Source organism: Lissotriton helveticus, chromosome 2_2 (assembly GCF_964261635.1).
Source record: "Lissotriton helveticus chromosome 2_2, aLisHel1.1, whole genome shotgun sequence".
NCBI lineage: Eukaryota > Metazoa > Chordata > Amphibia > Caudata > Salamandridae > Lissotriton > Lissotriton helveticus.
Genome location: NC_136060.1, coordinates 455670529 through 456247244, shown reverse-complemented (window position 1 = coordinate 456247244; position 576716 = coordinate 455670529). Strand labels below are relative to the sequence as shown.

Genomic DNA, 576716 nt, shown 5'->3' with positions numbered 1-576716 from the left:
CACCTGGAGGCATGGTAAGTAACGTTACTGCAGCCTCCCCTGCGCGCTGTTACTGAACTCTCTCATTCAATGAAATTACACGCGCCTGCTACCATCAACCAGGGCTCTAGCCGGGCTCAGGCGGCGGATCAGTACACTAATTACACGCGCCTGATAACATCAACCAGGGCTGCAGCTGGGAATAAAGCGGGGGAACACGCGCCTGCTAACATCAAACAGGCCTGCCTCTGGGCCTCAAGCGGGGGAACACGCAAATGAGCGTGTCTGCGGGGACAATTACTGCAGCCTCTCCTACTTGCTGTCACTCAACTCTCTCATTAAACAGATTTACCCGCGGCTGATAACTCTCTCATTCAACGACATTACACGCGCTTGTTAACATCAACCAGGGTTTTAGCCGTGCTCAGGCGGCGGATCACTACACCAATTAGACGCGCCTGCTAACATCAACCAGGACTGCAGCTGGGCCTTCTCTGTCCCTATTCTAATGAAACAAAATTTTTTGTCTACCGCGAGATTTTAAAATAAATTGCCCTTGCCAAGTACACACATTACACACATTGTTATTGTTATTGTTAATTTAGATTTGTATCGCGCCAATCACCTACAGGTCTCTAGGCGCTCGGAAATCGATGGATTCATACAATAACTATGTGTCCCACAAGAAGATAATACAGCAGCCGGTCTACATTGTGCCCAGAGCCCTCCCAAACAGTAATGTCTTTAGACACTTTCTGAATCGCAGTAGATTCACCTCTCTGTGTAGTTCCTCAGGCAGCTTGTTCCACAGTTGAGGAACCAACACAGAGAAAGTTCTGCCTCCCTTGGTTACGAGCCTAAACCGAGGGCAGGTCAACAGCTGAGATTCAGAGGATCTAAGATTTCTTTTTGGACAATAAACATCCAGCCGATCTCTAATATATACCGGGGCATGGCCATAAATAGCCTTATGGGCCGTGCACATGCTCTTAAACTCTACTCTCTCCTTTATAGGGAGCCAATGTAGGTTCCGTAACAGAGGAGATGCTCTAGTCCTTCTGGGGAGTCTAAAAATCAGTCGCGCTGCGTCATTCATGACCACCTGCAGTCTGTTCATGAACGTTTTTGGGAGGCCTAGATAGAGGACATTTCCATAGTCTATTCTTGACATAATTGTTGCTGCCACAACTGTTCGCAACATAGACTGGGAAAGGATGGGTGCTAGCTTACGTAGCTGTCTGATAATATTCGTGCAACTCCCGACGACGGCAGAAATTTGACTGCCCATTGACAGGTCGCAGTCCAACTTGATCCCCAAACTCTTTACATTTGCCTTTGGAATCGGAGTTGGGCCTAGCTCCTGAGGCCAGTAGAGATCATTCCAAGGTGAGGTGGCTGATGAAATTACCAAAACCTCAGTCGTGTCTGGATTGATCTTTAACAGATTCCTCGTCATCCAGCCGACCGTGAACCTCAAGATCTTCTGCGCTTGCTGCTGCGCAGCCTCGGTATTATCGATGCTCAGTAAAAGCTGAGTATCGTCAGCGTAGTTAAAGACTCTACAGCCCATGCTAGCCAAAGATGCGATCAGGGGTTGAAGATACAGATTGAACAATAGTGGGGACAATGCGGAGCCTTGGGGCACCCCACATTTTAGAGTCCCCACGTCTGATATCAAATCCCCCAACTGTATCCTCTGAGTTCCTCCCAGAAGAAAGGACCTCAGCCAGTTAAAGGCCTCACCTTTGACCCCGATGTTATCTAGTCTTCCCAGGAGCAGGTCATGGCTGACAGTATCGAACGCCGCCGACAGATCTAAAAGAATCATGGCGCTCGGTTTCTTAATGTCAGCCATGCCTCTTAACTCGTCCAATACCGATAGCATCACCATCTCGGTGCTATGGTGTGCTCGAAACCCTGCCTGTCGCTCATGGAGTAGAGAATAGGACTCCACATGAAGGGATAAGAACTTCAAAACATGCTGTTCTAAAATTTTCGCGAGGAAGGGCAACTGAGAGATCGGTCTATAATTTTTCAAGAGCGCGGGGTCCGCGGCAGGCTTCTTCAACAAAGGCCTGACTCGCGCTTCTTTGAATTCGGCAGGTAAATAGCCCGTTCCTAGAGATCTATTGAGGAGAGAGATGAAACGCTCCTCCAGAATAGGGCGGGCCATGCGGAATACACCAGGGGGGCATGGGTCTGCTGGGGAACCAGACTTAGTTCTACCCATCAGATGCTCCAAACTCAGTGCGTTGATCTCAGGGAACTTCATGATAGTACAATCTGTGGGGTTATAGGAATCAGGGTATAAAGTGGATCCATCTAACGTATTGTTTTTTATTTCCATGATGATATTTTCCACCTTTTCCAGGAAATACCCTTGAAAGGTGTTACAGTCTATGGTGATACCTGAGCATTCAGGTTTTTTGCTCAGCTCGGATAGGATTTTAAAAGTCTCCTTCTCGACATTCCCAGCCTTATTTAGTCGGTCCTCATAATATGCTGCCTTTGCCTGCAGTATAAGCTTTTTATAGATATGAAGGGAGGCTTTATACTGATCCCTGGCTGTATCGCTTTTTGTTTTCCTCCAGGATCTCTCCATGGTCCGGAGTTTCCGTTTATGCTCTCTCAAGAGCGAGGTGAACCAAGGAGCACCTTTCCCTAAACCCTTAGTGGGTTTAATCTTTTCAGGCGCTATTTGGTCAATAGCTTGACGCAGGCTCCACATTAAGTCGGTGTGTTCACGGTCCAGATTGCATCCAGCAGCAAAAGGTCGAGTCACTTCAGAAAGAGTCTCAGTCAGAGATTTTAAATCAACCTTGTCCCAATTACGGGTTTTCCTGACTTCCCTAGATAGATCCTTTAAAGGTCCATTTATATGAACCGCACAATTCACTAAATAGTGATCAGTCCATATGCATGGTAGAACCCCACTTAAGGTAACGTTTGGATCTGAAGTCCATGCCAGGTCAAGAGTATGGCCCTTAATATGCGTGGATACTTCCACAAGCTGTCTAAAATTCAATGAAGACATGATAGAATTCAGTTGACGTGAGGCCGGGTCCTTGTGAGGGTTCTCCCAATGTAAATTAAAATCTCCAACTACCACGATTCTTTTGTATCTCGTGCAGAGGTCAGATATGATAGGAGCAAAGAGATCATTGAATAGCGGTGTGGAGTTCGGGTACCGATAAACCGACAGAACAACCAAACAAGAGTCGTTGAAGGTGATTTTTACCCCCAATAAATCAGAAAGGTCTGCTGTTTGTGACAATAGGTTTACTACCGACAGATTCTTTTTATACAGGATCGCAACCCCCCCACCCCGTGCGCCTCCAGCACGGTTTTGCCATATCGCGTCATAATTAACTGGGAGAGCTGCAATTATATCTGGCATGGAATTATCATTCATCCAGGTCTCTGATAGAGTCAAAATGTCAATATCATTGTCCTGGAGCAAGGTAAAAATCTCCACCTGATGTTTAAGGAGTGACCTTGTATTTAGGCTGGCCAGTTTTAACAAAGAGGACTTAGTAGCGGATTTATCGATGCCAGAACGTAAGATAGCATAATTATGCAGCTTTGCTAATACTACGGGATCTAATGGCTGCTCACCTTTGTCAAGCTGAAGCAGCTCTTCCGACGAGTAGGAGAACCGTTGTGCAGATATCCTTGCCCCGAGGCCCGTCTGTGCGCGGACGGGCGCAGACGGGCTGGACTCTGGCCTGACTCCGGCGATGCTCCGGCGAGCCCGCAGCGCGTGCCCGCTACGCGTCAGCATGGCCCGTTTTAAATACCGGTCTAGCGTCCTTGCGACAACTAGACCGTGCGCAGCTTCTCGGTGCTACACCCCCAACCCAAGATGTCCGCCACAGTGCTGCCTCGAAAGGGAGAAGGACCCGCACCAAACGCGGTGAACCACAATTATGTTGCAGGTAAGTGGGCGTTATGTTAAAAGCAAGAAAAACAGCCACAAATCAAATAACTAAAATACAAAATCGAAATATTTTAAAAATGCTCTTATAATGGCTCCTGTGAGCGCGCTACGCTCTGCGTTGCTTCTTGTAGGTCAGAAGTAGTTTCCAGTAACAGGCCGCCTAGTTTGCCCCGTTTAAATACCGGTCTAGCGTCCTTGCGACGACTAGACCGTGCGCAGCTTCTCGGTGCTACACCCCCAACCCAAGATGTCCGCCACAGTGCTGCCTCGAAAGGGAGAAGGACCCGCACCAAACGCGGTGAACCACAATTATGTTGCAGGTAAGTGGGCGTTATGTTAAAAGCAAGAAAAACAGCCGCAAATCAAATAACTAAAATACAAAATCGAAATATTTTAAAAATGCTCCTATAATGGCTCCAGTGAGCGCGCTACGCTCTGCGTTGCTTCTTGTAGGTCAGAAGTAGTTTCCAGTCACATTCTATTTCATACCCGGACAACGCTGGGACGGGCTGCTAGTGCATAATATAAAAAGGAAGGGCGAAGGAAGGCAAATAACGGATGTGAAATGAACGAGATAAGAAGTGAGGCTATATTGGGTTGACAATTGAAAATTAAAAGGTTTCAACCCTGTTGGACCTGCGATGGGCAAGCCCAGCACAAAGGGGGTAGCTTGGCTCAAGTGACAAGGCAAGTGAAGGCTGTAGTGTTAAGCCGGCTCTGACCCAATAATAACTCCTTGTACATCCACACCAAAAAGAAGGACACCACACCTTCTGGCCAGGCTCCAACTCCACTGGATGAGCGTTGTGGTCATACCACGCTTTCATAACTGCCTGACTGGCTTCCAAGTTGTTAGAAGCTTGCTTCCACAACTTAGCCATTTGGCTTCGGAAGGCCAGCATGTAGCTCACCACATCCTGGGGAACTTTCCGGGGAGACTTTTCCCAGGAGTCCCTCACCAGGCTGAGAGGTCCACGTACAGGGTGCCCGTACAAAAGCTCGAAGGGGCTGAAGCCCACTCCCTTTTGCGGCACTTCCCTGTAGGAAAAGAGCAAACAGGGTAGGAGGACGTCCCATTTCCTCCGCAAGCTTTCGGGTAGACTTCTGATCATACCCTTCAAGGTTTGGTTGAACCTTTCCACAAGACCATTGGTCTGTGGGTGATAAGGAGTGGTGAACCTGTAAGTCACTCCACACTCCTTCCACATGGCCCGCATATATGCTGACAGGAAGTTGGTCCCCCTGTCGGACACAACTTCCTTGGGGAATCCCACTCGGGTAAAGATCCCCATCAGGGCCTTGGCCACTACTGGTGCAGTAATGGTTCTCAGAGGAATTGCCTCTGGATACCTTGTGGCGTGATCCACCAGGACCAGGATAAACCTGTGACCGGATGATGTAGGTGGATCTAGGGGCCCAGCAATGTCGATGCCCACCCTTTCAAAGGGGGTGCCAACGACGGGAAGTGGTTCCAGGGGAGCCTTCAGCTTCGTCCCTGTTTTCCCACTGGCTTGGCATGACACGCACGACCGACAGTATGTGTCGGACGCCACCCTCATTCGAGGCCAATAAAAGTGGGGGACAAGCCGGGCAAAGGTCTTGTCCTGACCCAAGTGTCCTGCCAAGGGAATCTCATGAGCCAACTCTAATAGGAAGGCTCGGTAACACTGTGGGACTACCAGGGCCCGTGACAATCCGTGCACTGGCGCCCTGGGTTCACTGTAGAGGAGACCATCCTCCCAGTAAACACGATAGTTCCCAGACTCGTTACCTGCTGCCTGGGCTTCAGCCTGTTGCCTCAGACCCTTGAGGGTGGGACATTCCCTTTGTCCTTTGCTCAGGTTCTCCCTGGATGGTCCTCCTTCCACTCGCCACTCAGCGGGGATAGGCAAGTCCTCCAACGGAACCATGTCCTCCTCCGCGGACTCCGGGTCTACCTCCACAGGTGGCCTATCCGTCTCACGGGGCATGGACATCGAGGCAGGCTCCTCCTGTCCTCGAAATGTTCCCTCATCAGCAGCTGGGTGGGCCATTGTTCCAGGCTCCAACCCACGCGACTTCTCCTCCCGAGCAGCCGCAGACCTGGTACTCACACAGGCCCAATCAGGTGTACCCAGCATCTCAGTATGAGTCCGGTATTCCACCTTCTTCCAAGCATTGTGCTCCATATCATTGCCCAGCAGACAATCGACTGGCACGGCGGGGCTTACGGCAACTCGAAGTGAACCTGCAACCCCTCCCCACTCAAAGGGAACCTCGGCCACAGGATAGTGGCCCATTCTGCCGTCAGCCATCGCGGCTGGATGAAGTACGCCTGGAATCGTAGAGGTTTGCAAAGACCCCGATGATGAAGCATGACACCAAGGGGCCTGTTGGTGTGTGAGGGGTATTTAAACAACACTGGTTGCTCCTCACCATTGCAGCGACAACCGAACCCCACTTAGTGGATTCCTTTTGTTTATGAGTAGTGTTAGGGGAGACAGAATCCACTTCTCCCTCTCCCTCCCCCTTTTGTTTACTACTATTTCTAGACAGCGCACAGCTGTGGGAGCCCCTCCCTTTCCTGAACAACACTAATTTGGCGACACACTTCACACTCAACACCGTATCGATCATCCACCTCAACCATCATGGAGGATGAACATGGGCTAACTTTTACCGAGGATGATATTGACAGAATTTTGGCGCAAGATAATCCATTCGAAGGCTTGAGTACTAACAACCCAGCTCCTACAGTAGGGGATTGGGATGAATTGACAAATGTACGGAAAGTACAGATCAGAGCTGCCCTGCATGGTCTGTTAATGAGGGAGTATTTAAGGAACAAACCAACCCCTCAGGGTTTACTGGTAAAAAACGAACCCTTTATCTTCCAAGATGACCTTACTTTCAAAAAAGCCTGGTCTCTGATTTCCTGGCACTGCACCAGGGACTGGTTAGTACTAATAGTACAGACTGCGAGCAGAAAATCCCAGGAATTGAAAATCGAGATACAGAGACTAGAAGTCCAACTAAAAACTTACATCCAACCCGCTAATCTTAAGAAAGGGTTAGAAGAACTCAATAAACAGATGTCGGACTTTGAGGCCACTTTAAAACAAAGCAAATTTAATAAATTTAAAAAAGATAAAGATCGTTTCACAGCTGAGTGGGCTTACCCATACACGAAAGCAGATTACGTGGCTAGTGGGAACGTGAGCGATGCTGACAGCGTCAACTCAGATGGAAGCTCCTCTAGTACAAACTCAGGGGGATTCAGGAACAAAAGACAACAGAGGGGTGGTTACCGCCAACAAAGAAACCAGTATCCACGCCAGAGAGGATGGCGAGGTTTCCAAGGACCACCTATGTTCAACCCTTTCCAGGGCCCTTTTCAATTTCCTCAATACCAGTACGGCCCACCACAAATGGGACCAATGTACCCACAGTGGGGAGAAGACCCGTCCACTGCACCACAGCCAAATCAACAGCCTTTTTTATCATGGGGCCCAGGATCCAACAGAGGCAGGAACAAGAGAGGGAACAACATCACCTGGCAGCCGGTGATCGAGACAGACCCCAGAATGCACACCAGGAGCATGACAGCGGGTCAAGCGTCAACCAGCAAGAGAGGGACCTAGTTATAAATATATCACCTTGGCCACTAACCGACATGCAAAAACAAGTATTGAATAAAGGCCTAGGCTACGTCCCCACGAACAAGCCAGATATATTCCTCCTACACAAAGAGGTTCAGGATTTTGTCAGGACTATTAAGCTAAAGGCTTTCTTTTACAACCAAGCACCTAGAGTCGAGACATCCGACACAGGCTTAAAACCAAAGTCCTCCTTCACACCACAGGACAATCAGCTTCCAGTTGAAGTCCTAGCTTTTGAAAAAGCAGTCATGTCGGAATTAGGCAAAATGGATACTGACTCTAGAGTTTTCGAAAATATGAGCAGACTTGAGAATGATGCAGTAAGGGAACTGTCTCAAAACAAGATGATCGTCATAAAACCCGCGGATAAGGGCGGGGCTGTCGTGATTCAAACGGCGACGGCATACGATCACGAATGCAGGAGACTCCTCGCAGATAGAAGGAATTATCAGGTTCTGGATGAGGACCCCACAGAGTCCATACGCATCCAAGTAGGAGCAATGACTGAAGAAGCTCTTAGCCATGATTGGCTTTCAAAGAAGGAGGCACTTTTCTTGACACAAAAAAACCCACGGATACCTTATTTCTACACGATACCCAAGGTTCACAAGAATCTAGAGAACCCTTCGGGTCGACCCATCGTGTCTGGCATTGCATCTACACTGGAACCGCTTTCTAAGTTCGCAGATGCTTTCTTGAGACCGTTGGTACAGGCCACTGACACGTATCTCAAGGACACAAAAGCCGTGCTCCAACTGCTAAAAGACCACCCTTTTAATCCTGACTCTCAAATGTTACTGAGCCTCGATGTGGAGAGCCTTTATACCAGTCTCCCACACGATGAAACTCTCCTCATCATTGAGGAAGTATTATACAGCAAACAATGGAACTACCATACCCCACAGGGTGTAGTGATGGAATGCATCTCGATGGCCCTCACTAAGAACTTCTTTGAGTACGAAGGAACCCTTTACTTGCAACGCCATGGGACCAGCATGGGCAGCACATTTGCGCCGAGCCTGGCAGGTCTCTATGTACACCATTTGGAGACCACCAAAATCCTTCACCAAAACAATCCGTTCAGGAGTAAGATCCTCTCCTGGAGGCGCTGTATTGATGATGTCTTGGTCATATGGGAAGGAAATAACCAATCTGTCATGGAGTTCATGCAATGGATTAACAACCAGAATGACTTCCTGAAATTTACCCATCAAATGTCCAATGAATCAATGGTTTTTCTAGACCTAAACATTTACCATGAAGCAGGCCATTTAAAAACCAAGACACACTTTAAACCTACAGCTAGGAACTGCCTCCTTAGGTTCGACAGTTTTCACCCACGGCACCTAAGAGAGAACTTACCATACGGGCAGTTCCTACGCCTGCGCCGCAACTGCAGCGATGTGGGGAAGTACAAAACCCAAGCACTGGACCTGAGTAAGAAATTGCAACAAAGGAAATATCCAAATAAAATCATAAATCAGGCTATGAAAAGAGCCCGCAATAATAACCGGGAAGCTCTCTTGGAAGATAATCCCCCAAAAGAAGAAACAGAAAACAGAACAATCTGTGTCACGACATACAGCCCTGTGTCAAACCAGATTTCCAAGCTGGTTAATAAACATTGGCGTATCCTGACAAGTGGGAGTCTAGTCCTAGAGAAACCCATTTTTGCTCACAAGAGAGGAAGAAATCTGAAAGATATCTTGGTGCATACAAGACCCCAAACCAATGCAATACAACAGACTAGGCTGCAAGGTCTACATGGGCATTACCCGTGTGGTAATTGTAACAATTGCCACCTCACTGAGAAAAGCCTGAGTCTCGAATTCAAAAATGGCACTAAGTGGGAACAACGTGCTGTCACGAATTGTAACAGCCGTAATGTGGTGTATCTCATCACATGCCCTTGTGGAAAAGAGTACGTGGGAATGACGACACGTGCTGTGAAAATCAGAATTAATGAACACAAGAGCAATGTGAGATGTAAGAAACAGACTACAAAAATGGCATCACATTTCCTTGAGGCGCAGCACTGTGTAAATGATATACATTGGACAGTAATTGAACAATTGCCTTCAGAAAGAGGCTTGTTTGAAAAAGAACAGAGATGGGTGTTTCGTCTGGGCTCAGATGTCACGGGGTTGAACGATTCCATCCCATGGAGCCAATTACGTTAAACTAGAGCCCCCAAACACCATGCAGTTAAGGTGCTCCAATTCTGGATGGTAGTCCATTTTCTGTAATTTTTGCAATTTTTAACCATTCTCTGTAATTTCTGCAATTTCTAACCATGGGAATTATGATATAGCCTTCTTCTATATTCCCCCTAATAACTTTGTCAATTCAAGCCCTAAATGTTAACTTTGAGCCCCTAGACACCATGTAGTCAAGGTGCTCCAAATGCTATATGGGAGTCCATTTTCTGTAATTTCTAACAATGGGAATTATGATATTCCCCCCAAAAAAACGTTGCCATTTCATGCCTTATTAATTAAATATTTTTTTCCCCCCGCGCCTAGCCCGCCCGCACTTTTTTCCACTTGAAAATATGCCTAAAACAGAGGTTTTTCCAAAGGGCACTCTGCCATGCGCAAATGTGGAGTTAGCTTTTCCCCGCGCATGCGCAATGACTCAGTGTGCCTGCGGAGGGTAACAGAGACACTACCGCGATGCGCAGGCACCGGCGAGTGTCACTACCCTTTCGCACATGCGCACCACCATGGGAACGCCCTACCCATTCAGCGCAGAAGCGGATTAGAAACGGAGGGTCAGGCCCCTATATGGTCCTTTTCCGTTTTCAATAAGTGGTCAATTAGGGACAGAGGAACACTATAAAAGGGCTCACCTCTGACCAAGTCGACCATTCGTCGGAGCCGCGTGGAGGGGTAGAGAGCCAGACAGCCCTGGACGTAACCGTGAGTGTGTGTTTGTATGTATGGGAGCTTTTTACTGGCTTGAAAACCTTTACTAAGATCGAGGGCTCATAATGCTTTAACTCACTCCCTTGAATACCTCACAGGTTGCCACACCGGGCAGAACGGACCCCCTTACAACGTTTTGGCTCATGAGGCAATTTGGCCCATCACTATAAGTAAGCAATGTACATCTATGTCATATTTTCTCATCTCAGGGCATCGCCAGACCATTAATGTGTGTCCCAGTCTTTGTGTTGTTCGTTATTTTCTTTTTCTTTTTAGGGTTCCTGGACCTTCATTTTTGCTCCTTGTTACCCTCCTGTGTATTTACACAGTGCTACATGAATATGTGTATTACATCACGGTTTATTTGACCTTTCTCTATTCACAGGTTCAGTTCTTCGCCAATTGGGCGCATCGGACTTTACAACCTTAAAACAGATAGGAACATTTTCACCTAAAATTATTTTTGTAGAGCACACTTTCATATCTACATACATGTGAGTAAGGTGGGGATAAGTAGTGCACATCCTCGTCCTGAAGAAGGAGTTTTTTCACTCCGAAACATGTCGACGCACTAATATGGTTGCTTTACCCTAACCAGTAAAAAACAACCTCTCTAGCACTCTTTTAATGATACCAGCCGAAGACTAATTAAAAAAAAATTTTCAGTACTTACGTGCCAGGTATTTTTTAATTTTTCACTTTTTCACCTCACCACTCACATTATTTACCCACACACACCAGCACATAGTTCACAGATAGTGCTCCTACGTAGTCGTGAGTCGTAGCACGCCGCATCCCGTAGAGGTTTGCGAAGACCCCGATGATGAAGCATGACACCAAGGGGCCTGTTGGTGTGTGAGGGGTATTTAAACAACACTGGTTGCTCCTCACCATTGCAGCGACAACCGAACCCCACTTAGTGGATTCCTTTTGTTTATGAGTAGTGTTAGGGGAGACAGAATCCACTTCTCCCTCTCCCTCCCCCTTTTGTTTACTACACAAGTACGCCTGGAATCACCTGCTCTGAGGACACCAGATGACTCCTTACCATAGTCATACTGGCTCCTGTATCTCTCAGAGCTTCCCCTCTATGGCCATTGATGGTGACCCATTGCCCATACTTGGTAGTATTTGAGGGCACCTGGCTCTTTGGAACCACCTCCCGATCACCCAGGGACACTAAGGTGACACCCGCCCACCCCCCCCCCCTTAACTAAGGGCATCTCCTCCCCGAGCGCTACACTAGCGACTCCCGGGGCCTTTCCTCCAGTGGGAGGGGGTGGTCTCTTTGGGCATTTCACGTCTCCCTTATAATGTCCAATACCACCGCACTCATAGCAATGGATAACCCTCGGCTGCTGACTCTGGCCAGGATTAGGGTTCTTCTGCGGGTTAGCCTTAAAAGTGGAGAAGAAACTTTTCCCCTTAAAGGTATTTTGGGGGCCTTTGGAGAACTCCTGCTTCTTGTTATCTCCCCCCTCTTTCTTCTGGGGAGCGCCCTGTCTGGACTTCTGAGAATCTCCTCCCATCCCCTTCGTGGACACTCGGGTACTTGCCCAAATGTCCGCCTCCTCAGCAAGCTTACGGGGGCAAGTAAGTTTGCTGTCTACCAGGTGTTGCCTCAGCTCGGGAAGACATTTCTCGAGTAGATGTTCCTTGAGTATCAGGTCGTACAACCCTCGATAGTCCTCCACCTCATTACCTTGGACCCACCCATCTAGGGCTTTCTTGGCAAAATCCAGGAAGTCAACCCAATTCTGAGCTAAGCTTGTGGCTGCCCCTAAACCTTTGCCGGTATTTCTCGGGGGTCAAGCCAAACTTCCTGATGAGCGCCACCTTCATGGTGGGGTAATTTACCTGTTCCTCCCGGTCTAGGGCCAATAGGGCATCCCTACCTGTCGGAGGCATGTACCGGTATAATCCACCACCCCAATGCTTCTCATGGATCCCATGGGCTCTTAAGGAGACCTCATAGGCTGCCAGCCACTTGGCTATGTCGTCTCCAACGGTATAACTGGCGACTACGTCCTTGGGTAAATGGGGCCTGGGCTCCCTGGCAAATTCCTTTGACTCGACACCCTTTGGAGTGATGTTAGGGGCCTGGAATTCGAGTTCTCGTAGCTTGAACTCGTGTTCCAACCTCCTACCCTCCCTCTTTTCTTCCAACTCCATTTTTGCTATTTCCCACCTTAACAGTCTTTCATCTCTCCTGTCAGCTAACTCGGTTTCTGACAACCCTCTTGATGACACACTGCTGCCCTCCCGTGAGGTTGCCTTGGGGCTGATTGACATCTCACCCACCCTCGGGGGACATTCCGCAGTCCTATCAATGACAGTACCTCTGTCCGATTCCTCCTCCTCCACCGTTCCCTCCGTGTGTGCTTCCACCCATGCTCGCAGACTAGTACGGAGCTCCTCTCTTTTGGCCCCTCGCCTGACAAACACTTCCCTCTCCTGACAGAAATCCTTGAGCTGTGCCACAGTATAGGTCTCCAGCTCTGACATTTCGAATTCCATCTTGTCAGTGAAAAGTGTGGACAACCACCCCGAAGTAGGTGACCAGGATAAGAACTTTGAGGGTCACTTCCACCCACCTCCAGGAAAGAATTTGGAAAAAACAAAACGTTGAAATGGAGGGCCGCTAGGAGAAAACTCCGGGTGTGTACCTGTGGTGCACACTGAATTATTATGGGGTTCAAAACAAGCACGGCTCGCAATCCCACCCGCTGCCACCAATTTTATGTTGGACCTGCGATGGGCAAGCCCAGCACAAAGGGGGTAGCTTGGCTCAAGTGACAAGGCAAGTGAAGGCTGTAGTGTTAAGCCGGCTCTGACCCAATAATAACTCCTTGTACATCCACACCAAAAAGAAGGACACCACACCACTGCTGTAGAAAAATACGATTCCTTTATATAAAAGTTCTTTGTTGTAAATAGGGTTGACTGGGAAAGCACATATACATTTCTTTTGGTCATACAGTTCTGGTAATAAATAGTATTAATAAATAGAATAACCTCAGGAATGAGTATCAGAATAAATATCAGAATAAATATCAGAATAAATATCAGAATAAATATCAGAATAAATATCAGAATAAATATTGGTTCATTTAAATAAACAACCACATGTTTCTTCTGGTATCGCTGCCACCAATTAAATACTTTAGAATCATTACATCTGCAATACGTTTCAAATGGGAAAGATAACTCTTACAGTTTATGCTGTTTTCAATGACCAGGTATACGGCTTCTCTGAGCACAAAATAAGGTTTGGGACTCTTTAATAATCACTCAAGGCGTATGCGCGTATATCTAAAAGGCAAGGAAACACAGTAAATACATCATTTGCACTCGGCGGTCACCGGGATAGGATCTCTGCTTTGCCGGTGAAGTCTATGCGCGCCTACGGGCTTTAGCACCACTTGAGCACAGGCGGCACCAGCTCAAAGTCATTAGACTGACGAACGGGCTGCCGGAGAGGTCACACAACCTTCGCGCACAGTCAAATGAATGCCGGTTCTCAGTTCCTTCACAACGCTGCATTCACTATGAAGAAACGGGCCCACCTCACATCGGCTGCAATCAAAATACGATTCAGTCGGGCACAGCACTTCTCTCGTTAGCGACGGGGCTCTCAGGGGCTCCACGGACCTCCCTCCGACTTCCGCATTCAGGGTGGTTCCCGCCCACAGCTACAGCTCCCGGGTCACTGGGGAGTGGCAGAGACGCTAGTCCCGCCCAACGAAGGCCGGCCTTTCCCCGCCCCGGCGCACCACCTCACCTTCAATCTGCGCAGGCAGCGCTCTACGCTGGTGGGGCTCGGAGACGTCCGAGCTCCCCTCTAGAGGCACCTGTCGCGAAGGGGGCACAGCTGACGATCGCGGGCGCGGCGAACTTGCTCTCGCCTCGCGACTCGTGAAATCTGTCACAGTTCACGACCGGGGGGCGGGGAGGCACACGAATCTGGCCACAGTCTTTGGGGGCAATGAGGTACTCGCTGGGCAGGCGCTGTAGGCGCTAGATCACTTCTCACGTAGCTGACTGGAACGCCAGTCAGACACAACGCCAGCAACCCTTTGCTGCTCTACTGCCTGCGATACCAGCCACCTCAGGGGTCAACAGGGCAGGTGTCAATCTGGTGTCAAGTCTGGAATCTCTTCTCTAGTCTGAACAATCTTCATCTAATCTCATCATTCCAAATGGCCGCCAGGGACTGGGCCTTATATAGCCAGTGCCCTGGGGTACTGGCACGAGCCAGAAGGTTCTAGAACCTTCTCTGGCCGTGACAATGACATGGCACTCTTGAGGGGTATTTAGGACACTCACAGCCACCGTACTGGGGTTCTAGAGCAGCCATTTTGTGTACCTGAGGAAAATAAAGGAATTCCTGTCAGAAATGCGCGCCAAACAAAGGGCGCCAAAACCTCAAAAGGCCAGGGTTCATGAAGGCTCCAATGGGAGTCACTTCACATGAGGAAAAAGGGTGTCCACCATTTTAGGTTCATTTATACAGGTTGACAACCCCAGTTTGTAATGCCACAGGTTTGGGCCAGGCGCCTTGTAAATAGGTGCCACAAACCTTGTGAGCAACTGGGCGTCAAGGAACATCTAGCCCCATGAGACAACACATAAAAAGTCCTGGTAGATAAATAAAAAGCGACAAATTTTGGGAGGTACAGGGGAACAAAAGAAATCATAGTGGTGAGGGGACTCTCAGAAGCAGACGGGTCTAACAAACCCTTTAATGTTTTTACGTAAAACAGCACATTAAAATCTATAGTAATGAGAAGCCTCAGACGATAGTCTAGTAGGTGCAAAGATCCGCAGGTCACAAGTTAAAATAGAGGAGCAGGCAATGGTAACGTTTAGCACTCTATTCTTGTAAAAATTAATAAGAATAGAAACATTGCTTTAGGCAGCATTACAACTTAATAGAAGCATCATTTAATAACTTTTCAAACAAACAAAAACAAATAAATAAGAGACATAACCAGGATGAAGGTTAAAAAGAACTGTGGCGCTGCCTAACAAAGAACTTTCCAGTGGAAAATGGGTTTTAATGAGAAACGTTTGACAAGTTAGATTGAGCAACTCGGCAATCCTCAGAGAAATAAACATGTTTTAGATCTGTTCCAAGTTAAATAAGTACAGCAAAGAAATGTATTTCAGTCATTCAAATGTTATGATGGGAAATAAAATTGCTGTGTGAAAAGAAAGGGAAAGAAATAGTATTTGTTGTGAATATAAATCATAACTCAGACTTACCGCTTTTTTAACGCTAAGCACCCAGACATAAACATGTATGCATACACAGGTGTTACAACAGCAACAAAGCACCTGGTTTGAAAGTATACACTAAAAGGTCAGCACTGCACTTGGAAAATTCACCTTGGAATCTCAGTCTAGGAGTATATGGGGTTGGGTGAAGTCAGTCACCCGAACGCAGTAGGGACAGTGCAGGTTTTCTTTTCTAGGAACCCTGGGGAATAACATTTTACAACCACTTCAAAAAATGTTGGTGTTTTTCTTCACGTAGTTAAGGGCAGGGTACACCTTAGCGAGTGTATACCACCCGGGCTACCATCACTGGTCCAGACGAAAACCCTATAATTATACAAGCGGTTAAAACATGTAGACTACATAATTTTTTACACTATAGTCCTACCTAATCTGGCATGGTGTCCAACTTATAGTATTTTTATTGTTGCCCAGTCACTCCAGAATAAAGTTTTGACAGTGAATAGTTTCTGGACAATTTTTAAATCACCAACCTTCTTTTCTCACTCACTAAAAATCCAAAAAATGAACCCGCTCCACTGTAGTCAGGTGTCGCAACACACCCGGATGGCACTCGGCTATCCGGGTGGGACCCCGATGATGAAGCATGTCACCAACTAGGTTGGTGAGTGAGGGGTCTTCTAACAAAGGATGAATTTGTCCTTTCAGGCATCTTGTGCACCTCAATTTGTCTGATGGAGGCATTGAGGCGCCTCCTGGGGGCACTCCTCCATTTGTTTGTTTATTTATTTTGTTTCACCTATGCAGTCTTTCTGCTTACCTGGAGAGTAATGCCCATTTATTTTGAGGAATTTAAGGTAAGATTAAGACGAGGGTGGTAATAGAGAGTTTGCCTAAAGCATGGCTTCACTGGCTGTGCCTCCAAAATTAGTATTACTCTGGTTGCATACTAGACCAGCTCTGGATTTATCTCCAGTTGGCATGGTAGGGGATCAGCTGTCAGTCTAAGGTGACTCCCTCACTTTGGGCATGATTAGAAGTTGTGCAGAGCAGGGAAGAACAGAGTTACTGGGGGGTGGAGTGGGGGGATTACAGACCATTGTAAGTGTTCCTTCCCTGCCCTGTCCAACTATGAGGTATTCTTCACAGAAGGAAAAATAAAATGTAGACCCAGTTCACTGTGGGTCGGTGGACTTGGGTGAGTGGGGGGGGAGGGAGTGTCCGGGGTAGGGCAAGTTGGTTTTAGGCAGGGGTGAGTATTCTAAACTCCCTGTGCCATAGGAGGGGTTGAGGGCATGCTGGGTGTGTGTCTGCAGCACCTGGCTAAAACACACTCGGTTTCTCCAGCTGGCAGAAAAATCTGGAGCGTGAATACTAGGGGCAGTATTACAGGAAGTGATCAAAGGATCAATGGGCATGATTGTCTTTGTTGTGTGCCCCCAGGGAACAATGGTATTACAGATTACAGAAGGGATTGCAGATACTTGTGCGGCCCTTTCTGTAATACAGATACTGCTGGGGCACATGTAGCGCCAGTGATATCTCAAGAGGGCACTCCCACATTTGCATGGTGCCATGGCCCTATGCAAATGAGGGAATATCTTTGCCTCAGAGCCTGCTCAGTGTTATGGACACAGGTGCAAAGGCAAAGAAATTGTCAGGAGACGCACTGAAAGAGCGCCACAAAAAGGTGGTGCACTGTCAGTGCGCCCCCTGATGGTAGCCCTCTGGAAGGGGGAAAGGAGGTCCCATGGATACCCCTGACATCCCCTTAATGGTGGGTGCAGTCACTCACTGCACCCACCTGCAAAACCCTCTTTAATTTGCAGGAGGGTTGCTGCCTGCTCTGTGAAACACAATGCGGCTTTGAAGGAACTGCTCCGCATTTCACTTGAATGTGCTGCCCCCAGGGCAGCACGAGTTTGCAGCTGCCTTGCAGGCAGCGTATTCACTGTAATTGGGCACAGCGTCCCTGTTTGCGCATAGCGCACATATTTGAGGTGCGCCGTGGTGCAAGCAGGATAAGTGTGGCCTATACATAATAAGGGCCCTAACTTCTCCAAGGAACGAATTTCAGGCTTCCATTTAAATGTTGGGTTGTATTCCCAACAAGATGGGACCACAGCTTTCAGCAGGTTAAATATGTGATCCTTACTATATAGTCCCCCTTTGAGGTTATTCCCATTGTCCTTATTTGGTGCCAGAAATTTCTCCAGCAGAAATGATAGAACTACTACTGAGGCTTCCTCCTAAAAGTGACCGCTCCCATGGTGGATAGACATATAAGGAATCTCAAATTGAGATTTCTTAAATGCAATGCATCAAAGAAAAAATATTAGCGGTTTCGCTAATAGGGGGAGCAAATTACTATGAAGTTGAACTTCATGGTAATTTTCAAAAACTTGCAAAAAATTTGCAAAAACTTTGAAAAATGCACTAAAGTGCATTTTTCAAAGTTCTATTTTGCACACACACATGCCCTTGGGGTATGTGTGTGTGCAAGATGTTCTCATATGCAGATTTAAGGGGTGCAACAGGGTGTCCTTTTGACACCCTGGCACACTTGAAATTGCATTCTCAATTTGCGATTCTCTAATTGAGAATCGCAAACTGAGAATGTCTTCCCATTCATTCCTACGGGCCTTTAGGCCCATAGGAATGAATGGGGAGGTATTCCTTAATTGCGATTCACAATTTGCGACTCGCAATTAAGGAATGTTTCGAAATCGCTATTTGTTTTGCGATTTCTACATGCGTAGCCTTTTGCTATTCCTTATTAGCGAACTCTTACTTTTCGATAATAAGGAAACGCAAATGGCATTGTTGATGCATCTATACCTTAGTTAATTGTTAAGTGATAGATGCGATTTTAGAATTTTCAACCTTGTTTTGTAAATCACTTCCAGTGTTGCAAAAATGCCAGACATTTACAGTTGATGTTGCAAATATGCTTAACATGATATTTCATTCCATTAATTTTTTTATTTTCTACAGGATTGTTCTCAACACAGTCGTACATTTCTGGAACCTAGGAATAGGATTATCAACACCATGACACAAGAGAGCAAACCTCAACTGATGTAGCAGTGACGGAAGAAGCAATGCATTAAAACCATCTCTCTGATGAGTTTTGTATTTATTAGAAGTCTACCTTTAGCTTAAACACAGCTTAAACATGCTTAGACATTCATCGAGGTCTTTGAAAAACTAAACACATTTTCGTACAGACAAGTGTCTCTTAGAAGCTTTGCATTGTTTGATACTCAGCTGAAGATAGAATGTATGTTTGTGTGTGGTAATTTGAAATGTTAATTTTCAGACACTCCATAAAATACATCCTTTCACAAAATTATTGCACGGTGACAGCTTCAAGAACCTCACTTAGATACGTGCAACAGAATTTCCGAAGGTCTCTGCAAACATCACTGGTGCTCAGGTTAAAAAACAACTCAACACCAGCCTGGAGTCCATGAGAATCTACTCACTGAGTATGCGGTTTATATGGTTAGGGACTAACCAACATGTCAGTCAATAGTCAACAAGACAATGCATACTTTGTTCAAGCCAAATTATGTAGGATTTTCTGAGCACTTAATATGGGATCCTATGTGACCTTTTTAGAAAATGCAGACTATGTCCAGCAAGCAAGAAGCTTCAAACTCAACCATGACTTCAGTGGATGAATTGTGCTTTTCCACTATAACAAACCTGACCATGAAACTCATTCTCTATACACTCATCTTCCTGCTCATCCTCATCACCTTAAGTGGAAATTTCTTGGTGGTAATCTCTATTGTTTACTTCAAGCAGCGCCGCTCATCGACAAACTGTTCCTTCTCTCGCTTGCAGTGGCCGACTTCTTGGTTGGAGTCATGGTGATGCCTTACAGCATGATTCGAACGATTGAGGGATGCTGGTATTTTGGCCCCATCTTCTGCTCGTTTCACTCTAGCCTGGATGTCATGTTTTGTACAGCATCCATTTTGCACTGGAGTTGCATCGCATTTGACAGATATTATGCTGTGTGCAACCCCCTGCTCTACATGTACAAAATGTCTGCTCAACGCTTGACTGCACTCATTGTCACCAGTTAGATTGTCTCTGTATTGATATCATTTGGGCCAATATTGAAAGGACGTCATACATTGAGGGCCAGATGTAGGTAATTCTTATTTACCACTTCTTAAATACCGAATTTTACCGATTCGGTATTTAAGAAGTGGTAAATATGAAGGGGGGAGATGTAGGTATTTCCAGATGTGTAAATACCGAATCTTTAAGATTCGGTATTTACCGAATCTGGAAATACCGAATCGGTATTTCCTATTGATTCCTATGGGCTGTGAAGCCCATAGGAATCAATGGGCAATACAGATTCTTTAATTACAGAATCGGTAAATACCGATTTTAGCAAGGGTTCAGGGGGTGTCACTTTGACACCCTCTGGCACCCCAAAAATAGGCATGTGCGCCATGTGGCACACAGACATGCCCTAAGGGCATGTCTGTCTGTCACATGGCTAGGTGTGCATGCACACATGTGCATGCACACCTGAATTCGGTATTTTAACACCCAATTGGATTGGGTGTTAAAATACCGAATCTGAAAGGCCTGCGGCACTCAAAGATGTGCTACCTACATATGCTTTTACAGACTCGGTATTTTTACCGAGTCTGTAAATACAGATTCGGTAAAATACTGATTCTGTAAAGCATGCTCCTACATCTCAAAATCCAATTACCGGTCGGTAACGGCCGAATTCGGCCGTTACCGACCGGTAATTGGCCACCTACATCTGGCCCTAGGTTTTGAAAGTGCAGAACCAGACAGTATGTGTGTCTTTTCAGTGAACAAAGTATATGCTGTCTGCACATCACTCATTGCATTTTACCTGCCAATGCTCCTCATGCTTGCTGGCTATTGGAAGATTTACAAAGTCGCCCTTAAACAGGCTTTGCAGATAAATGCTACAGAAAAACACACAAGCATGCCCACTACCAAGAATGACTCAAAGCGAAAGCCCAGACATTCCATGAAACGTGAAAGAAAAGCAGCAAAAACTCTTGGAGTGATCATAGGTTTTTTCCTAACTTTTTAGGCACCCTTCTTCACAGCAAATGTCATTGATCCATTTATTGGGTACAGGACAGGTGCATTGGAGTGGGAAGTGTTTTTGTGATTGGCATACGTGAATTCAGCAATGCACCCTATATTGTATGGACTTGTTCACAGATCTTTTTCATGTGTCTTTCCTCATTATAATTGGCGCCAACATCTGCATTGTAGGATTGTGGAAAATGGATATTTTCGTTATTTATGTCCCATTATACACCCTCTCTTTCACGTCCCGAGCTCATCATGATGGTAACTAGAAAACCCGGGCACATAAACGTAAGGTTGCGCACAACACATTTCTTCCTCTAACTGCAACCGTACATTCTTATGGTCAAGCCGATTACAAGAAACGAGCCCCTGTTGTAACCACACATTCTTATGGTCAGGCCGATTCTGAGAAATAGGCCCCTGTTTACCAAGACACGACAACCAATTCCGAGAAACCAGCTCCTGTTTGCTAAGACATGACACCAGACATCCTTTCATGACCATTTCTCTCTCTCTTATCTAAGGAACCAGCCTAGGGTTATTTCTCAACACTCTGCCTCTGCCGTGACTTCCTCACGATTATGACACAGTTACGTCGCTTCTGCCATGACTTCTGTATGATTACAACACCAGTAATTGAAAATTTGCTCAAGGGAAGCTCCTTCCTCTCTTCTATGTCCAGAAGTGTATAAATACTGTGTTTTCTTTGATTAAAGTAGATACTACTCCCGAGCCTCCTTAGGTGACGGAGCTCTCCCTTAACTCGAGTTACTGAATAAAGACCCTGAATTCTAACCACCATGGACTCTGCACTTCATGCTTGACCTTATTGATATTATAGAAATTCGATCAAGGTAAATTACTAAAATATTTAACACAGTAAATTGGCGCCAGAACAGGTACTTCCCTTTCTCCCCACACGCCGGTGATGCGGACCCGAACCTGTCTCTCCAGAAACCGACAGACTTCAAAGTGCACACTGCAGGGTGTTCCTGCATGAACTCCTTCGTGTCAAAGAGGGACCGTGCCGCGGCCTGACCATCCACACGAGGCGGTGAGGACGACAGCGGAAGTCTCGACCCAGAGCCCGAACCATGTGAAGTTGCCGAGTCCGAGGTCTTCAGAACCCCGACAAGTCCCTGATCAAGAGCGCAGCGTAACTAGTCCAGTGACCAGATCTTCAAGGTCTTCTAGTTCTCTGCACCTCGGTGAGTACTGCTGGGGATGTATCAAGACGGGTTCTGATTTTCAGAACACGGTCAAGACGGGTCCTAGTTTTCTAGAAAACGGTATGTTTGTACTCTGATACTCAGGGTATATCAAGTTATCAAGTGTAAATTTTTATATATTGACGCAATGCCTTTGTTTTCTAAACTGTGTAAACTGGGTACCCGGAAGGGGTTACTGGAACAACCTGTACCAGTCCCCCCGAAGGATACTCCTGGTTACTTCATGTATAAGAAATATGGAATTGGTGCCATCTTGTACTTGGATCTTTGGGAAGGTTACACTAAAGATTTAGAAATTGCGATCAGATGGCCAAAGAGTGGCACATGGGATTTAAATTGTATCATGGCAGTTGAAAAGAAATGTTGGGAAAAGAAAGCAAGACCTTCGATGTTAGAGAGTGTCGAAATATGGCAAAAGGAAGCACATCGAAGGGAACAGAAAGAGCAAGGGAAAGTGGAGAAAGCAAAGAGAATGTCAGAAGAAAGTAAGATGAGAAAGTTACAGGATCAGAATGATGATATTAATTTCGAACAAAAGAAAAGGGAGGTCTTGGCCTCCGTGACGGGTATATATCCCGTCCTCTCACAAAAGACAGGGTCCGATGGTAGTTCCGACCCTAACATTCCCACAGCACCTCCACCTCCTAAGGTTCCTTCCGTGCCTGAAGACTTCATTACCACCTATTTAATGGAACCACCTCCTGCTTATACTAATCAAATAATAGCCAGACGAGTAATTACCCAGACGGAACCCATCCCTGACACCTCGAGTGGTGTTCTACCTATGTTAGAATGTGGGTATGACCCGACTCCAGGGGAGGGTCCACAAGCAGATGTCTCCTATCGCTTACGGAAAGCTCTACAAAGCATACGGGAGGTACCAAACATCACAAATTGTTTGAATAAAATTTACGAGGCTCTCCAAACAGGAGAACATTTAGAAGTCCTACAAGAGGCTATTAAAAATAGACCTATCGCTCATAGAAAATGCCTCTCACGATTTATGATTACCTGTTTCATCCGTATGATCTCAAGTGCTGGAAAAAAGGTTCCCGACGACCTATTTCAGCTAGATCAAGCAGTGGTAGCCGGAAATTATAATAAAATAAAAGAAATAGATCTCTTCATCCCTCTCTTTACCAGTAAAGTTTCCGACTCACACCAGAAAAATGTCCCTACTCAGGAAACCAAGAATGAGGGTACAGATGAAGATAGGGAAGAAGGAACTGTGTCCGTATCCCTCGTTCCCAAGGTAGCGGACAAATCAGGAGTAAGACTAAAGAATTATCAGCTTCTTCAGATAGATTGTTCCAACAAACACAAGAAGCCCTGGATGATTGGATGGACGACGAACCTCCACTCACCACAAAAGAAAAAGAACTCGCTCGATCAAGCACCCATTGGGTGTCTCAATACTCTATATACGGCCCTGACATACTCGCTCAAATGTTTTTATCGCTCCCCATGCTATCTCAAAGACTAGCCAGCATCTATATGGTTCAACACCTCATTACATTGTACGAAGACACAGGCTACCCGCCCAAAATGTTACATCCTCTCTTACGAGACTGTCTAGAAGGGAGGTGGGTGGCAAGGGGACAAGAATTCCTCAACATTTTCCCGGATCAGCGACAACGCTATGTCCAATACCTTTCTGATGTTTATGACTCAAATCCCCCTCAGTACGGCCATGGTCAATTTCCCCTCCGAGAAGTACACCCCGTTGTAGATTCTGCAGGAAAGCTAGAACAAACATTTGTCTATACTCCCTTGACAAAACTAGAGATATTAGAAATGAAGAAAATGGTCCCTTCTCATGAAAAAGATCCTACGGGATTCCATAGGGAACTCAAGGATATTCTTCAAATGGGCTCCTTTACTTATAAGGATCTCAATATTCTCCTCAAAGTCCTGCTGCCTCAAGGAATATACGACAAACTAAAAGGAAAGGATTGGGAGGTCGAAGGGAAAAAGGTAGCATGGGCAGCTTTGGAGACAGAAGAAACTACTCGTGATCCTGGACAAGGCCTGGGACCTCTGGTTCTGGAACTCCCTCGCCTTCTCCCGAAAATACTCTCCCAGTTGTTGGCCACTAAAAAGGAAGATTGGGATGCTATCTCTGCATGCAAACAAAAACCAGATGAGGATATAGGGGATTATTATACAAGATTAGAGAAATGTTTTCTTATCAATAGTGGCCTCTCCTCAGGAGGAGACTGTAGGAAGGTGGATATCTGACTATGGTTACCCCCAAACTTTTTGCCTAGTGTTTAGCAGGTTTTTGACTTAGTTGGCCTGGGATCCTGCTATTCAGGGCCCCAGGCTAATTGCTCTCTCCTTAAAATGGACTCCATGTACCTTAGGTGCATTACGAATTGGAACTGGTTCACCTTATTGGCCCCTGTAACAGTGTACCCCAGGTACCCAGGGCATAGGTGTTTCCAAGGCCTACCAGGGGCTGCAGCATGTATTATGCCACCCCTGGCCTGGCCTCCATATTTGACCCAACTGGCTGATCACTCAGCTGGGGTAAGTCGGTGTAATCACCCCTTACTTGGGTATAGTATGTCTATATCTAACTTAAAATGGACACATATGTTCCTATCAGCCACTCCTATCAATCCTGGAGGCAGAGTTCTTGGAAATATGTGAGATGGTGCTCTAGCATGAGCTGAGCCTGTCTGCAGCTTTCGGTACCACGTCCGTTAGCTGTTCCATGATACTGCCATACCATACACTCTTAAGTGCATTATGAACCTCGCGGTTAAATGCTATCTTTGGTTTGGCTTTATCAAAACAAGTCGAGTAAGGTGTCATACGAATTGGAATACTACCCCCTCGCCAGGTCTGGCGACGGGGGTAGCATTCCTCCCTTCTAGAGGGACACGACATGTACATAACCTGAACCCCGGTTAAAGTTAAACATGAGCCTCAGCATCACAAAATGGATGCTGCCACCACAGACACAAGTCTGACCTCCTGCTGCTGGGAATCCTTCCAGCGAGGGAGGCTTGGACAAAGGGTTTCCTGCCTTGGGAGGTGCTAGCACCACCCCAGACAGGATTTTGTGTATTGGGTAGGACAGGGCTGAATAGAATGAGACATGCCTGGGGCACACAAGCGGTCCCTGTGCATAAGCCAGTCCAAACCGGTGCTGGGGCTTCCCAGCCCCAGTCCTGGCGTGGAGATGGACAAAGGAAAGGGGGTGCAACCACCCCCCTTCCTGGTCCCACCCAGAGGAGGGACCTAGCAGGTAATCCGGGCCCTAGAATTGGAATAAGAGTAGGAGCTGTGTCCCAAGACTTCAGATCATCCTGAACTAGACTTGAAACTAAGAAGAAAACTGGACTTCGACATTCTGCAGCACAGAAGACTGAAGAGAATCTCCCTTGTGGCCAAGGAGTGACCACCCTGTGAATACAGACAGCAACCAGCGACTCGACGTCTGCTTTGCCACCGCCTCCCGCCGGAGCCCGAGCCCAAAGCCCAACAAGACCTGGATTCCCAGACATCTCACAGCCCAATCCACAGTCCCTGAAAAGAAGAGTCCCGTGGAAGCATCGAGAGACGTGGGACTGGCCATCTTGAAAGATCCCCGAGAAGCTGACTGCGCAGCACCTGAGGCTCCCTCAATGCTGTGCTTTAGGGTTTGAGAAGCCCCACCACCGAGCAGCATCTGCACCAAAGGTCAGCCCACCAGCATCTCCAAGATCTGTGTGGGGCCCTTTTGCACTTTGCCACTCAACTTGTCATCCCGGTCACTAGGCCGTTGGCTGGTGGCCATCTTGGCGACGAAATCTACAAACAGCACAGCTGGTCTGGTTGCTCCAGACTGGCCCTCCCTTCCCTGAAAAGGAGCACCCGCTCTGACCTTGCTGGTCCGAGTAACAAGCTTTGTTCACTTCCTGCGGGGCTTGCATTAGCCAAGGCCTGTTTGCTCCAATCAAGTTGCCGACACCGCCATCAGCTAGAGCCTTTGTGGGACAGCTCGTGATTGACTCCTGGACATCCTCCACCTCTTCGTGTCCACGTGGCTGCAGAGACAAGCTACACCTCTTTGCCTGTTTGCACCCGACATCGCCTGGTTCCATCCTGGTTTCACGTTAGTCACTGGCTAGTGACTTTGAACATTGTTCCCTATGCTTTCAGGTCTTCACCACTTCAGATCCACCCTTGGATCCACCGGAACTCTCCTCGACGACCCGCCTGCAGCCTCTTCATCTCCAGGCACCATCGACCTGCGTGATGAAACCCGACACAACTTCGCACCTGTGCACCCGCTTCCTGTGGGTGAGGTAACTCAGCAACGCCGGTGTTCCTACACTGGTACACACCTCTAGTGCCTAGGTCTACAGTTTTGTCCTTCTAGGTCAGTCGGAAGGTTCCTTAAACAGTACCTTTATAACTTTTACGCACCATTAACATTGCATTGGTGCAAGCGTGTGCTTTAAGCGCTGCACCCGAGTCCCGCGGGCCTTTCCCGACTTCTTCACTGTTAGTCCCGAACAGCTCCAGAGATTCCCCAGGCCCTAGGCCTATTTCCTTTCCGATTGGTGGTTCTTAAACCAGTATTTTAGTATATGGTTTAGGTGGCCCCTAGGGCTCATCCATATTGTGCAACTTTTGTATATTTAAACTGTGTTTTGTTTTAACGCATTTGCTTCTGTGCTCATAAAGAGTATAGGGGATTTTGTAGTAAATAACTATATATATATTTTCAATATATATCTGTGTGGTGTCCTTTCATTTGGTATTCAAGGGGATTGTGTATGGTAAAACAGCTTGCTTCACATGCCTTTACAGAGTTTAGCCTAAGACTGCTTTGTCCATGCTACCACTAGGATAGCTGGTCTATAAGGTTGACTTACAACCAATCATCATAAGGGTTGCTTGGCATGGTACAAGGTGATCACTAGAACTAGTGAGCATCATATACCAGGCCAACTTCTCACATTGGTGAGCAGCGGTTGGGATTTGAGCTTGCTGTTGTTTTACCATTACAATCTTTGAGAGTATCATTTGAAAGATCATACAGGTACCTGTTAGGTACATATAAAACAAGACTAGTATACTTAAGTTCTACTGAACTTAGTTGTTGTAGAGGATAGGGAGTAGCACACCCTGACTACAACTACTAGATAGGTTTAGTAGGTAAACACCAGTGTAGGTAGATTGCAACATATCCACCCACACTAGAGCAATGTCTGGAGCAGAGGGGTCCACTGGACCTGTCCCTGTTGAGAGTGACCCTCCAAAGGCACCATCCAAATTTGCTATGTTAAACTTTAAAGAAATGAGGCAGCTGTGTACCTTAAGAGGTCTCAAGACGGGTCCAACCCCTACTACAGCACACCTCAGAGAGCTTTCAGACCAGTCTGAAGCTCTAAAGACCTCCCATCCTAACCCCAAAGGGTCTGGAGAAGGAGGCTCTCCCTCTGAAGATGATAACACTGATGCCCCTGTCCCTGTCATCCAGATAGATGAGGAAAACCAGACCACTGGAGATGCTCAGCCTGAGGATGAGGAGGAGGAAGAGGAGGAAGAAGAAAGTGATTCTGATGATGAGAGACTTAGTCAGGTAGCAGTCAGGAGACTTAGCCAGGCTAACTTAAGCCAATTTGGGACTGAGTCAGGGTTAAACCCACTCAGACCCCCAAGTGGACTTAACCAGGAGTCTAGGAGGAGAAGGAATCACTCAGGTGAATCTGACACTTCCCATGCTTCTAGAGGTTCTCATGGTTACTCCAGAAGGAGAATGACAACCCCTCAGAGGAAGGAACATGAGGCCAACATGAGAGAGGCTGAGCTTAGGATCCAGAAGAGAGAGCTGGAAGTAGCCCTGATCCAAGAGAAGCTTGCTAAAGCAAGACAGCCCAGAGAGAGTGGATTAGGATCTACTGGTGGCAGCACTATCCCTAAGGATAAAGACAGGTCCTATGACAATAGAAACCTGAGTAAGATTGTGCCCCCCTACAAAGCTGGGGATGACATCCACAAATGGATAACTGCACTTGAGAGAGCCTGCAGAGTACAGCAGATCCCTCAGGAGCAGTGGGCAGCAATCTTGTGGCTCTCCTTTGAAGGTAGAGGCCGAGACAGACTCCTCACAGTTAGTGATGGGGATTCTAGAAACTACCTGGTCCTGAAGAGTGCTCTGATAGATGGGTTAGGCTTAACCACTGAACAGTACAGGTTAATGTTCAGAGAAACCCAGAAGACACAGACTCAGGACTGGTCTGAATTTGTTGAATGTGCCACTAAGGCTCTGGAGGGCTGGTTGCTGGGAAGTAAGGTTACAGACTATACAGGATTGTATAATTTGATGATGAGAGAGCAAATCTTAAATAATTGTCAAAAGGAGCTTCTACATCAGCACCTGGTGGACTCTGATCTGACCTCTCCACAAGAATTGGGTAAGAGGGCAGACAAATGGGTCAGAACCAGGATCAGGCCTAAGAACCAGGGTGGTGACCAAAAGAAAGAGACTACCAAACCTCAAGAGAAAGGCGGGGATAAAACCAAAGAGAAGCCTTCCCCAGGGCCCCAAAACTCCAGGGATGGGGGTGGGTCCCAAGACACTTCCTCTACACAGAAAACGCCTTACTGCCATGCCTGTAAACAGGTTGGCCATTGGAAAACAGACAGCTGTTGTCCAGAGAATAGTAATAAGGTAAATATACCTCCAGGTAAAGCTCCAACACCTCCTGTCACTGTTAGCAGTGGTCCCTCAGGTGGTGGGAGCACCCCCAAGCATTTGGGTTGGTTTACTTTTGGAACACAGGTGGACTCTGGCCTAACCAGGTCCCCAACTGATCTTGTCTATGAAACTGGCATGGGGTTTGCCAATTTCTCTGATTGCCCAAACACTTTGAGCAAGTATAGACAGGAACCCCTCATCAATGGTTTGAAAGTTGAGGCCTACAGAGACACAGGGGCTAGTATCACCATGGTGACTGAGAATCTAGTCCCCTCTAGGCACCTTTTACCTGGTGCCACATACCAGGTGACAAACATTGATGGAGTTCAGAAAAATCATGCCATAGCAGTGGTAAATCTCAGCTGGGGAGGAGTCACTGGCCCAAAGAGAGTGGCAGTGTCCCCAAACTTGCCTGTAGATTGTCTACTGGGTAATGATTTGGAAATCTCAGCCTGGGCTGAGGTTGAACAAGAAATCCATTCTAAAATGGTAAATCTCCATGGAAAGGTTAGCGGGGTTGTGATGGCTACAGCCCCAATCCAAGATGTCCTTCCTGAAAAGGTTGGTAGGGCTGTGCAAGTCTCAGCCCCATCTTTAGCTAACTCCCTTCCTAAACAGAATAGCAGGGCTGTGATGGTAACAGCCAATACCCAAACTGAGTCTCCTCCTGAAAAGGTTGGTGGGGCTGTGATGGCCACAGCCCAAACTCAAACTGATTCATGTGTTGTGAACCCTGAAACTATGGATCACTCCACACAAACAGAGAGCATTGAGGAGGAAGAGAAATCTCCCTCCCACCAGACTTTAGGAAAGGATCAGCCTCCTCAGGGAACTGATCTTACCCCTGATGAAGGAACTGCCCCAGAGGTGGTTAGGCCTAGCCTGACAGAGCCCCTGATGTGAGTGGACCCTTCCCAGGTGGGGCCCCGTCTGGAGCAGGTAACCTGCCCCTCTCTACCCTGCCTCACTCAGCCCAGGGCTGTGGAGGACAGGGAGGCCAGTGGACCCCACAGGGCCCACTGTCCCCAGGAACCTCCCCACCAGCAGATTAGGGGCACCAAAACTAGCAGCCCTAGCCATGTGAAAATTCCTGAAAGTCCTGAGGGATCCCCTTAAAATTAGTTAGGGACCTACCCCAGAGGGACTCTTTTGGGCACAGCCAAACCTGGGACTTAAAAACCCCAAACCTGACCTGTCCCTCCAGTAAGCCCACAAAAGGGACCCAGCCTCCAGCTTTAGGTAGCCAGAGGTTGACCCTGAGAGCACAGTGCAACTCAGTCAAGGAAAGAAAGGCCTACATGGTGGAGAGTGATTGGAGGAAGCTGAGTCCTACAGAGGAATCTCACTTCAGTACTCCATCTCAACACCAGCCTTTAACTTTGCCAAAACACACCACAGGTAGAGATTCCCTATGGTGGAGACCCTCAGATACCCTTAGGGTGAGGGATTGCTTAGTGGACCATGAGACAGGGGGTAACCAAGCCAGAGCTGGTACTTCCTTATATGGCCACTTAGGCAATATAGGCTTACCTGGTCAAGGATAGCCTTATCTCCTTTCGTTTGGGGGGGGGTTGTGTAGGAAGGTGGATATCTGACTATGGTTACCCCCAAACTTTTTGCCTAGTGTTTAGCTGGTTTTTTACTTAGTTGGCCTGGGATCCTGCTATTCAGTGCCCCGGGCTAATTGCTCTCTCCTTAAAATGGACTCCATGTACCTTAGGTACATTACGAATTGGAACTGGTTCACCGTATTGGCCCCTGTAACAGTGTACCCCAGGTACCCAGGGCATAGGTGTTTCCAAGGCCTACCAGGGGCTGCAGCATGTATTATGCCACCCCTGGCCTGGCCTCCATATTTGACACAACTGGCTGATCACTCAGCTGGGGTAAGTCAGAGTAATCACCCCTTACTTAGGTATAGTATGTCTATATCTAACTTAAAATGGACACATATGTTCCTATCAGCCACTCCTATGGAAGGCCTCATCAATCCTGGAGGCAGAGTGCTTGGAAATATGTGAGATGGTGCTCTAGCATGAGCTGAGCCTGTCTGCAGCTTTCGGAACCATGTCCTTTAGCTGTTCCATGATACTGCCATACCATATACTCTTAAGTGCATTATGAACCCCGCGGTTAAATGCTATCTTTGGTTTGGCTTTATCAAAACATGTCGAGTAAGATGTCATACGAATTGGAATACTACCCCCTCGCCAGTTCTGGCGACGGGGGTAGCATTCCACCCTTCTAGAGGGACACGACATGTACATAACCTGAACCCCGGTAAAAAGTTAAACATGAGCCTCAGCATCACAAAATGGATGCTGCCACCACAGACACACGTCTGACCTCCTGCTGCTGGGAGTCCTTCCAGCGAGGGAGGCTTGGACAAAGGGTTTCCTGCCTTGGGAGGTGCTAGCACCACCCCAGACAGGATTTTGTGTATTGGGTAGGACAGGGCTGAATAGAATGAGACATGCCTGGGGCACACAAGCGGTCCCTGTGCATAAGCCAGTCCAAACCGGTGCTGGGGCTTCCCAGCCCCAGTCCTGGCGTGGAGATGGACAAAGGAAAGGGGGTGCAACCACCCCCCTTCCTGGTCCCACCCAGAGGAGGGACCTAGCAGGTAATCCGGGCCCTAGAATTGGAATAAGAGTAGGAGCTGTGTCCCAAGACTTCAGATCATCCTGAACTAGACTTGAAACTAAGAAGAAAACTGGACTTCGACATTCTGCAGCACAGAAGACTGAATGGAATCTCCCTTGTGGCCAAGGAGTGACCACCCTGTGAATACAGGCACCAACCAGCAACTCGACGTCTGCTTTGCCACCGCCTCCCGCCGGAACCCTAGCCCAAAGCCCAACAAGACCTGGATTCCCAGACATCTCACAGCCCGATCCACAGTCCCTGAAAAGAAGAGTCCCGTGGAAGCATCGAGAGACGTGGGACTGGCCATCTTGAAAGATCCCCGAGAAGCTGACTGCGCAGCACCTGAGGCTCCCTCAATGCTGTGCTTTAGGGTTTGAGAAGCCCCACAACCGAGCAGCATCTGCACCAAAGGTCAGCCCACCAGCATCTCCACGATCTGTGTGGGGCCCTTTTGCACTTTGCCACTCAACGCGTCATCCCGGTCACTAGCCCGTTGGCTGGTGGCCATCTTGGCGACGAAATCTACAAACAGCACCGCTGGTCTGGTTGCTCCAGAATGGCCCTCCCTTCCCTGAAAAGGAGCACCCGCTCTGACCTTGCTGGTCCGAGTAACAAGCTTTGTTCACTTCCTGCGGGGCTTGCATTAGCCAAGGCCTGTTTGCTCCAATCAAGTTGCCGACACCGCCATCAGCTAGAGCCTTTGTGGGACAGCTCGTGATCGACTCCTGGACATCCTCCACCTCTTCGTGTCCACGTGGCTGCAGAGACAAGCTACACCTCTTTGCCTGTTTGCACCCGACATCGCCTGGTTCCATCCTGGTTCCACGGTAGTCACTGGCTAGTGACTTTGAACATTGTTCCCTATGCTTTCAGGTCTTCACCACTTCAGATCCACCCTTGGATCCACCGGAACTCTCCTCGACGACCCGCCTGCAGCATCTTCATCTCCAGGCACCATCGACCTGCGTGATGAAACCCGACACAACTTCGCACCTGTGCACCCGCTTCCTGTGGGTGAGGTAACTCAGCAACGCCGGTGTTCCTACACTGGTACACACCTCTAGTGCCTAGGTCTACAGTTTTGTCCTTCTAGGTCAGTCGGAAGGTTCCTTAAACAGTACCTTTATAACTTTTACGCACCATTAACATTGCATTGGTGCATGCGTGTGCTTTAAGCGCTGCACCCGAGTCCCGCGGGCCTTTCCCGACTTCTTCACTGTTAGTCCCGAACAGCTCCAGCGATTCCCCAGGCCCTAGGCCTATTTCCTTTCCGATTGGTGGTTCTTAAACCACTATTTTAGTATATGGTTTAGGTGGCCCCTAGGGCTCATCCATATTGTGCAACTTTTGTATATTTAAACTGTGTTTTGTTTTAACGCATTTGCTTCTGTGCTCATAAAGAGTATAGGGGATTTTGTAGTAAATAACTATATATATATTTTCAATATATATCTGTGTGGTGTCCTTTCATTTGGTATTCAAGGGGATTGTGTATGGTAAAACAGCTTGCTTCACATGCCTTTACAGAGTTTAGCCTAAGACTGCTTTGTCCATGCTACCACTAGGATAGCTGGTCTATAAGGTTGACTTACAACCAATCATCATAAGGGTTGCTTGGCATGGTACAAGGTGATCACTAGAACTAGTGAGCATCATATACCAGGCCAACTTCTCACATTGGTGAGCAGCGGTTGGGATTTGAGCTTGCTGTTGTTTTACCATTACAATCTTTGAGAGTATCATTTGAAAGATCATACAGGTACCTGTTAGGTACATATAAAACAAGACTAGTATACTTAAGTTCTACTGAACTTAGTTGTTGTAGAGGATAGGGAGTAGCACACCCTGACTACAACTACTAGATAGGTTTAGTAGGTAAACACCAGTGTAGGTAGATTGCAACATATCCACCCACACTAGAGCAATGTCTGGAGCAGAGGGGTCCACTGGACCTGTCCCTGTTGAGAGTGACCCTCCAAAGGCACCATCCAAATTTGCTATGTTAAACTTTAAAGAAATGAGGCAGCTGTGTACCTTAAGAGGTCTCAAGACGGGTCCAACCCCTACTACAGCACACCTCAGAGAGCTTTTAGACCAGTCTGAAGCTCTAAAGACCTCCCATCCTAACCCCAAAGGGTCTGGAGAAGGAGGCTCTCCCTCTGAAGATGATAACACTGATGCCCCTGTCCCTGTCATCCAGATAGATGAGGAAAACCAGACCACTGGAGATACTCAGCCTGAGGATGAGGAGGAGGAAGAGGAGGAAGAAGAAAGTGATTCTGATGATGAGAGACTTAGTCAGGTAGCAGTCAGGAGACTTAGCCAGGCTAACTTAAGCCAATTTGGGACTGAGTCAGGGTTAAACCCACTCAGACCCCCAAGTGGACTTAACCAGGAGTCTAGGAGGAGAAGGAATCACTCAGGTGAATCTGACACTTCCCATGCTTCTACAGGTTCTCATGGTTACTCCAGAAGGAGAATGACAACCCTCAGAGGAAGGAACGTGAGGCCAACATGAGAGAGGCTGAGCTTAGGATCCAGAAGAGAGAGCTGGAAGTAGCCCTTATCCAAGAGAAGCTTGCTAAAGCAAGACAGCCCAGAGAGAGTGGATTAGTATTAAGCATGGGTGGATTTTGCGGATTGGCAATCCGCGAACTTGCGTATTTACGGATTCGCAATCCGCGAAGATCCGCGAACTCTAGCGGATTTGCGGATTTTTCCGTTTTTTGTGTTGGCGCGTGTTCGCGCCGATTTTGGGACAAGTTCGCAATTGCGAACTTACTTTTCGGCTTGCAACGGCCGCGACTATGTTGTTTCTACGTCTGGTTTATCATCACAGGTTCACAGCACCCTCTGTTTCACCACTGCCACCCTCTGGGACACCCATGCCACCCTCTAGTACATCCTCACTGGCACCTATTAGGTTTATTTATCACTGTAGATTATGGTGGTTGAAAAAAGCAAGCACACCTGCCCTTCTTCAACTGCCATCAATTAATTTGTGTTTCATTAATGTGTCAGTAATTTTGAAAGTTCCAGTCTGGCTGGCACCTGCTTCCTTCCTTATCTGTAATTTGCTTTTTGTTGCAGTGAATTTTTTTTTTCACAGGACCTTTATGGTGCTATTCTATGAGCCTGCTGTTTGGGTCATAGCAGGGTCATAGAATAGTTGCAAACTCTGGAGGGGCCCATCAGGAAGCACTACCTTGAATGTTACTAATGTTAAGTTTGAACTTTTGCACCTGCTCATTGCTTTCAGTTTAGCTAAAATCGTTTTTTCTGCAATTTCGCGCGTTTTTTGGGGCGCGAATCCGTGCGAGATCGATTTCGGAAGCCGCGAATACGTGCGAATACAAAATTGTTTTTGTTGCGACGTGTATGTTCGCGTGATCTTGCGCGTGTTCGCGAGGCGCTTCTAGCTATACGTTTGCCAAGTTACCCTATCGGTCGTACACGGGCGCGGCCATCTTGTTGGCGTGACGTAATTCCGTTTCCGCCCGCTATGTGTAATCTCGCAAAGTGTGCTGCTCGCTAGTACAATTTTGCGCGTACTCGCAAGGAAAATCTCGCGCGAACTTACCCACGCGGTCGTGAACGGGCGCGGCCATCTTGTTTCTCATTCATTGCTATGGTTCTGGGCATGCTTTCTCTATCCTCTCTCAATCTCTGCCATCCTTTGCTTGTTTGAAGTTTTTTTGATCTAATTTTACTTATTATCTAACCCTCTATTTTTCTAGCTCTATATTTTTGTGTTTTCTGCAGCTTTTAGTTACTTTTAAACTACTTTTTTAAACTCTTTTCTTTTCTTCTTCACTATTCTATTTCTTCTTTATCATTTAAGTTTATTTCTGCCCAGACCATGGTAAAGGGAGCCGGGAAGCACCCTGAGAAGGGGAAGGGTCCCGCACCCCGTGCCCGGCTCCCGTGCGGGCGTTTAAGGGGGGAGCAAGTGGTCCCGAGGGAGATCTTCAGCGCGGAGGAAGTGGCGGCACTGATCTTCCACGTCCAGTGCCGCCTCCCCAAGACGATCCTGGGAGGCGGCAAGATCGCGACCGGCTATGGCATCCGGGAGCGCCGCCAGCGGTGGGAGAAGGTGTGCCGGGCCATGTACAAGATCTCTGGGGTCCGGCGCACATATAACCAGGCCACCCACCGCTGGACCGATGTCATGGACCGGGAGCGGGACTTGCTGGACGCGCTCGGCGTAGAGGTCCCCGGGCTTGGTGAGTAGTAGTAGTAGTACATTTACTACTCTGTTTTATCCTGCTCTGTTATTTGCAAATCTTTGTTCTTTACCAAGAGCAATAATGCTGCCGATTACATTGAGGTAAATTATATTTCAAAATCTTCTATGCATTTCATTTTCAGGTGCACTGCTCTCCTTCTCAGTAGCCTTGCTTGCTACTATGCTTCTTTGTTTTGTATGTTGTGTTCAGAAGCATTTCATTGGCCTGAGAAATTATGTATGAGTGTACTGTAAAGAAAAGAACTGCGTAATGCTAGACAGTAAGGGTCATATTTTCAATTACCGGCGCATCCCTGCAAAGTAGCAGGGATGCGGCAGTAATTGTGTGCCATGCCACCACCACCCATTGGCCCAAAACGTCACAGAAGCCTTACGCATCTGTGCCGTAAAGGCAGCGCATTGCTGGAGTTGCGTGCCAACGATGGCGCAGCTCCAGTAATGCTCTGGGGTACCCTATCTCCCCAATGCTGCATCAAGCCGTACGTCGGCTTCAAGCGCGCAGGGTTTGAGTCATGCATCATTGTCCTAAAAGTGACTGATTGACATCTTGTAGATTTCCCTCAGCCACTTTTAGGATTCGTTCCTGCGCAGGTACGCCCTCCCTTGCGCCGGAACGCCCCCTGATGGCGCAGGGCTTTACAACGTGATGCATCGCCCATATGCCCATATGTGTTTTTTTTTTTAATATATACGCCGCACCAACACCATGGCGAGTCTTTTGTTCTGCCGCTGCGTCAGAAAAGGCACGCAACAATGGAGGAAAATCAGCCGCAACTTCCGCAAGGGACTTATAAATCAGCCCCAACAGACTGAAGTCCAGTCCTTCCTTTAGACAGTCACATGGCTATCAGAAGAAATAGTGGCGGTGGTGGCGGGTGGATTGATAGTTTGAGTATTCACTGATCTGCAAGCAGGATGGACTTTGTCTGTCACGAGTTGCGCACTGCTGCCTGCAGTGCCAGGCCTAGGCAAACCTCTTTAGTAGTCTGTTTTTTGAGTTACATAGGAACTTTCTAAGTCAACGTTCCGCAAATCAGGCAATACGAATAACGTAGTATACCACATGAGATAGATCCCGTGGAATAGTTGTCTATCTATTTGCTATTTTTCCAAAATATGTTGTTATTGTTCTTTTCAAATGTTTGATTTGGTTGAAAAATCTCATCCATGTTTTCTGGTTTTTCTTTCTTTCATGTTGTACATCAGCTCCCCCCAAGGGCAAGAGGACACAGGAGGAGGGTGCTGAGGATACAGGCCAGGATCGGGCAGGCGAGGGCTCCTTTGCTGGCCCCAGTAAGTTTACATTTTAATAAACAGTACCTATTTTTTCCTAGCGTTCCTCATTCGATTTTTTCTAAATCGTCTTTGATCTTCTTGTAGACTGGATATAAATTCTTATCCTGCCTCGAATATGACTCCCTGTGGTATTACTAGACTATTCTTATTAGTCTGTCTGTGTAGCTAACTAAGATTGGACATTTGGCAATTCCATTGGACTCCCATTATATTCAGCAATACCTCTATGCACTGTCTCCTTACTGACTAGATAGTGTGGCAGAGTCATTCAGCTCCCGAAGTCACCGATTATAGATCCCCAATGATCTCTAGATTATCGTACGCAGGACAAGAGAGTAGTACGGAGTCACAGCACAGTCAAGAAGTGTCAGAGGCACTCATGCTTGCAAAAATTCCAAAACCTTTAGCTCATCCACTCTAGTCTAGAGGAACAAAAACCACAGAGTCTATTTAAGTGTAAAAGCTTTATTAAAAGTAAACACATTTATTAAAATCTACTTTGTCATAAAACTATTTAACTGTAAACGGAAAAGTGGTTAGTGCTGACGATTAATTGGACACATTTCTTGTGGTCGAGCCGAACTCTCACCTAGTTTGAACTTGATCCTGGTCGTGTTCTTAGGACTCAGGAGTCAAGCTTCTGTCTGTTAGGAGAAAAAGTGGTGCGTGTTAAAAATCAAAAGCAAGCATTCATCAGTTGTGCATAAAAGTGCAGCAAGACAACAGCCTTCCCTGGAAAATGGGACATTTTTACTATGGAGTAGACAGTCACAAATTATTACATTGTATTCTGTTTTTTTAACATTTCTCCTAGACCAAATATTATATAGTAGTGAGTGGTGTATTCTAACATTCTTAAATGTACCTTGTAGGTGTAACATCTGGTGACGGGGCCAGCGCGGAGGTGGCTGTGTTGGACTTGGACTCGGAGGCCTCTGGGGAGGAGGCGGCGTTAGAAGAGCTGGTGGCCGTTCCTGTGGGGGATCAAACGGTGGTGGCGGAAACAGGTAAGCTATATATTCCTTACTTATTGAGATTGAAGACTGCATAGTGTGCTTTCTGCACGGGTGTATTACAATTACAAATCAACCAGGTAGTAGCCTCCTCGAAATGTACTTCGACTTAGCTGTGAAGTTTTTGGTGAGAAGAATCCCAATAAGTTCTTAGACGAACGTGATGGATGGGATGAACGAAAAGCGAAAGAAGGGTGTAAGTAAGTGGGACGCGAACTTGTATGATGGCTGGCAAAGAAGAACGATATGTGTTTGCTTGGACCCAGAGGTGGCTGGGAAGGAAAGAATATGGTATGGTGCATGGCTGGGTCAATGATGAAGCAAGGATGGGTGGAAGGACAGCAGCCTGGGTGGGTGAAACAGAAACTGTATGTGTGCGTATACTTTGACTGAATGGATGCCTGGAGCATGGTATTCTCTGACTCTTACATAGCACATGTGTATCTAGAGAGAGTAGATGGTCGCCAGGTGAAGTAAGTGTTACCTTGAAGAGCATGTACCACCGCACCCGCACGTCCGTCCCAGTGCAGGGAAGGCAAGGAAAAGAAATTGTAAATGTGTCCAATACTACCATGAATAGTAGCAGTACTTTGTATTGCGTTTGCATTCACAGCATATATCTGGTTATTACGGTGGACACTCCGTACCTCTCTTAATAACTTTAGTTTACTTGTAGTACGTCATTCATGTGTGGGTGTATCACTGTTCACTCAATATTAAGCAAAGCACCTAAAGTCATCTCATCTGTCATTAAATACGTCCCATGTGAAGTGATAGATAATCAAATTAGTTAGCTTCTTCAGTTTCCTTTTCTAGTACTCATTTGCACTGTAGGGTGAAAGGTAAATTAATTAAGCAGTAGCCCTTGTAACAGAGTATTCTCAGTGCCACCCGTAATAGAAAAGTAATAGCTTCACCACCTGCATGTACTGGACCGGTACAGTAACGCAAGTCTGTCTCCATCATCATGGTGTGCAACTTTTTTTCTCGGGTGCAACTTCACTGTGCTGTGTCCATGTCATTCTGCCGGCTTGCATAAGATAACGTACCCATTTCCCTAAACAAGAGAGAAGAAGAAGAATAAGACTGGTGTACTGTCATAGTCGACTGTAATGGAAGTCCATAGTGGTCGTAGAATTAGTTCATTAAACTACCACTACTGTTAGAGCAAGGATGCAGAAGTGGGAGGTTACATAGATACTGTCCTCAATAGTTATGTACTGTGCTTTCAATTTGCTACTTGTACTCTGTGACCCAACTTTCGGCTCAATCACTTTGTGTTATTAATAAGGAGCATTGGTTACAGACTATGTCTTTCTTTCTTCATATAGTTGCTCCTTCCAAATCAACAACAAGGAGGGAGCAGGCTAGATTGGCCCGGCAACGGAGGCTGGAGGCCACAGTCGCCGAGTATCGGCGGCTGGTGGCCCTGGAGGAGGAGGAGGACACGCAGTCGAGCGGGGCAACATCTTCGACTGTGACCACTGCATCCTCCTCCGTGACTAAGCCAGCGGGACCGAGCCGGGCTAAGAAAGCCGACCGCCACCGCCAAGCAACCGAAATACCAGCTGCCCCCCACAGGAGCTGCAAGGAACGCCAACGCCGCCTACGAGTCCGCATGTCCAACCTGGAGCAGGAGGTCCTGAGGTATAAGACCTTGGTTAAGGGCCTCCGCTCCGAGCTTGCCACCCTCCGCAAGGAGTATGATGCCCATGCCGCATCATGCACCAGCACCAGCACCCTCCAGTAGTGGAGTGTCCCTTGCCCTTTTTTTATAGACTTTTGGGGGGTGGGATTTGGGAGTTGGGATCGTTTTGGGACGTTTCAGAGACAATCGTTGGGGTTAGGGTGGGTGAGGGAGATTATTTTGTTAGGGATAAATACATATATTTTTCAACTTTATCTGACCATACCTGTTTTTTACTGCTTTTCAGTCTGGTGGGTGGGGGGCGGGGGTGTAACAGTAACTTTGTTTTCCTGAACAGTCGTAGGACTTTAGTAGTACAACCGTCAATCTCTTGTCTACTCCGAAATAATACTCCATTATACTACCTCCCACCAAACGCTTATCTTACCTGTAATTTGTGTTAGAAATTAGGGCTAGGCCCAGGGCTGGCTCCAGGTGAAATGGGGATTAACGTTGTCATTCATGGGCGGGTGACATTTCCTCATTGCGGTGGTACTAGTGGTGTGACACAGTGGCAGTTGCATGCCTATGGAAAAAAAGAAAACGAAACCTTGTTTGTACTCCTTACTGTAGCATTACAACGGTTACGGTACGATCGAGAAAATAGCAGGTGACAGTACACTAGAACAGTGCCATAATGTAGCCTAACAAATGGTAAAGTATTGCAAGTATAACTAGTACTTGCGTTGAATTTATTTGACATTGGCTACTACTACTAGAAGATATAGTACTGAAGCTGAGTAAGTCTAGAAGATATCCTCGTATTCCTTCACCAGCCTGTTGCTGCTATCACCTTATCCTCCCCAGCAAGTGTGTGGAATTATTGATGTCATTTTAGTCAGACATCAAGCAAAACAACACAGCCCGGGGGAAGAGGGTTAGGGTTTGTAAAATGGATGGGAATGGGGGTTTCTTTTTGGGTAGGTTTTGTTGAGAGAAGAAAAAAAAAGCAGAGCATGGACAAACAATAATTGAAGATACAGAGTTTACAGACAATCTTTGGTTACAAACTAAAGGTAAGCACATGCAGTCACACTCATAGAATAAAAGACAACAATGGATACTGTATCTGTATTGCGTATGTTGTTGGAGTTGTCCTGTTGAAATTGGTAAGTAAGTTGCATGCAGCAAACAATTCCTCTTATTGGCGGCACTCCTCCATTCCAGCTGACGCTTCGTCCATCAATGTGGTGGTGACCACTGACAGAAGAGACACCCTGTCCACTGCCTGCCTGGCGGATGTTGACTGAAACCCGGCCTGTAATTATTGAACGGAAAACAGGAAGTGCTATTACAATACCACTGATAAATAAATAAAAGGTATGTACGCTGTGTGGTTCAAAAAGTGACACTTTGATTTCCCTAATAGACAGTACAATATTTTTGAAATTGCGTGCTCTGTCTGAGTCACCTTTTTAAGGATCAATAAGTATGGCCAAAATATTATAGCGGATCTTTCCCCTCAAGGTGGGTGTACTACTGTGTTTTAGAACAAAATTTGACCTTCCCAGCAATGCTCCCACCAAGACCCTTACTAAAGCCAGTCGCAAAAATGTAGAAGAACCCAATCATATCTCCAAAAACGATGCCTAGCAGAAAAATGGTTACAAAACGTACTTTGAAAGTAACAGTAGACCCAAATACAGACCGTGGATTGTATTCAAACCACTTGCCTGCAAGCAAAAGTATCCATAGCCAGCATCGCTCCAACAGTGCTCTACAACAACAGAACCGCGTTGCAATAGAACCCCCCTAAACACATGCAATCCTGCTGCTAGGGCTAACCCTAACGAACCCTAACTTACAAAAAGTGCCAAAACTGGTGTTTCCTTATGGATTTTGTCCAACAAACTTCTAGCCGGTATTAGACCTTCCCAGGAATGCCCCAGGCAAGACCCGCCAACCCACCCGCAAAAAAACACGCGACAACACCCCCAAACAGCGAAAAAGCTAAATCTCATACTTACAATATCTCTCGGCCTTCGGTCCAAAGTAACGCGCTGTGCAGCTAGGTCATCATCAATCATCATAACTCCTGTTTTCCACCACGGATTTCCTGAAAAGCAAATGCAATCAAGATTAGACTGTCGCAGCAGTGCTTCGACAGAGACCCCGGCCGCAACCCACCCACGAACAGCAGGAAGCCCCCCAAAACGCTACATTGAGCAAGATGTCTGAAGAAATGGCAAAAAAAAGGCTTTTCCTTAAGGATTTTGTCCAAAACACTTCTATCCGGCATTAGACCTTCCCAGGAATGCCCCAGCCAAGACCCGCCAACCCACCCGCAAAAAAACACGCGACAACACCCCCAAACAGCAAAAAAGCTAAATCTCATACTTACAATATCTCTCGGCCTTCGGTCCAAAGTAACGCGCTGTGCAGCTAGGTCATCATCAATCATCATAACTCCTGTTTTCCACCACGGATTTCCTGAAAAGCAAATGCAATCAAGATTAGACTGTCGCAGCAGTGCTTCGACAGAGACCCCGGCCGCAACCCACCCACGAACAGCAGGAAGCCCCCCAAAACGCTACATTGAGCAAGATGTCTGAAGAAATGGCAAAAAAAAGGCTGTTCCTTATGGATTTTGTCCAAAACACTTGTATCCGGTATTAGACCTTCCCAGGAATGCCCCAGGCAAGACCCGCCAACCCACCCGCAAAAAAACACCCGACACAACACCCCCAAACAGCGGAAAAGCTAAATCTCATACTTACAATGTCTCTCGGCCTTCGGTCCAAACGCGGCGCTGTGCAGCTAGGTCGTCATCATCATCAATCATCATAACTCCTGTTTTCCACCACGGATTTCCTGAAAAGCAAATGCAATCAAGATTAGACTGTCGCAGCAGTGCTTCGACAGACACCAAAAATTACACACAAACCCCCGGAACCCCGCCAAAGAGCACCTCAAAAGCAAGCAAGTCAGCAAAAACGGCAAGAAATTTCCACCTCATATTTGGTCCAAAACACTTTTGTCCATTATTAGAGCTTCACAGCAATGGGCCCAAAACCGTCAACTCACCCGCAAAGAAGTACAACACCCCCACAAGTGCTGAGTCTTTCTTCATTGGGCGTAATCCAGCACTCTGCTTGGAGGGAAATCGCAGTCTGGAGGAGGAGGATAGAGGAGCATGTTCTTCAGAACTTGTGAACCTGAGGAATGTAGACTGCGGCACCTTCAAATCAATAAGCAAACAAGTGAAGACAGTTCTGATGATGGTCTTGTTTTTGGGATTAGGTGATTAAAGTTTGAATTAAATTAACTGTGCAAAACAAAGAAAGAGAGACACAAAGCACACAGGAATAAAAGTGAATAAGGACGAAAAAGAAAGTTCTTGATTGATTGTCTCATTTTCAGGGCTCGGTGTCAGGGAATAAGAACAAGATTTCGTCATCATACTCTGCGAATTCAGGCTGGATGAGGTCAGTGGCACCGAACAGAGAAAAAATCCCCTCATCTACGTTGCTGTCCTCCTCGTCTTCATGCGGCGTGCTTTCTCGTACTTTGTAATCTGGTGGTATGAGGTGCTGATTCATCTTGATCATTGTCAGCCGCTCCACATTTTTGGGCGAGAGGCGGCTCCGTTTGGGAGTTACAATGCCACCAGCAGCACTGAAAACACGTTCAGAAGACACACTTGCGAGTGGGCAAGACAAATAGTTTATAGCCAGGTTGTAGAGCTGTGGCCACAATTGTTTTTTGCCTTGCCAATACTGCAATGGCTCCTCATTAAGAAAGACCACTGTTGAGTCATTCAGATAGTCCTGCACCATCGACTCAAGGTCATCAACTGTTCCTCCACTTTGCTTACTTTTTGCTGTGCTGGCTGTGACATTTTTTCGAGAACCATACCCCATCAAACTTAGCCAATCCTCCTCCCCAGCCACTGTTAGTGTTGTCATTGTGTGTGGTGCAGATGATCCAGTTGCCGGTGTCTTTAACGGCTGAGAGGTCACTTGTGCCCCAGCCACAGGTGCAGAAGTGGATTCTTGTGACTGCGGATGGCCTGCTGATGCTGATGCTGATGTACTGGCTTCTCCTTCAATAACCTGCCGTTCTTTTTCAAACCTCTTGGCTGACCAGGCTAACCAATGTTTGTACTTTTGAACATCTGCATCAGCGAAAGGAAAGAATGCGTTGTCTGCCAGCGCCTTTTTGTAGCGTGGATCCAGAATAGTAGCACAAATGTAATGCTGATCTGAGTTGATGTTTTTAAGACGTTCATCACCACGTAGGCGATGTAATAATTTCTCAGACAAAATGAAATGGGTTTTTTTTTTTTCATCTTTTTGAAACTCAGAAGAAACCGCCATCAGTTGGTGCTCCAGTATGCACAACAATGGGATAGCTTTTCCCAAATTACAGTCCTCCTGGCTGACTGCACGCGTGAAGAACTCAAAAGGACGAAGCATGTCTGTCAGGCTTTTAACTATGGCCCATTGCGCCTTACTCATCCGCAGGTCCTCCTTCTGAGATGTAGCCTCTGTCAAGAAATAGTGATCGAGTACCGTATACTGCTCATACAGACGCTCAAGCATGTAGAAGGTTGAGTTCCAACGTGTTGCCACCTCCTGGATGAGTGCTTTCACTGGCATTCCACGTTCAAGTAGCAGTCTCCGCAGATGCTTCCGGGCCTTAAAAGAATGGCTGAAATGGTTGCACATTTTGCGGCAGGTGGCCATTACCTCGAACGCTGGACTCTCTTTATCACTCAAGAATTTTTGAACTACCAGGTTGATACAGTGCGCCAAACACGGCACTCTAACATGGTCACCCTTCGACATGGCCTTAACTACATTGGCGCCATTATCCGTGGAAACATAACCAATCTTGCGTTTTAGGGGGGATAGCATTGTCAAGACCTTTTTGTCAAACTCTTCCAAAAGGTTTTCTGCTGTGTGACTTTTCTCCAAGCCAAACATGGCTAGTGTTGCATGTTTCCGAGCAGCTTTGAAAACTTGGTCCGGGTCAACACCTGCGTTTAGCTTTGCTATAACACCTGAAAAAGAGACCCAGTGTGCAGTGATGCACATGTAATCATCGCCTGGGCCACTGGTCCACATGTCTGTTGTCAGATGTATTGTGTGAACAGCACTCTTCTGCAAAGCTGCCCCAATCGCCTGCAGCACATCTTCATGTAGTGCTGGAACCGCAACTCTGGCAAAATAGAACCGGCTCGGAACCTTCCATTTAGGGCAGAGCGTTGCCACTAATTCAAGAAAACCTACCGCTTCTACAAAAGAAAAAGGTAGAAGGTCCACAGCTAGCATTTTAGCCAGCTTAGTGTTATACAGACGCGTCAGTGGGTGGTTGCGTTCATATGGCACGTCTGAAGTAAACATTGTTCTAATGTTGCCCTGGACCAAGCATTTACGGGCTGATAATGACTTCGTTGACCCAATTTTGCTCGCTGGTGAACTTTTGTGCGTTGGTGTCTCACTCGCTCCAACACTCTTAGTGTGCCTCACATTGGGTGTGCTGCTGACAGGGGTACTGGGTGTAAGGGAAGTGTTTGACACGTCTTCTTCCTGCTCGTCATCATCAGATGAAACATCAACGTTTCCTTGAATTTGGCCTTTCTTGATCGCATCTAGGTGCGCAAACCATTTGACAGTGTGCTTTCTCTCAAGATGACCTCTCTGGCCGCCGGTACCATAGTTGGTACCTGACTTACCACGACTAACTGCAAGCTTACAAAGGGTACAAATGGCAAACTTTGGATTTTTTGGACAAACAGTAAAGAAGTCCCAAACTGGGGACTTGAAGTGTCTGTGGGACATGGAGGGGGCGGCGATACTGGTGGTGGTGGTCATGAAGCTAATGCCAGATGAAGTGGAGGATGTGGATTGCCCAACTTTTGTACGTTTTGCACTTTCACCGCCACTAATTAAGGTCGAGGTTGACGGAGGTCTCTTCTTGCCAGAAAGAAATATGGAAGCGGGACGAGTTGGTGTACTACTTAACTCCAATGATTGTGGTGTTTCCACTGCCTCCTCATCGACAACATCATCATCACGCTCAGCAGCTCTTCGGGCTAGGGTCAAAATGTCTGTTTGCTGCATGCCCGCTGGGGCTGCAGTGACCTTTATGATGACTGGGTCGTCGTTGGCAGAGTCTTCATCAGCAGCAGTATCCGCCACTTCTTGTTGAGACTCATCACACTCCATAACTCTGAGACTTTGGACGAGCTTCCTTTTACGCTTAACTACCTTTGTTTGTTCCCAAGTTTGATCCGTATCATCAGAAGGAGGTGTGCTTGAAGAGGATGTAGACACCACCCTTGATCTCTTCCTTGCTAGGGGTGTGGAAGACAATGAAGGATCATCAGGAGGAGTGGCTTCCTCAAATGATACCTCGCCTTGATTGTCGATTTCCTGATGTGCCCCTACTTCGGGAGGAACAACTATTGTGGGCACTTGTTGTGACCCTCCATGCACCTCTGCTTGCGCATCTCCTTGCGCTGCCTCTCCTTCCACATGTACTTGGGCTTGTACTTGCACATGTGATTGTTGTTGCCGCTGTGGTTGTTCAACACTCGTCAGATGAGCTACAACAACCTGTGTTGATTGAGGGACATTGCTGCTGCTTTCTTGCGATGAGCCAACATCACTGGTCGATGGTGATTGAAGAAGTATACTGGCTGCCTCTGCAGCACTCAAGGGCTTGGACTTAAGTTGGCGTGGTGGTGGTGGTGGCACTGAGCCCAATGGAGCGGGGGTGCTGCTGCCAGCTTGGTCCCCAGCAGATCCCGCTGCAGCTGCTGCAGGCATACTTTTTTTTTTACTCACAAAAAAAGGGGCGGGCGGCACACCAGTGTCCTTGGTAACTTGCTTCTTCTGCTCCTTACTGGCACCTTTCTTGCTAGAGGAGCTACGGGTTACTTTTTTTGGGGCCATCTTCTTCAGAGCAGGTCAGCAGGCAGCAGTTGCACGAGTTGCAGAGGGTTCTGTGTCCAGACGTGACGTCGCGTGACGTTATGCTGCACACACCGCTGCAGGACTTCTTCCTGGCACTGGTGGTTCTATTGAGTCTTCTTGTGCACCTAAAAGCAATGGAAGACAGAGGAACATCAGTTCAGTTATACACCCCAAAAAATCGACAAAACACAGAAAAATGAGCACAATCCCATGCCATCCATGATGTTTACATTGAAGACACCCCACAGAAAGACTAGGGACATGCAAGTATGCAACACTCACTACCCCTGGGCATAAGGGATGAAAAGTAGGCAAAATAAGTGCAGGCCTCAGACACTGCCTCTCCTCAAAATGGCCCCCTTACACCCCAAGCACATGTTGCCTGTACCAGCCAGCACTCAAGATGGCCACCACCACCACCCACATGGCCAGTCCACATCAACAGTACACCCCCAAAAAACAGAAAAACAGCCAGAAATCACCACAATCCAATGCCATCCATGATGTTTACATCAAAGAGAGTGAGACAACACCACAGGCACACTCAGTCCATGCACCACCACCACCCCTGGGCAAGCAAAAGGCCACACCAGCAGCCCCCCAAAAACGACAAAAAACAATAAAATAAGCACAATCCCAGCCCATCCATGGCCTCAATTATGTTTAAATTCAAGAAGACATCCCACAGAAAGACTAGGCCCATGCAACACTCACCACCCCTGGGCAAAGGGCCACACCAGCAGGCCCAAAAAAACGACAAAAACCAATAAAATCTGCACAATCCCAGCCCATCCATGGCCTCAATGGTGTTTAAATTCAAGAAGACACCCCACAGAAAGACTAGGCCCATGCAACACTCACCACCCCTGGGCAAAGGGCCACACCAGCAGGCCCAAAAAAACGACAAAAAACAATAAAATCTGCACAATCCCAGCCCATCCATGGCCTCAATGGTGTTTAAATTCAAGAAGACACCCCTCAGAAACACTAGGCCCATGCAACACTCACTACCCCTGGGCATAAGGGATGAAAAGTAGGCAAAATAAGTGCAGGCCTCAGACACTGCCTCTCCTCAAAATGGCCCCCTTACACCCCAAGCACATGTTGCCTGTACCAGCCAGCACTCAAGATGGCCACCACCACCACCCACATGGCCAGTCCACATCAACAGTACACCCCCAAAAAACAGAAAAACAGCCAGAAATCACCACAATCCAATGCCATCCATGATGTTTACATCAAAGAGAGTGAGACAACACCACAGGCACACTCAGTCCATGCACCCCACCCCTGGGCAAGCAAAAGGCCACACCAGCAGCCCCCCAAAAACGACAAAAAACAATAAAATAAGCACAATCCCAACCCATCCATGGCCTCAATTATGTTTAAATTCAAGAAGACACCCCACAGAAAGACTAGGCCCATGCAACACTCACCACCCCTGGGCAAAGGGCCACACCAGCAGGCCCAGAAAAACGACTAAAAACAATAAAATCTGCACAATCCCAGCCCATCCATGGCCTCAATGGTGTTTAAATTCAAGAAGACACCCCTCAGAAACACTAGGCCCATGCAACACTCACTACCCCTGGGCATAAGGGATGAAAAGTAGGCAAAATAAGTGCAGGCCTCAGACACTGCCTCTCCTCAAAATGGCCCCCTTACACCCCAAGCACATGTTGCCTGTACCAGCCAGCACTCAAGATGGCCACCACCACCACCCACATGGCCAGTCCACATCAACAGTACACCCCCAAAAAACAGAAAAACAGCCAGAAATCACCACAATCCAATGCCATCCATGATGTTTACATCAAAGAGAGTGAGACCACACCACAGGCACACTCAGTCCATGCACCACCACCACCCCTGGGCAAGCAAAAGGCCACACCAGCAGCCCCCCAAAAACGACAAAAAACAATAAAATAAGCACAATCCCAGCCCATCCATGGCCTCAATTATGTTTACATTCAAGAAGACACCCCACAGAAAGACTAGGCCCATGCAACACTCACCACCCCTGGGCAAAGGGCCACACCAGCAGGCCCAAAAAAACGACAAAAACCAATAAAATCTGCACAATCCCAGCCCATCCATGGCCTCAATGGTGTTTAAATTCAAGAAGACACCCCACAGAAAGACTAGGCCCATGCAACACTCACCACCCCTGGGCAAAGGGCCACACCAGCAGGCCCAAAAAAACGACAAAAAACAATAAAATCTGCACAATCCCAGCCCATCCATGGCCTCAATGGTGTTTAAATTCAAGAAGACACCCCTCAGAAACACTAGGCCCATGCAACACTCAGTACCCCTGGGCATAAGGGATGAAAAGTAGGCAAAATAAGTGCAGGCCTCAGACACTGCCTCTCCTCAAAATGGCCCCCTTACACCCCAAGCACATGTTGCCTGTACCAGCCAGCACTCAAGATGGCCACCACCACCACCCACATGGCCAGACCACATCAACAGTACACCCCCAAAAAACAGAAAAACAGCCAGAAATCACCACAATCCAATGCCATCCATGATGTTTACATCAAAGAGAGTGAGACAACACCACAGGCACACTCAGTCCATGCACCACCACCACCCCTGGGCAAGCAAAAGGCCACACCAGCAGCCCCCCAAAAACGACAAAAAACAATAAAATAAGCACAATCCCAGCCCATCCATGGCCTCAATTATGTTTAAATTCAAGAAGACACCCCACAGAAAGACTAGGCCCATGCAACACTCACCACCCCTGGGCAAAGGGCCACACCAGCAGGCCCAAAAAAACGACAAAAAACAATAAAATCTGCACAATCCCAGCCCATCCATGGCCTCAATGGTGTTTAAATTCAACAAAACAGTTGTATCATGCACCCATAACCAACCCTGGTCCTACTGGATACTGTGGCTACCCACAATATAATTTATTTAATTTTCTGAAAAAGTTCCAAAATTGTACTTGCAGCAACTGTAATGCCCCAAACAAACTTACTTGTGAAAGTTGATTTCTAATCCAAAAGTGATCCAAAGACAGTCAAAAAGGCCTCAAATCCAAATATCCAGCAGCACCCACAAAAAGTAATCCTTCCAGCTCCAGATCCAAATGAAAGTGACCAGGAGATGGACAAAGCACTGGGAGGAGCCTGCTGGACAGGAACAGGAAGTTGGAGACTGTGGGGCACTTCCTTCCTCCCCCCCCCCCCCAAAATGGACTCCTTGCAAAAAAAAAAAGCCATGCAAATGTCAACCTGAGGAGTGATTCTGATAAAAATCATAATTTTCTGAAGGTTTATCCTGTTTGCTGGTGATTTTCTTGTGCGAAATTGCAAAATCTCTATTTCGCAAGTGCGAGATTGTTCCTTTCCGCCGCAACTACGTGTTCGCAATTGCGAACTCTCGCGAGGTGTGCTGTGCAAGGTGGCAAGCCGCGAGTACGTATTCGCGGGCGACAAACTCCCGCGGGAACACGCAGCAAGATCTAAAATGGCGCGTCACTCGCAAAGAAAAACAACTCGGCAAACGCTAAAATGACGGAAAGTGAACGCCGTGCACCACGCCGCGCGCCGCAACCAAGCAAAAAATCCGCCGCGAGCGGATTCACGGATTTTCGACAAATTCGCGAGCGTTCGCGGATTGCGGATTTGCCGAAAATCCGAAAAATCCGCGAGCGGAGCGGATTTTACGCCCATGCTTAATTAGGATCCACTGGTGGCAGCACTATCCCTAAGGATAAAGACAGGTCCTATGACAATAGAAACCTGAGTAAGATTGTGCCCCCCTACAAAGCTGGGGATGACATCCGCAAATGGATAACTGCACTTGAGAGAGCCTGCAGAGTACAGCAGATCCCTCAGGAGCAGTGGGCAGCAATCTTGTGGCTCTCCTTTGAAGGTAGAGGCCGAGACAGACTCCTCACAGTTAGTGATGGGGATTCTAGAAACTACCTGGTCCTGAAGAGTGCTCTGATAGATGGGTTAGGCTTAACCACTGAACAGTACAGGTTAATGTTCAGAGAAACCCAGAAGACACAGACTCAGGACTGGTCTGAATTTGTTGAATGTGCCACTAAGGCTCTGGAGGGCTGGTTGCTGGGAAGTAAGGTTACAGACTATACAGGATTGTATAATTTGATGATGAGAGAGCAAATCTTAAATAATTGTCAAAAGCAGCTTCTACATCAGCACCTGGTGGACTCTGATCTGACCTCTCCACAAGAATTGGGTAAGAGGGCAGAGAAATGGGTCAGAACCAGGATCAGGCCTAAGAACCAGGGTGGTGACCAAAAGAAAGAGACTACCAAGCCTCAAGAGAAAGGTGGGGATAAAACCAAAGAGAAGCCTTCCCCAGGGCCCCAAAACTCCAGGGATGGGGGTGGGTCCCACTCCCAAGACACTTCCTCTACACAGAAAAAGCCTTACTGCCATGCCTGTAAACAGGTTGGCCATTGGAAAACAGACAGCTGTTGTCCAGAGAATAGTAATAAGGAAAATATACCTCCAGGTAAAGCTCCAACACCTCCTGTCACTGTTAGCAGTGGTCCCCCAGGTGGTGGGAGCACCCCCAAGCATTTGGGTTGGTTTAATTTTGGAACACAGGTGGACTCTGGCCTAACCAGGTCCCCAACTGATCTTGTCTATGAAACTGGCATGGGGTTTGCCAATTTCTCTGATTGCCCGAACACTTTGAGCAAGTATAGACAGGAACCCCTCATCAATGGTTTGAAAGTTGAGGCCTACAGAGACACAGGGGCTAGTATCACCATGGTGACTGAGAATCTAGTCCCCTCTAGGCACCTTTTACCTGGTGCCACATACCAGGTGGCAAACATTGATGGAGTTCAGAAAAATCATCCCATAGCAGTGGTAAATCTCAGCTGGGGAGGAGTCACTGGCCCAAAGAGAGTGGCAGTGTCCCCAAACTTGCCTGTAGATTGTCTACTGGGTAATGATTTGGAAATCTCAGCCTGGGCTGAGGTTGAACAAGAAATCCATTCTAAAATGGTAAATCTCCATGGAAAGGTTAGCGGGGCTGTGATGGCTATAGCCCCAATCCAAGATGTCCTTCCTGAAAAGGTTGGTAGGGCTGTGCAAGTCTCAGCCCCATCTTTAGCTAACTCCCTTCCTAAACAGAATAGCAGGGCTGTGATGGTAACAGCCAATACCCAAACTGAGTCTCCTCCTGAAAAGGTTGGTGGGGCTGTGATGGCCACAGCCCAAACTCAAACTGATTCATGTGTTGTGAACCCTGAAACTATGGATCACTCCACACAAACAGAGAGCATTGAGGAGGAAGAGAAATCTCCCTCCCACCAGACTTTAGGAAAGGATCAGCCTCCTCAGGGAACTGATCTTACCCCTGATGAAGGAACTGCCCCAGAGGTGGTTAGGCCTAGCCTGACAGAGCCCCTGATGTCAGTGGACCCTTCCCAGGTGGGGCCCCGTCTGGAGCAGGTAACCTGCCCCTCTCTACCCTGCCTCACTCAGCCCAGGGCTGTGGAGGACAGGGAGGCCAGTGGACCCCACAGGGCCCACTGTCCCCAGGAACCTCCCCACCAGCAGATTAGGGGCACCAAAACTAGCAGCCCTAGCCATGTGAAAATTCCTGAAAGTCCTGAGGGATCCCCTTAAAATTAGTTAGGGACCTACCCCAGAGGGACTCTGTTGGGCACAGCCAAACCTGGGACTTAAAAACCCCAAACCTGACCTGTCCCTCCAGTAAGCCCACAAAAGGGACCCAGCCTCCAGCTTTAGGTAGCCAGAGGTTGACCCTGAGAGCACAGTGCAACTCAGTCAAGGAAAGAAAGGCCTACATGGTGGAGAGTGATTGGAGGAAGCTGAGTCCTACAGAGGAATCTCACTTCCGTACTCCATCTCAACACCAGCCTTTAACTTTGCCAAAACACACCACAGGTAGAGATTCCCTATGGTGGAGACCCTCAGATACCCTTAGGGTGAGGGATTGCTTAGTGGACCATGAGACAGGGGGTAACCAAGCCAGAGCTGGTACTTCCTTATATGGCCACTTAGGCAATATAGGCTTACCTGGTCAAGGATAGCCTTATCTCTTTTCGTTTGGGGGTGGGGGGGTTGTGTAGGAAGGTGGATATCTGACTATGGTTACCCCCAAACTTTTTGCCTAGTGTTTAGCTGGTTTTTGACTTAGTTGGCCTGGGATCCTGCTATTCAGTGCCCCAGGCTAATTGCTCTCTCCTTAAAATGGACTCCATGTACCTTAGGTGCATTACGAATTGGACCTGGTTCACCATATTGGCCCCTGTAACAGTGTACCCCAGGTACCCAGGGCATAGGTGTTTCCAAGGCCTACCAGGGGCTGCAGCATGTATTATGCCACCCCTGGCCTGGCCTCCATATTTGACACAACTGGCTGATCACTCAGCTGGGGTAAGTCAGAGTAATCACCCCTTACTTAGGTATAGAGTATGTCTATATCTAACTTAAAATGGACACATATGTTCCTATCAGCCACTCCTATGGAAGGCCTCACCAATCCTGGAGGCAGAGTGCTTGGAAATATGTGAGATGGTGCTCTAGCATGAGCTGAGCCTGTCTGCAGCTTTCGGAACCATGTCCTTTAGCTGTTCCATGATACTGCCATACCATATACTCTTAAGTGCATTATGAACCCCGCGGTTAAATGCTATCTTTGGTTTGGCTTTATCAAAACATGTCGAGTAAGATGTCATACGAATTGGAATACTACCCCCTCGCCAGTTCTGGTGACGGGGGTAGCATTCCACCCTTCTAGAGGGACACGACATGTACATAACCTGAACCCCGGTAAAAAGTTAAACATGAGCCTCAGCATCACAAAATGGATGCTGCCACCACAGACACACGTCTGACCTCCTGCTGCTGGGAGTCCTTCCAGCGAGGGAGGCTTGGACAAAGGGTTTCCTGCCTTGAGAGGTGCTAGCACCACCCCAGACAGGATTTTGTGTATTGGGTAGGACAGGGCTGAATAGAATGAGACATGCCTGGGGCACACAAGCGGTCCCTGTGCATAAGCCAGTCCAAACCTGTGCTGGGGCTTCCCAGCCCCAGTCCTGGCGCGGAGATGGACAAAGGAAAGGGGGTGTAACCACCTCCCTTCCTGGTCCCACCCAGAGGAAGGACCTAGCAGGTAATCCGGCCCCTAGAATTGGAATAAGAGTAGGAGCTGTGTCCCAAGACTTCAGATCATCCTGAACTCAACTTGAAACTAAGAAGAAAACTGGACTTTGACATTCTGCTGCACAGAAGACTGAAGAGAATCTCCCTTGTGGCCAAGGAGTGACCACCCTGTGAATGCAGGCACCAACCAGCAACTCGACGTCTGCTTTGCCGCGGCCTCCTGCCGGAGCCCGAGCCCAGAGCCCAACAAGACCTGGATTCCCAGACATCTCACAGCCCGATCCACAGTCCCTGCAAAGAAGAGACCCGTGGAGGCATCAAGAGACGTGGGACCGGCCATCTTGAAAGACCCCCCAGAATGCTGTGCTTTGGGGTTTGAGAAGCCCCACCACCGAGCAGCATCTGCACCAAAGGTCAGCCCCCCAGCATCTCCGCGATCTGCGTGGGGCCCTTTTGCACTTTGCCACTTGATGCCTCATCCCGGTCGCTAGCCCGTTGGCTGGTGGCCATCTTGGCGACGAAATCTACAAAGAATAATGCTGGTCTGGTTGCTCCAGACTGGCCCTCTCTCCCCTGAAAAGGTGCACCCACTCTGACCTTGCTGGTCCGAGTAACAAGCTTTGTTCACTTCCTGCGGGGCTTGCATTAGCCAAGGCCTGTTTGCTCCAATCAAGTTGCCGACACCGCCATCAGCTAGAGCCTTTATGGGACAGCTCGTGATCGACTCCTGGACGTCCTCGACCTCTTCGTGTCCTTGTGGCTGCAGAGACAAGCTACACCTCTTCGCCTGTTTGCACCCGACATCGCCTGGTTCAATCCTGGTTCCACGGTAGTCACTGGCTAGTGACATTGAACATTGTCCCCTCTGCTTTCAGGTCTTCACCACTTCAGATCCACCCTTGGATCCACCGGAACTCCCCTCGACGACCCGCCTGCAGCATCTTCATCTCCAGGCACCATCGACCTGCGTGACGAAACCCGACACAACTTCGCACCTGTGCACCCGCTTCCTGTGGGTGAGGTAATTCAGCAACGCCAGTGTTCCTACACTGGTACACACCTCTAGTACCTAGGTCTAAAGTTTTGTTCTTCTAGGTCAGTCGGAAGGTTCCTTAAACAGTAACTTTATAACTTTTACGCACCATTGACATTGCATTGGTGCATGGGTGTGCTTTAAGCGCTGCACCCGAGTCCCGCGGGCCTTTCCCGACTTCTTCACTGGTAGTCCCGAACAGCTCTAGCAATTCCCCAGGCCCTACGCCTATTTCCTTTCCGATTGGTGGTTCTTATACCACTATTTTAGTATATGGTTTAAGTGGCCCCTAGGGCTCATCCATATTGTGCAACTTTTGTATATTTAAACTGTGTTTTGTTTTAACGCATTTGCTTCTGTGCTCATAAAGAGTATAGGGGATTTTGTAGTTAATAAATATATATATATTTTCAATATATATCTGTGTGGTGTCCTTTCATTTGGTATTCAAGGGGATTGTGTATGGTAAAACAGCTTGCTTCACATGCCTTTACAGAGTTTAGCCTAAGACTGATTTGTCCATGCTACCACTAGGATAGTTGGTCTATATGGTTGACTTACAACCAATCATCATATGGGTTGCTTGGCATGGTACAAGGTGATCACTAGAACTAGTGAGCATCATATACCAGGCCAACTTCTCACAGAGACACCTTTAGTCGATTGTTTGTCTCAAAATTTGTAGAAAATGCCTTACCTATGATCAAATATAGAGTATTAAAAGTTGAAAGCACTTGGCAAGCTAGTTCCCCTTCACAAGCACTTCAGATGCTCCAGTACCATCAGAACAGAATTAGGGACGAACAGGAACAGGAGAAAAGAAGGACCAAAGATACTAAAATGAAGCTATTGGTAGCACATACCAATACAATTCCTCAGACCCATAAGCAACCTCCAGTAACACAAGAAAGGGTTACCTGTAATTATTGCAAAAAGCCTGGCCACTTTGTACGCGACTGTCCAGTCTTACAACACAATATTGCTACTGGAAAGACATAACCTCGCACCTATACTACTCGTCCCTCTGCTCCAACATCAACTTCCCCAGCTGATACTAAATTAGCCACACAACTCTATCAGTATCCAGTATCATCGTATCCTGAATTCCCCACGATTTCATGAGACAGCTGGGAGGAACACGATAGTCGTCCACTGATCCTGGTCCCGGTCGACCAAAAGGGTCCCTATGTACATGCTAAGCTCCTAGGTAAAGAAACAACATTTCTGATTGACACCGGGGCCAGTAGGACGACAGTACAACACAACAAAGTTCCCAAGGTACCCCTCTCTGGCTCAAATAGTATTTCCTTGGGTTTTTCATCAACAAAGTTTCTGAACCAGTGTCACTTCAGGTTGGCCCTCTTACAACTTCCACCGATTTGGAACTTACTAAGTCCTGTCCCGAAAACCTACTTGGCATCCAGACATTAAAGGAACTGGGTGCTGTGATATGCTGTTCCCCGGAAGGAATCCGACTATTCCTCCGAGATTTCAAAGGTCATTTCACCACACGAGAGTTAGATGTCAGATTAAGGGACATTCCTGCTACATTATGGGCTACTGATCCAACTGACGTAGGATTCATGGATATTACACCACACATAGTCACGTTAAAGGAAGGTGTTGTCCTACCTCCTGTCCGCCAATACAAGTTACCTCCAGATGCGGAACAAGCCCTTATTCAGATTATCGATGACTTGATACAAAAAGGGGTAGTCAGAGAGGTACCTTCCAACATATGTAATTCGCCAGTTTTGCCAGTATGAAAGAAAACAGATGACAGTGCACCACCAGCTTACAGACTTGTGGTTGACTTACGTGAGCTTAATAAATGTGTGGTACCACAATACCCTGTGGTCTCAGACATCAGTACTCTGCTAACAGCTATAGATCCTGATGCCACACATTTTACCGTTATTGACCTTAAAATGCTTTCTTCAGTATACCCATTCATCCAGACAGTCAGTACCTATTCGGATTCTCACTACAAGGTTGTAGTTTCTGTTTCACAAGAGCTCCTCAAGGGTATACAGAAAGTCCCAGTATCTACAGTCAGGCACTTAAAAGACAGTTGGACGACATGGTTCTGCCCTCCAATACGACATTGTTACAATATGTCGATGACTTACTGATCACCGCACGTTCCAAACCGGAATGCGAACATGCCTCACGAATTGTCCTAATGTTTCTTGCACAACATGTTTTTTATAAACAAGGGGACCCCATAAAGTTGAACCTGGGGTAGAATTATGCTTTTTAAGAAACAATGGTTCAAGGTAGGCCTTACAAGGTCCTAAAAAGGGAGAGGTAAAAATAGCGAGTATTTAATAAACGCTAGGGAGCGAAAAATGTAGGTACAGGTAGGAATCTTTATTTTCTCTTTCTCTTTTTCTTTTATATATACATATATACGCAAATCTTTATACTGTAGTTCAGGTGCTCAAGTGAGTAATAAGGTGCAGGACGTGACATAAGTGATCAAAGTGAACGGACTGTCACACAACATCAACAAGGTTAAAAACACAACAATTATATACAATGGAACTAGTGAAAATCCTTGGGTAGGTCGACGGCGTTTCGATCTATATGACTTTAGATCATCATCAAGACTGATGAGCCTCCTGAAACTGCAAGATTATGGATATTAATTAAACCATGTTTTCCTACATGTATTTTTAAACTTACATAAATTATGTGCTCCCAGGGAAAAAGAAATAGCATGCACATCTTCATAGACTCCACATGCGCGTTTAATCAAAGTATAGAGGGGACGAGTGGTTACCTCACCTATGGTGTGCAGCGCATAGTTTGCCAAAAGGGGGTAAGACCATTTGTAGGGTCATGCACTAGTTTAATAATCAATTAAATGACTGAATTCTTTTCATTACCTTGCCAATGCGTTATCAGGCAAGGAAGATCTATTTTGATGACGTAACTGAGTTGATTGTCACTCTCCAGAAAGTATCTGAGGGCAATACAAATTAGTTTAAGAAACAGTGCAGAGAAAGTGGCAACAATCATTTGCTACCAGGTTACAGTTTTTGCCACAGGATTGGGTCAGGGATGGCTAAGAAGCATGGTTATAAGGTACTTATACCCTCGTTTGAGAGTTATGCAATTTAAAAGTATTCATTAATTGTCAGTGGTTGTTCAGAATTATAGACAACCATTTTTATTAATGCATTTTCACAAGAGAGAACTTACGTTGATATAACAAACAAGGTCTCTCAATGGGAAGATCCAAGTAGCGCTCAGCCTCTGTTAATTTGGACGAGGGTCCTACTCGAACTTTTGAAATAAAGGGTAAACATTAACGGTTAAAACATTAGGGATACTATTTAACAGCGCTACAGTCGGAGGGCGGGAAGGAAGCGAATAAACTTACTTGGATAGTTAAAAGTAATGGCAGCCTAGGGAGTTCCGTTAGCGCGTTCGTCGCTATGGCAATGAATATTGAAGCCTGGAACTACAAGGACAATTTGTCAGTGCGCATTGAAAATTTAAATGACTGAAAAAATGCTGACGAGACCTCTGTGTTAGGAATACACTTACTTAATCCCGGCGTGTAGGCGTAGCAGGGAAGGGGGTCGGAGATAATGGCAATCAAAGGGGTTCCGCTGGCGCGTTCGTCGCTATGGCAGTGATTATTGCAGCCTGGAACTACAAGGGCAAGTCGTCAGTACACGGGGATGAAAATTAAATTGAAAGTTCACAAAATGCTAGCGGGACGTCCATGTCGGGGGTACACTTACTTAATCCCGGCGTGTAGGCGTAGCAGAAAGGGGGTCCGAATGCCTCGCTGTCAGCTGCTCACAACTCAGGAAACGCCAAAACCTCCATTAATAGCGTGTTCAAGGGGTTGCGCGCGCAGGCACAGTAGTGTGTCAATGCAGCGCATGCGCGGTATCGTCTCGCAGGCGCGTGCGCAGGAACGTCAGTGTTTTACAGTGACACATGCGCGGGACTGTTTAAAGCGCTGACTGTCCGTTTTAAGTCATGTATGGGGTACTATTGACGGTCAGTCTCTTAAAATACTAATGGGTTGTTTTTAACGGACAATTTTTTAAGTAATAATTGGCGGTGCAATTTTAATGGGCATTCATGCATAGGGATTAGAGCGCAGTTCCTAACCATTTTTGCAAATTATTAAGCACAGCATTATGCAAACATTGTAATATACATTTTGTTGAGACGAACATTAGTGTGCCGCTTTTATAAAGGTTTTCAGGGGCACATGTTCAAAAATGAAAAACGAAGAGAGTAATTTCATCAAGGGTTTCACAGTGAAGCATCACTTGGTGTAGTTCAAGTGCACATATTCCATTCATCAAGTGAATTGAGTCCTTTCTCAATGGTTTTGCAATAAAAAATCCATTTGCATTCCAGCCGGTTCAGAATTGTTTGTTGATTCCCACCTCTTGCATTTGGCACAAGTTTGTCAATAACCTGCCACTTCAGGTCATTTTCGGAGTGTCCCAGCTCGAGGAAGTGTTCAACCAAAGGAGCCGTTGTTACCTTACAGCGGATCCTGCTCCTGTGTTGTGATATTCTTGTTTTTATCTGTTGAGTCGTCTGTCCGATGTAGAGCAATTTACAGGGACACTCAATACTGTAAATAACATTTTTTGAATTGCAGTTTGTGAAAAAGTTAAGGGTGTGCTTACAACTTCCATACTCAAATATTTTGGTGTTCTTAGTAAATTTGCATGCCATGCAATTATTACATTTAAAATGCCCTAAGACTCGTGGCATATTCAGTCTAGTTTCAATTGTGTTGTGTTGGATTTGATGGCTGGCTGCTCTCACACGATGGTCTTTTAGATTGCGACCTCTTTTAAATGAGAATAGGGGAAGGCCGGTGTTTAACTCTAAAGGGTCTAGCACATTCCAGTGTTTTTTGATCATTTTAGTGAGGTTATTGCTGGCCGTATTGAAGGTAGTGACACAGGTAATTTTTTATAAGGTTTTTTTTGGGTGAGATTCAAGCAAATATTCCCTGTGTGTATACCAGGCCCTTTTCATAGCCCTTCTCACAAGTTTTCTGGGGTAGCCTCTAGCAGTTAATTTTTTGCAGAGAACTTCTGCTTCAATGAAAAAATCGTTTTTGTATTTACAATTTCTTCTGATTCTCAGAAATTGGCCGTAGGGCAGGCCATCCCTCAGAGCCCTGGGGTGTGCGCTCTGGTATTGTAGGAGGGTGTTTTGTTCCGTTGGTTTTCGGAACAATGTAGTATACAATTGCTCTTCTTCACATTTAATGGTTACATCTAAATAGTCAATTTGATGTCTGCTGTGTGAGTAGGTGAATCTCAGGTCTGTTTGGTTGGTGTTTAACCATATACAGAAGTTGTGTAATGTTTCTTCGTCACCACTCCAGATCATGAGGACATCATCGATGTACCTGTGCCATGATTTTATCTGGTCGCGAAAAGGGTTTGTTATATTGAAGATGACATTTGTTTCCAGGTCATCCACGAAAAGAATCGCAAAGTTCGGGGCAAAAATTGCCCCCATAGAGGTACCCTTGCGCTGTCTATAATAGGTGTCTTTGAATAGGAAGTAGTTCTTGGTTAGGGCTATGTCAAGAAGACTTATTATGAAGTCTGTCGGAACTTGGTGTGGTGCTGGACGATTGTTTAAATGTTTTTTGATTACATTGATTCCCTTATGCTGGGGGATGTTGGTATAAAGTGACTCTATATCTAGAGTCACCAAAATTTCACTGTTAGGATGGAATGGCTGTGACTCAATGAGATTAATAAGGTGTGTGGAGTCCTTAACATATGTGGCAGTGTCTTGGACCAAGTCTCGGATGAAAAAATCAATATATTTTCCCAGGGGTTCTACAGCTGACCCACAGCCTGAGAGTATTGGTCTTCCAGGGGGTCGTTCGGTGTCTTTATGAACTTTCGGAAGTGTGTAGAGTACTGGGGTGCGTGGGTTTTTATTGTTCAGGAATAGGAATTCATTCTTACTTAAGAATCCTAGATCAAGTGCTTCTTGGGTGACACGAAAAATTGTTTCACTTATGTTTTTTATAGGATTGCCTCTTAGTTGTTCATAGTGATCTGTGTTATTGATCTGGCGCATGATTTCATTCTCCCCCATAATGAGAATGACACCACAGGCTTACGCCCGCCCTCCACATTCAATCCACCGAGTGGAACCATGCCGCCAGAAGTGCTCACCTTCGAACATCTAGTGCTACGTGATCTAGGCAAGATGAAAGATAACTATAAATTCACACCCTACAATATCAGCAAAGAGGAGAAAAACAGCTTGATTAGACTAAAACAACACAATGACATTGTCATAAAACCATGCGATAAGGGTGGCGGAATAGCCATCCAAGACCGCATCTCTTATGAGAATGAAATCATGCGCCAGATCAATAACACAGATCACTATGAACAACTAAGAGGCAATCCTATAAAAAACATAAATGAAACAATTTTTCGTGTCACCCAAGAAGCACTTGATCTAGGATTCTTAAGTAAGAATGAATTCCTATTCCTGAACAATAAAAACCCACGCACCCCAGTACTCTACACACTTCCGAAAGTTCATAAAGACACCGAACGACCCCCTGGAAGACCAATACTCTCAGGCTGTGGGTCATCTGTAGAACCCCTGGGAAAATATATTGATTTTTTCATCCGAGACTTGGTCCAAGACACTGCCACATATGTTAAGGACTCCACACACCTTATTAATCTCATTGAGTCACAGCCATTCCATCCTAACAGTGAAATTTTGGTGACTCTAGATATAGAGTCACTTTATACCAACATCCCCCAGGATAAGGGAATCAATGTAATCAAAAAACATTTAAACAATCGTCCAGCACCACACCAAGTTCCGACAGACTTCATAATAAGTCTTCTTGACATAGCCCTAACCAAGAACTACTTCCTATTCAAAGACACCTATTATAGACAGCGCAAGGGTACCTCTATGGGGGCAATTTTTGCCCCGAACTTTGCGATTCTTTTCGTGGATGACCTGGAAACAAATGTCATCCTCAATATAACAAACCCTTTTCGCGACCAGATAAAATCATGGCACAGGTACATCGATGATGTCCTCATGATCTGGAGTGGTGACGAAGAAACATTACACAACTTCTGTATATGGTTAAACACCAACCAAACAGACCTGAGATTCACCTACTCACACAGCAGACTTCAAATTGACTATTTAGATGTAACCATTAAATGTGAAGAAGAGCAATTGTATACTACATTGTTCCGAAAACCAACGGAACGAAACACCCTCCTACAATACCAGAGCGCACACCCCAGGGCTCTGAGGGATGGCCTGCCCTACGGCCAATTTCTGAGAATCAGAAGAAATTGTAAATACAAAAACGATTTTTTCATTGAAGCAGAAGTTCTCTGCAAAAAATTAACTGCTAGAGGCTACCCCAGAAAACTTGTGAGAAGGGCTATGAAAAGGGCCTGGTATACACACAGGGAATATTTGCTTGAATCTCACCCAAAAAAAACCTTATCAAAAATTACCTGTGTCACTACCTTCAATACGGCCAGCAATAACCTCACTAAAATGATCAAAAAACACTGGAATGTGCTAGACCCTTTAGAGTTAAACACCGGCCTTCCCCTCTTCTCATTTAAAAGAGGTCGCAATCTAAAAGACCATCTTGTGAGAGCAGCCAGCCATCAAATCCAACACAACACAATTGAAACTAGACTGAATATGCCACGAGTCTTAGGGCATTTTAAATGTAATAATTGCATGGCATGCGAATTTACTAAGAACACCAAAATATTTGAGTATGGAAGTTGTAAGCACACCCTTAACTTTTTCACAAACTGCAATTCAAAAAATGTTATTTACAGTATTGAGTGTCCCTGTAAATTGCTCTACATCGGACAGACGACTCAACAGATAAAAACAAGAATATCACAACACAGGAGCAGGATCCGCTGTAAGGTAACAACGGCTCCTTTGGTTGAACACTTCCTCGAGCTGGGACACTCCGAAAATGACCTGAAGTGGCAGGTTATTGACAAACGTGTGCCAAATGCAAGAGGTGGGAATCAACAGACAATTCTGAACCGGATGGAATGCAAATGGATTTTTTATTGCAAAACCATTGAGAAAGGACTCAATTCACTTGATGAATGGAATATGTGCACTTGAACTACACCAAGTGACGCTTCACTGTGAAACCCTTGATGAAAGTACTCTCTTCGTTTTTCATTTTTGAACATGTGCCCCTGAAAACCTTTATAAAAGCGGCACACTAATGTTCGTCTCAACAAAATGTATATTACAATGTTTGCATAATGCTGTGCTTAATAATTTGCAAAAATGGTTAGGAACTGCGCTCTAATCCCTATGCATGAATGCCCATTAAAATTGCACCGCCAATTATTACTTAAAAAATTGTCCGTTAAAAACAACCCATTAGTATTTTAAGAGACTGACCGTCAATAGTACCCCATACATGACTTAAAACGGACAGTCAGCGCTTTAAACAGTCCCGCGCATGTGTCACTGTAAAACACTGACGTTCCTGCGCACGCGCCTGCGAGACGATACCGCGCATGCGCTGCATTGACACACTACTGTGCCTGCGCGCGCAACCCCTTGAACACGCTATTAATGGAGGTTTTGGCGTTTCCTGAGTTGTGAGCAGCTGACAGCGAGGCATTCGGACCCCCTTTCTGCTACGCCTACACGCCGGGATTAAGTAAGTGTACCCCCGACATGGATGTCCCGCTAGCATTTTGTGAACTTTTAATTTAATTTTCATCCCCGTGTACTGACGACTTGCCCTTGTAGTTCCAGGCTGCAATAATCACTGCCATAGCGACGAACGCGCCAGCGGAACCCCTTTGATTGCCATTATCTCCGACCCCCTTCCCTGCTACGCCTACACGCCGGGATTAAGTAAGTGTATTCCTAACACAGAGGTCTCGTCAGCATTTTTTCAGTCATTTAAATTTTCAATGCGCACTGACAAATTGTCCTTGTAGTTCCAGGCTTCAATATTCATTGCCATAGCGACGAACGCGCTAACGGAACTCCCTAGGCTGCCATTACTTTTAACTATCCAAGTAAGTTTACTCGCTTCCTTCCCGCCCTCCGACTGTAGCGCTGTTAAATAGTATCCCTAATGTTTTAACCGTTAATTTTTACCCTTTATTTCAAAAGTTCGAGTAGGACCCTCGTCCAAATTAACAGAGGCTGAGCGCTACTTGGATCTTCCCATTGAGAGACCTTGTTTGTTATATCAACGTGAGTTCTCTCTTGGGAAAATGCATTAATAAAAATGGTTGTCTATAATTCTGAACAACCACTGACAATTAATGAATATTTTTAAATTGCATAACTCTCAAACGAGGGTATAAGTACCTTATAACCATGCTTCTTAGCCATCCCTGACCCAATCCTGTGGCAAAAACTGTAACCTGGTAGCAAATGATTGTTGCCACTTTCTCTGCACTGTTTCTTAAACTAATTTGTATTGCCCTCAGATACTTTCTGGAGAGTGACAATCAACTCAGTTACGTCATCAAAATAGATCTTCCTTGCCTGATAACGCATTGGCAAGGTAATGAAAAGAATTCAGTCATTTAATTGATTATTAAACTAGTGCATGACCCTACAAATGGTCTTACCCCCTTTTGGCAAACTATGCGCTGCACACCATAGGTGAGGTAACCACTCGTCCACTCTATACTTTGATTAAACGCGCATGTGGAGTCTATGAAGATGTGCATGCTATTTCTTTTTCCCTGGGAGCACATAATTTATGTAAGTTTAAAAATACATGTAGGAAAACATGGTTTAATTAATATCCATAATCTTGCAGTTTCAGGAGGCTCATCAGTCCTGATGATGATCTAAAGTCATATAGATCGAAACGCCGTCGACCTACCCAAGGATTTTCACTAGTTCCATTGTATATAATTGTTGTGTTTTTAACCTTGTTGATGTTGTGTGACAGTCCGTTCACTTTGATCACTTATGTCACGTCCTGCACCTTATTACTCACTTGAGCACCTGAACTACAGTATAAAGATTTGCGTATATATGTATATATAAAAGAAAAAGAGAAAGAGAAAATAAAGATTCCTACCTGTACCTACATTTTTCGCTCCCTAGCGTTTATTAAATACTCGCTATTTTTACCTCTCCTTTTTAGGACCTTGTAAGGCCTAACTTGAACCATTGTTTCTTAAAAAGCATCTTGCACAACATGGCCACAAAGTATCACCCTCTAAATTGCAATTGTGTTTACAGCAGGTGGCATACTTAGGACACCTGATGTCAAAGGAGTGTAGGGCACTCACACCTGAAAGAATCCAACTCATTTTTAACATTCCTGTCCCTAAGACACAGAAAGAAGTCTGTGCCTTTATTGGCCTCACTTCCTATTGTAGGCAGTGGATTCCCCAGTTCGCCTATTTGGCCAAACTCCTGATACAATTAACGACCTCCGATTTTGCTACCTCTTCTCCATTGCCATGGACACCTGATCATACCTTTGTTTTTGACACCCTTAAACAAGCATTATGCTCTGCACCTGTCCTAGCTACACCCGATTATGCCAAACCTTTTGTCCTCTTCGTCACGGAACGGGAAGGTACAGTCTTGTCAGTGCTCACACAAACACAGGCCAATAAACATCGTCCCTGTGCTTATTTCTTCAGTACTCTCGACCCTGTTGCACAAGGCTTGCCTGCCTGTTTAAAATCTGTTGCAGCTACGGCTCTGGCGATCCGACAAAGTGATTCCATTGTGCTAGGACATCCTCTTGAAGTGCAAGTCCCACATGCAGTAGAATTACTTTTGAATAGGACACAGACACAACACCTGACCATAGCTCGTCTCACAGGTTATGAAGTCACATTATTCCAACCCCACATTATCATCAAACGATGCACTATCCTCAACCCAGCTACGCTACTGCCCACTGTTCCAGTAGACAACCAAACTCACGACTGCTTAGAGATAGTCGAACTAGTCACAAAGCCCCGGTCTGATCTTGTAGATGTACCTTTAAGTGCACCAGAACACACACTGTTCGTAGATGGTTCCTGTATGCGCCTCCAGACAGGCAAACTTTCAGCAGCTTATGCTGTCACTACAGAAAATACGGTCCTCCTGGCAGCCAGTATACCTGTACATTCAACCCAAGCAGCAGAACTCATAGCTCCTACACAAGCATGCGAGTGGTCAAAAGGAAAAAGGGTTAACATCTACACCGATTCGCAATATGCGTTTGGGGTAGTCCACAACTTTGGAATTTTGTGGAAGGAGAGAGGTTTTCTAACCTCTCATGGAAATAAGATACAGCATGGGGATCTTATTCTTCAGCTACTAGAATCAATACACAGACCCGCAGAAGTAGCTATACTGAAATGCAAAGCACACACAAAAGTCATGGACTCTGTCACCAGAGGTAATGCTCTGGCAGATGCCACAGCTAAACATGCTGCTCAGACAGGAACACTGAACACTGAAATTCCCATCAAGACTGTTTATCCAGTTATCGATCCTACCAAAGATGTAGTAGACATCCAAAACCAAGCTACAGAGACCGAAAAGAGAAAATGGGAAGAAGAGGGAGGTTCTCACACAGATCAGGGTTGGATAACAAAAGATAAGTCCAAATGGTTTCTCCCTGACATGATGGTTCCTGTAATCATAGAAACTGCCCACAATCCCGCACATCTAGGAGAAAAAGGGATGTTGGACAGTCTAAATTTGGTATGGTATAACAAGCATCTGCGCTCAGCGGCCAAACAAAAAGTACGAACCTGTATGATTTGCTGTCAGTTCAATCCAGGGAAAAGTGTCTCGGTTGAACAAGGAGGGTTCCATCCTCCAAATTACCCCTATGAAGTCCTCCAAATGGACTACATACAAATGGAAAGATGTCGGGGATATAAGTATGTCCTCGTAGTAGTCTGTACCTTAACCCGATGGACTGAAGCATACCCCGTCCCAGACTATGGTGCCCAGATGACAGCTAAACAATTGGTGAGGGAATTTTTTCCTCGATATGGGTTGCCAAGAGTCATATACTCTGACAACGGACAACCATTCTCCTCTAAATTAATGGCGGCTGTTTCCTTACTGTTAGGATACACCTGGAAATTCCACTGTGTTCGACACCCCCAAGCGGTAGGCCTAGTCGAACGACATAATCAGACTCTAAAAACCAAACTAGCTAAAATATATGCTGACAAACAAATAGACTGGGTTACAGCCCTTCCGGTTGCTCTCTTCTACATGCGAATGGTGGCACATTCCCAGACGGGTCTGTCGCCCTATGAGGTCACATATGGGAGACCTCCGAATATCTGGGGTGTCCCATCCACAAAGAAATTAACTGATATCGATTATAATGTTCTGACCGATTACCTTGCTTCCTTGATGTCTGTACTACGTTCTTGTCGTTCACAGGTGGCTGCAGCCTTTCCAGACAAAACAACGCCCGAGGAACACGCCATCCAACCTGGGGACTGGATCCTGATTTGGAATTTTGACCGCACCAGTCCCCTGGAAAGAAGGTGGACGTCTCCCAAGCTGGTGCTACTCACGACGAGAACTGCAGTCAAAGTGGAAGGAAGAAAAGGGTGGCTCCATGCCAGCCACTGCAAGAAATTCTTCGGACCAACTCCTACTGACATTGTTGCTGACCCCGAGAATATAGACACTGAAACGACAGACTTTATTTCACCCCTTCCTGAACTTTCCCCTCAAGAAGAGTCCAAATCGCGGCTGCGATCCCATCAGAAACAAGCTAAAGAAATTGCATCTGACCTCGACCTATCGGTGGCAAATTAAGTCCAAGACGTAGTTTTGGTGAAGCGGTTGCTGGGAAGCGTCCGGTCACGTATCCATAATTGACTCCGACTAACAGCCAAACATGGAAAAAAAGTTTAAATGCGTAAGATTATTACATAACAAAGTTTCAATCTTCCTCTCTATGATGATTCTTATTTTCTGTATCACGGCTTGCCTAGGTTGGTTCCTTCACCTAGCTTTCCCACCTTCTTCCCCCACGCTTTCGAACAACACAACTATGCATTCACATGTAGATCTCCCTCCACATCTCGAAAATAGAAGAAAATAATTTCTCAATAGCACATTTATCTCCACACTCCACCAACACCAAATGGTTATTAACAAAACCAACTGTTGGGTCTGTGGTTTAATGCCACACTCCGTACACGGAGGAATGCCTTTTATCCCTCTTCCTTTTGTCTATGCTGGATCTACCTATGCACTCTCTATGATATTCTCCGCTTCTGTTAGAAACATTCCTGAGATCAAGGCCAAGAACACTAGTACCTGGAACGAGATAAAAACAAAGACAGTACGAGCTGTTGAAAAGATGGTAAATTTCACCGCGACATGGGGACGAGCAGATAATAATGAAAATACCAGTTATTCCCTTTTTAACGACACTACCTCCTTTAGGGAAACGTTTTCAGTCCAAAGGAGGCAGACAGAACAGGGAGGATGGGCTGTGCCCCATAAGGGCCTATTCTGTGTAAGAGGAAAGGGCAAGGGTCAGAAAATGGGAGACAGTGAGTGTAATAAGACATACACCCTACCTGACCTAAATTTCCCAACGATGGCCACTGCCCCCAACACCTATTTTATCTGTGGACCTCACACACGTACTTGGCTACCCCAAGGCTGGTCCGGGAAGTGCTACATTGCATTTCTCCTCCCCCCTACCTACACCGCCCCAGCAGATTACCATTTAAGTGACCCTCCGACCGTAATTAATAGACGGCGAAGGGGGGCCATAGATGCTGAAAATACAGCGGACCAAGAGGCTGGCGATTTCTTTAAAGGAATCATCCCTTTCTGGGGGCCCATGATCAACAGCCGCCACATAAGGCAATTGACTCGTATAGTCTAGGGAGCCATAAATGAAACAGCTGGTGCATTAAGCAACATCACAGCTGAGATGGCTGCCGACAGACTCATGACGTTGCAGAACCGTATGGTTCTAGATATTATATTGGCCGACCGTGGTGGCGTATGTGAACTGATCGGGTCCAGATGCTGTATATATATTCCAGATAATGCACCCTCGATGTATTCTGCTATTTCCCGCCTTCATGTACTTTCCAGGAAACTAGATACAGATACTGACGCCTGGTCCCTGACGGGATGGCTCTGGGGCCTCATGTCCTCATGGGGATGGAAGACACTTACAGTAATAGGTCTCGCTCTAGCCATTCTCTTCACCTGTTGCCTCTGTATTCAGTGTGGCCCAACACTCTGTAGTTTCTGTATCACTACCTGCATTCCCAGACCCCAAACTAGAAAGAAAGAGAAGGAAAATATCATGTTACAGGAACAAGTGGACAACCTAATGAACATAGAGGTAGATTAAGAAAGACAATCTTAAAAGGGTATTTTATGGGACAAGGAGGGAATGTGGAAAATTGATATTTTCGTTATTTATGTCCCATTATACACCCTCTCTTTCACGTCCCGAGCTCATCATGATGGTAACTAGAAAACCCGGGCACATAAACGTAAGGTTGCACACAACACATTTCTTCCTCTAACTGCAACCGTACATTCTTATGGTCAAGCCGATTCCAAGAAACGAGCCCCTGTTGTAACCACACATTCTTATGGTCAGGCCGATTCCGAGAAATAGGCCCCTGTTTTCCAAGACACGACAACCAATTCCGAGAAACCAGCTCCTGTTTGCTAAGACATGACACCAGACATCCTGTCACGACCATTTCTCTCTCTCTTATCTAAGGAACCAGCCTAGGGTCATTTCTCAACACTCTGCCTCTGTCGTGACTTCCTCACGATTATGACACAGTTTCGTCGCTTCTGCCATGACTTCTGTATGATTACAACACCAGTAATTGAAAATTTGCTCAAGGGAAGCTCCTTCCTCTTTTCTATGTCCAGAAGTGTATAAATACTGTGTTTTCTTTGATTAAAGTATAAACTATTCCCGAGCCTCCTTAGGTGACGGAGCTCTCCCTTAACTCGAGTTACTGAATAAAGACCCTGAATTCTAACCATCACGGACTCTGCACTTCATGCTTGACCTTATTGATATTATAGAAATTCCGATCAAGGTAAATTACTAAAATATTTACCACAGGATCTACACCAAATGTGGATCTTTCTAATGAAAAGCGGGGGGAGGGGGTTGAGGAGACTATCAACAATCAAGTGCCCCCTTAACCTGGCCTTTGATAAACTTAAGCTGTTTCTTAATCTCTTAACTTCTGATGTTGATATGATTAGCTCTCTTGATTTAAGCATATTTGGACACTCACTATCTGTCTCAGTGATGGCAGTCAAAACTAATGGAGCAACAGTCAGACACGGAAGCTAAATAATCTTCATATGTATGAAATGCGATTTAGGAGAAAGCACCAGAGTCTGCTAATAGGTAGGGAGGTGGTTCTTGATTGTGGACAAAGCTTGTGGGGTGAAAGAGAATAAATCTTCAGGAGGCCAGAGACAGCAGCCCCTCTGATGATACTGGGTCGTCACATTATGTCTGAGTGGAAGGAGCAGTGGGGGTAACACTTATTTTAGGTAAGATTTTGCTCTAGATCCTGTTTCCAGTTGGAGAATGCTTGCATCTTTTTTCTGTTAAAATCTGTTTTATTGAGTTCTCGTTAAGAAAGCAGACATTCACAGTTCATGCTATATGCTGTTATATTTACCTCTGCTGGATGTATATCACAGAAATCATGATTAAATGGCATCTATCAGAGTATAGCGACATTATGGCCATGTTATTTACTGATACATTTAAGAATACTGCGTGCCTCCCACATTCGCCTCCGCTTTCCTGTGCGGAGATCTGATCTCCCATAGTCTCCCAGCTAGGCAGCCGTGGCTTAGCAGCTGTGAGGCAGTCTACTAACTTAGGAGGTAGGCAATAATGAGTGGGGCAAAGAAAAATTAAACAGGTGGTGGTTTATTATAACTGGAGTGAACCCCGATTTCCACCTCTATATGACTGCACGTTTCACACTTGTGCGTCTGTTAAGATGCTTACAGTGAGTGTCCCTCAAGTGTGGCTGCTTGTGTCTGTCCGCAACCGCATCTACATCGGGGGACACGCTCCCTTTGGCTCACTCTCAGCGGCATTACTGGACTTTAGTGTATCCACGGTTGTGTTGTGCTTGCTCTGGAAGTCCTTCATGATCATGTCCCAATGTGTCACAATTTGATTCTTGTGGAGACTCAGTGTGTCCTCCTGGTGTAGTACCACGCTTTCTGCTTTGGCCCATGTCTGCAGGGAGCGCTGCCAGGCCACTATCTTGGGGGTTTCAGAGGATTTCCACCTCTTCGCAATCATCTGTTTCACTACCACCATCCCCAAGTCAATGAAACAGGAAGTCACCCTGTAGTATTTGCTTCTGAGGTAGAGATGCAGGATACAGGTCTCCCATTCGAAAGAGAGTGTGCACTCCATGCATCAAGTCAGGGCTTCCACTATTGCTCTCCAATATCCCTTTCCCTCTCCAGCGGAGGTGTTCTGCCTCCTTCTATGTTAATTGAGTTTCTTGTGAGAATGCTATGCTAGTGGATCTGCGCTGTAGGTGTGAGGATATAGAGTAGTCGTGCACCAGTGTGTGTATGCCTCTCACATTCCAGGTTTCAATATTTATGCGTGCCATGGTGTTGTTACACGCAGTGTTCCTATAATACTTGCTTCCACAGCATGTTTTAGTGTTCAAGTGCAATCGTGTAAGAGGGGATCAGGTGTCTGCTCATCCCTCCATAGGTCTGAAAAGAAAAAAGAGTATCTGAACTGTAACATATATACAACTTCATTGGAGAGGACCTGAAACATGGATCTACCCATACTATATCACCCAACTGTGGCAACTACCAATATACTAGTGTCTGGTAAGAGGTTGCTTGTAATGTGGTGCTAGCTCCGAGGTATCCCTTTAGTGTCTTATGTGGAGTGCTAGATGTGCCTCGTTACATCTACTAATATTGTATGGCCTGACAGCGTCGTCCCCACAAATTCCACTAATTGGTCCACATAAAGATCTATCCATCACCTCTGTGGCAGAAGAAGTGGGTCCGACTAATATAGGGCCACCCCAATAGCTAATAATGTAGGAGGTTCAATCAGCCACGTATCATCACACACCCAATCATATGATGTCTTCTAAGGTCTGAGGCATGACGATGGGTAGGTCTGGTGAGTTCGAACCCCCGGTCCATGCAGGAGTGGAGTCCTCTTCATTCTGGGACTTGACTGACTCCACATTTTGGTCTACGCTCTGAGTCAGATCCTGGATTGCTGCCGTTACATTGAGAGCTTCCTCCTTTCCATTATGATCTGCTCTAGGTAGAGAGTAGCTGACGTTGGAGCAGGGCAGCCCGTTCCCGGTGTCAGCCTCTCTCTTCACAGCGTGCCTCCATTCCACTCTTCAGCAACCACGCCCTTCTGCGAGACCAGCGCTTTCCAGCCAGTCCCAGACTTCCGACTGTGGGTCAAAGAAACAGGAGGTGTCATTTGCCACCACCCATAGCCGAGCTTGGAACAGCAGAGTGTAGTATAAGTCTAGTTCACAGAGATGACGTTTCACAGTTTGAAAGGAGTTCCACTGTCTTTGTACCTGCGGGTATAATCAGGAAATAAAGTGATCTGTGCATTCTGGATCTTGATTTTATTTAGCACAATAATCTCTTACTTTCAACAAACAAATAACAGTAAGCAAAATTCTACTAAAAACTATATGCATTTTGGAATACAAGGTCAACTGTTACCTGAATAATGTAAATATATATACGATTTAAGTTTGGTTATAAACTCATTGACAAACTGGTAAAGCATCAGCTAAGAATGGTATGTGAGACAAGGTGCCACAGCCAGTCCATAAAGTCAGGTGGTACCCAATTTGGAACATTTCTTGTCACACCCCACCCACATTGAAATTATTAAAATTAGGACAAAAAGATAGTTACACATATTTTTGCCATTTATCACCCCCCCTCAGTGGTGACACCCGGGGAGGCCCGCACCCATCCCCCCCCCCTCCTACGCCACTGGACACAGCAGTTGAACAGGAAAGTGAGCTGCAGTGTGACTTATTATTGACTGCCCACATCTTTGGCAATATGTTGAGATATTCAGATCAGAAATCTCGAGGTTTGATGAGGTTAGATTTCAAAGTTCTAGGCTGAAACACGTTTTGAAGGGTAAGTTAAGACCGCAGGCAAGCAGCTACAATTGTACTCCTACAAAAGACAGCAACTACTTAAAGCTTTGAATTTTCACTGTATTGTTTGTTCCTCAATTGCTACAGCCTACTGATATATTGGTCGAGAGGTGAATGCTTCCGATTCCGGCCCTGTGTTGTTTTATGTAAAAATATAACAGTATTGTGAAATAGAGGCAAAGAGAAGTTATTGGGCATCTTTACTACGAAGTAGCGGAGTGCGGCGTTAGCCTGCTTGGCTTAACGCCGCGCTCCGCCACTTCTGAAACGCAGGGCTGCACCATAGTTACAACAATATGGTGCAGCCCTGCGTTTCTCCCCTTCGTTGGCGCTAAAATTAGCAGCCTACTGCCAAAGCAAGGGTGTCTGCATTGAGTGGAAGATTGTTGAGAGGAAGATCTTTAAATGGCGTTTTGCTGTTTTTATGTGTGCAGCACAATGCAGCAGTATGTGTGCTGCACAACGCAGCAAACATAGAAACAGCAAAAATGAGGAGAAATAAAACATTTCTCCCTGTTGCGCCTGTTTAAGACCAGGTTTTCCTGGGCTCAATTTTGGCGCTGCTCCATATTTAAGCTGCCCTTGTAAATGTAGAGCAGCATCAAAATCAATGGGTGTTGCGGTGGAACGCCCACCACAACACCCATTGCACACCTCTTTCACTCTAAGTATAGCCTGAAAGGGGACTTTATTCACAAGGCGGTGTTAAGCCACCTTAAGTGGCTTAACGCCGCCTTGTGAATAAGGCTAAGCCCCTATCGCCACTACCACGTCTTGAAAAGTGACGCTGTGGTGGTGATAGGGGCTTGCAAATATGCCCCTATGTTTTATCTATGTCTTGTCATGATACTGAAGAGTTTCATCCTTGAATAGCTGCTGTACAAAGTCATACATATACAAGACCTCCAGGTCAAAGCCAAGAACCAGAAAGTGAGATACAGTTTAACTCTTCATTGAGGACACTCACAGGCCATCCACAAAAAACTGTTTACACTTTGGGTGCCCTGGAGGATTAGATCAGAAAATGTTAGCAGTCTTGAGATGAGAAGATCAGGGCCTGAAACCTCCTTTATCAACAGAGCACGAGGCGCCTTTTACCAAGGAGAAGCAATTGGTATTTGTTTCCTGCGAAAAACTGCTAAATTGCTCTGTATAAAGCTTTGGGTTTTGCATTTATGGGTAGTAGAACGATTGCCTATACACCTTGGCGCTATTTGTCGTCCGATGAATATTTTCTGATCTACCGATAAGAAGTAGTGGGTAAGGAACTTTTCTAAAAGTAATGAACCAAAAATAATGTGCTGGAAATGGAAACGTTATTAAGTGAGGGAATAGGTTTTATCGATAACAGATAAACACAAATAATGTCCCATACAAAAAACTGAAATAAAGGTTTTATTATGTGTGTTCTTTTCTCTTCAATGGGACAACCGGTTTGCATTCCCTGTACTTTTTTCAATGGGCAAACCATTTCTTAAATGTGTATGCTGTTTTTCTAAGTGAATTTATTACGTTTACTAATTTGTTTCTTATGTACTTTTTGTTTCTTACTGTATTTTATTGTTTTGTTAAATATTGCTTCCGATCATATACTGTTTTTCAATTACTCTTTGTTAGTATTTAGTTTCTTTTACATTTTTAAAAGCTGGATACTTTTTTTTTTACATTTCTGTACTTGTCTTTTTTTAAGATACGTTTGTTGTGCGCTTTTTGCCACTGGTAAAAACTACGTATTTCATGTGATTTTAATAAATATGCTGCTTTTTCCGGTTTATTTGTCAGTTTACTTTTAGCAGATTTAAAACTAAATAAATATAATGATTTTCCCCTCCTGTTTGAGTGTGCTCTGTTGTTGATATTTCCAGAACATTCTGTTTCCGTATTTTGCTTTCTCATGGACTATATTTACTGTGTAACCAATGTAAACGTATTCCAGGCTATTGTCGAAGTTTTGAGCACATTTCTTCCCATGATCGAATATGGTCTTGTAAATTGCGGTTTGACTGCATATCTCTGTAAATATGCAGAAAGTGATTGTCTTCATAAATAAAGCAATCTAGAAACGATCTAATTTGACACACATTACAGCACCACTAATCACACACTCAATGTGCATTTTATTTCATGTCTTCAAAATGTTCATAAACTTCACTTTGAAACATAAAATGCATGCCTTTATTATCTGAAACACTTTTTTTCTGATTCCTACATGCTATGAATGTCAGCAGAGGCGTAGCTTGGTCAGTAGGATTGGGGGAGAAGTGGGTGGATCTTCATATTTTCCAGCAATGGCGCTGGCATAAAATGTTAAAATATGTTAAATGTGTTTTTAAATGTGTGTATGTAAAAATTCCTATTGAAATCCGACAGACACCTCACCATACAGGACTGAAAGCATCTGTACCTAACTATTTAGGAGAAAATAAATGTATTAGGGGGGGTGTGATACCCCAAACACCCCGCCTCCTGAAGCTGCGCCCTTGTATGTCAGTACACATTACCATAAGTTACAATACTTACCTATAGTGCTTGTTACAAGACTATTTAACAGTGGGAAAATGATGGGGGTTGGAAGGAATAAATGAGGAAAGGGGGAAAGGGAAAAAGGGAAGAACATTTACTTTGTATGTAATTAATGAATTCTATAAGATACTCCTGGGCCTAGGGGTTGACGGTGTCTATTTGGTGCATCGCCGGTCTCTGCATTGAGTTCCTAGTCTAGGCATCTACAGGGTCAGATTGCCCTACGGGGCAATCAGGCAGTGCCCCACGGGATGGTCTGAAGGGTCAGTGTGTGGGCCTGCTTTATGGTCTCCTAGACCGGGTTTTATTGTTGATTGCCCTATATAACAAATATTGCTTCCAGAAAGCACAAATACATAAATGCTTCTATGCCTTACAAAACATTTATACAACGGGTCTTCACTAGTGAAAAACTGGCCCAGTTTCCAAACATAGACCACTTGTTTTTAGCTATCCGATTCAATAATGGGGGCCAGTTTCCTTTTGGTATCTGGGACTATTTTCTGCCCAGCCCTGGACACCTCTAACAAGTGTAGACCAGTAGGGCTGCCCTGCAGGATATATAGAGGCACCCACAGAACTTAGTGGGGCAACAGTTCACACTGAAGGCTTCTGAGCTCACCTTCTCCTGACCGGACTCTCAGTGGGTGGCTCTCCTGTTCCTCATCTGCCTGACCCTGAATGCACAGAGAATTATCTTCACTGTTGTATCCAGCACAGGCTACATGTGGCTGGCTTTGGGTTTCACCTGAGAAAATTCTTTATTTTATTTTATTTATTTATTTTATTTTAGTAGTTTTGTATGGCGCTGGCTGGACCCAAGGGTATCAGAGCACTTCACAACATATACAGTAAATGACATAATGAGCAGACTGAAACTCAAACATACATAATCTGTTGATAGAATGTTTGTATCCAGAAGCTATTTTGGTCTGCAGCCTTGTTGTCAGACTTGGAATTTTGTTAAAGCTGGAGTGACAGAATCGGGGGCAGTCCAGGGTCTCTCAGGTCCCTCGAGTATGGGCGAGGAAGAAGTCTTTGAGGAGCCTCTTGAATTTTGAAAATGATGAGATTGTTCTGATGTGGGGAGGAATGGAGTTCCAGATTTTGGGAGCGTTGCCAGCAAAAGATTTAGCTGTAGTTCTGAGCTTGCGCGATTTGGGCGGGATGAGCAGTAGAGAGCTGGAGCTCCTTAGGTTTCTGGACTGGCCTGCCCTATTGAGTTCGGCGGCCAGGTACCCTGGTTTACCTGTATGCAGGGCTTTGTGCGTGATGCAGGCTGTTCTGAAATTGGCTCGTAACTCCACTGGGAGCCATCTGAGTTCTTTGAGGGCTGGAGAGATGTGCTGAAATTTCTTAATTCCGGAGACCATTCTTGCTGCTGCGTTGAGTGTCGTCTTCAGGGGGGCAAGATGGGATTTTGCTGTCCCTGTCAGGGTTGCAATTCCATAGTCTATTCTGGAGAGGACTAGAGCCTGGGTGGCTTGTTGAAGGTCTTTGGGTGGGAGGAAGGGTTTTATTTTGTATAGTAGTTTAAGGTTGAGAAAAGCACTTTTAGCAGATTTTGAGATGTGTTTCTTCATATCGAGTTTTGGATCTAGGGTGATCCCTAGACATTTCACCGAGTCTGCTAGGGAAAGGTTATCATTGAGGGCATCGATGGCTTTGAGCCATTCTTTGATTTGAGGGTTATCATCTTTGTTGCAAATAAGTAGTATTTCTGTTTTATCTTGGTTCAGTTTCAAGTGATTGGTTGAGAGCCAGTCTTGTACCTCCTTGAGCGTGTTGTTTAGTCTCTGGATGTCCTCAATAGAGGTCGTTTCCAGATACAGCTGCGTGTCGTCCGCATATAGGTGAAAGGGGATGTTGGATTTTCTGAGTAGAGAGGTGAGGGGTTCGATATAGATGTTGAAGAGCTTTGGGGAGAGAACAGACCCTTGAGGAACACCTCTGATGACCGGGTGTAGGTCGGATTCGACGTTTTTGATTTTTATTCCCTGTGATCGGTTGTGAAGAAAGGAGGAGAACCATTGGAGGACTGCCTCTTGTAGACCAGCTCTTTCTTGAAGGTCCCTTAGTAGTAGATTGTGGTTGACTGTATCGAATGCAGCCGATAGGTCAAGGAGGATGAGAAGGCAGCATTGATCCGAGTCGAGTGATTTGCGTAGGTCATCTATGACGTTGAGGATTGCAGATTCAGTGCTGCATCCCTTTCTGAATCCTGATTGGAGGGGATCTAGAAGCTTGATGTGTTCAAGGTGAAGGGTTAGCTGAGGGAGGACACATCTTTCCATTATTTTGGCTAAAAAAAGGAAGGTTCGAGACCGGTCTGTAATTATTTCAATCTTCTGTGTCTAGACCTGGCTTCTTTAATAGTGGTGTGACTTGCCCTACCTTGAGGCAGTCTGGAACGGATCCAGAGCTCAAAGAGCTATTGATGATCTTGCACCATATTGGAGCTAGGACTCGCTTTAGGTCTTTGGTCAGAAGAGGCGGTAGCTGGTCCAGGGAGTGTGCTGAGGGCTTGGCTTTGGAGATTAGATTGACTATCTCTGCTTCCTGGATGAGAGTAAATGATGACCACTGTTGTGGAGATTTTATGGAAGCGTTGACATGGTTTTTGGGCGTATTGATCTCATTGAGGGAGGTGGGGGTTGAGCCCAATGCTAGGTCTATCTTGACGATTTTGTCGTTAAAGAAGGTTGCGAAGCTGTCGCATCGAGCTTTGGATGCTTGAGTTAAGGGGGGAGTAGGTTTGGAGGTCTTATTCTTGATGATGTTGAAAAGCTCTTAGGCCGGTATTTTGCGTTATCTAGTGCAGAACTGAAGAAAGCTGACTTTTTATTCTTGATATGATTTTTGTACATCCTGCGGGCTGCTTGGGTTGATCATGGTGGAGGGTTGAGGGATCATTCCTCCATGTTCTTTCTGCAGCCCTTAGAAGTCTTCTTTCATCGTTGATATCGGAAGTGAACCATGATCTAGAGGGAATATTCCTAGCTTTCTTTAGTTTAATGGGAGCAATTTGGTCAAGGGTAAGCGTCAAATTAGTGTTGTAGAGAGAGGTGATATTGTTGGATGAGAGGTGGTCAGTGTCAGGGGGGAGTAGCAGGCTGATTCTTTCTTCTAGGACCGCTCGAGGAATTTGAGCTGTGTTCCAAACCCGTTTGGGAATGTCTCGTTTTGGAATTGTATTGTCCACGATTAGAAGGTTAATGTGAAAGAGGACTATGTGATCGTCGGACCAGTCGACTGGGAGGATGTGATCGATGGTGATAGTCTTGCTTTCAGCAATAATGGTGTCAAGGATGGCTCCTTTGTGGTGAGTTTCTTCTAGGCAATGTAGAGTCAGATTGTTCTCTAGGAGTAGGTTGTTTAAGGTTTGAATGAGTGGATTCTTGGTTTCATTCGACCTTAGATTGAAGTCGCCCAGGATTATGTAGTTAGCGTTGCCTAGGGCACAGTGGGCAATCAAGTCTGAAAGGTGAACCGTGAATTCTGAAGAATTGCCAGGGGGATGATAAAGAAGATGGCAGAGTGTGGGTCTGGAGTCCTGAGTTTTGATGTTGAGGCATTCAAAAGAGCTGTAAGCGCAAGAGGAGATTTCCGTGATGGCGATGTTGTTCTTGTGGATGATTGCTATGCCCCCTCCTCTGTTCCCTAGCCTGTCCTTGTTGATCATTGTGAAACCAGGGGGAACTAACATGTCCATGATTGGGTAGGAGAGGTTGTTGAGCCAGGTTTCTGTTAGGACTGCTATCTGTATGTCATGGGAGAGAATGGTTTCTGAAAGTTCGGATGAATGTTTAGAGGCTGATCTGCAGTTTATGAGCATGCAGTTGATGGGGGTTACTTCTCTGTATTCGTTCGGTTGGGCTTTAGGCAGGAGGGCAAGGTGGGACGGGGGTCTGGGTGCTCTCGGGGGAGGGTGTTTGCTTCTGAAGCCTGTGATAACTTGGATCGTAGATTTTGGGGACGAGTTCAGCGGAAGGTCTAGGGGTGCCTTGGGGAGAATCATTATCTGGGAGGAGAGTGAGGAGGGTGTTCTAGAGAGTGTGTCCAAGGAGCTGATCTTCCCTTTACTGGGGGAACCGACTTTAGGTCTGGGTGAGACGCGTGGCTCGGATTGGGGCGTTGTTCTGTCTATGGTTGGATGGGTAAGATCGGCTTGCTCTGAGGGTGAATGTGAGGGCTTTCGGGTAAGGGTAAGGGAGGAGAGAATTTCACTCAGGCCTCGAACCAGTATTTCCAACTGGGATTCAAGTAGGGAGAGGCGCTGCGCCGAGCTGTCTATGTAGGATTGATGGGTGTCTGAGTCCGGAGTGGTCTTGGGTGAGGGGGAAGGGACTAAGGGAGAAGGGAACAAGGGGTGAAGAAGGGTGTCAGAGGCCGTAATGTCCCTGCTGACTGAGGGAGGGTCAGGGTGGTTTAAAGAGGGACGAGAGTCCTGTTCAGGAAGATTATTGTGAGGGGGGCTGCCTAGATAATCTGTGGTAGGAGTAAATGGGTAGGAGAATGTTGCCTCAAGGCATGAGAAGGGACCCAGGTGACGAGAGGACGGAGGGGGGTTTGTGGGCTGAACTGGAAGGTGATGATCCCCATTGGGGGTTGAAGGGGGAGTGGAGGAGAGGCATTGATGGGCAGGCAATCTACTTGACGGGAATGCTGCCTCGAGAATGGTGCCAGAACCTGAGATAATCGGGGGCAGGGGGCTGTGGATGGGCTGAGCTGGAGGATGGAATTCCACCAAGGGAGATAGCAGAGGAGGTGAGGAGGAGCCTGGGTGTCCGGGTTGTCTGGTTGACTGGGGGTAAATGGAGGGAAGAGGGGAAGAGTTACAGTGGGGAGCTCTGGTCTTTAGTGCCCTGCAGAAAACTGCAGATAAACTGAGTGCGCTCTGTCTCTCACTCTTCTTTCTACAACTAGACTACTAATCACTATGACCCAAGAAGGACAAGAGTGCCACTCTGGTATCTCGAGAGGACACTGAAGTGCTTTTGCACTTCTCTAACTAAACACTCTCATATGCTGTAGGTGCTAACACACAAATAATGCGCTTAGGTGCCTCGTAAAAGGGATACCGCGCTGCGTAATCTGGAAATATGACACAATTTCCACATTCATAAGTTACTGGTGAGAAAGGATTCTCCTTATGGAAGGGCAGATGTGGCCACGTGGATGTATGTTAATTGGGCACTACTCTTTCATCAACCCAAATGCAATGTATGGCTGGTGGCTTTCTTTCTCTGGTGCCCTCTGATTTCATTTAGCACTGCGCATTTTCTAATCTCCTCAATACAGCTTAGTAATTGAGTTTTGCATTTAATTCCATCATTGTTCACACAACTAAGGGTGTTGTAGAGATATAGTTATAGATCGTACACTCTTTTGGTGTTGATTGGACGAACAGACAATTCAGTCATATCCTGTGCATCTTGTCTCTCCTTTCAAATGTAATAACTGATGTGAAATGCTCTGACTGTGATCGCTGCTTGTCATTTTGTTAACTTCCAATATTTCCTCATAATTTGCTTAACCCCTTCAGTGCTAATGACAAGGGTAACTCGTCATGGAGTTTCCATTGATTTCAATGGAAATTACATGAAGAAGAGCAAATACCCTTAGCATCCAAGTGGTTAAACTATTTAATTAGATTTACCATATTTGACAGTCATCAGGGTATGATCTTCTGTGGAATTCCAGACTATAGACTTCTGGACCAACTGGTATGTGTGAACATGCTGAGGTCAATCAATCAATCGAACAGGGGGTTTATAGAGCGTGCTACTCACCCATGAGGGTCTCAAGGCCCTAGGGGGAGGGGGCAGCTCCTACTCAGGCAAAGAGCAGGGTCTTGAGGTCCTACTTGAAGGCGTGAAGGTTCGGGGCACATCTGTTGCTGATTGGGAGCTCGTTCCAGGTCTTGACTTCGATGTAGGAGAACGCCCTTCCTCCTGCTCTGCTTCTGTAAATGTGGGGAATATCTGCTAGAATTATGAAGGTAACCAGATGCACACATTCAAGGTCCTGCAATCCCAGGTCTGCAAACACAGGGCTAGCTCCAACAGTGCAGTCCAGATCTGCATCTGATTGGCCCTGGGGCGGGGCATGTGAAGAGTATTTGCTGGGTCCCCTCTAACAACTGTTGAGGAACTACAGGAAGAGAAGACAATGTCCATCCACTATTGCCCTGCATTCCCTTAACTCCCGTCCTTCTCACTCCCCCTAGCCTCCAACAGCACTCCCCCACTGCTTAAGCTTAAACCTGGTGATAAACCGCAATGAAGAAGGAAAACTGCCCAGTATTTATGGGTCCTCCTGTTATTCCCATTCCAGGCGGAATAATACAGAATCCCTGTCATTTAGTGAATAAATACCAGATGGAATCAGAGATTATGCCCCCCTGATATCCACACACCAAACAACAGCCAACTCTTAAGAGGCTCTTTGGGTTCTTCTCTTCATGTCTGTGCCTTTTATAGAAACTTGATTAAGAACATGCAATGGGGGCCGTGGCTTGCGCCAGACGAGAATGGCAGCTGCTCTGTGACTCTCTGGGCCCAACGGGGACAAGAACGGCTTCATGTGACGCTTTATACTTCTGCGTCGTCTCCAGGCGTCTGAACCTGGCGGGATACCTTTGGAGCCTCTTTTGATCCCTGACCAGGTCTGCTTTTGACTTTGTTGCCGAGTGAGTGGCAGCGCGGCTCAAGCCGGTTGCGCCCGCCATTTTGTGCCGCACGCTGACAGGAATGTAATATCTCTCGCAGTCCCCATCTCGCTACATTTGGGGTAAGCATTCTGAAGATGAGGGGAGAGAACTACCAGGACAACAAAATACTTTCCTCAGACCTCCTCTCAGGTCTGTAATTCCACCTCAACCTACTTTGTGACTGGCAGCACGGTTCTAGGAAGGGTGCGCCAGACATTTTATGCTACCCGCTGACGGAGCTGTCTCCTATGCGGTTTTTGTTTGGCCGAGTCCGACGCTTGCCCATAGACTGCAGTATTTGACCTCTATGCCTGTTGCAGAGACTTTGTTTTAAACACCAATTCAGGCATATCACATCTTGCATCTTTGCGCAATATGCCTTTTTAGTCTGCTGAGCTTCTGCCTGCTTTCACGTTCTCCCCTCATTCTTACCGCTGACGGAGTCTCCCTCCTATGCGGTACATCTACTCTTCTCTACGTGACACCAGTGAATGCTCAACAGCTCCAATTGAATGCCTTTCACAAAGTTCATTTACCTTGGGGTCCAACTACAACTTTAATTCTGTGATGTTTACTGATGCAATTCCTTCAATTATTATTATTATTTATTATTTGTATCTGGCGCACAAATCATCCCCAGAGGGATCTCTCGGCGACCAGTATGCAGACTGCCATATACTAAGTCAGAGTGCTCAGAACAGCCAGGTTTTTAATTTCTTTTTAAAGGCCTAATATGTGGAGCAACTCCGAACCTCTAGTGGTAATGCATTCCAATGTCTTGGGGCAACATGGGAGAACACACGTCCCCCCATCCTGGACTTCTTAATTCTAGGAATTTGGAGAAGCTTATGTCCCCTCGATCGTAGGTGGTGAGTCGGGGTATACCAGAATAATTTCTTAGTTAAGTATTCCGGTCCCCTTCCAAACAAGGCTTTGAAAACTAAGCAGAGGAGCTTAAAGATCGCTCTTTTCCTTATTGGTAACCAATGTAATTCATTCCATAAGGGAAGAGCAGGTGTGCATGGTGGCTTCTTAAGAGCAAGACGGGCCGCCGTGTTTTGCACGACTTGCAGTTTAGAGAATAGTTCTTCCCTCATTCCTACCAGCAAGGCATTCCCATAATCAAGCCTACTGACCAGAAGTGCCTGTAACAGAACTTTTCTGGAGGAAAGAGGGATCCATGGGAAGATCTTTTTTAGCATTAGAATTAGTCCAAAGCATTTTCCAGCTAGAATTTTCACATGCTCATCCATGGATAATTTGGAATCGATTAGCACACCCAGATTTCTTACCCAATTTTTTGGGATTGGAGCTTCTCCCAATTCCTCTGGCCACCACTCATTGGTCCATATCTGTTCGGCTTTCCCGAACAGTATAATTTCGGTTTTATTTGAGTTCAGCTGTAGGAAATGTGACTTCATCCATGCTGCTATCCTTATCATGCACAGCTTAAATCTGTCTCTCGCCCCCTCTTGATCCTTCTCAATTGGGACAATTATCTGTGTGTCGTCGGCGTATGAGATAGTCTGAAACCCGCAGGATTTAATCACGGAAGCCAATGACGACACGTAAATATTAAATAATGTGGGACTTAATACAGAGCCCTGCGGGACTCCCTTGTCCACAATTTTTGTCCCAGACACCCACGTGTCAAGTTGAACACATTGAGATCTCTCTGTGAGGAAACTCTGCAACCAGTCCAAGGCCTTTCCCGTGACAGCAATCTCCCCCAGTTTTCCCTGTAGGATCCTGTGGGAGATGGTGTCAAAAGCCGCAGATAGATCTAGAAGGACCAGCATAGTGGGAGTCCCTCCATCTAGCAGCAGCCTAATTGTGTCTGACACTTCCATTAGTGCGGACTCCGTGCTGAACCCAGCACGGAAGCCAGATTGTGAAGGGTCAAGAAGGTGGTGCAGTTCCAGATAATCTGAGAGTTGATGATTAACCGTGGACTCAATGATTTTTGAACACAGAGGAAGGAGAGAAATTGGCCTATAATTGTGCATATCTCGATGATCAGCCGAGGTTTTTTTTTGCAAAGGCTTAATAAAGCCTTCTTCCATTTCAAAGGAAAAGAGGCAGAGGATAGGGATAGATTACAAATTTCCGTAATTGGGTTTACCACTTCTGTCCCTAGAGTAGACATAATGTGGGGGGGTGCTACATCAGTTGGCGAGCCAGACTTACTTTGTTTTAGGAGTGATAGCATTTGCTCACTTTTTACAGGAGAGAAGTGCTCCAGTTTAGATGATATAGGGTTGCCTTGAGCAGGTACTTCTGCTCCATGTTCATCGTTTAAGGAAAAGGAATTATAGATCTTGTCTATTTTACTGGTAAAATGTAGGGCAAGTTCCTCACAGAACTCTTGCGAGGATGAACAAGTGGTGATGCTCACGTAGGGGAGGTAAATTCTTTTAGAACTTTAAAAAGTTCTTTCAAGGAGCCCTTGGCTCCCTCTATCCGAGTGGCTAAATGCGAACGCCTGGCTATATATTACAGTTTTTTGAGATAGGTCCTATGTGAGATGGTATAATTCAGTCTGTCTTCCTTAGATTTTGTCTTCCGCCATTTACGTTCCTTACCTCTACATGCCGCTTTTTCTGACTTTAAACTGTCAGAATACCATGTGATGCCTCTTGCAGCTCTTGCCTTTTTCCATGTATGATCTACACGCTACTCAAGTTTACTAAGAAAAGATCACATTAGCAGCATTTACATGGCCTGCAAGACTTTTTTCTTCTCATAACTTGCTCATATAATACCTTTAATGTGATTCTGTTTCCCATTTTTGCTCTCTACTTTCTTTTATTGTGCATGGAGCCTTTTTTGCATTAAGACATCTTTATACCCTCCTTATAACACAAAAGTGCGCTATTCAAATGATTTTTCACGAGCTATACTGAGAACTAAAGTCACTGTTTATATCTTGGTGGCATTCTGTGTTGTTTTGTACATGAATTTGATGGCATTCCCCACCTGCCTTCTTGTCTCAGATCTAGCTTCTTTCGACTAGGCAGTCAACTAATGCTAATGCTTAACTGATTACTTGTTTTCTTAATTATTAAGTGTTTCTTTACTCCATCAGTGCACACTCTCGACTTTTTGAGTCTAATAATTGCAGAGGCTTTTCAGTACGCCTATTATCAATGTGTTACTAGTCATATATAGGTCAATTTTAGCACCAGTTTGATAAGTGTATGCTTTCTCCCTGAATGACCTTTAGTGGCATAATTATATAGCATTTTTTCTATACTGTTGGTTGATGCTACGACTTAATGGGTGCCTACTTGTTTAACCGTTGATTGTTTCTCATTTGGGCTGTGCATCTTTTCCACTTTTTCACATATAGTACATCATTTTACTTTTGGGGGTGTTCTTACACATTACATCTGATACATTGTATTGCATACTACTGTGTTCTCCTAAACTTAGCTATTTATAATTCAAGGATTATATGTCACTAGCCGCTTGCTATTGTTAACTCTTTTGCTTTTCAGGTCCTCACTTTACCTTCTATATGGGAAGGCATATAAAATTTCTATCTCAGTCCAAGCCTGTACAACCTGCGTTTTTACCTCAAACTAGTTCACGTTATCAGTGACTTGCTATGGATGATTCTGCTAGTTATTTGTCTAAAACCTCAACGCCATCAACGAGTACTGCTTCTTCTACTATAACGAAGACATCCACCAAGAGTTTGAAGAAAGACCCTCATTCTCCTCCGAAACAAAACTCTTCGGTTACTATGGATCTGCTGATAGAAGAAATCCGAGCTCTGCGTCCATTTATTGAAGAAACCAACTCAGCGCTTCAAGTTCTCACTAATAAATGGTCTAATATGGAGGAGCGTGTCATCACACTGGAACAAAGCGTTGACTTCTTGTCCTCTTCCACATCCAAAGTGGAGTCCTTATCTTCTCAGGTACTGATACTCCATAAGCAAGTGGAACATTTGGAGAACAGAAATAGAAGGAATGACCTTCGCATTTACGGTCTGCCTGAAGAGACGGAGGGCTTGGATTCCATCACTTTTTTCAAGTCATTTCTCCCGCAAATTCTTAAACTCCCGGAAAGCACTAATTTGAATATTCAAAGAGCCCATCGCTTAGGTTCAAGACTACACATATCATCATCCTCACCTTCAGCCAGGAAACCAAGAGGGGTGAATACATACTTTCTGGAGTACACTGATTTGTTGAAGGTCTTATCTGCTTCTAGAGCACTTAATAGAATCACCTGGTCTGGTAACTCCTTATTTTTCACGCAAGATTATGCCAAATCAACAGCAGATCGACGTAAGGAATTCCTGTCACTACTGCCCCAGTTACGATCGATAGGGGCACGTTATGGTCTTTTTCATCCCTGCCTTTTTAAGGTGACCTTAAATAACAAAACTAATACTTATGAGGATCCAATGCAATTGAAAAGCTTCCTTTACTCGTTTCAGGCTCATCCGATGGAAACGACTTCGTCTTCACATTCCAAATAATTGTTTGTATCTGCAATTTTCTTTAACGTATTTTTCTCTCCTTCAGGCATGCATTATAGTTATGTCTCATTATTCGCTGTGGCCTTCTATCCCTCCACCTCCCGTATGTCTTGGATTTGTTGTAAGTCTTTTGTCTTCTTATCTTTTCTCTTTCTGCATGTTTTGTTCTCCTTTTCTTTTCTTTCTCACCTCTCTTCTTGACCTTTTCACTCTCCTGCCTCAGCACTTTTTCTTACCTTTTCTTATTCTCCTACTCCCTATTACGCGATTCTTCAATATTATTCCTTCTTTTTTCTTCTCTTTTCTTCTTCATCTTCATTACCTCTTTTCAAATGCTATTGGTTAATTGTTCATTATGGTTCTATTTGCTCAGATTGTTGTTTCTTTTTGTTTTCATCATTTTGCTATGGTTCTAATATATGCCTTTAAAAGTTAATTCATGGAATGTCAGGGGTTTGCATTCACCTATTAAGAGACAAAGGGTTTTAACTCATTTAGCCAAAGTAGACACAGATATTGCATATATACAAGAGTCCCATTTGTCAGCTGAAGAATCTATAAAGCTAAAGAGAAATTGGGTACACAAAGTTTTATTTTCTCCAGGTGATGGCAAACGAAATGGTGTCCTTATTCTTTTTCGTAAATCCCTTCTTATTAAGGTACTTTCCCATTGCTCTGACCCAGCAGGTAGATGGGTATTTGTTAAATGTTTCTCCTTGTTGAACATATATGCGCCTACAACAGGCGATCCTTCCTTTTGGAAATCTCTAGCATCACAAATAACATAATGTTATGATGAGAACTTCATCCTTGCCGGTGATTGTAATGACATTTTTGACCCCTTTATTGATCGACATTCTTTATCTTCTTTTATTCCTCACAAATCTCACAAATTATTCACACAAATTGTAAAGCAACACAAACTGATAGACGCTTGGCGACTTTGTAATCCCACAATAAGGGAATATTCTTTCTACTCCACGTTGCACCACACTCAGTCCAGACTGGATTATTTTCCCATCTCTCATAATGTAGCTCAATCACTTGTAAAGGCAGATATTGGCTTCATTTTAATATCTGACCATGCACCGGTCTCTATGCTTCTTGATGTCTTAGACAAGACTAAACTAACTCGTAAATGGCGTTTTAATAATTCTGTGCTTTTAGATCCAGTTTTTACTTCCTTTTTTCACAATTTATTTCTCTTTAATCACACAAATAGTACATCTATTCATGTAGTCTGGGATGCATTTAAGGCTTCAGCTAGGGATTTTATTATCAGATTTGTTTCCAATAAACGTCGAAAAGCACAACATACTACTAATGCTCTCTTAGCCAAAATTAAAGCATTGGAACATTCCTATTACTCATCCAAATCTAAGGACTGCTTATCCGACCTTCTTAAGGCCAAATTTCAGTTCAATCAGGATACGACCAACAACGCTTCCAATTTTCTGCTACGATCCAGTGCCAAATACTACGGAGGCCAGAATAAAGCTGGTAAGTTGCTACCTAATTATTTAAAGGTTAAACAAAATAGGCTTAACATTGAATCTGTTTTTGGTCAAGATACTCAATTGAAATTTAAAGATGGAGATATCTTGAATGAGTTTCTTCACTTTTATGAATCACATTACACGTCTGAAACTTCTTCCTCTGACCATGACATAACTCAATTTCTATCTCCAATACAATTTTCCCCTCCTATTAATTTGGATCTTTCCCCATTAGAAACTGATCTCTCACAGAAGGAACTTTCGGAGGCTTTAAAGACACTTAAGAAGGACAAGGCTCCGGGTCCAGATGGGTTCACTGTTGAGTTCTTTGCCCATTTTTCAAATTTACTCCTCCCTAAATTATGTATCCTCGTCTCTGCTTTTTTGAAGTCGGGTCAATCTTCTGGCTCATTTGCAGATGCCCTTCTTTGCCTTACACCAAAAGAAGGTAAGGATCCACAACATTGTAAAAATTACCGCCCTATATCTCTAGTCAATATTGATTATAAGATTTTGTCAAAAGCATTAGCTTTGCGGCTCGAATCTCATTTGCCCGATTTGCTAGGAGCAGAACAATCCGGATTTATTAAAGGATGTCTTATTACAGATAATACCCGTTTATTTTTTGATATTTTGTCTAAAGCCTCACACTCCTCTCATCGTCTAGCGGCCATAGCGCTTGATGCTGAAAAAGCATTCGATAGAGTTGAGTGGCCTTATCTTTTCCGTGTCCTTCAATGGTTTGGTTTTCGCCCGAAGATTATCACTTTAATCTCCCTTCTCTATTGTAATCCTAGCGCAGTAAATGGTGACCTTTCTCCTTACTTTCACCTACATAGAGGTGTCAGGCAGGGTTGTCCACTTTCTCCTTTTCTTTTTAACCTTGCTTTGGAACCCTTTCTATTGTGAATTCGCCAAAATGCCGATATTCATGGGTGACTTTTAAGGATACTACTCTCTAGATGGCAGCATATGCTGATAATGTTCTTAAGTTTTTATCCCGACCTCAGACTTCTCTTCCTGATTTTCTAGTAGAGGTTCAGTCCTTTGCATTTGTCTCTGGTTATAAATTAAACAGGGATAAGTGTGAGAATTTACCTCTCACCAAGTTTACTCTCAGTGCTGATTTTGTCTCTTCAGGTTTCACTTGGAGCCCCCAATACATTAATTACTTAGGTTTGCACTTCTCTCCGACCATTTCAGAGACAATTTCTCGCTGTTTGGAAAACTGAATCCAAAAATTATCGTCTTTGACGTCGAAGTGGCATCCTTCTTATTTATCGTGGTGGGGCCGATTGGACACCATTAAAATGATGCTCTCGCCCATAGTCTTGTATACGATCTCTAATATTCCATTAACTATTCCATCCAAACATTTCAAGAAGATTACTTCCATTTTGTCCTCCTTTTTATGGAGTACTAAAAAAGCACGTATGTATGTTTCAAAACTAATTTGTTCAAAGTCGGAGGGTGGGGTGAATTTCCCTGACCTTCCTACTAACCACAAATCATTCCTTCTGCACCAGGCATGAAAGTGGCTCTCTTATTCTGACATCTATCTCCCTAAATGGCCCTTACTTGAGAAATCTTTTCTTTCACCTTTCTTATTTCAAGAGTACCTCTCTTTTACAAGTATACCACAATCCATTTCCACTCCCATAATTAAACTTACTTCCAAGATGATCCCATCTGCTGCCGAGACCTCCTTCTCTACCTCACCCATTTGTCATAATAAGAATATTTTAATTAATAACAAGCCCATCTTTTGGAAAGCTTGGAAACAGTGTGGTAATATATGGGTCCATCAACTCTATGATCAAGATCATATTCTGTCATTTGAAAGGGCTAGCTCTGTGTTCACCTTACCTCTATCCTTTAAATCTAAATATACTCTCCTGTCGGAAGCTATTCAAAATGCCCACTCAAAATTTGAGTTAATCCAACCAACTGATCCATATGAGCTCTTGCATACGGGTACACTTAGGACAGTGTTCTTGGTGCTTCAGCTGCGTCCTCTATATATAAGTTTCTTCATACTTCCTCACATCCAAGGGATAAAACTAAGGTAGAATTAGCGTGGGAAACCGATTTAGGATCCTCCTGGCTGATAGACCTTTGGGGTAAAATTTGGCTTAAAATTCGTAAATCTTCTAGGGTGGCTAATACCACACAAACACTCTTTTTTATTTACAATAGGCTCTTACTTTCTCCACTCATACTTCATGCTAGACATGCTCATATCCCAGATCTATGTTGGTCTTGTTCGTTACCACAGACTGGCCTATTTCATATGCTCTTCACATGTAATATTGTTCACACTTTTTGGAAAAAAGTATGGGCTCAAATAAACTCCATTTTTAACTCCACCCACCCTTTTACCCCCTTGCATATTTTCCTAGGTAGTCTATCCCCCATATCGGAAAATTGTGAGTCTAATGTTAAGATCATAGACTTAATGCTGGCAGTGACCTTTCTGCATATTACCAAGAACTGGAAGGACTTCACCAAACTATAATTTTAGGCATGGTGGTATGCGGTTTGTTATAATGATAGACTTGACACATCTTTTGTATACCCGTTACACATGGCACCTAAACGTCTTCATCTGTGGTCACCTGTCACACTCTTTATTGACACAAGCGCAAGTCGCTCTCTTCGTTTGCCTCCTTCACAACAAGAAGTTGCTAAACTCCCATGACATTGCTCTGAGTTCTTATTGCATGCTCTGTTTTATCTTGTACTGTATTCTCCATTTTATACTTGCATATTTGTCATACAATGTAATTTTGTTGTATATTGATATTTACCTATTCTGGTATCATACCTTATAATATTTTTTATTTTTCTTTGCTTTGAACCATACTTGTTTTCTTGGCTACACAATTGATACATTACATGTAACTTTTCTATTATATGTTGTTCTCATCTCAGTTGTATTGCTAACATATTTACTTCCAATAAACTTTCTTTTTAACTAAAAAAAAAGAACATGCAATAGCCCCAACACATGCTCCTCCCAAAGTGACAGAACAACATTTGCATTAAGGAGAGTTCATGCAGGCATGCACCACCTGTGCACACACCGTCACTCCATGAAAGTGGAAGATGGCGAAGGAAGGAGGTTAAATCCTCCACAATCCCTGCTTTCCCCTCTAGCTTGGCAAACTGCTTCACTCCTTTAATTTCCTAAAGCAGACGTCCAGCAGCTCTCTCTGCCCATTGCTAGGCTTCTAAAGGAGTAAGTGCTGAGACCCAATGTTTACCTCAGAAGCCCGTGTCGGGCATTATTGAAAGTCGAGATGCTGAATACTAAAGCCCAGATTGACAAAGCTTTGATGCAACGAAGGGAAGAAGCAAAGCTGCTGTGCTCCATTGGGTCAACTAGAGAGAGCAGAACTGTACCATATCTACAAAGAGGTGCTGCAGGTCGGCTCTCTTCCTGTGCAGGTGCACTTACTACAGGCAGTGCAGGTACCCTAGTCTGTGTTGTAGTCAGCATAGATTTTGTTGAGGAACGGTTCCCTTCCTGGGCAAAAACTAGCAATAAGGCAATTTCCTCTTTGCAGAATGGAGCACACATTCAAATAGGAAGAAACAGGGAGAATTTGAATATTTCTCCTTGTTATGCCAGTATCAGGAAGGCACTGTATTTTGATGCAAAGCCATGTTTAAAAGTCATTGTAGATATGGATTTGCGTCAAAATCCCTGCGTGGATGTGCAGGAACACCCATGCAGCATTTTTGAATTTTTGAATTTAGTCTTTATTGTTTAGTTAATTAAAACCATAACAAATTTCTTTTACAATTTTCAACCAAAATTAAAATAAAATGACATAAAAAGAGAAATCAAATAAACATAAATTTCAATAAAACTAATTCCAAAAGATATCTTTTTCCTAAAACCTTAAAATAATAACTTCCTTCAGGGTTTGTCCTCTGTCCTAATAAGTATAAATGATGTTATATGACCATTGACGGGCTTGCTTTCAAGCATTTTTCAAAGGCCAACAAAAACTTTACCATCTTACAATTCATTTGGGGAGCTGTTGAGTCCAAGCCGCCAATGACTGCAGTCCGGCATGTGCATATTCTCTTTACCAGAAAGATTTTCTTTAAGAAAAACGCTCACTCCTTGTTCAGCTTCTTACAATGACATATTATGTGGATTAAATCTTCTTTTGTTTTACCACAAAGACGACAAACAACAGATTCAATGTGCTTCCAGATTGGCTCATCGGCAAGAGTTTGAAATTTACCAAAGCGCAAGGCCATCAATCTTTTTTGATAAAAATAGAGTAAGTTGTGTCCAAATAGGCCGCCGGGGTAAGAGTTTTGTAACTATTGATCACAGACCATGAATGGGAACGATGTGAAAAAATGTCTTTATCAGTGATCAACTAATGAAATTTGGCGGCTTTATTTAATGCCTGTTTAAAGGAAATGAATGGCAAATTTTGTTCCCATTTTTTTCCACACATGGCACACATCTTTGAAGCGAAGTAACGCAAAGCAGCGCATTGCATGGATTACTTTTCATTACAAACCAATGCAAATCGCAATTTGCATTGGTGTGTAGATACTTACCCAGATTTTGCAACATAAACCAGGTGCAAAATCTTTGTAAGTCTGGGCCTAAGGCTGAGCAGTCATGCCTCTTTCATTCCTCACCACACACTCTGCCTATTTTCTCACCATAGCGGCTTGCTGTTAATTCATGGTTTCTTCCTTTATTGTTTTCTTTTCTTTTCGTTTCCCTTTACCTTTTTGCATTCTTTTCCTTTTTGGGTCAAAGTTTGCTCATGAAAAATAAGTGCTCGCCCCAAAAAATATGGCTGTTGGGCACAGCCTGCAGTCACCAGAGCAAATTAAGCACTTTCTCTGTCCAGAATACCAGAGCTGTGAAAGTAGGAAAGGGATAATCTCCTCTCCCTTCAACTGAGCACAACCCTGCAGAGGGTGACTTTAGCGCTGGAGGCGCCCGGTGCGACAATCTTTTTTGCTGCTCTCCTCTCCATGACCTCCTCCACATAGCCCCTCACTTCCACCCAGAAAAAGTCCCCTTCATCTCTCCATAGCCCCTCTCACATGCATTTATTTAATTTTAAAGTGCTGGTTAAGGCTGACTTTACTAATCCACTTAGCTCTCCACATAAAATACAGATCTGTTCATTGCAGATGGTATACAGGGCCGGACTGGCTACCGGGCGAAATGGAATGCTGCTGACCCGAGGGCAGATTTCGTTGATGGGGACCTGCCTGTACTGAACGAAATTTGTTTTGCTTTAATTATTTCGAAGTACACGCAGGTCTCCATGAACGAAATCAGCCCCCACTGCAGTGAACTCTGCCCCCAGCTCGGCAGAATTCCAAAACGCCCGGTAGTCAGTCCGGCTCTGAAGGTATATTAACCTTCTGCTCTACTTGATGAGTCAAAACCGCCACTAGACAAAACTCCGTCTCCCTCTCTAGCAGGCACAATAATCACAAGAGTTATCTTGACATTTGTATTGCTGCCTGAAAGCTGGATGCACAAGGAACTCTGCAGCAGGTGCTTTTAAATTGCAATCTATTGCTAAGCACAGCGCTCCCTCTGAGGTTAGTGCCCCCCCTTAAGGTCAGAGCCCAGTGCGACAGCACCAGTCGCACCGCACTTAGGGGCATGTTACCAACGATTAGCGATATTTATCCCTAACGATGCTTAGCAACATATTTTTTAACGCTAAGCATCGCAGGAAATTATCGCAGAGATCACTTGCTATTAGCAAGGTTTATCTCAGAAGTGATAAAAATCCTTGCGTTAACGGCCAAATGAGAGATTATCGCTGGAAAACCAACGATAATCTCTCGAAGTTTGGCGTTAGCTTGATAATAGGGGCTCGCAAACTTAGCCATGATATCCACCTTCCATAGGATATCATGGCTAAGTCAGGAAAATACCAGGTGTAAAAAACAGCACCGCTAACCGCGGTTAGCGCTGCTTTTTTTTATCACTAACAGGGTTAGCGAAATCCTTGATAATAGGAGAAATGTCGCTTAACAACACTTCTCCTATTATTTTTCTCTGGAATGCCCCCTTTGCATCTCATTAGAGATGCAAGGGGAAGCGTAGAGAAAAAGGGTGCTAACATGCGAATTTGCGTGTTAGCACCCTGTTGCTGATAGGGAGATAATTTTATTTCCGCTTTCTTGGCTTTTAAAGCCAAAAAAGCGGAGATAAATTCCTTGATAATATGCCCCTTAAGTCGTCCCTGCTACATCATGCACTTCTAAAAGCACCAGAGGATTGGGAGAGGCAGATGCTGTCATTCGGGGCCCTTTTAGCAGCACACCTCTGCCTCTGATTACAATGCCCACTTCAATTCCACAGTTTCCCACTTCCAATGTTCTAAAATATTTTACATTTCAGTTTTGTTGTTACAATTCCAACTTCCAGAAACTTTATATGTTTGAAACCAGCTCTCTTGAAACAAAGTCACTCAGCCTTTAAAAAGGTTGTTAATTATATGGATAAGTCCTTGCGAATAAGTGCATTTTAAGAGGCCATCTCTATTAGCTGTTGAGGAAGCATTAATGATTCTTTGTTTATTAGTACACTGCTGCAGTCCATGTCAGAAGAGAAGGGATCTTAATATATGTGAGCACAGATGTTAAAACTGGAATCCAGATGTCTCTCAATGTGACCTTCACTAAATGACTCAGAGGTTATTTTTTCACAGATGGAGGAGTTTGTTGGATCGTCTAATTTCCGAAAAAACTGAAACAAATATGATAAATATCAAGAACTTCTAATGAAAAAAGAAAAGGTGCAAGACAAGTGGGAGTTATAAAGTAAACTTTGGTTTCTGCCTAACTCTATTTTTCCACGTAATTCCTCATGACAATATTGTGTGGGTAGTGGTTATGCATGTGGTGAATACAAATGGTTTTACACTTAAGTGGTTGAACTAGATCTTTGGGGGTATTAGTCTTGCATTTGCTCCAAGTATAAATCAGTTTTTCTACTGAACCATAAACCCCAAATTAGAAGCAGGTTTAATAATGGTTTACCCCATGTGCTATGTTAGTTATTATTTCTTTATTGCGACGTTTGCCACTAGAGTGGCATCTTGGGGTTACGACACTAAGAAGGATTGGCATAGGGTATTGGGGTTCTAATATATTCTTTATTGATTGGCAAGTGTGTCAATGTGTTCATAGATGACTGAACGAATGGGATACCGAGTCAATGGTTAGATGAATGATTGAGTGCATGGATGATTAACTGAGTGACTGAGTGTATGGAAACTTATAGGAGTATCATACTTGGATGAATGAATGCTTCAATGCATGAGCACATTTATGGATGGCTGAATGAATTGTTGAAGGTATGAAAGAAAGGAGGAGTAAGAACATGCATGGATGCAGACAGGGTACACCAACCCTACCGGCAGAGGCCTTAGACCCCAGTAATAATTACAAATGCTTCACATGTTACACCAAGGGTGGGCACCAGTGAACTAAGATGGCCGACAATATTTCCAAACATTACAACCATTACTTATTAGTGGGCACAATCGGGCCAAGACTGTCCACCATGTATCAAAAATACAACCCTTCTGCATATTTCAATTTGCAATATCAGTAAATTGAATGCTTGTTAAGATTTTTGGACTCAGAAATCTTGATTGCTGGTCCAATCAATCAACCACAGTTTTACACCTGACTAGTAGGGTGATACTACATGGGCATAGTTGTGTCGCTAATGCTGATGAATGTTCGGATGTGAACCAATAAATATTAATGCATGTTGAGATTTGTTTCCAGTCAATAATTAATCCTTTATAAACACTCACATATAGAGAGGTTGCAAAATCTGTGGAGCTACAATGAAAAACAATAGTCATTTTTATAGTTCAACTGGTGAATAGGATGGGTGCAGTGTGCCCTGCATAAAGCAAAATAGGTCACAACAAGACCCCAACTGGGACTAAATAACTCTTGCTCCAGTCACAGATAGAATGGTGGACCACTGAATAATATACCTCTTGTTACCTTTTCACTAGCTGTCTTTCATCTGGTTTATGTGTTCGTTGTGCCCTCCTTCCTGAAATGAGACTGAACCCGTCAATCACATCATTCAAAACAGAAGTCAAATTGTTTTTGATGAACAAGACTCTATCCTAGTAGTATAGGTAATTAGCTGACACAGTGTCTCAACCTGGGCTCTCACTGCCATCGAAGTACTGGGGGCAGATTTACAAGCCCCTTTTGCCTCTTCGTGACGCCATTACGTCACTTTTTTCGGCGGCGCACTCTATTTACAACGTGACACATCTAGGGAGATGCGTCACGTTGTAAAGCCCTGTGTCACATTATACGTGCGTCAGGTATAATGTATGCAGGGGGGCATTCCTACGCAGGAAAGCCTTGTAAAAGTGAGGCAGTAAAATCTACAAGATTTCACTGCATCACTTTTAGGACACCACTGCATCAAAACCTTACGTCTGCTTAAAGCAGGCATAAGGAATGACGCAGTGTAGTGGGAATAGGCCTCAAAATGCAGTACTGGAGTTGCGTCGTGCTTGCGACACTCCAGCAATGCGTGACTTTTTCCCCAACAGATACATCAGAATTTCTGACGCATCTGTCAATCCTTCCCCCATGGTGCGCTGTATTGTAAAGACGGTGCACCCATGGTGGCGCAAGCATTTTTTAGGGTGGCACAAGGAAAGTGAAGCATCTCTATAGATGCATCACTTGCTTGTAAATCTGCCCTCAGGTGTTTAACTCACTGGCCTTCTCCCGACTTGCAACAGGTATTGACAGCGATTGAGTTGCTTGGTTATCATGTTTTCCTGCCTAATTGTAAAGCGCTCTGATACCCTACTAGGGCCACGTTTGCGCTATATAAAACTGTATAAATAAATAAATAAATAAATGTAGTTGTCCACTAGCTGCAACACTGAGGTGAATTGTTATATTTTTTTGATCATGAAAAAATATAATGGTTTTAATTAACTTCATACTGAGGTAGCAGAGTGGTCATGAATATATCATGATTCACTTGCTAAGAATCATGTTTTATTCTGACTATGATGCAACTTTGTTGATACTTCTTCAAGGATGGACTTAATATTTAAAAAATAATGTTTGATATACATAACTGATGCTAGCAGTGCGTCCAAGATAGGTCATACTTTGTGATAACTAATATTGACTTATGGCAAGGTGGGGACACTTTTCTTAGTATATTTGCATATTAAACTACTCCCTTATGCTGGTGAAAGACGTGCAGTAGAACGCTGATTACCGTATGGCCTGTACACTCACAAATCTCCCTGCATATCAGGAAAAACACCAATGTGATTTATTTTTACCGCCTATATTGTAAAGTCAAATCAGGAGTCACGCGCCAAAAATCAATATTGCATATTCTATATTATGCATTTATTGTCCACATAAGTACGCGTTATAAGTGGCCATGCAATGCGCCTGCAGGACGGAACAGGATGTGGAGCTAACATGGATCAGAGTGACTACAGCAGGGAGGATCCGTGAGGTTTAATGGGAAAGTCATGGCCCAGGGCCAGGCAGATGCATGCAGAGCCTCAGAATGTGCTTCTTGGCACTTGCATAAGATAAAACTCTAGCACTCTTCACAGTTTACCCGTGCACATAGGCTGCGCATGCATGCACACAGATGTACAAGAAGAACGTGGCTATGACAGACAGAGCACAGAACCAGTCTCAACCGGCAGATTGTTGATATACTATTGAAACTTTCTGAAGGGTCATGCCTTCAATGGCAATAATGCCTGGGATCCCTGATAGGGACCAGAGAGTGGGTGATGGATATAGGCTGGGTCACATGCAGGCAGTTCCTAATTTGAGCCAGTGGTTTCTGGGGCTTGGCGCCGGCACCACCGGCACTTATGGCAGCTGCCACATGGAGGCGCTGTTTGTACAATTTAAAGATGAGCAGAATGGTAATTATTTATTAATTCACTATATATTAAAAACAACTAATACCTGCCACCTATGTTTTTATAGCTTTTGGGCCTGGGAAATTCTGAATTGTTACACTTTTAGCCGTGCACCGGTTAGTAATTTTGTAGGTACTGTCACTGGTAACGCCAGCAGTGGCAATGGGGCAAGGTGCGGAGGATTCCTAACGAAAGCCGCAGCACTTATTTTTTTGCAAATTAAACACTGCTTGCAGGGAATATTGGCCATTTACATACCCACGTTCCTGTGTATGAAGCTCTATGCCCACAATCCCGTAGCACAATCAAGAAACCTTAGGTTATTTTTTGTTAGAATACAGGCAAAATGTAAACCATTGTGCTGTGATAAATTATTATTTACTTTATCAAGGGGGATTTTAGTTTACAGCCTGAGTGCACTCTCTCATTGCAGGCATTTTATGATCAGCATGACAGTGTAATGGGTCAACTATCATCAGACAGAGTAAGTTATTTGCTGGCTTTCCTAGGGTTTACTTGTACCTTTTCTGGCACTAAAGAGGGGGTTAAGAGTGGGATTTATCTGAGGATTTTCATACATACACACTCCAAAATCCTTGTAAAAAGAGGGGCTTCATGGTTAAGTACGTTGAACTTTCTTTAGGGCCTCATTATGAGTTGCCATTAAACGTAATGGGGTAACCCAGTAACCCTCAGAACCTGGGTGGGTAATTAAACAAAAAAATGGTTCTGTTGGGAACACAATTAAATTGAAAAACGTATTGAATACATAAAAGGAACAATATATCCAATGAAGGATATATCAGAACAACGGACACTGACCACAGTGGAAGTAAAGGTAAATCTTTAGTATTCAGCCTTTTAACGGATTAAATTCAAAATGCCTTAGGCGAGCTAACCAATACAAACAAAGCATGAACTGAGAATACATAAAGTGAGTGAGTCGTGACTGGTGACTGAGTGTTCCAAGTGATTAAACATATATACAGTAAATCATAAATATAGACAAAACAATACATCCAAAATATCAATGTTTGATCACAATAGTCTCAGGAAGATAAATTATTTCTTTAGTTCGTTGGGACTCTGTGCAGACGGATATTTAAAAAGAATGTCGACGTTTCGACACTAGGTGGGATGCGCTGATTTATGTGCATCTATATGTAAATGTAAATGTAAATTGATACTTGTATAGCGCACTACTCACCCGCAACGGTCTCAAGGTGCTTGTACGAATACCGCTGTGGAACCCATCCTGGCTTTCCCTGTGAGGTGTCCACTCCTGGGCACCCCCAAGGTGGAGGCCAGGCATCCTTAGCGTTGTGGAGGCCGTTGTGGAGATTAAGCAAACTATTGCCCAGAGTTGCAGAGTTGCACTCCATGATTGGAATAGGCACGAGGCGAGAATTATCAGGTCCGTGGAATTTTGAGCCCAAGACCCGCCAAGGCGGGGAATTGAACCCTGGTCCCGGGCTAAACCTCTGCATCAGGGTCTGCCGCTCTATCCATTGAGCCACACATCTATAGAGAGTCTTCATCAGGACTGGAATATGATAGGACAGCCTATGAATGTAAATTAAATGAGGTCAGGGCCTTGTATGTGTCAGTGTTAAAACCAAAAAGTATTTAGAAAACCCCTTTTTGCGCTCACCTTATTAAAGGTAGGTGTGTCATTCGTCAGTTCTTCAACTTGGGAAGGAGCTTGTCAGCCGATAAGCACATGGTGCGTGATTGACGCAATCTTTCTATAACCAATATATAAGAAAGAACTCAGGCCTCAACTTAATTAGAGTAATGAATGACATTCTAGCCGATGTGTATAGGTCTATGCATACCTTAAAACTTTGTTTGTATCTTCTACACCAGCCGGTGGGAAGATCGTGTGGGCGGGGCCGCCTTGGTGATCGCCTAAGGAAATAAGGGAGCAGGTCTCAGTGCAACAGGTTCTTATTGTGTTGTCCAGAAGTGGTTGGACACGGGTGCTTGTTTATTTAACCGTGACTAGTGTGGATTAAATTGCTAGTTGTGAGAGCTGTGCGCATGCTCAAAGTTCGTTTTGGTGCCCATCATGAACAAGATATGAATGATCTACGATTCATTATTGTTATGTAGTGACTATTCCGTCGAGTTATGAGCTATGCAACTATTTAACAATTGCGATAAATATGCATGTGCGCCGTATATCTGGTCATAAGTGGTCTAAGACCAACCAGCGTATTGTATAATGGCGAGCTTACCAGTATTGCGCGAGTGAATGAGGAAAGAGAATAGCTATGTGCCGTATATGCCGAGTGTCTAAAGAGTTACACACCCGGTAAAAACCTTCTTTTATATGTAAAATCATTCCTTGGGTATACCACTAACGCAGGCGGGTGATCGTGTCGGCTCATTATTAAACCATCGCTCGGAGCCAATTATGCTAAAGTAAAAGTGATTTGTTTGGATGAGTTACTCAACCATTAAAAAAACCTTGGTTTATGCAGAGAGATTTTTGGACGACGTAGGGTATAATAGGTGCACTAGGGATAGTACATCAAATTAGTGATAACACTCCACCAACTACTGGGGCATCATCCTAACCCCAGATCAAACTGAACAAATGCAAAAATGAGCTGGGAGTGCTTGTTTATCTCAGACTCAATCAGAAATTTTAATCTTCAAAAGAAACATACATCAATTTATAGTTCAAAAAAATTTTTTTCTCTTGTTTATTCTTGATGTTCAGCAGCCGACGCGTTTCGTCCTAAAGGCAGGACGTCATCAGGGCTGCAAGTGCAAACACATAATACAGACACATCAGTACATGTGTACAATCTCAATCATATGCGTACAATCTCAATCAGTAATAGCCTGAAAACATAACTCAAATCTCTTAAAAAACTAATCATTGTGATACAGCTCACTGTGCCGTGTGGTACATACAAAGAATTCAATAACTTCACACTGTTAGAAAAATAAGCGGGCACTTCTTGCCTATGATTCTCACTCTAGATACAATCTATTGTTTCTCATTTAAACAATCAAATTATGCATCCACATCCTGGGATCAGAAAAGCATGCAAACTGCTGCATAGTTATACAAAAGACTTATTATTTATGTCATTGATGAACAGCTCACCTCGTACTCTTATCTTGCGGTTCCTCTGATATTACGACTTAGACTTTCAAACTAGGCAATTGTGTCTGTATTATGTGTTTGCACTTGCAGCCCTGATGACGTCCTGCCTTTAGGACGAAACGCGTCGGCTGCTGAACATCAAGAATAAACAAGAGAAAAAAAACCTTTTTTTTGATTGTGCATATGTCTAGAATTTATATTTTTGAACTATAAATTGATGTATGTTTCTTTTGAAGATTAAAATTTCTGATTGAGTCTGAGATAAACAAGCACTCCCAGCTCATTTTTGCATTTGTTCAGTTTGATCTGGGGTTAGGATGATGCCCCAGTAGTTGGTGGAGTGTTATCACTAATTTGATGTACTATCCCTAGTGCACCTATTATACCCTACGTCGTCCAAAAATCTCTCTGCATAAACTATTATTGAAGGGTAGAGTAGCACAGGGACCTGTTAAAACATGGATGATGACAGAGATAAATTGGCAGCAGAAGTCTTTCAAATCAGACAGCCTAATGGTGCCGCGGGTACTAAAAGAAACGAAACCAAGATTAGTCTTAGAGATAAATTCTTAAAATTGGAAAGACTACGCAAATCCGAATTAAGCAAATGGTGGGATGGTGTAACCCTCAAAAATTATATGGAACATAAGAGGGTACCGCGAGGACTTCGCATTCTTATATTCCCAACCTTTGATGACCTCGAGGAGGATCACCTTAAGGAGTGGGAAGAAAATCTGTACACTTCATCATTTAACATGATGAATATTCTTATCAAGAATTCGGACAGGAAAGTAGAAAAGTTAAGACAACAAATTGCTGATTTGGAAAAAGAAATAAAAGAGATGAATCTACCTGAGCTGACGGATAAGAATTATCTTATTCTCAAAGATGTCATCAATAAACACCAATTGCAAATTAAAGACAAAAAACTAAGTAAATTAAAAAGAGATGAGCGGGACTATAATGAAGGGAGAATCTTCACCTTTGCCCGGGGTTATGATGAGGTGGCTAAACCAAAACCTAAACCCAATCAAACTACAGGGACAGCACAACCAGGTGATTTAAGCACGTCCACAAATTATAGCAGCTCCAGCATCTCTTCTATTGAGGAGAATGCTATGGGCGCTGTAGGAGGAGCTCCCAAGAAGAATTCTTCTTTTTGCGACGAACTAAAAATGATAAAGAAGGGTCGGAAGAAGTTCATAGGAGGACTAGAAGGGGGAGGAGGAAATCCCACAAATACAAGGATGGGTACCAGGAGTCAGAACAGAAACAAGGACTAGAACAGGCCATCCCTGGGGAATTGGAAGTCATTAACTTGTCGGATAGACTTTTGAATGAACATGAAATTTCTGTGCTAGAAAAAGGATTAAAATATTGTCCTGTATATAACTGCAATTACACTGAGTTACATATTGATTTGTTTAAATTTTGCAGAAATTTAAAATTGAAAAGTTTTTTCTCATCATTGGATGTAAATGTGCAGAACAGAATATTGAATAAAAATTCTGAAATGACATTAGCAGAGTTGGAAAATGTTCATTTGTTAATGACTTTGTCGGGGGAAATGGATCTTAATGTGGATGATGTGGCCAGTTTATGTGAAATTGAAACGAATTACCAGTGCACTAGTGGTTTACGTTGCAAATCTAAGTTCATTCCCCATGGTAGCCAATACATAGCAATTGACTTATTCATGGAAAAGACATTGCAAGAATTTCACAAACTACAAGATAAATTCTCGTTGAATAGTCATTATAGAGATAATCTGTCCCGGCAAGAAAGATTGGCTTTGTCTAATTTAAAACAGGATCCCTCAATTATTATCAGGGAAGCCGACAAGGGGGGTAACATCGTGGTGATGAACAGGTCGAACTATGTGGCTGAGATACGTGAACAACTTAAAGATGCAAATTGTTACAAAAAAATCAACGCTAATCCAACAAAAGAGATTGCCCAGACTGTATTGGAGCACTTGTGTGTATGGAGGGAAGAAGGATTGATCGAGGAATCAGAATACAAATATCTAAATATCAGTCATCCTATTTCTCCCTTCCTATACACATTACCGAAAATCCATAAAAACAGAGTAAACCCACCAGGCAGGCCCATAGTCTCCAGCATCGGTAGCGTCACAGAACATCTGTCAGAATTTGTAGATGGTTTTATCAAACCATTAGTGGTGAACTTACCTTCATATGTTAGGGACACCACTGACATTCTCAACAAATTGCAGGATTTTAAATGGGAAGATGGCATGATTTTGGCAACGTTAGACGTTGTGGGTCTTTATACTTGCATTGAAATGGACAAGGGTTTACAAGCGCTAGAACACTTTCTAGGTAGCAGAAGTGCAAGTTTGAGACACCATTCCAAAATGATAATTCAAATGAGCCAGTTGATTCTCGAAAATAACTACTTCTTATTTGAGGATGAATGGTATCACCAAGTCAGGGGTACGGCGATGGGATCCAGGTTTGCTCCCTCTTATGCCAATCTATTTATGGGATGGTATGAGAGGGAGCACGCCTGGAGCCGCAGAGCTGGGGAATGGATGGATCTGGTGGTATTTTGGGCCAGATTCATCGATGACATTCTTATAATATGGAGAGGTACACCTGATGATTTAAATAATTATCTGCATTACTTGAATCACAATGATTTTAATGTGAGATTGACGATGAATCACAGTACATCTAGCATTGAATACTTGGATGTGACGCTTATGGTGGATGGGGACAAAATTATTAGTAAATTGTACAGGAAAGAAACTGCCACCAATTCCATCTTGAGGGCAGACAGTTTTCATCCAAATTCCGTAATTGGGGGAATACCCTATGGAGAAATGGTCAGAACCCGCAGAAATTGCAGTCGTGATGATGACTACTCTCAGGAACTAAATAAACTAAAACAAAGACTAGGAAAAAGAGGCTATGCCAAAAAAGATCTAGCAAGGGCGAGTGACAAAGTGTCAAAGATAGACAGAGCTACTACTCTGTCTCCGAAAAAGAAAGAGCCAGTGAGGCACAAGCCTTCCTTTGTTACAGCATACTGTGTGCAAAGAGATAAAATCAGGCAAGCACTCAGTAGGAATTGGACTTTGTTAAAAGGTGTCCCAGGTTTGGCTACCATTTTGGATGACAAACCTTTAATAACGTTCAAGAAATGTCCAACAATTAGGGACAAAGTCTCAACGAATTATATTCGTCCGATAGTGAAACAAACTAAGGATTGGCTCCCTACTCAGCCCAAAGGCTTTTATGTCTGTGGGGCATGTGTAATATGCCCGTACGGTATGAACAAAACTAAAACTTTTGGATTTGATGGTATTAGACGATTTCACATTAATGAATTTATCAACTGCAATAGCGTAGGAATAGTTTATGCCATAATATGTAGCTGTAACAAAGTGTACATAGGGAGTACGAAAAGACCCCTCAAATTAAGAATACAAGAGCATAGACGAGCAGTCATTAACCGAGATACGAGGTCTCCACTCTATGCACATATGGAAAAGGAACATGGTGCCAGTATTGACTTTAAATTTCATGGCATAGAAAAAGTGTCCCAACATGTGAGAGGGGGAGATTGGGAATTACGAATTCGTCAAGCAGAAGCACGTTGGATAATCAAATGTCGTACGAAAATGTGTGGTTTAAATATTGATTCTGAACTACATCACTTTTTGGCATAGTTGAGAGCAAAACATGACATGTGATAGACCAATGTGACTTAATTTAGCCTGTTTAAATAATGAATGTCCTAATAGGCATTTTGTGTTTGTTTATTGTAAACATTCCGGGATGTGGAGCAAACAAACTGCTGCTTTTTCTTTCATTATGCATTATTTTCTATGATATGAACTTCTTTTGTTGCCCATATTAGGGCTGTATGGCTACGACCAGTGTGGCTAAGTATGGGTCAGTGCTTTCCCAAGTAATATTTTCCCTAGCCGTATGTGCTTTAAATTATGTCTATACAAATATTTTGAAAGTGAATGCACCATTCAATTATTAAGCAATAAGAATTAAATATAATGTGAATTGGCTGCAACATAACAGGGGCAGGCATACGTATGAACAATAAGAGAGGACATGGTGGATTGAAGGAAGACAAGGGGAGGCTGATCTTTGCCAGTCGCGGTGACTTATAGAGATAGTCAGCTTTTAATTTATCTTTTATTTTTCATTTTTTATTTTTTATTTTTCATTGTGCATCTGGGAAAGGGACATCTGTTGCAATGAGTAGGCAACGGTGTTGAGGAGTAACAGATTACGTACTTGGTAGACTTGATGGGAACACTTGTTGATTGAGGCATAATAAGGATCTGCGCATGACCGGATACTGTTCACTTGAACAGCCGGAAATACTAAGGTTAGCAGATGAATCAATATACAGCCCAATGCGCGAGGCGGACCTTTTTTGAGACTCGCTCACCGAAATGCGCGGTGCGGACCTTATTGGAGACTTGCTCACAAAGATGTTATGGTGAGCTGCGCAAGACCGGAAACGGTTGTGCTCAATGGTTGTCAACAGTCAAGCTAGGAGTTAAGCTGGCACAAGCTCAATGCGCATTATCGGTAATATAAACGAAGAGCGCATGAGCGGAAATACCAAATAAAGAAGGCAAACTTAGAGTGACAAGGACAAAGCTCAATGCGCATGAGCGGATATACTAAGCAATAAGACATACGCAGACAGCGGACCTTATTGGAAACGTTCCGTTTCTCACAGATGCACATAGTTAGAATGCGCGCGGAATTTAGAGCGATTTGATTGGCCCTCGGTTCTTTTTAAGCATAGGGAGTCCGGAGCATCACACCTTCGGAATTTATCGAGTCCGGATGGTGTGGAGCAGGAGGTCGCGTTGCTAAGGGTGAGTGCAGGCGGAGCTTTGGGGTAATAGACAAAAGTAGAACAAGAGATGGGAAGGCTACATATTCTGTTCATTCTTATTTTGTAGAATGGATTGGTTCAGAACGGATTAATAGGATCGTTGGAGAATAGATGTTATTTGCTTCTTGGGCTACATTGTATTGGAATATGGTGAGTTAAGATAGAAATGGAAATCTTTTAATATCAGAGAGGGTGGGCTGAGTAACTTAACCCATTAAGGTATTTTCTTGACTTTTCTAGGTATGAATGCCATTTTGCTGATTAGTTTTTAAAGGACTCTCGATTAAAGGAATAAAGGATTAATCGATTTGAGAAATACAGTGATCTAGGGTTTTCCAGGTACGCATTTCTTGCAGATGTAAATTGTCATTATGACAGACAGGGCGACTTTAAGTTCAAAGAGTTGTGGAATTTTGAGGATCACAATCAGGTAGATATGCAGATCATGTTTGGTAATTTATCGGTCTTCCTTTTCTTCTGCCCCACCCCAGTTTATGATTATTTCCGGTACTGTGATGAAGGATCTGACCTCTTGTAGCACAATTGCCTAGTTTGAAAGTCTAAGTCGTAATATCAGAGGAACCGCAAGATAAGAGTACGAGGTGAGCTGTTCATCAATGACATAAATAATAAGTCTTTTGTATAACTATGCAGCAGTTTGCATGCTTTTCTGATCCCAGGATGTGGATGCATAATTTGATTGTTTAAATGAGAAACAATAGATTGTATCTAGAGTGAGAATCATAGGCAAGAAGTGCCCGCTTATTTTTCTAACAGTGTGAAGTTATTGAATTCTTTGTAAGTACCACACGGCACAGTGAGCTGTATCACAATGATTAGTTTTTTAAGAGATTTGAGTTATGTTTTCAGGCTATTACTGATTGAGATTGTACGCATATGATTGAGATTGTACACATGTACTGATGTGTCTGTATTATGTGTTTGCACTTGCAGCCCTGATGACGTCCTGCCTTTAGGACGAAACGCGTCGGCTGCTGAACATCAAGAATAAACAAGAGAAAAAAAAACTTTTTTTTGATTGTGCATATGTCTAGAATTTATATTTTTGAACTATAAATTGATGTATGTTTCTTTTGAAGATTAAAATTTCTGATTGAGTCTGAGATAAACAAGCACTCCCAGCTCATTTTTGCATTAAAAAAACCTTCTTTTATATGGAAATCATGCCGTGGGGATACCACTGATGCGGGCGGGTGATCGTGCCGGCTGATTATTAAACCATCGCTCGGAGCCAAATGTGCTAAAGTAAAAGTGACTTGTTTCGATGGAAACCAAGCTGTGGGGTATTCAGGGCCGGGGCTAGCTGTGGGGTATTCAGGGCCGGGGCTGTGTACTTACTCGAGCGGCACGCCGGGACGTCTGATTCTGTTGGATCGATTTTCAGAATGACGACCCGGGTTTCCGTGCGTTTCTTATTTGACCTACGCTGTAGATGGCGTGCGTGTCAGACGTGCGTACCGGGAACGGCAGGTACATCCCTTTTGTGTAACCTGAAAGTACTTCTAGGACACGCTTGGTTGGCCTGCGTGTACCTTTGATGTAAGGATTTAATTTGCTGAATGACGGGGGTGTTATTAATTAGAGTTATGATTGTTGATATTTACCATTGTTAGCATGACTATAATCTTGCTTGCTTCCATCATAATCAATGCACATGCTAAATTCTCATAGGACGTTTGTGCCATTGAATCATACATTTGCGGTGTGTCTATGTATATATTACTGTATGATCATGTGACCGCCAAAACCATAATGCTCAAACTAGACATAGTTGACTGTTACCCGTGTTGCACTAGAGTCACACTCCATCTACTGGACAAGCAGTCACTCTCCTACTGGATTTTCAGAGTAGCTCCACATACAAACCATATTTGAGAAAATACACTAATTTAGCCAACAAGATCGATTTTTTAATATATACTGTTAGCAGGGGGACGTGGCTTGGAAGCCGATGGAGTTGGCTGCATGAGAGCCGAGCTCCGCTTCCATCCCCGCATGATCCTGTATATACTTAGCTCCCCAGATTGCCCGTGATCACTGAGGGGTTGCGGGGGGCGGAGGGGGGGGGGGGGTGGTGCAGACCTGCCCCGGCTCATGTCTGCTGACAATCGACCTGTGAGCTGCGAGATTTAGGCATAATTCGTCCTCGGCCGCGGGCGGTGGTGGAACCTAAAATGGCGGCGGCCCCGCTGGAGGACGATTAACTTTCCTGCAAGGTTCTAAGGAGCTGGCTGCCGGAGGAATGCAGCATAGCTCAGCGCTTTAGCTCATGGAAGGATTGGCAAGAAGACTGCCTGCTGCTGAGCCCGAGAAAATCGAGGCCTATAAACCCAGAGGTCCCGAGTGCAGGCTGTGAGGCCAGATCGCTAACAGCAGAAGGCAAGCTGAGAGAGCGTGGAGGCTCCCCTCTCGGCCTTCGGGCGGTGCTATTGATGGCGGGACGTGCTGCGGGACGAACGACGAACAGAGGCAGCTGGGTGCAGCACGGCCGGATAGTAGTGACTTTGGCCCTGCTGGGCTCTATGTTTTGAGGCCGGGCCAGTGAGGCGGAGAGTGCGGAGTTCCTGGACCGGAGGTCCGGGCATAGCGGGCGCTGGCCGCAGGCAGAGACGAGTGACTGCAGAAGGTGCGGGAACTGCGGCCCTAGCGCCAGGAGGAGGCTCCATTGACGCGGCGCAGAGAGCGGCTGGGAGCAGCTGCCGAGACCTGTGTGGCGGACCGGAGGTGACCTCAATCCTGCCGTGGTGAGTAGGGGTTGGCCTGTCCAGTGGCCCCCGGCCGCGGAGGCGGTTGTGAGGCTGTGGAGACAGCTGAGGCCTGCGAGCTGTGGTGGGGGTGGGGGAGAAGGAGCCGGCAGCTAGTGGGGTCTCCGTTAAGGCGGCGCAGCTACCCTGAACTGCAGTTTGGAGGGGGAGTCCCCCACTGAATGGGAGGATGCGCCTTGCCCCTGTGACCATCCACTCTCCTAGGGTGGAAGAGGAGGGCAGGAGTGAAGACCAGCCGAGGAGTAGCGAGAGCCCAGGCGGGATACAAGAGCAGTTTTGGGTGGACAGGTTTGGCTGAGGCTTCAGGCTGCTGAAAAGAAAGGAGGACAGACACAGTGGTCTCACCAGCAGTAGTGGCATGGGAAAAAGGGAGTAACGCATAACAGGGCACGCATGGAGGAGTACTCGGAGAGGAGCATAGAGGACAGCAAGGACGGAGAGTATTGATGCCCTGCAGTGTCGGATCTAATAGCTCTCTTGTTGGGACAACTGTGAAGGTGAGGGGAGCTCTTCCCAGGGAGCAGGATCTCTGTCCTGGCCTGTGAGGGTTTGGGCCATTGATACAATATCCAGGATTCGGGGCACCGTGGTGAACGCATTCGCACCTGATTATGCTTCAGTGGCCCAGAACATGGGGAAACTGAGGGGAAAGCCCGGAGCGGGAAACCAGCCACCAGATGGAGAGTCGAGGTCTCAAGCTGCACTGGAGGAAACGAGCGCTTCTCAAGATCCTGGAATGCAGCAACAATTTGATAAGATACTCGCAGCGATCGCTGACTCGCGCACGGCCCTACAACAGGATATTGCAAGGTGGTGACAGAGCTGGGACTCCTGCGAGCTGACCACTCTAAGCTGGTTGACAGGGTGCTGGAGGTGGCGCCAGCCCATGAGAAGTTGGATAACAAAGTAGCGGACACACTGTAGCGCATAAAGGCGCTGGAAAAAAGGGCAGAGGACGCCGAAAGCCTGACTAGGAGGAGTAACATCCGAGTAGTGGGTCTGCCGGAAAAAGTGGAAGGGATGGACATGGTGAGATATTTGGAAGAATGGCAACGCACAGTGGTGGCGGCGGAGGGGTTATCACCCTTCTACGCGCTGGAACGGGCGCACAGAGTAACGGCTAAACCACCGCTTCCCGGGAGTCCCCCCCGCCCGGTGGTAGCTAAGTTGCTGCATTACAGGGACAGGGATCTCTTGCTCCAGAAAGCGAGAGTAGATGGGCCTTATCAAGTTGACAACCGTAAAGTGACGATATTCCCGGATTATACGTGGGAAATCCAGCGCCGCCGTGCTTCCTTCCTGTCAATTAAGAAAGAACTGAGATCGGAAGGTATTCAGTATGCATTGTTATTTCCGGCGAAGTTAAAAATAATGCTGGATGGTAACACGCAGATTCATGACACTCTGGAGGACGCATGGGTGTGGCTGGAAAATTACAGAGCTGGAACAGATCACATGGAGCGGCACTTCAGGGAGTCCTGTGGGGGCCTCCCTCAGCGACAATCACAACGCTTCCGACGCAAGCGACAAGATAGACGAAAGCCTTCACAGGCACAAACTGAGCTGGAAAGACAGGAGGCGCTGGATGCAGTGATGGCATTGTTGGGGAAACCGGTGCCGCAGTCACCAGAGAGTACAGATTCTGAAAAGAACAGGACCCAGTCAGATGCAGAGGCTTGTAAGGCGGAGAGTATTAAACTACCACCGGTCACCCCGGCGACGGAAGATGGACTCTTGGATGAGTGAAGATTCACTTTACATCGCAGCGTGGGGAAAGCTGAGGGCCGAGGGTGGAGACTTGTTTGTAATTACTGTGCTATATGTGAATAGTTGTTGAGAGGAGGGCCGGAGGAAGCTTCCAAGAACTTTGGCTGGGCAGGGTCGGCACCTCTATGAGCTATACCCGTAAATCCCATAGTAAGATGCGGAGGGCCTGGGGGCTAGCTGTGATTGTTTGAGGGGTGGAGGCGGGGGTAGTATTAGTATGCAAGGCGTCACCCGTTGGCTCAGAGTCCCCCCCCACAGCCCATAAGGCACGCCTACAGTGACTACTGATAGGCTTAGGTGTAGGTTACGAGTTGGAATGGTTTGGATGGGGACTAGCAATGTTGTTCTAAGTCCTGTTCTTGAGGGGGGTAGTTGGGGTTTGGGTAAGGGTTGGGGTGTGATGTTCACCGGTGTGTTCAGCTTTTTCCAAGGGGAAGAGGAACGATTGTGGCATGACAATAGGGGCAGTACCTGATTTGCGTTGCATCACATGGAATGTACGGGGACTCCACACGATGTCAAAGGCGGCACAAGATTCATGCATATTTAGTTAGGAGAGGTATACATGTAGCGTTGCTTCAGGAAACACACCTTACTAAGGCAGAGGGACTGGCATTACAGCATAGGTGGAGAGGGCAGGTTTTCAGCACCTCATATTCTGCATTTGTGAGGGGGGAACTGATCTGGATCAGGGCAGGGGTTCCCTTTCAGGTGATAAGGCAAACGATAGACTCTGAGGGTAGATTTGTGGCAGTTGAAGGGCGCTTATATGGCAGAGAAGTAGCGTTTTGCAGCATGTATGCACCAAATGTGGACCAGGTACGCTTCCTGGATCGGTTATCTCGAGTGTTGGCACATTATTTGGCAGGTCCGATAGTGCTGGAGGGAGACTTCAATTCAATAGCAGATCCCTCACAAGATAGGGCACACCCTCCCTTGCTGGGTTCCCCGGTCCACGAAATATGAAAGTACAGGTTGGACTGGCAGACCAGGTGGAACTTGGTGGATGTGTGGAGGGCACACCATCCGCAGGATAGAGACTATTCATATTTTTCATCACTACATGAACTTCATGTTTGGCTGGACGCAATTGTATGCTCAAAGACGGTACTGTCCACTGTAACCAATTCAGAGTAGCTTACTAGGACACTATCTGACCACAACCCATTGTTGGTTACCATGCACTGGACGAGAGAGAGGTCTGACATACCGACTTGGAGATTGCGCCCTGAAACATTGGAAGACCCAGTATTCCTGAGAGAAGTGGGGGAAGGGATTATGCACTACTTTGCTGAAAATGCGGGCACAGCTTCTACCAGAGTAGTGAAGGGGATTCTGTATTAGAAAATATGCTGGAGTGAGGAGAGTATTGTTGCAGGATGTAGACAGAGCAGAACTTAAATTGAGGTTGGCAGAACAAGCGAGACCTGAGAGGCATTAATTGGAAGCAGAAGTGGCAGAAGCGAAAGAGGCAGTGGCCACGGAAGTGGAAAGACTGTGCTTTTTTTACTATAGGAGTTACATTGAAAAGACTCATGCAGAGGGGGACAAGACGGGTACCTTACTGGCATGGCTAGCTAACCCAACTCCGCGGGGTTCACCGATACTGGCCACAGGGGATGGGGGCGCAGTGTATACTCAGAGGGAGATAATGACCCGGTTTCAGGAGTACTATGAGACATTGTATGAGAGTAAGTTGGAAGCAGGAGAAGAGGATATTGATTCCTTTTTGGGGAATCTGCAGCTTCCACAGCTGGAGGAGGAACAGGCGAAGCACCTAGGTAGGGATATAACAGTTGAGGAGATTCGGAGTGCGGTCAAGAACATGGCACGTAATAAGACACCTGGGGTAGATGGATTACCAATAGAGTTTTATTTGCAATATATAAATCTGCTAGCGCCAGAACTACTGGAGGTCTATGGGGAAGCCCGAAACCTAGGCCAATTGCCGTTGTCAATGCGAGAGGCACTTATTATTCCACTGCTGGAGCCGGGACGGGAAGGCATGGATACGGCTGCATATCGCCCGTTATCTATGCTGTCCACGGATTATAAGATTCTCAGTAGAATCCTGGCTTCACGCTTGTTGCAGCATATGATCAGCTTGATACATGAGGACCAAGCCACGTCTATTCCAACTAGAAACACCACCACGAATATACGGAGGGTGGTGAGAGTGACTGGGGAAGCCCGCGTTGCCTCACCAATGGAAATGATATTGTCAGTAGATATAGAAAAGTCTTTTGATAGCTTGGAATGGCCATATCTTTACAAAACAATGATGTGTTTTGGATTGGGAGACGCCTTCGTGGGTTGGACAACAGTGTTATATACATCAGCAGTGGCAAGAGTGAAAGTGGGGACGATGATATCACCCCGGTACGCAGTGGCTCGCGGGACTCGGCAGGGCTGTCCGCTGTCCTCGCTGCTATTTGCCTTAGCAAAAGAACCTCTATTAGACTTGCTTGTTTCCAGTACTACCAGGGAGAACGGTGCCTGAGATGCCGCGGGCCATGCTATGGGAACCGTCTTGCTTGGAATATCTTGGTGTACGTGTCTATCACGAAGCCTATTCTATTCTGGATGGAAAAATAGGGAGGTTCGTACGAGCGCTGAAGGGAAGTATGGCATTTTGGAGTACTCTGCCATTGTCCGTGATGGGGAGGATAGCCCTGTTGAAAATGGTAGCACTCCCTAGGATGTTGTACTTGTTCAGAACATTACCGGTGTGGGTACCGTGCTCGTTATTCAAGTTATTGCAGTCCATAGTCGTGGGGTTCCTCTGGGGATCGGGGAGACGTAGAGTAACGCTGAAGACAATGATGAGGCCAAAGGCAGAGGGCGGGCTGGCGGTCCCAGACCTGGAACTCTACTACCTAGTGGCACAGCTCCAGCTCCTCACACAAGCGGTGGCAAATGAGTTTAGGGGACCGGAGGACTTGAGGGGCAGGGGCATACCAAGGCATATACTTTCCTTCAATATTCTACAGCAGCGGTCGGACCTCGGGGATCTCTCCCTAGAGGAAGAAACACTACGGCTGTGCTGGAATCGGAGTCAGCGGCGTGCAGGTGTCTCACACCCTTATGCCCCTGAAATTCCACTGGGCTACGGCATTGCCCCATGGAGGAGACTGGTCATCCTTGCAAGACTGGGAGCAGGCGGGGATCCAGGTGCTTGGGTATTTATACAAAGATGGCACATTGCTCCCCTATCAGGCGTTGCAGGAGTGATATGACATCCCTAGGGGTGGATTCTTGGTGCATGCTGCCCTGGTGCGAGCGCTGCAAAAACATTGGGAAGGGGGAGTGGCAGAGCCTGCGACAACAATGGCGTGTCAGTACGTGGTAATGGCGGCGGGCACATTTAAGGCTGTTATGTGCCTGTATGCGAGAATGCTGAACGAGGGATTGGCTCCGCTGGATACACTAAAATTAAAATGGGAAGAGGGAATTGGAAAAGCCATCCCAGAAACTGTATGGGGACAAATCTTGCGCAGGGCATGGAAAAGCAGCAGAAACGCACGTTTTCAGCTAGTACATTTTTTCATAATACATAGGGCATATTTGACGCCTGGTAAGATTATGAGATACTTTAACATTGAGAATGCGGTGTGTCCCTGGTGTGCTGGAGTAGGGATGGATTTGGAACACATGTTGTGGGAGTGCCCGAGGTTGGGGAATTACCGAGCGCAGTGCGAGATCTCCTGAACTTGATTACGGAGCACAACTTAGAATTTGACATGGCTACGTGCATATTACATAGGTTTCCACACACCCCCAAAACAAAAGTGACGAGCAAATTTGTAGATATGGGGCTGGTGCTGGCGAAAAGAGAAATAACAATGCACTGGAAGTCCAGCGAGGGTCCCCGCAGTAAGAGATGGAGGGCAGAGTTGTTCAAGTGGACTAGTGCAGAGGACGCAATTCAGCTTAGGCAAGCGCAACGCATGAACAATGAGAAAGCATTAGATACAGCAAGAGCATGGGGAGAACTAGTCCACTCCCTAGCGGATCAGCAGACACTAGAAGCCCAAGGGCGAAATGATCAAGCGCAGGAAGGACACGGAAATGCCCAAAGTGGAATCCTGAGAATAGGCCACACACTCCATGCGAAACATATCCGCAGACATATAGAACACACCGGTAACAGGGTCTAGGGAGGGGGAAGAAGGGGGGAAGAGGAGTGGTAGATTGGGTAGGGGGAGGGGGAGGGGTTAAGTAAGGAATTAACCTATTTGTTGATTGGGATTGGTTGTTGAGTTATCACATAGGAGTATAAATTAACTGAGAGCAAACTGTTTGGACTTAATCGCTGCAAGACCCGGACTATAGCGGAATATTTGGTTCCTATGAAGATCCTTTGTTCTCATGGAGGGGCTGGTTGGGTTTTGAGGGATTGACTATAAGATGTATGACTGTTGTGCAAAATAACAATAAAATGTGCTTTCAAAAAAATACTGTTAACAAACTCCAATTAATAACACCCCCGTCATTCAGCAAATTAAATCCTTACATCAAAAGTACACGCGCGCCAACCAAGCGCATCCTAGAAGTACTTTCAGGTTACACAAAAGGGATGCACCTGCCATTCCCGGTACGCACGTCTGACACGCACGCCATCTACAGCGCAGGTCAGATGGGACACGCACAGGAACCTGGGTCGTCATTCTGAAAAGTGGATCTTACGGAATCAGACTTCCCGGCGTGCCGCTCGAGTAAGTACACAGAATATGGAGCGGTCCCAGACCAACAAACACAATAAACACTTAATCTTCACACAGTTAAATAAGATCAAAATCAAAAAATAATGCAGGTTGACAGTGTTTTTATTTTCACTGAACCCAGAAGAACCGTATAATGGTTGTACATTCGCTGATATTAAGCACAACATTTTTAAGTGCGCCCACACGAGGGAGGGGGAGGAGTGCAGAGGGAGGGGGGGTGTTTCAATTAGTTAACATCACTAATCAAACAAATCCATAAGCACAAATCCACAAGTGAAACCATCATTATCATTGATCCATGAATGAAAGATCAAGACAAACACATGTTAAATAAAACATTCTACATAAAACAGAGACTCCTGTAGTGATTTTTAATATCAATCTTGGGGTGAGGAGTTCGTATAGGTAGAAGATGGTCTACGTTTCGACCCAGAGGTGTAGGATATTGGATCCTTACTCGAGGGTCTTCATCAGGACGTGGGGGGGTGAAGGAAGAGGTGGGGCCGGGTCCTGGCAGCGCAGGTAGACAAGGCCACAAGCCTGCTGGGCGTGTTGCGTCTCCAGGCAGGGCCCAGTCCAGATTAATATTGGAGTTGTCTTATAGTGATTAGGACAACCGTTATGGATGGCCCGGCGGGTGGGGTCCCTCAAGTACGTTTAGGCACTCCCCAAGGCGCTCGTCCAAAGGGGATATTTTTTCAGAAAGGAGCCGTCTCAGCGTGTCTCCGTGAAAGTGACCGGGGCCTCCGTGGCCTGAGCGTCAGAGTGCTTCAGACCGCCATCCGTGTTGGGTAAGAGCGGAGCCAGCGTCAGCGCGTGTCAGCCTGGAACCAGGAAGTTCCTGGTTCCAGGCTGACACCTTCCTTCACCCCCCCACGTCCTGATGAAGACCCTCGAGTAAGGATCCAATATCCTACACCTCTGGGTCGAAACGTAGACCATCTTCTACCTATACGAACTCCTCACCCCAAGATTGATATTAAAAATCACTACAGGAGTCTCTGTTTTATGTAGAATGTTTTATTTAACATGTGTTTGTCTTGATCTTTCATTCATGGATCAATGATAATGATGGTTTCACTTGTGGATTTGTGCTTATGGATTTGTTTGATTAGTGATGTTAACTAATTGAAACACCCACCCTCCCTCTGCACTCCTCCCCCTCCCTCGTGTGGGCGCACTTAAAAATTTTGTGCTTAATATCAGCGAATGTACAACCATTATACGGTTCTTCTGGGTTCAGTGAAAATAAAAACACTGTCAACCTGCATTATTTTTTGATTTTGATCTTATTTAACTGTGTGAAGATTAAGTGTTTATTGTGTTTGTTGGTCTGGGACCGCTCCATATACTTCAATCTATTACCCAGGTCCCACTGACCACATGGGTCGAACCCTTCTGTCTACAACGAGTAAGTACACAGCCCCGGACCTGAATACCCCACGGCTTGGTTTCCATCCAAACAAGTCACTTTTACTTTAGCGCATTTAGCGCATTTGGCTCCGAGCGATGGTTTAATAATGAGCCGGCACGATCACCTGCCCGCATTAGTGGTATCCCCACGGCATGATTTCCATATAAAAGAAGGTTTTTTAACTGTTGAGTAACTCATCCAAACAAATCACTTTTACTTTAGCTCTGAGCAATGGTTTAATAATGAGCCGGCATGATCACCCTCCCGCATGAGTGGTATACCCACGGCATGATTTTACATATAAAAGACGGGTTTTAACGGGTGTGTAACTCTTAAGGCACTCGGCACAAATGGGACAAAGCCTTTCTCTTTCCTCATTCACGCGCGCGTCGATCATTCATTTGAGCATGCGCACAGCTCTCACAACTAGCAATTTAATCCACACTAGTCGCGGTTAAATAAACACGCACCCGTGCCCAACCACTTCTGGACAACACAATAAGAACCTGTTGCACTGAGACCTGATCCCTTATTTCCTTAGGCGATCGCCTAGGCGGCCCCGCCCACAAGATCTTCCCACCGGCTGGTGTAGAAGATACAAATAAAGGGGCATATTATCAAGGGGGGTTATCTCCGCTTTTTTGGCTTTAAAAGCCACGAAAGTGGAGATAAAATTATCTCCCTATTACCTAGCTGTCGCTAACACCAGTTAGCGACAGCTAGTAGGAGATAGCGACCATCTTGGGCCCCACTTTGCATGTCAGTGATATTTATCACTAATGACATGCAAAGTGGGGGTGCCAAGATGTTAGCGACCGGAAACAGTCGCTAACATCGCTATCTCCTATTACCAACTTTTGGAGATATTCGCGCTAAGCGCGAATATCTCCAAAAGCGAACACCTGCCCCTGAGCAGGTCTTAGCCATGTTATCCAATGGGAGGTGGATAACATGGCTAAGAGCATTAGCTCGGTAATGCATGAATATCGCGGACTTTTCAGCGATATTCATGCATTGCGGCCGTTTTTTATCGCATTTGCGATAAACCCTGGTAATACCAAGGTTTATCTGCGGTAAAAATCGCCGCAGCTTAGCGGTAACATTTTCTCTCTAACCAAGCAATAGCGATAACTATCGCTATTGCTTGGTAATATGCCCCAAAGTTTTAAGGTATGCATAGACCTATACACATCGGCTAGAATGTCATTCATTACTTTAATTAGGTTGAGGCCTGAGTTCTTTCTTATATATTGGGTATGGAAAGATTGCGTCAATCACGACGCATGTGCTTGTCGGCTGACAAGCTCCTTCCCATGTTGAAGAACTGACAAATGATACACCTACCTTTAATAAGGTGACCGCAAAAAGGGTTGTGCTACACTGGTCAAATGCTATCTAATACAACTTTGTATCACATATACAATACTGGAAATATGATCCTTTTCGAATACCCCAGTAACTGCACAATACGATTGTGGACTGATACAGAGCGTGAAAGAAACTTCAAACATGCAATGGCTGAAGACAGCTACCCCAATTAAGGCAGTGGCTGAGGGGATCTAACCCCAAACCAACTCTCTGTCTACTTGTGTGTATTCATAACATATGCACTGGCACACTTGATTACATTTTCAATTAAGTTAAGCCTCAGTCTTACACTATAAAACAAAATTAAAAAGCACAAATACAACTTTGGAGTATCATATGCATATGAGAAAATCTCCATTTAGCTTAACCAAAAAAGGAGAGTTTGTGTTGATGACACAGCAGGAGTTATTTCACTGGAAATTTGTGGGTACTTAAGATTGGCCTGAGAGATGGTTGATCACACGTTTTTTCAGATCCAGGGATAGGGAATGTAACATATTAGCTTCCAGAATCTGGAACAATATTCCAACCAGTGAAAGGAACTACACACTTATCATTTTTACTATTTCAAAAGATCTTGAAGTGTGTACCTGGGCTCACTGCCATGTACAACACTCTTTAGCTTGATTCATGCTTTATAAGTACCCCAACATACATACATGCATCCTTGGCACTTGCGGAAAGAAGGAATGACCTACAACCAACATGCATTTTCTTTAACCTTGGAAGAGTATAAAGAAAGTACTTAAATGCCAGAAATGTGTCTTCACATTACACGATTCTCCCACCTCTGTGTGATTAAAACAAAGATGCACCCAAAAATTCCAAAGTCATTGACTACATGTAAGATGTCAACATGAAAGAAATTAAGATAGGTATGGACCTCGGCGTGACTAAATGAGGTTTTATCCATCCAAGTTGAATAAAATGTATAATTTGGTTGTTTTGTTTTTGAATTGTTCTCACTTGTATAACTGTCAATCTGCTTTCCATGTTTTTGATCAACTTTGTATCTTCTTAGATGTATAGGCGTAATAGTTTCTGTACTGTATTGAACAAATCAGTCCTTTATGCACCGACCGGAAAGTTAATGTATTGTTTTACTGTTGGTTGGTATCAGATGAGTCAGCCATGTTATCATACTACAAAGCACTCTGTCACTACTGATAAAATAATGTTTTCTGAATAAATCATTTCTTCAGTTTAGTTGAAGACAGCAGTGAGATGGAGTGAAGATGAGGGCTGAATACAAAGGAAACACAGGGAGGGTAGATTCAGGATAATCAAACATTTAACAAACTTATCAGTGACAGAAGAATGCAAAATAGGATGTGGAGCAGAATTGAAAGAAGAGTCCATTTTCACTCATAGACAGTGACACAGTATTAGAAGATAGGAGACAAACGTTGAGGGAAAATGTTGATTCAACGAAAGACTAATTCATAACACAAGTGATAATGAAGACATATTTGAAGAAATTATAAGTCATAATATAAGATAATTTGGCGCAGTTATACTAAAATAAAAATAAAAATAAAGGGGCAGATATACGAATACTGGTTGTATAAGTTTTGCGACCCCGGCTTGCAGGCATCTAGTGGAACTTAATAACCCAAACATTTCTGAAAACTAGACACCCTTGGTAGTCCAGGGAGGTGTAGCTTGCGTTGATCCCCCAACATTTTCCTTCCAAGAATCCACTGCAAACCTCAAATTTAACTAAAATGTCACATTTTCCTCTAACATCTGTGTGGGAAGTTGTGGGACCCCGCATGGCACAAATTTCCTACCACTCAGTCTCCCGATAAAAACAATACCTTAGTTGTGTGGATGGGCCAAGTGCCTAGAACATGGAGCGGCCAAAACTTGTAGAGATTGAGGGAGGTCCAAAGTGGGCCCAAAAGGGCAGTTTGTTTTACGTTTTGAGCCTGACGCTACTTTGGGCACCCACACAAATTAGGTATCATTTTTCTCAAGAGACCAATGCGAATGCTGGGTAGTAGGACATTTGTTACTGTGTGGTGCTCCTACAACTTACCCACACAGAAATGCGAGGCAAATGTTACTTTGTAGGTGAATTTGAGGTTTGCGGGGGATTATGGGTAGGAAAACACTGGGGGATACATGCAAGCCACACCACCAGCCAATAGTCAGTACACGCACACCACCATCCATGCACACCACCGCCAAGCACCATCCACGCACACCACCAGCCAAGCGTCATCCACACACCGCCAACCAAGCACCATCCATGCACACTGTCATCCAGGTGCCATCCATGTACCCCGCCAGCCAAATGTTATCCATGCACACAAACAGCCAAGCAATATCCACGCACACCACCAGCCAAGCGCCACCCATGCACTCCGCCAGCCAAGCGCCATCCCAGCACACTGCCAGCCAAGCAGGGCTGGACTGCAAGGAGCACTGCAAGGAGCCCTGGCAGATTGCTGCTACACCGGCCCTGGGAGTGGGGGCGTGCTAGTAAAAAGCACTGTTTTGTTAATGAGGCAAGATATTGCTGCGCTGCTGCAAATCCGGCCCCCAGTGATAAAACAGCCCCTCCTGACCAGAAAACAATCCCCCACCCCTCCGGCCCACCAGGGAAACACCCCGTGCCAACTACGGCCAGTCTGGCACTGCAGCCAAGCACCATCCATATACACAGCCAGCCAAGCACCACTCCACGCACACCACCAGGCAAGTGCCAATCAACAGTCCCCATCATCAAGCGTGAGTCCACCCAAACCATTAGCCATGTGCAAGTCCACACACACTGCCAGAAAAATGCCAGCCAAAGGTCAGTACACACGGACCATCAACCAAACTCTAGTTTACACACACACAAACTCTCCCTGGTTTCTAGTGATTGTCTGCCCCCGCTTGGGTGCATATGAGAATGAAAATATCCCTGAAACAGCCGAAATGTGTGCCTAAAAAAAGGGTGTTACCCTTGCCTCACTGGCATGCCCATGAACATATCCCTGGTGCCTAGTGGGCTTTCTGTCCCCCCCCCATGCGGGTGGGCAGATCAGGGGCTTTTGCCCCCATCTGCCTCCTTGGGGTAGAAAGACTGTAGAATTCCTTTGGGCAGCTCCCACCATTATATACATTTTTTTAAAAGCCCTGGTGCCTAGTGTGCTTTCTGTACCCCTAGGAGGGCAGTTTGGGGGCTATTGCCCCCATCTGCCTCCCAAGGGAGGCAGAAAGGATGTGGACATTTTTTGGGGGTGGGGGATTGGCATTCCCAGTTTGGGCAGCCCCCACCCCTATGTATATATAAAAAAAAACAATCCTGGTGCCTAGTGGGCTTTCTGCCCCCTGGGGGGTCATTCGGGTGCTATTGCCCATTGGCCTTATGGTGGACAGATAGACTGTGGAATTAGGTGGGGTGGTGGCATTGGCATGTCCATCTCTAGCAGCCCCACCCCAAAATGTGCTGAAAAATCTGTGGTGGCTAGTGCACTTTCTGCCCCCCGGGGGTGGGGCTAGATTGGGGGCCATTGCCCCTATCTGTCCCCCTATACGATTGAAGATAATTTGGGGGGAGCAAAGGCCCTTGCCTAAGGGGCCGCTTCCCCTCCCTGGTGTCCAGTGGGTGATCCCTGCTTGGTGATCTCCAACCTGGGGTGATACCCAAGCAGGGATACACTAGGGCGGAGTACCATTGGAAAGGGGAGATTCTCCCCTTTCCAATGATACCTCTCCTGACCTTTCTACATGCTCAGGGATAGCCCTCTGAACACATACAAAGTGAAACTGAAATGACACTATTGGCTCATTTAAGTTTCAGAGAAATTATGTCAGTGTGATGTGCATGCAGATCGTCATTTCCCTGAAACAAGCCAAACTGCCACGGGAGCTGGGGAAGCCTTTCCCCAGCTCCGAGGCTGTTTAGGGATTAAAGTAATTCCTCTGGTCCCCGCAACATTTGCACAGATGGCCGGGAGCCCTCTGATGCACATGAGCACTGGTGCGTAGAACGTCTCCCGGCCGCCTGACGCACTCAAGGGGTTCAACAGTAGAAAACACCACACAGAAAGATTTCACACCAGATTAGAAAAATAGAACTTGATTTAATATCTAAAACAAGACCAAATCTACAAAAATCCAATGAGTGAAACTGGAGATAGTGAATTTGAAAGAATTAAGTGAAAATAGCGCCAAAAAAACACAAAATGCCAACCAGGGATATCAGGTCATGCTGGACCGGGACAAGGCCAAAAGTTCAGGCCAACTGCTATGGAGCACAGGACGGTTACAGGGACCTGGTTGGCCCTACTAAGCAAAAGTACCTTAGTCCAGATTGCATCGTGGATGCAGAGTGCAGAGAGGGCGATGCAGCCTTGATGATCCACGCAGCGATGAGCTTGTCCTGGTTGCCCAATAGTGGTGATGCGTTGGCTCTGATGAGTGAGTTGCTGCAATGCTGATTTCCGAATCTCGTTGAGGCTGTCGTGAGGGAGATGTGAGGACTTTGCTTTTGTTGAGTGTCGCACAGTGGTGGTTCTAAAGGTGGAGGGATGTTTCTGAGATACGCAACAGCAGTGTTATGCCAAATCTGGTCAATGCAACAGCGACGATGTGCTGGGTCCGATCTGCGCAGTACCAATGATGCATCAGTGCAGACCCACACAGTGGTGACAATCTGCCAGTTCTGGTCTCCACAATGACAGTGATGCATTGGATCTGCCGAGCAGGCGCCTTTGGCCCACTTGGGCCCAGTACTGGGGTGGCACTACTAGGCAGGTTAGACTCACAGATGGTAGAGTCCAGGTGCAGAAGCAGGATAGTTGAAAGTCTTTTATGTCCCTGAGACTTCAGAACAGGAGGCCATCCAACTAGCCCTTGGAGTCACTCTGGTTTCTGAGGGTCAAGTGATGCAGATCCAGTCCTTCTCTCTCAGACCAAGAGGGCAGCAGGTCAGCACAGCAAGAAAGCAGTTCTTCCAGTGCAGCAGTCTATCAGAGTGGCAGTCCTTCAGCAACACATCAGTCCTTCTTCCAGGCAGAGTATCCACAGATCCATAAGTGTATTGAAGTGGCGGGGTCTGAGGTCCAGATCTTATACCCAGTGGTACCTTTGAAGTGCATAGAAGTCCCCCTTTCCTGCCCTCGCTCCAGGCTCACTGCAGGCGGTTAGGCAGTAATTTGTGTGGGGACAGGACTCAACCTATTCTGGATTATGTGTGAGGCTGTGCCCAGACTCTCCTTCCCATCCTCCCAGAATGGCCCATCAAGTCACACCTAAGCTTCCATTGTATGTGACTGTCTAGGGCAAATACACAAAGTCACCCTGTCACCCTTCCCAGACGTTTATCAGAGATAGGCTGCCTTAGCGAAGACATTCCCTGGAGTACCCTGAACAGGTCCTAAATGCAGCACATGTACTACCTAGTCCAGGGCATTTCACCACACAGGGTTTGTTTTGGCTCCTATCATTACAGCCGCATTTAGTCTTGCTAGTGAGGTTTGGCCCCTGCCGACACGTTGCCTTTGTATTGAACCCCAATCCCATTGGCCTACTACCCGGGCCCCTTCAAATTCACTCTCTGGGCTTAATTTTGACGTTTTGGCTAGTTTTCGCCTAACCGCACTTGTGTCCTATGGTGAGCTAACCTGCCTTAACATGACACCACATTCAAGGCTTCCTTCCCTGTTTTCTGCAATTTGCATTCTTGTCCTAATTGGGTTCTCTTGAGGCTTTGACCAAGTACTTTACTGACCTTTCACGCCTACTTACACCTTACAAGATGGCGCCCTTAGCGGTTTTCACAACCCAGGTACTTTCAATATGGCCGCCGCTACTTGTCTCTCTTTGAGGCGGGTTACTTTCTAGTGTCCTGCCCCATATGGAGACAAACCACACTGCGCGCCACTTCCATTAGTATTTAGCCGCCACAATCGAGTGTGCATTTACCTCATGGATCCGGCATCGCGGGGTAGGTCTTCCGCCACCTGGCCGCAACACTAACGTGAGTACCTATGCTTTCTCCACCTTCTAGATGTCCCACAGTGCTTTGTCTGTACAAGGTGAGCCATTGGGGTCCTAGGCTATGATATCGTTTGCCGATATCAGCAGTTCACCGTCAACCTGGGGCTTGATCGTCACAAGTCTTTGCTTTTGATGGTGCTTTGCCGGCTCGTTGCCTGGGTGCCCTTACTGTGTGGCCTGCCTCTCTGGCCGCGAGGCGTTCGGTTTGTGTGTGCCTGCAGGTATAGTGCCACCCAGACTGTGATTGATGGACCCCGACGTGAGGCCCTGACTTCAAGCCACCTCAATTACTTCCCCTGCCGCATCAGACGCTATGACTTCTATTCTGCACTCTGAATGGGGACCCCTGCCTCCATCCAATTTTTATTAACTGTTCACATCGTTTGGCCCCCTCCCTAGAACACTCGTTAGCTTAACATGTCCATTACATGTCGTGATTTGCTGGGGCCAGTCGAGATTAGCTTATAGATGAGTTGTTTGATTTCACCGCTCTGCTACTACTTTTTAACCACATATTACCTATTCCACTTGGCACTACAGCTGCACTAATTGTGTTTGACCAATGTGGTGTGAGCATGGATGATTCAGGCTGAGGCTCAGCCACTTTCCCAATGTCAGGCTCACCTATGTTACGTGAGTATGATGACGCGATCCATTAAGCAATAATGCTATCTTGAATGAAATGTTTTTTTCATTTTGTCTATATAGATTGGCCGCTGCATTGACAGCTACCACACCTTTTGGTGCAAGTAATGGTAAAATTAGGTCAATACACCACATTACCATTGTTTTTAGTGTAGACGTATCACATTTTCACTAGGTCCTGAGGAATTGCCACTAGATCCACCTGACTAATAGCCAAGAAACATGTTGACCACATGGGATTGGGCGCAACACACTGCACCATCACTGCAGAGAGTCGCCACTCCATTTTTTAATCAGGGTGGAAGTCAGGATCATTAAAATTATTTTGCTTGACTCTTCCACTTCCCTGTTTTAACTCACAAGGTCTACTTGACTTACACACCTGCCCTTCTACACTCCCTAGGCCGCTTACACCCAATGCACCAAACAGCAAGGAATAAAAGATCTCTGCCAAAGAGCCCCTGCATAGGGTGCCCGTCTGGTATTGCAGCACCGACCCGACGAGGAGCATGCCCGATGATGAAGCATGACACCCAGCGGGCTGGGTGTTTGAGGGCCCACATTCTGAAAGGAAAGATTTCCCTTCCCTCCTTTCATTAGATACCTCTTTTTTCCTGCTTATGATCTCGCCTTTTTACCTTTCTCTCCCCCTTAGGAACTGCATACCTATTTGTTTTGTACTTTGACCAAGGCACGTATGCTGGACCTTTCAAAAACCTTCCTTTACTGTAGGATGGGCCCAGACCCTCCTTCCTATCCTCCCAGGATGGCCCATCAAGTTACTCCTAAGCTTCCATTGTATGTGACTGTCTAGGGCAAATACACAAAGTCCTGCTGTCACCCTTCCCAGACGTGTATCAGAGATAGGCACAGGGCGAAGAACAGAAAAATGCCATCTTTCTAAAAGTGGCAATTTTAAAATTGTAATGAAAAATCAGACTTTATCATTAAAGAGGATTTATCATTACAATTTCATATGTACTAAACATGATAGATCAGCCTCCTTTTAATTAGGAATTTCAGCTTATTAAATGTAATAAGTAATCCCCAATGTTATCGTATGAGAGGGGTAGGTCTCACAGTAGTGAAAGGCGAGTTTTGAAGTTTTTCACTACCAGGACATGTAAAACTTAATGTCCTACTTTTTACTTGCACAGCACCCTTACCCATGGGCTACCTAGGACCGACCTTAGGGGTGACTTATATGCACTTAAATAGGAGTTTAATGCCTGGCAAGGGGTTTTAAATGCTAAGTCAACATGGCAGTGTAACACTACAGTCAAGCTGCAAAGGCAGGCCTGGAACAAGTTTTAGAGACCTACTTAGGTGGGTGGCACAAATTGTGCTGCAAATGATGGATTTAGGCCCAGATCTCTGTACTGAGGTGAATGTATGACATTGTTCTGCATTCTGTCCATCAATTGTTCTTTTTGCATTTGTCACCCCGAGTGGGATGGGTATGCCCAGACGTGGGTTCTTTGCTCTCCATGCCACTGGAGTCAAGCTATCCTGGCTGATGAGGGCTGAAAGCCTGAAACCGGTCCGAAGATGCTTGTTTCCAGTTCGGGGAGGACCTGGCTTGGCAGTTCGAAGCAGGACTGTTCCCATTGGGCGCAGGACCAGGGCTGATTTGCATATGCCTAGGTCCAAACTGGAAGGGCATGGTGTGCAAAAAAACGATAGATTTAGGCCCAGATCTCTGTACTGTGGTGAATGTATGACATTGTTCTGCATTCTGTCCATCAATTGTTCTTTTTGCATTTGTCACCCTGAGTGGGACAGGTATGCCCAAACTTGGGTCCTGTGCTCTCCATGCCACTGAAGTCAAGCTATCCTGGCTGTTGAGGGCTGAAAGCCTGAAACCGGTCCTAGGATGCTTGTTTACAGTCCAGGGAGGACCTGGCTTGACAGTTCAGGGTGGACTGTTCCCATTGAGTGCCGGGTCAGGACCTATTTGCATATGGCTGGGTCCAAACTGGAATGGCATGGTGAGCAAAAAAAACGATGGATTTAGGCCCAGATCTCCGTACTGGGGTGAATGTATGACATTGTTCAGAATTCTGGCCATCATTTGTTCTTTTTCCATTTGTCTCCCCGAGTGGGACGGGTATGCCCAGACGTGGGTCCCGTGCTCTCCATGCCACTGGAGTCAAGCTATTCTGGCTGATGAGGGCGAAAGCCCGAAACCGGTCCTAGGATGCGCGTGTCCAGTCCAGGGAGGACCTGGCCTGGCAGTTCGGGCTGGACTGTTACCATTTGGCGCTGGGTCAGGACTGATTTGCATATGGCTGGGTCCAAACTGGAAAGGCATGGTGAGCAAAAAAACGATGGATTTAGGCCCAGATCACTGTACTGGGGTGAATGTATGACATTGTTCTGAATTCTGGCCATCATTTGTTCTTTTTGCATTTGTCACCCCGAGTGGGATGGGAATGCCCAGATGTGGGTCCCGTGCTCTCCATGCCACTGGAATCAAGCTATTCTGGCTGATAAGGGCGAAAGCCCGAAACCGGTCCTAGGATGCTTGTGTCCAGTCCAGGGAGGACCTGGCCTAGCAGTTCAGGCTGGACTGTTCCCATGGGTCGCAGGGTTAGAACTGATTTGCATATGACTGGGTCCAAACTGGAATGACATGGTGAGCAAAAAACCGATGGATTTAGGCCCAGATCTCTGTACTGGGGTGAATGTATTCCATTGTTCTGCATTCTGTCCATCAATTGTTCTTTTTGCAGGCCCACTAGTAGCATTTATTTTATAGGCCCTGGGTACATAGTACACCACTCTAAAAAGGGATTTACCGGTAAATTAAATATGTCAATTAGGTATATTCCAATTAAACTATGTTTAGTGAAGTTAAGTGACCACAAGCCCTTTATCACTGGTTAGCAGTGGTAAAGTCCATAGAGTTCTAAGGCCAACAAAAACGTATTCATATAAATTGGAGGCAAGCAGGCAAAATGTTTGAGGGAAGACCACACTAAGGCTGACTGGTCTAACACCAATTGAATGAGAAGACAAAAGAAAAAAACTATCTGACAGAGTGAAGGTAAACAGGGTGCATGAATCTAAGAGTGCGGTGCTTACTTAGGTGCAAGTACCAGTTACTAAAGGTTACTCTAATGACTCTTTCAGACAACCAGCAGCTTCTATCATAAATGATTGGTCATCCAGACATTAAAAAAACAGGTTTCGTTTTGCTGGTCATGTCCACGACATTAATCACTTCTTCTCCATCTTTATTTCAATATTGTCTACCTGCAGGCAATAAGACAAAGGAAGACAGTGAGACTTCTAGTAAATGCAAAATAAGTTATCATAACAATTACATACCCATGTGTAAATTAACTTTTTTGGTAGACCCAGAAGGCACTAGTAAGAGAAAAATCAGTGAAAGCTACATAAACAATAAATATCTGGTGCAATGGGGCCCTGGTAGAAGTCATGGGAAAGTTGGTCAAATCAATTAAATGATCAACAAATAATAATAATAATAACCATGGCCCAGTTGTATGTCACATGAAAATAAATCTAAAAAATAGGAAATCATACCTGGTGCTGCTCCAGGGCCCGAAGGACTCCTATGGGAGCATGAGGGAGGATAGGAAATATCAATTAAGTTAACACCCTGGCTGCGGCCAGAATTCCGTGCCGGTGCTGAACATTCCTATCGCGGGCATGATCATGACCGCTCCGGGCCGTCATCAGCACATGCCCACCGTGACTCATGACGGCCGGAACCGTCATGAGCACTGAAGGGGTTAATAAACTACAGATTGCTGGAACTAGCCCACAAGCAAAATATAGCAGGAATATGTATGAAATAGGAAACATGATCAGGAATATCTATGGGCTTCAACATGGCAATAACATTCAATCCTGCAGGAAAAAGGCTTTGAAAAGTAGCATAAATGGTTAGCACTCAATGATCAGAAAGCACATTGATGCACAATTTTTTTTTTCATAATAGCAGATGTATACATTGTGTAATACGTGGCTTATCAAGGCAGAAGGAATGAAGAACAAAGACAAATTGGACGCTTATGTGGCACACACTGGTTTCACAAAATGGTGGATATACATATGGTTTGAAAAGGCAGAATTCAGGGAGAACAAAGACAAGATGGACACCTCTAAGGCTCTCAAATTGTTAACATGCATATGGCAAGCAGCGAGGAGGCATAGAGGACTTACCGCCTGATTCATCAAGCTAAATTGCACTCGCAAAGGGCAAGATTCTCAGAATCTTGCCTTTTGCGAGTGCAATTTTTGCATTTGGGATTCATCATCCCAAATGCAAAATTCGCTATTTAAGAATTCGCACATTTGTGAAGAATTGAATTTAAGGAATCTCTATTTGAGATTCCTTAAATGCAATTCATGAAGCATTTTAAAATTGCGAAAATGCAATTTTGGGCCGCTATTTACCGAGAGGTCAGACCTCTCGGTAAATAGCAAAAACTTAGAAAAATGCTTTTAAAAGCATTTTTCTAAGTTGCATGTTGCACACACACATGTCCTTTGGACATGTGTGTGCGCAACACCTGTTTCAATTTGCATTTAAGGGGTGCTACAGGGTGTCCTTTGGACACCCCTGGCACCCTTTAAATCGCTATCTTATTTGCGAGTAACAAATTGCTAATCGCAAATAAGGAATACTCCCCATTTATTCCTATGGGCCTTTTGGCCCATAGGAATGAATGGGGAGTTATTCCTTATTTGCGATTAGCAATTTGCTACTCGCAAATAAGGAATGTGTAGGAATCGCTATTTATTTAGCAATTCCTACATGAATACCGTTTTGCGAGTCCTTAATAGCGATTCGCTATGAATCGCTATTAGGGGCTCGCAAAACGGCCCGTTGATGAATAAGGCTGAAAGAGTACATGGTTGCCTCATTTGTCTGGATCTCCTTCTACTCCCACCCCCTCCACCAACAAACACTTACAGCATTGGAAGGAAAGAACAACTATATACCCAGAATGTGCCTGGGCTCATTCATTAGTCTATACCCCACCAGTAAAGCAGCAAAAAGAATTTATATTAAAAAACTGAACACCAACTTGAAAATTGGTAAAAATGAACATTGCAAACTTTAAATATGCACAAACACCTCAGTAAACAATTACCGCCGCATTAAATGTAGACTCCTGTGTCATCAGTAGACACATGCAGGCAGAATATAGGCTAAATTAGGCATGCATTCCAAACCATCTACTGGCCCCTAAAAGATCCTGAGCAAATCAGCAGTGAAAATGAGAAAAGGGTATTAAAAACAACATAAATGGCCTACAGCAGAGTAGGCCCGAACAGTAAACCTCCACAGTATAATAGTACATGTGTACAAAATACAAGGAAAAGGAGGATCTATAAGCCTAGGTGACCACCATTGCAAAATGCCTACTGCATTTACACGTATTCCTTAATCCCCACCTAGCTCTGCACTGCATTTTCTACCCCTAACTACAGGCCATCCAACAACAAACACAATGTAAAAAATCCCCCCAAAAATTTAATTGTGGAACCTGCCCTCCCTCAAATATCAAGCATTTCTACACTAAACTTACTTGATTTTCCCCCAAAAATGTAAAAGATTCCAAGGATGGAGGATGCAGCACAGATTGTAGACAAAGATTGACTGATGATTTCCAGCTGCGGCCATGCAGGTAAGAGTGGTGGGGCCGGGTGGAGGAAGATTTCAGCAGACGATGATGAGGGACAATTAATTAAATAATTATTTTCTATCGTCATCGTATGTTGTAATCCACACCACTCAGCCCCACCACCCCACCGCTCTTACCTACACAGGCCGCGGCTGATGATTTCTCGCCAGAGTGCAAAAACAAAATAACCATGGGTTAAACAAAGAACAGGGAGGAATCTTGAAGACACAAAGAATAAGTTGATACTGTGGGCACAGTAACCTCAAAAACGACATCTGCTGTGTTGTTCCTGTATACCTGAATTTTTTTGTTATTTGCGTGAAATGGCATAATGAAGTAATATCAGGCATTACACATCTCTTCTGTTATACACATTTCAGAAATGATATAGTGCTATGCTGGTTTAAAGGAAAATGTGCCCAACTTTACATACCACCCCTGCCAAGTATCTCTTCATCTCATACCTCTTTATGTATTACTTTTCTTTTTAATTAAATCAATTTTTTTTCTGAATCAATTTTTAATATGTTTTATTATGTGCATTCTGTGTGAGCATGAATGTTCATGGAAGTTATTTGATGTTGTGAGGCTACTCAATCCTTTCCTAAAATTTGCTCGCACATTTTTTGTTTACAGTTGTTAAATATACCCATCTTTATTCACAGGTACACATGTGATGGCAAACAGCAGAATGATAGGTGCAAAAGGGCTTTATGTCTCAAGTGAGTCTATGGAAGGTATCAAAATGTGTATAGTGGTAGAAAGGGGTGACATATATGTGTAAGTGGTGTGATGTCTGGAAATTTGTCATTATATGGTGATTGGATTGTTCATGGGTGTGGTGTTAGCAAGTCACACCCTTAAGCGGCTCTTGTGCATTTGTAACTTCAGGCAGGTGGATTAGTGAGGTTTGTGGGCTCTGCATGTGATTGCTGACTACCAGGTCTTTGAGGCTCATGACTTGGTCCTGTATCTTGAGAGGGGCCACTGTGTGAGCCTGTATGAATACATGACCTCAGCACAATGCCATGCATCCTCCTCCCTTGTAACCTGGGGATATAACTAGTGCAACTCAAAGAAGACCTACAGGCACATGCATCAATATTGCATTTTGCGATTCCTTAATTGCGAAAAATAAGGAATCGCAATTAAGGAATTGCAAAATGCAATGCATCAAGAAATCGCTAAATAAATTGCGATTTCTTAATATTTCTTAATTGCGAGTCGCAAATTGCGAGTCGCAATTAAGGAATACCTCTCCATTCATTCCTATGGGCTAGAGGCCCATAGGAATGAATGGGAAGACATTCTCAATTTGCGATTAGCAATTAGCGAATCGCAAATTGAGAATGCAATTTCAAGGGTGCAGGGGTGTCCAAAGGACACCCTGTTGCACCCCTGAAATCAATCTGTGCACATATGTTGTGCACACACATGCCCTTAGGGCATGTGTGTGCACAACATGAAACTTTGAAAAATGCACAAAAGTGCATTTTTCAAAGTTTTCGCAAATTACCATGAGGTTCAACCTCATGATAATTTGCTCCCCTCAATTGCGAAATCGCAATTTTTTCAAGTTTCATACATTGCATTTAAGGAATTGCAAAATGCGATTCCTTAAATGCAATCGCAATTTGAGAATTCGCAAATATTTGCGAATTCTTAAATTGCGAAGGCCTTGACCCTTCATGCATTCCAAAAGCAGATTTTGCGATCGCAAAATCCTTTGATGCATGTGCCTGCTAGAGTCTTGTATGTAGGTTTGTCCAAAAAGCATGTCTCTCCATCTACCGTGAAATATCATCCATGCATGTCAATTTTCTGAAGGAGTGGGTTGATGATATACATGGTCCTCCCAACATCCCATGAAGTCAGCTCTTGTCCATTGCGACCCCTGCATTCATGGCTGTCTGACATATCCACCTTCTTTCTTCTACATTGTGTGTCACCACCTGGGATGTTAAGGAAGAAGGGATTGTTCAAATGAAAAAAAACACTGTTTCAACTGGATGAAGAACATGCCAGAATTGAACCTGGGTGGCGGTGAACTTGGATACCTGCAGGGTAATGGGGGTGGAAGGAATCGTGCATAGCCAGGACTTGCAACCTTGGCCTTGGTTCTTCTCTTTGGGTATTTGCAATGTGAAAGATTGACCCACGAGAAGTGTGGTAATCTGTGTGGTGTTTATCTTTGTGGGAACAACAATCCGCTCATCTTCTTCAGTGTTGGAGTCTTCTCTGATTGCAGCTTCCAGGATCAAGAGGTTTTCTCCTGGGATTGTGGGATGCCCTATGCTCATAGATAGTCAAAACTTTACCTAGGTGCTGCAGTGGATGATACATTACAGTTGTAACCCTGACATTAGTGCTGGTGAAGAAGAATAGTGTCTCAAACAGCAAGACATTTTATAATGTATATTCAAGGCACACATGCCACCTTGATGTAACTAGGCCACTTTGATGTAACTCGGCCATAGCGCTAGTATCCATGGGTACCTGATGTCTGGAATTGGTGTGTGAGATAGTATTGTGTCTTAACTGGCAGGGCTACAGATGGTTGCTGTCTGGATGGACCTCGTACTTTAGCTGCTGACCAATACAGCATGCTGATGGCTGTGGACATGTGGCTGAAGATGCAACTGAAGAAGATGTGAATAATGAGAGTCAAGAGATTTATGATGGTGTGACTGAGGACAGCACTGATAAGTGTGACAACTTGTGTTAATAGTGATCGATGACAAAGGGGGATATAGCATGTTCCTTACACATTAACAACTTACTAACTGGGCTGACATTTATTGTAGATGACAAAGGGGATACGCGAGATGCGGATGGATTTAAATTATTGTGGATGGGACAGAGATACAGATTTTCCTAAGCAATAGATTGCAGCAGGATGAATCACTGCTTGGTGGCTTGATGGATGTCACCGGGTGTGTGTCAACAGGTGGGATGTGGTGTGGTTACCAGGCAGTGATGGTTCACACCAGCTGAGGAGAGAGACACACAGGTATTTAAATAGCACAACATAAACAGTATGTAAGGTGTAACATGTTAGTGCTATATAGTTATTGAATAACCAATACGTTTGAGACACATAATCAAATACATTTAAGGCAATGTTGAGTTAGGACATTTGAAATATTGCAGTGGTTCTGCTGTATCTGCTGCCTGCAATGCAGTAGAAAGTAAGGCTGTCCAAAGGAAAGGTAGCAGATGTCATCAATGGAATTTTAATACTTAACTCTATATTTGTTAGGTTGGAGACAGGTTGTATGGCCCTGGCATGAGGCAGTTGTTTACCTGTGTGTAAAGGGGAAGATGCCTACTGTTTGTATGTAGGATGGCATGAGTAGGGAGTCCAGAGTTAGTTTACATTTAGAGGTGTGTGTTATCTTACCTGGCTTCATGTTTGGATTGCCTAAAACAGGCTGGCCAAAAAGCTGGTCAGAATGCATGGTGGAAAGGTTATAACCAAGGAAGGAAGGTGATATGGAAGGTGGATACTGACCTGCTACAAGGAAGAACCACCTCTATCTTGACAACCTTGCCCTAACCACCTCCTCACATTCTAACATTTCTTTGTGATGTCCCTCACAGTGCATACACCCACTCCAAAACATTCAAGCTGGCAGTGACTTCCTGCCACATGGCCACTCTCTACACTTCATTGAGGATGTGTGAATACACTCCATGCAATGCGCTGTAGTGACCTGCAACTTAATTTGCAACATTATCAATCTGCTCTTCAGTAAAAGTCCTCTTCCTTTGAGTGGGGTGGTTTGCACCATGGTGTTTATAGGTGATGTCTGCCTCCACAATGTCTAGCAGCACAAGGTGAAGAGGGCAGAGACTAGAGTGTAGACTGTATTTATTTCTTTTTACTAGTCCTGTTTGTAAAGGTTTGAGTTATGTTTCTTATGTGATGCCTGTGTCCCAGTTCATAACAATTCATATTTCTCCATAGGATTAGGTGAGATATGTTATGTAGTGCAACATTTTATGCCTAAAATACAATTGTAAAGTTTCTAGTAGTAACTTTACAGTTATAATTTGAGTTGTACATGTTCGCAGCCCCTCATGTAAGAGGTTGGGGACATGTACACCTACTATTAGACTGTAATCTCTTCCCAGTGTTTGTGAATTGCATCAAGGGACAAATTTACATGCATGGAGTTCTCAGGACGATCATTAGCTTTGAAAATTGCCACCCATAGTACTTGCAGAACTATATAGGAACTTAAACTATAGGACACATATTGTGGCAACAAACGTTTATGAGACTGAGTGTTTGGATTACTTTATGACTTTCGATTGTGCTATGTTTTAATATTCTGAATCAGAAAATATTTCACGATAAAAATAGATTGATAACGGATGGATGAAAAATATTGAAATATTATTGAGAGCTCAGTTTTAAAATTGCCAGCTATTTAAGCATGTACCTAATTAAAGCTTATGTAGCATTTTTAAATGTGTGAAATTACACAAATGCTGTGAAAATGTATTCTTTAAATAATTGAGCTACACAATGGAGAGATGGGTATTTTACTTTACCTCGGGAAAATACACTGCCATAAATAAAGGCTTTATGTAAGGTTTTAACAAACAAGAACGAGAGAGAGAGAGAGGAGAACTCCTCCGTCTTCCTTAAACTATATAACCTAAAACAAAAAGAAAGAGCTCACTACCTACCTAACCCAGGCTATTGAAGGGTCTCTTACTCAAAAATGGGAAAGAGGAACCCTCGTTATATTTTAAAGAACCCTTAATCGCTAACCGAGGTTGGGGACATGCTACATCATTGCGTTCCCACCCTGGCTGCCAAATGCCTCCAGGGCGTGTTTTAACTTGTGATTGCAGGGGAGCTGGTTTGTGAAGTAAAAGTGTGAGTGATTTAAAATGTACTCAAGCCACCTACCTGAGAAGGGATTTTAATACTAGGGGGCCTCGGGCAAGTTTTAAAAAAGTGGTGGATATTTCTGAAACATTAGTAGTCTCCTGTATCCGTAAACATGGTTAACATGTTTCTGCCATCCCTGGTTTTCTTCAGGACCGAAGGAAATGGCGCATGCATGTTAAGACATGCGTAGTAAGCTTGCATTCAAACTCACAGTGAAGGAGTCACTTTCTGCTCCCTGGTACAAGGCAGGAACATATAGACTCGAGAAGTATCACTATGTCTAAGGAGGGGTGAGATTGAGTGCATATGAACTGTGGGCCTCAGATTCTGATTCATGCTCCATCTGACTTACTAGGGAGAAGGGGAACCCAGAACTAGGGGAAGTACTCAAGAGAGAGAAAAGAGGGAGCAAAAAGCATGTAAAGTACACAAGATTGCACTCAGGATCAGACATGAGCGCACATTAAAGTGTTAAGTATTTGGTACAACTGTGTGATTGAATGAATTTCTTTGTTGTGAAGACAACAGTGCACTGGACAGTAAGATTATTTTGTCTGTTAGTTCATTATTGTAAGAAATTGTGTTACAGGTTGAGGGGGTGAAACCCTTCTCAAGCAGCAACCACAATTCTTCTGAGGGAGAAGTCACAAAATCCATGCTTAAAATTTAAAAATGAACACTAATTGAAATGCATGCTACACCAAAAAGACAACAGACTCTATCCTCTGTCCACATAGTGTGTACAAAGTGTGTTGGGATGGGAATGTGACCTGCAAGGGATACAGGTATGTTCCCCTGCCCTCAGTGCTCAACTGTATGTATATCTGGACTTTTTTGTTTGCCTCTGGCATCACAATAATCTAAGCATGTGCTTAAAGATATATGCCTGACTAAGAGAGGTATTTGCCGGCCCTATGACCTAGAGGGTGTTGGAAATTGGGCTACTGGTTGAGGGGGGGGGGGTGGGCTGAAAACCTACTTGAACAGCAACCACAATCTGTGGTGGTGATGCTGGACCAGGAAAAGTCACAAGTTCAGGTTGATCATGATGTATAGTAGGCCAGATAAAGGTGCCAAGTTAGGCCAGCTGAAGAAAATGCCTTATATCCTGGTTGTGGAGCTCCCATGTTGAGGATGTGTCACGCAGTAGCAATTCCGAGGTGCTGTGGAGTACTACATCCTCGTCATGGATGCTGTCAACGAGGGGATTGTGATTGGTAGTCCTGAGTCGAAGGTGCTTTGCGGACAGTAGTTCCAAATTTAGTTGTGGGACTGTGATGCGAAGAGCTGCGTTGTCGTAGAGGATGCCATTGATAACATTGAGCATGCACAAGGATGCATCCCACAGGGGCGGTTCTGAGGAGACTGCAGGCTGTGATGTGAGGTCCAGTGTCAGGCATGTGTCGTGCTGCGGCAGTCCTCAACTGGTGTTGCGAAGGGATGCATCTGTCTGCATTGGTTCGGACCACTGGACGACAGCTGGGCTGGCAGAGCAACTTCAGGCCCACTTCCAAGGGTCCAGGACTGGGGTGATGGAGGAAAGACTCACATCAGACTAAGTCCTGGTGCTGGGTCCGAGATGGCTGGGGGCTTTTTTGTCCCTGGGGCTCTGATCAGGAGATCAGCCAACTAGCCGTTGGAGTCACTCTGGGTGATCCTGAAATCAAGATGCAGGTCCAGTCCTTCTCACTCAGCCAGAAGGGCAACAGAGTAGCAGACCTTGTTTCAAAGCAGTAAAGGAGTCCTTGTTAGTCTTCCACAGGTCCACAGGTGCACTGAAGAGTTGGATCTGAAGATGGTGCCCCCTTTGAAGTAGGAGAAGATTCTGGAGGTTTCCACACTCTGAGGCCCTTGGAATTTCCTGCTTCCCTGCCCAGGCCCTACCTTGACTGGAGTCCCAAAAAACTTGTGTCAAACCAGTATTGAGTGTGCAGTGCCCTTGTAAAGTGCAAGTGTGGTAGGTGACAGCTCCTCCCCCTCAAGTCAGAGATGACCCATCCTGCCAAATAGATTCCCTCTTTGTCTCACTGTATGAGAGTGATACACAAAGTCCAACTGCCAGCTACATCTAGTCATGTGACCAAGAATACAGGCTACATGCACCAAAGGGTTAGGAAAAGAAAATGCTATCCTTATAACAGTATCATTGTTAGAATTGTGATTTAAAACAGGACTTTACCATTAATGAGGGCTTTGAAGTACAATTTTATAGACACCAAGCTCGACATTCCTACCTGCTTCCAATTGAAAGTTATCACTTATCAGATGTAATAAGTTAACTCATTTTTATATTATGGGAGAGACAGGCCTTGCATTAGTGAAAAGCAAATGTATGAGTTTTCACTACCAAGACATGTAAAAGTTAAAAGTACATGTCCCACTTTTTAATACACTGCACCATGTGCCGTGGGCAGTTTAGAGGCTACGCTAGTGATGACTTATATATAATAAAAAAAGGAAGGTTTAGGCCTGGCAAAAGGTTTGTTTTATAAGGATGAAATAGCTGTTTAAAACTAAACATCTAGGTTGCAATGGAAGGCCTGAGACATGTTTAAAATAGCGATTGCAGTGGATGGCACACCAAGTGCTGCAAACCCTCTAGTAGCATTTAATTTACAGGCCCCGGTTACATGTAGTACCACTTTGCAAGGGACTTAGAGGTAAATTAAATGTGCCAATTGTGTGCAAACCAATATTACCATGTTTGAAGGAAAGAAAGCAAGCACTATAGCACTGGCTAGCAGTGGTAAAGTGTGCAAAGTCCTAACAGCCATCAACACTGGGGTCAGATAACATGAGTGCGAAGGCAAAAGGTTTGGCAATGACCCTGCAGAAAAGGCCAAGTTCAAAAGAGGGGCATACTAAGCATGCCCTCAGTGTAGAGCTATGGATGCAGCATACCATCACCAATGTCATCAGACCATTTTGTGTGTGTCAATGGAGTTGAGGTCTACTAGCCCACTTCTGTAAAGTTTAGCTTCTATGTGTACACACATATCCTTGTGCTTACTTCTTGAGTGTATGCTATGTATGTGTGTGTCAACGTCAGAACCTTAACTAAAATTATTCAGTTGGATCATTCTTTGAGATTGATAAGTATTCAGCTGATTGACATGGAGGTTCATGGAGCTCCTACAAGATGTCTGACAAAAACTAAAAGCACAGGTTCGTTATAACCTTGTGCAGCAATGGAAATTTACTCAAGATGTCAGTTCTCAGGCATAGCAAACAGATGGACATATATTATTCATGTAACGTCTTCTTACTGATAAATTGATAAAATTTTGTTAAACAGGGCACTCTTCCAGCTGCAGCTGCAACCTTGAGAGCTATTTACATATGCCAGAATGAGAACATCCTATCTTACTGCCTTGCCTTCCTATGCTATCCAGAGCTCAGCTTTGCAAAATACTTTAATTGTTAGCAGCTGAAGCCCGTGCATGTATTACAAAAATAGCAATGTGTTCATGTGACATGAACAAGATAGAGTCGATTTAGTTTTTGTGTTTGCAGCCCACATGCCCACATGTGTAGCAGGTGTATTACTTGCATGGTATGTGAGTGAGTCAGGGTAATAGAATCCAGTAATATCTATTTTGGATCTCCCTGGCCTGGTCTAGAATAGGATATACTCCTCAACAGTGGAAGTTTAATGGTGGCATTGTTGGTGCTGGAGGGAGGAGAGACAGACACTGATGGGGAGTAGGGCCTTGTTTTTATCAAGGATCTGGTGAGCATTCTTCTTGAGTACTGCTATTTGGTGGATGGTATGGGTTAGAGGTGAGACTACTGACTCTATTATAAAAGATGAGAAAGTCTCTAGGTGTGTGCATCTGATTGCTACGTTAGTAGGGCTGATGGCATTCAGCTACAAAAACCTCAACCCCCTTTGTGGCTCTGTTGTGGGTGCTCCCGCTACCCCATGGTTTGCTTTTAAATGAACTGCCAATATCAAAGACATAGTTGTACACACCAGATCACCTCCCCATAAAACATAACGGCAACCGCAGCTTTGGGGACTCCCTTCAGTAAAAGGACACTATCGGTGTGGCTCATGCAGTGTGTGTCCACTAACACGACCTTCCAAACAAATTGAGCTTGGTCCTTCAGACATTTAGATCCAGAAGTCCCACACTAACTGCAACACTCTGAAATGCGTGTACATGATCACGTGTGTTTGTCAGAAACAGTACATTGGGATATCAAACAAAGGCAGTGAAAGTAAGAATAATAGAACACTGCAGTAATATCAGGTGGGCCAAGACAACAACTAAAATACTCACTCACTACACTGAAATGGGGTACACGCTAGATGAGCTACAATGGACGATCCTTAAAGCTCATGCCAAAATAACCTGTCAAGTTCTCTTTACCAAAAAGCAACGTTGGGTATTCCGACTTGCCACACATGTGACAGGACTAAATAATGACTTCCCTTGGGGGGAGGAGGTATGCTAACATACTCCCCCACCCCACCCCACCACAACATGTGTGACCTGTGGCTCCACTGATTCTCCACATGGGTCCCTTGCCCTTGTTTCCTCCTTCCCCACACGGGTTTGAGAATAACCAACCAACTTTGTCAGGGTAGCTCTGCTATGTCGAAGCAGTGCTCCTGCCACCCCATTGGGATCTGTCCTTAGGAGCAAACATTCACTCTTCTTTTCATCCTTATATGCCCTCCTCAAACGGGCCCATTTTACACTTACGAGTGTCCACCCTCTTATCTTATACCCATGGTAGTATTTCCTCTATACTATGGGTCTCTGTCCCTCTGAACCAAAACTCTGATTGCATCCAATTGATTATGTGATTTCCTCTTACTACTCTTATGAGCGTATTAGTCCCTATAATACTTTGACTGCCCCAGGGTTCAGCAATCCTTCATTGGTCTTTCAAACCCCTGGTTACATTTCTGTGCACCTCTGAGTACCTTTCACATATGCACAGTCTCTGCATTAACGGTGCCACCACTCCCATGGCAGTGAGCATTTTCTATCACCAGGGCACACAGCCACAAGATGGCACCCACTCATTTCTCCTTTCTGCTTCTCAATATGGCACTCATTTTTCCTTCTAGTCACGCACATGGAGTGCTCTAGTCTTTCTGCTTCCTTTGTACTCGCACAGATAAGAATGCCCTGGCATGGTCCCTGGTATCCCCGGTGATGGCCAGAAACGGGTAGGTCCCGCTCTTCGGAGGACCTCCTGCTGAGTGAGTACGGGTCTCCTCCTTAAGGCATCAGCTAGGAGGCTGCCCCCGGCCCTCTTCACTTTTCCCCGTTTTTGCTGACAGCTTGCTAAATGGCCTATGCACGCTGTCAGTTGGCTATCCGGTCATGGTACCTTCCTTGTACATCTGCAAGCTCAGTGCAACCTAGCTACTTGTGGGGACTCACGTCCATCGCCCGACATGGCAGTGAGACTCAGGGGCTACAGCGTACTCGCCCTGTAGTTTATACCATTTGTATGCACCGTCACCATCATTACAAAACCACCATGCGGAGTCCCCGTTTCTATCACATATTTTGTCATTTTCTTCAATTTCATTGATTTTACTTACTGGTGCCTTTCTTTATGCACTGGACACTGCCATGGGTTTCTGAGCCCTACTGGAATTGATAAGTAGTGGCCCGTGTCCCGTCCCTCCTTTCCTGTAATCACTATGAGTTTTGAGGACATTACCTGGGATACCTGGAACCGTGCAAAACCAAAGGGGATGATGGACGGAGTGTTGAACATTGCAAGCACTCGATTCAAAAAGTCTTTATTCCATACATATTCATAAAAGACATTACATTTAAAACAATAATATCTTGACATTCCATCCTCATTCAGTAACAGGATTACACTAAAAATAAGTCCACAATTGTTCCATCAATAAGTACAATGGTACAATAAATTAATTTAAAACAAATAAAAAAACACAATAAGATATCAAAGATCCTGGGTTATAGTGCAATAGGCTAGAATTTAGGTTAAATGAATTAAATATGTTTCCTTTGTGGAAGGCCTTTCGTATCCAATATTTAAATTAATGATTACTCAATCTATGGGCACGGGTCATCCACATTTTATGTAGCTATTTGGCGATCGCAATTATAGTTACTTCCTTTCTATCTGTTTTTAATATCCGTAATGCTTCAATACCTGAAGTAATCCCCATCGTTTGGCCAATCGGCTTCAACAATTTAAACCTCAATTTTTTGTATACAGGGCAAACAAGCAAAATGTGAGCTATTGTTTCTTACTGTGTCGGGCGGAACTGGCAACCCCTGCAGGAGCCTATGCCCCATTTACCCATAAATGATTTAATAGGAAGGGTGCCTATCCTAAATTGGTGGTACCATTTCCTATCACTGGGAACCGTGATAAGATCCCAATACCCTTCATAGTCAGATTCTTGTTTGGTCTCTAAAAAGTCTCTTGACAAGGAGGGGCTCATCAAGGACCTAAAGCGTTTCATATTGACAATATTCCAATACAGTTCCCTCAGATCCCTTTGAGATAGAAACTGACTCTCTATGGGGTTTTGCCATAGTGAAATGAAGCACATTTCAGTGTATGTAGCCTTTACCTGCCTCAGCCATAACATTTTCCCCCTAATGTCAACATCCCTGATCTCAAGTAGGGCTTGTGCATACTGGGATAGCTCGGGGGTAACCCAGAGCCTCCTCCAGTAGGCCACTGGTCTGAAGCGTGCCACATCCTCTAAAAACTGGCTTCCCAGATCATAGTAGAGCAGTATTAAAGCAGTAGACTGAGTCAAACCTGTTATACCCCTCATAAATTTATTTTGCGAGGTCGTAAATGCCGCTAAGTTGCTAAAAGCCCATAGTTCGGCCCCATACAGAACCAAAGCTACAATTTTTGTATTGTAGATTTTTAGCACAGGGGCAATTGGCTTTGTGAGGAATAAGCGTTGTTCTTTCAGCAAGGCACCAGATAGTTGTGCGTGTTTAAATAACTGCTGGTCCAAGTGTGAATTCCAGTTTAACCTAGAGCCTAGTGTGATGCCGAGATACGTAAAAACATGAGTCTGCTCAAGTGCAACATCATTCATTGTGACTCTCCCTCTTACAGTTTTTTGTTTGTGAAGCACCATAAACTTGGTCTTATCTATATTAATTTAAAGACAATAGTCCTGACAGAACAACTCAAATCTCCCTATAGCTTTTTGCAAACCTTGTTGAGTTTTTGAAATTAACAGGGTGTCATCAGCAAACATTACCAAAGGTATCTTCCTGCCATCTAAAGTTGGAGCATCAGTAGGATGGTCCATGAAATACTGGATCACCCTGTTACTATAAAGAGAGAATAGAGTCGGTGCCAGTACACACCGCTGCCGGACCCCTCTAGCAATAGGGAATCTATCTGTCACTTGGCCTTGCTGACCCCAGCGAACTTGAGCAAAGTTTGCCTCATGAAGTTTAATTAAAAAAGCCAGAAGGTCCAGAGGCATTCCCTGTTCGGCAAGGACACTCCACAACTTGGCTCGCGGGACTAAATCAAACGCCGACTTTAAATCTACAAAAGTGGCCTATATTCTGCCTCCATTGAGAATTGCCACAGGCCAGTAAATTAAAACAAATCTAAAAACCTGGTCTATTGTACTCTGATGTGAGAGAAACCCGGCCTGTAAGGGTAAGAGGATTTCAAACTCGTTGACCCAATCCTGGATTCTATATATCACAAGCCTTGCTATCACTTTCTGAATGCAATAAATTAAGCTTGTAATTACCAGGGTCCGATCTATCCCCCTTTTTAAAAATTGGTATAATCTCTGCGCCCATCCATGACTCAGGGATTGGAGAACCCTGTGAGATGGCATTCATTAGAATCTGTATGTATGTTACCCACAGAGCCTTATTATACAAGAACAGGTCGGCAGGGACACAATCAAGCCTGGGCGCTCTGCCACTCGGTACAGTGTTAAGTGCAGCTTCGACTTCCTGCTTGGTAAAGTGGAGCGCAGGGTTACCAACATTGGTAATCAATGGACCCTGGGATAATTCATTTTCTCCGGTTTCGTTAGCAAACTGTGTCTGAAAGTGCGAGACCCAGAGTTCGGGAGCTACATGGTTGTTTGGTGGTTGGCTCGGCTTTCCCTTACCCTACTTAACCATGTGCCAAAATCCAGTCATATTCCTATCTTGGCTGGCACAATACAGCTCCTTCCAATATTCCTCATCCCAATCCCTTTTCGCTTTAAACTGCGCTTCCTTATACTCCACCATTGCATTGTGAATCCTATCCCTATTCTTAGATCTTATTGCCAAAGCCAATGCATTATATGCCACCTTACATGTTTTCCCATACCATGAGTCAACCGGTGCCTTTGCAGAGTTTTTTGTTTTTGTTATATAGGATATAAAAAAGCCCTCCAGCTTATTAAAAAGTTCAATATGAACAGAAGTAATACTGGACTTATTTTCCTGTTGTTCAAAGCAGATTTGAAAATCTGTGGTCGCCTTTATCACCAAATTGTTGATAGCCTCCAACTGATCCTCTTTGTTTAGCAGGTTTGACCATCTGATTCTCCCTGTGTCGTTACTTAGCTGTAATTCTACACCCACAGGAGAACCAACTTCTGTGCGATTAAATTCTGGAACAAGTGCTAGCACCAGGGGGTTATGGTCGCTTTCTACCTTCTCCTGGACAATCATATCTAGTAGACAAGGCCAGTATTCCTTATTAATGAGTATGTAGTCTATACGGCTACACCTCAACCCGCTTCTATAAGCCGTGCTTATCAGATTTCGCCCTCCCATTAACCGCCCTTAATCCATGCTCCAGACAGAGCACTTTAAGCTGTAGGGTCGCTTCAGACCATTTCTTAATCAGAGTCAGTGTTAATTGCACGATATCCCATAGCAAATCTTCCTCTCGGTCTAAGTCTACATCATTTGTATCTAACGGTTCTAAGGAACAGTTAAAATTCCCTGCAACCACTATGTTTCCCACTCCTTTGTACTGCTTGAGGTAGGAATCAAGAAGTGCAACAATGCTTGAGGCTTTCCCACTGTGCAACCCTCTAGCATATACATTCAAAAGTATAAGGTCCTCAGCACAGTGGACTTTTATCTTAATTATTAGGATATCGTTATCCATCTGTTGAAATATGTACCTATCACTCTGTCTTACCCAGATGGTTAGCCCCTCCATCGGTCTTCCCCTTTGGCCAGCAATGGCCGGTTTGTAAAAATGTATGTAACCTTGTCTAAACTCAGGACACACTGGCCAAGTTTCTTGAAAGACCAATATTTCATTGGTTTCAATAAAAGATAGCCAGTCAGATGACGATAATGTATTCTTCAGCCCGGCAATGTTCCATGAGGTGAAGGCAAAATTACGTGGCCCATTACTAGATTCACCAAAAATAGGCACCCTACTGCCCTTGTCTATCACACATGTATCCATTACAGCAAGCAATGGGCTATTTTCTTCTTGGTGTAACTTACAGGGGCTTGGTAGTGGTAGTTCTAGTATTAGGTACATCTAATAGGGTAGTTATTGCAAGAGTGGAAACCCCTAGGTTATGTCTATTATAGTTTGAACCCGGCTCTCCCTTATCCTTTATAACTGGATGCACAGGGGTAAGATGTTTGTGTATCGGACCCAGTCAATCATTTTCCTCCAATGTGCTTAGTACCTCGTATCTGTTACAGATCGGGACTTCGCGATTGATAGGGCCTAACAACCATCCTGGGTTCCTATGAATTCCCCCTTTTGGGGTTGCATTTGCTTGATAAAAGAACCCCAGGGGGGAGGACATTTATAGCATCTTTCTGAATTGTGAAAGGAGCTGCCCTTTCCAATATAAACCTGACCATGTCCGGTGACCTAAAACTTAAAACTACGCTATCCCCAGCCAGACCTTTTTCAGAATTTCCCACCCAGGCAACCCTTCTGACAATCATGAATTCATTAAATAAATGATTTCCGAGCCCAGTTTTTAGATTCAAGTAATGGAGGGCCTTGTTCTTTAGTGACGAGTCACGACCAATGTTCCTCCTCACGTGATTCCAATCTTGGGACATTGGCCAGCACTATAGTATGAGGCCTAGCCTCTGGAGGGAGGTCAAGAAAAACCCCTTTCAATTTTTCCCCTTCCTCCTTCCACGGTCTCCCCACAGGGCCATTTAGTGCTTGCTTTAGTACTTGCTTGCGTGTGTGTAAGACATTAGGTGCTAATATTGGTGGTAGTAGAGGGTTATTGGTGGCAGTAGAGGGTTGAACATTGCAAGCACTCACCCCCAGTCAACTGATCTGGGTTTAATCCATCATCATTCTTTAGCTCACTCCGCCACCCCAGTTAAGACATGGTCAAATGCAAATCAGTCTGACCCTGTGCCTCATGGGAACAGTCCAGCTGGAACTGCCAAGCCATGTCTTGCCTGGACATGAAACAAGCATCATGGAACCGGTTTCTGGCTAATCAGCCGTCATCAGGCAGGCTAGCTTGAATCCAGTGGCAAAGTGAGCAAGGGACCCATGTCTTGGCATACCCTGCCAACATAGGTCGAACAAAGCAAAACCAAAGGGGATAATGGACGGAGTGTTGAACATTGCAAGCACTCACCCCCAGTCAACTGATCTGGGTTTAATCCATCATCATTCTTTAGCTCACTCCGCCACCCCAATTCAGACATGGCAAAATGCAAATCAGTCTGACCCTGTGCATCGTGGGAACAGTCCAGCCCAAACTGCAAAGCCATGTCTTCCCTGGACGGGAACCAAGCATCCTTGGACCAGTTTTTGGCTAATCAGCCGTCATCTGCCAGGCTAGCTTGAATCCAGTGGCAAAGTGAGCAAGGGACACATGCCTGGGCATACCCTGCCAACTTAGGGCGAACAAAGAAAAACCAAAGGGGATGATGGACGGAGTGTTGAACATTGCTAGCACTCACCCCCCAGTCAACTGATCTGGGTTTAATCCATCATCATTCTTTAGCTCATTCCGCCACCCCAGTTGAGACATGACCATATGCAAATCAGTCTGACCCTGTGCCTCATGGAAACAGTCCAGCTCGAACTGCCAAGCCATGTCTTCCCTGGACCGGAAACAAGCATCCTGGCACCGGTTGCTGGATAATCAGTTGTCATCAGCCAGGCTAGCTTGAATCCAGTGGCAAAGTGAGCAAGGGACCCACGTCTAGGCATACCCTGCCAACTTAGGGCGAACAAAGGAAAACCAAAGGGGATGATGGACGGAGTGTTGAACATTGCTAGCACTCACCCCCAGTCAACTGATCTGGGCTTAATCCATCATCATTCTTTAGCTCACTCTACCACCCCAGGTGAGACATGGCCATATGCAAATCAGTCTGACCCTGTGCCTCATGTGAACGGTCCAGTCCGAACTGCCAAGCCATGTCTTCCCTGGACCAGAAAAAAAGCATCCTGGGACCGGATTCTGGCTAATCAGCCATCATCAGCCAGGTTAGCTTGAATCCAGTGGCAAAGTGATCAAGGGACCCTCGTCTGGGCATACCCTGCCAACTTAGGGCGAACAAAGCAAAACGAAAGGAGATGATGGGCGGAGTGTTAAACATTGCAAGGACTCACCCCCAGTCAACTGATCTAGGTTTAATCCATCATCATTCTTTAGCTCACTCCGCCACCCCAACTCAGACATGGCCATATGCAAACCAGTCTGACCCTGTGCCTTATGGGAACAGTCCAGCCTGATCTGCCAAGCCATGTCTTCCCTGGACCAGAAACAAGCAGCCAGGGACCGGTTTCTTGCTAATCAGCATAATCAGCCCGGCTAGCTTGAATCCAGTGGCAAAGTGAGCAAGGGACCCACGTCTGGGCATACCCTGCCAACTTAGGGTGAACAAAGCAAAACCAAAGGAGATGATGGATGGAGTGTTGAACATTGCAAGCACTCTCCCCCAGTCAATTGATCTGGGTTTAATCCATCATCATTCTTTAGCTCACCCACCACCCCAGGTGAGACATGGCCATATGCAAATCAGTCTGACCCTGTGCCTCATGGGAACAGTCCAGCCCGATCTGTCAAGCCATGTCTTCCTTGGACTGAAAAAACACATCCTGTGACCGGTTTCTGGCTAATCAGCCGTCATCAGCCAGGCTAGCTTGAATCAGCGGCAAAGTGAGCAAGGGACCCACATCTGGGCATACCCTGCTAACTCAGGGCGAAAAAGCAAAACCAAAGGGGATGATGGATGGAGTGTTGAACATTGCAAGCACTCACCCCCAGTCAACTGATCTGGGTGTAATCCGTCATCAATCTTTAGCTCACTCCGCCACCCCAGTTCAGACATGGCCATATGCAAATCAGTCTGACCCTGTGCCTTATGGGAACAGTCCAGTCTGATCTGCCAAGCCATGTCTTCACTGGACCAGAAACAATCATCCTGGGACCGGTTTCTGGCTAATCAGCCGTCATCAGCCAGCTAGCTTGAATTCAGTGGCAAACTGAGCAAGAGACCCACGTCTGGGCATACCCTGCTAACTTAGGGTGAACAAAGCAAAACCTAAGGGGATGATGGACGGAGTTTTGCAATTTGCAAGCACTCACCCCCTGTCAACTGATCTGGGTTTAATCCATCATCATTCTTTAGCTCACTCCACCACCCCAGTTCAGACATGGCCATATGCAAATCAGTCTGACCCTGTGCCTCATGGGAATAGTCCAGCCCGAACTGCCAAGCCATGCATTACCTTGACCAGACACAAGCATTCTAAGAACGGTTGCTGGCTAATCAGCCATCATCAGCCAGGTTAGCTTAAATCCAGTGGCAAAGTGAGCAAGGGACCCATGTCTGGGCATACCCTGCCAACTTAAGGCAAACAAAGCAAAACCAAAGGGGATGATGAACGGAGTGTTGAACATTGCAAGAACTCACCCCCAGTGAACTGATCGGGGTATGATCCATCATCATTCTTTAGCTCACTCCGCCACCCCAGTTCAGACATGGCCATATGCAATTCAGTCTGACCCCGTGCCTCATGGGAACAGTCCAGCCCAAACTGCAAAGCCATGTCTTCCCTGGACCGTAAACAAGCATCCTTGGGCCAGTTTCGGGCTAATCAGCCATCATCAGCCATGCTAGCTTAAATCCAGTGGCAAAGTGAGCAAGGGACCCACGTCTGGGCATTCCCTGCCAACTTAGGGCAAACAAAACAAAACCAAAGGGGATGATGAATGGAGTGTTGAACATTGCAAGCACTCACCCTAGCAAACTGATCTGGGTTTAATCCATCATCATTATTTATCTCATTCTGCAACCCCAGTTCAGAAATGGCCATATGCCTGGGACCCTGCCAGGGCATTTTTATCTGTGTGAGTACGAAGGAAGTAGAAAGACTAGAGTGCTCCATGTGCGTGACTAGAAGGAAAAACGGGTGCCATATTTAAAAGCAGAAAGTAAAAATGGTAGGCACCATCTTGTAAGGGTGTGCCCTGGGGAACGAAAATGCTCACTGCTATGTGGGAGTGGCGGTACTGTTGATGCAGAGACTGTGCATAAGTGAAAGGTACTCAGAAGTGCACAGAAATGTAACCAGGGGCTTGAAAGACCAATGACGGATTACTGACCCCTCGGCAGTCAGAGTATTATAGGTCCTAATACGCTCATAAGAGTAGTAAGAAGAAATCACATAACCAATTGAAGTATTGGTTCAGAGGGACAGGGACCCATAGTGTAGAGGAAATACTACCATGGGTATAAGGTAAGGGGGTGGACACTTGTAAGTGTAAAATGTGCCAGTTTGACGGGGCATATAAGGATGAAAAGAAGAGGGAATGTTGGCTCCTTAGGAAACATGCCTATGGGGTGGCAGGAGCACTGTTTCGATATAACAGAGCTACCCTGACACAGCAAGATGGGTATTTTCAAGCCAACCTGTGTGGAAGGAGAAAACAAGAGCAAGGCACACATGTGGAGAATCAGAGGAGCCACAGGTCACACATGTTGTGGTGGGGTTGGGGGAGTATGTAGCATGTCACTTCCCCCCAAGGGATGTCATCATTGAGCCCGAACTCCATTGCTGCATCCACTTCACCTTCCGGAAACACACCACGCACCACTGCACTCAACAGATCCCCCGCTTTGGCTGGAGCAAAATCACCAAAGACCAGCTAAACACCACCCTTGCCCGAAGCCCACCAGCCGACCCCACCGACACCGCCTCCTGCAACCTCAGATGCTGGATCGATGACTGCGCCAACACCCTCGCCCCGATCAAGAAACCCTTCAACAGACGCACCAACAAGAAAGCCAGTTGGTTCACCGCAGACCTCCAGGCCTCCAAGCAAACCTGCCGAAAACTAGAGAAGAAATTGCACCGCAAACAGACACCAGACAGCTACGCAGCCCACAAGAACGCCATCCGCAGACACCATCACCTCATCAGATCCGCCAACAGGGCCTCCTTCAAGGACCACCTCGACAACAATGCACACAACAGCAAAGAGCTCTTCAACATCGTGAAGGAACTCTCCAACCCCAGCTCCAACACCAACGACATCCCACCATCACAAGACCTGTGCAACTCCCTTGCCACCTTCTTCCATCGCAAGATTGCAGACATCCATGACAGCTTCAACAACCTGACCGCCCGACAGCCACCAACACCTCAGACCCCACGGCCACCACCCACATCAACCCCCTGCTCACTTGGACCAACATAAACGATGACGACACCTTCGAAATTATGAATACCTTCAACTCCGGCTCTCCGTCAGACCCATGACCACACCACATCTTCAACAAAGCTATCACCACCATCGCACCACATCTCCGCAAGTCCATCAACATCTCCTTTGAGTCTGCAACCTTTCCGTAGAGTTGGAAGCACACCAAGATCAACGCCTTACTCAAGAAATCAAAGCGGATCCGAGGGACCTCAAGAACCTCTGGCCCATCTCCTTGCTCCCGTTCCCGGCGAAGGTCATCGAGAAAACTGTCAACAGACAGCTGACCCACTAGAACGAGGAGAACAACATCCGGGACCCATCCCAGTCCGGGTTCCTCAGCAACCACAGCACCGAAACTGCCCTCATCACCACCACCAATGACATCAGGGCCCTGCTGGACAATGAAGAAACCGCGGACCTCATCCTCCTGGACCTATCAGCCGCCTTCGACACTGTCTACCACCACATCTTACGCACACCCCTCCACAACACAGGGATCTCTGGAATGGACCACCTTCTTCCTCTCGGGAAGAACCCAGAGCGTCCGCCTCATCCCTTTCCGTTCCAAAGCCTCCAAGATCATCTGCGGCATACCCCAAGGATCATTCCTCAGCCCAACACTGTTCAACGTCTACATGGCACTGATCGCCCACGTTGCCCAACTACACGGCCTCAACATCATCATTTTACGCCGACAACACCCAGCTGATCCTCTTGCTCACCAAGGACCCCCTCACCGCCAATACCAACCTCCAACAAGGAATGAAATCTGTCGCTGAGTGGATGAAGAACAGCTGTCTGTAGCTGAACTCGAACAAAATGGAGGTCCTCATCCTCGGCCCACCACCTCAGCCTGGGACAACTCCTGGTGGCCGACTGGGAGTAGCACCAACACCCACTGACCACGCATGCAACCGGGGGTTTATCCTCGTCTCAACACTCTCCATGACCAAGCAAGTCAATGCCGTCTCATCCTCCTGCTTCCACACCCTCTGTATTCTCCGCAAGATTTACAGGTGGATCCCCACGAAACAAGAAGAACGGTCACCTAGGCCCTCGTCAGCAGCAGGCTGGACTAAGGTAACGCCCTCAACAAAGGAGCCTTGACCGAACTCCTGAAACGTCTACAATGCATACAGAACACCTCTGCACGCCTGAACCTCGACATCCCTCGCCACAGTCATATCAAACCCCACCTGAGAGACCTGCACTTCCCGTCAACAAGAAGATCACCTTCAAGCTCCTCACCCACTCACACAAGGCACTCCACAACACCGGGCCAGCATACCTAATCAAACTACTCACCTTCTACACCCCGAACCGCCAGCTCCGCTCCAGCGATCTCGCTCTCGCCACCGCCCCCCGCATCCAAAGAGTGACCACCGGCAGCAGATTGTTCTCTCAACTTGCCGCCAAGACCTGGAACACCCACCCAATCCTCCTACGGCAGACCCTGGACCTACTAACCTTCAGGAGGCTACTCAAGACCTAGCTTTTCGAGAAGTAGCAGCACCTCTCCCACAAGCGCCTTGAGACCCTCACGGGTGAGAAGTGCGCTTACAAATTTCTTGATTGATTGAATGATTGACGTTAGATGTGTGGCAAGTTGGAATAGCCATCATTGCTTTTTGGTAAAGAGAACTTGTTGGGTTATATTGGCATGAGCTTCAAGGATCGTCCATTGTAGCTCGTCTGGTGTGTCTGACCCTGTGCGACCCTGGTGTGAGTGAGTGAGCATTTTGGTTGTTGTCTTGGCGCACCTGATATCACTGCCCTTGTTGTCATCCCAATGTACTGTTTCTGACAAGGACATGTGATTATGTACACGCAGTTCAGGATCTGAACGTCTAAAGGGCCCTACACAATTTGTTTGGAAGGTCGTGTTAGTGGACACACACTCCATGAGCCGCGCGGATAGTAGCTTGTTATTGGAGGGAGGCCCCACAGCTGTGCGTGCGCAATGTTTTATGGGGAGGTCGTCTGGTGTGTACAATTTTGAGTTTGATGTTGGCAGTTCATTTAAAAGCAAACCGTGGGGTAGTGGGAGCACCCACAACAGAGGCACAAAGAGGGTTGAGTTTTTTGTAGCTGGATGCCACTAGCCCTACTAAAGGAGCAATCAGGTGCACAAACCTAGAGACTTTCTCATCTTTCACAATAGAGTCTGGAGTCTAACCTCTAACCCATACCATCCACCAAATGGCAGGAATCAAGAAGAATGATCACCAGATCCTTGCTAAACAAAGGCTCGACTCCCCTCACTACATTGTCTGGCTCTCCTCCCTCCAGCACCAAAAATGCCACCATTAAACTTCCACTGTTGAGGAGCATATCCTATTCTAGACCAGTCCATGGATATCCAAAATATCATTGGCATCTATTACCCTGACTCACTCAAACACCTTGCATGTAATACACCTGCTACACATGTGGGCACCTGGGCTGCAAACACAAAAACGAAATCAACTCTATCTTGTTCATGTCACATTAACACATTGCTAATTCTGTAATACATGCACGAGCTTCAGCTGCTAACAATAAAAGTATTTTGCAGAGCTGAGCTCCGGATACCATAGGAAGGCAAGGCAGTAAGATAGGATGTTCTCATTCTGGCATATGTAAATAGCGGATGTATGACGATACAACGCATGCTTTTACCACGCATGCTGTTACAACGCAGGTTTTTCAACGCATACCATTACAACGCATAGCCCTTTGGGGTGCTGGATAGTGAATAGTTTAATTTACTATTCAAACTCCAGTCCCCGTGGACACTAGGGAAGGTGTTGGATAGTAAATTAAATCTATTCCCTATCCTAGAGCGCCCCCCAGCGCAATGCGTTGTAATGGTTTTTGTTGTAAAACCTGCATTGTAATAGCACTGCGTGGTAAAAGTTGCATTGTAAAGGATGTTTCCCGTAAATAGTTCTCAAGGTTGCAGCTGCAGCGGGAAGAGTGCCCTGTTTAACCGCATGCGCGCTGCGGCTATTTTTGCGCTACGCGGCTTTTTTCAAAAAGCCGCGTTACATGACGAGCTCAGCTCGTCATCAGCGTGCGAGCGGCGCAACTGATGACGAGCTGAGCTCGTCATCAGCGCCGAAGGGGTTAACAAAATGTTATCAATTTACCAGGAAGAAGATGTTACATGAATAATGAATGTCCATCTGTTTTCCATGCCTGAGAACTAAAATCTTGAGTAACTATCCATTGCTGGACAAGGCTATAACAACCTGTGCTTTTAGTTTTGGTCAGACATCTTGCTGGAGCTCCAAGAGCCTCCATGTCAATTAGCTGAATACTTATCAATCTCAAAGAATGATCCAACTGAAGAATTGTTGCTAAGGTTCTGAAGTTGACACCCACACACATAGCATACACTCAAGAAGCAAGCACAAGAATCTGTGTGTATATGTAGAAGCTAAACTTTACAGAAGTGGGCTAGTAGACCTCAACTCCATTGACACACACAAAATGGTCTGATGACATTGTTGATGGTATGCTGCCTCCATAGCTCTACATTGAGGGCATGCTTGGTATGCCCCTCCATTGAAGTTGGCCTTTCTGCAGGGTCATTGCCAAACCTTTTGCCTTCACGCTCCTGTTATCTGACCCCAGTGTTGTTGGCTTTTAGGACTTTGCACACTTTACCACTGATAACCAGTGCTAAAGTGTTTGCGCTCTTTCCTTTAAACATGGTAATAAGTGTTTGCACACAATTGGCACATTTAATTTACCTTAAAGTCCCTTGCAAAATGGTACTACATGTACCATGGGCCTGTAAATTAAATGCTACTAGTTGGTTTGCAGCACTTGGTGTGCCACCCACTGCGGTTGATTTTTTTAAACATGTCTCAGACCTTCCATTGCAACCTGGGTGTTTAGTTTTAAACAGCTATTTCATCCTTGCAAAATAAACCTTTTGCCAGGCCTAAACGTTCCTTTTTATTACATATAAGTCATCCCTAGGGTAGCCTCTAAACAGCCTACAGCAACTTTTAACTTTTACATGTCTTGGTAGTGAAAACTAATACATTTGTTTTTCACTATTGCAAGGCCTGCCTCTCCCATAATATAAAAATGGGTTAACTTATTACATTTGATAAGTGATAATGTTCAATTGGAAGCAAGTAGGAATGTTGAGCTTGGTGTCTATAAAAGTGTACTTTAAAGCCCTCTTTAATGGTAAAGTCCTGTTTTAAGTCACAATTCTAAAAATGACACTTTTACAAAGATAACATTTTCTTTTCCTAACCCGTTGATTCCTGTAGCCTGTATTCTTAGTCACATGACTAGGTGTAGCTGGCAGTTGGACTTTGTGTATTGCTCTCATCCAGTCAGACAAAGAGGGAATCTGTTTTGGCAGGATGGGTCATCTCTGACTTGATGAGGGGGAGGAGCTGTCACCTACCACACTTGCACTTTGCAAGGGCACTGTCCGAGCACACTCAATACTGGGTTGACACTACTTTATTGGGACTCCAGTTAAGGTGGGACCAGGGCAGGGAAGCCGGAAATTCCAAGGACCTCCGAAGATGGAAACCTCCAGAATCTTCTCCCACTTCAAAGGGGGCACCACCCTCAGACCCAACTCTTCAGTGTACCTGCGGACTTGTGGTAGACTAAAAAGGACTGATGTGCTGCTTTGAAACAAGGTCTGCTACCCTGTTGCCCTGCTGGCTGAGTGACAAGGAATGGACCTGCATCTTGATCCCAGGATCACCCAGAGTGACTCCAAGGGCTAGTTGGCTGATCTCCTGATCAGAGACTCAGGGAAAGAAAAGGCCCCAACTACCTCGGACCCAGCACCAGGACTTAGTCTGATGTTAGCCTTTCCGCCCTTCATCCCAGTCCTGGTCCCTTGGAAGTGGGTCTGAAGGTGCTCTGCCAGCCCAGCTTTCATCCTGTGGTCTGAACCAATGCAGACGGATGCATCCCTTTGCAACACCAGTTCAGAACCGCCGCAGCGTGACGCATGCATGGCACTGGACTTCACATCACAGCCTGCAGTCTCCTCAGAACCGCCCCTGCGGGATGCATCCTTGACACAGACATTCGCATCACGATCCCTTTGTCAATTGCATGCTCAATGTCGTCAACGGCATCCTCTACGACATTGCAGGTCTTCGCGTCACAGCCCCACAACTTAATTTGGAACCACTGTCCCGCAAAGCACCTTTGACTCAGGACTACCCATCACAATCCACTCGTTGATAGCATCCATGAGGAGGATGAAGGACTCCACAGCACCTCGATGTGGGAGCTCCACAACTAGGATTTAAGGTATTTTCTTCAGCTGGCCTAACTTGGCACCTTTATCTGGCCCACTATCCATCATGATCAACCTGAACTTGTGACTTTGTCCCGGTCTAGTATCACCACCACAGATTGTGGTTGCTGCTTAAGTAGGTTTTCAGCCCCCCACATCCCGCTCAACCAGTAACCCAATTTCCAACACCCTCTAGGTCACTGGACAGGCAATTACCTCTCTAAGGGCCAGATGTAGGAACCCTAATACCGGTGGGTAATGGCCGAAATTACCGAATTTCGGCCGTTACCAACCGGTATTAGTCTTTTGTGATGTAGGTGGCTACATTTCAGATTCGGTAATTTACCGATTCGGTATTTAAGAATTCGGTAAATTACCGAATTCTTAAATACTGATTCGGTAAATTACCGAATCTGAAATGTAGGAAGCACTCAAGTGAGTACTTTTCACCTGTAAGGATTTGTTATTTACCACCAACTACAAGTTGGTGGTATATAACGAAAACCGTTAAAAAGCAATTTTGTGCTTTTTTAACAGTGCCATGTGGCAGACATACATGCTTTTAGGGCATGCATGTGTGCCACATGTGCACCCATGCACCCATGCACTATTCAGGGGTGCAACAGGGTGTCAACATGACACCCTGCCACCCTTGTAGGTCTTCACCCCTTGCTAATTCGGTATTTACTGAATCGGTATTCCCCTGGAGGCCCATAGGAATGAATGGGGTATACCGATTCGGTAAATACCGAATTGGTATTTACCAAATTTTACAGATTCTGTAAAAATTACCAAATTAATACTTACATACCATTTACCCATTCAAAAATACCGAATCGGTAAAATTCGGTATTTTAGAATCGGTAAATGGTATTTACCTACATCTGGCCCTTAGCCAGGCACAAATCTTTAAGCACATGCTTAGATTATTGTGATGCCAGATGCAAACAAAAAAGGCCTGATATACACACAGTTGAGCACTCAGGACAGGGGAACACACCTGTATCCCATGCAGGTCACATTCCCTTCCCAACACCATTTGTGCACACTCTGTTAACAGAGGATAGAGTCTTTTCTGTTTTTGGTGCAGTATGCATTTCAATTAGTGTTCATTTTAAAGTTTTAAGCATGGAGCATTGGGTCTTTTGTCATGAGGGGCCTAAAGCTTTGTTGCCAAGTTCCACCCAGAGCATTGTGATTTGTAGCATTTTTACTACAGGCGCTTCACTGTAAAAGGGGAACTTGCAGTGGGAGTGGCTGAGTTATTTCTACTTTGACCCCTTATCTCTGGAACAATCTATTAATTATTGTAGATACAATACAATTCTATGTTTCAGAGAAGTTTTAAACTGCTTATTCTCTTAGACACTGAATCTGTTTATGTCTGTTTTCCCCGGTATCTGTCTTCAGCACCAAGATACCTTTGGATGACCATTCCCTGTATAAATTCTCACCCACTCACTTTATTTCTGGGTATCTAGAACCAAAGGACTTCAAAATGCAGATAGGATAAGTAGAACAAGGTGAAATATCAAAGCTCTTCATAACAACAGCACTATCTCATTGCAAATCTGGCTTCCTACATAAATGTATGGGCATAATAAATATTTATGGTTAACATAAAACAATAAAATAGATTGCACTTTGAACCAGATTTGACACTGAAGAGAATGCATCTACTTTTAGGTGAATGTGATCAATGGGCAAGGCAAGGGCTTTATACGGTCACTCAAAATGAAGTGAACCAATGGGTAAAGTAGGCTGCTCCATTGCCCCATGCTGTATGCCGTGGTAGATGGAAACTACATGTGAATGACATTTTGACTAAAAGCCTCACTATGAGTGTAGTGATACAGCTAAAGCTGTCTCAAAGGCCAGACCTAAAAAGTCAATCTTCCTACTGCCACCAGAGGCGTCTCCATTTCATGTGCTTGTGCAGCAGCTTTGTAACTTGAGAGCTAGGCAATTCGAAACACACAGGGCATAAATAAACTTTGTGAATTGGACAAATATTGTTCTACTGCGTTGTAATTTCATCTTTATTAAATTATATATCAGCAAAAGCACCAATATACATAAAGCAGTTTGTTGTACTTGGTACTACAATGTTTTACAGTCAAATTTCTAAAGTCTCTAGTGGTGCGATAAATAGACAGATTATCACTCTTAGGGCATCTGCTCAAGGGCTTCTTTCTGCTGTCACTGTAGAAGGAGAATATGTCTTCCTTCATTATTCCATTTCTTCTTGTTAATATTGATGTCAATGTACGCAATGATACCTGTATGTACAAAAACAATTTTGAATCACTGTTGTTGAGGTCCCCTGATATGACGTCTCCAGCAGCTCCCAGTCAGAAACCTGTGATCAGGCAATCCCTGCACCCTAGGCCTGAGGATACGAATTGACAAATCACAGGTGGGGTGGCACGTAACCAGCAGGACAAACGTGTGAACAGGAAAGACCCAGATTATTTCGACAGATATGCAGCGACACCACAATGGTCCTGGGAGATTTACCCCAATAAAACGCACATGGCTGGAGGGGATCAGGTAGATGCCACATGAAGTTAGGGACACTCAACTAATCTGGAGACAGCACACATTACACACACAGTGATCACACGCTCCGCATGCCGGACATCTGGGAATGTTACCTTCTGGCCGTTGTGTCCACGCAATGTAGAGACCCCCCCCCTGCATTTGCCTTCAAGTGGGAGTCATTTATGGCCTCATGACAGGTCCACATTGCACTCCTGAAACAGGATCTATTATAGCCTAATAGCCCGCCGTAGTGGGCTATACCGGCTATTAAAGGTCCGCTCCCATGTTAAAGGACGGAGCTGAAGGCGAGGGACTTTAACAAGGGATTGGACTTCAATAACCGGTATAGCCCTGTTACGAAGGGCTATAAGGCAATTAGAACATTCTGCCACTAGAGGACAGAATGTTCCAACAAATAAAACAAAGGCTTCTCGAAGCTCGAGGGGATTTAAATCCCCTCGAGCTTCGAGAAGCCTTTGTAAAACATTAAAACATTGGAATGTTGCTCTGCAGGACTTTACCGGCCCGTAGACGCAGGGAGCACTCCATTGTCTGTAATGGAGCTCCCAACATTCCAATGTTCTAATAATTGCTTTATGATGCACCAAGAAATTTATAAAAAGACATTCAAAACGATTGTACTTTGAGTCAGTACTCAGATCAGTTTCTGTATACGGCACTCCCAGCAGGAGTATTCAAAAGCCAACTTTTCCTGTTTTTCAAACGCCTCTTGTCTTTGTTTTTTCAAATTAAATTCCTATTCAAGCAACATTCTTGGAAGTACCCTGATGAAGCTGGGTGTCTCATCACAGGAGCCCTTCTGGTGCCCTTATGATGAACATTTCCATTATGAAATGCTAAGGAATTCATTCACAACTTGGCACCGAGAACATTGTTTCGAGGTATGTCAATAGAAGTAGATCCATCTGAGCTAGGAAGGTATTATTGCATATTAAGGTCCCAGTTATGAGTTGCTTTGTAATTTGGGTGTGGCGGTAAAGGAAGTATTGATTCTCTAAGTAATTCCTCATTCCTGTGGTGACCCTCAGTGTCCCACTAGTAATCTGCTGGTAAGTCTCACGACTCCTCGAGAGTTACTGGTACCTTTGGTATTGGTAACTCTGGGGAACAGAGTCATTGTGAGGATTAGGAGTGCACTCATAATATGGGTCTATGGGCCATATTATCAAGAAAGGGCGATACTTTATCGCTGCTTTTATCGGCAGGAAACTGCCGCTAAAGCGGCGATAATGGGCTTGATAATATGCCCTTGTAAATTCCCATAGAAGCCCAGGTTAACACCAGAAGCTGGGCTTCTATGGGAATTCACAAGGGCATATTATCAAGCCCATTATCGCCCTTTCTTGATAATATGGCCCCAGGTCTTACTTAAAAAAAGCAACACGCTGGGAATACTTTGCCTCCCTTAGGATGGAAGCCCAGGTTCTGGTGTGAACCTGGGCTTTTATGGGAATTCACAAGGGCATATTATCAAGCCCATTATCGCCCCTTTAGCAGAAGTTTCCTGCCGATAAAAGCAGTGATAATGTATCGCCCTTTCTTGATAATATGGCCCTATGTCTTTTTCTGTATCTACACAGAATCACTTTACAGCATCTTTTCTTGAAGTTTCTTCATCTTCTGGCATCTCCCTTCCCCTTAGCCTTGATTATATAATGTTACAACGATGGGGAAAAGTGCAGATAAATAGATGTTTTTGATTTCATCCACAATATGTATGACTGACATTAGATCTGGTCTTTGAGTGCCTGGGGGCTGCCTCTAAAAGGACAATGGATTTCACCAATGTACCAAAAATAGAGGTTGTTGTTGTCTGTGGTTTGGACACACATGATTCTGCAATGCAGGACCACAGGGCTATGATCGGTCACGGAAAGCCCTGTGAGTGCTAGAGAATCACTCCACTGGTGGAGAGTAGACAGCTTACATCACATAGCATTCCAGCTGGAAAACCTCCAAGCGAACATTCACAGCAGCCATGGCCAGACTATTCCAATCGTGTTCACACTAAAATGTTTTTTACAGGCATGAAATTCAAATCGTTCCATGTGGTTGTTGAAGAATTCCCAAAAGGAGAGATGTGCAAGATTAAATCCTAAAAACAGGATGTTCATATTTGGATTTTGCATTCCATTGTTAAAAGAAATGAAATATATATATTTTTTGAAGTGATGAAATGTCAATGGAAGAAATATGAAGCCTTCCATGTTGAGTTTCTTTTGTGTCGGCCTGGCTCTGAGTGTGTTTGCATCATGGAGAGCTGCACTGGCTCTGTGCAGAGCGAGCGCCTGCATTATAGCGCTTGGAAGGTCTAAAGTTCATACCTACAACTCTGAATTTAATGTAGGATATACATGCGGTGCAAGTCATTAACAATGAGCAGACCTTGGGGAATATTATCAAGGCAGGCGAAATGAAATTATCACCGCTTTTGCGGCCGTTTTCGGCCGCAAAGCGGCGATAATTTCATCGCCCTATTAGCAAGCTGTCGCTAACATCAGTTAGCAACAGCTTTTAGGTGATAGCGACCATCTTGGGCCCCGCTTTGCATGTAACCGATACTTATCGCTAATGACATGCAAAGTGGGCGTACCCAACCAGTTAGCGACTGAAAGCAATCGCTAACGCCGCTTTCGCCTATTAGCAAGGCAGGCGTAGCGATAAAAAAATTCACACTAAGCGAATATCGCTACAAACTAACGCCTGCTCAGACTAGTTCTTAGCCATGTTATCCAATGGGAGGTGGATATTCTGGCTAAGCCCTGTTGGCAATGATGCGTGAATATCGCTGGTTTTGCAGCGATATTCACGCATTTCGCCGCTATCGGCAGTTATTTTATCGCATTGGAGATAAACGTTGCTAATAGCATGTTATCTCTGCGATAAAATCCGGCGATGCTTGGCGATAAAAAAAATTTCGCTAAGCTTCTTTAGCGATAAATATCGCTAGTTGTTGATAATATGCACCCTTGTCTCTTTCTGTTTTGGAATTATTTTGTCTAAAGTTCATGCATTAATTAACTCGAGTTAAATGGAAATGCATTTCAAATACAGAGGGAGAGGATTATCTACACCTTGAACTGTGCAAAGTGAGGTAAAGTTATGGAAAGAAAGACAAAGTATTGATAACGTATTTGCTTTCCATCACATTTTTCTTTGTACTTGAAAGTTGCCCTTAAAGTAGCTTAAATCGCCCTTTGCACTTCTTTAATTCGAGGAGGTATATCAAGCTCGGTAAACAGGCTTTCCAACACTACGCCCATGTTTTTAGGAACAAAACCAGACCTACAAAGATGGTCAGACCTGGTTTTGCATAAAAAAGTAATACCTACTTGAAACAGTTAAGTAGGGAAAATGTTTACATTTCTTCAAACATTTCACTCATTGCTAGTGTGCTGCACTTTATACACAAAAGTGATGATCAGGTGGTGCACAAGGCTTGTAAATAAGCCCCTAAGGGGCATATTAGCAAGGGCAATATTGCCGCTTTAGCGGGACTTTTTCCCGCAACAGCAGTTAGCGACAGCTTCTAGGCGATAGCTACAGGTTTGGGGCCCGCTTTGCATGTCAGCGATATTTATCGCTAATGACATGCAAAGTGGGAGTACCCAAACTGTTAGCGACTGAAAACATTCGCTAACACAGCTATCGCCTATTAGCAAGGCAGGCGAAGCAATAAAAAAAATTGCGCTAAGCGCGATTATCGCTATAAACTAACGCCTGCTAAAAAGTTGAATTACCTGTATAGTCAATGGGGGGTGGATTATCAGATTAAGCTCCCATTGGCGTTAATGCGAGAATATCGCCTGATTTCCAGCGATATTCTCGCATTTCGCCGCTATCGCTGGATATTTTAGCACAATGGAGAAAAACGTTGCCAATAGCATGTTTCCTCCGCTAAAATATCCAGCGATAGCCAGCGATTAAAAAAAGTCGCTAACCAAGTTTAGCGATAAATATCGCTATTTCTTGCTAATAGGCCCCTCAGTTTGTTAAAAAATAGCCAAAGTCAGCAGTGCGATATGCAACTTTTGGAATGCAACAATAAAACAAATGAAGCCTGTTTTTAGCCAATATCTTTTGATTGTACAAAAGTTATATGTGTAATACACTTATTTACCCCTATTGTATGTAGTTGTATCATTCACATATTTAATCCACCCACTGCAGCATACAGCACAGGGCAATGGGTCAGTCCACTTCAGCCACTAGCTAGCTTCATTGTGAGTGGCAGCATTCTGCTGTTTCACAAGAAGCCCTATCCCTTCAGAGTAAATACATATTTTTTGCTTTTAGCCTATGTTTTTTTATATCGCTGAGGGCACAACAGCTTCCCATTGTAGAAAAGCAGATTTTTATTTGGGGTGTGCAAATGTAATATTAACACTAACTTGTCAAGGTGATCTCAAAAGTCACTAACAAAACTGAGCTCAATCCCTGGTAGCTATGTCATAAAACAGACAGACTTAACTCAAGGAAATATGTAAAGCATTTAGAAGTATCAAAGCAGTTAAAATTAAAAAAAACACACCACAATACAAATCTCACTGCAATTTCTAAAAATAAAGAATAATTAAATAAACACATTTGTTTAAATTAGACCAACATGACAAAAATCCAATAAGATGATCCAGAGACATGACTTTTTAAAGTTTTAAAGGAAAATTCAGCCAAAACGTTAAGTGACAACCACAGTCATATGGTTGTGCTTGACCAGGACCTGGGTGTGATTTAAGGCTGCCTGTGATGCAGCATGGGTCGTCTACACAAAGCAAATTCTTTCCAGTCAGAAGTTTTACCTTCTGAATTAGTTTCTGAAATGGAAGTCAAAAATCCCCAGCAGGGCATGGCAGCAGGCTTTGAACTAGGCCTGGGTTTGGCTGGACGAGGTCCAGGGGCAGCTGTTTTGGATTTTGGTGGGAAAGTTCAGAGTGGGAGAAATTCAAAATTCATGCCCAAGGAAGGCTCTTTGCTGGCTGGATGCTTATGGAAAGGCTGCAAGTTGTAGTCAAGCAGGGCTCAATGAGGAGAGATACCTTTGCTCTGACGTCACGCTGAATAGGTTTTGCTGCTGTGCAAAAGCTCTAGAGCACGAGCACCATGAATCTTTGGTCCAGCAGCAATTCACCTTCATCAATTAGACTTGACTGGTTTGTCCCTGTTCTCTGGACAACTTTGGAGCCAAAAAGTTTCTAAGTTCCAGGTTATTCAGGTTGTTCTAAGGAGTACACTTCGATGCACCCAAGGGTCCCAGAACCTCAGGAACAGCACTTGGGAGTCAAGACTCACTCAAGCAGAAGCCATCAAAATGGTCCAGGCCAGATCCAGCTGAAAGAGGTCAGTATGGCTCTTCGGGGAAAGGGGCTACTTGCAGCTAGATGTGCCTTAGCTTATCAGGCTGTTAGCCAACGGACCCTTCTACTACACTTCTTTGTCCTGGGTTCAAGTGGGAGCAGGTCCAGCCTTCAAGGACTCCTCACAGGACTCAACAGCAGATGCAACCCTTCTTCTGTTTCCCACAAGTGTAGCAAGGTTCTTTTTTAACAATGTAATTTAAGATGTATACATGGAGTGGAAATATCACAGCAGTCATGCAATGACAGCTTTACAGAAATTAAACATTTCATATTGCAACACAAATAAAGATACAAAGAGATATTTATAAACATGAACTTCTTAATCTTATTAAGCTTGTGCTCTGTCAACCAAACTCCAACATAGTAAGTAATGAAATGAAATGAAATGAAAAAGAAATTTATAAAGCGCACTGCGGCCGAGCGGCTTCCTGGCGCTGGGGAACACAACCATATCTGCCAGAGGCGGGGGGAATTAGTCAGGAAAAGCCTGGAGAAAGAGAAAGGTTTTCAGAGCTTTGCGAAAGTGTGAAAAGATAGGGATGGAACGAATAGAGAGAGGGAGAGTATTCCAGATCTGAGGGGCCCGCACCGAGAAGCGAGTGCCTCCGGTGCGGGATTTGCGGAAGCGGGGAACGTGAAGAAGAGAGAGAGAAGAAGAGCGAAGAGAGCGGATTGGGGCATGAGAGGAGATTAAAGAATTGATGAAGAGAGGGGCAGAGCGAGCATGTGCCCGAAAAGCCAAACAGGCAAGTTTGAACTGGGACCTGAAATGAACGGGGAGCCAGTGGAGGGATTTAAGGGCGGGAGTGATGTGGGAACACTTAGGAAGACGAAAAACAAGACGGGCCGCCTGGTTCTGGATGGCCTGGAGCCGGCGAGTTTCGTAGGCGGGAATGCCTACGTACAGGCCATTTCCATAATCCAGGCGGGATGTAATAAGGGCAGAAATAATGACTTTGAGGGCGTCGACAGAAAAGAACCGGGAAATTTTACGAATGAGGCGGAGGGAAAGAAAACAAGAGGAAACAACTGAGCTGATGTGCGCGTGCATAGAAAGATCATTACTGATCTTAATGCCCAAAGTCCGGACAGAAGAGACTGGAGAGGGGGAAGGGCCAAAGGAAGAGGGCCAGTGAAGGGGGGACCAAGGATTGGAGGGACCACCAGTGAGAACAAGCTCAGTCTTGTCAGGATTGAGCTTCAAATGATTGAAGCTCATCCATTGAGAGATGAAGACAAGGGTAGAACTGAGCTTGGGAAGAGAATAAGTGGGAGAGGAAAGGTCAAAGACGAGCTGGAGGTCGTCTGCGTAGTTATACACCGAGACCCCCAGCTCAATGAGAGAGGAAATGAGAGGACGGATATAGAGATTGAAGAGAAGAGGGGAGAGAGAAGAACCCTGGGGGACCCCACAGGTAACCGGTAGGGGGGGTGCAGAGAAATCAGAGAGGTGAACTGCCTGAGATCTGCCCCGAAGGAAGGACGCGATCCAGGATAGGGCGGTGCCCTGGATGCCCGCTGCGCTGACACGGTCGAGAAGAGTGGCATGGTCGACCGTATCAAACGCAGCGGACAGATCCAAGAGGACTAAGGCCTGAGGGAGGTTGCTGTCGGCCTTCGCTTTCAGTTCGTCCAGGACCGCGAGGACCACACTCTCAGTAGAGTGGCCAGGTCGAAAGCCGGCCTGGTGAGAGGCCAGAATGTTATTCTCCTCGATGTAATTAGAGAGGCAAGATGTCACGTAGCTCTCAAGGATCTTCCCAAGATAGGGAAGAAGGGAGATCGGCCTGTATTAGTAATTGTATTAGTTGCATAGTTACTTAAAACCATTGCAATACAAAGCTTTTAAAATGAACAGTCTAAAAAGATAGAAACATTTAAATTACCTCTCTATACAAAGGAGTAAACAGTATATCAACTCACAAATTTTCCTTTCTAAGAAAGTCATGAAATCTCATGATTTAGTTAGCAATAAATAATATAGATCCATTAAAAAAACGAACTAAAAACAGCTAAAAACAGGTTTTAGTCAAATTCTTACCCTCAACCTTCAAGTTTAACAAGACTACTGTTCTACTGAACGTCTAGAAATACCAAAATTACTTAAAATACAGTGAAGAGCATGTCATAATGTTTTCTTTCCTAGTGCCTTACTCAGCTTCACAAGTGCAAAAAATGTCTTAAGGCAATTAAGAATCAGCTTTTATCATTTTCTTTTCCACTGCCATCATAAACCTCACAAATCTACAATTCAGCTGGGGATCCTGGGGTGCAAGGCAGGCAAGAACTGCCTGTCTCCGTGAGTGGATTCCTCGTGCGTTAAAATAGGATTTTAGCAGGTGCTTACATTCTTCCAGCAGATTGTCACAAGAGCACAGCAAGTGCTGCATGTCCTCAGGCGCATAACCGACAGAGGATGCCCGCCTGTTCTTTTAACCAATGTGGGAAGTGGTGAATGCAAGGTAACCCAGACTGTACTTTAAGAACTTCATTTTTGTTGTTTTTGAATAACCGAGTTCAAGATAGTTCTGCGGTGCCTGGGTGGTATATGAGTTCTGGATCATCCAGCAATGTGACCTCTTTGTGAATGCTGCCTTATCTTCAATCCATGAAAGATACTTTATTGTTTTCTTGACCAATCTTTTCAGCTTTATATGGCTTGTCTGGGTTATCCCAAAGCTGTTGTAAACCAACATTCAACAGGCTCCTTTTGAGGTACTTTGCGGCTGGTGAGGCAGTATGTAGTTCTAACTCTTCCCATAGATGGTTATTCAAGGTTCCTTGTTTGCTTTTTTGCATTTTGTCCCACGCTACTATATACATGCCCTGTCTTACCAGGGTCTGTTTCTGGATGCCAAATTCGAGCATGATTTGGGCCGGTGAAGTTTGCTTGGGCAGGCCAAATATTATCCTATAAGTGGCTACTACAGTTTTGTCCAGAGTCTTAGCATCTCTGCCTCTCAATACTTCACTCCCGTATGTTATTGTCGGCAACAGTTTAGCTCTTATTACTTGGGTCAGAGGCAGAAGAGATGGGCCCGTAAGTTTGCTGTTTAGTGCTTTCAGAGCGATTGCTGAAGCAAAGCCCTTGCCCCTGATACTAATTTTCCGTGCAGTAAACAGGCCCCTGTTGTCAATTTTGACACCTAGATACTTGTATACTGACGTATTCTCGATGCAAGTTTTTTTCCAGAACCAGCTTTGTGACTTGATACGTTCATTGCTAACTGTCAATGTCTTTGTTTTTTCTAAATTAATTGTCAGATCATTTAAGTCAGAGTATCCCTGTGTTATTTCTACGAGTTGTTGAAGCCCAACTTTTGTGCGGCTAATTAAGACTATATCGTCCGCGTAGAGGAGGCACGGTAATTGGAGCCGTCCTAATTTAGGTGCATGGGAATTACAGCTATTTAAAATAGGGATTAAATCCCCTAAGAACAGGTTAAAAAGAGTGGGAGCCAGAAAGTCCTAAAGTTAGGACTCCTAACTTCTGTGAATACTGAAAGGAGTAAGTGTCTTCTGTGAATACCAAAATGGTAGTAAGTTTAGGATTTTATCTTAAGTTAGTTCTGTGAATCGGGCCCATAAACAATGTTATGCAAGGATGAAAGGCTAACCAAAAAATGTTTATTGGGTTGTCAGTCCAAGAGAATTCACGATGAAACAATGTGGCATGAAATTAGTTAGTAGAGTCATTTCTTCCCAACCCTTGTGACTTGAAGTACTTAATTTTGAAGCCAAAGATTTGCTTAAATAAATCAAATTCCTTTCGGAGGGCTGGTAAAAATGGCTCAGGGGTGTAATGAAATATAATGTGTCATAAGCATGAAATGCTAATTGTTCTTGTTCCCCTACCTTTAGACCTTTGATGGTTGGATTTCTGAGAAGTGTAACATGAAAATTCCCTTGGATCAACATCAATCACAACCACCATTAATTCTTTCCATTCAACCTTGCATCCATACCAATGCCAAAATAGGAAACTCCCGCAGTTATGAGTATAAACACATCAAAGTTGAAGCTCCCAATTGTAGGAAAATATTCAAATTTATTTACGTAATCGATATCAAAAAATGTTAAAAACATGATGCTTAAAAATGACAATAGGGGTTTTAAGTAAAAGGTTTTTTAGATAAAAAGAATATAAGACACAATGTTGAAGCCTTTGCAAAATTTGGGAAAATGTTCATAATGTATTTTGAGGATAACATATTAACATGTACTAGCAGCCCGTCCCGACGTTGTCCGGGTATGAAATGCTGCTGGCCAGTAGTATATTGTTTTGTAGGATTTCGTTTTGATAGCATTTCTTATCTGTAACAGGCCTGTGAAACGCTCCGATTCACAGTGCACTGCTGATGCACTTAAGAGTGCGCGTTTAGTAGTGTGTGAACTCGAGTTTCCCTACTTTATTTTTCCTTGCAATATTATATAGCGCAAACTCGACAACATGGCATGAGCACAATTTACATTACAGAAGAACACATTCATTTGTGGTAGGCACAGGGAGACAAAGTGATTTGCCTGGAATCACAGGATGTTGAGCTGATGCCGAGATTTGAACGTAGCTCCCCAGCTCTAAAGTTCGCAATTCTAGAAGGGAGGTGTGTATAAAAGTGTATGTCGGTGCTGGCCATCAATGAGAGAGACCTGTGCATTTTTCAAATCAGTGGTGAAAAAATATGAGTATGTTGCTGGAGATGTGGGCCGCCGTGCCACCAATGTACTTACCGGAGGAGGGTAAACACCAATCATTCCGCAACTTTCTTTCCGCATACCATCACTCCGCATACTTTCATTACGAAAGTACCATGACTCCGCAATGCCATTATAACGCATGGCATTACATTTTATATGCTTTTACCACGCATACATTTACAACGAAATTCGTTGTAAATGCATGAATGGTAAAAGCATGTTTTTTTTTAATGTTTGGATAAGGTAAGTATGGGTATAGGGGTATATGTTTTGGGGTACTGAGGTATATGTTTTGGGGTGTTTGGGTATTTTAAGGGTTCAGATATAGTTTTGGGTTATGGGGTACAGGGGTAGTTTTAGGGTTTAGGCATAGGTATGGGTTTTGGGGTACAGGGGTATTTTTAGGGTTCAGGGCTAGGTTTGGGTTTTGGGGTATAGGGGTATTTTTAGGGTTCACGGGTAGGTTTGGGTTTTGGGGTACAGGGGTATTTTAAGGGTTCAGGGCTAGGTTTGGGTTTTTGGATACAGGGGTATTTTTAGGGTTCAGGGCTAGGTTTGGGTTTTGGGGTACAGGGGTATTTTAGGGTTCAGGGCTAGGTTTGGGTTTTGGGGTACAGGGGTATTTTTAGGGTTCAGGGGTAGGTTTGGGGTTTGAGGTACAGGGGTATTTATAGGGTTCAGAGCTAGGTTTGGGTTTTGGGGTACAGGGGTAGTGTTTAAGGGTGTTGGGGTATTTTAAGGAGTAAGGGTGGGTATGATTATGGGGTGCAGGGGTATTTAAAGGGAGCAGGGTGGACACACGGAGCTGGAATGTACAGAACCTGGGAAGAAAAAACAATGAAATATTGGGCATAGCGCTCACTTTTTTTCCCCGTAATCCCGCGCCCCGCACACGCCCACGCCCCCAGCACACGCCCACAGCACACGATATGAGACATGGCATGAAGGGCGGAACGTACCACACGTCCCCAGCGTTTGTCATGCCCCCAGCATAACGCAGACACGCCTAAAAGGGACTACTTTGCTGGCACGGTTCTTCTACCTTTTAAATATATATGGTGGGCGTCTGCATAGCCTATGTCCTTCTGCTGCCCTTTCCAACGCTGTATTGGGTGTTGTGATTGGTGCTGTGGTTCCTGAGATTACCCGCCTCAAAGGATTGGGCTCTCTCTTTATTATATTAGTATAGATTATACATTTTTAATGTTGTAAGAGAAAAGAGACAATCAACTACCCTTGTCTTGATAAAGGTGTTGCACATCAGGCAGCACATCAAAACACGTCGACGCTACTGTTGTGATTAAATTCGAGGGACTATGGTGTTGGGATTTCTGATACTAGCCTGACGTGTCGATAGATCCTAACGAATTAACAATTTGGGATGTTTTCGTGATGAATCACCTAATAATGTCTATTTTGTGATGGTTTTAATATTTTTTTATTTGTTTGGGGATTGTCAATGTGAGTTATTCCTATCATCGTGTTTTTAACTTTTTTTGATATCGATTGCGTAAATAAATTTGAATATTTTCTTACAATTGGGAGCTTCAACTTTGATGTGTTTATACTCATAACTGTGGGAGTTTCCTATTTTGGCATGGGGGTTTACCTGCAGCGAGTCCACTCGCTCACTTGCCATCTGGACAGCACGCTAGCACGCAGCCTCAGCCCCTGGGTCGGGAACGCTGTAGGTCTCGCCGCCATCGTCCTTCCAACGCGGCTGGAGACTACAGCTCCCAGCGGGCTTTGTGTGTACTTCCTGTGTCCCGCTGTCTTCGCGCCCGGAGGCGCTACAAAGCCCAGCCGATCCCCCGGTGGAGCGGGGGTTTACCTGCAGCGAGTCCACTCGCTCACTTGCCATCTGGACAGCACGCTAGCACGCAGCCTCAGCCCCTGGGTCGGGAACGCCGTAGGTCTCGCCGCCATCGTCCTTCCAACGCAGCTGGAGACTACAGCTCCCAGCGGGCTTTGCGTGTACTTCCTGTGTCCCGCTGTCTTCGCGCCCGGAGGCGCTACAAAGCCGATCCCCCCGCGTCGCGGGACGCGCGCGGGCGGCGCCGGGTGGAGCCCGGGCAGAGGGCGGGCCGTCTGTGGCCATCAGTGGTTTGCAGTGGTCGGGCGGGCCACCCCTCCAACATTTCCATCTCGCCCGTGGTGAGTCTACCTCCACTTCCTATTTTCCTCCCCAAAAATGGAGTCTGCTAACATTGGTGTTACTCAGGATGATTTTCCTTTTCCTCCTGCTACATTCGAGGCCTTACTTGATAATGCACTGACCTTGGTATCAAATGAAATAGCTGACACTGAAAGAAGAATGTCTATGAGCTGTACCAATGTTACACAGCCGATATCACTGTCAAATAGCCCTGGTATTCCACTATCTCCAACTGTTGTTATCACAAAACCGGTATTGGTACTAACACCTCCCCTGTCCCTGTTGCCCGGAACTGTTCCTACTATTACAATTGCCTCCCAGGATGAGGCTATTAACCTGGGATCTATGGAAACTGGTAATAAACAGGGAGGGGAAAAACGCAAGAGAGGCATCGCTAAACCAAGTGCCAACAAAAGGAAGCAACCACTAATCAGCAAGAATCAGCCCACGCCTCAGAGTTTGTGGAATAAACAGAAACTTACTGGGGCACAAACTGTTGATGTGGATAAAGATTTAGTGGATGCAGATGATATCCCTGCTGTAATTACCATTAATTCAAACAGGACTTCCAATACGATATGGACCCAAACAACATTAATGGGAGACAATTATCATCTTACGAAACAGAATGGGAATTTGATAGAAACTATAGTTGACACTATTTTTAATCGACTCGAGAAACAAATGATCTACCAGTTTAATAATGTTTTTAAAAGACTTGACAGACTAGATAACCTGGTTAAAAATGAAGAAGCAAAAAGAAAGGGGTCTGTTGTCTTGGATCAAATCAGAGCTGACCGTCTCTTAAAGGAACTTGAATCTGTAAGCAACACACTGTCACTAAAGAAACAGGAAGCTTCCCCCTTACCGGGAGGGAGCTTAAGTAACCCTGGAATATTACAACAGTCTACTGTACCATCTACAATTCAACCCCGACCCGCCAATGAAAGGAAGAATTCGGCAATATCTAATTTACCGCCTAAATCTATTCCAATACCTGCACCCAGAAAAACTGTCCCTTCTGCTGCTACCAATAAAAACATTACTCACCATAAAGGCTCGACCCAAACGATTACAGCAATAAGATCAACTGCTGCTAGCAATAAAAGCACTGGGGAAGCTGGGTCTATCAGGCCTTTTAAACATCAAGGGCCTGCATTACATCTGCCACCGGATGCTTGTCCTTTTGTCCTGGTCCTTGCAGGAGTACCACCGTTGAGGGAGGATCAGGGGGAATCATGGGTACAACTGCGGAATAAAAGCATAGATTGGCTAACTAAGCACAAAGGTGTCGGTTATGACATCTCAAGAGAGATCCTATCGGCTCGCAGGGTGTCTTGGGTTGGGCCCTTACTTAAAGATAAGGAAGGTGACTGTATAGTTCTCAATTTTAAGAACCCCGGAACTGTAAGACATTTACTCAGTAGAAATGGTAACTGCTCTGCTATCTCTACTGTTGTAACCATGTTACCCTTGAGTCACTTCTACAGACAATCGCTAATGCAATCTCGGCCACCCTTAATGCAGTTTCATCCACCACCTATGCACTTTCAGCCACCCCCTATGCAATTCCAACCGGCCTCATTTCCATTCAATATGGTAAATAGATTTGCCCCTCTGTCAGATTTGGATATGTTAGACTGACCAACAACATCTAACCCAGCCGAACCATCACTGGCACCTATTATTGAAACCCTGGTTGTCTCACAACCCATGCAATGGACTGCAGTTAGAGAAAAACCCCTGAATCATAGACTAATGCTTCAGGATTCTGATATATCTCTCGTAAGCTGGAACATAGCGGGTCTTAACTCTAAATTGAAAATCAAAGAATGGTTAGACTGGGTTAATAACAACTGTGACATTTTGATGCTACAAGAGACTTGGTGCACTACTACACCCTCAATGGAGGGCTTTTGTTGCTATAATCTGCAGGCTTCTCCCTCACCTAAGGGTCGCCCCAGCGGGGGCTTATCCATCTGGACTCAAATAAAATCTGGGGTACAAACAAAATTGATCCCCACACCGGGTAAATGTTTTATGGCTATGAAGTACACTAAAAGGATGACACTTTGTATAATTAATTTTTATAATAATGACTTTGTCACTCGTCCCAATGACAATTTTACGCTATTGTTTAACTTTATTGACGAAATTACGGAAGGGCAGAAGTATGGGCCCTTTGATGGCATTTGCATTGGAGGGGATTTCAATGCTCACATGTATCGTGATAGTCCTATATGTAGAAACGGTGAAGAGTTGAAAAACCATCTAGCCTCCCGTGACCTAGTAAACGCAATGGAAATTGCTGGTTCTAGCTTAAATAATATATTAACACCTACATATATAGGCCAGGGCTGCTCCTCCACGATAGATTATATTTTAACCTGCCCAATATTGAGTGATATAATTTTAAAAGCAGAAGTCATTTGTTCCGCATATAGTGACCACTATCCGCTTAGAATATACTTTGACAATCCACAGATCCCGAAGGCTGCTGTGAGATTTGAGACTGGGGCACAAATTCTGTCATTGTCTACTGATAGACTCAGATTAATATGGAAAGGGGTGGACAATAAAGATATTTTAGCCAGAGTAATTAAAAAACACCCTCAGATGGTAGAGACTTGTCTGTCGTACACTAGCCCAGGTGACGATGTGGTTGTTGCCTTTGGTAATCTCTGTGGGGCTATTAAAAGAGAATCCTCTAAACCAACTAGGCCTAATATAGATCATGGCCCACTCTGGTTTGACTCCTCCTGTTCTAAGGCTAATAGGGACCTTAGGGCGGCCTTAAAAACTAACCCTAGGGATGTCCAACTTGTGAGAGAATTAAGATCTAACTACAAATCTGTGCTTCGCACTAGATCTGAGGCCCTAGTGATTAATCATTGGGAAACTCTCACACGTACTGCCTCATTAAAAGACATGACAGGTTTCTGGAGAGAAGTCAAGTCCCTCAGATCTTTTGGATCTAATATCCAACCAATCAACTGTAACATAACTGGCGAGGTGTGGGCAGAGCATTTCTCTAAAATCTATGCTATATCATCCACATCTCTAGATATTGTCTCCCCATCCAGTACAGCTGAACGACTGAACTTTTTATTACCTGAGGTCGAGGATGCTATATTTGAGAGTGCTAGTAATAAAGCTCCCGGCCCGGATGGCCTTTCTATTGATCAGATTAAATCTGAAATTAATTTCTGGGCCCCATTATTATGTAACCTATTTAACAATCTGACTGATAGCTCCATCCCCGAATCTTGGTCGAACAGTGTCATCGTACCGATTTTTAAAAAAGGTGACAGGGCGGACCCTGCTTGTTACCGCCCGATCTCACTGATCGATAACACACTAAAGGTCCTTGGAAGAGTAATTTTTAAAAGGATAAGGAATTGGGCGGAGGATAATAATGTTTTACACTACAGTCAATTGGGATTTAGAAGTCACGTGGGCACCGTTGAACAATGTCTTAATTTGAATCTGATTATGGCCAAATATATAATTGTTAAAAAGTCCCCGCTTTATTTAGGTTTCATGGATTTGAGTTCCGCTTTTGATTATGTTAATCGTTCTAGGTTGTGGTCACTTTTGCTTGATTATGGTTTGGATGAATCACTGGTATATTTCCTTTCATATTTACATAGAGATTTAAAGGCGAGAGGACGTATCAATAATGATGGCGAATTATCTGATGATATTTTAATTAGCAGAGGAGTTAGACAAGGCTGCGTACTTGCCCCACTGCTTTTTATTCTATATATTAATGGGTTGAGCTGCACTTTGAGTAAGACTACTAAGGACGTACCAATTGTAAACGGTTCCCCCATTACTACCCTACTCTATGCGGATGACGCAGTATTAATGGGGCGCACCCCGAATGCCTTGCGCATTTTAATTACTGGGTTTGTCGATTTTATGTCCAATCTGGGCCTAAACACTAATTTTAAAAAATCTTATATTATGAATTGTGGACCTAAAAAATACAATATTACCTCAATTAAGTCAGGAGACAATATACTAAAATGCACTAGCACCTTTCCTTATTTAGGGTTACTATTTTCCAATACAGGCTCATGGCAGCCACATGTTGCCTATGCGAAAAATAAAATTGGGAAGTCAATCAATTCAATTTTATCCCTCCGACAACCCAAATTGGCCGACGTTATCACCCCCTTGCTCAATATTTATCGTACCCAATGTCATCCCACTGGTACATATGGAGCAGAAGTGTGGGGATACTGCAATATTACGTCTCTCCAATCGGAAGAAAATAGATTTTGCAGAAAGGTGCTGGGGGGTGTTCCCTGTGCTTCCACATTTATCTGTCACAGCGAACTGAGGTTGCCATATATTGTTGATTTTATTAGATCTAGGCCCGCTCTTTTTTGGATAAAAATATGGTCAAACCCAGCAGCATCTTTAACACGCACCATAATATCTGATTGTTTATTACACGAAAGATCCCACCATATACCCTGGTTAAATGCTGTTAAGAATAGCTTGCTGAGTGTGGGATATGGCATTTTGTTCAGTTCCCCTAATACCATTACCCCCAATCATAAGAACATTGTAAAACGGGCACTACTTGATTTATACAAAGAGGAACGAATGAGATCCGAACTTGTAAAACCCGTTGTTATTAAATATTTGCCACTTACAGAATCAGGCAATAACAACTTAAACAGGCGCTGCAGATATTTAACAACACCAAAAGGAAGATGGAACCGGAGCCTTCTGTTTAGGTTCCGGGACGGAAGCATTGTCAACTTGCTTAGCTTCCCCCTTGGCTATAACAAAAGCTTAGAAGAGCTGGATTGTCCCTGCTCCGTAGGTGGGAAACAAAGTTTGCTGCATTATTTCCTTTTCTGTGGCCATTATAATATATATACCCGCCATTACTTATTGCCGATTCTCCGTAAATACAACTTAAAGGATTTTTATATGGCATTTAGGTTCTTACAAATGTTGTCAACAGATGAGATCATTTATACTGTAAGCTGTTTTATTAAAGTCTGTGTGAGATCAAGGGCAAGTATGGAACAAGCATAATGGATAATGGTATTATATTTGTACAGACATTGCACTTTATCTTTTTGATACAAATTGCACTATGAAACATTTATTTGTGTGTATGGATCTGTATGATTATTCTTAGGTGAATACATATTGCACTTGACACCTCGGATACAATTTGCACAAAGAAACTTTTATTTGTCTGTTTGGATCTGTATGATTATTTTAGGAATAGATGAATTGAAATCCATGGTAAAAATATACTAATGAACTAATGTTTCTTCATACGGATTATGCATTTTATGATATTTATGCTGCTTAAAAGCCAATTGGAAATTTTGTTTTTAAACTATTTATAGGTTTTATGTGCTTTTAATGTGTTTCATTCTGTATGTACTTTTATGGATGTATCAAAATTCCGAATAAAGATCATTTGAATTGAATTGAATTGGCATTGGTATGGATGCAAGGTTGAATGGAAAGAATTAATAGTGGTTGTGATTGACATTGATCCAAGGGATTTTTCATGTTACACTGGTAGTGTTGGTACCCTGTCCCTTGGATAGCTGGACCACTCTCTCTGTTATTTTGGATTTCTAAGAATACAGTAAACTAGATGACCCATGAATAGGGCAAACATGAGGGGGGAGAGTGGTCACCCTTTCTTGTACCTCTTATTATTGGGTGGGAATCTGAAAATTCTCCAATGTATTAGTCCTATGGAGGGTTGCTGATAGTGTGCTCATATAAATGTTCACATTTTAAGGCCAATCCCGATCTTTTCAAGGATTTGAATCAAATAGGGCCAATCAATCCTACTGAAGGCCTCCTTTCCTTTGCATCTACTGAGAAAAGGGCCATCAATTGTATTTCTCGCTCTGCCACTTATGTGACATAGAGTGCCATGTGTATATTATCTGCTGTAAAGCCCAGTAGTTGCCTGTAAATATATTTCGGTCAAATCTCATGTAATATGTCTACCAGTTTAGAAGCAAAGATATTGACATCAGTGTTAAGAAGTACTATAAACTTTGAGAACAAAAAGTAGTTAGACACCTACATGAGTGGTTTGGCCAGCAGTGTAGCATTATGTTTATAGAAAGGGGCTGTAAATCCACCTGGGACGGGGATTTGCCACCTGGCATAGTTTTAATTCCTGCTCATACTTTTTCAACTATGATATCTTCATCCATCTTTGTGAAGTGTGTGTAATATTATGTAAATGCCTCTATTATTTGAGGAGTAGTGGTACTTTTATTTCCATCGTCATCAATGATTTCCCTGATAAATGTTTGACATTTAACTTGGTGCACCATGTACACAAGAGCGTATTTGCCTTTTCACCCTAGTACTACGTTTGTTTGAGAAAAAATCATGTTTTGCACCACATCTCATAGATGGAGCTGTTCTAGTTCTCCTCTGATGCAGCACTGATAGAGCGCGCGAGGCCACCCGGCCAATAGTTTTCGCCGTTTCCGGCTTCAGGGCCCATATACTTTTCAAATCACCATATACATCGATCGGGTGACTTCACGAGCTCTACCAGGTTGGTGTGTGTGTGTTCCCTGCTACCAATTTTCGGTGCACCCGACTTACCATCCGCCGATGCGGGTGCCTAATGACCACAATGAATCAGGGAGCTAGCTGTAAAGGAAAGGCAGCAAAATACAAACCCAACCAATAATAATTCAAATACTGTTTAAATGACCACGGACAACTGGAAGTTTTAAAATGTTTATCTAAAGTTCAATATTTTCTTGCATGAGGTACAATAAAATAAGGCAATCAATAACCAAGATAACGTAAATCACATAAGCATGAAGAAATAATGACAGAGTAATCATCAAGGTACTAATAAAATGTAGCGAGAAATTACTATGCAAGTCAGTATTATCTAAACAGGGATAGGCTAAGTGTGGGTGACTATAGGAGAGCTTATAATGAATAACACGCTTCACTTAAGGTGAAGGGGCCTTTGAACAATCTAGGCAACGAAGTTCTAGACCATATCAGGAAATGACACACTGCTATGCAAAATATAATTTCTAACAAATGAGAAGGCATAGGAATAACTTTGCAAAAAATTATAAATGACTTTTCAATAGTTGCAGAAAGGCATGGAAAATATCACATATGCAATGTTGAACTTTATTAAAGCAAAAGTTAGAAATTCAGAAGGTGCAAGATTTTCAAGAGGTTCAGAGCAATATTTACCTAGAAAGGTGTGGAAACCAAACCCTGGCCACGGGTCGGTTAAGGACAGGAAACCCTCAAGGAAGGATACCCCTCAAAGGACAGCAGGTGCAGAATGGACACCCAGGATAGGACAGGATACCCTCGGAATAGGAATCAGGACAAGACCCTCAGGACAGGACAGCAAAACCCTCAGGACAGGACCCTCTTCAGGACAGGACCGGAACCCACAGTTCGGAAGCAACGCCTGCGCTCCACCCGCTCTGCAGCTATCGATCAAGACCCCGATTGGGTCAGTGAACTCCCAGCAAAGTGCTTCGCCAGCACTTTAAGGTTCAGTAGAACCTCAGTCTATGGTCAAATTCGGACAGAGTGCTTCGCAGCGCTCTGTATCTTCAGTCACCTATTGAGTGCGTTGGGTCAGTGACAGGTCAGCTAAACCAGACAAGTCGGACGGTTCACTAGGTGAACCTAGGGTAGATATACAGTTTGGGGACAGTGTACCACCCCCCAATGTTGCAAAGTGCCAGAATCCCTCAATTTCGATTGGTCCTAAGGTAGGATTTGGGTAACACACCAATCACAATACACGATTTAAAGCCTTCATTAACATATTTGGGTACCGCCTAGCAGGTTTGGGGTTTCTCATGAGAACTGTGCAAGAATTTAACATTGTAACACATGAGGAGCAACATTCGCCGTTCTCGTAGCGCAGAGGTGGCTTTCCCAGGCGCATCTTGACTGTGGCTGCCAGCTGGCTGAGTTCCACTGTCCAAAGTGGCCACCTTTCAATGCTTCCTGGTCATGCGCAGAAGAGACCGTCAATATGGCTCCTAATCAGTTTGGACCCCCATTCCCCGCGGTACATAAAAAGTAAGCGAAAATAAATTAATACATAATAATGTCATTATGTAAATACATCACAGTGTTTGTACTTTTAAATCATCATCAAGAAATAAACTTATTGCATTAAATGTTAGCTACATTGACACGGACACAAGAGCAGTGGCACGAGCAGTACCACATGATAAGCACAGCTATGAATTACGCATGCGCATAACTTTCCCTCCACTTCTGCAGACGCGTCAGGACACGTGAGTGTGGCTGACGCATGCGCAGTAACTAAAATACAAGCGGCGGCCATTTTTTAGGGACACGGATTAATTCATTAGAAATACACATAGGCAAGCTTCGGGAACTTTGCCTAAACAAAATAAATGTTAGTAAAACATACACTTTTGTTACCTTATTACACATAAACGAGGTTCTTGATTTCGGCAAGCCGCAAAATATGCGAAGCTTTGCTTCATCAATCCCCTCTTTGATGATATCTACTATCATCACAAATTATAATGGAACCAGATGCCAACTTTCTTTCACACTTTATAAAGTTCTATTTCTTCCAGCAACCGTTCTAACTTTTCTCTTTCAGTTTTAGCAGGGTGAGAAGTCTTCACCTTTTTGTATATCTGATCATTCACTTCCTCTAATTCAATCTCATCCACACTTCGTTTCACTCCTCTTGCATTTACCTCGTGCTTTTTGGTGCGCTTGCGGTATTTACAGCATAAGAAAATGGAAAGTATAATAAGACCTATAATCCCAATTGGCATCAGAATTTTAAATATTAAGCTTTTACCTATGCTAGCAAGCCAATGACCTACATTTGAGAGACCATCTACCAGTCTCTTCCAGGCACTATCAACCTCGAGTGGTTTGAGTTCCTTTGCCAAATTAGTAATGTTTTTCACATATCTTTTGATCTGTACACTTTTATCCGGAATATAAGTGCAACAATGTTGCGCCTTCAACATCCGGCAGACTCCGCCCTCTTTCGCTAATAAGGTGTCAAGAGCAAGTCGATTTTGTAAAACCATTGATCTGATCGCAACCATTTCGGTATTGACCAGCAGGAATCCATGAGCTGTTTCAGTAGACAGCACATCTACTATAGTAGACAATTTGCAAATTCTGTGAGTGTTCAGAACCACTCCCACTCCAGGTATCAGTGCACTGAAAATACTACCCATAATTTCACCTATACTTTCTCTTTTACTACGCACTAAGCCATTAGTATCTTCATTGCTTCCAGCTTTTCCATTCACATGGTATATTTTCGGGAAAACAATGCCAAAGTAGCAGCTTCCATACCAGTGATCCGGCAATTTGAAATAAGCCTTGTCCTCACAAATATAATAAATTCCAGGAAACACAGGCTCTGACCCATTTTTGAAACCCCAACCTCCAATTACCTTGTAATTATGTTCGCATTCACTGGAACCAATGAAAACATTATTATAATAGCTAGTCTTCTCGCGGTGAAGACATAGCTTGCCTTTCTTTTCAAAATCCAGCAACAGAGCAGGACCCGCTCCACCAGATGAGGTGCCTTCCATGTTTTCTGCCCACTTTGGCTTTTTCTGACTTTCGTCATTAGCCTTCTTCTGAATTTTAATTCTCCTTTTCTCTGCCATGTTCAGGAACATCTTTTCCTGCTCACGCAAAGAACAAGTCAAGTTATCTCTGTGTGCGTCTGCTATGTCAATGTTACCTATAGTCAGAAAGTAGTCTCCCATATATCTTATGGTGTCAGTTTTGGTACAGGATTCAAGTTCCCACGTATAGGAAGTTCAGAAAAAATCACGTCATTGTTAGAGTAATAATACTGTAACGGTCCCCTTTTGTAAAATAAACTAGCTAAAATGCTACAGGAAATTCCATATGTCAATGGCAGATGATGGTATGTCACGCCTTCAGCCACCGAAGTAGGTAGCTTCATGCAGACATAGCAATCTTCAATTTCCATAGTCTCTACATAGTGTATTAGCAAGTTTGCGAAAACATTTAAGTGTGTCTTGTTCTTAACTCCATGATAATGTAGTCCTCCCTCATCTGATGCTTCTAAGTTCTGTTTTGTTTGTCTCAAAGCTCTTTCATGTCTTTCTACACTCTGTGTTGTCAACTCCTCACTGTCAGTATTTACAGTTTCAGCAGGGACAATGTTAGTATCTTTACTTACAGCAAAGGGAATGAAAATTGTTAATCCTATCCAGATAACTATCAGTACTACTACACTACATATACACACCTTGCAACACGTCTTAAAACGGCTGCAACTAGGTCTACCATTCACTGTTGAATCAGACATTTTGGCTCAGAAGGAGTGTTCTCACCCCTCTTTTTGGCTTTTTACACAACTAGCTTACTTTGTGCAAATTCACGGTGGTTCGTCTTCCTCTTCAGCTGAGTACTCCGGGACAGGCTCTCCGTCGCTCACGTCAGTTATATCAAGATCTTCAAGTTCTTCCAAAACCAGTGTCCATTCAGGAGACTTGTACTTTTTGTTTTGTCTTTTTATTCGCTCACTCCTTCTTTTGGAAGAGTCTTCTTCTTGCTCTGCTATCCGAGCACTTCTTCTTGCCTCTGCACGTTTTTCTTCCACTGTCTTTATCCTAAGTCTCAATCTTTTTACAAACCTAGGCTCAAGGTTGTTTCTTTTCTTTAGTCTCTTAGTCGGTACTTGGGCTTCACTTTCTTTTCTTATTTTCTTGTTCTCTCTATCTTGTGGTAATTCTTCTCCACTTTCTTCTCCTACTTCCCTTATCTGGCTAGTTCCAGGGCTAGCATCAAATTCTTCTGCCTGGTTGCTAATCTGGCCTTGTTCAGGAATATTTTGTTTTTGGCTTTCGATTGTCTTTATTTCTGTTTCTGTTTCCTGAACCCGTTCTTCTAACCCTCTCTGATCCTGTTCAAGCACTTCGATCTCTTGATTTTCTTCTGCTCGAACTATCACTCTATTTCTAGTCTCTCCCTTATCTGCATCAGGTGTTCGCGGTGGTGTATCGAATATCTGCTCTGTCCCTGTCTGACCTTCTCCTTCCTCAGTTTTGATGTGAATCTCAAGCGGCTGAGGTTCTTCGCCTGTGCCTTGCTTTTCCTGACTAGTCCACTCTCTACCTTCACTAAGTCGTTCTCTTGTTCTGATAGGATCTTCAGTCAGATCAATCATCGGTATCCATTCTTCTGGCCATATGCTTGGCAGCTCGTCTTCAGCTACTCCTGGCTCAGTTTCCTGGACCTCTTCAGCAGGCTGGATTCTTGGCAGTTCGTAGTCAACTACTCCTGGGCCAACGTCTGCTGTTCCTGCAACCTGACTGGTGCTGGGCTGCTCGTTGTCAGTTGCTTCTGGTCTGGCTCCTTCAGGGTCCTCTGCTGGTTGCCCTTCTTCTTCAAATCCTCTGTCTGGCAATACCTTCTGGGTGTGTCCAGCGTGGATCCACTGAGGAACACCTGCGACCTTCACTGCAGTGGTTGTCACCAGGATTACTTGGCGTTTCTTTCCCCACCTTGGTGCCAGACAGCTTGATCGAGTGTGCTTCTTTATTTTGACCCAATCTCCTGGAACCAAGCTGTGGAGAGGAGTCGTTGGATTGAGGATACCGTCGTCTCCAATCTGGCGAGAGATAGAACGCACTTGGTCACCCAATCTTCTGCAGTATTCAAGCACCAAATCATCAGTAATACTCAACAGTTTGCTTCCTGGCACCCATGCTTGTCTCATCACTCTTCCCATAATGATTTCATGGGGACTTAGGCCTGTCTTGCGGTCTGGAACACTTCTCAGTCCCATCAGGACCAGGGGCAGGGCCTTCACCCAGGTCATGCCAGTAGCATCTGTCAGCTTTGCTAGTCTGTTTTTGATAGTTCCATTTACTTGTTCCACTATTCCAGAAGCCTCTGGGTGGTATGCACAATGGAGTTTCTGCCTTATTCCAAAGGCCTTACACAGTTCAGCCAGTATCTCATTCTGGAAATGTCCACCCTTATCTGATTCAATAATGCATGGTATTCCGAACCTAGGTATCAGTTCTTTTAGTAAACACTTCGCTACTGTCAGTGCGTCACTTTGAGGAGTAGGGTAAGCTTCTACCCATTTTGAAAATACGCAAACAATGACAAGGACATATCGTTTCCCTTCACAACGGGGCATGGTGATGAAATCAACCTGTATCCTTATAAAGGGACCCCCTGATCTCCCAATCTTGCTCAGTTCAACCATTGTCCTCTTGCCTGGGTTCATCTGTTGACATGACAGGCACCTCTGGCAAAGGGACTCTGCCACCTTCCTGAACTTTTTACTGTACCAAGTCTGTTGAAATACCAGAATCATGGCATCCCTACCAATGTGTGATCCTTCATGTATTAATCTTGCCATTGTGCCAAGCAAGTGTCGGGGTAACACAGGCATACCAGTTGGGCCCAAGATGACACCATCCACACGTCTCGGTCTACACCCATCCTCCTTCCATTTCTCTCTTTCTTGCCAAGGAGCCGACTCCTGCCACTCTCTCACCTCATCCCATGTAGGCACTTCCTCAAACACCTGAAGCTGGCAGCTGGTTCCTGGCCCCCCTCGTTTTGGATTTACAATATACCGATCTTTGGCACACCATTGAGCCACTCGATCAGCATAATCGTTTCCCAGTGATACTCTGTCCATGCTCCTTTGATGAGCAGTACATTTTACCACTGCCAGTTCTTTGGGCAACTGGATGGCCTCCAAAAGATCATGAACAACCTTTGCATTCCGAATGGGAGTACCTGAGGAAGTCATGAATTCCCTTTGTAGCCACAATTGGCCAAAGTCATGCACAACACCATAACAGTACTGACTGTCAGTATACACTGTTATGCGTAAGTCCTTCCCAATTTTGCAAGCCTTTATCATGGCTATCAATTCGGCTACTTGTGCAGACTTGATGTTATATAGGTAACCTGCTTCTTCAATTTTGGTGAAAGACACTACTGCATAAGCAGCACTCAAGCCTCCTAGTTCATGTCTTAGACAGGAACCATCTACAAATAGTTCTTTATCATGCTCAGGCAATGGTACTTCTTTTATGTCTGGGCGTGGCTTAGTACTGAACTCTGTTAGGTCAATACAATCATGTTCATCATCATCCCCACCTTCTATTTCCAAGGGGTCGGGGAGTAAGGTGGCAGGGTTCAGAATACCGCACCTAACAATGCTTACATTTGCTGCACCCACAAGAATCCTCTCGTATTTAGTCAGCCGACTAGGGGTGAGACACTGTGTTTTAGTTCTGGTCAATAGAATTACCACTCCATGTGAAACATACACGGTCACAGGATGTCCCATGACAATGGACTCACTCTGTTCCAAACTTGCACAGGTAGCAGCTACTGCTTTCAGACAGCCTGGTAACCCAGCAGCTACTGGGTCCAATGTGGCAGAGAAATAAGCCACAGGCCTTCTGGTCGTGCCATGTTCTTGAGTCAGGACAGACAATGCGCAATTATCGCGAGTGTCACAGAAAAGGGCAAACTCTTTGGAATAATCTGGCATTCCCAACGCAGGGGCTGTACACAGACAGTTCTTCAATCTTGTGAAAGCCATTAGACTTTCATCGTCCCACTCTACAACATCTGGCATTCCTCTCGTGGTCATTTTTATCAAGGGCCTGGCTAAGGCTGCAAATCCCAGAATCCACTGCCTGCAGTACCCTAATACACCCAGGAACATTCTGACATCTTTTTGAGTACGGGGCAACTGCATTTTTTGAATTATTCTCACTCTTTCTGATGTGACTTTTCTGACACCCTTTTCTATTTGGTGTCCCAGATATTTTACAGATTTCGCACAGAACTGTAGTTTGTCAGGGGCTACTTTATGCCCTTTCTCACACAGATGATTTAGGAGGGCAATGGTGTCAACTACACAGTCCCGGTGACTTTTAGACGCCAGTAGAAGGTCGTCTATGTACTGCACTAACACAGAGTTCCCAGGTAAGATCAAAGTCTCTAGACATTTTTTCAAGATCTGATTAAAGATAGAGGGGCTCTCTGTATACCCCTGAGGGACCCTGTTCCAACAATACACGTGACCCTCAAAAGCAAATGAGAAAAGAAATTTGCTGTCGGGGTGCAGGGGTATCGAAAAGAATGCATGACATAAATCAATCACAGTGAACCATTCAGCATCCCAAGGAATCTGGTACAATATCACTGCAGGGTTTGGGACAATAGGGCAGCAAGGAACTACAATTTTGTTAACCTTTCTCAGGTCCTGTACTACCCTATACTTGCCACTAGGTTTTTTTATGCCCATAATCGGTGAGTTGCATGGGCTGCTCATCACTTCCTGTATGATGTTTCCTTCCAATAATTTTTGTATTTCCAGAGTGACACCTGCTTTCACTTCAGCATTCATTCGGTAGGGCCTAGTGTTAGGATATACTGCATTGTCCTTGATGGCTATCTGTATGGGGTCCACATCTTTCATCAACCCCACATCCTTTCCAGTGAAATCCCACACCTCTGGCTTTACGGCTTCCTGTAGTTCTTGGGGCAAGTCCTGCAGGGTCAATCTTTTAATTTCTGAGTCAGGTCTAAGCAACAATAATTTATAAATGCCGTCTTCATCTGGGGTCTGTATTTCAACACCTTTTGGTGTGCAAAAGATGGTACAGTTCATTTTGCACAGCAAATCACGTCCCAGTAGATTCACTGGACTGGTGTCACAGACGACAAATCTATGCATCTGTTTAAAATTTCCAATTGAAATCTCCATTGGTTCGGTAACAGGAGTACTAATCAATTGATTAGATACACCTACTACTTGGATATTTTCTCCCGAGAGGGGTAGGTTTGGAACGTCCACTGTTCTTACAGTAGAACGGGTAGCGCCAGTGTCCAACAGGAAGGTGACATCATTTCCGTCAACCTTTCCTTCAATATATGGTCCAGACTGGTCTACCGGCAAGGAAGCGCCAAGTACGCACTCCCCGTCCTCCCCTCTCAGGCCCCGTCAGTCCTGATCATTACAAAGGAAGGTATCATTCAGCAGATACTGCGAAGTTGCTGTATTTCTGTTCTCCCCGCTTTCCCAAACCTCTATCTCTTCATTTTCTGCCTGTCTTCCCCTGTATACCTGCTTGGGTGCTCGAGGCACCTGAACTGTTTTTACCTGGGGTTGAGTCTTTCTTGGTCTTTCTTTCTGCGTCTGTGGAGTTAAATCAGGAGTTTTCTCATTAACATCGACTAATTGGGGACACTCGTTTCGCCAGTGTCCAATTTCGCCGCACTGATGGCAGGGAAATTTTTTCATAGCCTCTTCCCTGCTAAATTTGGGCCGGGGCTTTCCTCCACCCCCTCCCCCAGGACCTTTGTTCTCAGCATTTTTAACCATGTTACTCAATTGTTTTTCCTGTTGTTCTGCGAGCTTCACCTGAGCCCACATAACCTTCTCCTTAAGGGCCTTTTTCTTTTCTGCCATCTCGTCCTCGCAGTACTTAGCGTACCGCAGGACCTCATCCATTTTCTTAGTATGCCAACAGATTTTATTATCTTTTATCCACTGACAAATTTCAGGTCTTAAACCATTTACAAACCTGTAAATAAAGTGCGTCATATCTTTCAGGTCGATGTTGTCAATACCACTGTATGTTTTAAATACCTGCAATAACCTCTCATAGAAGGAATGCACTGTCTCGTCCCTTTCCTGTGTTGTTCTATCTATTTTTGTCCAATCAGTTTCCTTTGCGGGCACCTTTTCTTTCAAATGCTGAATTACCTGCTCATACTTTCGCATGACATCCTTTGATGGCTCTCCAGTTTCCTTGTTTCTGGGATACTCTTCACTGGGCCAATCTATGGCTATTTTACACTGGGTCCATAAATCTACTGGCACCACAATGTCGAAAAACCCATCCAGGTCTTTCCACAGACATTTCTGTACCTTCACGAACCTCTCCACCTGCCTGTACCAGTCAACTGGTTTCTCTCGTAATTTTGGGAAATCGTTCGTGAAGGACACAATATCCTGCCTAGACCAGGGGACATGCACATATTTCCCCCCTGGAACTTCGCGCATGGGGCATAACTGCTCAGGTTTTTCTACCTCTCTTAAAGCAAACTCGGGAGTCACTTGTCGGGAGCGAACCTCTTCCCTCTTTTTCGCCCACCTGCTTCTCCATCTTTCCACATCTCCCCATTTCTGCAGTACCCCCATTAATTCTTTAATCTGCAACTTCTTCCCTGCCACATTCAGGTGTTCTATATCTTTGTCTGAGAAGTCTGCTCTGTACGGTTTCTGTAAGGGCTTGGATTTTGAGATATCTACCCCCCATACTAACTGCTGTTTCGGTCAGTTTTTCGTGGAGCACTCTGGTGTTCCTTGTAAAGCTTTTACATATGAACGACAATTCTTCTTCAGAGTAGGTATTTAATCGATCCAACCCCACATTTCCTGCCATTAATTCTTCTATTTCGACCCTCAGCTTGTAGAGATCTAAAGGCTTTGTTTGCGGAGTCTGCTTCTCTAATTCACGACTCCAACTCTCAATTTCATCCGGAGTTACCAAAGAGACATTCCTAGTACCTGTTGCTGTCTCTAATTTAATTTCTTTTGTATTAAAAGGGTTATACCTCTGCTGTATTCCCTTTCCAGTCTGTTTGTTTGGTAATTCCAAAAACGCAACTTCAGACTCGCACTCACTGGACTGATCATCTATGATGATCGGTTCCTGTCTCGGGGTTGCCATGACTGGGGTCATAACTGGAGTAATCGGATTTCCCTGACCATTTCCGTATAACGGGACCACCGGTCCAATAGTTACTGGAATAGTCAATGCCTCAGGACTGGTATTTAACTGAGAAATTTTCTGAATTATTTCTGTTCTTTGTCTAGCTAGAGCCTCTTGCTCCTTTTCCACTAGTACCCTTCTTAAAGTTGTGTCATGTAATATCTGGGGGGTCAATGGAGGAGTAAAACTCGGGGCAGTAGGATGCGTTTCACTTGGTCCTCCCCCATAATTTGGTTTCGGGAATAAAGTTCCAGTATTAAAGGACCTGCGCTCTTCCCCATATGGAGGTTGAACAAAAGGCAGTCCTGAATTCGAGGGTTTCTCTTCGCTTTCATACAAGGGTCTGGGAAAAAAGGTTTTCGTACGTGAATATTTTTCTTCCTGACTTGCGGGCACTTTGGGATATATATCCCTTGTTTCCGTCAGTTCGGGTTTTTCAGGATAGGGCAATACTTGACCACCCCCTCCCAGTCCCAGGGACCTGTCTTCTTCTTTTAGGAAGTGACGTCGGGGTACATCTCCTACACTGGAAGGTCGGGTTCCCTCATTGTAAGGTGGCGGACTTCTGGTACAGATGTCATCTATTAGTTCATCATCTGAATCCCCCAGGGCCCCCCAATGCTTCCCTTTTTCAGTATTTTTCTCACCCGCTCCAATGTTATGACATGCCGGCATCATGGGAAACAGACCCTCAACAATCATGCTCTGTCTCCACTGTTTCATCCTTTTATCCCTGGACTCCTGTTTCTGCCTAGGGTACCACTTGGTCAAACCCTTGTCCATTCGGGGTCTTTCTCTTTCAAAAGCCTCAATCTCCCATTCCTCTAATGCCTCATACTGCGTTAGTCTTGGTCTGGGATGCAGTTCATTCATTCGGGTTCTTAAATTAAACAAGATCCTACCATTGAAAGTACCATCTAACGGAAAAGCCAATACTCCGTCATCTTTTGTGTACTTCACCCAATTCTCCAGCCACACACAGGTATTGTACCCTCGGTCAAACATCATGAATGAGGCGGGAGTATTGGGTGCTGGGACAAGAACACCTTCTCTAGATTTAATCGGTTTGTCCGTTTTAAAATAATTTTTCACCTTACTTACAAGGGACATTTTTCTCTTGGTTCCGTACATAATATCGTATCTATTAGCCTTCCACTGATCCCTTTCAAACCCTAGATGCCTTGGATCAGGTCGAGTCTCTGTAGTCTGCGAGTGCCACATACGACTTCTGCGCTAACTTTGTTTACAAACTACCTCCAATCAGAACGCGCTTCAGAAAATTCGTGCAACCAATGGGTGCGCGACACAAAATAAGCTCCGCCAATGGGTGCGCGGCCCCTTCGTGAGACAGTTCCCACGCTCCGGCGCTCACCCCTCCTTTACAATTTCAGCTCCGCTACCCGCCCGCTGCTTCTACCAATCCCAGCGCGGCACAGAGTGACGTCAGAGGCGCTTCGCGACTGACTCCCTCCCTTCACAAGGTAACGGAAACTTTCTTTCTTTTAAAGTGCTCAGTGCTTGGTTATTTTACAACAAATACACATTCGCCACAGTGCTCAAGTGTCTAGACAGAGAAAGAATTCTTTTACTGCAAGTAAACTTCTTCCATTTACTTTTCACTCGCTGCGGGCAGATCTCTTCCGCCTACCCTTCACTCTAGCATCGGTGAACCTGTTATTCCCCTAAACTCATCCACTTCTTTCCGGGATATATTCCGAGTTTAAGGTTTCTCAGCGGACCCCTCTGCTTTCACGCTAGCTCCGAGGAACCTGCTACTCTTCCGATGTGACCCTTACTAGGTTACGCCACTCTGGGAATTTTGCCAATGAACCCCGTTACTATCATTTATTCACACATGTATTCAGAAAACCCTAGTTAGTGCTTCCCGGTTATCCTAACCTGCACCTAACTTTCCTCGAACCTGTGACCTCAGGACAATGGATTCTATTCACCACTTGCCCTTTCAATTCCCCGGGGAGTTCGGACAACACTTAACGATTCGATTTACAAATGCATGGATTAGTACATATAACAATATAAGAACAAGAATAATGACAATACAAAAATTCATGAATTTGAGCAGCGTATTCACAAGAGAGTGATCAGTTCCCTCAGAACAGCCGCTCTTATAGCAGCATTAATATAATAGCAGCTTCCGACTTAACTAGTCCAACTAATCCCTGCCTTACTCTCAACTAGTCCCTAACCATCCTCTAGCTACCAGAAAACTGATAGAGCGCGCGAGGCCACCCGGCCAATAGTTTTCGCCGTTTCCGGCTTCAGGGCCCATATACTTTTCAAATCACCATATACATCGATCGGGTGACTTCACGAGCTCTACCAGGTTGGTGTGTGTGTGTTCCCTGCTACCAATTTTCGGTGCACCCGACTTACCATCCGCCGATGCGGGTGCCTAATGACCACAATGAATCAGGGAGCTAGCTGTAAAGGAAAGGCAGCAAAATACAAACCCAACCAATAATAATTCAAATACTGTTTAAATGACCACGGACAACTGGAAGTTTTAAAATGTTTATCTAAAGTTCAATATTTTCTTGCATGAGGTACAATAAAATAAGGCAATCAATAACCAAGATAACGTAAATCACATAAGCATGAAGAAATAATGACAGAGTAATCATCAAGGTACTAATAAAATGTAGCGAGAAATTACTATGCAAGTCAGTATTATCTAAACAGGGATAGGCTAAGTGTGGGTGACTATAGGAGAGCTTATAATGAATAACACGCTTCACTTAAGGTGAAGGGGCCTTTGAACAATCTAGGCAACGAAGTTCTAGACCATATCAGGAAATGACACACTGCTATGCAAAATATAATTTCTAACAAATGAGAAGGCATAGGAATAACTTTGCAAAAAATTATAAATGACTTTTCAATAGTTGCAGAAAGGCATGGAAAATATCACATATGCAATGTTGAACTTTATTAAAGCAAAAGTTAGAAATTCAGAAGGTGCAAGATTTTCAAGAGGTTCAGAGCAATATTTACCTAGAAAGGTGTGGAAACCAAACCCTGGCCACGGGTCGGTTAAGGACAGGAAACCCTCAAGGAAGGATACCCCTCAAAGGACAGCAGGTGCAGAATGGACGCCCAGGATAGGACAGGATACCCTCGGAATAGGAATCAGGACAAGACCCTCAGGACAGGACAGCAAAACCCTCAGGACAGGACCCTCTTCAGGACAGGACCGGAACCCACAGTTCGGAAGCAACGCCTGCGCTCCACCCGCTCTGCAGCTATCGATCAAGACCCCGATTGGGTCAGTGAACTCCCAGCAAAGTGCTTCGCCAGCACTTTAAGGTTCAGTAGAACCTCAGTCTATGGTCAAATTCGGACAGAGTGCTTCGCAGCGCTCTGTATCTTCAGTCACCTATTGAGTGCGTTGGGTCAGTGACAGGTCAGCTAAACCAGACAAGTCGGACGGTTCACTAGGTGAACCTAGGGTAGATATACAGTTTGGGGACAGTGTACCACCCCCCAATGTTGCAAAGTGCCAGAATCCCTCAATTTCGATTGGTCCTAAGGTAGGATTTGGGTAACACACCAATCACAATACACGATTTAAAGCCTTCATTAACATATTTGGGTACCGCCTAGCAGGTTTGGGGTTTCTCATGAGAACTGTGCAAGAATTTAACATTGTAACACATGAGGAGCAACATTCGCCGTTCTCGTAGCGCAGAGGTGGCTTTCCCAGGCGCATCTTGACTGTGGCTGCCAGCTGGCTGAGTTCCACTGTCCAAAGTGGCCACCTTTCAATGCTTCCTGGTCATGCGCAGAAGAGACCGTCAATATGGCTCCTAATCAGTTTGGACCCCCATTCCCCGCGGTACATAAAAAGTAAGCGAAAACAAATTAATACATAATAATGTCATTATGTAAATACATCACAGTGTTTGTACTTTTAAATCATCATCAAGAAATAAACTTATTGCATTAAATGTTAGCTACATTGACACGGACACAAGAGCAGTGGCACGAGCAGTACCACATGATAAGCACAGCTATGAATTACGCATGCGCATAACTTTCCCTCCTCTTCTGCAGACGCGTCAGGACACGTGAGTGTGGCTGACGCATGCGCAGTAACTAAAATACAAGCGGCGGCCATTTTTTAGGGACACGGATTAATTCATTAGAAATACACATAGGCAAGCTTCGGGAACTTTGCCTAAACAAAATAAATGTTAGTAAAACATACACTTTTGTTACCTTATTACACATAAACGAGGTTCTTGATTTCGGCAAGCCGCAAAATATGCGAAGCTTTGCTTCATCAGCACCACTCATGTCGTTGCCTAATATTGCCTTCCTACTTACGTCTAATGTATGTTTGTGTGAACTATGCCACTAAATGTATTTCATTTCTTTGGCTCTATGTTCAAGGGAAGATGAGTGAGAAATCAATTCTCCTCCTATAAGAGCTTTAACCTCCACCCAGACCGTAGATTGATTGACCTCCCCAATGCTGTTCCCCTCAAAATTTCTTTTAATGACTTCTTTAATGGTCTCTCTTATAATGCAATCTCTAAAAGCCAAAAGGTTTAGTACCCATTGACCGAATAGGGAGGTGACCTGGATTTGTAAACAATCAACAGACCATTAGTGACGAAGAAGAAAACGATACTCGCGTTAGTAAAGTCTTTCTCCTCTTTATGATGTAGTCTCCATATTTCTACCAACCCCAAATCATCTATAAAGAGTGAACACATATTGTTCCCATGTATGCTAAGCTAGCCTGTGTTTGGCATTTGAGCATTTATATGTTTTACGTTCGTATTCTGTATGCTCTGCTGTGAATGTTACAACTCGCTCTGTGTTGTGAAATCGTTAGAACTGGAAACAACTAACCAAGTACAAGTACAAGTTAAACATTAAGGCCATAAAAGCTGGCAGAATAGTAAAACATATGATTCTACCTTCAATTAGGTTGCAAGACATGTTTGTTACCAGCAAAACGGTAGACAGGCTTCGTATGTAGTATTGGCTCCCACTGAGCTAAAAAACGGTGATGGATCAAGCCCTGATCTGTTGACTGGGTAGGAGTGTTCTGATTAACTCAGATACTCTGTCCATCACCACCCCCTTTTTGCAATTATTTTGGCCACCATGAGTGTGGAAGGGTATGCTCAGACATGAGTCCTTTGCTCATTGCACCATCAGGATTCAAGCAAGCCGGGCCGAAGACGGCTGTAATGCCAGAAACCGGTCCCCGGAAGCTTGTTTCCTTTCCAGTGAAGAATTGGCTTGGTAGTTTGGTCTGCCCTGTTCCCATGATGCACTGGGCCAGGGACAGACTAATTTGCATATAGCCAGGTTCTGAACTGGGATGGTGCAGTGAGCTAAAAAACGGTGATGGATCAAGCCCTGATCTGTTGACTGGGTAGGAGTGTTCTGATTAACTCAGATACTCTGTCCATCACCACCCCCTTTTTGTAATTATTTTGGCCACCATGAGTGTGGAAGGGTATGCTCAGACATGAGTCCCTTGCTCATTGCACCATCAGGATTCAATCAAGCCGGGCCGAAGACGGCTGTAATGCCAGAAACCGGTCCCCGGAAGCTTGTTTCCTTTCCAGTGAAGAATTGGCTTGGTAGTTTGGTCTGCCCTGTTCCCATGATGCACTGGGCCAGGGACAGACTAATTTGCATATAGCCAGGTTCTGAACTGGGATGGTGCAGTGAGCTAAAAAACGGTGATGGATCAAGACCTGATCTGTTGACTGGGTAGGAGTGTTCTGATTAACTCAGATACTCTGTCCATCACCACCCCCTTTTTGTAATTATTTTGGCCACCATGAGTGTGGAAGGGTATGCTCAGACATGAGTCCCTTGCTCATTGCACCATCAGGATTCAAGCAAGCCGTGCCGAAGACGGCTGTAATGCCAGAAACCGGTCCCCGGAAGCTTGTTTCCTTTCCAGTGAAGAATTGGCTTGGTAGTTTGGTCTGCCCTGTTCCCATGATGCACTGGGCCAGGGACAGACTAATTTGCATATAGCCAGGTTCTGAACTGGGATGGTGCACTGAGCTAAAAAACGGTGATGGATCAAGCCCTGATCTGTTGACTGGGTAGGAGTGTTCTGATTAACTCAGATACTCTGTCCATCACCACCCCCTTTTTGTAATTATTTTGTCCCACTATATATAACATAATCTCATCAGTCACATCACAAATTAGCACAGAGTGTACAGTCCTGTCTCTTAAGAATTTGTATGTATTGAAATCAAAAAGAAAAGTCTTTGTCATCGAGGTCAAACTTTCTCTTCTGATGAGCAAGTTTGGAGATCCTTCTCTTGTTCAAAGCCAACAAGACCTACGATGTTCTCTGCTATATCATTGGGTGCAACATTGAATTCCACATCCAGTAGTGGAGAGTCTGCATTGTTTTCTCGCAGGCTGTTCTATTTTACTGCAAACTAAAAATTGTCTAAAGCTTGTCTAGCCTCATGGGAATTTTTTGGTGCTATTAGTTTGCCATGTATTGTAAAGTGTATCCCACTTGTAACGGATGGTTTATTTTTGTAAATAGGATTTGATTTCCTTAAAGTCTCTTCTTCTTGCTAGGTTGTATACTTAAACATCTTGAAAGACCAAGACCACATGCCCCCAAAAGTGCACTGAATCAGACTTTCTAGGTGCAGTTAGCAGTTTCTCTTTTATTCTGAAAATATTAACCCTGATTAGAACATCTTGTGGAAAAATTGTTACTGTTGGAAGGCGGAGTAAAACCACTGTGTTCTATCACGTTGTATAGGTATATTCTGGCAAGAAATGGTCAAATAAATCTGGTACATATGTCTCCAGGTCTATGTTAGCAACATCATTCCCTCATGTATGGATTATTTCACTGGGATCTATTTTCAATGTCGCCGAGCTTGACCATAATGGTTTGTTGCTGTTGTACTACAGTGATCAATGTTTGTGTTAGTTCATCAAGCTCATGCAAGATTTCCGCTTGGCTGTTTTCCAGTTGTTCCAAATGAAGTTCTGTCTTTTGTAGTGAATAGTCAAGCTCTAGGAGGGATTTATTAAAGTCAAGCCTAAATGAGGAGATATCGTTTCTACATTTTGTAAGGAGTATTTGTATATCCTGCTTTGTTGCTGGGGCCAGAAGGTCTGTACCTTCCTGTTCTTGTGACTTTTAGGAATGTGTAATGTCTCCACTAACTTGGTTTTAATCTTGTTTTTGAACAGTGAACATATCTTTAATAATCACCGGGGTGATAGCTGAGTTTTGGAGAAGATGTTATAAGATGGTGATAAGTGGTACTGCATTTATGCAACTGGGTGGGGTGCCTCCTGGCCCCTCCCTAAACAATAGGGAAAGGTTCCCAGAGGTAGTTATGTTATGTTATGTTATGTTAATATTATTTTTAAAGCGCACTGATGCCCCAGCAAAGGGGTGTCCAGGCGCTCAGACAGGTACTGTAACATAACACACAGAAAATAAAAAGAAACGGTTACTTAGAGACAGGAAACAGAAACGTTTTGATAGTACGCCTGAAGAGGGACAAATCATTCAGAGCTCGGATGTACACTGGGAGCAAATTCCATAGTCCCGCGGCAAGCACCCGATAAGAGCGGCCACCCATTCTACTAAGTTTAAAACGGGGGCAGACCGCCAAATGCAGAGCCTCAGATCTTAGGGATCTCGGAGGAGTGTAAGGGGTGAGCAAGTTAACAAGAGCCGGCGGTGAGGAAAGTTTCATAATTTTAAAAGCCAGACAGAGCGCTTTAAACTTAATCCTCTGTCTGATCGGCAACCAATGAAGAGCAGAGATAGTACCGGAGACAGAGCAATGTCTGGGAAGACCAACAATGGCCCGCGCCGCGGCGTTTTGTACCCTCTGAAGCCTAGATGCTTCAGCCTGGTTAACCCCTAACATCAGCGCACTTCCATAGTCCAGCCGCGATAAAACCGAGGCTTGGACTACGAGCTGCCGAGTGGGAGGGTCGAAGTATTTAAGAACCGGCCTTATGCCTCGCAGAATGCCATAACACGTGGCTGCCACCTTCTTCGTGTGCCCTGTGAAGGTGAGCGCAGGGTCCAGCCAAATCCCTAAGTTTTTCACTTCTGTTGCTGGAATAGGAGTGACACCCAGTTCCGGAGGCCACCACTGGTCTCCCCATAGCTCAGCGTGTTTCCCTAAAACCATCACCTCAGTTTTAGTGGCATTCAATTGTAAGCAATTGGTACGTAGCCAATTGGCTACTGCCACAAGTCCAGCTCGGAATCTGGGGGCCTCCACTTCCGGGTCTCCACTCAGTGTCACCGCTAGCTGCGTGTCATCAGCATATGAGGTCATCGTCAAACCCCACTGTTTGACGACTGCAGCCAGCGGTTTCACATATAGGTTGAACAGAGTGGGACTCAACGAGGAGCCTTGTGGGACTCCCAGATCCAAGGGGTGAATAGTGGACTGGCAGGGTGGTATAGCCACTTTAAAGGTTCGATCTGAGAGGAAAGATCGAAACCACTGAAGAGCGGTTCCCGCTACTCCGGCTTCCTCAAGGCGCTGAATCAGTATGCAGTGGGACACAGTATCGAAGGCAGCGCTCAGATCTAATAATAGGAGCGCTGCCGTACGTCCCGAGTCAAGCACCAGGCGTAAATGCTCGATAATATGGAGCAGAGCGGTCTCGGTACTGTGTCCTGGTCGGAAGCCATTTTGGCTAGAGTCCAATATCTGATTGCGGGCAAGGTGATCAGATAAAATGGAGTTGACGTGGGCTTCGGTGACTTTAGCAATCCAAGGCAGAAGATATATAGGGCGGTAGTTCTCAGGCAAGAGAGGATCTAAATTTGCCTTTTTCAAGACTGGGGTAACAACCGCCTGCTTCCATAAGGAAGGGACTGACCCAGTTGACAGCGACAAGTTGATAAGAGTAAGTATCGGAACTTGACACAGCGGGGAAAGCGTACTGATGAGGGCTGGCTTCAGCGGATCCAGAGGAGAACCTGATTTGACCCTGAGGCTGAGTTTGTTAAAAGCTTCGGTAGACAGATCAGGTAGGAAGGTCAAAGTCTCGTAACCCATTGAGATAGGGTCAACTAACACTGGATCCAGCCGACATGGGTCGAACCCCCGGTATATATTCTGCACTTTCTCCAAGAAAAAAACTGCCAAGTTCTCGCAGTGGGAATCAGTACAAATCTCTACCGAAGTAGCTCTCTTATTCATAAGGTCTTTTAAGACCTTGAATATTAATTTGGAGGGATTAGTGCTGGCTTGAAATTCCTGAGCGTAAAATGCGGCCCGAGTTCTGCATATTGCTCTGTGATAAACCTTAAGTTTGGCAAAGTATAAGGTTTTCAAAGCAGGATCGAAAGATCTCCTCCAATCCCTTTCTGCTTTCCGGCAGGTTTTTTTTAGCTCGGCAAGGGATTCATTATACCACGGGCTCGGTACCTTAGAATAACCTTTCGACCAGCACAAAGGTATAAGGGAATCAAGAGCGTCTGAAATCCATGTGTAAAACAGTTGGTAACCATGAGCCACATTCAGAAAAGGGCTCAGGGGATTCTGCTCCAGTAACCTATAGAACTCCTCTAGTTTGAGCTTGTGCCAGTGCCTTTTAAAAATTAGTCTATCCACAGGTTTAAATGGCTTGTCGTGAATAAGACAGAGGACTTCCACCAGCGAATGATCAGTCCATCCTACCGACATCGGGTCAGACACCTTCACCCTCTCGAGCGTGGTAAAAAAAGGATCGAGAATATGTCCTCCAGTGTGGGTGGGAAGTGTCACTAGCTGGACCCAACCCACTTAGCAGCAGTTCCTGTGTGCCCCACTGCAAACAATCTCACAGTTCCCCACTCAACCGAAATTCACATCACAGAACTTTTCTTCTCATGTGCAGACCTCCTGTGCCCACACTAGAGGTGTGGCAAGGGAGACAAGTAACCCCTCCTCTATGGTCACCCAAAACCAGTTCTGAGAGCAGCTCCTCTCCTACTGGGATTGGTGCCTTACTGACTAAAGGGACAAACAAGGGGTCAGACCCAGGTGGTAGCTACATCTGCCTGGGACCGGGTAGGCCTATTTGAAGTTATGTTCCTAGGCACAGCCTAGATGGTTTTCCTGCCGAAGGAACTGCCGAAGGAACTGAACACTTCTCCACACCCAAGGTCTTTGTCCCAGCTCTGGAAGCAAAAAAGTCCATACCTCACCAAGGGGCTATTCAGCTGTGTGACAGTCAGAATCTCATGCAAAAGGACCTTTAAGGGCATGAAGGTCTTCTTAGGGGTGACTTATCTTTATTTAAAAGGGGATTTAGGCCTTTTAAAAACAGGTATCGTGATAGGTTGAAGTTGCAGTTTTTAAACTGCGTTGGCAGGCTACAGTGGTAAGCCTGCAGGTGTGTTTCTACTGTACCCGTGGCACAATGAGTAATGCCCAATTGAGATTTAACTTACAGACCTTGGGTATACCTTGTACCATATACTAGGGACTTATAGGTACATTAAATATGTCAGCCAGGAGTATTGCCAATTTCAACATGTTTTAGGGGTTTGGGCATATGCCCTGGGGCAGGGCTTTAAGTGGGAAAAAAACTGGTGGTGCTTTAAAAGTGGTGTGGTATATGTCTTAAAGGGGTGTGGCCTATCCGAGTAGGGGTGTGGTCTAAATCAAGATAATTAGCATTGTGTGCTTAAGAAAATCATGACGTCTCATCCAGCAAAGGATAATACAATAGGAAAAAAGGTATATTTATTAAGTATAAGGCATAAAACACCAAACACTTTAAAAAGCATGTACACATTATTTATATTACTTAGAAATCTATTGCAGGATTTCCCAAATCCCTTGAAGATATTCACTGTGTCTATTTTGCTGGGGTTTCTCAGAACAATTTTCTTTAGCAGACCTTCCAGCTTTTGCCAGCTAACACTTTACATACAGCTTTGCGTCAAATGTTTCAAATGGAGGACCGTTGAGTTTTACCCATCAGCATGAAGAAATGGTCTCTACAAAAAAAGAGGCCCTTCTTGGACTAGCAATTAAGTTCATTGTGCCGAAACCTCTCTCGCAATCTGCATTACTTGCTGGCAGGGTTTCTATGCAAACTACTAAGTTTTTTAATGCTTCAGGGGTTTTCTTTCCACCGGAATCTTTGAAAAGTCTAAAAGCTTGGATAATATCTCTTGCTGGCAGCTGAAACTCTGAACACAGTTTCTGGATATCTGTTTCACCATAAAGAATGCATTCATCACCAGAAGGCAAGTTGCCTGCATCTAGCACACTGAAACTGGCTATAAGTTCTTTCTCAGAATCCGGGGCACATCGTTTATTGATATTTACAGACAGACTTTGGTAAAACTGATTTGTATTAAGGGCAACAGAGTAACTCTTACCATGGAAAAGAGGAACATTCTTGAATTTACCCTCGTCAACTGCTCTCTGAGCCGCAGAAGCAAACTCCCCTGGTGAGTCCTTCATTGCTCTAAATATACGTACTTGACTAACCAAAAGTCTGTTGGAATTAACAATTGTAATGTCCCTCCTCTGTAAGGAGAGTGATAAGTCTTTGAGCTCTTGAAGTGCATCACACATTACCCCCAACTCTCTGATAAAAGAATAGGATGTAAGCTTCTTCAAGAGACCTACATACTTACTTCAGTCTCGTATGGGTCTGGATGGCTCGCTAGAAGCAAAATGTTTGCACAAGGCAGGGAAGCAGTTCCAACCAGCTTTCAAAGATCTGTAACTGGATGCTACCCATCTAGTATCAAGCATTTTCCCTATCTTCTGAAGCTGTACACATAGCTCGCTGGTGGCCAGATTTAGCTCTCTCTGTTTTTTTGGTAACATGCTGTATGTGGCATACAATTAGTCCATGAAAATCTTGAAGTGATTGACCCTGGCAACCTCATCAACTGTATCTGCCACAGCAAGTTCTAGTTTGTGAGCCAAACAGTACCATGTCAGTACAAGATTTGGATATCTTGATTCTGGTCACCCTACCTTTGACCTTTGAGGCCCGAAAATAGAGCCCCCTTTTGAGGCCACCCCAAAAAACTGGGGGGTGGGGGGCTCAGACCCCCACAGACCCCCCCCACTTAACCCTTTCAGTGCTGCGCACGTTCAGCGGACGTCGCGTGCACTACCTCGGTAGTGCTGCGCACGTCCGCTGAACATCGTGGCCCCGCCTGGGCAATAGAACATTCCGCACCAGCGCGGAACATTCAGCGCAGCGGAGGGGTTAAAGCCCTGTGCAGAGTACCAGTGCAGAGAGTCAAAACAAAACAGCAGCATAGTCCCAAAAAATGGTGGTGATCATACAAAAAAAGGCATTTGCTTCAGATACGATCGCAATACAGGAAATTGAGAGGGTATGATCTTGCCATGGATCACCTCTTGGCGGCAAAGGCCAGAACAGAAATGGGACCATATCGCCATTCTTTTATCACTACCAGCTTGTAGGCTCAGTAATATGATACATCTGCCATATTCAAGCCTCCGTCAATTGAGGTTCCTTAAAGACATGGGGCCATATGTATCAAGGAACCAATTTGCGATTCTGTAATAGCGATTTTTAAGAAATCGCTATTTCAACATCGCAAAATGGTATGTATCAAGAAAAACAAAATTTTTTAGCGATTTCTTGATATTCCTCAATTGCGAATGCGAATTTTCTCTCAATTTGCGATTTGCAATTTGCTAATCGCAAATTGAGAATAATTTCAAGGGTGCAGGGGTGTCCAAAGGACACCCTGTTGCACCCCTAAAATAAGCAGTGGTGCACATGTGGTGCACATACATGCCCTAAGGGCATGTATGTGCGTCACATGGCACTTTGAAAAATGCTGAAATGTGCATTTTTCAAGGAAATCGCAACTTACCACCAACTAGAAGTTGGTGGTAATTTGTGATACCTTAAGGGCATTTTGGAATTTTTTTTGCTTAATACATCGCAAAATTTGCGATTCCTTAAATGCAATCGCAAAATAAGGAATGGCAAATTTTGCGATTCCTTAGTTTGCACCCAAATTCTTTCATACATACCATTTTGCGAAAATGAGTTCGCAAACGTTTGCGAACCCATTTGGCCTTGATACATGTCGCCCTAAGTCATCATTAGAGTCTAAGGACTTTCCAATTCCACAGAAACTTGCCCAGTAAAGAATTAGGACAGATAGTCTGGGGCATAGCATTTCAATCTAAGTGAGAGGTTGAGACGGAATATTATATTACTAATGGCTACTATACCCATCAACTGGACAATGAGAGATGGGACTAAAACCCCAGATCGGATGGGTAATCTGTTCAGTAGCAGACTATGTTGTTTTGTCAGTGCATTGCTTGATTTCAAAGAAGTATATACCAAGATAGGCAACCACTCTACATTATCATCAAATCTGAGGCCCAGCACTGCCCCAAGCTCCCCTACCAAACCAGAAAAACTATTGTCTCAGATTAATTGAATATAAGACTAAAGAATTCCCCAAAAGTGTATAGTATAGTGATGTGATGTGGGTCAGTTACAGTATGATGTTGCATATACATCTGTAGGTCATGCAAATATACAGTGAAACTTTCCCTGCTAATTAATATCAGTGTTCCATTAACATTCACCTTAAAAGTTAGCTGTGTATATAGAAGTCTAACCCGTTGTACAAAGTTAGAGCCAACATTCATTTTGAGAGCATTGCAAACAGGAAGTTCCAGTCAAAGTCTACCATTAGTAGGCACCCTTCAGGTGCTCTGAGAGAGCCGATATATTTTGCAGTTATCAAAGTTGTGTTATACAACCATACCAGACATACAACTGTTTTAATCTGAGTGTAACAGGGAGCCAACCACTCAGAACAACTATTTAGCTAGTGTGTTGGTGACTACCTTCTTTTCAACATTGATCAGGTAAATGGGCAAATAATAGGCACATGATGTAGGGAGTCTGCCTAGTTTATGGATAACTGTGATATTTGCATGGTGTATATCTTGTGGCAAAGCACCCTCTTCCAAGAAGACCTCAATAATGGATTAAATCGAGGGCATCAATATTTGTGCATATCTTTTGCATAACTCAGTTAGGAAACCATTAGGAAATGGTGTTTTCCCATTCTGAATATGGATGTTATTCCGCCAGTTGTGTGTCTCTAAGTAGCTCTTCAAGTCCATCTCTTTCTCCCTGTGAGAGATGCCTCAGAGGAATGCCAAAGATAAGCATATTTCCATTTTGTACACAATCAACACCTGTTGTGTAGTTCAGACTAATCCGTAGGATTTGCGCATTGTTTGGACAACATAAACTAAGGGCTCAGTGCCTAGACTGGTTCGCGACACCCCGCAGGATATGTTGGCCTATGAACCAGCTAGCTCACAGTGCCATCACAAACCCTCCTAACCTTACCAGTGAGCTATTGGACTCTGGCATCCACTGAACATGACAACCCTGATTTCTCAGGAATAGTGGAAACAGCACGGAACCTTTTCCTCAGTCACTCGTGCCCACTTATTCTAAGAGAAGTATACAGAATACACAATGGGACGTTTTCAATATATTTATTGAGCCAACGTTATTCTTGGATAAAATACATGTGCTGCAATGTTTAGGAGACAGAAGCAAATAAAGGAGATTACAAGCACTGAGACAGTGAACAGTAGATACATTTCTACAATGGTGCTAAAGCAATGAATATATACAGGCATATATACAGAATATGGTAATCTCACGTAGTCTTAGGATACGGATCCTACTCAGATTATATGTAGTGTGCATGGGTGTAGAGCCAAGAATCCCCCCAAGGCTTCACATCACTGATGGTATCGGGGGCAACATATATAAAAGGCATTTATTACTCCTCGACCTTACACTGGCGAAACAAGACATAGCAAAGACGTGGAAAGACGCCTCCCCACAATTAGTGGGGCTAGGGAAAAAAGGACTTGATTTTTGTATGGGGTTGGAATTACCGGTATATAAAGCAGGAGGTTGCCCCCAGAGGCACCCCAAGATTTAGAAGAGATGAGCAGAATATGAGGGCTTGTATTTGGAGCCCATTCCAGCTGTATCAAAAGACTAGTAATGGATAAAATGATAGATGATGTGGGATGAACATGATTGTAAATGTTTTTCTATTCGAACCGGGTGGTTGAGTAGGGCATGCGCTTGACTTCTTACCAAATGTATGAAACTACTGGTTATTGTTGGGGAAATATGTTTGATTACATTATTTTTTCAATTGTTGTATTATAATCAAAAAGCTGACATCATTATTGCTACTATGTATACTATACTACTTGGGAAACTGGTCACACCAGACCAGTGACAGATGTTCACAATACAATTTGTTGTGAAAAAAAAAGAATCCCCCCAAGGGACTAACCAAACCACTTTTCCTGATCGATAGAGTGAAGGATACCATCTTGGACCCGAGTTGGACATGCCATACGGAATGGCTGACCGGTGCGTGATGGATTCTCAGCATGCACGGTCCTTCAATGTCAGCGGAAGTACCTCCTCTGCCAATCTATCGGGATGCCTATTATTTATAATAAAAAGTAGCCTTCGCGATGTGCACTTTAGATAAGTGATATTATGGATATGTCGATAGCACTGTCGCCTCATGGATGAAGATAGGACAACTTTTGTACCTAATGCGTAGAGAGGTCTAGTACATGATGTTCAAGGCATTGTGATAATGTTGTGTGATGCTGGATGTGTAAACAAATGAGTTTCAGAGAAAACGCATCCAACATTGTTGTGCATGTAAATGGGTGCCAAAGTTCACAGGTGAAATGTTATTTTTTTAGGGCAATGTAAGAAATAGGCTGCATTGCGACATGGACCTAACTCTGGAATATAACACACCGAGGTGCAGTTACAATATTATGGGATGTATCACATATCAGCGTGATTGATGAAGTGTGAGAGAAAGGTGTGAAGTTCATATTTTTCAGTAAGCTTGCAGATTTGAACAGCTCTGCAGATTACTTTACAGTACTTTTTATGACCATATTCCACTCAGCTGGAATGTCAACTCTGAGATATTTTGCTTCGAGTTTATGGTCTGGAGCAGGCATAGGTGAGCGGAATATACTACAAGTTAAGGGGAGAGAAGAAAGGGAACAGAGGAGGGATCATCCTCCTCAGACTCAACCGTATGCACAAATTAGAGAGCCGTACTCTATCATGTGGACTATCTAGACCACTTTTTAATGAAAAAGCAAAAATGCTTAATATATAGAGCCCGACCCACCCTGGTTTCCCTTTGATGGCCTCCTTCATCATTGGGTTCCTTCCCGTTCTGCTGTGGAACGAGGCGTGCTGTGACCAGTGAGCCTCACAAGAACACTGAATAATATCAAACTATATGGAAGAAAATGGGAGTTGGGGTGTTTCTGTTAAAAATACCCGGCTGGTAGCAACTGTTACTTTACTAAATGCCCTAATCGGTATGGTTAAAATAGGGGAAAGAAAAAGTTGGACGTTCAAAGGGGCACTGTGGCCCTAATTTCCTCCTTTGATCTGATCAACATGTTTCTGACACCTTTCACTGTGTCTTTTGTCTGGACCAGAAATCTCACTCCCTGAGTCTACTCCTTACACACTTATCCAAAATGGACAGGTGCATTCCAGTCATGCACCATGCATATCAAAAACAGTTTTTCATCTACTTGGCATCTGATCCACCGTATATGTAGTGACACTTAATAGTACTCCATAAGTCCACAGATACGAGGCGTGCCTGTAGCAATACAGTCTGCAAGGTTGCAGCCCAGCCCAGCCCAATGACCTATCATACCATCATCCATATATACGTTTTCTGCTCTTTTCATAAAAGAGTGGCCTGCATAGTCTTCATAATAGAGAAGGGCTTTCTAATGTATGCATAGGTGGGAGAAATACTTGTTCAATAAAGGTCTGCGAGATAGTCCGGCTGTCAGTCTCTTCTGATCTACCCTATGAAGTTTGTTTTGTTTCATTAGCCAATGAAGGGCCTTATTGGTCTTGTCCAATGTTCCTCCACTGTTAAACCCTGTACTGCAAAGCTAGCCAGGTCGTTTTGGTGGGCTCCAACAGAAGAGATCTGTGAAATGTTATCTACCGTAGGATGTTGGGATCAAATTACATACTGTATCTCCATATCCAGAAGGAAGGCCCCCCCACTGGTACACATCCTGCTGTTAAGTTCTGTTGCTTCTTGCTGTGTGATCATACTCCTACCTCTACTGAATGTCTAAAGACCTCCCAGAGCATCAGAGAAGATGATCTTGAGCCAAGGTTTTCCTCAAAGTGCAGGTCTGCTTTCTTCCTCATCTGTATCACAAAATCAGCTTGAAGCACCACGCCTCAAGACACCATCCCAGGTTCCCACCCAAAGTCCAATGTAAGTGCCACTATGGAACATTTGGAGGGGCCCTATACCAGAATGAAACTGTCTCGGACAAAGGATAGGTCAGTAAGGTGTATTAAAATGGGCAATTTTTAATGAGGAGTTGTATGCTCCTGTATAAAGGATGAATTCCCTCCCATTGATTGTTACACCCTCGCCAGATTCGCACCTCCAGAAATGGGGGCAGCTCATTTTCGTACCTAGCCCCTCAATGCTGGAACCAGCTCCCAATACATGTTTGTGTTAATGCTGACCACAGACAATTCAAAAAAAGCTCTTAAAACATGGATGTTTTAAACATGCTTTTATTCTATTATTCAAATATCCTAATCCGTAGCTCATAGTTTAAATAATTTTTATTAGTCTCATTAAATAGACCTTAATGCAATAGTGAAAGGAATATAATACAGATCATATATGATGTGCACTACATATACAGTAATTTGCTATAAAAAGGTGCACCGATAATTATAATAAATAGATTAAAATATATGTTAAAAAGGAGAAATACCCAGATAACTATAATTTACAGATTAAAGGGCTATCAATATATCTCATATGACATGCATCTATAAGCAGTCAAGCATATTCCAAATGCTGTATATTTCATGCATATATTCGGTCTACTAAAATTAGTACATTATAACATCAACCCCCACCCACTGTAACCCCTAATCAATAAAAGCAGTCAGAAATAAACTGTCAAAATATTCCACATGCATGATTGTAGAACCAGCATTTTGGGGACCCCCCCCCACTAGGAGAGTCAAAGCCAGTGGTGCAGGGGACACCTAGAATTTACGGGGTTCTTCTTGCTCAAATCGTACTTTACCAAAGAGACCAGGACAACCAGCCGTGGAGAGAAGTAAGTAATTTATTAGCTCGAGCTACCCTGTGGTCCTGCATTGCAGAATCATGTGTGTCCAAACCACAGACAACAACAACCTCTATTTTTGGTACATTGGTGAAATCCATTGTCCTTTTAGAGGCAGCCCCCAGGCACTCAAAGACCAGATCTAATGTCAGTCATACATATTGTGGATGAAATGAAAAACATCTATTTATCTGCACTTTCGCCATCTTTGTAACATTATATAATCAAGGCTCAGGGAAAGTCAGATACTTCATGAAAAGATGCTGTAAAGTGATTTTGTTTACATACAGAAAAAGACATAGACCCATATTATGAGTGGACTCATAATCCTCACAGTGACTCTGTTTCCCAGAGTTACCAATACCAAAGGTACCAGTAACTCTCGGGGAGTCGGGAGAGTTACCAGCAGATTACTAGTGGGACCCTGAGGGTCACCACAGGAATGAGGAATTACTCAGAGAATCAATACTTCCTTTAGCAGCCACACACAAATTACGAAGCAACTCATAACTGAGACCTTAATATTCAATAATACCTTCCTAGCTCAGATGAATGAATGAATACGCTCTTCTATAGCGCATGGCTACCCTAGGGCATCCCAGCGCTGTAAGACCTGAGGACAGGGTAAAGTCATTCAGTGGAACAGGAATGTCTTCAATAGCTTCCTGAAGGCCAGATGATTAGTTTCAAGCCTGATGTTGTCGGGGAGAAGGTTCCAGAACTTGGCTGCTTGGAAGGAAATCTGGCGGCCGCCCATGCGTGCCCGCTTCACCCTCGGTACTGCCAGCGGATTACGCTGGTTGGATCTCAAAGACCTAAGGGATTGATGATGGCAGAACAGGAGGCTAAGAATAGTTGGGTCAGTATTGGCAATGGATTTATGAGCCATGCACATGGTTTTGAACAGGATCCTTTCCTGTATCGGCAGCCAGTGAAGGGATCGAAGTGCAGCCCTCGCCGAATTGCGTCTGGGTACATTCAAAAGTAGCCGGGCTGCACAGTTCTGCACCGATTGCAATAACTGAATGGAACCTGCAGGGGCCCCAAGATAGACAGCATTTGCATAGTCCAGCCGAGAGAGAATCAACGACTGGACCAGCACGCGTCTGGCCTCAAAAGGAAGAAGAATCAAGACCTTCCTGAGGACCCTAAGAAGACCGTAGCAGGTCGCAGCAACTTTTTTGGCCTGAACTTGAAATCCCAGGGTGGAATCAAGCCAAACCCCCAGGCTCTTAATTTGGTTCTTAGGGGTGGGAGGAGGGCCCAGGAGATTTGGCCACCACGGATCGAGGTTGATGGGGGCTTTATAACCCACCAGCATGATGTCGGTTTTAGACCCATTTAGCTTGAGGAATGATGCGGTCATCCATTCTAAGACCTTGGTGAGGCAAGGGGTCAGATTGTTAATCCCCTGGTCTATGGCGTCATCCCTCGCCAGGGAGACAACCAGCTGCGTATCATCATGAATCTACTTCTATTGACATACCGCGAAACAATGTCCTCTGTGACAAGTTGTGAATGAATTCCTGAGCATTTCATAAGGGAAATATTCGTCGAAAGGGCACCAGAATGGCTCCTGTGATGAGGCACACAGCTTCATCAGGGTACTTCCAAGAATGTTGCTTGAATAGGAATTTAATTTGAAAAAACAAAGACAAGGGGCATTTTGAAAAACAGGAACAGTTGGTTTAATTCAATACTCCTGCTGGGAGTGCAGTATACAGAAACAGATCTGAGGACTGACTCAAAGTGCAATCGTTTTGAATTTCTTTTTATAAATTTCTTGGTGCATCATAAAGCAATTATTAGAACATTGGAATGTTGGGAGCTCCATTGCAGACAATGGAGTGCTCCCTGCTTCTACAGGCCTGTAAAGGTCTGCAGAGCAACATTCCGATGTTTTAATGTTTTTTTATTTGTTAGAACATTCTGCCCTCTAGTGGCAGAATGTTCTAATTGCCTTATAGCCCTTCATAGCTGGGCTATACCGTTTATTAAAGTCCCATTCCTTGTTAAAGTGCCTCGCTTTCAGCTCTGGCCTTTAACGTGGGAGCGGGCCTTTAATAGACGGGATAGCTTACTACGGCGGGCTATTCCTTTTTTTTTTTTTTTATTGAGCAAAATTCAAACAAAAAGATTCGATAATACAAATTCAATGGATGTACAGGAGATATTACAATCAAAATATAGCATTAAGAGAAAATAAGCAGGAAGGAAGAAAAAGAAAAAATTGCATACATATTCGTGGTTGTAACATCTAGAAGAAAGTACTATACGATAGCTAAATAAATTATATGTAAGTTAAGTCATACAGAAAATAAACCAATCAGGTCGGGGGATGGACAACAGGAGGCCTCACATTAGTATACCAGCTAGAAATTGGGGCCCAGATCTGTGCTCCAAATAGTCTAGCTTTTTTGCCTCTAGTTCCATAAATTGCGATCTCCTGTTTATAGGTGGCCAGAAATCGACTAAGCCACATCTGAAACGTAGGAGGCTTAGGGTCCTTCCAACGGGCAGCAAGAATAATACGAAAGATTGCGGTGCATAGAAAGATGGTTCTTTGTTCGTCAATGCTATGGCCAAGGGATTCGTCATGACCCATCAAATAGAGGGTTTCTGAATCTCGTACATTTCGCCCAAATATCTGAGTCCAGAATCCCGTAATCATTGCCTTTAATAAGTCCAGCTTGGGGCATTTAGCGAACATGTGGATTAAATTTGCTTGAGGTTGTCTACATCTTGGGCAGTTGTCATCAGCCCGTACTCCCCAAGAGAAAAGTTTAGCAGGTGTATAGTACAAATTGTATATAACTCTATACTATTGGGCTTTAGGATTAGAGGCAATGAACAATTTTGATGAGAGGGCCAGGGAGAGGTCAATATCGATATTAGGATTACCTAACCTTAGAGCCCAAGCTTGTTCAACCCGCTCTAAATCATCCGGAGATTTTTCCATCAGCATCTGATATAAATTGCCTATACTAGTGGAACGTTTCCCAATGATTGAGAAAAAGTAAATACTGTCTAGTTTGATTCTGGGGATGCAATTACGAATAGATGTAAGGACCTGAAAATATTTGAGAAGGTCAGTAGCTGGAATAGAATACTTCTGTTGTAACCACTCAAATGAGGGAGAAGTTTCTTGAAAATCGTTAACAGAAGGGGGAGGGAGAGGGAATAGTGGATTCTGTCTCCCCTAGCAATTATTATAAACAAAATGGAATCCACTAGGTGGACTGCGGTTGTCACCACAATGATGGGGAGCAACCAGTGTTGTTAAAATACCCCTCACACACCAACAGGCCCCTTGGTGTCATGCTTCATCATCGGGGTCTTCGCAAACCTCTACGGGATGCGGCGTGCTACGACTCACGGCTACGCAGGAGCACTTATCTGTGAACTATGTGTTTGGTGTGTGTGAGTAAATGATGTGAGTGGTGAGGTGAAAGTGAAAGGTTAAAAAATACCTGGCACGTGAGTACAGAAAAAAATTTATTTAGTCTCCGGCTGGTATTGTTAAAAGAGTGCTAAAGTGGTTGTGGTTTACTGATTAGGGTAACCCAACCATGTTAGTGCGTCGACATGTTTCGGAGTTAGAGAACCCCTTCTTCAGGACGAGGATGTGCACTACTTATCCCCACCTTACTCACATGTATGTAGATTTTAAAGTGTGCTCTACAAAAATAAGATTAGGTGAAAATGTACCTATCTATGTTTAATATAAGGTCCGTTGCGCCCAATTGGCGATTAAAGACACCTGTAAACAGAAAAAGTCAAGTAAAACAGGGTAATACATGTTTTTTGGACTAATACTGTGTAAATACACAGAAGGGTAACAAGGAACAAAAGTGAAGGTCCAGGAACCCTAAAAAGAAAAAACAGAAAAAACGAACAACATATAAACTGGGACACACATTCATTCATAGTTTCTGATGAGCCCTTGTGGGCGAAGTTTCTGACACTGATGTGTTGCTTACTTATGGAAAGAGGTCAAATGTCCTCATGAGCCACAGCGTGATGAGGGGGTCCGTTCTACCCGTTATGGCAACCTGTGAGGTATTCAAGGAAATGGATCAAAATATTGTAATTCCTCAATCTTGATGAAGGTTTTACACATCATTCAGTATATCCAATCATTCACACACACTCACGGTTACTTCTAGGGCTGTCTGGCTTCCTACCCCTCCACGCGGCTCCGACGAGTAATTCGTTTGGTCAGGAGCGGGCTTTTTATAGTCTAACTAGCTCCAATTAGCCACTAATTAAAAGCGGAAAAAGCCCATAACGGGACCTAACCCTTAGTCTCTATACCGCATCTGCGCGCAGCGGGTAGGGCGTTCCCGTGCAAATGCGCATGTGCGGGAGAGCGGTGAGAGACCGACGCGCATGTGCATCGCATCAGTTTGTTTCTGACGGCATTAGCACAGTGTCTGCCGCTTCGCGCATGCGCGAATCAGGTTGTAGACGCCGTGTATATGTCGGCCATGATGTTATGGCCTCAGATATGGAAAAGTACATAGGATCGAGCTGTCAGGCATAGTTTAAGGCTCGAAAAGGGTTTTTAGGCGCCATGCATATATCGGCCATGATGTCAAGGATATGGTTAACCCAAGATATGGAAAGTACATTAGGGGGAGCTGTCAAACATAGTTAAGGCTCGAAAAACGAACTGAGAAAATACACTGAAAAAATACATTGTTCAGGAAGTTTGATCATAAATCCCCTTAAGCAGTAGGTATAGTTATAGCTGCAGGTATAGTTATCACAGCATAAATGATAACGAGGATGTTTACCTAGACATGGAATTTTGGCAGAAATCTCATACAGTAGGGTATCAGGGGTTACCAGTTACTAAAGTAGTTGGCTTTCAGTTACTAACGTAGTTGGCAACGTAGTGTTTTTTTTTTTAGTTTTTAACGTAGTTGGCTCCATGGAATGGAGTCATTCAACCCAGTTACATCTGAGCCTAGACGGAACACCCATCTTTGTTCTTTCTCAAATAAGCCTCTTGCTGATGGCAATTGTTCAATAACAGTCCAATGTATATCATTTACACAGTGCTGTGCTTCCAGGAAATGGGATGCCATTTTTGTTGTCTGTTTTTTGCATCTCACATTACTCTTGTGTTAATTAATTCTAGTTTTTACAGCACGTGTGGTCATTCCCACATACTCTTTTCCACAAGGGCATGTGATGAGATACACCACATTACGGCTGTTGCAATTCGTGACAGCACGCTGTTCCCACTTTTCGCCATTACTGAATTCAAGAGTCAAGCTTTTCTCAGTCAGGTGGCAGTTGTTACAATTCCCACATGGGTGATGCCCATGTAGTCCTTTCAGCCTTGTTTGCTGTATTACATTGGTTTGGGGTCTTGTATGGACCAGGATATCTTTTAGGTTTCTTCCTCTCCTGTGGGCAAAGATGGGTTTCTCCAGATCTAGACTCACACTTGTTAGGATGCGCCAATGTTTATTTACCAGTTTAGATACCTGGTTCGACACAGGGCTGTAGGTCGTGACACAGACTGTTCTGCCAGATTCCTCTTTTGGTGGGTTGTCATCCAAAAGAGCTTCCCGGTTGTTGTTCCGGGCTCTTTTCATAGCCTGGTTGATGATCTTATCTGGGTATTTCCTTTGTTGTAGTTTTTTACTCAGATCCAGTGCTTGGATTTTATACTTCCCCACATCGCTGCAGTTACGACGTAGGCGAAGGAACTGCCCATATGGTAAGTTTTCTCTTAGGTGACGTGGATGAAAACTGTCGAACCTAAGGAGGCAGTTCCTCGCTGTCGGTTTAAAGTGTGTCTCAGTTTTTAGATGGCCTGCTTCATGATAAATGTTAAGGTCTAGAAAGACCATGGACTCATTGGACATTTGGTGGGTGAACCTCAGAAAATCATTCTGGCTGTTAATCCATTGCATGAAGTCCATGACAGATTGGTTATTTCCTTCCCATATGACCAAAACGTCATCAATATAACGTCTCCAGGACAGGATCTTACTCCTGAACGGGTTGTCCTGGTGAAGGATTTTGGTAGTCTCCAGATGGTGTACATAGAGACCTGCCAGGCTTGGAGCAAATGTGCTCCCCATGCTGGTCCCATTGCGCTGCAAGTACAGGGTGCCTTCATACTCGAAAAAGTTCTTGGTGAGGGCCATCGAGATGCATTCCATCACCACACCTCGTGGGGTATGGTAATGCCACTGTTTTCTGTATAGAACTTCCTCAATGATGTTGAGAGTTTCATCGTGTGGGAGACTGGTGTACAAGCTCTCCACATCGAGGCTCAGTAGAATTTGAGAGTTAGGATTGAAAGGATGGTCTTTTAGTAATTGAAGTACGGCTTTAGTATCCTTGAGATACGTATCAGTGGCCTGTACCAATGGTCTCAAGAAGGCATCTGCAAACTTGGAGAGGGGTTCCAATATAGAAGCGATGCCAGACACGATGGGGCGACCAGGGGGGTTCTCAAGATTCTTGTGAACCTTGGGTATCGTATAAAAATACGGTACTCGTGGGTTTTTTTGTGTTAAGAAAAGGGCCTCTTTTTTCGTGAGCCAGTCATGGCTTAAAGCTTCTTCAGTCATTGCTCCTACTCGGATTCGTATGGACTCTGTGGGGTCCTCATCCAGAACCTGATAGAAGTTTCTTGACCACAAAAGTCCGCAACTGTGTTAATACCTAAGATTTCCCACCTCCTAGAGGTACTATCGTTAAGGGAGGCCGAAAGAATCGAACTACGCCATAACGGAGTGTATTTTGTAAATGCTTTCATCCACTTGGCGTCTGATCCATCGTATATGTAGTGACACTTAATAGTACTCCATAAGTCCACGGATACGAGGCGTGCCTGTAGTAACACAGTCTGCAAGGTTGCAGCCCAGCCCAGCCCAATTACCTATTATACCATCATCCACGTATACTTTTTCAGCTTTTTTCATAAAAGAGTGGCCTGGATAGTCTTCATGATAGAGAAGGGCTCTCTAATTTATGCATAGGTGGGAGCAATACATCTTCAATAAAGGTGTGCGTGATAGTCCGGCTTTCAGTGTCTTCTGATCTACCCCATGAAGTTTGTTTTGTTTCATTAGCCAATGAAGGGCCTTACTGGTCTTGTCCAATGTTCCTCCACTGGTAAACCCTGTACTGCAAAGACAGCCAGGTTGTTTTGGTGGGCTCAAACAGAAGAGATCTGTAAAATGTGATCTACCCAAGGATGTTGGGATCAAATTACATACTGTATCTCCATATCCAGAAGGAAGGCCTCCCACTGGGACACATCCTGCTCTTAAGGTCTGTTGCTTCTTGCAGTGTGATCATACTCCTACCTCTACTGAATGTCTAAAGACCTCCCAGAGCATCAGAGAAGAAGATCTTGAGCAAAGGTTCTCCTCAAAGTTCAGGTCTGCTTTCTTCCTCATCTGTGTCACAAAATCAGCTTGAAGCACCACGCCTCAAGACACCATCCCCGGTTCCCACCCAAAGTCCAATGCAAGTGCCACTATGGAACATTTGGAGGGGCCCTATACCAGAATGAAACTGTCTCGGACAAAGGTAGGTCAGTAAGGTGTATTAAAATGGGCAATTTTTAATGAGGAGTTGTATGCTCCTGTATAAAGGAGGAATTCCCTCCCATTGATTGTTACACCCTCGCCAGATTCGCACCTCCAGAAATGTGGGCAGCTCATTTTCGTACCTAGCCCCTCAATGCTGGAACCAGCTCCCAATACATGTTTGTGTTAATGCTGACCACAGACAATTCAAAAAAAGCTCTTAAAACATGGATGTTTTAAACATGCTTTTATTCTATTATTCAAATATCCTAATCCGTAGCTCATAGTTTAAATAATTTTTATTAGTCTCATTAAATAGACCTTAATGCAATAGTGAAAGGAATATAATACAGATCATATATGATATGCACTACATATACAGTAATTTGCTATAAAAAGGTGCACCGATAATTATAATAAATAGATTAAAATATATGTTAAAAAGGAGAAATACCCAGATAACTATAATTTACAGATTAAAGGGCTATCAATATATCTCATATGACATGCATCTATAAGCAGTCAAGCATATTCCAAATGCTGTATATTTCATGCATATATTCGGTCTACTAAAATTAGTACATTATAACATCAACCCCCACCCACTGTTACCCCTAATCAATAAAAGCAGTCAGAAATAAACTGTCAAAATATTCCACATGCATGATTGTAGAACCAGCATTTTGGGGACCCCCCCCCCACTAGGAGAGTCAAAGCCAGTGGTGCAGGGGACACCTAGAATTTACGGGGTTCTTCTTGCTCAAATCATACTTTACCAAAGGGACCAGGACAACCAGCCGTGGAGAGAAGTAAGTAATTTATTAGCTCGAGCTAAGGACAGAGGTTCCAGAATGGTACAAAGACAATTCTACGGAGACCTCGGGGCCACAAAGACAATTTTCAGCCAATGTAGTGGCGCGCCTCCCTTGGAATTCGATCACGGACCCCTCAAAACCACCAGGCTTGATGACGACCACCGAAGACTCCCCACGTTGAGGCGCCAGATTGTAGAACCGGCTTTTTGGAGACCAGGACAACCAGCCGTGGAGAGAAGTAAGTTATTTATTAGCTCGAGCTAAGGACAGAGGTCCCAGAATGGTACAAAGACAATTCTACGGAGACTACTGTTTTACTCCACATCTTACACATATTTATAGTGCTAGCCACGCCCATTTGTACAAAACACAGTTCCACATTTTGATAAGTTCCTCATTCTGACAAGTTCTTCGTCAGTCTTGTGGTGCAATCGTGGTCAGGGGACATCTGTTCTCTGATTGCACAATGTCCACAGCCAGTGCTTCCTTGCCCAACTGGTGTGGTCATGGGGCACAGCCTCGTGCTTCCTCTATTAGTTGGTGTGGCCACAGTGAACAGCCTCGTGCTTCCTCTATCAGATGGTGTGGTCACAGGGCACGGCCTCGTGACAAGTTGAGTTACCAACAATGGACAGGATGTGGTTGAGTCTCTGGCACAACTGGGGGGTGAGGTACACAGGCAGCTTCTCAGAATCGGCTCGACCACAAGGAGGAAGGAGGGTTGAGCAAGCTTCAGCAGGGACATGAAAAGTAATTCTTCATCAGGTTGCCGAGAGCATGGCAACACAAAATGGAGTCTTGATGGTCATTTTCAAGCACAGTTCAACACAAGTATATCACAGTAGTACCCATTATCACCCTATATTATCAGTATTAAACAAGAATACCCTTGTGGATATCCCTTGTACACCATTGGTCTCCCCCCTAGGGGGACACTCTCATCCTAAAAATAAGAAGACTACTACTAGATTTACTGATTTAGATTTGATTTTTGCAAAACGAGAATTTACTCTGCACTGGAAATCAACACATGTTCCTCTAATTACTAGATGGTAGGAAAACATGATGAAATTGGCAAGTTTGAAGAGTGCTATATTTTTTCAGGGAAACATCCTTTACAACGCAACTTTTACCACGCAGTGCCTTTACGACGCAACCATTACAACGCATGTCATTACAACGCATTGCGCTGGGGGGCGCTCTAGGATAGGGAATAGATTTAATTTACTATCCAACACCTTCCCTACTATCCACGGGGACTGGAGTTGGAATAGTAAATTAAACTATTCACTATCCAGCACCCCTAAGCGCTATGCATTGTAACAGCATGCGTTGTAAAAACTGCGTTGTAACAGCATGCGTGGTAAAAGCATGCGTTGTAATGTCATACATCCATTTTTTCATGAGATAAAAAGAGGATGGGAGAAATTTGAAAGGATTAAAGCATGGGAACACCTGATGGATAGTTTGTTGGCTTCGGAAGCAGACACAGATCCGTTTAATAGCTCCCAGAGTCCTTACGGATAAAGGAAGGGAAATCTTGTTTAATATATTCTATAACTTCCTCCCAGAACCCCGCTAATGAAGGGCAAGACCATACCATGTGGAACATTTCTGCCCCCAACTTCCCACATCTAGGGCATTTTTCAGCAGCAGTTGCATAGAACTTGATAATCCTGCCAGGTGTAAAATAAGCTCTAAGCAAGAAGTTAATTAATTTGAGCCTAGCATTTCTAGAAACAGCTGGTATATGCCCTACATTTCTATACCAGTTCAAATCATTAATTTGGAGCTCTAAGTCTCTCTCCCATTTATTTTCAACTCAGCAAGAGGAGAAAGAATATTTGCACGAATCGCACAATATAGATATGAGACCCACCTGATGTGAGGCAGGTTCAGCACCTCCTTTTCTCCAATAATTGCAACCAATTAATGTCCTCTAGGTGTAATAAATTCTTCAGCCAAGTCTTAAAACCTAAACAATACTTCATCCCGATATAGGTCTCGAACACAGTTAACCCCAAAGGTAGTCCATCTTTCAATATCTGCTAAGGCTCCTACCTGGGCTACTATCTTCATCCATTATAATGGCATATCAGGCATATAGGGTACCTGGACTCAGGTTTGCTGCAGACAATGTCGCCATCACTGCTCCTGAGAAATTGCAGGATGTCTCCACCGAGGAAGCAAGAAGACTTTCAATAAGTCCTTCAAATCAAGCATTGAGCCAAGAACACCTTCCCCAGGGTTCATTTGACAGTAAACTGACCTATATAACCATTGCAGTTGATCCGCCAGATAATAAGATTTAAGATCAGGAGCAGCTAACCCTCCCTCCGTTACAGGGCACTGTATTTTTGTTAGTGCTACTCAGTGTCTACCTGTTCCCCAAAACAATTTCAGAAGTGGTGATTCCAATTCCCTAAATAATTGGTGAGGCACCACAAATGGTAACATGTTGAAGAAATAGAGCAATCTTAGTAGCACCACCATCTTAGCGACCGCTATTCTGCCAGTCACAGATAAGGGTAAGCTTGTCCAAAAATGAATACTAGTTCCAAGTGTTCTAACAGATGCTCCAATATTCCGGTCTAATAAATCTTACCGGCTATGATATATTTTTACATCTAAATATTTAATGCAGGTACGACCTCAATTGAGCTCTGTAAATTCAGAGGCTGTGCGGCATCTCATCAAAGTAGAAACAAGTGATATTTTTGCCAATTGATATGTAGCCCAGATATTATACCATAGCAGTTTAATAAGTCTATACTACCAGGCAAATCCATGCCAACATCTCGGAGAAACAGCAGCACATTATCAGCATATAATGCTGCAAAATAAGTTTGCCCACGGACCTCCATCTCATGTCTGAAGATATGCAGCAGCACCTAAAGACCCTGTCAGGGTGATTTGTAGCTCTCAACAAGCACCAATAATAATAATAATAATAATTGATAATGACAAATGTGCTCCATGTTCATCCATTCGACAAAGTCCATAAGATGAGACGGGTGGGGACATGGGCCTTATGTAGCACCCCCAGATCCCAATAAAATTCTCTCAACTCTAAATGACCCAGTGTTATGATGGGCCCAGTCCTTTCCAAGAAAATGTTTATTAGCTAGGGGGCAGGAGAGGGGAATAAATATTAATCAGAGCCCACATCCCAACTGACCATGCTTGTAGAGGATGGCTACTCTAGTAGAGCCTCATTGAAATCATGAATGTAGGACAGTTGAAAACCCATATAGTGGCAGAAAACTGCACATGGTTCCCATCATTTGCACTTCCTGTATCCTGTATGAAAAGAATACAAAGGGGATACCTTTTGGTCATCTTTAGGTCTGTCCTGCTGTTGATTTTATCAAAAAGGCCATTAATATTCAACAGTCAAAGCATGTGGTATTTTTCAGCTTCTTTTGTGAGCGTCATGTGAGATACTTAGCATAATGTGCCTCCGGTGACATTAAAGTTTTGTCAAAACAACTGACATAAAATGTAACTTCCCTTTTTCTGACCCAACTCCGGACCTTTCAAAGCATCTGTCAACCAGCCCAACCAATGACATTCCCATCCCCAACAGGAAAAATCATCTCATCCCAGATGAGACAGTGGAACAGACCAGCAGCAGCATCTACGGCATGGAGCAAGCAAAAGCCTGGTGTACTGCCGCTGCTGCCCCTGCGGCCCCTCCGCCCCGACACAGTCCCCGATTCCCTCCTCCTTACCTGGTCCTGCCCCACTCCCCTACTTAATGGCGAATGCTGCGGGGAGCGCATGTGAAACCTAGACCGTGGGTCCAGGCCAGCACTCTCCCCTGCAGCATTGCCTCACTGCCACAGCCTCGAGTCCCCCACAGTCAGGGTTTGCACCTTCTGCCCGCCCTGCCTCCTGCTGATTTTTTCAGCTGAGTTGTATATGTGCTCTTTGTATTGACTTTGTGTTTACTTAGATGTATTTAATTGTGGTTACTGAGTTTTATTTTCAGTTTCATTCTTTTTCACTCGCCAAAGCCCGTTGTACCGCCGCTGCTGCCCCTGCGGCCCCGCCCACCCACACACAGTCCCCACTCCAGCCTTCCTACCTGATCCCGCCCTCCTTCTCTAATATATGCCGACCCCTAAGGTAAGACCGTCAGCGCCCGGCCACGGCCACGACCAGCGCAGGGAACCCTGGCCCTCCGAGGCCAAATCACTAAGACTCAACCACCCTCCACGCGCTCAATCTGGGAAAGCAAGCCAACTGCGCAAGTTCCTCGCCACACACCACCCACGAATGTTCTCGTGCAGACCCTGCCGCATATCCTTCACCACCGACAAAGCTCCCACTAGTGTTAAAAGCCCACCCGATGCAGGAAACGCTGAAACTCTTACATGCATCCTCATCAACGTGCGCTCCCTGCACCGACATGCTGTAGAAATCAGGGACCTGATCGACAGTGTCTCGCTCGACGTCGCTTTCTTCACAGAAACCTGGACCAACGGCTCCTCCAGCCCTGACATCGCCTCTGCCATCCCCGATGGCTACAAGATCCAGGGAAAGGACCGCCCCCACCGCCCAGGAGGAGGTCTTGCCATCTTACACAGGACCCCCCTCAGACTCTCTACATCCAGCACGGGCGACCTCCCTCTCCAATGCAGAGCACCTCCACTTCCAGATCCAGACCAGCCCCAGGACCACGCTAAGCAGCACGCTCATCTACAGAATGCCAGGACCTCGCACCCAGCCCGCTACTACCATCGCCGAGCTTGCTGCTCCCCACACCATCTCATCCACGGACTACATTCTACTCGGGCACCTGAACTTCCACCCAACAACTGCAATGGCCGCGGCACCACTACTCTCCTCGACAACCTCGACAACCCCGGACTAAAGCAGCTGGTCAAAACGCCCACCCATAGAGCTGGTCACACACTCGACCCCATCTTCATGGGAGGCACAAACATCCGCTTCAGCCACATGGATGAATCACCACTGCGTCCATTTCACCTTCAACACCACCGCCGCACCCAAGCCCGCCCCAGCTCTCCACGACGGAACTGGAGCAAGGTCACAGAGGAACACCTCAACACCACCCTCCTACAAACCCCCCCAGCGCCACGTCCGACACCAACGTCACAGCCATAGAACTTCACCGCTGGATCTCCTGCTGCACCAACAAGCTTGCACCCCTTTGCAACCACGCCAAACAATGCCCTCCGAAGGCTGCCTGGTTCACCACAGAACTAAGGGCCAGATGCATCAAGCTAAAAACCGGTCGCAAAGGAGCAGATTCTCAGAATCTGCCCCTTTGCCACCGGTATTTTTGCATTTGGGATGCATCATCCCAAATGCAAAAATCGCTAATAGAGAATTCGCTAAATTGCGATTGTTTGCATTTAAGGAATCTCAAATTGAGATTCCTTAAATGCAATGCATCAAAGTTTCAAAAATAGCGAATTCGCTAATAGGGCACGCAAATTACCACGAAGTACAACTTCGTGGTAATTTGCAAAAACTTAGAAAAATGCACTTTTGTGCATATTTTAAAGTTTCATGTTGCGCACACACATGCCCTCAGGGCATGTGTGTGCGCAACATATGTGCACAGATCACAATCAGGGGTGCAACAGGGTGTCCTTTGGACACCCCTGCACCCTTGAACTCGCAATCTCAATTTGCGATTCGCTAATAGCGATACGCAAATTGAGATTGTCTTCCCATTCATTCCTATGGGCCTCTAGGCCCATAGGAATGAATGGGGAGGTATTCATTAATTGCGACTCGCAATTTGCGAGTCGCAATTAAGGAATTCTAAGGAATCGCTATTTTTGTAGTGATTGCTTGATGCATTCCATTTTGCTATTCCTTATTAGCGATTCCTTATTTTTCGCTAATAAGGAATCGCAAAATGGATGCTTGATGCATCTGGCCCTAAAAGAAGCCAGACACTCCTGCAGACACCTTGAGAAAACCTTGTGAAACTAGAAAACCACGGAAGTACGGAACAACCACAGGAGCACCCTGAAAGAATACCACCAGTGCATAAGATAAACCAAACGGGCCTTCTTAAAAGACAAAATCCAGACCAACGCCAAGGAACTGTTCAATGTCATACAGCAGTTCACAAAACCCCGCAGCAAACCCACAGACATCAGACCTTCCCAGGAACTCTGCGACAAGCTCAGCTCCTAATTCCATCTGAAGAGCAAGGCTCTCTATGACAACTTCAGCGAAGAGACGATGGACACCACCACCACCCTCCTCACCGCCGCCGATAAGTCCAACATCATGACCTGGGATCCCGCCACCGTCGAACACATCACTGCAACATTGAAGAAAACCCACTCAGGAGCCCCAACGAACCCCTTGCCACGGCACATATTCCACAGGGCGGCTGCTGCCATCGCACCCGAACTAAGACGGACCATCAACACCTCCTTCAGATCCGGTATTTGCCCAGACGACTGGAAGCGGGCGGAGGTCAAACCCCTCCGCTAGAAACCCACAGCCGACACAAACGACCTAAAAAACTACCGGCCCATCTCTCTCCTCCACTTCGTGGCCAAAGTCACTGAAAGACTTGTAAGCTGACCGCCTTTATCTGTTTTGAGCGCCAAGAAACTGTCTCGGTGTACGTGCGCGGTATAAATTGTTTTACATAACATAACATAACAAAGAGAGCTCCATCCTAGACACCTCCCAGTCTGGATTCCGCAGCAAACATAGCACCGAGATCACTCTCCTCACCGCTACTGACGGCATTCGTATGCTACTCGATCAGGGACACACTGTGGCCCTCATCCTCCTAGACCTCGCTGCAGCCTTCAACACCATCTCACATCGCAAGCTCGCACCTAGACTTCACAACGCAGAGATACAAGTAGCCACCCTCGACTGGATCCAATCCTTCCTCTCCGGCAGAACCCAGAGATTCAGACTCCCCCTTCCTTTCTGATCCCACCAATATCATCTGGGTAGTACCCCAAGGATCATCGCTCAGCCCCATACTCTTCAGCATCTACATGGCCCCCCTCACAGCCATCGTTAGACAGCATGGGCTCAGTATTGTATCCTATGCAGACGACACCCAGCTCATCCTCTCTCTCACGAAGAATCCAGAGGACACCAGACTCGGCTTCTTACATGGCCCCCCTCACAGCCATCGTTAGACAGCATGGGCTCAGTATTGTATCCTATGCAGACGACACCCAGCTCATCCTCTCTCTCATGAAGAATCCAGAGGACACCAGACTCGGCTTCCAGGAAGGAATTAAGAATGTGGCAGCCTGGATGAAGGACAGCTGCCTGAAGCTCAACTCAGAGAAGACCGAGGTCCTTATCCTCGGACCTTGCACCTCTGCCTGAGACAACACCTGGTGGCCCCCACCCTCGGCATTCCACCCACGCCCACAGACCACGCACGAAACCTTGGCATCATCCTCTACTCCTACCTCTCCATGAACCGCCAGGTCAATGCCTCCACTAGTTTCAACTGCCTGAGAATCCTCCGTAAGACATTCAAATAGATCCCCCCAACTGCAGAAAGACCGTCACCCACGCGGTCATAACTAGCAGACTGGACTACTGCAACGCCCTATACGCCGGAATAAACAGAAATCTTCTGCACAGACTCCAAAGCATCCAGGGCATTGCAGCCAGACTCGTCCTTGGAACACCGCATCACGATCACATGACCCAACACCTACGAGACCTCCACTGGCTCCCCGTCGAGAGGAGGATCACTTTTAAACTCCTCCTCCACGCCTACAAATCCCTCCACAGCATCGGACCCGAATACCTCAACGAGAGAGTATCCCTCCACGAACCCAAGAGGAACCTCTGCACCGCTGACCTCGCCCTAGGAGAGGTCCCCCGCATCTGCATAAACAGAACAGGTGGGAGGGCCTTCTCCCACATCGCAGCCAAGACCTGGAACGAGCTTCCTGTGAACTTCACATGCTCCCCGACCCTGCACACGTTCAGGAGGGACATCTAGACCTGGCTCTTCAACTGATCCGGAGCTGCCCTCCCTCCCTCCCCCCCCAGGGTCTTGGGATCCTCACAGATGAGTAGCACACTTTCTAAACCCCTGATTAATTGATTGAAGGTAGCCAGATAAACACCAGCAGGGTGTGTGGCAGTAATGGCCTGGCACCAAGGCAAATCACTATGGGCCCCAGGTCCTGGCTCTTGTCAGCAAGCTCTTTTTCCTAATCCATTATAAAAAGAGAGTCTCTTGATGGCTGAGGTGTATTCTCTTCTTCAGTAGTGCCAAAGTTTGCCCGCAATCTACAGTTAATCCTGCGACATCTCTTTTTTTTTATTAAAGATTTTATTTAAAGTTGATTACAATACAGTTAACAGGTATGTCTTCACATATATGGTTACAGAGCGTGTAACAGTGGTCCAAGTATCATAGTCTACAATAAGAAGAAACATAGTCCAGGAGTGTGCTTTCTGGTGCCTTCTATGGCAATGCCCCAATCATTATATGTGCACCATGTCAAGCGCTAGATGTTGAAGGGTTGAGTGCGCTACTAAGGCGTAGGCAAACTCAAAATACATAAAGATCTCATGAGCCCCCCTTTTCATCCAATCGTCTCCACCAGGGGATCATTACACGAACCGATTGGTAAGTTTATTGATCGGTACTTACAACCCATGGTCATCAACTTGGAAAGTTACATAAAAGACACTACGGAATTTCTCAATCAACTTTCTTCAATAAAGATCGATGAGGATGAACAACTGATATTATGCACCGCTGATGCCAAAAGTTTATACACCTCTATTCCCCATAATGGTGGAATCGAAGCAGTTGAAAAAGCCTTACTTCTTTGTAGCATCACTGATCCTCTCAAAACATTCATCCTGGAACTCATGATATTCACCTTATATCATAGCTATTTTTCGTTTGATCAGAAATGGTACTTACAAATGTCCGGTATGGCTATGGGCAATCGCGCCGCACCGACCTACGCAAATATCTACATGGGAAACTTTGAGTTTAACCACATCCATACGAACAAGATTTGGACGGATAATCTGAAACTTTATGTACATTACATCGATGACTTATTTTTCATCTGGAAAGACTCCAGAGAGAATTTAGAGCTCGCTCTAGCAGATTTAAACACCAAAGATGATCGGATTGAATTCACATGGAACATAAGTGATCAGGAAATAACATTTTTAGATGTACTCATAAAAATAACTACTGGAGGAATACAGACTGATTGAAAATCCACGGACCGCAACAACACCTTACTATATAGCAGTTTCCACCAAAACTCTTTAAAGAGACATTTACCGTTCAGCCAAATGCTTAGGATTCAACGTATTGTGTCTGATCCAGAAATCAGAACTTCTCAAACACAAACCATGGCATTAAGATTTCTCAACAGAGGATATCCTGAGGAAACAGTCAATGAAGCCATAAAAAGAGCATCTGCGATCTCTCGTTCAGAAGCCCTCAAAGGCTCAACTAAGACAGTCAGCAAAAGAATGGCTTTAGTATCTAGATACTCAACGTTCCAGCAGGACTTTTAAAAGCATCGTCATAAAACATTGGCGGATTTTATCCTCCGAACCAGATTTTGGGGACCTATTTAAGGAACCACCGATCTTTGCCTATACTCGCTCAAAGAACTTCAAAGAGATCCTATCGAACACAACTAAGGAACCAGTTAACCACACGGGCACACGCCCCTGTCACCACTGCAATAACTGTAATAACATAATTAAAGGAAACAGCTTGAATCACCCCATGAGAGCTTTCAAAATCAAATTGAACGTGGATGCTACTTGTGACTCATCAAACCTCATCTATCTACTCAAATGCCCGTGTGGCATGACATATGTCGGAAAAACCACCAGGAAGATTAAAATCCGCCTGAAAGAACACAAATCTAACATTCGTACCAAAAACATCAAATCCAGTGTGGCCACTCATTTCAATGAAGCCAATCACAACGTGTCTCAACTGAAATTTCTCGTTCTTGAAACGGTGCCCAAAATTGAAGGAAGAGACATTAACAAGTTACTCCTACAGAGGGAAACAGCATGGATTTACAGACTTCAATCTCTGAAGCCCTATGGTCTGAATGACCGGATCGAACTCAGCTGCTACTTATAGTTCCCTTTGGGTACATTACTGACTCATTTTGACCTAGTTTTGCTTGTTTTGTTTATTTATTGTCCATTCATCTCACAACCCGATCCTGTTCCACCACTCTCTTTGTTTTCAGTGGAGTGGTGTGGCTCACTGGTTAGAGGCGGCAGACCCGGGAGCAGAAGTTGGCCCGGGACCAGGGTTCAATTCCCGATGCGGCAGGGTCATGGACCAGGGTCAGCGGACTTGACAATTCTTGCCTCGGTGCCTACTCTAACCTGGGGTCCCACTCGGCAACTCTGGGCATTAGCTTGCCTAATCTCCACAACGGCCCCATCAACGCCGGGGATGCCTGGCTCCACCTTGGGGATTCCCAGTAGGGACCATTCCACAGGGAAAGCCAGGACGGGTTCCCCAGCGGTATACAGCGCCGGGACGCCCCTTTGCTGGGGCAGCTGTGCGCTTTACAAGTATACGACATTTCAACCCACTCCAAGATGGCCGAATCACCCGTCCCTTTGCCACCAGTCCGTCATCGGTTTCTAACCCTTTAGATCCTCATCCAGAAACTCCGCGTTCATCACGTGAAGTCCCTGAACTCCGCTGCAGACACCCCCGATACGCCGTGTACGTTTCACCATCCCAAGTAAGTTCAATTTAGAGGCCCGTCCTTACTAAGAATGCTCACCTAATCGGTGTTCTTACCCTTACCCGTTCATTATGTTATGTTTCCCCAGATTCCGCGAGAAACTTCACTTAAGCTGATCACGTAAGTCTCGTCTTGCACGAGTGGCTTACTTAATCGTTTTATCTAGCATCCTTTTTCCACCCCCGCCACTTCCCAACTTAAGCGCACCGGCGGAGAGCCATTTTTCACGAACCCATCTATTCAGTCACCCTCCTCTAATCACCCCCATTCTCACAAACCCGATGGAAAGCACAGTGTACGTCCATTTTCACTTATGTTTTGACACTTCCTAAGCCATTTTGAATCATACGCATACAGATTGTTGCATGATGTTGTTTAGTTTATGTTTTGACTATCGCTTGTTTGTAATTATAATTATAAGACAGTCATTGATTGGAGCTATATCCTGTTTTTTGCAGCGCTCCTTGACAAAGGACCCCACGGGTCCGAAATGCATTGGAGCATTTCTTGATGAACCTCCATTAAGTTGATAACATGAACTAAGAAATGTTACAGATGGAAAATCTATGAATTTGAGGATGAACGTTTAAAAATAAAAACATGGAAAATTGATATATTTTAAACTTTCTCGGAGTCAGTTGTATGACAACAACGAACCACATAAGTGTGCCCAAAGCAGGGATGCGCCTACGCCTTAGTAGCGCACTCAACCCTTCAACAGTTCTGACACATTAGGACAGTTGTGTCACCTGCCGGAGCACCTTTAACTCTCACAAACATCGTTAGACCATCAAATCAAAATCACCTTCCAAAAACCAGCAGTGCGCCACGCCAACACTCTTGTTTAGAAGCGCTAGATGTTGCCAGCTTTCGTGTACCATAAATTACATATCACCTTTGCTACTTTGGAATCTGGAGAGGGATCATGTGTATCCAGGTGGGATCTGTAAATAGGCAACCCATGTCTCAGCAAGCTAAGTGATGTGCAGGGCAGACAGTAATCCATGTGCCATGATTGGCATGGAGGTCGCTAGGGCAGGGGAGGGGCGGTTGTGCAGTAATGTGACAAGGGTGACATCGAGGGCGGTGTCACAGCAGTATTAAGATGCATACTGGGATGCGGAAGGAAGTAGCTCGTGAGGGGGTCCAGATGTCTGTGGGCCTTGATGCGGTGGGGAGTAGGTCTGCATAGTTGGAAAGCTGTTCCTGGTAGTACACCAAGTCCGTTACCCATTCTTTAAATTTAGGTGCATGTCCTCTACCCCATCGGCAAGCCACTCGTCTTTTGGCCAGCAAGAGGCACAGGGAGACATATTTTCGGTAAGTTTTAGGAATGTGGTTAGTGTAGCCCAATAAGGCTAAGAGGGGGGTTTTCGATATAGTGATATTGGTCATCGGTTCCAGGGCATCCAGTATTTGATTCCAGTATTCGTCCACCCTGGACAGTTCCAGGCTAGGTGGAGGAAATCAGCATCTGTCGCCGTGATCCGATTCCCTGAGTTTATATTTGTACATCTTAGCAGGAGTGTAGTACGTGCGGTGTATGAATTTGAAGTGGGTAATACGCAATCTGCTGCTGGCTGTGATTTATTCTGTATGTGTACAGCAATAACTCTATTGTTCGTCAGTCAATGCTAAGCCCAGTTCGGTTTCCCACTGTGCTTGCGCTCGGCAGGGGGGTCGAAGGCGCTGAGTGAATAGGGTGTGGTATATCGTTGATACAAGGCGTTTCGGCGAGGTAATGCTAAGCATCGCATGAAGCGGGAAGAGACTAGGGGGTTCCTGCGAGAACTCTGAGTTATGGAACGGACACCCTGTTGGAGGCGTATGTATAGGAAAGTGTCCAGACGGGTCGGTTGGTGTGTCTGTAAAAATTAGTCAGTGCTACGAAACTTACCCCCCTGATACAGGTCTCCCCATGTAGTGAAACATACTCGCCCCAGGACTTGTAGAAAGGCTGTTTCTTGCAGTAGTGGCATTTTGGGGTGATATATGAGTGGTAGTTTTGGTGAATACAACGTGGGACTTTCCATAATGAGCTGTATATGGTGCCATGCCTTTATTGAACATGTGAGTGTGCTGGGTTCCTTCCGCTGGGTTGTATGTCAGTGTAAATCACGCCTGCAATAGGTATTGGGTAAGCCAGCCAGCCAGTGTTCCGCCACCACTTGCGGCATATATTGAGGTGGGTACACCCAGTAATAAACGTAGTGCACCTGCGCACTAAAATAATACAGTTCCATGTACGGAATATCAAAACCACCCTGTGCATATAGCCTAGTGAGAACACTTCAGCTAACTCGTGATTGCTTACACCCCAATACCAGACGGATCAGCTCAGTACGTAGTACTTGGAAGAAATATCTGCCAGGATGATACGGAATATTGAGGAAAAGGTAAAGTAGTTGTGGAAGGATGACCATTTTAATCAGAGACGCTCATCCCGCTAAAGACAAAGGTAGTGCAATTCAGCGAGTTATATTATCCTTTATACGCTTGATGGCCATGCCATAGTTTAGCCGCATCAGCTCGTCCCTATCTGGGAAATGCGAATACCCAGGTATCTTAGATCCGAGTCACACCACTCCAGCGGGCAGCCTTGCCTCGTGCCCCTTGAAATCTCAAAGGGAGGAGATGTGTGCCCATTTATGAGGACTTTGGCTGTTGGTCGGTGGTATAGGAGTTGTATCCATGATAAAAAGAGGGGGGAACCCCATACATCGCATGATGTTGAACATATAGTCCCAATCAATTGAGTCAAATGCCGCAGCTAGGGGAAGCTCGGGCGTTACGTTATGGAGTATCGTCAATAGGGTTCTTAGGTTGTGGGAGGTAGCTCTTCCCGGTATAATTCCCGATTGGTCGGGAAAGATCAATTTTTCCAATTAACAGTCTAAGGGCCCAATGTAGGTAATCCCAGATTACCGATTCTTAAATACCGAATCATACCAATTTGGTATTTAAGAACTGGCAATCGGGATGTAGGTATTTTTACCTGTTCAATTTCCGAATCGGTAAGATTCGGTAATTACTGAATCGGTATTTACCGATTCTGTAATTGCCATTTATTCCTAAGGGCTTTGAGGGGTACAGGGTGTCACTTTGACACCATGTTGCACCCCTGATTCTGGCTTGTGTGCAATGTGACACACATACATGACCTCAGGGCATGTATGTGTGCCACATGGCACCGGTATACATGCACAGATGTGAATGTACACAGAAATTCATTCTTTACCACCAAGTATTATTTGGTAGTAAATAATAAATTCCTAAGGGCCTGTGGCACTGTTTTCAGTGCCACCTACATCTGGAATTACAGAATCGGTAAATTTACCGAATCGGTATTTTACCAAATCGGTAAATATACCGAATCTGTAACTGCTACCGATTCTCTAAAGTTAGGCCCTCTACATCTCAAACTCCAAATACCGGTCGGTAACGGCCGAAATCGGCCGATACCGACCGGTATTTGGTGACCTACATCTGGCCCTATGCCTGTTACCGATGATCTTGGCGAGGATCTTGGTATCACAGTTAATTAGAGAGAGTGGGCGATACGATTCACAGCTAGTTGGAGATTTGTCAGGTTTTAGTAACAACGTCACCAGGGCTTCTCTCATCGAAGGTGGGAGTATGGCGGATTCGAGTGAGTCTTCATAGACTTCGCGCAATATAGGGGCCATTTGATTTATGTATGTTTTATAAAGCTCGATGGGTATGCCATCCATCCCTGCCGCTTTCCCGGATTGTGTTTGCATTGTGGCTTTGTGGACCTCGTCTAATTCAAAGGTGGCGCATAAGAATTTGCGTTGAACATCGCTTAGCCATCCCAAGGTCACATCTCCAATGTAATCACTCAAATCCAATAGTGCAGTCCTAGTGGATGTGTAAATCGAGGAGTAGTGTTTGGTGAATATGTCGAGAATGTCTGTTGTGTCTCGATGGAGCGACCCGTCGCGTCCCTGTATTTCCAATACGTAACTAGAGAAGCGTGGTTTACGTATCGATTTTGCAAGTGCTTTCCCAGGGCGTTCTCCCTCCCCATACTTCCTAGCCACCCAGTATTTACCCCTAAACTTAACTTCATGTTGGGCCGCGTCCGTGTATTCTGACAGAGTATCACAGAATTTACTTAGTAGGGCCTTAATAGGATAAGTAGACATTGTTCCTCCAATTCCCGCAATTCCGCCTCCAGTTTGCTTAGTGTATTCTGGTTGTCACGCAGTGTATTAAAGCGGGCTTGGGTTGGACTGGTCCAATGAAGGGTCGTGCACCCTGTTAAAGTCCCTCCCCAATCCTGCGACATCTCTCTTTAGATTGTGGTTCTCAGATGTCACACTGATCCTCAGAGCCTCCTGAGAGTTGGACATTTCATTGCAGTCTTTTGTACCCCCCATGTAGTCCACAGCAGCACGCGGGAAGAAAAGAAGAATGCTTTAAATCTGAAAAGGACTTTGCATGTAGGAGGGTAGTGCAGCACACGGTCTAGTTTTATTTCTTTCAGTTTCTGATTTACTCGATCAAAGGTTTTCCTCTGCTGCTGAAGCAGGCTAGTATAAATTGAGAAGGTAATCAATCATTCAGTAGATTTCTAGAATGCTTATTTTCACTCGTGAATGTATCCAGGTGCTGGCAGGGTCCAATTGATTAGCCGAATAGCCAGGTTTTCAAGGACTTTCGGAACTCTGGAAGAGATGGAGAGGTACATAGATGAGAGGGTAGCTTGTACCATGTCTTTGCTGCTAGGTAGGGGGAGGAGCAACTTTCACAGCTGTTTCTTCAGATGTGGGGGGTGAGGGTTAGAGAAAGAGGCGCGGAGTGGAGCTGTCTGGCGGGCTGAAGGAAGTTCTGATGGTGGTACAAGTAGGTGGGTCTGCAGTTATGTAGGGCCTTGTATGTATTGGTCAGGAGCTTGAATTGACATACTTTCTGTTCAGGGAACCAGTGTAGTTGCCTGATCTAGGGGGTGAGGTGGGTTCATCTAGGGAGATCCAGACCGAATCTGACTGTGGTGTTCTCTACGGTTTGTAGCCATCTGAGGAGGTGGTTTGCGATTCCTGCATAGAGAACGTTACTGTAATCCTTAGTCCATTCAGCTGGAGATGAGGGTCCGGGTAAGGGTGCGTCTTGAGCTTTGGGATAGCCATTTGAATATATTATAAGGCATGCAAAGGATGAAGAAGCAGGAGTAGTAGACGGAGTTGACCTGAGTCGTCATGGTTAGCTTGTTGTCCAGAATGATCCTTAGGTTCCTCGCGTGGTCAGTGGGGGTATGAATAGGTCAGAGTTCCGAAGGCCACCAGGATGTGTCCCAGGGGGAGCTTTTGTTTCGCAAAATCAGTACATGTGTCTTGTAAGTGTTGAGCTTCAGGCAGTTGTCCTTCATCCAGGTGGCGACATTTGTCAAGCAGTTGAGGAAGTTGGTCTTGGTGGTGTCTTTAGGGAGGGAGAGGATGAGTTGTGTGTTGTCGGTGTGGGATATGATATTGAGTCTGTGGGTTTTTGGCAATGCTGGCCAGAAGTGTCATATAAGTGTTGAAGAAGGTGGGGCTGAGCAAGTATCCTTGGGGTACTCCACAGATTATTTACTTGGGTTCGGAGATGAAGGGTGGGAAGCCAGACATTTTGTATTCTTCCAGTGAGGAAAGGTATAATCCATCTGAGAGCTGCTCCTTGGATGCATATGTTGTGCGCAGCCTTGTAATGAGTGTGTGGTGGGAGTCTGTATCGAAGGCTGCCAAGAGTTCTAGGAGAATCAGAGCCACAGTCACTCCCTGCTTGAGTAGGGCTTGGATGTTGTCTGTAGTCTTCATGATGGCTGCCTCAGTGCTGTAGTTTATGCAGAATCTGAAGTGGGGAAAGTCAAGTATGAAGTTCCACATGTGAGGAAAGTTGTTGTTAGATGGCTTTTTCTAATACCTTGACCGGGAACAGGAGCAGGGAGATCGGTCAGTTGTTGTTGTGGTTGCTTGGGTCTGCCAATGGTTTCTTTAGTAGGGTTTTGACTTCTGAGTGTTTTCAGTCCTTGAGGAAGGTGGCTGTGGCAATTGAGGTGTTGAAAAAGGTGGTGAGTACGTGGTTGATTCTGGCCTGGCCTAGGTTGAAGATGTGGTGAGGTAAGGGTGCCTGACAAAAATTAATGTATCCTTGTGTAACAAAACTGGTGCTATGTAAAGCGCTCTGACACTCAAAATCTTCGGGTCTAGTTTGGGCTATATAAAACTCTAAAAAAGAAAACAAAAAGGTTTCAAATAGAGTTAAACAACATTAATCCTTGGGTGTGGGCAGCATGGAGAATGAAGGAACTTGACAGAGCACTAGGTGGAGGTCTCTGTTTCAAGGCTTGGTGGGCATGCTCAACAACCCAAGAAGTGGACAGATTTGTGTAGGGGATTCATGAGTGGATTCAGGACTCCAGAAAATGCTGTGGCTGAGTGCCTTCCATTCCATCACATAAGGCGAGGACAAGGCTGTTTCTCCATCAGGGGTAAGCACTTACCCTCGAAAATGCTTCATTTTTGTATTTAATTAGGACTGCAAGGGTGTCTGTGCACATTTGTCCTGTGCTATGTTTCAGAAGGGAGTTTCCCTTGAAGCGTGTGGGTTGCCCAACCAGAAACTGGCTCCTTCAACAGCCATGTGAGTTAAGTGGGCAGGTGCCTTATTTTTATCAGAGCAGTGGGGGAGGGAATCACCACTATAAATGGGGATGAACACCCACTGTTTTGTGCGAAGGGGCAAGATTATCAGTCCAAAGTGACAAGCTTGGAGTCACTATTCACACCAACCTGGTGGCCCCACTCACCTCAAGCCTTTGAATTCAAGAGGAAAGGGCATCCTCAGCAGTTTGTGCATGGCCATGTATGTCAAACCGTCTGTGGAGCTCCCCCTAAAGCAGTTTTCTTCAGTTTCCAATGCTCCCATATGCTGCCTGCACATGTGCACAAACCAGACAACTCATGGCCACATCTGGCACCTTCGGCAGCTTTGCTGTCTCCAGCATCTGCCAAGCTGCCATGCGTCCCTCTCCCCACAAGGATAGGGAAGAGAATAACTCCACCTCATCAGTGCCCCTGCTGTCATGCAATCAGCGTGCCACATTGTTCAATTGCAGCAGCTCAACCTGGCCATCTCCCACCGGGCTGTCTTCTGTTGCTGCACCAGACCTGCGGCCAGGTGGATATACATAGTCTGTTCCGGTTCCCACAGAGAGGGGGACCCACTCACCTTCCACTCTCCAGTTTGCAAGAAGCTATTTCAGGACCAGTCCATGGAAAGGCCGCTTGTTCTTTCAGCCACAGCATCACGTCCAAAGAAAGATACAACCTAAAGCCACTTTTACAGTATGGCACCAAGCTGTGCTAAAGCTGCATGGAATATGAGAGCTTTCACAAGGCACATTCATCTGCCTATGCCCCTGGTTGGCAAAGTTTAATGACTTTGACATTAGGTGCCCGATTCACAGAAACTTACTACTATTTTGGTATTCACAGAATGCACTTACTACTTTTGGTATTCACAGAATGCATTTACTACTTTTGGTATTCACAGAAGTTAGGATTTTGTCTTAAGTTTGTCTTAAGACAAACTTAAGACAGACTTAAGACAGACTTAAGACAGACTTAATTAGGATTTTGTCTTAAGTTTGTCTTAAGACAAACTTAAGACAAAATCCTAACTTCTGTGAATACCAAAAGTAGTAAGTTCAGTCTGTGAATGCCAAAAGTAGTAAGTGCATTCTGTGAATACCAAAATAGTAGTAAATTTAGGATTGAGTCTTAAGTTCATTCTGTGAATCGGGCCCTAGGTCATTAAGGAGCTTGCATAAATCTGTTTCATGGAAGGATGAATTTTCACAGTTATGAGGTATGAGGTATTGTATCTTGAATATGAACAGGGTGTGGGGCATGGACACATTCTAGCTGGTTTAGGCAGTGACTAATGTGCAAAAGAGATGTAACATGAGGTCATTATAAAATTGGTGAGAAGAATCCACATGCGAAGATGTGATTAGAAAAGTTACCAGTTCCTTATTAGGTTGTGATACCTTTGATCACAGCTAACCTATGAAAGTTTAACACATTTAAAACACTGTTTTCATGTTAATATTCTCACATTCCCCAGCAAAATTTCAGAGGCAGTATTCGTACCTTATAGAAACATAGGTGCATATTTCTCACATAGTTGCCTCACACTTCTGCCACGCAAAGGGGCGCAAGGGGGAAGCAGCTACTAAGTTAGATTTACCAAGCCATGCAAGGCTACCTTGTAGCTTGATAAATCTAGAGAAATGCAACGCAGCATAATCGCTGTGTTGTGTTCCTCTGCCCTAGAGATGCTCTCCTTGGGTGGTGCATGGGTTTCCCCATACAACACCCATGGACTTTGCCACATTCTCAGATTTACCATTACTCGCAGACCTAGGAATGTATAAAAACGCTAGGGATCCCCTGAGGAGGTGTAACAAGGAGGAATATGTTTATTTCTCCTTGGTCTTTCCTCTTTCTATTTCTGCAGCAGTCTCAAGCACACAAAGAAAGAAGAAAAGGCCTTGGGGATTATTTATGTAGCGGAAGGTTTCCTTTCCTCACAAAACAAATCCTGCTGACAAAACAGGCACATTTGCACAATAGGTGAACACTGGTATGGTAAATTTGGTATAAATATAATGGCATATGTGAATTCTGCCATCAGTGTCATTCCAGGTATCAAATATGCCCATATGTCAATGGATCTTTTATGAATACATACCTAGAAATTGTACTTTACAAATAGTGGTATATTTGACTGTTGTCATGGCACTTGTACTTTGTATTATTGTATTATGGTTTAATGTGAATAATGGTATAGTAATGGTACAATACATACTAGGGGTATATGTTATCTCCTGGAGATAGATTACCAATGTTGTGTCAGCAGTTATATGTAGATGTGTACATGTGAGACATGATTAACCGCATCAGTTCAGACGGGCATGATGTAAATATCTCGGGCCTCGTTTATGAGAAATGACGCATCGCTACGTGAAAGCAGCGATGCGTCACTTCTCAGTGCGCACTACTTGCGACATAATTGATGCGTCATATTTATAATATGACGCATCATGTCGCAAGGAGTTACAGATACGTCAGTATTTCTGACGTATCTGTAGGCGCAAAAGTGACACATTGCTGGAGTGTGTCACAAAAGTGACTCAACTCCAGAAATGTGTACTTTCACATGGGCAAGTCCCATCTTGTTAGTGCCTGCGTCAGTCTTACACCTGCCATCAAGCAGGCGTAAGATTTTGACGCATTAGCGGCCAAGAAATGGCGCCGTGAAATCTTACAGATTTCACTGCGTCACTTCCATGACCCTTTCTTGCGTCAAAACGCCCCCCCTTGCATACATTATACCTGCCGCAGGTATAATGTGGCGCAGGGGTTTACAAAGTGACACTTCTAACTAGATACATCACTTTGTAAATATGGTGCAACAAGGCGCATTTTTTATGCCACTGGTGCCTCACAAAAAGTGACGCACCAGCGGCGTAAAAGTGACGCACAGCCTCATAAATGAGGCCCCTTATGTATTCACCACAACACATAAATTGGTTGTAATGAAGGAGGGTAGGAGTATTGGAAGGGTGCTCCACTGTTCAAAGTTGGATTAGAAACCGTGGCATTCCACCCACCAATGTGTCTTCTCCTGCTGGAGGTAATGCAAGTAGATGGCAAGCTCCTTGTATGGTAACTGTTCTTTGGGACTGGCACACCCACTCCCTCTCTATCCTCTTCTGTTTCTTGTTGTTTTCCAGAGGCTTCTTTTACTGCATTAGCACCACAGCCACTCTTAAAATATGTGCTGCAGCCTAATATCACACACTCACAAGTAGCTTGTAGTTACCATGCTGCTTTTTGTGACATCAATTTCCAGGTGGACACTGGACAGAGCAGCTCATCTAGCCATGAAAGTAGGCCACCAATTAACTGGTTGTTGAGTCCTTGTTACGAGGGGGCCCACTCATCACTCATGTCTGCAGACGAGCTATAAGGTTACCCTTACTGGACATGTGGGATGTGGGTTGTCCAGCGCCTGGATACCTCCTCTAGCTGTATGAGGTATTGGCTCCCTGGAAGTTCTGTAAGTACTCCTTGAGGGAGAGCATTGGAGGTGGCAGGGTACGGTCGCCGGTTCCACAAACTCCAGATATGGTAGGGGTGTTTTGATATGGATCACTATGGGGGTGCCTCTTTTGGTGTTGCACATTAATATTGATCCAAAGGGAAGATAGGTGGTGGTGGAGGTGTTGTTGGATGAACTTCCTGTGTTCCCAATCTTATTGTATGCCCCTAGCACCAACCAGGCACTTTTCTTTTGCTCTGTATCCCAGGGTTAATGAGCAACATATTGCTATTGGAGGGGAGATTACAATTGTTTCCCAGACGTGGGAATGGATCGTTTCCATATGTTGGTAACTGGCGCACAGTCCAATGCTTTGTCAAACATCTGCAGCAATGGTTGCCCCACACCCAGGTGTTGGAAGCTTGGCATGGTCTACAACCCACAGCTAGGGAATACTCTTATCACCCTAGTTTGTAGGACCTGTGCACTAGAATTGACCTCTTCTAATCTGGTGCTGCTGCGCTCTGCAGGGTGTCACGGGCTGAATACCTGGGACGAACCTCCTCTGATCACAAATAGCTCCAGCTCTTATTAGCGTGGGGCCAAAGCCGGCCACACATACTGACCTGGCGCTTCTCGGTGGATGCATTTTGACTCATACTTTGAGGAGAATGAGGGCACCGTCCTAGATACCCGGGTGGAGTGAGGTGCTTCAAGGTGGTCCTCGGGGGTCTGGCCACTAAAACGTTTTATAGCACCAAGTTGGTGTTGCGGCGGAAGCCGCAACATCTGGAAATGGAAATCAGAATGCACAAGTCAGTATTGCCTACAAACAAGGTGGGCACTCTCCCATTAGCGCAGGCCAAACTCAAGCATACGGCTACTTTAGTTAAATTGGGTGCCCTGGACTACAAGGAATATTTGGCTAGGAAGCAAGCAGAGGGTGACAAAGTGGGCAGACTCCTGGCATCACTAGTACGTCCCGAGACCCCCACAGACCCCAACACAGCTATTCAGGAAGGGACTGGCAACACTGTCCACTCTCAGGAGGTGATTAACCTCGCCTTCCTCCCCTACTATAACATTTGTGTGCAGCTCCAGTGACAGCAGACGTCACTGCAATATGGACATTCCTGGATGCGCTGCACACTTTACGGTAAGTAGTACTAGTTGTCCTTCTCAAACTGGAGAGGGATCCCTTGCTGTTGGGATCGTATCGCCCGCTGTCCCTCTTAAACATTGAATACAGATCCTCAGGAAGGTGCTGGGCAACCGACTGATACTCATTGCACAACATCTCATACACCCCGACCAGAACAGTTTTATACCCGGTAGGAAAACCTTCTTGAACTCGCGCAGTCGTTTCATGCTGAGGGACTGGGCGAAGAACTCTAGCACTAACTCCTGGGTTGCCTCTCTCGACATAGAAAAGGTGTTTACTACTCTGGGGTGGGAGTACCTCAAGGAAGTCCTTCACAGACTTGGTGTGGAGCTGAGGTATCTGAAATGGATTACACTTGATGTATAATATGCCGATGGCATGAGTGAAGATGGGTGATACGATATGAGACTAAAACACGGGAAGCCACTTTGCTGTGATATAACCCTCCACAAGATGAAGAAAACTCACTTGTTATCTTATAAAACCCTCACCCACTGGTGTTGCCCCTTGGTGGCATGCTCCATCATTGGGTCTATCCCGTTTCGCTGCGGAACAAGGCATGCTGCGACCTAAGAGTTATGCGGGAGCACTAACAGCTGTGTTAATATGGTGTAGAATCATGACAATAGGAGTGGGGGGGGTTGTGTATTTTAAGTGGAAAGAATTTATTGCGTTCTCTAGTCGGTATGATTAAAAATAGGGAGAGGTAAGGGTGGAAAACTATGTATCAGCCTTCCTAAGAGTCGACATCTCCTTGACTTTTTATCAGGACCATGGATCTCTTTCTTTGATATCACTCTTATAGTGCTTTTGGCATTAATCACTCTAAAAACTGTGTATGCTACATATCAATGGTTATTATACCTACTTGGTGTTCAATGTTTTGCAATTTTATTTACAGATATGCTTTGCTTCATTGATCAGCCATAGTCAAGGTAAGCTTATAGTCACACTTTTATCAAAGCATCCCCAGATATCCAGACCCAGGCATTTTTTTGACCTTAGGTGAATGACTGAGGGGAGTCTTTGATATAAGTGTTATGTTATGTTATGTTATTCGAAATTTATCAAGCGCACGGTCACCCAGGGGTTTCATGGCGCTAAAATGAGACAGATGGTGAGCAATACCCTAACCTTGCGCTTGCTTGAATAACCAGGTCTTCAAAGCGCCCCTGAACTCCACCAGCTTAGTGCAGTTCCGGAGAGACAGGAGGAAGGAGTTCCATGTTTTCGGTGCAAGATAGGCGAATCGGCATCCGCCAAGTCGTTTCTTTTTGAACATAGGCAAGGTGAGGAGGGACAAATGAGCAGAGCGGAGGTTACGGGTCGGTTTGTATTTATTTATCAAATGATTGATGAACCTAGGACTTTTGCCATGAAGGGCTGTGAAAATTAAGCAGCCTACTTTAAAGGTAATCCTGTGGGCTATGGGGAGCCAGTGAAGAGAGGCAAGCAGAGGTTTCGCCGAATTCCTGCAATTGCTTTTAAATATTAATCTGGCAGCTTGATTTTGAACAATCTGCAGGCGTTTAGAGAGACCAAGGGGGAGGCCTAAATAGATGGAGTTCGAGAAGTCTAGTCGGGAGAGGACCAAGGCAATTACCACCTGGACAAGGGCAGAGTGTGTGAGCAGATGAGCAATTTTCTTGATCTTTCGTAGCTGGAAAAAGCTGGAAGAGATCACCGTTCCAACCTGACTTTTCAGTGAAAGGTCGGAGTTAAGGGTGACCCCGAGGCTCTTCACCGACTGAGATGGAGGTTGGGAGATCCCAATGAGGGCGGCCAAAAATGAGGGCCCCAGCTCATTGCACTGTTGCCTGGGAGTACCAGCTCGGTCTTTCCAGGGTTGAGCTTTAGATGGTTCTGATCCATCCAGCCCTGAATGTGCAGCATAGTAAGCTGGAATTCCTCAACAGAGTCCGTTGAGTTTAGTGCAAATACCAGCTGCAGGTCGTCCGCATAATTGTAGATAGTGACCTTCCTGTTTTTTAGGGATTGCAGCAGCGGTTTAAGGTATAAATAAAATAGGAGGGGGGATAATGATGAACCCTGCGGCACACCGCAGGTGGTGGAGAGTTTAGGTGCCATAAAGTTCTCGAGCTTGACTGCCTGGAATCGGTCCTTCAAGAAGGACTTAACCCAGCCAAGAGCTGAGCCGCTGAGGCCAGCTTGTTCGACACGGTGTAATAAGATGGTGTGATCCACCGTGTCGAACGCAGCCGACAGGTCCAGGAGTACGAGGGCCTGATGTATGCCATTATCGGCGTTGGTCCTTAGAGTATCCTGGACAGCGAGGATCACCGCCTCAGTGGAATGTGCCTGGCGGAAACCGGCGTGGTTTGGCTCCAGGTAGTCAGATGTCTCTATAAAATTGGAGATGCAGCTAGCCACATGGGCTTCGAGCAGCTTAGCACCATACGGGAGGAGAGATATGGGGCGATAGTTTGATAAATTGGATGAATCGGCACCAGGTTTCTTAATTAATGGAACTAGAGTGGCATTTTTAAATGAATTGGGAACTGTTCCCTGTGATCAGGATTTGTTCAGGAGGGGGAGTATTCCTTGAGGGAGTGCTGAGTAGACTTCCTTCAATATATGCGGAGGACAGGGGTCATTGGGGGACCCGGACTTTACACGGTTCATCAACTCCATCAATTTGGGTGGGTCGATAGGAGGGATAGCCTGAAGTTTGTGGGGGTTACTACAGAATTCCGCGCTAAGTACAGTGATAGGGGCAGTTTGCATACTATCCTTTATGATGGCAATCTTCTCCTTAAAGAAATCATTAAGCTGATTACACATCAATTGAGTCGGGGGTTGAGAAGGGGAGGTTCTGACATCATTGCATAGATTGTTTACAACTCTAAAAATGTCTCTAGATTTATTTTGAGTGTTGGAAATTTTTTCTGAGAAAAAGGCTGCTTTAGCAGATAAGATGGAGCTCTTGTAGTTCCTACGGGCTGTCGTATATAACAATCTGTCTTTGTCAAGGTAGCCGTGTCTCCATTTTCTTTCTAGTTGGCGGAGTTCTAATTTTTGATTTTTTAGGTCTGTAGAAAACCACCTGTGGGAACCCATACGACGAGCACGAGAAAACTTGGTTAAGGGAACATGTACGTTGCAGGCGGATAAGAGCCAATCAGTGAGTGCTTTATCCATCAGATTGATATCAGGGGCGGAAGTAGGAAGAGAATTAGCCAAGGTAGATAGAAAATCTTGGGTGCTTAAAGATCTCCATTTCCTGACTAACCATCCCATGGGCACCGGGTGTTTTAAGTTACCCTGAAAGGTGATGGAAAATTGCAGTAGATGGTGATCAGACCATGTACAAGGTAAGGCTGTGGGGATGGAGGTAAGGATATTATGAGACCAGATCTGGTTCAAGATATGTCCTTTTTCATGGGTAGGAGACAGGACATGTTGAAGAAAGTTCAAGTTGGAAAGAAGCTCAAAATGTTCTGTGGCATGAGGTCCTGCTTCCGAGTTGTTATACCAGTAATTTAAATCCCCTATTAACATAACCTTGTCATAATCAACGACTAGACTGGCCAGTTGCTCAGACAGGGGGACTGGAAAAGTAGGCATGGGTATAGGTGGACGATAAATCAATGCCAACACCATAGTTCCTTTGTCAGTGTCAGATTTGATGACTAAATTTTCGGTATCCGGTAATTCCAAAGAATGTAAAGTGGTGAACGTATGATCTTTACGAATGATGGCGGCAACGCCACCACCAGCTTTTCCTAGTTTTCTGTTCACTGACAGGATATATAATCTGCCGGTAAGGCAGTAAGAATATCCGGTAAGGAATCTGCTGTGAGCCAAGTTTCGGAGACAAACAGTATGTCTGGTCTATCCGATTTGAGCAGTAGAAAGATGTCTAGTTGATGTTTTACCATATTTCTGGTATTAAGATATAGACAGCGGAGGGCCAGAGCATTAGGACTTGAGGAAAAGTTAGTGGAGTTAGAGCTTTGAGGTAAGGTAGTGTGACTATAAGCTCACCTTGACCACCAGCGGAATCAAGAAGCAAAACATTTACATGTAAGACTTCATGTGCCTTTGCTTGCTCCTCCTGCTTACAATGTTTGTAGATACCTGTGACTTTCTCTCTTGATGTTATGTTGTATGTCTACTCAGTGGGAAGGCAATTCTGAAGGAGGTTCTAGAGCCATAGTGTGGAAAATTAGTACGGTTTGGTAAACATTATCTGCGCCATCTTGCCTTTTCCCCTGATGCCACACTTTTTTGTCGTGCGCACCCGCCATTTTAGGTGCCTCGATCAGAACCACCCTCTGCACGCCACTGGCCCCCAGCACAGCCCTTCGCCCTCACAAGCCCCCCACGCACTGGCCACCCCCCGCTCTCACATGCCTTGGGTCATAAACCCCTCTTCAGCGCAGCTCTGCCTCAGAACCCCATCCTGTTCCCAGCGCGACACCTCCCTTCGTTCCTTTCATGGTCCCAGACCCTTTGATACAAACCCCCTTTTCCTGTGTGCCCGTTTGTCTTCCTCGTTCCCAGGCCGCCACCTGGCCCTGCGGATACTGTTTATTGCCCCCCCCGTACAGTAGGAAGCCTCCCCCATTAAAGGACCCTCGAATTGATCAAAGCCCCCACCCTATGATATCCGATCAACCCCACACATTCCGTGAATCGGCGGAATGTCCAGCTGCGCGATAATCATCACCTATTGTGACCGGGGTGGGGACTTCAACTGTAAATGTGTGTGGGAACGGGCCTGAAGGGGAGATTCCGAGGATGTCCTTTCATAGTTCAAAGCATTGCAAGAATGTGTTACCTGCAATAAAGATCATAAAACTGTGTATAAGAGGCCAGGCCTCAGAGATGCGGTTAGAGCACCTCGTGACGATACTGGCTGTCTGAACTGATGTGTTCTCCTCCGGAGAGAATAAACCTTGTTTCCAGCCTTCCAGTCTCCAGCGCCTGCCTCTTCATTGATTAATATTTTATGGGTTAAAGAGGCGATACCGCCGGGCAAATATTGGTTGTCCCTGACCTGTTTTTACAATTGGCGTCCCAAGCGTGGGGCCCATCCGCGACACGTGGATCCAGTGGGAGAGGTCCTGACGACAGAGTGAACGACTGCAACGATCGGGAGAGCTCTTGCCCAATAGACCCTCGTCTGGCAGCCGATCATCCGAACTTCACTGGTTCCGAACAGACCTCTCTCGAGTGATCTACGGTCCTGACTGGGAACCATCAGGAGTGCCGCGAGGAATACGAGGAAAAGAGGACGATCGGGCGCTGGATTCGGAAGATAAGAAACTGTCCATACGGTCCGGGTAAGGTCGTGTAAACACGACGAATTGCGAAATGATTGTTTAATTGATCGGAAAATACTAGTATTACTCTTTGTTGACTTGTTTGGAGATTCACTGTCTGCAAACGGAGAAACAACAGGCTCTCTCTCTTTGCAAACAGTGAAGGATAGGTAACGCAGCCATCGTGCCTATCTTTCTCCCCCACTGATTGATTGTTTTGAACTCTCGGGAGATTTCCCTCTCCCACACTGATTAATTGTTTTTGACCCCGAACTACTGTTCGCGGATTGTTTTCTGGAGATTCTCTATCTGCAAACAGGAAAGAACAGGTTCCTCTTTGCAGATAGTGAAAGAGTAGAGGACGCAGACCTTTTGCGGGCCTACTTATTCTCCCCACTGATTGTTTATTGACTGATTGATATTGGTTCATGAGGTATTCACTGCCTGCAAACAACGTAGAATAGAAATATTCTGTCTAGTCTTTGCACGCAGTGATAAGATAGGCAGTGCTGACTTTTTGTCCTCGTTGTGAGCCGTCATGTCTGTCTTCTCCCCACTGATTGGTAGTTGGTTCAGCCCGGACCGTTTATTAGAGGTGGACCATCTAGCTCCGCTGGAAGGCACCCCTAATAAAGACATGTTCACAAAGTATGGATTAGTTACCATAGCCTATAGTAAGCTGTGGCACAGGTATACCAAAGAAAATCAAGAGAAACAGTGGCCACTGATAGGATCCTTCGATCTTGATAAAATAGAAACGTTAGAAATAGCCCTTTATAGTAATAAGACAACGCCTATTATGCTCGACAGTCTCGGTATGTGGCGCAAAGAAGCAATGGAACGAAAGAAAAGAGACGAAGTCAGAGTAGGTAAAGGAATATATCGACAGGACAACCCCAAGACACAACGACCCGAAAGTAATCCCCCGACACTACGCACAGGACGACCAGACTTAGGGCAAAACCAATGTGCTTTTTGTAAATTTTCCGGGCACTGGAAAGCCCAATGCCCGACTCTACTGAACGAAGGTAAGAGCAGAGGGCCGACAGAAATAACAGGCCGGCAGAAAGGGAAAAGGCGTGAGACAAAGATGAATCAGACTGACACGGACAGGCCAGATAGAACCACCACGTTTGATTATGCCCGATGGCACAGATTTCGCCAGACCAATTTCAGCGACATGTTTGAGTCCTCATAGATCGAACAACGCTAAGACGGGAAACCCAGTCTAGCTCTAAGTTACCCGGTGACGAACCCCGTACTACCGCTACTGTTCCCTAACAAAAAAAGCCACCCTTTTCGGATAACCTACAGAAACAATACACAGAGTAGTCTCGGACAGATTAGTATACATTCCATTAATGAACTCAAACTTCGAGTGCAATGGGACTGATTACTCTCTGCTGCCCCCCCCACTCTGTAAAAAAAAGGAGCAATTACAGGCCTGCATAGACAACCCCCATTACCCAGACATGCCTGTCCAAACAAAATACCTACCCCCACTCCGGAAGTTCCCGAAATGCCGCAGGTCACAGGTCACGCCCATCCGGAAGGTGAAACACACAGCACGTGTGGGGCGGGGCCTGCTGACAGCCATCGATCGAAAAGATCGCCAGTGGGATGTCCAGGAGGCACCACGGGCCCAGCATGAAATGGCCGTCCCATCCTCTTCTTCGTGGGGTGGCGTCCCCCGGGCCACGAGTAGGGAGGGGGCGGATGCAGATGACCCCCTCCCTCATATCTCCTGGTCCGGCCATCACAAATACCTCCGCTGAAGAATTGGTACGGGTGGGCTGGGAGGGAGAGGCGACGCGAACGAGCCTCTCCCACCTCCTCGGATAGAAGGTTTCCCAGCCCCGGTCCGGCCATCACAAATACCTCTGCTAAAATTGGTACAGGGTGGGCTGGGAGGGAGAGGCGACGCGGACGAGCCTCTCCCACCTCCCCGGATAGGAGGTTTCCCAGCCCCCGGCCCGGCGCCGAAATCCTCCAGCCGGGCGGCGCCCATACTTGCGCAGCACCGGACATGCAACGGCGGCGCACATACTTGCGCAGCACCGGACATGCAACGGCGGCGCCCATACTTCCGCAGCACAGGACATGCACCGCAGGCGGCCATACTTCCGCAGCACAGGACATGGGATGGCACCGGCCATACTTGCGCAGCACAAGACATACGATGGCCCTCAAGGGTACTTGTGGAGCACGGGATGTGGAGTGGCCATCATGTATGCCCGTGAGAAGGGGCGGCGTGGGGTGCACTGGGAGAGGGAGACGGCGCGAACGAGTCTCCCTCGCCCCCCCAGGTGGGGGCACCACAGCTGCACCCTAGCCGAATGTCCTGCTCCTACGGCACGGTGTTCCATTTTTTCACCCCAAAGGGTCTCTTCCACTCTTGCAGACTCGACGAAGGGCGGCTGCTGCAGGGTCTCAAAATGGCGTCTGGGCCCCCTGGAAGGCGGGTCTAGGCCGCTAGAGTAACTTTGACCAGCAATGTAACTCGGACGCTTGCCCACCGGGGCACGAGCCCCCACCTCCGACAGCATCCCCACAGCCTTGAAGATTCTACAAAAGTCCCCGGAGCCCTTGGCCCCTACAGGCTTCCGAGGAGGAACCACTGCCTTGCTCGCTAACGAAATAACCACGACATAGCCACCCCTTCTGTTAGCACGAGTTTTTGAACTGCCGAAAAGGACTCTGGTCCAACCGCCGGTTGTGGGAAACATTTTGTCCCTGATGCTACTTCCGGACTAACCCGGCCCCGCCCAAACTGGCGCCGGCGTCAATGAGAACTTTAGCTAATAAGACTTGATGTTCTGAGATATGTATATGATCCTTTGTACACTTGACGAAAAAGAGGGAGGGTTCACTCGACGAACATGTAAAAGGACCCTGTTAAAAATGTTGGTTTCAATGCACGATTTACTATGATACTATTGTAACTGATACGTGACCTCGCTTGTGACACACGTCCACGGTATGCATTTAGGGAATTTTATTGCAACTAGTCTGACTGTGCTTCCAATTATGAAATGAATGCCCCTTGATCCCTCACCTATTGATAGACCTTTTTAGTTTCCTGCAAATGACTAAATAAACCCTTTTAAATGTTTTTAATGCTGCAAAATACCCCCCCTTACTGTACGTGCTTCAGCCATCACCGTGTCCGGCCAAATACGATTGCACTCTCATATCTACATGCTGAACGATTGTGCAAATAAAGGTTTTCCAAACTATGAACAGGTATTGCATGCTTTTTTTTTAAAATGTGGGATCAGCGGGAGAGTTTTTCTGTGCACCCTGCTTTGTTCTCTTTTTAAGGTTATTAGAAGATGGTTGCTCAGCCCCGGATGGAGGATCGAATCTAAGACACGATACTCTGCCTCCAAGTATGCGACTGGCTCAGGAACTAACGCATGGAGAAGGACCTCAACTTCCGAGGACGGGTAAAGTGAAGCGGCGTAAATGATAGAATGTTATAAAGGTACGGCACTCAGAGGTACTAGGGAACAGAGTTGGCCGAAGAGCTGATATGCCTTAAAACATCACAGCGTTGGAAAAGATTTAAGGACCCCGATAGCTAGATACATCTACCAACTAGATACCTCGCACTAAGTGCCTCCGATTTTTAACGTTTCCCTATACACGGCCTATAAGGACACACTGCCCCCCCCCCTGGCTTCAGAAACCAAGACCCCAGGGATTCTATCCCGAGGAGATAAGACGAGTATGTGGTAAGTAAAGGACTTTCGTGCCCATGCATTTGATATGCTCGAATGTTGTCCCCCTCCCTTCCCCTCTTTTCCTCCCTCTACAGGTTACATTGGAATCACGACCGAGGTATGGTAAAGATCTGAAGCCTCGCCATGTCTGTTACATGAAGCGGACTAACGCTGCAAGGTGGCACCTAAGCACACCCACAAACTGCTCTTGTAACGAAAGAGCCAATAAGTTGTATGATATGATGAAACACGATCACCCCTAATCCGTGTTGCGTGAATGGGCACATGTCACGTATGTCTGAAACTATGAGAAAATGTTTTTATGCGACTGAAGCGTTGACTTAACTAGTCAAAGGACCGAGAGTGCGAGAAGTGCGACACAATGGTGCCTTTTACTCAATGCATGTCCCCTGTACCCGGCCTAATGCTCGTCCGTCCCAAACTGCATGCTTTCGAAATTCTAACACAGACCCGTAATGTCTCATGTTGTGTAATGCGCTGAATAGCCTATCTTAATACACGGCCACTCCCCATGTCGCACGTGTACTATTTAGCCTATTATTGCACATCTCTCTCTCTCTCTCTCTCTCTCTCTCTCTCTCTCTCTCTCTCTCTCTCTCTTCTCCACACTCTCACTCTTCTGAACGACTAGCACCTAATTGGCAAACCGCCACCCCTGGTGCACCACCCAATTGGCTCCAACTACCGCAAGTATTTGCGCAAATTTGTCTTAAATAAAATCACCCTGATGCCGTGTCACTACCTCTCCTTTCTGCTAAAAATTGATGAAACCTAGAATTGGCCAAAAGGGAAAGGACAGGTAAGACGACTGAGGTTCCCTAATCTGACCCGAAATAAGGGAACTACATGTCAGTGGCTTCTATGATAAAAATAAAAAAAATGCCTCAGATAACGCGACCTTCCCCGTCCCGAATTGTCTCAATACCCAAAACAGTAAAAGTGATCGAAACATCCCCATCTTCCCAGAACGCCCTCAGTTTTGTATCAGCTGCCCCAGACGAGAGTTTTAAAAATGTCCCTCACCCCCGGTTATAAGAGATGGGTCGACTTACGACTAACACAGGCCAGCCGTTGTTCCTAGAAATGATTTGTTAATGAGCAAGCTACCGAGTTTAGAATTCGAGAAATGTCACTGAACGCTTACCAACTGAACTGTGACCTTCTGCTAGATAACGCCCTCATGACACAAAACAAGACGATAGTCCCTCACCACAGTTTGCTATGTTCCTAGTTGTTTTCCATAAGACCTCGGTTTTTTAATGAAGTAGTCAGGTTGTAAGAGACTATGTAGGAATTAGAATGATGTTTGCAAAGTTAAGATTAGACCGAAATGAAGAAATTGTGGCAATAAACCCTGTTAAAAGTAAAATGTTTAGCTGAAAGGTAGGATGCATTGATAGAATGGAAAATTGTTTAGCCTATGTTCGTTCCTCAGAAAGATACCTATCAGACCATGGTGATAGCACGTTGCACTTTTTCAAAAAAATATAAAGCCCTGGAGAACGGTATAGCTTCGTAAGGCTCGTACTAGGAAAGTGGGTCTCTGCCAGAAGAACTGACGTAACTGTAATAAACAAAATGCAATGAATAGGTACCAGACCTCGTACCACGACAATGAATGTAACACCAACAAACACCAAAGAAATAGTTACGAAGGAAAGTTATAGGAAATCCAACAAGCCCATCATCAATTATTTATATGTTGGTTGTGAACCCCAATGTAACGGATGTTTCTCATTTGCTTGGAGCTGGGAGAGAAATAGACTTATGTGATTACCTTCCTCTGCCAATTCTTTAAAGACTGTCTTTTCAAACTCATTTAAGGGTACCACTGTCGGAGGAGAGAGAGACCGGATGTGGGAGCACGCGGCCTGACTACAGATCGTGGAACATCTGCGACATTGGCCAAGGCAAGACCGCAACAGTAAGGAGTCGCAGGACGAGGCACTGTTTCCGACAAAATGAGAAGAAAGGGCTGATCTGATGCCCCTGCTCGATGATCAACATGTGCCGAAAAGTCCCCGCTCTCTGAACTCGGTCATGAGCCCACCTACATAAAATTTTCCGTCCCCCTGGTCTGTTCCCGATCTGGCCCTGCTCCATCCCCCTTTTCCTCCGACCTACCCTAAGGACTACTCACATACACCCCTTCTTCCATCTGAACTCTTTGACAATCGACTCAAAAGGACTCAGGGCGAAAAGGACCTTTTTGACCAGGAAAGCGAGGAAAAGGTCATGCCCTGCAACGCGGGACCTAGAATAGAGCTGGACACATAGCTCCACCGCCGGTGCTCCACAGTGCCAACAGAAGACGACAAAGAATGCTGAGAACTCACTCATAATGGTCCATGACAATAGGACTTCCCCTTCGAACAATGACACCTCTGATTATCGTTTTTGCTACGTCTCATTTCTCTCCCAGCCACCATTGTATTGATTATGCTCCAACCGAATACAAAAAGAACTCACACATGTAATAACCTATCCGTTCATATTCCGAATGATTATAAGCATCTATGAAATGTACCCAACGCTCTCACTACAGAATCGTTTTTGTCCGATATTGCATTACTATGACTTTCCTGCAAACGAGCTTATCGATAGGCCCGCCTCCTAAGACGAAAGATTTTAAATGTGATGTTTATAGCTCCTTCACCTGGGTTCCTTCTTCTTTACTTATGACCACCACAGTAGGCATGGATAGGAAATAGGCCAGCAAGATGTCTTGGAAATGTTAAAGGGAGGACTGTGGAAAATTAGTACGGTTTGGTAAACATTATCTGTGCCATCTTGCCTTTTCCCCTGATGCCACACTTTTTGTCGTGCGCACCCGCCATTTTAGGTGCCTCGATCAGAACCACCCTCTGCACGCCACTGGCCCCCAGCACAGCCCTTCGCCCTCACAAGCCCCCCACGCACTGGCCACCCCCCGCTCTCACATGCCTTGGGTCATAAACCCCTCTTCAGCGCAGCTCTGCCTCAGAACCCCATCCTGTTCCCAGCGCGACACCTCCCTTCGTTCCTTTCATGGTCCCAGACCCTTTGATACAAACCCCCTTTTCCTGTGTGCCCGTTTGTCTTCCTCATTCCCAGGCCGCCACCTGGCCCTGCGGATACTGTTTATTGCCCCCCCCGTACAGTAGGAAGCCTCCCCCATTAAAGGACCCTCGAATTGATCAAAGCCCCCACCCTATGATATCCGATCAACCCCACACATTCCGTGAATCGGCGGAATGTCCAGCTGCGCGATAATCATCACCTATTGTGACCGGGGTGGGGACTTCAACTGTAAATGTGTGTGGGAACGGGCCTGAAGGGGAGATTCCGAGGATGTCCTTTCATAATTCAAAGCATTGCAAGAATGTGTTACCTGCAATAAAGATCATAAAACTGTGTATAAGAGGCCAGGCCTCAGAGATGCGGTTAGAGCACCTCGTGACGATACTGGCTGTCTGAACTGATGTGTTCTCCTCCGGAGAGAATAAACCTTGTTTTCTGCCTTCCAGTCTCCAGCGCCTGCCTCTTCATTGATTAATATTTTATGGGTTAAAGAGGCGATACCGCCGGGCAAATATTGGTTGTCCCTGACCTGTTTTTACAATAGTGCTGAGGAGATTTTTCTTTATCTAATCAAATTATAAACAAATGTTTTGCTTAGAGTAGATGTGGACAGATGAAGACATTGATATTACCAGACTGTCCTAGTTTGTGTTGTGCTGCACACTCAAAGGGGCGTGCCCTGTGTAAATCAGGTCAGTGCCCCAGTTATGTAAATATGTGTGCTTTCCTTGTGCTAGAGAGAGCAGTGGCATAACGAAAGTTGAGTGGGCCCCCCTGCAGGGTACATGGAGTGGCCCCCACTCCAGATTTTTTCTGGAGCTCTCAAGCCTGAGTATTGTGCTGAGGGGGCCCCCTGCATCGCGGGAAATGCGGGGGCCTGTGTCACACCACTGGGAGAGAGCACATTAGTGGAAGCCAGAGTTTCTGATTGGGTCTCTCTCTTTCATTGAAATGCAACTTAACAGAGCTTCAATTTTAAGAGTGGATGCAATCCTACTGTCGGCAGGTGCAGGGTGTTCCATCTATCCCAAGGCACATGCCTGCGAAAGGTTGCCTGGGATAGCTGGGAGCCCTGACCCGTGATTAATTTGTAAAAATTAAAGTGCCAGGGTCCTCTTCAGGAGGCCACTTTTGGCTTGCACCACCCATTGCCCTTGCCAGCACTGCTAACTGTAGTAACAACACAACTACTATCCATCACACTCCCACAAGTGCGACAATTCTGACTATTCCAGGCCTCCAAAGCTAAAAGAATGGCTTCAGCAATAGGTATTATTCATTTTTAATCTAAACCTAAATTAATAAACCACTGTTGTTTTTCTTGTCTGTAAATGAGACAAACACCACCACCACGTGGCAGACTGCTGGTGTCGACAATTATGTGCCAGTGCTGAGCACCAGAAACATCCGGCTCATGTTAAGCACTGACCTTGACCTCTGACCCGAAGTGTGCCATTGAGGGGCAAATTAACATCATATGTGACGTGCGTGCCTCTTGAAGGCTTGGCGGTCCTTGTCCCTACATCTGTAGGATGGTTTTGGCATAAAGGCACAAGCATCCCTTCATTTACTGTGTGCCGCATCCCCATGCAAATGAGAGAACACTCCCTGGTGACTCATCCGGCATGCCTTTTGTGAATGCATTTTACAGAAGAGGCTGCACAGGCATCTACAACTGCTATTGTAAAGTGAGATATGCAAAAATCAGGGGCCTCATTTATGAAAAGTGACGCATCGCTGTGTGAAAACAGCGATGTGTCACTTTTCACTGCGCACTCCTAGCGACACCGATCATGCGTCATATTTACAGTATGACGCATCATGGCGCAAGGAGTTACAGATAAGTCAGCATTTCTGATATATCTGTATGGTGCAAAAGTGACGCATTGCTGGAGTGTGTCACAAAAGTGACGCAACTCCAGCAATGTGTCCTTTCACATGGGGAAAGCCCCATGTGAAAGGACCTGCGTCAGTCTTACGCCCGCTGTGAGGCAGGTGTAAGAAATTTACGTATTTGTGTCCTAGAAGTGGCGCAGTGAAATCTTATAGATTTCACTGCGTCACTTCTATGACCCTTTCTTGCGTCAGAACGCCCCCCCTGCATACATTATACCTGGCACAGGTATAATGTGGCGCAGGGGTTTACAAAATGACGCATCTACCTAGATGCGTCACTTTGTAAATATGGTGCAACAAGGCACATTTTTTACGCTGCTGGTGCGTCACAAAAAGTGACGCACCGGCGGCGTAAAAGTGACGCACGGCCTCATAAATGAGGCCCCAGGTGCATAAACCTGTTGCGGAGCCGGGTGTCCGTGTAATAGAATCACAGGTGTACTCTTGGCATATGTACTGTCATTTTTTGCACAATCAATACACGGGTATGACCTGTGAAGTAATGTTTTGTTTATGAATTAGGGGTGTTTCATTCATCAAAATGTGTCATTTTATTAAATAGTTGTCTGACTGAAAGATTTAAAGATATAGTCGAAGAGAAAAACATATAATCAAACAGCTTTTCTTGAACTGTCAAAATTATTCCATAAGATTTCTGAAATACTTCAATGAAAATGGAGACAGACATACTGAATTATTATTTGTGTACTTTACATTTTATTGTCAATGTGGAAGATACAATAAAACAAAGAACATGAACAACACATATTTGGATTTATTTGCTTGTGCTGACAGCTATAGCAAAGTACAATATTCATGATTATCTAAGGATCTGCCGTGTGATGAGCATCAAGTGACCCAAGCATTACAGAGCAACACAAAGTATGAATGTGAAGCTTCCTTTTAGGCATAGATCAATAACAATGACTGAGTTGTAAATCATACATCTTATTTTATAACAACAAAGTGCACAGAAGAAATATTCAAGTGTGGGCGGGGCACGGAATCAGGTGGTGTATTGTGGCCGGGCCACAGAGGCGGTTGCCGCGTACGGCACAAATTCTTAGGGGTGCAAACTTTTAAAAGAAAAGTGGAAGGAGCTTTCCTTGCCCTGGGAGCTGGCTACCCACGATACGCTGCTGCGTACATCAGCAGGGATAGCCCTGCACAAACGCATGTGAGGAGCATAGTATCAAGAGCGGCGTTAAAATTAATGCCGGTTTCACGGCAGAAAACTGCTGCTAAAGCGGCGATAATGGGCTTGATAATATGACCTGGAGAATTCCAATAGAAGCCAATGTTCACACCAGAACATGGACTTCTATTTGAATTCTCAAGGGCATATTATCAAACCCATTATCGCTGCTTTAGCTGCAGTTTTCTGCAGCTAAACCGGCGATAATTTTGAATGCCGTTCTTGATAATATGCCCCGTGGCCGAATTTTGGAAGGCAGGCTGGCTGCCCAAGTCTTCTGTATTCCCCAGTGGTATTAACTTAAGGCAAAGATGGCTTTAGGTACAAAGAACTAGGGAATATGCTGTGTTAAATGTGGGTGAGCTCTCCTTCAATGGAAAGGAAATCAAACCTTGTGATAATACCTGATTTGATTGATTGGAATTTATCTTCTGCGTTGATCTTAGCTTCAGTTAGATAAGTCAATATATTATCTTTGGAATGAGGAAATTCTTCATTCTATTTCTTACCTTTGTGTATGAAGTTAAGAATGCTCTCATGGATGGATGCATGGAGTCTCACATTCTTACACCATTTACTTAAGGTGAATTAAAACTGAATTGTGTTTCTGAGAAAACATTCACTCTCGCTGTTATGCTAAATATATATATATATACACACACACACACACACACACACACATATATATATATATACACACACACACACACATATACATATCTATATATTACCTACTGGCGGTCGCCAGTAGGTATATATAGTTAGGATTTTTTCCCTATGGGATTTTTGAAAATTCTATGTCTAATAACTTTGGCGTTTGTGGACGGAATTGGCTGAAATTTTCTGGAAAATGGAACATTTTGTTTCTGAGCAGCCCCTGAAAATTTGGGGGGGGTTCGTCCAGGGGGGGCCGAGAAAAAAGGGGGGTCCCAAAACGTGTTTTTAACATTGATTTTTCCATAGGGCGGTTAGCCTCATTTTTAGCCCGAACGGCTGAATGGATTTGCACGAAACTTGGCAAAATTGTAGGGACTGGTAGCCCGATGTGCCTTTTGTAGGTCTCAATATATGTGCTCCAGTGGATTTTGAGAAATTACCGTTTAAAAAAAGATATATATCTGTAACAGCGGACCGGGCAGCTCCCCGGTTCGCGGACCGGGGAGCGTACCAGAACTTCGCGTAGCGAAGCTGATTGGCTTTCCGGTGTCTGTCAACATTCTAAACAGTCCGGAGCGGCCGCCATCTTGTCTCTCGGTAGGATTGAGAGACAAGAGGAGGCCAAAACAAAGGGGGAAATAACCATAAGGGGGCATAGTAGATCCTCCGTGACCCCCTAGGTTTAATGTGGAGGCTTTAAAAGGGCCCCGCGGGGCAAAAAAAAAAAAAAAAATTTTGTTTTTTTTCGTGGGTAGCGCCCGGTCCGCGAACCGGGAAGCGTTCTGGGCAGCGTACTGCAATGAAAAATGAATGAGAGACTTTTCAAATGCAGTATGTTAATTGATTGTTGGTTTTGTTGATTATTTTTTATTTTTTTAACTTTTTTAAGCAATTATTTATTATTGTGATTGTGGTTGAAAATTTAATAACATTTCTAACATTTAACTAGTTTATTAATTACATATAAAAATGATTAAAGACTCAAACAATTTTTTAATATTACATACAATTTTATTTTTCGGATTGTTTTTCAAAATTTATTAGTACGTCTAGCATTTGACTGTCCGATATGTCCTCTTGTTGAGTGAACATAAGTTCCCACATTTGACCGTCATCATAATGAAGTAAATGATCCACAGATTCTACACATTGAACTAATTCATGGTCCCGTGATTCATCCATGAAATCAGAGTCATCATTGTCCTCAATATCTTTTTCTGTGTTGTTCTCCAGAACAATTTCAAAGGAAACATTCTGCTCACCTTCCATTTTCTTGCTGTAATTTGCATAAAAAATAAATATATCAGTAGAGATAGGGCACTGTTGGGTTTAAGTTCAGACAGGTACTTGTGAGTTTATAACAGAGAAGTAATCTATGGGCACTGTATGGTTTCAGGCGTGAAGTAGTACTATTAAAAAGTGCCTGTGAAGAAGCCTAAGTAAATTCATAATTATACCACAGAAACCTAAATCAATCCATAATTATAATAAAGAAGCCTTTCTCAATGTCTAACTCTTACAGAGGGATAGTATATAACTATCTGAAAATGTTTTCAAATTTATAAAATAATATCTCACCTTCTAAAATCAAGTTTAAGTTGTGGGTGAAAATGATCTTGCAATGTAGTTCAGGAAGTAGTAGTAAAAAATGGCTGTGTTTCTCTCTCTTCCTTTATATATATTCAGGTACATAACCAATCAAATGTCAGGTAAAAAAAGTAGAAAATGAAAGTAACATTTTCATTGGTTGTCAATTCCAACACTTCAGATGTGTTTTGTGAAGTAATTTACCTCAGGGTATTTAGAGAGGTCTACAGGCTAAATGGCTCAATGGAATTCCAATCAAATTTGTGAAAATGGTAGGGATTGGTATGTAGTATGAGCTAATCTATATTTGGTGAAATTGTCTCCAGTGGCTTTTCTGTGAACTACTTTCCCACCTTTTTTGATGGTGCGCTTCCCAGGGAGCGACCCGGTACGCGAACCGTTGAGCGCCCCGGTTCGCGAACCTTAAGCGTTCCGGGAGTCCACCATTTTGTGTTTCGGTCGAATTAAGATACAAGATGGAGGGCAAATAATGTTCAGAATGGGTAGAAGGGGGCACGGTAGAGTTATCTTGACCCCCTAGGTTTTCTGAGGGTGGCTGAAGAGGCTTATATGTGCGAAAAAAAAACATTTTTAAAAAAAATTTCGCGAGGTTAGCTCCCGGTTCGCGTACCGGGTAGCGGCCCCGGTAGCGTACTTTGTTGAAAATTAGTGAAAAATGTTAGAGTTAAATAATAATTGTGAGTGATCAGATGTAGGGTAGCTCTGAGAAGAGCTTTTGGGTTTATGGTACATTTAGGTACTTATAAGTAGGTACCAATGCACATTCTTAAATTCAGAGTGAAAATTCTGTTGCCCTCATCTGAGAAGTGAACTCCATCTCCTCTGTAGATATCTTGCATGTAGTAACGCAAGTTATTGTTGTACAGGGAGCCCATTCCATGGTCTCTCATGTAAGCTGAAACAGATTTGTTTACATGCTTCCTCGACTTCTCAATTTGTGGACAAAATTGGTTTGACCACCTCCATTTCTGTCTTTGGCATATATTTGAATATACCAAGGCAGTCTGAGGAAAAAGTGCCATTAATTGCTCAAAGGTGTCCTTTAAAAGCATTTCCAGACCTACACCAGTCAAAGTGCCCAAGTCATTACCTCCACAGTGCACAATTAACAGGTCAGGTTTTGGCAAATGCATAAAGGTTTTCACCAATGGTATCAATTGGTGACATTTTAATCCTCTGTGGCCAAACCACTTAATTTCCACATCTTGTAAATTGAGGTTAGGTAAATTCCTGCTTTCAACGTACCTTTGAGCCCAGTGAATATAACTATGTCCAACAATCCAGACAGAAAACATGGTGAGAGAAGGTTCTCCTGCAGTCAGATGAAGTGTGGCAATGAAATGGCAGTTGAAAAAATGAGAGTGTAAAATGAAAAAAAAACTGTGGAGTTTCTGTGTTCATGAAGCAGTAACAGTGATTGGTGGATTTTGATTGATGAAAACAGAAAGTTAGGGTGCACGGATGTGTTCTTTGAAAGATGTATTTTGAATGGTCAATAAAAAATCATTAAATGAAAGAATGCACTGGATATGCAGGTGCACTGAGAGTTCAGAGTTCAATTGCAACAAAGTTGTGTGAACTTGCAAACACCAGAAGTCTTCCAAGAGGTGGTTGCTATGCAAAATAGGCAGAAAGGGCAGAGGGGGGAAGGGTTTTCATTTGAAAAAAAGTGAGGGAAGAGTTTTGATTGGGTGACATGAGAAATATGTGTGAAGAATTACAGCATTTCTGTGCTTTTGATAGCTGCAGACTCTGGAGTGCATACCTTTTGCTCTGCTGAAGACAAATTGGTGTGTTTCTGAGACTGTTTTCAAACTCAAAGTATTTGCTAAGGTGAGAAAATATTTCTTTAATTTAGATAGAGAATAGTGTGCTTTAAGGAGAAAATTATGAATTATGTGGCGCAAATTGCTTGTAAATATGCTCCCACATGTGCATGGAAAATTTTGATTTTGAATGTTTGTGTTACATAGCCATGTTAAAAGTGACCCAACCATGCTGGAAAGGCAATCAAAAAATGCTTTCATGTGTTTTAATGACATTTTAAGTCATTTTCCCATGTGCAGTGTTTTGAAATTATGATTTGAAAATCGTTTTTGGGGAAAAGGAATTGTTTTTAAATTCATGACAAGGACATAATGGTGTATGCTTCTTTATAAGGCAATTGACTGTCCCTGATGTTATTTTTCTCATTTTAGTGTAAGACCTTTCTCTGTGGCGCAAATTGCTTGTAAATATGCTCCCACATGTGCATGGAAAATTTTGATTTTGAATGTTTGTGTTACATAGCCATGTTAAAAGTGACCCAACCATGCTGGAAAGGCAATCAAAAAACGCTTTCATGTGTTTTAATGACATTTTAAGTCATTTTCCCATGTGCAGTGTTTTGAAATTATGATTTGAAAATCGTTTTTGGGGAGAAGGAATTGTTTTTAAATTCATGACAAGGACATAATGGTGTATGCTTCTTTATAAGGCAATTGACTGTCCCTGATGTTATTTTTCTCATTTTAGTGTAAGACCTTTCTCTGTGGCGCAAATTGCTTGTAAATATGCTCCCACATGTGCATGGAAAATTTTGTTTTTGAATGTTTGTGTTACATAGCCATGTTAAAAGTGACCCTACCATACAGGAAAGCCAATCAAAAAACGCTTTTATGTGTCTTAAGGACATTTTAAGTAATTTTCCCATGTGTAGTGTTTTGAAGTTATGATTTGAAAATCGTTTTTGAGGTAAAGGAATGTTGTTAAAAATTATGTGCGCCATATGCCCCCAAATTTCTTTTTTAGGGGTGCAGCAGGGTGTTCTTGAGACACCCCTGCACCTTTGGAAAAAATTCCTAATTTGTGATGAGCAAATTGTTAATCGCAAATTGCACCTTCATTTATATGAGCCTCCTAGCCCATGGAAATGAATGGGTAATTTGCAATTAGCAATTTTCTCATCGCAAATTTGGAATGGTAAAGAATCGCTATTTATTCCTTAAAATTCGCTTTTTTGGAAATGCAAAATAGTTATATGATACATATGGCGGTTGATGTCTAACAAGATAAGAAGCTTATGGATTCATTTATGCTGACTGGCGCAATGAAGTAGACATCACTTACTTCATTGGTAGAGCTTTACATGTATTATCTCCTCTGTATTCTTCATCAAGCGTAACTTTAATCTGCAATCCTGAGTAGGCCTCACCTTAAACAAACCTTTGGATAGGCCACACCTTATTGTCATCCTGGATTAATCATTTAAAATGCTAGGGACAGATTTATGATAGGTGTATGCCTCTTTTGTGCCACTGTGCGTCACTTTTATGATGCAGCGGTGGTGCAAAAGATTTGCTATGAGGCGACAACATTACAAATTGATGCATTTAGGCAGATATGTCATGGTGTAAAAAAAACGTACCACATGAAACCGATGCAGCAGTGATGCAAAAGATGCACCATGTCGCAAGACAGGCCTCACTTGGGGCCATATGTATCAAGCTAATTAGCATTCGCAAAGATCAAAATTCTACGAATTTTGGCCTTTGCGAATGTTAATTAGACAAATGGTATGTATCAAACAAGTTTGATGCAAAATAAGGAGTAGCAAAATTTGCTATTCCTTATTTTGCAATTGCACTGAAGGATTTGCAAATTTTGTGACTACTTAAATGCAATGTATCAAACAAAAACTATGTAAAAAATGACATTAAGGATTTGGAAACTATTGTGGTAAATTGGTGGTAATTTGTGAATTCTTTTCAAAAAGCTTTTTTTCAAAAAAACAAAAGGTGCCATATGACGCCAACACATGCCCTTAGGGCATGTATGTGCGCCATATGCCCCCAAATTTCTTTTTCAGGGGTGCAGCAGGGTGTTCTTGAGATACCCCTGCACCCTTGGAAAAATTCCTAATTTGTGATGAGCAAATTGCTAATCGCAAATTAAACCTTCATTCCTATGAGCCTCCTAGCCCATGGAAATGAATGCGTAACTTGCAATTAGCAATTTGCTCATCGCAAATTAGGAATGGTAAAGAATCGCTATTTATTCCTTAAAATTCGCTATTTAGGAAATGCAAAATAGTTTGATGATACATATGGCAGTTCATCTCTAACAAGATAAGAAGCTTAGGGATAGATTTATGATGACTGGCGCATCACCAGGGATGTGCCAGTCATCCTGCGCCGCTGTTCCGCCACCCATGGTGTGCTGCATTTACAATGCGGCGCAGCATGGGGCAAAAACGGCACAGATGTGTGACGCATCTGTGCCGTAAAGGTGGCGCATTGCTGGAGTTGTATCGCAAGTGCGATGCAGCTCCAGCAAGGCTCAGGGGTGCCCCATCTCCACAATGCTGCGTCAAGACCTATGCCAGCTTCAAGCAGGCGCAGGGTTTTGACGCAGCTTTCTCCTATCTGATTGTAAATGCGGCACACCATGGGTGGCAGAGCAGTGGTGCACGTTAACTGGTGCATGCCTGGGGATGTGCTATTTAACATAAATCTGCCCCTTTACATTTAAGTATGTGCAGGGGACACAGAGTCGGTGAGGCTTATCCAAGGTTAAGAAGAGATGAGTCCTGTTCAGTGAAAAATTAGACATAGGCTTCACCTGCTCAGCATCGCTGGACAAGGCTAAATAATAGCTGCAAAATGTTAATCTTGTTAAACAATTTTACTATTATAATCTCTGAGATTTGTCTCTTACCTTGCAACATCTCATTGTTGTTATCTTTCTTTAAAGATAAAGACAACCTCAACATGAGCGACAATCTGCAATCAGTTGATTTTGACCTCATCATTGAACTTGTAATTGAAACATCAGTGGATGTTGATCCTTTGGATGATTTAAATCCTGAGGATGAAGAAGAGCGTGATGAGGATGCAGATTTGTCCGAACTATATGATATAGGATGGGAAGCTGACCTGCTTGAGCCTTTGGAAATACAAACATTTATTTTTAAAATTTATAATTAATAAAAAGTAAAAAGGTAAACTGTTTAATTTAAAAATAAAGACACCTTCAAAAACAGGTTATGTGTAGTGTCTTCAATAAAATATTAAAATATGCTCATAAAATTAGATCAGATTCACATATAAAATAGCATAGGTAACATAAATATAAATGTCAAAAGGGGGGTCCCAAAACGTGTTTTTAACATTGATTTTTCCATAGGGCGGTTAGCCTCATTTTTAGCCCGAACGGCTGAATGGATTTGCACGAAACTTGGCAAAATTGTAGGGACTGGTAGCCCGATGTGCCTTTTGTAGGTCTCAATATATGTGCTCCAGTGGATTTTGAGAAATTACCATTTAAAAAAAGATCAAGAAAATTCCACCAGTGCACATCCCTGTTTGTGAATTCTCTCCAATTATGTCGTAATTCGATCACTTTAGTAGAACAATTTCTTTCAAAGTCCTCAGATATTCAAATAGTACACAGTCCATCAATCTTTCAAAATCCTGTTTATTGATTTTTGATTTTTTTCTTGCCACATCGTCACAGCCGACGCGCGTTTCGCCCTCCACGGGCTTTTTCAAGGCTGCAAATCAGTATACAAATACATACAATCAGTAAAATCTTACATTCAAGGCCACCTTTGCCCATCAATGTTTGACCAAACACTCTAAATCATATTTAGCAGAATTCCAATTTCCAGTATGTATCATACATCAATGATCTTTGTTCTAGTATGATAAATAAAATCTGAGTCCCTACACATTACCAAAAAGGCAATAGCAAGCATACATTTCTTAAAAAAAAAAAATTAATCACTTGCATATCTTATTTAGTGGTCAGCCTACTTCACACCATTATTTCATCATATCTATTTAAGTTATAATTATCAATCCTTTTGCTCCTGATGACCACCACTTGAGCCTCAGTTGATTCATATGCAATAAGTAGCAATTCAGTGTGCCCATGATCACCACAATCTGTCCATATTGAAAATTGATCATATTTCTCCTGCCCAGTCAGACTCTAAGTGCAAAAATGTAGCCAACTAATGTTTTAAAACAATCCACTTACCAAAAACAAAGTAGAATGGTGAGTGGCGTAATCTTGTACAAATCAATAAAAGATATAAAAGTCCTTCTCTTATTTCTCCTGTAAAACCAAAACGCCGGTATTTAGAATATGTCATCATCCAAGCAGTTTCACCAGGCCCCATCCCATGTTCAACGGCTTACCTTAGAGCCTTTCAATAGTCGAGGTGATCGTTATCCCTTAGAGTAGTAATGCTTCTATTATCATTCCTCATTTAATAGTCCATACATTTGTCTAGAGTTCAAGGAGCCATGATAATTTCCATCTGGAAAAAGAGGTTCATAACCCATTTCAATTATTTACAAGGTCCAAAGCTTGTAATATATGTCTCTAAAATGTTATAAATATCACCAAACAATAAGTTTCATGTAATTATTCCCAATTTCCATGCAGGCTGTCCGATACACAGCCTGGCCAAATACCGGTCTCACGCTCCCATAAAAACACCAATGTGCCCCACAGCTCAGTCTTATATTCCACATATAATACCAACCCTGATAAATTGCCCCTCATCATGCTCTGACTGTCATTCTGCCAGAAGTATGCCCCAGAGCCCGTTTAGCCTGGCCATCCTGTGGCTTTACCTTTTCCATACCCCGTCAATGTATTACTCATTATATCGGGAACTTGAAGAGGACTCACGTCACTAGTTCACCTAGCTATTTCACACAGATGACCACATAGAATGCAAACAGTCAAAGCAATAATCGAGCGCGTCCGCATGATTTTAACACCGCGCCCGATTTGACTTTCCTTCAGCCCGCGAAGTCCCTTCAGCGCTTCGAATGGACAGTCAATGCCATATACGTTACTTAGTGTACGTCAACCGTAAGGCAAAAGACAAATGTAATCGCGGCTCCAGTGCCCAAGTGCCTTCATTATTGAGAACTGAGCCGCGACCTTAACGCAAATGGTTATAACATTACTCAGCCCGGGTCTTCAAGAATTAAGGCTCGGCCCGGTATTACTGCAACGCGGGCACCGCGTCTTCCTCACAAATAACAGCATCGACTAAGTGCCTCTAAAAATCAGTTTTAAACTTGCCGCCACCTTAACGCAAATAATTAAAGCATTTCTCAGCCCGGGTCTTCAAGAATTAAGGCTGCGCCCGGTATTACTGTACCGCGGACCGCGTCTTCCTCATTATGAACCGCATTGACTAAGTGACACAAGAAACCAGTTTTAAACTTACCGCCATGCAGAGCCGATCGCGTCTCAGCAAGGCGTCTCCCTTCCGCGTTCGTCTGGCAGGAAGTGGCTGAATGACCCTGGCCCACCCTTTATGTTAGACACTAAGGGAGGACTAAGATGAAAGGTTACTTCGAACTGAGGTGAAAATCGTGGCCATCTTGGAACAATTTATCAAGCTTTATACCACATATATAACGGGCATATTCTTCTTGATCAAAAGGTAAAATCACACAATGTATGCAATGTAAAAACACAAAAACAACAACAAATCCTTTACATCTCTTCTGATCTGTTATTAATCAAATCAAAATACACACATATTTTCATCGGACATGAATGTGTAAAATATTTATGGGCATATTAGATTGTTCACATCTCATTCCTCTTTACCCAATTTTGATGAACCTAACATCTTAGGTATTTACAAAAACTCACACATCTCTTTGTCCATATTTGCTCCCTTCTCCACCGCTCTCAGAGAAATAATCCATTTACTTTCCAATCTTCGCAATTGCTGCTCACGATTCCCACCCCTATTCCCTGCCATCACAACATCTATTCCATGGAACCTTATTTTATGCAGATCATTAGGTTGGTGTTCCAAGTTGAAGTGTGATGCCAGGGGATATTGTGCATTGTTGTTACGCATGGCCCTAACATGTTCCTGGATTCTTTCTTTTAATGGCCTTATCGTGCTGCCCACATATATCCAATCACATATGCATTTTATGCAATATACTGTATAGGTGGTATTGCAGTTGATGAAATTACGTATTGTATGCAGTTTTGGACTATTGTACCTAAACTGCAATGTTTTATGTGACGCAAAGCAGCATATGCAGCAATTTCCACATCTGTAGAACCCTTTGGGAGAGGTAGGCATCCAATTTTTTGCCCTTGGTGGAGGGATGAAACTCGGACATAGCTCTTGTCTCAGAGTTCTTCCTCTGCTCCAAGTGATTGAGGGTTTAGTTCCCACTTTGTCATGCAAACTGGGATCTTCCAATAGCAAGTGCCAGTTTCTGTTTAATATCTTGTACACATCAGTACTTACAGTGCTATATGGAGTAATAAACCTTATCTTTTTCTTTTTTCTCTCAGGTTTACGTGTTTTTTTGACAAGCAGTGAGTTTCTGTTGATTTTATCAATTCTATTTCTGGCCTTTGTCACTATTTCATTACTGTAACCCCTAGACAGAAACCTCTTCTCCACTGATTTCAGTTCTGTGTCCAATCTTTCATGATCACTACAATTTCTTTTAGTTCTTAGCATTTCCCCATAAGGGATTGCATTGATTTGTGAACTTGGATGTGCACTTTGTGCGTGTACTTAAAAAAAGATATATATCTGTAACAGCGGACCGGGCAGCTCCCCGGTTCGCGGACCGGGGAGCGTACCAGAACTTCGCGTAGCGAAGCTGATTGGCTTTCCGGTGTCTGTCAACATTCTAAACAGTCCGGAGCGGCCGCCATCAGGGAAGGCCTCTGCAAATTTATCGATCGAGTAGCGTCTGGTCAAAAAACTAGAGAAAGAAGCCTTGTCCACATCCCTCCATTCATGATCAACAACGGCTTAACGGCCACAGGCAGCAGAAGGGAATCAGGCTCAGGGCTCATATACTGGGAGTGGTAATCCTCTTTCCCCATCACAGCTTCGGAGACAGCTTCGGAGACCGACAGTCCAATGTTATCTCTCCGATGCTGGAACAACTCACAGAACTTCTCTGTAACAGAAACAGTCCGGACCCCCCTTTTTTTCGGCCCCGGCTTGACAAAGCACCTCAAGACTTTCAGGATAGGAGCGGACCGGAGCTGGCCATTCGTTTAGAAAATTTCACGAAGATTCGTCAACAGGCACCAGAATTATTCAAATAGAATGTTGCGGATTTCCTATGGAAAATAGGTCCTAACTATAACTCTCTATTGGCGACCACCAGTAGATAATGTGTGTATATAAATATATATATATATATATATATATATATATATATATATATATATATATATATATATATATATATATATATACATATATATATATATATATATATTCACTGAAAAAACCATAGGTTATAGACCATATATAGTTAGGAATTAGCATTTACAAAACCTTGAAAATTCACTGAAAAAACCATAGGTTATAGACCATATATAGTTAGGAATTAGCATTTAAAAAACCTTATTTTACTCACACAAAACCATTGAAATTCCATATATAGTTAGTTGCACTAACTATATATCGCGCACCTGCAATCCACTGCTGATGATGTCACATATTACATCATTCATGACATGGTCAGTGACATCACTGATGACATCACTGATGACATCTCAAATGACATCACTGATGACATCACTGATGACATCTCATTTGACATCAATGACCACATCACTGATGATATCATTCATGTGACAATACAATGCATCTCCTCACATTTTAATATAACCTCTGTTTCACCCAGTGTTAAATACAGAGTATAATTTTTGAAACCATTGACACACCAATACTAGTTACTACATGTGTACTCACTGATTCCTACGTCTACACACACATTCACTCATTCACCCATACAATCATTCATACATACAATCACTCATCTTTACAACACTATCATATGCACTCATACACCTATACAGACACTCACACTCTGCCACTCATCCATGGAGTTACTCACACACCTAGTCAGTCCTGTAAAGAATCAATCACACTTCCATTTTCTTGTCTATACAGTTAAACATAGAGCACCTTACATTTTCAAACATATACTAACACATACTTACCTTGTTATACAATCATTGATATAAGTACACATTGATCTGCACAGAGTCACACACCTCCCAGCCAGCCACACACACACTCAGTCTCCCATACAAATACTTGGACAATCAATCAGTAACCCATATAGTTAATCATATAGCTACTGATCAACACATGCAGCAGTTTACAGAACAACAGACATAATGATGCACAAATTAAGACACTTTAGTCACTAACCCATGCACTCAGTGAGACACATTTAATCACTCACTCATACATTCAGTCATGCACCTACTAAATCCTTTGTCCAGACACTTATACTTCCACTCATTCTTCAATATGTAAGACACATTTTAACTTTACAGAAACATACAGTCACTGGATGTTGTCATCAGTGATGTCATCAGTGATGTCATTTGAGATGTCATCAGTGATGTCATCAGTGATGTCACTGACCATGTCATGAATGATGTAATATGTGACATCATCAGCAGTGGATTGCAGGTGCGCGATATATAGTTAGTGCAACTAACTATATATGGAATTTCAATGGTTTTGTGTGAGTAAAATAAGGTTTTTTAAATGCTAATTCCTAACTATATATGGTCTATAACCTATGGTTTTTTCAGTGAATATATATATATATATATATATATATATGTGTGTGTGTGTATGTGTGGGTATTTTTGCAAGTACAGAGGCATAATCAAACTTGAGGGGGCCCCCATGCAAAGTACATGGAGTACCCGCGAAACCAGCCAGGAGCTCTCAGGCCAGGGGCCCATCGCCTGTGCACAGTGCCGACCCAGCTGCGTGCACGAGCATCAAACTAACTAATCCTAGAACCAGTCAGTGTACTGTGAGGAGGGGCCAACTTGAGTTCACCCCTCCCTGCACTGCGGGGGTTAATTCATTTTCATTGTTGAGTGTAGCTGTGTACAGGTGTGGGGAGGGCTCATGACCCACGCGAGTTGAGCCTTGTGTAGGTCACAATGCTCATCGCTTTCCTCAACAATTCTAAAAAAATTGTCTGTTATATGGTGTACATCTAAATGCATGCTTTATGCTATGATATTTATCAATCATTGTTTTGCTTTAACCAAATGTATTCATCCAAAACCAGGATGGAAGGGCTTAAATTAGTGCAGTATGCTAGAATCACTTTGAAGAAACCTGTTGACTATTTGGACAGTTTCTTTCCCTGTATAAAGTAATTGTTACATGTACTTTGTGAGGCAGTAAACTTGTTTTTCTCTTTCCAATGTTGCTGTATGTTGGTAATCAACTCGAAACAGAACTTTGCACTGCAGTAATAAATGTGAAGACGCATCTGTTTGTACAGTCATTCTTAATAACATGTGTTATTGGGACACATTTATTTTCACTGCCTTCGCATAAATATATATCTATATCTTTTGTGTAGTTTTATATAAAATATATATTAGTACTATGGTGAAAAATATATGGATATGCAAATGAATACGTGAGCACTACAAAACATATTTTATCATTCATATAAAGAATTTAGTAATGGGACAGCATCTGTAAAGAAATACAACGCAGACAAGATTGTACGTGTACAGTACTTAATAGAAACAAATGCACACCTTTTACAAGGGCATATATCCATTGTCCTAAAATGATCACAAGAAATCAATAACTTTATCAATAAATACATCTGACATAAAAATAAAATTCCATATAGAAAATGAAAACCAAAAAGAAAATTCTTGTCAAGGAAATATACACATATATGTACACATTGTAAACATAAGTATGAACCACGGACTCTGTCAATGGTTGCAAAAATAAAATTCACTACAATTCCTATGTGAATATTTGTAGCTTAAATAGAAATCCCTTCAATTTGTTGGTAACTGCAATGATTTACTTAACATGCTTGGCATGACATCTAAATGTATATTTTATTTTTGGGACAGTCTGACCTTGTGTGACAGTGGACAAAAAATGAATTGATATACTAGTTATCGAAGAGATAGTACAGTATTGAGCTTCTGGATTTGATGTCCTAATGTTGTAGAACATAAGATTAGATTTAGCAGTGTGCGCATTATAAAAAAAGTAAACAGAAATATACACATAAATAAAGTTTGATACTGTGGAGACTGAGATAGTCAGAAAGTACACATTACCATAGCTGGAGTGTGTCACAAAAGTGACTCAACTCCAGCAATGTGCACTTTCACATGGGCAAGTCACATGTTGTTAGTGCCTGCGTCAGTCCGCCTGCCATGAAGCAGACGTAAGATTTTTACGCATTAGCGGGCAAGAAATGGCACCGGCGTCACTTCCATAACCCTTTCTTGCGTCAAAACGCCCCCCTTGCATACATTATACCTGGCGCAGGTATAATGTGTGGCGCAGGGGTTTACAAAGTGACGTATCTACCTAGATGCATCACTTTGTAAATATGGTGCAACAAGGCGCATTTTTTACGCCACTGGTGCGTCACAAAAAGTGACACACCGGCGGCGTAAATGTGACGCAGAGCCTCATAAATGAGGCCCCTTGTGTATTCACGACAACACCTAAATTGGTTGTAATGAAGGGAGGTAGGAATATTGGAAGGGTGCTACACTGTTCAAAGTTGGATTAGAAACCGTGGCATTCCACCCACCAATGTGTCTTCTCCTGCTGGAGGTAATGCAAGTAGATGGCAGGTTCCTTGTATGGTAACTGTTCTTGGGGACTTGCACACCCACTCCCTGTCTATCCTCTTCTGTTTCTTGTTGTTTTCCAGAGGCTTCTTTTACTACCTCAGCACCACAGCCACTCTTAAAATATGTGCTGTAGCCTAGCATCACACTCACAAGTAGCTTGTAGTTACCTTGCTGCTTTTTTGTGACACCAATTTCCAGGTGGACACTGGACAGAGCAGCTCATCTAGCCATGAAAGTAGGCCACCAATTAACTGGTTGGTTAGTCCTTGTCACGAGGGGGCCCATTCATCACTCATGTCTGAAGACGACTTGCTATAAGGTTGCCCATACTGGACATGTGGGATGGGGGTTGTCCAGCACCTGGATACCTCCTCTAGCTGTATGAGGTACTGGCTCCCAGGAAATACTGTAAGTACTCCTTGAGGGAGTACTTACCCTGGAAGTTCTGTAAGTACTCCTGGATGGAGAACATCGGAGGTGGCAGGGTACGGTCATCAGTACAACATACTCCAGGTATGGTAGGGGTGTTTTGATATGGATCACTCTGGGGGTGTCTCTTTTGGTGTTGCACATTAATATTGTTATAAAGAGGAGATACCTGGTGGTGGAGGTGTTGTTGTATGAACTTCCTGTGTCCCTAATCTCATTGTATGCCCCTATCACCAACCAGGCGCTTTTTTTTAGCTCCGTATCCCCAGGGTTATTATGCAACTTATTGCTACTGGAGGGGAGATTATAATTGTTACCCAGACGTGGGATTGGATAATTTCCATATGTCGGTAACTGGCGCACCGTCCAATGCTTTGTCAAACACCTGCGGCAATAGTTGCCCCACACCCAGGTGTTGGAAGCCTGGTGTTGGCTACACCCCACAGCTAGGGAATACTCTTATCACCCTAGTTTGCACGACCTGTGCACTAGGATTGACCTCTTCTATTCTGGTGCTGCTGCACTCTGCAGGGTGTCACGGGCTGAATACCTGTGACAAACCTCCTCTGATCACAACTAGCTCCAGCTCCTATTAGCGTGGGGGCCAAAGCCAGCCACACATACTGAGCTGGCGCCTCTCGGTGGGTGCATTTTAACTTATACTTTGAGGAGAATGAGGGCACTGTCCCTGATGCCCGTGTGGAGTGAGGTGCTTTAAGGTGGTCCTCAGGGGTCTGGCCATTAAAACGTTTTATGGCACCAATTTGGTGTTGCGGAGGAAGCTGCAACGTCTGGAAATGGAAATCAGAATGCACAAGTCAATATTGCCTACAGACAAGGTGGCCACTCTCCCATTAGCGCAGGCTAAACTCCAGCATACTGCCACCTTAGTTAAATTGGGTGCCCTGGACTACAAGGAATATTCGGCTAGGAAGCAAGCAGAGGGTGACAAAGTGGGCAGACTCATGGCATGGCTAGTACGTCCCGAGTCCCCCACAGCCTCCATCACAGCTATTCAGGATGGGACTGGCAACACTGTCAACTCTCAGGAGGTGTATGCAGCTCCAGTGACAGCAGACATCACTGCAATATGGACATTCCTGGATGCGCTGCACACTTTACGGAAAGTAGTACTAGTTGTCCTTCTCAAACTGGAGAGGGATCCCTTGCTGTTGGGATCATATCGCCCGCTGTCCCTCTTAAACATTGAATACAGATCCTCAGGAAGGTGCTGGGCAAAAACTTTACTTGTCCCCGGACATTATTTGGATTTTTCTTGTCCTTGGACATTGAATGGTCGGGAGCGTCTAACGCTGTGACCGCCGTTCCTACCGGTCATAGCAACACAAGACTTCTGGCTTAATTATTACCCGACGTTTTAACCTCAAGATGGCGCCTTGTGAAGAAACGGACCTGCTTTTTTAATGCCCCGCAGCAGATCCATGGGAACTTTTACCGAACTACCTACCCCCTACCCCTCCCTGCTCTACTCCTCTCCTCTTTCCTGCTACTAACGTTTGCCCTCACCTGTCCTTGCCCTAGTCCCCACCCTGTTTACCTGTGAATTTCCCGCGTCATTTGAGAGCTAGCTATTTTGTCTGATGCCCGATGGAGCTACCTGGTTTAGCTATAGGGGAGACAGGTCAGGGATTCCATCCTTGGACGTCACCTACCCAGTCGGTCTTTAGCCTGACTTCCTTTCGTCTCTCCTGTCGTCTCTTCCCGCTTCCTCCCTCTATTTACATCTCCACTTCTCTCCTCTCTCAATGTATTGAGATTGAACTATTTTGTCTGATGCCCGATGGAGCTACCTGGTTTAGCTATAGGGGAGATGGGCCGTGGATTCCCTCCATGGTCGTCACCTACCCAGTCGGCCTTTAGACAGATTTCATTTCGTCTCTCCTTGTTGTCTCTTCCCCTATCCTCCCTTTCTCACCTTCCCTGTTCCCTCCCCTCTAAGCTCCATTTATTTTGCCCTCCATTTTATTTAAATGTTTCCCATTGAGACCTAGCTATTTGGCCAAAGCCCGGTGGAGCTACCTGATAGCTATAGAGGAGATGGGTTTTGGGACTTCCCCCTCGACCGTCACCTACCCAGCCGGTCTTTGGGCAGACTTTCCTTCATCTTTCTGCCGTATCTCCCTCCCCTCCTGTTTTTCTGCGAACCTCTTCCCTTGACACTTAAGACCGAACTACTTTGTCTGATGCCCGATGGAGCTACCTGGTTTAGCTATAGGGGAGATGGACCGTGGATTCCCTCCTTGGTCGTCACCTACCCAGTCGGTCTTTAGACAGACTTTCTCTCGTCTCTACGGTTGTCTCTTTCCTTATCCTCACTTTCTCACCTAACATACTCCCACTTCTTTTCTCTCTCCTTTCTCTCCTCTCCTAATGTATTGCTGATTGTTTGATGTAATGTGTAATTGTTGATCTTTTTCTGTTATACTGTTAAACCACATCGTTGCACTTCCTTTCGTCCCTCCTGTCGTCTCCTCCCGCATCCTCCCTCTATTTATGTCTCTCCTTCTCCCCACTCTCAATGTATTGAGACTGAACTTTTTTGTCTGATGCCCGATGGAGCTACCTGGTTTAGCTATAGGGGAGATGGGCCGTGGATTCCCACCTTGGTCATCACCTACCCAGTCGGTCTTTAGACAGACTTCTTTTCGTCTCTCCGTATTGTCTCTTCCCTTTTCCTCCCTTTCTCACCTCCCCTGCCCCCTCCACTACTTTTCTCTCTCCTTTCTCTCCTCTCCTAATTGTATTGCCTTTTTTGGGGGGATTTATTGTGTAATTGTTGAACTTTTTCTTTTACATTGTTGATTCTCATGTAAAGCGCTCTGATACCTCCGGGTCTAGCCAGCGTTATATAAAACTCTTTAAGTAAAAATAAATAAATACTCATAGCACAACATCTCATACACCCCGACCAGAACAGTTTTATACCCGGTAGGAAAACCTTCTTGGACTTGCGCAGTCATTTCATGCTGACGGACTGGGCGAAGAACTGTGGCACTAACCCCTGGGCTGCCTCTCTCGACACAGAGAAGGCGTTTAACACTCTGGGGTGGGAGTATCTCAAGGAGGTCCTTCACAGACTTGGTGTGGAGCTGAGGTATCTAAAATGGATTACACTTGATGTATAACATGCCGATGGCATGAGTGAAGATGGGTGATACGATATGTGACTAAAACACGGGAAGCAACTCAGTTTGCTGTGATATATCCCTCCACAAGATGAAGAAAACACACTTGTTATCTTATATAACTCTCACCCACTGGGGCTGCCCCTTGGTGGCATGCTCCATCATTGGGCCCATCCCGTTTTGCTGCGGAACAAGGCGTGCTGCGACCTAAGAGTTACGCGGGAGCACTAACAGCTGTGTTAATATGGTGTAGAATCATGACAATAGGAGTGGGGGGTTGTGTATTTTATGTGGAAAGAATTTATTCCGTTCTCTAGTCGGTATGATTAAAAATGGGGAGAGGGAAGGGTGGAAAACTATGTATCAGCCTTCCTAAGAGTCGAACTCTCCTTGACTTTTTATCAGGACCATGGATCTCCTTCTTTGATATCACTCCTGTAGTGCTGTTGGCATTAATCACTCTAAAAACTTTGTATGCTACATATAAATGGTTATTATACCTACTTGGTATTCAATGTTTTGCAATATTATTTAGAGATATGTTTTGCTTCATTGATCAGCCATAGTCAAAGTAAGCTTATAGTCACACTTTTATCAAAGCATCCCCAGATATCCAGACCCCGGTGCATTTGTTGACCTTAGGTGAATGACTGAGCGGAGGCTTTTGATATAAGTGTGACTATAAGCTCACCTTGACCACCAGCGGAATCAAGAAGCAAAACATTTACATGTTAGACTTCATGTGACTTAGTTTGCTCCTCCTGCTTACAATGTTTGTAGATACCTGTCACTTTCTCTCTTAATATTATGCTCTATGTCTACTCAGTGTGAAGGCAATTCTGAAGGAGGTTCTAGAGCCATAGTGCAGAGGAGATTTTTCTTTAACTAATCAAATGTTTTGCTTAAAATAGATGAGGACAGATGAAGACATTTATATTACCAGACTGTCCTAGTTTGTGTTGTGCTGCACACTCAAAGGGGTGTGCCCTATGTAAATGAGGTCAGTGCCCCAGTTATGTAAATATGTGTGCTTTCCCCTGTGCTAGGGAGAGCAGTGGCATAAAGAAAGTTGAGTGGGCCCCCTGCAAGGTACATGGAGGGCCCCCACTCCAGATTTTATCAGGATCTCTCAAGCCTGAGTATTGTGCTGAGGGGGCCCCCTGCATCGCGGGGAATGCGGGGGCCTGTGTAACACCACTGGGAGAGAGCACATTAATGGAATCCAGAGTTTCTGATTGGGTCTCTCTCTTTCATTGAAATGTAACTTAACAGAGCTTCAATTTTAAGAGTGGGTGTAATCCTCCTGTCGGCAGGTGCAGGGTGTTCCATCTATCCCAAGGCACATGCCTGCGAAAGGTTGCCTGGGATAGCTGGGAGCCCTGACCCGTGATTAATTTGTACAAATTAAAGTGCCAGGGTCCTCTTCAGGAGGCCACTTTTGGCTTGCACCACCCATTGCCCTTGCCAGCACTGCTAACTGTAGTAACAACACAACTACTATCCATCACACTCCCACAAGTGCGACAATTCTGACTATTCCAGGCCTCCAAAGCTAAAAGAATGGCTTCAGCAATAGGTATTATTCATTTTTAATCTAAGCCTAAATTAATAAACCACTGTTGTTTTTCTTGTCTGTAAATGAGACAAACACCACTACCATGTGGCAGACTGCTGATGTCGACAATTATGTGCCAGTGCTGAGCACCAGAAACATCCGGCTCATGTTAAGCACTGACCTTGACCTCTGACCCGAAGTGTGCCATTGAGGGGCAAATTAACATCATATGTGACGTGCGTGCCTCTTGAAGGCTTGGCGGTCCTTGTCCCTACATCTGTAGGATGGTTTTGGCATAAAGGCACAAACATCCCTTCATTTGCTGTGTGCCGCATCCCCATGCAAATGAGAGAACACTCCCTGGTGACTCATCCGGCATGCCTTTTGTGAATGCATTTTACAGAAGAGGCTGCACAAGCATCTACAACTGCTATTGTAAAGTGAGATATGGATGCAAAAATCAGGGGCCTCATTTATGAAAAGTGACGCATCGCTGCGTGAAAACAGCGATGTGTCACTTTTCACTGCGCACTCCTTGCGACACCAATGATGCGTCATATTTACAGTATGACGCATCATGGCGCAAGGAGTTACAGATACGTCAGTATTTCTGACATATCTATATGGTGCAAAAGTGACGCATTGCTGGAGTGTGTCACAAAAGTGAAGCAACTCCAGCAATGTGTCCTTTCACATGGGGCAAGCCCCATGTGAAAGAGCCTGCGTCAGTTTTACGCCTGCTCTGAGGCAGGTGTAAGAAATTGACGCATTTGTGTCCTAGAAGTGGCGCAGTGAAATCTTATAGATTTCACTACGTCACTTCTATGACCCTTTCTTGCGTCAGATTGCCCCCCCTGCATACATTATACCTGGCGCAGGTATAATGTGGCGCAGGGGTTTACAAAGTGACGCATCTACCTAGATGCGTCACTTTGTAAATATGGTGCAACAAGGCACATTTTTTACGCTGCTGGTGCGTCACAAAAAGTGACGCACCGGCGGCGTAAAAGTGACACTCAGCCTCATAAATGAGGCCCCAGGTGCATAAACCTGTTGCGCAGCCGGGTCTCCGTGTAATAGAATCACAGGTGTACTCTTGGCATATGTACTGTCATTTTTTGCAGAATCAATACAAGGCTATGACCTGTGAAGTAATGTTTTGTTTATGAATTAGGGGTGTTTCATTCATCAACGTGTGTCATTTTATTAAATACTTGTCTGACTGAAAGATTTAAAGATAGAGTCGAAGAGAAAACATATAATCAAACAGCTTTTCTTGAACTGTCACAATTATTCCATAAGATTTCTGAAATACTTCAATGAAAATGGAGACAGACATACTGAATTATTATTTGTGTACTTTACATTTTATTGTCAATGTGGAAGATACAATAAAACAAAGAACATGAACAACACATATTTGGATTTATTTTCTTGTGCTGACAGCTATAGCAAAGTACAATATTCATGATTGTCTAAGGATCTGCCGTGTGGTGAGCATCAAGTGACCCAAGCATTACAGAGTAACACAAATTATGAATGTGAAGCTTCCTTTTAGGCATAGATCAATAACAAAGACTGAGTTGTAAATCATACATCTTATTTTATAACAAAGTGCACAAGAGAAATATTCAAGTGTGGGCGAGGCACGAAATCAGGTGGCGTATTGTGGCCGGGCCACAGAGGCGGTTGCCGCGTGCGTGAAAATTCTTAGGGGTGCAAACTTTTAAAAGAAAAGTGGAAGGAGCTTTCCTTGCCCTGGGAGCTGGCTACCCACGATACGCTGCTGCGTACATCAGCACAAACGCATGTGAGGAGCATAGTATCAAGAGCGGCGTTAAAATTAATGCCGGTTTCACGGCAGAAAACTGCTGCTAAAGCAGCGATAACGGGCTTGATAATATGACCTGGAGAATTCCAATAGAAGCCAATGTTCACACCAGAACATGGACTTCTATTTGAAGTCTCAAGGGCATATTATCAAGTCCATTATCACCGCTTTAGCTGCAGTTTTCTGCAGCTAAACCGGCGATAATTTTGAACGCCGTTCTTGATAATATCCCCCGTGGCCGAATTTTGGAAGGCATGCTGGCTGCCCAAGTCTTCTGTATTCCCCAGTGGTATTAACTTAAGGCAAAGATGGCTTTAGGTACAAAGAACTAGGGAATATGCCGTGTTAAATGTGGGTGAGCTCTCCTTCAATGGAAAGGAAATCAAACCTTGTGATAATCCCTGATTTGATTGATTGGAATTTATCTTCTGCGTTGATCTTAGCTTCAGTTAGATAAGTCAATATATTATCTTTGGAATGAGGAAATTCTTCATTCTATTTCTGACCTTTGTGTATGAAGTTAAGAATGCTCTCATGGATGGATGCATGGAGTCTCACATTCTTACACCATTTACTTAAGGTGAATTAAAACTGGATTCTGTTTCTGAGAAAACATTTACTCCTGCTGTTATGCTAAATATATATATATATATATATATATATTTATATATATATATATATATATACACACACACACACACATATATATATATATATATATATATATATATATATACACACACACATATATATATATATATATATATGTGTGTCTGTATTTTTTCAGGTACAGCGGCGTAATCAAACATGAGGGGGCCCCCATGCAAAGTACATGGAGTGCCCGCCGAACCAGCCAGGAGCTCTCAGACCAGGGGCCCATCGCCTGTGCACAGTGCTGGCCCAGCTGCGTGCACGAGCATCAAACTAACTGATCCTAGAACCAGTCGGTGTACTGTGAGGAGGGGCCCCCTTGCGTTCGCCCCTCCCTGCACTGCGGGAGTTAATGTCATGGCACTGTCAGTGTACAGAGTGTGAAATGGCATTAATTTTCATTGTTGAGTGTAGCTGTGTACAGGTGTGGGGAGGGCTCATGCCCCACGCGAGTTGAGCCTTGTGTAGGTCACAATGCTCATCGCTTTCCTCAACAATTCTAAAAAAAATTGCCTGTTATACGGTGTGCATTTGAATGCATGCTTTATGCTATGATATTTATCAATCATTGATTTGCTTTAACAAAATGTATTCATCCAAAACCAGGATGGAAGGGGTTAAATTAGTGCAGTATGCTAGAATCACTTTGAAGAAACCTGTTGACTATTTGGACAGTTTCTTTCCCTGTATAAAGTAATTGTTACATGTACTTTGTGAGGCAGTAAACTTGTTTTTCTCTTTCCAATTTTGCTCGAAACTGAACTTTGCACTGCAGTAATAAATGTGAAGGTGCATCTTTTTGTACAGTCATTCTTAATAACATGTGTTATTGGGACACATTTATTTTCACTGCCTTCGCATAAATATATATCTATATCTTTTGTGTAGTTTTATATAAAATATATATTAGTACTATGGTGAAAAATATATGGATATGCAAATGAATACGTGAGCACTACAAAACATATTTTATCATTCATATAAAGAATTTAGTAATGGGACAGCATCTGTAAAGAAATACAACTCGGACAAGATTGTGCGTTTACAGTACTTAATAAAAACAAATGCACACCTTTTACAAGAGCATATATCCATTGTCCTAAAATGTTCACAAGAAATCAATAACTTCATCAATAAATACATCTGACATAAAAATAAAATTCCATATCGAAAATGAAAACAAAAAAGAAAATTCTTGTCAAAGAAATATACACATATATGTACACATTGTAAACATAAGTATGAACCACGGACTCTGTCAATGGTTGCAAAAATAAAATTCACTACAATTCCTATGTGAATATTTGTAGCTTGAATAAAAATCCCTTCAATTTGTTTGTAACTGCAATGATTTACTTAACATGCTCGGCATTACATCTAAATGTATCTTTTATTTTTGGGACAGTCTGACCTTGTGTGACAGTGGACAAAAAAGGAATTGATATACTAGTTATCGAAGAGATAGTACAGTTTTGAGCTTGTAGATTTGATGTCCTAATATTGTAGAACATAAGATTAGATGTAGCAGTGTGCGCATTATAAAAAAAGTAAACAGAAATATACACATAAAAAAAGTTTGATATTGTGGAGAATGAGATAGTCAGAAAGTACACATTACCTATGTAATAAATACTTTTTTTTCCAAAAGAGTGCTGTTGCTTTCACCCACTGTTCAATTAAAATAATGGTTAGCTGACTTATCAAAATGACTTGACCACATTTAAATTTGTCAATCCTGATTTCTACTTCAAGCAGATACTTGCAGAGACAATATATTTCATAATTCAAAACTAAACATTTTGTATATAGATTTAAATGTATTAATTTCTAGAGCACTCAGAAGAACATGTAAATATTTGAAACACAGAGGCATAGGCTTATCCTAATTCATCAGAAGCACTCAGTCAGAATTGGTCCCTGTATTATGATTTTCTGCTGGGTAATGTGTGTTCTGATCAGCACTAACATAACACTGTTAGTGTGACTTTTAAAAAGTACTGATTTTCTTTGCTTAGTAAAGGTAAGGGTATTTTTTATAGTACTGACAACACACCCTCGATTCCAAATGAGCAAATTCTGAAGTGCAGATATATTGTTTAAGGGGGCTTGCCAACATTATAATTAATCTGGATATTGCATTATGACTGTAGTTTTGAAGAATCTTTAAAACTACAAGGGAGAAGGAAAAATATCACTTTTTATCACTTAAAGATACTTATAAAAATGTTCAAGTGGCATCTACATTTTTGTGGATGGAATGATTATCAACAATATCACACTGATTGTGTGGAAAAGCCGAGACGATATGTTGTATGAAGTTGTCAAAACACAGAAAGCATAACGTATTCTAATACCTAATTTATGCTTCATGACACTATTTATATCCAAATTCACCATATTTGCAGAATCATATAGGGAATCGACTTGGTCAATATTTCAGGTATTGAAGCTGTACTTTGCGAAGTCATCTTACACAGGCTTTCACTCTTTTATTTTTAAGAAACAGTCGGTCAGTGAGCAGAGGATTTCACAGCATTGACATGAGTATTTAGTGATAAGAGTTTTCATCACAAAGGATTACTGTCTGGGCGGTCGGATCACAAAAATAATCCCTCTTTATCTCTCTCCATTGTGAAGCAGCCTCTTTATTACAAGTTACTGCTGAGAAACCAAGTTGCATCTGCACTACACTAATGCACTGTTGGATTTCGCTCATTGGCCAAGTGAAGTAGTGTTTGGTTGTCCCAGAAGAGCTGAACACCCCAGTGCCCTGCCTAGGTGGTCAGCAACAACTCTGTCCCCCTTCCACCCTGTATCAAGTACTGGAGAAACCCATTGTAAACTCATGTAGCATTTAATGGGCAAATGCCTGGTCTAAACCACAAATAACAACACTCACTTTTTGTAGCTCTACAAGTTAAATATGGCACATTTTGGTACTGTTTAATATGGAAGTTATTCCCAGGTAGAAGATATAAGGCTATTCAACTTTGTCTAGTTCTCTATTTGAAAAACATCCACAGACCACGTATACTGATTAGAACAGATTTACAGACATTTCTCAATCTCTTAATCCTTGCTGTGGTCTAGAAAGTACACTCATACGGTGAGGAATATTGCTCCCCACACAGTGCTTAATTTGTGCTAGCAGTTACCGGTGGCGAGTACCTGAACTCATTTGCGTAGACTGGGAGTTATTTTTTATAATAAAATGTTGACCCAGAGCAAGGGAGAGAAAGGCAGAAATTAAGAGAACAATGGGAAATGTGGACAAAATGATCAGGCAGGAATGAAAGAGAACTTGCAAAAGTGAGGGTAAGAGACAGGAAGCAGGGCATGGTTAACCACTTGGCTGCTAAGCCTATTTGTTGATTCCCATTGACTTTCCATTGAAATCAATGGAAACTCCATGACGAGTTACCCTTGTCATTAGCGCTGAAGGGGTTAAAGAAAGAGGCATGAGGTGGGATTACTCCTACATTACCTTGCCTTTTTGCAAACTCGGTATTTGGCAACGCTTGCAGCAGGCTCTTAAGGAAAACTTTGGATCCATACTATTATTCTTCTATAAATCAAGCATTGCCCCCATAAATAATTCCACAACAGGATATGGGCCAGATGCAGTGGGATGCATCATTTGCAATATACACTCTAGTGTGTAGCTGGGGGAGCAGTTGGAAATTAATGTGACAGCACTTGCTGCTGGTTCCTGTCACAGTTAGAGTTAAAGGGGGTGTTAAGCGGTCACTTACACAAAACCAGTTTTCACAAGGCACAGAGCTTCCCGGTGATTTGTATTTCCAATTATAGATCAGGAAATATGCCCTTGTAGAGATGACTAGGCAACCTCCAGTACTACATTTAAAAAATCTTTTGTGACTCAATAACCAGACCTGTAAGGAGTCAGTAATGGATGTTCTAACACTGCTGGACATAATGAAGCAGGAACAATCAATATTGTATTATTTCAGGTAGCCTGCTTTATATTTTTAAGTAGGAATTCCACAATGTCAAGGCCAGGAACTTCAGCTATTCTGCAAGTGAAAATGTGTGTAGAAATAAGTGTGAATGCCCACCACAGTGTTGCAGCATGTTGCTTCTGTGTGTATTACACTTTCCACAACAGTGTAGAACAAGTTATATTTGTAGACCTTTCCTGATGTTCAGCCACATTACAATAATCTCATTGTTTTTTGTTTTAAGCATGGCTTCTAATGACAGGAGAGATCTGGAAAGAAACATGCATGGTAGGAATGGCCTTCCACTTCACTTCAGAGTCTCCTCCTCTCTTCTTGAATTCTGCAAGAAGCTGAAAACCTGGCTTTTCAATTAACCAACCTACCATAGGCAGGGCTAGGCACAAACACCTGCTCAGTGCCAGGATACCCTTGTGGGTGGTAGTGCGCTTTATAAAACATATTATAAATTAACAGCAAGAGTGTTACAGCTCACAAGATAACACAAGAATCACCGGCAGGTGAATTGGCTGTGGAGACCTACTTTGCTGTCTTTTCTTCCTGTCATTGTTTGGAGTTTAGTGGGTTCCTGGGTTAAAGTGACACGTCTTTCAAAGGTGAACAACCATTACAACGCAACTATTACAATGACATACCATTACCACGCAACTATTACAACGCAAGTCATTACAACGACTTGCGCTGGGGGGTGCTCTAGAATAGGGAGTAGTTTAATGTATTATCCAACACCTTCCCTACTATCCACGGGGACTGGAGTTGGAAAAATAAATTAAACTATTCACTATCCAGCACCCCCCAACGCAAGTCATTGTAATGACTTGCATTGTAAAACTTGCGTGGTAAAGGCATGCGTTGTGAAAGCATGCGTTGTAATGACATACATCCCTTTCAAAGCCCAAGTACCTCTACCGAGCATGAGAACAGATCGCAGCAGGAGTACTGCCATATCTGTATTGATAGCTCAGCACTACTTTAGTTGACCTTCAAGACCCTGTTCCAGTGAAACAGATTGGAATAAAGCAGCCAAGTTTCTGCAGTCTGATGGCATACGTTTACCCGAAAATGTAACTATATATTGTTTCAGGGTACTAATGGAAAGGCAAATAAAATTGTGTTAAAAAAAATCTGTATTGATAGCTCGGTGCTTGCTCATTTATGTGGGAAACATCCAAAAATCACTTTCTCTAACTATCCTGACCTCAAGAAATTTCTATGTCTACTTTCTACTTTTCATCTAAATATTCGAAAAACAGCTACTTCTGTGAGACATAAACCTACTGCGAAGTCCAAATTTGTAGAACTCTGGAACACATTTGTTTTGGAGTGGACACCGCTAGCCCCAATAACTGTCAGTATAGTCCTAGGCAATTGTATAAGGATCACTTCTTATCTATATTATTAATTGGGAATAAACATGAAGCTTGACACAATGGTTCAAGGCAAGAGGGTGCTACACATCGAAGGGGGAGCAGGAGTGAACACATATAGAGGTTAGAGGAATATGATTCATAGGTCAAGCGAATGGGCGGTGGTGGGATTGCGCTCTTGAAGATGAGTAGATGTGCTGTCTAATGACACAGAAGAGGTAGGTTTTGAGTTCCTTAGTGGTGCCCAGGTGTGAGTTCCTTCAGTCAGATTTCTGTTGCGGGCCCAACTGAGCCTTTTAGAATTCAGGTTCAGCGATCAGACAATGTGTCTCTCAAGAAGTATTTGAAGAGTAGTGTGTCCAATTCTTATGGAACTAGGTTAAGGAAGAACTAGTTTGGTGTTGAGGGGCCTTCAAATTGTGAAGGTCTCTTTGTGTGTCCTCTGTTTCTTACACCAGGGTACATCCAGCCAACCAGTGTTCGGCTTCGATTGGAGATTGAGTTTGTGTGGATTATCAAATCATCGCAAAGTTAATCAGGCACCTATAAAGTGAGGGGCTTGAAAACGATGAGACTTGGTCGAGCGTTAAATTTACTGAACGTGGAACGCAAAGAGCTATGCTCCAAGTTGGCTTTAGCACCTGCTGAAAATAGTATAGCTCCTGGGAAATTGCTTAATTTCTCTGTAATGCAGAAGAGTGTGAATATATGTAATGTGAATTATTTGCTGTGCACTGTACTTGTACTGTCTGAGCAATCACAATCAGCAACACCACCGACCTATGTTATGGTCCCATGTCCTATGACCTAATCAACCATGCACAGAGATTCTGTAGAATTGCCTTATCTGTACAAAGATGCAAATAAAAAGATATCATGGGGGTTTTATAAGGAAGCAGGCTATGAGATGACTTCAGAGGAGAGGGGACAGAGTTTAGGTTATGTGATTATATTTTGGGACCCTTCAGTAAAGTGAGTGAGAGAGCTGCGAGTAAAAGGCCAAGAGGCCAAGAGAATTAGTATTTTCATCTGAGAAATTCTTGTTCGTGTTTGGTGTCACAACATGCGCAATACTATAGGAATGACCCACAGTGCAACAGCATTTAATTGTGGACAGTGGGAACAAAAAACAGGGCACATCCAGAAGAAATCATATGACCTGCAGATATTACTTGGCCCTGAAGTTAAAGGAAAGCATGAAAGTTCTCTGCAAATTACTATATTATATTTCAACATTATGTGGGACTTAATTACTTCTTTTGGGTATTGGAGAATAGTGAAAAATAAACCATGTCTAAATCTAGAGTGGATATTGACAAATGAGAGAAAACGAGCTGACCATATAATGAGGATATAATTTATTCATGTGTTAGGAATTTAACTCACAAATGAGATATATTAATAGAAATTCATGCTGGACAGAGTATACTTACATTCCCAGCATGCCGACGAATTAACAGAAAGCAATGCGGAGAATGTATTACTACATTAGGATGCATGTGGGAATTCAAATTTAGAAATAAATATACTTTAATTCTATTAGCCCGATGTAACGCCTGTTCTGTCTTCAGCAGTGCTCTGTATGTCAGTGTTATGCTTTCTCCCTTGCGAAATGTACTCCTGTAATTCATTTTCTTGACTTGAGAGTGGACGTTCATCTATTTACCGACTCACAAAAACTTCCAGGTGCATGTCTAGAAAGCAACAAAACTGAGGGATTTCCAGCGTTACTCCTGTTTCCGAAAAATATTCATGAATTATTCCAATGATCAAAACTCTGTAAAATGAGATCATGCAGAAACCTGCACAATTTTGCTTTTTACGGAGAAAATAGGTTTCCCCGTGGTGGTATGCCTTTTTTTCTCTCCCACCCTGGAGTCACGTCGACACTTGACTAGGTGCTAAAGTGTATAATTAAATCTTTTCCATATATAATTGCCTGGGCGAGCCTGTGCGCAAGGGGTAGTAATGCACACATAATGGCCGCAATTGCCGTTTGAACACGTAATTAATCATTTAATCGCGCACAGGTGTTAATCGGATGCAAATAGACAAGGGTGCTGGTGCAAAAGGTATTTGCACCAGAACTTGTCACACCTTTTGACACAGCATGGGTCTAAATTACGCTATACTGCCTTCCATTGAAGGACTTTGCATGAATTTAGACGGAAAAACTACCCCCAAAATAGGTGAGAATACAATGAAAAGCTTTGTGGGTATTTGAAGGCTGACTCCCTATAAGGCCAAATTTCCATCCTCTAGTCTCAATTTATATTGGTAGAAAAACCTCCATCAGAAATCATAAATTGATTTTTATTTATTTAACTTAATCTAAAGTGCCTCATTCTCTTCTCTCTCACTCTTCTTTTCCCTTTCTCTAGGCGCTGTCTCTAAACCCGATGGGCTTCATTTATGAGGGCGTGCGTAACTTTGACGCCGACGGTGCGTCACTTTTTGTGACGCACCAGCAGCATAAAATATGTGCCTTGTTGCACCAAATTTACAGAGTGACGCATCTAGGTAGATGCGTCACTTTGTAAACCCCTGCGCTACATTATACCTGCGCCAGGTATAATGTATGCAGGGGGGCGTTCTGACGCAAGAAAAGGTCATAGAAGTGACGCAGTGAAATCTATAAGATTTCACGGCGCCACTTCTAGGACGCAAATGCGTCAATTTCTTACACCTGCCTCACAGCAGGCGTAAGACTGATGCAGGCCCTTTCACATGGGGCTGGAGTTGCGTCACTTTTGTGAGAAACTCCAGCAATGCGTCACTTTTGGGCCATGCAGATACGTCAGAAATACTGGCGTATCTGTAACTCCTTGCGCCATGATGCGTCATACTGTAAATATGACGCATTATTGGTGTCGCAAGGAGGGCGCAACGAAAAGTGACGCATCTCTGTTTTCACGCAGCGATGCGTCACTTTTCATAAATGAGGCCCGATATTTCCGTTTTACACAACCCATTTACACACCGATGAAAAAGGCACATACACACAGAATTGCTGCTGTAAAATCTAATCCCTATTCCCACGCATAATGTCCCTCTTCTGGTATGCGTGAGTGCCTTTGGCAGGCGCACCCTGCCTGTGTACGTGGGTTCAAGCACCCGAAGTTCAAAGTTCAAAGTACTTCTGATATTGGCTAGCACTGTATGATACTATTGGCCTCTGTTTCAAAGATATCTTGAGAAATGCCAGAGATCTGGAATACTTTCAGATCAATATCAGCATGCCACTTTAAGAAGCATATTTAAAATAAGACCTTAATTTATTGCTTTACTCCTGGACGTCAAGTTAAATTAAAGCTTTATTATGAGGTTGGCATGATTTCCAAATCTCTCAATGGAACGTCTGGTGTACCCTGCATTAAATAAAGTGGCATTTGGATTTAATTTAAGAAATTCACATCATATTTTACATGGGATAGACAAGCAGTATAAAGCACTACATAAAATAAGTTTTTAATAAGGTCAGTTTATATTTTTGGTACTGATGCCTGTGTCTTTCCATGAGAACTATGGGGTAAAATCACAACATAAAGTATTATTCCTGCCGTACTACTTTACATACTCATAAATGCTTTTGTGAATAGGCCCTGAAATGGCCAACTGCTTAATAGTAAAGTGCAAAGGGGAACAACCCTTTCTCTGTGTACTAACTGTATATGAATATACTCTGAATATTCCCAGTTGAGATGTTTGGGGGTGCATCCACAAAGCCATGAACCCCTGCACCTGTTGCACTATTATTAGCTCTGCCCCTATCAAGAGGGGGTTCCCAGCTCCTTCTTCCTGTCTGTTCTTCACTCAGATCAGATTTGCGCTGGCTCATTCATAAAGCTTTTTACACACAACTTACAGGCACATGCATCAATATTGCTTTTTGCGATTCCTTAATTGCAAAAAATAAGGAATTGCAATAAAGGAATTGCAAAATGCAATGCATCATGAAATCGGTAAATAAATAGCGATTTCTTAATATTCCTTAATTGCGACTCGCAAATTGCGATTCGCAATTAAGGAATACCTCCCCATTCATTCCTATGGGCCTAGAGGCCCATAGGAATGAATGGGAAGACATTCTCAATTTGCGATTAGCAATTAGCGAATCGCAAATTCAGAATGCGATTTCAAGGGTGCAGAGGTGTTCAAAGGACACCCTGTTGCATCCCTGAAATCAATCTGTGCACATATGTTGTACACACACATGCCCTAAGGGCATGTGTGTGCACAACATGAAACTTTGAAAAATGCACAAAAGTGCATTTTTCAAAGTTTTCGCAAATTACCATGAGGTTCATCCTCATGGTAATTTGCTCCCCCAATTGATAAATTGCAATTTTTTTAAGTTTCATGCTTTGCATTTAAGGAATCGCAAAATGCGATTCCTTAAATGTAATCGCAATTTGAGAATTCGCAAATATTTGAGAATTCTCAAATTGCGAGGGCCTTCTCCCTTCATGCATTCCAAAATCAGATTTCGCCATCGCAAACGGCCGATTTTTGCGATTCGCACCGTTTGCGATCGCAAAATCCTTTGCCTGTTAGCATCACCTCCTCGCCATGTAATTCACTGAGCTGGAGGACAGTGCTTTTTACTCTGATTTCAATTTGTCTTTTGAACTCATCTACTTTGGCCTCTTACCAACCAGGGTTTTAACTTGAAGGTATCTTAAATCGGGATTCTTGTTTCATTGAAGGCCAATGGAATTCCTATGTAATTGATTAAATATCCTGACCATGATTTTGGGCCTTTTATGCATTATATGGACTAGGAAGAGGTACAGCAAGAAAAATAAAAACAAGAGTTTATCATATTTACTGGAGAATGTCATGTTCTCACATGGATGTGGTAGGACATGCTTATGTTCTGCATATATAAGTCAGTATGTGTCGTGAATTCACCAAGCAGGTGTAAATAATTCATATTTGTAGGTGTAATGTATGCAAGTCATAATTTCTATGTTTTTCTGTGTACTGTTGAGTTCTCATGTATTCACAATGTTGCTGTGTAGAGGTTTTGTCACAGTGTGGACACATACACACACACATTTTTAATCATTTCCTTTTTGTGGGTGAATGCTTTATCTGCTAACTTATAATAATGAGTGTTTTGTGGAGCCATATGTAGAGCACTATTACAAATTCACCATATTTAAAACAGAAGGCAACACATTGTTCAATGTTGGTAAGTGATAAATGTATCTATGTTTTGAGGCAATAACTACAAAGACTTGCTCTGTCTTGGGAGTCCATTTGTTCTTTTAGAGGAAATCCCAAAACTTACATCTCGGATTGCTAACAAGGATAACAAAATATTACTCTTGTGCAGATCAAATGTCTCTATCTCATCAGGGACATAGCATGTGAAGGTCTGGTACTTTAAGTTGAAATGATCTGGAGTGTTATGAACTGAATCCAATTAAATTAGAGGCATGCAACGCACCTAACTCAAATGGATTCACCTGCATTTTATTTAACTCAAGTGATCCCCCATAATGCTTTAGCATATTGGACTCTGAGTTACTTTGTAGCCATTCCTCTTTGTATTTTCCTTCTATACCCCCCTCTCCTTTTAAACCCAAGCTCTGCATTTGACAAGTAGCAGATCAGGCAAACAGCATAAAATACTTCTGAAGACCCAGTGAGAATCTGTCCTTTAATAGTGTTTATCTCAGTGACTTAACATCTTCATATGTCAACAAAAATGGTCACTCAAAAAAGCTAAATTTCACAAGACAGAGAAGAATACCTTCTGTATTTACTTTAATTGCTAAGCGCATTCTGAAAGGCCATCATTTGAGAATTTGTTTTGGATTTCTGACTTCTTTTTACAACAAACAGGGAATGTTAAAGTCCTATTTCCTGCAACCTCTCTTGTATTACAGCTAGCTTAGTGGTCAACAAACACATATGGACTAACACGGATGGTACCACGGCCAAGCAGGGTGGCTATATGACAAGTGGTTTGAGTTGGCAGATCAATGTTTTCAAAATATTATATAATTGATGGATGTTTCAGTTATTCCCAGGTGTGATGAGACATACCAACATCTACCGCAGAGCGACACCTCACATCAAGGATTACAGCACCACACACGATGCAAATGATAAAAATGTGGGTTCCCAGAAATAATGTTTGTTCATTAAGCATATGCTTTTTACATGTACCATGTCATTTACCTACTTGAGTGGGTAAAATAATACCCACAGGCTGAATGTTTGGTGGAATGAATAACTTTGCTTGGTCACTATTCTGACAATTGAAGATGAACTGATCATAAGTTCCCTTTCCACACATTAAAATAGAAATGTCCTTGTTCATGTTCATGGACTTAGATGTCTGTTTCTCGAAGTCCGCAATGCTCTGTTAATTCGTACATTTGGTAATCCATATGTTCTGTAAAGTCATTGGGTATGCCCATTGAAACCGACTCCACCTCAGTCTTGTGAGCCGTGCACACGCAGCCCTTGCTGGAGCCGCTCCGGATTTTGTTTGAAATGTTGTTCATTTTCTCCTTGAGCTGGGAGGAAGGTTTATGGAATGATGAGAACATTTTCCACCGCTTGAAACTGAGTGTTTGTCTCTTGGCCATCCTCTCGTGAAGAGTCGCATTAAAAATGAAAGAGTTGTTGCTCGACGTGAGTCTGGGCCGAAGCTCCCCATTGGAGTCTCTTCCTGAGCTGGTCATAGAAGTTCTCCACTGATGGTCGTAGACCCTCCAAAGGGGCCTACGTCGTCTATGGCACTGGCACTTGAGCAGTCTTATAAAGGCTCGCTTAAACTCCTTGCTTGAACAGGGGTAAATTATTGGGTTGAAGCAGCTGTTGAAGTATCCCAGCCAGAAGATCACCTTGAAGACCATGTCAGAAGGCTTCAAAGATGGAAAGAAGGAACCTGGAAGAAAAGAAAATATTTAATGGAGCAACAAGATTTCATAGTACCCAAAGAAAATATTGTACAGATTTGGAACATCACAGTGGCTAAGCATCTATCATCATATTAGCTACAAATTCCATTCTATTGACACACAATTTTGAATTGTACTAGAATAGGAGTGCACAACTTCAAGGGCTGAAATCACATCCTGTTTTTGAGATAGCTACTAATGATGTAAATGATTCCCAGTTACATTACTTACTTACTTCGGTGAACCACATTTGATACAAAAATATTATGGTCATGAATGTTGACTTTTTCAAAAGCATATTTACATTGTTATTCAGCTACAGCAAATTACAGTAATTTCACACCCAGGGTGCATGTTTAGACAATGCATTTTCTATTTTGTTCACAGCACAATTTTCTAGTGAGTTAGTGTAAAGTACAACAGAAACATATTTAATCCAATGATTAAATACAATAAATTCCATACCAATCTAAGTATTCCATAGCCTATATTGTGAAAAATATTACTAAAATATATAATAATTCTAAAATATTGCTCTTTATGTAGACGAAATGTAAATGATATGAACTGGCACAGTGCGCATATGTATTGATCAAGATTTGTAGGATTTAGTTTTGCATATATTGACAATCTTTGTCTTGCTTATAGCTTTTTTTGCTTGCTAATAAGCCAGGAAAGTCAAGTAAACCTCAGGGCTTCTAATGGATTATAGTTTACAACCAAAATTAATTGATCTAATCTAATGCTTGCCTTCAGAATAAACATTCCAAGCTGTCAAACAGAGTTCTGTAACACCCTTGTTTTAAATTGGGTTACTGCTTCAGGGGAGTGAAACCCTACTCAAGCAGCAACAACAAGCTGTTGACGCTGTAACGCGAAGGACTCTCGCATAGTTTGGGTGTTGCTGGTGGGCACTCTGGCTCAAACAGAGAGGTTCGTCAAAACTTCGCATTGGTGGACGGGGTGGGCAGCAAGATCTTAGTGCGAATGGGCCAGTTCACCTTTGCGATGAGTCAAAAATTTCAGGATTTCTCCTTTTCTTTGGAGATGAGCTCAACTGACACACATCAAGGACCCAGGACTAACCCTGGGCGTCCGATTCGGCTACGCCCACGGAGTAGGCGTAGTGTTGCCTTCTATGCATTTTGCGTAGACAGCGTAGCCGGCAACACTACGCCCACTCCGTGAGCGTAGCCGAGTCGGCCGCCACCTGCCTCCCTCCCGCCCTCCCCTAGATACATTATTTAAGCAGCTAGCCTGAAAAATACAATTAAAAAGCACTTACCTTGTCCGGCGCTCGTCCGGGGCTCCCTCATTGAATAGCGTCGTTTCCTGGATACCAATGCGCATGCGCGGGCGGCCGCGCATGCGGATTGGTATCCAGGAAACGACACTATTCAATGAGGGAGCCCCGGACGAGCGCCGGACAAGGTAAGTGCTTTTTAATTGTATTTTTCAGGCTAGCTGCTTAAATAATGAATGTAGGGGAGAGCGGGAGGGAGGTGCGTAGTGGGGCTACGCGGAGTGCGGGAGTGGGCGTAGCTTCTCGCCCTCTCCGCGTAGCTCCGCGGAGCCCCACTACGCCCACTACGCCCAGGCTTACCCAGGACCCGAGGGGCCCCTCTTAGGGGTCAGTAACTCACTCCAGCGGGGACCAGTGGGGCTCAGGCAGGTTTAGTTGAAGGTCCAGGCAGCAGGTCAGCTGGGCAGTTTCAGGGAGCCTTTGGAGCTTGTTATGTCCCTGAAGCTCAAAACAGGAGGTCAGTCTGCTGATCCTTGGTGTCATTTCAGCCTCGGATGAAGGGATGTAGGTCCAATCTTCCTTCTCAGCAAGCAGTGCAGCAAGCAACAAAGCAGCAGAGTAGCAGTAAAGCAGAGTAGCATACCTGACAGCAAAGCAGAACAACAGTCCTTCTTCTGTAGTATCTGCAGGTCAACGAGTGTACTGAATTGTTGGGTTTGAGGGTCCAATATTTATATTTGGTGACAGCTTTGAAGTAGGAGAAGTTTCTGGAGAATTCCCTTTGAAGTCCATGAAGTTTGCTGTTTCCCCTGCCCTGCCCTGGCTCCATGCTGATTGAATGAACAATGCAGTGGTGACAAGTGCAAGTGGGGCTGTGCTCAGATCCACTCTCTGTCCTGCCAGTCGATGACTGATTAAGGCACACCTAATCCCTCTATTGTGGTTGTCTGGGAGGAATAAACAAGATCCATTTGGCAACTATACCCTGGCATGTGACCCAGGGACAGGCTGCAGGGACAAAATATCTGGGCAGAAAAAGTGTAACTTTCTAAAAGGGATATTTTCCAAATTGTAATTTAAAATCCAACTTTACAATTAAAGAGGGTTTTAAATTACAATTACTTAGACAACAAACATGAAAGGTTTGCCTGTTCCCAATCAAAAGTTAACACTTATTAAATGTCGTATGGGTGGGTGAAGATTTCCACTCCGCTGGTGCAGTTCACAGAGTTTTGCCCACTCCACGCTCCATGCCGAGTTCCGAAAAACTCCACGGAGTGACGCGGACCGGAGTTTTTAATCTTGAGCGGCTCGCCAATGGTAAGTTGCGAGCACTTGCGAGAAAAATTTTACTTGCTAGACCTCCTCCTGGCGAGATTTCTCATCACAGGCGGTCGCGGCAGGTCACAACTGCTCGCATTTAGAAATCTGCCATTTGCGTTGAGGAAGCTGTCACTTGAGAAAAATCTCGAGCGCAGAAAGCAGCAGCGCCATCTGGCGTGACGCGTAGTGCAGTTTACGCTGATTTTACATTGTGGGGCAAACTCCTGGTGCTAAAAATAAGTGTGAGTAGCACGACTTAACAGGCTCCGCCTCTGGTGAAACTCCACGGAGCATAGCAGAGTTTTTCTGGCACTTCGCGGAGTGTAGTAAAACTCTGCAAACCCCACGCAGGCTTAGTCATAAGGCAACTCAAAGTTATGCTATGTGAGATATAGGCCTCACAGGAGTGGAAAACAAATGTAGGAGCTTTTCACTACCATGAAATGTAAAACTGAAAAGTACATGTCCAACTTTTCATATATACTGCACCGTGCCTTGTGGGTTGTATAGGGCCTATCCTAGGGGTGAGATATATATGGTGAAGTAGGAAAGCTTAGGCATGGCAAAAGGTTTCGTTTGCCAGGTCGAAACTGCACATACAGGCTGCTATGGCAGACCTGGGACATGCTTTAAAGGGCTACTTATGTGGGTGGTGCAATAAGTGCTGCAGGCCACACAGTAGCATTTAACCCTTTGCATGCTTCTGTTGGCCGTTGGCCGACGGGAGCACTACCTCGCAAGTGCTGCTGTCGGCTAACGGCTGACGCGGCCCCGCCCATTTTAGGGAAGTGCCGAACTGCCGTAAAATCGTGGCCGCAGCAAAGGGATTAATTAACAGGTCACGGGTACATGTAGTTCCATTTTAGTAGGGACTTACAAGGAAATAAAATGTATCAAAAGGGTGTGAACCAATTTTATGATGTTTAAAGCAGCACAAGCACTTTAGCACTAGTTATCAATCATAAAGTGCACGGTGTCCTAAGGCGAACAAAATATGATCAACAAAAATGGAGGAGAAAGTCAAAAAGGTTGGGGAAGACAATCCTAAGGCTAATAGGTCTAACAACCTTCAAATGTTTATTTCTGAAGATTGGTGATCTTCATCCAAAATATCCATTTAATAAAGTTGGAAGTGAGTTTTAATCTTCTAGTGTCTGCCTGGTGCTTGGTATACACATTGCATAACATGAGAATATGCAGGAATCGGGTCCGCTTTGAAATTTACAAAAATACATTAAAAAAAAGATTTCTTTACTGTAGACAAATTGTCTACTTGATTATATTTTTGGGATGATACTCCATGGCTTAAGGGAGGATAGGATAGTTTAGGTTAAGCTCTTGAAGAGAGCCTACTTACACTCATAAGGCTTTCTTGGTTGTAGCCAAGAAAACAACAGCAAGAGCAGCCTAAATTGAAGGAAGTAACAAAATCTATTGATTTGAAAAGAGAAACATTCTAAGGATTCACTCTAATTCACAATCGAGCCAACTGCCTTTTAGTGAAAACTTAGGAAATGAGTGGACCTTGAAGCACAGTAATTGGAAGGCTATAACAGTGTTAGGTCAATGGAACAGGTGGGGAACAGGCCTGTGCGATTTGGAGCACAGATTAGGGGCAGGACACAGGAGACACAGGCCACACAGAAGGTAGCATGGGAAATGTTCTCTGACTATATCAGCACAGTGAGGAATGAATAACTTGCCTTGCAACATTGATGCTTTGTGGCTCACTGGTTAGAAGCGGCAGACCATGAAGCAGAGGTCGGCCCGGGACCAGGGTCAATTCCCGACGCGGCAGTGTCTTGGGTCAATGTCCGCGGACTCAATAATTCTCGCCTAGGTGCCTACGCTAACCATGGGTCCCACTCTGCAACTCTGGGCAATAGCTTGCTTAATCTCCACAACGGCCCCATTAGCGCCGAGGATGCCTGGCTTCACCTTGGGGGTGCCCAGGAGAGACAATCTCACAGGGAAAGCCAGGACCGGTTCCCCAGCAGTATACAGCGCCAGGACACCCCGAGATGGGGTAACAGTGCGCTTTACAAGTATACTTACTTTACTTTACTTTACTTTATTGTTCCTGCATCTTGTCTCAGTTAACACTCAACTTTGCTTTCCTAGCGTTTGTTTTGTTTTACTCCTCAGGTACCTGGTGTTAGTTTAGTTTGTGTATGTATACCTCACTTTCATTTTAAATATTTTGTATTGCAGTCTTCTGTCCTATTTCTCATGTGCACAACAGCAGTATCCTGGCCACTCTTGTGTGCATCAGAGTCTTTCTTTATGAAAAAGTCAGGTAAAATCTAAAACAACTGGTCAAATATATACTGATATGGGGAGATGGTTCAGTTTAAAAGTAATCGAATTATCTGGTATGTTCTGCAGTATAAGGGCAGCAAAGGTTACCCAATGCAGTCCTTTGATACAAAGCCCAGACTACACACCCTACATGCATGGATTTGAATTCTACTACCGCTTTTGTTGAGTCGAGTCCAGATCTTCTGTTTCCACCCTACACCTTTGGTGGTTTGCGGTGTCCTAGTGGTGTTGGTGGTTCCATCACAGTCTTTGCAATAGCAATCTTCCCATTTCATTATAACAGCAGTCGGAATGCTGAACTTCCGGTGGTCATACCGTGACCGCGACTACGGCGGTTCATGGATCGCTAAACTCGTAATAAGGCCCTCAATCGTGCAATTTTATCAGTTGCTATTTAAAAATAAAAATAACTTTATATGTGATTTCTCAAACGTTTCAACCAGAGTACTTGATGCTTTTCTATTTCTTCCAGATCTTTTTCATCTTTAAGCCAGAGCTTCTTTCATGTAAAAAAAATAAAAATCAATCCCATTTCCCATCATTCTGGCCCCCTCCCTAAACTATAACCCATTCCTCTGGACTGGCTAATGGAGGAGCAGTGTAGCACCACTGCATCTTGCATCAGGAACAACTTGCATCGAGACCACCTATGCCCCTTTACCCAATATCCAGGACCACCCTCTTCGGCATGATTACACAATAATAAACAGAGTATTTAATGACACTGCAAATCTGCGTCCCATTGATTTTAAAATGGGGGCACTTATTAACCAGCAGACTTTGTTGTATTAATTTTAGAAGGATTGGACATTGAGGAAGAACCCTTTCTTCTGCACTATATTTGCTGACTTCTAATTAAGTGGGTCATAAAGATTCACCATTTTAGGATATCTTGCAGTGTTAAGGCGCATGCTGCAGAGATCTTTGTGCGCCCAGTAGTTTTTAGAGCATAATAATAACGGCAAGATAACTCTGGGGATTAATGTACTTTTAATTCATCATAGCAATGAGGTTTAACCCCTTCGGTGCTGTGGACGGCCCCGGCCGTCCCACGTGGCGGTGGGCGTGTGCGGAGGACAGCCGGGGGCCGTCCAAACCCCGCCCACTTATTAAAACGCCCGCACCGCGGCGGAATTCGTGCCACGGTCAACGGGTTAATGTGCCTGCGGCAAAGCACAATTTGCAACATACCTATCATAGATTTGTATTTATTTGTAGATAGGTCAGTGGGTTTACAAACAGAGAACTTTTTGGTACTTGCAGTTCATAAACTGCAATCCTACAAATATAACACAGTGAGTTATGAAGCAGCATCAAAGAGATGGAAGCAAACTGCCAGACATGAGTTTAGAAAGTAATTTTTATCTACATTTTTCCTCATTCTAAAGTTTTTAAAAACAGTTCCTTTGGGTGGCGATAGACTCTTATTTGCTTATGCAACACCAACCACTGTGTTACATTTTAAACCCTGAGTATGTTTTTTTCCACACTAAGCACTTGTAACATTCACTGGCTACTAGTATGGATTACATGTTAATCCAACACCTTGTATCCCTCGTTTTATGCAACATGTCTTGTACATTGATTTACACACTACTATAAATCATTGTCTATGTATAGGTGTGAGTGATGTAAAGTGCTCCCTCCGACACCGTACTTGGGATGAACAGTGCTATAAAAGAAATTAAATAAATGTGAGAACGGGCCATGAAAAGATAAGGGCACCTTTGGAGGGTGGAAATTAGAGAATCTGTGCTAAAGGAGGTCATGGGGAGGGGCACCAACAAACATTGTTGCACTGGGAGTCACCCAGCCACGGCGGGTGGCTGGGTGACTCCAGGTAAGTAAACATATAAATAAATAAAACGAATTTCGTTGTGTGCACTGCATCACCAAATGCGATACAGTGCGCGCAACGAAATTTGTTTCATTTATTTATATGTTTTCTTACCAGTTAAAGTCTGTAATCCATACATTACTACCCCCCACCCTGCCCCTCCCCCTCCCCATGTCACCGCCCTGCAGTTACACCTACTACCGGCCGTGGCTGGAGCCACCAATGCTAAAGCCGGCCCTGCTCAAAGGACCCAGCCCCCTGCAAGAAAACCAGCCCACTGCAGCAGTAACACGGTCTCCCACCTCCAGACCTCATGAATAGATGTTCTACAGACCTCAGGCAATGCAAATGTAATTCACAGAATCGGGATCATCAGAGACGGATGCCCAAAGCGTGACACGTTTGCCAAGAACTATGTTCAGGGGTAGGTGTGGGAGCTGAGGTCTAGCAGGGCACTGCCCATGCAAAATGCATGAGGCATCACCAGGACTGTGTATGAAGGTTCTCCACTAGGGTATTACAGCGTGTGGGAATGAAAAAAGAAAAGAGACAGGTTGTTATGCAAATTCATACTTCTGTTGAACGCTCTCAAGCGGATTTCATCAAATACTCCCATTTATCTTTTCACAGTGTTAACAGATATTTCTTTGCATGCCCATGTTCAGCCTTACATATCAATAAATCAATAGCATATGTCAAAAATAGCTTCATATAACCAGGTTAAGTCTTATTTGTCCGGCCCATGTGTAACTGCTCCCACTTCTCCCCCCCCCCAGCCATGCACTGACGTCTGTGCCCTTCTACTTTGGGCACATGGTAAGAACAGCTTTCAATAACCAGGTACAGCTTCAGATACCCATGTTTTGAGCTACATGCCCATGCATCTCCACCATATATGAACTTACCCCCAGATGCATCAAAGTCATGTTTTGCGAATCCTTAATAGCGAATTTTAAGGATTCGCTATTAAAGACTCGCAAAACGGGATGCATGTAGGAATCGCAATGTTATTTGCAATTCCTACTGATTCCTTATTTGCGATTCGCTAAATGCTAATCGCAAATAAGGAATGGCTTTTAAAGGCCCATAGGAATGAATGGGAAGTCATTCCTTATTTGCGATTCGCATTTAGTAATGTTTACTGGTGTTGCGCACACACATGTCCCAAGGACATGTGTGTGTGTAATATACAACTTAGAAAAATGCACTAAAGTGCATATTTCTACGTTTTTGCTATTTACCATGTAGTTTGGATTCGCGGTAAATAGCGACCACAGATTGCGAATTCGCAATCTTGGAATGGTTCATGCATTGCATTTAAGGAATCGCAAATTGCGATTCCTTAAATGCAATCGCAATTTGAGAACTCGCAATTATTTGCAAATTCTTAAATTGCGAGTGCATGAACCCTTGATACATCTCAAATGCCATTTTTGCGGGTGCAAACGGCCGAATTTTGCAATTCGCTCCGTTTGCGCTCGCAAAAATGCTCGAAACATCTACCTGTCCTGTGGGTTGCCAAGGTCACGTATGAATTGAAAATATACAATTTGCAATTATTTCTATATTTTTCTATTTTAGCTTGAGGATTCCCAGATTGTTAAAAGTCTGTGCAAATTGTCAGTTTATGTGTACCTTTCACAGTAGCGGCTGGCAGGGAACGAAAGTGAGGGAGGGAGGGGTCACGCTGGGGGTCATTACAAAAACAAAAAAAGTACATACATTCTCGCCAAATCCGCAGACGCCTCCCCACCGTTGTGTTGTCCCTCGTCTCTCCAAGACGCTCCCAAGCTACCTCCCCTGACCAATCACCATGCTGCAATGCAGCATAGTGATTGGCTCAGTGGTTAGAGGCGGCAGACCCGGATGCTGAGATCGGCCGTGGACCAGGGTTCGATTCCTCGGCGGGTCTCGGGCTCAAAAATTCCACGGACTCGACAATTCTCGCTCCGGTGCCTACTCGACTCATGGGGTCACAATCTGCGACTCTGGGCAATAGCTTGCTTAATCTCCACTACGGCCCCTCGCGGCGGGATGCCTGGCTTTCACCTTGTGGATACCCTGCCGGGGTATCTCACAGGGGAATACCAGGACGGGTTCCCTAAGCAAGCGCCTTGATACCTTCGGGTGATACGTGCGCTATATAAGTCGCAATACATTTACATACATTTACATTGGTCTGAGCGCCGTAGCTCGGTATACTCAGACGGGACCTGGGAGGGTTTGCATGTTTCTGACCCTTGCAAGGGTGCCTGCTTTGTAAGCAGGATAGATTTTAAGCAGGAAGGGACACCATTCTGCTAAAAAACAATCCCCTGAGGCATTTTCCTATTTTTATGTGTGCTGCATTCTGCAGTATGCATTGAAAGATGATAAAACAAGGAGAAATAAGCATATTTCTTCTTGTTCCCCTCCCCTGGGGAGTAGTACCAATTTGACGCATTCCCAGGTTTACCATAGTTGGTAGATCTGGGATTGTGCCCAAAACCCATGGGTGGATGTGCGGGAACACCCATGCTCCACCCACGGAGCGCCTCCCTGGGGCAGAGTAACACAAAGCAGTGATTTGTAATGTGTTTTGTTATTACGGATCTCCTTACGTGGCTTGATAAATATGACTTGGAGCCATATGTATCAAGCCTTTTTGGATTCGCAAAGGCCGGAATTCGGCAAATTCCGGCCATTGCGAATCGCAAAAGGCTGTTTAGCATTTTTTGCTATGTATGTACAAATCGCATCATAAGGAATCGCAAAAATGTGCGATTCTTTATTTTGCTATAGCATTTAAGGAATGGCAATTTTGCGATTCCTAAAATGCTATGTATGATGCAATTTTCAATAGCGATTTTAGCTTAAGAAATCGCAATTTACCACCAACTCTCAATTGGTGGTAAATTGCGATTTCTCATAAAAATGCACAAATTGGCATTTTTAAATGTGGCATGTGACGCACATACATGCCCATAGGGCATGTATGTGCGCCATATGCACACACATGCTGATTTCAGAGGTGCAGCAGGGTGTCCTTGAGACACCCCTGCACCCTTGAAATCAATCTCATTCTGCGAATTCACAAATTGCGATTCGCAAAATGAAATGCATTTCACATTCATTCCTATGGGCCTCCTGGCCCATAGGAATGAATGGGTAATTATTCCTTATTTGCGAATTCGCAAATTGCGATTTCGCAAATAAGGAATAATTGGAAATCGCTAACAAATAGCGATTTTCTACATACATACCATTTTCTACATACATACCATTTTGCGATTTCTAAAAAGCGATTCATTAAAAATCGCTATTTAGAAATCGCAAATGGTGATGATGATACATATGGCCCATGGGTCTCCTAGTGTGGCACAAGGGTGACAGAAATCCTTCAGAAATATCCCCGTAAATAAATAAATTACAAGTTAATACTGACAATACTACAAAGATAACTAAAGTAGTATTGTCCCTTAGAGAAAAAAACCCATGTTGTGAGAGAAAGAGAGTAAGCCAATGCAGCTGTAAATTGAGGCAAAATGTCACAGGCGCTCTATTTTTTGTAAGTGCTCTTTGACTGAGCCACTCTACAGCCTTTTAAAGCCATTACAGTAGACCATTAGTCAGATACAGTACATTATCTTAAACCACCCACAGCAAAAAAGTTATGGGAGAAAGGATTTGTACCGCTGAGCTGTACACAAAGGAACCTTTCAGGGTATAGAATCATGACACATGAGTCCACTGTGCAAGGAAAAGCCTACTGTGAAAAGCAAATGTTTAATGAGGCAAATGCTCCAGGAAAATAAGAATAAATGATAACAAAAAAACACAACTTTTTACCAGATTCTGTGTAAGTAAGTATGGACTCGTATGGAAAATGCATACAGATTAAACCATTTTAACAATAACACTGCAATTGTGGCTGCTATAGAGAAAAATCTGGTCTTGCCACCAACAGAAGGGTGAAGGCAGTTTGGTTCAATGAGACACAAAACAAGTGCACTGCAGTTAGTCATCTCTAAAGAAAGCACCATGATTTTGACGAATTTATAATTTCTGTATGCTTCTTGTAAATATCCATGTTACATTACAACAGTTAAATAACTTTCTGACAGGGTGAGTAAAGCAATGAAACTGAACTTCTTAGGCAGCTATATATTATTTGTCACTATTCCATAAAGAAGGTTTACAAACAAGCTGGGTAGGTTGCAGGTTATCGATTGATACCACAATGGTGAAGGACTTCATCCCTCCTCCTCAATTCTCAAAAATTGCTTCAAATCAGCCAGGAATATAAAGAAAGGACTGATCCTACATGGCCCTGCTTAGATTCCTCCAAAGATTGAAGCCTTATCCTAAGACTTTGAATGGGGAATTTGGTAGGGAGGACCGGCTACAGCAGCACAACAACGACACACTAATGCTTAATGCATAGCAAATCGTTAAATGGACAGATGATGACAAAGTGAGGCAACACGGCATGGCAGAGGAAGCACAAGGGGGAGGGGTTTTAGATAACAGGGGTGCCTATAAATTGTCAGCCCCCCCACAACAATCAAACAAACACACACACAAACACACACTCATACATAAATGTATACACATGGACCCCCGTATACGAGCTCAGAAGCACACACCCACACACTAATGTACACATAAAGAAAAGGCAGTACTTTTAGTAGACATGGATAGCCTTCAGCTAAGCGGGTGTCTTCATGTGTGGAAAATGTATTCTTTATCTTGACACTCGCTCAGCCATTTTGTACTCTGTGGTAAAGTATGTCTGTCATCTTGCCATTCACTCTGCCATTTTGTGCTTCACCCTTCATCACTTCATCAATGACCTTCTCAAACTGACCAACTCATGCTCAACCAGTCGGACAGTGAATTTCCCAGATGCTTATTGTCTTCACCCTGCGCACTATGCTCTGCAGGCGTCCAACAGCTACCATCTGAGGACTTATCAGATTGACCTCTACTTGTTGTGTAATTATGCTTTTCGCCTACGCCATGCAGGGGCCCAACAGCTAACATCTGTGGGAATTTGGGGCATAAATAAGGCAACCACTGTCATAATGGTGGCCCTGGTTTAAAGACGCCCCCCTTGATATATTGCTGGCTCTCCTAACATAAATTTGTCTCTGATATATTGGTACCTGTTTGCCTTGATGAGGGCAATCTTATCATATGTGTGATTTTTCCAAGTAAATTGGTGGCCTGTTCCTAATGGGGCACTGCATAGTGTGGCTATTCCTGAAATAATATTGCCATTCTCTCACCTCACATAAGGGCAGCCTTGGCATAGTGTTGGGCTTTAATGATGCTCATGCATGATGTTTTGAGATAATTTGCATATACATTTGGCTATCTGGCATGAAGGTGGTCTCTGGCAAAGTGATCTATATCCTTGACCAGTTTTGATATCACTTAGGGTAACACACTAAAGTATACAAAAAAGTGATGAATGTAATTCTTATATAAATTTCAGCCATTGGTAATTATTTGGGCCCATCATTTTGCACACCATGCCACCTCAGTTTGGACCCTACCATATGCAAATCAGTCTTGACCCTGCTCCAATGGGAACAGTCCAGCCTGAACTGCCAGGCCAGGGCATGCCCTGACAGAGGCCCTGAGCTCACTGTGCTGTGTTGCAGTTGGGACATTGGAGCAGAATGGGATTTAGAAATTGGTGAAACAAAGGTAAACAAAGAATCCCTTGCTTTGAGCCAGGAATTCTGGCACAAAGGCTTTTCCAGAACCTAACAGGTCTAAACAGGTAGGGCGCCCTTTATTTCTCTGTGCTTTAACTGGATGCTTTAGCTGTGCATTTTTGGAGAGGGATTAAATTGACAGTCAGAGAGGGGCAGAAAGAGATGGGAGGGTCTATTTAAATGGAGGCAAGAAAAGGCTCCATTTAGTCCAACAAGGCTCACAGGAGGAGGTGGAGGTTGACTTGTTTTGGAGCAAGGGACACAAGGTCAGCATGTAAATGTAATTTGTACTTGTAAAGCGCATTAATACCCATGGGTGTCCTGGCGCTGTAACACATACCGCTGTGGAACCCTTCCTGGCTTTTCCCTGTGAAGTGTCCACTCCTGGGCCCCCCCAAGGTGAAGCCAGGCATCCCAGCGCTTTTGGGGCCATTGTGGAGATTAAGCAAGCTATTGCCCAGAGTTGCAGAGTGGGACCCATGATTAGAATAGGCACCGAGGAGAGAAATATCTGGTCCGAGGAAATTGAGCCCAAGACCCGCAGAGGCGAAAATTAAACCCTGGTCCGGGCCAGACCTCTGCATCAGGGTCTGCCGCTCTAACCATTGAGCCACACTTCTCCACATGTGAAAAGGGTAGGGAAGGCAGTCTCACATTAAATGCCCACATAGGCAAACCTTTATATGTGACTTTACGTGCCGCCCACTGATCATTGCATAGTAATAAGTATTTGTTACATACACAATGCAATTACACATATACACTCATTTACACACAAACATATAATTGTACTGTGAAGTAGCCTGACAGGATACTCGTGTCTTTAAACCAGAGAGCCAAGTCTGGTGAAGCGGTGAGGTCAGCCCGCCTCCTGCACCCAGAAGTCTCAGATGAGCCCTTTCTGACTCATGGGCCTAGCTACACAACAGCAGCACGCAGGACTTTTTCACACGAGAAAAGGAAATTCATTGCTGGCTTCTGGAATATTGTTTTAAGGCAGAGTGAAATTGACAAATCATGAAATAATGAGGCTCCCAACTCAAGCAAAACAGTGTGTTTTTTGCAGAGATCCCGAGCTCGAAGCCTCAGCTTGACTCTGGCTGTGCCCTGCCATCGAGGTTCATTCATCAGCAGTGACTGTGACAATGTGTATAAGTTGTATATCAAGTGTACGCATTAAATATTAAGATCTCTCCGTGCCTAGAATAGTACTAACAGAGTTAAGCTATTAGCACATAGAAGAGAAACACCCTCTATAAACTTAACTCATTGGCTCTGACTGGCACTCATCTGATAGGAAGCCCTCACATGCACGGATTTCTAGGCTGGAAACTGCTGCAGCTGAGCTTCCAAAATCTGCCTTTCCTCTAAAAGCACAAGAAGCAAGTACTTGCACTGCCAACAAGAAACATGTAACTTCTATGGGTCTGTTGCAGTTATTTATGTAAATTGATACTTGTATAGCGCACTACTCACCCGCAAGGGTCTCAAGGCGCTTGTACGAATACCGCTGTGGAACCCATCCTGGCTTTCCCTGTGAGGTGTCCACTCCTGGGCACCCCCAAGGTGGAAGCCAGGCATCCTTAGCGTTGTGGGGGCCGTTGTGGAGATTAAGCAAGCTATTGCCCAGAGTTGCAGAGTGGGACTCTATGATTGGAACAGGTACCGAGGCAAGAATTATCAGGTCTGTGGAATTTTGAGCCCAAGACCCACCGAGGTGGGGAATTGAACTCTGGTCCCAGGCTAGACCTCTGCATCAGGGTCTGCCGCTCTAACCATTGAGCCACACTTCTCCACATTTATGTGCATGTCTGTTGCAAAAAGGCTTCAATTGGAGAATATTTGGATGGGTGTGTGAAGTTGCAAGACCTGACTGCTGAACACTGTAAAGCACCCTGCCCCCAACATATCCTGTATTTTTTTTATAGGATATTATTGCATTACTTCTCAGCTCCCTCTAAATTTGAGAAGAGCTCTCATACCCGCAAAGGTCATGTTCGACTATAAATAACTATCAAAATAATTAAATAAATAAATGAGTATGCTTTTTTTTGTTTAGAAAACTAAGGGAATCTATGCACTAACTGAAGATTAGAAAACTAGTGAACGGTAACCGCCCACCCCATACCCAACTTTCCACTCCCACCCGTATGCACACAAATTCCTGCCCTAATTGACCCAATCTGCTCGACCAGACGTCAGAACTTCTGGTTCCAGAGCATCAGCAAAGTATACCCATTCCCTTCATGGACCACTGGCCACCACCACTGTGCCAGCTGCCGTCCCCAGCCCATCCCAATATTCATTGAAGGATTCAGCCTTCCACAGCACCATTTCCTGATTCAAGGTGACCAGTCAAGGACCATCCAGGGAGCAGACATTTGTCAGGGGGCATGTGTAGATGGGTAAAGTCAGATCACTTATTCTACTACTTCTAGGTCGAATATTTCCAAGTTTCACCAACTAGACATGTGTAAAAATACTTTTTTTTAAATCCTACCGATTAGGATATGCTTATGAACTTCTGTGACTGAAACCATCATTCTGCTTTGGTCTTGGTCTGATAAATGCACGTATCCCGGGAGGTCAGCGCTCGTCGGCATGTATTAGCTCTAGAATTACCACAGTTATCCAAGTAACAGATGGAGCGATCAAAGGAACCATAACTGATTTAATGAGCCATTCGCAGTTTCACTGTACCGGCCGTGTGCACTTACACGTGCATGGCTTAATCTTTGAGACAAGCATATGCTAGGAGGAGTTGCACCAGAGCCCCTTTCAGGAAGTACTTGAGCAAATCTTTCTGAATTCTTTTGCACATGAGCATCTCACTGATGCTCTAGGTATATACTAGTCTATTCCAATGAAGTCAGTGTAAAGATGGCTAAATTATACCTAAAATGTTGGCTTTGCCTCTGATCTAAGACATCAAAATGATGTCCAAAATTGTCATGAAGAAGAATTGTGGTGTTTGGAGGAGAGGTTTGTAATACAGGAATGGGTTGATAGCATTGATGATTTACAGTCAATCTAAATTACATTCTGGGAAGCAAACCATTCCTTATACTTAGTCATATATAAAACTTTAAAGAATTAAAAGCAAACATAGATATGCAATTGAATTTAATGGAGTACTGGCACACGTATAATCAGTTAAAACGGCTTGCTCCATTGAAGGGGTGTTCTTTTCTGGCATAGATGCAGAAGTGTATATCGGTACTGCCTACAAATTCTCGTTTTTGAGATTGACACCAGTAGAAAAAAAACTAGAATACTGGCAGGTAGCATTGCTGAAGCAAACATTTTATTACACAAATGCACTTCCCATTAATTGATTATGTTAATCAAGGAGCACTCTCTGTGTACAATAAATCCTATGGCTTCTTGCTAATAGAACAGACATTGACCATCTGCAGCAATTCCTAGTATTAGAGCAGAAGACAAATTCAGTAAGTGGCAGACCATTTATAAATACATGCAGGGTCAAGTTGAATAATGTTTGCATGGCCATCTTCACAAAGCAAAGAAAAATAAGCATGTCATCTGCTATTTTATAGATGCTCTGGTAATTCAAAAAGCTAATTTTACATTTTCAGGAGACTTACATTTTCATCTAGACTGTGAGGATGACCAAGAATCACAATTTATTTCTAGCCTCTCTGAATAGCTTAGGTTTCTGTCAATTAGTAGAGGTTTGAACACACCTGAGAGGGCATTTATTAGACCCCGTCTTCCGCAGTCACTATTAGGTATTTGTAAGGAGGTCATCGCCGCTGATATAGACCAACCAGCCCGCCATCCCACTCTCATTGTAATTACTGCCCCAGAGTTCTTCCTGGCCCCACTAAACAAGTTTGAAAGTGGTTTAAAATCTACCTGCAGGAACTGAGATCCCAGCAATTGGCATCATATTATCAATGCAGCTGAGAAGTTTAACCTTTGGTTGATTGAGTTGCTTGAATATCTTTGGACTAAGCATGCCAGAATTATCAAGTGACTTAAGTTATCAGCCCCCTGGCATTCCAAGGCTCTTCATGTGGCCAAGGAAAAGTGTAGGATACTTGAAAATTTCCCCTTTCTCTGTTTTGAGATTAAGACTTCTTTGTGTGTGTGTGTGTGTTAAACCTGCCTTTTTCAGCAGGTTTATCCCTAGATTTTTTGCTTTTTGGTCTCCAGTTTCTGACCTGTTTTTGTTGGTTTTATGACTCTGGGCACCTTACCACTGCCAATCAGTGTTAAATTGCATATGCTCTCCGTGTAAAGTGTGATTATGGATTGGTGTTTCCATGATTGCCTTATTTGATTTTACTACTAAGTCCCTAGTACAGTGCACTGTGTGTGCCCAGGGCCAGTAAATCAAATGCTGCTAGCTGGCTTGCAGCACTGATTGTGCCAGCCACACAAGCAGCCTTTCAAAGGGTTCTCAGACCTGCCACTGCAGTGTCTAAATGCAGTCTCTACTGCCATGTCAACCTGGTAGGTGCACCCACTTGCCAGGCCCTAACCTTCCCTTTTATTGCATGTGCTAACCTTCCCTTTTATTGCATGTGAGTCACCCCTAAGGTAGGCACAAAGTACCCTGTGGGCAGGGTGCAGTGTATGTGAAAGGTAGGACATGTACTGTGTGTGTGCCATGTCCTGATAGTGAAATACAGTGTATTTTGTTTTTTACTATTGAAAGGCTATCTGTCCCATAGGATAAAATGGGGCTTTATTTGTAACATCTTATAAGTATAACTTCCCTTTGGGACAAGGTAGGAAGATGGGGTTTAGTATGCCTGAACTCAGAATATAAAAATGCATCTTTCAGTAAATATGATTTTTATTTTGTGTGTTTGAAAATAACACTTTTAGAAAGTGGTCATTTTCTTTCTTAGCCATCCTGGGTGCCTCTGCTAGTTTATGCATTGACTGTCGGGCTTTGGAGTGACACAGGCTGGGGATGTGCATTCTCTCAGACAGCCACTAGGGGGGATAATGTGCGTCCTGCCTTTCCTGAATGAGTCAGGGCTGGGCTGAATAGACCTTGGCTGCATTTAGAGTAGGGGGAAAAGATTTCCTTGCACCTTAATAGGCCTGGTTTTGACTGAGCACAAAGCCTCTCTGCCACATGAGAACAAAGAGAAATGCTGTATAAATATTGGGGTCCAGACCCCAGAAATTTAGAATATTTCTGAAATTCGAGAGGATCCTTTGCCTAGGAGAAGAGCTGCAAGAACCGAAGGAGAAGTACTGTCCCTTTGCTGTGTGCTGTCTGGGGTTGGCCTACAGTGGCTGTCTCTGCTGAGGAAAGGACAAGGACTTTGCTGTGTGCTGTGTCCCCTGCTTAGGGAAGATCTCCAAGGGCTTGAAGTAGAGCATGCCTTCTGTTCTGAAGTCTCAGGGACACAAAGACTTCACCAGCTGCTCCCCTGAACTTCCTTGCTGGGAAAGAGATGCAACTACAAGAAGTGTGATGCTTCCACACCTGTTTCCAATGCATTGTCAAAGAAAACCAACGCAGCGCTTGCCTGCAGAAGGAGAAATGACCGCACGCCGAATCCCATGCACCGATCTCCGAAGTCCAAGATCACTGCACAGATTCCGATGCAGGCCCTGCAGTGTAGCTGCAAGAACCAACACATTGTGGTACTGTGGCTGGAGAGACCAGCGAAGTGGTGTTGTCGATGCCGCATTGAGAACAGATGCATCCACAATCCCCATGTATCACACAGGAGCGCCAATAAGAAACCGATGCATTACCTGCCCTGTGTAGCACCATGGAACTGACGCCTCACCACTATCACTCAAACTCCCTCCACGCACTTAACCCCGGAAGACGCGCCGACTGCGCAAGATCCTCGCCGGACACCACCCACGGGCAGTTCTCGTGCAGACCATGCCGCAAATCCTTCACCATCGACGGAGCCCTTGCGACTGCCAAAAGGAGCGCCCGATACACACACCACTGAAACCCTGACTTGCATCTTGCTCAACGTGCACTCCCTGCACCGACACGCCATGGAGATCTGGGACCTGCTCGACACCCTCTCGCCCGACGTCGCTTTCTTCACAGAAACCTGGACCAACACCACCTCCGGTCCCAACATTGCCATCCAACATGGCTACTGGATCCAGAGAAAGGACCGTCCGCACCGCCCATGAGAAGGATTCGCCATCGCACACAAGACCCCCCTCCGACTCTCCACATCCAGCACAAGTGACCTTCACTCCTACACAGAACAATTCCACTTCCAGGTCCAGACAAGCACCAGGACCACCCTATGTAGCACCCTCATCTACAGACTCCTAGGACCTTGCACCCACCATGCAACTACCATCGCCTGCACCCCACGCCATCACCTCCACAGACAACATTCTACTCGGGGACCTGAACTTCCACGTCGATAACATCAACTTCCCCGACTCCACTACACTCCTCGACAACCTCACCGAATTTGGATTGAAGCAGCTCGTCAACACACCCACCCACAGAGCGGGTCACACTCTCGACCCCATCTTCACGGGAGGAACAAACTTCCGCTTCTGCCACACCACCCAGCCCCTCTGGACTGACCACCACTGCACCACTTCACCTTCAAACCCACCACCGTACCCAAGCCTGCCCCACGCCTGCCACGACGGAACTGGAGCAAGGTCACAGAGGAGCACCTCAACACCACCCTCCGTCAATACCCCCCCATTGCTGAGACCGACGCCAACTTCACAGCCAAAGTTTCTCACCGCTGGATCCCCAGCTGCGCCGACAAGCTCACACCCCTCCGCCCCCACCAAACAACGCCTTATGAAAGCCGCCTGGTTCACCAAAGAAGTTCAAGATGTCAGACGCTCCTGCCGACCCCTAGAGAAAACTTGGCGAAACCTGAAAACCATGGAAGCATGCAACGACCACAAGAGTGCCTTAAAGGAATACCACCAGTGCATAAGAGACACCAAACGGACCTTCAAAAGAGATAAAATCCAGACCAATGTGACCAACACCAAGGAACGGTTCAACATCATACAGCAGTTCGCAAAAACCCCTGCGAAGCCACGGATGTCCCACCTTCCAAGGAACTCTGCAACAAGCTCAGCTTCTACTTCCATCTCAAGATCAAGGCTCTCTACAACAACTTCAGCGAACCACTGACAAGCACCACCCCACCACCCACCGCCACCGATAAACCTACCATCAAGTCCTGGGATCCTGCTACCGTAGAACTCATCACGGCGACCATGAAGAAAACCCACTCAGGAGCCCAAACGGACACCTGCCCACCGCACATCTTCCACAGAGGCACCACCGTCATCGCAAACAAACTAGGACACACCATCAACACCTCCCTCAGATCAGGCATCTACCCAGACACCTGGAAACGGTCGGAGGTAAAACCACTCCTCAAGAAACCATTGGCCGACCCAACAGACCTGAAAAATTACCGGCCCATCTCTCTCCTCCCCTTTGCAGCCAAAGTCACCGAGAGACTCGTAAATGCCCAGCTGACCGCCTTCATAGAAGAGAACTAGATCCTTGTTGCCTCCCAGTCTGGATTCCACAGCAACCACAGCACCGAGACTGCTCTCCTCTCTGCCACTGATGACATTTCCACGCTACTCGACCAGGGGCCCACTGCAGCCCTCATCCTTCTAGACCTCTCAGCAGCCTTCGACAGTGTCTCATCGCACTCTTGCAGCCAGACTACATGATCCTGGAATACAAGGAGCCGCCCTCAACTGGATCCAATCCTTCCTCTACGGCAGAACCCAGAGGATTCGACTCCCTCCTTTACTCTCCAAACCCACTGAAATCAACTGCAGAGTACCCCAGGGATCATCACTCAGCCCTTTGCTCTTCAACATCTACATGGCCCCCCTCGCCGCCATCGTCAGATAGCATAGGCTCAGCATTGTATCCTACGCAGACGACACCCAGCTCATATTCTCACTCACGAAGAATCCAGAGGACACCAGACTCTGTTTCTAGGAAGGTATGAAGGACGTGGCAGCCTGGATGAAGGACAGCTGCCTGAAGCTAAACTCAGAGGAGACAAAGGCCCTCATCCTCGGGCCCTGCACCTCTGCCTGAGACAACACCTGATGGCCCTCCACCCTCGGGAGCCCACGCACCCCTACAGTTCACGCTCAGAACATCAACATCATCCTTGACTTCTCCCTCTCCATGAACCGCCAGGTCAACACCGTCGCCTCCACCAGTTTCAACTGCCTTCGCATCCTCCGGAAGACATTCAAGTTGATCCCCCAGACTGCAGAAGGACAGTCACCCATGCACTCATCACTAGCAGGCTGGACTACGGCAACGCCCTCTACGTCGGAATCAACAAGTCTCTTCTACACAGGCTCCAGACCATCCAGAACGCCGCAGCCAGACTCATCCTCGGGACACCGCGCCATGAGCACATGATCTAACACCTACGAGACTTCTACTGGCTCCCTGTCTACAAATCCCCCCACAGCACCGGACACAAATACCTTAACAATCAAATATGCTTCCACGTACCCAAGAGGAACATCCGCTCCGCTGACCTCGCCCTGGCAGAGGTCCCCCGCATCCGCAGAAACAGAACCTGTGGGAGAGCTTTCTCCTGCATCGCAGCCAAAACCTGGAACGAGCTCCCTGTGAACATCCGAAGCTCCCTGACCCTGCACGCGTTCAGGAAGGACCTCAAGACCTGGCTCTTCAACTGATCCAGAGCCAGAGCCTTCCCCCCCTCCCCAGCGCCTTGAGACCCTCACAGGTGAGTAGTATGCTTTACAAATCCCTGATTGATTGATTGTAGTGTTTCACTGCATTACTGTATGGGTGCACAGGTGCTTTACACACTGCCTTTGAGATAAGCCTGCCTGCTTGTGCCAAGCTACCAAGGGGGTGAGCAGGGGTTATTTTAGAAGTATATTCCCTTTATCCTGACAAGGAAGAAGGGACCCTATTTGGACAAAGTTGCAAACCATTGCCAATGAGAGACCCCCATTTCTAACAGGGTGGATGTGTAGAGGGATAAGGGATTGCTGCCTTTTGAGACAAGAGCATTCTCATTTGTGTTGTTTGTCCTCCTGAGTCTTTAATGTATTTGTGACCCATGAGCAAGGCAGAATTTTGAAAGAGTATGTTTTAGAGCATAGCATCCCATATACCTTGTAACCAGTACAAGTGTTCAATTACTTTTTTGGAGTAATTAAAAGGTATTGTAAATAGGGATACAGTGAAGCAGATATAATTCCCAGTAGGCCTCTCTATCACCTCCCAGTTTAAAGTTTCTAAGCCATTATTGAGTAAACAAACCTGCATTTACTGCAATATAAAGACTCTGTTGGAGCAGGAGCCTCATTGTAAATTAGCAGGGATTATGATTTACCAAATTTGAGGTTCTCCAGCCCCTTGACATATGAGGTTACCCTGTTTGGAAATCTGGTCGAGGATTTGCTGCCTCTCCCGTGATCAAGCACTGGTAGCAGCCCATATTCTATTGTGTTGCTGACAGTGATGCATCAGGAGGCCCAGACATATTTATGTGGGACATGGGCAAGGAAAATCAACAGTGGACCCAACATGCAGAACCAAAGCTCTTTTCATGTCACTGCATTTGTTTTTTTATTTCAAGGAGAAAACCCTCCCTTTTCAGATTTTTTTTCTGAGAAATAAATAAAAATGCCTAGCCGACCACCACACCACGCGGTCCATCTGGCATTCTTTATTGCTGAACATGCTCCCAATATTTATGATTACTGTGCACTTTCTATGGATCAGCCCATCCTTCTTGTACAAATAACCCACTTGTTATTGCTCTTGGGGTAACATTCGAGTTGACAATAATCTCATATTCAGAACACTTTGCAAATTCACTTTAATTTTATTGGCTCAGGCCACTCTTGTTCTACAGGGCCTAGTGTTGAGACTTAGACATGAGCCTTGATCAGCCGCGGCCGGTAGTGGGAGTACCTGCCGGGCGGTGACACGGGGAGGGGGAGGGGAATGGTGGGGGGCAGTAATCTATGGATTACGGACCTTAAAATGTAAGTAAACATATAAATAAATAAAACAAATTTTGTTGCGCGCACTGCATCGCATTTGGTGATGCAGTGCGCGCAACGAAATTCGTCACCTCCCGGCAGGTACTCCCACTACCGGCCGTGGCTGGTCTTGATGTTCAATTCCTAAAACCACCCTTAAGCTCCTTCACATGAGTTCAATTTATCAAGGGAGTGCGTCTCTTCTGCACCACGCAAAGTGGTACTTGCATAACGCAACCCCAAAATTAGATTTATGAAGCCACGCAAGGGCACTTTGTAATGCAACGCAATGCAAATTGCTCCATTGTGTTGCTCTGCCCCAGGAAGGGATTGCATGGGCGTTGCATGGGTGTTCCCACAAAACACCCATGGATTTTGATGCATTCACAGATCTACCATTAATGGTAGACAGGGGAATGCACCAAAATGCGTCTTCCCCGGTGAGGCATAACAATGAGAACTATCTTTATTTCTACTCATTACTTCCTCTTGCTATGTGTGCTGCATTCTGCCTCCCTGCACAAAAACAATACTGCATGCAATGCAGGGACCCTTCCAGCAAGGTAACTTGCTGCACTGCAGTACTTTTTGTAAAATATGGACCTGAGTTTCTTAACCTCATGTTCATGCTGTTTTCAGAAGTTACATTCCAGAATTTAACACTCAAATTACAGGCTGTTGCAACCAGCTTGTACAAGGATGGGACAGAGCCGAAAACTAAGGCCAGGTTAAACCTTGTTTTAGGATGGCAATATGAGGAGAAATTGTTAATTTCTCCTCGTATTTTGCTCTTTGCAGCACACATAGAAATAGCAAATTACCTTTAAAGATTGTTTATGTGCGGAAGGGTGTCCCTTCCTGCACATATACAATCGCCCCTGCAGAACTTTTAGCACCAGTGCTAGGGGAAACACAGAGCTGCCATATTTTTGCAGATACAGCACACCACTGCATTTAAAAAATGTCGAAGCACGGCAAAACCAATGTTGGCATGACACCGCACTCCGACATATTTATTGTAAATATCTCCCTCATTTTTTGCCTATAAGCAACTTGAACAAGTCAGTTTCTGTGTGCTCACTGTAATGCATGAATATCGCTGACTTTTCAGCGATATTCATGCATTTCGGCCGATTTTTAGGAGATATATCTTGATAATAGCAAGGTTTCTAAACGATAAAAATCGGCGCAGCTCGGCGATAAAAATATCGCTGCTAAACCAACATAGCGATAATTATCGCTAGTTGTTGGTAATATGCCCCCGAGTTCGGATTACAGGAGGGGATCTCATCAGAAAGGTTCAAGGCAGATCAACTGTGGGGGCGTCTTTTGGACACTTATGTTTTTGGAAATTGCGTTTATTTTTACTATACTACTTACTATAGCACCAGAGGATCTTCTAATGAGTAGGCTGTGGGACCCCATCATGGAACGTGGGATCACAGATGTTTGGCTAATGTCTTCCTGGCCAAATTAAGTCCCTTAAGACCACCCTTGCAGATTCTTCACTCTTGAAAAACTTTAGTTTGGTGACATGCCAAGAGGTTTTATATCAGACTTGGAACTCATTGAACGTTTTTTGTTACAAATTCAATTGTAAAATGACTCAAGCTCCAAAATTAGCACATCCTGTCTGCATCTGTTAATTGTGTACTCACATGCTCCTTTGTGCACTGTAGAAAGTTAAGTGAATAAACATCTGCAGGGGAGCTGAGCATAAGACAGGGAGAGGGGGCACTGGAGCTGGTGATCTTTGAAAAAGTGGTGGGGTGTAATATCTGGCCCAAATTCCTGCGTTATCTCCAGAGGGTTGCAAGAGTTGTTATCCACTGAATTGTTTTTTTAAATTAGGTGAAACAATGCATTTTTAAGTGCACTTTTTATTAAAAAAACCATAAAGGGCAATACATTCTGCAAAACCACATGAAGAACAAGCTGACAATCTCGTTAAACACGGGTATGATTCTGCCATTGGGCAGCTTTGACTGGGGGCACACACATTAATGTTGGCCCAGAATGAGGCCTATTGGTTCAGTGGGAGTTTCTAGTGCATATTTCCAAGAAGAAAAATACTCCCCAACTTAATAAGTGTCAGGTATTAAGTATAATTATATAGGTGTTAAGAAGGTGTCACATCATTGCTCGCAGAGCAATGCAAGTGATTTTAACTGTCTGGATTAGAAATATCTATCTCCGAGCACTTGTTATGCTACAGATCGGTTTCCCTACAGCAGCCTTGCAATCCTGTGGCCAGTGTAGAGCTTAATTTGCAAAAATATAAGTGCTAGGATCCCATTCAGGAGGCCACTTATGCTTGCACCACCCATTGCCCTTGTCAGCCCTGCCAATTGCAGTAAAAAGACATCTGCTAACCGGATCACTGAAATAATATCGAGGGACAGAATATCTACCAACAAAAATATTGTTGACAAAATATCGAGAGATAAAATATCGAGTTTCTATCTACAAACAGGTAAGTACAAAAATATTGAGTTAAAAATATCGTTTACAAAAATATAGTTGTAAAAAATATCGACTTTACTAAAAACAATGTTAAATTAAATTAATATAAATAATTAATTACTAAAATATACTTAAAATTACATAAATTAACTTATAATAATTAAATAATTAATTAAAGTTAAAATATTTAATAAAACATATATATATATAGTAACAAAATATTATTAAATAATAGCCAATATTATTAACGTACAATAAGTAAAGTGTAAAAATTACTATTCCCACTCCAAAGAGTGCAAGCGTTGGATAGCGTAGGGGTTAAAATTGCTATTCCAACTCCAGTAGGTGCAACAGTAGAGAAAGCGCTGGATAGCGTAGGGGTAAAAATTACTATTCCCACTCCAGTGGGTGCAAGCGTAGTGAAAGCGTTGGATAGCGTAGGGGTTAAAATTACTATTCCCGCTCCAAAGAGTGCAACAGTGGATATATGACGTTACAACGCAACTTTTACAACGCACTACCATTACAACAAAATCTTTACAACGCAAAAAACTATTACAACGCATGTTTTTACAACGCATGTTTTTACAACGCAGATACCTTTACAACGCATACCATTACAACGTAAGTATTGGTAAGTATATAATATTTTTTTTTAATTTAAATTATTTAAAATTAATTTAATATATTTTAATTTAATTTAATTTCATTAAATTAATTTAATGTAAATATAATTTTACTTTATTTTTACACTGTACCCCTGTACCCCAAAAACCCAAAACTGACCCTGAACCATAAAAAAAAACCCTTTACCAAAAAAAACCAAAACTGACCCTGAACTAACCCTGGGCGTAGTGTGCGGAGTGGGGCTCCGCGGAGCTACGCGAAGTGGGCGCACTACGCCCACCCGCGCACTCCGCGTAGCCCCACTCCGCGCCGCCCGCCTCCCTCCCGCCCTCCCTAAATACATAAATAAAAGTAAAAAAAGCTTTTAAAAACACTTACCTTGTCTGCCGCGTCCCCGGGGCTCCCTCTCGCCGTCCCGCGATTCGCGCCGCCACCAAATCGGATACTAATGCGCATGCGCGGGCGGCCGCGCATGCGCATTCCTCATGAGAAATGCGCATGCGCGGCCGCCCGCGCATGCGCATTAGAATCCGAAATGGCGGCGCGAATCGCGGGACGGCGAGAGGGAGCCCCGGGGACGCGGCAGACAAGGTAAGTGTTTTTAAAAGCTTTTTATACTTTTATTTATGTATTTAGGGAGGGCGGGAGGGAGGCGGGTGGCGGCCGGCTACGCACCGTCTGCGGAGCGCGCGTAGTGCCGCCTGGCTACGCCCGCTACGCAAAATGCGTAGGAGACGGCACTCCGTGCACTCCGTGCACGGAGCGTAGCTGGCCGCCCACCCTTACCCTGAACCCTAAAAATACCCCTTTACCCAAAAACTAAAAACTGACCCTGACCCCTAAAAATACCCCTTTACCCAAAAAACAAAAACTGACCCTGAACCCTAAAAATACCCCTTTACCCAAAAACTAAAAACTGACCCTGAACCCTAAAAATATCCCTTTACCCAAAAACTAAAAACTGACCCTGAACCCTAAAAATACCCCTTTACCCAAAAACCAAAAACTTACCCTGAACCCTAAAAATACCCCTTTACCCAAAAACTAAAAACTGACCCTGAACCCTAAAAATACCCCTTTACCCAAAAATTAAAAAAATTTACATTTAAAAAAGTATTATATACTTATCAATACTTACGTTGTAATGGTATGCGTTGTAAAGGTATCTGCGTTGTAAAAACATGCGTTGTAAAAACATGTGTTGTAATAGTTTTTGCGTTGTAAAAGTTTCATTGTAATGGTAGTGCGTTGTAAAAGTTGCGTTGTAAAGTATGTTTCCCGCAACAGTAGGGAAAGCGTTGGATAGAGTAAGGGTTGAAATTACTATTCCCACTCCAAAGGGTGCAACAGTAGGGAAAGCGTAGGATAGCGTAGGGGTTAAAATTACTATTCCCACTCCAGTGGGTGCAACAGTAGGGAAAGCGTTGGATAGCGTAAGGGTTAAAATTACTATTCCCACTCCAGTGGGTGCAACATTAGAGAAAGTAAATACTTCATATATTAATAAATACATTACAAAATAATATCAATATAAATTTATTTAAAAATGATTAACTATTTAATATAACATAATAATTAATATATTAAAATTACTAATTAACTATAAATATTTCAATTAGTTACCTATTAATACTAATTTATAACTAATTACCAATTATTTATTTGATAATTAAAAATGAATTTACAATTATTTTATATTAAATACAATTAAATAAATGTTATTATTTCATTACATATTATTAAATTACTTCCCACTCTATTCCCCTATAAACCCACAACCCACTACAGGAAATAAATATTTTAATTTAACATAATTAGCAATTAATCAATTAAATTAAATTAATTACCAATACAATTTTAATTAATTAACAAATATTGTTTAATTAACAATTAATTAAATATTACTACCAATTATTAAATTTACATATTTAATTAATTATAATTAAATTACTTCCCACCCTATTCCCCTATAAACCCACAACCCGCTACAGGAAATAAATTATTTAAATTTACATAATTAGCAATTAATCAATTAAATTAAATTAATTACCAATTACATTTTAAATAATTATCAAATATTATTTAATTACCAATTAATTAAATATTACTACCAATTAATAAATTTACATATTTAATTAATTATAATTAAATTACTTCCCACCCTATTCCCCTATAAACCCACAACCCGCTACTGAATAAAATTACACAATAATTTAAAAAAATCATTAATTAAAAATAATTATAACATAAAATGACACTTTTCACACATATTATAACATGAAAAAACACTATGAATAATTAAATATTATTTAAAAAACGATATTTTTTACTATCTAGATTATATACTTGGATATTTTCACTTTCTATATTATTTACAGTCGATATTACTTCACTGACCTTAAAAACGATATTTTGGCTGTCGATATTCTGTGCTGTCGATATTTTGTCCAAACGATATTTCAAACTCGATATTCTGTCTAAACGATATTTTGGAGTCGATATTATGTCTGTGCACCCTGCTAACCATCACACTCCCACAAGTGTGACAATTCTGACTATTCCAGGCCCCCAGAGCTAAAAGAATGGCTTTGACAGCAGATATTAGTTATTTACAATTTATACTAAATTAATAAACAACTGTTGTTCTTCTCGTCTCTAAATGAAACAAACACCACCACCATGTGACAGACTGTCATAAGTGTTGGTGTTGACAATTAGGTGTTGGTGCCGAGCAGAGGAAATGACTGGCTTAAATTAAGCACTGGCCATGCTCCTAAGTATAGCAGCTCTTTGAGGCATGCACCCAGGCCTCGTTACCCAATCTTACCACTATTGCCAAGTCTTTTCAAATCACTTCTGAACATGTGTAATGTACATTTAGTGTCTGCTTTCTGCTCATCACACAACAGCTTCCTTCTACAAACTGGGTCTGGTGACTCAGTGAATTAATTCATCCACTGCAAAGATCTGTGTTAGTCTGGTGATCACAGGTTCAAATTTTGGCAAGTCCAATTACTCTTTCATCCTTCTGAGGTTGATAAAATGTGGCAGAGTGGTGAGTGGCAAAACTTTATGAGTGGATTTTGTTAAGTAAGTGTGTGGTGATAGTGTTAAGAGAGTAGGTGTAAAAACTGTTCTAAGGGTCCCAGTGTTCACAGGGGTTATTTTAATAATGGGCCCTTGGCAGTGTTTAAAAGCAAGGCGACGGATGTGAGTGGAGGTGACTATGAGCTCCCACATCTATTGTGGTCAACATGTTTCAGCCAGGCCTTAGGTTGAATCTGGCTTTCATCAGGACCTTATGTGCAAAGTGAAATAAAAAGGTTGCTCTACAAGATATGTGTGACCAGCTAAGTGACGCACTTGCTAAGGTGCGATATGTGTAAGAGGATGATTTCCTCTAGTTTCTTACTCTTGTGTAAATGTGTAAATGTAAAAGGACTTACCCTGGGGCATCTCCGCGCTTGCTTAGGGAACCCGTCCTGGTATTCCCCTGTGAGAAACCCCGGCAGGGTATCCACAAGGTGAAAGCCAGGCATCCCGCTGCGAGGGGCCAATGTGGAGATTAAGCAAGCTATTGCCCAGAGTCGCAGAGTGTGACCCCGTGAGTCGAGTAGGCACCGGAGCGAGAATTGTCGAGACCGTGGAATTTATGAGCCCGAGACCCGCCGAGGCGGGGAATCGAACCCTGGTCCACGGTCGATCTCAGATCCCGGGTCTGCCGCCTCTAACCACTGAGCCACACTTCTCCACTCTTGTACTGTTAGAGAGAAACTTCATGAGTCCCGGGAGGGGGTCCGACTTTTAGTCACATATTCGTCAAAGCTTGAGGCCCCCAAATCAAACCTACTTGTCCTGCATCGGACTCCATCAAAAGGTAGCTTTACTTGAAGTGTAACTTTTAGCAGCTAAAGAAAAATATCTTTCAAAGATATAGTACTTACACAGGGAAACCATTCCTTGGTTTATTTTTGATCATATTTATTTTTTATAATCTTTGAGATTTAAAAGGAAACCAGTGATAAGAAGTAAACTATGAAGAGGTGGTGAGACAAAACGCAAAGCTATGTGCATCTTTAGTAACCCAATGTGCTGTGCTTTTATACCAGAACGTCATGAAAGTCGGATATCTGGGGGGTAAAAACTATTGAGTGTTCAAAGCCATCTCTTCTATGTGCTCCATAAATTGGGAGCCCCTTTTATGCCTTGTGTGGAGATTTAGCATCTTAAATAGCAATTAGGCTAAATAATAAATAATAAATCCGGTATTTGTAAAGCATGAACTAATCACCCCTAAGGGTCTCAAGGTGTGGTTGGGGCCGTCGGGGAGATTAAGTGAACTATTGCCCAGAGTCACATGATGCTTAGCTGCCGCTGGCGATCGAACAGCAAGCCCTGGCTTTGGAGTGAGCCGCTCTGCCCGCTGTGCCACACCTCTCCCACGAATGAGTCTTAAGAAAAACAAATCCTGCTTTTTTGGAGAATCAGGTAAGCTGGCAAAAATCAGAGGCATCCTTCTCTATCTAGAACTTCAGATTGAGGATGTGGAATATTCAGTATAGAATATTGAGTGTCCACAATATTATGACCAAAATATCAACAGGTATGAATGTGTAGATTTTCAATATATCTAACGCAGTATCTTTGTACTTTGAAAATATATATCTTCATAGTACTTATATATGCACTTACCTACTCAATATTTTGGTTTTCAATATCTTGGTCATGATATTGTGTTTACTTGATATTCCACATTACAATTAACCCAAGGTTTTCGTTTTGGTAGTGGTACTATAGACTGGCATCAGACAGGTAACAAACATTTGCTTCACATTTTCTAAAAGCATAACCTTTGGTGCTGTGCATCATGCACCAGGGCATTTTGGTGAAAGCATAGTGAAAGCATAATGAACTCAGACCATAACTTGCACCAGTGTTTCTCAGGACTGGCACTTGTTTGTCAAGTCCTAGGGCCCGATTCACAGAATGAACTTAAGACTCCTAAACTTACTACTATTTGGTATTCACAGAATGCACTTACTACTTTTGGCATTCACAGAGTGAACTTACTACTTTCGGGATTCACAGAATGAACTTACTACTTTCGGTATTCACAGAATAGATTTAAGACTACTAACTTTACGTCCGAATCCCGAAAATAGTGAGTTCACTCTGTGAATCCCGAAAGTAGTAAGTGCATTCTGTGAATACCAAATGGTAGTACGTTTAGGATCTAGTCTTAAGTTCATTCCGTGAATCTGGCCCCTAGACTTTTCAAAGCAAACTACTGCGTCAACTGTACAGATGCCATCACTAACCACAAAGTCATGATGAACTTTGGCACAAGGTGTTAGTCACAGTCTACAGACAGTCAGGGGTGGGCACAATTAGAAAAAAACGTATTGGCTTGCCTTTCTTGGGAGGCTACTAGAGATATCAGTGAATAACACCAGCTAAATGAGTCTCAGAAAGCGCATAGATATCAAACAGCCCTAGTCAAAGCTCCAAATTATAAGGCAGTCTTAATGCAACATGTAACTTCTGCTATCAGCCACTCTTACAAATGTGGTGGTGGTAATGCAGCTCCAAACATTTTCAACCAGACACTTTGGGGGTCAAAAGGGTGTAGGGCGGATTGCCACTGCCCGCATAGCGGTGGCGATCCGCCCTACATCCTTCCTCGCCTCCCACCCATTTACCCCGCCATATTAGTATGGCAGGGGGTACCGTGGCGGACGGGAAGACTGTCCTCCGCTTTTCCGCCCGGTCGACAAGTTGACCAGGCGGAAAAGGGTTTAATATGGTGGCGGTGTCTGCTAGACAATCATATATACATTAATTGAGGAGGTGGGGCGGAAGTTGGGTTTAAAGGTTAGGTGTTTGAATGCTGAAGCAAAATCCTTTTGTGACGCAGAGAGGAGGACGGATGTTGTGCAGCAGGTACGCGATGGGGGTATGAAAGAAGGCGAGGGGGAGAGATTTGAATGCATGCAGAGCAATGAAGAGAGGAGGATGGATGTTGTGCAGCAGGTGTGTGATGGGGGTATGAAAGAAGGCGAGGGAGAGAGATTAGAATGAATGTAGTGTGATGAAGACGTTTGGTCGGGCACATTATGACGAATATTGAAACAGACTCGAAGGCTTGAGTGGGAGGTTGTGATATAAATGGGTGAGATGGTGGGATGCATGCTCTTGATAGTTGTGAGGTGAGAAGGGCAGAAAGTTAGAAAGGTACATGAATGATAGTTTCAAGGAGAGGGAGGTTGTGGAATTAGGATGTTGGGAAGGGGCGCGAAGGGAGGGGCATGTATGAGGGTATTGTCGACATGGTCATTGCATAGGAATGTTTAATAGACCATAACAGTATGAAATTGGTAAACGCAATATGAATACGAGTGAGACATCAGGTTGTTTTCAGTTTGATTATGGTAAATAGTACTATTGAATAGCATGAGCGTTGTATTAAATGGGGTGCATCTGACAACTATGGGACTTTGTATATACAGCGGCGCATTGCATATTAATGTTTGTTCAATTGTTATTTTCAGTTACCCCTGACGAAGGGCCCTTGGAGGCCCGAAATGCATTGGGTTTCAAATAAACTGCGTTGGATGAACTCTGCTTTTGTACGTATTCTTGAATTGAGAGGTTCGGATGGGCCATCTTGAATATGAGAAACACAGGAAATGGCATTTCCTTGCATGTGGATTAAAATTGTTATAAGAAGTTAAAATATGGAGTAAAGATGAAAGAAATGGATGACCAAGTATAAAGTTAATTGCAAAGGCAGCAGCAACTGTGCCATGGTTTGGGGCACTGAAAGGTGTCCCAGTATGATGTGGTTTGGTGTCTGCTAGACACCACCATCCATATTAGTATGGGGGCGTAAACATGCCTTTCTGTGGCATCGTTGCCGCCACAGAAAGACATGCGGATTCTACCAGGGTATTGGGGGTAGTGGGTGCACATGGGGGACCTATGGTACCCCCCTGCATTGTCATGAACATGGTGGCAGGCACCTCAATGCTGGGAATGGAGGATGCCACCACCATGGTGGCAGTGGCATCCTAATCGCCGGGGCGGGACCGCCGCACCACTGGCAGCCGGTCTCAGCACTGCTAGGGTGGTGAGCAGACGGAAGTCCGCCCACCATCTTAATGGGCCCCCTTGCCTTCACGTAGCATTGTATAAGTGTACAGAATCGCTGATTCAGACACGTATCTCCTTATTTCTCAGGGATTGACTTTGTGCAGTGGCATTGGTTGATTGTCCAAAAATGCAAACCTGCAGCACTCTGGTTTGATGTTTTTATGTCCAGTTTCCTTATCTCAACTATAAAGCAGCATGAAGCAAGCTTGGAGTCCCGACTGTATGATGGAACTAGTCCTAGCCAAATGCACATTTGCGGTGGTGGAAAGCTTCTGTGGTGACACTAACAAGGGACAAAAAGATAGGGTTGTCTGTCATGGATTCCAGTGTTTTGCTGTTAGTGCAGAGAAGCATCTGACACTCAATGACTGTGAAGTTGGATTTAAGTGTGAGACTTCTGCTGATCTACAAAAACTTGAATTCCTTGCCCCTCAAGAATCCAAAGCCTCTTCTTATTTGGAGCCCAACCTCAAATAGACAAACTCCTCCACATAATAAAATACTTTGTGGTTTATCAAATATATTTAAGTTTCCTGCAGGTATTTATGGTTTCATTCTCAAGATAAAGCTAGATCTACTGGACCTCACATAAACGTGGCTGGTTCAACACTGTAGTTCCAAACCTTCATATTAGCTCTTATGGGTTGGATCATCTATGAGATAATAGAATCCATGGGATTGGAGTTGGGTCGGTGGTATAGTTATATGTTTTTAGAATAACACTAAAATTCACCTAACATAAATATCCTTGGCTAGATCCCCTAAGAAACTTCTCAAAATCAACATACAGTACAGAACGGTATTAAGTCAATTGGCTCAATACCAATAGATTATTTGCATTATTTTACACCAGGGGATCAAATCTTAAGGATTGATATTGAAGGAGGTAATTTATTCAAATTCATTCACATTGCACTTGTAGGCTTGGGATTTACTCAACTTTCATAAACTCCTAAGCCTGTCAGAGGTAATTTGATGGATATTCTTTATTCTAATCATCATCTGATTACCTTCAATAATATTCCTCTTTAATGAATTTTTGCTAGACTGTCATGGGAAGTTTTCCAAAAAGAAAACCAAGATTATTGCTATTACAAAACTTTGCAAAATATGATTTTCTATTTCCGTCCATCTTTACGCACTCGCATGTTATCAAACACTTTCCAAACATCATTTTCGAAATCTATTAGTTCTGTTAAGAGGACAGCTATATCAGAGACAGGCCTTATTCCCAGCTCGGCATAAAGGGGGGATCAGCGGTGACCCAGTTTCTAATTTTAACAATTTTCAAACAAAGTTATTTTCTACATGTATTTCCCTTACCTTATAATATCCCCATTTCTCATCCCTATAAAGTACAGTCACTACTGTCTATAAACTTTAAAAATAGCACTAATTGGCCAAGTACCTACTCTGCTGATGAATCTCAGTACGGTGGTGCAACACCCTTTGAATCCCCTTTTTAGCATGGCAGTGTCAGTTGTTATCAGCAGGAAAGCCAATGCCCAAATGGTCAAAAAAGTCGAGTTTATGCAGCAGTTCTCCATTTATGTACAAAAGACCTTTCCATGGGTAGCCCTATTGTTATCAGGAGAGAATGTCATAGCATGCATGGATTTCTCAGTTAGCGATAGTAAAACTGCATCATCTGAGTACAACAGTATAGGTACCTTTTCACCAAGCAGGTAAGGGGCATTAATAATAAGCTCTTCTAGGTGGGCCAAAACATTGTTGATAAAGGGCTTGAAGATAGAAGCAGGGGGCTAGTACCTAGCCGTGTTGTACTCTCCATGGTACAAACAAGTGATTAATATTGCTAAACGTGTATGCTAGTTGTGACTGTTCATTGTATCCAAAAAGTGGCAGTTCCTATTCAGGCTATGCTGATCTAATGTGCTTAAAAGCAAGTCCAAAATGTGAACAAAAAAGTGCCAGAAGATGACTTCAATACAGATTATATTTTAAAATGACAAAAACCTGTAATTTGTAGGAATCAATCAACCTAAAGGTTTGTTTTAAAGAAGGGTCAATGTTGCTAAGCATCACCAAAGGCAAATATATTGTGACTGCAAGTAAGTTATATGTAATCAATGAGCATCTGGTTCCTGATGGCTTTATTCCAGGAAACATCGACTTTTCAAGAAGAGATATGCTGATATCTACTGTTCATATTGTTCAAATGTAATAATAACTCCTATGAAGTCTTTGTTCGTGATAATCTTTTAAAACAAAAGTCAATCACTGAATGGGGTGATTGATTTAATCAAAATGTAACCATAGATCAATGGGATATCTATATTAAGAAGGGCCCAGTGTTGCTCATGCTCACATGTTGGTTTGTCCTAGTGTGGGCACAGGTCTGTGGTCTTAAGCCAAGGCGCTAGATCAGTGGACTCCTAACAGTCACAAAGGTAAACTTACACTTTTGAGTAAATTTATGTTTTTTTGGAATTTACAAAGGAATTTCATGAGTAGTATCTTTATAACTGCCTATGACTTTTGAGTACATTTATGATTTTTTGGAATTCACAAAAGCATTTTATGAGTAGTATGTTTACGACTGCCTATCTTTTTATGTGCAGAGTTCCCGCCATAAGTGCATTTCTTTCAGAAGTCCAAAAAATAATCAACTTACACAAACGTCTAAGTTTACCTTTGTGAATCAGGCTCTAAGTGTGCAACTTTGAAAAGAGATCTCAAGTTTTCAAAGATGGAGATTATATTAACTGTTTCACATAAGTATGTTGTAGGATTCGTAGGAGCCCCAGACATCTAAATACGTAGGGCCCGATTTACAGAACTAACTTAAGACAAAATCCTGAGCTTACTACCATTTTGGTATTCACAGAAGGCACTTACTCATTTTGGCTATTCACAGAAGGCACTTACTCATTTCGGTATTACAGAAGTAAGGAGTCCTAACTTTAGGACTCCTATATGCCTTCTGTGAATACCGATAGTCTTAAAGTTAGGATTTTTCGCAATTTAGGAGTACTAAAGTTCGGAGTCCTAACTTTACTACTCCTAAACTGAGAAAAATCCTAACTTTAAGACTTTCGGTATTCACAGAATGCATATAGGAGTCCTAAAGTTAGGACTCTTAACTTCTGTGAATACCGAAATGAGTAAGTGCCTTCTGTGAATACCAAAATGAGTAAGTGCCTTCTGTGAATACCAATATGGTAGTAAATTTAGGATTTTGTCTTAAGATAGTTCTTTGAATCGGGCCCTCAATCCTCCCATCAACAAAATGAAGCCTGAACTATTTTTTCTGGGTTTGGGCCATCTGATCAGCATTGCCTGCTAAAGTTAGAAACCATACTGAGCACTGTCTGTTTGTGTTAATTCTGCAGTAGAATGAATGCAGAGTGATGTGAAAATCATTTAAGTATATTAGCACTCTCGGCAAATATACATAGGTCAATGTATTGATAGGAAAACACTTAAAAACACAAAAGTGCATAGTAGGAAGTTAAAGTTGGGCCTGATTCGTAATTTTGCTATCACTTGGTGTAGCTTATTATTGTAGTACTCCTGGCTTATTTCGGAATTTTAGGAGTATTCCATAAGTCTTCTCTAAAATACAATCTCTGGACAGAGATTTACACCTAGTACTAGAAGCACCTTTCTCCACCCCCTTTAATTGATGGTGTGGGAGAATGAACAACTCAAAACATGATTGTAAGTTTACTTATAGTAATGCTCGGGGCATATTTTAGGTGTACATCACTCAAATGTTTTTCTGTATGGAACAGTTAGGAATCATGGCCTGTTATGTAGACATATGAATTGAAAGGAATAGGGAATTAGACATCACCTGAGTGAAATAAAACACACCTGAAAAACATTTCTACTAGAGGAACACAAATAAAGCCTTATCCTGGGCACAAACCTCTTTCCTTTGTGAGGTGAGATGTTGCAGAGTAATATTTCAGCAATAGTTGTTTGGGTGTCATTGTGTTCCATTTGTTTGGTATAAGAAAAGTGTTATGTTTTGGCTTTGAGTCACTGAAGAGCTGAATTAGATGTGAGATGAGTCATGTGTTTATTTAAAATTAATTAACTACTTACATATTTGCAAATTTTAGTGTATGTGCACCAGTTATGTTTACATATGTTTAATGTGACTTGTATTTGTGCCTACAAGTTTACAATAGTATAATTGTTTTATTTGAATACATTTGTTTTTATATTTGTGAAATGTGATGTACATGAGTGTATGCAATGTGTACATTTATTACTATTTTTCTAAATAAAAATTATTTTGACTTCACATACTTACTTTTTCAAACTATTTGCTACATTTGTACAATGTGGTGCATATGAGTGTCTGCAATATCAAACATAATATGACATTTTTTTCTTTAAATCATTTATATTTTCTTTAGGAGTTGGGTTTAGTGCTGGCAGAGGAATTTACCAGCATCCAATGATCTGCATATGATTCATTTGCAGTACCTGTAATGGGCCATGTGTGGTGTCTGACTCACTGCAAGACTTGGCAGGAGCAGATTGGTGTCTGTTTAGATTGCAGTACTATTGGAGTAGATGTGGGTATAACGTTAATTGCAAATTACTTACCATTTTGTAATTCTCCTGGCTTACATATGGAAATCAGGAGTACTACAAGAGTAAATCTGTGCCTTTTGTGAACTGGGCCCAAAGTATGGTTTAGGAGAAGGCAATTATCTACACCTACACCTCAATGAATTGCATTTAATAGTGTGTGAAGTAGTTCCACTTGAGTACTGTTTGACATGCTCAAAAATGGCTTTGTGAATTTTAACCTTAATATTTGTCTGTACCCATCCCTTCTGTGCAGAAAGTCTGAAATCTATACTCTTTAAAAAGAAAAAGGGGAGGTGAACAGCTAGAGAGATCACAGACAGCATAGCACACAAAGAATTACAATGGAACAGAAAAAAGTATACAGAAATATAATAATTGTTTGTGGTAAACATCAGTGAGCTTAGTTGAGACTCAACACAAAGTGCTCAGCACAATGACCACTTTGATTGCCTAACCTTTGTTGTTGGGTAAGATCTGACCATTATAAGAAAGAATTGAACAAGAGAGAGAGGGCGATTATCTTTCTGCAAATAACAACAGTCCGCAAGGCAGTTAAGGGTTCAGCTTAAGGCAGCAGACACGAGCAAGTCCTCTTTGATGCCAGATGATGAGCGTTTTAGAGGATTTTTAGCGAGCCATGGATGACGGTCATCTTTACAGGACTTTGCTGACCTATGTGGAGAAGGAGTAGAGAAGATGGCTTATCTCCCATCAAGCCCTCCAATGTTCAGGTACCTCCAAAGACATCAAATCATTTGCGGTTTCTGAACATTGGAGGAATGCGGTGTATTCCAAACAACAGAACTGAATGTACATGTTAATGCAAATAATAGCTTTTTTCAGTCACACATACTCATGATTGTGAAGATTTATAACTTAAAATAGCTGAGAACAGCATGTGCTTGTATTTTCCATGTTTTTGTATTATATATTTTTTTATGAACAAAATTGTTTTTAGAACTGCAATATTAAAATGTATCTGCATTATATATTTGAAAAGGTTCACTGACAAAACATGGACACCAAAACATTCCCATACCACAATATCGAGTCATAAATATGAATGTCAAAAATATCAACATCCTAGATTTATAAAGGGAAGCACAAAAATATTGAAACAAAAATATCGATGACATAAATATAGATGTAAAATAATATTAAAAATATTAAATAATAAACTTAATTTAAAAAAAGAAATAGATTTAATATACATTTTCACAAAAATAACAAATGAACTTACCCTAACAAATTTAAACACGCATATATAAGAATTATTATATACATTTACTGTAAAACTATTAAACTATTAATTTTAATTTATTTTATAATTTTCAAAATATATAAAAATTCCATTTAAAAAAACTTTATTTCGGTCGATAAGACCATAAAAAGTGAACAAGAAACAGTGACACATAAGATATGTAGCGTATGGGGAGTTCATAAAAATAAAATGAGTACAAAGCTTAGTTATAATTTCTATTAAATGCATCATAGCGAAGAAAAATCAATCTTAATATAACACTGCTAGATAGCGGCCAGCATTTACATCAGATCAAGTGGTATCTTTATATTTCCAATATTCAATAGGTTAAAAGATGCTAAAACATAAATTAGATGGTTAAAAAAACTATAACAGATAAAAGATAACAGGAAGGGGACTAAGGAAAAGTTTAAGCTTGCAAAACTGGTTTTAGCAATACCTCCGATTGTGCCACATAGAGTTCTGGAAGCGGGAAACTGAAAAAACTATGGGCCTCATTAGGATGGCAGGCGGACTTTGCCCGCCCGCCATCCTTGTGGTAGTAGGGACCGCCCGCCATAAGGGCGGGGGTCCCGTCGGCAGCATTAGGATGCGCCAGCCACAGTGGCGGGCGCATCCCGCATTCCTACCATTGTGGTGAGCGGTGCACTTAGCACCGCCCGCCACAATGGCAGGTAAGCATGCTGTGCACTTCTAACAGTGCGGTGCCTGCCATGCTATGCATGGAACTGCTGGGGGGTACCATAGGTACCCCCCATCCCCCGGAGTCCCTGGGGGCCCGCAACAGGCCCCCGCAGGGATTCTCCGCATGCCTTTCTGTGGAGGCATTGCTACCGCCAGCCTGGCAGGGGCAATCCGCCCAACATCATAATGGGCCCCCATGTGTGGATGGAGTCTGTTCACAATAATCTGTATGCCTCCACACACTACCTACACCCCAGCTTCCTGCAGAGTGGAATTAACCAGCGTCTTCTGGCCTGTTTGTAACCGGGACAGAGAAAGAGAACGTGCATGTCAGTCTCGTCAGGGCAGTTACATGCAGGGCACCCCAGGGTGGAGGCTTTTGACCATTTGTTAGTAAAGGCACCGAGAGGGAGAATCCCTGTTCTAAACTGAAAATAAAGTTTCCATGCCAGAAAAGGTTGAATGGCATCCAGAGAACACTCAAAGTGGTAATCATCTTTTATGTTTAAAAAGTCGACTGTTAAATGTCCTAATAAAGTATTCCCCTGTATGCCATCTACTTTAAGCGATCTATAAGCTCTGACTAGTGAGAGATGTGAAATGGCCTGGGATGCTACTTCCGGGTTACTCCATAGATTTGACAATCCTAACTTGTAGCATGTATCCCTGGTGTATGAGAACCATGGCAAGTTACCTGAGCCCGGATAGGCCAGAATCTCCTTTTGTTCTATCCGGTATCCTGGAAGTTCCGTGGTCACCCACAAGTTGCACAAAAATGTTAATGGAGGAAGGCCTAACTCCTCCGCTATGGGTCTAATGCCACGATCCATCCATAAAGGGATGAGTGGAGTGCTAGGTGGAAGACCCAGCAGCGGTCTCATAAAGTTATGCTCAGTTTTGGGCAGGCCACCGGGGGGACAATGCCCCCAAAGCTCAGCCCGTGCAGTACAGCACTCCTTATTTGCACTTTGTAAATCTCACCCAGGCGGCCGGTTTACAAGAGTAGCTCCTGTAGATTTTTAATACTCCCCCTACCGTCTGGGCAGGTTTTAGGCTAGCTTTAGCTATTTGAGGGCCCTAGTCAAAATTTTCAGACAGTGGGACACAAGATAATCAAAGACTGTCACCCTCTCTAGTAAGGTACCATTTAGAGAGGGATTGGGACGGGAGGATTTGGCTGGGTTAAAAACCATGAATTTGCTTTTTAGCGAGTACATCTCCAGCCCTCTGGTGGTACAGTAAGATGCAAAACTGTTGAGAACCCTTTAGATGCTCATGGGTGACTTTAAAATAAGCAAGGTGTCATCCGCAAACATCATTGCTGGCACCTTGCTGTGCGCCAACTTGGGGGCATCGTTATACAGTACCTCCTTTAACCACTTCCGCGCTAATGACAATCTCAGCTCGTCATGAGCGATGACGCTCGCACGCTGATGACGAGCTGAGCTCGTCATGTAACGCGGCTTTTTTTTAAACGCAGCGCGCAGCGGGAAAACCGCTAGTGCGCATGCGGTTAAATGGGTAATGAGGGCATTATTGAAGAGGCAAAAGAGGGTTGGGGCAAGCACGGACCCCAAGTGTAATCTCATGATCAATGTCAAGAGCTAAGGAGTGATTCCCCGGTGTTTGAGAGCATCCCATAGTTTATCTCAGGGAACCAAGTCAAAGGCCGTTTTCAGGTCAATGAATATCAAATGGAGGCTGCCACCCTCCATTGATACCATTTTCCAGTATAATACCTGGAGCCTTAGTATTTGGTCTATGGTTGAGATGTTTTTCCTGAAACCTGCTTGGTAGGGACTCAAAATGTCACAGTCCTCTATCCATGCCTGGAGGCAGTCGAGGAGAATACTAGCAAACATCGATCAGACTGATCGTTCTATAATTGGTCGGTAAGAGTGGTGAGCCCTTTTTGAAAATGGGATAGATTTCAGCCCCTAGCTAGGTTTCCGGAATCGCCATACCTTGCAGGATGGCATTGAAGACAGCCCAGAGGTAGGGTCCCCAAATTTCTGGTTCGACCCTAAATAGATCTCCAGAAATCTTATCTAGGTCCGGAGCTTTCCCAAAAGGGAGCTTCCTGATAGCCTTAAGGACCTCGGCTAGGGAGAACTCCAGATCCCTTTTTCAGCATAGCCTTGAAATCTTTAATAATAATAATAATAATAATAATAATCGGGGCATTTATAAAGCGCTGAGTTACGCACACCGGCGTGTCCCCGCGCTGAAAAGTGGGAGAGGCGGCAAACAAGGAAGAACAGCTGCCAGGCAGGCATTTATCTAACATAGAGGTGGGTTTTTAATTTCGTTCGAAACCTCATTTCTTCGGGTTCCAGGCGCAAATCCACTGGGAGTTTGTTCCAGTAGTTTGCCGCTAAATACCTAAAGGATCTCCCTCCCATGCGAGCTTTCTTCACCTTGGGGATCCTCAATAGTCCCCCCCCCCCGCGGATCTGAGCGCTCGAGCAGGTTCATAGGCTTCAATCAATCTCTGCAGTGGTCGAGGTGCCCTCCCATTCAAGATCCTGTGACAGGTGCAGATTGCCTTATACTCGACTTTGCTCCTCACAGGGAGCCAGTGTAGCTTCTGCAGGGCCATCCTCGAGGGTGCCCTTTTGGGCAGTCTAAGGATCAGGCGTGCTGCCGCATTTTGCAGCACTTGAAGGCGGCCCATACTTTTCTCCGGTACCCCCAGGTACAGCAGGTTCGCATAATCTAGCCTTGTGGTCACCAGAGCATGTACCAGGGTTTGACCGGCTTCCATCGGCAGTAAATCCAAGACTTTCCTCAATTTTTTCAGGACCCCAAAACACACTCCAACCACCCGGTTGATCTGGGGCCCAAAAGTAAGGCCCGCATCAAACCATACTCCTAAGTTTTTTGCCTCCTGGTAGGGGGTGGGAGTCTGTCCTAAACAGGGTGGCCACCAAGCCGACGACCAAGCAGACTGGGCTCTCCCTACCACCAACACCTCTGTCTTGCTGCCATTAAGTTTCAAACAATTGATGGCCATCCAATCGGCAAGCTCTTTCATGCACGATCGGAAGCCATCTGCAGCAAGACAGGGCGCATGCGATAGGGAGATAACCAGCTGCGTATCGTAGGCATAAGATACCATTTGGAGGCCATAGCTCTCCACAATGGAGGCTACCGGCGCTACATACAAATTAAAAAGGGTCGGGCTCAGAGAGACGAGCGCTGAGGCACGCCCTGGGCCAGAAGTACCCCTTTAGAATAGCAGTCGCCTTGCCTCACTTGGAAGCATCTTCCCGTGCAGGAGACAGGGCTGGATCTCCTTGCACTCTCAGAGATGTAGCTAGATGACATGTGAGGGCCTGAACTAGTGGCTTCACTCCCCCTGAGTATAATGCCTGTACTTACAATTGGCAGGGCAACAAAAGAGGTGGGGTGTTGCGATACTTAGTCGCAGGACATTTGCCACCAAGAAAATAGTGGAGGAGAGTTTGGATGGGGCAGAAGTTTTGGGAATCAAGCTTAGACTTACTTCTTCTTGCCTGATAGTGGTAGTGGTCTACCGTCCTCCCCAGTCCACCCCCCGGTACAGTACGTCATGTAAGTTTGACAAAGCTATGACTATGTTAGGATTGCACCAAATTGTGGAGTCTACCACACACAAGAAGGGTCACACCTTGGACCTGATCTGGACCACGTCTTCAGCCAAACTTCACGCCGATTGCACACCTTGCAGCTGGGCTGACCCTTCTTTGGTTAGCCTCTCACTCCCGCTAGACAGCCGCCCTAAATATGTGCCTGCGGGGTGGATGGTATTACGGAAGTGGCGTAAGTTAGAAGACGCCAAGTTGAGGGAGGCACTGAATAGGACTTTAGCTCCTAGACCCTTTTCTGAGGACCTGGATTTAGAGTACGAAGCACTTTCACATCGGCTGACGCTAGCCACTGACAATGCAGTTCCTGCCCAGAGGGTAAGGATAATGCATAGTGAGATGGGGGCGCCATGGTACACACAAGAGCTTAGAGGGGAAAAACAAGTTCTCCGTCAATATGAGCGATTATGGTGGAAATCTCCCGACCCAGAGTCTAAGGAGATATACAAAGCAAAACTGGCTCTCTATAAATCCTCCATTATTAAAACAAAGTCCGCACACTATGAAGCCAGGATTAGCGAGGCAAGATATATGCAGAAAGAGACTTTCAGTGTACTCAGGGACTGAGTCGGCTGACCGAACCAAGGCCGGTCACCAACCAAGCCGACTGTGATAAAATACAGGACTCCTTCCTAACCAAGGTCGAATACATAATCTCCGATATCAATAATAGATGCATGACCCCTTGTCTCCTGTCAGTGGAGGAGGAGCCCCTTGACCCTCAGGGCATCTCTCTCTCTCTGGTTCCCTGTGCTTGAACCACAGGATTTAGCTCACATTGTGGCCAAAGTGAAATCTGGTTCACCAAAGGACCCCTGTCCAACGAAGATGTTCAATATGATCATCCCTTTTGTAGAGGCCGAGGCGTTGTCTTTAATAAATCTCTCTCTGACAATAGGAACGGTACCACAGAGATTCAAGGAAGCTATAGTGATTCCACTGTTAAAAAATGCAGGAGCAGATATTAGGAATCTCAAAAACTTCCGCCGTATAACCTGGCTCCCGTTCCTCGCTAAAGTGCTTGAACAACATGTACTTAGAGTTCTCTAGTCTCATGTTGAACAACATTGTCTGCTACATAATCGGCAAGCTGGGTTTAGGGCCCACAACAGCACTGAGTTAGTGATGCTCTCTGTGCTGGATGATCTGCGACTCGCAGCCGATAAAAAGACCCCCCTCAGCATTGATCTCTCAGCAGCTTTTGATACGGTGAACCATGTGCAGATACTTGCTCGTGTCCAGCGGCGGAAGGTATAGTGAGTCCACTGTTGAAAAAAGCAGGGGCAGATATTAGGAATCTCAAAAACTCCCGCCCTATAACCCGGCTCCCGTTCCTCGCTAAAGTGCTTGAACAACATGTACTTAGAGTTCTCTCGTCTTATGTTGAACAACATCGGCTGCTACATAATCGACAAGCTAGGTTTAGGGCCCACAACAGCACTGAATTAGTGATGCTCGAGGTGCTGGATGATCTGCAACTCGCAGCCCATAAGAAGACCCCCCTCAGCATTGATCTTACTTGATCTCTCAGCCGCTTTTGATACGGTGAACCATGTGCAGCTACTTGCTCGTGTCCGGCGGCTGGGAGTCACTGGGACGGTCCTCCAGTGGATCACTTCTTTTTTGGAGGATCGATCTCAAAGGGTCCAATTTTGAGAATGCATGTCCAGGCAGGGTAATCTTCGCTGGGGGGTTCCGCGGGGTTCTTTGCAGTCCCCTTTGCTCTTCAACATTTACCTTCAACCCCTGATTGAGGCTCTGGCAAAAGCAGATTGTCAGGTGTTTAACTACACGGACGACACTCAGTTAATAGTGCGTATTGACAATTCCCCTGACTCACAGCGTAATGTCCAGATTCTGTTCACTATGAACCGGATGACCTCTAAATCCCGGAAGTTGAACCCAAATAAAACTGAAGTACTGGTTGCTACCTCAGGGGTCTCCCCCTGGTCCTTCCTTTTCTGGCCCCTAGAGCTGGCCACCACTCCAATACCTGTGCCAGCCGTGAAGAGTTTGGGAAATAGGCTGGACACTGGACTGACCCTAAAGACCCAGGTGTCTGCCGTAGTGGGAAGCTGCATCGGACTCCAAGTGGTCATGAATGACGCAGCAAGGTTGATCTAAAAATTGCCTCGTAGAGCGCATGCCACCCCCTGTTGCAACAGCTGCATTGGTTACCCATTAAGCAAAGGGTAAGTTTCAAGGGTCTGTGCATTGCACATAAATCCCAGTTTGACGAAGCATCCAAATACATTAAAGACTGATTGAAGCCCTATGAGACTGGACGTCACCTTTGTTTGTCGCAGGCTTGCTTCCTCGCATGCCCATGTTACAATAGAGCCACTTTAGGAGGCCGGGCTTTTTCAGTTACCATCTCCCAGAATTGGAACAAGCTACCGGATGGTATGCGTAAGGAAGCCAGACTACTTCCGTTCCGGAGGAGACTCAAGACAATGCTGTTCACAGAGGCGTTCCGTCATGCCTACACCGTTCCATGTTGAGTTTAGCTGCGTGAAAGGACTCTGGATTTTCTGACCCATGCTGTAGCGCTTAGAGTCCTTTAGTCATTAGCGCTTTACAAATGCAACTTAACATAACATAACAGATCTTGTAACCCTCTTCTGAGCACGTCCCAGGGGTTGCTGAGGGGCTGCAAGCATTTATATTATTGCCTTCATTCACGGAGTAAAGGACTTGGAAGTGAGACTTCCATGTGGCAGCAGCAATATTTGGCTCTATAGCAGACTGACATAGGTTGCCTTCTGTGCGCACTAATGTCAACAAGCATTTGCAATGCAATAGGTCTCGCATTTGCGAGAGTTTGAGCTATTGGCATTGTAAATGATAATGCCATTTATTTATATGTTGATTTTCAAAACAGATAAAAAAGGCATTGCCATTAACAATGCCAATATCTTAAACTTTCGCAAGTGCGAGACCTATTGCATTGCAAATGCTTGTTAAATCATTGCTGTCTTGCTCCTTCTGACAATAAAGTGATGTACCGCTGTAACTATGCACTGTAGAGTAAATGTGAAATACGCGCTGAAAAAAAAAATGAAAAAGAAAAACAACTGTAATGATTCACTAGTGAGCAGTGATTACACGACTAGACTAATGTGAACATTAGGTACCTGTTCGACCACAGATAATACAGAAGTCCATGTATTAAAGTAAATGTAAATAAAATGTAGTGCTTATATAGCGCACATATCACCCCCAAAGGGGTCTCAAGGCACTGTACACATACCACTGTGGAACCCTTCCTGGCCTTTCCCTGTGAAGTGCCCACTCCTGGGCACCCCCAAGTTGAAGCCAGGCATCATAGCGCTGTTGGGACCGTTGTGGAGATTAAGCAAGCTAGTGCCCAGAGTTGCAGAGTGGGACTGTACACATACCACTGTGGAACCCTTCCTGGCCTTTCCCTGTGAAGTGCCCACTCCTGGGCACCCCCAAGTTGAAGCCAGGCATCATAGCGCTGTTGGGACCGTTGTGGAGATTAAGCAAGCTAGTGCCCAGAGTTGCAGAGTGGGAACCATGCTTAGAATAGGCACCAAAGTGAGAATTATCAGGTCCGGGGAAATTGAGCCCAAAATCCGCCAAGGCGGGATTTGAACCCTGGTCCAGGCCAGACCTCTGCATCAGGGTCTGCCGCTCTAACCATTGAGCCACACTTCTCCACAGTGCTTAGTTTGCAAAAATATAAGTGCCAGGGCCCAAGGTATTCCACTGTAGCGGGCACCATCTGCAGCTCCTGCCACTGCTGCCGAATGGCAGCACCAGCATTACCTACTAACAGTCACATTTTAAAAACAAAATGTTGACATTTTGGACTACTGCAGGTCACCCAAGCTGTAGGGATGTTCTAGAAGCCCAATTTTATCACTTGTAATAAAAATTAATTGCTAAACGCTTGCGCTGAGCTCAAAACATAGCCTGACAGCGCCACCATGTGATGTGCCATCAAAAAAATATACCGGACTCTAAAATGTAAATGTAAATGTAAATGTAGTACACTTGTAAAGCGCACAGCTGCCCCAGCAACGGGGCGTCCCGGCGCTGTATAACTCTGGGGAACCCGTCCTGGCTTTCCCTGTGGGATGGTCCCTTGCTGGGAGTCCCCAAGGTGGAGCCAGGCATCCCCGGAATTGGTGGGGCCATTGTGGAGATTAGGCAAGCTGATGCCCAGAGTTGCCGAGTGGAACCCCTGATTAGAGTAAGCACCGAAGCGAGAATTATCGAGTCCGCTGACCAAGGTCCACAACCCTGCCGCGTCGGGAATTGAACCCTGGTCCCGGGCTGACTTCTGCTCTCAGGCCTGCTGCCTCTAACCAGTGAGCCACACTACTCCATTAAGTGTGTTGGTACCGAGCACTGGCAAACATCGCCACAAATTAAGCAATGGTGTATTATAAAAATACTGAGGCTGAGCTGGTGCAAAGGATTGCGGCACACTGGGCACAGGGACTTTATGTCAAATCCCACTCGCCACTGCTTGGCACTACTGGGGAAATCAGTGCCCCCTTGTGGAGGGTTCCCTGGTATTCACTGATCCTTGACCTACAGTGCGCCCTCTTGTGGTGGGGTCCTTTCCTAGTCAAATAGAAGGTTAAATTCCTACAATTGCTTCTGTGAATCAGGATTGTGATATGGCCCATCTAAATGCATGTATTTGTGAACCTAAGGTTATCTCACGTGGAAGTATAGATTAGTGAACCGGGCTCTTTGATCACCCGCTGAGCAAATAAACCCAAGACATCTGAATTGAAATGTATTTTCGAAGCTGAAAAGGTTCATTTGAAATCCCACAGAAAGGTTGGGTAAATGCCAGTAGATGTTCCCACAGCAGTGTTTGTTCTGACTCCTTTGAGCGGTCACGTGATCTGCCCCCACCTTGACGCCATTTTACTTTTGACAGTCCCTGGGTGCCCACGTGACCTTCGCGGCACCAGAGACTTGCAAATATAGGTCAGGTCCATATCTAACTGTTCCCTCTGGGCCTTTGATGCCCTGCGCCCTCGGTGGCTTTAAACACCCGCCTTGCCCTTTCTTTGCCGCTCAGTGTGACTTGTGCTGGGCCGAAGGCAGCATCGTAGAGGCTGGTACACGGACTTCAGTGGAAAGGTCGCACGTGCTGTTCTCCAAGCACTCCCTTTGATCACAAACACGCAATATGCTGGAAGTACATTGTGAGGAGCCTTTTGATGAACACATCACAATCCGGTGTGTTTCTGTCCAATTACCAAAGGGCTCGAAAACTTATTTTTCAAAAAAATTCTGAAGTGCTGAACAGAAACAGAGCTGTTAAAGGGGTGAGAGACGAATAGGCATCACTGGTTCCGGTCATGGCTGGTTTCAATAGATGGGAATTGCTGAGTGTGATGTGTGCATTTGTGCTGTGCCTGTGCAGTCTATCTGTAAACATTGTGTGATCCTGGCAAACTACCAGCTCATTGTACTTCTGTATAAAACACACTCTATAGAGACAGGGTAAATGATGGTGTTACTTTGTACATAAAACACTTCTTCGTGAGCTTTGACTGCACCCCTAAGAGAGGTGAATGGGCCCACCTCATGCTCCTGTTGTGTTCACATATGCAGGGTTTCTTCTCATGGGCCCTCTGTAGGTCTGCTGGACTTGTACTGTGTCGACCATTATCAGCAGTTCTCTGGCCAGTGCTAAATTTGAGCCGGTGGCTTCTAGTGCTCGGCCCGCATCTAAATTTCCGGCTTATGACAGCCAGCCACATGGTGGTGATGTTTGGCCAATTTTGTGAGGAACAGAACAACAGTTGTTTAATATTTCTATATACATTAAAAATGATGCATTCCTGCCACCCAAAGCTACAAAAATAGCTTGGATGTCAGATATTAGTTATCTGTAACGTATAAAAAGTCTGAATTGCCATTAGTAGCAAGCTGCTGTGGTCTCCTGACAAAGGCCCTGGCACTTATTTATTCACAAATTAAGTACTGCCTCTGAGGAAATTGCTTTGTGACCTGAACTCCTCACAGCACACCGAATGAAACACCTGCCCCAGGTACTGTTGGACAGGAGGCTTGGACAGCAGCGCCCTGCTGGAGCCTATGGCGAAGGGGAGGGCGGGACCAGCGGTGTCTGTGTCTCTACTGTGGGGCTAAACTCTCATGCAGTGAGTGAGGTCCCCTGGGGTCCAGAAACACTATGGAAACCACCTCAGTCTCACAAGGAATGCACAGCCAGGTGGTCAGGTCTGGACTTGCCACGTGAACTGCTGAGTGGACAGGAGGATCCTCTCAGGGCAGGGTGAACGGAGGGACATTCGGCCCTGGATGGAAGAGCACACACCTGTCTCACAGGCGCATCTAGGACCTGCCATTTCTGAGAAATAGGGCCCCTTAGCAGTGAGCCGGACCATAACATAGTGCAATATTTGATGAACTTCTTATCTGAAATGCCATAAAACCTGTGGCCTTTCAACCAATAAAGATGCAAAGTTGTGCTGTTCAGTCAAACCAAATTGTTATTCCTGCTTCAAAAACAATATTCTTGGGTGGGTTTGGGAAACCCTTTCAATATTGCTAGAGCCGCGTGCTCTCTTGTGCAGTAGGGCGGGGGCTTATATTACAACCATTCCTTGTTCTGATAGTTGTTGCCACAGCACCCCTTTGTGAAGGCCTTACGGACGTTTTTGCAGGGCCGAAGTTAAAACCATATGTGGGGCTGCGCACAGCTCAGACACCGGAGGGAAAGTTCTGCCCACCTTAATTTCGCAACAAAAACAAAAAAAGCGCATGTCCTAGAGAAAGACGCCTAAAAAACAAGCCCAGCCCTGAAATATAATGAAAACAAAAAGTGCCGCGGACAGGACGCAGAACGGGAAGGGACAGACCGCCCATCCCGCACTTAACATGGGCGTGCACATCGGCTGTCTGCCTGCACACACATACACGCGCGGCGTGCACATCGCCTGTCCGGGCGCGTGCCACCTCCTGTCTCCCTTCGCTAGGGAAACCGACGACGATAGGGCTCGCAAAGGCGAACAGCGCATGCGCTGCATCACTAGGCAAGACCTAAAAATGACTTCATGTCTCCATTGGATAGGGCTGAGCTGATGGCATCCCATCTATCAGTCTCCCAGTCCTCCTTTGCTAGCTTGAAGGAGTCACGATAACAGCACCTTTTTTGCTTGATCAGTGGTGTGTCATTGTTTTTATCTCATCTAAGAGGGCTCTCTTAGCCTTGCGGCATGTGTCATTGTACCAGGTTAATTGGAAGACCTGTTTTGTTTTGGGACATGATGGAGGGTTAACCTTCGCCGTCACGCGTCACGGTGGGCGTGTGTGGAGGACGGCCCCCGGCCGTCCGAACCCTGCCCACTCAATATTTCCCCAGCACCTTGGCGGAATTTGCACTGCGGTCAAGGGGTTAAATATATTGGTAAGTCTAGTTGTTAGATCGGAGTGCAGCACTGTATAATATCTATTGATTGCGGAATTTTCATTGCCTTGGCAATGTCCCCCAGGGCCTGAATGGGCTGTATAGTCAGAGAGAAAAAAGCAGCCATCTTTTCAGGTGACTGTTTTAGTGCCCCCATCTGATTCTACTTCTGTTGCTGGTGAGAATTAGATTGCTATTTACCGGGGTACTACTCTTCATAGGGTTTTTAAAGTTAGGGAGCCGCAGCACCAAATTCAGGGTATTGTGGTCGCTGTCCTGCCGTGGCAGATTGGAGAAATCATCAACCAACTTCCATGAGCTTACTTCAACTAAGATGTAATCCAGAAAAGAAAATTAACCAGATCTATTAAAGGTTGGCTTTGCTGGTCTATCTGATTTGGTACGGCCTTTGCAAGCTCTCAGGGAGTGGGTTAATGTGACTGCAGTAATCTGTAGTGCCAGCGGAGTCCGGGCCTTAATTGTGTGAGTTTGGGTTTCGGGGATTGACCATGTCAGGGAAAGTGTTAGATAGCAGTGGGATAACATTTACTATTCCCACTCCAACAACAGTAGGGAAAGTGTTAGATAGCAGAAGGGTAAAAATTACTATTCCCACTCCAATGAGTGCAAAAGTAGGGAAAGTGTTGGATAATGCAGGTGTAAGAATTACTGCTCCCACTCCAGTGAGTGTGACAGTAGAGGAAGTGTTGGATAGCAGTGGGGTAAAAATCACTTTCCCACTCCATTGAGTGCAACAGTAGGGAAAGTGTTGGAAAGCAGAGGGACAAAAATTAGTATTCCCACTCCAGTCAGTGCAACAGTAGGGAAAGAGTTGGATAGCAGAGTGGTAAAAATTAGTATTCCCACTGCAGTCAGTGCAACAGTAGGGAAAGTGTTGGATAGCGGAGAGGTAAACATTACTATTCGCACTGCTGTGAGTGTAACAGTAGGGAAAACATTGGATAGCGGAGGGGTAAAAACTACTATTTCCACTCCAATGAGTGCAACAGTAGGGAAAGCGTTGGAAAGTGGAGGAGTAAAAATTACTATTCCCACTCCAGTCAGTGCAATAGTACGAAAAATTGTTGTATAGCAGGGAGGTAAAAATGACTATTCCCACTCCAGTGAGTGTAACAGTAGGGAAAGCGTTGGATAATGGAGGCGTAAAAATTACTATTCCCACTCTAATGAGTGCAACAGTAGGGAAAGAGATGGCTAGTGGAGGAGTAAAAATTACTATTCCCACTCCAGTCAGTGCAACAGTAGGGAAAGTGTTGGAGAGCAGAGTGGTAAAAATTACACTTCCCACTTCAGTAAGTGCAACAGTAGGGAAAGTGTTGGATAGCGGAGGGGTAAAAATGCCTACATACCTACAAATATTATATTAAATAAAATATAAAAATATTTTTCAAAAAAATATTTTTAGTTACAAATTATTCATAAACAAAAAACATTATTACACACATTCATTTTATTTACATCCTACCATATAACACCACACAATTCACAGCCCACACCTAAATTAAAAAAACAAATAAATAAGTATTAATAATTACAAAACAAATTAAAACACATACAAACAAATTTACTCCTTGAAACCCCAAAAACTGCACCTAAAAATAATTACACAATTTCCATTTTTTATTCTCAATTAAATAATTATTACTAATTAACAACTAATTATTAATTTAAAATTAATTACACCCCACCCTTCACCCCTATAAATACCACAACCTACACCTATTGTTAGTTAAACAATTTTCATATTTAATTTTCAATCAATTAATAATTAACAACTAATTCGTAATTAATTAAAATAAATTACTTCGCACCCTATTCCCCTATAAACCCGCTACGTTATTAAAATAAAATTGATAACCGCTATAATGTAACACATACATTCAAAAACATAAACAATACTTATACAAATAAATACATCACATACATTTAATACATATACTCAAATACATAACACTAATTAAAAAAACAATATTTTAAACTATATTTTTTCAAACGATATTATTGACTTCTATTTTTCTAAAAACGATATTTCTTACCTTAAATTCGATACTCTTGACCACGATTTTCATGCTGTCAATATTTCTCACTGACGATATTTAGGAATCGATATTCCTGGAGTTCGACATTTCCTACTGAATGTTTTGTCTGCACACCATTTGAAAACTGACCAAAATATTTGTGAGGGTGTGGTAGGAAAGCTCCATTGGATTCGCCATCCATTAGGATAATTTATTGATGTTATTTGTTTTCATTTGTTTAATAATTAGAGCAAATTAATTTTATTGTGCGTTTAAATCATAACTCCAGGGACCAGATTACAAGTTAGGCAGAGTGAATTATGCATGTGTTTGTGGGATAATTTCGCGCAGCCTAATTATGAGTGGTTAGGTTTTTCCACACCAGTTTTACCTGGTGCGGGAGAACTTCCCCGGGTTTTCTCAGCTAGTTACTTCAGCTCTGACAATAGCATGAGGTTTTGGCTGCAACCAAGCCCCATTCCTCATTGTTTCCCTGCAGGCGGAGCGTGCAATGCTCTCCTTTCATAGAAGAAATCTATCAGCTCACTCCCCTTCTCCTTACACCTCTCTCCCTCCTGCCCCAACCCACCAAGAGGCCTACACCTACATTTACCACCTGCTTTGAGCATGCAGTAAACCCCATGGAAATGTAAATTCCAAGCGGTTTTGTAACCGGAAAATTTGCCCCACGTGGTAATTCCCCAATGGGAAACAACCTTTACAATGCAACTTTTACAACGCACTACCATTACAACGAAACTTTTACAACTCAACATCCATTACATCGCATACCATTGCAACGCAACCATTACAACCCATGACACTACAATGCATACCACTACAACGCATGTCATTACAACGCAGTCATTACAACGCATACCTTCCCAACGCATAGTACCCTTACACTATCCAACACTTACTCTACTGTTGCACCCACTGGAGTTAGAATAGTATTTTTTACTCCTACATGATCCAACACTTACCCTACTGTTGCACCCCCCTGGAGTTAGAATAGTAATTTTTACCCCTACACTATCCAATACTTACCATACATGCAATGTAACGGTATGCGTTGTTTTGGTATGCGTTGTAAAGGTAGTATGCGATATGGGCAACTCTCCCTGTCTCCCGCATACAACCGCCCCTGGAGAGAGGTGGATCGATCACTCACACTCATACCCATCCCCTAGGGGAACTTTATGCATCAGTGTTGAATTGCATCTTACGGGACATGCATACTGGACCCCTCTAAATATTGTCCCTCAAACCCTGTCCCTCTACGTTGGTTATTGATTTGCGTGGGTTACCCCCACGGGACTTCCAAGGTTACCAACAGTGAAACTATTTCACTGTACTGGCCCAACTTCCAATCGCAGATAAAGACCACTACTTGTGGTTTTTCTGCACCCCTCCCCCCACCTGTACAATCCCGACATCCCCTGGTTCACCATGGAGGATGTACCGGGTCTAAGTTTTGATGAGGATGCCATTGCCGAAGCCTTAAGATCAGCCCCCCCACTGTTGAGTAATCCCGCTACCTCCAACTCGGGTACATCTAATGAGGATTGGACTACCCTCACGGAATTGAAGAAAGAACTGATAAGGATCACCATACATGGGGTGATGATGACAGAATATTTAAGGAACAACATAGCCCCACGTGGACTAATAGTGAACCTTGTACCAAGACTGTTCTTGGAAGATAAGCAATTTAAGATCGAATGGTGCCAAGTTTCTTGGAAATGCACAAAAGATCTGCTTTTCCTAGTCACACAAACAGCGAAACGTCTCGCGGATGCGCTGCTGGATAAAATATCGAGTATAGAGGCCACAATGAAGTCTGCCGTCAACAAAAACAACAAGACCTCCTTCACCACGAAACTGGCAGATATCAATAAGGAGATGGCGGATCACCATGACTACCTATTGAAGCAAAAAACTGACAAATTACAGAAGGATATCACTAAATTCGAGAAAGAAAAGATCTATCCTTACCTTAAGGATGACTTCAAGAGTAAAAAGAACAACTACTCTTCGGACGACAATTCGGATGATAACAACAGACGAGGATCTGCTAGTAGTGACTCCAGTGGAGGACAAGCTCCCAGGAACAACCGGATGCAATATCAGCCCCACTGGCAGCAAGGATACCACCAAGGACCAAGGTTTGATGGACCTCCCCAGCTGGCACCCCCATGACAATATCCCTTTTTTCCACAAGGTCCACCACAATTCTACCCTCTTAATCCGCCACCTTTTCAAGGCAGAGGCTGGGGCAGAGGAAGAGGGCGAAAAAGAGGAGGACAGAAGGGTGTACAGTGGTCCGACCAATCGATACCACCAACCATGATGTCAACTCGGAGCTCCACCACCAGAGGGAGAAAAGTTTAATTGTTAATCTCTACTCGAGAACCTTGACCCCTGTGGAAACCAGTGTACTGGAAAAAGGACTAGGATTTGTCCCTACACCCTTCCCGGACAGTTTTCAAGAAATGATTGAGATTAAGAATCTCTTCAGAAAAATACGGTTACGAGCCTTCTTTGACGGCAAACCTGAACCGATCAACCAAGATACTGGCCTGAAGAAACCATCCACCTTTACCCCAACAGATGGGATGGTTCCCCCTGAGGTACTCACCTTTGAGCGAGCAGTCCTGACGAGTCTAAAAAAGAAACCCAATGTCAAACAATTCAACAACCTTTCAAGTGTTGAAAAGGAAGCCATGAACGCACTGAGCAATGATACCACAATTGTGATCAAACAAGCAGACAAGGGTGGCGCCACTGTCATACAGGATTACTGTGACTATGACGTCGAATGTAGACGGCAACTCTCCAACACCACCCATTACAGGCCCCTACCTGGGGATCCCACCAAACGCTTGACCACCACCATCATGAGTCTGGTGATTGAAGCAGAAACTAATGAGTGGATCACCAAGAAGGAGGCCGACTTTCTCATCACTCCAGAACCCATAACACCGTACTTCTACACCCTCCCGAAGATCCACAAGGGCACGACTCCAGTGCCAGGCAGACCAATTGTCTCCGGCATTGGATCCCTCCTGGAACCCCTGTCCCAGTTTTGTGATGCCTTCCTACAACCAGTAGTGAAAAAGATTCCATCCTACCTCCAGGATACCAGGGATGTCCTGCGGTTGATTAACGACGTGGACGGAAGAACAGATGTTGATCTCCTACTAACATTAGACGTGGAAGCTCTTTACACGAACATTCCCCAACAATCAACCCTGGAGGCAGTGGAATCCACCCTGAGATTGGAAGAATGGACATCCGCCACCCCAATCTCCTTCATCATGGAGTTAGCCAACATAGCCCTCACGGAAAACTTTTTTAAGTACGAATCAGAACTTTTCCACCAGATTCGTGGAACTTCTATGGGGTCTACCTTTGCGCCGAGTGTAGCATGTATCTACATGGCTGCTTTCGAAAAAGCATACATCTACCCTCCAGAACACAACCCCTTCCGTGAGAACCTCACCCTGTGGCCTCGTTACATTGACGACATCCTGATTTTTTGGAAAGGTGATCGGACCAGTTGTGAATTGTTCTGTGCATGGATCAACCATCAAGATCCTCATTTGAAATTCACAGGTACTATCTCGCATCACTCTACACCTTTCTTGGATCTCTCCATTATACTGGGACCATCGGAGATTTCGACCACCCTCTACAAAAAAGAGACGGACAGAAATAGCCTGCTGCTTTATAACAGTCACCATACCAGAGCACTGAGGGACAATCTTCCGTTTGGACAATTTCTGAGGCTCCGCAGGAACTGTACCACTACTTCTGATTACCAACAGGAAGCAAACCTTCTTCAATATAAGCTCCAGGAAAGGGGATATCCAACTAGATTACTGCGACGCTCAGCAAAAAGAGCCTTGAACAACAACAGGGAATCCCTGTTAGAAACCAATACTAAAGAGAAGGAGGACCTGATCACGTGTGTAAAATCCTACACTAAGAATTCCTCCTTTATCAAAAAAACAGTGAACTCTCAATGGGGCATATTGAACTCGGTCAATCTGGACATCCCTCGCCCTCGTTTTGCGTTCAAAAGAACCTCTAATCTGAAGGACCATTTGGTCCACACCCGTCCGAAACAGACAAGCACCCGACCCCAGAACACTCTTTGGGATCTGCCCCCAGTAACGGGGCATTATCGCTGTGGCAATTGTGTCGTTTGCCCCCAAACCATCCAGACCAAAACTGTTCAACTTTCAGACACTTTCATTTGGCACTTAAACAGACATACGAATTGCAATAGCAGCAAATGCGTCTACATGTTGACATGCCCCTGCGATCTGAAATATATCGGGATGACGACACGCACAGTGAAGACCCGCATCATGGAACATAACAGCAATATCCGCTGCCGGAAGATCCATACTCGCCTGTATGAGCACTGTAAGCAACGGAGCCATGTAGCAGAGGACATGCGGTGGGTAGTACTGGAGTGGCATCCTTCATCAAACCAACAGACCCTGTTCAAAATTGAACAGCGATGGGTGCATCGCTTACATTTAGACACGGAGGGACTGAATGATTCCGTCCCCTGGAACACACTGACTCGATAAGCCCCTGCTTTGTCACCGGATCTGGTTGACCGACACAGTAGAGACCCTGCCACTCTGGCTGCATTAGACATTTCCTGTATGCATAATTTTTAAGAGATACACCATACCTATTCACACCCAGTTGGCGCTCTGGTTGTTCTTATGACGACCACCACCTCCTTCAACTTTGCCACTGTACGTGTTCGGCAACGTGATGTCCACCCACAAGCAAACTGACACCTCACTTGGGTAAATGTCCAGCCTTGTATTGAACCCCCTTCACCCTCCATACTGTTGTTACAAACCCACAGTGCTGTGAACGGCATCTAAGCCTCCGGGCGCTTCTGACTCCCACATACGCGTACATCCCATTCACCACGTAGTACATTATGTTCCATCCCATCCCAAGATGGCGCCCAGACTAATACGATGACGGACACACGCCGTCATCCATACATGCTAGACCCCTGCGCATGCGTGAGGATGTGTCGCCCAGCGATCGACACCATCGACACACCCCAAGGACAACAACTAACTACGAGTTAAAAGCGCGCCAAGAGGCGCCGCTCATTACCAGCTGCTCCACGACCGAGCGTTGCCGGTTTTGCGGACCTAGGTTTTGAGGTAACTTCCTCACGCCATTAAGGTAAGGGGGCTAACCGGGCTTGTTAATTACTCCAGTACGTGTTGGGGAGCTGATTTACGATAGACCGCGTCTATGGATGACGGTTTTTCTGCCGACAGGTAAACGGCAGGGGGAGCGTCCCACAATTGAGATGTAAGCGCCAGGCCAGGGCCGCCGTACTAGGGTGCTGGGACTCCTGGCCGCCATGGCTGCCATCCCCGGGGGCCGTTTTGGACTGACAGACCGGGCACCTCCATCTACTAACTTTTGAGACTCTGGTGTCAGGCTTAGTTGGACCACTTAGGCGTGTCACCCCGAAGACACCACGGACCCTAGCCGGTGAGGCACTGTGGATGCTGCGTCCACCCAGACACCACTACCCAGCGGGGCTCCTGGTTTGGCTGCAACTCACTCTGTACGGGATATCTCCGTCACTGTTACCGGATGGGTAGACAACCAATCCTTGACCGACTATCTGTGATATAAGGCACTGGCAATGAATCGCCTTGCCTTGAGCTTAACCATTGCTCAGTCTTTATTCACTTAGAATCTCCTTTCTATCCCCTACCCTCCCAGACTCACAGTCGATTACACTGGTCCCGCTTGAGCAGTCTGCGGGGACCATCAACAACCACTGAGGGTAAGTCCCAGGAAGAGGCCTCCCTCTCCGACTGATGATATGTAAGAGACCCTCTTTTGGCATATAATCCCTCAAACTGGTATCCAACTTTGAATGCCTACTCCTACAAACTGGGAATCTATATGATGGCAATCTTATATGGCATGCTCTACAAGATCACGACCAGTATGGTCTTAAACGTTATTCCACTTCTCTCCACTTCTTCAGTTATCCACAATCCGGGTGAATGTATAAACACAGTGGTTCTCACCATGATCACAGGATTGTATGATAAGCACTTGGAGAACAGACATAACTATATGTTTTCTCTCCCCTATAGGGCGGACTACAATACAGGAACTCCTCCTGTTCCAGTTCGTGACCCCTCAGGTTGTATCCTTTACACAGTGCGGCCCACCTTGGGCTCGGTCCTAGTATATGAGCACTTTTAGGTCCTGATGAATTGCCGTGATGGCATGAAACATGTCGACCTGACCACTTCCGAGGGTAGAACGGGTTGTCCCACACATAGCTTGGTTGATTCCCCATACCCCTCGTACTTTTAAAGAAAGCAGTTAGCTACAAGAATAAATTTGCCTAGAGTAGACTTTACTGACTTTTTTTAAACCACACCCCACGCTCACTACTTACACACTTGGGCCCCTCACACTCACTCACACATCGGCCAGGAATAAAAGATCTCCACAAAAGAGTAGCACTTAGTGCTACCCGTCAGGCATTGCAGCGCCGGCCTGACGTTGGAGCAGGAAGCCGATGATGACACGAAACAATCGGTTGGTAATATGACAGTAGCCGTAGAACCCGACCTGTTGTGTGAGGTTTCCCTAATTCCGATAAGGGGCAACTGTCCCTGTCTCCCGCATACAACCGCCCCTGGAGAGAGGTGGATCGATCACTCACACTCATACCCATCCCCTAGGGGAACTTTATGCATCAGTGTTGAATTGCATCTTACGGGACATGCATACTGGACCCCTCTAAATATTGTCCCTCAAACCCTGTCCCTTTACGTTGGTTAAAGGTAGTATGCGTTGTAATGGAATGCGTTGTAAAGGTAGTTTTTAAAAATTTGTTGTAATGGCATGCGTTGTATTGGAATGCGTTGTAATGGATGTTGCTTTGTAAAAAATGCGTTGTAAAGGTATGCGTTGTAAAAGTATGCGTTGTAACGTCATACATCCTTCCCCAATCCGTGTGCTTTTTCTCATCAATGCATGTTATTAGGCTGATTTTGCTAGGCAGTAATGGCAAAATTGCATGTGATTTTATCGTCACCCTAGTATCTTCAACTCAGAATATTGGCCTACGTTGTTGACCAGTTGTAATTTTTTTACTATTTTATCAGCCAAATTAACATTTTATATAAATTAATTATTTTTGCGAACAATTGATTCTTTTGCGAAGGAATTAAATTTAAGTTTGAGGTGTTTGGTCTCACAATCAACACTTCAAATTAAAATTATATTTAGGAATTTGTAAAAACTGTCTCAAAGTTGGCATTTATTAAAATGAATACATGTATAATTTAATGACTTTTCGAGCTAGTTTTTTAAATTCAGATTAAAATGTAATGATAGTCTAACAATTTTCGGGGTCATGCCAAGACAATCCTCAAAGCTGCACCACACTTAACAGAAATACCCGTTTAGACCTGTTTTCACTTTTTATTTGCACTTACGTTGTATTTCAAAGTGTTAATTATGTCATCGATGTAAGTCAATAGACCCTACTTTTTCATGTGTTGAGTATCGAACACATCTGAAGACAGCAAGGAAGAGAACTCTGTACCTGCTGTTTGGCACCAAATAATGGCGAAAAGTAGCTTCACACAATTAATGGAAATCAAAGTTGTAGTTGTTAGAATTAAAATTCTCCAATAATGAGCATGATGTTCCTGTTTGTGCTAATGATCAACTATCTAGAGTCAATATTTGCCTCGAAGCCAAACTAGGGCCACTTGTCACTTTATGTGCAGTGAGCATGATACTACAACCACAGGGTCCACCATCTTTTACATACAGCTAGATTCATGAAAGGAAAATCGGCTCGCAAAGGGCCAGATTCTCAGAATCAGGCCCTTTGCGAGCGCAATTTTTGCATATGGGATTCATCATCCCAAATGCAAAAATCGCTATTACAGAATTCGCATTTTACAATCTCCTCCAGATCTAAACAAATCACAATGTGATACTCTTGCAGCCTTTTTTGTAGAAAAAGTTGATAAAATCTATCAGGGTATAGAACAAACCACAAAGGAAATCTCCAAGTCCAATGTGATTCTACCTTCTACCAATACTGGCCTTGAAACCAATATTTTAGCCTCCATTATCCCTACGGAAAATGAGCTGTTCTCCTGTATACTCCCACATGATGCAACACCTCCAGCTATTCTAGATAAATGGCCGCCGCTCAACTTAGACCTGGTTCGGAAACTTTTGGATTCCATTAAATCAGGTTCACCAAACGATCCAATCCCTTGTTCCATCTTGAAAAAACTAAATAATAGAGCCCTAGAGACAATCACCAATCTTATAAATAAATCATTACAGGAAGAAACCGTACCGAAAGAGTGGAAACATGCAATGATTCACCCGTTATTAAAAAAAGCTGGAACAGATCCCAACTTGCCATCCAATTTTAGACCTATCTCATTATTACCAACTTTCGCAAAGATATTGGAAAAACATGTTCACAGAATCCTCACTGATTTCATTACCATCCAGGATATACTACCTCTTCATCAGTCAGGATTCCGCACAGGATTCTCGACGGAAACAACCCTGCTGGGTGTAACTGAGAACATCCGTCTACTGTTAGATCGCGGTGAAACGGTTGCCTTGCTGTTACTGGATCTCAGTGCAGCATTTGATACTGTGTCACATGCTGTACTTGAGCAAACTCTCCATGACATCGGTATTAGGGGCGCCGCCTGAAACTGGATCAAATCCCTATTAGAACAACGCACTTTCCAAGTTTTTTCCCAATCAGCATGCTCAGATACCATGATCCTCAAACATGGAGTGCCGCAGGGCTCTATATTGAGCCCGCTGCTCTTCAATATTTACATGAGCCCACTGGCCAAAATGATAGAAGACTCTGGCCTACTCATGTTCTCGTATGCTGATGATTCACAGCTTATTTTTTCTCTTTCATCTTCGGACTCCAACAACATCTCGTCATTAAAAATCGGCCTCACCAACATCGCTGAGTGGATGAGAAAAAATTTTCTCAAACTTAATGGCGAGAAAACAGAGCTACTTGTTATGGGCAAGAACAAAGAACTCTGGGGACCCCAGCACTGGCCTGATGATGTGATGGGTACACCCCCAGTTCCAGTCAAATCAGCACGCAATCTTGGTGTCATCATTGATGAATCACTTAGTCTCAACCAGCAAGCTACTAAGACATCAGCTACTTGCTTTGCGATCCTAAAGTGGTTGAAGAAAATCTGTTGGATGCTGCCCAAAAATACTCAAAAATCGGTCATTAATGCTCTGATAACCTCCAGGCTCGATTACGCCAATGTGCTGTACCTGGGGGCCAACAAGGCCATAACCCGACGATTGCAGACAGTGCAAAATGCTGCCGCAAGATTACTGTGGAAAATTCCCATTTCCACGCCCACAACCAAGTATATCCGCGAATTGCATTGGCTGAAAATCGAGAACCGGGTAAAATTTAAATCCTTATGTCTTATGCATAGGATTTCAACTAACAAGGCACCCAAGTACTTACAACATCTTGTACATCCCTACCGTCCATCCCGTACTCTTCGTTCAGCCACAGCAAACCAATTTGTGATCCCCAAAGTCAGGCTGGCGAGAATGGGCGGTAGATCCTTTTCATATCTTGGACCCTCCCTCTGGAACACTCTCCCACTGACCCTTAGGCAGGAAACTAATCACTTGAAATTCAGGAAGGCCTTAAAAACCTGGCTGTTCAACATCTAAAAAATCTGAATATCTCAATGCACTGAATCATCAGCGCCGGGAAACCCTTTGGTGGGTAGCTGTAGCGCTATAGAAATGAAATAAATAAAAATAAATAAATTGCATTTAAGGAATCTCTATTTGAGATTCCTTAGATGCAATTCATTAACCAATTTTAAATTGCGAATTCGCAATATTTGGCCGCTATTTACCACGAAGTCAGACTTCGTGGTAAATAGCGGAAAAAAATAGAAAAAAGCACTTTAGTGCATTATTCTCTGTTGCATGTTACACACACACATGTCCTTTGAACATGTGTGTGCGCAATACCTGTGTAATGTTGCATTTCTGGGGTGCTACAGGGTGTCCTTTGGACACCCCTGGCACCGTTGAAATCGCATCCTTATTTGCGATTAGCAAATTGCTAATCGCAAATAAGGAAGATGTAGGAATCGCAATATTTATTGCAATTCCTACATGAATCCCGTTTTGCAAGTCCTTAATAGCGATTCCTTATGAATCGCTATTAAAGACTCGCAAAACGGGTCTTTGATGAATCTAGCTGTTAGTTTCTTAAAGAAAAACTAATTCTGAAACAAAAGTTATGAATAAGGTTCTCTACAGAAGATTTTCCATGTGGTTTTGCTGAAGTGGTTTGAGAGAGACCATTAACCTAGTTGCATATTTTGGTTATATTACAGTCCTGAAATTTAAAGGGGTAAAAACTGATGCAGGGTGTGTTGAGAACTTTCAGTTGTGGGGGACATTCAATGATCACATTAATGTTGTTGTTACTGACCATGATGAGGGTCAGCGCCCTGCACAGCCCGGTACTCTGATTATGTGATACTAGATTTGAAAAAGGGAGCTAATCCTCCTGTGTTCATTTATTTATGTTTCACTATTCTTACTTTCAAGTTGTTTTGGGAGGGTGTATGCTGAGTCGTGGATTTCCCTATTCTGAAGCTCTCTCAGAGAGAGTCTGGCAGGGAGCTGTTGTATCGGTCCTCCCGATTTTAGTTTGGAGGGGGCGTGCCCATGTTGTATTGCTTACACAGGGGTGAGCCATGTGCTTCCACTGCCTACGTTTGGTAAATGGTTTGGCCCACGTAGCGCGGAACCCTGTTAATAAAGCTGTGTGCGCATGCGTCTGGCGTCAGAGCCGAGACACACTAGCACAGTTTAACATCACGTTCTGTGGGCCTGTATTCATTGCGGCTGTAATGTCCTCCGGCACAGGGTAGTGGTGCAGTCTTCCCGCGCCGGAGAGATCACGTTACCTCTGGCGTGTGTTGTCACGCGCCAGCTACAAAATAAGGGGGGCGTGGCCCGGCGAGTTAGTCGGAGCTACGGAGGAAGCACAGCAAAGTATCCTGCCTAATTTGTATTGCCGCAGCGCTACTGCCACATGCGCGAGCGGCCGTGACACCCCCACCACAGCGGCCTGCGCCACGTGGTCAGCACGATCTGCTCAGCTCCACTGGAGCAATTAAGTAGGTGATCCCCAATGGGCCACCTGGTTGATCTGTGCACACATCCAGAGATGCACAGACATGACAGGAGCCTAAGCAGTAGCAAACAATAATTGTACTGCCTTTCTTCCATATTTCCTTTTATATTGCATTACATTTGCTCATGTAAGTTCATCTAAATAAACTCCATTTCCTCACCTTCAGTCAGCTAATCTAACCCATCTCTAACTTCAACAAATAGATAACCAACTGTGTTGACTCCTTGGCCCTATTCAAACCAGCTTCAAACCCTGGACCATGAAACATCTAGTCCACCGAGAACCTCCAACTCATGAAATGTCACTGCAAACACCTGGAACAGTAATGGCTTCTCACCCATGATGCCGCTGATAGAGCCTCATACAAATAAGACATCAGGATGGGACACAAATGTCTCAAATCAAACAAATGCCTAGCCTATTCCTCACAGGTGCAGAACAACCATAACTCTGCAAAATAAATCTTCACCATTGTCTAAGAGTTCACTTGCCTGCTTCCCTACCAGCGCCACAATGATCAACCCGTAGTATGGTAGTAGAATGTTTCGCTTTCTCCCTTAAGTATTCATTTTTAACGCATGCAACTGCGCTCCAGCAACTGGTATCTATGCTCTGAAACTGTGTATCTTGCAACGTTGTAATTTGTAACTGATGCATGAAAAAATGTTTGTCCTCATGTAAAGAGCTCTGATACCTCCAGGTCTAGCCAGCGCTATAAAAAACTTTTCAAATAAATAAATAAATGATGCATTCACATGATGTTCATGATCCTTCAGGCACCAATACAACTTTTTATTGGTGATGAGGTTGGAAGCGTTACAGAAATTGTAAGAATCAGCAGCCCTAATGAAAGCAAAATACAGCCACATGGAAAAATAATTCACAGTAAGGTATTATATTCACTGCTCAACAAATTAAATGGACCAGAGTAATCAAGACCAATTTTCTCCCAAGGATCCTTAGGCCATTCCACAGGACATAACGGAGAAGTAGATGTTTTCCCAATGCTTGTCAGAACATAGGCATTCACCACAACACTCTATATATTTCCTAAATTGTTCATCAATGCCACTCCTAAATGCCCAACATTTGCTAAAGGAATTATTTTGTCACATAACCCAACTGGTGGTATAAAAGTATCGTGCCTCACAACAGTGCCATTAAATACAGACGACTGATGCAACCTGAGCAAAAGCCTTCATCTCAACACTCAAACTCCTGTCACAGGGCCATCCTTTCACTAAATACTTCATGAACCAGGGTGTTATTGATTGCTTTCAAGAGACATTCTGTGGAAGTAATGCCCTCATGCAATAGATTATGACCAAGCGCCACTGCGTATTATTTGGGAGCTGCAATGCTACTGAACACTGTGATGAGCACGCATTATTACAGCGCATCACAAGTGTCATTAGGACCAGGATTCATTCCACTGGATCCCAGAACACATAAATTCAAGGCCTCTGAATGCCGGAAGCCAAATATGTATGGAAGAAGACAAGTTGTGTGAGAATGTGAACAACGCGTTGTTGACGGTACAGGTCAATACTTTGGGTGATCGACATAAAAGATGCAAAGGTCCCATTTGTGACATGTAGATTGTTACTGTCAATGTGTGCGTGATGGCTGATTCTGGCTCTCCAATAACCATTCTTGCTAAAGTCAGATTCGAAAAGTTATGGTCAAAAAAGTTGCTGTTACCTCCTGACGTTAATCCAAAGGCTTTTGGAGATTATGATATACAGATGTGATCTGTTTCAAAGGAGGGAAAATATTTACGAAAATGTATGTGGCTGAAAATGGCTGTGATATTTTAGGGTTCCAGGATTTGGCAGACCTGGGAATTATTCTCAAACCTGGCCACAAGGAATCTGTAGTTCTAGGAGATTTGCCGGTGCTATCTGTAGGTAGAACACAAGGCAGTTGTGAGTGCTTTTAATGTATTCACATGTGCTTAGTGAAAAAGCTGGTCTTATAAGAGGTTTGGAACACACCATTAAGTTAAAAAGCAATGCTTCACCCATTGTTCAAAAGGTTAGACCTCTTCCAAAATCTGTACGGAAGGATTTAAAAATATTGCTTGATAACATGCATACTCGCAGCATTATTACTCCTGTTGAGTCTTCTGACTGGGTTTCGACTGTGGTTATAGTCCCGAATAAGAGGGGGGACATCTGTTTACGTGCAAATTTAAGAATTTTGAATTGGAATATTCTGGTGGATTGTAATCCTCTACCCAGAATTCATGATATGCGTTCCAACATCGGTTCCAGTAAATTCTTTTCCACCATAGATCTGCAATCGGTTAATCACCAGATCCCTTTGACAAAAGAATCTCAATCTCCAACTACGATTATTACCCCTTTTGGGGCATATAGGTATAGGTGGATGGCAATTGGACTTGCATCTGCTGAAAGTGTTTTACAGAGATTAATGGAGACAATTTTTGAGGGGCGAGTAGGCATTCAAGGATAATATCCTAATGCACACAGATACTTTTGATCAACATATTGGACTGTTGAAGGTTGTGATGCAAATGTTGGAAAAGCATGGTATGACTGTCAACAGAGATAAGTGCAGGGTTATGGAAAGTGCACCCATACTACAAGCCTGCAAGAACTATGCATCAAACTCTCCATTCACTTCTTAGAGAAAATCGAGTCCACCTACAACAACTTTGCACCCCACCGGATCCTACGATTCTCAACCTCTAGTCACCAGCAATCAGCACAAAATCAGGGCCCTCTCTGACCTGTGGGACACAAGTCTTCACCTTGGAAATTGACTACCCCATGTGATATATCAAATCTAGAGCTCCTTCAGATATCTGCCCTTCATAAAAGTACTGAACCCCATTTGCACTGGGCTCGCCTCCATACTCAACTTCAAGCTCTTCACTGTCAACTTTCCAGACACCTGTAAACATACGGCCAAACTACCCTCACCACCAAACCGTCAGCCTACCCGCTCAACATTTCTAACTATAGGCCCTTCTCTCTTCTGCCCTCCCCTGCCAAAGTCCTGGAAAAATGTCCTCTAATGTCTCAATCATTACTTCAAGGCCAACCTCCTCTGCAACCCTTCTCAATCAGGCTTCACAACTGACTTCAGCAGTTATGCAGCCCTTATCGCCCCCTCTGCTGAAATACACCTCATTATTGATAAGAGAGACATGGCAGCCCTCATCCTACTGAACCTCTCAGCAGCCGTTAACACCGTCTATCAACCCACCCTCATCCAGAGACTCCATGAGGCTGGAATCCGTGGACACACGCCACAATAGATTTGCTGCTTCTTCAAAAGGCCAGTCAGATGCCACCAAGCTGAACTGCAGCTTTCCTCCATGCTCCTCCCTGAAACCCACCCCTTTAAACGTATACATGGCCTCTCTCGCCACCATTGTCCAATCACCATGGATTTAGCATTGTCTCCAATGCAGATCACATGCAACTGATCCTCTCCATCTCAGAAGACACACCCACCACACAATCCTACTTCTTCACATGCATGTCCAACATAGCAGACTGGATGAACAGAAACCGCTCAAGCTCAACAGTGACAAGGCGAAGTGACACTGTTTGGCAAACCCACCTTTCTATGGTCCTGGAACAGGTAGCCAGTGTTCTAGGATAAGCACCCATCCCCCATCAATGCTGCCAGGACCTGTGTACCATAATCAACAGTCAAATCTCCATGTCCAGCCAAGCCAGCATGGTGGCAGTGACGTTCTTCCACACCTTTAAGATGGTCATGAAAATATTAAATGGCTCCCACTGGACAGCTGCAGAAGAATAACCCAAGCCCTCATCACCAGCAGACTAGACTATGCAAAGCCCTCTACATAGGCATCTCTACCAAGTTTGCCAATGGACTCCAAGAAGTACACAACGAGGTTGCCAGACTCATACTTAACCTTCTTCATCTAAATCAAATCTTCAAGCATAAAAGGACATCCACTGACTCCCCTTCCAGAAAACTTCAATCTTCAAACTACTCATCCTCGCCTACAAGGCACTGTGCAACCTGTGCCCACTCTACCTTAATGAACATATTATGGTATACATACAGTCACCTGAGATCGCCTTGGCTAGTCTTCGTCCACATCCTCTGCATCCCATGCCCAAAATGGGAAGATGTGCCTCCTCTCACATCACCCCCAGATCTCCAATAGAGCATCCAGCTCTCACCTTGAATTCAGAAGAAAACTTAAAACCTGGCTTATCCACTGGGCTTCTCTGAGACAACCCAGCTCGCACCATCTAGGGCACCTGGCTGCCATCCTGGGTGATTAGGGTGTCATAAAATACCAATAATGTAACATACGTAACTTGAAGAATCAAAGAGCTTGGCTGTTCATCTGATTTGATTTCTGAAATGTTTATATTTCATTTTAGCTTTCAGGTTTCCTTTCATTTCATCATTTGTTTTCACAGTATTATAAGTACTTTTTCTATTTCCACTGGTTTCATTGTTCTGCATTGGCAAATTCCATTACTACCAAGGCTTCCCTTTACTCTCTCATAGAAGTCTGAGTGAGAAATAGCAGATTAGGGATGCCCTCAACAGCGTTGGTAACAAGTCAGCTGACGATAATTGTGAAATTTATGAAGATCTCCCAAATTCTTCCTCTGACGTTAACAGTAGAGCACTGATCCAGAAACCTGAACTAATGCAAAGGGCAATAGGGTATATACCAATATATTTACCAGTACTGCCTCCCTACTCTAATCACTTATTTTATGAAGGAAGCGTATTGATTAAAAAAATATGTCCCATAGAACTCTTTTTCCGTCAGAAATAAATCAATTATTTTTATTACTTTTTTAACATATCAAAATACCTTTTTTCGATTTTGAACTTTTACATAATTAACATGTGCTCCTTATCATATCCTAGAAAAACAAAATTGTATTCAATTGACTCACACTCTTTCTCTCATTCATTACAACCATTCATACATGCATCCAGCACCTATGCAAGCATTCTTATTTACAATCACAGTTATAACCAATTTACATGAATTATATACAAATGGCAGCCATGGGAATCATTGTGATAATTTCTCAAATTAATATCTTTGTTGGGATACTCCTAAGGCTGTGTGAAGAACTGGTCTACGCGTTTCAAACTCCCTCAATTGAGGGGAGTTCTCATCAGGACCACGTAGCTTATTAATGATGTGATCTCTTGTTCATGAGGAATAGACGTTTTCTAGAGCTCCCTCAATACTCAAAAGACGGGGTGGTTTTTGTCTTCGGAAAACCACTACGGAGCACGTTGTATTTACTTCAGATGTGTTATTCCGGCTTTTTTGTGCCTGCAGCGGTGCAATTCAGTGCACATCTCACAATTTGGCGTTCAGTTTGAGCCCAAACCCAGTTTTGGTTCAAGGGCAATAGAGTGGCATCTTACCACAAGTTTTCATGATTTAAGGTGGTCATTTCTCCAAACTAATAGGAGTAGAGGAAGTGACATCACTCACCCCGGGGGCAGATTTACAAGCCCCTTGCAACACTTTTGCGTTGCTGTTGCGCCAATTTTATGATGCAGTGGCAATGTAAAAAATGGCCAATTTACGTCATGAAGCATCTAGGGAGATGTGTCACGTTGTAAAGCCCTGCGTCCCATTATACCTGCGTCGGGTACAATGTATGCAGGGTGGGCATTCCCACACAGGAAAGCCTTGTAAATGTGACGTACTGAAATCTACAAGGTTTCACTGCGTCACTTCTAGGACACCACTGTGTCAAAACCTTACCCCTGTTTGAAGCAGGAGTGACGCCTCAAAATGCATTGCTGGAGTTGCGTTCGTGCTTGCGACACGACTCCAGCAATGCGTGACTTTTGTCCCAACAGATGCGTCAGAATTTCTGATGCATCTGTCAATCCTTGCGCCATGGTGCACAGTATTGTAAATATGGTGCATCCATGGTGGCGCAAGGGTTTACAAGGGTGTTGCAGGGAAAGTGACGGATTTCTACAGATGCGTCACTTCTTTTAAATCTGCCCCCTTTGTCTATGGCTATATTACAGGAAATTATGTAACCTAATTTATGATCTTGGTAACGAGGTTGGATTTGTTTTTTGACAGTCTTTTTGGGAACCTGGGATCCATCGTGTTAATACAAAGTGACTAACAGCATGCATAAATGTTTTTCAGGGTCCCATGCTAAATCGCATTTTACTGTTTTGACGCTCCCCCAATGTATCCATATTTAAAACTCTCAGGGGCATATTACCAAGGGCCTTATCGTCGCTTTAGCGGGAATTTTTCCCGCTAAAACAGAGATAATTTTATCGCCCTATTACCTAGCTGTCGCTAACACCAGTTAGCGAGAGTTAGTAGGAGATAGCAATCATCTTGGGGCCCACTTTGCATGTCAGCAATATTTATCGCTAATGACATGCAAAGTGGGCGTGCCAAGATGTTAGCGACTGGAAACAGTCGCTAACATCGCTATCTCCTATTATCTACAAAGGCGTACTTTTGGAAATATTCGCGCTAAGCGCAAATATCTCCAAAAGCTAACGCCTGCCCAGAGCAGTTCTTAGCCATGTTATCCAATGGGAGGTGGATAACATGGCTAAGAGCATTAGCTCGGTAATGCATGAATATCGCTGACTTTTCAGCGATATTCATGCATTACGGCCGATTTTTATCGCTTTTGAGATAAACCTTGATAATAGCAAGGTATCTCAGCGATAAAAATCGTCGTAGCGTGGAAATAAAAATGTTCCCGCTAACGCTGCTTAGCGATAATTATCGCTATTTATAGGTAATATGCCCCTCAGTCCCAATCTGTTGCAAATTCGGGGTGCCCTAAAGATGTTGCCTAATGTCACCCTAATATAATGCCGACCTCACAGCCCATTACTAAATATGTATACTTTTAAAAGAGCCGCGGTAACTTGGCTAAATCACTGGGGTTACAAAGCAGGCGAATTGCAAGCAATTTCGGACAGTAATTGCCATATTTAATGGCTGTTTTATTAAGCTGCATTTTAGGTAATGCCGCAGAAGCGCGATCTGCGGATTCCTGTTGCAGCTGTCACATTAGAGGACGCACACCAATCCTGCCTGTCAGCCATTATCTCTCTACTTGAAGAGGGTGAGAGGGCGCACTCATTATCCATGCGCAGCAGGGCCACAGGGTGTGAACTGTAATTTTCACCAACAAAGGCAAGTGGCCTGTGTCTCAGAAGGCAGAGCCTAAGAGCATCTAAGTGGGGGCGCACTTCAGCTAACCCGTTAATGGGGTCTACCTGGATCCTGTTCGAAAAGTAGCCATTAGAGGCAGGTCCTTATCTGTGCGCAGGACGATTTCTGAAATAAATTATCTCTGTCTACTCCTTGGTAAGAAGAAGGCTGAGTATTAAAGAACCCACAGTGCTTTACGAGCTGTGACCCCCTTAAACAGGTTTCATTTAACACTCAAATACTATGCAATGAGATGGCGCAGTGAGTTAAACACTCGCCACTGGCATCTGCTTTGACGTTCTAGCATCAAGGTTGAATACTGGCATGGTCAACTATTCCTTTAAATGCTCCAAGGAACATTGAGTACCATTAAAACAGTAATAACCACACCGAGTATTTACAATGCTTACAAATGGAGGAAATGTTGGTATAATTTGTTGCATAAAAGTACCATGCGTAAGTTTATGGCAGCAAATATATGCAAATTGAGAAAGCTGTGTGCATTCTCTGTTATCTAGGCTGGGTGGCCCAGTGAGTAAAATACTAACTGCTGGAACGCATAGTGGGGCATATTATCAAGGGGGTTTATCTCCGCTTTTTTGGCTTTAAAAGCCAAGAAAGCGGAGATAAAATTATCTCCCTATTACCTAGCTGTCGCTAACACCAGTTAGCGACAGCTAGTAGGAGATAGCGACCCTCTTGGGCCCCACTTTGTATTTCAGTGATATTTATCACTAATGACATGCAAAGTGGGCGTTCCAAGATGTTAGCGACTGGAAACAGTCACTAACATCACTATCTCCTATTACCAACTTATGGAGATATTCGCGCTAAGCCCGAATATCTCCAAAAACTAACACCTGCCCTGAGCAGTTCTTAGCCATGTTATCCAATGGGAGGTGGATAACATGGCTAAGAGCATTAGCTCGGTAATGCATGAATATCGCTGACTTTTCAGCGATATTCATGCATTGCGGCCGTTTTTTATCGCATCTGCGATAAAAATCGCCGCAGCTAAGCGGTAAATTTTTGTCTCTGTTCTTCAGATCATGAGTGCAAACTAGGGCAAAGTTGACTCAGCTGTTAATCTTTCTCAGTTAAATTGAGAACCACTATATTAAGCAACGTTCACAGCGGCTCCGTTTGTGTGGGTATATCCATGTCTTTTTCCATAAACTCCATAGCCTAGCCTTCTACATTGGCAGCAACCACAGCTGCAGGGCTATTTTTCTGCACAAGACAAGGAACACCTGGTGCCCACTGACTCTGCTCAGCAGAGTGAGCCATTCCTACCTGGAGTTCATTTCAGGACAGCCAGCACAACACATGCCCAGTCTCATCCTTGCAGTGATCTGCCTTTTTGCAAAAGACCATACATTGCACTGTATTCCACAAGAGTTTTTTCTGCACTACCCATTTTTTCTGAACACATTTTTGTTGGCTTCAGGGGTCTGTTTATGTAACTCCTGCTAACCAGTGGTAACATGCATGTGCTCTCCGTTCAGACCATGGTAAAATTGGTATACACCCAACTGGTACATTTAATGTAGTTATAAATACCTAGTAAATGGTACTACATGTATCCAGATCCTGTAAATGAAATGCTACAAGTAGGCTGCAGCACTTATTGTGTCACCCACTAAATTAGTATTGTAATACATGCCATTGCAGTATGTGTGTTGCTTTTGCCAGGTCAAGCTTCCAGTTCAACCCAGCACAATAAACCTTTTGCCAGGCCTAAATCATCCTTGTTAATAACTTTAGGTCACCCCTAAGGTAGGCACTAAAGGTTCATAGAGCAGGGTGCATGGTATTCAAAATGTAGGAGATGTGTACTTAAGTTTTACATGTCCCGGCAGTGAAAAAACCCCAAAGTTGGTTACCACTGTTGTAAGGTTACCTCTCCCATAGACTGGTTTACATTTATTCAGTGATAAATTCAGGATGGGAGCAGCCCAAAAATACTTCTTCCACTTTTGTTTGTAATTCACAATCTTCTTGTTAAAGTCGGAATTTAGATTGCTATTTTGTAAATGGCACTTTTGAAAAGTTAGCGTCTTCCCGCCTATCCCAATTGTGCCTTTTATGCCAGTGACCAAGGTTAAGGTTAAGCACAGATCTATTTAGTAACTTTGATGGTTCACCCTGACGAGGATTGTGAATTATTATTTGAGGTGATTTTCATTCCCCTCAAATAATACTGTAATATCTTACACACCTCATCAATGATCTTCGAAGATTCAACAGGAGGGTAGCTGCAGCCTCCACTGCTTCAATCGGACTGGATCTCTTCAAAGAGCTTCTGCACCATCAATAAAACCCCATCATATTTGGGGATCTGGAGCAAGATGTTAAGCGAGGAGTCGATGATGCACAGTATTGCCAGAATGGAATTCAGGAAGAGCATATAGGAAAATGACACATGCCAGGGTGTCACAGGCTCTGCGTGAATGGTGATGATCTCCATTCTAACCTATCAGCTGGTTCAGAAGAGTGAATAAGACCATACGCCTCCCATACCGGTTCACTGCTGTGTAACCTTCCAGTTACAAGCTGTACATACTACCCCTGTATCCGTTTGCTTAACCACTGTCACTGCAGTGTTCCTCAAGCATTGAGCCTCTCCTCACATCTTTTGATGCTGGCATCCTCCACCTCAGTATTGTACAGAGATCCAGAATTTTTCTTTTTTTTAACTAGTGTTGAGGTATATCAGTACGCATATATACACATAGATTTATAAAAGTATTGGAGAAGCATTAGGCCCAGTTTTATAATAATAACAGGCCTATTTGTCGAGCAACATTCACCCACATTCACCCACAAGACGTTCTTTTGATATTAGCGACATATAACCAATAATTGTTACGTAACTAAATGGGGCTTACTTTATCAACATCCGAAGGATGAAAGGCTGAGTGGAGTGACTCATTTGAACATGTGACTAAGGGGTCAAACACAGACTGCTGGAGTGGATGCATTAGCCCACTGGCCCACCAGTGGGCTAACAGACCTTTGTAAAAGATGACTTTTGTACTTTGGATATGGTATTTTATGTTGAAATTGGTAAGTGGTTGATTAACAAGACTGTTGTTCCAAAGTCCACAAGTATCTGTAATGAGTTAGGGCATCAGATTAGAAAATGCACAGTATGGGCAAATCTCTGTCATGTGCACGAGTTTCTATCTGAAGACGGGTGTCAGGTGTGAGGAATTAGGACTCAACAGTTCACAGGTGACTTCAGAATACTTGAGGGAATTAAGAAATAAAAGAGGTCACGCAATGCAATGCAAATACTTCACTAATCTATATCCTTCTTGCACCAGGCAGTGGAAGAAGTAAACCAATGTAAACATAAAACCTGTTTTTTACTAGTACTTGTAATGCCCAAACATGGTCCTCAATGGAGTCTCTTGGCACAAAAGGCTTCTACAGCCAGACCTAACTAACCCCTGACGACCTTAAGATGGTAGTGCAATCAGTAGTCCTCTCGCTACTTGACTACGGCAACACCACCCTCTGTGGGAACCCCAAAAAGTCACCGTGCATACCTAAGAGCAATTCTCAATGCTGCTGCAATCACAGGAATCAGACAGTATGACCACATCTCACCTCCCCTTAAGAGTCTCAATTGTAATGTAATATAATGTAAATTGCATTTATATAGCGCGTAAATCACCCGAAGGTCTCAGAGCGCTTGCACAGACACCAGACAGAAAGTGAAGGACAGAGAAATTAGAAAAGTCAGGTTTTAAGGATTTTGCGGAATCTGAGATAGTTAGATTGTGCCCTAATAGGTAGAGGTAGGGAATTCCAGGTTTCGTGAGCTGTTTTACTGAAGGACCTGTCGCCATTTCTCACAGTACGAACTTTGGGAACCTTTAAGAGCTGCTTGCTGGAGGATCTGAGGGCTCTGTGGGGTTTGAGTTTTTTTTCCAGGTAAAACGGCCCTTGTCCATGGATTGTCTTGTGTACTAGGCAGCACAGTTTGAATTGGATACGTTTCTTAATGGGAAGCCAGTGCAAGGTCCTAAGGGAAGGATCTGATGGGGTACGGGGAGGAAGGTCAAGCACCAATCTGGCCGCGGTGTTCTGCAACACCTGCAGTTGGCTTCCCATTGGAGGTAGATGCATCTACAAGACAGTTTGTTTCACCCACAAAGTTCTACACACATAAAAACCCAAATAACTGGAAACCAAACTAATGAGAGTAGGAAGAGGCCGGGCTCTGAGAAGCTCCAACTCTCTTCTTCTCATTCTTCCTAAACTTAAGACGAAATCATCCCAAGTGGACTCCTTCTTAGGAAACACCCCTAGGGTTTGGAACTCACTTCCTAAGGATCGCCGCTGCAAGCCTTCCTTTTCTTTCTTCAGACTGGACATCAAGTCTCTACTTCTTAACAACTACTTCAACACACTCACAAGCGGATCCACGTTTCCCAAAGATCTAAAACCATCAACAGGATCTATCGAGAAGGTCCCCTGAGTATTTCAGTCTCAAATCTGTTCCACCATTACCTGAACACTGTTTTGTTATATATTTTTGTAGTCTACATTGACTACCGCAATTGCCTTATACTTTTTCCCTTTAACTGTTTTGACCCACACAAATCCCTTCATGTACTTCTTTTAAACATGTTTGCATACCATTTAAAACGCATTGATACCCTTGGGTCTAGCTGGTGCTATATAAAACTCATGAATAAATAAAAAAATTAAGGGAAAATCCATGATTTGAGGTGCCTCCTGAATTTAAAAAAATATGGGGGCATATTTACAAGCCCCTGAAAGTGACGTTCCTGTAGTTTTAACATGGTGAAACAAGGAGAAATGCTTTATTCCTCCTCCATTTTTGTGTTTCTATGTGAGCTGCATTGTGCAGCACTCATAGAAACAACAAATTGCCATGAATTATTGTTTATGTGCATGAAGGTATCCCTTCCCGCACATAAACAATCATTTAAATAAAATGACGACTTGCAATTTCAACGTGTGCTGCACAATGCAGCTCACATAGAAGTTACAATTCGCTTTCTGGATTGTTTATGTGTAGGAAGGTACACCTTTGTGCACACAAACAATCCCTCAACGCAGGCCTCCTTGCACTACGGTGCCTGCATTGATACTATTTACAACAAGGGGTGGTGATGGACAGAGTCTCTGAATTAAGCAGAGTACTCTCACCCAGTCAAGAGATCAGGGCTAGATCCAACACCGTTTTTTAGCTCATTGCACCATCCCAGTTTCAGAACCTGGCTGTATGCAAATTAGTCTGTCCCTGGCCCAGTGCATCATGGGAACAGGGCAGACCAGACTACAAAAGCCAATTCTTACACTGGGAAGGAAACAAGCTTCCGGGGACCGGTTTCTGCCATTTCAGGCGTCTTCGGCCCGGCTTGCTTGAATCCTGATGGTGCAATGAGCAAGGGACTCACATCTGAGTATACCCTTCCACGCTTAGGGTGGACAAAATTATTTACAACAAGGGGTGGTGATGGACAGAGTCTCTGAATTAAGCAGAGTACTCTCACCCAGTCAAGAGATCAGGGCTAGATCCAACACCGTTTTTTAGCTCATTGCACCATCCCAGTTTCAGAACCTGGCTGTATGCAAATTAGTCTGTCCCTGGCCCAGTGCATCATGGGAACAGGGCAGGGCAGACCAGACTACAAAAGCCAATTCTTACACTGGGAAGGAAACAAGCTTCCGGGGACCGGTTTCTGCCATTTCAGGCGTCTTCGGCCCGGCTTGCTTGAATCCTGATGGTGCAATCAGCAAGGGACTCACATCTGAGTATACCCTTCCACGCTTAGGGTGGACAAAATTATTTTATTTACAACAAGGGGTGGTGATGGACAGAGTCTCTGAATTAAGCAGAGTACTCTCACCCAGTCAAGAGATCAGGGCTAGATCCAACACCGTTTTTTAGCTCATTGCACCATCCCAGTTTCAGAACCTGGCTGTATGCAAATTAGTCTGTCCCTGGCCCAGTGCATCATGGGAACAGGGCAGACCAGACTACAAAAGCCAATTCTTACACTGGGAAGGAAACAAGCTTCCGGGGACCGGTTTCTGCCATTTCAGGCGTCTTCGGCCCGGCTTGCTTGAATCCTGATGGTGCAATGAGCAAGGGACTCACATCTGAGTATACCCTTCCACGCTTAGGGTGGACAAAATTATTTACAACAAGGGGTGGTGATGGACAGAGTCTCTGAATTAAGCAGAGTACTCTCACCCAGTCAAGAGATCAGGGCTAGATCCAACACCGTTTTTTAGCTCATTGCACCATCCCAGTTTCAGAACCTGGCTGTATGCAAATTAGTCTGTCCCTGGCCCAGTGCATCATGGGAACAGGGCAGACCAGACTACAAAAGCCAATTCTTACACTGGGAAGGAAACAAGCTTCCGGGGACCGGTTTCTGCCATTTCAGGCGTCTTCAGCCCGGCTTGCTTGAATCCTGATGGTGCAATGAGCAAGGGACTCACATCTGAGTATACCCTTCCACGCTTAGGGTGGACAAAATTATTTACAACAAGGGGTGGTGATGGGCAGAGTCTCTGAATTAAGCAGAGTACTCTCACCCAGTCAAGAGATCAGGGCTAGATCCAACACCGTTTTTTAGCTCATTGCACCATCCCAGTTTCGGAACCTGGCTGTATGCAAATTAGTCTGTCCCTGGCCCAGTGCATCATGGGAACAGGGCAGACCAGACTACAAAAGCCAATTCTTACACTGGGAAGGAAACAAGCTTCCGGGGACCGGTTTCTGCCATTTCAGGCGTCTTCGGCCCGGCTTGCTTGAATCCTGATGGTGCAATGAGCAAGGGACTCACATCTGAGTATACCCTTCCACGCTTAGGGTGGACAAAATTATTTACAACAATGGGTGGTGATGGACAGAGTCTCTGAATTAAGCAGAGTACTCTCACCCAGTCAAGAGATCAGGGCTAGATCCAACACCGTTTTTTAGCTCATTGCACCATCCCAGTTTCAGAACCTGGCTGTATGCAAATTAGTCTGTCCCTGGCCCAGTGCATCATGGGAACAGGGCAGACCAGACTACAAAAGCCAATTCTTACACTGGGAAGGAAACAAGCTTCCGGGGACCGGTTTCTGCCATTTCAGGTGTCTTCGGCCCGGCTTGCTTGAATCCTGATGGTGCAATGAGCAAGGGACTCACATCTGAGTATACCCTTCCACGCTTAGGGTGGACAAAATTATTTACAACAAGGGGTGGTGATGGACAGAGTCTCTGAATTAAGCAGAGTACTCTCACCCAGTCAAGAGATCAGGGCTAGATCCAACACCGTTTTTTAGCTCATTGCACCATCCCAGTTTGGGGCAGTGAGATAAATAACGGTGATGGATCAAGCCCTGATCTTTGGACTGGGTAAGAGTGGTCTGCTTAATTCAGACACTCTGTTCATCACCACCCCCTTTTCTGTATCGTTTTTGGCCACTATAGGTGTGGCAGGGTATACTCAGACATGAGTCCCTTTCTCACTGCACCATCAGGATTCAAGCAAGCCGGGCCGAAGAGGCTGAAATGCCAGAAACCGGTCCCCGGTAGCTTGTCTCCTTTCTGGTGAAGAATTGGCTTGGTAGTTTGGTCTGCCCTGTTCCCATGATGCACTGGGCCAGGGACAGACTAATTTGCATATAGCCAGGTTCTGAGCTGGGATGGGGCAGTGAGATAAATAACGGTGATGGATCAAGCCCTGATCTTTGGACTGGGTAAGAGTGGTCTGCTTAATTCAGACACTCTGTTCATCACCACCCCCTTTTCTGTATCGTTTTTGGCCACTATAGGTGTGGCAGGGTATACTCAGACATGAGTCCCTTTCTCACTGCTCCATCAGGATTCAAGCAAGCCGGGCCGAAGAGGCTGAAATGCCAGAAACCGGTCCCCGGTAGCTTGTCTCCTTTCTGGTGAAGAATTGGCTTGGTAGTTTGGTCTGCCCTGTTCCCATGATGCACTGGGCCAGGGACAGACTAATTTGCATATAGCCAGGTTCTGAGCTGGGATGGGGCAGTGAGATAAATAACGGTGATGGATCAAGCCCTGATCTTTGGACTGGGTAAGAGTGGTCTGCTTAATTCAGACACTCTGTTCATCACCACCCCCTTTTCTGTATCGTTTTTGGCCACTATAGGTGTGGCAGGGTATACTCAGACATGAGTCCCTTTCTCACTGCTCCATCAGGATTCAAGCAAGCCGGGCCGAAGAGGCTGAAATGCCAGAAACCGGTCCCCGGTAGCTTGTCTCCTTTCTGGTGAAGAATTGGCTTGGTAGTTTGGTCTGCCCTGTTCCCATGATGCACTGGGCCAGGGACAGACTAATTTGCATATAGCCAGGTTCTGAGCTGGGATGGGGCAGTGAGATAAATAACGGTGATGGATCAAGCCCTGATCTTTGGACTGGGTAAGAGTGGTCTGCTTAATTCAGACACTCTGTTCATCACCACCCCCTTTTCTGTATCGTTTTTGGCCACTATAGGTGTGGCAGGGTATACTCAGACATGAGTCCCTTTCTCACTGCTCCATCAGGATTCAAGCAAGCCGGGCCGAAGAGGCTGAAATGCCAGAAACCGGTCCCCGGTAGCTTGTCTCCTTTCTGGTGAAGAATTGGCTTGGTAGTTTGGTCTGCCCTGTTCCCATGATGCACTGGGCCAGGGACAGACTAATTTGCATATAGCCAGGTTCTGAGCTGGGATGGGGCAGTGAGATAAATAACGGTGATGGATCAAGCCCTGATCTTTGGACTGGGTAAGAGTGGTCTGCTTAATTCAGACACTCTGTTCATCACCACCCCCTTTTCTGTATCATGCATTGATACTAGGCAGCTGGATTTAGCGCCAGCGCAAGGAGAAAAGCAGGGGTGTGCGGTATTATTGTAAATACGGCGCATGCCTGCATTTCTAAAGTACCTGAGCGCAGAGTTAGCAATTTTGGAAGTAACCTGCGCTCCGCCACTTTCTCATACTTATGCCCCATGGTTTGATTCCCAAGTTCAGTGCAAGGTAATTCCAGAATTTAGAACTGAAAAAGATCTACCTGCCCACTTTTCTGCTTTGCATCTTGGGAACTTAAAATTCAGATTTATTCGCTGAGATAAGAGTTCGAGCTGGGACATGTTTCTGGAGTTTATTGGCAAGGATGGAAGGGCTGTTGGAATAATACATTTTAAACAATATGTAGGCAGCAGCTTTAAATTGGATACGCTTTTATACATTGAGACAATGGGGTTGTTATCTAAATGCGTAGATCCTGGCAGTCCATTTTTAAGTTGAGTAAACTTCTACTGATAGCATTTTGGATTCGTTGGGTTCGTAGAAAGTCGATTTTAGCAACCCAAAGTAAATGGCATTAGCAAACTCCAGTTTGGTCTGAATGTAGGCATTGATCACAATTATTTTATCAGAACATATTAGAAAAGAAAATATTCTCTTGAGACTCCCTAATTTGAAAGAAATATGATTTTATAAACATTACAGTTTTTCGTAGTCTAGGCCCATGCCACATTTTTATTGCACCCATGAAATGTGAAAAATTCAAAAATGTTTGAAAACAATTAATACATTTCAGGAGTGTAATATTACATCCACTACTTGAGGGCAGATGATTAATTCAAAAATGTTTGAAAACAATTAATACATTTCAGGAGTGTAATATTACATCCACTACTTGAGGGCAGATGATTGATTTGACCAGACAATGTAGTGCGGGAGACATTTCCTTCTTGACCCATCCCTATCTTGCATGATGTTTGAACATTTGCAGATATGCTTGTGCTTTCAATTTTCATGTGGAGAACTTTTAATTAAGTTTTGCAATTTCACGCATATTTGTTTTCTGCCAGAATTCTAACTGGTTCATAAAATGCAATGCCCTTTCCCTTCCCTTCCTTTCCTTTCCCAGCTCTCCTTTCTCTCCCTCCCTTTCTGACCGTGGTACTGGCTAATCTAGAGTTTCAAACATGACCTCTTTTAACTATTGTTATTGATTCCCTCAATCACTCCAAGCTTCAGACCACCACATAAAACACTCAATTATCTAGGATCAGGTCTGGACTCATGGCCATGTGAGGCCAAGTGTATGAAACATTTCTCAATACTTCCATATCTTTCACCTGACTGACATCAGAGGGGATTTTTGTAGAAAGAAATTGGAATCCTGATCCCTCGACTCAAAGGTAGTGATAGTAAAACAGGGACCTGGCAATCTGGTAGGAAACGTCTATAGGATCCAGAGCTAGCCTGGCCCATTTTATTTGCCGAAACATTGCACCACAGACAGAACAATGTATTCAATAGGACAGTAATGCCTTTCCGATAATCGTTTTCCCATCTTGTATTATCCCTCCATCGCCCGCAACCTAAAATGTCAGGAAATCCCCAATCTGAAGAGCTGAGAACACAGAGGAAGCAACGTAGGGGCATATTATCAAGGGCCATATCGCCGCTTTAGCAGAACTTTTTCACGCTAAAGCGGCGATATTTTTTATCGCCCTATTAGCAAGCTGTCGCTAACAGCAGTTAGCGACAGCTTGTAGGCGATAGCAAGCGGTTTGGGGCCCGCTTTGCATGTCAGCGATATTTATCGCTAATGACAGGCAAAGTGGGCGTACCCAACCTGTTAGCGACTGAAAGCAGTCACTAACACAGCTATCGCCTATTAGCAAGGCAGGCAAAGCGATTAAAAAATTTGTGCTAAGCGCGAATATCGCTAGAAACTAATGACTGCTCACACCAGGACTTAACCTGTATATCCAATGGGAGGTGGATATTCAGGTTAAGTCCCCATTAGCGATAATACCTGAATATCGCTGGATTTCAAGCGATATTCACGCATTGAGCCGCTATCGCCGGATATTTTATCGCCTTAGAGATAAACGTTGCTAATAGCACATTATCTCAGCGATAATATCCGGCAAAGCGCGGTGATAAAAAAAATGCGCTAAGCTCAGTTAGCGATAATTATCACTATTTGTTGATAATATGCCCCACAGTCTTTCATTCCCCACTCATCATTGGTCACTGTGGCTACCCATCAACTACAAGGCCACTGACACAACCACAGTACTTCCTACCAGAACACTTCCTATGTTTTCTGTCTGCTGCCAATCAAATTCCAGAACCACCTTTAACAGTCCATAGTTCAGCAACTGCATGCACAGATCCACATGCAACATTTGTACTCACCAGTGGAGTCACGTCCCTAAAACCAACAACGAACCTGAAAGAAATGGATCTACCGTCCCAACATACAGTTCCAAGAAACATACATTATGCATAATAATGAGACCAACACCGTTCACACCAATAAAAGTTTTAGCAAGGTTATGGGTTCTACAGGATGACTTTTAAAAATGTCTGCTTACTTCATCCACCCTTTACCACTCAAATTCACATTGCATCCATCACGACTCAATATCACTTGTGCTAGATGCTTTAAACCTATGTCATCATCCAACGTGCATCTTTTTTTGCCAGCAAATGCATCCCCTAAGAAAGGGCACAAGTATATAGAGTAGAGGGTAGTAGTGCATGACAGGCTGACGTTGTGGTAAACTGTAGAGCTTTCTTTTTTTTAAATGAGCTGAAGGTGGAGACAGGATGACTGAGAAAAGGAGGCCCGCGAGATCTGTATCAGTCAAGATTCTGTATGGGTGCACAGTATTTTCATCAGTATTTATTAATTTACCTTGCCATTGGAGCAGCGTATTAAGAGTTTAACAGGAAATATAAACAAAATTATGCATTTTTCTGTAAACATTCTGCCTGAAGGATGTGATGGAAATCTCTCATACCCAGGACATAAGTCATGACATTGTGGTTAAGGAAACCTTGGTGTTTGCTTCAACCCAATGGAATGAGTCACTGGATGAGGATGCAAATAGGTATTGTATTTTTCTTTAAAATGCTGCATGGGTCATACAGAGTGTTCTTGAGCATAAACAGGTCTAGGTTTGAGTGATGGGTGGTGGCTGCAGTCCAGTACACATCAATATATAAACATGATGACTTGTGCTGCTTTGAAGGGCATGCAGCGAAGATCACGCTATTGAGCGGCAGACAGAAGCAAAAGTTTGCTGAGTCGGTGAGCCCATGAAGGAGGAGGGAAAGGGTAAAGCGAATTCTGCCGCAGTACTGGACATTCCAATCGCTGGCGTGGTCGTGACGGCTCCCGGCCGTCATGAGCACACGCCCACCGTGACTCATGACTGTTATGTGCCCTCATGTGCATGGAAGAGGTTAAACACACAACAGGTGATGGGAGGCTGCTTGCAATAAGTCTATCCATTGACAAAAACCTCCAGGTAGCACTCCAGCCCATCGTTCTTTTGCGGACTATGCCACCTCAGTTTGGACCCAGCCATATGCAAATCACTGTAGACCCTGCTCCTCTTGGGAACAGTGACTTTAATTGAAATCAAGAAGTACTCCTGGAAATCATTGACAGTCATAGTTTTCCAGATGTGTAAATATGTATACAGTTAGCACATGCAGAATTTTCCCTAGGTACACATTTTTGCACACTAACTTTGGGGTGTTCCTATTCTCTTACCCACTTTGGAAATGCACTTGACCTGTGTGTTTCATCAGAACAGTCATTTTTTTCTGCCCTACTTCCCCTTAAAACTGGCAAAATGAGAAAAACATGCAAGGAGGCGATGCTAAAAATCCTAGAAATTTACGCAACATAACGTTTTGAGTGCATTCTCAAAATACTCTCTTAAGGCTTGTCATATAAGCACCTGGTTCAATAGTTCATTATCCATTTTGAGTAACAGAAGATCTCTAGTCAGTCTAGGACAAGTCCCGTAGTATCCACTTCACCACTCTCTACAAGCCAAGTCCACAATGATACAGATGATGACTACTTTAGATTCAAGCTGTCAGGCTGACCAGGTCTGCAAGATACAACATCTACATTCTCAGCAATATATTCTTGGATGAAGATGATCTTGTGAAATTTGAATATATAAAAAAACAAGATTCTTTTGACAGCTTCTCCAAATATTTTGCAAGAAAAGCTACCTTCAATAAACATTGTCAATGGCATCCCATTCACGAGTCCCGGGAGCTATATCATCTAAATCAAGCTATTGAGAATGTATCCTATTTTTCTGAGATACCATAGTGCGATAATTGGCTCTAAAATGCATTATGGCAATTCTATGGAAGTTGTTATTCTATATCGCAACTTAAATTAGCATGCATGGGGAATGTTGGAAGGTTGTAAGCCATTCAGGGTGATATTGTATGCTGACTTTATCTTTTGTTTTGTTGAGGGAGAAAGCAAGCTTGATCAACCAAAGAAGTTGTCTAAAATAATTTTCTTTAGTTGACTATGCTTGCTTTCCCTTCTGCATAGCAAGCAGTGAAGCCGGCATTCAGTAGCTTAAAAGAAGAGCAGATTTTATTTCAGCTACACCACTGGAGGTGGAAGCAGGGGGAGTGGAGCCCAATGAAAAATGCTTTCTTTTACCTCTGCCTATTGGATCCATTACTCACTTCATGGCTTCTGGAGACGTATTCTGTATTTCTGGTGCGTTGCTGACGCGTGCTTGATAGACTTACTACTCTTGCCTGTATGGCAGTAATGGGTGATCATTATGCTACCTCATTATGGGCTCATAATTGCAGAGACATGTAACTACTAGCTGTTAGTGCACAAATGTGTGAACAATAATGTTTAAATATTGGAAAATTCAACTTTAAGTATCTTAACAACAATGTTATCCTACCTCTACTTCATCGGTTACACTGGCAGCCAATGCAAGCTCAGATTAAGTTTGAACATTGATACATACAACAATATATGGATAGGCACCCCAATATCTGAAGAACAGATTTATGGTTCATACCCCATTTACAATATATGATCTTATGGCAAACTACTGATGGGGATCCCACAAATCAAATGAGGTCAGGCAGGGGGCACAAACCATTCCCCCACTATAGCTAAATATTAATGTTGTGCAAAATATTATCCTTCGGATACTGGTAGTCGCCTTAAATGAACATGTTGAGATAAAACCCTTCAGTCCTGGAATAAACGAGTTTTGTCTGTTCTTTTTTCTGTGTAGAACACAGATGGTCATTCAAGGGTCTCTTTAACTCTCTATTAACAATAATGGTGATGAAGATGATGATGTAAAGATGATGACTACAATTTATTTAATTTATTTATTTATTTATAAAGTTTTATATAGCGCGAACAAGATCCCAAAGGATATCAGAGCGCTTTAAAATACGATGGTGGAGAAGACAAAATGAAATATACACAGCAATTGTGAAGAAAAAAAATAAACCACAATGATGAACAGTAAACAATGGAACACGTGAAAGGTACAGTATTAAGCAGACGATATGGACCATGAGTGTTAGTTGTGCTATGGAGCTAGGAACCCAGGGATAGCCACCTTATGAGAATCAAAGCCCCTTGTGGTAGGAAGTTGCTCATTAAGAATCTCTTGGCTTCCAGTTTGAAAGCTGTCGTCGAGGCAAGTCTGCGTAAATCCGGAGGAAGAGAGTTCCATGGGCGTAGGGGGACATTGTGAAAGGTGTACATGGGGACAGAGCGGCACAAGGTCTTTAAGGCCACAGTGACAAAAAATCTCGGAAAAGAACATCAGGCAGAGAAAAGAATACACGAACTTGTGGGCAACAAGACAGGAAAATATGAAATCAAGGAGTCAAAGACACCGCACATGGCATGCTCTGATACACACTCAAAAAAGCCTTTTGGGAGGGGGCAAGTAAATTGTCTGTATTGCCATGGGGCAGTCAGAACGCACACAGCTACAGGCAACAGCACGCTAAGATAATGGATTATGGATAATGTTCCCTTTTCATAAATTAGGTCGAAAGTGATAAGAACTGCTCCTCTTTTCCTCTTAGTGACCTAGGAGAACCCAGGCTTATTTACCATATTATCCTCACCTACTCATGTTATGGGCAAATACCTGTAACTCCCCAACCTATGAGGAGTCCCTCCAGTAGAAAACACTCTTAATTCACAGACACTAGTCTGCAGTGCCAAGAGGCTAGGTTATTGCTCAATGCCGAGCTATTAAAATGTTCATAACCTTATAACATAAAAGATAAGTCTGTTACAATATTGTTTGGATTTTTCTAGGTCAGTCACATTATTTATATCTGTGACTTGAATGTTTTGACTTTGTATACTGCATATTTTTAAATTATTATAATAACAGACCAAAATAGGAGTATGTCCTAAATCTTTTGATAATGTTCCATTATTTCTAATAACATAAAATAGGGAAAACCACTCCAGTCTTGCTAGCATATAATTTATTTTAGCCTCTTCCAGACCAGTGCACATAAGCCATTTGTGTGCAATGGCAACTTCCTCAGGTCAGGTTTTTATAATAGTTAAATGTTATACTTCTCTGGAATTCATCATTAAAACTAGATGGCCAATCAGTTTAGATGAGTCACCAAAATAAAACAATACTTTTCACATTGAATATGTCTTGCTTGCATTTTCAGTTATTAGCCAATCTACTGACTTTTCAAAAGCTGCTTGTTGCACTGAATCTTAGGAACAGGGGTACAGGAAAACTGTGGGGTGTGCTTAACCCTATCAGCTGTCACACTTCCGAAGGCAGTTGCTAGGTATTCCTAAGTGTCTTTCCTCTAAGGAAAATCATTACTTGAATGACCGATTTTGTTTTGCCTTAAAATGAACCAGTGTGTATTATAGTAGAAAAAATAACGAAAAAAAGTTTTTTCTATACAATGCATATATGAGGTAAAGAACTGAAAGTGAGAAAGAATGTAAAATAGTGCCTCATACATTACAAACAAAGCATTTACTGGGAAGTGGAAGAATACAGCCAAACATCCAATAGCATGACAAGATGTCTTAAGCCAATGCCTGAAGAGGGTTTCCCCCAAGCAAGCTCAGGGTTTGACGGGTTGACTCAAAGCCCACTCTCTGTGTATTGTGCAAAAGAGTTCAGCTTTGGCATACCGAAAAGAAATTACCACACAGCATGTGGTAATAATGAGCAACACTCACTTCCATAGACAGTAACCATCATTAAGCACATCTGGTCACAGTTAGAGCTGAAAATATATTTATTAGAGCTCTTTTTCTGAATATCGTAATCAGGAATAGCTATGAACAATAGACAACAATAAATCACTCAATCAGAGATTTGTACAGCATGCTAATCACCTGAGGGTTATCCATGCGCTTGCGTGAGGTGGAGCTACTTGAACAGCCAGGTCTTTAGTCTACTGCTGAAGATGACGAGAGAGGTAGATGTTCAGAGGTGGATGGGGAGGTCGTTCCAGGCTTTGACTGCGAGGAGGGAGAAGGAGCTTCCTTCGGATCAGGTACGAAGGATGCACAGGATGATGGTGAGCGAGAAGGCGGCAGACCGCAGGTGGCTGGTGGACTGGTAAAAGGTCAGGAGATTGTTCAGGTATTCAGGTACCATGTTGTGGAGAGCTTTTTAGGCGTGCATGAGCAACTTGAAGTGACGTATTTTCTTGACAGGGGGCCAGTGCAGGCTACAGAGGTGGGGATTGTGTAGGGTCGTCTGAGCAAGTCCAGGAATGTTCTTGCCGCTGTCTTCTGGATTGTTTGGAGGCACTTGAGGAGGAGGGTGGTGCTTCTGGCATAAAGGGTGGGCATTAAGTGTGTTACCGTAGTCAAGTCGACTGGTGATGCGGGTTTAGGTGACGGTTCTTCTGAAGATATTCTGAGGGTGTTGAAGCAGGTGGAGGTGACCAAATTGATCTGACGTCTCATGGATAATTCACTGTTGAGGATGATTCCGAGGTTGCGAGCATGGGTGGTGTGGGTGGAAGCTGGTCTGAGAGCGGGGGGCCACCAGGAGTCATCTTCTGAAGAGGAGAACTTTGTTTTTTTAGTGCTGATGTTGAGGCAGTTGGTTTTCCTCTAGTCGGTGACATCGGTCATGGCCTTCTGGAAGCTCGCTCGGGTGCAGTGGCGGTTTTTCTATGAGGACGTCGGGGCTTGGCCCCATTACATTGCTGAATATGCTCAACAGTAATTATGAAAAATACCTATGATCAATGATTTATGAGGTCCTTGAACACGGGGCACTGTATGCCTCACACTCACCGATACAAAACACCACTGATTGTATTGACGTCACGTCAAGTGACTCATCCTGCCCTGTTGTTTGCTCACATCTCAAGCCTAGCCTAAGGCTACGTGTTTGCCGGCTGAGAACATCTCAGCCCTGAAGGCTGTGATGTCATCAGCTCGGCAAACACCTAGCTGTGAGGAACAGTCTCCACCCCCTGATGGCTTGGAGGTTAAGTTAGCCCCGGGCGTTTTATAAAGGAGCCCGGGATCACTGACCATCCGCCTTGATCAGAGAGAGTGGAGTTTGTCACCACACACTTTCCCAACTCGTTACAGGGTGTGGGAGGGACCCCTCCCTGGGATGAGTTGGGAAAGGGTGTGGACGGTGGGAAGCAGGAATCGAGTCGGCGCAGACTCGACCACCTCAGGCTACCCGCGCATGAGTCTGCACTCAGTGACTGTGGCAGTTGCCAGTCTGAGTGCTGCATCACATTAGACAAACTCTGGGGCAGATTTATGTCGGACTTGCTCCACGTTTACGCCGCCATTGTGTCACGCAACGGCGGTGTAAACGTGGCGCATCCCTGCGACCCATTTACAACGTGACGCATCTAGGCAGATGCGTCACGTTGTAAAGCCCTGTGCCACAGGTGGGCGTTCCGGCGCAGGGTGGGCGTTCCGGGGAAGGTGCGCCTCGCAAAAGTGCCTGCGTGAAATCTACAAGATTTCACGCAGGCCCTTTTAGGCCAATGCTGCGTCAAAACCCTGCGCCTGCTTGAAGCAGGCGTAAGGCTTTACACAGCATTGGACAGATAGGCCTCCCCCAGAGCATTGCTGGAACTGCGTCACGCTTGGGACGCAACTCCAGCAATGCGCCGCCTTTACGGCACAGATGCGTCACGCATCTGTGCCGTTTTTGCCCCATGATGCGCCACATTGTAAATGCGGCGCACCATGGGTGGCGGAGCTGCGGCGCACAATAACTGGCGCATCCCTGGGGATGCGCCAGTTATTGTAAATCTGCCCCTCTGAATTTCCAAATCATCAGTGCCAGGCCAGCACTGATTACTACACAGTGTTGCTTGCTTTCCACTTGTAATAGCACCATTTGCAGTGCTTTTGTAACTTGTCGCTGCCGCCTGCCAGAAAGAGTACTAGGCAGGACTCGCTGCCTGCTGAGTCCTGAAGTCGTCTGAACTAACTCGGGTCAGTTAGTTCAAGTTTACAAACCCAGCGCGCTTTTTTAACTTCCAGTAATACGAGTAGGACGCTCATGCTGTCAACACACAGGACACAGCGTATCGCATTGTGATACATAAGCGCTATCAGCCGATTAGAACCAGAAACTTAAAGGAAAACTAAAGATCGTGGGTTAGTAGCGAAGATTTCAGATTTTTTAGGGTGAAAAAAATAAACAGTATGCTGTGTGTGTGTGTCTTGCATTTCTGCTATTAATGCTAATCTGTTATGTGTGTGTAAGCTGGCACTGCTGATCGCATGACACCTGTTCTAGGTGTCTTTATGTAGGCTGATAAAACGTTTAAATACACATCAAGACACACGTTACGTTGCATAGAGAGGAGGCGTACTCCCTGCTCCTTAGTGCACGCCTCTATTTACACGTGTTAACACAGCAGAGTCAGACCAATTGGCTTTCCCAATAGTTGTTTAACCGGTTACCTGCGCTGAACATTCCGCGCTAGTCGGAACGTTCTATTTTGCGGGCGGGGCACCGCGACGCCCAACGGACATGCGCAGCACTACCGAGGTATTGCACGCGACGTCCGTTGGACGTCGCCAGCAGCGATGGGGTTAATTGTTTTTCTCATAGAAAAGTCGCACCCATGTCTGGGTATACCATTTGTACGTGGGAGTCCCACGTACAAATGGTATACCCAGCAGTGGGTCCCATGTTCACTGTGCCTTTGGACTTGAGCTCTATCTCAGTGATTTTTCCCGGCAGGCTTAAACCAGTCTGGGTTGATTGTGTGTGTTCTTGTGCAGAAGGGACATTGCTTAGCAGTTCAAGCTGCCGTATGCTCTGTGTGCCTATGAGTGACATATGTAGCCACATGTGGCTCGTGGAGTGACACTTTCTCACAAGCAGTTGAAAACAACTCGTAGGGAACAAAATGCAGTCTGGGGTTTCTGAAGTTTTCCTTCCTCACGTCACGTCCCAGTGCATCACCTCTGCCTCTAATGTTTTTTTTACTAACAGTAGATCGTGATGAGTGTTTCCTATATTGCAAGAATACTTACTGGTAAGTGGTAAGGATTACAAAACGGATAATAAAGTAAATTTGGTGCAGTTTCTTAGACAACTTGCCTAAAATTACTTCCAACACAGCAGCTGCTACACTAAAAACAAAAAATGTCTATCTCCGCGTGAATCTGCGTGCACCCTTTCATCTGAGGCTCAGAAATGTGTTTTCTTGTAAATTCCTTGTAATGGGAATGTTTTTTTTTTTAAGTGGGCAAATAACTGGTATTTCTATTTGCCAAATTAATGACCCTCAGTTTACCGACCCTTCAAGGATAGAAGGCTGGTGTTGCCTTTTTTGTTTTTCGTACTTTTAGTCTTTGGTGAAAGACATGGAGTTGCGAGTCCTCGGAGATCGAGTGTGAAGCTCCTGAGGGAGAACAAAGAACCTCCTCCCCGTGACAGTTTCCAGAGAATCTCCACCTTGAGGTTGGCTCAGCTATCATGTTGCTTCTTGGGACCCTTCTAACCCGAGCTGGTCAGCAGGCCAACAGTAATGTCAAAGCGAAACAAAAGGGGATGATGGACGGAGCGTTTGAGTAAATCAAACACTCACCCCCAGTCAACTGATCTGGGTTTAATCCATCACCATCCTTTAGCCCACTCAGCCCCCCCAGTTCAGACATGGCCATATGCAAATCAGTCTGACCCTGTGCCTCATGGGAACAGTCCAGCCCGAACTGCCAAGCCATGTCAGGCGTGTTAATGTTTACATGTGTACGACTGATGCAGGGCCGGACTGGCTACCGGGCAGTTGTGTGTGCTGCCGAGCAGGGGGATGATTTCTCCTGGGTATGGGCGTATTTCGTTGATGGGGACCTGCGTGCGCTTTGGAAAAAAAAAGCAAAACGAATTTCGTTTTGTACACACAGGTCCCCATCAACAGAAGCATCCCCCTGCTCGGCAGCACACACAACTGCCCGGTAGCCAGTCCGGCCCTGGACTGATGGCATCCAGGTGGGTTTTCCTCAGCCGTGTTTTTATAATGAAGCTAAGGAATGCATTTTCTAGGTTCTGAGCTCAGGCAAAACATGTTTGGATGTGTCTTCTTTCTCCTAATTTAGGTAACGCATATACCCAAGCCGCGCAGAAGCGGAAAGTTGGGACTGGCCACTATGTTCTTTTCCTGGGCTGTTCTGTGCTATAAGGTTTGGAGAAAATCCTTTTCCCAACGTTCCCTTATTTCCAAGTCACGCATGTGTTTTTACTGCAGTATTGATTTGACTTTAAGAAGAGCACGCGGGTCACGGCTGGACTGATGCTGTCCTTTCTGAAGCCAGGGTGCGATGGCCTAGAAGAGCACTGCAGGTAGGGATCATTGATTCGTAAGTAGGTTTGTTTGTTTGTTTCAATTTTATTTCGGCTATCTTTAGCCATAAAAGCACAAAGTAAAACATTACATATTATTATCTCCATAGGCCAATTACAAAAATTTGGGGCAGAAGCAATATACAATTTATGAGCTTTGTAAATTATGCCCTAAAACATACAAGCTACTTTCATAAATATAATAAAAATGTATCTAAAACCCTGTAATGAAACATGTTAGACAACAATTAATATATACAGAGGAAGAGTTGATAAAAACAGTTCAATTGCACTTTAGTTTTAGCCCAGCCTTCTTTCTGATAAAAAAAACGTTATATAAGAACCTGGATATACAGAACACCACCACCTGTGTGGTATTTGTCCTCAATATACGTTCAGCTTCTTTGCATGACCTAACACCCATGTTCCTGCATAGAGGTCTAATCCAGCGAACCCTGGGCAACTTGTATAACGGGCAAAAGAAGAGTAGATGGACGTCATCCTCCTTCGCCTTCTGCGTACAAGAAATACATAGGTCAGTGCCCGTGTTTCCCCCCCACCTGGATGTGTTTGCATTTATCTGTAGGACCCCGTATCTGAACTGCAAGAATAAAGTGTTTGCTATCGGTGGTCCAATCTCATCCATAAAGGGTTCGTAAGTAGGTTATATTTATCAAGTGAAAAGTAGTGGACACAGCATTTATGTTAATTTTGTGATGCAATGTTTCACATTTCACATGCTGCAGTCTTCTCGTGGCGCTCTGGAGTGTGACAAGAAACCAGCTTCTCCTGTCAATTAGTAACGGGGGCACATTAGACTTGTGAAAGAACAGCACACAGTGGCACAGATGGTCAGAGCAGGTGGTAGGCCGGTGTCTGATATGCATCCAATTAGACTGACAGTTTTGCCAGTCATTGTCTTTGTTAGAACAGATTCACAATTGCTCGATAAATCTTCCTACTTTCACAAATTTGCTTGAAAATGCACCATTTGCCTACTCTTTCTTCAAAATCACCACAGTGCAGTATGACAATTGTTTTACGCCCCGACACTTTCAAATGTCACCAGCCGCCACTGGTCTACTGTGCAATGAGCGGTGTTCCTTTCCAAGTGATCCCGCTACCCTATTATGGCTCATCAACATCTTTGTGAGATGGTGTTTCCAAGACATGTTGCCTGCGAGGCGGATACCAAGATAATCAAAGGTGCTCACTCTTTCTAAGGGTGTTCTACCAAGCAAAGGGCTGCCTCTATATGACTTGTGGGGATTCGAGGCCATACATTTAGTTTTTGAGGTGGTAATTACCAGCCCTCTTGTTTCACAGAAAAGTTGGAACCTGTTCAGAAGACGCTGCAATCCCATTGGGGTCTTTGACACCAACAGGGTGTCATCTGCGAACAAGAGGGTGAGAACCTTTTCCCTCCCGAGGATTGTGCATCTGGTGAATCGTCTTGCAGGAAGCTAACCACTCCATTCATATAGAGTACCATGACGAGTTCTATATGCCCGCAGGATTGGGTAGCATGATTGAAGATAAAGGTGTATTGTGCTGGTCTTTTACCACATAAATGTAGCAAATCAGTTTATGATTTCTATTCTTCTAAGGCTGCCAGCTTCTTTGTTGATAAATGGGGGTTATTGTAGACTAATATCATTTTGGACACAGTGCGGGCATGTTTTATGTGATAGGGCTTCCTGTTTGGGTCATACAAAACCTTCAGGTAAAACTAGTAAGGGACATGATTTTTTGGTTCCAAAATGAACAGCTGCCGTTTTATTCTGAAGAGGGTAAAAGCCATCTGTTTTTTGTTCCTTAGCTCTTTATAATATTGTTTAATGCAAGTACATATCACACAATGAAATATGATAAGCATAATAATGCAATTCTGTAGTATACAAGTTATATCACTCAGTTATCTGCTTTTGAGGTGCCCACAATCTAAAACATCAATGCTCCTCAGAAATGTCCATTGCCATCACTGTTTTCCATTTATTTAGCAGTTCCAAGCTACTAGTTAGAACCAACCACAGCACAGCCTTCCACAAAAGCATCACCTCCCCCTGCCACTCCCAGGTGTAAGGATAAGCTCCAGCACCACTGATCAGGGGGTGGCATGGGGTTCATTCCAATCTAAATCCTATGTATTCGCAAGTGCACATCACAATACATTAAAGCCAGGAACTGCACTTGAAAGGGCGAGATTTCGATCGATACCTTATATCTATTGATCCAAACCTCGATCTGGTCGACTGAACCTTTGTTGCCTGTCTGTGAGGAAAGAAAGTGCACCTATTTCCAAGCTAGTTCACCCAATAAAGGACCCTACTCCCAAAGATCACAAACAACTTCTAGCTTTCAAAAGTTTATTGTAAAGATATGATAAGCTGCAAATACAGGCATCTCAGAATGAGATTCACGAGATACACAGGTCCAATTACATACATGTGCTCTCGGAAAGCCCTCAGACGAGCAACAGAAATCACTAACACAAGTTCTAAGAATAATAAAGCTATCAACATAGACGCATATCTCTCCTTCATTTAGGTTGGAGTAAAACGCAAAGGTTAGGCTGTCCCTACCCTGCTCTAGATGGTATCCCTACTTAACCAAATCCCCAACCTAACAAAGGTGTCAGCAGTGAATGACCCCCAAGGGAAGTCACTCACTCTAAGTCTCTTGGTGAAAACCTATAGTTCTCCAGTCATGACCCCTCTCTGCCTACCCATCCGCTCTCTAAAGGGTCCTCAGGTATCTGCTCTAACTCCACCCAGGGGTGCTGTCCCTAATACAAAACAGTCAACAACATTTGAGACGCCCCTTGCGAGACGCCTCTCACGTGGTGTAGCTTCTGGCTTTTTCCATGATGCTTTGTATTGGGCCTCATACGTTAGAGTTGACCTTGCTTCTCAGACTCTTCTCCGGCCCGCTGATACCCCTTAAACATTCCGGAACCCTCCTCCATGTCTGGGCCGTCTACTGAACAGACCTCTATTCATTCATTTATAATTGGATTCCCCCTTTCCCTTTGCAGACAGATATCTGTAGCCAAGAACCCAACTCTCATAGACTTCCAAAAAGGCCTGCAACATTTCTTGGCCCAGACATGTACGTGTAAAGCAATGTTAAAACATTTCAGGCCTACAATATTTCTCATCATGATTATAGCATTTCAACTTCTTCTTTAATTAAAGCATGTTAATATTCTTATTCTATTATTCAATAAACAGTAAATATCTCTATAAATCATGGCCTATTTAATGCGATGACCAAAACAATAATACAATCTATGTCGTGAAAAGAACCACCTTCCCTTTTAGCTCTGGCCCTGAGGCCTACCACATTATGCGTTTAACCACATACCATCTTACATTTTAACAGCTACACGACATGGATTCAGAAATAATCACGTCTAATAAAGTCATATAATGTCACACATTTCTGTATTAGTTCCACTTCTACTTAAATCCCTACATTAGCTATACATTTAGAATATAATTGCAGATACTATTAGCACTCATGGCATTTCTCCTCATGGTTTGTGCTTACTACTGGTAAGTGTGATGTACTCATACATTTAAGTCAATTTGCGCTCTCTCAGTTCCCCCCTTTGATGACCTCTCGGGGTCATCACTAACATTTAAACTGCAGTTATTGCTGGCATTCTCTGCGCTTCCAGAGCCCTCAGGCTCCTGTACTGATTATCTTGTATGGCAGCCAATCTCTGCAGCTGTTCTCTTTGGGCCCTTTCTGACCTTCTTGCTCTGTACCATTTGAATACCCTCACCAATCCCCACAATATAATCCCACAGATCAATATTATGATGATAGGCTTTAGGATATACCAAACAAAGCTTTTGCCTAAGGTGGAAAACCACCCTCCAACTGCACTCATTCCGTGGCCCACCTTTTCCCAGACATTTTCTCTACTCAAGTCTTCGATCTCCTTGTGAATATTAGTTATGTTCCTAATAACTTTCTCAAGGGGCTTCGAATTGTCTGGAATGTAAGTGCAACATTCCTGGACCTTCAAAGCCTTACAGACTCCGCCCTCTTTTGCTAGTAGGACATCTAATGCAAGACGGTTCTGAAGAACCATAGCCCTTATCGATTGCATCTCTCCTTCTACCAGCATTAGGGACTGAGCTGTGCTGGCAGACAACCTGTCGACAACTGTTGCCAGTCGTCTAATTTTAACATCATTAAGGATTACTCCCAAAAGAGGGAACATAGCTCCAAAGACATCTCCAACCATTTCTGCATCGCCTACATCTCTCCTTCCCCTCGATGATGTCTTGCCCTCAATGATCACTAAGTCTTGTGCATGATATATTTTGGGGAAGACAATTGCCAAATAACATGATCCATACCAGTTATCAGGTAGTCTCACGTAAGCATTTCTTCCACATACAAAATACACATTTGGAATCACTTGCATTCCCTTCAGGAAATCCTTAGTATAGTACTCTAGATTGAAAGCATGTTCACAGTCAACTTCACCCACGTATACATTTTCATAATACGTTTTGGCTCGGTGAAGACATAGCTTTCCTCTCTGCGTTTTATCTAAAGCTATTGGACCACTACTACCCTTTCTCTTGTGTGCCTTCTCTTCCTCGGTCCAATCTGTTTTCCATTGTCCTGATTTTTTCAAAATCTTTTGTCTCCTGTAACGATCATCCACCTGCCCTATGAACTTCTTCTCGACTTCTGACACCTTGCATGTCAGGTTATTTCTACGGGCATGTGAAGTATCTAAAGTAATCCAAGGAATGAAGAACTTGGCCAATCTGTCTTCACTCTTCCAGTAGTCCCATTTGTTCATCTGCTTATAATTTGGGACTTCTGGCAACACTGAATCATAATTGGAGAAATAGTATTCAAAACTATCTCTCTCATAAAATATACTAAGCAATAAGCTACATGTAATGCCATATGTCAGCGGGAGGTGATGATATCGAATTCCCTCATCTACAGACGCCGGCAACTGCATGCAGACGTAGCAATCCTTAACCTCCATGGCATCCACGTATTCATATAAGAGTTTAGCATAAGCATTTGACCTAAAGTCTCCTTGGGACTCATCTACGTGTAATCTGCGGGCTTCTGCAGCTAATAACGCCTTCTCTTGAGTGTTTTCCCTTTTCTCACCAGCAACAGTAGGTGTAAGCGTTTCTACAGAATTCACATCAGTTACCTTTACCTCCTCCTCATGTCCCTTTACATAAGAAATTGTTACCACTAAAGCTATTAATATTATCACTCCTACTATTAGTGTACCTATTATACATTTAGCTCTGCGGTTCGGGGTGCCGGCCTCCATTTCGTCAGACAATATGGCTCTCTCTTATCTTAGCAAAAAGTTCTTTTCCTCTCGTTCCTTTACAGTCTCTTTTTAATCCTTTTGTCTTTCGAATCCACACAACTGGAGGCTGACAACCTTCTTCGCAAAAGTTCTTTAACAGTTCAATAAAGACAACCCTAGCCCTTCTCCATCAACTCAAGGGAAGTTCCCTAAATTCTCTGCTTCCTGGGCGCTAGGTAATCTTCTTTTTCTGCTTGCTCTATTTACAAAGTCCTTTAACAGTCTACTATCAGGTTTGTGGTTGCAGCTTCAATAGCATAGTTCAATATTTCCAAACGAAGATTGTGCTCTTCATGTGCTGTTATCGTTGTACCAAAGTCGGGGAATTGCAATTCTGTAAGGAACATGTGTTTTAACTTGCTGAGGCGGGGAGGTCTGGGGAGCATGAATGTTAGTGACCCTTCTTGTTCGACACCGGGTACCAACAGTCGTATTTCCACGGTGATAATGGGCTCAGAACTGGACACCACCACCGCTCGGATCCTCCCTGTCTCCGGTTTCACAGACATTTGTCGCCAGATATGTCCACTCAGGTGTGGAGTATCTTCTGTTAGGCACACGCACTCTTCTTGACCTTCTTCGGTCCGGTGCTTCAGCGCCCTGAGCACCTTCTTCTGGGTCTGAGTCTTCTGATATCGGAGGAAGGGTTACCTCTGGAGTTGACCTCAGGCTAGAGCTCCTTCTTTGCGGCCAATTAGCTTCTCCACGTGCCCTTCTACTCCTTCTCCTTCTTGTCTGTTCTCGCTCTCTCTCAGACCTGTCAGGGTCTGACTCGTACTCCCAGCTACTTCCTCCTTCTGTAGCGTCGTCTGTTTCGCTGTTGTACTGACCGTCCTCAGCTTGGTCAGACTCGTTCCCTGCTTCCGCTGGCACCTCTACAGCTTGTCTAGCCCCCTCTATGGCTTCTCGGTCCTCTGCTGGACGTCTATCCGAGAGAGGAGCTGTTTCTTCCAGAGGTGCTGGAACCCTTCGCGTATGTGACGCGTGGATCCAATTGGGCAGGCCTCCCACCTTCACAGCTGTGTTCGTGATCAGGATGACCTGGAAGGGCCCACGCCAACGAATATCCAAGCAGCTTCTTCTCACATGTTTTTTCACCAGGACCCAGTCCCCAGGGTACAGGTCATGGCACGGGCCCTGGCACGCTGGAACCTCGGCAGCCTGCACCTGAAGGGACACAGAACGCATGGCGTCAGACAGCCCCTTACAATAGTCCAGGATCATATCATCTGTGATATTTAACAGTGCAGTAGCTGGGATAGATGGCAGCCTCATTGCTCTCCCCATTAACACCTCATGTGGTGACAACCCTGTCCTTCTGTCTGGGGTACTACGAAGGCTCATGAGAACCAATGGCAGGGCATCAGGCCAACTCAGGGTCGTTGAGGAACAAACTTTAGCTATTCTGGCCTTGATAGTGCCATTGATCTGCTCCACAATTCCTGAGGCTTCTGGTCGGTAACTGCAATGCAACTTCTGGTCAATATTTAGCGCTACACAAACCATCTTCACAAGCTCGCTGTTAAAATGTGTTCCCCTATCTGATTCCAAAAAGGCCGGCACCCCGAAGCGCGGAATGATTTCTCTAAGCAGTAACTTGGCCACTGTGAGGGTGTCGCACCTACGTGTAGGGTATGCCTCAACCCATCTGGAGAACACACAAACAATCACCAGGACATAGCGGAGGCGGTTGCACCTTGGCATTTCAATGAAATCTATCTGCATTCGATTGAATGGACCTCCAGACCTTCCTATGTGACTTAGTGCAACTGGTGTTCTTTTCCCTACGTTCAGCTGCTGGCAGGTCACACAACGCTGGCACACTGCTTCTGCTGCTATTCTAAACTTAGGATTGTACCAAGTTTGTCTAAACACTCTCAGCATAGCATCTCTCCCCAAGTGTACGGGACCATGTATGAGTCTAGCCATTGAACTCACCATTTCATTGGGCAACACTGCTCTGCCGTCTGCTGAGACCCAAAAATGGGTCTCACCCATTACACATCCTGCCTTTTCCCATGTTTCTTTTTCAGAATCAGGAGCATTTTCTTGCATGGTTGACAGTTCATCCCAAGTATCAACAGTTTCCAGTATCATGGCTAATTCAGTTCTTACATTTATTCCACCCACTTCCACCTCTGTGAAAGAGTAACCTTGTTCTGCGCAATACCGCGCAACTTCATCAGCATATCTATTGCCTTTCGAAACAAAGTCCTCATTTCTGGTATGTGCGGCGCACTTTACAACTGCGATACTTGCTGGGCATTGCAATGCCTCTAACAACAGGCGCACAAACTCTCCATTGCGAATGGGAGAGCCTGAAGAGGTCATGAACCCTCTTTGAGACCATAACTGCCCGTAATCATGAACTACCCCATAACCATATTGGCTGTCGGTGTATATGGTGACTCGAATTTGATTGCTTGCCAAGCAAGCACGTGTCAGGGCAATAATCTCGGCTACCTGAGCGGAGTGTACTCCTTCCAGGCACCCAGCTTCCACAACTCCAGTAATTGTACATACAGCATAAGCTGCTCTCAACTGCCCAACTTCGTCTCTTACACATGAGCCATCGACAAAGAAAATTTCATCTGGGTCAGTCAGTGGCTCATCTACGATGTCAGGTCTGGGTTTGGTGCATAGTTCAGTCACATCAAGACAGTCATGGTCTGTATATTCATCATCATCTTCGATATCATTTGGAAGTGGCATCAAGGTAGCAGGGTTCAAAACAGAGCATCTCTTGAGGGTCACATTCTCTGCAGCAAGAATAACTTGCTCATAGCGCGTGAGCCTGCTGTTGGTCAGATGCTGTGTTTTGGTCCTGGTCATCAACAGTTCAACAGAATGGGGCACGCACACCTCTAACGGGTGCCCCATGACGATATTTTCACATCTCTCAATGCTGACACCCGTTGCAGCAACGGATTTGAGACATCCGGGCAACGCTGCGGCTACTGGGTCTAAAGTAGCCGAGAAATAAGCAACTGGTCTACGGGCATTCCCATGGATTTGGACCAACACAGACAACGCGCAACCTTCTCTCTCACAACAGTAAAGAAAAAATTGTTTATTGTAATCAGGCATTCCCAATGCCGGAGCACGACACAGGTCCTCTCGCAGCTGTAGGAACGCCATCAAACAGTCTTTGTCCCATGGTACCGGATCGCTCACCTCTTTGTGCGTCAGTTTTTGCAAGGGCTTTGCTTTCAGTGAAAAGTTCACGATCCACTGTCGGCAATAACCCACCATCCCTAGGAACATCCTGGCCTCTCTCTGTGTCTTAGGCGCATTCATTTTCATGATCGCCTCTATCCTGTCTGGTGACACCTTTCGTTTGCCTTTCTCTATTCTGTGTCCCAAGTACTGCACTTCTGTCAGGCAGTACTGCAACTTTCCCGGGGATACCTTGTGCCCATTGGCAGCTAGGTGATTTAACAAAGCAATGGAGTCTTCCCTGCAAGCTTCTTCTGTTTCTGACGCCACAAGGAGGTCGTCTATGTACTGGACCAGAACTGACTTCTGGGGCAGCACTAGACTTTCAAGATTTTTCTTCAAAAGCTGGTTAAAGATCGATGGGCTCTCTGTATACCCCTGAGGGATACGACACCATGTTAGGACGCGATTTTCCAGCTTAAATGCGAAAAGAAAATGGCTTTCTTCGTCCAAAGGGATCGAAAAGAAAGCCTGACAAAGATCGATCACCGTGAACCACTCAGCTTGGAATGGAATCTGAAACAGTATCACTGATGGATTCGGTACCACTGGACAACATGAAACGACTATGTTATTAATCTTTCGAAGGTCCTGCACTATCCGAAATTTCCCATTTGGTTTCTGGAGACCCATAATCGGGGAGTTGCATGGACTACCCACGATTTCTTTCAGTATTCCCTGTTTAATCATGGACTCGATCACGGGTTTTATGCCTGCAATCGTTTCTGGAGTCAATTTATATTGGGGTGTTCTTGGGAACTCAGCATGCGGTTTCACTACAATTTTCACTGGGTCCACCCCCTTGACCAATCCAATCTCTTCCCCAGTGAAATCCCATACTTCTGGTGCCACTGTCTCTCTCAAGTCCCAGGGGAGCTCATCTACTGTTAAAGTAGGGTACAGCTCCACGCATATTCTTGAGTTTGCAACTTTAAAGTCTGCATCATCATCATTGGTCAATACCTCCACTCCCTGAGGTGTACAGTATATAGTACAATTCAATTTACACAACAGGTCTCTTCCTAGCAGACACACAGGACTTGAATCGCAAACCACAAACTGGTGCTCATCGCTGTACTTCCCTATTTTCACCTGTACCGGTTCTGTCAATTGGCTGGTTATTCTCCTGTTTGCGACCCCTACCACCTGTATGGTCTCTCCAGACATGGGCAGGTCTGGAACTGCCGCTGATCTGATCGTGGATCTAGTGGCTCCTGTATCCACCAGAAATGTCGTGGGGCACCCTGCTACTTCTGCTTCCACATAGGGTCCCCTCTGGTCTACCTCCAAGGCTGCCCCGAGGGTGCAGTCTTCTCTTTCCACTCTCTGTCCGGTTAATGGGTCCACATAATAGCACTCTTCCCCTTCCACAAACAGGGGCATTTGTCTATAGGTCTTACCCATACTCCCTACTCGAGGAGGTTGCGGGAACTGGGCTCGGGGAGGAGCCCCCCCTTTGAGCACCTTTCCTTGGTATGGCGTTACCCCTCTTGTAGGCGCGCTTTGGACCTCTTCCTCCTCTATCTCTTGCTCTCCTATCTCTACATTGTAGGGGCACTCGCGTTTCCAATGCCCCACCTCGTTGCACTGGTGGCACCTAGTCGTTTTCTTCAAGGCAGCTATATCTATTCTGGGTCTAAAGGTGGAACTCTCCTCATTGCCCTTGTTCTGACTGTACTGCTTCTTTCCTCCTGTACCTGTTCCTTGCTGCTGTTGCTGTTGTCCCCCCTTCCCTGCTGCCTGCATCTGTACCACCATCAACTTTTCCTTTAGTTTCTTAGCCTTGGAATCTATCTCATCACAGCAGTACCTGGCATATCTCAGTATTTCATCTAGAGGTTTAGTTTGCCAACAAATCGAGTGTTGCTGAATCATTAAACTAATATCCGGTCTCAGTCCCAGGACGAACTTGGACACAAATTGCCCTATGTCTTTTGGATCCATTACATCTAAACCGCTATACTGTTTAAACGCCTTCAGCAATCTCTCGTAATATTCGTGAACTGTCTCTTTAGGTTCCTGTCTTGTTCGGTCTATTCTGACCCAATCTATGTCTTGCATTGGCACTTTCTCTTTCAGCCAAGTCATCACTCTCTCGAATTTTGCCATCACAATCTCGGACGGCCCATTAGTCTTAGTATCTCTCTCTGGCTCCGTTATGGGCCACTCAGCGCTAACCTTGCATGCTGTCCACAGATCTCCTGGTACTACAATGTCAAACAGCGTGTTCAGATCTATCCAAAGGACCTTTGAGATTTTTACAAATCTCTCCACTTGCTTGTACCACTCCACTGGGTTCTCACGTAATTTGGGGAAAGAGGTGGTAAAAGCAGCTAAATCTCCCCTACTCCAAGGGACATGTACATAGTTCCCATTTGCAACTTCACGCAAAGGGTAAGCTTCTATTCCCTGCTGTCCTGGTGTCATACCAATCATGCTTCTCCTGCCGGTCCCTTTCTTGGACCACCTCTCTTCCCACTTATCTAGTGCCCTCCATGTCCTTATTCCAGCAATCAGTTCCCTTATGTGCGTTTTCAGCCCAATCGTTCTCCTCTCATCTAGGTCTCGATCTGTATAATGTAGCCTGTGGTTACCCTGTAATGCTTTGGTTCTTGACAAGTCCACCATATATTTGCCTGCTAGTTCGACTAACTTCTCATGGACTGCTCTCGCTTTTCGAGTAATGTCCTTTGCCATATACAGTATTTCATCCTGTTCATACATTTCCATTCTTTCCAAAGGCAGGGTACCATCTACCATGTCATCCAGGTCTGACCTTAAACTGGCGACATCGAGTCTCTTGGCTTTTATTTCAGCTCGCAATATGTCTTTCGAAGGGGGCTCACTGGTCTCCCTACCATCCCAACTTCGAGCTCTACGTTTGGGCTCGGGAGAGTTAATGGGTGGTCTCCCTTGCTCCCATCTCTCCAGGTCCCATGCTCGGCCATCCGATCTTGGAAGGTGATGGAACACGGGCCTGTTACCCCCACTCTCTCCTGCTTCTCTCCTCTCACCGCACACCTCTCTGTTGTTTTCCCTCTGGTCCCTACTCTCTCTTTGCCTAGTATCGCTCAGTATCCGATACGATCCTTCCTGGTTCCCCATATTCCCTGGGCTGCGCTCATTTCCGTCATCACAGGGACTATGGTGCGACCTCTCACAACTCCCATTCAGTTCTCTGGTGCCGGGCACACAGTGTGGACACTTAAAGCTGTTTCTGTACTCTTGCGCTCTCCTCTCCCCTTCACTGAGTATTGGGCGCGCCACCCCTTCACTCCCGGGGCCCCTGTTTTCCAAGTCTGTTCCATCTCCTCTTCGGGCCAAATGGGTGACTCCCCTACTCCCTCTACAGTCCCACTCCGGGCTGCTCTCCCCAGCCCCGCAGTGAGTCCGAGCTCGGCTGTCCTGACTTTCCCTTTCAGCTTCCGCAGCATTGATGCTCTTTTGAGCCTTCACTGCCTCATCCCACTGCTTCATGTACTCATTTAGCTCTTGAAAGGATTTTCGTCCAGATCCCCTCAGATCCATTGGCCATCTAGGGCCCCCAGGATCTCCTCCTGGGTCCCCTGCTGTGTGCATCGGGGTGCTCCACTCTCTGGGTATCGGCATCTGACTTGGGGAATTGATCGTATCGTTCCTCCTTGCCTTCTCTGCTCTTTCTCTGTCCTTCCGTACCCGTTCTTCCCCTCTTGCTCTCTCTTGGTCATATATCGATATTATAGGACCTATGGTAACAGGTACCTGTAGTGCATCTGGTAATGGGTAGGATGTGGCACTTTCCGTTTCCGGCGCTCTTTGTACCACAAACCTCCCGACTACCTGTTGCACCTGACTAGGCTGGGACAGCTCTTTCTTTGCCTCAGAATCCCACTCTGAACTGGGAAGCGGTCTATGCTCTCCTGCATTGCCCCCCTTTTCTCCTTCAGTATGCTCGACCTCTCCCCCTGCTCTATTATACGGGGGTGGCCTGTCTGTCAATAATCTGTTTATCAGGCTGTCCTCTGTTTCGCTCTCATCATCTTCTTCTATGGGGCTTTTATTTACGGGCACCTCTAACACTGGGTACAGTTTATTTATTTCCAGGTTATGCACTCTCCATCTTTTAGCATCCGCATCCCACCTGGCATCCTGTACTGCCCTTACCGATCGTTTCACCCTTTCCTGTCGTCTGTTCATATTCTTCTCATGCGCTGCCCTAATCCATGCTTCAAGAGCTTCAAACTGGGTCGGTCTAGGCAAGGGTCTCGTTGAGGTCATGACTGATTTTAATCGATGTAACACCTCTAATCTGAACGTCCCGTACTTCGGGAACGTCAGTTCCTCATTTCCTTCAGTAATCTTACTCCACTCTGAAATCCAAAGGATCGTATGCAACCCAACATTCACTGCCATGTAACGAGCTGGCGTACCCTCCGGCGGGGCTTCTTCCCCTTCATACGATCCCCGCTTCTCTTTTTTAAACACCTTTCTCAGCCATTTAAAACACTTCATAATTATGCGCACAATATCCAGCCTCGCTACTCTGTTTACTTCCTGATGACAATCCACCAATCCTGTCGCGGCTTTGCTAGCTTGGCCTATCGCAGCGCGGTCTTTTTCCGGTCAGCCAATCACGTCGCGACCCTGTCTGACGTTTTTGCTAGCTGGCCTATCACAGCGCGGTCTTTCTCCGGTCGGCCAATCACTGCGCGACACTTTCTGACGTCACTTTTCTCCGCTTCGCAGCAGCACCCCTCCTTTCTCAACTCGTCTCCCGGTTATGCATGCGTCCCATTCATACACCGAAAAATGACTACTTCCGACCAAGCGGTCACTTCTCTCGACTGTACGTCCACAGTCTATCTGTAATTGTCAACACAACTGACGAAATGTCTATCGTCTCTCTGATAGGTTGCTTACACACACAGTAACTTCCGACCTGCGTCCGTTACTCACGCACTCACTCTTACGTTCCCCCTATCTCGGTCTCTCGGGTGATCAATGGTACCTCATGACCCCCTTCACACTAGTTGACAATTACTCTGGGTGTCCGATACACCCGAACCACTTAAGCTCTCCTTGAACTTAAGATTTCCACCGGTTGCGCGCGCTCACAACCTGTTCCACAGTCACTCTACAGGCATTCAACTCCGCCAGACATTACAACATAGATACAATACAAAACACCGCAATCTAACACGCATAACCCTTTATACTCACTCTCGACCGATACTGCTGCTTTTTCTGTCTCACGTCATCCGGATCTTCTTCAACGGGCTGTTCTTCCGATCATCGATCTCTAGGGGCCTTGGGGTAAGCTAACCTGGCCTAGGTCACCGTCCTCAAGAAGGCAACCATCCTCTGCTACCAACTGAAAGGGCGAGATTTCGATCGATACCTTATATCTATTGATCCAAACCTCGATCTGGTCGACTGAACCTTTGTTGCCTGTCTGTGAGGAAAGAAAGTGCACCTATTTCCAAGCTAGTTCACCCAATAAAGGACCCTACTCCCAAAGATCACAAACAACTTCTAGCTTTCAAAAGTTTATTGTAAAGATATGATAAGCTGCAAATACAGGCATCTCAGAATGAGATTCACGAGATACACAGGTCCAATTACATACATGTGCTCTCGGAAAGCCCTCAGACGAGCAACAGAAATCACTAACACAAGTTCTAAGAATAATAAAGCTATCAACATAGACGCATATCTCTCCTTCATTTAGGTTGGAGTAAAACGCAAAGGTTAGGCTGTCCCTACCCTGCTCTAGATGGTATCCCTACTTAACCAAATCCCCAACCTAACAAAGGTGTCAGCAGTGAATGACCCCCAAGGGAAGTCACTCACTCTAAGTCTCTTGGTGAAAACCTATAGTTCTCCAGTCATGACCCCTCTCTGCCTACCCATCCGCTCTCTAAAGGGTCCTCAGGTATCTGCTCTAACTCCACCCAGGGGTGCTGTCCCTAATACAAAACAGTCAACAACATTTGAGACGCCCCTTGCGAGACGCCTCTCACGTGGTGTAGCTTCTGGCTTTTTCCATGATGCTTTGTATTGGGCCTCATACGTTAGAGTTGACCTTGCTTCTCAGACTCTTCTCCGGCCCGCTGATACCCCTTAAACATTCCGGAACCCTCCTCCATGTCTGGGCCGTCTACTGAACAGACCTCTATTCATTCATTTATAATTGGATTCCCCCTTTCCCTTTGCAGACAGATATCTGTAGCCAAGAACCCAACTCTCATAGACTTCCAAAAAGGCCTGCAACATTTCTTGGCCCAGACATGTACGTGTAAAGCAATGTTAAAACATTTCAGGCCTACAATATTTCTCATCATGATTATAGCATTTCAACTTCTTCTTTAATTAAAGCATGTTAATATTCTTATTCTATTATTCAATAAACAGTAAATATCTCTATAAATCATGGCCTATTTAATGCGATGACCAAAACAATAATACAATCTATGTCGTGAAAAGAACCACCTTCCCTTTTAGCTCTGGCCCTGAGGCCTACCACATTATGCGTTTAACCACATACCATCTTACATTTTAACAGCTACACGACATGGATTCAGAAATAATCACGTCTAATAAAGTCATATAATGTCACACATTTCTGTATTAGTTCCACTTCTACTTAAATCCCTACATTAGCTATACATTTAGAATATAATTGCAGATACTATTAGCACTCATGGCATTTCTCCTCATGGTTTGTGCTTACTACTGGTAAGTGTGATGTACTCATACATTTAAGTCAATTTGCGCTCTCTCACACTCTACCAACAAGATACATCTCACCTAAGTTTTCAAATGCACATAGAGTACTGCTGTCATAGATATCCCAGTGGCGACTGGACCTGATCGGGGATGGCAGGGCAAAGGGTGGGGGGAAGGGGGTAAAGAAAAAGTAAAAGAATCTTACCTCCTCGCTGCGTCTCTTCCAGGGCCGGACTGGCTACCGGGCGTTTTGGAATTCTGCCGAGCTGGGGGCTGATTTCACTGCGGTGGGGGCGGATTTCGTTCATGGAGACCTGGGTGTACTTAGAAATGATTAAAGCAAAACGAATTTCGTTCAGTACACGCAGGTCCCCATCAACGAAATCAGCCCCCAGCTCAGCAGCATTCCAAAACGCCCGGTAGGCAGTCTGGCCCTAGTTTCTTCTCTGCCAACTCTCTGCATCCTGCTGGAACAAGAAGCAACCAAGCTCCCCTTAGCCAATCAAAACGCTGCAATGCAGTTTTGTGATTGGTGTGAGCGCCGTAGTTCAGCGCTAAGATGGGAATTGGGAGCCTTGCAATGTTCTCCACCCAGGCTGTAAAACAGTCTTGGTAGAGAACATGCAAAGTGTGCATGACTGTTTGGCCAGCCCAATCCTGCCGGCAGAGAATGGCAGGCTGTATGACTGGCACGGAATTCGCCACCCACAGTCACATTCCATCAATCTGGCCCACAGTAATGGGCGGTGCAGTACCAGAGAGTATTATTGCCAGGGCTGTACTATCCAGTGTGCAATCTTCACCTAAGCTTCAACTAACTATCCATGGTGCTTATTAATGCCCATTAGGTTGTTTGCCATAGATCAAACAAAACCATGACACCTTGAAAGGTTTGTATTATGTGGATTGGTCATAAATCTAAGTCAAAGTACAAACAAAATAGCACATCTAAAACAGTTAAAACATTGATATAGTATACAATTACAATTATAAAATTGATTTAATTTGTTGCACTACAGCATGCAACTTTTCTTTGCATTAATCGATTTCAAAATAAATAAAGCAACATTATAACATATAAAGGGATCATCTAATGTCGCCCGTAATGTCATTGCTAGTTTGTGTGACCTAATGTTCTGTGCAGCAAACAATGGTTTCAGATAAAAGCACCAAAAATTCTGATAACATTTACAAAACAATAGAACGTGCAATGTGCTTTGTTTGATCCCCACCGAAACCAGGAAGACGGTCACCCAGGCCCTCGTCACCAGCCGACTGGACTACGGTAACACCCGCTACGCCGGAACCACTACCAAACTTCAGAAAAGGCTCCAGCGCATTCAGAACGCCTCAGCACGACTCATCCTGGACATCCCCGACACAGCCACATCTCCGGACACCTGAGAGACCTGCACTGGCTCCCCGTCAGCAAGAGAATCACGTTCCGACTTCTCACCCACGCACTCAAAGCTCTCCACAACCAAGGCCCCAGATACCTCAACGACCACCTGACCTCCTACGCTCCCGCCCGCCAACTACGTTCCGCCAGCCACGCCCTCGCCGCCGTTCCCCGCATCCGAAGAGCCACCGCGGGAGGAAGATCCTTCTCCTACCTGGCTGCCAAGACGTGGAACTCCCTCCCCACCCACCTCCGCCTGACCCAGGACCACCTCGCCTTCAGGAAGCAACTCAAGACCTGGCTGTTCGAGCAGTAGCGGACCCCCCTCCCCCATGCGCCTTGAGACACTCCGGGTGAGTAGCGCACTATATAAATGCCCTGATTGATTGATTGACAAGGGAAAAGAACCCTATCAGGTGGGTGGGACTTCATAGTTGGGAAGGCAACTAAATGGTGCACAATACCACATCTCATTCTTATTAGCATGAAACGATGCTGCGCATTGGTCACATATGATAAATAATTATTTCCTCCCTCCTCCAAATTCAGAGATTTATACAAGGAGGCTGTTGATTTTGTCTGCTCATCCATCAATCAAAAATCCAGTCCATGTCAGAGAAAGGTTTCTTTAATACTTTTCTTTGTTAGGGACAATACTTTTGTAGGGTAGGACCAGATGGATATCTTAAATAGGGAGGAATTAATATACAATAGCCAGGGAACACTTAACACATCATTCAGGGTTGAACAATCTAAAATAATTGATATAGTAAAAGCAGTTACTTCCCTGTCCTGTAGTGAAGCCCACAAAAACAATGGTCTAACCGATAAAAGATTCTCTAAAAACTTTAGTCCCACCTCATGGTGTACAATAGTGTTTGAGGCAGAGGGGGGTAGGTATAATAAACGTTTTAAAAAGCAGTTTTCTTCCATTTGCAAGGCCGTACTGTTTGCATAACCCCACAGGCCTCACCCAAAGAGGACTGTGCTCACTCCTTTTGCTTTGTAGATGGCTACCATTTCATTGGTTGTTTGGTTCCCTAGATTTGAAGAAAATGTAAAAATCCCTTGGGATGCCCTACTTATTTTAGCTCTGGTGTTTAAAACATGCTGTGACCATGAGCCATTACCTGTAAATGAAAAAAACAGATAGCAAAAAGAGTTCACTTGAATAATTGGGATGTTATCAATAAAGAGTGCTTTAAGGGTTTATGTTTGGGCCCACAGACCATTGTAATTGTTTTTGATTTGTTAATTACCATTTTTATTTGCAACATAAAGTCCGCAAAAGCATTCATCAATCTCTGGAGGCCCACTGGGGTCTGCGCCAATAGCACTGCATCGTCCGCATATAGCAACACAGGTATTGGGTGGTCAGCCGCCCGAGGGGCCTTGATCGTCTGTAAGTGGTTATCTACCCCATTAATAACAAGCATTAGAAATGCAATCGGGCTCGGATTTATTTTAGTTTGAGCTAATGGTATTGTAAATGCCAATGTATTGTTGCTATGTGTTATGGAGTGTGTTCATGTGGTGTGTACTGCCAGTGATCTCCTTGTGAGTGTGAGAATATTGCACCGTTACTGCCTGTGATGTCCTTCTTGTGAGTGTGAGAAGCTTGCACCTCGGCTGCCTGTGGTCTACTTGTGAGTGTAAGAAGCTTGCACTGCTGCTGCCTGTGATGTCGTTCTTGTGAGTGGGAGAAGATTGCACCTCAGCTGCCTGTGGTCTCCTTGTGAGTGTAAGAAGCTTGCACAGCTGCTGCCTGTGATGTCCTACTCACCACTCTACTCTACTCACTACTCTACTCACTACTCTGCACTCACTACTCTACTCACTACTCTACTCACTACTCTACTCACTACTCTACTCACTACTCTACTCACTACTCTGCACTCACTACTCACTACTCTACTCACTACTCTACTCACTACTCACTACTCTACTCACTACTCACTACTCACTACTCTACTCACTACTCTACTCACTACTCACTACTCTACTCACTACTCACTACTCTACTCACTACTCTACTCACTACTCTACTCACTACTCTGCACTCACTACTCACTACTCTACTCACTCCTCTACTCACTACTCACTACTCTGCACTCACTACTCACTACTCTACTCACTACTCTACTCACTACTCTACTCACTACTCTGCACTCACTACTCACTACTCTACTCACTACTCTGCACTCACTACTCACTACTCTACTCACTACTCTACTCACTACTCTACGCACTACTCTACTCACTACTCTACTCACTACTCTGCACTCACTACTCACTACTCTACTCACTACTCACTACTCACTACTCTACTCACTACTCACTACTCACTACTCTACTCACTACTCACTACTCACTACTCACTACTCTACTCACTACTCTACTCACTACTCACTACTCTACTCACTACTCTACTCACTACTCTACTCACTATTCTACTCACTACTCTACTCACTACTCTGCACTCACTACTCACTACTCTACTCACTACTCACTACTCTACTCACTACTTTACTCACTATTCTACTCACTACTCTACTCACTACTCTGCACTCACTACTCACTACTCTACTCACTACTCTACTCACTACTCTGCACTCACTACTCACTACTCTACTCACTACTCTACTCACTACTCTGCACTCACTACTCACTACTCTACTCACTACTCACTACTCTACTCACTACTCTACTCACTACTCTACTCACTACTCTACTCACTATTCTACTCACTACTCTACTCACTACTCTGCACTCACTACTCACTACTCTACTCACTACTCTACTCACTACTCTGCACTCACTACTCACTACTCTACTCAGTACTCTACTCACTACTCTGCACTCACTACTCACTACTCTACTCACTACTCACTACTCTACTCACTACTCACTACTCTACTCACTACTCTACTCACTACTCACTACTCTACTCACTACTCACTACTCTACTCACTACTCTACTCACTACTCACTACTCTACTCACTACTTACTACTCACTACTCTACTCACTACTCACTACTCACTACTCTACTCACTACTCTACTCACTACTCACTACTCACTACTCTACCTACTCACTACTCACTACTCACTACTCTGCACTCACTACTCACTACTCTACTCACTACTCTACTCACTACTCTGCACTCACTACTCACTACTCTACTCACTACTCACTACTCTACTCACTACTCACTACTCACTACTCTACTCACTACTCTACTCACTACTCACTACTCTACTCACTACTCACTACTCTACTCACTACTCTACTCACTACTCTACTCACTACTCTACTCACTACTCTACTCACAAACTCAGGCGGCAAGAGCAGGGAACAGCGTTGCGGCCACCCTGGGCCGGGAAGAACAGCAGGTGAGCTACGTATCAAGCGGCAAAGACAAGGGGAAAACAAAACTCCGCCTCCCTGGGAGCTAATGCAGACTGATCCTCAAAGACGTTTATACCCAAAATGTGTTGAAAAATAGAACAGCACACAAAAATGTAGAACTCATAGTGTTTATTCAGATTAAAGTCTATGCACTGGTGTTCTAATCATTATACATTTTCTCTTCTAGGTAAATGATATATGTTCGTTTATTTAGGTATATGTTTCAAATACAAATGCACATTTATTAATGTCATTATTCTAATCATTCCAAGGTGATAATTCAGTCTATTTTAATATATTCATGTTTTTCTGTAAGGTATGAATTATCATTCCGTGTATTGCTTTTAAATAATAAACAAGAGTTCATGCATATTGATTTTTCGATTTCTTACGGTTTAAAACAAAAAATAAACAAAACAGGTTTTCACTGAACGGGAGTGAAAGTTTAGGGGGACTTTACTACCAACTGTTTCGTTTAAAAATGTTCAGACACACTACATAAACTAAAACAAAGTATTATGAGATTTATACCAGGGTTCAAGACTGAGGGACATACAGCGCCGTAATCACCCCTCCTTGCTTTGGATTTCAACAAAATCTTGAAAGTATGTTCTTAATGCGTATTCATGGTGAAAGGTTTGGAACTCAATAACAACCATGCTGTGTGTCACAATATAGATCGTTGTCTAAAAGTAACAGCCCAATGGTTTCCCCGTCTCATATTGTTATGTTGACTAAGTATGTGCTGGCAGAGGGTCTGGACGGACAATATCCTGGAAAGTTCCAGAAAATGTATCATCAGCCCGTCCACACACCGGGTTACCGTCCCTAGTACATTGTAGCACACTGCTAAAATACTCAAATCTACTCTCTTGTGCACTATCCACAACACCTTGAACATGTGACAGGCCCCAAAATAATTCTCAAAATAGCCACTTTTGTTCCACGCAACCTACTCTCCACCCACCTCTCCTATGCACATACCTTATGGTGCGCTTCAGTAGCTGGTCGTACTGCATGGGGTGGGAGCAATGTATTTTATTTGTTTCCTATATAGCGCAGCTAAAAGCAGAAGACGGTGACAGTGCGTTTAACAGAGAAAACAAACTAGTAGTTAATACACAATACCAAGTTGCAAACAGCGGAGAAAATCAACGGCAGGTGAGGTTGTAGTGGGAGACGGACGAAAAACAGGTTTCGAAGCTGAGAGGGGTGAGTGTCACGACTAACCAGGGGCTAACGGTCTCTCGCGGGCCTCCCAGAGGCTGTGGGGCATTGGATTCCATCGCCTACTTCGGTTTTCACTGTGTCTTCTCCAGGTTGCTGGAATGCCGCTGCTGGGGGCGACGACGGCGCCCGTCTACCGGTGAACCTTCCTCGGCCAGGGCAGGTCTGTCGAAGAGCCCCGTCACCAAGGCAACAGCACTGGCCACTGTACGATTGTCTCCGTAAACTACACTCGCTATGTCTGTGTGCACGTGAGGAGGACGCGCGCCCGACAAACGCACTGCTCTATGGTGAACGCACGCACACCATCTGGAATGCATTACACGGCCACCCTGACAGCTCCTAATTAAAATTAATGCACTGCCGAGCACGTAACTGCAGACAAAATGCCCAAAATGGCGCCCGACAATTACAACTGCCCAATAGCATCAACACTACTTAAAATACATCACCGCGAGGACCAATCACCATTCAGATAAAAAAAAACACGCGCACTAATGAATGTGTCTTTCCCGAGCCCTAAAGAAACTTTTTTTTCTTTCTGTACTAATAGGATCTCGGAGCTCCGCCCGAGCCCTAAAAAGGGAGAATAATATTGACGTTAACACACATCCCTGCTGTATACCTCATCCTACATAAATTTAGTTCAGCATTCCCCCCGAGGGCCAAAACGAACTTGACTGTTTAGGTTCTCGTACAAAAGGGAGAGAAACCCAACAATCGATCTAGGTGCTCCCACGGAAATCAAAGTTGTCCAGAGTAGGTTATGGTTGACCAGATCATATGCACTACTTAAATCAGCAAAGCATAGATAGAGTGTACCTGCCTTAGCGCTAGTGTATTTGTCAATAAGTAGCTCTAAATTGATACATTGCTCAATAGTCCCGAGCCCTTTTCTGAACCCATACTGCACAGAGGATACAAAAAATGCTCTTCCACCCATTCCTCCATTCCTAACCCCTTGCATGCTGGTGATCAACCCCAGCCGTCACGATCCGCGGTGTTCGTGTGCTGATGACGGCTGCGGTTCGTCACGGCCCGCCCTGTTTGTTTGTTTACCACACAGCGGCGGAAACGGGCCAGCATCGAAGGGGTTAATAACAGGACCCTACTAATTTCTTTCAATGAGAAATAGGGTGGTAGTTTGTTTAATCTATTTTATCCCCTTTATGGGTACAATGATGGATTCCCCCCATGAGGATGGAATCATATATGTTGCAGCTGAAATAAATACCCTGGTCATAATAGGTCCCCATAATTCTGGGACAGATTTAAAAACCTCGACTCGGTCCCCATCGGGGCCTGGGGTCAGCCCCCGGTGCTAGCCTGTATAGCCGGATGGACTTCTTCATTACTGATGTTCAAGGGGGGAAGCTCCCCCCTCACAAAATGACTGCAAGTCAGGCCCTGCCATTGTCTCACCACTTTTACTAAAAATGTCTGAGAAATGGGTCACCCATCTATCACAGGGAACAAAGAAGCAGAACTCAGGGATATCATTGGGCCCGATTCACATAACTAACTTAAGACAAAATCCCGGAAGCCGGGAGCAACAAATGCTTTATTTTTAAAAAAACTTGTAAATGGTGTTATTAATCGGCTTTTAAACGTACTGTGGCACTTTATTCCTCGTTCTCTATTCCTCTTGAGGCATTGACATCCCCTGATCCTTCTCCCCACGCAGCCGAGTAAGGCGCTGCAGCGGGTCGCAGGAGGATCCCCGTCATCCCCGGAGCCTAGACCACGCCCACAAATTTAGGCCACGCCCCCTCCCCCATCCCATATAACGATGTGCTTTCCGCGGATTCACAGCAGATGGGTGCAGCGGGCGCGCCGCCAGCGCGCCGAAGGCGGGCCAAAGGTAAGCCCGTCTGCGCCCGTCCGCGACTGCCTGGGACCAGGGGCCATGCACCCTGCCCCTGCTCTAACCTATACCTCAGCCCAGCTACTCTCATATGACAATTCGCAGCCCATCGCTCCCCCCCTTCTCCAGCGTATTATTTCTCTTGCCATCTCTGTCCCCTTACCTTTCTTGTCCAGTCCTATACCGTGTACCCCCCGGCCTAACACCCCTTCCCCTCCTGTCCTTTCTTCCCCCCTGCCGTCCTCTACAGCTTCTGCTTACCTGCTAAACACTAGATCGGCCGGCAAGCACCAGCTCGAACTTTTCAACCTACTGGACACCGAGACCCCCCAACCTTCTGTTTCTAACAGAAACTTGGTTCTCGGCCGACTCCCTTCCCGACTTATTGTCCACCTTACCTGACTCCTATTACGCTCTTTGGGAGGACCGCCCAGCAGGCAAATCCGGTGGGGGGGTGACGATGATTACTCGCTCCATTTTTCAATTCTTGCTTCTCCCCCACTCTCCCATACCTGGTGCCGATTTTCTAGTCGCCCGCTCAGTTAACCTTCCGGCCCCCCTCACAATAGTTCTTATGTACCGACCCCCACAGAATATGCCTTCCTTTGTACCTGCTTTACAAGAAATCTTGGCTACGCTCGTGGTCAACAACTCATCCGTGATCCTTTTAGGAGACTTCAATTATTGGCCGGGCGATCCCAGGGAAGACCAGTTCTCCAAAGACTTCTCGGCCACCCTTCAGTGTCTTAATTTTCTTCCTCATGTCCATTCCCCCACCCATGTCAAGGGCCACATATTGGACCAAATCTGGTCGGCTAGATGTACCATACCCTCCCCCACTGTTCTCCCTTGCATATAGTCCGACCACTCCCTGATTTCCTTCTCCATCGAGCTTGAATCTCCAGAGAGACCCCTCATACCTAAGAACATCTCGGCCCGCAATTGGAATCGGGTTGATCTTAGCTCTCTTGGGGCCTCTCTCGCTCTCTCCCCTCCTGATCTTGCGAACCTTTGCCTTGATTCTCAAGTAGGTGCCTTGAATCATTGGTTATCTTCTTCCTGTGACTTGGTTGCCCCCCTTAACCGCATCAGCGCGGCGCGAATTTTCGTGCTGCGCTGAGCGTTCTAATGAGCCAACGGGCTCATGACGGAACGGTTCCGTCATGAGCACAGCTCAACCGTCGCTCATGACGGAACCGTTCCGTCATGAGCATCGAAGGGGTTAAGAAAGTTAAGGCTTGCTGCCCCCATGATGCCCAAAAGTGGTTCACGGACGAACTTAAACCCCTCAAACTGGACCTTCGGCGCTCTGAACGCCACTGGAGGCGCAATTATTGCCCTCTTCTACGTGTAAAAATATAAGTCTCTATTAGTCAACTATAAGAAGGCCATCCTCTCTGCCAAAACTACCTATTTTTCGGAGATAATTACCTCCTCAGCCAACAAACCTAAGGAGATCTTCTCCACAATTCGTAATTTAGTTGCTTCTGATTGGGCCAACCCTAACCTCATCCCTTCTCAAGCTCTTTGCACTTCCTTAAACAATTTCTTCTTAGAGAAAATTGAAAAAATCATATCCAACATCCCTCCAACTTCTATGCCACTCCCTTCCCTTGCTCTTCCCTTACCCTCCGCCTTTCTTCATCAATTTCCTCACATCTCTCAGGATTCTTTTCTCGAGCCTCTTCAGAAAGTCAAGTCGGGCTCTCCGACTGACTGTGTCCCAGCTCGTATTCTGAGAGAGCTCCTCACCCACTGTCCCGCTCCGCCTCTCTCCCTTCTCAACGCTTCTATTTCCTCCGGTCTAGTACCAACATCTTTCAAATCTGCTATAGTCTTCCCTATTCTAAAAAAACCCGGCCTAGACCCCTCTCTCCCATCCAACTTCAGACCCATCTCCCTCCTTCCATACCTCGGGAAGATCCTAGAGAGCTATATCACTACATGTCTCTCCACCTTCATCGAGGGAAACCATCTTATGGCCTCACACCAAGCGGGATTCCGCCCAGCCCACTCCACTGAATCAGTGGTCCTGTCCGTTCGAGATGAACTCAAGAGCAAGGCTGACTCCAATCTACCCCAAGCCTTGGTACTCCTCGATCTGTCCGCTACGTTTGACACGGTTGACCATTCCATTCTACTTGACCGTGTCCACGCAGCGGGCGTTCGAGGCACTGCCCTCTCCTGGCTCACCTCTTTTCTCACCGAACGGACGCAGGCGGTCCAGCTTTCTGGTTTTTCTGCCCCCTCCTGCTTGGTCCCTTGTGGCGTCCCCCAAGGCTCTTCCCTGTCCCCCCTCATTTTTAATCTTTACATTCACCCCCTTATCTTTTCTCTCCTTGAAATGGGGGTCTCCGTATATAACTATGCGGATGACCTCCAGCTGGTATTCGATCTCTCTTCCCCCTCTGACTCCCTACCTAAATTTAATTCCACCCTAGCCTTCATCTCTGGGTGGATGAACTCCAACCAACTCAAACTTAATCTGGACAAGACGGAGTTGGTCCTGACTGGCCATACCATATCTGCTTGGTCTGCTGCTTTTTGGCCCTCCACCTTTGGCCCCTCACCCACGCCAGCGGCCTCTGCCAAGACCTTGCGTATTAAAGTCAGTTGGGACCTCTCCATGCATGCCCAGATTAGTTCAGTTGTATCTTCTTGTTTCCTCTCCCTCCGGATCATCCGGAAAGTGTCCCGTTTTTTTTCTTCTGATGCCCTTAAACTTATTATTTCGGCTCTGATTCTGTCCCGTCTCGATTACGAGAACAGCCTCTTCGTAGGCTATTCAGAATCAGGCCGCCCGTCTTATTTTTCACCTCCCTAAGTCCCTCCACATCACTCCTGTGCTGAAATCGCTCCATTGGCTCCCCATCCGCCAGAGAGCACTCTTTAAAATTGGCTGTCTGGCCTTCATGGCCCGTGCCCGCACCGCCCCGGTCTTCATTAACTCTCTTATCAGCCCCTACATCCCCAACCGTACCCTCAGCTCTTCTAGCCAAGCCCTCCTCAGTGTTCCACGCTTCCGCAGATCCAAGACTGGAGGCACTCGCTTCTCCGTACTAGCCCCCTGTTTCTGGAACAGTCTCCCACTGTCCATTAGATCAATCACAGTCTACCTCCAATTCCGTAAGGCCCTCAAGACCTTCCTGTTTTCTCAAGCGTACTCCTGCTGACCTCCTCAGTAGAATTTCACCCCTCTCAGCATTCTACTTCAGCGCCAGGAAGCCGCTAGGTCGCAGTGCGCTTTATCAAGAACTTTCAACTTTCGACTTTCAACTTACTACTTATAGTATTCACAGAAGTTAGGATTTTGCCTTAAGTTTGTCTTAAAACAAACTTAAGACAGACTTAAGACAGACTGTCTTAAGTTTGTCTTAAGTTTGTCTTAAGATAGACTTAAGACAAAATCCTAACTTCTGTGAATACCATAAGTAGTAAGTTTAGGATTTTGTCTTAAGTTAGTTCTGTGAATCGGGCCCTATGTTCTTTTAAAAAGGAGCATTTACTGTATCCCCAAAACGTTTTGTAAATGTTTTTTACAGAAATGGCCAGGTTTTCCCATGCTTCGACCTGGAGTATCTTTTTCCTAGCTGCTATAGCTAATTTATACTTGCTCCATAGGAATTTGATGGTTGATGTATCCTGTGGGGAGTGAGACAGGACATATTTGAGTGACTGTAGCGCTTTTGTACAAGCACTATCAAACCATCCCCTTCTTTTGTTCCCTGATGTATTTGGGTACTTAGTTAAGAGTGATTTGATGGAAGTTGTAATATAGCTGCAATTTTCAATCATTATATTTGGGGCAATTTCGTCCTGAAGACAGTAAGTTATTTCCCTACGGTTAAGAACTCTTTTGTCTGTACTACTTCTTTACTTACATTAGGTGCATCTATGCATTTAGTAAAATATACACGCTCAAATCTAGGATGGACTGTCTTAAAGGGGCCCTCTCCAATATAAAACAAGCACAAGGCATTCGAGACCGCTCCTTTGTTTGATGATGTCCGTTTGGACTTTGAGACCTTTTATGACATCATTCATTGAAAGGTCCATTTAAAATAGCTCACAATAACTGCCCTCTATGACCACTCTGTTGACATAACCAATAGCACTGTTTTGTAGCAAGCAACGGAAATCACGTAGCGCTTATTGCAAACATATCTCTATTTTATCCATCTGTCGAGTCAGATCCGTCCACAGCACATTTGTTCAGATTCATAAACATGCGTTCCTAATCTTAAAATGACCACTTACGTTTTTTCCCTGTTTATTTTCCTTCTCACTGCCACAAGCCAATAGTATTTTGATTTGTATAAAGCGCAGTCTTGCATGTTTAAAAGCAGCCAAAGTGAATAAAACACATGCCAAGAGATTTCTTGGAAACACTTGTGACTGGTCTTAACAAAACTGCTTCCATTACTGGTCATGCTTGAACTGACAGGCAGAACGCGCTTTTTACAAAGTATCAACTACTATTTTAAATTCGCCCTTTGAGTTGTTTTGCCCAAGTATCCTTGTTTTATTAAAAAAAAAATACGTAAAGTGATACAATGTGTCTTGTTTTGTTATTCATTACCCTTTGTTTTCTTCTTTGCACAATCGGATTTGGCTACTAATACCTGATACATATAATGTGAATTTCTAGGAAGACTTGATAATTATCTGCTTAATTCCATTTTTTATAGTCCCTGTTACAACACCATAGTAACATTTTAAGAAACGTGATCCATTTCTTTCCTACTGCTGACGTCTAACTTGTTCTTTGGTGGTTGCATAATGCAACCATGCATGCCTTCACCATGCATGCCAAAACAACGCGGTCTGAACCACAAGCGCATCTTTACCATGCATGCCTTTACCATGCATGCCTAAACAACGCGGTCTGAACCACAAGCGCATCTTTACCATGCATGCCTTCACCATGCATGCCTAAACAACGCGGTCTGAACCACAAGTGCATCTTTTCCATGCATGCCTTCTCCATGCATGCCTAAACAACGCGGTCTGAACCACAAGCGCATCTTTACCATGCATGCCTTCTCCATGCATGCCTAAACAACGCGTTCTGAACCACAAGCGCATCTTTACCATGCATGCCTTCACCATGCATGCCTAAACAACGCGGTCTGAACCACAAGCGCATCTTTACCATGCATGCCTTCACCATGCATGCCAAAACAACGCGGTCTGAACCACAAGCGCATCTTTACCATGCATGCCTTTACCATGCATGCCAAAACAACGCGGTCTGAACCACAAGCGCATCTTTACCATGCATGCCTTTACCATGCATGCCTAAACAACGCGGTCTGAACCACAAGCGCATCTTTACCATGCATGCTTCACCATGCATGCCTAAACAACGCGGTCTGAACCACAAGTGCATCTTTACCATGCATGCCCTCACCATGCATGCCAAAACAACGCGGTCTGAACCACAAGCGCATCTTTACCATGCATGCCTTCACCATGCATGCCTAAACAACGCGGTCTGAACCACAAGTGCATCTTTTCCATGCATGCCTTCTCCATGCATGCCAAAACAACGCGGTCTGAACCACAAGCGCATCTTTACCATGCATGCCTAAACAACGCGGTCTGAACCACAAGCGCATCTTTACCATGCATGCCTTCTCCATGCATGCCAAAACAACGCGGTCTGAACCACAAGCGCATCTTTACCATGCATGCCTAAACAACGCGGTCTGAACCACAAGCGCATCTTTACCATGCATGCCTTCACCATGCATGCCTAAACAACGCGGTCTGAACCACAAGCGCATCTTTACCATGCATGCCTTCTCCATGCATGCCTAAACAATGCGGTCTGAACCACAGGCGCATCTTTTCCATGCATGCCTAAACAACGCGGTCTGAACCACAAGCGCATCTTTACCATGCATGCCTTCACCATGCATGCCTAAACAACGCGGTCTGAACCACAAGCGCATCTTTACCATGCATGCCTTCACCATGCATGCCTAAACAACGCGGTCTGAACCACGAGCGCATCTTTACCATGCATGCCTTCACCATGCATGCCTAAACAATGTGGTCTGAACCACAAGCGCATCTTTACCATGCATGCCTTTACCATGCATGCCTAAACAACGCATTCTGAACCACAAGCGCATCTTTACCATGCATGCCTTCACCATGCATGCCTAAACAATGTGGTCTGAACCACAAGCGCATCTTTACCATGCATGCCTAAACAACGCGGTCTGAACCACAAGCGCATCTTTACCATGCATACCTTCACCATGCATGCCTAAACAACGCGGTCTGAACCACAAGCGCATCTTTACCATGCATGCCTTCACCATGCATGCCTAAACATCGCGGTCTGAACCACAAGCGCATCTTTACCATGCATGCCTTCACCATGCATGCCTAAACAACGCGGTCTGAACTACAAGCGCATCTTTACCATGCATGCCTTCACCATGCATGCCTAAACAACGCGGTCTGAACCACAAGCGCATCTTTACCATGCATGCCTTCACCATGCATGCCTAAACAATGTGGTCTGAACCACAAGCGCATCTTTATCATGCATGCCTAAACAACGCGGTCTGAACCACAAGCGCATCTTTACCATGCATGCCTTCACCATGCATGCCTAAACAACGCGGTCTGAACCACAAGCGCATCTTTACCATGCATGCCTTCACCATGCATGCCTAAACAACGCGGTCTGAACCACAAGCGCATCTTTTCCATGCATGCCTTCTCCATGCATGCCTAAACAACGCGGTCTGAACCACAAGCGCATCTTTACCATGCATGCCTAAACAACGCGGTCTGAACCACAAGCGCATCTTTACCATGCATGCCTTCTCCATGCATGCCTAAACAATGCGGTCTGAACCACAAGCGCATCTTTTCCATGCATGCCTTCACCATGCATGCCTAAACAATGTGGTCTGAACCACAAGCGCATCTTTACCATGCATGCCTTCACCATGCATGCCTAAACAACGCGGTCTGAACCACAAGCGCATCTTTTCCATGCATGCCTTTACCATGCATGCCTAAACAACGCGGTCTGAACCACAAGCGCATCTTTACCATGCATGCCTTCACCATGCATGCCTAAACAATGTGGTCTGAACCACAAGCGCATCTTTACCATGCATGCCTAAACAACGCGGTCTGAACCACAAGCGCATCTTTACCATGCATGCCTTCACCATGCATGCCTAAACAACGCGGTCTGAACCACAAGCGCATCTTTACCATGCATGCCTTCACCATGCATGCCTAAACAACGCGGTCTGAACTACAAGCGCATCTTTACCATGCATGCCTTCACCATGCATGCCTAAACAACGCGGTCTGAACCACAAGCGCATCTTTACCATGCATGCCTTTACCATGCATGCCTAAACAACGCGGCCTGAACCACAAGCGCATCTTTACCATGCATGCCTTCACCATGCATGCCTAAACAATGTGGTCTGAACCACAAGCGCATCTTTACCATGCATGCCTAAACAACGCGGTCTGAACCACAAGCGCATCTTTACCATGCATGCCTTCACCATGCATGCCTAAACAACGCGGTCTGAACCACGAGCGCATCTTTACCATGCATGCCTTCACCATGCATGCCTAAACAATGTGGTCTGAACCACAAGCGCATCTTTACCATGCATGCCTTTACCATGCATGCCTAAACAACGCATTCTGAACCACAAGCGCATCTTTACCATGCATGCCTTCACCATGCATGCCTAAACAATGCGGTCTGAACCACAAGCGCATCTTTACCATGCATGCCTTCACCATGCATGCCTAAACAACGCGGTCTGAACCACAAGCGCATCTTTACCATGCATGCCTTCACCATGCATGCTTAAACAACGCGGTCTGAACCACAAGCGCATCTTTACCATGCATGCCTTCACCATGCATGCCTAAACAATGTGGTCTGAACCACAAGCGCATCTTTACCGTGCATGCCTTTACCATGTATACCTTTACAACAAACTTTGTTGTAAAGGCATGATTGGTAAAGGGACATGCGTGCAAAGTTCACACCCCAGCCACCCTGCTCTGAGCCCTCAAACCCGATACTCCAGTCCTGCCACTATCTCAACGCTATGACCGCCTTAGTTAATGAAGCTGCACCACTGCAGCTAAAAAGAGCATCCACAAAAATGTCCAATCCTTGGTACAAAGGGATTCTCAATGATGATAGACGGGCCATGAGAATGGCAGAGCGCACCTGGAGATCAGCTCCCTCCGCACTGCACTTAAAAACGCTGAAGAAAAAGAGAAATGCCTACTTCAGGAAAATAAAACGCTCAAAATCAGACTTCTTCAGCCGTCAGCTCGACCTTGCCAAAAATCTGCCGAGAAAGCTGTTTGAGCTACTCAGAACACAATCCAAGGAACAACCCCAACCACTCAGTACTCTGGGCGAAGCACCCTCCTGTGAAGACTTCGCTTCCTTCTTTTTCCAAAAAACAGACAACATAAAGAACGAGCTCCTCATTGACGTAAGTCTCTACCCCAAACCCCTCTGCACAGCAACCACTGAACCAAAAAACAATGCTACATGGTCATCCTTTGCCACCTACTCGGAAGAAGAAATTGGTAGACTGCTCAGTACTGTGAAACCAGCCAACCACCCCACGGACCCCCTTCCTGCCAACGCTGTCAAAGACCTTACCCCGTCGCTCCTCCCACTTTGGACTAAAATTATCAACAGCTCACTTCAATAAGGGACCATCCCCGACTCCCTGAAAGTTGGACAAGTCACACCTCTACTAAAGAAACCTACTGCCGACCCCTCTGATCTAAATAATTACCGTCCCATTACCAACATTCCGACTCTTGCCAAATTGCTCGAAAAATGCGCACAAACTCAATTGGCTAGACACATTAATCAGTTTGATCTACTCAACATCCATCAATCAGGCTTCAGAGCGGACCACAGTACAGAGACTGCTATGATACACATAATTGACGACGCCCTCCAAATCCTAGATCAAAACGATACCTGCCTCCTGATCCTTCTTGATCTCTCCTCTGCATTCGACACCGTCAAACATGAGAACTTACTTGACCTATTAAATTCAAGAATGGGTATATCTGGAACTGTGCTCAAGTGGTTCACGTCCTTTCTACACAACAGAACGCAGAAATTCAAGAGTAACAACTTGATGTCTTCTCCAATACCGGTAACGCTAGGCGTCCCACAAGGATCCTCCCTATCCCCAACTCTGTTTAACCTAGTTATGGAACCTCTCACCACCCTGCTACAAGCATCCAATGTTCAATTCCACATGTACGCCGATGACACTCAACTTTATCTCAAAGTGCAATCACCCAAAGACATTATGCTCTTGAATTCAACGATCAGAAGCACCCAATCATGGTTGGCTGCTAATCACCTCAAGCTCAATGCTCTTAAAACAGAGTTCCTCTTGATCTCACCTCCTGCGAAGATCACTAGCACTCAAATCTGGCTTAAACACCTAACCGCACTCAATGTTCAACCCACCATTGTGGACTCAGCAAAATCTCTAGGCATAACACTTGACACCAACCTCAACATGCAGGAACACATCAACAAAGCAACTAAAGGGGCGAACTATCAGATCAATACCCTAAGGAAACTCAAACCCTTCCTTCCAGCCAAAGATTTCCAAACTGCGGTACAAGCTCTAGTCATCTCTCGAATAGATTACGGCAGCACCGCCCTCTGCGGTTTCCCCTTAACTACCACGGCACCCATAAGAGCTTCTCTAAACGCTGCAGCGAGACTCATCACCGGTTCAAGAAAGCACTCACACATTTCCCCTGACCTGAGAGCCCTGAACTGGCTGCCTTTTGAAGCCAGAATTCATCTGAAAATCGCCTGCATCACGCACAAGGCTGTCCACCTGAGCTCACCCGGATACCTAGCCCAAAAGCTGATGATTTCCGGAGGCTCTAGGAACACCAGAGGCACAAACAACCTTCTGCTAAAGCCCCAAAGATTCCGCAAGGAAAAAACGTATAAACGCTCCTTCTCAGGATTGGCACCCAGGATCTGGAACTCACTCCCCCTTGAAATCAGACTCATGTCCTCTACCATGCTTTTTAAGAAAGAAGTAAAGGCTATCCTCATGGCTAAATACACTTGAATTATTACTGGGGACGATATTCACAGACGGTGCACCATTCATTCTTACTAATCTTTTTTTGCATTTTTGTATGACGCATGTTATTGACCTGCCTGAGCGTTTACGTTATCAATTATTTTGCACTTGTATCATTATTGATGTATCTGGCTGACTATGCTCCCACATGTATCTTCCCCACCCCAATTGCTATTTTACTCACACGTTGTTCCTTTCATCTGTAAAGCGCTCTGATATCTGCAAAGATCTTGTTCGCGCTATATAAAACTTTCAAAATAAATCCCGCCCCAGTCCTACAAAACTACCCAGACTACCCACTCTGATCCCTAAAACCCAGCCCCCTGCCTAAGAAACTATGCCAGCCCCCCTCTCAGAGCACTAAAACTCACTCACAGCACTGAAACCTGCCCTTCCCCCCGCCCTGAGCCCTAAAACCAGATCCCAGCCCTAAAAACTACCCCGATCGCCCTGCCCTGAGCCCTAAAACTGACCCCAACCTTAAAAACTACCCCCCCAAAACAAGCCCCACTTACCAAGACGCATCCCAGTACTACCTTCCACAGTCCTTCCTGTCCCTCTTCCCACCCATGTTGCGGTGGGCTGTCCACCGCAACACTCATTAATTTTAATGCTGACACATATTTACAAGGGCAGCATGAATAGTGGGCAGCACCAAAATTAAGACCAGAGAAAACCTGGTCTTAAATGTTTAATTTCTCCTACTTTTGGCTGTGTTGGGCAGCACACATAGAAACAGTAAAAGGCCATTGATTGTTTATGTGCAGGAAGGGGACCCTTCCTGCACATAAACAATCAAAAACAATATTATGTTTTGCAACTTCTGTGTGTGCTGCATTAAGCAGCACACATAGATATTGCAAAACACCATTTAAAGTTTGTTTATGTACAGGAAGGTAGATCTTCCTGCACATAAACAATCTTCCCCTCAACACAGACACCGTTGCACTATGGGGCAAGGGTGCCGGCGTTGGCGCTAGGCTGCTAAATGTAGCGCCAGCACAGGGGGGAAACATAGGGCTGCACTATATTGTTGTATATATGGTGCAGCCCTGCGCTTCAGAAGTGGCAGAGCGCAGCTTTAAGCCAAGGTGGCTAATGCCGCGCTCCACCACTTTGTAGTAAACATGCTCCGAAGTTCCCTAAAATCGAGCAGAGGAAAAATACTGGTCATCCAATCAAGAGGATGGTAAAGAGGCTATTCTCCATGTGAGGAACAAACACAAGATGGAACAGGATGGACAAGGAAAACATTGAGTAAGAAGCAAAGGAATGGCAGTGCTCTTAGCCACCTTAACTGCAAAGCTCGCACTTGGGAGTACTTTAAAAAAAGTCAGGAAAAGTTTAAAAGAACCAAGGGGTCTATTAGGAATGGCGGACGGATCGCTTCCGCCATGCAGGCGGTGGCGATCTGTCCGCCATCCTTTCCCGTCCGCCACCTTTCCCCCCCCCCCCCGCCATATTACAATGGCGGGGGGGACCGTGGCGGACGGGAAGCCGTCCGCCGCTTTTCCGCCGGGGTCAGCTTGCGACCGTGGCGGAAAAGCTCTAATATGGTGGCGGTGTCAATCAGACACCACCAGCCATATTAGGATGGCCTGAGGGGAATGCCTTTCAGTGGCGGCAATGCCGCCACGAAAAGGCATACGGTTCCTGCTTTGGGGGCCCGTTGCGGGCCCGCAGGGTGAAGGGGGGGTGGTGGGTGCACATGGGGGGTACCTATGGTACCCCCATGCGTTTCACAGCACAACATGGCAGGCACCGCAAGGGTGCCTGTCATGTTGTGCTGTGAAACGCACAACATGCATTTTTCACATTGCGGCGGCCGGTGCTTTATGCACCGTCCGCCGCAATGTTAAAAATGCGGGATGCACCCACCACTGTGGCGGGTGCATCCTAATTGGGGGCACAGTTCCTCCGCCCTTGTGGCGGACGGTACCTGCCCCAGACAGGATGGCGGATGGACTTTGTCCATCCTAATCGACCCCCCAGTTAGGGAGTGAGAGAGGGATGGGGATATCACTGGGACCACTTTTACATCCCCATCGGACTGATCATTGCCCGCTTGTAGATGCTTTAACAACCAAAGGGGCTGTAAGTGCCTCTGCTAGGATTTCATGCTGTCTTTTGAGACCAATGAAATATAAATAACTTCAGGGTGTAATATGTTTCAGGAAAAACAATATGCTGGCGGATTGTTTATCTCATCTGCCTGTGGATGAGGTCATGACAGTGAATCCAGTGATGAGCAGTTTGTGTTGGCTCAGGTAGAAGAACTCACAGAGGGGAGAATCTCCCATGAGGAATGGGTGGAAGCCATCAAGGGAGGTGAGGAAGTACATGTTGGAAAGAGAGCCAGGGAAGGGCTGTGCATCAGGCAGAGCAGAGTCAATCCACAATATGAGCCTTGAACTGTCTATAAAAGGGATGTCCTATCAGTTGACTGGTAGGCTCCCTCACAGTAGGGTGGAGAATGTGTGTGACTCACAAAGCCTTCCTCTTCAATTCACCCCTCTTTGTGCCTCTTCTGAAAGGCACAGAAAATATGACTTTTAGCTGGAGAATTTTAATGTTATTCTGTCTGTGTAGGCAGCTCACCTGAATGACATGAAAGCTTTAGGCTTATGAGCATTTTGCGAATCTCAGTTAGCATGATGTAAGTTAATATGCACTTGTTCCGCTATAACACATAGATAATATACCATATATAATACTGAATTTCATCATACCATTTACCTCCACAAATGCCTCCTTGAATGGCTATTAAATACATAATTACTCTTTTAGGTACAAGTTTAAAAGACCTTGCAATGTTACCAAATCAGTCTGTGAACTCAGTAACTGACTATTGCAGAACCTACAACACAGACTCCGTGGGCACAACCCCACAGGGCGAACCGAGACACAAGGTGTACACCATCTTGATTCACAGGACCAAAACGAAAAACCTAAGCAAGACAACAGGCTTACCAAAGCTGGCCCAAACTCCTTCAAAATCAATGACGCTCCCAATCCCTCCAAAAACGCGGTGGGGAATTTTAAACACAGGCTACTAAGAGAGGTACCTGAAATGCTCAACTCTGACCTTTACTTCTGCGTGAAAAACTGAGTTCTCAAAGCAAACGTAATTGTGTACACACACTGCACTGTGGGCTGGAGAAAAGCCCTGAATGACCAACTGCATGTAACAAAGTCAATCATTATAGGACCTGGGCACAAATTAGTCATCAAACCCTGTCCTGCCTTTAGAGCTAAAGGACTGATCCCCAAATGTAAACATCCTTATCCAAGTATCTCACACCAACTTAGAGTTGTTAGAGGATCACTTCTCCTCACTAATGAGTCCAGCAACATAAAGGAGGCCCCCTTGAGCATCCAACAGCAACCAGACACAACACAGACACACGTGGCACAACCCCACCATCAAAAACAGAGGTGATAGTGATGCCACACCCCACTAACAACCCAGACCCACTGTCGCACACTACAGACCCAGGCTGAGCCCATTTCAAAACTAACCCTAGACTTTTCCGGAGAGAGGCATGGAGCCAAAAGCTACTCTTCCATCACCCAATGAGCGTTATCACAACCTGACTCGGGACCCTTTGGGACACAAAAATGGCACCAAGAACCGGAACTATAAAATTGGATCATTTTAAGCCCTTCCTAGGATTCCATCAGTGGCTTTCCAGTGAAGCCAGTCAATCAATCAATCATGGTTTTTCTAACATGACTACTCACCCATTAGGGTCTCAAGGCGATGAAAGCCAGAAGCTCTCTCACAATCGTGTGCATTACACATAAGGCTGTACACTTCAGCACCCCTAAGTATCTAGCATTCTCCTTCACAAACTTGTGAGGCAACTGTGTACTATGCAGTACAAGCGCCTATTACTCAAACTGCAGAGATTCAAGAAAAGCAGGACCTATGCTCGAAGGTTCTCCAGAGCATCACCCAGAATTTGGAACACCCTCCCTCCAGAAATTCACACAAACCCCTCAACTGCTATTTTCAAGTAGAAGTTGAAATCAATAGGGATGTATGACATTACAACGCATGCTTTTACATCGCAAGTTTTACAACGCCTGCCTTTACAACGCATAGCGCTTTGGGGTGCTGGATAGTGAATAGTTTAATTTACTATTCCAACTCCAGTCCCCGTGGATAGTAGGGAAGGTGTTGGATAGTAAATTAAATCTATTCCCTATCCTAGAGCGGCCCCCAGCGCAATGCGTTGTAATGGTTTGCGTTGTAAAAGTTGCGATGTAAAAGCATTGCGTGGTAAAAGTTGCGTTGTAAAGGATGTTTCCCATCAATACTGATGGCGAGAATCCACAGATACTGAACAAGCATGCTGTAACTACCCCGATAAAAAACAGATATTATATGAGAAACTGAGAAACTAGCCAAGTTAAGCCACCACCTTACACCTAGATCTAACTTCGCGAGCCTAAAGACCATGGAATGGAGAAAAGACCACAGCGCGTCAACAGCTATGAAATGATAGCCGACAAACATCAAGAACTACAGTCTCTTTAAAGACATCTGATGTAAGCACCTGGAATACGGACACCATCTCCAGCACAAGGTTAAGACACACCTTAGACTCTTACAATCCGGAACACTAATATGTGTAAATAGGTCCATTTATTAACATTCATATTAGTGAAATATGTACCTTGTACAGTGCCATTGGGTCATGCTCACTCTCTAGAAAACTCTATAAATATTATAAAATAAAATATTCTATTCATTTGTGGGTCTAGTTGGATTCTGAGTTATGGTGAATCACTCACCTAGGCCTGCTAATAGTTCCTTCTGAATAGAGTCCTGGTTTTATAACTTGTGCCTCAAATGCAGTATGACTACTTCATCCTTCAGCAAGCCAACATACATTTACTTGGCAGTCGTGGTGAATTGGCAAGCTCTATTTCTGAATATGAATTAATAACAACCAGAGAATGAGATATGTAAAAATGAAAAACAAAGTTGGTTCAACTGGTCATATGATTGTGTGTGTACAGTGTTAGGGGCAAAGTGTAGGGATGCACCCAGAACTGCATAGTATATGCAGTGCTTAATTTGAGCCAGTGGTTTCTGGTGCTTAGCACTGGCACTTAATCATGAGCACCATTCAGGGCACATTGATTTACAGGCAGAATAAGAGATTTTCCACGAATCACAGGATGTTGAGCCAACGGTAAGACTCGATCCTGGGGGCATATTATCAAGAACGGCGTTAAAAATTATCGCCGGTTTAGCGGCAGAAAACAGCCGCTAAAGTGGCGATAATGGGCTTGATAATATGCCCTTGAGAATTCCATTAGAAGGTCATGTTCTGGTGTGAACATGGGCTTCTATTGGAATTCTCCAGGGCATATTATCAAGCCCATTATGGCCGCTTTTGCCGCAGTTTTCTGCCGCTAAAACTGGGATAATGTTAACACCGTTCTGGATAATATGTCCCCTGGTTTCCTAACTACAAAGTCAGCAGCTCTAGCCATTATTCTACATCCTCTCCCAACTTACATGGTTAGCGGTTGGTTCTGTTTTAGATGGTGCTAACAGGAGAAATGGGCCGGTGCAAGCTGCCTCCCGACGAAAGCCCAACACTTACCGCCTGATTCACCAAGCTAAATTGCACTCGCAAAGGGCAAGATTCTCAGAATCTTGCCTTTTGCGAGTGCAATTTTTGCATTTGGGATTCATCATCCCAAATGCAAAATTGGCTATTTAAGAATTCGCACATTTGAGAAGAATTGAATTTAAGGAATCTCTATTTGAGATTCCTTAAATGCAATTCATGAAGCATTTTAAAATTGCGAAATTGCAATTTTGGGCCGCTATTTACCGAGAGGTCAGACCTCTCGGTAAATAGCAAAAACTTAGAAAAATGCATTTACATGCATTTTTCTAAGTTGCATGTTACACACACACATGTCCTTTGGACATGTGTGTGCACAACACCAATGTAGATTACATTTCAGGGGTGCTACAGGGTGTCCTTTGGACACCCCTGCACCCTTGAAATCGCATCCTTATTTGCGATTAGCTAATTGCTAATCGCAAATAAAGAATAACTCCCCATGCATTCCTATGGGCCTGTAGGCCCATAGGAATGCATGGGGAGTTATTCCTTATTAGCGATTAGCAATTAGCTAATCGCAAATAAGGAACATGTAGGAATCGCAATATTTATTGCAATTCCTACATGAATCCCGTTTTGCAAGTCCTTAATAGCGATTCGTTATGAATCGCTATTAGGGGCTCGCAAAACGGGAGAATGATGAATCAGGCTGTTAGTTTTTTACACATTAACCACTTAGTGGATGAATGATTTTTTTTTAATTAAAAAGAGAATTTAAGGTCTCTACCAGTAATACATTTTCGTGTTCAAGTTATCATTCCTCAGAATATTTCATTCTGACAAACGAGATTGCTTGGCTCCTCTAAAGATGATTTAGAAGCAAAACTTGCAAGGACACACACAAAATTGGAAAACAAGCTTTCTATTACATCAAACGTGTGCCCATCAGTCGATGGAATGAATGTGAGCCTCAGGTTTTCTCTATGAGCAATGCATTTCAGCTCAGCATGACCACTAACGGTGACTCCAACCTGTGATGATTGCCAATTGTGCCTGTGGAGATCTTTCATTCGCATCTGAGAGAGGATCTGTTCACCATCCGGAAGATGGAGACGAGGACATGTTCTCTTGGAACGCGAACTGTCAGTATTAAGCATACTATACTTATGGCTTCGAAGCGGGCTTTCAGATTTTCATTTAACCCAAAAGGGCTCACTTTCCACATCTATACTTTGTTAATTTTGATCAATTTAGGGATACAAACAGGCAACTTACTAACATGTTTTTAATGTGATATTTGAATGGGCCACACATTAATTAGTTCCATGTACAAGAAAGCTAAAAGGGCAATGAATAATTATGAGCTTTTCTGCCTGCTCACCTTAGATTTTTTTGCCTTATAATGGAATATATTTTGGTGGGATTATAAATCTTTTACTTTCCCTGTCATACCTATTCTGACTACTACAACATAAGATGAAATTGATATCAACCAATTGGCTGAGCTAAAATGTGTTTGTGTGTATGTGTGTGTGTGTGTGTGCGTGCGTGTGTGGTTCTGTGCATATGTGTGTGCATACTGCACTGGTGCTAAATAATATGAGGGTATCGTTACCTCATGTTATTATCGGTTTGCAAACAAATCATCTACAGGACATGTGACCAGGGACTGACACTACCATTGTTCTCTAATTACTGATCAATATCTGACTGAATGCATCTTGCTCACACAGGCTAATTGCATGACTTCATCAGGGTATGAATGTTGGACATACACACAAACCTGCAGAATGGACAATTCTAATGAGGATGTGATAGACAACAGCCACCCAGTCCCGTCACCCATTAGGCCTGTCTCTGCCTAATAGGTGTGGATGTAAATACAGATCCACCACCATGATACTACCCACTGTCCAACAATTTTTGGAAATCAGGCATCCAATGATGTCAAAGCACTGATCTTCTCACTTGACATGCATATGTGGTCAAATCTTTCTCTGCATTAGGTGTTTGAACTCTAGCCATGTCCAATTGGGTATCGATCATGCCGGACCCACAAATAAAGTGGATCAACTCTCAAGTCTACATCTGCTCAATGAAATCAATGTGGTGGCCTCCAAAATGTTTTCTTAGGAAGGAATGGAATGAGTAGTGTATGCAACAATTGCAAGGAAGCCAATAGAGACCGAAACTTCTCAGGGTGGAAATTTGAGGAGGCAAGGAAGCAGTAATGCATGGCCTTAGCATTTAGTCCAAGCACATGGAATAATTGAGCTACATCTATGGGCTAGGAAAGAGCATGGCATATATACTACTGAAACATCTAAAGGGAGGCTGCTCCAAGATGAGTTGAAGGTGCACCAGATATCAGGGAAGGCACAAAAAAGGATATGGATGCGAATGTCAGACGTGGGATGACAGGAAAGAGAAGGAGCACCCATGATCTATAGTTGATTATAGTGTTGCTCTCAAAGAAGACGCTGTGTGAGGTTTAAGGCCAAATGACATGTCCAACATGCTTGCCATCCGGTAGCAGGATACAGACTGGAATGCATGAGTAGGCAGAACCGCAGTTTCAGCATTCCATTAAGAGGGGAATCACTTGGATTGGCAAAGGGTTTACAGCTTACCCATTGGTGTCAGGTAAGGTGTTTGAAGTATCAGAGTGCAGTGGAGCTGTAGGAGAGCATGCGAAAATCTATATTCAATACTGTGTTGAAGTGGAACAAAGGAACTTATTGAGTGTAGCTACTGTAGTGAGTCATGCTGCATAAGCCCTGAACAATAACAATGGCAGCACAAGGGTGTGTCAGATGATATGTCTTTGCACCATGTCTCGCTAAGAGTACCAGCGGGGCAGTTCATTCGAGGAACTCTATTGCTATGCTCTTGCATCTATTTTATGAAGTTGGTATGCCTCTCACAACCCTTGCCAGTCCCTCAAGTTTCTGTTCCTGGTGTGTGAGCAGTCCTGTGTACCTTCTATCCCTATGCCTGTTGTAGTGTGTGAGAGTGGATCGAGTGACTTGTCTTTGGAGACCAGGGCCCCCATTACTTGAGCAAGTGGGTCCATATAGCTGAAGGCCTTATCAAGTATAATTTCTGAAAGGTTACATTCTCTATACATAGCTCTCTGTCTATGTACCTTGAGTATATGTGTCTTCAAGAGGCAATGAGGGTATGCCTAGGACAAAGCATCCAGTCTTGCTCTCAAGGCAGCCCCCCCCCCACACCCAAGATCCTAGCCCTGCTTCTGTCTATTTCTGTCTCCATTTGAGAGCCAAGCGACAACACAATTCAAGTTTATAAATAATAAAATAATAATAATAAATAATAAAAAATAGTGCAGGCTCCTTTGACGAAATCCTAGAAAGATAGTGTTTTGAGGGGAATTTGCAAAGGATTCCAATATTGCTACTAGGAAGTTGTGACAACAGGTTTCTCAGGAGAAGTTATGAGATACTTTTGTGAATTCCAGATTTTTTAAAAGTTATACCTTTTTTGTGTACATAAATATAACAGTTGTTTAATCCTACTTTTGAAGAATATGAATTTCAGACGCTGTTAACCAGCCTTAATTTATTTGCAGCTCTTTCAAAATGAATAGATAGGCTTTATGATCTATAAATATATATCCTCTGCTAACCGTTTAAGACAACTAGTGGGGAAATAAAAACTGTCTTTTTTTTTAATTTGTCCGTTACAATTTTTACTTTCACTTATATTTAAATCAGTATATTGTTCATGTCCAAATATGATAGTGATTTTCTGGTATCCTGTCTTGTGTTGTATCATTGTACACCTTGTAGAAATTGATTTATCCAATTTGGTATTAGCGCAAGGAATCTCTGTTACCAAGAACGCAGATATGATATGTGTGTATTTTTGGGGATCCAGATACGAGCTGCTTTGTTTCCCTTTTGTTTATCTATATGTTACGTTTGTTCTGCTTTTACTTGTTTTTACTTGTATTGTATCTTTTATGGTTATACTTTTGTATACCAGATAAAGATGTATCTGATCTGATAACAGGCGAGTATTTATGCATGTGTAAAAACTGTGGAAAGTGCTTTTGAAATGTAATCGTTTTCTTTTTGTTTTCATCCCGGAGAAAATAGGCTTTCTAGGTGGAGAAATCCCTTCTCCTACACACCAACCACCTTTAGGTGCTTTTTTCCTGCTCATTTCAATCCTGGTATAATCATTTACTCTTGTCATTGAAGACAGTAAAAGGGTGGTGGGTCGGGAGGGGGCACAAAGAAAAAAATCTTACTTACCTGCGCAGCGCAAGGGCCTCCTCCCTCAGATGTCTTCCAGGAAGTTCCTGATTCAGTAAACTGCACTACCCAATCCTGGAGCCGCTCTCACAGTATGGAAGCAGTACCAGGATTGGATATGGCAGCCTCTCCCTGAGCAAAACCAAAGGGGATGATGGATGATGGACGGAGTGTTGAACAATGCAAGCACTCACCCCCAGTCAACTGATCTGGGTTTAATCCATCATCATTCTTTAGCTCACACCGCCACCCCAGTTCAGACATGGCCATATGCAAATCAGTCTGACCCTGTGCCTAATCGGAACAGTCCAGCCCGAACTGCCAAGCCATGTATTCCCTGGACCGGAAACAAGCATCCTGGGACGGGTTTCTGGTTAATCAGCAGTGATCAGCCAGGCTAGCTTGAATCTAGTGGCAAAGTGAGCAAGGGACCCACATCTGGGCATACCCTGCCAACTTAGGGCGAACAAAGCAAAACCAAAGCCTTTCCCAGCGCTCCTAAGAACACTGGAGGACTATGCTTTTTCTAACCTAGCTGTCTAAGACAGCTAGGTTAGAGCACTTTAAAATATGCATGTCTAGCTGGCCAACCTAAGAAGGCCTGCCAAAGAGACATGCACATTTAAAAGCGTACAGCTCCCTGCTGCTGACACTCAGCACTCAGTGCTGGCCCCGCCCAATCCTGACACTTAGTTTGGGATGGGTTGCTGAAAAATAAAATGCTAATAAATAAACTAAATTACAATTTTATTTTTCAGCTTTGAGGCTTGTGGGGTGACACTCCTCCGCTCAAATGGAGGAGCTGACATGTGAGTACATCTTTGTACACAATAAATAGCAAACGCAAACTTGAATGTGCATTAGTAAAACAAGCCATTTAGTCACTTATATTCATCTTTGAGAATGAAGTTCAAAGAATTTAAAGCCAATTCAAGAAGCTTCACCATGGAGATACATTTTCCCTCATGCCTCTTTCAAGAGTGCCTTTCCAATTTAAAACTATATATTCCCGGATTGCAGAGTGCTTGTCTCTGGCAGAATTTACAAAACTCTAAAAGGTTTAAACATGCTCCAAATCAGAAATTCCTTTCTTTCAACAGCTTGTAAATGTTTGCTTTCTTCCCAGACATACAGGCACTTATGGTAATCACAATAATGCTAAAATGTTGTTTTCTCTACAATGGTCTCAAGAAACACAAAAAGGAAGCCAACAAGAAGAGCTTACATATTTGAATACGCTTTCTGTGTTTACTTCACCTTACTGCAGCGAGGACTGCCTTCAACTCCAGCCTGCTCCTCGAGGCCGTTAGCATCTGCATTACTGTTCGCGACACCCGCTCCGCGGGTGCCGCTCACTCGTTCCTTCTGGCTGCCCGACCCTGGTGTGAGCGGCTCCACAACCGGTGGAGAGCATACTCGCTCCCAGGAAAGTCCGGTTTAGCCTGAGGGCATCTTTGAAACCAGCGTGCGTGGAGCCTACCGGGGGACTGCGAGGACCAGCATCCTCTACTCTACCCAGCTGGTGCCTCTTCCCCCGGCGGCCACGCTCCCAGACTCTAAGGATATCTATTTCGGGGATTACCGGCGCATTGGGCGCTTTCTGTGTTTACTTCACCTTACTGCAGCGAGGACTGCCTTCAACTCCAGCCTGCTCCTCGAGGCCGTTAGCATCTGCATTACTGTTCGCGACACCCGCTCCGCGGGTGCCGCTCACTCGTTCCTTCTGGCTGCCCGACCCTGGTGTGAGCGGCTCCACAACCGGTGGAGAGCATACTCGCTCCCAGGAAAGTCCGGTTTAGCCTGAGGGCATCTTTGAAACCAGCGTGCGTGGAGCCTACCGGGGGACTGCGAGGACCAGCATCCTCTACTCTACCCAGCTGGTGCCTCTTCCCCCGGCGGCCACGCCCCCAGAATCCTCTTATATAAACAGGCACACCCATTTCCGCGAAGCGGGACGCGCGCGGGACGGAGCTCGGGGCGAAGACCGGGCAAAGAGCGGGCCGTTTGAGGCCGTTCGAGAACGTGAGTAGACCGGACCGGGCCCTCCCACTATGCTCTCTATAAGCAGATCACACTTCTACGACCCATTCAAACTATTTTAGCTCATCCACTTATTACGATCCTGAAAAATCCTCCTGTTGAAAATGAACACCAGGGGTAGTAAGATGAAGAAGGCAAAAAAGGGCGGGATTGGAGAACAGTTGTTAGGCCCTATGGACGATTTTATTTCTAAGGCAAACTCTTTTATTGACCAAAGCATTAGCCTAATAGAGGGCAGAGTATCTACTGACCTCGCTATTGCGAGGCGATCCTCTTTGGGGCAACTGGCCACAGTAAGATCCCCAGAGGTAGAGGGCACTCTAGAAAGATCGCTACAAGGTAACAACAGACTTAGCCTACCAAATGTAGTAGATCTTTCAGCTTCACAGCTTTCTTTATCACTTTCAAGCTCTGATCTAGAAAGAACACCTGAAATTTTATGCAACCAAACTCCAGATGAAGTAAGACAAGCAAGAGGGCGGAGGGAGGGGGCGGTTAAGAAAAGGAAGGACAAAGAGAAAGGTGACAAAACTACAGTTACTGACATGGTGGACACATCTGACCCAGTAACACCTTTAAACGCAGTAGGTCCTACCCCTAAAATGGTCGTTATTATCGACCATCAGGCAGTGGTACACCATTCCTCATTTAGTAACATCCCAAGCACTGTCGTCTCGGGTTCACCTGTTCTAATTTCTCACAGCAGCGAACCCGATACTCCGGAGCTGATAAATAAAATTACTTCATTATTACATTCTTTTCTCTTACCCCTTGAAACCAGATTAATTAACATAGAGAAGGAACTGTTAAAAATATCAAAATCCATCCAATCTAGCCCAACCCAAGCACTTCAAAAACAGGGAATAGATAATCCGGCAGTACTAGCCCCACAAAAAAAAAAACAACCACAGCTTGTCCTCCGCCCAAACAGCCACTAGTAGTTAAAATCCCCATAGCCCCGAATTCTCCCTCGAAAGTTATAATACCAACCCCTCAGAGCAGCATAGTTATAAAGCCCCCTGTAACAATAACTACAGTTCAACAAACGCCAGTCCCCAAAACACCTGCTATCACAATACCTGTCCAAAAAAAATCATATCCCATAGCAAATAAAACAACCTCGAGAGGACCCCATGAGGGCAGACCTTTTACGAACCTGCCACCTGAAGCATCACCATTCGTGGTTGTGATGACCGGGGTACCAGAACTAACGGGGGAGACTACTGAGCCTAATTGGTCCCTAAAAAATAAGGCTAAATATTGGCTAAAACAAAATCGACCTATCCCCCCCCAACTGGCCAAGTAGGATAGTAACGATATGCAGGACCCCATGGGTGGGTCATACCAAAAAAGTAACACAGGGGGACTGCATTGTGATTACCTTTGAGGACCCAAGAGTTGTAGAGTACATATGCTCTTGGGAGCAATATAACACAAGTAGTGGGATTGACACAAAGCGTCTTTCCTTCTTTTACCCAAAGAAACATCAAAATAATCACCCAAATGATTTTGACAGCATTTGGCGCAAAGCAGTCCCACAGCCCTGGGAATTCACAAATCCTAGACCAAAAATGGCCCGAGGCAAAATGAACATGAGATCCCTTGGTGGCCAGTAGAACCCAATTACCACCCACAGGAGGGTCCATGGCAGACTGTGGGTCCCCGTAATAGAGGAAGAGATTGGGTGCAATGGGGCGCACCACCTCAGCGACCATATAGACCTACCTTTAGAGAAGTACCTCACTGGGAAAATTGGCAGGGTATACCGACTATGAATCGGTTCAGCGGTCTAGAAATGGTCCATCATCCGAATCTCCCAAATATGAACAACCTATCCCACATCAAGATCTTGTACGGAGGACTCACGCAATTACAGAGAATGGGCTGCAATCTCTGTCCATCATCTTCTGGAATATTGCGGGACTCCGCCCCAAAATAGAGGATGGCTCAGCAGCCCATTTTCTTAAAGAAGGAAAGCTAATATGCCTCCAAGAAACATGGGCCACGAAAGAGCTGCATATCGTAGGTTATAAAACTTTTTTTTCCCCAGCCCTCCCAAGCAATGCGGGCAGGCCCAAGGGGGGTTTGGTTACATACATAGGTAATATAATTCCAAGTTTGAAGATATTAAAAACAGAACTTACCCCAAATTATCAACTCTTTGCCCTTTCAACAGGTAAATATGCAATCGTTATTTTAATAAACTTCTACAATAACTTAGAGGAGGACCATCTTATTAATATACTTTTGATAATTCAGGAAAAAATTACCAAATATAAACAACGATACAAAAAAAAGGCTATTGTCCATCTAGTATGGGGAGGGGACTTCAATTTGCATCCCTGTCCACGCCTGAGCAATCAGATTTGTGGATTAGTGGACGAGCAGGATAACCCTCTCGTGCATTTTCATCATGATAGAACAGGGGAAGTAAGGAATAACCTTCTTGTAGACCTCGAATTATCAATAATAAATAAGAAAAACCCTGTTAACAATGCATTAGAGCCCACATATTTGGGGAGAGGCCATGAGACCACTGTTGACTATATTCTCTCGACCGAGGGCTTTAGGCAACTAACCAGGGATTTTACACTACTGGAAAACATTTTAAGCGATCATTCTGCACTTAGATTGGACTTAGACCTTTCTAATCAATTAACGCATACCACAATGATCGCTCATACTCTATCTCAAAACCGCCTTCACTTGGGCAGAATAAATGGATTTACGTTAAAATGGGGAAAGATAGACCCCACCAAACTTACTAAAAACCTAATAAATGCATTATACCCTAATATAATACAATGTCTGGACCTGGAAACAGACAATAATATTATCCTCGAAAATTTTAAGATCATTTTGGATAAAATAAAAGAAATGCTGACTAGGAAAAGCAATCAAAATATTACTAAACAAGTAGGCTGGTTCAACCACGACTGTACTGCCTCCTTAAACAAGTTAAAAGAGGCTCTCAGATACTCGAAAAGTGATAAACAATTGATTCAGCAGCTAAGGTCCGAGTATAAAAAGGCCAGGAAACTGAGGAAACTAGAGCTGAAACAGACTCTATGGGATGACCTACCTAAAAGCACTCTTACAAGAAACAGTGAGTCTTTCTGGAGAATAGTAAAAACCCCATTCTTATCTGATTCTGATAGACCCCAGATTGATGTGGCAGTAGAAGAAGAAACTTGGGTAAATCATTTCTCTCATATTTTTAAATTAACATCCCCAATAGAAGAATTGAATCACTATCTTCCCCCCGTTGACTTCCCAATCACCCTACAATTTGATATACTTGATGTAGTGCAGGCATTAAACCTAAGTAAAGGGGGCAAAGCACCTGGACCAGATGGGGTCCCTGTAGATCTTTTTAAACATCTTCCGGATCTCTGGGCCCCCATATTGACAAGAGTTTGCACTGCGGCAGCGAACCTAGGATTGATGGAGTCCTGGTCCAAATCCATTATGGTGCCTATTTTTAAAAAGGGGGACCGTCAAGACGTCAAATGCTACCGTCCTATCTCTTTATTAGATTCACTAGGAAAAGTAATTGGTAGAATAGTCCTTGAACAACTCCAGCGATGGGCTAACGAAAGAAAGATCTTATCGGACCTACAATTCGGGTTCAGGGAAGGTTATGGAACCGTAGAACAGGCTCTTAACCTAAGCATAATTGTCTCTAAGTACATTCACGCAAAGCAGGGGACAATGTACATGGTTTACGTGGACTTGTCCTCTGCTTTTGATTGCGTATCACATGCAAAGCTTTGGACCCTTTTGAGAAACATGGGGGTGGATCCCCCACTTTTGGATTTCCTAAGAGAACTTTATGGGGAAGCTTCTGCAAGAGTGCGCTATGGGACAAAGGGAGCGCTTACCGCGTCATTTGGGGTAGAGCGAGGAGTCAGGCAGGGGTGCGTTCTTGCCCCCTTCCTCTTCTCCCTGTATACAAATGGGCTAGAGGAGAAGATGTTGAGGGGAGGGCAAGACCTCCCAAGGTTAAGAGAACGTCTGATCCCCGCACTGCTCTATGCGGATGACGCAGTTATTCTGGCTCGTACACCAATAGAACTTCAAAAATCCCTGAACAAATACGCTGAATTTATGAGTGCTCTAGATCTCCATATCAATGTTAAAAAAACTTTCGTCATGGTGGCAGGCGGAGGGCGAAAACGTATAAAGAACATTCATCTAAATGAACAAAAACTTGAGAGGACTCCTCAAAACCCCTATCTGGGCATAATGATAGATGAAAGACTAAATTGGAAAGCAGCCATTGAGTCAAGGAGACATCTTTTTAAGAGAGCTATCGTTGCCCTAATGAATTTCTCACAAAGACTTGGAAGGAGACCACCAGTTGAGCTGTTAAAAATTTACTCCGCTAAATGTCAAGCTATTGCCCTATATGGAGCCGGTGTATGGGGTCGTGCTGACGTTAGCTCGCTCCAAATAGCTGAGAACTCGTTTATGAGATTTCTTTTATCTGCCCCAAAGTGCTCTTCAATCTACGCATGTCATGCGGAACTGGGAATCCCTTATATAGAGGATCTGATAAAAGTCCAGCCATTGTTACTCTGGAGACGCAGTTGGCTAGCGGAGGAAAATATGCTAACTAAAAACATCCTAGAGGACTCGATGGCATTGGACCGTGTGCACAAAATAAACTGGCTTACCTATGTTAGGCGTTTTCTTACAGACATGGGCTTGGAAAGATCTCAATCCAGCATCCTTAATTGAGATAACAAAAAAGGAGTTGAAGTTGAAAGCCATGAATCATCTAGAGACACTTAGATTAACTCTGCTTTCAACTAAACAATCCGTCCAACATGCAAATATGGTACAGCTAACTTTACAAATTCAGCCTTATCTCACACTGGAAATCAGCACATATGATAAGATGCTTCTGACCAGATTCAGGCTCAACCTTTTTCACAGACTAGTGGCCTTCCCATAAAAGAACACTTGGGATTCAAATCTGACTTGCTGTCCGTGTGACGATATCTCCCCACAGACATGTATGCACACGATATTGTTCTGTAAATACTTTCAGCCCCACAGAAAAACTTGGTTATTTCCATTGCTAAAACCTTGGGGTTACAGACAATCTCGCCCGGCTATGTTATCTTTACAGATGCTGGATTCAGAGCGCTCTTGTTACCATGTACTACATTTTTTAAAATGTATTGTTAGGCATAGGAATAATCTTTAAATACTGCATGAATTTTACTAATGTACTGTGCAATGTTCTTATTGTTGCTTTTATGGTTTTACAATGATAAAAACCGAATAAAGATGTATTATATATTTGAATACCTCTCTTTGTGATGTGATGTGATGTGATGTGAAAGGTATTTGTAAAGCGCAACGTACACTATACAGTTCCTTGGCGCTAGTGTAGAAAGAACGAAGGGCACCACCTGGGCAGGGCAAGGGAGTACAGTGCAGCAACAGAGAAAAAAAAGAGAACAATAAAGAGACTGGGGAGAGAGAGAACATTTTAATTGTACGCAATGCGAAACAGGTAAGTCTTGAGGAGGGATCTATTAGAAGCTGGTGTGATAAACATCCAAGCCTTTGAGAACCCTGGAGACCATTTCACTGAGGCCTTTATGGGTACCTGATGCAGGACAACTGTGGTGCTGCTTCACAAAAGCATTCATGAATACCTGACGGTGCTCCAATCACCTGTGAGTGTTCTGACATATAAAAGTGAACTCTTTTGTTTCATCCGTCTGACAAAGTGAGTTTAATAGTTATTTCATACTTTTTGCACTATCAAATTTGAAATGTGAATCTTGAAACTTCTGCACTTTAGAACTCCAATCAATCGTGGTTACTCTATTCCTCCTGTATCTCTTTTTAATTTTAGGGTTTTATCCTGACTTTAGATCTTGAGGAACTCTTAAAAGTGAAGTTATAATTTTGGTAACACGTAAAGGCTGCTGTAGACCAGCCACAGCCTGTTCAGGTAAGAGCGGTGGAACCCGGTGGGGGGGAGATTTCAACAGACGACCAGAGAAATTGAATTACTAATTTAATTTTCCTTTGTGATCATCTGTCGAATACCCCCCAACCCCGGCCCCACCACTGTCACCTGCTCTGGCCGCGCTTGAAAAAAACGGAGGTGTGGGGAAATACATTATTGTTCTGCACCTAAGAGACAAGATATAGAGCGTATCGGGGACGCCAAAGGCTCGTCCGCGCCCGTCTGTACGCGTCCACGCTCGGCAGAGGCCGTCTGTGCCCGTCTGCTCCCACCTCACCCATCTAACTTGTCCACACCCAACCGCAACCTGGGTCCAGTAATTATACCTCTCTCAGGAAATATTCATATACTGAGCTCATGAACTGGATAATGTAGGCTATAAAAAACTATCTGACACCTTAACATTGCTAAAAAATAGCAGAATATTGAGCAATGTCCCATCAGATGTAGATAGTTCCACGATTAGTAGGAAATATGAAGAGCAGAAGGATGGTCTTAAGGTGCCCTACCTAACTACTAGCTCGATGGCAAAGCATAATATTGAAGTTTCGGATACAGTTGTTAAAGATAAACCGAATATACTATGATCAACAGAAACGCAGCTTTGGGAAGATTCTATTCCACTTATATTGACAGTTGTTACACTGTGGAAATAGATTATGTATTCCCTATTAACAACACAGAAATGCTTATGTGGATGGCAGACTTATTGAAAAGCAGCTGCATGATTGTTTTCAGTCTGTAGGTCTTCTCATTATATAAGTGACTTCCCTAATCAACTTCATGAAATTATATGCAGTCTTATGATCAGATATTCAAAACTAGCGATCTTGGGTGATTTTAATTACTCAGCACGATAGGCAAGATGGATGAAAAAATGTTGAATTTACAAACTTACAGGCACATGCATCAAACCAAATACCGGTCGCAAACGGGCAGATTCTCAGAATCCGCCCCTTTGCCACTGGTATTTTTGCATTTGGGATGCATCATCCCAAATACAAAAATGGCAATTGAAGGAATCTCTAAATTGCGATTCCTTAACCGCTTCCGCGCTACCGCGAATTCCCGCTGTACGCTGGAATTTCAAAAATGCGCGGTTTATGACAAAGCCAGCTCGTCATCCGCGTAGCGCAGGTAACGCCCATGACGAGCTGGCTTTGTCATTAGCGCGGAAGGGGTTAAATTGCGATAGCATTTAAGGAATCCCAAATTGAGATTCCTTAAATGCAATGCATGAAAGTTAAAAAATTCACGATTTTGCTAATAGGATTAGCAAATTACCATGAAGTTGAACTTCATGGTAATTTGCAAAAACTTTGAAAAATGCACTTTTGTGCATTTTTCTAAGTTTTACGTTGCGCACACACATGCCCTTAGGGCATGTGTGTGTGCAACATATGTGCAGAGATCAATTTCAGGGGAGCAACAGGGTGTCATTTTGACACCCTTGCACCCTTGAAATTGAATGAGCAATTTGCGATTACCTACTGGTACTCGCAAATTGCTCATGCAATCTCCAATACATTCCTATGGGCCTGTAGGCCCATAGGAATGAATGGGACAGCATTCCTTAATTGCGACTAGCAATTTGCGAGTAGCAATTAAGGAATGTTTAGGAATCGCTATTTTTATAGCGATTCCTACATGCATAGGCTTTTGCGATTCCTAAATAGCTATTCCTTAAAAATCGCTATGTAGGAATCGCAAAAGCATATGCTGATGCATGCGCCAGTACATGTTTTAATATTTCAGCAACATATTGACAAACCCACTTGCAATAAAGGCTATGTTCTTGATTTAATTGGGACACAGGACTGCAATATTACTAATATTAAGGTCTCACCATGCATTTGGTCGGATCACCACTTAATTGCCTTCGATCTGATGATAGCAAATGCTACTAATAAAAGTTTAACCCAAATTAAAATAAGCAGGAAATGGAATATAGTTGATAAACTAAATTTTCTTCAAAGTAGTCAGAAAGTAAAATCACTGAGCCCCCCTGAGTGCCAATTGCACATTTCTTATGATGAACCTAATAGAAGTAAATTCAAAGGCATGAGCATGTACTGAAAACTCAGGGTATCGCAGGACGTTTCGATCATTTCTAAAATCACCCAACCTGTTGAGTCAACACAACTGATATCTGGAATAAGTTCAACTATTTTTTATTGATAAACTAACCACCAGTAGAGAAATGATTAATATGAGCCCACAGATTGCTATTAAGGACACGGAGAATGATCACACCCTTTTCAGCTTAACTATGGTAAAGCCAGTGGACCATAATATATTAGGAAACAGTATGAATAGAATAAAACCTGGGTCCTAATGATATTTGTTCTCCTGATTTCCAGAGATGGGCTGCTCTCATCATTTCAGAACCTCTGATTGTTGGAGTAAATTCCTCCCTCTTTTTGGTGTGAAGCTGGAAAGTTAAAAAAATGCACTTTTGTCACCCTGTTTTAAAGACACCTATGATGACCCGGCGATGTTAAAAAACTATCACCCTATTGCTCAATGGAACTAAGATTTGGGAGGGACATGTGGCACAGGAAATTAGTGCACACTTGTATAACATCAGGTACCTGGACCTGTTAAAAGCTGGTTTTCACCCTGGACACAGCACTTAGGGCCAGTTGTAGGTCGCACAATACCGGTCGGTAACGGCCAAAGTTACCGAATTTCGGCTGTTACCGACCGGTATTTGGCTTTTGAGATGTAGGTGGCATGATTATTGGATTCGGTATTTTACCGCATCGGTAATTTAAGGAATTGGTAAATTACCGAATTCTTAACATACAGATTCAGTAAATTACTGAATCCGTAATGTAGGGAGCACTCAAGTTAGTGCATTCCTGAGTTAAGGATTCGTTATTTACCACCAACTTCAAGTTGGTGGTAAATATCGAAAACCTTTAAAAAAGAAATTATTTTGCTTTTACAACAGTGCGATGTTGCAGACATACATGCCCTTAGGGCATGTATATGTGCCACATGTGCACCCATGCACTATTCAGGGGTGCAACAGGGTGTCAATGTGACACCCTGCCACCCTTGAAAATGTTCTCCCTATTACCGATTCGGTATTTACTGAATCGGTAATACTGAATGGCTTCCCATTCATGCCCCGAGGAATGAATGAGAATAACCGAATCGGTAAATACCGATTCTTAATTACCGAATCCTACCGATTCAGTAAAATTTACCAAACAATTATCTACATCCCATTTACCTATTCTTAAATACTGAATTGGTAAAATTCGGTATTTAAGAATAGGTAAATTGAGATTACCTACATCTGGCTCTAAACCTGTAATTTTAGCCATAATTGATGAGCGGAGAGCAGATCTTGATATGGGTTTAAATCTACCCTCATGATATTAGACTTATCCGCAGCCTTCAACTGAGTGAATCATAATATTCTGTTTTGGCATGTCATCCTGTGGACATTGTAGGGACCGCTCACTCTTGCCGATCTGTACAATTCTCCCATTTGGTGGCGGCATATAATATAAAGATCAAGTATGGAGTCTCTCAGGGCCCTGTCCCAACATCTTTATAACATTTATATCAGACCTCACATGTAAGAGCTGGGAAAGAGTGCTGCAGTATATTTAATTATGCGGATGGTTAGCAGGTTTTGCTGTGGGTGGATGATAACGTCTCACTTCAAGATAACTTGCAGGACACCATGGGATTTGTTAGCAGATGTTTGAGGCTCAACCATTTTAAGCTAAAAGCTGACAAAATGGAAAAAAGTAGTCATGAGATTGAATCCAGCGTTCTGGACCAAGCAATACAGCCCTATGAAATGAGACCTCCCTAAACCCAAGATGGCTGATACAAGCCTGGAAGTGACAATGGGCAACCTACAACAAACTGGAGCCAGCTGATTAAGACAGTTAGTTGCATCTAGATGCATTTTTATCCGACGGGTGGTTAGGAAATTGCAGGCATATTTTTTAGTTAATGCCAAAAAATTGATTATGTCGGCAGTAACTGGATCTCGCCTGGGCTACGCCAATTTCATTTATCTTGGAATACCCAAGCAGAATTTGGTCAAGCTTCAGAGTGCAAATACTGCTTAAACGTGCCGCTTAGTATTTAAGGCGATTCATGGGCTTGCCCCTGCTTAAATCTCTCTATTATATGTGTACATGTTCTCTCCTTTAGACACTGTTCGGCCATCTACCTGCAACCTGCTGAACATTGCTAGAATTGAAACGCTCAGATTTGGTCGCTGGTTCTCCAGTCTTGCCCCAAATAGAGTGGTACTCTCTTCCTTCTCCTCTCCGCTGTGTTAACATCTTTTCAGAAAGCTTTATAGAACTGGCTCTTTAAACAGGCTTTTTCTAGAGTGTTGGTCGGATAAGTGTTTCACACGCCCTTCCTGGGCCTGGATGGATCTCCTCGAATTCTCTCCCCCTTTATTCATGTACTCACATGATTTTTCAGCACCATGAAACCTCTGGGTGTACAAGAGTTTTACAAAATGTGATTAACATTAACACTATTCACGCATACTCACAAACACTATCACACATTTAGCTGGGTCTGGTGGCATAGAGGACTATTGTGCCCACTGTGGGGGCCTTTGTTTGACCTCATGGTCAAAGGTTGAAATCCTGGAGGGTGGCCTCAGCCTTTCATCTTTCAGAGGGTGATATAATGAGTGCCATTGAGTTGGGTAACAATAAACATCTGTCATTTTGGGCCAAGATACCCCTCTGCGTGAACCTGCGCTGTACAGTTACACGTTATGTATTCGCCCCATAATCTTCTACAGTTACACATAGTATGAATTCGCCCCCATAATCTCCACGCTGACTCTAAGTTAATGCTTTAGTTTTTGTGGCTTCCTTTTTTAATGATCAATCTTTTGGGAAGCATGAAAAAATGTTCATACTCCTCTATTTTCCCAATTTACAAAGGCAATTATGTGTATGTGGAGTAGTACTACAGGAGTTCCACTTCATGGACTAATAAATGCCTTTGTGAATTGGACCCCAAATGCTTTCACACTTTAAATATATCTTGAGAAGGACAATAACAGAGAGATGTATGTCAGTGACAAAGGTCTGGCCTTTAGTTCACAAAAACAACCCCAGTCACTCCCATTTTGAAACTGAAGAGCTGAAACCCAGCAAGTATGAGGCAGAAAGAGTGTGGCATTTAAAATCACACCATGTGTCAACAGTATCTGATTAGCAGCCGGACTTCTGGAACTGTTGCCTCTAGCAAAGGCTTCCACCTGCGGTGCAAATTGCAGGGCACAAGTGAACTGGAAGTTTTTATTCCACTCTCCACAGCAGGATGCCCTCTGAAATCGGCGCCCAGCCCCAAATCTTCTAAAAACACAGGAGGAACACAGAGAACAAGTTTCTCTAAGAAAGATAGTACAGCTAGAAGTTCCTCTAACACGGACCTTTTGTGGATGTATGACGTTACAAAGCATACTTTTACATCGCATGCCTTTACAACGCGGTTTTTACATCGCATACCTTTACAACGCATAGCGCTTTGGGGTGCTGGATAGTGAATAGTTTAATTTACTATTCCAACTCCAGTCCCCGTGGACACCAGGGAAGGTGTTGGACAGTAAATTAAACGTATTCCCTATCCTAGAGCGCCCCCAGCGCAATGCGTTGTAATGGTTTGCGTTGTAAAAGTTGCGTCGTAAAGGCACTGCGTGGTAAAAGTTGCGTTGTAAAGGATGTTTCCCACCTTTTGTACACTAGTTGCACAATGCTTGATTAGTATATAAGTAATATTTATTTATATATTTATTTGTGAGTGTTATACAGCGTGAACTAGTATCAGATCGCTTTGCAGAATAAGCACAATAACAATAACATGAGCTACATCGAGAATAGATAAAAAAATATATAGTAATGGCAAAAAGTCTCAGAGCGCTTTACAGAGTAAGCACAACAGTAACATGAGGTACATGGAGAATAGAGAAAAAAAACATATAGTAACAGTATAAAGGCCGTGCATGTGTAGGCAAAGTAGCAGCAAGTGCCCAAGTTAAATAAATCGTAAATATAAATATATAACAGCATTATATAAAAAAAGAATCCGATAGACAGGGGGATGTGAGGATGTAAAGCTCTGAGGTAGATACAGTCGGAAGTTGCAAGGATAGGGAGAATAGCTGCGCAGTATTTCCCCGAGGTAGTGAACGACCATGGCAACATAGCACTTAAGATCATGAAACTAGCACTTTACAGAGTAAGCACAACATCAGAAGCCTGAGGCACATAGAGAGCAAATAAAAATAAGTGCAATGGTAAGAAAGGAGTAGACGAAATACAGTGGGTATGTAAACAAAAAGCAACTACGAACCAGAGTTACATAAAGTATGGATGAAAGTACATAGCGACAATAAATCAAAGAAGAATACGAATTATAGAGTACGTAAATGTTCTGAGGTAGTTGAGGTAAAGAGCTGTAAGGATGGGGAGAGTCAATGCAAAGTTTTACCCATGCTAGTTATGTCAGGATATACGTGAGGAGTGCAGTGTAACATAAGTCCAGGACTCAGGAAAATTATGGAACGGCAGGGGGCTGCGGACAGATGGAGGGCGGTGTCTAAATAGAGAGTGGGGGTGTGGTCAAGTCCTCAGTGAGAAAGGAATTTGTTGGAGAACATTTTTTTGCTTCTTTCCTGAAGAGGGATGTGGATGGGCTGCATCTGATCTCAGTAGGGAGAGAGTTCCAAATATTTGGAGCCATTCCAGAGAAGGATCTTGTTTTTCTTTAATGTTTGTGGCTTGAGAAGTATGGTGCAGGTACTTCTGGAGGATCTGTTTCCTCGCACAAAAGGTCAGTTTCGGGGACAGGTAGGAAGGGGTATTATGGTGCAGTGCTTTATGGGTCATGCAGGACATTTTTAAATGCATCCTGGACCCAAATGGTAGCCAATTCAGAGCTTGAAGGTCAGGGGTGATGTGATCACTTTTTTTTGGAACCCGTGATGAGCCTCAAAGCCACATTAAGTGTAGCCTTAAGGGGAGCAAGTGAAGGTTTCGGGAGGCCCAATAGTGTGGCGCTACCATTGTCTAGTTTTGGAAAAACAAGTGCATGTGTCACAGATGTGAGGTCGGCCACAGGGAGGAAAGATTTTAGTTTCCTCTGGATATTAAGCTGATGGTTAGCTCCTCTACCGATGGCGCTGATGTGTTTTTGCAGGTTGAGGTCTTTGTCTAGAGTGATACCAAGGAATTCAAGGGGTGCAATTCAGGGCAGAGGAAGGGGAAGCCATTTTTTGGTGTTAGAGGTGGTAATGGGTGGTACAATCAGTAAGAATTCAGTTTTTAGGGCATTGAGTTTGAGGTGATTGCCAGTCAACCATTGTTGAGTTAATATTAGGGTGTTATTGGCGGTGTGGATGTCCTCGGGGGAGGTTATTCTCATGTAGAGTTGGATGTCATCAGCATTCATATGGTATGAGATGTGGGAGCATTTGAAAATATTGATTAGGTGGTCCATGTAGAGTTTGAACAATGTTGGGGAGAGGATATAGCCATTGGGGACACCGAGCAATAGTGGATCCAGCTAGGATAGAGTGTGATTAACTAGGAAATGCTGCGACCTGCTGTGTAGAAAGGAGTGCCAGAGAGGCCCATCCTGTGTTCTAGGAGGTCAAGCAGGGTGGCATGATTGATGGTGTCAAAGGCTGCTGACAGATCTAGTAGGATCAAGAGGCAGGATTCAATCAGGTCAAGTGCAGGACATCGTTAATAATGTGGACCATAGCAAATATGGTGTTGTGACCCAAACGGAAGTCAGATTGGCAATGGTCTAGAATGTGAAATTGTTCAAAGTGATTGTGGAGCTGTAAGTGCACACATTTTTCTAGGACTTTGGCCTGAGTAGGAATGTTGGAAATGGGGCAGTAGTTGTTGGGGTCAGAATGGTAAGAGTTGTTTTTAGGATAGTGGTAACCTGACCGATTTTGAGGCAGTCGGGAAGGGAGCCTCTGGTGATAGAGTCATTGATTATCTTAGGCCACAGTGGGAGTAGGAGGTGAATGGACTAATTTAGCAGTGTGGAGGGGAGAGATCAATGAAGTGGTTAGAGTATTTCACGGAGGTCAAAAGATTTAGATTGCCAATCTCATTGAGGGTTATGAAGCTGGCCAGGTGGCGTCATTTTTGGGAGAGATGAAGTAATTACACTGGCGAGCTTCATGGTCTGGCGTGTGGGGGTGTAGGAGAGTTCGGGGGTGAAGAAGATTGAGAGCGGACTGGATGTCGTTAGTGATTAATGATGTTTTCTCAGTGAAAAAGGAGGCAAAGGATTCACAGTGAGAGGGTGGAAGCAGGAACACTTTTGAAGTTAGATGGTTTCTAATAATTTTGAACAATTTCTAAGGTCTATTAGTAGCAGAGTCTAGTTGGTTTTGAAAGAACATTGCTTTGGAGTTCCTAATGTGCCTGCTGTAGGCGATATGTCTTTGACGGACGAGTCTGAGGTTGGCCACAAGGGGGATATGTCTCTATGAATGTTTGGACGGAATTCTTTAGTTGCTTAGGGGCTATGGTGTACATGATATTTGATATTGAATGGAAATAGTGATTAGTACAGTCTTGGCATCGGTCATGGTGGGAGGCGGGAGTAAGGATTTGTAACTAGTATAAAATAATGAAAGTGAATTAATGTTGCGGGTTTCGCAGATCCAATGTTTGACTATTTTATGGTTGGCTTTTGGAGGTGACAGCTTTTATATATAGGGAGAAAGTCATGCAGTGGTGGTCAGCCCAACCACAAGGAAGAATAGAGTCAACATACAAGGTGTTTTCGTTAGCAATGATTAGGTCAAGGATAGCTAATTTCTTTTGGGTCGGAGAGTTGCAGGCTTGGATGAGGTTAAGATTCCAGAGGAAGGATTTGAAACAGTTCATGAGTGGGTCATTGATATTGTTCCAATGGATGTTAAAGTCACCAAGGAAGATCTGGATGAAATAGTTGTAAGTGCTGGAGGAGATAACCTCCATTATCTGTTCAATGAAAAAGCAATTGTCAACGAGTGAAGGGAGCACTTTGAGTTGCTGGATTTATAGATGCAGATCTTAAGGTACTCACAAGAGGGTAGAGTGTGAGATTGTTTCACAGAGGTGACGCTCTGTGAATACAGGCAAGGCGACCAAGGTAGTCTAGTCTAATTATGCCATACCTATGGTAGACCAAAATGTCCAAGGAGGCAGTGGAGGAATTGTTTAACCAGGATTCCATGAGGATGAGGATGAAAGCAGATATGTCAGCCTATTTCACAGCTGACCGGCTGTTTAACAATGCACATTTCACAGGTGTGTTAGAGGTAGTCGTATTAGTGGGTGTGTGGCAGATAGGCCCTGGGGTGAGGTTCAATTTGTTTATAAACCTAGTCTTGGGTAGGGATGACCTGGCAGGGAGAGAGATAATATTCTCTATTTTGGTGGCGGTCAGGAGAAATCTGTAGGGGAGGGGTTGTAGGAGTCTAGAAGATTGAGTATATCATCATTTGATAGCTGTCAGACTAGCTTATTGGGTCGGGAGGAATGATTAAGGTACGGTCCTCCAGGAAGGCTGAGAGCTGCTAGTGTAGGCAGTGATATGGTCTGAGTAGTGGTGGGAGATGGTGGGGGTTTTGCTAGATCGGTGGAGAGTTGAGTGGGAAGCCACTTGTGTTTGAGGTTGAAGGTGATACAAAATTGTTTGAGAAAGTCTGCTTGGATCAGATGCAGTTTGGAATTTATAGTGTCGAGCATTGAGACATAAGACAGGTTGTTGAGACGTTCCAGGATGGGGTAAGCACTGAGGTGTGGAGGAGAGTCTGGTGATTAGGGGGGCTGCCGTCGAAGTTCACCATCGAAGCCTTGGTAATTGTTTGATGAAAGGCTGTGGAAGATGGTTGCAATCTATTGATAGGAGTGTGCAACTGTGGGGCTCTGAGGAAGTGGGAAGAGATGATGTCAGACTGGTGTAGATGAAGGGGGGAGTAGTAACTGATAGACGGATTGACGCCAGTTGTGGGGGTGAAATAAGCAATAACGGTGTCCATGGACATGCAGGTGACCATCTTAGGAGAGGGGTGGGAGTGGGGGGATTGTAGACTGGTAGAGTAGTAGGGGAGATGGGGTTGACTAAGGAGGGGTAGTCTGAGGAGGTAGGTGAGGGGATAGGAACAGGAGCGGCAGCCTCAAATTTGTGTTTAAGGTAGGAGAAGAGACTGCTGAAAAGTTCCAGGATAGGATCAGAAGATTGAATGAGTATGTTGCTTTTGTTGTAGATGGAGATTGTGGCATTGACATGAAGCAGCATGGAGGGCACGGTAGTATGTTTATGGCCATTAAGGATTGTCTTGGTTATGGTGGGGTTGAGTGATGAACAGAGACATTCCTCCATTTCGCCCGTCTGTTGGTTGAGAAGATGAGGTCGTTGACTAAGGTGCTCTTGTTGTTGCAAAAGTAGCGGTTGGCGAACAGGGTTTCTTTACTAAGGTGTAGGATCTTATGTTTGAGATTTCTCTTAAATGTTTTTGGATAGGCTGGGTGGTAGTTTATTACGAATTAGTTATTACCTGTGGGGGCTAGTAAGGCATTCCACAAAGCAGTATCTGTTGGGTCCATGATGGTGGTGGGAACAGAGGAGGTATGGTTGTATTAGAAATGGGCTTATAAAGTCGGGATTTCAAGTGAGCTGGAGTGAATGCAACAGCTGAAATGATGGAGCTACTGCTATACTTAGGATGCTACACAGCATAGTTAAGGAGGTTGGGGGCGCCCTATCACAGGATAGCATAGATACTTTTGTGGTCATTGCATGCAGGATCATGAATAGGGATAGGAGTGGGCAAAGAGTATTCCTCATGATAAGGGCAACCATACAACTGGGTCGTAGTGTCAGAAAGAGGGGGGAGTAGAACAGGTCATGCACCATCAAACAATGAAGTTGCATACCAACATATGATAAAATCGTAATGGGTAGGATTACATACTATCCGATCAGAGAGAGAAAGGATATATTATAACATAAATAAGGGAATAAATGGGGCATACTGTCAGAGCAAGAAAAATATCAACTAGTGCATCAGATTAAAATCAGCAGTTGACAATCAGGAGTGGTCTGTGGACATTAATATCCCAGGATGTGAAACAAGGTCATCATAACCAGACCTCCCAGCGGGGGCATCAGTAAGAGCACGGGGAGCAGCAGCGAGGCGGGTGGAGTACAGCATGTCATGCATCATCATACATCGAAGTTGCAGAGGGGTAAGACAACAGACTATCAGATCATAGGTAGACAGGATACGAAATGGCATAAATGGGGCACGTCATGCAGTGCCAAACCATGTAATCGTGATGGAGGGGAACGACAGATGATTATATTTGAGAAAGACAGGATACCTTGAGGAATAAAAGAGGCAACAAACAAGCCCACCATTATGTCAGAGCATAGATAAACAGGATACATTATGGCATAAATGGGGCATGTCATGCATTGCCAAACCGGGAGCACGAGGGGCCCCTGCGGGTAAGAGCGACGGGCAGGGTGGTAGAGGGGAATTCGACAGATGCCGGCAAGGGAAAATTATTTATTTATTTAATTTTCCCTCATTGTCGTCTGTTGAATTCCGTCCCCCCACACCCTGCTCCAATGATCTTACCTGCACAGATGGCTCCTGACCAAGAGATGACAGATAATCTTATTTGAGAGAGATAGGATCCCTTGAGGAATAAAAGAGGCATGCAACACACATGCCCATCATCAGGTCAGAAAGAGAGGGGGGATAAAGAGGGCATAGCAACAAACATGCCCGCCATCAGGTCAGAGAGAGAGGAGGTACATAATGGGATAGATGGGGCAGTGAACATATATGTCAGCAGATCAGAGAGAGACAGAATACATTATGGTACAAATGGGGTAAACCAGCATTCAGACAGGGCTGGAAAGAATATTCGATAACGCAATGCTTGTGGTCGCAGGGTTTGGTCAAGAATGTGCAGGGGCCCAAAGCTGTTATGAGGAGCACAGTATCAATCAATCAATCAGGGGTTTGTTAAAGTGCGACTACTCACCCGTAAGGGTCTCAAGGCGCTAGTACAGTACAGATCCTGCCTTATTTCAGGGTTGCTGTCTATCACAGCTTCCTTGTCCTGAATGCCTTTCATGCCTCTTTCTTCCACACTTGCCTCTTTACCTCACTGTTGCAAGGGCTGCTTCATCCTTTGTTTTCCAATTTTTCTCTTCCTCTTTCTGTCCCCCTTTTCCCCTCTATTGTTCTGGCTCAAGGCCTGATGACGGAAAGTATTTTCTGGTCCCTAAAAACAAATGTGAGGGACCCCCACCTGCAGGCACACACACATATTAAGCACTGCTTGTTCGCTTTCGTGAAGCCCAGATGGAGTCATCTGTAATGCAATCTAGTAAGGACTCTGAGGAAGAAGAGGAAATGGATCTTAATGTAGCCAAGGAACAGATAGGAAGGTACAGTACATTTTCCTGATAGCTCCAGTCTGACACTTACTTTGATATTATTATTAAATGTCAAAGTAATTTTGAAATACTGACATCCAGTGAGTTTATCATACTTTTGTAAGAATTTCATTTGAGAAGAGACCTATGCAGTCCTGAAAATCCCTCCCCGTCTGAGCAAACAGAAACAAACTTTTTAATTAAATGAATATATAACCCAGGCTGGGACCTCCAGAAACCTTGAAGAAACTAGCAGTAATAGCAGGTTATTATAAGATTGTTTCCCTTTTAAGTATGAGCAGGGTTGTTTTCACATTTTAGAAGTGCAGATCCAAAGCAGTCCCACAACACAGCGATTCACAGGTGCCAGTGTGACCACAATGCATCTACTAGATGCAGTTTTTCCAATGCTTAATTTGAGCCGGTGGTTTCCTGTGCTCGGCACAGTCACTTAATTGTCAACACCGGCAGTGGCGTAACGAACCTTGAGGGGGCCCCCTGCAGGGTACGTGAAAGGGCCCCCTCCGGACTCAATCTACAGCTCCCCAGCAGAAGTGCGGTGCTGACGGGGCCCCCGGAGGGTGAGGGCCCCCCATACCGCGGGGGCAGCAGGGGCCTGTGTTATGCCCCTGAACACCGGTGCTTATAACATAACACTTGACCAAAAGGTATTGGAGAGCTTTTCATGATCACCTACAGGGTCGGCACTTCCTAGAAACAGCGCCATGAAACAAGTCGGTGAACGTGCGCTTTACAAGAATTATATTGCAAAAAACAACAAGTGATGGACTGAATGTGGATCAATGTCACACACTCCCCCAGTCAAAAGATCTGGGCCCAAATCCATCGTTTTTTTGCACTCCACACCACCCTGGGTCAGATAATGGCTTTATGCAAATCAGCTCTGACCCTGTTGCCCCATGGGAACAGTCCAGTCCGAACTACAACAGCCATATCTTTCCCAGACCGGAATCAAGCATCCGAGGACCGGACCGGTTTCGAGGTAACACCTCTCTTCAGCCCGGCTAGCTTGACTCCAAGTGGTGTGGAGTGCCTGGGACCCACGTCTGGGCATCCCCAGCGCACTTAGGGCGGCAATTGCAAAAAACAACAAGTGATGGACTGAATGTGGATCAATGTCACACACTCCCCCAGTCAAAAGATCTGGGCCCAAATCCATCGTTTTTTTGCACTCCACACCACCCTGGGTCAGATAATGGCTTTATGCAAATCAGCTCTGACCCTGTTGCCCCATGGGAACAGTCCAGTCCGAACTACAACAGCCATATCTTTCCCAGACCGGAATCAAGCATCCGAGGACCGGACCGGTTTCGAGGTAACACCTCTCTTCAGCCCGGCTAGCTTGACTCCAAGTGGTGTGGAGTGCCTGGGACCCACGTCTGGGCATCCCCAGCGCACTTACAAGAATTATATAACATAACCAATTACTGACACATTAATTTTTAGTAGGCACAGGCAGATTAGGTTATTTGCCCAGGATCACAGTATGTGAAGCCTACGCCGAGACTCAAACCTGGTTGCCGTGCTCCAAAGTCGGCAGCTCTGGCCCTAACGCCACGTCCTCTCCCTGCTTGTAGGGTTTCATGGTTAGTAGTTGGTTCTGTTGTAGGCGGCGCTAATAGGAGAAATGGGCTGGTGCAGTTTGCCTCCTGACGAGAGTCCCGGCACTTATTTTTTCACAAATTACCAATGAGTCTTTCATATTCCTATTTTCTTATGTTTTCGCTGTCATTGTGACAGTATCATTGAGGCTTATCCAGGCATGTGTTTCTCAGTCATGAATTCGCTTGAAAGTATACCTTGACCAATGACAATTTCAGAACCTCTGGTGACCCATAGAGACTGTGAAGCACTTGTCAGTAAACAATACATATGATACATGCGAGCCTGCAGTCTTTGTATAAAAAGCCTGTAATGATCAAGTCCACAAATGATATAGCAAGATTGCAGTCATTTGAAGAGCAGGAATAGCTGCAAGTAACAACTGTAGGTAGAAACGGTTCCATTGCAGATACGTGTGACCGATGTCATGAGGGCACAGCACCAATCCAGACTTTAGTAGGCTCTCCAAATGAACAGGAACAACTGGCAGACTGCTGTGTGCGACCGATGGGAGGTCACTGGTGGGGTCAGGATGCCAGTTGGGGTCACTTGACTTAAGTTGCAGGAGATTCTGTATTTTAAGTTGCTTGAAGTCCTTGTAGAGGTGACAGATGTAGGTTCTTTTAAAAGATCGTCGCCAAATTGTAATGATCAAGTCCACAAATGATCATGTAGTTTAAAGATGGTTTATTTCAGGATGGTTACAAGATGATAAGTAGATAGGAACAAGGCCACAGAGAGACCCCACCAGGAGCAGCCAGCATGCTGCTCAGCTCAGCCAACTGTAGCTATCTGACTCCCAACCTTCTATGAAGTGACATCACATGAGGATTGCATCACATGAGTATTCCACAGAGAGGGAAGGCATAACATAGAAGTCCAGATACCACAAAGCCTGTCTCTAATTTCCCTTTTAAAGTCCAGTTATGAAGCTTCTAGTCACATGTAATAATTTAATAATGGAACTGCTCTACAGTAATACGTTATTTGTGATGTTATAATGACTGTATTAAGGCAGCCAAGGTGAAAGCCTGAATACACAACATAACATAATCATAGTAGTCACTTAAACTACAAAAGTGTGAACTTGCCTTTCCTTCTGGTCATGTGTTTTGGGAAAATGCTCATTAGGAAGGAAATATTTATGTCAACATTCACAACAAATTATGAACTGCTTTTTTATATGTTTAATTTTGCACTGCAGATTCAGTTTTTATTCTCCATATCTGCAACCATAAAAAGTCTTTATTATGAAGGAGGAAGACCCCACAGATTTAGGAAGCTTGCGAGAAGAGTGACAGTGTGACCAGGCTTTATAGGAAATAGAATGCCTCTTGCTCTAGATTGTGAGGATATTGCAAGTGACCTTGGAGTTTCATAACCTTGGACCAAATTATCAAGAAAGGGCGATTCATTATCGACAATTTTTATCAGCAGGAAACTGCTGCTAAAGCGACGATAATGGGCTTGATAATATGGCCTTGTAATTTCCCATAGAAGCCCAGGTACTGGTATTAACCGATAAAAGCGGCGATAATGTATCGCCCTTTCTTGATAATATGGCTCTTCATCTTTAGCCTTATTCATCGATATGGACATAAAACACCTCAGTTACTTGCAAGAGCCTTACAATGTAGAGCAGGGGATAGTTTATCCCACCGTCTAAACTTCCACCAACCGGCTAGACACCTGTGCTACACTTTATTCGCACTAGCATCTCCCAGCACCCATCACAGCAGCAGCAGTGGCCACTCCTTCTCCTACATCGCTGCCATGACCTGGAACGACCTTCCCCTCCTGCTTTGTACAGCCCCCTTGCTGCCAGACTTCAGAAAGAGACTCAAGACTTTGCTCTTCGACAGAGACACAGCGCTCTGATACCCCTAGGGCTGACAGTGTTGCGCTTTACAAATGCTGTTTGATTGATTGATTGATTGATTGAAGCATGATCCACAATAAGTGATTAAAAATGGAAGTGAATAATTGAAGACTATCTGTATCAGAACACACTAGGGTCAAATTACAGTCCACACCTACGAAGGGTTGTACGGCATTACAATGCGGGCTTTTACCCCGCATGCCATTACAACGCAGTTTTTACAACGCAAGTCGTTACAACGACATACGTTGGGGGGCGCTGGATAGTGGAATAGTTTAATTTTCTATTCCAACTCCAGCCCACGTTGACAGTAGGGAAGGTGTTGGATAGAAAATGAAACTATTCCCTATCCTACAGCGCCCTCCAGCGCAAGTCGTTGTAACGACTTGCGTTGTAATAGCAGCATTGTAATAGCAGTGCGGGGTAATGCCCGCGTTGTTATGGATGTTTCCCCCTATGAATTGTTCGAAGTGCACGACTGACTGCTCCAAAATGCATTATATATAAACAAGTGTTTGGTTTACACATGCTTTTTGAAGTTATTGGAAGTGAAAATTATTGCAGAGTAGTTTGGTAAGGGTATTTTAGTTTATGTGATGATCAATAGAAACTGTGTACCATATGTCAGGAGATTACGGAATTATAATATCCACAGGGACTGAAAAAGTGATGTAAAGAAGGCTAGACGTGTCAGAATCCACTGGGGTCACTTTTCCGACAACACATTTAAATTGTTTGACCTACATCATGAGGGAATGCAGTTGACAACTTCAGAAAGACATTTCCATATTTTTTAGAAGTCAATTCATGGCACTAAAGCCACACTACTCAGATATGGTAAGACACAAAGGAAACACTGAGACCATGCCATCATCAGGGGGGATGAAGACAGCTAAGTGCTGAGCAGAGCAGGGTGAGTTCTGGAGGGAGCTGTCTTCACTCCTGACTTCTGCATCTGCTGCATTTGCATTCAATTATTTTTTGTCAACATGTTGAGACTGGAACACTGCTATGTTATTTTATATTTATTTAAATAAAATATTTATACAGTGAGGTCCCAGTGAAAGGGCAGTGGAGCGCTTTACACTTAATATGTCGAGATCCCAAAAGATTGTATTAGTGTTTCACACAACACAACAGTGAAAGCATAATAAGAAATAAATGTGGGACTAACACAACAAGATAAAATGATAATCTTTAGTCAGTTAAGTATAGATTGGAGAGGAAAATGTTAAGGTCATTTTTTCCTTGAAAGCTATTAGCTCCAGGCTGCATCTGATGTTGTCAGTAATGGAGAAGGCTTGTTCAGATGTCTTACCTTTTTGGATCTAGAGATTTTGAAGACCAGTCTGCCTCTCTTCCTTGTGATCTGTTGTCCACATGGGATTTTCAGTTTCTACTTCAAGTTGGAGGTCAAACAATTGTCCATTAATTTGTAGGTTATTGATGTAATCTTAAAGTCAATTCAAGCGTGAGGGGAACCCAAAGGAGTTATTTTAGAATGGGTGTGATATGGTCCAATATTTGAGTATCTTTGATGTAGGCTATGGTCTGATTTCTTGGCACCTGTACAATTTGTTATGATAACTATCTTTTGATTAGCATATCTACTCTCCAAAGCTTCTTGAGATACTAGGTCATTGCCACTACAAAGATAATTAAGCAGGTACATATTAAGAGTCAAATATGAATGTGCTTGTAGAATAAAAACATATTAGGCATCCTCTTGAAACTCCTGGTCATGGTGTTCCACAGGGTTTGGGTCAGCAACAAAAATAAGTGTCTCCCTCCTCCAGGATATTGGTTGTGAAACTGAGGAATCAGTAGCAGATCAAAATCATAAAAATGTAGAAATTAACTGTGTGGCGGGTTAGTTTAACCAGATTAGTTAATGTTTGAATTATTGTTTACCCTCAGTAGTTTTTTAAAATTCAAATTCCGGTCGTAGAGTTACAAAGTTCTACAGTATTCTTGCTAACAGTGGGCGGAGTTGCCAGAGTGTCACTTCATGGAGTTGGCTAAAAACTCAGTGGAATTCCGCCCTCTGCTGCCACCCACCCCGAAGCCACCGCAAACTTACCTGGTCACAACGGTGCTTCAGTGCCCTGCTGGGGCTGTCCTCCTGGCTGCCTCCTCTCTCCACTCCAGGCTCATCCAACTCCACAGGCAAAACGAAACACCTATGCTCAACGTCACTCTTGGGAGGACTGCGCATGCGCAGTCATCCCAAGAGTGACGTAAATCGTCTGGGGAGTGGGACGATCCTGAGTGGAGAGGACTGGAGACAGCCAGGAGGAGGAGGACAGCCCGGTCAGGGCACAGAATCATAGGTGTGACCAGGTAAGTCAGAAAGCAGGGTGGGTGACAGGGCAAACTCTGCTATGCCGCGGAGTCGAAATTTTTTGCTAAACTCCGCGTTCCAAGCGAAGTGCATAGTTAGCAAAACTCCACAAATGCCGCTGGCGTAGCGGAGTATTGTGCCCAGGGTTAATTCTTGCACCATAGATATTAATGCGAAGTACCTTTCGTGTATTTGATTCTTGATGTAGAGAGCCTATGATAGACAACAAGAAAGTCCACATACCAAAGGGTAGATTATTAACAGCCAAAGATGACTCAGGTAATTTCCATTAGGTGTCACATTAGAGGCATTTGTGTTCCAACCTAGGATAAGGGTGAAGTGGCATGTTCACTCCCTGCTATCAATGAAAGATATATATTATGCTTTACGTCACTCGGTAGCACCCAGAGGATGTGATAAACTGTTTACACAGCACCTCTGATCTAACTATGGTGCACTGGGTATGGCAGTCGGGTCTGTTGTGCTTCATTTTATTCAAGGTGGAGATCACATGGTGTGGCCTGCTCTTATGATTCAATCACATGTGTCATACATACTACGCAGTTGTAAGCACTTTAGTAATAAGCCATTTCTATATAAATGTTTATGTTTTTAAAAAGTTGATGATGCGAAAAATTCGTATCATTTATTTTAAATCGAGTTTCCATTCCCTTGTGGAGTCTTTAAGAGGCCAGAAATTGATTGGCTGAAATATATTGAATACAAAAATAGAGGAGTCCACAGAGATAATTAAAAACCACTATTAATACATGGACTGCCGGGCTCATGTAATTGATGTCCAGTATGCAAATATTTGGCGACAGCAAAAAATAATTCAATGCAGAATGTCTTAGGATGGATCCAGCTGGAAATATGCATTGGGCCGCCTATTTATTGAGATACGCATATGAGGAAAATGTAACTGTGGTTTTAAGGACATTGCAATGGGATTTAAAATAAGCATTCATGAATTTAGAGTTTGATTTGAAATGAGTTTAGTCAAATAAATCATTGATAAATAGCAACAATGAAGGAGGTGTCTGGATGTAAAGTAAATTCACAAAATATATTGACAAATGATGGTAATATCTAATAATTATTCATATATTATTGTAGACCAAAGAGTTTATATCTATCCCACTGGAGTAACTGTTGGTGCTTCTCTATGTACTGTGAACAACTTTAGAGGCCTATTTGGGCACCACCCCACACCCATGTCACACTCATATCAACTCTGTCAAAAATGTTCAAATTAACCCCAGACTGCAGTGGATCATAAGTAGAATGGGACCAGGGGGACATGAACGGATCAAGGAAAGCCATCTTCTTCCTAAAGCAGCCCCAGATTCTGAACTCTACTGGGAAAATGCCAAAGTGGCAGAATGCCAGTGAGGCACTGTAGTCAGCACATATACAATGGAATCTTATGCATTGTAGAATATACATCGTGATCACGATGGGATAAGAAATGAGCCGCTTCAATGTAAGATAACATTTGCCTTTAACTGGATATAGCATCAGAGTTGCAGAGGATGAAGAAAGGGGCTGTTGGGGGATCTTCAAATCTAATTATGATAATTTTCTAAGGAGATCACCTGGACGACTGTCTAGATAGACTCAAGAAAAGAGGAGGATCAAAGAATAAAGGAGTCTTTACAGTTACAACATTCCATTATAGAAGAAACGCAATCACACCTGAAGGTACCTGGAAAGATATTCTTTGACATATCATGTAAATGTGTCCTCGAAACTTGGAAACCAGGAAGTACTGCTATCTGGGTGTCTTGGGTTTGAAGTTTATGCCTGCAATATAGGAAATATGTGTACAGGTGGCAGGAGACCAATTGTAATAACAGTCCAAGGTTCTAGAAATCTGTTCTTGCAACCATAGAGATCTATTCTCTATCTCGCTGGAGAAGATGTCAGCATTTACAATGGCAGTCATAATGCAGTAGTATTTCAGAGCAAGTAATGTTTTTTTTTCATCTTTATTCGATCTTCCAATAACAGATCATAAAAAAGCTTGGATAAAAAATATACCATAAAAAACTAAAATATTAAAAACTATCTACAATAAAATTCATTGCTAACTTCTATTTAAAATGATGAAAATGCATGAATCTTAATTCAGCAGCTTGATGAGAGAACAGCAACATATAATCCGAATAGGCTCACATATCACAACAGCAACTTTGTTGAATATAAAATACATAATTCAAAATTTGTCATCATAATAATAAAAGACCAGCAACTAGGGGTGCAAATATATGTATATACACTATTATTAAAACAGCATACTCCTCCTTTGTGCTAAAATGGTCTTCAAAAAGCAGGCAACTAAGTAACATGTGTCATAGTCATTAAGTTGCTGTAAAACGAATAAGATGACTTTACACTTACAGAATTTGTACCTGTACCTGTTTGTACCTACCAGCAGTAATAAAAACGTCATTGTAAATGGCAAATAATAACCACAAAAAAAACCAAAATGCAATAAACATTGACTTGATTGCTCATCGCACGGGCAAATGTTGGTGGCTGCAGAGGAATATTGTCCTAGTGGAAGCATAGTAGCCTTCATATGGAACCTAGCACAAATCTAGCCAGTAAAGTTCTGCCAACTCCCTAGTGGATCTATCTATACTTAGTGAAGCTATCCTGGACCCAATATTTATCCTTTTTCATAATGGTCTCAGGGTGCTCAATCAGATGTACACAACCAGGAGCCAAAAAGGTGTCTGAGATGTATTTTAACCATGGAATTAACAGGCCACAGGTGCAAGACAGGGAATCTGTGATTGTTGCCCGGTTAAGGTCAGCTTCCTTGTTAGCCCAAACTGAGAACCAAAGGACCAATGGGGCAGCATTTATAATGTCTTGCACATACTCCATACCCAGCTTCTGGTGCTTAAAAAAGTTCTGTATCGAAGGCGGAATATCTAATAGCAGGCAGCAGAATCTATTCTCCTCCGCCTGCATTGTCCCTGCATCTCTGCATCCCCAAATACCCATGCCATATGTTAGAATTGGCAAGCATTTCCTGTGGTATATCTATAAAATCGGGGCAATCGTTTTTTGCATATGGACGAAGCGAGAGAAAAAGTAGTGCCTACTGCACAGGTATAGTGAGTTATTCTATGTTTAATGCAGGAAGACCAGGTGCACCCGCCATCGAACTCTAGGCTAAGGTATGAAAATGTGCTTACCATGTTCAATTTTTTACCTCCTATACTTAAGGCACAGGTTTTTGTATTTCTAGGGCCACAGACCATTGTGTATGTTTTCGTAAAATTTGTCTCAAATAACAGATCTCATGAAAGATACGTAACTAGAAGCGTTGGCCGTTCTGGCAAACTGGACAGCGTCATCTGCGTAAAGTAACGCAGCCATGACCTCTTGCTCTACATAAGGAACATCCACCTCAACAGATAGTAGTGTTCTGTCACGATCATTAGTGTAAAGTAAAATGTAAAGTAAAAAAAGGATGGGGCGAGAATGCACCACTGGTGCACCCCGCGTTCAACTTTAACGAGTTGGGTGCATTCACCAGCATTGCCAAATCTTGTTTGATTGTCCCAAGCCCCTTTCTAAACCAGAACTGCATTTAGGATAGGATATTATTTTCAATTAGCCAAACAAGGAGGCATTCCAGTACCATTCTGCCAATGATTTTAGCCGTGGAATCTAGGAGGGATATCGGGCGATAACATTTTACATCATGCACATTTCCTTTTTTCAAGATGGGAATGATTGTTGAGGTGCGCCAACATCGACGCACACTTGTGCATCAAACAGAATTAATTACACAGGTGAGCACAGGGGTCCAAAACCCGGCTAGATTAAGAGGGACAACGTCCGGGCCAGGAGCCTTCTTACACATGCTGTCAACAATGGCTTAAAGCACCTCTTCCTTCCTAAATTGAAGTTTAATACAGGAAGAACTAGCCATCTGCACGTCTTCTACAGACCTGTTGTCAAATGCATACAAAGCCTGTTACAACATGAAACACAGCTGCAAACCAGTACGATTGTGTGCGAGTGAGGTAGTACGTGTGAACATGAGTGGGTTTATTTCAAAAGGTCAGCATAGGTTTTCCAAACCTTTCATGGTTAAAAAGGTGTTTTGTAACGCAGCCTTACTGAGTGACGGGAGAGCATGGCATTTCTCAAAGTTATCTATATGCAAATCTGGTTACCTAGACGGACAAGAAGCCATTGACACACATCATAGTCAGGATCCCAGTACCACAAAGGGAGGAATATTGCAATTTCTGGGGGGATGATGAAGTAAGGGAAGATTCACATATCACTGAGTGTACTGCCTCAATGTGCTTAGAAGGGCGACTATCCATCAATGACAGCGGCAAACCTTCAAGAACCAGAAGAGGAAGGCGTGTTGTACCTCCAAGAAAACTTAATGATTTGTTATGTGATTTACAGTTTACTCTCTTATTGTTTCTGTAAAGAGGAAGATGTGTCGCGTTCTCCCTCTCCCATTTGTCCCCTCTCGCCACCCATCCACCCACACTCCTGTCATCAGCTGAGAGTTCTAGAATGTTGACCAGATGACAGTTGATGATCACCATGACAGGACACTCCTCCCGGTTCCCCACACTGGCCTTCATACTCAGTGCTGGAAAAATCTAGTAAACTACAGTTACGCTTTCTGCGTGGATTGTCTTTATTACACCCTCGCCTTTGACTTGGGCCTTTAACGTTGCAGCGGGCCTTTAATGGCCGGTATAGCATGCTATGGTGGGCTATAAGGCTATGGTAAAAGAGACCAAAAAGATAGGTACTGCACTCAGCGGCCTCGTTCCTTCCAGTAAAATGAACACTTTCTTTTGGGAAGCCCTTGACAAATGCAGAGGAGTAAAAAAGAGCTCCAACTTCAGTCCATCCATACATTCACATGGTTTCACTAGTAGAGGGAACGGAATCAGTTTCATCACTGTGCTCTGTATCCTCGGGTAATGTTTTCTTAACTCTACACTCGGTTGATAGTTCCTGCATTTTGTGCCTAGAGGCCGATGCTAATTAGGTTTGTGTTGACTAATTTTTTGGAACTTGTTGAAATGGAAAATTTCGTAAAGACAATATCCTTTAAAAGTGCCTGCGGTCTCAGATGGAAATGATCTGGAAAGAACCTTAATTAACATTATGAGATGTTAATGCAGAAGTTTAAAGCGGAATCCTACAGACACTGTCGATCACAAGTGCGCCTCTTAAAGTGTCATGAACACGTGGGTGGTTATTACCACCAGTTTATGGGCCTGATGTTACAGCGATTTGTATGTGAGAATTTTGTATTCAGACAAGTCCTTTCATTTAGAAAACATCCCTTTAAACATCGTATCCACCAGGTGGAACACGAACTCCGAATATTTATCGATTTGTGATCTCTGCTACAAGGGAATTCAAAATATGTTTCATGTTTTGCATTTATATCAAGCATTACAAGAGGCTAAAATCAAATACTTATTACCATTGATAAAGAGACACAATTTGTAAACACGCCAGTCTTTGATAGATTTGCAACTACGGATTTTTAAAAGTTTCCAAGCTATTTTCTAATGAAAGGGATTATGATTATATTACCAGCATTTTACATATTGTAAAGATTCTCATTATTGTGTGGTGCGAGTTTGCCTCGTTGTATATGATGACGATGGTACAGCTCTACTGAGATCGATGACAATGTAAGAGAACTAGAAACTTGTACTTGAAATTTGTAGGTTTCTGAAGCAGAGACATAGAATGCATTTGGGCGCAGCCATATTTTCTGCTCCACAAGGGTATGTTGCCAGTGCCCAGTTTTGTCCCTGGGAGAGCGGATTTGGGAAAACAAAATCAACTTTATTTATTTTCATTAAATCTTTCCTTTCATTTGTCATATCTTGGGATATCATTGCCTCTCTAAATTCGTGTAGACTTGGTTGAATAAACTAACAAATATGGCTAGAAATGCAAATCTAAAACGTGCTGTGAAGCAAAAAACCACACAACCAAGCCCACGTGGAGCACAAGTGAAAACAACAATAACCCAGCATGTAATAAGGGCTCTGCAACAGTGTGCTTTACAAGCATTTCAGTCAGTCATACAGAAACAAGGCTGAATGTATAAATTACCAAAGAGTATGCCCTTCATGCACCCCCATATGAGGATGTTGGCTCACTCACTTTGGGCCAGATGTAGGTAATCCCAATTTACCTAATCTTAAATACCGAATTTTGCCGATTCGGTAATTGCCATTCATTCCTATGGGCCTCAAGGCCCATAGGAATGGCCCATAGGAATGAATGGCAATTACCGAATCGGTAAATACCGATTCGGTAAATACCGAATCTTACCGATTCAGTAATTTTTACCGAAAATGTATCTACATCCCATTTACCTATTCTTAAATACCGAATCGGCAAAATTCGGTATTTAAGAATAGGTAAATTGGGATTACCTACACCTGGCCCAAAGTGAGTGAGCCAACATCCTCATATGGGGGTGCATGAAGGGCATACTCTTTGGTAATTTATACATTCAGCCTTGTTTCTGTATGACTTGAGGCCCATAGGAATGAATGGCAATTACCGAATCGGTAAATACCGATTCGGTAAAATGGGGGAAACATTCAAGGGTGGCAGGGTGTCACTTTGACACCCTGTTGCACCCCTGAATCGTGCTTGTGTGCAGATGTGGCAGACATACATGCCCTAAGGGCATGTATGTCTGCCACAAGGCACAGATGAAAATGCACAGATTTGCATTTTCAAAGGTATTCCTTATTTACCACCAACTTATAACTGGTGGTAAATAAAGAATCTTTAAATGGGAAAAGCACTCATTTGAGTGCTCCCTACATTGCAAATTCGGTAATTTACCGATTCAGTATTTTAAGGATTCAGTAATTTACCGATTCCTTAAAATACCGAATCGGTAAATTACCAAATTTGCAATTTAGGCCACCTACATCCCAAATGCCCAATACCGGTCGGTAACGGCGGAAATTCGGTAATTTCGGCGGTTACCGACTGGTATTGGGCCACCTACATCTGGCCCTTTATGACTTCCTAATAGAAAGGGACCACAAGGAACTTAAAACTTCACACAAGCGCACCCATGAACTTTGCACACTGCAAGTAAAGTGATGGCCTTCAAGCACAGAGTGAACCCTCACCGGAGACAAACTCCCGTACAGAAAGGAGTGTGCATTGCTAATGTACTAAAGAGTTATCTGGCCTTATTTCCAAAATAGCGATTTACAGTGGATCTCAAATAGACCTACCTCATGGGGTCGGCAGACCACCATGTCTGTGAATGCTTTTAAATAAAGCCATCTTTTTTTTCAAGCACAGCCCGTTTTCAGGATGTGCTTAAAAATAAAAATGAAATGCTTCAATTTTATTTTGTAAGAGTAGGTAGTGGTCCCTCTGAGAACTGCCTGATCTTAAACATTATTTTTTCAACCATTCTCAAAGGGGAAGGTGGCCCATGGGGAACCCTTCCCATTTGCGCATGGGTTACCACCAACTTTGAAGTGCTGGTAAAGTGCAAATGGTTTGCGAATGAATTTCAGTCGCAAAACATTAGTACATGCCATTCAGATTCCCCATTTGGCAGCGATGCCCTGAACAAGCCTGTTCCAAACAACGATTCTGTTTTGGGTCACAAACCCAAACTGTGATTTGGTAACAAGTTACCAAACCGCAATTTGGTGTTTGTACATTTCAAAAAGCGTTTTTGCGATCGCAAACAGCCCGATTTGTGTGACAGCAAAAATACTTTTTACATCTAACCCTGGGTCGTTTCTCCTCTGTGCATCTGATGTAAGGCTGCAAACTGTGGAAGAAACACACAATGCCTTTGAAAGTGATGATGAAAGCAAAACAGAGCCACAGTCTACACGAACCACTATCTACATAACATTTGAAGTACTAGGTGAACGTTTTTGATCAGAATTACTGAAAGTAAAAAAGGTTTGATACTAGAGTGCATACTTATTGTGCTTTATGCATTGTTTGGTGAGGCAGATACATACCTTTACATGGTGTGCATAGGTGAACCGTACTGACTAGGAAGGTACATACCTTTTTATGGTGTGCTTGGGTGAAGACCTCACCGCCTAGGAAGGTGCATTGCTTTATGTGATGTGCTTAGGTGGAGACTGCAACACCGGGGATGGTGCAATCCAGTATGAGGTGGGCTTGAGCAGAGAGGGCATTGCCAAGGATGGTGGGTGCATTTACTGAGGTGTGCTTGGACAGAGTATGCCGCACCGAGTATGGTGCATTCCTTTATCTGGTGTGCTTGGAAACAGACTGCACCGCCGAGTATGTTGCTTTATGTGGTGTGCTTGGACACAGACTGCACCACAGAGTATGGTGCATTTGTTTATGTGGTGTGCTTGGACACAGACTGCACCACCGAGTATGGGGCATTCCCTTATGGGGTGTGCTTGGACACAGACTGCACCACCGAGTATGGGGCATTCCCTTATGGGGTGTGCTTGGACACAAACAGCACCGCAGAGTATGTTGCATTCCTTTATGTGGTGTGCTCGGACACAGACTGCACAGCTCAGTATGTTGCATTTGTTTATCTGGTGTGCTTGGACACAGACTGCACTGCCGGGTATGGTGCATTATTTTATGTGGTGTGCTTGGACATAGACTGTACCACCAACTATGGGGCATTCCCTTATGTGGTGTGCTTAGACACAGACTGCACCACAGAGTATGGTGCATTTGTTTATGTGGTGTGCTTGGACATAGACTGCACCACCAAGTATGGGGCGTTCCTTTATGTGGTGTGCTCGGACACAGACTGCACTGCCGAGTATTTTGAATTCTTTTATGTGGTGTGCTTGGACACAGACTGCACCGCCGAGTATGTTGCATTCCTTTATGTGGTGTGCTTGGACACAGACTGCACCGTGGAGTATGTTGCATTCCTTTATGTGATAAGCTTGGACACAGACTGCACCTCCGAGTATGGTGCATTCCTTTATGTGGTGTGCTTGGACACAGACTGCACTGCCGGGTATGTTGTATTCCTTTATGTGGTGTGCTTGGACACAGACTGCACCGCCGAGTATGTTGCTTTTCTTTATGTGGTGTGCTTGGACACAGACTGCACCTCCAAGTTTGGTGCATTCCTTTATGTGGTGTGCTTGGACACAGACTGCACCTCAGAGTATGATGCATTCCTTTATGTGGTGTGCTTGGACACAGACTGCACCTCCAAGTTTGGTGCATTCCTTTATGTGGTGTGCTTGGAAACAGACTGCACCGCCGAGTATGTTGCTTTATGTTATGTGCTTGGACACAGACTGCTCCGCCGAGTATGTTGCATTCCTTTATGTGGTGTGCTTGGACACAGACTGCACCACCTTGGATGGTGCATACCTTCATGTTGTGCAGTTGGACAGAGGCTGCACTGTCTTGGATGGTGACCTGCTTGCCTTGAACACAGGACCACTAAAGTGACTCCAATGGTCCGTTGGCTGACCTCTTTTTTGAGTTACAGGGACACAACAAGCTTCTTGAGGACTTTTCCTGATTTCCGGCTGACCAGTCTCAACTGGACATAAGCCTCAAATAATAATCATAATCCTTCTCAGGGTAAACCACTAAAGTCATTAAATAAACCTGAGCTCAAACCCCTGGTAGCTTTGGCACAGAGAGTACAGGCTTAACATAGAGGGAATTGTAAAGTATTTATGGAGTACTAAAATAGTAATAAACCCTAAATGCAAAACAATAAAAATCCCAACACAAATTAGAACAAGCATTAGAAATGCAATCGGGCTCGGATTTATTTGAGTTTGAGCTAATGGCATTGTAAATGCCAATGTCTTTTTGCCATGTGTTATGGAGTGTGTGCATGTGGTGTGTAGTGGAAGTATCTTGGTTGAATTGTAATTTTACCAATGGTGGCATGCTGTGCTTTATATGAATATGTTTAAAAGTAAAGTGTACCATACTGCGATTGCTTGGTGGAAAAGTGCACTGCCGGCTGGAGGTATGTGTGCCTGGTGGAAGGGTGCACTGACGGCTGGTGGGTGTGTGCTTGGTAAAAGCGTGCACAGATGGATGATGGTTGTTGGTGTTTGTGCATGGTGAAAGCATTCATTGACGGCTGGGGGTGTGTTGTTGTGTGTGTTGTTTTCTGTGTGCTGGTGAGTGTGTGGTGGTGAGTCTGTGGGGGTGAGCCTGGGGAGTGAGTGTGGTGGTGAGTGTGTTGTGTTGAGTGGTGACAAGTGTGTGGTGTTGAGAGACTGAGGTGTGTGGTTTGTGTGTGCGTTATGTGTGTGTGGTGTATGTGTGTGTGGTGTTTTCTGCACACTCACACACTGCCCCTACACATTCACACACTGCTCACACGCACACTCCCAATGTCACCCTGCATAGTCACACACTGTTTACCCTGCACACTCATTCTGCACACTCACACAATGTGCACCCTGACACACTGTCTCTGCAGTCACTCTGCACTCACTGTCACTCTGCACTCACTGTCACTCTGCACTCACTGCCACTCTGCACTCACTGTCACTCTGCACTCTACAGTCACTCTGCACTCACTGTCACTCTGCACTCACTGTCACTCTGCACTCACTGCCACTCTGCACTCACTGTCACTCTGCACTCACTGTCACTCTGCACTCACTGTCACTCTGCACTCACTGTCACTCTGCACTCACTCTGCACTCACTGTCACTCTGCACTCACTGTCACTCTGCACTCACTCTGCACTCACTGTCACTCTGCACTCACGCTACAGTCACTCTGCACTCACTGTCACTCTGCACTCACTGTCACTCTGCACTCACTGTTACTCTGCACTCACTGCCACTCTGCACTCACTGTCACTCTGCACTCACTGTCACTCTGCACTCACTGTCACTCTGCACTCACTCTGCACTCACTCTGCACTCACTGTCAGTCTGCACTCACTCTACAGTCACTCTGCACTCACTGTCAGTCTGCACTCACTGTCACTCTGCACTCACTGTCACTCTGCACTCACTGCCACTCTGCACTCACTGCCACTCTGCACTCACTGCCACTCTGCACTCACTGCCACTCTGCACTCACTGTCACTCTGCACTCACTGTCACTCTGCACTCACTCTGCACTCACTCTGCACTCACTCTACAGTCACTCTGCACTCACTGTCAGTCTGCACTCACTCTGCACTCACTCTACAGTCACTCTGCACTCACTGTCAGTCTGCACTCACTGTCACTCTGCACTCACTGTCACTCTGCACTCACTGTCACTCTGCACTCACTGCCACTCTGCACTCACTGCCACTCTGCACTCACTGCCACTCTGCACTCACTGCCACTCTGCACTCACTCTGCACTCACCCTGCACTCACTCTGCACTCACTCTGCACTCACTCTGCACTCACTCTTCACTCACTCTGCACTCACTCTGCACTCACTGTCACTCTGCACTCAGTCTGCACTCGCTGTCACTCTGCACTCAGTCTGCACTCACTGCCACTCTGCACTCTCAAACTGCACTCTAAAAATGCACTCTCAATCTGCACTCTCAATCTGCACTCTCAATCTGCACTCTGCACTCTCAAACTGCACTCTCAAACTGCACTCTCAAACTGCAATCTGCACTCTGCACTCTGATTCTGCACTCTGATTCTGCACTCTCAAACTGCACTCTCAAACTGCACTCTCAATCTGCACTCTCATACTGCACTCTCAAACTGCACTCTCAAACTGCACTCTCAAACTGCACTCTCAAACTGCACTCTCAAACTGCACTCTCAATCTGCACTCTCAATCTGCACTCTCAACTCCCAAACTGCACTCTCAACTCTCAAACTGCACTCTCACACTGCACTCTCACACTGCACTCCCACACTGCACTCCCACACTGCACTCTCAAACTGCACTCTCAAACTGCACTCTCAATCTGCACTCTCAAACTGCACTCTCAAACTGCACTCTCAAACTGCACTCTCAACTCTCAATCTCCACTCTGCACTCTCAAACTGCACTCTGCACTCTCAAACACCACTCTCAAACTGCACTCTCAAACTGCACTCTCAAACTGCACTCTCAAACTGCACTCTCAAACTGCACTCTGCACTCTCAAACTGCACTCTGCACTCTCAAACACCACTCTCAAACTGCACTCTCAAACTGCACTCTCAAACTGCACTCTCAAACTGCACTCTCAAACTGCACTCTCAACTCTCAAACTGCACTCACAACTCTCATGCTGCACTCTGTAACTGCACTCTAAACTCTGAAACTGCACTCTCAACTCTCAAACTGCACTCTCAACTCTCAAACTGCACTCTCAACTCTCAAACTGCACTCTCAACTCTCAAACTGCACTCTCAACTCTCAATGTGCACTCTCAACGTGCACTCTCAACTCTCAATCTGCAAACTGCACTCTCAAACTGCACTCTCAAACTGCACTCTCAATCTGCACTCTGCACTCTCAAACTGCACTCAAACTGCACTCTCAAACTGCTCTCAAACTGCACTCTCAAACTGCACTCTCAAACTGCACTCTCAAACTGCACTCTCAAACTGCACTCTCAAACTGCACTCTGATTCTGCACTCTCAAACTGCACTCTGCACTCTCAATCTGCACTCTCAACTCTCAAACTGCACTCTCAAACTGCAGTCTCAACTCTCAAACTGCATTTACAAGTTGTGAAATGAATTCTTTGGCAGACTGTTCTAAAAACGACATAATCAAAGTATGTGTTCCGAGTTGCTAGACTTGGGGAGTTCTACAAACTTTCCTACCAATGTTCTTTACTTTATAAAAAATAAAAACAATAAAACTTAGCACACTTCCTCTTTTGCCATCGCGCAAACGCTGCAACTAGCAGGATACCTAGATTCCATTCGGGGTTTCTCCCAGAGCTCGGAAGAATAGAATTTAAGTCAAGAACGGAAATCTACTTCTGCTGCTCCGCCTTTCAGCACGACGGTCAATATACAGTCCCCAATGTTGATAGGGCGCGAGCATCTGTATCAGCCCCACGCAGCCCTCGTGACACGCTTTGCCAGGCGCGTCTTACAAGCGCAGCTGTGGGCAGTCAATTTTCTCGCAAACACCAATCCCATTAGGAAAAACAATACCAATAAAAACCCCAAACGAAGGTCCGTAACTGCAAGCAAACAGTTACCTCACCTTTCGTTGTGTCAACAACTGACGGGCTCCTTGAATCATTCCTTTAAAACTCTGCTTGCTGTCTGAAGGAAGTAACAAGACGCATTATTCAGAGAGAACAAAACTGTTGGAAATTCGTGTGTGGAAAAAAGTTGACGCAGGCGGTATGGGAAAATACAAACAATACAGCAGCCTGTCAGACTATGCTGAAGTTCAACACCACTGCAGGACTCTGCCCAGAAAGCAAACAGTTCTAAAAGGCGCTGCCTGCCAGCTTCCTATTCATTACCTCAGCTCCGAAAACAAAAGCTGCTGCAAAGAAACACATTATAAACTCGAGAGAACAATTCCATTCACACCGGCCACGGACCATTCCAGAAAAAAAATGAAACTGAGATTAAAAGAACAGCCCATGACAGAACGTCAGACTCTTGTTCTTGAACTAATGAAGCCCTTTCCCGGCCTGGCATGGAGCAGCTGCGCGCTGAGCGCTGCTGAATGGTGAACGCGCCCGGCCATCTGGATTCACTTACGGAGGCACCCTGACAGCTCCTAATTATAATTAATGTACTTCTTTGCGCGCACACGAACGAAAAATGCCCAACATGGCGGACGAAAACTACATTTACCCTATCACTTCAAGGCTATTAAAACGACACCACAACGAAGACGAATCACTGGCCAGATGACATAACACACTAAGGAATGTGTGGAATTTGTCTCGCCAAAGCCCTAGGAGATACTTTTTTTTTTCTTTAACATTAGGATCTCGAAACTCCTCCCACTTACGTGGGCGGAGGCCGAGCCCTAAAAATAGAGTCAATTGTTGTGGTAGCCTGGGACCTAGGAGCAAATTTGACACAGACCCCTTAGGAGCGTAGGTCAGATACACTAGGAAAGTTTGCCCTGGTCAAAGATGTTACCTTCTGTTGTTAGTCCTCTAACTCCAACTCCAATGTGGATGGGGTGACTTGGCCCCTCGCTGACCTTAGATAAAAAGTTCCCAGGGGTAAATTTTCTCACTTTTGTGTGTCATGCTACAAACAATCCCACAGTCCCCATCACTACTTAAAATTAGCAGAGCTCAAGTAGATCACTGAGTTTAACTCCACAGAATTCCGCTGAGTTGACCAAAAACTCTGTGAGATTCCATGGAGTTTCGTGAGCAGGCAGAGGGCTATGATGAGTACACCAGCCAGGTGTCTGCATCCTATTGCTTTACATACACAGTGCATAATTTCCCAGGCTTAGTGGGCTCGTCTGATTTCATAATCAGCCCAACGATGACCTCTACTGGCAGGGTGCAGAATACGTTTCTATTTGAAAAGTTTCAATGTTTTCTTACAGACTAGTCAATCACATTCTTTGGGAGGTGGAGGGCAAGTACGGACGCCTTTTATATGATAAGTCCTTAGTACAGTGCACTGACTTATTTTTTTAATTTTTGGCACCTTTATGAATTAATATTTGTTGTTTTATACGTTTACACAGCATAAAAACAGACACATGCATGTTGGTATAAATTCATTCGTAATGATAATTCTCCCCACCCCCCATAAAACTGGCATCTTAACACCGACGCTGAGGCACAACAACTTTTCAACAACTGACTTTTCTTGCCCCAGGCTTAAAGCACAGGCTGGGATTGCTGTTGACTGCCATAGTTACATTGCATGTCCATTTACCACCTAACTGATCACAGCTCAAAGACACACATGAAGTGACATGCCACAGCCCAAGAGCCTCAGCTGGTTAGACAGATGCAGAACTTTTTCAGCAGGTTGTTGTTTCATTGGAGTGTTTGGGCTGCCTCCAGCCAGAGCTCAGTAGGTTCCATAATCGCCCCTCACCAAAATGGAACACCTATTCACACCCAACGGGCCCAACACGGTGAGCTGGCACTGACCACACCTCAAACAAGGCCCCAAACTCCCCCTTCACACAACCGACCCTTTCACTCACAAAGCCAGCACAGACACAAGCATCGCAAAACGCCTGCTGCCTAAAAACCCGTGCTCCATTTGGGAAACATCCTTTACGACGCAACTTTTACCACGCAGTGCCTTTACAACGCAGGTTTTTCAACGCAAGTCATTACAACGAATTGCGCTGGGGGGCGCTCTAGGATAGGTAATAGTTTAATTTACTATCCAACACCTTCCCTACTATCCACGGGGACTGGAGTTGGAATAGTAAATTAAACTATTTACTATCCAGCACCCCCCAACGCAAGTCGTTGTAATGACTTGCGTTGAAAAACCTGCGTTGTAAAAGCATGCATGGTAAAAGCATGCGTTGTAACAACGTACATCCGCTCCATTTACCCTCTGCACGACTGTCACTAATGCTGTTCTAGAGTACACCCATCACCCAATACACCTCCCCTTCTCCTTCCCTCTGCACTCCTCACCTTACACAGCTGCTGGTTTAGGAGGAGTCACATTCTGCAGCAAAGACTTGCTCTCCAATGGCTGAGAGCTCCTCCATTGCCCTTAGTAAGGAGTTCATGGGGGTGTTGCTGCCCCTCTTTACTGAGTGTCATCAGTAACCCAATCCACTTCACTGGTACCCGGTGTCTTCGGTTAGTACTATTGGCCACCGGGGTACTCTCACAACTGTTGTGGCATTGTTTTATCTTTTTATGCATATGTGTATCATGTACAGATGTTTTTTACTGTACTTTTATGATCTTATACTGTAAGCATTGAATAAAGTAAATTGACGGACTGACAGTGACCTACCCTCTTAAGCTGTATGCAGACAATTGTTGCTTTGGTGCGAGGAACCCCCGCAGCCACCTCCATCTGCTCTGCTCACATCATGCTGTCACAAATCTACGCCCTCAGCTGTTTGGCCAATGCCAGATGAATGGGAAGGGTACAAAGATGTTAGCTTAGAGTGCAAAAGGGAAGGATGCAGTCAGGAGATAACATTACACATTTTTAATATTAATTCCCAGTGCTTTCCTATGGAACATATATCCTGCTGTTCCATAAGACGATATGTTTTATAGGAATCTTTTACATGCCCTGCTCTTAAATATCTTACGCCCTGCATTATTGGGCATTACGGCTTACTTAAGGGTGACCTATTACTTAGGATTTAGGCCTGTCAAAAGGGATTATTTGGACAGACTGAATCTGCAATTTAAACCTGCACAGCCATGTTACTAGTGGCAGGAGTGCAGTCATGTTTTAGATTGTCATTTTAGTGGTGGCACAATATGTGCAGCAGTCCACTAGTAACATTTAACTTATAGGCCCAGGGTACAGTTTGGATGACACACTAGGGATTTATAGGTATGTTCAATATGCCAATTAGGAGTATAGTCAATTTGATACTGTTAGAACTGTGGGTCTCTAGTTGGCAATGGTATACACCTTTGACCAAATAGGGACCCTTGCTTCTAAGTCAGGTAAAGGGGATTACACTACTGGATAAACCCTGCTAACCCCCTTGGTGGCTTGGCACGAGCAGACAGGCTTATCTCAGTGGCAGTGTGTTAAGTATTTGTGAACACACACAGTAATACAGTGAAAACACTACAGATGGACACCACACAGGTTTTATAAAAATAAGTATTGTTCATATAGACTTAACACAAGCCCACAAACGACAAAAATCCACAAAACTGTATTTATAATAGGCTCAAAGATGGTAGAAGTTACTTAATTCAAGTTGATGATGAATGCGACAAAGTTCTCACAAAAGTACCTGGATGCGTAACGCAAAACAAACAAAAGGTTTGCAGGAAGGGAGATGCATCGGTTCCTTGCTTCGGGGGAGATGATACATCGCGCCTCAATGCTTGCGCAGAGTAGGGGATGCGTCTTGGTCTTTACCGGAGAGGAGGTGATGCGTAGATTCTCGTGATGCATTCCGGTTACAATGCTTCAAGATGGCGCCACGATGAGTCGATCCGGTGCGAAGCGATAAGATGGCACCCTTAATGCGACGACGTGAATACAATGCATGCATGCCCGGCAGCTGAGCGGCAAACTCTGTATCTTCGGAGACGCTACAGGCCCTGCGACGCGTTTCTCTAGTGATGGGGCGGCGACCTGGTGGCGGCGACACGCTTCCCCGGTGATGTTTCGGGTAACAGCTTTGACAAAGGCACGCTTCTCTGGTGATGCGGCGGTAACCTCTGCTGCGGCGACACGCTTCTCCGGTGATGCGACGGCAAAAGCTGCGACTGCGACACGCTTCTTCTCGATCCGTCACGCTTCCAGCTCCCAGCGACACGCAGGCTTCTGCAGACAGAATTCCCAGCAAGGAAATTCAGAGGGGAGCTGGTGGTGAAGTATTTTGTCCCTGAGACTACGACAGGAGGCAAGCACAAGTTCAAGCCCTTGGAGTAATATTCTGCAAGATGGTGAAAGTCCTCAAAAGTTCCTTCTCCTTTCCTTGGCAATAAGGAAACCACTACAGGCCAACCCAGCAACACAGCACACTGGCAGGGGAGCAGTCCAAACTCCTGCAGCTTCCTTGGTTTTTCTCCTTGGCAAAGATTCATCTTGTTGCTCCAGAAGTGATCTAAAATCTTGGGGTCTGGGTCCCTATATTTATACTGCAAAATCCATTGTCCTCTGAAGGCAGAGGGGCCTTTGCCTAGTCCAAACCAGTCCTGGTCAGTCTTGGAGCACTTTGTTGACAAGACTCCTTCTTTCCTTTCACAGTGTAGGCCAGGGACATCAGACACACCACAGGAGGTGGAGCCAGCATTGTGGAGGGAAGGTACAACCCTATTAATGTCCCAGGTCCAACTCCTCCCACCCATCTACAGGCAGAGTTCTCTATTCAGCCCTGTGCTGACTCACCCTGTCTCCTGGAATCCCCCAGCCCCTGTCACTCAAACTCCAGACCAGGAATACACAACCTAGCAGAGGCAGGCTTGGACAGGCAGGCAAGAAAATACCTACTTTCTAAAAGTGGTATTTTCAAAGACAGAATGTTAAAACCAACTTTAGTAAAAGAGGTATTTTATCATTCTGAGTTCAGGCATACTAAATTCGATGTCCTACCATGTTCCCTGAGTCAGTTAGGTTTATAAGCTGTTATAATCAAACTGCCCATTCTGGCCTATGAGGACTGGTAGCCTTGCAATAGTGAAAAACGAACCTGGCTGTAATTCACTATTAGGACATGCCACACACATCAGGGCATATCATACCTTATGCTTACAATGCACCCTGTCCTTGGGCCAACCTTAGGGGTGTCAGATATGAAGAAAAGGGAAGGTTTAGGGACTTGCAAGTGGGTGCACTTACCAAGTCGACATGGCAGTACTAGACTGCACACAGGCTCTGCAATGGCAGGCCTGAGACACACTTTACAAGCTGCTTCTGTGGGTGGCACAACCAGTGCTGCAAGCCCACCAGCAGCATTTGGCTTACAGGCCCTGGGCACACATGGTGCACTGTACAAGGGTCTGACAAGTGAATCAAATAACCAAATCATGGAGTCACTAGTCAATACCTCAATTTAGCATAGGGAGCACTTGCACTGTGGCACTGAACAGCATTGGCACTGTGCCCAAAGCATCTAACCAGCAAAACAGATAAAAAACAAAGGAGGCAATCAGTAACAAAATGGAAGTGAGACTCACACCAATGATACCAGGTCTAACAGATATGTTTTCACTTCATTCCTGTTTGAATATTGCATGAGTATACTTCACACAGTGCTTCTAAGCTGAGCCTGTCTGCTCTGTGCCAAGCTGATAGAGGGTGGTGCACATATTTCTTTAGTGAGTCTAGGTAGGAGTTCACCCTGACAAGGATTGTGATTATTGTATGCGGTGGGTTCTCACCCGCCTTCAACTTATACTGCTATTGTTTACAGGATGTATCTTGACAAAAGGTGTACAGCCTCATCTTCTCATGTAGGTCCTGTTATGAGGACCTGCACGTCATTTCCTTGAGTATCAATGACCAAATGGAAAACATGTTTGTGTGGCACTTATGCAGTAAGGAAATAAATGTGTAAACAATGACATTGATGACTCAAGGTATTGTTCAATGTATCTGAGAATTATTAATAAATACAAATTAATTGGAAGAGATCTAAGCAATATATAACACACCATTAGCAAAAAAGCCTACTGGAACTTCAAATATTCCATATCCAAATGGTGCAGAAAGTATTTTATTGACTTCCATTCAAATCTGAGTTAAGGCCTATATCGTACTAAAAATGAATTTAAAAGAAAGCCTTAAGATACCTGGGCAACAAAAAAGAAAGCTCTACCTTATTGCCCCTTAGCTGACATCAGCGGGCAAAAAATATCTCCAGAGCCACATAACATGATGCTATGGATCCAGAGAAGTGCCTCTTTCCTTAAAACTTTCTTAACTACCTTCTCTTAACCAGAATGTGATGGTAGAAGAAAAGTGCCAGTGTCGTCATCAGGAGGCCACTGCAGCTTGCACCACATATTGCCCCTATCATGCTCCAAAGACAGTCCCAACACAATTACTTACCATCACACTCCTACAAGTGTGAAAAATCGGACTATTACAGGCCCCCAAAGCTATAAGAATGGCTTGGGTGGCAGGTAATAGTCTTTTCAATGTATATTGAATTAATAATTAACTATTGTTGCGGTCAATTCTAAATTAGCCAAACAGCGTCAACTTGTGGCAGACTGTCATTAGTGCTGGTGTTGACAGTTAAGTGCTGGTGCAGAGCACCGGAAACCACGGCTCAAGTTAAGCACTGGGTAGTAGGCTATATATCTGATAAAGTTGTGATTTTTAAGTTTCTCTTTCGTGGTATAGTTGTGGAAAATAGACTTGACACTCGCTCAGCCATTTTGTACTCTGTATTAGAGTATATCTGTTGTCTGGCCACTCATTCTGCCATTTTGTGATTCACCCACCCTTTATCACTGACCTTCTTTCTGTGTCACGAAGGCTCTGGGGTCACATTCCTGACTTGCCTCATTCCTGCATGTATGTCCACACCTTGTCCATGCTCTGACCTGCCTGAAACTGACCCGCTCAGGTTGAACCAGTTGGGCAGGGAGTTTCCTCAAACGTTTGTCGTTCCCATCCTGTGTCCTCTGCCCTGCAGGCGCCCAATAGCTGCCACCTGTGGACATCAGATCGACTCTGGCTTGTTGTGTAAACATGCTACACCCTGCACAGGCCCACAGCTACCACCTACGAACTTATCAGATTGACCTCTGTGCACTATGTAATCATAATGTTTTGCCCATGTCCTGCAAAAAACCCCAAAGGCTACTCACCTGCTGATCCACCAGATTGACCATTGTTTATGAATGTAATAAAGTATTATTGGTACAACTCTCTTACATGCCTGGGGCAGGATAGAGGGTATATAAGATGTAAAGTAAGAGCCTTCTGCACACGGCCTCCCCAGACAGCTATGGGTGTCTGTTGTTGATGCTTTATCTCTCATGAGATAGTAATAAATATCCTTTCTCTCTGGCACCAGCATTGGTCTCAGTTTGTACTCCGGGCCCGTGGACTATAGGGTGACCCTGCACCTTTGGTGGTCCCCCAAAAGAACCCCGAATCCACATAGTGTATATGGCTGCCTTTTCCATTTAATAAATCCCGTGTTAGAATGTTAAAGTGAATGCTATATTTGGAGTTAGACGATTCTGTTTGGTAGTGTCTAATCACCGATCTTGTACCACTTGTGATGATTTTGAAGCAACGTTTCAAATACTTTCGACATGGCTTCTTTAAGTGCAGCTGTCACCAGGCGACAATATATGTCTTCACTAAACTCTGGTTTATTCTCTTTCTCTGGTCATCAATGTTGTTGCGGATGCTTGATAAAGAAACAATTCGTTTGATGTTGTCCTAAAAAAAGAATAAGACACTTCTGGGTGCACTTATTCCACTCTCATCTGTTTCCTTTCCTTAAATATCTGACAACATACTTAACCTTTACAAAACACATTTCAAAACGTCTTATCCTGCTCTCAAGCCTTTTCATTGGAATAGTGCAAAGTAAACTGTGCCAATCACTTTCTATTCATGCTATGCACACTAACACATCTCTGATGTGTCCTGCAAGCTCTGCCCTTTGGTAGACCCACAGTGCTGCACATAGTGTAAACATTGATTTGTAAAGCATTTCAGTTTCCATTCTTTTGTTAGAAAGTTCATCAAATTCCCCTCAATTAAATTTAGGCTTTTGAGCTTGTTGTCATCCTCCCCTCCTTTGTGCACAATGCTGTATTATCCTCCATCAATAGCTCTCCAGAGTGGAGGCTAGACATCTTTCTGGGCTCCCACCGAGCTGCAGTTCTGCTTGAGTGGCTCTGGCTGCACTCTCTTTTGGGAAGTGAAACAATGCAGAAGGGGCTGTGAGCAGAGTCCAGCCAAAGGAAAGCTGGCTCTGTGAGCTGCTTTTCAAACGTATTATGAAGTTTGATTTCATTTGGAAGTAATAAAGGCAATCATAAAATGTTCTACAGTAAACAGTTGTCACTCTAAAGGCTTGTATAGTTGGGAATGTATTCCTAGAAACTGCACTGGGGAAGGGTGGAATGGCTACAACGTTTCTTCACGTTTAAAAAGATTATTTAACATGACACTAGCTATGTATTCAACAAATGTGAAAGTGGAAGAAATAAACTCATTCTATTAAAAAATAAGGCTTGCATAGTTCATCACAGTAGTCACTAAAAAGGTAGTTTCCAGTGGAATGGAAACAGAATCTGTTCAGTATAGTAAGGTGACTTTTCTAGATTTACTGCAAGAGTGAATTATGCTTATATGGGCCATATTATTCAGAGTGCCCCGGGGGGGCGCAATGGGCAATTGCGCCCACTTTGCGCACCCCCAGGGCACTTTGGTATTACGGAAGGGGCTGCAGATGCTTGTGTGTCCCCTTCTGTAATACTGAAAGCGAAGGCGCACATACAGCGCCAGCGCTTTCTCAAGAGGGCGTTCCCTCATTTGCATGGGGACGTGCCTTCGCCTCTGTGCGCGGCCCCTTTTGTAGACGTGGGCTCAGAGGCAAAGAAGCTGTGAGGAAGCGCTCTAACAGTGCACCACACAAAAGGTAGCGAACTGTCAGTATACCCCCAGATAGCAGCCCTCTGGAGTGGGTAAATCGGGTCCTATGGACCCCCCTTGAAATCCCCTTGTAGGGGGTGCAGTCACTCACTGCTCCCTTTTAAATGTGCAGGCGGGTTGCCGCATGCACAGTGAAACACGGAGCAGCTGCTTCAAAGCCGCTCCGTTGTTCACCTGAATGCGCTGCTCCCGTGGCAGTGCGCGTTTGCAGCTGCCCTGGCGGCAACACATTCTGTGTTATAAGTCAAACTTTTCCTGTTTGAAGCCCATGGTGTGCTTAGAAACACTTATGTAAGAGGAGTACCGTTAATTGCCATCAAAGTGGTAAAGGGAAATAGGAAGTCAGTTTATTTGGATAACAAATGGTTTTTGTACGGTTCAAAATATGAGCTCAGACAGGGCCAGACAAAGGAGTAGTGGCAGAGAATTTCAAAATCTAGGTCAACTGAAGGCTTCCTAGCATGGTGCATGCAACGTTTTGTCGTGTACTGAAGTGCCTTGCTACAACCTGGCTTGCAATTTGTGCTTTAACAAGTTAGGTTTAATTGACCACATACACAGCGACTCGATGGTAGATATTCTTTAAAACCACATGGATCACTATCAATCGCCCATCCCCCAAAACTCTTAATCTGGGCCTAAGTATTTCTTCAAGCTGTGCACATAGGTTTTTCACTTTGAAGTAAAGCATTATATTTGCATTAAAGAATTTAGAAGTTTTTTGATGATGAATATGTCATTTGAGGGAGCCTTAGACGATCACTTTTATTTTGGCTACAAAGAGCTGCATCCATCTCTACTGGATCCAAAGTGATTCATTTTTAATAAATTAAGTGCCAGGGCCCAGGTATTTAACATTTATTTATTTATTTATTTTGAAAGTTTTATATAGCGCGAACAAGATCTTTGCAGATATCAGAGCGCTTTACATAGAGGGGTACATTAGGGAACATGGTCAGACCAGTAAAAACAGAGGAGCTTACAGTACAAATAAATGAGGGCACAGACAATCATGTAAATCAGTAAATCAATAATACAAGTAATGCAAATATGCAGCGGTATCAAACAAGTAATACAGTTCTGTGCATAATCTTAAGGAGACCGAATTAATAGTTCAGGTGTATTTTGCCATGAGGATAGCTTTCACTTCTTTCTTAAAGAGTGTAGTGGAAGAGATGAGCCTAGTTTCGGGGGGGAGTGAGTTCCAGATTCTGGGTGCCATTCCTGAGAAGGAGCGTTTATATGTTTTTTCCTTCCGGAATCTGCGGGGTTTCAGCAGAAGATTGTTTGTGCCTCTAGTGTTTCTAGCGCCGCCAGAGAGTGTCAACTTCTGAGTGAGGTAGCTGGGAGATTTCAGGTGTACAGCCTTGTGGGTCATGCAGGCTATTTTCAGATGTATTCTGGCTTAAAAAGGCAGACAGTTCAGGGATTTCAGGTCAGGGGAAATATGAGAGTGCTTTTTTGACCCAGTGATGAGCCTCGCTGCAGCATTTAGAGAGGCTCTTAGGGGTGCAGTGGTAGTTAGTGGGAGTCCGCAGAGGGCGGTGCTGCCATATTCTATTCGAGGGATGACTAGTGCTTGTACTGCGGTTTGGAAGTCATTGGCTGGTAGGAACGGTTTAAGTTTCCTCAGGGTATTTATTTGGAAATTCGCTCCCTTAGTTGCCTTGCTGATGTGTTGCTGCATGTTTAGATTGGTGTCGAGAGTTATGCCTAGAGATTTTGCTGAGTCCACTATGGTGGGTTGGACATTGAGTGCCGTTAGTTGTTTGAGCCAACTTTGAGTGGTGGAGATCTTCGCTGGAGGTGAGATCAGAAGGAACTCTGTTTTCAGAGCATTGAGTTTGAGATGGTTATCGGCAAGCCAAGATTGGGTGCTTCTGATCGTTGAGTACAGGAGCAAAATGTCTTTGGGGGATTGTAGTTTGAGATATAGTTGGGTGTCATCTGCGTACATGTGAAAGTGTAAATTGGATTCTTGTAGCAAGGTGGTCAGAGGTTCCATAACTAGGTTGAACAGAGTTGGGGATAGGGAGGATCCTTGGGGGACGCCCAGTGTTACAGGTATTGGCAAGGACATCAGGTTGTTGCTCTTGAATTTCTGCGACCTGTTGTGTAGAAAGGAAGTGAACCACTTGAGAACAGTTCCAGATAAACCCATTCTTGTGCTTAGTAGTTCGAGTAGTTTTTCATGTTTAACGGTGTCGAAAGCTGAGGCGAGATCAAGAAGGATGAGGAGGCAGGTGTCGTTTTGGTCTAGCATTTGAAGTGCGTCATCAATTATGTGGGTCATAGCAGTTTCTGTACTGTGACCTGCTCGGAAGCCTGATTGATGAGGGTTGAGGAGATCAAAGTGTTCAATGTGTTTAGTCAGTTGTAGTTGTACGCATTTTTCCAGTAGTTTGCTCCACATGGCTCCACAGCAGCTGGAAGTACCCACATGTCCCTTTAAACTAGGTGTAAGTCCTAGTTTTATCATGTTTTTAAGATATATTAAATAGTTAAATGTGCCAATAATGAACTCTGTTGATAAAAAGCACACACCACGTCACCATGCAGTGGATTCTCCTACATATGTGCCAGTGTGTACAATTACAAAATAAATAACCTGCACAAATTAAGCACTGCTAGCTCCACATCTTGCAGCAGCATAAGCTTATATTGTTATATCAATGATTAGAGCAATTTATTCTTTAGTGGCATCAGACTGAACAAACAATCCATGTGGATAAATAAGACCCAGAAGGGCTTAATGGGCATGGGGGCAGATGTGATCTAATGGTAAATGTGTGGTCCTCCTACAGGAGATCTGGGTTTTAATCCAGTGTTTTACACGTGTTTATTCATTTGATTATTTAGTAGTTTCATATAGTGTGGTGGATTGTGTCTTCTACATAAAAGTGATATAAAATGGAAGACCAACTAAGAGTGGAGGATAGAAGCTTCATTTAAAGGTAGGAGTAAAAATTGAATTTTAGGGAACATCTTGTTGAGTGGTCACAGGGTCAGAGAGGATGCAGGCCATTTTCTATGTATTGACAACTGTTTTCCAAGGGTGATGAGAACCAACCGAGACTGAGGACGGGTCTTTACCCCTTCCGTGTGGGGGTGATTCCCCCGCTGTTCTGGGGGACGCGCACAGCGTCCCCATGCTCATGACAAGCTCAGCTCGTCATGAGGCATGTCGCTCATGTGATCATGACGAGCTGCGCTCATCATGACCACACCCGTTCCCGTGGAACGCTCAGCACAGCAGGGGAATTATCCCCGCTCAGCTCGTCATGAGCATGGATGAGGCTAAAAACATGTCACTCATTGAAAATCACTTGATCTCGGTCTGCCTAAAATAGTTTATATATGTAATGTAAACAATGTATAATACAGACATCTAAATTCTTACTAGGTGTACACAATTCAAACTTTATTCTAACTCGCTGATCGATATATACCACTATATTGCTATCCAGCTAAGAATGCGTTTCATGAATTCCAATGTATATGCAATTGCTGAACACGCATATACGTGAGCTAAAATCTGACAGACACCATCCAGATGTTCAACATGGTGGACCATAGGATAGAGTGGTTATTTGCTGTGCTTTAAGAATCCTGATTGATGAATTGAACAATGAAAACATGATAATGGGTTCTTTTGTGTCTCCACTAGCTAACACATGCCTTAGGTGTTTAATTCCTGATGTATAGCATAATATGACATGTTGTAGTATTGTTGGTTAATGTACATATTTCAATTCTGCTCTGATGATTGATCAAAGCAAAGAGGGAAGAGGAATGAATTGCTGATGAGGAAGCTGTACAGGGATATTTATGGGAATAGAAGCTACACTCAGCGTCAGACTGGCCTATAGGGCAATCTGGCAGTGCCTGAAGGGCTTTGGAGACTAGCAGGCTGGCTTCTGGCTGTTTCTGGGCCTGTTTTATGGTCTTCTGGGCTGAATTTTACTATTGATTTCCCTGATTAATGCAAACATGGCCTGCAACAAGTTGAAATCCATGCTATATTCCACACCTTGCAAAACACTTGCACAGCGTGTTCAAAACTGCCCTGATTTGCAAACATGGACCACTTTGTAAGCTATTTAATTTATAATGGAGCCATTTTTATTTTGGTGCCCGGGTCTATTTTCTGTCCCTGTACGACCCTGGCTATATTGTGTCTGAGGCCTGTTCGAGGCCTGTTGAAGGCTTGAAGGATGTTTGCTACCTCCTTTGAATAGCTGATCTTTTCTGCATGACCGGAAGGCTTTGTTAACTAACTAAAGATGTCGTGCAAATAAATAGAGTTTCAGAGCCAGGCACCAGCTTGGCTACCAGTCCTGCAAGCTGAGCACTTCACCATTGCCCTGCACAGGCTGCAGTTTATGCGGGAAACCATGATATAAGGGGGAAATGGAGAGGCGTTGCCTGCTATGGAATATGTGATGTTATGTGATGTGAGAAAGCACTTGTATAGCGCAACTACCACTCCAAGGAGTATCTTGGCGCTTAGATTCCTTTAAAACAGAAAGCGGTAGAGAGGTAGAGAAGGTAACCTGGCTAGGCGACATATCCTAGGAGCCTCATACATTCAGAGTTGGGCAGGGAATAAATCCAGGTTTTTAAAAGCTTTCTGAAATTTTGCTCCGTGGTGGATTGGCGCATCCATAAGGGTACCTTATTCCAGGCTTTTGCTCCAATGACCGCAATGGATTTTCTTCCTCTTGTTGTCATTTTGAACCTGGGGACATGCAACAGGTTTGCAGTGGAAGACCTAAGGGAACGTGATGGTTGATAGTGTCTGAAGTATTTACGCAGATAGAGTGGGCCATGATGGTAAAAAGCTCTATAGGTAATTGTGAGAACCTTAAACAGGATACGCTTATGTATTGGAAGCCAATGCAGTGTGTTCAAGGCTGTAGAGGCTGAGGATCTTTTATGCATCCTGAGAACCAGTCTGGCAGCTGCGTGTTGGACCATTTGAAGCTTGTGCAGGGCAGATTTATTTAGTCCTGCATAGAGGCTGTTGCAATAGTCCAACCTTGATGTTATAAGGGCTACAGCTACCGTACGTCTGGCACTCAGGGGAAGGAAGTCAAAGAATTTTCTAAGGCTTCTAATGATGCCAAAGCATGTTCCTGCTACTTCTTTGGCCTGCTGATTAAATGTAAGGGAATTATTGAATTTTATGCCAAGGTTGCGGGCAGCATTAACAGTGTTAGGGGGGGGTTCTGCTTTATCGGGCCACCAGTCTTGAGGAGAAAAGGCATTGTTAGGACCAAAAGGAATGATCTCAGTCTTGGATGAGTTACATTTTATATGGTTAAGTGACATCCATTTGAAGGTTGCTGATAGACACTCCTTAAGTACTTGCTCTGCGTTAGAATGATTCTTATCAAGCGTCAGAACAAGCTGAGTGTCGTCAGCATAGGCGACAGTACTTATATTAAAGGATGTAATTAGTTTTAGTAAGGGGACCATGTAAAGATTAAACAGGGTAGGGCTTAAACTAGAGCCCTGTGGGACCCCTGATTTAATCGTTTTTTCTTCTGAGGAAAATTCTCCCAACCTGATGATCTGACGTCTCTGGGCAAGGTAGTTTGTGAACCACTCAAACACGGTACCTGCTATGCCTGCATTAGCAAGGCGATGTAAAAGGATAGTAATGGGATACCGTGTCGAAGGATGCAGAGAGATCTAATAGGATCAGGACAGCCAGTTTGCCCTGATCCAATGCAGCACGTATAGTTTCGGTAGATGATAAGAGTGCCGATTCAGTAGAGTGGTGAGTTCTAAAACCTGCTTGACAGGGATGGAGAATGTCATTTTCCTCAAGAAATGCCATTAGTTGTTTATTGGCAAAAGGTTCAGTGATTTTGCAAATGGCAGGGAGAAGGGAAATAGGACGTAGGTTTGATAAAATATTAGGGTCTATTAATGCCTTTTTCTGCAGAGGTTTCACTGTCGCTACCTTCCACTTAGATGGAATCTCACCTGATTGAAGAGAGGAATTAATGATAGCATTGATATGGGGGTTTACCTCCTGTATTATAGATTTGAGAAATGCAGGAGGACAGGGGTCAGATGGGGAGCCTGATTTAAGTGCGGAGATTCCATGTAGAGAATCTTCGCGGCTGATGTAACTAAATTTTTCCCATATGGGATGATGTGAGTTAGAAGTAGTTACAATATCTGGTTCTACTATTGATGGGTGGGGGAAATCATTGATAAGCAAGTCTACTTTTTGGGTAAAGTACTTGGCTATGTCGTCGCACAATGTTTGGGACGGAGGGATTTCCTGAGTTGCAATTTTAGGTTTCATAAAGGTATTGACGATTTTGAATATTTCTTTTTGTTTGTTATTGGCTGCTTCAATTTGGGAAGTAAAATAATTAATTTTGGCAATTTTTATGGAGGCGTGATAAGATTTCCTAGCTGTTTTATATATAGCTTTAGAGTCAGTATCATAATTTCGTCTCCATCTACGTTCTAGCATTTTGGTTTCTACCAATTGTTGTTTAAGTGTATCTAGAAACCAGGGAGCTGAGTTTTTCCTTTTTGATGAGGGATATTTTGTTTTTTCTGGGTATCTGATTTTACTTCCGATCTCTGTCATCCATCCTTCAAACCTATGGTAATCTATAGAGGTATTACCTGATAGAGAAGGTTTGCTATCATTGGCCCAGCTAATGAGATCAGGATGTTTAATAATTTTGCCCCAATTAGGTAAAGAGTTTCCTTTATTAGCTATTCTCTTAGACCTGGTTGAGCTTCCTGACAGTTCTATATTAAATTCAATAAAATAGTGATCTGTCCAGATTTGGGGTAGAGGGGTTTTTACCGTCATTTTATCTAAATTAGAGCTGATACAATCGAGAGAGTGTCCAGCTTTGTGAGTTGCTCTGGATGTCCTTAGTGTTAATCCTAGGATCTGGAGGGTTTCTTTAAAACAGGAGGCATAATTATCGATAGGGTTATCTAAATGAAGGTTTATGTCGCCAATAATTGTAAAGTTGGCGTATCTAAGGGTCATGTCACTCAACACTTCCCCTACACTGGCAAGAAACTGTGTGGGATTTCGGGGAGGACGGTAAAACAGTACTCCTGAAAAGGTAAAATTATCATGTACCTGAATACCAAAATGCAAACTTTCGGCTTCTTCAATGTCGGGGAGCTCTCTGATAGTACATTTGAGAGTGTCTCTATAGATAATTGCTAGGCCCCCACCACGCTGTTCTACGCGGTCTTGCCTACAGATTGCGTAGCCTGGGGGTACTGCGTGAACTAAGTCTGGATTTGACCATTCACGGAGCCAGGTTTCAGTAATGAATAGGCAATCCAGTTCATCATCATTGATCAGGTCATAAATGTGAAGGGCGTTTTTGCACATTGAGCGAGCATTTATTAACCCACCTCTAAAAGAGTTAGATGTCAAATAATTGTTGGCAGGGCGGTAGGGTTGCATATGATACAGCAGACCGGGCCGACCCATTTGTCAGCATTGAGAGCATGGGGACAGTGGATGGTAGAGGAATTCAGACTTAGAATAGAATTTCTAGATAAATGAGTCACCTGAGTATTGTGGGTGGCCCTAGGCCCGTCCTCGGCGCGGACGAGCGCAGACGGGCTAGACTCTGGCTCGACTCCGGCGCGGCATTGGCGCGCTCGCTGCTCGCGCTCGCTGCGCGAATTGGTGACCATCTCCTATTGTAGTCCCTTGAAGGGCGCGAGGGCGCTGGGACTTGTAGTTTTGACTCCTGAAACCAGGGAGGGGGCTGATCACGCGTCTCCAGCCACAGAACCTACTCGTCTGTGAGCAAAAGGAGAGAGGCGCTCTACATGCAGTATGTACTTTCAACAGGAAGACAGTTTAAAATACACAAATACGGCGAAAAATAAACAGTGCTTAATTATAAAATCTTTGCAGGCTGTCACCCGGCTTCCGCCTCAGGTGCTAAGGAAAACTATAGGCGCAGTAGTCAGAGGCAAATTAAGATAGATATCTTGCCAGGCTTCTGCCGCCGAGTGTAATGAGGAATCTGTAGCAAATTCAGTGAAGTTTCTGTTTGATGCCAGGCAGGGAGTTTAGTAGAAATCTCCCAGTAGCTGTGCATTTACAGTAGCAGTCTTTAACAATTGCATGTTTTGAGTGCTGTATTAACCTCTTCAGTGCGGCGTACGTTCAGCGGACGTCGAGTGCACTACCTCGGTAGTGCTGCGCACGTCCGCTGAACGTTCCGGCCCTGCCCGCGCAATAGAACGTTCCGCACCAGCGCGGAACATTCGGCGCAGCGGAGGGGTTAATATATTCACAGACTCCAAAACATTTGTATCAAACGTTTTGAACAGTGGTGGTTGTTGACCGGGAAAAATGGTGAGGAGACATAAATAATATACAATAAAAAAATACAAATAGACAAACATAAACATTAAAAAAAATAAAGCAACTTACCTTAGCCTGCAGTCTCTGACTCCAGACTCCTCCCAGCGTGAGGAGCTCCTCAGCTCCAACAGGTCCATGTCCAATCCAGACGCTGCTCTCATGCTGTTAAGCAGCACATTGGGTAATATGAAAACATAATACGTGCCAGGGCTCTGATCTGGAGGCAGCTTGCAACAGCCCATTTCTCCTGTTAGGGCCATCTAAAGCAGAACCAACTGCTAGCCATGAATGTGGGAAGAGAATGTGGTGTAATGGCCAAAGCTGCAGACTTCAAAGTTGGGGAACCAGGTTCGAGTCTCGGCCTTGGCTCAACATCCTGTGATTCTAGGCAAATCACTTAATCTCCTTGTAAATTATTGTGTCCTTAACTGATGCCCATGAAAAGCACCAGTGTTGATGAGTAAGTGCCGGTGCACCGGAAACCACCAGCTCAAATTAAGCACTGAAGCAGCATGAGTGAAGCATCTGGATTGTCTGGAGCAGGCTGCATCAGCACTCCCAAGAGCACAGAGGCCTATGCCTACTCTGGGTTGGAGAGTTTGAATTACTCATATCGGTTTGGGCATAGCAAGGTAGCCGGCCAAACCAACATGCGCAATTCATACTGAAGGGGCCACTCGCCCTGCCCTCTCTGTTTGGCAGAAAGCTTGAAAAATAAAATCCTTTTATTACCGTTTTATTTTTCCAGCTTTCTGCGCAGTAGTTGGGGGATGGGGCCTCTGCTCCGATGGAGGAACTGCTGCTGGTTCTGGCCCACTTTTCTGAAGTTAACTTGAGTCATGAACATATTGGATTGAGACCCTCGCGCCTGAAGGGATTCATAACTGAGTTACTTCTATTCTTAGGGAGAAAATGCTTCTCGTTCAAGTTAAGCAAATCTTATCAGATTAATAGGATTTGAAGTTCAGCTGTGTCGGGGAGCATGGCTAACGTCCAGAGAAGATGGCGGCGTTTCCATGACCCGCTCTGCAACGACGAAGAGACCGGGAGTTTTTCTTCATCTTCTTCACAACGGAATTTGCTCAAATTGAGGGAGCAGATGTCGGAGCCCCCAGTGATGCTGCAGGAGTAAGGCTCACCAGCAAACAGACAGTTTCAGTCAAATGGCCCTCATTTCTCCTGCTCTGATGAGACCTGTGCCCGCCATTTTGAATCTGCTCGGCGAAATGTGGTGAGCGCCTGTTACCGCATAACCTGTGCTCCAAGCTCAAACAAATACAGAGCTTCTTCTACAGAGTTTGAAGAGCGGAATATGACCTGAGTATTAATGGGGCAATTGAAAAACGACGTTCTACTTCTTCTTTCTTTATATATATGGCAAACAGATCTTGTAATTTCCTGCGCACTCAAGTATAGCTCAACTCTGGACCACATAATAACACGCTTTGCTTACTGAGGCGAACTACTTATCTCATGGTTATTAGTCATGGGAGTCATTGACTTGTACACCTTTATCTATTTTTTCTGAGGAAAGATATGTCTTTCTATATGTGCAATTTACCACAGAGCAGCATTTATCCTCAAGGTTTCTTTCCTATATGGTAGTTGATTCATCTTGCCATATATTACATACTACCAGAGCTTATCAATTATCTTTATCACTCTTGTGGCTTTATTAGATCATAGCAATGTATGAGCTCTGACTTCTAAGCTGGCATATCTTCCGTTGTTGCTAAGGCACAGGCTTTCATATTAATAATACCAAAATGGCAAGACGCTCTACAATCTTGTAGTTTTACACAGCTTTTGAGGTAATAAAAATTACTACTGTGCTGTATGAGCAGATTGAAGACAATAAGATCTGTTTTGGCATCTGCAAGTCGCACATTTATTGTTTGTTCAAGAATATGTGCTTCTTCTACCCAAATGGAAGGTTCTGCGACTCCGGCAACTAAAACAGCTCCTTCATCTCTATCATCGCCCACAAACGTTTCTTCCGCAGTCACTAAAGCATCATCTAAAAGGTTCAAAAAAAGATCCTCCATCCCCACCATAACAAACTTCGTTCGTATCCATGGACTTGCTCTTGGAGGAAATTCGGGCTTTACATCCATTTGTCGAAGAAACAAACTCCAAATTGCAGATTTTAATGGATGGTTGGAAAAAGATAGAGGAGAGAATAACCAACGCAGAACATAGTGTGGAGGCGATGGGCTCATCCTTAGCCAAAGATCAGAGTCTTTACTCACAACTCGCCTCTCTACAAAAACAGGTTGAAAACCTCAAAAATAGAAATTGGCGAAATAACCTTAGTATTTATGGTCTACCGGAGGGTTCGGAAGGATCCAAACCTTTTTTGAAGTATGTATCGCCTATTTGTTCCGCGCATACTGTCACCCAAAGGGTATCCTGGTTTATGCCAACAGTGCTACACCTACCTGAAGATACTCCCGTCAATATTCAACATGCGCACAGATTGGTTCCTCCGCATTCACTATTTCCAGGCATGAGGAAGCCAAGAGGGATCATCTTATACTTCATTGAATATATAGATCCTCTCAATGTGTTATCAGCAGTCAGATCCATCAAACGCATCTCTTCCTTGGAAAATCAGCTCTTCTTCTCACAGGACTATGCAAAATCCATGGCAGACAGACATATGAGTTCTTAGCATTGAGACCAGCCCTACGTTCAATTGGAGCACGGTTTCGCTTATTCCACCCTTGCCTTTTCAAAGTAACTTTTAATAATAACACCATCACGTACGAAGATCCAGTTAAGCTACAAAGCTTTCTTAACATGCACTGTCTGGAAAAGATGGATATTCCCAGCACACGTTTCAAGTGACTCTTTATTGGCTATTGGTGTATACAGCGCCTCTATTGACTTTCAATAACTGTTTTAATAGCTTAGTTTGAGTACAAGTATAATATACTCGTTTATTTGCCTTGATAACTTTTTATTTTTAGATTACGCTTTTACAGTATTTACCTTAACGTTTTGATAAATGTTTTCACTCAGTAATGTTTTTGAATGTCACTAATGCATTTTTTCTTTTACAGGTCCCAGTCTCGTATGTCTGATGTTTCCGTCTAATATGTTGTTCCCTCTTGGAAACTCTTTGCCCAATCCCATGGAGTCTCGACGTGTCATCGTTCCATGTGGCCTCCTCCCCCCTCTCCTTACATGTCTTGGATTTTATGTAGGTACAGTTTTCTTTTTCTATTAATTCTCACAACATTATGTCTTTCCTTTGTCGCTCTTTTGCCTCTTTTTTGATTATACCTTCTATCATACTTCCTCCTATCACCTCTCTTTTCTTTACCTTCTTCACCTCTCATATACTTACCGATTGTCCTTCATAATGTTTAACTTTGTAAATATTATATATTTTATATCTGGAAATATATATGCTATTAATGGTTCCATTGCATTTTTATTTTACTCGATTTATATATGTTCCTAAAAATTGTCACTTGGAATGTCAGAGGCTTAAATTCTCCAATTAAAAGGCAGCGAGTCCTTTCCCACTTATCTAAAATGGATGTTAGTATAGCTTTGATACAGGAATCACATCTCAAGGAGAGCGAATCATTAAAGTTGAAGAGGAATTGGGTGGGAGAAATGTTCTTCTCACCGCAACGACTACGGGGACTATGCATGAGTGCAGAGGCCCTCTGTCAATCAAGCTCCAATTTTATTCCTCAATACACCAGGCAGCTGCTGTTGAAAACGCTGGTGTTCAGCAGACAGGACCACTGAAAAGCCCTATCTGTTGGGCTTCCAGATTACCTCGTTAAGAGGTTACAATTCATACAAAATGCAGCGGCCAGGTTGCTTTTTGGGAGGGGAAAGTCTGACAGCGTTTCCTCCTTCCTCAGACAGCTTCACTGGCTCCCTATTAAGATGGGATGCCAGTTTAAAGTCCTCTGTATTGCTCACAAGGCTCTCTCTTCTGCAACTTGAGCCATGCATATTTCTGATATGTTTAAAAAAAAAAGTCCTCCCAGACTGCTTCACTCGACCTCTGCAGGTCTGATTACAGTACCGAAGTACTGAATATGTCAGGGTGGTGGGACATTCTCTGTGGTGATCACTCTGGCTTGGAACTGACTGCCTTCAGAGTACATCTAGAGCCGGATCCTTTCAAATTCTTCAGAGCTCTGAAGACCTATCTATTTTCCTACTAGGTTTTATTTCTCAGTATATGCAGTGAAGTGCAGAAGGTTATTAGTTGGTCAGCACTATGAGTAATCGTGTGCTTTACAAACTAATAAATAAATAAATGAATAATAAATAAGCATGAAGGGGCATCCACAACAATTACCAGTCCAGATGCAACAGCTGCCACCTCTGGTTTGCCTTTTAATACCCCTGGCACTGCCTAGAAATTGTGTTGTCGATTAACTGGGGTGTGAACCCTGGTAAAGAAGCAAACACAATCCTCGTCAGGGTAAGGCACAGTCAAACCCAAGATTAATCTGTGCTCAACCCCCTGGTAGTTTAGCACAGAGCAGTGAGGCTTAATATAGAGGCAGTGTGCAAATTAATTGTGGCACACATAAAACAGTAATACAGCGAAATCACCACACATAAATATCCCACACCACGTTAGTATAATAGGGGTTCATTTAATAAAATAAAACAAGACCAAGGTGACAAAAATCCAATCAGTAGAACTGGAGATATTGAGTTTTAAAGTTTTTAAAGAAAATAGTGCCAAAATGTGTACACTGATATCTGGTCACGCTGGACCGGGACAAAGTCACAAGACCAGGCCAACCCCGATGGAGCCCGGGCTGACTACGGGGAGCCAGTTAGACCCGCTGAACAAAAACGTCCTTGTGGTTTGCAGAGCGTTGCGTGGCTCTGCATCAAAGATCTGTCACGCAGCTGAGGTGATGCGCCAGTTTCAAGATGCGGTGAGGCTGCAATGTGAGGCCCTGTTGCATCGCTTTTGAGGATCCCATCGATGAGTCTTGTGATGTGAATTCCCGTGTTGTAGATGCAGTACACTGTCTTGTGATGTGTCAGTTCCGAAGAGCCGCAAGGCTGCGATGTGGAGACTGGTGTTGGCATGGCTGCCGTTGACAAAAGATGTGAGTGCCTGAGTTGAGGATGTATTGTGAAGTGGCACTTCTGAAGGTGATGTGGCTGCAGTGGAGATGCGAATCTCTGGAATGGGCACAATCCATGCAGCAGTGATGAGTCATTTATGCTCAGGTGTGTGCCATGCAGCAGAGGGGAAGCGTCAGTTCCACTTATTGATAGACTGTCAGAGTACCTTAGGCTCACTTCCAAGATTCCACAACCTGGGTGGCACCACTTGGCGGGTTGAGTCACAGATGGCAGAGTGCCGGTGCAGATGTAAGGTTGTTGGAAGCCTGTTGTGTCCCTGAGGCTCCAGAGAAGAAGGCAAGCCAACCAGCTCTTGGAGACAGTCTGGGTTCTGGGTCCAAGAAATGGAGGATGTTCAGTCCTTCTCATCCAGTCAATAGGACATCAGGAAGCAGGTGACCACAGCAGAGCAGGAGGTCAGCGAAGTGCAATCCAGCAGAGTGGCAGTCCTTCAGCAGCACAGCAGTCCTTATAGTGTCAACAGGCCCAGAAGTGTACTGAAGTGGTGGTGTGTGAGGTCCATCTTTTATACCCTTGTACCCTGTTTCTGGAAATGGGAAGAAGCTTCTAGACAGTGTCTTTGAAGTGCAAGGAATTCCCTACCTCCCGTACCCTGGCTCCCAGGTGGATTAAGTGACAGTGCAGGTATGTTAGGCTGTTTGTGTGGAGACAGGACACAGCCTATTCAGGTGTAAGTAAGGCTGTGGTGAGCTCCACCCTCCCATCCTGGCCCTACAAGTCATACCTATGCTCCCATCGTGTGTGGTTGCATAGGTGGAATACACAAATCCCAAAAGCCAACTACTACACCCAGTCCTGTGACAAGAGACAAGCAGCAGGCACCAAATGGTTATGAAAATAAAATGCCAACTTTCTAAAAGTGCTATTTATAGAATTGTAATAATTTAAAATCCGACTTCACCATATGTTATGATTTTTAATTTTGACTCTGGAGACACCAGACATGAACCCTTTATCTCTTCCCATTTGTAAATTGCACTTACAAAAGGTAATATGGCAACTCCAATATTATCCTCCGGGCCTTGCAGTAATGAAAAACAAATGTAGGAGTTGGCCACTATCAGGACATGCAAAACTAAAATGTACATGTCCAACTTTTTAAATGCATTGCAGCCTGCCCACTGGGCTGTCCAAGGCCTACCCTAGAAGTGACTTAACTGCATTAAAAAGGAAGTTTGGGCCTGGCAAAAAGGTTTATCTTACCAGGTCAAAATGCCAATTTAATACTGCATACATGGGCTCTGCAATGGCAGGCCTGAGACATGTTAAAAGGGCTACTTAAGTGGATTGCACGATCAGTGCTGCAGACCCAGTAGTAGAATTTAATTTACAGGACCCGGGCACAACTAGTGCCACTTTACTGGGGACTTATAAGTAAGTTAAATATGCCAATTGGGGATAGGCCAATATTACCATTTATTTATTTTATTTATTTATTTATTGAAGTTTTGTATAGCGCTAGCTGGACCCGGGGGTATCAGAGCGCTTCACAGCAAATAGAGAAATGCAATCAAGGCAATAAGCAAATAATACAAGAATCGGACACGATAGGATGGGAATAAAGCCTGTACACCAACAAAACAACAGCAATAATAACGTAATACGAGACGGAGTTCGGGGGTGAATCGGTTAGATTTGAGTACCGTAGAGGAATCGGATTTCTGCTGTTGCGAGATGGGCTTCTCTTTAAGCACCGGAGCGTTCAAGGAAGAGGGCTTTGAGTAGCGTTTTGAATTGTGGGAAGGAGGCGGTCGTTCTGATATGTGGGGGGATGGAGTTCCAAATCCTGGGAGCGTTCCCCGCAAAGGATTTATTAGAGGTCTTGCGTTTCTGTGATTTCAATGGGATGAGCAGGAGTGTGTTGGAGCTTCTGAGGTTCCTGGATTGTCCAGCCCTTTTGAGTTTAGAAGCCAGGTATTCAGGTATGCCTGTGTGCAAGGCTTTATGTGTGAGGCAGGCTGTGCGGAAGTTAGCTCGTTGGTCAATCGGAAGCCATTTGAGTTCTTTGAGCGCCGGGGAGATGTGGTCAAATTTCCTTGTTCCTGTAATCATTCTTGCGGCAGCGTTGAGGGTGGAGTTGAGGGGACCCAGGTGTGACTTGGCTGTTCCAGTCAGTACAGCAATGCCATAGTCAATTCTTGAGAGCACGAGTGCCTGGGTGGCATGTTTCAGATCTTTGGGGGGGAGGAAGGGTTTAATTTTGTAGAGAAGTTTCAAGTTCATGAACGCGCTTTTGGCGGTTTTAGAGATATGCTTCTTCATGTCCAGCTTGGAGTCGAGAGTGATTCCTAGTGATTTTGCTGAGTCCGTTGGAGTAAGAGAGACATTGAGGGCATTTAAGGCTTTGAGCCATTCCACTATTTGTGGGTTTTCATCTTTGTTCGAGATTAAGAGAACTTCCGTTTTATCTTCGTTCAGTTTGAGGTGGTTGGCTGAGAGCCAGTGTTGAACCTCCATGAGTGTGGCATTAAGTCTGTGAATGTCAGCGATCGAAGTGGTTTCCAAGTAGAGTTGAGTGTCATCCGCGTACAGGTGGAAGGGGATGTTAGAGTTCCTTAGGAGAGAGGTGAGGGGTTCCATGTAGATGTTGAAAAGTTGCGGGGAGAGTACTGATCCTTGTGGCACACCTCTGTTGATGGGAAGGGGGTCTGACTCGAAACTGTTGATCTTTATTCTTTGAGAGCGGTTGTTAAGAAAGGAGGCGAACCATTTTAGGACCGTGTTTTCGATGCCCGCTCTTTCTCGAAGGACATTAAGAAGGAGGGAGTGATCGAACTACCATGTTTTAAGGAGTGAGCAGAAGCACTCTACCACTGGTTAGCAGTGGTAAGGTGCAGATAGTCCTAAAGCCAACAAAAACAAATTCAGAAAAAAATAGAAGGAGGTAGGCAAAATGTAGAAGGAGGAAGGCAAAAAGTGTTCTGCTTGGTTGCCCTTTCCTTGTACCGATTTCTCACTCCTTCAAATGTTTTTCTGGTACTCTCTGCCTTTTGCTATCATATCTCCCCTCATATATAATTGCTGCTTTTCTCTATATATTGCTGACGTGTTGCTCTTCTGATTATTGTATTGTATTGATTATTGTATATAAACCTGGTAGTTGTCCTAATGTAGTCAATTCCCTTATCCCTATCCATGTGTGTTGCCTGTGCCTAACCTGTACGCAACGTGTTATCCCTGTAAATCGCTTTGATACCATAACGCGTCACGTTCGCGCTCTATAAAACCTCAAATAAATAAATATACATAAGTGAATGACTCAGCAGAAAGGGCCTGGTCCAACACTATTCCTTCTATGGCGTTATGGGTCATGAGGTGAACATCAGGAACAAAACACCATGTGCATTCTGTAGATTTCATCACTTGCCCTTTTCTTCACCAACAAATATGATGCTGCTAATAAGTCTATGGATTAAAGCAGTTGTTGTGCCATTTGGGGTGAAATGGTGCTCAATGCCACTTCTACTAGCCTTGAATTTTGATGAATTGATGTCCATGTAAGAAGTCTCTAATACTTATTGCTATTCTTCTTAGAGTGATATAATATCCAAACTCTCATTTTAGTTGGTGGGCCAATGAGATTTGACTTAAAAGTGTACATTGGAAAGCAGGCAAGAGTATGCTTTCTCACTTAACCTTTCCCTTGATGTGAAGTTTCTGTTGCCTCTCTTTTTCTGGTATCTTTTTTATAACTTAAGATTTTGCATCTACATCTATTTTGGGGGACTAACAGCCAGATTCATGAAGTGAAATGCGCTCGCAAAAGGGCCAGATTTTGACCCTTTGCGAGTGCAATTTTTGCATTTGGGATTCATCATCCAAAATTCGCTAATAAAGAATTCGCACATTTGCGAGGAATTGCATTTAAGGAATCTCTATTTGAGATTCCTTAAATGCAATTCGCAATTTAGGACCGCTATTTACCACAAAGTCAAACCTCGTGGTAAATAGCTAAAACTTAGAAAAATGCATTTAAATGCATTTTTCTAAGTTGCATGTTACACACACACATGTCCCAGTGTAAAATCACATTTCAGGGGTGCTACAGGGTGTCCTATGGACACCCCTGCACCCTTGAAATCGCATCCTTATTTGCGATTAGCAAATTGCTAATCGCAAATAAGGAAAAACTCCCCATTCATTCCTATGGGCCTAAAGGCCCATAGGAATGAATGGGGAGTTATTCCTTATTTGCGATTAGCAATTTGCTAATCGCAAATAAGGAATGTGTAGGAATCGCAATTTATTTAGCAATTCCTACATGAATCCCGTTTTGCAAGTCCTTAATAGCGATTCCTTATGAATCGCTATTAAAGACTCGCAAAACGGCCCTTTCATGAATCTAGCAGATAGTCTCATCTGGTGTGAGTGGCAGCCAAAAGATTTCACTGTCAACATCCAATGAACGGGCCATTCATGTAATTGCTGCAAGCATGTCTAATGTTTATCAATGGCGTCTTTAATGTGTACACTAGCACATCAAGTTCATCTTCCAATTACAACCGCGGAAGGGAAACATAATTTAATTCAGATTTTCTTCCCACGAACAATACAAGAGACTAGCATCAGGCTGACTTGTGAGAACAACTTTCCAACTGAGGTATCAGATTCTGCTGAATTTTACTTGGCTGAAGCACTCTTACCAAAGTTTAGTGAGTGGAATGACAACAATAACCACATGAACACAGCACAAGAGTTCAACACAGGCCAAAGGGCAGCAACCTCCAAGGAAGCTGCCTCTCAATCCTGCACCAGGGTCTCTGGGAGAGGATGCTGGGGGCTACGTGGTACCTCCAGCTTAGTTTGATTACAAAACTGTTTCCAATTACTCTCAACTGCTTCAAACTAAAATTGACCCAGAACTCAATTATTTGATCTAACTGCATAAATATTGTGGCTTCAGGAAAAGAGACCAGCTCTCTCGAAGATTTGTGAAATATGTTTGGGTCATTTGAGAACATACTTGTGCTGCAGACCAAAAAATAACACTGACCACTTTTTTATTTCAAAAGAGCGCATTAACTTTTCAGATCCATCCTACATGTATACGACTGAAGCATAGAACACGAGACAAATAATAAGTGAAACAGTTCTCAAATGATGTCCATACTTTTAAAATACTATCACCCAAAATGTTCTCATTTCTATGAAAACTTTTTTTTTTTTTTAAATTGTTCAACATTCTATCACATTGTACGCAAGAACTTATCACTGGATGGTAACAAAAATTGCATTGGAGAAATATGTAGCTCGGTTTAAGATGGCAAAATGAGGACAAACTTGTGAATGAAGATTACATTTTAGAGGTCAGATAGTAATTTTGTTGAAACACATGTGCCATCAGCCATGCAGGGTATCCTTGCCCTTAGATTATATTTTGATCTTTATTTTGAAGACAGTGGAGTAGCTCTGGGCTTATATTGGCTGGAATGACCTCGGACCTCCACCATACCAATCTTTGCCTGCATGTTTCTGCTTTAGAACATTCTACCCTTAGTGGATGGAATGTTCTAAGAGCCTTACAGCCCTTCTGCCTGCCTCGGGCATACAATTCGGGTTCAGGGCCTTTAACAACTGGTATAGCCCTCGGCAGTGAGCTATAAGGCTATACTGAAGAACATTCATACCACAGAGGGTCACTCTTATTGCTAGGGGAATATATATACGGAATAAATTAAAAAGACTCTGTATGGTCGGAATAGGCAGAACAGTGGTGCTACTGAATTCTGTGGAAACGGACAGGAACCTGCTTATTGAAGGCTGTCAGGAAGAGATGCATAATTATTACATGATTCTAATAGGGTAGTGTAGGCTTTGTTAGTGGTTATACTGTGTTGAGTTTTTGAATGTGAGAGGATGAAGAGAAAGGAAGCAGAGGGCAACACTGTGTGCAATGCCATTAGGCGAAAGACCAAGGGGGTCCTTAAGAGGTTGTCAGAGACAGGAGTCTATATGAATGGATGAAATGCAGGAGCTTGGTGGGAGGACAGAGTAAACACAGCTTGAAGGGGTGGAAGCCCTGCTGCAACCTAGACAAAGGGAATCCAGCCTAAAATCTAGAAAGAGGGAAGCCCTGCAGGTATGTAAAGGGAGGCAGTGTTGCAGCAAACTGCTAGGAATCCAGTTTGGAAGGTCCCAGGGCAGATAGGGGTATCTCCAGATACCTTAGACAAAAAACATTCTCACAAATGTGGCTGTTAATGTGCCTACCAGTTAGCCACCAAGTGGAATTCAAAACCTCTCAAACTGAGATGTCAAACCGGCTTCGTCAATTTTAGGAAGGAGGTCACAACCTAGTTGTTTGCACAGTAGGCACTGAATGTTGGTAATTACTTGTTTTGTGGTGCAATCACATGCTTTCGCAGTAGTTCAAATTAAATAAATATAATGTAACATTTCAGTCTTTTGTCACTGGTGTCACGGGCCCCCCGTACTATTGCGTCCTCAACTAGAAGCAAGTACCTCTTTTTAGTACTTGACTCTCAAGGCAACAAGGCAGAGCAGTCCGTGACTTACTCAAGGAAGTTCTGTGGGCTAGAAACTCAACACTCAGCAAAAGAGAAACACACTAAATACTACTTGCAAATTACCAAATATATACAGAATGGAAAGTGGAACTGCATATGGTGACACCCGCTAAGGGGCCTCACACTCAATAGGGGGGAACAACTTAAGAGCCAAGAAGGATGGAGCTAATGATGAAGTTTGATGGCAAAGAACAGAGAACTGAAGAAGTCAGTCCTAAGTGAGTTGCAGTAGCCTGAAAGAAGTGGAGAAAATGCTGTAAGAGCTTGGAAGGAATTTCGGAGAGCAGCAGAATACTGAATTCTAGGGAGAACTGCTGCAGAAGAAAGGCGCGTATTGGAATGGAGTACTGTAGGAAAAGGGGAATGGCAGGAGAAGATTTGAAATTCTGGTAGTGACCTGGAAAAAATTTACTTGCAGGGGAGACTTGGCGCCTAGAGGTTGTACTGTTGTTATTTACTAATTAGTCAGCATACGAAGTCTCTCAGAACACGCCAATTCATTCGATTGCTCCATTTGGTGACTGACCCTGGCACATACTACTGGAGTGTGCTATGAATCTGTATGGTAGAAGTGTCTGCTCACTCTCTGCACAGACTCCAGTAGACTGCCCCCATCAATGCTGCTGGCAGTTACTCTCCACTCACACTCCTTTTCCTGCACGTGACTTCCAGTTCTATCCCACCACTGTCACCCCAGTTACTCTGCTGCATCTCTGCTTTCAATATTTTTGGTATGTATTCCTGTTGTCCATGAGTTCTACCTTCTGCCCATACCTGTCAGATCTTTAGCTCCTCCTGTGGGACTCCCTTGCTTTCCTGTCTGCATGTAACACCCATGTTCTCCAGTTTACCACTTAGTGCATCACCAAACTCTTCCTCACTGCCACCAAGTCTGCATGCACTCAATCTTGCATAGCACTTGTCCCAAACTCTTTCCCAACAATAATTCACCCCTTGCATCTTCTCTCACAATTTCTGCATGATATCCAGCCATGGCACACCCATTGGGGATGAGGGGCCATGCCCACTCACCTTTTGTTCCTCAAGAAGAATGTCTGTCAAGCAGAGCAAAGGTTAGCCTGACAGACACTCTTCATGTTCAGGTCAGGCGTTCAGGAGCTAGACTTGTGCTAAATGTGTAGGCTCCTGGATGCCTGTGTTGAACTTTGCTGGGCTGCCACCTCCTCAGCTCAGCAAAGGTTCACGAGACCCTTCCCCTTGTGATGAGGGGAGAATCACTGATTGCCTTGAACCTGGGCACTTCAGTTTTAAGCCCTAAAACTGCGAGCCCATTGACACTCGAGCCCAGGCCGAATGCCAATCAGTGACACCTCATCACAAAGTGGGGTGGGGGCCAGCAACTTTCACTGATCCCATCCCATCCTGTGACAAGTAAGGACTGGTGCCTTCTGTCACTGGTTGACCTAAAGTCAGCCAATGAGAGATGGAAGCAGTTCCAACCCTACTGAGACCTCCGAGACAGAGCTACAGATAAGCGTGATTTTTTTTCTAAAACTAATGTTTGCTGTGTGCGTGCGTGTATGTTAGAATATTTGGTAAAGAGTTTTGCGAATAGATGTGTGTGTGCGCGTGCCTGCATGCGTGTGTGAATGCATGGGTGTGAGTGAGTGTATATGTGTGTGGGAGTGTCCCATTGAACCCCCTCCCTGCTAGAATTACCAGTCCCCACTGTTGACATACCAGCTCTTTGTATCCCTTCCCATCTACAAGTTTAGCTCTTCCTTCTGCCGCTCTCTCTACGTTCCATTCTGGTTGCTATCCCATTTCTGGTTACCCATTGCATTACAAGCTCCCTGAGTGGACACCCCGGTCCAGGGGTGTGTGAGGTCTAGCTGGCCACCTTCTATGATGTGGGAAGTAGGAACGCCTAGCAACATAAAACATCTCTGGGGCCCGGCATGCCATAAAACTCACTGATATATTGCATGATGCCCTTCCCATCGACGAAGAACAGGAAAGGAAGGTGGTTTACTTCCTGCTTCAGAATCCAGCCACTCCTGGAGAGCAGCTTCAGGATTGCTTGGATCTGGCTAACTCAGGGGCATATTACCAAGGGCATTTTCGCCGCATTAGAGGGACTTTTTCCCGCTAATGCGGCGATAATTTTATCGCCCATTACCAAGCTGTCGCTAACACCAGTTAGAGACAGCTTGTAGGCGATAGCGGGCATTTAGGGGCCCACTTTGTATGTCAGCGATAATTATCGCTAATGACATGCAAAGTGGGCGTGCCAAGAGGTTAGCGACTGAAAACAGTCGCTAACATCTCTAACTCCTATTAACAACTTTTGGAAATATTCGCGCTAAGCGCGAATATCTCCAAAAGCTAACGCCTGTTAAAAGCAGCTCTTAGCCATGTTATCCAATGGAAGGCGGATAACATGGCTAAGAGCATTGTCACGATAATGCATGAATAGCGCTGATTTTTCAGCGATATTCAGGCATTTCGCAGGATTTTTCCCGCTTTTGAGATAAACCTTGATAATATCAAGGTATCTCAGCGGTAAAAATCCTCGGTGCTCGGCGATATTTTTTTCACGCTAACCAAGCAATAGCGATAATTATCGCTATTGCTTGGTAATATGCCCCTCAGTGCTCATTTTGAGGCCAGGGGTCAATGCCTGCAACCCCTCGGCTGTTTTACAGCACTAGGTTTGCCCTCTCTGAAGTGCGCATGACAGATTGGCCGGTTGTAGGTAGCCAGATAATCTGCCATATGCATGTGAAGCTGTCATCCTGCAATGTGCAGGAATCTGTCTGCCACGCCCCCACCGACACCCTTGTGCTGGCGCAGTCGGCAGCACACAGAAAAATAAAATGATAAGGTAATGACCATTTTATTATTATGTGTGTACCTGCTGTGCTCGCAGCAGACGGGGTGACAGTCGTTCACCTTAACGGAGGAGCCAACGCTGGTGTGAAGGTAGATTTAAATTGTATTAATGGAAGTAAGTTGTCCTACCATCTCAGTATGGGGGTCACCTGACTTTTTAGATAGAGGTCATTTCTCCCTCCTGTGTAACACATGCTCTTCATCCCTCTGTAACTATGATTGTAGGTCATCACACAGACTCTCCCATCTCTTCAACCATTCTCTTCAGCTGACCCTGTGTGCACCTCCTCCTCTCACACAGACTGTCTCTCATCGAGCAGCTCCTCAGTTGAGGCTGTGAAAGGACTTTCTCTGGCATAGGCTCCCATGTCCTAACACAGAGCCCGTGCTGACCATCCAGGCCAAAGCTACCTCCCAAGGAATCTCATATTTCTGATACAGGTGCTGTCATGCACACACTCTCATAGCTTTGTGGCCAGGGCTGTGCTCTCATGCAGGGATTCTCTTGAGTTTCTCTGTCCTTTTTGGCTCTGGCGTGGGTGCTACTTGTTTAATTGCCTTCTGAAATGAAGCTGCAGAGTTGCTGCTGATGGCTGCTGGGCCAACGACTGGAGGAAGCAATGGCCCTAGCTGGGAAGTTGATATCGCTGTCCGAGCCAGTGCTCAGACTCTGAGATGCTTCGGCTGCTTCCTCGCCCAGATACTAGACCAGGAGTCTCCCGCCTTTTTGGTAACGAGAGCTACTCGTCAGACAAGATTGTTAGTGGCCACCATATGCAAGATTACCAGTAGTGGTCACCTCAGTGCATCAGGAATGATTACCAGCAATAATGTAAAAAATACTTTATAAACATGGACTACTTACACATAGATAAATCATGAATGAATGAAAGAAAGGACATTTATAGAACACATGGCTACTCCTGGGAATGTCAAGGCACTGCAATGCACAACAACCATAGCTTCAATGCCTCGGCACCAAGTTAATAATAATAGTAATAATTCTACCCAATGCCACATGATCTATCACTCAACTATCAGCTTTAAAGATATTATGGAAATTCCACCATTTTTCTCCAAACATCAGGTTATGAGTTTGAAAAATACACAGATATTTTTGTCTCAAAGACACACTTTTTAGTTTTGCTGCACATATTAATTCAACCCAGCAAAAGTTTATATTTCCAGAGAGCCACTTTCATGTAGGTGTAAAGCTACCAGTAGCTAACAAGCTACTCGTTGGAGAAACCTGTCCTAGACCGTGCATGTATTTTGTAATACCTGTTTAAACACAAGAGGAGCGGGTGCTGTATGGCTCTGAAAGTACTATGAGGTTACAGGGACAGCAAAGAAGTGAGGACCACAGACAGGAACTTAGCAGGTCACCTATAGGGCTTTGAGCAACTGCAGGACATGGTCTAAAGCAGGATTTGCAATGCTGACCCACTTTATAGGTCAGGACTTTCTGCACCTGAGACTGGCATGGCAGCTTTTCACTCCCCACTCTTCAAAAGTCAAGCCCCAGGCTCGAGTGTAGTGGGAGGATGCAGAGGGCGGTGGCTCTAGGAAGAAGTCCCCAAAATGTCACAAGCTCATGGGCACTTGGCTTTGTCTCTGATGCTGTGGCACTCCCACCAAGGCTGTAGACAACAGGGCTGTTGCCTGTAGTCCTATGAAATTCAGAGTGAGGAGGAAAGTTGGTACTGCTGGGGTGGGTCTTCCTTTCCACATCCCCTAGGACAGGAGAGGCTGCTTCTGAGAGTGGCATGGCTATGGCTTCTCTGTATCAGGTGAGGTAGGTGCTCTGTCTTTTGGGACTAGACCATGAGGGTTGTGTCTTGGGGAATACACTCATAACAATCATGTTGTTTGTGTCCAAATTCTATCCAAGGGAATTTCAGGTTTTCCTGGCATCGCAGTTGAAGATTTTGTTCCTTTCTCTTCTATGCCACTGATCCTTTAATATCCCTGACAAAAAGTTGTTTGCAAGAACACTTTTTGAACTTGCATATCTATTTTTTTTAATTGTAATGTCCTTAGGTCCAATCAGTCAAGAGTTCAAACTGCCAACCTTCAATGGGATAGTCACAGGAACAGCATGGCTAATGAGCAGTAATGATGAGTGTGAAAATGGCTAATGACCAGCAATGATGATTGTGAAGATGGTTAATGACCAGTAAAGATCAATCAATCAATCAATCAGGTATTCTTAAGCGAGCTACTCACCTGTGAGAGTCTCAAGGCACTAGGGGGGATCACAGATCTGTTAGCCGAAGAGCCAGGTCTTGAGAGCCTTCCTGAAGGTGTTCAGGGTGGGGGTGAGTCTGATGTCTGCCCAGAGATCGTTCCAGGTTTTGGCTGCAATGTGAGAGAAGGATCTTGCATCTGTTCTGTCTCTGCGGATGTGCGGGTTTTCGGGCAATGCGAGGTTGGAAGATCGGAGGTTACTTTTGGGTACGTGGAATTTGATTCTGTCGTTGAGGTATTTGTGTCCAGTGTTGTGTAGTCATTTGTAGGCGTGGGTGAGGATTTTGAAGGTGACTCTTTTCTCCACCAGAGCCAGTAAAGCCTTTGTAGGTGTTGGCTGATGTGTTCATGCCGGGGGATGACAAGGAGGAGTTGGGCGGCGGTATTCTGTATCATCAGCAGTTTTTGGAGTAGGCACTTGTTTATGCTGGTGTATAGTGCGTTACTATAGTCCAGTCTGCTGGTGATGAGTGTATGGGTGACTGTCTTCCTTGGCTCTGGGGGGATCCATTTGGTGGTTTTGCCTAGGATGCGGAGGGTGTTGAAGCAGCAGGAGGTGACGGAGTAGATCTGTTGGTTCATGGTGAGGGATGAGTCGAGTATGATGCCGAGTTCTTTGGCGTGGTTTGAAGGGGTCGGTGGGCTTCCGAAGGTGGTCGTCCACCAGGTGTTGTCCCATGCGGAAGGGGTGGTTTCGAGGACGAGGACTTCTGTCTTCTTGGCTTTGAGGTTTAGGCAACTGTTGGTCATCCAGACTGCGACCTTCTGTATTCCTTTCTGGAACTTGAGTCTGGCGGTTGCGGGGTCGTTGGTGATGGGGAGGATAAGCTGGGTGTCATCAGCATAGGAGACGATGTTGAGGTCGTGTTGTCGGACGATGGCGGCGAGGGGGGCCATGTAGATGTTGAAGAGGGTCAGACTCAGTGATGATTAATCCTTGTGGGAATCCGCAGTTGATTTCCGTGTGGTCAGAGAGGAAGGGCGGCTCCTCGTTTGCCGGCTTTGTGTAGTCTTGCGACAAAGGAGATGGTGTCGAAGGCTGCTGATAGTTCGAGTAGGATGAGGGTTGCGGAGTGGCCTTTATCTAGGAGGGTGTGGATGTCATCTGTGGTGGCGAGTAGGGCAGTCTCTGTGCTGTGGTTGCTTCGGAATCACGATTGGGACAGGTCGAGGATGGCATTGTCTTCGATGAATTATGTCAGTTCTCTGTTGACTGTTTTCTCTGCAACTTTGGCCATGAAGGGGAGGAGCGAGTTGGGCTGGTAGTTCTTGAGGTCAGTTGGGTGAGCAGTGATCTTCTTGAGCAGGGGTCTGACTTCTGCATATTTCCAGTCGTCTGGGAAGGTGCCTGTTTCGAAGGTGGAGTTGATGGTGCATTGTAGTTTGGGTGCAATGGCGGTGACAGCTCTTTGGTAGATGTGTGGGGGCAGGGGTCGGTGGGGGCCCCTGAGTGGATGCCTTTCATTGTTGAGAAGATCACTGTGAAGATGGCTAATGAGCAGTAATGATGAGTGTGAAGATGGGTAATGAGCAGTAATGATGAGTGTGAAGATGGGTAATGAGCAGTAATGATGAGTGTGAAGATGGGTAATGAGTAGTAATGATGAGTGTGAAAATGGCCTGTGAGCAGTAACAGTGAGTGTGAAGATGGCCTGTGAGCAGTAACAGTGAGTGTGAAGATGGCTAATGAGCAGTAATGATGAGTGTGAAAATGGCTAATGAGCAGTAGTGTGAAAATGGCCTGTGAGCAGTAACAGTGAGTGTGAAGATGGCCTGTGTGCAGTAACAGTGAGTGTGAAGATGGCCTGTGAGCAGTAACAGTGAGTGTGAAGATGGCCTGTATGCAGTAACAGTGAGTGTGAAGATGACCTGTGAGCAGTAACAGTGAGTGTGAAGATGGCTAATGAGCAGTAATGATGAGGGCGAAGATGGCTAAAGACTAGCAATTATGAGTGTCAAGATGGCTAATGAACAGTAATGATTGGTGTCATAGGACCCGCGAGGAAGCTAAAAACACAATCAAAGGAATTCAGTTCAAAACCAGAACAAGTCTGCAGCAGATGAGCACAAGGATTCTTACAAGGACACATTGCATATTTCATCACCCTTAACCAGAAACAGATTTCCAATAACTGACATAACTTGCTGGCTCACAGAAAAACCACAATCCTGTCAAAAAGGAAAACTTCTCCCTTTTCCCATCTCCATCTTTTGGGGATCTTCACGCTGTCGCTTGGGTAAACACATGTGCAGACTGGAGACGTGACTTACTGCCATGGACGGATTGCTGGTGAGTCAACAAAGGGCACATGAGTTATGGAATTAATCATAGGCCACGCAGTTGGATCAACTAATATTGTACCCAGGGGCATTGGAAGCACTGGAGCATGTGTTTTGACTTTTATATGGTGAGAACAGAATTTTTATTTGCCGTGTGGGAGGAAGAGACATAATGTGATCCGCTGCTTAGGGAGAGCCACTGCCTGTCAACATGCTACGATTGTGATAAGATAACATCCTACAAAGGGGGAAACACCAATGTTTCAGTTCACATGCAATTATCAGGTCAATTCAGGGTCACTGCACTAAGAGGACTCAATGGCATCTAGAGACAAAAATCATATCTGCCCTATCACGAAGCCCCTGTAACAATAATTTCACTGCTGCCCTCCCTGTTAAAAGGAAATTCAATCCAAGTGATGGCAAGATGCTTTTCCAAGGCCAACCATAAGGGGGCAGAATAACGCAGCACAACATGTGAATCTTAATTAGCTACATTCCCATCATTTTCCTTTTTTTCTCAAGCAAATGAGAACAAAATACAGCTAATAATGTAAGCTTGTGTATCAGTGAAGGAAATAGAACCTTGCAACAAGTAAACGTGCTCACTTCTTTGAAAAGTCAATAATATACTGCATGACATATGCTGGTAAAGGGGCCTCAACAAGCATTGAGTTTCTTTTTTGCAGGGAGGCAAGTATCTGTATCACCTATTTAAAGTACAGTGTCCTTAGAAAGATTTTTAACAGCCATAATCTTTTATAGCAGAATTTAAAACTGTTTCTTTCCACAGATTGACATGCACAGATTGCACGGTATCACAAACAAATCTCCAACTGCTATATTCCTTAAAATGATGCATGACAAATTAAGCTTGAATCAAACTTTTACCGACTTTTCCCTCCCTTATTTATTTTGACTGCATCTCTGCTTCCCTTCTATCTCCTGCATGCCTCTTCTATATATTAGCTAATCCAAATCTCATGTCTGTCTGTCTTAAATTCCTTTTATTTAAACTACAACCAGAGCTTAATTTGTAAAATAATGAATGCAGGTGCCCAAAGCTCTACACAGAAGCCAGTGGCTTGTGCTTTTTATGCATCTTTATTCCACCTCAGGCCTCTTTAATCCAGTTCAAGACACTCCCTGCCCTTTTATCTCACTCTTGCAGGTTTCTGCATTCTCCCTTTGTCACGGTTTTCCATCTTTCTCTTCCTCCATCTTTCTGCTTTGTGTGCTTTTCTCTCTCTTGTACTTAGGAAATATCTGATGAGGAAAAAGAAGTGCCAGTCCCCAAGAATGTGTACCAATGGCTCTCACTGGCAACCACTGGCTCAAATTAAGCACTCAATAGCAATATCTATTCCAGCAAGCATTTGCTTCTCACATAGGCTCCTCGTACGATTACACTTAAGTCACTAATGTACCACAAAGAAACAGGAGTAAATGCATGGAATGGTTTTCTTAAGCATTCAAAACGAATCCCAATAACCAATGAACTGACCACTAACGTTGGGCTCCCTAGTAGAGTGCTACTCGCCATAAAGCACTTCAACACCTCACCAGGGGTTGTAAGTCCTATATAAATGTAGTTTCAATTCAGGGGGTCACCAAATGGTCCTTGCAAATTATTTGTGCATTTCAAATCTTTTCCATTTATTCACATTTCTAGGGAAAACAGTTACATAAAACCTATGGAATATGTGAGTCAAAATAATAATCCTCAAAAAATACAGGCAGGCTCCAGACCACAAACGTCCAGCCTGGTTGAAGATTAATATAAAAACAAACAAAATTGATAGCCTGGTTGGAAATATTGGGAAGGAAAATGTAGTTTTCTTGGCTGTTCATTCAAAACTATACACAGTAAGTAAGAACTGGGTGCACTGAATCCTTCTGTAACACAAGAATGGTATGTGGTAGTCATCCTCACTCTCCCCCTACTGCTAATTATGCATCACATTTATCAATCTCCATTTGGAAACTAAATCAAGACTTCAGAAAACTACAAAACATGTATGGACTCCACCTGTCTTTAAATAAAGAAAAACTTCTCCCACTTGAGTACAAGGTGCTACATCAGAGAGGCAATACAGGGAGTCAACAACCTCACCCTCAACCCCCAGAGCCTTAGCACTGATAAACAGTGTGTGCCCAGGTCATAAAGACATTCAGGTGCAAATTAGTATTTACCATTGGGATTAAGTCACAAATTGTGATACAGACAGAGGTAAAACTGTGCCTTAACCTCACACAATACTATCAATCAATTATTCAGTCAATCTGGGTTTTTTATAGCGCGGCTACTCACCCATGAGGGTTTCAAGGCGCTGGGGGAGGGGGCTGCTGGTCGGACTGGATGGAGGAGCATTCGAAGAGCAAAGTCCTTCCTGAATTGGGCCAGTGATGCTGATTGCCTGAGGGGGGGAGGGTGGAGGGGAAGGGTGCAGGGAGTTTCAGGTCTTGGCAGCGAGGTAGGAGAATGACCTTCCTCCGGTTTTGGTCTTGTGGATCCTGGGGACAGATTCAAGGATGAGTTGGGAGGATCGGAGTTATCTGCCGGGTACCTGGAATGTGAGGCGGTGGTTCAGGTACGCTGGTCCTTCATCATGTAGAGCTTTGTAGGCGTGAGGGAGGACGCACTATCTCACACACACACGCTTGCATGCATGTGCACACACACACATGGAAAAGCCATGACAACGCGGGAATTACCACGCAATGCAATTACAACGCGGGGATTACAATGAAAGCCGTTACAACGACTTTCACTGGAGGGCGCTGTTGGATAGGGAATAGTTTAAATTTCTATCCAACACCTTCCCTACTGTCAACGTGGGCTGGAGTTGGAATAGAAATTAAACTATTCCACTACCCGCGTTGTAATGGCACATGTGGTAATACCACGCGTTGTCATGACATACAGCCCTTGAAATATATGTTATGTTAGTTTAATTTATAACGCGTGCGAATCACCCTGGGAGGGCGATAACCAGGATAACAGGCAAGAAATAACATAGTCAGAATAGGCAAGTCTTAAGCCGTTTCCTTTATTGGAAGTGATCCAGAAAGGTTCGGATCTGAAGAGGCCCAAAGGGCGAGGAATGCTCTCACACGGTCTCTTAAAACTGAACACAACCACCTGGCACTTAGAAATCTACTGAAAACAGAGTTATTCAGACAAGTTTTAACTGATTAAGTCACAAGGACTTCAGACCACTGCTATGCCTCCTGCCTCCGAATGACTCATTCAGCAGCCATTGTTCGCTCCTGGGATACCCCTCCGAGGAGAACAGAACGTGCAAGTTCAAATAATAACACCATTAAAGGAAACTGGGTGAGCGAAAATGAGAAACTGCACCCACATCAACTTTATTACATATGTTTTAAATCTTCGCCCTAGTTACGAATCACAGGGCATATTATCTAGAACGGAGTTAAGATTATCGCCGCTTTAGCAGCAGGAAACTGCCGCTAAAGCGGCGATAATGGGCTTGATAATATGACTTAGAGAATTCCAATAGAAGCCCATGTTCACACCAGAACATGGGCTTCTCTGGGAATTCACAAGGGCGTATTATCAAGCTCATTATCGCTCATTATCGCTTTAGCAACAGTTTTCTGCCGCTAAAGCAGCGATAATTTTAACGCCGTTTCTTGATTAATATGCCCCCACAAAAGTTATTCTAGGTTTCAAAAATTGAGAATCACAAATAGTGCTAAGAAAGATTTCTCTGGAGGGAACCTTCCTTTTCATAGGCAAATGAACAATTTCAGCAGGAAAGCTTTATCCTACGGCAAAGTTGGGGGAAGAAAACAAGCTTTGAATAATTGAATTATAGTTTTGAATACCCAAACAGGGATTTGATATATGAGCCAATTGGACCCCACCTACAATGAGATGCAGGGGGAACCTAACCTAACAATGCATTCAAAAGCTATCAAGTTCTGTTTAAGAGAGGACTTCTCTCGTTGCTTCACAGGGAAGCACAACTTTTATGAACCCTCTCACCCTTTGTACCAAGCACCCTTCTGATCCCCTCAGACTAACACAACAACATCAAAAGTAGATGGACTCTGCATACATTCCTTAGTGCTATCAGAAGTAATCCTGTTTATCGCTCATACATTTCTTTTCTGTTAGCTCCATTGTTAACAATAAGACGAAATTGCACTAGTAAACAAACTGATGAATTATTTGCGATTTCTGCTCCTGGTACAATACTACAATAGAACCCACCTCTCATTTAAAGCAACAGTAATGAAACCATTCATCGATCATATTGTATGTTGCATTGTTCTAGGTTTGAGAACGTTGGACATATATTATTTCATACCTTATTAGTGTAATCCTTAATTCTGTTACTGTTCGAAAAAGCCGACATACAACTTTAAATTCGACTGGCTCAGGAGAAAAAAGCTAAGGTCAGGCTGTACGGAGAACACTATCTGGTTCTATAATTTTCCAATAAAAATTGAGGAAATAGTTCAAGTGTCTGGAAGCCCGTGTTTATGACCTTGGGTGAGAAAAAACTAGGGGGCATATTATTAACAACAAGCGATATTTATCGCTAAATAAGCTTAGCGACATTTTTTTTATCACCGCGCATCGCCGGATTTTATCACAGAGATAACATGCTATTAGCAACGTTTATCTCTAAAGCGATAACATTTCCGGCGATAGCGGCGGAATGCGTGAATAACGCTGGTAATCCAGTGATATTCAGGCATTATCGCTAACAGGTTCTGAATATCCACCTCCCATTGGATATACAGGCTAAGAACTGGTCTGAGCAGGCGTTAGGTTTTGGAGATATTCGCGCTTAGTGCGAATATTTCCATTGCTACACCTGCGTTGATAATAGGCGATAGCGATGTTAGCGACTGCTTTCAGTTGCTAACAGGTTGGGTACGCCCACTTTGCATGTCATTAGCGATAAATATCAATGACATGCAAAGCGGGCCCCAAATCACTCGCTATCGCCTACAATCTGTCGCTAACTGCTGTTAGCGACAGCTTGATAATAGGGCAATAAAATTATCGCCGATTAGCGGCCTAAAATGGCCGCTAAAGCGGCGATAGTCTCATATCGCTCGCCTTGATAATATGCCCCTAGGTCCGAGAGGGGGCATAAATACACCGCTGGTGAAAGTACAGGAACTCATGTTGAAATTGAAGCATTTTCATTGGTGTGTAGTGTGAGACTGTACAGGGAAAAGTAATTACAAGTGCCTTGTAAAGCAGAACTAGACAAAGGCTGATTGAAGGAATGATAAACCAAAATGTGGATTTGCAAGCTGGGTGCAAGAATGGAATGGCTGTTGGAGAAAAAACTTGGAAACTAGAGGACAGGTGGCTACTTTCAGGGACAGATGATCTGAGGGGCCCTCCTTCAATCCACCCACAAATACAGCTTGTCTGAGAGAGGAGCAGAAACCTTCATGGGTGCACACATTTCCTTTAAAAGCATATGTTTACAGGTTAGGATAATTGTGTTGTGTTGTGCTGTGGTATGGTATGGTATGGCATGGCATGTTATGGTGTGGTATGGTATGTTAAACTCATCTGTATGACACATTTCCACACCTGTATATTCCTAAAGTGCTTTTGAAATCTGGATTCTCTTTAGGGTTCTGGGATACTTTTAGAACAGACCCATGACTTCCAAAGCTGGTTAAGGAGATAAATAAGGGATTGCACTCATCACAGGGAATGTACAACACAAAATTAGAAGTGGGTTACTACTTAATTTTCTCTGATGTTTCTCAAAACTCCTTGCTGCAAACAGATCAACTTCGTTGTTAGCTGCTTAATAATTTTGCTCTAAATACATATATGAATCAATGCTACTGCTTAGTAACATGCCTATGTACTGCCGGACTTTCAAATAGTAGTAGAATATTTGATCACTTTCTTGGCACAAATACCTGCAAAACCTACTGCTTGCTAGACAATAATTGGTCAAATGTTCTATGGACCGTACTGCATTGCACCACACAGTTATGGTCGCATTTATGATGTGACACGGCTATTCTTTTTGCTGGTATGATCAATCTAGGTTCAATAGAGACAATATTTGCAGCTTGGCTAAAGCTGAAGATGCTGATAGTGGCATGCTTCATCATAGGGATTGGTTTCATCATAGGGTTTGCTTTCAAAACAAGCAGCCTACTTGTCGGAATGGGCACCTTGTGGCAGGAGCTCCTATGGAGATCTTTTTCATTGACAAAGTGATATTTCAAGGAGATGGGATCCAGTCAATTTTAATAATAAAATGACCTGGTAGGCAACCAATATATATTTTGTATTAGAGTTGTCTCCATTCAGGTTATAATGAATTTGAAGTAGGATGTTTGGACATTCAGTAACTCATCACAACCACTAGTAAGTATGTTTCGCCATCCTCAAAAGTCCTATCTGTGTCTGTGGTCTTCTACAGGACAAGTGGATCCCTAATATCCCTGGCCATAAGAAGTGTTCATTGTGTGTAAGGGATGGGCTGTGATAACAGCTGTTTTAGCATCAAATGAGAAAAGGTCAAATGAACTATAACACTTGCCAGTGTTGACAGTAGTTGCCTAAAAAGGTGGTGGGAATATAAAAAAATGACATCTTAATGTTATATCAGTAATTCAGAAATGGTATAATTAATAGAGAACATAAAACAGTGTTGCAATATAGGTTATTTAATGGCCCACATAGCAAAACGTGCTTAAGTATATCACTGCAAGCTTCAGAGGTACATTGTAAAAGGAAATGAGGGCTACTCAAATCCAAAAACAGAGCGGGATGAAAATCTAGTTTACCTGCTGGGAATTATATGGTTGTGGTTGTGTGCCTAGAGCCATTCTTGTGAAGTCAGTCTAGGTACAATTCTGAAAGGAAATCCATGTATGAGAGCAAGGGATGGTCATAGAAACAAGGAAACAGGAAACAGAAAGAGGAACAAGAGTAACAAAGGGAGGAATATAGACAATAGAAATGGGGGAAAGACAAGTACAAGAGCAAGAGATGCAGGGATAGAGCAGGAATGGAAAGGAAAATCAGAAATAAGAGTGATGAGGCAAGACTGAGGAGAAACAGAAAGAAAAACCAGGAATCACAGTACAGAATAGATCCTGGCACGAGAATTGGTGGCAATGAGTCGAGAGAACTAAGATAAGAACTTTTGAAAGGGAAAAGTGGGGTAAGAGCAATTATTAAAACATGTGAGGATGGGCTACAGCCAAAAACAGGAAAGAAAGGCATTTATAAGTGCAGCTGATTGGAGAGAGGTAACAATGAATAGAGCAAAAATAGTAAGGACAATTAGGAGCAATACTAAGGTGAAGGAAATACCGGGAATATTTTCCAGATGAAAAGAGACTGTCAAACCACACCCACAAACCCAAAACGACAGACCACCAATGTATCCACCATACACAACTAGGTCCTTGCAATGATTTTGATCTGCTGAATCCAGCTAAACACATTTCCGAGTACAGTATATTTGGGGTACCTTCTGGATAGATGATGAGGGGTAAATATATGCCTATGTATGTAGATATCCAAGTATGTCAGAGATCCTTGTACTCTATGTCACAGAGTCAATTTTACAGAAAACAATGTTTCTGCACTTCTATATTTTCACATTCTTCTTCGAGAGAGATCTATGTCTACTGTAAATTAACTGCTTCTTAGGAAAAAGGATACTGATTATTAATCTAGGGCAAATATTTTGAGGTGCATCCAGGCCACCCCAGCAGATGCTGTTTAAACTGGACAATGTTTTCACCGCCTCAGCCCACATCCCTCTCTGCTGCTACCCCTCAAACAAAAAGGCTCCACCAGCATTTTTGTCCTGACAGCTGCTTCAGAAATGCACATTTTCCCCACAAAATAAGTTCAACTCAAGCCTTAGAGGAAAGACCACGTGGAGGAGAGACGGAAAGATGAAGAAAGAAAACGGGGAAATAAGAGAAGGGAAGAGAAAGACCAACAGAGAAGGATAAGGAGCAGGGAGAAAGGCACAGTGGAAAAGCAGAGGAGGTAGAAAAAGAGGCGAGGGAGTGGCAGAATAATAAGACAGTAACAATCGACAGATAGAAGAAACAAGGAGAAAGAGAGAGAAAACACGAGAGAGGAAGAGTGAGAAGGAAACAGTTTAGGGAGGAGGAAGAGAAGGTTAGCTAGAGGGGAACAGTGATGAAAAATAGAGAGGGGTAAATACAGGGGCAAATTAAACGTAGGGCAAGAAGAGAACAAAAGTGACATTGAACTAGAAGTGTAGGGTATAATTGACTGGTAAATGGGGGGAAGATACGGAAATGGATGATAAGCAATGAGGCAAACATTTTGGAACTGGAAAAGGAGAGTCAGAGGAAGACAATGGGGCATATTATCAAGAACGGCGTTAAAATTATCGCCGGTTTAGCGGCAGAAAACTGCGGGTAAAGCGGCGATAATGAGCTTGATAATATGCCCTGGAGAATTCCAACAGAAGCCCATGTTCACACCAGAATTTAACCAAATTAAAATTTCTAATAAATTGTGAGGTAGGCCCATATCTGCCACCACTCTCCACAACCTGGCTCTTGGTACGAGATGAAATGCAGTGCAAAGATCTATAAAGGCAACATATAGCTTACCCCCTCTAATACTGACCTCCCTCCAGTAAATACGCACAAAACGAAAGACCTGGTCCAATGTGCTGATGTTAGCATGGAAGTCTGCTTGAAGGTCACTCAGAAAATGGTGCTCTGAGATCCAATCCTGAAGCCATAGCAACACCTGTTTGCAGAACATTTTCTGCAATGAGCCAATTAGGCTCATAGGTCTATAACTGGATGGGTTGGCTCTATCGCCCTTCTTGTAAAAGGGGATTATTTCCGCTATGTTCCACTAGGGAGGAATATTCATGCCTGTTGTGATGGCATTTGTTATCATATTAATATAAGGGGCCCAGGCAATTAAGTCCTCTTTATACAGATTGCTTGGAATTCGGGCGGGCCGGGGCCTCTGGCTGGAATACTGGAACGAATTGCCACCCGGGTTTCTTCCATGGAGAGCACCAGGTCCTCCATAGCGTTGTGCAAGTTTTTCCCCTACGCTCCTAGTGGAGCCTCAACCTCAGTACTACCTAGCGCGTAAAGACCCCCAAAGTGAGTTACTCACTCCTCTGGCTGAACTGTAATCCGATGATTTAGGCTATCTATCATTTGGCCAGTAAGCCACTTGTTTCCAAAGGATTTAGAATCCTTGGCTATTGATCAGTAGCGGTCGGTGGTGGGAGTAGCTGCCGCGCGGCAACATGGGGAGGGGGAGGGGCAGGGTGTGGGGTAGTAATCTATGGATTACGGAGTATTACAGGTAAGTAAACAAATAAATAAAACAAATTTTGTTGTGTGCACTGCATCGCATTTGGGGATGCAGTGCGAATGACGAAATTTGTTTTATTTATTTATATGTTTACTTACCTGTAATCCACGTCACCGCCCGGCAGCTACTCCCACCATGACCGCTACTGCTATTGATGCCTTTTGCAGGGAGGACCAAAGTGATCTTTCCCACTTCTTCTTGGCTAACTCTACTGCTTTCCTATAACTTTTTCTACAAGCCACCAGATAAGAGTGAGCATTAGTTTTTGCTGCCCGCACAAGGTCGGCCTTAGCTTTCCTGCAGCACTGATTGTACCAAACTGCCTGAGGTTCTTGCTTAGGCTGGATCCTACTTTACTCCGGTTTCTGCTCCCTGTATGGTTTAGCCAACAGGTCCCTAATCTCATTGAATAGAGTTTCATGACGGTTAGCCAGTTCCTCAACTATCATACCTTTAGGGAATTTTAACATCTCTTCCACCTCCAGGCGTACTTTGCGTCTAACTACTTCCAGGGCCTCTGGATGTTCCTCCACCCAATCAAATCTAATCGATCTTAAATTATTCGTGATGGACAATTCTCCCAGATCCTTCTTTCCACTGCTGCCCATTTTGGTTGCGTTGTCAACCTGGTTTATTAGGGAACGCATCAGGGTGTTGTGGTTGCTATCTAGACGATTGGCCACTGCCATATCTTGAACCAATGTCCAAAGACTAAGAGCAACCAAGCAACAAATCGATCCTGCTGCCATAGCCAGGTCTATAAAAAGTTAGCTCCCCTGTTTGGTCTGATTTGGTTCTCCCATTAGTGGCTCTCAGATCGTGTTGCAATGTAAGTGACAACACCTGGCTACCTCTCTTTGTCCACCTAAATGGGGGCAGATTTAGCTGTGGGACCTGTCAGACACTATCCCACTCCTCAGTCAGGTCTCGGGGGTCAGGGCTAAAGGTTCAAACGTGCAATTAAAATCCCCCACTACCAAGACTGGGGCAGTATGAATGGATTCAGATAGTACATGATTTAGAACTGTGATGGTGTATCTTGAAAGGCCCGAACAACTCTGTTGTAAACATTATAGATCCTAATTTTCAGGTCACTACATGATTCCAGATGTATAACTAGAATATCGGGGGAATCTACATAGACCAACTTTATTTTTAGGCCAGGATAATTTTTTACCCAAATTGCCAGACCTCCCGATGGCCTCCCTTTCTCTTTCCTTGTGGTGTTTAGACCATAGGTGGAGAATCCACTCCTATAAGGGGTGTGCAGACTCCATGTTTCTTGGAAGAGTATCACATTGTGTAAGTACACAAATCAAAACACATAGGTAAAATACATTGTCTGTTACAATGCCAATATCTTTATCTCTCACAAATATGAGACCTATTTCATTGGTGTTGCTTTAATTTGATGAGTCTCTTTGGGTTAAGGGAACCAAGCAAAAAAATGAGAATTTAATTAAACTGGTTAATGTGGACGTCATGCATTGCATGGCTTTTCGCATGTTTCTGGAGTTGGCGAGGTGGCATGTATTCCAAAGTATCTATAAAACAAAACATATTTGAATATTCTGATGTGAAATTCGAATGTAAATATAAAGAGGTCTGGGAAAGTGTGCATTTTTAACAAAATTGCATACATTATTTGAAAGATGTACATTTCTGTATCTTCGTTGATTGAAGGTTGGAAGGGATATTCAGCACCATATATTTCTTGGGTGCTTTATAAAACTTTGTGTAAGCAATTGTGTGTCAAAGAAAATGTCTAGTTCGTGCTGTTGATCATAACTTGGCTATGCACACTCTGGCTCTCAGCCGATCCTCACTTTTCATTGTCAGAAGCCAAGGCTAATGTTGTTTGAACTGGATTTTCTCCCAGACTCATAGGGTTGATGCAGTTCCTTAATGAATTTAATTTAAATACAGTAAAACACATACATTGCATTCCAGTCCATCTCCACGCTGCATTAGTCTAGCCTACCAGCACTTATTTTTGGGGACCAGCACTTATTTTTCTGAATCAGACATTTCCTGAGAGCAAAAGAGGGAAAAACACACAATGGGGAAAGAAGGTAGAAGAGAATATGGAAAAGCATCAACAAGGGAGAAAGCAGTCACCTGCAGACGTGAGGTAAAGGGGCAGGGTGTGTCTAATAGTCAATTAAAGAGGCATGCGGTGGAATCCAGACTACAGAGCCTTGGTATTTAGTGCACAGGGGTCGCACCAGTCTTGGGTGGTGCGACCGGTGCCACTGCACCAGGCGGTGACTTACGGTGGGGGCGCCATGTTTGCAAGTATACTGTCATTTTGAAGGTGTTCCTTGCCTTCAGCAATTTTCAGTCATCAATAAAAATGTAAAGATAACTCGCTGATTAGTGTTCCTACTGGAGAGAGACCAAAGTTTTTTCTAGAGGACGTTTTGACTCATCTAGCGCCGATGGTTGATATGCCTGCTGCAAAGAAGGTATACCATGCAGATCACAAAGTGCATATAATGTAAGTATGTCAGTGGGTCACTGCTTTTGTCAGAGGGATCCTTTTATTACTAGCAGTTTATAAGTTCAAATTTAAATATAGAACAGTAAGCTATTAACTTTCAAAGAGATGCTTGCAAACAGCAAGGAATATCGTAGAGCTACATGTTTTTTTGCTGAGTCTTTTATTATCCTAATCTTGCAAAAAGGGTTCATTTGGGTAGAAGCCAATTCTTATTATTAAAGAAAACACTTAACTATGGTGTTACATTTTGATTTCTGAATGTGTGCTTTTCCAGACCAAGGTCTCTTAAACTATATTGTCTACCAGTATTGATGACATGTGACTCTTACACCTTGTAGTCCTGTCTTATGTAACATTTCCTGTACAGTGATTTACACATCTATAATGGATTGTCTATGTGCAATATGTGTGAGACCTTAAGTGCTCTGACACCCTATGCTGGTATGAGTGGCACTATAAAACTAAATTATTCTGACAGAGTGGTTATGGAGACTTGAGGGCTACTGTTAAATGGTGGTAGCAAGGGTGTCCGTAGCAAAGGTGGTCACTGGGGGGCACAGGACACCACCAGAGCTAAAGCTGGCCATGTCAGCGCACCTACAAGCCGCAGGCTTCTGAACAGATGTTTGGGCTTCGGCAAGCACTGTAAAACCAAAAGCAGCCCTGGCACAAATTCAATCTCATATTTATTTCTCTCTCTCTCTCTCTCTCTCTCTCTATATATATATATATATCGATATATAATGTCGATATAGATGTATAAGTATTTTTGATAGTGTTTTATTGTTCATTGACAGCATGTATGAGTGAATCCATAGGTAAGTGATTAGATGTGTGTATACATCTATGAATCACTGAGTGCATTTTTAGATACTTGTATTGCTGTGACAATGGATTTAAATATGATACTCTGTATTTTACAAAGAGTGATGAAAAATTGTAATAGTGTATGAAAAGGTGTATGTGATTGTCACGTGGATAATGTCATCAGTGATGTCATCAGTGATGTCATTTGAGATGTCATCAGTGATGTCACTGACCATGTCATGAATGATCTAATATGTGACATCATCAGCAGTGGATTGCGGGTGCGCGAAATATAGTTAGTACAACTAACTATATAGGAGCAATTTCAATGGTTTTGTATGAGTAAAATGTCCAGCTAACTATAACACCACTAAAACTTATAGTTTTTTGAGTGAATTTCAAAGGTTTTTTAAAAGCTAATTCCTAACTATATAACTCCTGAAACCTATGGTTTTTTCAGTGAATATATATATATATATATATATATATATATATATATATATATATATATATGTATATATATATATATATATATGTATATATATATATATATATATATATATATATATATATATATATATATATATATATATATATATATATATATATCTTTCCCACCTCTGGGAGCTAGGTAAAGTGACAAAGGCATAAGGAGCAGCCCTGTGTTTTCAAATCTGGCCTCCAAGCGTTCCAGCCCACCAGGGAAATGCCCAGTGGAAGAAAAGGCCTGTCCGGCCCTGCAGGGCAAGAGCAAATAGTGAGGCATAACAGCCTGCTCCTGCCGTGTGTGTGACCAGCACCTGATAGGCAGACTCTATGGCAGCCTCTGTCCGGGGAACTGAGTACAGGGCATTCTTCCTGGTGTTATGTCGAGCAGCTGCTCAGCTTCTTTTGTGAAGAATAAACTTCAATTAAACGGTTTTTCTATTGCCAAGAAAGGTGCAGGAAAATGTGTGCTTCTTATTAGCAGCCTGGATGCTGTTCTAGTTCTGATGCTCATACCGATCGAATAGCAATGTGTTACCTGTTCCAAAATCAGACAATAGTGCAAAACATTTTTTTTCCTTCACTGCATAGCTGGGAAAATCTAATGAATTGTTCCATCGAACCTGCCCAGCCTTTAATCAACACCTCGCAGAGTCAGCTACAGGATCAGGCACAGCAAACTCGTAGAAAGGCACGCAACCTTTTTAAGGAGCTTGTGCGGGCTCTATCAGTACACAGGAAACAAGAGAATTCACATCAGGGCAGACATATAAAATGGCAGAGCCACTGCTTGAATGCCACAAAACACCCAACCCGCCAAGTCTGCCAGGCCCATCCATGAGAAGCTGTTCTGGACCAGGTTTTTTCTTTCCATTCTAAGGCTTGTAAGCCTTAGAATGGGATAAGAAAGGCTGCAATTTTCTAATGGGATAAGCAAGACTACAAGTCCCAGAATGCAAAGAAAAACCTGGACCAGAGCAGTTAGTTAATGGATGATCCTAGGAAACCTGGCAGGTTTGACCACCAATATTACACAGCAAGCACCTGTTTCCCAATGAGAAGTGCTCCCATTAATCTCCCATTAAAAAGCCTTGCACCTCTGCTGAGAAGAGTTGATATCCCCCCTGAGAAGAGTTGGTATTCTCCCTTTCAAATTCCAGAAGTGTAGGTACTAATGGGCACATCACGATGCCGGTAGGAGCACCACCGACAGGCCGTCGGTGGCGGTACCACTGACAGACAGCCAACAGCAGAATCAGGATGAAGGCGGTTGGACCCCTGTCTGTAGGGGGATAAACTGCCACCTCCCCCAGAATCTACTGATCCCGAAGGGCAGCAGTCGGAATCGTGATCCTGAATTGAGGCGGTGCCTGCTCTGGCACCACCGTCACGATCACTGTGTTCATTTCCCACAGCCTTTGCATGGTGGTCCCACCACCATAAAAAGCCTGTCAGAAAGGGACTTTGGGGCTGCAAGCATGGCCCCGTCCACAGTGGACCATTGCTAAGTGACTAGGGACACACATCTGTTCCCACCCAAAAATCCATGTGCCAGGCATCACATGGTGCCTGACACACAGTGCATGGATGTATAAAAAATGCCTTTTTCTACTGCGGCTTGTGCTGCAGACATTTTCCGGGCTGCAGCACAAGTCACTGTAGAAAAAGGCAGTTTCTGAATGCCTACACGTGGTCTGATCAAAATATGGTGGGTGGGACCATCTACTCCTTGTTTACCAGTCTCTATCCCAATTTGATGGCGGTCAGATGCTTGTCTAGCCACCATTGTAACGAGTCCCTAAATTATTGATAGTACACATCCATTTAAGGCACCATATGTGATTGTGATATAGCCTGACCGGCCTGTAAGTGTTGGTTGGCGGCTGGCAGTAAAACAGAGGGAGGTGGGACTTTCAGGCGCCACTCAACACATTTTGCCCATGCCCCTCATTCTACCACTGTATCCTCTTTCCTGCTTGGTTACTGTGGACTTCCTAATTGCGGAGTCACTCCTCACAAACGCCTAACCCTGTGTTCTGAAAGACACATTCAGGGAGAAAGAACCTTGAACAGAATTGCAATTATCTTACTTAACTACATTAGTTGACACCATTTTGCAAAGCCAATAGGTTTCGTCAATCCGAGAGCTATAGGCGTTGTCAATGTCACTGTTTTTTAGCTATGTGTTATGGAGTGGAGTGGATGTATGTGGTGTGGAGTGGAATTATATGGGTTGGATTGGAATTGTGTGGCATGGAATTGTGTGGTGTTTAGTAGAGTAGTGTGCAGTAGAATTATGCAGCGAGGATTTGTGACAAGCTCCCTACTGAACATATGCAAGTAAAATCTATATAATACACATATGTAGCATATACAAAGTTTTATTTTTATTTTACTACTGGGTTGGTTTGCTTACATTCCATTCCTCAGGCATGGAAAGCGTGTGACAGCAATGCAGGCGAAAAGCAAAATGCCTAAGGACGGCAGAGGTAGTATGTCTGATATTTGCTCGGATCTTGATTTATTTTTTTAATTATTAAATTGATTTTAAAAAAGTAAATGAAGCATTAATAGGGCTACATACCTGCTTGATTAGTATAGTCAATACCACATAATCTCAAAGAGGTGGATTCCTGACTTTCTAAATAAGTGTTTTTCTACGGCCTGAGCTTACCTTTAACATATTGCCCTCTGGGGTTTGAATTACCTGTTTCCACTACAGGTAAACCAAGCAAACTAACACATGAAATCAATAACCTGAAAAGGTGTACCCCGGACTGAAGATAAGATCCATGATGACATGGAGTTTTTGGTAACCTTAACCACATGAGTTCTATTCAAATGTCTCACACGTCTCTCGAGATTCCTTAGGATTCAGTGTGCAACCTAGGAGATAGAGAGAAGTATTTATGATTCGTGCTGCTCCCCCAGCAGGACACTCATGCCGGGGGCTGTGACTTTGTATCTAGATGCAGTTATAATGCCTAAACTGCAGTCTCTAGGCGTGCAGCGCCAGTATTCTCCTTAGGCCTGTCTCAACACGACCCTCTGGTGAGCTTCATGAAGTTATGCGAGGATGGGCATCCCACTTTCTTTCTATTAATTAAGCGCACACTTCACCTGCAGCAAACAAGCACAGAAAGCGATGCACCGCGCTTCCCACCAGGGGGCTTCTGTGAGAAATTTGCACATAAATTCAGAGCCACCGCTTTCTCCTGCTCCATGGCCATAGAAGCATCCAGCAGTGTGCCGGGCTCATGTCAGGGCTCAGGTTGCCCTTGCGTTTCTCTCTCACGACGTGGTAGCATGCTCACAGAGCATGCAGGTCAAGTGGGAAGAGAGCAGCAGCAGTAGACAAAGCAACTGGTCCCAGCACATCGCTCCTCGGCTGCAGGCATTGTCATTTGACATCTCCTCTGCAACATGCGTGATCATACGGGCTGTCTCTGAGCAGTGAAACTCTTTTCACCCAGAGAACAGCTTTGGGTCTACTACATGACCCCCAATTCACCCCGAAAAAAATACAGTCTTATTTTGAAGGGAAACCTTAACTGACACGTCTTTTTCCCCTCAAACTGTTCAGCTTCTATTCTCATTCTCAAGAAGCTTATGAAGACCTTATATTATTGATGCACTTTGGTTTTCACTGTCTTGAATTAAAGAAAGAAAAACTACAGTAAACAGTAAGGAAAACAAGCAGCAATGAGGGAGGGTTTGGGGGCAAGGAACAGACGCCCTCTGAAAACAGCATCTGACATTTGATCTTGGTCTTTGAATGCTCAGCAAATGTGTAGCGATAAGAACAAGATTTACTGGCCTGTTTACAAAAGGAACGGAGTCGAGCTTCGAGCGAGTGAAAACAGGACCAATCGTGTGAATTGCTTTTCAACAAAGAAAAAAAGTAGCTCTTAACCCCTTCGACGCTCATGACGAGCTCAGCTCGTCATGAGGTACACCTCTCGTACGCTCATGACGAGCTGAGCTGAACCCATAGGTTTCCGTTTGCGCTTAGCGCACGGCGAAAATATGCGCCGCACCTATGCGGTTAAAAGAGGTGCTAAAATGTGACCAATGGTTTGATATGGTAATTGGCCCCTGCTCTCAGCCAGGGCTAAACACAGGAAGAGGCATGATGCATGCATGCCATGCACAAGTGGGGAGAAAAAATAGGAGAGCGATGATGGAGCCAGCAAATGGGAAGCCTATGGGCGAGCTAAAACCCACAAAGTATATACAGCATGTCGCAAAGAAACAGCGCAATCGATGTCTAGCCGAGACCTAAAATGATGGATTCTCCCGCTGCCACCCATCTTTTGCATTGTCCATGCCAGCAGTGGGAGTCACTAGTGGGATTGTACTGTGGAATATCTTGTACAGGCATACCATGGCTCAGTAGTATAGTAGACAAAATACAGAAGGACAACAAATCGAAAGGTAAGTGCATATAGGTAAGAGCTGATTTACTGTTCTTAACTGCCCATCTATCTATCATTTGTTGTGGGTTAAATAGGAGAGAAGGAGGTCCACAATTGCTCACTCCGTATGTAGATCAAGCTGCCTCTATTGTAACATAGGATATTGGTTGCCTCCTCATCCTTTAAGCCCTGGTGGTGGTTTGGCTATGAGCACCGGTCACCAAACACTTGTGATTCAGTTTGTCTCTCTACACTCTAGCCTATACTTGTAACATAAGGGTTACCCTCTGAGAATATTCTTGACTTGACTGCTTATGCAGTGTAGACATTTTATATGGAAGGTAAATAGTGTCACTCACTTTTCTACTTATCGTACCCTGCCAGGAGACCTTCCAAACAGCAAATGTGACTAGACCTTAAAACATAGCCTTTCTGAATTAAAGTGGACCTGGAATAACAGTTCTCTCAGTGTGATATGCTTCAATATTGCCTGATGTATATGAATCCAATTGGGATTTTTCAAAAGAATAAATGTAAATATACACATTTTATGTAGGTAAAGAAAGATGTATCTAAGACATAAATTTCGAACAAAGATCTCCATAAAGTTGCTACTTGTTGTGATCTAACACAGCTATTTACACCTGAGTGCCAAGATACCCTAAACATTGGTTAAATGTATCCCACAATCCGTTGCAAAGTATTATGGCCCAGGAAGAGTAAATGGAACTGTATGACACATCAAAGGTCACTAGATGGTAAGGATATGTGTTGTTTTGGGACCAAAACTATAATTCTGCCACCAGCCCACTGGGAGGTCTATGTGCCCTTGCTGTTGCATAAAGTTGAATGTATTCCCTCAACAGGTCAAGTGTCAAGCAGCAGCAAGAACAATCTTAGATTTGGAAGGAAGGGAGAACTGAGACTATAGAAAACCAGTTCTACAAACAATTCAGAAGTAACAGTGCCAAAAACGCAGAAACAGTTCAGGCAAAGGCTGGTATTCATACGTTCAAGTCTAAAAACAATGCCACTCAGCTCAGGCAATATCCATAAAAAAAGCCAACCTGTGGCCACACTATACGTGATCTTGGAGAGGATTCCTGACTTCATGGGCAAGGAACAATAAATATGCTCACTTGCAAAGTACGCTGCAAGGGGTAAAGCCTGCCTATCAGAGATAGGAGATATAGGGCTAGATGTAGGTAATTTGGATTTACCGATTCATAAATACCGAATTTTACCGATTCGGTATTTATGAATCGGTAAATCCAATGTAGGTAATAATTCAGTAAAAAATACCGAATCGTTAGGATTCGGTGCGGTATTTGCCATTGATTCCTATGGACCTTGAAGCCCATAGGAATCAATGTCAATTACCGAATCGGTAAATACCGATTCGGTAAAATTACCGAATTGTCAAGGGGGACAGGGTGTCACTTTGACACCCTGTTGCACCCCTGATTGTGGCTTGTGTGCCATGTGACACACATACATGCCCTTAGGACATGTATGTGTGCCACATGGCACAGGTGTACATGCACAGATGTGCATGTATACAGGAATTCGTTATTTACCATGAAATAGTATTTCATGGTAAATAACGAATTCTTAAGGGCCTGTGACACTGTTTTCAGTGCCACCTACATCTAAATTTACCGATTCTGTAAATTTACCGAATCGGTATTTTACCAAATCGGTAAATTTACCGAATCGGTAAATTTAAGGCCCCCTACATCTGAAAAGCCTAATACCGGTCAGTAGAGGCCGAAATTCGATAATTTCGGCCATTACCGACTGGTATTAGGCTTCCTACATCTGGCCCAAAGTTCTCAAACTTAACTACAGGTTCAGTGTCAAGCTTTTTCAGACCGTGGCACATTACTAAATGTATGATTTCTGTTTGGAGACTAAACTGCTTAAAAGTCTTAGAGTCGTCTCCTGCTTTCGATCAAAGTCTGCTGAGGAAAATAAGGAATGGTTCCCAAAATAAGAACTGTTTGGGCCCCATCTGCAACCATCATCTCATGTTAAGCATTAGACACATCATGTCCCATATAATCCCCGGATGATTTATTTTAATCAGTGTGCTTCGGAAGTTGAACATGGGTCACTACAGATAGACCACCTACATACATGCATAAAACAAATGCTTATTTAGTATAAGTGAGGCATTTGTTATGGATTTAGGAATGTTGAATGTCTAAATATTTACATCACAGCATGATTGAGCTTTCACTTATCCTAGAGGACATTATTGGGGCAATTAACACCAGTAAAGTGGGAAAACCCCAGGCCCGACGGCATCCCGGTGGACAAGTTCAAAGGTAATACTTTACTATGCGTACCCTTACCAACTCTGCTACAAGAAGATTACTGTAGAATAGGTTTCCCACCAACTTGGGAAGAGTCAATCATAGTCCCTATTTATAAAAAACAGCATAGTATTAATCCTGCGTGTTACCAGCTGATCTCTTTACTTGACTCAACAGTCAAGATAGTCAGCCGGATTTTCTTAAATACGCTTCAGGATTGGGCGGAATTAAAAGAAATCTCTGATACACAGAAGGGTTTCCACCTTGGAGTAGTGACTATAGAACAGGAACTAAATTTATGTTGCCCAATTAGGACATATACTATGATTTAAAAGGAGAAGATTTATCTTGCTTTTGTGGAAATTTCACCTGCTTTTGATTGTGTAAGCCATGGCAAGTTGTAGAACATTTTAACAGATTTAAGCGTAGAGACATCTGTCATCCATTTTTTGAGGGAACTATACTCAGGTAGTAGGGCCAGAGTTCGCTATGGTATTAAGGGTGAGTGCATGCAGCCTTTCCGCATAGAGGGAGGCTTGCAGCAGGGCTATGTGCTAGCTCCTTTCTTGTTTTCCTTATATATCAATAGTCTAGGGAGTGAACTGCCCAGCAAATGTAAGGACGTACCACAGATAGGCCATCGTCCCATTCTGACCCTTCTCTATGCAGAAGATGTTGTCCTCATGACACAAGCACCTTTGGGCATACAAAATCTGCTCTCTAGTTTTGTTACCTATATGCAGGACCTGGGTCTCTTAGTTAATCAAAGTAAAAAATATATCATGAAATGTGGAGACAGGACAGTGAAGAATTGTGATATTAAAATACCCCTGGTAAAGATGAGTGCTACAAAAACCTTTTCTTATTTGGGTATATTGTTTGAAAAGGAGGCCATATGGACACAAGCTATTAAAATAAGGAATCTTCTGTTTGGGAAATCAGTTATGGTTCTGTTAAATTTGGTAAGAAAGCTAGCTACAAATGCTCCTTAAGAAATGTGAAAAGTTATATAAAACAAAATTCCTATCCATTGTTACTTATGGGGCGGGAGTGTGGGGTGCTTCAAATGGTAGAAAATGAGTTTTGGGGGCACCTCCTCGCTGTAACTAAAAGTTCTTCTTCTTTAGTTTGCCACACAGAGTTGGGACTTTCATTTCTTGTTCATAAAATTAAGATACAGTCCATCCTGTTACGGCACAAAAAATAGGACTTCCGAATTTACTGGGTTTCAGTAGCGGCTAGTAGGGGATGGTGGCGGGAGGCAGGTGAAGGAGATGGGGTAGGATATTAATAAAAATATAAACGTACCTGCTGGTCTCTGTCACCGTTTCTGTCGTCAGCTGCCGCCTCTCCTCAGCAGGAAGAGGAAGCACCAACGCTTCCAGACTTCCCTAGTCAATCAGGACACTGCTGACAGCAGTGTTGTGATTGGTCTGAGTGCCATGGTTCGGTGCTCAGAGAGGGAGCAGATTCCTCGGCATTTTCTCCACCCAGGCTGCAGTGCAGCCTGGGTGGAGAACATGCAAAGTGCGCATGACTGTTTGGCCGGCCCAAGACGGCTGGCCAAACAGTCATGTGCACTTCAGGTGCAGCATCAGCCACCCTTCCTCCCAGTGATGCAGAAACCTCAGCCCCGCCCTGACCTGGCGCAACTCCAATACAAAACATAAAAAGCCAATAAAGCTCCATTATTATCATTTTATTTTTTCCTTTGCACTGGTGAGGTGATGCTCCTCAGCCTTAGCGGAGGAGCCGCCACTGCTGGTTTGACCGAGCCATTATTAGAGCTTGTCTTAACTAAAGTCTTGCACTTCGTTTCCCATGGCTACTATATATTAACCCCTTCTATGCTGATGACGGCCGGGAGCCGCCATGGCACACAGTGCTCGTGTGCTGATGACGGCTCCCGGCCGTCATGACCGCACCCGCGATTGGAATGTGCCGCACAGGCACAGAATCGCGGCCGCGCCCAAGGGGTTAAGCAATTCTTCTTGGGAAATGGGACACCCATTATATTTCATGCAGCCTGATACCTTGATAGGTATAAGGAGGAAAGACTTGAAAGCTAAGTGACTGGGGTACTTGGAAGAACGTAAGGTGTCTGTAGAACTGTTAAAACCTACTGTGTTAAAAAGTCAATGCATTCTGACTACATTTGATATGCAACCTTATCTCAAGTACAGTCTGAACACCAGGCATAGGTTCCTACTTACGCGTTTCAGAATCGATATCTTTCATTGCTTAATCAGCTTTTCCGAAATGAATAATAGGTTCCAAACATTAGATAACTGCTCTTGCGAACAAGTGTCAAAACAGAGTACTAGGCATGTTTTTTTTTTGTTTGCAGGCATGTATACTGAACAGAGGAAACGTTATATTGTCCAACTGTTAAAGCCTTACAATTGTTAGCAATGCCGTCCTGCTTACCTGTTTTTTTCAAACATTACCATTTTTGGAGATATGCTGCTCTATGTCACGTTTTTTGAGGGCGTTGACTTTTGTGAGAAAAAAATGTTTTAATTATGTGCAATAATATACATAAGACAGCATTTTTAGACTGTATGGGGCATATTTATGAGTTCTGGCGCATCTCTGCAAATCAGCAGCGATGCGCCAGAACAAATGCGTCACGCAAAACTACCCTTGCGTCACGGCAGATGCGCCGCATTTACAATGTGGGGCGCCGTGGCGCAAGGGTAGGCAGATGCGGGATGCATCTCGTGACGTAAGGGCGGCGCATCGCTGGAGTTGCGTCGCAAGCGCGACACGACTGAGTCCAGGAAATGCTCGGGTGTGCCCTATACTTAACGTGCTGCGTCAATCCTTACGCCTGCTTCAAGCAGGTGTAAGGAATTGACGTAGCAGCATCGCACAAGTGCCTGCGTGAAATCTTATAGATTTCACGCAGGCACTTTTGCGAGGCGCACCTGCCCCCGAACGCCCACCCTGCGCCGGAACGCCCACATGTGGCGCAGGGCTTTACAACGTGACGCACCTGCCTGGATGCGTCATGTTGTAAATGGGTCACAGGGATGCGCCACGTTTACACCGCCATTGCGAGACGCAACGGCCGCTTAAACGTGGCGCAAGTGCCTTGTAAATCTGCCTCTATGTTTTTAACTTAATGTATGTGTCCTATATTTTTATCTTTGTCTAATGTATCTGATGCATTGCTATGAAAAACGTGCGTAGCTGTTTTTGTTTATAATATGTACATACTATCATGTTGTAACGTCTTTTTGTTTTTATGCTTCTAATTGAAATCAAATAAAGCTGACTTGTTTTGATTTGAATCTCCTTTTGCGTTGCTTCTGTCTGTTGTCCCTGTTGTCCTCCGCACATTCCAAAAAATAAGATTCACCTGGATAACACAGTACTATAGGGGCAAGGGTGACATTTTAGTTTTCTTTCTCTGGAGGTGCGTTTTCTTATTATTATATTGCAGAGTGTTGAATTTAAAAGTGTGTGTAGCATTCTAATTTGTGTACGCTAATTTATTATTATCAGATTAAAAGTGCACTTTTAAATAAATGCAATTAAGTGTTTCTCCCAATTCTCCTAACATTACCTACGACTGCTGATTCTAAAATAACTAATTACCTACTCGAACTTCTCGTTTGCTTATCACATGGGACCATTACTGCATATTTTAAATTGAGAATGCATTGTGAACATTTTCGCCCTTATCAGACAGTTTCCATTCCGCCAATAGTCGGGTAATTTCCCTGGTGAGCACGTGCCTCACATATATTTTCTTCTGCCCACTTAAATACATGGCAGCATTCCCAATGGAGGAAGGAGGCACACACACACACACACACACGCTCGCACGCACGCACGCACGCACACACACACACACACAAGCAGAGATTTGCAATGAGGGATTCTTAGTCATGGACGCCATTTACCAGTCACCAGTGGTTGCAGCGACGACCCCTGGCTTGCCCCTTGTGACCCCTGGCACTCCCTTTGCGACCCCTGGCCTCAGAGGTGGCAAAATCAGTTGCCAAAAAATTATTATGGACATTGGTCGGGAATCCACACTTTGTTTTCTCGCTTTATTTTAATACACTAATAGTGAATAATCCTTCATTATTCACTATTAATGTAAGAAAACATTGTACTGTGAGCAGCAATATGAAAGTACCTGGCAGCTGAGGTAAGTAAAAAAATGTTTTTAATTTTGTTATATGCGTGCTTGCATGTGAATGCGCGTTTACCTGAGAGAGAGACAGAGAGAGTGAGAGAGTGAGAGAGAGAGAGTGAGTGTGTGTGTGAGTGGGAATGTGTGTGCAAACATGTGTAACCTTCAATTTCAGTCACACAAAGAGCATGTGATGTCACTTCCACTACCCCAGGCATTTTGGTGAATTGACTTCATGCCCTTAGTGAGCAACACCAACTATTACTGGTTTCTATAAAATCACAATCTACGATCTGAGAGACACAAATACTATACAACCCAAGAAGAATTAAAAAGCAGCAATTCACGGTCATCTCTGGCATAAAAATACCACAACGCCAGAGCCTTGCTGTCGTGTGCATTAGGAATCTGTCATTACCTTGATCGGTCTCTTTAATTCTTATTAACTCGCCCTCAAATGACTAGTATAGGATCCCAAACACAGGGGCAACGGATCTAATGTGCAATCTGGCAATGCGCAGGCTTACAGGTCAGTGTGTGGGCCAATTTTCTGGCTGCCTGTGGGCAATTTGATGGGTTTACTGTTGTCTTCCCTGATAATGTCACAAATGTTGCAAGTTGCAAGCACAAATCCATGCAATCTCCCATGCCTTGCAAAACACTTATACAGCATGTATTTAGAAGTTCAAAACTGCCCCAATTTGGAAATGTGAGCCACATTTTAAGCTATCTGATTCACTAATGGGGGGCCACTGTTTTGTCCATGCTCCACATGGACTCTGCTTCAATAACATAACAGCACAACTGCAAAGACAGACACATGTCAATTTCTTGCCACAAGCATCATTATGGCATCCCGACACTGCTTACGCTCTCCGGTCCTGACTCACAAAGGGCCTCCTCACTCATGGCAGAGGTGTCTTGGGGAAGTCTCTACACTTGGGCAGAATCTCCACGATAAGAATTCTCATTGCGGAGATTCCCCCCTGAGTGCGGAGACTCCCCCAAGAGTGCCGAGCCTCCACCACCAGTGCAGAGGGAGTTTGTGAAGCAGACCCTCCTTTCCTTCAGAAGAAAATGGAGCTAACTTCTCTTTTAACTTGTAAAGAGCAATAACTGCATTGTTTCGACTGCCTCTCTCTTCAACAGGCACAAACACAAGCTTCCCATGAATGACACAACTTATTAGGCAACACAGCAGATATTGTGAGTTTCACAATGCCAAACTTTGCATACATCATTCTTTTGTTAGAAACATGAATTGTACCTGGTAGTTTCTGCACCTCTTGTTTATATTGTCTATATCTGGCCTGCACTCCATCGCAGTCTGCCTGAGCTTGTGACTTCTCTGCAGTCTAGTATGACAGGCCGTGCTTTGTGCTTTCAGGTGCTTTATCTACCTAAACCTTTGAGATTGCATTTCTCTGATTCTAATTGGATTTTTGTAATTCTGGTATCATTTTCTTTATTAACATTTACTGTATTTTTCTAACTCGTTTGAAATTTATCTTGTGTTGTGTTTTCACTTTATTTTTGTTTGTTTGTGTGCTGCAATAAATACTGTACACTTTGCCTTTAAGTAAAGCCTGATTGCTTTGTACCAAGCTACTAGAGGGTTCAACCAAGTTAATTTAGTGACTTTTGTGATTCCCCCTGGAAAGGGGTTTGGATGTTGCTTGATTTTCAGCCCCCCCGACCAATGACCCAATTTCCTACATATGCTCATCAATGGCTCAGAAGACCTGCTTTGTAGTCAACTGTTTGAGTCCTATCCTTTTGTCTTCTGTTGTGATAGAAGGAACTGATTGCAACCCTGTGCCTCCGGGTATCTTCTCATTCAAATGTATCTGCTTGAGAATGTGCTGTCTGACTATTGGTTACAGTGCATCTTATCTTTAATTTTAATGAGTTACATTTTATTTGGTGGGCTAAGAAAAAGGGGCTATATTTTTCAAGCATGTTGTATTGCCCATTCCTATTTAGCCCAATACAAATTCCAGTAGGTCACAGCAGGAAATAGTATTTTGGATGCAGACAGTTTCCACTCTGTGGATCTTGCAAACAGGATCCTCTATGGAGAACTCCTGTGGGCCAAAATAATTTGTGGTATACAGAAAGAATATGAGAATACTCAGGAACGTATGGGGGGGAACAGCGTTTACAACACAACTTTTACAACGAAGTACCTTTACGACGCAACCATTACAACGCAACTTTTACGTCTTGCGCTGGGGGGCGCTCTAGGATAGGGAATAGTTTTAATTTACTATCCAACACCTTCCCTACTATCCACGGGGACTGGAGTTGGAATAGTAAATTATACTGTTCACTATCCAGCGCCCCCCAATGCAAGTCGTTGTAACGACTTGCGTTGTAAAACTTGCGTCATAAAGGCATGCGTTGTAAAAGCATGCGTTGTAACGACGTACATCCACGTATGGTGAAGAGATAGAAGATATTCAAGCAAAACTCTAGCTACAGCTCTTGATAATGTACTGAGATACACCAGAGACGTAATAGTATTTGGTAGGAAACTGGAGAAGAGGGTGATAGATGAAAAGATCAGATTTATCACAGGTTTTAACAATCCGCACAATAAAGTGAGATCGATATTGAACAGACACTGTTAATCATCTGATCCCTTACTATTTCCTCGTGCAAATCTTTAAATTTGCATGAGACTGCAAAGGTTCTTAAAACAGACACATACTGTTTAATAATCTCTCCCTGTGATTGAGCACTTAAGAAAATCATATGCCTTTCCACAACTAAGCAAACTTTCATAGTTTTCGTCCAAGACTTACACAGCCCTAGTATATTCATCTTCAGCCCCTTCATCAGCATCCGACTCATCCGCATCCTCATTCTTATTCACCAAATTGGCAGGGTTTTCAAGTCCCTTCCACCTTCTGTGCAAAGATTATGATGCAACATGGCCAATTTTCTTTTTGCAACATACACATCCCCTCCAGTGCCTTTTAGGTATGGTTCAAATGCTTCCCACCAATCCTTCCTTGCCATCGTAGGAGGTCCTGGTTTTTGCAGAAACATGGGAGGTGCTACTATAATGTGTGCTGCCATGCTGCCTTAACACACTCACACTACACACAAAAAATGTTCAAATAAATAACCAGCTAACACAAAAAAGTAGTCACCATTGTCACTGTTCATAAAATAACAGGCTAACACAAGAAAAGTAGTCGCCATAGTCCAGTAGCTGCAGTAACTCAAACTGCATCAGAAGCATAAAACACCAGCCTTCACCAGCACTTTCATAATTTTATTTTTGTCTTCCTCAGTTTCTGTGTCAGGAAATACTTTGCCGAAAGAAACCAAGTCAATAGCAGTCAAAGAAACAAACTTCCCTCTTGACGTTGCAACCAAGGAGAGTGGTTCAGTCTTCAGCCAGTAAGAGAAGTGCTCTTGGCTTATCCCTGCCTCTTCCTCTCGATGAGTTCTTCCCTTCATGAGCTCCTGCCCTCTAGTGCTGCCTACAATACCCTCTGGACGTCTTCCTGTACTCCGCATACTCACGATCAGTAACTGCTACACAACGCTGCCGTGGAGGGCTCACAGTCCTTTCAAGCAACCTGATGCTTGACCCTGCACCCTCAACGCAAGAACACAGGTACACCTTCAATTGCCAGTAACACGGAATCCTCAGTAGTGCACATCATAGCCCACCGCTCTAGTAGCTGTTGCTAGGTAATGGACCAGTAAAGGCTTGTGAGATTATTGAGACCTCTACAAGGACAACACATACAGCGCTGTGTTCCACTTTCAAAGCCGTTGCTGTGCAACTAGACAGCTGCTCGTGTGATCTCAGAACGCATGTGACTCAATGTCCTCCAATGGCCACAATCTCAGCCATAGGGCCTTTAACTAAGTCCCACACCTCTGTAAGCACTTGCCATATACACCAGCCGACAGGCAGCACCGTACCCAGGAGGGTACCTTTTTCTTTCTTTGTTGGCCTTTCAATTCCCACTAGTCTCCCAGAACACAACTGTTGTTTGGCTACAACAACCAGATGGGGTTGCAACTTTAATAGCTTCTCTTTTTCAAATCCCCTTGCATGTAATAGGACATCTCATCCTTGTCGCGACTTTTGGAGTCTCAACACAGGTTTAATTCAATAACAGAGTTTATTGAATAAGCAACAGCCACCACGTCCTAACAGTGCAACCCCAGGCAGGACTGACCAACATTCTAGAACCCCCACCACAGTCAGCCTCATCATAGAGATTACCATCATAGACAGTCCTGGGCCATAGAGTGCTCTATACAACACTTTTCATGACTCTCCTTTTTAAAAAAAATAAAAATTTAGTTAATTTAATATATTTGTTTTTATTCAGCACAGCCTGCAACCTTATGGGTGCCTTGGTGCGATCAGCATGTCAGTTCTACTAAGATCATTGTTGTTGAGAAATAGGAATTCAGGATTAAGAGTTGTGAAGTGGTGATGATGTGATAAGGACATAAGAGGCTCCTGGGTTAAGGCAAGCCTTGATTTCCATTCTGCTATAAGGTGGGCCTGGGCGGTAAATTCCGTTCCGCTCACAGAATTAGCGGAATTTGTGTAATTTCGCGTTCCACGGAGAACACGGAATTGCTAAAAATTGTGTTCGCAGAAGTTTTGCGTGCTTGCGGAGATTTTTTACTGTTTCGCGGAGCTTTGCGTAGCGAGACTACGCAAATTCGACCCACTCCTACGTATAAGGTGTAAAGGAGGCAAGAGGTCTGGAACATTGAGTGTGGTAGTTCTGGCTCTAACAAAGCTCCATCTTTTTGAGGGAAAGGTACTGATGTCCTGTAATATCAAATTAGCAGCAACAACTTTCTTAGAATATGGTTTGCAAGTCATTTCTAAATGACTGATGGTTCAGCTGAGCCCTCAGCTTAGGATCAGGATTGTTCTAGGAAGAGCTAAAATACCCTGAGAATATTATTTTGAGAATCAATAAAAAGCATCTGACAATCCTCATTGATTTATGTAACATTTTTCAGCCCAAGACATCCATTTTAAAATTCTACTGCTAAGTAGATCTAAATTACCTTAATTATAAGGCACGTGTTTCATTAAAATGTCATCCAGCATTTTAACTTTCTTTATGGATAAATACAGCTACAATGGTGGACATGTGTCATAGTTCCATAATCCCATAACAGATCCATCACATTACAAAAGGCCATATTTTAAGTCAAGAGCTAATCCTCAGTGAGCTGCAAATGAGGATTACAACTGATGTGTTGCTCCTGAGAAAGAAAATTGCTTGGAAGTACTTTCAAGTTAAGATGGTGTCCTAGCCAAACATTTTACTTTCTAGCTTTAGTCTTTAAGTCCCAAACCACCACAGGAACATACTTCTAAAACCCCCAGGACCGCCTCAGGTGAGCTGGGCAGTTGCAGGAAAAGGCCTCTTGTTGTGTGCTTGTGGCATTACCAGGAGGTCAGTCTAATGACAGCTGGCTCTACTTCTTTGTCCTGGGTACAAGATGGAGGCAGGTGCAGTCTCCTATACTCTTCCCAGGTCTCAGACAGCATGTTTGGTCCTCTTCTGGTCTTCCACAGTTCTAGATATGTTCTGAAGTGGATGACTGCAGTTGCCACAGTTATGCTTAGCATGAGATAGGAGCTGGAATCACCCATGGGGACCGACCGAACCAAAAGATTAAAGGTTCCCTGGGCTAACCCTACACACTTTGGGCATTTCCAAGATGGCCGACGTCTTAAGGACCACTACATTTGGTCTCTGAGGTCTGGGGGAAGAGAGGGTGTGTACCATGTGTTCTCCCACATGTAATACTAAAATCCAGTTTTAGGCAGTGTCTGTGCTCTCAACAAACTCAGAGACAAGAGTCTGGTAGGACAAAGCTGATCTTTCAGCAACCGGAAAGTAAGTGGAAAAACAAATTGTTTTGAAATTCTATTTCCCTCATTTGAAGTGTACCTCCAGTGTGAGAAACCCCAGCAAACCTGTCAAGCAGGTCTTTACACTCCACTAGTACCTGACATTGTGATATCAACAAAAGGCTCACAGTGATGAAGGCTATTCTGGCTTGGGGAACAAAAGAAGAGTGTAAGCCTGGATGTTATCTACATCTGCTTGTGACAGGGTAGGCCACTTTGAAGTTAATCAACTCTTTGGGCCCACCCCCAGACCACCCTCTCAAGGGCACAGCAACCCCTCTTCACACAAAAGGAGTTTTATACCTGCCATCGGAGCAGGTTCACACCTCATTCACGCCCACTGAAATACGAATTACTGGCTGGCAGAAAGGTGAGAGACAAATCTCAATTTAGTTTCCAGAGACCTCAGGCAGGGCAAAGATGACTTTTAAAAGTCCACTTCCTCCAGACACTTGACCCCACAATTCCGATCATTCTTGGTGGCGACATGAATTGCCAGTTTGAACCATTGGGTGGATCCGAGTTGTGTGAGGAGGATGAGGTCGACCTGCTCTGGCACATTCCAGCCCCAAGGACCTCGCTAGTATTACAAATCAAAGCCCTGACCCTTGCAATGTCTCTGCGGGCATGCAATGGAAGGGGCAACAACGAAAGTTCCGGCCAGCCCACATACAATAGGATAAACCGTAGCTCCATCATTGACTACCTTATGTTGGAAGCAAAACACTGGGATAAGTTTAAAGATTTTGGGGTCGTTCCTAGGAACGATAGTGACCATAATGCGCTGGTCCTAACGCTTAAACCCGGCGCATTTGGATTAACTAACCCGGACTCTGGCTCCAGCCTGACAATCCCCCCACACATCATATCTAATAATAGGAGAAGAGTTAAATGGCCTTCCTGCCTAGACTCTCCTACCCGTCTCGCAAAAATCTATCAGATAGCTATCCCACTAATTAGTGATATGGGCAATTCCATCTCCCATGGGCAGATCATAGAGACCCACCGAAATTTGGTTGAGAGACTAGGGGATGTATTTTATCCGGTCAGTGGGACTAAGTCGTGTCGGGATAAAACACACCCCTGGCATAACCACGCTTGTAAAAACTCAAAGAAAGCCCTTCTTAAGGCAATTAAATCTAGAGATACCCTTAAAATTCGAGAATCTACATTGCTGTACAAGAAGGTGCTCACTAGGGCAAAGAGTGAGTGGGAGGAATCTAGGTGGGATGAATTGAGACAGGCACTACTCCTAAAAGATTCCAAGACCTTCTGGTTAATTGTTTCCTCTTCAGCGGCAGGCGAGAGAGATGCTGGGGTCTCGAATATTGCTCCTACAGTGTGGGAGGCACACTTCAAATCACTTTATACAAGTCCTGAGATGGAGGAAAATGGGTGTCAAGGCCAGGATAGGCGGCTACAACCGGTTCTGGACCTTCGAGCCTGTGCGCCTCGGGACCTCCGGCACGAGAGCAGACTGCCGGGGGCCCCGGGGCCCGGGAGCTCGATTTCACGTCCCTTTACGGCCCGGGACTTCCCGCACGAGTGTCGACTGCTGGGGGCCCCGGGCTCAGGGACTTCTCCCCGTCAAAATCATAGCCCCAACCGAGCTCCCGAGATTCCTACGACCCCAGACCCCCCGCACGAGTGTAGACTGCCGGGGACCTTGGGCCCTGGTTTCTCTATAGTGAGTCAGGATGCCCACAATAGGTCTCCCACTAATAGCCTAGTCCATATTACACTCAGGGAAGTTGAATCTGCAATTGAGAAACTGCTCCCGAATAAGGCTCCGGGTCTGGACAAGCTCCCTGGAGATCTTTTTCGTTCCCAGCCAAAAATTTGGGCCCCATACTTGATGGTTCTGTTTAATGCTGTCTTACAGGGTTCCCCAGTACCTGAGACCTGGCTGGGAGCTGAGATTGTTCCAATCTTTAAAAAGGGGTGCCCACTCGCCCCATCAAACTACAGACCAATTAGTTTACTCGATACAACCCAGAAGTTGATGGGCCGAATTCTACTGGAGAGATTACTGGGCTGGATGGAGAAAAACTTTGACTACCCTTCAAGCCGGATTCAGATCAAGGGTCTCGACTTTGGACCAGATCTTTTGCCTGCAGGTCCTATACTGGAAAACTGCAAGAGCAGAGGGTGGCAGCCTCTACCTTGTTTTTGTGGCCCTGCGGGCCGCATTCGATCTGGTTCCTAGGGAGAGGCTCTGGATGGTGTTGGAGGAACTTGGTCTCCATCCTTACTTATTAGATGCCCTAATCCGACTTCATACCGGGAATTAAAAACGGGGAATTATCTGACCGCTTCTCTGTTACCCGGGGCGTACGCTAGGGTTGCGTACTGGCACCTACACTCTTCAGTTTGTATGTTAATGGCCTGATAGATAGACTTAATTGTGTCAGGGACAACGACGCCCCATGCCTGGCTACTGGTAGGGTGCCCGCTCTGATGTTCGCGGACGACACCTTGTTGTTGTCGCGGACATCATCGGGCATCCAGCGGGTTTTGGACGGTTTTGTCTCCTTTTGTGCCTCGCGGGGATTGGAGATCAACTTGGAGAAAAACAAGTTCATGATCTTCAACCCCCCGAGGCACACCCGTCCAAACCCCACACTGAATGGAACCCCACTTGAGCGAGTCAAGACCTTTATATACCTAGGGGTGACTCTGACTGAGCATTTTACATGGGACCATCAAGCCTCTAAATCCTCTCTGAGACTTGCACAGATCATGGGTGGTGTAGGTAGACTCCATAACGCCTCAACCTTTAAATCGGCTACCCCTGCCCTAGAGATATACAGGACACAGGTTAGGTCTGCTGCTTTGTATGCTGCCGAACTCTGGGGACATATCAATGCATGTAACTTAATGAAAGTAGAGCAGTCCCTTATGCGACATCTGTTTGGTCTCCCACAAAGCACACCCCTCCTACCATTACGTTTGGACCTGGGTTTGGAACCTATCTCTGACTTGGTGGCTGCACGTCCCCTGCTCTATTGGAGTAGGCTCTGGTCTGTCCCGGAGCTTGAACCCTTCAGAGCAGAATTTATCACTATTTGGGGACAGCTAAAGAGCAAGAATATACCTTGGCTGGTACATGTGAAGACTCTCTTTTATCAAATTTGCCTTCCCCAACTGTGGGACACACCGGAGGACAGCTGTATGAGGATGCAAAGGACTGTAATGGTGGCAGCTGTAAAATTGTACAATCTTAAATTGTTACATTGCTCTACCTCCCTGGGCAGACTGTCAACTGAGTTCCTTACAATAAAAGTCGAATACAGGACGGAGGTGTTTCTGGACTTGGTGCAGCCTCCACTAGAAAGAAAACTGTACATCCAACTGAGGCACGGCTCTTTACCGGTAGGGGCACTGACATCCAGATGGACAAAAACGACAAATGGCAATTGCCCTGCCTGTAATTATGCCAGAGAAGAAATTGAACATATCCTTTTCTTCTGTCCAGCATATAGTGAAATTCGAAAATGCTGGATCATCCCATTATGCAAAAATCTTGGTTTCCGACACTGTGCACACGCTTGTAGAGTGCTAACTTATGACACTGCCCCTCCCATTGTTTTTGCCGTCTCCCGGTTTCTACTAGGCATGTGGCGGAGAAGAACTATTTTTATCTACAAGAAATAACGGATTGTTGTTTTTATCCTTTACTATGCCTTTGATAACCAAAGTTTAATAACTTTTTAATTCTAATGTATCTATGTTTTATTATTGCGCTTGTATATATTTTATTGCACTTTTATGGTCTCTGACCGAAATAAAGTTATCAAAGAAAAGTCATTTTTCGAAATATTATTACAAATCCAACTTGGGCTTGTAAAAAATATTTCAAAAATCAAACATTTTGATTTGTAACTGCTTCTTAGTCAGAAATAACATTTATTAAACATAATGTATCATGATGCTTTCTTATGGAAGAGCCAACCCTGCTCCAATAGACATTGTGGTAATGTGCTATGTTTAACTGTACCCTTTACATGTCCTACTTTTTAAACACCATGTCCCCTGTCTTAGTTGAGAGTAAGGCTTACTTAGGGATGATATACATATTTAAAAGGAGGGTTTTAGGCCTGTCATAAATGGTAATTTCAACAGGTTGCATTTGCAATTCAAACCTGCACAGACTGGCTACTTGTGTCAGGCATGCAGTCATGTATGCATTGTCACTTCAGAGGGTGGCATGGTACGCGTTGCATCCCACTATTGACATTTTACTTACATACTCTGGTAACACTGTTGGTACTATATAATATGTACTTATATGTGAATAAATATGCCAGTCAGGAACATACCAATTTGGCCACGTTGGAAGTAGAGGGATGAGTACTTTCTCGCTGGTTAGCATGGGTTCCATGCACAGAGTTCTATTTGCCATCAAAAATAGAGTTCAGCAAAAGGCAAAAAATCCAGGGTAACCCTGCAGAACGGGCAAAAATTTCCAACACACACACACAAAATATGGTTCCTTGACTAGTACTACAAACATGGGTTTACAGGAGGCATTATCTGAGTTAATACAATTTAAGGAGAATACCAATGCAACTTCAGAATTGGTATAATTAACTAGTAAAACCAATCACAACTTCAGTGGAATCCTGTGTGGAATCCTGTATGCAAACCTCATTGGACAAGATTCCACCACTTAGATAAAGGTAGGTCATGGTTCTTTTTGGTTCCAAGTCCAAGCATCAAATTGAAGAAGGGTCTTGGGGCCAGAAGTACGACAGATTTTTTCATGCGCAAATGGGTTTGAGACCCGTTTGCTGATGTAAAAATCCTGTGGGCCATGTACTAACACTATTTTGCGAGTCACAAATAATTTGTGACTCGCAAAATAGTGTTTAACGACTCGCTATTAGGAAGGGGCTTTCCCTTCCTAATAGCGTCCGAACAAGCCATGTAAGAATGTTTTGCGACTGTAATTGTGGTTGCAAAACACTCGCAGTTTACCACCCTCTTCAAGAGGTTGGTAAAGTACTCACAAACGGGTTGTCCCCAGGGGACCCGTTCCCTTTTGGGAATACATGTGCAAAAAATTTTTGTGGGCAGGCAGTGGTCACAAGGACCACTGCCTGCCCATAAAAATTTTCAATGGTCGTACATCTGACCCATTGTTTTAGGTTAATGAAGTATATGAAAACATGTTCAAAAATACAGTTTGAGTTTCTCTATTTATTTATTTAGTTTTTGGAAACAAAATATTTTTGGTGCTTGAATTCAATTTGGAATATTAATATACTATAAACAGGATCCTAACTTAATTTTAATTTTAACTAGTTAAAATAAGTTGTTTGTTACAGATGCTAGGAATCCCACTTTGATGAATGCACACATCACACTTACAAAGCTTTGTAGAAACACACTCTTGTTACAATTATTGCAAATCTACTTAATTACCTTGTGAATAAAAAAAAACCTGAGGGCCAGATGTATTACTACCAATTTATGATTCGCAAACGAAAACGGACTGCATTTAAAACAAAGAAAAATTAAACTCTTCAGTTTCATTTTTTAAGGGCAGGCAGTCCCTGGGACCACTGCCTACCCATAAAAATATTTTTGACCCATTCACAAAGGGTAATGCGTTCCTTGGGGACCCTTTCCTGTTTGTGAATGGTTTACCACCCACTTGAAGTAGGTGGTAAATTGCGAGTGTTTTGAGACCCCAATTGTGGTTGCAGGACATTCATACATACAAATGCGAGTCGCTATTAGGAAGGAACGCCCTTGGCATGCTCCTTCCTAATAGCAAATCGCAAACCTCATTTTGCGAATCGGTAAAATTTCCCGATTCGCAAAATGAGGTTTGCACAAGGCCATGCCCTAAATTGCGTCTGCCCGTTTGCGAGCGCAATTTAGCATCGTTTATCTGTCCCCAAGTGATGAAATATGAACTGTTCAACTAATGCAAAGAAAAGAATCCTGCAGCAGCATGGTTTGGGCATTGTTTTATAGGGAGTTTGCCAAAACACTAAAGTTAATCATAGGCAAGCACTGAGCAGAATTTGGTTAGTGCTATCTTTTAAGCCCTTCTTGATTTGTTCATGGCAAATTATGTCATTTTGAATTTGGATCTAGAGTAAGACCTACCAAGAGATAGGTGCATGGTGGAAGGTTAATGCATTGTGATGTAGTGATCTTTCAAATTGCATTTCCGACTCCTTCCTAAATTGGAGCAGTTTGTGGAAACCCTGATGTTTTTTCGTTTTGACACATCTTAGTCAGACCCCAGTGTCACTGCACCTGCTGCACTAATGGTAGCTGGATGCAGTCACTGCCTAAAGCTCAATGGGGAGAAACCCAAGATCCTATTATTATGGAAGGCGGAAAAAGCCTGGAACCACTCATGGTGGGCTACTTTGTTGGGCCAAACCGTGAAGTATAAGACAGTAGTAAAGATTTTCAGGCTTTCTAACTAATGATTCACTTTCCATGAAGTACCAGGTCAGCTCTGCGTGAGGGAGTTGATTTAGCCTTTTGTGATCTCTGTGCAGGATTTTCCACTGGATTCCTATTGTCGGGCACAAAACCATTGCATACGTACTCATTATGAGCTAACTGTCCCACAGAAATGCTTTGTATGTAAGGATGGCCGACTACCTCTTTACTCGGGTACAAAACATGGCTGTCCACCTCTTGGTTAATCTTCCTAGACATGCCTTTAATCTCCCAGTTCCGAAGCCAGCTACACTTGTTCCCAGTGAGGAAAAGAGTCTTTTTAAAGCAATGACTGTGGCACACTCAGCCTTCTTCAAGACAGGTCTGAAATACCTACTGATGACCCAGTACCGCCCTAAAAGATCCCTACCGTTCTGCTGTCTATTCCATTTACCAAGGGCTCATGGTGGCAGCCAAACAGTGAAATAAACCTCCCTTGTCCCTCAGAAGCATTCTGGAAAAAAAGCTCTTTGAAAACTTACCTGTTCAAGGGACGAGGTGGTTTCACTCCTCCCAATAGCTATATGGCTCAGAGCTAGGCACTCTCACAGTCGCTGAGTGCTCTACAAATCCCATCATTCATTCATTCATTCATTTAATGTGTTCAAAATAGTAAGGTACACCTATGTAGTATTCTCATGTTATGTCTTTATGTTCCCTTTTACCTTGTAACTAGCTGCTCAGCCAGTGTGAGTGTTCCCTATAGAATGTTATTGTGATTGACATGAGTGGAATGCTTGGGTGCCTGGTGTGAGTGTGGTCAGTTGGAAGGTGGGCTGAGCAGCTAGTAGGCTGCTCCTGGTGAGGCTTGCTGTAACTTCTATTTATGGACCTAATAAATCACATCAAACTCAACTCGGCTACGTCTTCTATGTCTCCTGAACACGTGGGGCCAGCCCACTACACACTAATTTGTCATCTTCGCACCAGGACTTTGGTTTTGGCTAGTCTGAATTCTCTCCATTGGCTGCCTGTCCATAAACTCCCGTTTTCAAACTGCTTTGCCATGTGCATCAAATTCTATTTCACTGGGACGGTGGCTCTAAGAAGTAGAATTTCCTACTACAAGCCAGTGAGGTCAGCTAGCCAGGCTTTTATTCAAAGCAGGCATATTAGGATGGCACGGATTGGAGGTTGCTCCTTCACTTAATTGGCAGAATGTCCTTTCCCTCAATCTGCGTATCACCGCTGTTCTCATGAAATTTTGTAAATTGATGAGAACTTGTCTGTTTCCTATCCGAGGCTCTCTGTGTCTGGGTCAGTACCGCTATCTAGCACTGGCAAAACTTTTTGGGGATGAGGGTGGACTTTATAATTGCTGGGGATAATTTAATAGCTGTGGTCCTGAAGCAATGTCACATCCTACGTAAACAGATGATGGGAAATGAAGTCCTCGTGCCTAGCATCCTCTTTTCTGGGAAAACCAGTGATGTCATGGTGGGAAACCAGTGATGTCACGTCCTGTGTAAACCTATGGCCCCACACCCCACCTTTTGCATCCAGGCCATTGGCTTTGAGAAATATCATCTTTTGAGTAAGGTTTATGGATAAGCAAACCTATCAGCATCTTATTGGTCCTTTCTTGATGATGATATATAATCTATATTCCACTTTTTTTAGATGTTATCTAAAGACTTGGAATTAAAACTCAAGTTGTGGGCTTACATACAAAGTATATTTTGCAGAAGAAATATGTTGCTTTTTTCTACTGGTATACATCTACTTCTGTTCCTAAAAGTTTTCTAGGAACTCCTCCGTTCCTTAACACACAATATGAAATCATTTTGTTCAGGTGCAGTACACTCTAGGATTCATCCCGTGTGACTGCCTTTCCTACCCTGTTCCTTTCTCTGCATTTCTCTGTGTAGTTTCTCTGCTTTAAACAGTGGGCTCTTATTTGACTATATCGAATGCTTCTTGACACCTCCCCAAACACTCACTTAAATTACATTTCTTTTTATCATATTCTCAGGAGTATTGACAGAGTTTAGCATTGTCAAAGTAAAGGCAAGGCTTCCCTTCCCTCCCATTCTCTGATGTTACAGATAAAGCCACTGCCAATGAAGGGCCTTCATATTGACCCTTGTTATGCCCAACAAACAATCCCTCTTCTACAATAAAGACAGTTCACAAGCACCATTTAGTTACTGTTTCTTGTCCATTTTCTAATGTAGTTTATCACCGTGGAAATTCCATCACAGATATTCAACTGGTTGATACGTGTTCAAAGAAAAACAGCAGGGGTGTGGAATTTAATAAAATATCTACTTGTCCATGGGGCAGGTTGCTTCATAAATCTACTTGTCCTGTAACAAAATCCACTTGTCACTTTGATGCCATGTTAACGGCGACAAATTATGGCAGCAATCTCATTATATAAGAGCTCTGATATAGCCTCTCTGATTATGCCAGGGCTCATACTACAGTAGTGGTTGAATACTTGCAACGCCCTTATGTTGCCACGTTTCCGAAGATCTACATACTGGGGCTAAAGGTAGTGGTAAGCAATAGTTCCAGGGTAAGAATGCCCTTTTAAGTCTGTGCAAACCTACTAACTTGCATGTTGTAAAGGTTTTCAACAACACTACTCTAATCTATTCCCATACTTAGAAATGTTGGAAATTTACTCCTGACAATGGCAGACGTAAACCTTCTTCCGGAGTTTGTAAAAAAAGTGGTTGGAGGGAAAGTGAACTTGCAAACACTCAGATTTTTGCATGAGCAAATCTGCACATACATATTTTCTCAAGCTAAAATGTAGATCACAAATATTTTCTAGGAGTACTATTCCTTGTCCTACTTCTGTACATTCTTGGGAATTCACGAAAGCCATATAGCTGCACTTAATGCAAAGACATATAACATGGGTGCACTTTTGAGACTTTCTTTAATAATTGGGGTTGGGCCTACATTTCCCAAAGACAAAATACACATGAAAACGTTTTGCCCTTGACCCCAAACAATATGTCCTGGGCCTCGGGCTATAGGAATTCCACATCCCTGAAAATAAAGTGAAAGACCTACATAATATCAGAGTATAGAACATCTATCAGTGCTGCTATTAGCCCTGATTTTGATAGTCACTTAAGTGTATGCCATCATGTGTGGTGCTCTAATATGGCAATCAACTGGCGGCCACCAGTAGGTAGTTATAGTTAGGACCTAGTTTCCATAGGAAATGTTTTTTTGACTTCCCTATAACTTTGATGTAATTTGATCAATCTTCATGAAATTTCCCCCACAAAGTATCAAGGTAGGTTCTGGTTGTCATGCAAAGTTTGGGGGTGATCGGTTCAGTGGGGACTGAGAATTCAGGGTGCAAAATAAGGGTGCATTTATAATGTTAATTTCCATAGGAACCTTTAGCCTCACCTACAGCCCAAACCACCGAACGGACTTTCACCAAATTTGGCAGGGAGGTAGATGTTGGTTTAAGGAAGTGTCCTATGCTTAGTTGGTGTAAATCCATTCAGTCATTTTTGAGAAATTTAAAGTTTAAAATTATAGTGATATCTCTGGTCTCGGTCTTTGCGCACAAAGATGAGCTTGTGAAGGCAAAATGCTCTGACTGGCTGCCAACACTTCAACCAGGAAGTGTTGGCAGCCATCTTGGGACTTGACTTTACTGAAAAAAGTGAAAATAAAGAAAATGGGGCACGGTAGGAATACCCTGACCCCCAAGCCATCGCCTCGGGGTCCCCGTGGCAGCCCACCATGGCATGAAACCATTTATTAAAAAAATGTGCAGCAAATTTGGGGCAATTTTTTTAAATAGCACGCGCGCTCGCTTTAGACTAACCCCCGGGTGGGCCAAATCCTAGGGGCATTGTAAAATTAAAGTAAAGTACTTCAATAAAAAAATTTTGGGGGAAGCCCAACAGCCTTCCCTGGGGACAAACCACGTCCCCGGGGTTAAAATGAATTATAATGCGCAGGGGGCTCTGGCTGCCCCATGCAGCCCATGGACTGCCACCTCTTTGGGCAGAAATACAATTATTAAGGGGTACGTTGTGGACCCCCAGCCCCTGGGACCACCACCTCCCCAGGGCTTACTGAGAAAAGGAGAGGTCCATGCAGCCCCCCTCCAATAACTCTACATGGCCCTGCGGACCGTCACCCCAACAGGGCTTGCTCCAGCAATGTCCTGTGGTGCCCACCCCTGGGACATTGCAGTTTGCCATGGCTAGCCAGGAGCACTGCAATGAAAATTATCTGGCTTCCATGAAGCGAAGCAGGATTGCTTTTGTACGGAGAAAGCTGCATGTTGCAGCTCCCTCTTTCCATAAGAAATGCCGGCTGCCACAGAAGGTGGGGAGCCGGCAGGGACCATAGGGGTTTTGAGACTCCTCCCATGGTCCCCAACAAGCTGGCCATGCTCCGGGGAATGGGGAAAGAAAACAAACATGAAGGCCTAGCCCCAATCCCATATAAAATAAAAATAAAGGGCAGGCCCTAGGGGACGGGATCCCCAAGGCTAAAATTGGCTCAGAGTAGAGGGCTACCCAGCCACACTTCCCTAAAAAGAAATACCAAAAATTAACCTTTGCAAGTCGCAGGAGACCACGCCCCCTTAAACACCACTCTGCAAATGTGCCTCCTGGCGCAGAGGTGGTTAGAGAATGAAGTTCCCTTGAATGATGAGGGTCTTTGGGGGCCAGAAAACCCTCTCATTAACTCCAGTAAGTCCCAAACAGCTGAATTGATGAGAGAACTTGGAAGCCATGCCCCCTTTCTAGTAGGGGAATTAATTCCACTATACTCCCAAGGGCCTCAGGACTAAAGTAGACTACTTGCCCCAAAGTGCACCCGGAAGCGTGTTTTCAGAATGGTGGAGAAAGGGTGTGTGGCCTCTGACAGCCACTCAGCAATTCAGCTGTGTGTGTCTAACTGGAGGTGACAGGAGGGGTAGTTGGCCCCCAAGGACCCTAAAAGCTAATGGGACTTCATCCCCCAACTATTGGTGCGCCAGGAGGTGCATTTACAGAATGGTGGATAAAGGGGGCGTGGCCACTGAACACCTCTCAGCAAACCCACTGTGTGAGAGATACTGGAGTTAACAGGAGGGACTTACATGTGGTTTGAGAGGTGCTACTTGGGGGTACAAAGGTACAGTTTTGGGAAAGAACACAGGCCCTGGGATCCTGATTGGCAGAGGCCCTGGGCACCTCAAGTCAAAGTGCAGCAAAAAGTGTGGAGAGTTACTGCAACAGAAACCCACTTTCCTACAATTAGTTCTTCAAAGGAATTGTACACTCCTGAAAGTTACATACACCACTGGGTGTGAGTTGCAATAACAGAATATTTAATATTTTTGTAGGAGGAGCAATAGACCATCTGTAACATGGATACATCGATGATTGTTAAAATGGAGGCAAGAGCTGCAAAAAGAATTCAGAAAGCGGAAGTACTGTTTATGAAAGGCCATAAAACAAACTAACAAACAGGTAACCCCAGATATTTAATGCAAACAGGTGAAAAGAACATAAGAGCAAAGAACATAAAACAACTTTTCTTTCAATTAGAGAGACTTTTAAAAAAAGAAATAACAAAAAGCTGGGAGGAATTAACTTACAAAAATATATTGAATGTGGAAGAGTACCCAGAAGCCTGAGAATATTTATTTTACCTAGTCATCCAGATAGAAAACTGAGGATGCTGGAAGAATGGGGGAATGAGGGAACAATAGCCTGCAGTACTCAAAAAATATGTTGTTGATAATTTTGAAATATGCAAATAAAGATATTGAGGAACTTCATAAAGCAATAGGAGGGGTAGTAGCACAAATCCTGGCTTTGAAACAAAAGGATGAAAGTAAAAAATTGAGATGGAAAAGAATTTGGACAAACATGAAAGTGAAGTGGAAGAGCAGCAACAGAGAAATTTCAAAAGAGATGAGTGAGATTATGAAAATGGGGCGATACATTTGCAAAAAGATTTGATGGATTAAAACAACAACTACATATTGGTCAAATATCAGTGAATGAATCCCCAAATGCGACCTTGAGTGAATCAGACACAGATTTTAGTGAAGGGGAAGAATCATCTAAAATATATGGTTATACTACTTTTTTATAGGAGATTAAGCTTATGTACATCGATCAAAGAACACCAAAGGGCAGAGGAAGAGGATGTGGTTAAGATCAAGGGAGATGCCAGCAATTTGGCCCAAAAACCAAAGAAAGAAACAAAGAGGCTCTGGAAAAAACAAAGGGATATCAACTACGCAACCGTCAGAAGAAATAGCAAGTTTGTTAGATATCAAAAAAGATAAAAATCTGATAATTAACCTATCAAAATATACTCTGAATAAACAAGAAATCAGTGTGCTAAATAAAGGCCTAACCTTCTGCCCAGAATAATACACCGACGATATATAAACGAGAATTGATTTACATAAATTTGTAAAAAAGCTGAAATTGGCCAAATCGTTCTCGAAACCAAACAATGTGAGACAACGTGGGACATCCCACTCAAACCCCACAACAAATCTAAGTGTTGCAGAGATACCTGATCTGCAAACATCTTATGATTTATTGCACAATCTTAATGATCACTATATAACAGAATCACAAATACAGGATTAACTGGAGATTGTCACGGATAATCATAAAAATACAGAATTTAGAACACAGTTCAAATTCTGCCCTCCCTGAATCGGGGAAACAGGGTTGATACCTTCCATGACCCTGTGGCAGCAGAGTTGGAACAAAGAGAAAAAGTATCAACCAGCCACAAAAGAGAATATTTAACATAAGAAGAACGGAGAGCACTGGATGGGCTAATGAAAATTATGATGTAAGGTAAACCAGCGGATAAAGGAGTGAATGTAGTTATACTGGACAAAAAGGAATATATCTTCAAGGCCATGCGACAACTTAATGAGAATAAGAACTACAAAAAACTAAAAACCAATCCCATAACTATCTAAAAATAGAATTAGATATGAAAATAAATAAATGACATAAAGGAGGCCTATTGAGTGATGATAAGGTAATGTTCATGAAAAATGATAGTCCAGTGATACCAACCATATACTTTCTGCCCAAAGTACATAAGACCCTAATGAGAACCCTGGGAGACCAATTATATCCAGTTGTGATTCTCAGTATGAGAACATAGCACCGTATGTGGATAATTTTTTGCACCAATGGCGGTAACCCTGATCTCCTATATAAAGGATACTGGAGACTTTCTGAGGATACTAACGGATACAGGCTGGCAGGAGGGGTACCTATTAGTAACCATCAATGTGGTATCCCTTTATTCTTCCATTAGCCAGCCAAGCATTGGCCCTAAATGCAACCAGCTATTTCCTGAAACAGAGAAACATCCAAATTAAAACATACTAAAATGCTAATAGACATGATTGAACTATGTCTCAGATATAACATCTTCCTTTTAAACCATCAGATATACTCTGAGATCTATCGGACAGCCATGGGAGTTTCTTCTTTCCAAACTATGTCAACCTAACAATGGGTTGGTGAGAAAAGACCATAGCTTGGAGAGAGGATAATGAGAGACATATGGCAAAAATAGCACTAGGACTGAGATTCATAGATGATTGATTTGTGATATGGAAAGGGATGGGAAAAGAATACCTTGAATACTTCGATGTACTGAACAACAATGAAGTTAGGCCTGATGTTTACTTGTAATACAAGCACAAAGGAGATACAATTCCTGGATGTAACAGTAATAGCCAGATACAACCATGGTATATAGGACACCAAAATCAACGAACAGTATTCTCCTCGGGTCCAGCTTCCATTCTCACTCACTCAAAAAAGAGAATCCCATATGGGGAGTTCGTTAGGATGAGACATAATTGCTCAAAAAGAAAGTTTATAGAAACTGAAATGAGATTTCTATAGAGAGGCTACAAATAAAGAGACATTAAACAAGGACACAAACTAGCAAGATCATTGACACAAGTCCAAACTGTAATCAATAAAGAAAGCAAGAACATAAGCAAGGATGATACTACTATCAGAATGATACTCATACATAGCAAGGAAAATCGAAAAATTGTAAAGATTAATATTGGAGTATTCCTAAAAAGGATATAGATATTAGAGGATAAATAGGCACCATGCCTAATGTAACATATTGGAAGGTGCCCTCACTAAGAGACAAACCCCCAGATGCATCAACAACCCATTTAGCAATTCCTTAATAGCGAAAAATACCGATTCGCTATTAAGGAATAGCAAAATGGAATGCATCAAGAAATCACTAAAAAAAAATAGCGATTTCTTAGAATTCCTTAATTGCGAGTCTCAAATTGCGAGTCGCATTTAAGGAATACCTCCCCATTCATTCCTATGGGCCTAAAGGCCCATAGGAATGAATGGGAAGACAATCTCAATTTGCGAGTCGCAAATAGCGATTTGCAAATTGAGATTGCGATTTCAAGGGTGCAGGGGTGTCCAAAGGACACCCTGTTGCACCCCTGAAATTGATCTGTTCACATATGTTACGCGCACACATGCCCTTAGGGCATGTATGTGCGCAACATGAAACTTTGAAAAATGCACTTGAGTGCATTTTTCAACGTTTCTGCAAATTACCATGAAGTTGTACTTTATGGTAATTTGCGTGCCCTATTAGGGAATTTGCTATTTTTAGAACTTTCATGCATTGAATTTAAGGAATCTCAATTTGAGATTCCTTAAATGCAAATAATCGCAATTTAGTGATTTCTCAATTAGCAATTTTTGCATTTGGGGATGATGCATCCCAAATGCAAAAATACCGGTCGCAAAACAATCTGCCCCTTTGCGAGCGGATTTTTGTTTGATGCATCTAGCTGAAACTGTTATGGAGTCACTGTACCATGAATAAATCAAGTAACTGGTTACAAAAATGACAAGTGGGTTTTACTCACTGTGAAAAATGCACAGCATGTAAAATTGGAAGAAATATGCAGGAGCTCCAAGATTTCAAGGGAAAGATATTTACCATCAATGAAGGAATTACCTGTGACTCTGTGTATGTAGTATACATCATTAAATGTTTCTGCGGACTGATATATATAATGAACATGATCTGCCCTCTAAAGAAACAAATCCTAGAGCACATAAGAGGAGTCCAAAACGGAGACATGAACTATGCAATGGCAAAACACATAAGTACTCATTCAGATAAGAACTGCCAAACATGGAATACTTTGGATTAGCAACTGTTCCTAGGAATGAGAGGGGAGGAAATAGAACTCTGAAATGAGACGTTTGGAGCCGAGATTAATCATCAGGTTCAAAACGAAGATTGATTTTGGAAAAAGGGGGTGGTGATGGACAGAGTTTCTGAATGATGCAGAATACTCTTACCAAGTCAAGAGATCATGGTTTTAATCCATCACCTGTTTTTTAGCTCATTGCACCATCCCAGCTCACAACCTGGCTATATGCAAATTAGTCTGTTCCTGTCCCAGTGCATGATGAGAACAGGGCAAACCAAACTACCAAGCCAATTCTTATACTTACTGTGCAACATTCAATTCCCCTTTCAGAAAACAAAGACTATGATTGTTTTCGCCAATGGTGTCAATACCTGTCCTGTTGTGTTCACCTCATTACAAAATCAGGTAGGGAGCTGCAGGAACTGAAAATGGATAGCTTCCTTAGAGGCCTGTCTATAGGTTGTGGTGCTCACACCTTCCTCTTTCCCTAATCAAACAACAGCCAAAATGATCCTACCGAGGGGATAAAATATAATAACCCTGTGATGATGGTGTAGATCAAAATATTTATGCCACTACAATATTGTCCCCAAATCAAGAACCCCTGAAAAGTGATATGGGTTGAAAAAGTCTACAATGCATGCTGTATCATCAAATCATCAAACGTAATTTCAATTGTGAACACTCATTTATTACTTCATTTCTTTTTTACATTTCCAAAGTTAGTTAAAATTAAATCTCTGAATTCTACCTTTATATTAATATATCGCAATCTCTCCTTACAAATACTGAAATACAGATCCTGCCACATTGCATCAATGCGCACTAGTGAACATTATATTCATCCAGTTGTAACTTCGCATTATGTAAACAATGATCTTTGGAATATCCGTTAATGCAGCGTTTCAGTGGCGTTGGTCAATATCCACCCCCTCCACTTGACTTGAAATTTCATGGATCAATGAGGGAAAAACTACAGTGACATTTTTTAGGCAACATGTACAACATAGTTCCAGGTTTGGGGACAACAATGTAGTGTTTTGATGGTTTACTCTGTAAACGTAGTAATCAAGGAGTAGATCTCTTGTTACCTATATTGATTTAAAAAAAGGATTACGTCAATTCTTAAATCTCTGGACTTTTGGTGAATTGCCATCTGTGGTTTCCCTCTCACTATTCACCAAAGACTATGTGCCAACTTATAGACCATCCCTAAAATAAGTGCAATGTGAAGAAATATGTAGGGATGTCCCTTGGAATACAGGCTCAGATGACCTAAAACATGCTCAGTATGGCCCTGGGAGCATAAATAAAGGATCCGCTCTTCAGCAATCAGTGGACAACTGAACACTTCAAAGAAGGCTTCACATAATTGTAGTGATGTAAGAGTGGAGGTGTGAAGCTTATGGTTAGGACATTACTGTAGACACCTAAAGGACACCTGGTGACTCCTCTTCTGTGCCAGCGCATATTACTAATGAAGAAGATCCAAATAGGGTGGAGCAAATTCAATCAGAATGCTGCCAGTAGAAGGGAGCAGAGAAAGGATTGTTAAATTGTGTAAATTTGAAGGGCTCAAAAAACAACAGATTCAAACTAGCAGATGTTTGAAGCTACTTAGGAGGAAACAGGGCTTAAAGAGACCATAAGAAGATGATCAACTATGCGTAACATCTTCCAAGATACCCTGAACAAGGTAGAAGAACCTTAGTCAATGCAAGAAGAATAACTACAACAACCACAGAAATAAATAAGTGAAGCAAAAATGGATGAAGAGCGATTATCAGGATATTAAACACAGGAGAGAGTGGAGATACACTAACAAATATTGAAGAAGGAAAAAATTACAACTCCTGATTTTTAAAGAGAATGTTGAAAAAGAAGCTCCTGCAAAACTTTTTCCAGTCAAAAATGGCTGTGACGGACAAAGTTTTGCAATGATGGCAAACCTCGCAACACTTGATGTTAGGATGTATCTTACATTCACAGAACTTTGCCAGTGGAATTATAATTTGCCACAATCCTGATTTTTCTATAGCAGGGATCTCTAGATCCTATGCTGTACTTTTTTGTACTGTCTTTATTGGTTTGCAACTATAACAAACAATACAATAATGACAAGCTGCCGAGAATCACTTCACCAGAGAAAATTATGAAGGCACAATAGCTCGGAAGGCACATTATCAGGATAATCAAATGTGAAAGATCACAGATCAGTGTATTAGATGCTTATAATTATAAAGCGGATAGGTGGAATACAGTTGAGAGGAGTCTGTAATTGGGGGAAAGTTAATTTATTTTCAGTCTGTAGAATCATGTTCCAGGGTGCGAAAGTATTCACGCAAAGGTTGCCAAATATCTTGGGGGCGAGACGTAGGCGGGTTGTCGGAGGACATAGTCTTCACTAATGTTGCCACAATACATCATGCTTGTAAGCAAATCTGAGGAAATGGGTATTTTGTAGCTGCCCCAATGGAGCGTGATCTCACGATTGGCTAATAAGAAGGGCATTGAGGTGAGTTGGCGTAAGGAACATGGTATGTTCTTGGTGCACCCCAAGAGGATCAGGAGAGGATCGGGTGCAAGCTCTATATCTGTCATAGTTTAGACTTGGATAAAGACAGAAGCCCAATAGACAGATGTCACTGGGCCGTACATGTTAGTGCGCAAAATCTGCTGCCAGTGAATGGCATTTTAGACAGAGGTCGGACCTAGTGGGGTCGAATTTGGCTATATCTGAGGGGGAGAGGTAAATGCAATGGAGAAATTTAAAATTCAACAGATTATGCCAATGGTTAATTGAAATACATTGAATCTGTGAGCAGCAGTATGACCATATCTTATCGGTATGGGGTATTCCCAATTCCTTCACCTATACTACCCATACAGGAGTGGTAGTGTCAGGTTTCATGGTAATACACAGATGGTACAGTCTAGAGGTCATGCGGTCACCATCCACGTCTGACACCACGAGTGTCAGAGGTGAAAAATTCTCTGGGGGAAGTAGGTAAGAAGGGATAAGAGATAATAAAGTGTTGTGCGGTCTCTGAAAAATAGAGTGGTCCATGTACGAGGAGTCGTGCCAACGGGGGTCTACAGTTGGTTGCACATAATGGCCATCCGAGAAATGTCCCCAATGGTGAATAGGTTATGGCGGCTGAGTGTACGCTGTACTAACTTTTCATGCGTGAGTTGGGGCCAAGGATTATTGTTAAGTGGAAGGACAGGGGAGTAAAGAGGACCGCCACCCAATGTCCGCCCAAGTCTACGTCATGCACAACAGGTTGTGGACACAGATTGAATGTTGTTGGCTTCCAATGGGGTGCCCTTTGCCAGGATCGATGAGTGTGAGACATCATCCAATTGGTCCCGCTCTGGTCTGGGTGGTACTATCGATGTGTATATTGACACTGGGCAGCAAGGTCGCATAGATAAAGATCGGGAACCCCAAATCTGCCGTGGTCATCAGGGAGAGTGAGAGTACCCCAACAGACACAGGGACGACCGCCAGCCCAAACATGGCGCAAGAGGAGACGACACAAAAAATGAAAGAAGGTCTGTGATAGTGGAATAGGAATGTTTAAGGAAAGGTATAAAAAACGGGGAAGTACATAGAAAGGGGTACTTTAATCCAGAGGTCTACTTGGGTGGCAAGGTCTGCTATTGCCGAGCCCTAAATAAGCTGTAATATTTGGTCCTTGTCTCAGTGGAGCCAAATGTCTAAATATTTGGTGCCACTTGCAGCCCATGTGAAGGGGTGATCTGTAGGTGCAGAGTCTGTCAATGGGCAAAGTTCTGATTTAGTCCAGTTAATGTGGAGCCCGAGCCTATGCATTACTTAATGCAAAAGTAATGTCAACTTTTTAAATTGGAAACTTGCATTTAAAGCATTGAGTTTTCGGACTGAATTGTGATTTTTCTCACTTTCTGGATTTTCTAATAATGTGCGCTATTGATTCCTTTATTATGTTAGTCGTTCACGGAGCTAGTTAAGAAATGTAAATGTGTTAGGATGTTGTACCAATTTCTTACCACTTCCCGTGAATTGCACAGAGTGTAGTGTCTTGTCAGTGTTATTTACACATCTATCATTTTGTGATTCAGGTATTACCCCTCTCAATTGGCTGAAAAAGATGCACAACTTGTGGAAGGGGGCAGGAAAAAAACAGTTTGTGCCTCGTTTGGATATAGTTCAGCAGGTCACCGAGGTCCCAGGCCGACATGTCGTGTGATGGAGTCGGTGGTCCCCCTGTGATTCTGTCTATGCAATGCAGTGCACTGTCATATTGACACTTTCTTCATTAAGCACATCTCCTCGTCGGTAATCTGGTCCCAAGGAGCCACGTTAATCTTTTTATAGCGCTTTTTTCTTACATGATTCTCCAACAATATATAAAGGGTCAGATGTATCGAAGGTTTTAACCAATTCTGTGCCTATGGGAAAATGTGTTCGTATCGTACATATTGCCTAAAGTCTTTTGTAAAGTCCTGCGTTCCTTGTTGGAGCTGCGCTGCGTGAAATACAAGATAGCGCCTCGCCAGGGGCAGCAAGCGCTATGCAAATGCCAATATAATATAATGAGGATTGGACAAATCTACAAAGGAAAGGGTTGAGGCAAAGAAGTGATGCACCTGCTTTCACCTGTGGCTTGAAAGTAGTCGGGATGGTGCAAGGAAATTCAAGGAACACAACCCTTTATGTTCCTTCAAGGGCAAAGCCCCAAATTTGTGATTTACAGTAAGGAATCAGCACCCATCCAAAAAGATATTCAATGGTTTATTTAATGTTTTTAACCTGATGTTTTGTATAGATGTAAATTAGTGTATAATTGTTGTATGTTTCACCCTTAGCCCTGAAGAAGTCTCAATGTGTGAGACGAAACGCGTCGGCTAAGAAGAGAATCTATTTGTGATCTTGGATTCTTTCCTGACTTGTATTATCACAATAAAGAACTTTGGAAAACGCAAATTTCACAGAAATCTGGACTTATTTTCACAAGACTATACACTTGGATATGTATTGTTGGACCGTTGGAATTTATCTAAAATAACACTTTTTGGATGGGTGCTGATTCCTTACTGTAAATCATAATGAGGATTGGATGTGCCTATGAACCTATAAATTATCCCAGGACAACCAGGGGTAGGTGAGTTGGGGACAGATCCGCGCTTTATAAACTAAATGTGAAAATAAAGGTGTAAATTGAGTACCACAGGTCACCAGGAGCCCTGCTTCCGTGGTCCCTTCCACCTTGTCTGCATGCCTGGAGCCTCGCTGCTGCTGGTCCAGCCTCCGGCAGGGATGCTTGGCTGGGACTTGGATGAGTGAAGAAAGGCACCCGAGGATGGTAATTAAAGACAGCGCATTGTCTGATTTAGATGCACAATAAATAAATTGGGGTGAATACATGGCCCCGCCACTCCTAAATTATGGGCTTTTCTTTCTGCGAAATCTTGCACTTTTTACTAGTACCTTTTTATTAGCTGTTCAAAAGGTTTGCTTTTGAACGTGTATGTACTGTATTTAAGGTAAAACAAGACTCTGCAACAGGTGAAAACTTGTACAGAACAAAAGAAAAGTTGCCACGCAAGTGTTAAATGCCGACTTTAATCCCCACTGGGTTCACCGCCAACCCTGGGTTCGGGAGCAGCGCTGCCCGGCGTAAAGCGCTTCAAAGCCTTGCCAGGATTAGTAAACGCTATGAATTCATTCGCGATATTTTCTGGCAATGACTGCACGCGGATCCCGATGGGAAACACGATGAAGCAGAACGCGCACGTGTTGAAGTATCGATGAGAGGCTGGCCGGGAATCGGGCAGGAGGAGGACGGAACGGGCAGGAGGATTTATAGATAAAATGACACAACCCGACGACAGAGGGAGACAAAGGGATGGGTGAGTGGACGGACGGATCGAACGATGTATAGACGCAGGTTGACCCCTAAACACATAACTGGAAACTAGATGGATGGATAGCTGCAGAAAGAGAGAGACGCGAAGAGGGGATAGGTGGGTGGATGGACGGACTGACGGACAGATAAACGGACGGATGGAGAGTTCTTCTAAAGCTCGCAAAAGTACACTAAAAAGTAGCTACATAAATAGATATGTGAAATGTGACAGACAGCCAATGTATGTTACACGGTGCCAGTTCGGCGTGTCACTTGTCGAAATAAATTGAGGAGTTTGTTACACATATTGCTGTAAGTGAGGTTGGTGATATCGCAGATGGCACAGTGATGCCATTTGTAGCATTTAAAGGACGCACGCCACACTCCTTGACATGCTTGCCACATACATAATTTAAAACCGCAAACCACTGAAACCGCCTTGTGTTGTTTAATGAGATTTGGAACGGTTTAGTGTAAGGCCTGTGTAAGTTGCACCTGTTTGGTAAACTCCCCTGACTTTGTTGAAGGTGGCTGAACAGAGCGTCCACAGGTGGCGGCTGCGCGCGCGCGGCGCAGGGGGCATCACCTTACCTAGCGGCAGCACGAAGAAGAAGGGGAACCAGCAGAGGATGAAGACCCCCACCACGATGGCCAGCGTCTTGGCCGCCTTCTTCTCGCGGGAGAACTTGAGCAGGCGCACGGAGAGCGAGCTGCGGAAGGTGTGGCCGGCCTTGGCCCGGGACAGCGACTCCTCCAGCACGCTGCGGCAGTGGATGCGCAGCACCACCTCCATGGACTTGCTGCGCTCCTTCTTGACGCCCGCCTCCAGGCTGCGCGTGGTGCGCCGGGCCACCACGTAGATCTGGAAGTACATGACCAAGATCACAAGGAGCGGCAGGTAGAAGGAGCAGAGCGACGAGAAGAGCACGTAGCCGGGCTCCTCGGTGATGCTGCAGACGCTCTCGTCCGGCGGCGGGGGCTCCTTCCAGCCCAGCAGGGGCCCGATGGAGATGACCATGGAAGACAGCCAGAGGACCACCAGGATGACCACCGCCTTGCGCTCCGTCATGATGGTCGGGTACTTGAGCGAGTACTTGACGCCGATGTACCGGTCGATGGAGATGATGCATAGGGACATGATGGACGCCGTGCAGCACAGGACGTCCACCGCCGCCCAGATGTTGCAGAAGATGCGCCCGAAGGCCCAGAAGCCCAGCACCTCCAGGGTGGCCGAGAAGGGCAGCACGGTGGTGCTGAGCAGCAGGTCGGCCATGGCCAGGTTGACGATGAAGTAGTTGGTGACCGTCTGCAGGTGCCGGTTGAAAGCCACCGACAGGATGACCAGAATGTTGCCCACGATGGCGAAGAGGATGAAGACGCCCAGAAAGATGCCCACCCCGATGGCCTGCGGGTCCAGGGGCTGCAGGGCCCCGAGGGTGCCGTTGGTCTCCGAGGCGTTCCCGGCCAGGGAGGATGCGTCGGTCTCCGGACGGCTCCCATTCACGCTGGCATTCCCAAAATCGGCAAAAGTCATTTTAACATGGTCAGGAGAAAGTCGGTTCCAAACGAAGGCTCGGGCGGGCGGCAGGCATCCTGGCTGCTCTGCCCTCTCCCCGCTAGCAGAAGTTGGGTACCGAGGTCCGCGGGTCTGGAGACGCAAAAGTGCGCACGGAAGACGGCTTCATTGCGCATCCATCACAGAGCGGCTACTCGGCCGGTTAGTGGAGGGACTGCGGTGGGGCTCCCCTGGGTGGCTCGCCGTGCCCTCCTGGGACTCCGGGGTTGCCTGCTTTCAACTGGTGGCATCGCCCGGCTGAGGAGAATCCCTGTCTGTGTGTGAGCATCACTGGAAGCGCGAACAGCCCAGCACCGGCTGCGCCCGCCCCGCCCTCCCCCAGCCAGCACATGGCAGCAAGTGCACCTCACAGCAGCGGCTCTTCGACGCCCTGTGCCCTCTGCCCCTCCCGCCTTGAGTCCGTCTCCCTGGTGCCTGCAGGCAAAAGATGGTCCATAAACACAGAAGGGAAGCTGTCCCCTCAACTCCAAACCCCCGCGCTCCCCGGAGTCTCCTCCCTTCTCCCATCCCTGCCACTTGGTGCTTGAGGTGCAGAGTGGGTGGAGTATCTACCGCAGCCGCTAGAGGGCGGAGAAGATCAACTTTTCGCTCTTTACAGCTTCAGCCGAAGATACTAATTTTAGACTGTGTTGGTACTTAGCAGTCCCACCAGGTAGCATCCGGCGCAGTCTTGTTCTACTGGAGGCGCTCACCTGCTGAAAGTTTTAATAACACACAGGCCTCGACCAAGAGCAGGTCCTTCAAAGATGCACAACCCTCGTAATGATGCATGCTACAGTATGCAACACGTGTTTTGCATAATTTATGGTCTGCCGTGTAAAAGAGATCAGACTGTTTCAGTAAAACATGCGAGGCAGATAGAATAGTCGATCTCACGGCGCTGCGAATCTCCAAACAGAGCCACCTTAATCCCCCTCCCCCGCTCCAGACGTGACCTTTGACCCTTCTTGCACCTGGCATCGATTATCCGGGGGTCGCTGAAGCCCTGTGAAGCTGCCCCTCGGATGTGAAAACTCTCCCATCTGCGGTGAGACGGGCTCGTCCAGGCTTCAGACAGCGAGGGTTCGCGATGGTTGCACGCATTCCTCAATAATGCAAAACTGTCCCGGGGCCTTAACACCCACCGGAGCGCTGCGGGGAGGCGCGCGGACTCGGCGCATGTCAGCTAAGGATAACAACAGAAAGCATACGGTGTGGGGTCAACAGGTTCCCGCCCCCCAGGGGTGATGGGAAACGGAGCGAAAGGAAAGAGGGACAGATATAGCGCAGAACGTAACGTTTGTTCTTGTATTTTGAGTGTTTGTGTTTTGAGCATCTGCAATTTAGCGCAGTATTACACCTCTATTTGTACTTTGTACGCTTTTGTAACTTGCACACATGTCACTTTTTTTCCTCTGGTAACGTATCGTTTGCTACCTCTTGTATTTTGTTTGCTCTCGATACATGCGCAATTGTCACAATTGCCTTATGTAACGTAACGTTTGCTTTTGTAACATTGCTGACTTTTAATTTTTCCTCATGTTTCACTACTGTTCCTGTTGTGAAGCGCCCTGACACTTTCGGGCTGGGCTCGAGTCGGGGGACCACGCGGGTGGAAGGCATCCCCCCACTTATTTTACAGGGGGGACGCCATCCCCCCTGCTCAAAACCATGACCATCTAAGATGGCGAGTTACTTGTCCCCACCTCCCCGTCGTGTGCGCAGCCCGGGAGGAGACAGCTTCGCGGGCGCGCACACAGCCGCACCGAGCCCTTCACAGGTCTTTGATAGACCATTTGGTTGTGAATGAGGCTTTGTTGTTTTTTTCCACTCCTTAAAGCCCCTGCATCTGCATACCTAGCAACTCTTTGAAGCTCCGGTATGATGGACGACTTTCTCTGATCGCACAGATCAGATGCACGAGGTGACGCTTAAATAAACAGGTGATAAACTGCCAGCGCTGCAGGAAATCTATCATTCCCCAAAGCAGTTAACTTGCTGGAACTGAAAAAAAGGGCGCTTTCTGTTTGCGCTGCAGACCATCGGCACAACAATAAAACCTTTGAGAGTATTCTGATTTCATGTGAAGAGATTTAGGCCTTGGGAAGGAGGGCACTCGGGCATTGGCCGATGGACCCAGTGGCACCTGTGGGCCGTTTTTTTTGGGCCTCTGCAAACTGGCCCAAGATACTTTTACAGTCTTCCCTAATCCCCGCCAGGCCACGGCACTCTAATGAGGTGCCAGCATCACGGTTCTTTCCTGACCTGCTGTTTTTGAGGCTGGGGACCCGGTGTTGCTCTGGCCTTTGGGGAATTGTTGCCTCTGCCCCCTGCCTCGTGGGGCCTGCCTGGCAAGAAGCAGAGTCATCCCCTGCTGGGCCTTGGTCTTCAGGTTATGGGGGCAATAAAGGAGGGTGTGAATACGCGTGGGGTGGGGTTGACTTGTGGCCTTTGTGCCATTCTCACCTCAGGCTATTGTGTGCTGGGAGGGAGGTAAGAGAAGCAGCCTTCCTAGCAGCCAGGTGTTGTAGCCTCAGCCCCAGTGTCTTTTAGGCCTTGTTGGAAGGGGGGGGTGCGTGGCTTAAAGACTGGGGGCCTTATTTATGAAGGCCTTGCGCCAATCGGTGCGTCACTTTTTCCCATTTTAAAAGTGACGCACCGGCGGCGCAAGGCCTTCATAAATAAGGCCCTGGATATGGCACCGCAAAAAAGAGTGTCATCAAACGTACAAATAGTAAGCAATGCCCGGGCTACAAGTCCTTTTTGTGAACAATAGCCAGGGCATTCTCTCACAGGCTCGACTCTAAAAATGAATTTAATCTTGTATAATGTATTAGCATAATCTTGTATGTAAATCGCTTTAATGATTTCAAGCCAAGTTCACACTATATAAAACTACAAAAAAAACAAGAAACAAACAGATTCTGCAAAGGCTGGACAATGATAATTAAAGAGAACTCTTTATATATAAAAAAAAGTCCCTAATCCATTGTAACATAATTTTTCAGCTTTTCTTTTTTAGTTTATCTATCAGTCACAGAGTATTAAGCCATCTTTAGAACACATTTTAAAGTGCTTTCGCCTTACATTTACTACTTAAAGTACATACCTGTAAGATGAAAAAATACCGGCTTTGGGTGATTTTCGTCTGTTTGGTACCATCCAGGTGGCAACCCTAGCCAGATCAAGTGTTGTGGCCCTAGGGTATTTTATTTCTCCTCGCCAGCATGCAGTGCTTCTAGTTATGCCAATCTAAATGGTTCTAGAAGCATTAAATTATTTAATTTACCAAATATTTCTCAAAAAAATTAGTCTTAGGAGACTAACCAGATGGTGATCCATGTAAGGGACGTTCCAGGAAAGTGGGCCACGTTTTTGGGGAGTGCCGGGCCGAATTGTGATCCCAATCCGACCCTGGGCCTGAAGTAGAGGGCGTGAGCCTGGGTAGAGCCACCACAGAGGGAGCTGAAGAATAGAAAGCAAGGAATCAGTGGCAGGAGCGGGGGTGGGGGGAGAAATACAACAACGAGGGAAATAAAAAGAGAAGGGAAATTCATTGAGGAGGTAGGTGTAGTCAAGAGATTTATGAAGCGAGGAATAAAAAACTGTGGTGCAGATTTACAAGCCCCTTGCGCCACTTTTGCATCACTTTTAACATGGGAAAAGTGACGCAAAATTGGCGCAAGAGCCTTGTAAATCTGCCAGTGAGACTAGAAATAACGCGGCGAGTGAAATGCAGCGAGGAGGGAAATGTAGAGAGGCGAGAAAGAAGAACTGAAGAGAAATAATACGAGGTGTTGCAATTTTCCATGCTGTCCAACTTCTGGCCTAGAATTCATGAAAGACAGCAAGGAGAGTCACTAAAAATTGGGACAATTTCCCTTTTTCTCTATTTTTAAAAATAAATGCGGACAGAAAACACATTTTCTGTCTGTATCTGTAAAAAATCTGTGAAAATGGGGAGCCTTACACATAAGCATCCTGAAAACTTGGCATGCCATGTTTTAGTATGCCTCGCGTACAGCACTTAATGGCTTGACTAATGTAGTTGTAGGGCAAACTTCATCCACATTTGGGCTCTAAATTCCTCCATACAGGGACCTTAAGTTACAGGCCTAAGTACTGAGCAGCTTCAATTGTTAAATCTTGCAATACGTGCAAATGATAGATCTGCTGCACATGTGCTGTCACTTCCTGCCGCGATGTCACTTCCTGCCGCGATGTCACTTCCTGCCGCGATGTCACTTCCTGCCGCGATGTCACTTCCTGCCGTGATGTCACTTCCTGAGACACCACCTAACTTGGAGAGTCCCCCCACTTCTTTTTTTAGGACTTGAGCCCTGCTTTCGGGTAAAGTCTGTGCTATATAAAAACGCATAAAATAAAAAAACAGAGAGAAGAGGAATGAGGGTGAGTGAGAGAGAAGAAAGGGGTATCTGAGTGTTAGTGTGGAAAAGAGAGACAGGGCGTCGACATGGAATGGAAGACAATTATAGAGTTTATGGCAAATAGAAAGAAATAGAGAATAGAAGGAAAGAAATCCCCTCTGTGGAGAGAGAGAGAGAGAGACTTGAGGAGAAGGAAAAAGGAGGGACAGAAAGACGTGAGAGAGTAGGGTGGGAGAGAGACGGGTGGAAGATAGTGAGGGAGAGAATGAGAGAGAGTGAGAGCAAGGAAGCAAAGCAGACACAAAGGCAGTGGGGGTAGAAAGGATGGGGAAGCTAGAGAGACGGCGTATGATGGAGAGAGAGTAGAAAGGAGGAGGGCGGGAACGGTAAAGAGAGCGCGAGGCACAACGGAAAGACGAGTGAGAGGGGGGAGTGATAGAAGACGAGTGAGAGGAGGGAGTGATAGAAGACGAGTGAGAGGAGGGAGTGAGAGAAGACGAGTGAGAAGGGGAGTGATAGAGGACGAGTGAGAGGGGGATTGAGAGAGGAGCGCGAGTGGGGGAAGTGCAAAAAGGAATATGAGAGCGACGAAAGGGGTGAAGGAAGTTTAAGAAGTGCAACAGTGGGTCTGATTCACAGAGCCATTCGCGCATGTAATTGAAACTTGCATTATTTAGCTTTACTGTAAGTAGACATTTAACGTAAACTACGCATGGCGTAATGAAAAGTTAGGGGGCCTCCCTGCACGGTACTTAGGGGGGCCCCCTCTGGGCTCAATCAGGAGCTCTCCCGGCCAGAGTTTAGTGCCGAGGGGGCCCCTTGGAGCTAGGGGCCCCCCAGCACCGCGTGGGCTGCGGGGGCATGTGTTACGCCCCTGAACTACGCTCCAGCATAGATACATCGAAGACGGATCTGGAAAGACTCCTGGGCAGAGGCGCAACTAGAGCCAAATTTCGGGGGCGGGGGGGTGCTAAGAAAAAATTTCGGGGGGGGAGGCTGAATCTTTAAGCAATCGGCATAATGGAGCTGCAGGGGTTCTTAGAAGAGGTGAAACAACAGCAAGGCCTCATTAATGCAAATGGCCTTTTAAAGACCTGTGAAGTGCTCGGGTGCGGCTGTGTGTGTGCCCGGGAAGCTGTCTCATCCCGGGCTGCCACACACAACGGGGGGGGGGGGAGGGGGAGTGCTGAAGCCCTTTGAGTCCAATGGGTGTTGCACGCCTGCTCCCGGGCACGCACCTTAGGTATTCTGCAGGCAAAGCCCTGGACTGAGTCTTTCACCTGAGTCCGCCATTCCTCAGGTCAAACTCTCTCAGGCGGCAGAAGTCGCGTGGTTATCACAAAGGGGTGTATACATACATTGCTGCACGTTGAACCCTGTGCTCTGAGGCATTTGATGAAGGTCATGGGGGTATAAATGGCCGAACTGCCGGATTGTCTATCAGGAATAACTAATACCTGACTGGGAAATACATGAGAAATGAGAGCACAGGGAACATTGTGTCAGATGGACATAGTTTTGGCTTTGCGATTACCAAATAGGGAATTTTTGCAATTATCTATTTGGTAATAGCAAACACCCATGTGCCAATGTGCCTTTGACACATTTTGTGATTCCCAAGGGATTGCAAATGGACCTACCTCATTAATACTCATGAGGTAGGTCTCAGTCTGCGACCCATTGGGAATCGCAAAAATCACAGGGATGGTGGTCTGCTGGGGTCAGCAGACCCCATTTCTGTGATTGCTTTTTAATAAATCAATCTGAAGGACCACAACATACATTTCAGAAATCAAGATGAAAAGTTTTCTTTTCATTTTTCAAGTAGGCAGTAGTCCGAGGGTCTACTGCCTGCTCATAAAAAAATGTTTTCACCAATATTTATAAAGGGGAAGGGGTCAGCTGGGGACCCCTTCTCATTTGCGAATGGGTTACCACCAATATTTATAAAGGGGAAGGGGTCAGCTGGGGACCCCTTCTCATTTGCGAATGGGTTACCACCAACTCAGAGTTGGTGGTAAACTGCAAATATTTTGCAACCGCATTTAAGTTGCAAAACATTCAATCAATCAATCAATCTTTTCATTTGTAAAGCGCACTACATACCTGTGAGGGTCTCGGGGCGCTGGGGGGGGGAGGGAGGTGGAGGGGGGACTGCTACTGATTAACAAGCCAGTTCTTGAGAAGTCTTCTGAGGTCCAGCAGGTCCTGGGTCTGTCGTAGGCTGGTAAGGAGAGTGTTCCAGGTCTTGGCGGCGAGGTAGGAGAAGGATCTGCCACCGGCGGTGGTTTTCCAGATGCGTGGAACTGTGGCAAGGGCGAGGTTGGTGGAGCGGAGGCTGCGGGTGGGGGTGTAGAAGCTGAGACGGTCGTTGAGGTATGCTGGTCCGGCGTGGTGTAGGGCTTTGTGTGCGTGGATGAGGAGTTTGAAGGTGATCCTGTTGTTGACGGGGAGCCAATGCAGGCCTCTCAGGTATGGTGTGATGTGGCCACGTCGGGGGACGTCGAGGATCAGTCGTCCCGAGGCGTTCTGGATGCGTTGCAGCCGTCTCATGAGCTTGGTTGTTGTTCCTGCGTAGAGGGCGTTCCCGTAGTCCAGTCTGCTGGTGACGGCCTGGGTGACGGTTTTTCTCGTGTCGAAGGGGATCTATTTGAAGATCCTGCGGAGCATTCGGAGGGTGTTGAAGCAGGAAGCAGAGACGGCGCTGACCTGCTTGGTCATGGGCGGAGTCGAGGATGACCCCCAGGTTTCGTGCGTGGTTGGTGGGTTCTGGGGCTGTTCCTAGCGCTGTTGGCCACCAGGAGTCGTCCCAGGCTGAGGGGCCGTGGATTAGGACCTCCGTCTTGTCAAAATTCAGCTTCAGCCTGCTGTCCTTCATCCATTCGGCGACAGCCTTCATTCCTCTGTGAATGTTGGCTTTGGCGGTGTGGGGGTCTTCGGTGAGGGATATGATCAGCTGGGTGTCGTCGGCGTAGGAGAGGATGTTGATGCTATGTTGTTGTGCGCCGTGGGCGAGTGGTGCCATGTAGATATTGAACAGCGTCGGGCTGAGGGATGATCCCTGTGGAACGCCGCAGATGATCTCGGTTGTCTTGGAGCGGAAGGGTGGGAGGCGGACGCTCTGGGTTCTGCCAGAGAGGAAGGATGTGGTCCAGGCCAGGGCCTTCTCTTGGATTCCGGCTTCATGGAGGCGTGCTGTTAGGGTGCGGTGGCAGACCGTGTCGAAGGCTGGTGATAGGTCCAGAAGGATGAGGGCGGCTGTTTCTCCGTTGTCCATAAGGATCCTGATGTCGTCGGTGGCGGCGATGAGGGCGGTCTCGGTGCTGTGGTTGCTGCGGAAGTCGGACTGGGATGGGTCCAGGATGTTGTTGTCTTCGAGGTAGCGGGTCAGCTGTCTGTTGATGATCTTCTCCGTGACTTTCGCTGGGAAAGGGAGAAGGGAGATGGGCCAGAAGTTCTTGAGGTTGTTGGGGTCCGCCTTGGGTTTCTTCAGTAGGGCGTTGATCTCGGCGTGCTTCCAGCTCTCTGGGAAGGTTGCTATCTCGAAGGAGATGTTGATTGTTTTCCGAAGATGGGGTGCGATGGCTATGCTGGCTTTGTTGAAAACTTGGTGAGGGCAAGGGTCAGATGGGGATCCGGAGTGGATGGAGTTCATGGTCTTGATGGTGTCTTCGTTGATGACGTTGGGCCAGGCGGTCAGGCGACTGGTGCGGGTGGTGGTCGCAGGGGTGGTGGTGTCGGCGGTGGATGTGGTGGTGGCGGTGTCAAAGCTTTCGTGGATGTCGGTGATCTTGATGTGAAAGAAGGTGGCCAGCGAGTTGCACAGGTCTTGTGATGGTGGAATGTCATTGGTGTTGGAGCTGGGGTTGGAGAGTTCTTACATGATGTTGAAGAGCTCTTTGCTGTTGTGTGCGTTGCTGTCTAGGTGGTCCATGAAGGCGGTCCTCTTGGCGGTCCTGATGAGTTGGTGGTGTCTGCGGGTGGCGTTCTTGTGTGTCACTTATGCCACCGCGAGCCAGTATTAGGAAGGGACACCCTACCAATCCCCTTCGTAATACTGAATCGCTAAGCCTATTTGCAATTTGATAATCGATTACCAAATTGGAAATAGGGGTAGGTATATGGGGAAAAAAAAAATTCTTTCGCAAATGGTCCGATCCTGTTAATTGGGCCTTTTGCAAATGAAAATTCGCTTTGTACATCTGGCCCATTATGTTAGCTGAACTTAAAGCCACATTGAAGATTTCAGTAAGTCACTGATGACGTAAACTAGGGTTTATACAAAATAGGGGTTTTGCCCAAATAACCCTCATATACCTGAGAAAAAGAAGATCAACAATGTATTTCCAAAGAAAGAAGGTATAGAGGGACCAATCAAACATTTATTTTCATTGAGAGTACAATTAAGTACCCTGATTATCCCAATTAATATTTATAGCAAATTAATTTCCACTATTCAAACTTATATACGTGTCAAATGACGGGGCAAAATAAAATTTGATCAAAACAAAAATACATATATAAACCTCATATATACAACATATACACATTCATTACAATTACATTAGAATTACATTCATATATATGATACACTACATATATACAATATACACAATATATACAACATATATAGAACATACAAATATAATATACAGAAAGGAAAAATAAGTAAATCCCCTACTGAGAACAAAACAATCAGAGTGTACACTCTTAATTCAGCGTAGTACACTGTAAGGTAGTACCTGTTGTGCCTGAGGGATAACACCTCAAAATTATTAGTAAGGCGCTTTCCTTAATTGAAACAGCTCAAAATGATGGGACTCCTCTGAAAATGTAGACGCAAGCGCGGTCGCATTTCAGCCAATAATTCCTTTCGGCTTCATCAGGACAGGGGGATCAGTCGGGCACATGCATCATTGAGACATTTTGCACTTCTTAATTTGCGAAAAATAACGAATTGCAAATTAAGAAATGCAAAATGCTATGCATCATTTTTTTCGGTATTCATTTGTGATTCGGTAAAAATCGCAATTTTTACCGAATCCCAAATAAATACCGAATTCTTAAGTGCATATTCGCAATTCCCATTGATTCCTATGGGCCAAAAGGCACATAGGAGTCAATGGGAAGGCATTTACAAATTCGCAATTTGTTGATGCATTCCAAGGGTGCAGGGGGGGTCCAAAGGACCCCACCCTGCACCCCTGAAATGCATTTGTAAGTGCATGTTTCACACACACATGTCCTAAGGACATGTGTGTCTGTAACATGACAGTTTCAAAAATGCATTTTTTTGCTTTTTGACAGATTTTCGCAAATTACCACCAGGGTCAACCTCGTGGTAATTTGCACTTCCAATTTCAAAATTCGCTATTTTTTACAAATTGATGCATTGCATTTAAGGAATCGCACAAATGCGATTCCTTAATTGCATTTGCATTTTTAAGAAATGCAAAAAATAGCGAATTGTTTCATGCATCCCAAAAACGTATTTAGGAAGTGCAAACGGCCGAATTGACCGATTCGCACCGTTTGCACTTCCTAAATAGGTTGATGCATGTGGGGGAGTATCTCTTAACTGAATGGAGACTCTCTCCAACAACAAGGCTAGCAGGGACAATCCTGATGCCACCCAGCTAATGTAGTCACTATGGATCCTTTAAAATGCTGTACTCCACTGGCTTAAGGGAAAGTCAACTGTCCAATAGTCACGTTGTTCAATAAGCAGGGAAACAACTCCTGCAACACGGGTTCCCCGTCAGGGACACCAAATTTTAGAAATGTGTATTACATAGGCATAGAAGGAGGAAGGCTTGACTTCTACATGTTTTGCTTATCTTGATGTGCTGGTAACCATAGCAATACCAAAGATCTTAGTCTTCTCTGGGGTGTCATCTTTATTAAAGATTTTATCCACCAGGCACAGCATTTTGAACTCCATTTTTTGATCAGTAGGTAGCCAATGCAGACTTTCTCTAGCTTCTAATTAACCTATTTTCTTAGGGTTGCAGAGAAGTGAGTTAATATATATGTACTTGTTATTCTCTCTCACCTCTAGATCTGATAAAGAGACTGTTTTTCCAGATATAGAGTAAAGTTGGAAAAGCCACATTAAAAAAACCAATATGCGGCTTGAAGTTTTTTAAAAAGAAATATTTTACGATATTTAACATAAATGACTATTTTGTGCTGTAGTTAAGAGCATGCAGAAATACTTCCACTTTCTTGTAGTGAACAACAAAACTACCAAAAATAATAAGTAGGATGAAATACTCCCAACCATGCTTTATAGGCGGATGCATGACATTACAACGCATGCTTTTACATCGCATGCCTTTACAACGCGATATTTACAACGAATACCTTTACAACGCATAATGCTTTTAGGCGCTGGATAGTGAATTGTTTAATTTACTATTCCAACTCCAGTCCCCGTGGATAGTAGGGAAGGTGTTGGATAGTACATTAAACACATTCCCTATCCTAGAGCGCCCCCAGCGCAATGCGTTGTAATGGTTTGCGTTGTAAAAGTTGCGTTGTAAAGTCACTGCGTGGTAAAAGTTGCATTGTAACGGTTGTTTACCTTTATTGGCATATTGCAAGTCACTGAGGAATTGCAAGACTCTATAGAGGTATGAAGCCACAGGCCAAGTACCTTTCTAAGGTCACAGTACCAGAGGTTTCTTGCAATATCCTACCGAGGTCGCTGGTTTCTTCTGCAATAAGAGCTAAGTGTCCATACGTGCACAAGTTGCTGCAACTGTTCTTCCTTTTCTTCTAGGATGTGCCAGGTTCGCTCCGATCCCCTCCCGAGACCCATGGTGCTAGTAGCGCCCCTTTTTAAAGTGAGAATTCTACCTTGAGATACCACCTTGAGGGGCACAGACCTTTTAGGTCCATTGATCCCTTCATAAGGAGTACACGCATTTGTTTTTAAAATCCCCCATTCTAGTATGTTTCTTGTAAATAGTACACCCTAGGGGCTATCTGGATGGTGCTTTAAAATCATTGTTTACTTTGGGAACACCATTGAAAGCCACATATCATGGAGCACTATGATAATTCAGAAAGGCTCATATTAATAATGTTTATGTTTGTCTTCTGTTTGTCTGTGTCCTTTACTTCACAGGTGCTGTAACACTCCATAAGCTAAGGAGTATTTTTGGAATGAGTAACTCACTCTTCCCCCATTTTTAAGCACTTTTTTCACTTTTCTAATTTTCACTTTCACGTCCCCAGGTTAGGGTGGGTGATTAGAGAGCCCATACCGCCGGGGTTTAGTCCTGACGAATGCCTTGGTATATAACAACCACCCTTATGGCAGAAACATGTTGACTATAATATTAATTTGAGTATATTCTGTATTTAACCAACCCTGAACCTTGGCAACTAAATCCAGACACTTAATACTCTTTGCGCCTTAGGGATCACTTATTAAAGTTTGTTTTTTGATACCCTTTCTAAGGCACTTTTAACTATTTCACTGTAATTTAGAGCACGCCCTCCCCACACAACCAGCTCCGCAGTCTTTCTGGCGTCGTAGCACACCAAAGAGGCACTCGGCCTCTTTGGTGGGGCCCGATGATGAAGCATGACACTGACTAGGTCGGTGTGTGAGGGCTTTCTTTACAACCCAAAACGGGTGTGTTAACCTTATTTTTGACTCCTTTATGTGTGGTCTTTAGTAATCTCTGAAAGATTGACCAGAGATTGATCTGACCTCTCTTTTCTTGTTTATGTACAATTGGTTGGGGACTGAGAGAGTGTCTCCTTTTCCCTTTCTCTCCCTTTGTTGTTGAGTAAAGTATTTATGCAGCACTTAAAACAGTAATAAATCAAAATACAACACAAGAAAAATACCACACCAATTTAGAAAAATAGAGTTAAATGTAATAAACAAATCAAGACCAAAATGACAAAATGCCAATCAGTAGAACTATAAAGATGAAGTTTTAAAAGATTTAAGTGAAAATACCAGCAAAAGCCCAAAAGTTCCAAAAGCGGCAATCTCATCACCCAAGACTGGTAGAAAGTCACAAGTTCAGGGGGCGTGGCTTGGATGGCAGGGGAGAGAGGAGCCTGAATCCGGAGCTCCGTCCGAACCCGGGGAAAGAGACAAAATAACGGCGCACACGAGCAGAACAAATTGGAAAAAAAGGAAGCACCAAGGATGGGAATGGTGTAGGCACCGAAAGGGATAAGACTGAACAGGAAGCATAAAAGGAAACAGTGTTTTCCAGCATAAGCCACGGAGAACGGCCAAACAGCGGGGCTCAAAATGGCGATGCTCTTCAACACCAAACAGTGGAAAAGTGAGGAAAACTAGAACCGCCTGAGGAACCACGTACCGAAGCTCAGTCGCACAGTAAAGCGCTGCGGAAAGGCTCACCCCCCGCTGCATATAGACAACATTGCCAGTACTTGAGCGAAACAAGCTAAACGTATGCAAGCGCATGTGAAAGTGTAACTAGCACTGGGCGCTGCCATTTTGGGGGTGAGAGAAAGCAAATATAGGAGCGGCCAGACTGAGGCAGATAATCAGAGCAAGCCGACAGCGCGGCGTTGCAACAATAGCGCTACGTGCATCTAACGCACTTATGACACGGCTGGAAGCACAGTGCACCGGAAGACAATCGCTCATTAGTGGCCCGCAGTCGAACAATAATAACCGTAAACATCCGCCTGCGAAAGCGAAATCAACACTGGGAGCAGCCATTTTGGAGCCAAAATCCTCGGAGAGGTCTAACCGAACGCAGATAACCGAAACAAAGGGACTAGCGCGCTGATGCAACGAGGGGGCTACCGATCAGACGCGCTCAGGAGAGCCCCCAATCAACAATAACAGAGGAAATAAATGGAAAGCTCCCCCGCGGAGAATAACAGCACGCAATCCCTGGAAGCTTCCAAAAACGAAACCAAAACCGTTTTGAAGCGCCATTTCGTGCACCAAAAACGGGAGAAGGAAGCAAAACAGCACAGGATAATAACCCACAATCCAGTAAAGTGCACACAACGCAGAGGAAAGTGCTCACAACCGCAAATTAAACCAGATGGCATAACAGGAAGAAACGCGCCCGCATAGTGCAAGGTCACACAAACTCTGAACCAGAACAAAAACGAGACTGTAAGCAACCGCGGTCGCAATTCTGTGCGCCATCTTGAGCACCAACCGATAAAACAAGCTAGAGAGTGGGGGCAACGGCGCAAATAGAGATAAACAGTGTAAGGTAATACCCTATAGCCCAAAACGGAGAACACAGCACAATATAAAGTGGCAGACGAAACGGCACCGAAGTAACCTGACCTGACTAACGGAACGAACAAGAAGGAAAAGTATTAAAAACAAAGCTCATCAAAAGGGGACGATAATAAACTACAAGGCCCAGAACAAAATGTCGCAAATACAGAAGAAAACCAAACCAGAGGGCAACACCGAATCTCCAGTCAAGAACAGAGCAGACATTGCCGGCACACTAGACACTATACTCAAGAAATTAGCGGAGGTACATGAACTGGCCAGATCTACGAAGAAAACAACAGATAAGATTGAGCTCGAACTCGCAGCCATCAGAGCAGACATACATGCCACGAACAACAAAGTAGAAGCGGTGGAGCAAAGAGTAAGCGACATAGAGGACAGGTCACAACTAACGGGGAAAGCCATAGCCAACATAGCCAAAGCAACCAAAGAACTACGCAGACAAGCAGCTGAGCTTGAAGACAGAAACAGAAAAGGGAACATCAGAATACTAGGAATACCGGAAGGAGAAGAAGACGCCGCCGGCTCGTGCATGGCTCTACTACAGAACCTCATCCCAAAGCTAACAAATCTGAAATTGAGGGGCCCTTCGAACTAGACAAAGCGTATAGGATACCGGCAAACAGACAACAAGGGAGCAGAACAAACCCTAGACCAATAATATGCAGACCACTCAGGTCACACCAGACAGACGCCATATTTGGGGTAGCGAGGAAAAACCCAAACCTAGTTTGGAACAGTCACAAGATAATTCTCACTCAAGACTTCTCGAAACCGATGGTGGAAATAAGGAAAAGATTTCCAGCCCTACGTGACAAACTAAGGAAGGGGAACATTTCCTTCTCATTCACAGGGCCAACAAGGTTCAAGATCACAAACAAAGGCATCACCATGACCTTCGACGACCCAGAAGAACTCTCACGCTATCTAAGCGGTCCGCGTATAGAGGAGATGGAAAACTCAACACAGTCTGGGAAAAGAAGCACATCACCCGCATCAGGTACTGACAGTGGCTGAGCAAATGACAAGTCAACATACCGATCAGCGACTACTATTGGTGCAGCGAACCTACAAACCCTCAAGTCGGCACCAAGCTAGTAATTCTACCACCACAACATCACACCTCAACGGAGCACGTACACAGAGAAAAGGGCAAAGAGAACCTGAATGGAAGTGTCCGTAGAGATTAACATTATGACACAACTTTCTACCTCAATATCCTTTACTGGCTATTTTTACATGTGGCTCAATCCCGGGGGGGGGCAGGAGCGGGAGGGTCTTGCTGTCGCCCGTCCGCAGTATGAGAGAACATTGGGCGAACGGGGGCGAGGGAGGGGAGGGAGTGGGGGGTCCCAGGGGAATAGAGTAGAATGTATTGTAAGTCTTGTACGTTACGTCCGTCATGTATGTCTTGTCCGAAGTATTGCCATTAACATAAACAGATTGACGGTAGCATCTGCACATCCAGGCCGAACCTACGGCACAAGAGACCAGCATAGCACTACCACACTTCATGCGCATGGGGCCATAAAACGCACTCGCCATCATAACCACCACGATGACTAAACCAAGCAACACACCACTCCGAACCGACCTTAGGGTCATCTCACTCAACGTAAAGGGTCTCAACCACCCCGTCAAAAAGCAAAAGATACTAGATTATCTAGCCAAAACAAAGGGAGACATCATCCTATTACAAGAGATGAAACTAGGCCTAGAAGACGCTGACAAAATAAGGGCGAAATGGATAGGCCAGGTTGCCTGCTCCCCAGCAGTTGGGAAAAAAAGAGGCATCATTACTCTGGTCAGCAGCACATCTAAGATCACCATAGAAACATCACCGCAGGATAAGGAGGGCAGCCTTCTGATCACACATATGAAAAGGGGAGAGGAGAAAATACTAGTGGTAAATATCTATGCACCCAACACTGACGACACACCGTTCTGGGAAAAAGTAACTGTAGACCTGGAAAACAGTGCGCCACATGACATGATGGTAGTAGCAGGAGATTTCAATATGGCCATAGAACAAACACTAGACAGACAAGCCAAAAACAGAACACGTACCCCGTACTCGCACAAAGCTCTAATGGACCTTTGCAGCAAACTAGACCTGGCAGATCCGTGGCGCCTACAACATCCCGACACTAGAGACTACACTTTCTACTCGCACCCACACAACTCTTACAGTAGGATCGACTACATTCTCATATCCGCATCCCACACCCACCTAACGGAACACACAGACATCGCTGCCAGAACGATAACGGACCATGCCTGCATCAGCCTACATCTAGCAGGCAAACACAACGAGCACCTTACACGAAGATGGCGTCTTAACCCCACAACCATATCAAAACACGAAGACAGAGTTAGAATCCAGAAAGCTATCACAGATTACATCACAGAAAACGAAACACCAGATACAGACCCGGGCATGCTATGAGAAGCCCTTAAGGCAACCATAAGAGGAACACTAATAGAAATAAAGGCGAGAAGGGACAAAGAGATTAGAGCACAGCTAACTCAACTAGAAGCGGACATAAAAACACTAGAATCACAACATATAAGGGACATCACCAATCAGAACGCACTGACGGACCTCACTAAGAAGAAATATGAATTCAAAAGAATACTCAGCGAACGCGCGGGCCTCTGTATAAAGAAATACAAAGAGATTAACCTCTGTGAAGCAAACAAAGCCGGCAAATCATTAGGGGCCTACCTCAAACACAAACAGAGACAACACAACACGACATCGATCACGGACAACTTAAACAAATCGCACACCCGACACAAAGATATTGTTAAAACCTTCAGAGATTTCTATGTTGAGCTATACAAAAAAGATGAGGGACTAGATACTGTGCGAACAAAAGCCTACCTAGACCACCTAAAACTACCAAAAATCAAAGAGGAAGAAGCGGTAACCTTAGGCCAGGACTTCAAGCCGCTAGAGATCAGGACAGCCATCAAAGCACTTAAAGATAACAAGGCCCCGGGGCCCGATGGCTACACAGCAACGTTCTACAAAAACATTCACTTTTTGTGGGAATACGGGGGAGGTCACTGCCACAATGGGACAGGCAAACATCATAGTCATCCCAAAAGAGAACAAAGACCCACAATGGCCGAAGAACTACCGCCCAATTTCACTCATTAACCTAGACTGCAAACTGTACGCCAAAATACTAGCAACGAGGCTAAGCAACCTGCTACCACAACTGATAGGAAATACACAAGTAGGGTACATGAAGGGCAGGATGTCCAGCGACAACACCAGACTACTCTGCCAAGTCATAGAACATTGCACACAGACACAGAAACCAGCAGCCACAATCGCGCTGGATGCAGAGAAAGCGTTTGACAGAGTCTCGTGGTACTTCTTAGAGGAATGTCTACAAGCATACAACCTAGGAGATACGTTTGCTAGGAGAGTCATGGCCATGTACAAAAGCCCAAAGGCACAGATCGCAATTAACGGCACAAACTCAGCCCCCTTCGACCTACAGAGAGGCACCAGACAAGGGTGCCCCCTGTCCCCACTGCTATTCCTACTGGTTCTAGAACCCTTGATCAAAGACATCTCCATCAACAACGGCATATCAGGCATTTCAATCAACAAAACGACAGCCAAACTAGCGCCTTACGCAGACGACCTGCTGATAATGACAGAGGATCCCACATCATCCATACCCGCACTCATGACCACCATCGATACTTACGCCTCCCAATCAGGGTACAAACTAAACCGAGACAAATCAGAATGCATGCCCATGAACATACACACAACCAGGGAAGTACTAGGGCACTCAGGGCTGGTGTGGCAGCCACAATCTATTAAATATCTAGGCATCGACTTTGGTAGAGACCTAAAGACCACCATAGACCTGAATTATAAAAAGGACACTGACAAAAATAAGAGACATACTAGAAAACTGGTCACCCAAATTTATAACCTGGTGTGGAAGGACAGAAACAGTCAAGATGATGGTTACTCCTATAGCTAACTATCTAGCTAGTATGCTACCACTAAAGATGACTGATGACTTCCACAAGAAAATAGATCAGGCAATAAACAAATTCATATGGAGAGGTAAAAAACCCAGAATTGCACTACCAAAACTCAGACTGAAGAAAGAACTAGGAGGCCTGAATCTAGCAGACCTAAGAACATTCCATACAGCCTGCATAGCCAGACAAGGGTTGCAATGGACCTCCCAAAAACAGAAATATACACCGACCTGGCTAGAGCTAGAAAAAGCTATCCAAGACAACTCAGATCCTCTAACCATCCTCACTGCCAACAAAACGGCAATTAGGAGCAACCCGGTATTCATGGCAACCAGATCAGCCCTCCTCAAACTAGATCAGAAATTAGAAATAAGCGTCAAGAACTCGAAGTGGATAGCACTCTGGAACAACACAAAAATAAAATACAAAGGGAAAACTCTGGACATAAAATCTTGGAAGGCACTGGGCATCTCAGACCCAGCACACCTAGTAGAAGCAGGCAGCCCCCTCACTTTCAATACATTTAAGAATAGGTTCGAACTCTCGGAGGCGGAGCTATACAACCTTCTAACCATTAAGACAGTGATCACAAAGGCGAATCTCAGCAGCCTAACCCCCTCACTCTTTAAATTCACAAAAAACCTAAACAAAATGGGGCACCACATATCTCACATATACAAAATCCTTCGACCTACCACATCAAAACTCAACGACAAAAACATAAAGTACTGGGAAAACCAGATAGGCAGAACACTCACAGAACAAGAGCTAACACACTTCTGGACCTCCTCCTCGCACAATATAATTTCACCAGTACTCGCACAAAGCAAATTATGGCTATTGCACCAAGCACACTGGACCCCAACAAAGCTGGCAAAACTTAACCTCAGAGAAAATGACCAATGTTGGAATTGCAACAAGGCAACGGGGGACCTAGCCCATCTTATTTTCAAGTGCAGCAAGGTAAAAAAATTCTGGGATAGAGTCTTCGCTTTTATTGACCAAACACTAGAATGCAACCTTAAGAGAGAGTTCCATACCCTGACAACAGCCCTTATTAACACCGAGGTCAACTCACAGCAAGACAGAAACCTCCTAGACTTCCTCCTAACTAGCGCCATAAAGATTATACTGTCCAAATGGAAGAACACTGCCAAAGCCACTTTTAAAGGGTGGTTACATTGGGTGACATTCCTGAGAGGGGCAGACAACACGGCTCTGAGAAATACTCCATGGAGGAAACCAAACAGACAGATGTGGGCATCCCTAGACAAGGCACTGGACCCTTTCAAACCGCCCTAGATAAAGAGTAAAGTAGAGAAAATACAAAGCAGATTGTCGCACGCCGATCACCAACAAACGGCCAACACCTATATGTTACATGTTTTATGTTATATGTGTAGGAACAAATCTAGCGCCACCAAAGCCACACCAGGAGTATGTCTACAATGTTAACCAGGACAATGGACTTGAACCATACACCAAACAGACTTCGGGGCAACCCTGTATAAGAGCATTATAACCCACCGGCGCAGTGCCCTGTAAATGCTTTATATGCTCATACTCCTGTGTTCACCGTGTCTATGTAAAATCAATAAAAATATAAAAAAAAAAAAAAAAAGAAAGTCACAAGTTCAGGCCAACTGTGATGGAGCGCGGGTCAGATATAGGGACAAGGTTAGTCCCACTGAAAAGTATACTGCTCAGTTTAGCAAAAAGAGTTCCATTCATGGTGAAGGGAGCTGTAAGCAGCAGAGAAGCATTGAGGATGGTTGTCGATGGGATTGACCAAGGACTGTTTGAGGGCCTAAAGACTTCCAGCACCAGCCTTTTGGAGACTTCCTCCTTTGTGCTGGCTCTCACCATATCAGGTAGCCAGTAGATTTTACTCCTAACAGGCATACTGTTCCCAGTATCAATATTATGGGTGCACCTTGTCGTGAGCCCTGGGGCAAGGGAGAAAAGAGATGGAAACTGCCCCAGCAGCTGGCGGCAGTCCCACTATTGCTCTAGGGTCAGGGTTGGGGAGAGGTTGACACCCTCCACTAACCCATCCTGCTCTTTGGAAGAAAGAAGGCCAGGCAGAAGTTCACAGTCCTCCTCCACACCATCATCAGTGACCAGGAGCATGGTTACTTCAAGCCTCTCGGAGTGGGGTTTGAGGCAATTGACGTGCAAAACCCTTAAGGGTACCTGGGAGTCTTGAGGTCAACCAGGAAGGTGATCTCACTCTTGAGCTCTTTCACCTCATAGTGCTCAGACCAGAGGTCTTACAAGTCCCTGGGCTCTACGAACACCATCACCCAGGTTGAAACTCCACCAGAGTGGATCTCTGGGCATGACACCATTTCATGACCTCCTGGCTGGCTTCTACATTATCTTTAGCCCTCTTCCAGAAGCACTTCTTCTGGGTGCCAAGTGACAGCATATAGCTGACCATATCTTGAAAAACTTAGGTCCTAATTTACAGTTTAGCGGAGAGGTATCCTACCACAAAAGCAATGGATGTCCCTTCTGCCTTATTACTAGTGCATTATATATTGATGCACTGGTAATAAGGTGGATGAGATATCTGTCATGCTTTGAATGGCGTAACCACCCGCCAAGTCTAAATCAGGTGCCTAGTTCTCTCATTCCTTCCGTGCTAATTGTCTCTACATCATGTATGATGCAGTTTTTGCTTCTTAGCAAGATGCTACTTTGCTTGGTGACTGTTTTGAGGCCAACTTACAATCTACCTAAAACTAAGTTACAATTCCCAGAATGTAACATTCTTCTGCTTACAAGAAGAAATGACAGGCTAAAGGTGTCACACATGATAACATTTCATTTGGCAACTTTGCAACAGAAGTTCATAGTTGAAAACACAGGACTGGTAGAGAAGGAAGTTGTTTCTTGACAAGAAAATAGCAATTAAACACTTTTAATACAACCATTTCCAAGAATTCTCTGAATAAAAATTGGAAAGCACTCTTAGCAAATGTTCCATGTTTGACAAGTGCTGCCATATTTATTGTTTTTTGTTGGATATGAATTACAAACTGGTGCACTCTTGATTATGTTTGTTCTTGCTGCTTTCGTAGCTCATCTCAATCGACAGCTGCATTGGACTCTTGTAATGATACAGGTTTATACCAGTGCTTTCCCTTAAAAGAAAAGATCTCTGTGTAGACACAGTGGAAAATGTAAGGCTCCCCACCTGATTTGGGAGAAAGACCATGCCGGAGGACCCAAAGTTAATGTCTGTGGTCCAGGAGAGGTAGATGTGTGTGTGCGAGAAATTGAGTTACTGGTTGTGGGGGGTGAAATCCTATTCAAGCAGGAACCACAATCCTTCTCAGGGCAAGGCACAAGCAAACCCCAAATTAACCTGTGCTCAAACCTCTGGTAGCTTGGCAAAGAGTAGTCATGTTTAACTTAGAGGCAATGTGTAAAGTATTTATGCAGCACTTAAAACAGTAATAAATCAAACCACAACACAAGAAAAATTCCACACCAATTTAGAAAAATAGAGTAAAATGTAATAAATAAATCAAGACCACAATGACAAAAATCCAATCACTAGAACTATAGATATGACGTTTTAAAGATTTAAGTGAAAATAACTCCAAAAACTCAAAAGTGCCAAACGTGGCAATCTTATCACGCAAGACTGGTAGAAAGACAAAAGTTCAGGCCAACTGTGATGGAGCATGGGTCAGATACAGGGACAAGGTTAGTCCTAAAGAAAAGTTAAGCGCAAAGAGTTTCATTCATGGTGAAGGTAGCCATGAGCAGCAGAGAAGCATTGAGGATGGTTGTCGATGGGCTGGACCAAGGAGAGTTTGAGGGCCCAATGACTTCTAGCACCAGCATTTTGGAGAATTCCTTCTTTATGCTGGCTCTCACCATATCAGATAGCCTATAGATTTTGCTCCTAACAAGCATACTGTTCCCAGTATCAATATCATGGGTGCACCTTGTAGTGAGCCTTGGGGTAAGGGAGAAAAGAGAGGGAAACTACCCCAGCAGCTGGCAGAATTCCATCTGTTGCTCTAGGGTCAGGGTAGGGGAGATGTTGACACCCTTGACTGACCCATCCTGCTCATTGGAAGAAAGAAGGCCAGGCAGAGGTACACAGTCATCCTCCACACCATCATCAGTGACCAGGAGCATGGTTACTTCAAGCCTCTCGGAGTGGGGTTTGAGGCAATTGACGTGCAAAACCCTTAAGGATACCTGGGAGTCTTGAGGTCTACCAGGAAGCTTATCTCTCTCTTGAGCTCTTTCACCTCATAGTGCTCAGACTAGAGGTCTTACAAGTCCCTGGGCTCTACGAACACCATCACCCACACTTTTTGGCCAGGTTGAAACTCCACCAGCGTGGATCTCTGGGCATGACACCATTTCATGACCTTCTGGCTGGCTTCTACATTATCGTTAGCCCTCTTCCAGAAGCACTTCATCTGGGTGCAAAGTGACAGCATATAACTGACCATATCCTGGGCGGCCTTCTTAGGACCTTGCTCCCACTCCCTCTTTACCAGGTTGAAAGGTCCTTTCACAGGGTGCCCATACAGAAGATCAAAGGGGCTGAATTTAAACCCCTTCTGTGGTACCTCCCTATATGCAAACAACAGGCATGGCAGGAACATGTCACACTTCTGCCTCAAGGGCTCTGACAGGCCGATGATCATGCCTTTTAGGGTCGCGTTGAACCTCTAAACAAGCCCATTAGTTTGGGGATGGTTGGGTGTGGAGAACGTACACGTTACCCCACACTCCATCCACATTGATTTCTTGTACGCAGACAAGTAGATGGTTCCAAGGTCACATACAACCTCCTTGGTCCCCATCAGTGCCCTGGCCACTACGGGTGCAGTCACTGCTCTCTCAGGTGTAGCCTCCGGGTACTGGGTGGCATGGTCCACCAAGAAAAAGGATGAGCCTGTTTCCAAGGGATGTGTTGGGGTCGAGAGGCCAAACAGTGTCTATACTCACCCACTCAAAGGGAGTGCCAAAGACAGGGAATGCCTGCAGAGGAGCAATGCAACTCCCTCCTGACTTGTCATTGGCCTCGCAGGTAGGACATGACATGCAGAACGCATCTGAGGTCATCCCTATCCAGGGCCAATATGAGTGGATGACAAGCCTTTCAAAGGTCTTTTCCTGCCCTAGATGACCTGCCAGGGAAGCATAATGATCCAGCTCCAGTAGGAAGGCTCTGTAGCACTGGGACACCACCAATGCATAGGTTGCACCAGGCGCAAGAATCTTAACCTCGCTACAAGGAGACCGTTCTCCAAATATATCAGATGATCACCAGAGTTGTTGCCAGGTGCCTGGGCCTCTGCCTGCCACTATAGGCCCACCAGAGAGCACCTTGTAGAACTCCTCCCTGATAGGAACCCCTTCTTTCTGCCAGTTGTTCAGTTCACGTAGGTTCTTCAGGGCAGCAATGTCCTCCCTTGTAGGTTCCTGGGCTTCGCCCTCAGGCTCAGCCTCCTACTGGGCCAAGGGAGATTCAGGAGCAGGAGATTTCCAGTGCATGTGCCATTTTTCTTTTTGAAAGGCACTTTTGCAATTCTTCTAGGCTTAGGCCCTGCCGACTACCTTTTCAGGTGGCCATGCACCGAGTGGTCAGACACAAACACTCAGGCAACCCTAACATCTCCAGGTGTGACCTGAGCTCCACTGTCGTGTAGTTCCTATTTTACCCATGCAGGATCTGCGCGTTCAGGTAACATAAACTGTGGGTTTGGTGGCAGACTGGCTCTGAGCACCCCCACCGAGAATGTTAACCTGTTTGCATTAGCTAGCTCACAGTGCCACTAGAATCTCCACTTATCAGGGAGAGAATAGTTTCTGGTAACCTTAGAACATGACAAACCTAATCCATCAGAATTGTGGAAACAATGTACTACCTCTGTCATTCGTGCTCATTTATTCGGTCGGAAAGTTTTGCACAGTTGTTCTTCAAGTGTAAAATAGATGTACTACAACAACCGTTAGAGAGTAGCAGATATATATGATTAGCAGTACAGTGAATATAAAAGGATAGTACAGTTCTACCATCTTGCAATAATCATGAATACATACATGAATGTAAAATGCATGATAAAAGAAAGCGCCTACTCCTATGATGCCTGTCTAGATGTACCTAAGTGTACCTAGCATGTGAGTAGATGTGAAGCCAAGAAGCCCTCTAGGATTAGTCTAAGCCCATTACCTGAAGTCAGAGAGTGTGGAACCCCGTCCTTGTCTCGAGTTGGACACCCTGCAAGGGATGAGTCAGATCACTGTCAGCTGGAGCGTCTGCGTGCAGGAGCCTCAACGTCTCTGGTCAGTGTGTCGGCCCGGAAGCCTCGGTTCCCTCTAGCTAAAACTAGCAATAAGTGCTGTATTCATACAGAAAGTATCTAGGGTTCCTTTGTCTCTTGTTTCTTAAATTAGCCATTGTTGGATTTGAGGATGATGTATGGGATGAGGTATGGGATGAACTTTTTACGTAGATATTATGCAGGTGGTTTAGCCCCTGGCTGGTTTCGAAGAACCCTTATGAATATTCATTCATACTGCGTGAGTCAATTGAGTAAGTTTTAGAACACTATTGTTCAGGGAAAATCCTCCTCCTGTGCCCAGGAATAGAACTAGGTAAATGTTCAATCCTAAAAGGCTTGTTACTGTGTAGTGTAGGGGCGGTAATGTAGGTTAAGGGGTATGATATTACCCGGGCCTATATTAGGGTACCTATATGGAACATAACACCCACTCCTCTTCCAAATAGTCAACAATAATACAATTCTAGTGAACTACTTTCTTTACTAGGTAGCATCTCATACAACTATCAGTGAGCCTAGCAAAAACATTGTTTTTTAAAATCATTTTAAAATAGTTCCAGAGTGGTTAAAAAATACTTGAAAATTACTTTTTGAAGTTGTCACTTAAGCCAAATTCCTAATTGAGTTTGTTTATATAAGTCTATCGTCAGAAGGCCATGCTTTTTCCAGCAAAAGTGTCAATTTTAGGGAATGTTCTAAATTTAGTTTAGTTTTGAAGCCAAAATAGGAAGAATCTGACTTCTTTCCCAACACACTATGAGCCAATTATAGACTAAGTGTCCTGGCTGGGAGACAAAACATCGTCGTTGCGTGCCACTGCAGAGGACGGAGCCTGTAACACCTCGCAGAGTACGTCAAAGGAGCACAGATGATATCCATTACTGCCAATCGCTGGTGCTGTAGTCGATACCTGAGTGCTAGTGGAAGAGCTGATGCTCAACCCAATTGTAGCCAAAGGCACCTGAGGGTTCTTGAGGAATGCAGCCCTCAATATTGGAATACGTTGGGGACATTGCCGAGCATAGGCCCTCAGGGGTCCCAGCCTGGTATTCAAGTCCGTAGGCATGTCCAATTGAAGTGCCAGACAAAAATCCAACATGCATCCTTCTCAGCAAAACAGGCAATCAAAGAACAAGTAAGATGCAGTCCATCCAGACTGGTCTAAACTATAGGAACCAAGAGGCGCTCAGTTCCCTTAGGCGAGGTGTGCCCAGGTGTTGTACCATGCGTTCACGGTATTTCTGCTCCAGGAGAGCTTTTGCTATCTCGTTGGTAATTGGGCTGTCCATTGCGCAGCAGAAAAATAGCAATCAGGATTCCTGGTATTGAGAGCAGGATCTAACGGAAGACTTCCAAAAATGCTTCCAAATACGGAGTGTATAAAATTTTGAATAACTCCGTGGACTGTCTGAAAGGAGCTTAGAAGTCCTGACCCTATGGTTTTAAATAGGTGTACAATACCACTCGTATCAGACATATTAAATGAACAACCCACCATTTCTGCAAAATGAAAGGGGCAGTTTATACGTATAAGTGTTTGTATATCAGTCGAGGTACTTGCAATTTGAAGATCAAAGGTCTCTCTGGCAGAGGTTAAGGGTTTGGTTTGCTGCAAAAACATGGCTTTCAGTCTGCTCAAAGTATCAAACTGTATAAAGGAAACATTCAACAAAGCCCATAACGGTGCCTCCTGACTGTATTCATCGGGGAAACAATACTTGCATACAGCAAGTAACCCTGGAGTTCACAGTGACCAGATAGGCAATGCCCAGAAGCATCCCACAGTAACCTTGATCATTCAGCATTAAGTAAATTCCAATCGAGAGCAGCTCGAATACCGGTGTAATCACGGCCACCCGGGTCCCTTTCATGTGCCAGGACAAATTCGCTACTGAACCATTACATGCTCCATGCAGTGAAATATCCTGGCTCATGAGAGAACTGCTGAAAGCGTTCTTGCAGTTTGTACCGCTTAGAAACACTTCTCCATCCCCACTCCGCCATCGAAATCTGGATGGTAATTACCAAGATTCCTTAATGTATTCCTTACCCTATTTTCATATTTGCCTGCCTGCCTTTGCTCAAGGCAATATTGAAACTGAAAAGTAGTGACCAGTAGAGTTATGTGGCCGTGGATTAGCCATTCTGTTGATGGTGATTCTGCCACTGTCAATGGTAATCCATCTAGTTTTTCAATACGCAGCATTGTATATTTAGCGCCCCTTAGTGCCATTTTAACCGGTTTGTCTGTAGATTGTATTCAGAAAACAGAGACAAACGGTTGATAAAACACCAAGGCACATAGCCTGCATGCAAAGATTGCAGCGTCCAGCTTAATAACATAATAGAACATAACTGAGATTGCCTGTGTTGTAATATGGTCAAATCTTGTTCCAGTATGTCTGTTGCAGAAGATGCAATGTTGCCTAAAGAATATATCCTGGAGATCAAAGTTGTTAACCCATTGTCTACTATAGCTGACACTAAGTTAATATGGTCAAATCCCATATTCTCTCTGCGGCCTCTTGTTGGGATATTTTCCAAATTTCGTTATAGGCAGTATAAATGCCAGCATATATGAAACAATTCTGATGGTGCATCCTGGGACCTAGTAAAAAATGTCTACGGTCCATGTCTTGTGTGAGTAAGGATAAGCGTTGTTTCACTTCTGTGAGTATTGAGGTTTCTAGCCATTCAAGGCACAGCTTCCAAACACTGTAGGATGCCACTACCCCTGTGTGTTCTCTTTGTATGTAGCATGGGTCTGGCCTACGGATACTGAGCCCTTCAGTGATACCCAAGAATCTTTTATGACATCTGTTCATGTCTAAGGGCCAAACCAACCATTCTTTCCAATAAGGGTCTGATCTATTGTACCGTAAAAAGTCATCTACTATTGATCTTTCCTGTGAAGTTGAATTTTGCCACCGTTGTGATGGTGTTGGAAACCAAGGTGTGTTGTGGTCCTTGTTCTTGGCTAGTACAAGACAGGATGTCTGTTGCACCGTATCATTTAGAAATAATCATCTGCTGAAGAATGAGGCATGCTCTAAATATCACTTCTTTTCCCTGGACTTGCCAGTCCCTAGAACCCCAGACTGATTTTAAGTCTATTGTGTCCTTCCATAGGCCGAAACCCTGTTCAGACAATTGGGTGATAAAGGAAGCAGAGTAAATCTGTTTGGTGTTCGTCAACTTAATTTTCAGTGCCGATGTTGGTGTAACCTTATAATAATATGAGGTCGGATCAGTGGTGTTAAACCCTGAAAAATATGAATATTTCTGTGCAAATATTTGTGAACTGCTTTTTGTTGGTGTTGGGCAATATTCCCACTGATGGTACTCATAAACATTTCTAAGTGTTAATGGTTTGTGCAAGAAATGATGACCATAATGTTGGTAACAGTACAATGTGTGATAGTCTGAAGTACCTTCAAGATTTCAGTATTCAGAAATGCAGCAGTTTTCTCTAAATCAGACAACATGTTATTTACAGTTTCAGAGTCCCAATCATCAGAAAATGTACTGGAGGTAATGATATCACTTAATGACATTTTAAATACATGAGAATTTTTTTAAAGTCCATTC

General features: G+C 44.3%; 1 protein-coding gene across 1 annotated transcript; it reads right to left on the bottom strand.

Annotated features, from left to right (window-relative positions):
* Positions 1-282941: 282941 nt before the first annotated feature.
* On the bottom strand, positions 282942-549126 carry LOC144821884 (alpha-1D adrenergic receptor-like). The gene is made up of 2 exons (XM_078679040.1): positions 548184-549126; positions 282942-285517 (listed from the first exon to the last, which is right to left on the bottom strand). The coding sequence occupies exons 1-2, from the start codon at positions 549124-549126 to the stop codon at positions 284955-284957; spliced, it is 1506 nt and encodes a 501-aa protein (XP_078535166.1). The 3' UTR covers positions 282942-284954.
* Between the last annotated feature and the right edge of the window lie 27590 nt (positions 549127-576716).

Coding starts and splice junctions, on each gene's coding strand:
- LOC144821884 (XM_078679040.1), bottom strand. CDS start 549,126: ATGACTTTTGCCGATTTTGGGAATGCCAGCGTGAATGGGAGCCGTCCG. Junction 285,518..548,183: donor CTTCTTCGTGCTGCCGCTAG/GTAAGGTGATGC, acceptor CTTTTCTTCCAG/GTTCCTTCTTTCCATCTTTG.